The sequence below is a fragment of the Cydia splendana genome, chromosome 17 (assembly GCF_910591565.1).
Source record: "Cydia splendana chromosome 17, ilCydSple1.2, whole genome shotgun sequence".
NCBI classification, from domain to species: domain Eukaryota; kingdom Metazoa; phylum Arthropoda; class Insecta; order Lepidoptera; family Tortricidae; genus Cydia; species Cydia splendana.
Genome location: NC_085976.1, coordinates 615,572 through 1,097,217, shown reverse-complemented (window position 1 = coordinate 1,097,217; position 481,646 = coordinate 615,572). Strand labels below are relative to the sequence as shown.

General features: G+C 37.6%; 8 protein-coding genes and 1 long non-coding RNA gene across 9 annotated transcripts; 6 read left to right on the top strand and 3 right to left on the bottom strand.

Annotated features, from left to right (window-relative positions):
* The first annotated feature begins 4,345 nt into the window (after positions 1 to 4,345).
* On the top strand, positions 4,346 to 5,716 carry LOC134799001 (uncharacterized). Its single transcript, XM_063771428.1, has 3 exons — positions 4,346 to 4,361; positions 4,902 to 5,112; positions 5,484 to 5,716. The coding sequence occupies exons 1-3, from the start codon at positions 4,346 to 4,348 to the stop codon at positions 5,701 to 5,703; spliced, it is 447 nt and encodes a 148-aa protein (XP_063627498.1). The 3' UTR covers positions 5,704 to 5,716.
* Positions 5,717 to 12,866: 7,150 nt separating this feature from the next.
* Positions 12,867 to 15,908, top strand: LOC134799000 (uncharacterized). Its single transcript, XM_063771427.1, has 3 exons — positions 12,867 to 13,110; positions 14,231 to 14,344; positions 15,794 to 15,908. The coding sequence occupies exons 1-3, from the start codon at positions 12,995 to 12,997 to the stop codon at positions 15,906 to 15,908; spliced, it is 345 nt and encodes a 114-aa protein (XP_063627497.1). The 5' UTR covers positions 12,867 to 12,994.
* A 1,991-nt stretch (positions 15,909 to 17,899) lies between these two features.
* On the top strand, positions 17,900 to 23,778 carry LOC134798999 (uncharacterized). The gene is made up of 4 exons (XM_063771426.1): positions 17,900 to 18,058; positions 18,458 to 18,639; positions 19,693 to 19,803; positions 23,631 to 23,778. Exons 1-4 carry the CDS (start codon positions 17,924 to 17,926, stop codon positions 23,776 to 23,778), a joined length of 576 nt encoding a protein of 191 aa, XP_063627496.1. The 5' UTR covers positions 17,900 to 17,923.
* A 10,787-nt stretch (positions 23,779 to 34,565) lies between these two features.
* LOC134798522 (uncharacterized) lies at positions 34,566 to 39,745 on the top strand. Its single transcript, XM_063770908.1, has 4 exons — positions 34,566 to 34,915; positions 37,476 to 37,693; positions 38,211 to 38,321; positions 39,417 to 39,745. The coding sequence occupies exons 1-4, from the start codon at positions 34,778 to 34,780 to the stop codon at positions 39,622 to 39,624; spliced, it is 675 nt and encodes a 224-aa protein (XP_063626978.1). The 5' UTR covers positions 34,566 to 34,777; the 3' UTR covers positions 39,625 to 39,745.
* Positions 39,746 to 47,924: 8,179 nt separating this feature from the next.
* LOC134798608 (acetylcholine receptor subunit alpha-like 1) lies at positions 47,925 to 398,517 on the bottom strand. The gene is made up of 8 exons (XM_063770970.1): positions 398,029 to 398,517; positions 147,572 to 147,775; positions 76,183 to 76,227; positions 67,941 to 68,050; positions 55,121 to 55,301; positions 52,995 to 53,579; positions 50,769 to 51,044; positions 47,925 to 50,377 (listed from the first exon to the last, which is right to left on the bottom strand). Exons 2-8 carry the CDS (start codon positions 147,755 to 147,757, stop codon positions 50,165 to 50,167), a joined length of 1,596 nt encoding a protein of 531 aa, XP_063627040.1. The 5' UTR covers positions 147,758 to 147,775; positions 398,029 to 398,517; the 3' UTR covers positions 47,925 to 50,164.
* On the bottom strand, positions 141,556 to 145,822 carry LOC134798603 (uncharacterized). The gene has a single exon (XM_063770966.1). The coding sequence runs from the start codon at positions 145,743 to 145,745 to the stop codon at positions 144,048 to 144,050; it is 1,698 nt and encodes a 565-aa protein (XP_063627036.1). The 5' UTR covers positions 145,746 to 145,822; the 3' UTR covers positions 141,556 to 144,047.
* On the bottom strand, positions 224,402 to 227,033 carry LOC134798602 (uncharacterized). Its single transcript, XM_063770965.1, has one exon. It carries the CDS (start codon positions 226,900 to 226,902, stop codon positions 225,520 to 225,522), a length of 1,383 nt encoding a protein of 460 aa, XP_063627035.1. The 5' UTR covers positions 226,903 to 227,033; the 3' UTR covers positions 224,402 to 225,519.
* Positions 333,430 to 355,850, top strand: LOC134798521 (uncharacterized). The gene is made up of 3 exons (XR_010145207.1): positions 333,430 to 333,623; positions 355,275 to 355,385; positions 355,483 to 355,850. It is a non-coding gene; the product is annotated as an uncharacterized LOC134798521 (long non-coding RNA).
* On the top strand, positions 353,106 to 353,946 carry LOC134798519 (uncharacterized). Its single transcript, XM_063770907.1, has one exon. The coding sequence runs from the start codon at positions 353,233 to 353,235 to the stop codon at positions 353,812 to 353,814; it is 582 nt and encodes a 193-aa protein (XP_063626977.1). The 5' UTR covers positions 353,106 to 353,232; the 3' UTR covers positions 353,815 to 353,946.
* Positions 398,518 to 481,646: the final 83,129 nt, after the last annotated feature.

Here is a 481,646-nt window from a genome sequence, read left to right as displayed (position 1 = left end):
TTACTATACAAACACTTCAACACTTCGATGTACCGATAGTCAATATGGCATCGCTGAAGAGACTCAAGCACCGCCCATGTTTCCACCGAATCGAAGGCTTTCTCATAGTCCACAAACGCTAAGCATAATGGCAAGTTATACTCTTCGGTCTTCTGTATAACTTGCCGCAGCGTATGGATGTGGTCTATGGTACTATAGCCTTTTCGGAAACCGGCTTGTTCGGGAGGCTGGAAGTCATCAAGTCTGTGTTCGAGACGGTTCGTGATGACCCTTGAAAACAGCTTATAGACATGGCTCAGAAGCGTGATGGGTCTGTAGTTCTTCAATAGGTTGTTATCACCTTTTTTGAAGAACAGCACCACCTCGCCTCTATTCCATGTTTCAGGCGTTATGCCCTCGGACAAGACGGAATTAAAGAGCTTCTGGAGGACTTTAAGTACCGGTGTTCCACCCGCTCTCAGAAGCTCTGAAGTGATTCCGTCTTTGCCCGGCGCCTTGTTGTTCTTAACCTGCTTCAGGGCCATCCTAATCTCGTACAGACTGATGTCCGGGATATCTTCGGTATAATGTCGGGACAGCTTGGCTCTTGGATCTCCTACCAAGCTGTCAACGGGCTTTGCGATCGAAGTGTATAACTGTCCATAGAACCTCTCGATCTCACCTAAAACCTCCGCTTTGCTCGACGCTATGCTGCCATCTTCCCGTTTCAGCTTTGTCAGCTGGCTTTGCCCAATAGACTTGTCCTTTGCGAACACTTTGGAGCCTTGGTTTCGCTCAATAGTCTCTTTAATACGGTTAGTATTAAAGAGACGCAGATCATGTCGCAAGGACTTAGATATACGTCTATTGAGCTGCCTATATGACTCCGCGTCATCGGGAGACTGCAACTGTAGCGAGCGTCGTTCAGCCATGAGGTTTAAGGTTTGCTCGGTCAATTTCTGAGGTCTATCTTTACGGCGGGATCTAAAAAACTTAGACCCTACTGTGTGGACAGTTTCCACTAGCCCGTCGTTGATTTCGTCCACTGAAGCCAAGTTCTCTAGGCAAGCAAAGCGGTTAGAGAGCTCGAGTTGAAAGCTTTCGGGGTTTTGAACATAGGCTCGAGTAGGTCGGAGCGTAGACTTCATCAGGCTGGACCTTTCAAGTTTAATATTGATATTCAGTGTGCCTCTTACGATTCGGTGATCACTACCGGTCTTTACCCTGTTGATCACAGAGACATCACTGAATATCCGTTTCTTGTCGGTCATGATGAAGTCTATCTCGTTTCTCGTGGAACCGTCAGGACTCATCCAGGTCCATTTCCTGTGAGGCGGCTTCTGGAAGAAAGAGTTCATCATGAAGAGTTCCTCTCTCTCCAGAAAGTCGGCCAGCCTCTGACCCCTAGGGTTCCGTTGCCCATACCCAAATTGCCCCACTCTCAACTCATCCCCGCTTCTCTTGCCCAACTTTGCGTTGAAGTCCCCCATAACAACAGTAAAGTAGGTTTTAGAAGTATGTATGGCCCTACTTACGTCCTCATACATAGCTTCTACTTCATCATCGGAGTGCGACGAGGTCGGTGCGTATACCTGAATGACCTTCAGCGAATATCTTTTGGATATTCTGAGTATTAGGTATACCACCCTGCTCGACACACTGTCGATGGTTATTATGTTGTTTACGAGGGACTTGTGAACGAGAAACCCGACACCACCTTGGGACTGTTGGTCGCCCTCCCGGTGGTAGAGCAAGTTACCAGACTTCAGGGTTGTCGTGTCCTCCCCCTCTCTACGGACTTCGCATAACCCTACAATGTCCCAGTGTAACCTGCTCAGTTCCTCTTCCAGCTCGCAGATCTTTTCGTCAGTCCTCATAGTGCGTATGTTGTGTGTTACCAGGGCCAGTCGTCGTCGGGGCGGGTAGCCGGATCTTTGCCGGAGATTCTTAGCACCCCTGACCCCGCTAATGCCCTGACCGCTACCATAGCCAGAGCACCGGGGGTCGCCGGAACCTCGGGGCCGTGGTTCTATTGTGCTCATCATGATGGGGGGTGAATGCCATAATCGCCACGCTTGGCAGGCGGGTTGGCGATCGCAGTCGAGTACACCGAATTTGAGGGACGCTGCTGCCCGTCCACCGGTGGTCTTGGACGTAGTTTAAGGACATACCCGGGTCCTGGTTTCTGTAAACACAGGTTTACAGAAATAAATTACAGTAATGGAAGTACAAAGGCGAACTAATGCCTATAAGGGATCTCTTCCGCGAATATGTCAGTTTGACACTGCTAAGACAGTCGTGGTGAGATTACTGTTATAACCAGTAAATATGTCCAATTGTCCACTGCATCCGCAGTAGATACAGTAATAGTAACTACTACTGTATCTACTACTACTTAAAGGGGCCCACTGATTAACAGTCCGCCGGACGGTATCGGCCGGTCAGTTTTTCGGAACTGTCAAAATTTTGTTCTAACTGACAGGCCGATACCGTCCGGCGGACTATTAATCAGTGGGCCCCTTTAGGCAATGCTTGAGATGCGGACTGCGGACGTATCGGCGATATCTGCGGATGCAGTGTACAATTGGACATATTTACTGGTTATAACATTACAGTAGTCTCACCACGACTGTCTTAGCAGTGTTAACTGACATATTCGCTAACGTCTGCGTAACTTACTTTCTATACATCTCGCTCGCACTAATATACGAGATGCATAGAAAATAAGTTACGCACACGCTAGTGAATATGTCAGTATCAAGCTGGTGGTAGCCATAAAGATACATTTAATGCGATTCGTCCGATGCATTCGATTTCGAACTGTGGACGCTTACCTTAAAAGTGGTCTTTCTTTACATTTTAACAAGTTTTAAAATATATCAAGTTTTAAGATGTACTGTAAAACATCGGGATGAGAAGAAAAAATAATAAACAAAACACAGACAGTAGCTTAGCTGAAAATGGCGTTTTATAAAACAGTAATCCACAGATGTTATTCAGTTATTGGCATTTTAGAGGTCTTTATTAAATTTAAACTAGTTCTACCCACTTTAATAATTGCATAAGTTTAGGGATAATAGGTATCTAATCTAATTTGTTTAACCACATAGCATTTTTTGACGAGCAGAGTAAATAAAACGACCGCAAAATGTCTTTGCGGTAAAGTCTATAAAGTGGGTGATTTCCGAACGTAAAAAAATGAGAGGTATCTAAACAAATTTCTTTGACATTCTAGTTGTCAATTTCAAATCGACAACAAATGGCCGTTTTTGTACGTTTCTCCTGGTATAAAAGTTCGCTACGCCGAAAAAAAATTAGTGTAAGTATCTTGTGTTATATTTTTTTGGTAGATTATTAGATAATGTATGTTTTGTAAGTCATAATTTACCTTAGTTATTGTTTTCTGATAAAATATTAGCTCTAAAAGTTTGTGGTTCGTATGAGCCCTCTGCCCGTTTGGGGCCAGAGCTCGCTCGCTCTCCGCTCGAGCCAAGCAAGTTTAGTGCTGGCAGTTAGTGCATTTTGTAACGCAAGTGTGAATGTGATATGCACGTGACTTACCCTTAAAACTACTCGGTATGGCTAACAAGGCAGTGGCCATATAAGGACCACGTAGCACCATTGGTAACGGGCAGTGGGCGTATAAAAACCACCGGGTTTTTTTAATGAATTAGTGATAACAATAAAAAAATCAAGAAATTACTTTTCTTTTAAAGTTTTTACCTACCCGAATCAGTAATCAAAAGTAAAAAATGCGTCAGGCCTGTTTAAGGGTTAAATTAAATTTCCAGAAAAAAAGTTTGTCTGGCTTTAGGTAACATTCGGATTGCAACAGGATTACTGCTAATAGGGAATATTACGCGAAACTCTGCGTAGGGGGCTACCATAATCCATCACAATCTAGGGGTCTCCCATGAAACAAGAAAATCGAAATTTCGTTATCTAACCTAGAGAGTATGCAAGAGTGATAGAGATCACTCCTGCATATTCGAACGATAAAGAGGCAGATAACTAAATTTAGATTTTCGCGTTTCTCGGTAGGCCCTTCTAAACAAACCTCCTTGATGCACCAATGTCATATTTTATTGTCTATGAAAACTTCTCAAAAAACAGTTTAAGGCACGGTATGTATAAGTTACTCTATGGTTTACTAGCTAGCTTAGTGCTGCACTCTGGCAGCAGAACATTGCAGTAATATCCCCTATTGCCTTGCCTGCATATTTGGCACTTCCTGTTCTTGTCAGCAAACCTATAGCAGAAATTTTAACGGCAATAGTATAATAGATACGAGTACCTATAATTCGAATGTAACCTTTTGTGTTAGTTTTTTGTTGTAATTATTATTCATAACTTTTTTTTAATTAAAATGAAAACCAATCAGCGTGAGTGATCTTCAAGGTCATATCAAAGTAAGGGGTCCCTTTGTTTCCCATAAAGTTTTAAGTCATAATGTATTGTTTGTCATATTATCGTTAGTCATAAAACTGAAACCGTTAACTTTTCAGGATTTTCGTAAGGTTATTTTATAGATAGGTTAGGTTAGGTTAGGTTTGTTTTATGGCAATCCTGAAAAGTTACGCGTTTCTGAGAAAAACCAATTATGACTAACGAAAATTCGGACAAACAATACATTATGACTTAAAACTATTTGGGAAACAATAGAGACCCATAAAAGTAAGATTAAAACTGTAACAAGTTGTTGAATCTTTTTTGGTTCTTAAGTCGTTAAATTTTATACATTTCATCAGTTAACTACGGCTAATAAAAAAAAAATAACAATTCAACTGTTACAATTGAATATGTAAAAATAACCGGCGGAATTGTGTTAGGTTTCAAAAATTATTGATTTGTATTCATTTTTAAATCAAAATATGAAGTAAAATAATGTGCCTCTAATTAATAAGCACCTCATAAATTTTCAGTATTCTGCCTCCAAACAACCGCCCTCATCCCTATCGCCGACATCTTCCTGGTCGGCCAAACAGCTGCCCTCGCTTGGGAAATGCCCACTGACCCTGCCATCTTCCATATGTTCAAAGGAGAGAAGGTAGCTCAGCGTAGGAATGACCATCAGAAGAATACCTACTACCTGAACAAGCAGGGGGAGGTTATAGCCAAAGTGCCTTATAAAAGGTAGGTTTTAATTGCTAATTTATGTTAAAATTTTCAGTATTCTTCCTCCATACAATGTTGGCAATGTTAAAAAGTTTTAAGATTGTCAACACACACACATGTTTTAGTTTTGTCTAAGTAGACAAAGCACATTAATTTTGAAATATTAATGTATTTGGGAAATCGTAACAGACAAAAACCTATTTTAAAATAGATATATGTACCTACATATGTGGATAAATACTTAAATACATAGAAAACATCCATGACTCATTAACAAATATCTGTAATAAATACACAAATAAATGCCCTTACCAGGATGCGAACATTCTGCTTATAAATGTAGGTATTTTAGCTCACAATTAATTAAGCTCTTGATTTTTGTTCCACAGAAAACCCATCAACCCAGTATTCACGAAAAGAAGCATTGAAGACAAACAAACTTACAAAGAGAAGTTAAAAAAAATTAAAATCGATCGTGCGAAAATGCACGAGACTCAACTAAAGAAAAATTATTTAAAGAAACATCATCTAGATAAAAGAGCCATAGAATTCCATAGAAACAGCCGGTTGAGTTTACTAGAGAAGCTAGAAACTTTCTACAGTGCGTAAGTACTGTAGGTACAACAAAGTGAGCCTAGCTCGTTAATTAAGAATTTTAAGAGCCTATATCTTCCATTAAAAGTAGAACAGGCTTTTTCGTAAGGCTTTACGAGTCCCTTGCAATTGCAAATATTGCCTTTACAGATAGGCCTGCTACATCCGATTTTTTTACGTACATTGCACCTACCGTAAAACGGGGTCAACAGAAATCGCGGGGTAAATAGAGAAATCTTAAACTTTTTCTTTCAAGTTGTTATATTTAAAAACGTACATCTCTAATATTAGATTTTTTGGAATGCGTATATAATAGACTATTTATTCTTTACATTGATACCAAAAGAACTTAATCAAACTGCCTAAATGTTAGATTTTTTTTACTCTAAAGTAAGGCCTCGCCGAGGTAAGAAATTAAGCCTGTCTGAACATTGTTCTAGCGGTAAATGTTTTGACATTAACTCAGTAAAAGTTAGCTAACCTGGTAATATAGTATCTGTAGTACCTGAATAATAAATATATCACAAATTTTCTTTATAATGAAGCATTTTTTTTGCAAAAAACTAATAACAGGCAATTTCACGCGATAAAGGGGTCAGTAGACACGCACGTGGGGTGATTAGATACAACAAAGGGTGTAAAGACACGCCTAGGGGGTTAAAAGACACGAAAAAATAATTTTGTGTCAAATAGCTGTTTAACAGATATATATACCATTTGCCAATAGAGTATCAACATAATAATGACCAAATTCGATGCATATGACAGCTAAAACTTAATATTTCTATTCACCCCTTTCTTGTGTCTATCGACCCCGTTTTAAGGATATGGAGAAAACAGGTAGTTTTCTTTGATTTTCTCTGAATTGGGAAGATATTAGTGCTGAATAGTACTTTCATGGTACCTTTATGAAAAATGGATGATGCTTTCGGATTTCTAATGTTAAAATTGTAATAGGTAATGTATGATTGACTTGATCGTAACGTTGCTTTTGACAGGTTAGGTCAGGATGGAAGACAATGCGTTCTCCGTAAACTATGCTTGGCTGGACAGGGATATACACAGCAGGGCACATTCCTACAGGAAATGCTTAGAACAATATTCACGTAAGCTTCATTAGATTTTAGTAGTCATAGCATCTCTTACGCCCGGAAAGACAATACATTATAACAGGGCACTTACACAGTAAATGTTTCTGATTTCTGATTTCTTACCAGAGGAAATGCTACAGTCAATATTAGCAATCAATGTGCCAACGAAAAATTTCAAAAGTTCACATGGAATGTTCTCGATATTTTTTCTGCACGTTTATTGCCAAACCTTTTTACTGTTCGGTTAGTTTCGATTTCCATGATATCCCTAATCTGAACGGGAACTTTGTAAGTGAAAACTTGCATGAGGATTTTCTCATGAAAGCTATCAGAAATTTTGAGAATATTCTGCAACTTGATATTGCTAGTAAATATTCACGTATGACTCACTAAATTTTTCGTTCATTCCTTCCACGCCTTCGTAATTTTAGATCAAAAAGTAATTATTTTTATGAAGAAAAAAAAAAACGTATAAATTAGAAAACAAGAACAGAGCTCTATAAGAGATTTATATATGGACCAAACACTTTTTTACCGTAATTTTATATGTTTTCTAGATTACCTAAGGGTTCCTTCGATGAAGAGTACGATGAAGCTCACGCAGCGACCAAGGAATGCGACGAGCTGTACACGTGCGATGGCTCCTCTGACTCCGAGGATCTTTGACAAAAATAAACGCTAGATTAATAAGGCTTCTTCATTCTGCTAAATGATACCGTTTTAGTTTCGCCATGTCTGTCCATCTGTCTGTCTGTCCGAGGCTTTGCTCCGTGATCGTTAGTGCTTGAAAGCTGCAATTTAGCATGGATACATAAATCATGCATGGCAATAGAACGGTAAAATAAAAAGTATAAAAATATTGCTTTTAGGGTACGTCCCATACAAAAAGTTTTTTTTTTTTTGCTTTGTCCCAATAGTGTGGTATATCGTTGGAAAGGTCTTTCAAAACGGATAAGGGTCTCCTAAAACCAGTTTTGATATACGGCTCGATTCGGGAGATGAATTAGAGACTCACTAGATATGAAATAGTAAAGATATGTGACGTTCCACTGTAAAAGGTACCTTATGGCGGCTGGTGCCGCGATTCGGGAAATGAATTAGAGATTCACTAGATATGAAATAGTGAAGATATGTGACGTTCCACGGAAAAAGGTACCTTATGGCGGTCGGCGCTTACGTCGCATAGCGCCGCAATAATATTGGAGCGGCGTTAATAATAGCGTAAGCAGCAACCGCCATAAGGTACCTTTACCCGTGGGACGTCGCATATCTTTACTATATCGTATCTAGTTAATCTCTAATTCATTTCCCGAATCGCGCCGATAGTTAATATTTTCGGAAATATGCGCTCCGAATCTGTCCCCCCCCCCACCCTCCAACTTTCGAACCACGGTCCAAAAAATATGAAAAAGATCGTGAAACAAGAGCTTGATTGATATAAAACTATAGCGAACATGATCGGTCTAGTCGTTTTTGAGTAATTGCAAAAAATCATCTTTTCTTAGTAAAAAGACGTAAGTACAAAGCACTGCATAGGTACTCCCTTATGATACTTACTAATAGCCCCCGTTTGGCCTATTTTGACAGACTGGTAACTACGAAACCCTACACTGAGCATTGCCCGACATGCTCTTTGTCGATTATTGTCAATTAGTGACAAGTTGGGGCTGTGAGCGAAAGGCGTGGTGGGCCGTAGCGTAGGCGGATTGTCGTGGTCATATTTGGGTCCCAGAGTTCTAAGACGACTTGTGAGCCCAATTTTTCATGATATTTCTCAGACGTCAACAGTCAAATAGCTTTGTACCACTACTATGTATGTTCATAGTCCTTAAAACGAAGCCATAGTCTTGTATAGGTATAGAACGCGTATTTTTGCACACAGTAAAAGGTTGTCATCCTCACGCCACACATGGTATAATCGTTAATTTGAAGTACAGTACCCGGCGATAAAGATTGCACATCGCATCGGTCTTTAGAAAGGGAATATTGGAGACAACGAGAGAGAAAGAGACAACACTCTACGAAGCCGAAATTCCGAGGTCGAATTCCTGTAGGTGATTATTATGTAAATATAACAAATAACAAAAATATAGTTTTTTTTAAACCAGAAATACCCAAAATATTAAGTGTCAATACTGACGCATAGTAAATATTGGGTAAATTTTATCAGTTGTACCTAAAAATATTAAAATCGTATAAGTACTAAACTATTATATAAATGACGCAAAAAAAAATTAAGAAGAAATTAGTAATTTACAAGTCAATACAAACTGGTTTTGCACTTAACTGCCGTATTCAAAATGTATACGACTTTGATATTTTATTTCTTAAGCATAAGGGTGTAATTCTTAAGATAAGATTTTTCTAAATTCAACCCCTCTAAGTTGAACATTTTTAACGAAACTATGCTAACGAAGTCGCGAGCAGAACTCTAATAATATTATACAGAGGTTAATTATAAAAAAAATGTTATTCGAAGCCCCTCACTGCCCCACGACCCAACCCAATTCTTTCCAGCAGTGGTATGTTCAGTAGCAAATACAAGTTTGCTACTAAAGATAAGGTTTACACAGTGGCTTATAATTTGCAAGAATGTAAACTGGGCCGTCTAGGCCTTTAGCTATTTGTCACTGGCGCCATAATTCCAAATGACCCGGTTACATACAATTTGAGCCTCAATTGTTCTCCAACTAAACCAACATGAAAGTGTACATCATTAACTCTGTTAACACTAAAACTGTGTGAGTTCTTTCAGTCGATTCCAGATACTGTAGTGCTACACATCAGTAACTTAAAATTGTTTCATAATTTACTTGGTTAAGAAACAAAGCTTTTTATCCTAAAAATATTAAACAAAAACAAAGATGGTATTAAGAAACATATTTTTACTAGTAGCGATTCCATTGGCTGTTTTGGCCGAGTTAGAATCACTTAACAATTCAATATCAGAAACAATGGATGTGGGTGAAAGCAAAATATTGTCAAGACGAAAAAGATACCTGGTATTTCCAGACGGCAGCTCTCTTCAACTTGGTAAATATTTATTTAATTAATGCGGTACTAGAAGTCTTTCAAACATATTTGGTATTACTTCAGTTGTTTTACTAATTTAAAAACCGGCCAAGTGCGAGTCGGACTCGCGTTCCAAGGGTTCCGTATATTACACAATTTTTAACAATCAGTGCCGGATTAAGATATTTTGATGCCCTAAGCATTTCTAGGTGCCCCCTCTCCCTAGGGTCATCAAGATTACATTGATTTTTTGGTAAATTGAGAGAAGTTCATTGCCGCATTACAGCTGAGAATGGAAATCAGTCACATCATTTTATCACGAAAATTGACAGTGCCGCAGCAGTAATGTTGCAACAGAGTACCTAATGCTGTTGAAGTCGCCACCCGAATGTCACCTTTATCATAGCGTAGAAAGTAATAGAAACGCGAGCGAAGCGAGCGCGGAAATTTTTCATTTTTCAGCAGTAACGTTGCAACAGAGTAATGTTGCTGCAGTCGCCACCCGAATGTCACCTTTATCATACCTTATAAAGTAATTGAAAACGCGAGCGAAGCGAGCTCGAAAATTTTTCGATATAAAACGCAATTTTAGTTTTAGTCCCAACCAGGCGCGAATCCAGGATTTCATACAGAGAAGGGATGGGACAGTTTTCTATCAGCCTAGCTTTGCATAGGGCTCGATATTTAAGGGTCTCAGCGAGGTTGTTTTCATGCATAAAATATGCAAGAAAGCAGAGAGCTTGGAATTGAATTGGCGAAGTGAGAGAAAGGCAGTAGGCCCAGCTGCGAAAGAGGAAAGCTTGGATTTGGATCCACGCCCAAGTGTAATTAAGGCAGAAGATCAACTTTGCCGTAAGGCAGAAGGCCTCGCATAAGACCTAACGCCGAACCGCAAAAGAGTGGGTTGAAATCGAATCTATGCATGTAATCACGACTCTTCTACTGCTACCGATTGTTTCCCAAAGAATTACGCGCCATTATTTTTACAAATTAGCTTTTGGACAGCTAAAAAAATCGTGTGGTAAAAACGATGTGTCTGTCCCTAATTTTAAAATTTGTTCACCTTTTTCAACCTGGCATTTTGGTGCCCTCCCTGAACGTGGTGCCGTAAGCACGTGCTAGTTTTGCTTATTGGTTACAAAGTCTTTATTAATTCAACCATTAAAGTCGACGAGTACAAAAAACTTTAAGCTAGCTCTCAATTTAACATTTTTTTTAAACATTATTTTTAATTTGACCTTACAATTACTCGTAAGTAGGTAAGACCGTTAAATATTTAAAATGATTATCTTATCAGAAAATTATCACCAATTACTCTAAGAAAACTACTACTCTAAGTAATCCGGCACTGTTAACAATGTATTTTTTATGTGAAACGTGAGTGAAATCTCTTTAAAAAATCCGTAGGGGTCGGATTAAAAACTGTAATTAAGTCCGACTCACGCTTGACTGTACATTTCTAATAGGTTTTCCTGTCATCTATAGGTATAGACCTATTTTATGTATTTTTTTCAAAATTTTAGACCTAGTAGTTTCGGAGATAAGGGGGGGGGAATGGTCATTTTTTGCCTATTTTCTTGAATAACTTCTAAACTGTTGATTCCAAAATTATAAAAAAAAATTATTTGAAATCCTTACAATAAGCTCTTTCATTTGATATGTAACATGATATAGTTTAAAAAAATTTTTTTTTTCATTTTTTCATTTACCTTCCAAAAGTGGCCCCCATGTTTAAAATTCATTTGTTTACGTTACATGTCCGTATTCGGGTCACAAACTTACATATGTGTACCAAATTTCAACTTGATTGGTCCAGTAGTTCCGGAGAAAATCGGCTGTGACAGACGGACAGACAGACAGACAGACAGACAGACAGACAGACAGACGCACGAGTGATCCTATAAGGGTTCCGTTTTTTCCTTTTGAGGTACGGAACCCTAAAAACACTTAGGTACTTGTGTAAGCATCTAAATTAAAACATTTTAAAATGTATAACTTTAAAGAAGATTAGACATGATTTACGAACACATTTTATTTCAAATAATATACGTATGTATACATACTCATATACATGTGTATTAGTGTGTAATATTATGCCAAGATATTAAATTACTACTTTAACTCTATTGTCAGTGTGTATATGTATTTTTTTTAATTATACGATTATGGGTATAACCAAGATTATGTTACGTATTTTGTTAACATTTTTATTACCACGACAGTTATTCATAAATCGAAACAAAAGCGCTGTCACGTTGACTAATTTTTGAAACGAGCTATACCGCTCGACACTGACAACAGTTAAAAATAAGGTATTCTATATATTTTAATCTGTAAATCATTTAAAAACAATTTTTTTTTTACTTAAAAAAAAATATCATTTTTGCAGAACAGTATCCTAAGTAATTTTACAACATATTTTAGTATTCTGCACCCAAAACCACGGCTACCTCCAGCTCGGTGACATCGTGTGGATCGGCAACACGGCTGCCTTAGCATGGACATTACCCTCGGACCCATCAATATTCGGCTACTTCAGGAATCAATTGAAGGAACCGTACAATATAAGGAGACAAGATAATAATAAACACATATACTACTTAGATGAAGTCGGTAAATTAGTAGCGAAAGTACCATATAAAAGGTAAGTGATTCATATGTATAAAAAGCTAATCAACTTGTCACTTGTTAGGCAAGGTAAATCAATAATAATTTCTTAGAAGGTAACTTTCAAGTTAGGTCACGTTCTGAGGACGACACTTTCGAGGCGTGTCACTTTCTGAGGTCGCCACTTCCTGAGAACGTCATTTTCTGAAAATGTCACTTTTTTAGCAGTTTATAATTTTAAATGTATACGAAAACTGGATATCAGATTGTCACAGGCTTCGAAAATGATGACTTTTTTGAAATCCAGATTGGTGGTTATTCTCTTTTCCATAACGGTTTTAGAAATATCGAATCTACACTAGTATATGTGCATTATAATGCTCAGTTGCCACCATTTATCTAAATTCCAATTTAGTCAATTGGAATTAAGCCTCTCAAACTTTCACTTGTAACTTTTTCAATCTAAAAGAAAACCTCACCAAAGTTTCAAATATTTTTCCAGAAAACCTATTATAAATCCGGCGTTTGCAAAACGAAGTATTCAAAATAACGAGGATGAAAATATTAGCATAAAGAAGCAAGTTTTCATAAAGAAAATGCATGAATTGCAGAAGTCCAGGAGCTATCTCCAGAAGTTGGACGGGGCGAGTGCACATTTCCATAGAAGCGGCAGGCACAGTCTGTATAAAAAGTTGGAGACTTTATTTGAAGCGTAAGTGTATTGTAATATGTAGTTTAATCATTATTTTTCACCGAACCAATGGAAATTCGTACAAAATAATTATGTACCATCGTCTAGAAAGAAAATAATTGGCTTTGACCGTCTGTCTAATTCTTAAGAATGTAGGTACAGGCTGAATAATATCAAAATCAAAATATGAATAATATTATCTATGTTGACAATATTTTTTTATAAATATCAACTCATATTTTTTTAGATAGCTAACTAGGGATAGCTAGGATATTGAAATCCATAATGATAGCAGTTATTTTTTTAATGACTTTTGTAAAAGACTTGTCATACGTAAGAAAAATATTCCTATCGTCAAGATAAGAGCACCATCTATATTTCGTTTTTAGCTTTTTACCAGCCTTCCTTTTTAGAAAACATCGTGGTATGGAGATACCAAATTTTTTTTAACGACAGTCACTCGACTGCGATTGTGCCTCCACTCTCGAGTATGTGTCTACTCAGAAACACACAAAATTGATTAAGTTCGATGACTCTAGTTTGCAAATTTTAACATCTCCCTTGTATTGCACAATATTTTTTTACTCTTATCAGGCAATAAAAAAAAATCGCCTAAATAACTGTAGATAAATTACATTATAAAGTCCAATCAGCATTAAATTGCCAAATAAGTATACCCTTTGATACCATAGAAATAAGGACGTGTAGCGATATAATGGGCTACTTTGGCCGTCACTATATATTTGATGCTCACTGTAAATTATTCGTCCACCATTTTGTTGACTTTTAACATAGTACCTATCTCACAAAAATGGCCGTCTCACTGAAACCAAACGTTTTCTCTTCAAAATAAATTCTCCTATTCGCAAGCGTTTGTTAAAATTGTCAACAATATGCACAGTAGGGGAGGTAGAGGACCATTGGGCAGTCGGGAGGCTCGGGCACCCCCCTTGTAAATCAGGAATTATAAGGGGGTGCCCGAGCCTCCCGACTACCTAAAATGGTTCCCTACCTCCCCTATAAAACCTTTAAGACAATAACTAAATGTTAAATATACAGGTAGTTCAACTTTTAATCATTCCTGTTTCTGTCTGTATAATGTAAGTCCTCAGAAAACCTTCCGATTTTAAATTATTTCCAGGTACGGGTATTCCGGCCGTGAGTGCGTGTTCAGATTATTATGCGACGCCGGCAAAGCGAATACCCACGAGGAACAAGGGACCTTCCTTCAAGAATTATTCACGGCAACGTTCACGTAAGTTTGCTTAAACTATTTGAGTTTTAACCGGCTTAACAACGTTATACTGAGTTCGGAAGTTTAGCAATTTTCGTTTCGTGAGCGTTTTATTTTTGCATTGTAGATAATAATTGCATTAATATATACAGTTTTTTTTGTAAATATGCTTAGGTAAGTAATGAGCCTATATGGCATGAGACATGAGTGCATAATGACATAAAAATACAGTGTAGTATTTAATTAATATTCTGCATTTAAAATACATATTACATACTACAAATAACTACATATTTCTATTATACAGGTTGATTCAAGAGACGTGAGCAGAACTAACACTGCGCATTTCGTTTATTATAAGCAACTGTTTCGTATCAGTATAAGTGAGCTTAACGTCAATTTTTTAGTCCTGTTGAATAAAAAAGTTATTAATTTATTTACGACATGCATGGTCACCCCACAATTAGAATACTAAACTACCGATATTCTGTATCAAATTGAATGTCATCAGTGTCATCACGGTCTGGTTACTTTTGAAAACTCGTACTCACTCAAGTTTGACAGTTTATTTTCTTCGTAATCAAAATGCTGTCATTACGGTTAAAGAGGTTTTATGCTTATTAATTAGGGCTTTTAGGGTGACCATGATTGTAGAGAATTAAATTTGCCCTCACCAAAAAGTTAAAAAATAGGAAAAAGTGTGGTTGTTTCACCTAAATACGACGGTGATCGATCAATTATCAGTTACTGAGTGTGCAGGATTAGGCCTGCTCACGTCTCATGAATAACCCTGTATTCTATATAAGTATATATTTGTGACAATGATGTTGCTTTTATTTCAATCAATAAATTTATTGTTTCTAGTAAAACGTTTAAGCAATAAAATCTCACAGCTTAGAGATTTTATTGTTTAAAACTTTAACGCCCTTAGCTCAACATCATCATACATAAATATAAATCGATTGACTCTCTCGTCGATAAAAAAGGCTCAATAGTTGCAATGCAACGCTACTGAAAAACACACATCACAAACATACACACCCACCGACACACCCACCTTTACATAATTCATAATTTATATATTTGCGTAAGATAGTACATGCAGGTTGATATAAGATTACACATAGGAATCAACTACCTCGTCGCATAGAGACATGCAAATAATGTTGGTCTTAATCTATTTACATATATGTACAATTAATCATTGACATTACATTAACAAAATAGTTAAACATTATAGAATTAAGAAAAATGCCTTATCACGAACCCAACCACCGCAACATGAAGTATTATAATAACGAACAATGACTGCTTTATCTACTTGCTATAAGGATACAATATTTTGCATTATGAGCACCAAATGTTACGGTTCCAAAACTGGGAAACTGTCTACAAAAAGAAACTCGTGCCCAGCAGTGGGAGATTAGTATTTTTGATGTTTTAAATACAACAATTGTAATACATTTTCAGGTTGCCACAAGGAGAAACGGTTGATGACTTATTGGAATATGACAAAGCACATAACACGCATAATGACTGTGCGGAATTGTACCCAGAATGCGAGGATTTAAGCATAACAGCATAAAGTTATGTAGATATTAATTAATAATTAAAATGTAATTGTAATTATTTATTGTAGGTAGTAAAAATATGGATGTTGTAAATATATTATTATTCATAATGATATTTTATGATTTTATGGTAGTGATTTGTAGTAAAATACGTAACGTCAATATGGCAAAGACCACCTATAAGGAAAGTCCGTCTACAAGTAAGTTCTTTCGTCGCTTCTAACTTTTGCGTTAGCACACATACTCTACTTACAAAAAGCCGATAGACATGAAGAGAAAACTCGTCCTTGTTGACTGAGGTTTTTTTAAAATAAATAATTAAATAGAGGGTGACCTTAGTCATTGGACTAACCCTGAAATCCCACGTAGGGTTACTTCTCAGAAATGTACTAACGGTAATATGTTTTTTAATTAGAACAAAAGATAAAAAAACAAGTCAAACAAAAGTTATTATTCCAATAATCGACAACAAAAAGAGACATACTGTATTAATCATTGGCAGTGCTTTTGACAATTTGTTTAAAAATGTACGGCAATGATGACATTTGTCAAATGTCAGAATCTTATTAATGTCATAAATAAAAAAGATAATCAAAACGGTGGAAGAAGGTTTCATACTATGTATTTATTACCTCAGGAGCTACTAACACATACAGGTTGCTACAAAGTAAAAAAAATCGTAATTTGTTAATTTCTTCGTAACCGCTTCACCGATTGTTATGATACTTTTCATACTGGTTCTAAATACCCTAATGCATATGTACATTTCGCCTTCGTCCAATGGCTAGGGACACCCTGTATAATACCTAAATAACATTTTATACCAGTTCATTGATTGATATTTTAGAAAATTATCAAAACATTATTAAAATTTTACGCTATATTGAATATAATTTACCGCTTGCCATAAACTTAACACCTACATAATAAACCAAATACATCAAATAAACAGGTTTTGAATTATGTTGTAAAATATTAGGTCAAGATATTATATCTTTACATTTCGGACTTTAAAATTTTATACTACGTCCACAAATTTAAGTTAAAAGTTTTGTAAATATTTAAATACAAATTATTTAATGTTTAAACCATGACTTGCAACTTTTCCCACCGAGCGGAATTAAGCCATGCAATCCTCTTATTCAAAAACCGAAAATCACTCAAACGCCTCATTGAAGAACCGACTCTAATCTCTTCAACATAAGAGTGAAAATGGAAAATACGGAATAAAATGTAGACAAGAAATACCAAGAAGGTGCTAAACGTGACAAGCTAATGAGCAGAGGCGGCAGAAGTGTTCTAATTCTTAGGGCAAACAGCTCGGGTCAACGGACAGGGCAGCTCCTTGTCATGCGCTGGGTTTTGAGTGGATATTCTTTTCTGTATTATAAATAAATTGTAGAAACTTTAGAAGGAATGTAATGATTGGGTAAGAGTTATTCACATTGACATGATTGGGTAAGAAATAATGTACCTATTGAAATAAATGTGAATGAAATTATAACTGTTAATTTCCAAAATAATCTGGCATCACTTTTACATCTTTTAAGAAAAACGTAACTCACTAAAGAAAAAGTAATTGTCGATTGAGAATAATGTGAAATTGCCTTCATTGACAACCAGCCCGGTTGCTATAATTTACTTTTTAGTAGGTAGCGTAAAAAAAATCCGTAATCATTAATTTTTAATGAACTTACAAGGGAATTAAATTGATAGCTCTTAAGATCCTCTCTATAATTGGCCATCCTTTGATCCGTATTGAATGCGACACCCTGTGTATTATCAGTAATATCAGTATGTTGGATGATCCACAATATTCCACAGGTAATTTTAAATTCATTCGCAAGAAAACACCCGACGAGCCGGCCGCATTGCGTAAGAACATACATTTATTCTACGTATATAAATTGGAAGGGTTTCAAGTCTAGAGGCTTTTGAGCAGCATTTTATAGGCCTAATAAAAAGGGTTGTAAGTCTAAAGGCCTCTATCGAACAGTAGGACACTTTATAGGCTTAAAAATACTTTAAAATGTGGTGCCTGAAGCTTGTGGTGGTATGTCTGTTTTTGGTAGAGAGTGGGGGTGACTGCCCTAATGTGAAAACGCAACTCAGTGCTATAAGGAAGAGAAGGCATATTACGTTTCCTGATGGTGCGGATTTTGTTGTAAGTTTGTTCTTATCTTACTATTAATTTCTTTTATGAAAATATAAACTTAAAGAGTTAGACTTTGAGATCACCTGGTCCTGCATTTATTGTTTTGATTAAATATATAATAATATGATATTAGTACTGTAGGTATCTGAAAACCAGGACGGTTACGATGATCAAACTTGTTTAGGTACTTACGTAATAACGTGATACTCGTAGCGACTGTATATTTCTGTGTCAATAGCGCAGTGTTAAGAAGCGAAGTTTATTTTATCACGTGGATAATGCCAATCATATTTCTGTTTAATAATAGGTCTGTATCTTTTTCAATACAGCTTAATTTAACCGTCTAGTATTATCAAGATTTGTTTGCGTCATCATACTAAGTAATTGAGTATATGATTTTGATTATAGATGACGATCTCACTGGTGAAGGCGTTCATGACACACGCCCCATCAGGGTGGAACATCGCGCTGGAGATCGACGTCCTCTTCCCGCTACCCGACGCTAACTTCACCAACGCCATCTATCGGAGGAAGCTGCACCATAGGCAGAAAAGGGAGTTCTGGGAGAGATTGGAGAACGCTTTAGACTAGTGAGTGTTGACTTTTACTAGCATCATAATTGACTGTTGGGATAAATGCACAATGATTGCCCGACAACAACTTTACCAAAGCCATCTATCGGAGGAAGCTGCACCACAGGCAGAGAAGGGAGTTCTGGGAGAGATTGGGGAACGCCTTAGACTAGTGAGTGTTGACTTTTACTAGCATCATAATTGACTGTTGGGATAAATGCACAATGATTGCCCGACACCAACTTTACCAAAGCCATCTATCGGAGGAAGCTGCACCACAGGCAGAGAAGGGAGTTCTGGGAGAGATTGGGGAACGCCTTAGACTAGTGAGTGTTGACTTTTACTAGCATCATAATTGACTGTTGGGATAAATGCACAATGATTGCTCGACACCAACTTTACCAAAGCCATTTATAAGAGGAAGCTGCACCACAGGCAGAGAAGGGAGTTCTGGGAGAGATTGGGGAACGCCTTAGACTAGTGAGTGTTGACTTTTACTAGCATCATAATTGACTGTTGGGATAAATGCACAATGATAGCCCGACACCAACTTTACCAAAGCCATCTATCGGAGGAAGCTGCACCACAGGCAGAAAAGGGAGTTCTGGGAGACATTGGAGAACGCTCTAGACTAGTGAGTGATTATTGACTTTTACTGGCCTATTTGACTGTTGGGATAAATGCACAATAATTGCCCAACACCAACTTCACCATCGTCCACACCACAGGCAGAAGAGGGAGTGGCTATTGAATGTTTTTAATAGCCTATTTGACTGTTGAAAAAATGTACACGACGTTGATTGTCAACTCATAAGGGCCTCCTAGCCTAGTCGGTAGTGTGTTGACCTTGCTTACGAAGACAATACATTTATTTGTGCATTTATCACAAATATTTGTTCATATTATTATGTCTTATTTTTTTCTATGTATGAAAATATCTTAATATTACTTATATCATCGTCTAGTACCCAAAACCCAAGCCTTATTGATAGTGGGACTAGGTCGATCTGTGTAAAACTGTCTTATTATTTTCATTTATTTACTTATTTATCTTTTTATTTGTATTTCCAGTCACAATATGAACGGGCAAGCTTGCATATTACGGAGCATCTGTGAAGCCAGAACTCATTTAGCGGATCCAGGAAAATCGCTTGTCCATGACCTGTTACGAGTCATATTTACGTAAGTATGCCTGTCTATAAGGATCCAATAAATAACAAGCATTTTTTACAGAAATCTACTAATTGCAGTACAGTCGCCCTTAGATATAACGGAGCGGCCAAGGTGTTCAAATATCTGAGGAGAGCCTTTACTTTACAATACGTTAAAGTCCGTCTTAAGAAATTTATGAGCAACATGGCCGCTCCTTTAATTATAACTGTGCCATTGTCCCCTGGCTGACAAGTAGCGTCATGACAGCTTTGAAAGATTCACGGTAATCACGGTCCATATCCCGAACGATATAAGTCTAGTAAATCATGCTAGGAAGTGTTAATACAATCTCCATAACGCCATAGAGTACGGGGAATTACCGCGGTAATTAATCGCTTGGCAATCGCTGCGGTTCCGCTGGGGTATCGCCGCGGTATCGCTGATCGCCTTCTAAACCGCGGACGTGACGCGAATTTGTGTTGTTACAATGTAAAGCCTGCCATACACTATTGAAGTTTGACAAGTATGCTTTTCTTTCTTTTTTTTTACATTTGAATGATGTTTTACCTGTAATTAAGAAATACATGTGGCATGGTAATATAAACAAAGTGGCTCAAAATACGCCCCCAAGAAGAATATATTTCTTACTGACACATCTTTTACAAAATAATAATTAATAATAAATGCGGATTGGGGACTTCACATACATACTTACACCTTTGAATTTTCAGATGTATGAAGGTTTATTCACAAAATGTCATTAAAAATTTGAATCATTTAGCGAAGGCAAAACGCATTATTTTGAAGGAACGCATTATCTTGGAGAATATTTTGAAGATATTCATTATATTATACATATGAGAGATAATAAATTGATAATGCAAACATAATAAACGCAACCGTTTGTACAAATCACCAACAAAATGCCGCAGTAAAAATATTTTGTTTTTGAATTTGTTAACTCCAACAAATGCTTAAATGGGAATTTCATGTTACGAAACATATTATTGAGTAGGTATAGCAAGCGACCCAGCGACCTTTATTCGTCTGTTTCACAATACGCTATTATCAAAACTAAGCAACTCTATATTAGGGTCGTGAAGTTGGAATCTCGACACAGTGTGAATTTTAATTCTTTTGTGCTGAGCGTTCCGACTGAACATCTAGCGACCTTCACCAAGGAGGAGTTTTGGCCGAAGGGTGTCAAGTTCCGGCGGTTCCGCGGCCGGCTCCCTGACACTGCGGGGTTGCGAACTGCATCGCAGCCATAATTGTGTTTTTAGTTTTAAGATATATTTTGTAATAATATGTATGCTAGTTTTAAGGTATTTATCTATGGGCCAATAGTTGCCTGAAAATAAATGTTTTCATTCATTCATTCATTAAAATTCGTGTACGTCAACCCTTAATAAAACGAACAGCACAATTTTAATTACTTCAGAGTTAGAGAATCAATTTATATTCTCAGTACGCGTAAGCTACCGTGGATAATTATCACAGGAATACATCACACTTATGCTTTCCTTTGAATATAGATCCTTAACTGTTCCACTTAAGGTATTATTTGCTTTGTCAGAGATAAGTGACATAAGAGATTGCGAAAGTTTTCGTGGTATCTCTTTCTACCAAGTTCGAGTAACATCGAATGATTGTTTGGCAGGGCTGTACTGGGTTACACTTAATTGATAAAATATCAATTAACTTTGATGTTTGTACAGTCAGACCAATATCGCGAGTAATTTGATCGCGTATAACTTAACTCGTTATCTCGCTACATTCAAATAATTTCCATCGTTTAATATTGGAAAAATATAATTCTATGATTGAAAAATTTCTACGAATGTAGAAATTGACAGTGACAGTAATGCTGTAATAAATGTTATAAATTATAATCAATGATCGTACATTTTCCAGCACTTTTGGTGCAGCGGAGTGGTGTTATCGGAATTGGTATAAATAATTTCAACCCTAATGATTAATTAGCGTTAATTACGTTAATATTAACCTTAATTTACCATTTCAGTCGAAATTATCTATACCAATTCCGTTATCACCACTCTGCTGCACCAAAAATGCTGGAAAATGTACGATGTCTGGTTATAATATATATCATCCAAACCTTAATTAAATTACTTGGTAAAAGCAATTTGTATTTAAAAAAATCGATGATTAAAAATAAACATTTATTTTTTGGTTCAGTGTATACTTAATAACGCGTGCACGTTTAACTAAAACTAACTATCATAAAAACCTCTAATAGTGTTACTACAAAAATGTGTTGTAAGTAAACTTTTTGTTGCTGCAAAACTTTTGTGTTCAACAGCTTAAGGAAGGATAAGAATCACGCTTAAAGTATTTAAGGAAGTACCAACTTGGGCAAAATAATAAGTACCTTTAATAAGTAGTTTACAACAGAATCTATTTAATTTTGTTGAATTCTCTTGTATTATTATAAATTTGAACCTACTTCTGGGTTGGTATTTACAGACGAAGTTTTAAAGAGTAGTATAGCACGTTATCGTCCATACAAATAACAATTTTTTTTTCAATAAAAATTGAAACCTATAAACCTAGAATATATATTATGCTGAAGCGATCGACATCAAAATTAAAGTGATATGTTAAGATTTAGTTAGTGGAAAACGTTTCCTCCCGAAATGGAATTTGTATGAAGAAAGTTACTTTTGTCAGGTAGCTATACTTCTCTCTTAACATTGCGTCATACATTATTATTTCCTTTATTTATCTTTCTTTATAAGTTAGCTTATTTTATTATATGGATTTAAAAAAAAATACAAAAAGACACACAAAAACAATACAAAATACCGCAAGCAACAAGCGAGGCCTAACCTGCCGGTTGTCAGATCCGCTGAGAGAGAAACGTAATTACTTACTTACTTATTATAAAGTGAAGGTTGATACTCAAAGAATTAATTGTAAAAATAAGTAATAATCTTTAGAAATATGAGATAAAGTTTCGCAGTTTTAAATAACTTAAAGGCGATATTTATCAGCCTGGCGCCTCGAAGACACATCGCCCCGCGGGAGGTGTCCACGGAAAGTATCGCGAGATATTTCACTTGCCGGTTATTGCATTTTTCAAAAATGGTCTTGAAAAGGTAAGCTTCTTAGCGAGCCATAAAAATCTGATTTCATTGTAAAATTTAAAAGTTGCAATATATATTCATAACAAAGTAATGGCTCTACGTTTAAATCTATTTTGAGTGTTATAAGATGGAATTCCTATTACCATGAAATAAATGTTACAAAAATTACTATTTCTTTCCTTTTAAGCCCCAAAATACCTTAAAATTTAAATATCTTTACAAGCAGCTTTGATAGTTTATGCGACAGCAAATAAAAAAGTTAAAACCAGCAATTAAACGAGAAGTAACAAAGATAGCCAACCAAGCCAAGATAAGAAAACGATGTACCTACTTACAACCTCAACATATTTTACCTGAATACGTACTGTGTATCTATTTACCAGAACTAAATATTATCCATAAAATATTATGTCGGAAGTCTTGTTGAACAAAATATATTGAGAAAAACCAAACTATCCATAATACTTGAGCAACGTCCGCAAATATCTCAACCTAAAAACAATAGCCGCTCTTCAAAACAAATACGCATCTCCACATATCTTTCAAATATCCATCATACATGAAAAAGCATATCCTCCTTAAAAACTTTGGCTGATACGCTCTTTTTCAAGTAAGAATTTTGCAATGCTACAGTTTTAAAAAAATCAAGTCTTCTTACATCTCTAAGGGAGTTACTGCCTTTTTGCTCCAGTGACGTTGAGGCCGTTAGTCTCAGATGCAATGGGTTTAATAAATAATCTCTATCCGCAGGGCGCCGCTTCACGAGAGCGGGTTCGTGGAGGAAGTGGGGGGGAGGTACGAGGAGCTGCTCGACCCCCACCTCTGTGACAAGGTCAACGACTGTCCGATTTCTTTGCTGCAAGTTGTTTTGGCGCTGAATAAGTCTATTTTTATTTAATTTTATTAGAAATGTATTGAAAATTGCATGCTATGTTTTAAGTTGTATACCTATAATGTATATTCCTAGATGTAACATTGCTACACCCTAGTGGGGTCCATGTATGTCCTGTTAAATTATAGTTAAATGAACATCCTGTAAACACTATGGTCGCAAGAAATAAAAGAAATGAAATATGTTGTTTTGAAGTGCGTTTGTTCAGTTCAGCAGTTCGTTTTTGGCTAATCTATTTAAGCTCACGAAAATAACTAAATTCAATGAAAATGTTTGTTTCTTTTTTTTTTTTTTTTTTTTTTTTTGATATATGTATATTATTAGTATAATTAACAAATTCAATTGAACGTCACACTTTAAACTCTCGCGTTTTGTACACATAACTAATGTCATTAAGGGGTCTTCCGTGACCGCAGCTAGTAGTGAAACCTGGCCGAAACGTCGAAAAAAGGTAAAATAAGTAAATTTAATCGCACGAACACAGAGCTTCGCTCCAAAACCCGAATCGTTGATGTTGGGGTGAAGACCGCCAGGCTAAAGTGGGACTGGGCTGGACATGTCTGTCGGATGCATGATGACAGATGGGCCAAAATAGCCACTAGCTGGCATCCCCAGGGTAGTCGAGGCAGAGGCAGACCGAGAAAGAGATGGCGGGACGACTTGGATGCATTCCAGCGGGATTGGCAGATTCTTGCTCAGCACAGGCAGGATTGGAAAGGGAGAGGGGAGGCCTTTGCCCAGCAGTGGGACACACACATAGGCTAATAAAAAAAAACGCACGAACACGCTAGCAAGGCGCATTATTACCGGGAGTGTCGACGGACGAAGGAATAGAGGGCGTGCACCCAGTAGATGGTCAGATGTGGTCCAAAATATTACACAGACTTCGCTCCAGGCAACGATGCAGATGGCCGAAGATCGAGAGGCCTGGAGAGCAGTAATAGGAAGAATAACCCATAGGAGTCACGTCCCTCAGACATGAGGTCACGACAAAGAAGAGAATCGCTTTAGACCCGTTAATGACATTAATTAATGACTAAGTTGTAAAAAAAATGTTACAACTATTTTAAAGGTTCAACAGTATATCATAAAATAAGTGCTACGTAAACAAAGTTTTATACGGATCAAAAAAGTACCTATGTACTTAGTTTTGTTTTCTTTCGTTGTGTATTTACACGTTTACAACTTCCTGTTGTTTAATAAAGCATTCTGAATTAAATGCTTTTTGGTTTTATTTAAAATATGGCCGTGACTCTAGTAAAAAGATGTATATGTAAGTTTCATGTAACCTCAGTAAAAGTGGGTCCAGTGATAAATTTCATGCAAAATGTATGGTGGCCGAAACAGATTTAACATTTTTTTATGATTTTGAACTGGTTTTGACACGACCTTGACGATCGACCATGCTGATTGGTGCATGCAAAAGGAAGTGAAAGTCGAACATGAGCTGCTTGCCAATAAGTAACAGTTATTTACGATACAAGTGCGAAACATAGGAAATTCGTGTTGCGTTAACGCATTCACTGCCAGGGGGCGTGGTCTTGGAACAAACTTGTATGACGGTGGACGCACATGTGCGTCGGGGGCAGTGAATGTGTTAAATCGACATGTGTTTCGAATAACCTATTCGCACCGATATAACGTTTTACAGTACATAATAATATGGCCGTTTAAATTTTCGACGTAGTTACGTAATATGCATATTATAGCACCCTGTGTCGGAATATAGCACCGTAACCCGTGTTTATGTACTGTAATAGTACATTACGATACAAGTGCAAAAAGTAGTAAATTCGATGATTTTTGATATCGGCACGTATTGTCCTTAATCCCGCCCTAGGGTGGTAAAGTAGCACCATATCGACGCCGGAAAGCAAACACGTAGTAACCCAGAAAAACCAAATTGTTCACCAGAGACGAAAAACTTTTCGAGTTTAGAAAAAAAAATCATAACTATCTTGTTTATGACCATAAATTACTCAAAATTTGATGCAATATTCAAAATTTTTTTGACTTCAAGTTCATTTAATCGCAAGTTGTTACAAGTCCATATTTTGTGGGTTACTACGTTTTGATATTTTTTACACAGTATGCAAACACGTAGTAAACGCCAGTACCAAATGTATGGGATAGCATTTCCTTAAATTTTGTGTGGACAGCAAAAACACAGTAATCCACCTAAATATGACAAAATATATCCGTAATGAAGTCTTAAACGGTGCGGTTTAGAAATTTTGGGTGAACAAAATGCTGTAACAGTATTTGTTTTCCTTTTGAGCAATTTAGAATGCATTAAATGTATTGCCAAAAATTTTACCACACCCTTAAAAATGACTTTAATGGCATGTTAAAGTAAATTTTACGACATTTCAAATGTATACTTATAAAATGTGAAAATATTTCAGGGTTCATAAACGAAAATAAAACATCTATTATGATGATTTGAACTATTAAAATTAATATGAGCATTCTTAAGACCAAGCAAAACACATAACCTTTGTTTAATATTCAAGAACATAATTAAATCTTATAATCTCATTGTAAAACCAATTAAAAAATAAGAAGTCCACTTTGGAAAAGACAACGTAATAGGAGAACAAAATCTAACCAAAGTATAACAACGTCGTTTGATTAAAAAAAAGCGGTTTCTAATTTCTCTTATAATATAAAACCACTTTAGACAAAACAAACTTTCACCAGATACCATAAGACCAAATTTTATTTAAATACCATATAATCGATACACACACCGTAAATATTGCAATTTTACATGCTTACAATTAAAAAAAAAATTACTTTTCTTAAATAAAAATAATCATTTTAACAAAAATCCCCGTAATATTTTACTTAATTACAAACACGTCGACTCACTTTCACCCCCCGAACCGCACTGAGCGACGGCGCAAACGTTCAAGTAATGGCCGCGATAGCCGCGTTAAAACGAAATAAGGCGCAGGAGTTTAAACCTTACGCCCTACAACAATGAAGTAATTATTAAGTGGTAGTTTTACTTGATCCTTGTAAACGTAGTTAAAGAAATGGCTCTCAAATTTTAATATTATGAGAATTTGTGTTAAACAACTACTCGACAAATCATTATTTCCCGCCAAATAGCGTAACTGAAAGACATTCACATTCATGAGCGGCAAACACGTAGTAATCTAACTTTGCGTCAGAACAACGGAGGTTGTAAATGATAAAACTAGAAATTGAATGGAATTCAAAGTGCTGTAAATACAATGATTTAAATTATTGAGTTTTTTTGCTATTTACTGCGTGTTTGCTGAGTAAACTTCAAGAAAAACGAGAAAATTTGTGTTCCTATTTTCCCCATTTTTCATCGTATTGGCACGTGGTTTCGACCTATCGACGCAGAAAAAATTGGAGATTCCAAAAATGCAATAAAACATTTTTGACCTTGTGTGGGTTACTACGTGTTTGCTTTTCGGCGTCGATGTACTGTAAATAATATTTACAAAGACAGATTTACATTCCAGTTTTGGAAATATTGGAAAGTAACTACCTATGCGCAAAGAAATGTACGTACAAAAACCGTAAACAACGTGTCTTTAAAATACATTTATAAATCGCTAATAATACCGCTTTTAATGATCGTTTTTATCCCCGCAACATCAAACAACCCTCACCTGAGGCGGGCGGTGTACGGTGAGTAGCACGCCTAGATTACAGGTTATTGAAACGATATATTCCATTAAACCGAGTAGAAAGTCACTGCCGGGATGGTCGGAGTGGAAAGAGACCGCGTTTTTGGGATATATTAGTTCTAACTAAATAAATAATTTAGCCTATATACGTCCCTCTGCTGGGCACAGGCCTCCTCTCAAGCACGAGAGGATTTAGGCTATAGTCCCCACGCTGGCCCATTGCGGGTTGGGGACTTCACATACACCTTTGTACTGGATTTCTCTGTCTTGTAAGACATTTCAAGATCTCATTTGGAATCTTGAATTGGTTAGGTGAGAGTAATTGTTAAGAAAATAGTTTCCCATCTGGAAAAGTGTTTCGGAAGCCAAGTCAAGACCCTCTTTGGGTCGCTAACATTAGTTAGGAGGTATAAATCTATTTCTAGCACTATTCCTAGCAACTAAGAAAAAAAATGTTCGTTTGTAAAAGAAACTGAAAATAAAGATATGTTTCAGCCTCTTGTAGTAAGAAATAATTAAAAAGTACCTATTGAAGAAACGAAAAGATAATGAAGCGAAATAGAAAAGTTCACTCACATGATTTGAAAATAAATGAAGTCATTGAAAGTGAATTCAATAATATACAGGTGAAATATTTCTACTACCTAATAAATCTACTTGTGATCACATTACACAAACGTAAAACAGTAACTGACACACTTAAATGTTGTCCCTTTCTAACAAACACAAATGTCAAAAGTCAAGGACAAACGATTATCAAGGGCTTGTTAGACTTAACACGCGTTTAACGGCTCGGCCACGACATTGCGCGACTGGCGACACCGGCGGCGGCTACTATAGGTGTGAACGAAAGTTCTGATCGCTGTGTCTCGCTCCAACCTATGGTTGCCGCCACCGCCGTCGCCAATCGCGCAATGTTGTGGCCGAGCCTTAAGAATAACGCCAAAAATCGCTATCGTTCGTGTAATGGACGGATTCCAGAGCACGGCCTCTCGCGTGATCACCCCATCCATTAAGATCGATCATATATGCTGAAACACGCAGCTCTCGTTTGCATTAAATGCGTGACTAGAGACCTTAAGAAAACTTCATCTCGGCGACAATGGGTGATGGAGAGGCTGCCATGTTTGGAGGAGTTCGTTTTAAAAGAAAATAAGGCGTGCCTTTGATACGTTTTAGATTCTTTGATCAATTTCATGAGATACATCATACAGTCATCAATAGTGGCTGATGAATGAATGCAACGCGCCAAAATTATCTACCACCCTGGAATACTTTTTTGCGTTCAAAAGTATCTGTTACACGGTCATTCTCTTCTTCTTCTTCCTCGCGTTATCCCGGCATTTGCCACGGCTCATGGGAGCCTGGGGTCCGCTTGACAACTAATCCCAAGAATTGACGTAGGCACTAGTTTTTACGAAAGCGACTGCCATCTGACCTTCCAACCCAGAGGGGAAACTAGGCCTAAATAGGATTAGTCCGGTTTCCTGACGATGTTTTTCCTTCACCGAAAAGCCACTGGTAAATATTAAATGATATTTCATACATAAGTTCCGAAAAACTCATTGGTATGAGCCGGGGTTTGGACCCGCAACCTCCGAATTGAAAGTCACATGCTCTTACCGCTAGGCCACTAGCGCTTTTTCTGTTACACAGTAATTGTTCTACATAAAGAGTCATCTCTATTTTTAAGTTATTAGACTGTAGATACTTCTGACGCATTTCTTAAGATAAAACCTATCCATTATAAAAAGGCAAAATTTTCTTTATTAAAAAAAAATATAAATATTTTATATAATATATAAAGGAACATTTTCTTATTTAACCTTTATCCACATGAAAAGGTACGCCTTTTATTTGGATAAGTTTGATAAAATCATTACTTACACGCTCACACGCTGTTAACTATTGTCCACAGCAGAGAAAAGTGTACAGTTCAACACACAAGTTCTTCACTTAACTAAGCTACTTATAAACCCAACGGTACGCAACATATAATGATGGATTGGGGAGCGAGCCCACAATCTCCGAACAACGTTTAAAGGCATCAAGAAATCACTGGATTGGGTTGCATAATCCTTAGATCAGTTTCAACCGGAAAGATAGATTTCAACTGCCAAGTGTCCTAAATTCGGTGATATGCCGGTTCACAAATTAAAAAGCGACTGGTGTATTGTGAGTGTATACATTTATAGTTGGTGTATAGTTTTAGATGTAGTCGCTACTTCTAAAACTATCCTACAAAAGTGCGTTTGACGTAAAAAAATTCACACAAACACATCGGTAGTGCAAAAAATAGCCAAAGTCAGAGCAATCTAGCTTTACCTGGCATTTGCTATGACAAAGTATGGCATATTCATCATTACTATATTTTTTTTATGAAATATGGTGTTTATAATGACACTCCCTCACTTTATTCTGTTCAACTCGGTGCAAAGTTAGTTTAGACGGACTCTACAGAATTGTTGCCCATTAAAATACCCTTAGGTTTAATGTTAGTTAGAAACATTAGTAGAGACCAAAAAACATTACCAGACATAACTTCGATATTAGCTAAAAATTGCTAAAACTTACCAGAAATGCACTTAGTGTCACATGTCATGGTCGACAGTTTTCTAACTGCGACAAGTGACTTACAGTTTCAATTTTAAAATCCACCATCACAAGCCGTAGTTAATAGTACATTATTGTCGAGGCTCGGAAGTAGCTACTTGCAGGCTGAGGATTCGTTTTAAACGGACGACCTTGGGAGTCCGTTTAATTGAATCCGAAGCCAGCAAGTAGCCTTCCAGCCGAGTCATATATGGTGCTTTTCTCAAAAATGGTGCAAGAAATATAAATATCATAGAAATATTTTACAAAAGCAACTTTCTTACGTATATATTTTCACAGAAAAAAGTAGAAACAATTGAAAAAATTAGCTTTGCCGCCTTTTTATTTTTTTTATAAAAAAATAGAAGTGTATTTTTCTGCCGAAAATACGCCAACCTATTTGAGACCGCTAAATAGTCGCGGTACTAATCATCTGTTTGGCTGTTTAATGGGCCTGTGCCTTAATTTGATATGGCCATTTCAACTTTTAAAAAGTTTGGAACTCGACAAATAATGGAATTTGTATGCAACATTGCAGTCCCAAAATCGAGACTGCAATGTTTTTAACTTTTTAATTTTTGACTGACCATAAAGTACGCGCTTCGCAACCTATTTTTTAAACGGCAAAGTCGACTTTGCCGTCCATTTTTGAGGAAAGTGACTTTAATGCGAGCGAGGCTCTTTAGCGGAGGCAGCAGCTAGCTGAGAAAAATGCCAATGATAGAGACACTAAGCGCGCGCTTAGATTCAAATAAAACATTAGCGCCATTTTGCTCGTTTGTCTTAAATATTGCAGTGCAATTTATGTTCAAATAATTTCCCTTTTTTAATAGAATTAACAAATAATTAAAAAGTAATATGTAGGTAATAAAGAAACCCTGAAACACCGCTGGTGGCCCAGCGTTAAGAGCGTGTGACTTTCAATCCGGAGGTTCAAAGTGTTCAAACCCCGGTTCGTAGTAATGAGTTTTTCGGAATATTATGTATGAAATATCATTTGATATTTATCAGTCGCTTTTCGGTGAAGGAAAATATCGTGTGGAATCCTGACTAATCCCAATAAAGTCTAGTTTACTCTTTGGGTTGGAAGGTCAGACGGCAGTTGATTTCGTAAAAAAACGAGTGCCTACGCCAATTCTTGGGATTAGTTGGCAAGCGGACCCCAGGCTTCCATGAGCCGTGGCAAAATGTCGGAATAACGCAAGGAAGATGAGGTAATAAGAAACCTAAAGCCACTCCCACAACACTTGAAAAACATTTCTGTGTCAGTGGGTAAAACAGGCTTATAACTAGCACCCTCCTTACAAAGTAATCTCCTTGACGTCCGTGGCCGCCTGGTCCATTATTTAAAAAAAGGCTTTCGGGGGTTTTCCGGCTGTGACGGCTAATTATGTCGGACGATCGAAGCCCTTTGATATTAATGAAGCTTTTACTATTCTAATTTTATTAAAACAATCTTATACAACAATTTAAATTCTCGTAAATTTCACTGTGAAAGTTCCACTTTTTTTGGGGGCATAGTTTGGTAACAATTTTTTGGTGTATAAATCGATTCTTATTTGGTGTGGAGTGCAATAAAGAAAGACAAAAGGTGAGAAATAAGGGGTATGGTGTTTTTACTGATCCTTTAAACGTTGTTAAATATATTAAATACCTACTGTAGTGTAGTTATTGTGAAATTCACTTTTATAGGCAAATTTCGCGTCCACCTGCACTGCGCATATTATTTCATTCCCAGAAAATATAAAATTTTACTTATTTCCGGAGTAAAGAACAATCTGAAGTGTCATTCTATGGAACTTGCTAACTATGAAAACAAAAGTCACTAGTACATTCATCATTCTTTGACAATTTCAATATGGCGGTTTGTTTACATAGTTAGCAAGTTCCATAGAATGACACTTTACTTATTTTGTCAAAAGATATTTCAATATAATGTACTCATTATTGTGTTTTATTGCACTAATCTTTCTCAGTTGCTCCGAAATGAGAAGAAGAGAAAAATGAGAGTTATACAATATATATTTTCACCACACCAATTACTGGTAAAACTCTTTCTTTTTCAAAAACTAATAGCAAAATTGCATTTTATTCACATGTGAGGCAAAGTAATCAAATGCAAATTTTTAGTTGTTTTCTTATGTTTACTGGTAGAATTGACTTTTAAATGATGATTTTGAATGATAAATATTTAATATCATTCATTTGGATTTGATTTTGTTTGATATCTTACAATTAATATTTTCTTCGGGTTGCACGGTTGGTGTGGTCAAAAATTGTGTGTTTCACTCGGGGGCAAATTTTGTTTAACCCTCGTGCTTTGAAACCCTCGAAAAATATTAGCACGAGCGGTTAAACAACAACTTTGCCCCCTTGTAAAACAAATAACTATTTTTTCACTGAGGCACGTTTTTGCAGCCCGTATTCAGTTTAACAGCACTTTTAGCTGTAAACGACTTCCTTATATCCATTGGATAAATTGTGGGTTAAGATATATTATATTCTTCTGTAAAAGTGTGACAAATGAGCGTCATAAGTGCAAAACAAATTGGTCCCGCTGACGGACGTACCGACGCATTAGATGGGGACGAGATGTGAGGCCCATTTGTTCTTTTTATAGGTATACGCATTTTCCTTCCAAAGTCAGTTACTACCTTTGGAAGGGGGAGAATCATTATTCTTATCCGAAAATGCTGACCTTGTCCATAAATGGGAAGATATTGAAGGATCATCAAACGGAAGCATTTTATGTAGTCGTTTTTTCTTATGGATTCTTTAATATGTCGGTATTAAATAACATATACAAAGAAGCTTATTATTTGAAGACACTAAACTACATACACTTATGTATTCTATACTCAATACTCAACAATACTCAACATAAAGTACGCATAGAAGTGGAAAAAAAGTCTTCAATTGATTGTTTCTCTTCTTTCCCGATATTTTTATGTCCCTTAATACTTAATTATTTTTACGGGATAAGTTACTATAGGTGAACCAGGATCTATTGAGGGTGCGCCATGTTACGGAAATTTGTTGGTACTAATTTCTAGCAATGGCAACAATTTTAATAATAGACAACATCTACCCTCTATGATAGTTGTCAATATTGACAATGTAAACATTGCTTTGTCTAGTTTCGTGTGAATTATTATTAGACTGCAATAATCATGCCGAAAGTTTTAGATTTTACAGAGAAAAAAGTTGTAAATAGTGTATATAGTTATTTATTGAAAAAAAAACGTGCGGGAGAGAAATTTCTTCCATTAGAAAACATAACGAAATTACCACCTGAATTGACGGGTAAGTTTCAAACTTATGGACAAATGTCACTATAGTCAGGTCGTCACGATTTGGTTGATGTCTTGTAATAATTTGATTTGTGTATTAGGTGTATCGCATGCATCGGTATCACGGATTGCTAGCGAAGGGCGTAAGGGCGGAATTAAACGACCAAACCTAAAAAAAAGAAAACAAAAACAGAAAATAGATTTGGATGATTTTGATTTATGTGTCATACGTCGTAAAATTCACGAATTACATAGCGTAAAAACCGAAAAAATATCCAAACATCAAACTTCGCACTTATTAAAGTTGTCGGAATAAAATAAAACCGGGCAAGTGCGAGTCGGGATCGCGCACGAAGGGTTCCGTACCATAATGCAAATAACGGCAAAAAAACGGTCACCCATCCAAGTACTGACCCCGCCCGACGTTGCTTAACTTCGGTCAAAAATCACGTTTGTTGTATGGGAGCCCCACTTAAATCTTTATTTTATTCTGTTTTTAGTATTTGTTGTTATAGCGGCAACAGAAATACATCATCTGTAAAAATTTCAACTGTCTAGCTATCACGGTTCGTGAGATACAGCCTGGTGACAGACGGACGGACGGACGGACGGACGGACGGACGGACAGCGGAGTCTTAGTAATAGGGTCCCGTTTTACCATTTGGGTACGGAACCCTAAAAATCATCTGCCAATTTCCATTGTCCCCACTATACAAATTATTGCTATATAAAATTCAAAACGAGCGCCCTCTTGACAATACTCCCAAAGTTCTGGTTTACCTATACATTATACTTAACAGGCAATGAGAAATAAAGTTCGTAGGGCTTGTAGCCGTACTATAGACACTGTTCAGATAGGTCCCACTAAGTTAATGTCGCGAGGCTTACACAACAAATAATTCAAATGAAGTACATTCTATTAAGTTAGTCTGGAACTCCTGGAAGTAAGCTTTTTTGTTTTTGACGGGATTCAGTTCTTTTTCTTCATTCAATTCTTGAGTTCATCTTGATCAGAAGCCGATATACTTACTATTAACAAGAAGAGAAAACAATTTTTGTTTGGAAAAAATTAAAGATCTAACAAAATTTATTTGATTAGTCTAATACTGTGGGTCTAAAGTCATCATAATCATTTACAGACATTGTTGCATGATTAAGCTAATTCAATAATCTAAATATACAAACACACGATTACAATAATTACTAGACTTTTTCCTTAATCTAGATCAATTTGCAAGACCAACTGACCTCAACAAGACCTACTCCAAATTCCTGCTCCTAGCGGGACACTGTTAACGAGACTTTATTGTGATAATAACTTTCCGTTACTTCACACGACATACTCTGAAAGCTAGTTGACAGTGTCTCATGGTCAGTGGCAGTGTTAGTTTAAAAAAAACTTCAACACTGGCTGAAAATAAAACAAATTTTTTTTTAAAGTAAATTCGAATTTCGAACATGAATTTAAATCTTAGTTTAGTTTTCTTTGTGTGTGGTTTAATGGAATTGGGCAGGGCCGGAGTCAGCGATTCTGCTTCGAGAGTGCTGTCTAGAAAACGGCGGTATGTTACGTTCCCTGAAGGCTCCAGTTTCTCGGTAAGTGCACGTTGTGGAACTTGACAAGGTGGAAAATCAGCAAATTTCTTTAAAGTTTTGAAAAATTGGATTATACCTACAAGGTGTAACAAAAACAGCAGAAACATTTTTTTTGCCGCGATATTATTCTTTCTTTTGGCCTATCTTTTATAGGTTACAAAGCAAACATTTATTCTCGTCATCATTTTTTTTCTTCTAATCAGAATACAATGCCGAATATGGCTTAAACGGATCCCCAATGTTTTTGTTACACCTTGTAGGATACCAGTTTTTGTGAAAATTACGTGCATTAACCCTTAGAGTCGCAAGATTTTTTTAATTAATAAAAAACTTTTTTTTTATGTTTTTTAGATTTATACAAGCCACAAACTAAGTGAAAAAATACAAAAAAAAATCTACAGCCTGTAAATACTGAAATAATCGACGTATAGAATAATATACGTTGCCAACAACTTAACAAAAATCTATCCTCTGTTTATGTATAGTATTATATGCAGTGCTATACTTCCTATGCGATCTGATGGTAGGCAGCAAAGCAGTTTCTCATCTTCACGTAGCACAAGTGCACATCACATTTGGTGCATTTTGTACTTGCTTGACCCCCTTTACAAAATTTACATCTGCTATATACCGTGTGTTGGGGAATTGGGGCCAATGATCAATTCTGTCGTATCTTATACTATCAATAGGCCTCCCAGTCTTTGGATTGTGAATTTTCTTTTTGTCAGGCACTGTCTTAAAGCAATTTTCTTTGGTGACCCTGTTTTCTTTTAACAATCCAGCAAAGGCTTCGTAACGGAAGTATTCAGGCGATTTTTTTTATTAGTTTGTTGATGGTGACGTCGTCTTAGAAGCCAGGCGTTATTGATACATATATTTATCAATAATTTGGGAAAATATATTTAAGTAAGTATGGATTTCATTTCAGTACGATACAATGCTATCAGTATATCTGCGAGATCCACTCCTCCTATATGACGATTGTAATGACGGACAATTTTTGGGCACTCATTGAATTTTTCAATGTCAATTCGCGACTTTGCCTGTTTGGAAAATCTCTTTATTGTATCGGATGAACATCCACATACGAACTGACCAACGTGACAGCTTTATTGTTAAACCATTTCATTATAGCACTATTTGTTGTCGTTACATACCGCTTGGCATGATGAATCACGTCCCTTATTTTTCAGTGCTTTGTCTGACGTCAAAAACTTATTGGCATCTTTCAGTCGGTTTGTTCGGACAGTACCTAGACTGAAAATGCCGTAATTTTCTCGTAAAATATATACAAGTTCGAGCGAGGTAAAATAGTTGTCGAAATATACGACGCACGCGCGACTCTTAATAGTTAGTTTTGCACAATGCAAGAACCATATTTTGGCACCGACACCTAAATTTTCTTCCTCGTCAGTGAAAGTTGAAGTTCTAAATGTGTCGTCGCCAGCATAAATCATGAAATCATAAACGAACTAGCGCGAACATTGTTCATAGGCTGAAACAAAATTATTCACACCTTCAATGAAAGTATAAAGTCAGTAAATATTTTCAATTCCTATTACCCCACTAGGAAAATGACTAGTATTTAACTATGTAGTATGCTTGAGTATGCTAAATTAAATTGAGCCTGTTAGTCGAGATATGGCCTGTTTGTGATAAGGACACTAAAATAACAATAAAATTCAGTAAATCGTCGGAGTTTATTATTAAAGGTAGGTATTAATAATTATAATATCAGATGCAGAAGGCGGTAATTTTGGACACGGCGCGTATAGTACGTCGGTTCCTCACTCTGCGGCCCTGACCACCGGCAGCTTGGGCCCTGCCCCGCTGCCGGCGGCACTCTAGGTTAGGTTTTTTTATAATGTGTTTATATGTATTTTTTATTGTTTTGTAAGTGTTTTTATATTTTACTTTTATATTCATATTATAAAAATACCTAACTTAAGACGAAAAATAAATAAAGAGAATTATAATATCACTCTAAACAGTTTTGACATCACTTAGGGACATAGTCGCAACGTATAGTATTCCATACGGAACAAATCAGGCTTCATATGCAGGAGTAGTGGCAACGTATAGTATACTATTCCGTGGCACAAACATGACAATAAAATCTAATCGTAGTATATCCGACAGAAAATATATGCATTATAAGATAATTTACTATAATCTTCATAAAATATACTGCATTCTTTCGTTGATTTCTAAGAACTTTTATTAAAATATGTATATTTACCTTTGGACTCCGCAAAGATTTCTTCATGGTGACAGAATTCATCCAATTGTGTTGTTATCGAGTACTAACACACATCAAAGTATTTTAAAATAAAATCTACCCACCTTTATAAACCGTACTAGAAAAGACATACCTGTGTAAACATTGGTTAAGTACCCTATTTATTTTTTTATTTGTCGTGTATAGCATGATATACGAAGTGACTCTAAGGGTTAACGTAATCTTTTATAGAATGGAAAATACTTATAAATTTATTACTTGGAATATGTCATGGTTTTTCATCACATAATGTTTTTATTTACATTTTTTTTATTTATCCAGTGCGCCGGTTGTATGACAGTCGGTATGATCGGCCAACCGGCCCCGACCACAACTCCAGGGACCTTCAACTTCGGGCTCAACTGGGGCATCGCCTACGAGCTGCCCAACGCCACGGAGACCCTGGCGGCGTACCACAGGAAGTACAGGCTGGGCAAGCCGGCGGCGCAGAGGAGGAGTAGGAGAGACTTGTATGAGAAGCTGGAAGCTATTCTCGATAAGTAAGTACGTGGAAACATACCAAAAACATCTTCAACACACGATAATTCTTCTCAAGAAATGTTTAATTCTAAAGGAGGGTGGGCTTATTGGCCCATTTGACCAATAAGGGCACGCGATAAGTTAGTTAGCGATAAGATAGTCACCAGATAAGTTACTCTAAGTTGTAAAACTTTTACTATGGCAGGTAGTCCCAAATCTTTATGTGAAAAAAGTTATCGCCGCAAAAAGTAGTGAGTTGAAATATAGTTTTTATTTTATACCAAGTTCCTGTGTCACAGATCATGAAGGTTTTGTTATTGACGATGATTTTGTGTCACGTAAATTTAGTTTTTTATTCGTTTTCTCATGTTTTTTTTTGTCACAATTTTTTTTGGTTGACAAGTCTCGTCATAGAAAAAAATGAAGTAAGTAAAAAAACCTTTCCGATGGTATGCTTATTCTTATTAGTTCATGGGCCAGTGTTTAAATAAATCTGCCCATCCTTCTTTAAATTAAGGTTTTTATTATCTGTTTCAGTATGGGGTACAGTGGCCGGCAGTGTATCTTGAAAACCCTGTGTGAGACTACGCAGCGTATTGTTCCGCATGGTCAGAACATGGTGGAAGAGATGTTCCGGACTCTTTTTACGTAAGTACAGTTTCAGCATAACTTTTAATTGTTGCACGGTATGGGCCAATATTTGTTTTGTCGTCGATCACCTATGTTCTTTGTCAGATTTTATAAAGTAAAAAAACCGGCCAAGTGCGAGTCGGACTCGCGCACGAAGGGTCCCGTACCATTATGCAATAAACGGCAAAAAATTCACGTTTGTTGTATGGGAGCTCCACTTAAATATTTATTATATTATGTTTTTAGTATTTGTTGTTGCAGCGGCAACAGAAATACATCATCTGTGAAAATTTCAACTGCCTAGCTATCACGGTTCATGAGATACAGCCTGATGACAGACAGACGGACGTACGGACGGACAGACGGTCAGCGAAGTCTTATTAATAGGGTCCCGTTTTTACCCTTTTGGTACGGAACCCTAATAATAGTGGATAGATAAGTAAAGGCCAATTTCACTGTATGTCCTATAAATCTTCCCCTGAGTTACGAACACGGAAGTTATTTTCAACGGCAAATTATTTTTTATCTCTAATTGAATTTCATAATTATTCCAATCAGAATGAAGAGCCCTTCAAACCAGCCCTATATTTTCCAAATCTATCGAAAAACTAATCGTCAACAAAATTAAAATTGGTTACTTAGCGTTACCGATTATATTCTAGTAGCAAAGCGTGAAGTCATATTTCTAGTAAAATATTTCTACCTCCTTAATTGTACAAACCATGGTATGACAACTCGGTTGTATAACAATGTTTTTCCCGATGAATTGATTAAAACCATAAATAAAGGCTTAAGATGAAGGGGACGACCGACCAAAACCGCCTTTCCATATAAATATAGTGCCCATACACAATTTGATGTATTTTAATCATAGCATATTAGGCTATTTTTTTTTATTTATTATAAGAGATAAGAGCATTAAAAAATTGTATGAAATCGATTTTTTGCTCCTAATTTTTATAAAAATATTAATAATAAAAAAATTTGACTAAAATACAATAAATAAAAAATATTTTCCATAATGTCAAAATACAGGGAGTAAAATGAGGACTTCATTTGTATGGTGGCTAACGAAATCTGAAACTGCACATAAAATAACCATTTTTTCCACAGACTACCAATGTCAAAAGTCTTATCCGAAGAGCCAATCGAGCACGCCATCTACGACTCGGCACACCGCCTGGGCGTCCTTCTGGAGAACTGCGACATGTACACGTGTCCTCTCTCGCTGGTAGACTTGGCCCAGGGCTATTATAGTACACCACCGTCTAATGTCGACCCGGCGAGTCCGTGGGCCGCGTTCAATAGTAACTTTGGTTAAACAGGATTTATAAGCTTTGTAACGCGCGCGCCTCTACTAGGTACGGTTTTAAGCTGGATCCTATATCTAAATTGTGGTGGTTCAAAGTGTAAAATAATTATGTATTGTAAGCACATATTAAAGGAGCAATCACACTAAATATATGTTAGTTTTCTTTAATTTTATTGATTGATAAAAGTTCCAAGACTACCCGCAAAATTTTAATGAATAAAATAAATCTTCTTAAGAAACCAAGAGATACTTAAATTCGGATTATCTGAAACTTATTAATGCCTGAATAAATTGGGTGAAAGAGTTTGAAAATTCTAAATCGATTTAAAAAAAAATCTGAGACATCAAGCGGTAGAAACGTTCTAAAATGGGTCAAAAATTAAAACACGTTAGTTTATTATTAACGCATAACATTTAATATTTATAGTTCATATTTATAATACATTTCAATATTAGCAAGTTGAAGTCATGAGTGTATTCATAATAATAGGTGGTAGTGCTTGATTTAATTAATTTAACATTACAAAATGGGACTTATGTTACGAATACACTAAGTTATGTATATTATTTCGCGTTCCTTACATTAACTTTGCATTTATCTAAAGCTTATAATAGCTTAATTATATTTTATTATACAATTTCATAGAGTTCATTAAATTATTGAGCTATTATGACTTAGACATATACTAAAATACTTTATAGCATAGTGCATAAACGTTTCCCCCGATATGGCCTAAGTTTAAGCTAAGGGTGAGTATTTTTAGAGCGCGAGGTGTGCGAGGTAGTCGAGCGGTGCGAGGATGCGTTCCCATTGGTGCATACTTTTTTTTGCATTGCTCCGCTCCCTAGCTCATCTTTTTATGGATGCTCACCCTAAGGACCGTTCGGAGGCAAGACATTATTGTATTTTAATTACAGTACCTTAACATTAAATAAAAATTAAGGAATTCACTTTCGTACTATCTATTACTATATTTGTATCATTATTATGGTGTTCGTTTGCAAATGCCATTTTCACTGGATGGTGTGTATGGAGGATTCGAATGAGAGAGATTTAGAATAAAATATTTTTAAAATATATAAGTAATAAGCAAATCAAAATATCGGTACTAATAGTGTGTAAATAAATAATAGTTTATATGCGTAAAGTTCAATTTATAAAAGGAATTTACAGGTGCTGTTTGAATAAGTCATACCTACTAGGTATAAATATATACAGTAGATACCTCATTATTATTTTGGGAAAATCTTATATAACTACACCTAGTCTCAAAGTATGTAGGTACGTTTATATAAATAGGGAAAGGAAAAATAAGCATTTTTTTTCTCATAATAATCCTCCAAATAAACCCCGTTACTTCTGACTAGAAAGGTGAAAAATAATATAGAATTGAACATAATTTTATAGTAGGTATATCACTACAGAGGACATTAATTATTTTAACATTAATAATATCAGATGTTAGAAACATACGTTGAAACCCTAACTACAATATGCCGTTTCGACAATAACCAAATTTTCAATTTTAATAATTAATTTTTAATATACAATTTTCAACTTAATTAACAAAATAAGCTAAGATTGCTTTAAGTAACAGTTAATTTGCACGATGTCTTCATACAAGTTTGGCGTTAAATATCCTAACAACGAATATTTTACAAAACATTCACTCTTCAACAAGGCCATAAATATATAAAGTACATACTCATGTACTGTCGCCATCATATATATCGGAGCGAGCAAGGTGCTCGAAAACATCTGTACACTTTTCCAAAGCCCTAGAGTGCGTGTTCAGATATTTTTGAGCACCTCAGCCGCTCTGATATATTTGATGGCGACTGATGTACATTCGACAAAATTACACGTCCATCTAGCTGCTCTAAGAATTTAAGAATTCTTACCACGTACTCTCATTATATTTCATAAGTATTCTCGGGCAGTGTATTCATATGATATTATAACACTAACACCGTTTACATAGATCATTAGTATAAACCGCATCCAATATGAAATATGTATGAAAACACCGCGCGAAGATAAGACTCCATATCGCAACTCAACATTTGCCAAATGATTTTACCTAGAATCAATTTAGCAGAACTTAGTTTCGAAGACTATTAAAATAAGGCACACACAAATTTATAAACAATGATAAAAATAAACACTAGCTTTAAAGATGACTCACGCTAGACCGACCCGGGGCAGGGCCGGAGCTTCCGGCGCTTCTTTTTCTATGGAAAGCACTATGTGATCACCGATCAGCTGTCATAGAAAATGATATGTCTGACGCCTCGGACCGGGTCCGGCCCGGTCTAGCGTGAGTGATCTTTTTATCACCCTAACTAAATAATACGTAGACTAATTTTGAAATCATTGGCTGAAAAGTTTATATTGACAAATGTTTGAGACAAGACAAGCTCGATTACTTAAATACTTGTTAAACGATTAAAGTAATTCTGCACAGACTTTTTTCTAAGACATCTGAAGTCTCAAAAAACTGTTAAAGGGTAATTATGCAAACTTTGGATGCACTTCGTTAAGTTTTTGATGTAATTTGTGTCAATAATAACAATACTTATAATAATTGTGACGTTATCTATGAAAAGGGACCTTTATTTACGATGCTCCGATATAAATACAATGCCGAGCGACGCTGTGCGGCGTAAGCGCCATCGACAATAAGGTCCCTTTTCAAAGATAATGCCCCATGTGTTTAATGCAAGAACTGGCGCTTCAAAAGGTTACACAATACACATACACGATAACTCTACTGATTTCTTGAATAATCGAACATCAGGTTAGTTCTTAACATAAAAAGAGTGACCAATAAATAACACTTGATTGTTGCAGTCCTATTCAACATTTATGAAGATCGAGAGGTCTTATTATAGGTAATATAACAGGTTATGGATTTGATCTAAATTTGATATGGATATGATTATCAGTGTCAAAAGTGACGTTTCTGTTTGAATAATCATACCTATAACAATTCCAGAACAAATTCATAACTTGTTATTATAAGTAGGATAAGCCTCAAAATCTTTCTTATTTTGTGACCTAGATAAGGTACAGTTTCATTATTTTTTTTAATATGAAACGACACTTCGGTAAGGTTATGAATATGATTGATTAAAAATTAATTATAATATTGTAACAGCAGGAAATTATAGAATAATGAAGAGAACAATGCACGTTTTCAAGGGTACACTTTAGTGAACAGTTTCATTATGTCTGTATTTACATCTAATCGTGTTGGAAGCTCAACGCAAATTTCGTGTGTTTACTACTTATTAGTAAGTACATATATTATGTATATAACTATGTATATCGTAGGAGTAAGCTATAAAGATATTCAAATTGTAACTCTCGTGAGTCATGTTATCACTCTAATAATTTTATGATTTTACGAACGTATTTTTAGTCACTAAGAGTGTCATGTTTCAAAGAGATTATTATTTATTTTTATTTTGTTGTTTTTTTTTCGTCAGGGTTCGATACAATTTGGTACGTAATTATATAGAGATCGCTATTCTGTATTTCGTAACTCAACGAAGAATTATATAATATATTTTTACCCAAAATTGGAATTTCGTATTTATTTCGTATTCCGCTCAGATTGAGAAGCTTGTCAAACTTACCAAATTGTATTGAAATCTGATAAAAAAAAAACTACAACGGAATAAAAATCAGCCCAGTAACACCAATGCAAAATAGTCTCATTTTATTCAGTGTATGAAAATAGAGCTAGCAAGGTTCCCCGAATCATGTCGCGCGTAGGTAGTGTCTATAAAATACGTATGTAAAACTTTAAAATTATTATCGTATTATTACTTGGGTGTAATGAGTTAAGACTGTTTTCTAGGGTACCTATACCGCAAACTCAAGTGAAAGTGTTGTTTCTACTTCTCATATTTTAGATTAGATTTGACTTGCTTTCTATGTGCGATGTCCTTTGTAAGACTAATTGACATAATTGCTTTTGATAAACTGAAAATTTAAAGCTCATTGTTTGTATGACACTTAAAGCCAACCACTGACTAACAGGCCGCCGGACGATATCGGCCTGTCAGTTAGAACAAAAATTTTACAGTTCCGAACAACTGACCGGCCGATATCATCCGGCGGACTGCTAGTCAGTGGTCGGCTTAAAAGTTTTTGTTATTTTTAAACCTAAGTGTTTTAATAGAATACCAATATTACTAATGTAAATGGGAACAAAAGTAATCATGATTTTGTTTTTTTTTATGCTGTTGACTTTTTAGATTGACATTTCATTTGAATTTGCGATTTATATAATTCCAAGTAAGTACGTAAAAACACAGAATTTCGAAATAAAGAAGTTATCTTGAACCATATATATGCAATCATCACGTATTAAAATCATTTTTCTAATAACATTTTACTTCGACTTCGAGTCAACAATTCGCGCGAGGTCGCACATGACCGAGAAAAGTGGCGCTGTCTTGTGTCGGAGGCCAAGTCTAATTTTGGGGAGCTGAGCTAATGGAGTAAGTAAGTAAGTAAGTAATAAAATTTTAAGCTATCTGAAGTTAGTATCCTACATCATTGCCTCTCTGAAATTTAAGTAGATACAAAAACAAAACTTACTTGTGACACTCGACACTCGATATAGTTTCTAAATTCTGACGGATTCGTGTCTCGGGACACCAAAGTGATCAATTGAATCAAATAAAAGGCAGTCAAAATTCGTATCAAGTTTCAAGTTGAGCGTAAGTACTTACTTTAGACTCATTGCTTAGAATACCTATATTTATACTTTTTTTCTCTAAAAAATCATTTTAGCACTTTTTTGGGCTTTCGTGACACGTCTAGTCTTTTTTTTTATTTTTTACGTTCGGTGTCAAAGTAATTATTGTAGAATTTTGTCCACACGAATATGATTAGAATTAAATACATACGTAAATGATTGCATATATAATTTAATGACTTTCAATTCAAGTAACGCAAAACCACCCAAATTTTTTCCAATACTGGAACTACTTACAGTTCACAATAGATACTTTTATTACCTAAGTTTGAATTTATTGAATACCAAAATTGGGATATTCAAATACATAAGTATTGTTATAAATATTCACGCCTAAACGAAAATATTCGAAATGCTTTTGGACCTTAATGTATAGTTTTGGAATATAGTTGGGTGGTTTAACGGTAGGTTATTTTTACGAAAACTGTAACTGGGAAAATTATCAACAAAAAACTATGAGGCTCTATGAAGAAACGACGACTAATCATAGTACTTATGTTTATTATGAACAAGAATAAACATTACTAAATCTCTTTTGTCCTTTTCTAACAAACACAAATGTCAAAATGACAAACAGGGACAAATGATTATCAAGAGCTTGTTAGATTTGACGGGCGTTTACGTATAACGCCACATAGAGTTATAATTATGTTTTCTTCATACAAATGATCCGTCGTTTTCCCTTAGAGCCTTAAATTCATGTTACGTCACTTTGGAAGACGTTTGATTACACATGCAATACTTCTAACTTACATAGTTTAAGTATAAACAGGAACACTCTTAATTGTACATCGGTGGACCTTATTACAAAAGGCATACGAGCTGTTTCCCACTGACGTCCAGTTTTTTGCGGGTACGGTTTTTTTGCGGGATCCCGTTTTAGTAGTATAGGTGCTGATATAGTAACTTTCACGAGTATTCTGTTTGCGGGATCCTGCATGCATACTACAGAAAACTGGATACTGCAAAAAACCGTACCCGCAAAAAACTGGACGTGAGTGGGAAACAGCTCTAAGGTCCACCGATGGCCAGTTAACAGTGTGTGCGATGGTATGTCAATATTGTATGTAGTTATGAATGCAAGAAAAGTAATCAAAAGTGCGTGAAAGCAAGATTAATACGGATAGATTAATTAAGATACTATACAAAAGTATCGAGATCTCGATGACTAATTATAAAGCGTTACGGATCTTCCGAATATGTCCATTAGAAATAAAAGTTTAAATTTAAATTTAGTAACGCTTAACGAAATTAAATTTAAATGTTATTTTATTGCTGTGTATTTGTATGCCGTGCTTGTCATTATATTACGTTTCTACACTACTAGCACTAATGCCTGAAAGTAACGTAGAAAAATAAGTTGTCAATATAATAATTTTAATTTCTATGTTGATCATTTATATGTACACGTCAACATTTCGGTTAAGTTGATCCTTAAAATTACTGACAGCCATGTGATAGCTGACTATGAGTTCGCCGCTCGTCCCCGGTGGAGATAAATTTGCTATATTATACATAGATAAAATAAGATAAATAAAATAAGTATGATACTAATAAAAGTTAATACTAAAATACTAACTTTTGGATTTAACACACACATGATTATGATTTTAAGATAGAGTAACGAATAAGGAGAAAATTATTTAATTTGATAAATGTTTATATAGAACTGCATAATACTTTTTAAGCGATTTATAACATTTGTTTTTGTTTTAATATCCTGTTATAGCGTCCGCGTCCCACTGCTGTGTAAAGGCCTGTCCCCTTGATTTCTACGACTCCCGTCGTTAAGCTTTTTCCAGCCAGTTATTAATAAAGGTGTCTAAGTCCCCCCCCCCCCCCCATACTTACTTATAATATAACAGTTATAACGATTATATACTCGTACTTCAAAATTAGAACTATAGTCATGCGTTTTCGCACTTTTTCATGATACAAGAAAAAATAATGTATAACAGAATAAGAAAAGTAGCCTGAAGTAAATAAAGTATTTAGGTTAATATAAAAAATAAACATTATATAGAAACATGTACTATAACCTAAGAAAGACAAACAAATTTATCTACCACCGCGTCCCGAGCCGACTCATTCGTCGACTAACCCTAAAACACTGAGAAGCTAATTTAAACACCACTTATACACTTACCTGATCTAAATCTGTTTATTGTTAAATTTATTACCTATCTACCATCAGACAACTATCACCCGCTCCTCAGACAAACGTCTGGTAACGAAAACTTGAACAAGCACAACGATAGTCAACTGCTACAGTCCATTGCGAATAATATACAAACTTTTTGAATAATATCCACACTTTTTTAAAACATACAAACTTTTTGAAAAATATACACAGTTTTTGCATTAAAAAACAGTAAAGTAATTCAATTTGTTTAGAAATGCATTGGTTCCATTTTCATTTCATTACTCTTTACTTCTAAATCGTCATCTTCAACGAAAATTAACTTGTATTCATATTTAATAACCGATCAAAATTTTTCACACGTCAATTTAATACAATTTATATCAGAAAGTGACTTCTGTGACAAAAAATGTAGGTAGTTATTGAAATAGCAGGTGTTAAAGTTTTCTTCTAAGAAATGGTTGACAATAAAAAAAAAATCCGGTACTAAATAACAAATCACATTATACCTAGTATTATTTTTGCGATGGACTCTAGCAGCTGTTAAAAAGGGTAAACTATAACACGACTACTAGGTCTTAGATAACAACTACAACCGAGGTACGAATCACAGGGAAGGCTGCTCACACAACCTCGACGAAACACAACTTATAGTCTTAAAGGTCCGGGGGTTACTCGCGGAGTTACCCGTAGGGTACCCGGAGGTTACTCAGGGTTTACCCGGGGTCGGTGCAAACGTGGGCAATACAATTACAAGGAGATATCTAATGACATAATATGCATTCAAAATATAAGGGTCATTTATCGTTGTATAGGCTCAGCTCATTCAGTTTAGACTTTATGTGGTCCAGGTTTTTAACATTTGAAACAATAAGTGTTGTTTTATTTAACTTAAGTACTTATCTATAACTAAAAGCATACAATGTCGAAACTACATTATACCCGAGTGTTCTTGTGGAAACGGGATCATCGAATGATAATAATTATCACAATCTATAATACACCGCCCAACATATTAGAAATAGACCAATAAAGTCTGCAGCGATTTTGATAGCCCACGCAGTACAAGTGTTATTTATACGTCATAATTTATTTTTATAGAAATTTGGCATTTAAAATAACACTTGCACTGCGTGGGCTATCAAATTCGATGTAGACTTTTCTTGGTCTAACTCTATGCTTTTAGTTATAAGTACAGTAGAGCTTCGCTAATTCAGTGATCCTTGTAATCCGGACGGTCTAGACGCGGGCGCACTGACTTTGATATTCACGAAATTTTGAATATTCTTCTGCGACTAATAGTGCCTTCAAAATGAGTAAATTTCACGGATTTTTGTACTGTTTGTTTCTTTCCATAGTTATCTGAATAAATCTATTCATTTATTTGCAACTTGCTGCAATCCGTCAACAGCTGGTATTTTGCTCGTCCGGGTTGGCGGGGTTCTACTGTAGTTTAGTTATTAAAACGCCTTGACCACATTTAAAGCCATTTCTTTCGTCGTCACCATTTACTGCATTTATCTAATGACCAGATTCGGACAACACACTATTTACACCATCAAATGTATCGTCCAATGTACAAACACGCGACACTTTAGCCTACGGTGTTTAGAAAATCTAACTAGGTTTTACTTATTTGCAGTCATATAAAAATAACAACAGACCGTCCTTTTCTAGCAATTATCTACAATAAAAGTTTAGATGATCACGGAACAGTGGGAAGCCTGTGGTCTTAACTAATTATTCATTATTGATAAATAGTAATTAATAATACTAAATTGGTGTGTTTCGGTGCGTGCAATAGCACATTCCTACTTTCAATAAACCGACGTGTGAATTGTGTCTTATAAGAAAATTATTTTATTAGTTATTTTATTAGTAGACGAACAATTCCGTTTGAGAATTCCTTCGTGAAACCAGTTTGCTTGCCTCCGTGTACCGCCTTACTGTGACGTGTACACGCGGGCGGTACACGCGTTCGTGTCTTAGCCTAGCCACAGCGTTCACCCACACGAACTGCTATACATACTCAATAACACTTACAAATATGAAGACGAATCACAAAAACAATTTGAATAATTTTACTATAACCATCCCTGTTTTCCTAACTGCTCGCTGTGGTTTCCTTTATATCAATAACTCTGAGTTATCTAAGTATTTTATCTAATAATCCTTATTACTTTGACATATCAAATACGCGGCTCGAAATTTTTTTTTTATTATAGACTGCTACTATAACCCTACACAATGGGTCGAAGTGAGGTAAAACGCTTATTACGCGCAAGAGTGTTACAATAGATGTACAACTACTAAAGTAACTAGGGATGCGCCGAAAAGACGCATCAAAGGAACTCAAAGAAACACCTAACTAGTCTAATACAAAGGAAAAGTAAGGGCTACATACAGACTAATGTCACAAACCTCAACAATTACTATTATCTAATAGTGTTAGGTAAAGTGCCGATAAGTGTACAAGATATTACTATCGGTGAAGATCGTGAGAGAAATCAAGGGAAGAAAATTGTGTACTAAGTTTACCCTGTACTCTATGATTATTAGAAACGCGGACCAAGTACGAAAGTACGAGCAAACTATATGTTCAGTCGTTTGAAGGGCAAGCATCTGTTTCGTAAATATTAAACTAATGTGTATCCAAGCAAACCGTCACGCGAACGGACCGGCAGAAATGAACGTCAGTTTGGCATATCCACAAACATTGGCGATGGCGTTTGGCACTCTGTTTAAAAAATCTAATCAAATAAGTTATCGAACTATCTAAGAATATCGATTTTTATAAAAATGTAATTTACAATTGGCAGTCAATTGTGTTTAAATATCTATTTAAATAATATCACCGTCGACTATGCTAGGTTGGCAGCAACGCGCGCCGATGACGGCCGCGGCGCGGCTCGGCTCCCTAACCCCTAACGTATCTACAACCTTACCCTAACAGATTCAATACATTCGTCATTTTATCGATATTGTCCTTATGATTGTTACGCGAGTACGTAGTTTATCAAATACATTATGTATAATTCAATTTATTACACAATCATTACATATACATGTGTCTACATGTCCGGTTCTCATGGAGGACGTTTGCATGAAAATTTATAATTAAATACTCCAACCGCTAATCGACTTTGCGTAGCCCGTACAATACTTAAACTTACGAAATTGAGCTCCACTTATCCGAAGTGAACCTTATATAGTAAGTAATAAGAGCGTCGTTTACGTCCTGATAACTAAACGAATCTATCGCGAGAACTTAATATAAAACCCTTAATATATCTGTACAATGTTTGTGCGCTCGTATCAAATAATTCCTGGAAAAGAAACCTTCCGATGAAAACATACAAAAATTACACATCCGCTCCAGTATATACGATCAATACAGCGATTCTAATATAAAAATAGTTGTGGCGGATTCAGTACGGCGCGCGCCGTGCGTCCGGCGGACACAGTCCTCGAGTTCATATAAAAAGACGGTTTCCACTGCGTACGTCGCACCACACTCACTGAGCACAGAGTCCTCGCCTCGCATTCACCGGGAGCTTCACTGCGATCATCCGTGCCACCACATCACGATCAGCTCCCAAAACGTCTTCGGCGGCGAGTGGCCGAAGACGTACGACGAATTTCAGAGACCCGGGTCCATTTCGGAGCCCATCCTTAGGAGCTCGAGTTTCTTCTTGGCGATCTTGGAGTAGAGGATGTCGATGGGTTTGGAGTTGTCGTAGAAGGTGGGGGCGCGGAAGATGATAAGCGCGGTGCCGAGCACGCACGCTATCGTGAAGGCGAACAGGAAGATCCTGTCGAGCACCATCGCCACGTACTTCCAGTCATCCTCCACCTGGACAAAAGCACCAGTTTAAAATCAATCCACAGTTAAAATAAAAAAAATATGTTTGCTTCTCATAAAAATAAGTTAGGAAGCCTAGCGGAAAACCATGGTGACTATATTATTGTTTATTTTTGTGATTTGTTTTCAAAATTGATTTGAGTATTGGATACTAATTAAATAAGGTAGGGTTAGCAACATTTACGAGAGGCTGGCTAAAGGTATATACCTACGTTTAGATAATTATGCTATCATTTGAATTCCAGAACTTTTGGAAATGGCAAGGACATTTTATTGAATTTATTTTATTTTTATTATATCAAAATGTAAGAACACCGTGCTGGCATACCTACGAGATAAGTTATTAACTATGAAACCTTGAAAAACATAAAGCAATACATACACTCTCAAACTTATCCTTATTCTTGACATGTTGCGCAATAAACCTGGAGCCTTCTATAGTCTTTTCCATCTCTCTCACGTAGTGTTTATCTAGTGAGGGACTGTCGGCGTCCAGGTCCAGCCGGCAGGGCGAGCCAGGGGGAGGGGAGAAGAGCTCGTCGTCCCCGCCGGGGGGCGGAGGGGGCGACGGCGGCAGGCCCGGCAGCTCGTACTCCTCGCAACCCCACTCTTTGAACTTGCCGTCTAGGTCGTCGCCACCAAATACATCGGTAAGGACCTGAAATATGTAGATTATGAGCATTCTTCCAATAGGTTATCTTATCTTTTAGATGGTTTCCCCTACCACGCCTGCCAAATCTGTTATGCTATTTTTATGTAACTAGTGATGGAACTCAAGAGCGGACTATTGACATGTACAAATAAAGAGTAATTAATGAGCTATCGTATAAAGAAACTAGTTGAAAGGGTACTGTAGTCTTTCTTATGGCATACAAGAGATTGTCGATTGAGACAAGTTGAGGAAGAAACTGCTAAAGATTAGAAAAACATTAATGCAAACTTTGTTTTACGGGAGACGCAATATAATAATGCTGACGATTATGATAAAAAATTCTAAATGGAAAAATAGCTTCGGAATCCATAAAACGGGGGTAGCACGTTTTATGAATGTTCCTTTGAATTGCCAGTTTCGCATTGCAGTTCAAGTACTATGCACTTGATATGCAGTCAAGTTTTTTGTATATTATGCAGTATTACTTCTGAAATCATGCAATCTGCGCGCAATTGTTTCGGGTAAAAGAAGGGTGCGATGCGTAACAGCTCTGAAATTGAGTGTTGGAAGTCTCGTTTGATATATACGCGTCAATTTGCTGGCTCGTTACACTGAAACGCCGAGAGATTAAGTCGTCGGACGTTCCGCGGGCGCAGCAGCAGTGTATCGACGGCTTAAGCCCGCACACAATTAGGCCGAAGTGGGTTCGGTTTCGGCCTTGCCGGCTTGTATATCTCGCGATCCGTCCCAAGCCACCAGGGGGACATAAATAACAGGGGCTGCGCGCGCTCGTTAAGCCCGTCGGCGTTGAGTAATAAAAGAAAATCGAAATGGAATGAAATTGGGCTGGAAGCGATACACACAGAACACAATGGATTTAGAATATTGTTGAACGCAGCGTTTCCACAGAAGTCCCGCGGCTGAGGACAATTAAAATGGTTATTGTCGAGGGTGGCTTCGACTCGGCGTAATAGCGTTCTGTTTGTATTGAAACCGTTCCGATGGAAAATGTTTTGAATGAAGGAAACTTGAGGAGAAAAGGCGTCGTGTTGTTTTTTCGTTGTGAAAGAGATTTTCTCTGAAGGACTTCATTTGAGAGCTTTTAGTTTACAAATTTAATTAAACGGCGCGATGGCGAGTTTTTGAGCGAGGTAAACATCTCTTTTATGCATGATGATTAATGTTTTTGAAACGGTGTTTATGCGACCGCTTCAATGGAGTCGTGAATCGATTTTGGCGGAGGAAAGTATGTCCGCCGAGTTTGGGATACTTGTTGACTTTGTCTAAACCATGCCGAGCCCGATTTGTTGACTTATTCCTCAAAATACTTTCAAGAGCAATAAAAATTCAAAACTGTGCTTGAATGCTTGAATTTCTTTTCATGATACTTTAAATGTTGACTGAAAATATGAAGAAGCTTACATTGCCGCTGAATAATTGAGCAAAAAATAATTTGTCTCGGTTAGTTAAGGTTCAATTAAAATTTTCATTTAAAGACGTTTTATAGTACAGTCGCCATCAGATATATCGGAGCGGCCAAGGTGCTCACAAATATCGGAACACGCCTCTATTGTCAGGGCGTTAGAGCGCGTGTTCAGATATTGTGAACACCTTGGCCGCTCCGATATATCTGATGGCGACTGTACTTACACCTAGGCCTCGATTTCATTTGCGATTGTATTAAAAATACACGTTGTAGACCCAAAAACACGAGTATCGGCCCAATTCGAACTTTAAGATACGTCAGTTAATAGATGTAGAAACGATGTGGATTAGATATGTCAGTGTGACGTGTCTTCAAACAAAAACGTCACTTTTGACACTGACACATCCATATCGTTTCTAGATCTATTAATTGCCATATCTTAAAGTTCTAATGAGGCAGTATAACTTTATTTGGGCGGGTTACATCAAAATCGGGCTCGGCACGTTGTGGCACGATCTAATAATTCTTACCTCAGTTGGCTTATCGTTATCATCGTCTTCTGGCTTCTCCGGCCTTTGTATGCACAATATTTTCGGTAAAAAATCTATAAAGACCTTCCGGACCCAAGGTGCCATATGATGGGTGACCGGGGACCTAAAATTAACATTCAGCACCACGATAGTGACCACTACTGATAATGTGACTAGCATCATAGTGAACAATAAATATTTTCCTAAAAGTGGGACAGTGAGTGAGGTGGGGGGGATAATTTCTGCTAACAGCAAGAAGAACACGGTCAAGGAGAGAAGGATAGATATGCAGAGTGAGATCTTTTCTCCGGAGTCCGAAGGTAGATAGAAGACTAGGACTGAGAGGAACGAGATCCCAACGCATGGGATGATGAGATTGACCGTGTAGAAGAGGGTTTTTCTTCTTAGGGTTAGGTTGAATATGATGTCGGGGTAAGGCTCCTCGCAGCAGGAGTAGAACTTCTCGTTCCTGGTGGCCGGCACTCGCATGATGTCCCACTCCACGGATATATAGTATTCTGACAGGTCGATGCCCATTCCTATCGCGTCGGAGTCTGGCGTTTGCTTCAGATGCCTCAAGTCCACCTGGAAGAGAATGGATGATTTGTAATATAATTCTAATGAGATTACAATTATACATACTCTTACAAGACAAATGCTGTAGATAATACTTTATCAAAAGTCTATTCAAACAGATTTTAGGTATTCAGATGTAGGTTCTCGTATATTATTATGTCTATTTTACTCACTCCGATTCTTTATGTGAGTGACCTATCTGTAGTCTCTTTTTATAGTTTGTTGATTTCTTTCGACATGTTTTACAAATACAAATGCATTTATGCATTAATTTTTATTTACGTGTCTCTATTTTGAATTCATCTTTCTAAATAGAAGACGGCCAGCGCCACAATTTCCACAACAGTGCTTCTCACTCAAAACATCCCAAAAAAGAAATATCGCAGGAAGCGAGCACTCAAGGTCATTGGCTATTATCAGCCCCTTAAAAGATTTTACTGGGGGGCGCTAATTTTCTTCCAGACATTTATTGCCTCCAAAGTGTAACAGTGATCAGAGATTTCATTCCAAACGCAAACAGAGCAAAGGTAATAGGTCCGTTAAACCAGTATAAGTTCTCTCAGATTCTTATAGTTCTTATGGATAGCGAAGTGCTATTACACTGGTTTACTCAAGGATTCAGTTCGCTAGTGCTTGTGACACTAATGGGAACAGAGGCCCAGATATGCGCTGATAAGATCGGAACAAAATCTCTAACACACGAAGGCGCGAATGTGAGCCTGAGCCTTATTTATGAGCAAGTCGGAACCTCAGATTTATTGGCTTCCCCACCCGATAGACGGCCGTCTTCGGCCTATCGCTGTAAACTCCATTGGAAACTTTTTATTACTTCCTCTCTCATCGAGAAGCATATCTCATTGTCCGTATTATTTATTGCCCGATAAATATTACACTTGACAGAGTATTGGCCGTACTTTATGAGGCTCAATCTTGTTTTGCTACGAGTTTATTATGAACTTGTTTATAGAGCTTTTGCGGTTTTATAAAACTTTTAAATGACTCTGTCAAGTTTTGTGGAATAGCTCACGCGATATTTTTTTTTCGTTTGTAATTTTTCATTCATATACTGTTTCAAACTTTTGCGTGTGACACTTTAAGAAAAGTTTAATGATTCTCTGCCAAACAGCTGTCTCTCGTATTTAAATTCTAGGGGACAGCCGGGTATGTGTGCCTATGTTAAAGTATTTAAATAAAATTAAACTAATCTAAATTGCCGCATTTGAAGAATCAGGTCCGCTTATCAAATGGAACGTACTTTACGTCAATCAACCAGAAGGCATTGTAAAAGACAGGCGGCCACACGACTTTACTTTTTATGATTAAGGAGGCAAACAGGCTGACAAATCACGTGCTGGTAAGCAATTACCGTCACCTATGGTCAGGTGTCCGCAACACCAGAGGGGTTGCAAGAGCGTTGGTTTTTAAGATGGTAGACTAAACAGCATAGGACCGTGATAAGTGGCATACACAAAGAACGGCCTATGCTCAGCAGTGAGCATCATGAGGCTAAAATGACAATGACGATGATAAAGATGGGAGTTCCCTCTTACCGTATAACCATCGTAGCTCCAACTGCCGAACTTCATGAAGCAAGTCTGCTCGTCAAAGGGGAAGTACTCCACGTCGATCTCGCAGAAGGACTTGTAGATGGCCGGCGGCTTCCATATCACTTTGCCGTCGTAGTGTAGGATAGCTTTCGTCATTATCGTCACTTCGTAGTTTCCGTCCGCGCTGTGAACAAAAATTTAAATTAAAAGTTGAATCGACAGAATTTAATAGATACCTATCATGTTATCTAGGGTAATACAATGAAAATCAACTGACGCAGTGACCATAAAAATAGGGGGAATAGGATAAGGTACCGTTAAACTAATTTTACGGTTCAAACTCACGGGTTTTAAGTCACTCGCGCGACATGTTTCGAGAGATGAGCGGAGAGGAGGACGTGACTTTAAACCGTAAAATTAGTTCAATATTAGTATGTCTCACGACATTTTGAACGAGAGAGCGGTACATTCGGTTTCATAATACACAAGCATTACTACAGCAGTATTGCAGCGCAAACTTACCTATCTACTGCCGACTGCATTGCACTGTAATGTTGTAGTAATAGTGGTGTAGTCTGAATCCGAACAGTACCTTTAGATGTGTATGTAGAGCAATTGAAGTACAAATTGTATATTCACACAATACATTGCTAAAACATGACCCCTTTCAAGTTTGCCGTAGTCAAGTAACAAAACAGCACTCCAGAATTCCTGAGAAATACGAGCAGACAATTTACTCCGTCTTGAGCTGCAATGCAATTAATGACTCCTGCAATTTAAAAAGGCTTAAATCTGGAACTCGTAATTGCGATTTTGCTCAAGAACGTCAAGTTTTAATTAATTCCGCTATTCAACTGGGGTTGGATCCGCGGACTGAACTTGCAATGATTCCGTGTCTATTGCGATGTCTTCTGACTAAAGTTGTACTCAAGGACATAAGATACGTGCTGGAGGGACAGTATAGGCAGTTTTATTGAGGAGTATGGACACACTTCACCTGCCAGCTTGCGGTCGTACCGCTCCCGCACGCGATTAAAAACACGATTACATACTCGTATACAAACATACGAAGTGAAGCTAAACGGCAATGTGTGTAAAAAGCTTGCAATACTATATGTTCTGTTAGACTATTAATCCTAGTAATGGAGCCCATCGCTATCGCTTAGTCGTGGTTTTTATTATTATTAGGATAGTCAGGACAATGGGTACATCAATACAAACGGTTAGTGGTCGAACACAATGTCCAGCGACGATGAATCAGGTTAAGCCGTGTTCCTGTCCCGGCTTGATCTACTGACTTTAGCCCTTAATCGCAGATCAGTTACCAGATGGAGCATTATAACCCCGTGCCGCCTAAAATAATGTACTATGTAAACTCTGTTTCAATGGGTTTTCATACAAATTTCCCGTATTTTTTTACAATTGAAATTTAACTATAATTTTGTATGCTGGGTGGCACGAGATAGCGCTTCCAAATTCCTAAGTTATGAATAACAACAATTATAATTAGTTATATATGAATAACAACAATTATACGTGAATTTATCTTTTTTAACATATTTTTTTTATAAAATAAAATCAGTATAATTCAACGACACACAGACAATAGTAACATTTCGTCACTAAATATTTGAATAAATCTCGTATCTCAAAGTTGAAAAGCAGTAACTCTGTTTGCATCTCATACATAGATACCACATTTTTCTTTTGAATGACAGAATTAGATACGAGTTTTTTTCAAATTAGTGGCGATTTATAATGCTTGCACAAATGCGAAGAGCTAAGTAGAAAGTTAAAAAGAACATTTCGTTATCAACCATTTTAAAGCAGTAATCGTAACCAAATTATGAACTCAGAAAATGGCCACATGCCACACGGGCTTCCCCCTAAAATCACCCGTACCCACACGTAAATAAATAAAATTTGCATATAACTCAAGAATACATTATTTATTTGCAAGTCAAAATACAGGAATTCGTTCGAAATTCCATTTCGGCGCTTGATCCAATATCGTGTGTCTCAAGAACGCGTATCCGCGTTACATTCACATTCAAATTATTTTATTGGTGCGATGTGGCGAAAAGTTTCGTTGCAAAAAATGTACATACAATGAATACCTACTAATTTCACCATTGGTAGGTAATGGGTACCTACTGATGTGCCGCTGGAAAGTTTTATATTACTAACATTATATTTTCGGAAACGTTCTATAATTTTGTATCGGAAACGAAACATTTTATGTCCAATTTCTTTCTTGTGAAATTTGTGAATATTCTTAACTGTTTGGAAACTTTCCGCAACTTGCACATTAATGAGTGGATAATTTTTTTTGTGTTGTTATTCTGTTCTGTTGTCTAATTAATAGTGGCAATGTTAGCGTCTGACCAGGCTTTATCTCTGCATGGCATTTGCAATGACAAAGTGTGGAGGTGTCATCACTAATGTCAAATTTCAATGAACATATTATTATGACGTTTATAATGACATTCCCTCACTAATTATATTCAAGTCGGGGCAGCGTTAGCTTAGACGGAGTTTAGAAGAAATGTCGTTCTACTAATATGCTTAGTACGGAAATGGAAATGGAATTACAAAAAATCATAATTTATAAAATACCACTAGTAGTTCGCCCCGAACTGAGAACTCGCGGTTCGCCAAAAAGTTAGATCGAAACTCGCGGTTCGCCAAAAAGTTAGATCAATTGAATGCACCTACTCAGTCGGCAAAGGTTCGAAAGCCGCATGTGATTCATTCCAAGGTCTGTGGAGCCTTTAACTGATAGCTTTAAGTCACAACATCTATCTGTGATAAGCCGTTATCTTTCTTGTCAAATGTCAAAGTCCTATATTATGTTTATTTTTATCTTGTTAATTATTTAAAAATGGTAAATATAAAAACAGTATTATAAATGTCTAAGCCGAGCACTTTCATTTGATACCAAACTCGACCATACTTCCTTGCAAATAAGATGACCAGAAAAGCAAGACCCCTCACAAATAGCTTTCTAGCCTTTTAAGCTCTTCTAGCTCAATAACACCTTGATCGAGCCTGCTCATAATTTAATTGCTAAAATATAATGCCCTCAACTACACGTTTACCCAATTTCATTTAAATTAGAACAAATTTACTTAAGTTATTGTGTATCAAACTATCCTCTGATAGCTCAGCTTAAAAACATCGAAATGCCGGGACGTGCCCCTAGCCAGCCGTGTGTTCCAGGTTTAATGTAAGAACTTCACTTCGCTTCGCTCGCTCGTTCGATAAAATCAGGATTTCAAAATAAAAGTGACCCGGGCGACCGTAAGCGTGGCAACGAGTGACAATAGTTGATTCACCCATTTAGTAAAAGAGAATCTTACATTTAAATTATTCCCAGGCTTTAATTATGCTAGGCTAGATTTACTTTTGTTTTATTTAGATTGTAAATGGACTTGCTAGTGGAAAAAGATGGCCTGTAGTGGAAGTAATTTGCTGTGCCTCATTATAGAAACGTATGCATTTAATTTAAATCAGTAAAATGAACCATGCTGGCCCGATACAGTTTGGGGACTACATATAGGTTGAGTTTCTTCGCACATGTATGCAGATTTCCTTAGGATGTTTTACTAGCTATTTAGTGGCAAATATCAAATGATACTCCTTACATAAGTTCTAAAAAACTCATTGGTACGAGCCAGGATTTGAACCCGAGATCTCCGCATTGAAAGTCGACCGTCAATCGATCACCACCGGCACCGCTTCCTTCCTATATTAAGAAAAAAACCGGACAAGTGCGAGTCGGACTCGCGCACGAATGGTCCCGTACCATAATGCAAATAACGGCAAAAAAAACGGTCACCCATCCAAGTAGGTACTGACCCCGCCCGACGTTGCTTAACGTCGGTCAAAAATCACGTTTGTTGTATGGGAGCCCCACTTAAATCTTTATTTTATTCTGTTTTTAGTATTTGTTGTTATAACGGCAACAGAAATACATCATTTATTTTGTCACTGTTCGTGACTCTCACGGTTCGTGAGATACAGCCTGGTGACAGACGGACGGACGGACGGACGGACGGACGGACGGACAGCGGAGTCTTAGTAATAGGGTCCCGTTTTACCCTTTGGGTACGGAACCCTAACAGCGGAGTCTTAGTAATAGGGTCCCGTTTTACCCTTTGGGTACGGAACCCTAAAAAGAAAAAGCTTTAACGCTTAGTTGAATAACTGCTTTAATGAAGTTATAAATTTTACCAGGAGCTGAGATGATCATTATAGCGTTTAAATTATACCACCTTTTTTAAATAATAATTATTTTATTTGTACAGAGTTTTCATTTTTAATTACTGAATCACGAACAAAAACTTAAAGGTACCTTTTGGATTCAGACTACACCAAGTGGCGTAACATGGTCGCGTTTTTATCACCTGTAACCACACCTGTCACGCTCTAACATGTATGTGAGTGCGAAAGTGACGCATGATACGACAGGCGATAAAAACGCGACCATGCTCCCGCCGCAGCATTACTGCAGCAGTAATGTGGCGCGACATTGCTGCCGACTGCAATGCTGCCGCTAATATCAAAAACCGGCGGCAGCATCGATTTATTCGTAGTTGTTGCGGTAATATCGGTATCTCGAAACGCAAATCGATTTACCAGATTTTCCACTTAACAACTACTAAGCGTATTTCGCAATCTTCGCGGAACAGTTAAAAGGCCCTTAAGATGATCAAAATAATTGCTTTTAAGTAATTTAATTATTGGAAATCGTATTAATTCATACTTCAATCAAGCCAGTTTTAGGTCAAGGTGATGACTAATAACTTTTTTAAAGAATGATTTTTAGAAGAGTCTTCGGGACTCTTTCTTTTTTTAAAGGACTCAGAACTAGAAATCCTCATAATAGACCGGGAGACAGTGACACATTTTACTGGGTCATTTGTACCAGTATGGCGGTTCGTCAGGGGTCTAAGTACGTAATGAAGGAAAGAAAAATGATGGTCATAGCGCTGGTACCGGCGACCCAATCGCGTGGGCGTTAGTCGAACGTGTCGGATAAAATACGAGTGTCGAACGATTTGTTCCACAAAAATCCTCGTATTTTCCGATAGTCCATAAAACAGAAGTAGGCGGTAGCGTAATGCCATACTTCTCCGGTGTGACTTACAGCCCGCCATACTGAGGCGAACACATTAATTAAAAAAAAAACAATACAACCATTTGTGCCAAGCTAATTTTTGCACAGGTGATCATCGTCGAGCAGTCATTCATGGACATCACCATGCCATACTCTTCGGACGGTTCCAAATGGCCGCCATACCGCCGCAAGGGAGTTAATTTTTTTTTTTGCTAAACGATTTGTACCAGTATTGCATTTAAATTTTTGGAAAGTATTTGATAAAATGTGACCGTTATTATACTTGCCATACTTATAGTAGGGGGAAAAAGTGCTGCCATACTTGAAAAACTTATTTAATCGACACGTTTCGATAATTTTTTACAGCATGGCATCATCATATTCTGTTTGTTTGGATACAATTATACCTAAAAAAAATATTCCAGATTATAAATACGGGGCGGACGACTGTGAGACTTAAGCCAAGACTTAAAAAAAATATTTTTTTGACGATTTGTACCAGTATGGCATTTGGATTTTTGGAAATTATATGATGCAATGTGACCATTATTATATTTGCCATACTTCTAATAGGGGGAAAAAGGGGCACCATACTTGAAATAAAAAAAAAAATATTGTACACATTTGCCACCTCCTACAGGTATGGCATTATGAGATTTCCATTTATGATCACACAGAAAGTGTTGAAAAAAAATTTCAAGATGGTACAAATCGTTTAGCAAAGAAAAAAAATTAACTCCCTTGCGGCGGTGGCCATTTGGAACCATCCGAAAAGTATGGCTATATAGCCGAATAGTATATGAATGGCTGCTCGACGATGATCACCTGTGCAAAAATTAGCTTGGCACAAATGATTGAATTGTTTTTTTTTTAATTAATGTGTTCGCCTCAGTATGGCGGGCTGTAAGTCACACCGGAGTAGTATGGCATTACGCTACCGCCTACTTCTGTTTTATGCACTATCGGAAAATACGAGGATTTTTGTGGAACAAATCGTTCGACACTCGTATTTTATCCGACACGTTCGACTAACGCCCACGCGATTGGGTCGCCGGTACCAGCGCTATGACCATCATTTTTCTTTCCTTCATTACGTACTTAGACCCCTGACGAACCGCCATACTGGTACAAATGACCCAGTAAAATGTGTCACTGTCTCCCGGTCTATAAGTGGTTTTAGCGCAAAGTTTGGTGAAATAAGTATCGCCCGCCGTATTTCCGGACCAATACGACCTTCAAAAAAAGAGCGTACTCCCATCTGAAAGGCCGGCAACGCACTTGCAACCCCAATGATGTTATAAGTGTCGTCTGCTCGTGTGCCTCCTATATCACAGAAGAGTGAGTAGTCAATCAAAAACTTCATACTTGCCACGAGTTCTTGCCAACACTAGTGATAACAACAAGTAGGTGTTAGAGGTTGAATTAGCCAAATTTTGCTCGTTATCAGTTATTTTTTTAACGGTTATTTTATAGGTTCCTTAATAACTTAAGTATTACGGCCCAATTCCAACTTTAATATTCGTCAATTAATAGATCTAGAAACGATATGGATTAGATGTGTCAGTGTCAAAAGTGACGTTTTTCAAAAACGATCTATTAATTGACGTATCTTGAAGTTCGAATCGGGCAGTTACAGGGTTTCCCAAAAAATCAAAGACAAAAAACCTACATGTCTTTTACAAAATGTCATTAAAAATAAAAACTACAATTATTTAACTGAATCAAAACTTTCGAAAATGTTCCTCTGGCTTTGAGACACAAACGCAAAGCTTTGTTATAATCTATAATTTGTGGTACGGCCCACAATAAAAAAGGAATAAAAATATCAACGTTTCTTTGTTATAAATTATCAACAATATACACGTAAAAAAATGTTAACGGATTTTTCCGTCACTCCGTAAAATGTAATAAAGAGTCTATAGAATCGAGTTCAACCTAATGCACACTTCACTAGACTCCTAAAAGCCGCTGAAGCTACCACATTATTAAACAACGAAAATTGTCTCGAGAAATTTGGGTCACGCTGTCATCCATTAGGTGAAGCATTAAAAATAAACTTAATATTCGAGAAACAGGCTTTTAAGGGCAGGTGCAGCCTTTGGGCTAGCTTTTAAGCTGAAGACTGGTAATAATGAAGAGTTTAGGACTTAAACAGGTTGTGTATCTATAAGTACCACATAGCAAATGATTTTTTTTTGGCGAGCTGAGTAAATAAACTAACGCAAAATGTCATCGCCGTAAAGTCTATTAAGTGGGTGATATCGGAACGTAAAAAAATTACAGGTGTCAGAACAAATTTCTTTTGCAATTTAGTTGTCAAGTTCAAATCTGCAACAAATGGCAGTTTTTGTACGTTTCTCCCGCTGTATAAGTTCGCTACGCCGAAAAAAAGTACTGTAAGTATTTTGTTTTGTATTTTTATGGTAGAATATTAGATAATGTATGTGTAGTAAGTCATAACTTACCTTAGTTATTGTTTTCTGATAAAATATTCGATCTAAAAGTTTCTGGTTCGTATGAACCCTCTGCCTGTCTGGGGCACGTTCGAGTGGTTTATAAGTGGCCTCTGCCCTGCAGGGAGTTTACATGATATTTAAGGGTAAGTTTCATTACTATGAATGAACCCTCATAGTACAAAAGTAATATAAGGTTCGGCAAAGTTTCGGACGTTTTTAGGCGGGTTGAGATGATGTTAGATTTTTTTTTCTCTGCTTGTGGATAGGGTACGGACATGATTCAAATACAGAATTGATAATAATAAAATGCTCTATATAATTGATTTTTATTATGTTTCTAGACGCTATAATGAGCGTGTAATGAGTGTTTAAATATAGGAAACAAAATAAATTGACAACATAATTTTTTTACCTGGTGGTGTAAGAACGGACGGGCCTATTAAGTTCGGCCCTATTGACGGTACCAAAGAGTTTACTATTGCAAAATAACTGGTTTTACCCACTGATTAATATATAGAAGAATTGGCCTAGCAGTAATTCGGGCTATCATATCCGACCAAATTTTTATTTTTTTGCATTTTTTCCGTCCGATCTTACGCCATGCGCTCAATATTCAAGAAATTATGGTTGTCAAACTTTAGATGTGGGGTCAATGAACCCATGTAGGGTCAATGAACCATGTGGGTTCATTGACACCATAAGCGTGGTAGGTTGAAAAAAGGTGATAAAAGAGGATTTAAGGCTAAATTAATATGAAAGTGGAGGAATGAATACGACCATTTTTAATCAGTCTGCGTTTTTATTATTTAAAAACATATTTGATTAAGTATAAGAGATCATTTAAGTATGTGGCGTTACTTAGTTAAGTGTAGAGATCAATACAAGATGATTTGGGAGCTTTATAGTGATTTAATATATATTAATCACATTTACCTAATACCTAATTTAATTAGGAAAAGTGGTGACACGAATAAAGTTTGAGCATCCCTGAGAATTTAAGATCGGATAATTAGCATCCGATCTTTTACCACTTCGGGTTAGACCGGATCTCGGCCTACAGGCATCGTATCAAAATTCCAAATATACTGATTTGTCACAAATTTAATAAAAATAACATGCAATCTGTAAAAGAAACAAATAACGTTTCAACTTGCCAGTTATTCAAGAAAAACTGGCGGAGGGTATTTCCGGACACAAAATAAAAACTCATTTTTTGGACGTTTGCACATATCTCGAGACTTGTTAGTCGGAGCGACAAGTGGGGCCTGAAGGGGGGTGCAGAACAAAATAGCGCATTGCAACACCTTGCTAGCATTTAAAAAAAGCCCCGCAAAAGGCGAAAATTTGAATCATACGATCTTACCCGGTGTCCGATCTTAGTCGAACTCACCTTATTTTCCTTCGGTTTTTAAATTAAATATTTATTCAACGGTCAATCTTACGAGCCACGACATCTATGCGAGCCAAGAAAATGCTGGCAGTTAGTTCATTTTGTGACGCAAGTGTAAATGTGATGTGCATGACTTACCCTTAAAACTACTGTTACTGTGTTACTGTATGGCTAACAAGGCAGTGGTCATATAAGGACCACGTAGCACCATTGGTAATGAGCAGTGGGCATATAAAAACCACCAGGTTATTTTTTATTGAATTAGGGGTAATAAAAAAATCAAGAAATTACTTTTCTTTTTAAGCTATTACCTACCCGAATCAGTAATCAAAAGTAAAAAATGCATCAGGCCTGTTTAAGGGTTAACTAACTTTGCTTTGGCAACAACAACTAGGTACAATGTTACTACTAATGAACAATCTTTTTTATAAGATTGACAAAAGGGACGCGAGTTGTAGAGTGGGTGCTATTTTATAGCGAAATTGTTCTTTTAAGGATACCTCTTTCAAACGAAATCAATGTCACGCCGCCTAAAACAAATGCCCGCTAGTTTGAGACAGTAAATGCACGTGTTCGTAAATTTTACCGTAACATAATTCAATAATAGGATTATATTAATTTCTATTTAAAAAAAAAGATCCAATTTTTTTTCTAATTAATTTACAATGACCCCGAGAGTTTTCAAGGTCAGAAACTTGTATTCCGTCAGATGACAATCAAAACTCACTAATTACTATCACAAGAGACAAAGAATTGTTGAGATGAAAAATATTTCATCATCATCATCATTTCAGCCTATATACGTCCCACTGCTGGGCACAGGCCTCCTCTCATGCGCGAGAGAGCTTGGGCTATAGAAGAAAAAAAAAATTGGGAATTTTGGGAAAAATATTTAATTTAAAAAAATTGTTTAGCTCTCCTGAAGGCACAACCCGAACTCTACACATTGTAACTAATTAGGTACAACAGCAAAACATTACCTAACACGCCCGTAAAATATTAAATATAAAGTAAAAACCAAGAGCTCTCAGCTACGTCACAGGTGCATTAAAACGTTTCATACTATCTCTAAATAAAACGCGCCACTATAGAGGAAGCCATTCTGCATAGTTCACGTCCCATGACACATTTTAAAGGACATTCCGCCTTATCTACCCACATTTTAAAGCTATTTTACGACAGCGAAAGCGTTAAACTAGTTGGTTAAGCTGTTTTGGTGCTAAAATGTTGCGTTCACGGGATCTATTTTGTTTATGAAGCTTTATTTTTATTAACACCGCGAAGAAGGCCAAGGATATTGCGTGACGGTGTATGTAGGAATAGCGCAAAGAAAACGCGACCATTTAAAATGAAAACCATTTTCAAACAAGGCTGTAAGGGCAGACAGTATGTTTGTGATATTCCTGGAGTTGCAAGCGTCAATACTGCGACGCTTATCATGAATAGTGGCACAACTCAAAATGAAATGCTATTGCAATATTCTATCTTTTACTGGTAAGATTTAAAATTGAACGGCATTTCATTTTGTTTTATGCCACTATTCATGATAAGCGTCGAGTCTGCTTACAATCAGGATTCTGTTGCGTTTATGTATTAAAATAAAACATCTGTGTTGGTAGTCGATTGTTAATGGAAACTCATCGGTACAGAGATACCTGACCCTCTCAGCATAGATGTTTGTTTGTACGGGGTTCACCTATCTCGGCAGCTGGCTGACGCATAATTGTGTGTGTGACTTTGGAATGCACATACTATGCCGGTTATTCTCTTAGTTATGTTTACCAAAAGCAACTGACAGCTAAATTTCAAATGTAATTCACACGGTACTTGTAATTCCCATGGAACTCAGCGCCACCACATACCAGTGTACGTGCCAGAACGTGAATTCACCTCTCGTTTGGAAGCCGCATTATTATTTAACACTCAGCATTTCTGGTGTCAATCGTACAATGTTATTAAATATATTTTGACTTTGTCTGTGTGAAATGAATTAATAAAAACAACCCTATGTCCTTCCTCGGGCTTAAACTATCTCCATACCAAATTTGATCTAAATCGGTTCAGCGGTTTGAGCATGAAGAGATAACAGACAGACATACAGATAGACAGGCAAACATAGTCACTTTCACATTAAAAATACATAATAGTTTTATAGACCGACCAAGAAAAGTCTGCAGCTATTTTGATAGCCCACGCAGTGAAATTGTTATTTATACCTACATCATAATTCCATAGAAGTTTGACATTTAAAATAACACTTGCACTGCGTGTGTTATCAAAATCGCTGCAGACTTTTCTTGGTTCAGAACTGTATATATATCTCGTCACAGGTCTCATCGCATTGTGGCGTGTAACCCTTCCGTTAAAACACCAGGTCAGTGCCGTTATTGTGCTCCAGAAACCTTCACCGTAATAAAACCTTGTTTCCAGCCATGTTTAGCACTGATGCTATTTAGATTACGCTATGCACTTATCACCTCTTCCGCTCGGGCGACTCCGCGCATTCTGACTCAACGCAGACGCCATTCGACATTTAACCTTTTCACACCTCGAATAAAGTCTACTTTCCATTGGACAGGTTAAGGCTAATGCATAGAAATGGGTGACGTAGCGAAAATACGAAGTTTAAACGGGAGATAGCTTGGTGTACTATAATGTTGAAAGCATTTAGTTTTGGTAAGGGAGGTATTTAACGCTAGAATGTTGAGGTTGGGTTATATGATATAACAGAACAGGGTAGATAACTTTAGGAGACTTGGGTAATAAGGGTCAATTTGATGGGAACTTTTTAACTTAATAATAGAGAAACGCTTGAGGCATCACGAGCAGGCCTCCAACCCCCGCTTACCTCGCACATGTAGGGCTCTCTGCGCTGAAAACTCGCAAGACTTGTTGGAGCTAAGAACGCCATGCTGAATTGGACTGAAGCTAATACTGGTACGAAATGGTGGCTTATCATTTACATGCGTACGTAGGGTTGATTATGCTCACTTGTACGTATACATACATACTGTGTCCAGATTTTAAATTCATATGCTCCTGAATTAGACAAAAGTAGAACAGACAAATCTAAATCTCAAATCATGGACAACCAGTTCTTCTATCTAAAGTTTAGTCGCCAGATAACAATGATAATCGTAAGTTCTTGCGGCGTACGTACGTTAAGACAATTTAATTCTAAGCGACAAAAACTATAACTCCCCGTTTCGTCTGCGGCCGATAAGTTTTTGCCAACTCAGGGTTAAACTTTACGAGATAAACTCAACGAGCTGTCAGGATAACGGGAAGTAATGGGTCTCCCAACAAGGAAATAAGACCAGACCCAATAAGACCCCGAGTTTGCGGGTCTTCGCAACGAAAGTTAACTGTGATTGAAAAAAATGGAGTTTGAAACGACGGGCTAGTTTGTGGAGTGGGATGTCGCCACGAACTCTTAACTATTAATTAGTGTTTATTGGTTTTTTCTTAAGCTTAGAGTTTCTTTGGAGATTAAAGAGTATATCAAAACTATATTGATTTAAACTAACACAATCTTTGCTCATTATTAATAAAAAAATTGGTAGGTACTTGCGCTAATGCGTGCACTTATAGTTTTTAGCCTATTGGTTCGAACGTGACTTAAGGTGACATTCGGATGTCGACTGCAGCTGCATGAGGTAATGCCGCCGTTGTATCTGTAAATTTCCTTGAAAAAATGAGTAAACAATATTGAACGTCATAATCGGCGGCAGTAACGCGGCGCCGAATGTCCTCATATTATCCAGAAAATTAAGAGAGCGGTGGCAAGAACGAAACCGTATAAGTAATGCAGCTAATGCCCTATCCGAACCTCATCTTTAGTGTACTTATAGCACTCACTTGTTGTAAAGCACGATGTCTGGCAGCCATATGTGTTCAGAAGGCACGTGGAGAGTTTTGACGTCGCCGTAGTCTTCCGGGTTCCACTTCAGTTTGTAGTCGTTCCACTCCTGCGGACAAATTAAACATTAATATAAAAACTTGGACATAAATGGTGAAATTTCAAAGTTTGGCCGTTCCCTTCCGTCTTAGAAACGTTCTCTATTTATGTTCCAGAAATAATACTCATCACATAAATAACTAGAGGCGGCCGAAAATGCAAAGGTTGGGAAGTATCGCGGTCTCGGCGCCGAATACTGTTTTATTCCTTTCGGCGTCGAGACCCTGGGTCCGTGGGGTCCTGGCGCCCTGAGTCTCTTTGGAGACCTTTCAAAGAGACTCAGGGACGCAACTGGGGACCTAAGAGCTGGCAGTTACCTCGCTCAACGCTTCAGTCTGGCAGTTCAGCGGGGTAACGCAGCCAGCATCTTGGGGACCTTGCCACAGGGGCCTTTTTTAGATTTAGTTTAGTTTAGTTTAATTTTATTTTAGAATAGTTTGTATTTAGTTTAATTGTAATTTTAAGTTATTTTTATTTATTGTTTTTTGACTTGTTTTTGTACCATATATATGAATAATATACATAATATACTCAGTAAATAAATAAATCATATTGAATCTAAACAAAAAAACTAGTTGTACCCAATAACTTCAGTTGCGTATGCAAGGTTCATTTAATTACTAAATATAATTCGAAACGAAAGAGTCAACCTGGTTAGATATCGACTAGGACAATAGCGATTAGGCACTTCAACAAAAAATAGTGTAAAAATGTTTGATATGAATATGTACATTATGTACTAAGTTCAATTAGATTAAAATGTATTTAAAATAGTAAACAATTCTTTATATAAATTCCTCTGTATTTTTAAGCAAATACTCGAAGAGCAGAATAAATAGTCAACAAAAAGCCAAGTTATTTTTCATTTTTATTTTTAATAACCACAGTAACATTAATCCCGAGAATTTAAATTCGGAATTCCTTTTGATCGGTCCAAAGATTAAATTCAGTCTCAAATATCTTTTTTTGAAACAAACGGAATAGGAACGTGGTCAGGCATCGGAAATTGCGGGTCTTATTAAAGTTCCGGAGTGTCAATAGAAACAGGGGTCGAGCGAAAAGGGAATCAGTGCACTCGACCTCGACTTTATTTTCTAAAAGTGTTTTTAACTTGGCATCGGATTGGCACCTTAGCGCGGAATGTTTTTGGAATGTTAACTGGCACATCGGTCAGACAGAAGCGTGGTGAGGCGTGCGTCTTCGACACCAGAGATCGTAGGTTGGAGTTTATTTAATTCTCTTAAGACATTAACAGTCATATTCTTGGCCTCGGGATGGAACATCAGGAGGAAACTATTAGGCCTCATTGAAATTGGTCTGGTTTTCTTACGGTGTTTTCCTTTACAGAAAATCCACTGTCAAATTCAAATGATACTTACCTATACCGTAGCTCGTAGGTAGATACATACAAAAAGTATTTTTGGGACACCTTGTCATATAAGACTTCAATAAAGATTAAGTATAAAGATACCGTAAAACGGGGTGAGTAGGTTTCGCGGGGAGAGGTGGGTTATGAATTGGGAGAGAAGGTTTGAGAGGGGGGTGAGAAGGGATTTTAAGGCTACTGCTACAAAAATAATGTATCCGAATTTAAAATGGAGCTATAGTAATACGCATAATAAAAAAAAATCGATCCAACAATCTTTCACCTTTGTATGAAAACCCCTCTCACCCCAAATACGAGGCACTACGGGATGAGGTGGGTTTTCCTCTTTATCGTCAAAGTTATGAAATGGAACTATCCAAAATAAAATAAAAACTAAAATACAAACGTCCGGAACACTTATTATATACACCATTCAGTTTTCATATGTAAAAATAAAATGTTATCGAGGTTTGAATTTCAGTTTTGATCCTACTCACCCCATTTTACGGTACTTAATCCAATTTCACCAATAAAGTTATGAGTCTTTTTCAAGATTAGTCTATTTTATTTAATCCTTAATCAAACCAAGATTTCTTAGAATATAATCTTAAGTCTCGCCTTTCTTGCTCCTCCTAAATTAAAGTTCTACTTCCAGAATCAATGCCGTGTTATTAAATTTTAAAAGCAATAATTTAGCTGGCTTCAGAGAATTTTGCCGTGATTTCCCGTAGGAATTTTGCTTCGTCCAGCCGAAGTGCGGATTTTGCAGTCGACTCGACAAAGATGGATGCAACGACTAACTCCATGTTAATGTAATTGTCTCGTGTGTTTTGTACACACACATTGCGAAATAAACAACTGGATTAACATTTGCACTACATATTTGAAAAACGTCCTTCTGCCTATAGTAGGTAGTAGGTATTCCAAAAAATATTATAAGTCAATTTGACACAGATTGAGCTAACTAGTTTCACAGTAAGCCCAGTAAGGGTTGTGTTGTAGGTACTAGACGAGGATATATTTATAATAATATACTTATATACATACATAGAAACATCCATAGCTGAGGAACAAATATTTGTGATAAACACTCAAATAAATTCCCTCACCAGAATTCGAACCCTGGACCTCCTGGATCCTGCTTCGTCACACGCAGGGTAACTTCCGACTAGTCTAGGAGCCCGGTGTATGTTTTAAATCTTATTATGACCTCATAATATGATTTAAAACATACATAACACATAATTTATATAACACAGTCACTACCTACCGTAAAACGGGGTGAGTAGGTTTCGCGGGGAGAGGTGGGTTATGAATGGGGAGAGAAGGTTTGAGAGGGGGGTGAGAAAGGATTTTAAGGCTGCTGCTACAAAAATAATGTATTCCAATTTAAAATGGAGCTATAGTAATACGCATAATAAAAAAAAATCGATGCAACAATCTTCCAAAATCACCTTTGTATGAAAACCCCTCTCACCCCAAATTCGAGGCACTATGGGGTGAGGTGGGTTTTCCTCTTTATCGTCAAAGTTATGAAATGGAACTACCCAAAATAAAATAAAAACTAAAATACAAACGTCCGGAACACTTATTATATACACCATTCAGTTTTCATATGTAAAAATAAATGTTATCGAGGTTTGAATTTCAGTTTTGACCCTACTCACCCCATTTTACGGTACATAAAAATATAAACGACTATAATTAAATACAAGCACGAAAACGTCGAAAACTTAATTGAATCACCTCTTTCCCAAGCGAAAGTTGCCAGCAACTTGCAGCCCACTCTCACGCTCTCAATTATTATTTTGGCAAGCTTTGCCCACGTTAGATGGAATTACTGTTGCTAAAACTCAATTTAAATTTGTCTACGCAATCTTAATTCAGCCGTCTTTGTAACGTATGGTCTTGATGAAGTAAGGAATTTCATTTAATTTCGTTATGGCTCAGCCTTTTCCTTATGTTGACTTTATGTGACGTTATTTTAACTTGGTTTAAGTATTCGGAGTTTAATTAATATTGTTAGCGCCACGTGCACCATCCCACTAACCCGGGGTTAAGCGGTTAAACCGTTAAGCTCCACTTGCATAATCCCACTAACCCGGGGTAAACTGGTTACACCGTTAACCCAGTGTCAAATTGTACTGGTAGCCATGGTAACTCCAGGTTTAACCGGTTAACATCAGATTAGAAACTATAATAATTTATGGAAAAGATCACGTGATTATTCGTTCGCATCTGTCATTCCGATAATTTTTACTGGTCTACAAGGAGACTAATTTAATTTATACACAATCGAAAATTGTTGCTCATCAAACGAAAACCTCCGTAATTTTTAAACAAAAATCCAAGGGCAATATTAAAATTCTCTGTCCCCGGCGTCTGGCAATCGTCAAGGATTTTTCAATTGACCGCCTTCGTGTGACAATTTCCTGGCCGCCCGCTCTTTAAACGACATTTATGTATGAGGGAAATAGAAAGTTTCAATGTTAGGGTCGTCTTTATGTTTTTTATAACATTGCTTTTCTGCTATGCAGGCGCCGTTAAGCCGAGAGTAACTGTATCTTTTGGTGGAATGAGATTTTTTATGCGCGGTAAGGTTGGGGAGAGTTTTTTATTTATTAACTGACTGACGAGAAATGGGGGTAATGTTTTTCAAAGTGAAGCCTTCAGCCCTATCCATTTTATGGATTTCATTTTGTTTAGGTGTGGTGAGATGATGTGAATTTTTTAAGTAACTTATTATTACATTATTAGTTGTATGCATTTAATAACTGGAGTCTCCTTTAAGAGCTTACCCCTCTGCCGAAAAACTTGCACAATTGTGCAAAGTTTTGTATGGACTGACATGGCTATTTGTATTTGTTTGTGTTTTGTATGATTTGTACGTTACGTACAAATCATTGTAGAAATAGCAATACATTTGACGTATCCTCCCCCGCAAAAATCGGCAGACTGTTTCGTACAGAAAATGACAACCATGACGTCTCCAGTTACTAAATGCTCTAAGGTTGTATGTTAAGGTGCCGTTACTGAGAGTTAAAATAATAACATTTTTTAGTAATAAACAAAAATATAAAAATAAATAAATAATGCTATTTAAAGTACTGCTTGGGTTGAAAAGGGACCAAAGACATTTAAAAGCTTGACGTCACTTAGTAAAAGAATTACCAAACCACACAAAGATTAAGTAAAAAAAAAATCGTAGGAATTACGTACTATTTAGTGGGTATTAAAACAAACATTGTTCACAGGAACAATCTAAAGTATGGTTAACTCCCAATGTAAATGTAAAGAAAAATATAATCAACAAAGCGAAGAACAGACAGAAATACGGGGGATTGTTTGAGAAATATTTAAAAGTTCCTCGGCAAGAATCCATGGAAGAATGCGGCCAGGAAACAAAGGCTTTCCGACGCGGACGAGGATTATACAATTTTTGAACAAACCCAACTCGGGCGGTGTTGCCTGACTTTTATTTTGTTCATGTGGGAATATCAGACAAATACCCATGAAACACCTTTTACCACGGGGATTATCTGGAAAAAAAGTATTAAAAAGGGCCTACCCTACCCTGTATTGAGCATGCCTACGAAGCAGGAAGTTTCGGGTTCAAATCCTGGTAACCGGGCATTGGATGCATAGCTGAATGTGCAAGTCGCAAAATGTGCAGGCTACGTAAAATGACAGATATTCAGATATTTGTTCCTAAGTACCTAATGGATGTTTTCTATGTTATTTTAGTATGTAGCTATCTACATTTATCTATCTAGTATATATTATTGTAGGTATCGTCTTCATTTAGTACCCTCAACACAGGCCTTATTGAGCTTACTGTTGGGCTAGATCGATTTGTGTAAGATTGTTTTATAATATTCATTTATAAATAGTATTTCTCTATTGTAATATTTTAGCCAAAAATTTCTTACGATTACTGTTTTTTCGCATCCCCACTTGAATTAAACAATGAAACGGTGCAATTAAATTTAGATCAAAATTTTTACGTTCGAATGGTCCCGTGCTGGATTATTTTTTTAGCTAACGGGAAATATTGATTTCAATCAACGCACTCGGGCGTGCAAACTAAACAAACGACCTGTGAAATCCACCGAAATCAATAAAGCCATTAAAAATGGATCGAGTTATTGTGTAGTCGAAATAAAATAATCCATGCTGAGCTGAGCGAATACGGATCTCTCTGCTTTAGTGAAATTGACTGAAACTTAACAACAGCATCTTACTATAGGGTTATTAATTAATTTCACTTTGACGTTTGTAGAGCCTTTACACCTCCACATTTTATTAGTACTTACGTATTAGCACTCTCTCAGTTTATAAATCATCTACGTTTGGACCTCGTTATTGTTTTCGAAACTACCCTACACATTATTAATATTAATAGAAGGGCCAAAAGGTAGGATATTGTTTTCAGATTGGAATATCATTTTGACATGTTTTGGGATGAGCTAGGAAATTCATTTATTATTTAATACGGAATTGAAATATTGTGACAAGACGGTACATAAGATTGAATTTGGAATCCTTTAAATTTAGGTACATACAACCCCAAAAAAACCAAGGGATAAGTTCGCCTTTGTTAGTACAAATCAAAACAGGAAAAATAACATTCGTTATTCTTCCTGTTTTGTATTGATTTTTTTATAATAAAGCGTACGTATTACGCGTAAGCGTAAGCGTACTTACGTATTAGCACTCTCTCAGTTTATAAATCATCTACGTTTGGACCTCGTTATTGTTTTCGAAACTACCCTACACATTATTAATATTAATAGAAGGGCCAAAAGGTAGGATATTGTTTTCAGATTGGAATATCATTTTGACATGTTTTGGGATGAGCTAGGAAATTCATTTATTATTTAATACGGAATTGAAATATTGTGACAAGACGGTACATAAGATTGAATTTGGAATCCTTTAAATTTAGGTACATACAACCCCAAAAAAACCAAGGGATAAGTTCGCCTTTGTTAGTACAAATCAAAACAGGAAAAATAACATTCGTTATTCTTCCTGTTTTGTATTGATTTTGTTATAATAAAGCGTACTTAACTCAATTTTCCTTACATGTCCATAAATCCATAAATACACCTTGAAAATTTCTCATCCCGAGTTCCTTCACGGCTCGAATTACTCGCATACTAATCTGAGTTAATCTTGACTTAAGTTGGTTCCTAATTTACTAAATTTAAAGTCTCATTTATCTTCAAGGAGCTTCCCCCGTAATTATGCATTATCTACATGGCGACTAATCCTTCAAGAATATTAATCTGCTCAGTTCTTGTTATTCATAAGCACGCTTCGTTTACAACCCCTTAACAACATATTGATTCCGAAAACTTTATCTTTCACTCTCGCTAAATTCATCCAGCGATCTCTTCTTGAGATCAAGTTTTTTACCGTCCACATACCTACTCGTAAAAGTTCTCGTAATAATAAAATTATGATGGACCCAGCGGAGTTTACGATATATTTATTGGGCCGACGATAGTCGAATGTTCTCGACTTTTGCTTGTAACAAAATAAACAGAACGTCTTCAGTTGTTTGTTTAGTTCGATTAAAGCGGATAGTTTGTGTGATTCTATTCTTCGTGATGAATGCTGGAATTTCTTTGCGAAAATCGGAATCGAAGATGTTTTTCTTGTATTGACCGCGCTGTTCAATAATTGTGGATATCTCCTTTGTACTCGTCCTTGAACTGTTGTTGCGGAAATATAACATATTATGTTAACACAGTTTATTCAACTGTGTTCCCTTAAAAAAAACTAGTATGACGGTTTTCAACACGAGTAAATTATACTTTTTTCTTATAATTAAAAGTTTCCCTTCAAAAGTAAAGTTAAAGATCCAATTTTAAAACTCTAATTGGCACCTTGCAAATTACAACCAATTGTTCTGATCCGCTTTTTACAAAACATAGGATTTCGGTTTTAAGCTGTCAAAATCAATTCACCAACTCCACATTTCGACTTCAGTGTGAAGGCATTAACACAGAATGCGTCCTTTGAGACATCTTGACAGACATTGTAGTCCCTTTGATGGTATCGGAGCCCTAAAAGTGAACAAAACAGCCGACACCTATTAGTCAGGGAGTTGACATTTGGAGAAAGGGCCGTCCGGTTCTCGCTGGCCCTTCCTCCCATTTGTCAAAGGTTTAAACCGGTTTATGAGCTCCTGTTTTCTTGACGTCTTTTGTGAGCGTTTTGAGTGAGTGTGGTATACATCTGGGGTTTGATACTCGAGGTCCCTGGGAAGATGGATGTCTTGGGTTTGTCAGTCAATGGAAACGGGTTGGCTGTAATTTAAAGGAGGATTACCTAAATTGGGATTAGCCGAGTATTTAGTGGTCATTTAAGGTCCGATTTGACCGAATCTAGTTGATCTAGGATTTTACGTCTTACGTAATTGTGTTTATCCTCTTGTCTGTGTTGACCGAACTTTTAATCATATTTTTGCATATTTTGCTAGAACGAATTTTTCTGCTCTAAATATACTTTTGACCATCACGAAAAGAGAAAGACTTTTATAATTATGTACGTACGACGTACAATCAATAATGAAATCAGTACTCCTTAAGCCTATAAAATAGAGTAAATGTTGACTCACGCTAGACCGGGCCGGGGCCGGGGTTCGTTTTATATGGAAAGCACCACGTGATCACCGATCAGCCGTCATAAAAAATGACGTGTCGGACGCATCGGCCCGGGCCCGGCCCGGTCTAGCGTGAGTCATCCTTGTAGTAAAATTTTTAACTCACCTGTTCTACCCAAACGTTCGTTGTCATGATTTGATTCTTAAGGTTCTGAAAAGAAGAAAAAGCGCAATTAGTAAAAGAAATATTAATTCGTAAAGAACTATTATAATAACATTTATAGCCCCAAAAAGATGGAAAAGGGTTGTTTATTCTGAGTGTATATCATAGTTTCGGACACGTACTCTCGGAGTATCCTGCTGTCGAATGTTCATTGATTCGAATGTTCGCTGGGTCGAAATACTTGTGGCCGAATTATGCATAATAGAAAAATCGTAATCTAGAATTGTATGGGTTCGATTTGTTGTTTATCGAATGTTCGTTGATTCGAATGTTGCTGGATCGAATGTTCGCTGGGTCGAAATACTTGTGGCCGAAATATGCATAATCGAAAAATCGTAATCTAGAATTGTATGTATGTATTGTTGTAAAGCTCATCGTCTCGTCTGGCATGGCCCAACATGTGTTTGACAGCTTATTTTTTGTCAGATAAGTCATACCGCCATAAGGTCCCATTTCTAAACATTACATTTATTTTTAATCATTTAAAAAAAAATTTCTACGCTTTTCGACCCAGCGAACATTCGATCCAGCGACAGTCGAATCAACGAACATTCGACAGCAGGATACTCCGAGAGTACGTGTCCGAAACTATGATATACACTCGTTTACTGATAAAGTTGGTTTGCCAAATAAAATAAAATATGTATAGCTTTTGTGAAACAAGCTCGTTGCCTCTCAGAATAAAAAAGATCAATTCTAATTTAATAATTTGTTATGGTTTTGGTACCACCTTGGCGATCATCTTGGTGATTGGCATTTCACGTACTTTCACTTCATTTCGCATGCAAAAATCAGCGTGAGCGATCTTCCAGGTTGTATCGAAATAAAAACAAAATCGTAACGAGATGTTAAATCTGATTTGGGCTTCTGGTATTTACATAGGTAGGTAGGTAAACAGCGGTACTGAAACTTTACCTGAATACTTTATGAAAATTGTTGCAAATTCCCAAACAACAATCATAAATAATCCTCAATTTTGGGAAAGGGTCGAGGGCCCAATGACCCTTCAAGTGAAAACACTCAAACTTTCCACTTCTCTAAACTTTTACACTTCGTCGCATTATTTTTACAAAAGGCCGTCCTTTAATAACTTTTAGACCTTAGATTGGGCCCAATGTAGCCTTAAAGGTCAATAATAGCGGACAGGACTATGAATCAAAAGTAGTATCTACCATGCTCTAATAGCCTTATAAAAAGGGATAGGTATGTTATGTCCCTCAAGTGTGTCATTCTATGAAACTTGGTAACTATGTAAACAAACCGCCATATTGAAATTGTCTCTGACTAATGAATTTACTAGCGACTTTTGTTTACATAGTTAGCAAGTTCCATAGAATGACAATAAAAACCGGGCAAGTGCGAGTCGGACTCGCGCACCATGGGTTCCGTACCATAACGCAAAAAAAAAACGGAAAAAAAATGCAAAAAAAAAACGGTCACCCATCCAAGTACTGACCACGCCCGACGTTGCTTAACTTTGGTCAAAAATCACGTTTGTTGTATGGGAGCCCCATATATATCTTTATTTTATTCTGTTTTTAGTATTTTTTTGTTATAGCGGCAACAGAAATACATCATCTGTGAAAATTTCAACTGTCTAGCTATCACGGTTCGTGAGATACAGCCTGGTGACAGACGGACGGACGGACGGACGGACAGCGAAGTCTTAGTAATAGGGTCCCGTTTTACCCTTTGGGTACGGAACCCTAATTACCTATTATACCTCTGTGACGAACTGTAGAGCTAGTTATAAAGGCTAAGCTACTTAGAGGATATAACCAACGGAGACGCCATGTCTAAAATCTTCGGTACAAAATAGTCTGCTGTTTTTTGCGGGGGGGGGGGCACGTCAAATGTACGTACGTCATGTCAGATAAACGTCAGTCCATACATATGGTTGACCATTGGCCGCCTTTTTTCGACAGAGGGGAATGGCGGCTCCATTGTTAATTACTCCGAGCTAAGCTACAAGTACTTATTCGCTAGGTACGTGCACGACTGTCACGCAACCTAGCATCCGCAAATCTAGGGGAAAACGTCAATTCACTATATCTTATAAAATAACTCTAAAACTCAAAAACTACTTAACGGATTTGCATACGATTTTCATCTGTCAATAGAATGATTCTTTAGGAAGGTTTAAATGTAAAACTTGTTAAGGTTTTGTGTAAATTGGTTGAAATATGACCATGTTTGCTAATGATGAAAAAAAAAATACGCTGTCTAAGAGCTTTACTCGAAAACGCTGCTGGGACATTCCACGAGACTGTCGCTTACATAACGCTTTTGCCTTGTATGGCAGCTACCTCAATAAAATACGTGAATCTCGAGAATATACTGCCAATTTGTAAGCCAAGTCATGAAATATTACCTGACTCAATATCGCTTACTCAGCATTTCCAGAAGTATTAGAAGAATTGCGTTATGTAAGCGACAGTCTCGTGGAATGCCCCTGCTAATCCGTTTGATCTATAACAACACACAATGTATGGTAGGGTTGTCTTTCTTTCATGTAAACCTAATTTTACAAAAAAGTTCGCGATTGTGTATGTCTATCTTTTAAGGATAACTTAATTACTATAAGTACCCATTCTTACATAAGTCCTTTTATAAATAATCTAACATAGTTGTTAAGTTAAGAGTTACTAACCATATTATGGAACCTGTATTCTGAAATAAATGATTTTTATTTTATTTATTCATAAAAAAAACACATAATATGCGGTATTTGCAAAGTTATTTACCCGGATACATTATTATCTTAACCTTCTTGGATCTTGGCAGATATACGCGATTGTAAAATATATTCCATGAGTAAAAAAGTATTTATAAGAGTGTGAGAAGATCTAGTTGGAATCCAAAATGCAATACATTTCTCAACCTGTTCTGCTTAGATCTCGGTAGGTATACGTGACAGGCGAGTGCCACAGACGGATCCAATTCTATCGATATCCAGCGAACAATGCGACCTGTGTATTCCAATTGGTTACGCGAACGAGGCAGGTTTTCTGGAAGACTAGCGTTACAAGATGTTTACCACCTCTTTCTAATAAGATCTTCCCCGATTACATCCTAAACGAGCCCAGGTCCACTTTGGTTTCATGGGAAGTAATTCTGTGGGACTGTTTAGTTTCTTTGTTCTTCATGTGTCTTGTGTGATTCGTAATATATTTTTCATGCATATTTTTTTATGTGTTACCTGTCGCGGCTTCACCGAATGAACCCCACAGAAGACCAGCTATGAAACCAGCGCTGGTCTTTATGCTGAGTTGGGTCCATTTCTTGATGCTCACTTAGCGCTAGTTGCATCTACCACACTTGACTCAGCTGCCGCAATGATCAACATCACACAGAAATGAACTAACTATGAAACTTCCTATAAATTAAAATTTAGCGACGCTTTAACGGTGACCTACGGTTTTGTGCAACCGAATCTTAATGTTTTTTTACTGCTTTTGTTATCTGTACATACAATACCTACATGTTTGAACTTGTTTCGTAATCGTCACGATAAAAAATACGAACAGTTCTCCTGCTTTATCGACTAGGTGTTTGGCAATCGGAATCACACCCTGCAATCCAAAGGTATTTTAAATATAAGGCGCTTTCAAAGAATCTCTGTTTCCCGAGAACCGGCGCGGAGCGTTCCTCGGCAGAGAATGCAATTCGATCTGACCGGTGTCTAGGTAATTATGGGTCACGGAATCCGGAACAGCCAAGTTTGTTCTTACGTACGTTTAGTTCCTTTAAAGTTATTTCATTTGTTTTCGCTCAGTGGCTGTGGAGTGATTCCCATTTTGTTACTTTGAATGGTGACGTCATGGTCCAAAATAGCAATTTTTCCCTCGTTTCGTTCTATCTATAGAAACTATTTCTATTCTATTCTATCCTCCTAAGGCCCAACTAGAGGCCCAAGGTAGAATACAAAGGCCATTACCTGACTTGAAAGCCTGAAATGAAATTGTACAAAGGGTCTGCTCGTATAAGTACCTAGGCTGTATTGTCAATGACCAGGGTGACCACAGTGTTGAGATCAAGTGCCGAATAGAGCAAGCTCGTAACACTTTCCTGAAAATAATTCATCTTCTCTGCAATCGGTCCCTCCAAATCTCTACCAGGATGCGATTGGCACGGTGCTATGTATTTTCGGTTCTACTGTATGATGCTGAGTCATGGACACTCAGTAAAGCTATAAGTAAACGTCTAGCGGCATTTGAGTTGTGGGTGTACAGGAGAATATTGAAAATCTCATGGACGGATAGAAGTAACCAATGACAGCGTCCTGCAGAGAGTGCAAAAGAAAAGAGACATTTTGGATACTATAAAGATTAGGAAACTGCAGTACTTTGGTCATGTATTACGAAATGACAAATACCACCTCCTCCAGCTGATAATAAAAGGGAAAATCAAGGGAAAACGAAAATGCGGAAGAAGACGTACCTCGTGGCTCAAAAACCTCAGGTACTGGTTCAACATGAACACCAGATTGCTGTTTCGAGCTGCAGCGTCAAAAGTGAAAATAACCCTAATGATAGCCAACCTCCGGCAAGAGGCAAATGAAAAATGCAAAATTGGCCACTAAACTAATTCCTAATTGTCCCATAGAACTACGTAGGTAAAATTTTTTTTAGCCTATCATTTACAAAACACAAGTCAAGTTTCTAACGATGCATTACAAATACTATTATCATACTCAAAGTGGAAAAATGTTTCAATAACGTATAGTTAACAATAATACCTATATATTCTACATTAGGGTTTACAATGTGACAGTTACATTGTCCTAAGCGGGTCGATTTTTCCGCTACACATAGTTGTTAAAACTTAAATGAGACCTTCCTATCTTCTTCAAAATACGTACAAACAGAACAACAACATACTAACCCTAAGAAGTACATAACAACTTTATCATACCCTGTTATCCCCGCTCAAAACACTCAACACGCCTTCAATTCAAATTACGTCATTAACAGATAGCTTTATACGTCATTCGGGTCTTAAGTCGTCATTGTCTGAAATCGTCGTAATCCTTTAAGATGGCATATCGAAACGATAAAATTATTTATTTGCCAATCTATTTGTGTCGTAATCGAGTCTCGGGGGATTCGATTAACGAGGTGAGTCGATTATTGAGGATATCGATGATGTATCGATACTATTACACGCTTAAGGGATCGAGTTTGGTCTACACGGTAATTTATGCTTCGATTAATCTGATTTATTTAGGATTAGGTCAAAGTGAAGACCGTCTAATAAGGTAAGACCGTCTACAATCTATTTCATCATTGTAATTCTTGCGTTTCTACCAAATTAAGTAATTCTAAACTAACCTGACTTCGCTTATTCGTGCTTTTAGTAATGATGAATTCAATTGTAACAAAAATTGAAAATGTTAATTCGTCTGCTTCCAAGCAAGTTCGGTGCCAATTCCTGCTTTCGCGACCTATGACTGATCACTTGGAGTAATGCCAGTGCGATGCTAAACTAGGAATAGCCTGTGCACTATGGTCTATAATCAAACTAAAAGCTGATAAAAACATGCGATTTAAAATAGGACACTGCCGATGCTCCGGTATCGGTAGTGTCAGGAACGTATTGTAGATCCTTTTTTAAGGTGCGTCCACACCGCAGTTAACTTGTGGAGCAACATTATGCAACAGTACGTAACTAGGGAAGCTACCTAGTACGTATATTAACTCACATTTATAGACGGATCTATCGCGATTTATTTTTTTATTTTTTATTGGTATTTAGGACAACATTACAGCAGTAAATAAAAGTTATACATATGAATGCTTACATAACAGATGGCCAATAACAGTTATCCATTGATTACGTTTTACTTAAAATTTTACCTAGCTAGTACGATTACAATCACATACATGCCTTTAGGCATTAAGTCCGCCATTTGTACATTTTATTTGTATTTTGTGTGTTATTTGTAGTTTAAATAAATAAATACATACATATTGTATCAGCCAAAAATGGCACCCAGTACAATAAGTGCGCTCTCCACGACGCATAAAATATTAAGTGCTATGTTCCGTAGCACGCTTTAGCACGTAGCAGTACAATCCGTAGAAGTACTCGAACCTAACTCCGAAATAACTAACAGGCCAATCACTGATATTAGAATGACATTTGAATCAAAGTTATTTAGTTATCGTGCATATCGCTCGTACCTATCTTATTAGGCACAGAATAAATAATATTACTAGTTACAGAAGACTCACTCTCTAACAAAACGCGTCTGTTACGATCAGCACAGATATGGCCGCTAGGTGGCGACAACGCCACGCGCGGCTTATGGCAAACCCCAAAATTGGGGCCGAACGGCTGTACTTTTAGCTACCTGTAGCAAAGCGACGAAATCGTGGAGTGAGCCACGCCTGTCTTAGGTATCCGTACATGCTTGGCGCGGGTGAGGCGCACGATAACTAAATAACATGATTGAATTTAAATATCATTCTGATGTCAGTATAAGTACGTTTGAGGCCTGTAAATAGTAGATTAATCACTGCACTGCGGCTTTAATGGAAAATCGTCCCATCTTTCATGGAAAGTCGTATTTTAAGGCAGTTTTATCTATCGCTGCATTGCATGCGATTTGATTTGCGTTACATGCCATCGAACGTCATAATCGCGGCAGCAATGTATAATATATAATTGTAACGTTATCTATGAAAAGGGACCTTATTCTCATCGACAGTAAGGTCCCTTTTCATAGATAATGCCCCATATGTCGATTTGCATTAAATAGATTTATATTCTTGTAACATTTTGGTGAGTTATAATTATAACTCATTATAATTTACTTTTATATATTTATCATTGACTTACAGGCCTATTCGGATTTCGAGATAATCACAAGATCTTGAGACGATTTAGAGATCAACTAGATCTACATTAGATATCGACTAGATGTGACTTGGATATCTAAGTCATAACTTGTCGAAATCGTTCAAGAGGACCTCCAGAATCGCGGAAACGTCAAATTTGACATATCTATCTTACAAATATCTTTAAATTATCCGTATCGTAACTTGTTGAAGTCTAGTAGAAATCTAATTTATTTTCCGAATCGAGCCGTTACTTTGCTTACTGATGGTAATAGGTTTGTCGATATTTCGTTTTGTAACATGGCAAACCTGCATGTACAGCCACCGCGCGCACTGGCCGGTTGGAAATAAAAAACTAAGGGTTTCGCCGTCTTTTGTTTTTTCTTCGTAAAATTTTCCTTTGGAAATGTTGTCGGATATAGCACAATTCTGTAATTATTATTTTAATGCGACTGTATGGTTATAATTAGTGATAAAGTTTCATACTAGGGCTGCCACTAATGCAGGTAAAGTTTGTATAATTGTATATATAGCATTAAGTTTAGGTTTATGTTGAAATTAAACCTAATCCAAGTCTTATTTGTACGAAATGTACGTCACTGGTTCTCGTAACGGAATAAGGCTTGGGTTAGGTTTCGACTACAAGTCTAAGAACGTACGATTGTTCCAGCCCTTCCTTCTACCTTTAAATTGAAGAGCTACTGTTGCTGCTTATTATTTGGACGTTTGCTGCTGAAGCTTTTCTTTACCCACGGACCTCGCTTAGCCTGCGTTGCCAAAGCTGATTCCCGCACCCGCGGCCTAAGTTGATCGTACGGTTCGACAAAGAATGGGATTCAAGAACGTTAAGGCCAGTGACGATATTTTATTGGTTTAGATTCAAGTACTGACAGAAATTAGTTTATTTTATTGTACATATTTTCATATTATATTATTTACTATAAAGAACCTAGTTTTCATTTACCGCTCTAGCTAGCCGGTAACAGTTTTTGCTGGAAAAATCTCTAAATCACACTATTAATTCACTCAAATAAAAAAAAATCTACTGTTCGAAGCTAAGTGCACAACTTCCCTATTTATTTAACCAAACTCATTTATTCCGCTACACCCCGGCGGTTTAGCGGCGTCCCGATTATCAATTTATTGCAGCATTCGATATTGTTGGGTAACCAAGCAATTTGATACAACGAAATTGTTTTAACGAAACCATTTGCTTGACCGACTTTTGGAGGTTAGAGGAAAATGGAATACTTTGTATAAAATAATGAGTTTCTTCCTACAGGGCACGGTTTGTAGAAGCCCGGCCGAACAATTTTAAAGCGGCATTGTGGTTAGGGAAAATAGTTTTGTAGTAGGGAATAGAGGAAGTGCAGTCAACTGGGGTGACTATTCACCCCTATGGATGGCTGTGGTGAATAGGGAGAAAACTTTAAATGTGATTTTCCTTACAATTTCTTAAAAAATACCCACACGAATTGTATCATTCGATTGAAAATAATAGTAGATTTTGTACGAAAAAAAATTACCAATTCATAGTACAGTAACATAATTTAGTGGCCTAACTAAAAACATCGACAACAGCCCCAAACTCGTGTTTTTAACCTATTCCCTCAATAACATCGTTACTCGAAAAGCTGACTTCGGGTATATCAGCACCACAAAACACAAGCATGTCCTAAAGTCCTTATGACATCGTCAAAGAGTCTATTATCGGTTAGCTTACTCGGCTTTTTGCTTGTTTTTTCTGTGCGTAGCGTCTTTTGTTTTAGGCGAGGACCAGCGCTCGTTGACCTACGTGTTTTACGGCTAGTCAGGGTTTTATTTCATGTTTTTATGTAGTACGGCGCCGGCTATATGTCTGGGTAGGCTGGCGCACGTAAACTATCGCGGTCACGTACGGAACAAAGGCGATATGACGAAGGTCCGGTTGTTATTAAAAACGTAAGACCTTTTTATTTATGCCCACCCTCGCAGCTATAACTCAGCGGAGCTGCAAAGAGGGTATGGACGTGATATACAAGGGCTAGCGGGCACGTTGCTTTTCAACGACCATTTCAAAATATAAGATTAACCCTTAAACAGGTCTGACGCATTTTTTACTTTTGATTGCTGATTCGGGTGGGTAATAGCTTAAAAAGAAAAGTAATCGTTTGATTTTTTTTATTACCCCTAATTCAATAAAAAAAAACCGGTGGTTTTTATATGCCCACTGCTCGTGACCAATGGTGCTACGTGGTCCTTATATGGCCACTGCCTTGTTAGCCATACAGAGTAGTTTTAAGGGCAAGTCATGTGCACATCACATTTACACTTGCGTCACAAATTGCACTAACTGCCAGCACTTTCTTGGCTCACATGGATGTCGTGGCTCGTAAGATTGACCGTTGAATAAATATTTAATTTAAAACCAAAGGAAAATATATTACTTTTGTACTATGAGGGTTCATTCATAGTAATGAATCTTACCCTTAAATGTCATGTAAACTCCCTACAGGTCAGAGGCCACTTATAAACCACTCGAACGTGCCCCAGACGGGCAGAGGTTTCATACGAACCACAAACTTTTAGATCGAATATTTTATCAGAAAACAATAACTAAGGTAAGTTATGACTTACTACACATACATTATCAAATAATCTACCATAAAAATACAAAACAAAATACTTACAGTACTTTTTAGGGTTCCGTACCCAAAGGGTAAAACGGGACCCTATTACTAAGACTTCGCTGTCCGTCCGTCCGTCCGTCCGTCCGTCCGTCCATCCGTCCGTCTGTCACCAGGCTGTATCTCACGAACCGTGATAGCTAGACAGTTGAAATTTTCACAGATGATGTATTTCTGTTGCCGCTATAACAACAAATACTATAAACAGAATAAAATAAAGATTTAAATGGGGCTCCCATACAACAAACGTGATTTTTGACCAAAGTTAAGCAACGTCGGGAGTGGTCAGTATTTGGATGGGTGACCGTTTTTTTTTGCTTTTTTTTTTGTTTTTTTTTTTTTTGCATTATGGTACGGAACCCTTCGTGCGCGAGTCCGACTCGCACTTGCCCGGTTTTTTTTGGGCATAGCGAACTTATACAGCGGGAGAAACGTACAAAAACTGCCATTTGTTGTCGATTTGAACTTAACAACTATATTTTCAAAGAAATTTGTTTTGACACCTGTAATTTTTTTACGTTCCGATATCAGCCACTTAATAGACTTCACGGCAATGACATTTTGCGGTCGTTATATTTACTCAGCTCGCCATAAAAAAATCATTTGCTATGTGGTACTTATAGATACACAACCTGTTTAAGGGTTAATAAAAATACTTTATTCAGTGGACAGTAGGTTTATTGACTTGATAATAAGCCAGTTGACAAGGGACGTCCTTAGAGACGTAAAAATATGACAGCGTTATTTCAATATCAAAGCGTCGCGATCGTACAATTCATGCAAATCTCACAATTTATTATAAGCTGATGTGGCATGTCCCGGCCATGTTGAGGTAATTTATTTTGTCACTATATTAGTGTGTACCTACTCAAAAATAGTAAAATCGATATGTGAAAAAGGTGTGATTTTTTTCGAAGGCAAATATATAATAATGAAAATTGTAAGGGTTACATCACTTTTCAGCCTGGAATCCGATGGGGATTTCCTGTAGCCTAGGAACACCGCTACAGGGATCAGAAGTCAAACTAAGGTCTATCCGGGTCTTGATACCTGCCTGATGATATCTATTTCTAACGTTTTTGGTGCGTGATATAATCTTTTCTGCTGTAAATATTCTACTCCAACTTGCTCAAGTTTGCCCCGTGTTAACATAAACGCTACGCGAGTGTTGACTCAACAAATATTGCTGTAAAGATGGCCGTTCGGAGGCCGATTGCCGTGTTTTCTTCACAAACACTCGATTTGGACCTATCATAGAAATAATTCTTTGTGTCCCTGTTTCGTTTAATAAAAAAAGTTTACAAGTAGTTTGCTGTAAATAATAAGTGAACAAAACCTTCCCTCCTTAATTCGAGAATTCATAATTTTTTATAACCTTGAATCTTTATTAAATATCTAAGTACTTATTTATATAAATAATCTTGAATTAAACCTTGAATTGAACACGATATTTATTAATTATATCTTTATTTTATAATATTATTTATGTATTTTATTTACTTTTGGACGTTTTGGTTAGTTTACTTTTAAAATGTTACTGTGCATTCCGTAAGTTTGTCTATCTAATTTGAATTCTCCCCTCATCTACTCGAAGGTCAGCTGGAAGAGATCCCTTACAGGGATAAGTTCGCCTTTGTACCTATATTTCTGTAAATATTATGTAAACGTGTGTTGTGTACAATAAAGTGATTACTACTACTACTACTACTAATTAAGTATATATTTGAATCGTTTCACACAATTTTGTTCAAGATTTCGACATGCCCATATTCTAGTAAATAACTAGGAATACACGGAAAATAGTCTACAAAATAGTTGGGCCCGCCTTCCCGTCTGCGGCTGACAGAAAAATATAGTTCGCCGCGCCTCCTTGCTAACGCTACTCGTACTTTTGGAAGGGCGTCTTGAGAAATAAAAGAAAGGTTTTTTGTTTTGTATTATTTAACGGCCACTTTAGCCTAGTTGAGGCGCTGGCTATGCGCACGGTGTACTGAAATTTCCTTCCCCAACCAAATTATCGCAGAACCTCTATTGGGCAAACCAGCATTTATACTTACGTTTTATTATTCTTAGGTATAGGTTAGGTTAAGGTTAATACATATTTGAAAAAGATATATAGGTACTTGTACATATGTGAATCGCTTTTGACTCAATAACATGCAGTGGTAGATCGGTCTTCAAGTTTTGGACGTTATAATAATATGGTATAAATGAATAATGCACCAAACTAATACAAATATCAATTAAAATTTATAGTTAGATACTTAAATTAATTACCAAGCAATATTTTTCTTTATTTTAATTCATAAAGTAGGTAAAGTAAAATTTGTAGCAAAAATTTTTATCCTAATATCAATCAAACAAACAAAGCCACCTCACGGGATTTCGCTTATCATCTTTAAGCTAGGCTTGTTTACCAAAACCAGGGTCCCGCAAGGTCCCTTTGTTATTAAAAAAGACGTCAACGACTTGATTTATGGTCCTTTCGGGCAATAATGGGATTGTGTCGTGTAATGGTGGGAGCTCATTATGGGCTAAGTGATAAATAACGCTGCGAATTGCGATTTTTAGCCGATACGATGTTCGTATAGGCATAGCTTACTATATTAAGTAAATAACAGCTATTAAATACCTTAACGGGGGGTCCAATAGTCATATTTTTTTTTATTTGTACAAATTGTGAAATAAGTACCTATATGTAAGGATCATTATTTATTAATAGATTATATATTGATCATTCTTACTTTTATTTATGATTGACTGATACTTGTCACTGGTTCCCGCCATGTTGAATTGTTATAAAAGGGCGGGTATACAAGTGACAAGTGACCAATTCGAGTACGGACAAGTTAGAATGAAGACGTTTTGAATATTTTATTGTAAATTGGTTGTTATTATGTTTGTAACAAATGAATAAAGTTAAAATATTGGTACAAGTATTAGTTTTCATCATCAACCCGGTAATAACCAAACATATAGGTATTATTGATTTCAAGAAGGATATTTCTTATTCTTCATTTTTACTATTACTAAGGTAATAATTATGTAGTTTCTTCCTTCCTTTACAATATACCAACGTATAATAAAATGCATAAATAATGTATGTCAACCTAAGTCATTGTAGTTTCTCAATACATAATTAACATGCAAGCATCAAAAGCACATGTACATTAACATCAAACGTTCAACGTATCAAATTACTTGGCATGTAAGTAACTTTCAATCGCTGCCTTACTCCAATATGCACACAGTCAATCATATTTATCATTATTAACATGTAACTAACAAAAAAAATTGGCCAAGTGCGAGTCTGACTCGCACACGAAGGGTTCCGTACCATTATCTATAAAAACGGTCACCCATCCAAGTACTTAAGTCCCAGAGCCCCACTTAAGTCTTTATTTTATTCTGTTTTTAGTATTTGTTGTTATAGCGGCAACGGAAATACATCATCTATGAAAATTTCAGCTGTCTAGCTATCACAGATCACGAGATACAGCCTGGTGACAGACGGACGGACGGACGGACAGCGGAGTCTTAGTAATAGGGTCCCGTTTTAACCTTTGGGTACGGAACCCTAAAAACGTTATTGTTACGAGTAAGCTGTAATGTAACAATCAAAAACACGTCAGTGTTACTCGCAGTAACATGTAATTGTCAAAAGCACGTTTACATTAACATCAAACATATCAAATGACAAGGCTTGCGACTTCCAATCGAGCCGGCTAACTTCAAAATGCACACTATCCATTGTCATATGCCGACATCTGGCCCCGACCAGTAATTAAACTTTGTAATTGGATCGGGCGACAGTCGACCACTTTAATGAGACCCGCCAGCCACTTATGGTACATGTATAATGGGATACAATAGGTTTACTAAGAATATGTGACGTTCTCAATCAAAAGGTAACGCATTGTCGCTTGCCATAATGACACTCTGACAGGTTATTCGTATAAAGTTACAAGCAAATGTCGTCTTTATATTAAGCTGCCAAGTGGTACATTTTGATTGAGAATGTCACATATATAGTATAGGTTAAACTATGAATTTGAAGATTTGACATGACTTATTTTCTGTATTTATTTTTCTTCATAAGTTAGGGTAACGTTCCATTTCTAACCGCAGCTGCATTACTGTCAATTTTACTATGGAACAATGACAATGACAGAGACGCGTTCAGTACCGGTAGTGCAGCTGCGGTTAGAAATGGAATATTACCATTAGGTTCTTTATAACATGAATATAAAAGTAAAATACAAAAACACATAAAAAACAATAAAAAATACATATAAACACATTATAAAAAACCTTACCTAGGGTGCCGCCAGCAGCGGGGCAGGGCCCAAGCTACCGGTGGTCAGTGCCGCAGAGAGAGGAACCGGCGGACTATCCGCGCCGTGTCCAAGATCACCGCCTTCTGCATCTGACCCTTGATCCAACCACCTACCGAGAGTCTCTCAAGATGTTGGTCGAGACTCTTCGCTATTAGACCGTTCACTGAAACGACTATCGGGACAATGATCGTCGAATCAACATCCCACATGGCGGTTATCTCGTGAGCCAAGTGACATGACTTATTTTTATTATTAAGATTTGATCAAATACATTATAAATTTATACAACACTATATAGAAAATGTATATTGCAAATACTTATGCCTACTTATAGTATACATATATAGCGACTTGCATAGTCTAAGATTATTGCAAAATGTATGATAATTCAATTAAGTCAACCGAGGTAAATGCAACAACTATATTGCGTCTTTTTATTGTTTCTCGAATACGATTGGTCGGTACGGCCATGATGGGAACTATTTTAGTTCACATTATTAAAAAAAGGCGTTTTAATCCATATACCCCGGTTGTCTTTACACCTAAAAAATTCCAACTATCCAAGAACATAACAAACTCTCCCTCTCCTCAAAGTGTCAGTGTTTCCCGACCACACGCCATAGGCATGTTGTGACATGTTGTGACACAAATTAAATGGCAGTATGTACAGAGCAGACATGTTCTAATTTAACTTCCTTGTGGCCGCATCGGCAGTCTAGCGAATGTTGTCGCTATTACGAAATTCGGGAACTATCTTACTTGCTCCATCAGAGGGCTGTTCGAAGTTTACACTTAAAATAAGAACGTACAGGGTTCTTGCAGCATTTAAAAATGCAATAAAAACAGGGCAAATGCGAGTCGGACTCGCACACGAATGGTTCCGTACCATAATGCAAAAAAAAACGGCTAAAAAAAACGGTCACCCATCCAAGTACTGACCCCGCCCGACGTTGCTTAACTTCGGTCAAAAATCACGTTTGTTGTATGGGAGCCCCACTTAAATCTTTATTTTATTCTGTTTTTAGTATTTGTTATTATAGCGGCAACAGAAATACATCATCTGTGAAAATTTCAACTGTCTAGCTATCACGGTTCGTGAGATACAGCCTGGTGACAGACGAACGGCCGGACGGACGGACGGACAGACAGCGGAATCTTAGTAATAGGGTCCCGTTTTACCCTTTGGGTACGGAACCCTAATAAAGTAAGTTTGCAAGCGCCCATAGGCTGTGGTGGCTGTTTAACATCAGGTGGGCCGTATCAAAGAGAATTTAATTTAGACTAAAGGAATATTGTCAAAGTAAATTATGTACTCTTTACATTTACTGTATACTGTATACATTTACTATATGTATTAAATTTGTTGAATGTCAAAAAGTATCGCCATCTACTCGACGATATGCCAAAGGTATGGTGCCATTTGGTGCCACCTTTTCGAGCGATGGCGCCTTACCTTTGGCCTACTCTCGAGTATCTTTTACAGATGCAGAGATTTAATACAAACTAATTTTTTTAGTAACTATGAAACACCGCTATATTTCTAATTATTTTACTAAGTACTAGCGACCTGCCCCGGCTTCGCACGGGTTAACAAACTATACACCTAAACCTTCCTCAAGAATCACTCTATTGATAGGTGAAAATCGCATGAAAATCCGTTCAATAGTTTTTGAGTTTATTGCGAACAAACAACACACACAACAGACAGACGCGGCGGAGGACTTTGTTTTATAAGGTGTAGTGATAAAATTCTACGATTACTTATTAATTGTAGTACCAACAAGATGTTTACTTTTGTTTTGCATATAATTAAGCCTCTCCCGGGGCTATTGTGGCTGACATAATAGTCCGATTACAGCCAATATCGAGGACGTCCAAGCTGTGTATTGTATATAGGTATAAATGGTATACACAGCTGTTAGGTGTATATTGTGTATAGGCATTAGGTACAAAGCGAATCCGGATCGCTGATTTGTATATTGTGTAACGTTAACGACATCAAACCGATATCAGAATGATATCGGAATCATATAATTTAGCTGAAATTGGCGCGGGCATCTCGCTCTCACAAATACTTATGCGTCAGTCTCAGCGAAAGGAACTTCCGAATTACAGAGAAGAATAGTGTAAAGGAATAATTATTCTACTTCGTCTATTGCTAGACAGTTCATTGAAGAACAACAGACTAGAAAAATACAGTTACTTACATCAAAAAGAATAGATAGTATAGAGGGGTCCTGTCACTGTAAATTTTGTAGTCACTGTAAATTTACTGCCATCTATCGACACACGACTAAAACTCAAAATGAAAACGTATAAAGTTATCAAAAAATGTATATATATGGATAAATGATTTTATTATTTTTATATCATTTTGATTCATGTTCATTCACTGATATCTATGTGTTAAAATTGTTAAATATGAAACGGTGTCGTCACGCCATCTAGCCGAGGATAGGCTAAAGGTGTGTGCGCCATCTATTCGAGAATGACTTTTGCTTGAATTCCGAGGCACGTTTTTTCCTTAGACTTTATTCGTCTTATACGAAGTTACATTATGTCTTTGCTTACATAATTACACACATAAAAAAGAAACTAAAATAGTACTTTATTGGGTATCGAAATTAAGCACAATCGGCGTAGTAATAATATAAAGAATTGAAATTATTTATTTAATTAAGTAGGTACTCTAAATTAACTATTAGTTTGAATCTCATGCCTTTATCTCTTGAGCATCTAAAACCATGCGAGTTTTTTGACTTAAGAAAGTACTTATACTTCGAAAACGTTTTTATTGTACAGGATACAGTAAATTTTTCAGCAGCGTACATAGATAACCCGAGTTAATAGGTTTGTGAGCACAGCTGCGACCTAATGGTGGGGCTGACGCGCCATATATTTCCCGAACCATGTTCGTTTTGGACACTAATTCGCATACTGTATAAATACGTGTCCACACAAATTAGATATTCCTCTTAATAAAGAAATCAGTATTAGGGTAGTCCGGGGACGGTTGAAACACTTTATGTCCTGTAACTATTTCATTATTACAGTTAGATAGGTATGCGCCTATATTACTAAACCTTATTTATTTAGTCCTAAATAAAGTTTGTTTAAAAGCTCTATCACCTATGGTTATGTAATGATATTATTATGGATTCAAAAAGAATGTGGGGTAAAATAATTGACCACTCCAAAGCGAAGGTCTCCGTTTCAGCTTGGGCAAGAATTTTTTCGTATATCCAGATGTTCTCCTCTACAGTACGTATTTCCCAACCGATTCTCGTGAATTTGATGAGCAGACAGACAAACAGTTCGATAATTATATAGAATAGAACTTTATTTCTATTCAGTTATTAGTACTTAATCCAGTAGGTACCTATGAATCACGTAACTTCACACTCAACATAACATAACTTCACTCAATTTACTTCAACAAGAGAATTTCGTAAACATTTTAAATTCGTAAACTAGGTTCCCTCTCTGGAGACGCGATTGCAAATGGCTTTAAAGTTTCCGAGATCCTCACGGTAACCCGTTTATGTACTTGAATTTAAAATTGCATCCTATGCCGTGTAAATAATAACAAACACGGATATCTATTTCAACTTAAAAATTTAAACTTGACTTAATTAGGTACTTGCTGTGCGTCTCGCACGCACCCATAAAATAATGACGTCAAATCTTTAAGTTAGTCCTATCCTTAGCATTATCTTTTAGCCTCCTAAATATGCCTCCACCGCGAAATCGCGAAGAACTATTGAAATTAAATTGGTATAATATTTCACGTTCCAAATCTGCCTCAAAAAGACCCTTTCATACGTGCCAAGACAGAAGACAGCCATATAACACGCCTAATAGTTTCCGGTGAGCAGTATATCAACCGAGTTGAAGTTGAAACGTTGGAATAGCTTAGGCGGTATTCGACTTTATTTTTTCACCGTATGTGACTACGTAAATATATTTTTGACATGTGATTATGCAAATATTGACTTATTTTGATATATATTATGTCCATTTCGAATATTTTGGAATGTCTAGTTACGTCTTTACGATTTTGCGTTTTTGGACGTGTTAGAAAAGTTATTTCCGTTAAGTATAAATAATTTAACGTTCCATCATTCATTTATATCATTTTGTTATCTGAGTTTTGATTGGACATCGTTGATTTTGAAACAAAAAATACATTCTGAGATTTATCAAGGACAAAATTACGTTTGTTTTTTATGTTTAAGTACCAAAACGTTATAGGTACCTAATGCCGGATTCCCCGGGAAAGCCGAGAAAAAAGGCAAACAGCCTAATCCGGTAGACTGAGCGATTGCCATCACACATCACACTCGACAACATAACTAATTTCATGTTGTTTTTAAAATAAGGATGCGCTTTAGGAAATGGATAGAGTCGGACCACGCTAACTTATCATGCCAAGTACTACGTCAAGTATGGAGCTTACAGGGATATAATATATGCGTTCTTACTGCCAAGATTGTGTAAAGTTTGCTTCGTCATAGTCTAGAGCGTCTGTCTTATCAATTATCATTTAATCAAGTAGTAAATAAATAAATTAAAAAACTTTATTACTTCCATACATACTTCAAGAAAAAAATATATAAAACATTAAAGTAAAATAAACTAACTTAAAATTTAACTAAAAAAATATGTGGGCCTCTTTCAGGTAAAAGCCTCCGAGCCTCCCCCAAGGAATTCGACCTCTTTGTCTTGGGCTGTCTCTAGCCATTTTGGATGAAGTAGTAAATCACCAGTAACAATTCTAATAAAAACTAAACTACTACCTCATGTTTTGCAATGTCACAAACTGTAGTTTAAAACCTCGAATAAGTACTCCTAGCCGCCATTTTGGCTAGCGTGAAAAAAGTTGAATATTTCCACGTAATGGCGCCGAGATTTTGCATGTGAAGGGAATATTTTGCGTAGTGATTTGTATTTTTAGAAATGGTGGGGTGTGTGAGTGGGACATGTTTTATTGAATGAAAAATTGGCAGCAATATGTTGCTAAAGTTAAAAGACTACCGGTATTATGTGGGCTTGTTTTTGAAATATAACATACGTAATCTCGACATTGCATTAAAACCATTGCAGCTTTTATTATGTAGTAGTATCTAAACACCTAAATTTTACTGCTGAGATCCCCTTCGTAAATTTTTTTGTACATATTCTAGAATCTATTATGAACTTTGATTGAGCACTTAGGGTTCCAAATACAAAACAAAACAACTGTTTCTGGGTCTCAGGAGGTTTGTTAATTTCCTCAATTTGTTTATTATCTAACGTAATGTAATGTTATTTATTAGGGACATAATATCGTAAGTACTTAAAAGTCTTCTGAATTAGCTTCGTCCTTCCAAAGGTTATCACTGCACACCGCAAATCTTATCAGCGAGCTCAGATTCCCCCAGAATTACTCACCTAATTTCTGGAGCGTTTTTACAAAGAGCTTAATGTTAAATTCCATTAATTCAACCACATAAATTCACGTTAGGCCCTACCAGCGGCACGCCTGAATTCTAAAACAGCTTATGTGCCAATAAAAGTCACATGACGTTAAAACATTTTGAGTGTAGGAAGTCGTATTATCGCGCGACCATCCTATCAAGAGCTCTCGCTTTCAGTAATTTCTTCAAAGCCATGTACTCGTAGGTATGTGGAACTTTTTCTTTTAATGGAATACGTCGTATTCCATGAATCAACAAATGCAATTAATGCAAATTAAAATTCATTAAAAGAAAAGTCGTAATTATGAAACATGCTGAGTTAGATGATGTAGAATGATATAAAACTTGACGTGAATTACCGTTATCTACCCGATATGTAATTGTTAACCTTCAAGTAAATGTCAAACCCCAAGCGAAACCTCGAAACCCTTTTTACTGATTTTCTTCTAGTTCATCTAAATCAGAATTACAGTTCGATTTTTTTTAATTCCTGATTTGTTTGTGCCATTATTGCATTCTCCAGAATCAGATTTAAAATAGCTAGCTAAAGATCTGTGAGAAAAAAGTTTATTAGTTAATTTTTTTAAACCCACCTGATGTATTTTGCAAGCAACTGTCAAAAAATATAACATTATGTGCCTTCCTTCGCCTAAAAGCCAGTAAAACATGGAGCCGCCAGAAACCCCGTCATTTCCGTACATGTGCAAACCACTTAACGCGGCGGAAATCAATGCGCGGGTCTTCGTTGGTGGCCCTCATGTGGTGACCCTAATTAAATCGGATAGGCCGTGAGTGGCAGCTAGATTTATTCACAAGGCTCCGAAAGATTGGGTTAGGGTTGACACTTATAAATAAATTAATTATGTTTGGTCGATTGGTTGAAAATGAGGTTTAGGTGCCTTGAATATTTTAGGGCCCCCTGAAAGCGCATAAGTCTAACAAACAGGGGTCCCTTTATTTGACATAAAGTTTTAAGTCATAATGTATTGTTTGTCATATTATCATTAGTCCTAATTCTGAAACTGTTAACTTTCAGGATTTTCGTAAGGTTATCCTATAAATAGGTTAGGTTAGGCTTGTTTTATGGCAATCCTGAAAAGTTACGCGTTTCTGGATAAACCAAATTGTGACTTACGAAAATGTGGACAAGCAATACATTATAACTTAATACTTTATGGGAAACAATAGAGACCCTAACAAACATAACATCGGAGGCTATTTTGAAGCTTAAGTATACGCGAATAAGTCCCGTTAAAGTAAATTACCCATGATAATCAAACATATTACATATAATTATATACAATACTGGTCACTCATATAATTCAAGTAGAGGATACCAACTCGCAACGTATCAAGCAAAATTTGTCATAATCTACGTTATATGTAGTAAAATGTATATCCCTACGTCAGAAAATACGTGTGTTTATGTATGTAAACAGCCGTGTCTGTGATACAGAAGTCAGCTGCGTTAACATCTCGATTATTAAGAGCCGTGTTACGTCGCAATGTCAACAGCAGCGAAATGAGGAATGCATTGCAGTCGGAGTACAGTCAACGTCAGAAGTTCTGAGAACATACTAAGTGTAGATTTTTATTAAACTGTCTATTTTTTTTTCGTTAGATTTAAGTTTCGTTGGAAAGTTTCGAAAATTGTAAAATTTTCACATTGAATATTTTGGGAAACATCTCATATTTTTGTTTGGAGACCGAAATTTTCACAACTGTAGCTGTGGCTTTAGGTGACAACATCCAACTTTAGATGAGTAGATTTCATAAAAAAATAAGAGAAGTGGATACAATTATAACGACGCTACTAAGTAACATAATTTCCATTTTACTTTTGCTTGAAAACTATACCACTATTGATATCGGGACTGAAATATACTAAGTTTAATATTCTCTTAACAAATTGGAGAGATTGAGTAATCGAGGTTAACCAAACCAGTCTATAAAACCATTTAACATTCAAGCTATCAATTTCACTGCTTTTAAGCCTGTCAATTTGACATGTCATGCGCTCAATAATTCAAAAGATTTTCGTTTGCATTAAGTGTTCATAAGTGGGTCAGTTTAATCGAGATCGTTTCTGATTGGACAAACGCCAGAAGTGATTGACATATAATAATGTGATGATAAGAGGCAGATATAAAAGGAAAATAATCAAATGGTTTGAGGAATAATTTATCGAATTACTACCTGATCGATATGAATCAAAAATTTTGAAAATGTAGCTACAGTAGTATATAAAACAAAATATTCCTCCAACCTTCTATCTTAGTTTACTTGCACTTTTCTCCATCCCACTTAAGGTTGTCCCCCATCAAAACAATGTAATAAGATCCCTAATTACATTTTTAAAGATTACATTTTTTTTAACGCTTCTGAACATAACTGTACACGATCCTGGCAAGTTCAACGCCCCGACTATTTCGTCTTGTTTGGTTTTGCGCGCGCTTGTACATTCCCAGCCCCATAGCTAGAGTATATAGCGACTCGGTTTCAGGCACGGATCACTTACCAGCATGGGTGTACGCAGCATTTTTTAAGGGGTGGGGCAGAAGTAAGGGATGCAGGGTACGTTGTAACAGGGTATGGTTGAAACAGAAATTCTTAGCTTATGGTCAGAGACCAGGGTGGGGCAGCTGCCCCACCTTGCCCCGCCGTGAGTACGCCTATGCTTACCAGACGGAACGTATAACAACTTGTAATTAATACACATAAATATAGGTATTACTGGTTTAGTTAAGTATGATAGCATAACTGTCTATATTAAATTACCAATTTGGACTAAAATAGTTTTAGGAGTTAACATATGTAGGCTTTAGTAGCCTATATGCGATGATAACTGATAACGATTGATACGACGGCTAGCAGTAGTTCACAATTTTAAAAGAGAGATTACAGAAAATATTTAAGACGAAAGTGGACGACCGCCCCCAAACTACCTTTCTATACAAACGTAGTCCCCATTTTCCTCTCTGGATATTAACATTATTAAAAATATTTTACAGAATTTGATCTAAGATATTAAAAACAACTTGTTAAATTTTTTCTCGACTTGTTTAAATGCGTGCTGTGTTTAAAATTCATCAAATTGTGTAAAAATACTTTAATATCCAGTCATAACGTTTAGTAGTCCAGGACTGCGTTTGTATGGAGAATGGCCACCCCCTTAATGAATACAGAACTATGAAATTCTAATTGAGTGAAAGTCGTTTTAATTAATATGATTCATTGTAATGTCTATCAGAAGTAGTCTATGATTTAAGGCCACATTGCAGCAACAATGCTGACTCAGAATTTGGCAACTTCCACGTTATGTCTTCGCGTAGTTATTTATTGGGCCATGTATATTTATAAGCTGTGGACATGAATAAGATAAAAAGGTATACAATTTATTGCTGTTATTAGTGTGATTGATAGTCTGAACTTACCTAAATTGAGTTAAACTTTAAGGATTCTTATTAAATTATGAATTATTATCGTTGTTACTCTGCCAATGATTTGCACTAAACGCTTTGCCTTCAGCTTAATTTATAAGAACGACTAAGGAATAAAACTCGCTTCCTGCAAATCAATTCCCAGCTTACTATAATTAGGATCTTTTCGAATCTAGAAATTAAGATCTGCATTGGGCTTCTACAAACCAAAGCCAAAACAATGTGATATGTCGTAGCATCTGGGAAGCAACATAACAATTTTCGTCTGTTGTTCCCCTTGACTTGCCAAAGATATAAGTAGTCCAACTCGTCGCATTTTACCTTTTAAAAGGTGTGAGTATTTCGGAGAATTAACTCTTCAATTTCAACTTCAAATGCTTTGAGCCTCAGACCGTGCGCCTAGCACACGTTCTTAGAGGCAATATCGCCAAATGCAGTATGTATGAGGTGAGCAAATAAAGCGTTTGCAATAACTTGCCAACAAACTTTGACCGCGAGATTGGTTTCAACTAGGCTTAGCCAGAGATCACTATATACTGGTTCACTGGAAACTCTGCCAAGCGATTCTGTATGCTATCTGCAGTTGCTTTGTTGCTAGATAAAATACACTAAGTATGTATGAAGTAGAACGTCGCTTAGGGCGTTTTTCGTCTGAGCGATAAAGGCTAAATGTACACATGGGGACTAAAAGCGTTTCAATGTAGGTTTACAGAATTTGCGCTTTTTATCATATCATATCATATCATATTTATTTATTGCAACCATGGTATTTCTATAGATATTACAATGTCTGGGTAGTTCCACATGGACCCTGTGAGGGCATAGCAATATTACATGCTTAGGATCTAATCTTAAATCTATGTGTATAATATGAAAGTAAGTCAAGTTTTTATATGAAAGTCGAATTGAATCAGTTAATTGTCAGTATGTGTATTCAATACAAATAGGCAACGAATGAATTATTAAGTGATGTCAAGTTAATGAGTATAAAAATAATGAGAATGTAGATTTAATGCAGTAAAAGTGGATTAATATTTAAATGCAATATGTCAACAAATTGATTCAATTTAAACTAGTAAGGTTTGTAAGTATACAGATAATGTCCGAATTTAAAATTAGTGCACAAAATTAGTGGTGTTGCTAAAGAGACTGGTCAGTAAAAAAATCTTCTAAATTGTAGTAGCATTTGTCAATCAAATAAGTTTTAAGTCTAGTCAAAAAGGTTTTGTTACATTTTTCTGCTTTTATACTGTCATCTATTCTGTTGTACACTTTTATGGCCATGGCGTACGGGCTTGAGCTGTATAATTTTAATTTAGAGCCTGTTATTGCTACCAGGTTATTTTTAAATCGGGATTCATATCGTCGCGGTTGATCTTCGATACAGGTAAATAGGTTTGAGTTTTCTCTAACAAATTTACCCATCTCCAAGATATATATAGAGGTCAGCGTGAGAAGTTTATATTCCCTAAAATACCCTAAGCAGCTTTCTGGGCAGTAAATATTAGCTAATACTCTAATACATTTTTTTTGAAGTATAAATAAATCTTTCACATCTGTACTATTTCCCCATAGTATTATACCATACTTAAGCCACGAGTAGGCGTACGCATAGTATGCGGTAAGCGCGGACTGAAAATCCGTCGTTCTCTTAAGCTCTTTCAATGCATAAATAAAAGATGACAATTTTGTTTTTAATTTGGCAATATGCTTTTTCCAATTTATATTAGTATCGATATCAAACCCTAACAGTGTTGCTGTCTCTGTGCATTCCAAGTCCATGCCGTTAAGCGTTACTTTTATGTCTAGGGGGTCTTTTTGATGCGGCCTAAATTGAATGATTTTGGTTTTGGATATGTTTAATTTTAGATTGTGGTCTTCCATCCATTCTATCAACGAAGTTAGCGTTAGGTTTATTTCATTGTCGATGCTCGTACTGTCTTTGCATGAAGTAAGGAGAGATACGTCGTCTGCGAAGAGCTACGGCTGGTGTTTTTTATTTCCCTGTATGAATACGGTGCTCGTCAAATTTAAGTGTATTAATTAGGTACTTCTCTCTTCGTTCCAGGTTTTGGAATAACGTTAATGTTTGGATTGGAGTAAAAAAGGATCCTTTATTATGGTGGTATGGATTATCCTCGTTGCCACTGTTATTATTATAGTTTATAGGAAATCGGTAGCCCATTTAATAAAAATGCAAGAAATTCAGAAAAACACTTATTTATTCGACTGGTATTTCTAACCAAAGATACATGAAGAAAGTTACATTGACAGTGGCGCTAGGTGAGTAAAACTATGAACTATTTTTTTTTTTTTAAAGCAAGACAGGCTTGACGTCTAGGAATGTAAAATTTAATCTACTTATATCCCAATACTCCCACTAATTTTACATTTTCTCTACATCTCACCGGTCTTGATACACTTAAATAGATTCTATACTATTACTAATATTACTATACTAGCCTAAGAAAGTACCAAATCTCTATTGAGACAAAATTTTTGAGGTGTCAGAGCTTTTGTTAAAAAATCAGCTAACTGGTTTGAGCTTTGAACATATTGAATTTTTAACAATCCCTGCTCTACCTTCTCACGAATAAACTTGTACTTTACATCAATGTGTTTGGATCGTTGATGAAACACAGGGTTGCTTATTAGTTTAATAGCAGCTTGGTTATCCACCAACAGAGTCATATTATTAAGAGATTCACCTAAGTCAATCAATAATTGTCTTATCCATAAAAATTGTTTTGTGGCTTCACAGGCAGCCATAAATTCAGCTTCCATTGTAGACAGGGCAATGGTTTGCTGTTTTCTACTGGCCCATACAATTGGACCATTATTCAATAAGAAAATATATCCACTGGTGGATTTCCTTGATTCAGTGTCACTTGCATAGTCTGAATCGCAGTAACCAACCAGGCCTGAATTTCCTTTATACTCTATACCTATGTGTTTGGTTGCTATTAGGTATCTTAAAATACGTTTTACAGCTTTAACATGCTCTATGCTTGGGTTATTGACATAACGACATACAATATTTACTGCAAATGAAATGTCCGGACGAGACACAGAGGCTAGGAATAACAATGAGCCTACTGCCTCTCTAAAAGGAAAACTTACTGCCTCGCCATCATTACTGCAATTTGTTAATAACACATTTGGGTCTGCTGGCGTAGAGCAGGAATGAGCATCTGACATATTAAATCTTTGAATGATCTGTTCTACATATTTCTTTTGGGTGATGCGAATAGAATACTCACTCTTAACTATTTCTAGTCCAACAAAATAATTAAGATCCAAGATTCTTACACAAAAATTTGTTTTTAGAGCTTCAATAATTAAGTTTAAAGTCTCTTCGTTAGAACAGAATATGAGACCATCATCAACATATATAATTAACAATATTTTAATATTGTTTATGTAACTTGTAAATACACAATGGTCAGATTCTGTTTGTGTAAATCCATAGGACTTAAGGAAATTGGTAAACTTTGCATTCCAACAACGAGACGCTTGTTTTAGTCCATACAGGGACTTATTCAGCTTGCAAACTTTACCATTTTCTACATGCACGCCTAGTGGAATTTCCATAAAAATTTCTTCTTCAAGCTCCCCATACAAAAAAGCTGTTTTAACATCAAATTGAACAATTTTGTAATTATGCTTTGCAGCCAAGCTTAGTAAGACTCTGATTGAATCATATCGAGTAGTCGGGGAGAAGGTCTCTGTGTAGTCAACATTTTTAATTTGTGTGAAACCTCGAGCACATAGTCGAGCTTTATACCTTTCAATGTTGCCTTCTCGGTCCTGTTTGATATTGAACACCCACTTTGATGTTATAGGCTTCTTACCAGCTTCTTTATCAACTATCGTCCACGTATTGTTATCCTCGTGTGCCTTAAGCTCTTCATTGATTGCTTCCCTCCATTTCATTGCATCAGAGCAGTTCATTGCTTCCTCATATGTTGAGGGCACCGGGTATTCAGTAAAGTTGATTTCTTCAAAATGGATATTCTTCCTCGGCCTCAGTAGTATAGGGGATCTCACTTCAGATGTGTTATCTGTCTGAGCCGGTTCAAAAGTAATGTCACCATCATCATTGCAGCTCTTCAAACTATCATCCACTGCTGCAGTTGAAGTTTCAACTCTTGGCGGAGTGGATATTGGAGTAGAAGTAGTCACAGGTACTAAGGGACATTCATTGTTTGTCTCTTCGACTTCAATCTGAGCAGGTTTGTTCACAATATTGTCACTGCAAGTTTCATCAAATATAACATCACGTGTCACTTTTATCTTCTTGGTATTTGGATCATACATCCTGTAATTTTCATTTTCATAACCAACTAAGTACAGTTTATTACTTTTCTTTTCAAGTTTTGTTCTACATGCATCAGGAATGTGAACAAAACCACAAGATCCAAATATTCTGAGGTGTTGCAGATTTGGTTTTTCGCCATACCAAATCTCGAACGGCGACTTATCTGGTGTTTGTGTTGAAGTCGTCCTGTTCAGTATGTATACTGCACATCCGACAGCTTCTGCCCATAAACTCATTGGCAGATTGCGGCTATACAGCATTGAACGTGCACTTTCAACGATTGTACGTAGTTCTCTCTCTGCTCGAGAGTTTTGTTGGGGCGTATAAGGTGCTGTGCGTTCATGCTGGATGCCATTTTGGTTAAGGTAGTTCTTAAACTCATTGTTCACATACTCCTTACCATTGTCAGTATGCAGGATGCGTATGTTGTGGCCAAACCTGTTCCGAATAATGGCATTAAAAGTCTTAAAATGTTCCAAAACCTCACTTTTATGCCTCATAAAACATACATATAAAAAGCTAGAGGCCGCATCTTTAAACAAGACAAAGTACACCATACCTTGCACAGATGATTCACTCATAGGTCCACATACATCGCTGTAGACCAGGTCTCCAGGACACTGCTCACCTCGGCGCGAAGCATGGAATGGGAGGCGACTTTGTTTCCCATACATGCAGCCTTCACATACAAATTTTTCATCACTTATGTCTTTACACTGTATAAGTTCACTTTTCACCATTTTTTGTATTTCTTTCACATTCAGATGTCCAAGTCTCTCGTGCCAAACCTTAAGATTGTTCACTGGCACATGCACTGCATTACAACTTGCACTTGTCACAACTTTAAAGTTCATCACATACAAGTTATTATACTTTTTAGTTGCAGTTAGAACTACTTCATTGTCTTTGTAGATAAGGGCAGAATCATTCTTCTTAATTATCACATAATTATATTTCATTATAGCACCCTCCGAAAACAAATTCCTCTTCAACTCAGGCACCCATAAAACATCTTTGAGCATATTTTCCTCCCACTGGCCGTTCAAGCACTTCTTTATAATTATGGTACCTATTCCATGCACTTTCAGGTTCTGTTTGTTTCCTAGTTTCACATATCTGTTGTCATTATCACTGTATAGATCCAGTTTCAAAAAGAAATCTTTTCTAAAAGTGGTATGTACTGAAGCTCCGCTATCAAGCAGAAAAACATCTTCAGATTCTTCTGATAAATTTACACACATGACATCTTCCACATGAAATGCCAACATATTACCATTTGGTTTGTTGTATGATTTCTTTTTAGATCTACAATCTCTGGCGAAATGCCCCCGCTTGTTGCAGTGATAACAAATGAAGCGATGACGCTTATCTTCATCATTGTGAGAACTGGAATTCTTCTTCGGTTTCGCTTTATCTTGCGAGGTTACAAGTGCTACGTCAGTCTTTTCTTCTACCGTTAAGCTGGCTTCTTCGTCCATCAACCGAGCCGTCAGGTTCTGCAAGGTTTGCTGAGTTGTTTCCAGTGACAGCCAGGCCTGTCTTACAGAGCGATACTGGGATGGTAAAGTACTTATGATTTTTGTTATTATGGCCGTATCACTAATCTTCTCGTCACAATCTTTCAGCTGTTGCGCTAAACTCTCCACTTTAGATATGTGTTGCGCCATACTATCTGACGGGTTCATTTTGTATTGGTAAAATTGCTCATGAACTAACATTTTGTTAAATTCTGACTTCTTTTCGTATATTGACTCAAGTTTCTCCATAATTTGCGACGCACTGTTACAGTTTTCAATAAGCGCGATTTGCCGGTAATCCATGGTGGACGTCATAATGAACATCGCCATGCCGTCATTTTTTAACCATGATTCTTTCTTGTCTTCTGGCTCCGGCTTAGATATATCAATGCCTTTCGCTCTTAGCGCGCACTTGATTTGAAATTTCCATTGACGGAAGTTATTTCCATCAAAACGTTCCACATTCATTTTGAGTCCGCCGAGATCCATACTTTGAGGTTATGTTAACAATGACTTCGTGATTTTTACTGTACCGAGTCCACTCCCTGCTCTTTGTACTTTTATTAAATGGCTGGGCCCACAACCTATTATAGTTTATAGGAAATCGGTAGCCCATTTAATAAAAATGCAAGAAATTCAGAAAAACACTTATTTATTCGACTGGTATTTCTAACCAAAGATACATGAAGAAAGTTACATTGACAGTGGCGCTAGGTGAGTAAAACTATGAACTATTTTTTTTTTTTAAAGCAAGACAGGCTTGACGTCTAGGAATGTAAAATTTAATCTACTTATATCCCAATAGTTATTTTGCCGAGAAATGAGACACGGCCGTATATCGTATCACTATATTTCAATTCACAAGACTGTTGCCGGGTGCAACCTGCTGAGTGCTGACGTGATAATCTCATCTACCCGATATCTTAAGCCTAATAGTACGACTGACTATTCTTCTTCTGATGGTGTCATATCCTATCGGACGTCGGCGACCATCATGTGAAAATTTTCTCTACTAGGTACCTATTCGCTGTTCTAGAGAGTGGCGGCGTCATTTAGTACCGATCCATTTCCTAATATTACTACTACATAGCTCTAGCTCTATAGCTCTTCTACTTTCTATTTTACCTTCTTATATATTTTTAATATGTCGTATTTACTGTTTCCTTAAATATGGCCAAAATAATATACTTGTTTTCTTCTTTTTATTGTTAGTGCTTTTTCAGTTTTCTTCTTCGTTTTGTTCAATACCTCTTCATTGGATACATAATCTAATCTTCTCAAGATAGTCTCAAAAACTGGCTTCGATTAATCCAGTTCCAACTAAAGGAATCCGAACAAATTCGTTTACTATAAAAATATTCAAGACACCCTCCTGATAAATTTCCCTCAGTAATAGGGAAGGAAATATTATTATAGTGAGAAGGAAGTCTAAGCGAAAAATCAGTTTTCAAGGAAAATATTTATCTCATTTTTCGCTCCCTAAGCCGGGACTGTATTTCCTCACCGATGGTAATTAGTTGGACTGTGGAGAAGCAGACTTAGTTTGCATGTGGTTTATTTACTGGATGTGACTAAAGTAGTCAGTACTGATTAAAGTCACTAACCCACTGCCAAAAAGCCGCGCCCGAAGTTACGCTCCCATTAAAATATATTATATTAAATAAATATACTTATATTATTTATATTTAATACATAATTATGTATTCCCATTTATGTTTATGTAAATTATATGAAACTTTGCATGAACATTGACGTAACATATATCTATGTCTGGTACTAGCGGCCCGATTCGAACTTTACGTCAAAAATTTGCTAAAGATACGATATGGATCGGATATGTCAGTGTCAAAAGTGACGTTTTTGTTTGATGAAACGTCATTTCTGACACTGACATACCCGATACATGTCGCATCTTTAGCAATTTTTTGACGTATCTTAAAGTTTGGAATCGAAGTTTCAATCAGGGCGTAGTTTTCCCTATTCACTCCGCCATAATTCTTACCCCGGTTGACAGTATATGGGTAAATGTTATTAATATATTAACAAGCTTTTATTAGGTCGACCTGTATGTATGTAACTAACTGTAATGGAATCTAAGGTAACTAATTTAACCATCTTCCAAGGATCGTAGCGTCATGAAAATTGGCAGCTGTATGTAGTTCTGATGACAATACAATAATATGGTACTGTCGAACTGATCTGATGATGGAGACAGGAGGTGGCCATAGGAACTCTGTGATGAAACAACGCAACCTAATTGTGTTAGGGGTTTTTAGAATTGCCTCGATGAGTATTAGTTGTCTGTCGTAAGAAAAGTACAGTCAGCGATAAAAGCTTGTACCAAAAATGAATTTTTTGCCAAAAACTTATTTTTCCTTCTTTATTGTGAGCCATACGTTGTGGGCGGAATTGGTAACGCATTGGACCGGCAATCCAAAGATGTGTGTTTGAGTACCACGTTGGCCAGAGTTGATCATCGTTGATATTTTCATTGTGATTGAAATCTGCATAATTATACAATTTATATAGGTACCTACCTATTTTAAGTGTTTGTTATCCTTGTCTACTTTAGTACGGTTATAAATATAAAGTCCTATCTAGTTTATTGTATAACTAAGCTCATAAACTTATACTCGTATTTCCGTTATAAATGGTAGGTAATAAAAGCCTACCCATTTCAGTCAACCAAGCCCAACATTCACATTTTCGCATTTTCAACAAAGCTCCCAAAATTAGGTTATTTAGAGTTACTGCAGCACATTCAGCATCGTTATACAAATACCAAGGCAACATAACATAGCAGGCCACGTCTGTATTGGTCCCCAGTGGCCAGTTCCAGCGTCTCTGTCTCTTGGCTACGTACGGCACTGCGCTAGTTCCCGTTACTTGCTGGACTAATGAGAAAATATACCTCCTCGCTAACTTTGCTTTCCTAGTACTTCTATAGTTTTTAATGGCGACTGTACAGTTTTTAAGTTAACGAACGGAAATGAGAATTGTAAGTGTGATTTAATATTCAAAGTATTGTACTTGGGAGTTGGTTTTTGTATTAATTAGGAGTTTTAAAATAAGGAGTATTGCGCCTGATTCAAACTTTGACTTCGTATGCACTTATCTTCTTTAAAGATTTTTTTCATTAACACAGCTTTGATATCACTGTAATATAATGCATTTCAAAGTTGGAACAGAACCATTGTAAACGAATTTATATGAGGAAATCATTATTCTTCCGTATCCGAGGGATTTAAATCGTCCTAAAGATGGATGGGGGCTTATCGTGGCGATCAATGGGGGCCCGCGGGCCTGTGGTGTTTAGCCTCTCGCATTTTGGGGCCGTTGGCTTACGGCTTTGTTTGTGTGGTTAAAGGTTCACGTAAGGCTCGGATCTCGGTATAAAAGATTTTCTCATATAAGTATAAGTACTAATACATCAAAAAACGTTTCGAAAGATATAGACTTCATTAAAGATTTCGTAGTATAATGTCCATTTGAGGAAAATGAAAATACCTACATCTCTTTTCATCAAATATAGCATTTGTTCTTTATGCAAGAGTACCTTTCGTTTTTTTTTTCATACAATGACTATAATAGTTAAGTAAGTTAGGTTATATATTACGTTTGGTATTACTTTTTAAACGTAACATTTAAGTATGTAATAGTAATTTTTGATTTTTTAACTAGTTACACGTTATGTATTATGTAGGGACGAAGATGTTCACAAGATTGAATGGACCTACTGCCGTATTCGAACTTCAAGATATTCACAAGAGACGACACGTACTAGATCCATTCTAGATACGTTATAGTTTAGATATCAACTAGTTCTCATTTGCAGCGCAATTCGGGCAACCAATGTCACTTTTACGTTAAATAGAGTAAGATAAATATATATTAGACGTGAATTGGATCTCTAAGTCATATCCTGTGGAAATCGTTCAACAGTATCTCCAGAATCGCGCAAATATCAAATTTGACAGGTTAGATCTTAAACATATCGTTATCGTATCTTGGTGATGTCTAAAAGATGTCTAGTAGATGTCTATTTCAAAATCTAAATCAGGCCCATAGTTATTGTATACTAACACCGCAAATAGACAATGTAACCTCAACAGTTCCAAATGTTTGTAATAGATCAAAATGAGAATATTACCTACTGTCAAAACCCGTTTTTTGTAAGAATTCGTTTTCCGTATAGTTGAAACTAGTTTTACAGAAAGCCATTTTCGACTGAAAGATTGAGAAAATTTGAGTACTTCTATAAGATGTTTGCGATTGGAATTCCAAGTGGATTCTAAACTGAGTACTCCTGTAGGATACATAAAGTGTTAGTCCAAGAGGAACGCTATAACCTGTTGTGTTGTTCACTTAGCACCAACAACGGTTTATCAAGATCCAATCCCTATTGTAAGTGCATATGCACGTAAGTGGCGTAAGTGACGTGTATCTCCGAGCAACACGGATCGAAGGACAATCGCCTTGTGAACGATATGACGTCCGCCAATTGATGAAGATTAGCTCCCATCGCTACAAAATCAGCGTAAAGAACAAATTCGGTTATCAATGATGCAGTTCTCGGAAAATAAAGGTTTGCCATCATACGTACCCTGAATTCGTCTTGATAATTACATGTACTTCGCAATAAAGAATATTTTGCACATTTAGTACTGTTGTAGGTAAAGATGGTAGTGATGGTACCTAATCATTTGAACTCGGGGTTTCGACAGCGAGCAGTACTTACCTGAAACAAATAATGCATACATTAGTAAATGATGTTATTACACTGTTGTAAAATTAGAGGCTATGCCTAAATTATTATTTTGGTTCTTGACTGGGAAAGTTTTCAAGATTAAACTATTTTATTTTGGTTTTTATAAAAAGCGATACCTACTAATTTATTTCGAATTTCTTGGTAACGTTATTATTGTAAAAATTTTATAGGTATAGCCCCCCCCCCCCCCGCACCGCGGTTCTAAAAAAGTTGATTTCGATATCACTGGCAGTCATTTAATCGACAAATGAGTCGCTTAACTTCAAACTCATCCATATGTCAGATTATGCGATTTTAGTATTAAGAAAAGGCAATAGGGTAGATATTTGCTGAGAGGGTCTAATGGATTTACCCGGGTTTGAAGTTAACCGACACAAATAATAGTACTGAGGGGTTACCATCAGTTTCTCACTGACATAAACGCCGTCGAGAACGTAATTTACTTTCTATACGTCCCGTTTGCACTAATATGCGAGTGCGAGCGAGATGTATAGAAAGTAAATTACGTTCTCGACGGCGTTTATGTCAGTGACAAACTGATGGTAACCGTACTGTACCCGTGCCATGAGTCTCACTGACAGTGTCAACACTGACAATACTCTAACGCCTATACGGTATTTACTTTCTATAGTTACATCTCGCTTGCAATAATAAGTCAGTACGAGCGAGACTGCGAGATGCATAGAAAGTAAGTTACGTTAAAGCTAGCGTTTGTTTCAGTGCCAAACTGGTGGTAGCAACACTGGAGTAGAAAAAAAGCATTAATTTAATTACTAGTCAGTAATTGGACTGTAAAAGCATATTAAAATGAATCGCAAACCGGAGAAAATGAAATCGAGAACCGCTGAAACGACCACGAATACTATAGCCACAACTATCAAATTGGAAACCGCAGGAATCAATTAATTATTATACAATATGAATATTTTAAATTAACACTGTGATGCGCTATTTTTATTTTTATCATTAAACATATACTTCCTCCCCTTTTAAATGTTTCCTATTAAATAAAAAATGATGATTAGTATTGAATATGAATGTAAAGAGTTAGTTACAGATGAAATCATTTCTTTGCAATTTTTGTATTAATATAAATAAAACTCAACCCACCTCAAACTGTTTCCATGCCTTTCATCTAAATCGGTTCATCGGTTTAAGCATGAAGAGGTAACAGATAGATGGATATATAGACAGGCTTACTTTAGCATTTATAATAATTATTGTACTTAGTTGGAAAGTAAAGATCAGTACCCTAGTGTACATTTCGATAGCGTGCATGCGTTTGCGTAGTGTCATTTCGTATTGGATTTTGAGTTTCCAAAACGTCCCGCTTGGCGCGCTGTTCTAAATCCCATACAAATAGACATAACGCAAACGCCAACGCTCGTTATACTCGTCACGCTATCGAATTAAATTTACACCGTAGCAGCTCGATCGAAACGTTAAACTTTAACATATTATCATACTGAGAGAAATTCAATTTCAAAATTTAGTTTAAAACTCAGCTATTAGTTGGTGAGAACTAAATATTACACGGAAAACCACAGTAAATATTCGGATCAAACGATTAGGCGGGGATCCGCTTTTCAGATTAGTTTTATTTACATAGTGGGGGCTATTTTTACTCTGAAAGTTTTTGCCAAAAAACAATTATTAACGTATTTAATAATTTAATATGAAAAAAATATCATCATGTGAATTACAAATAAGTACAAAAGTGCACCTCGCACTGGCAATTAATAGGTACCTACGGTCGAGTAAATATGTTTTTGAAACGGGAACAGTAAATATTTCAAAAATATATTTAGTCGGCCTTATTGTCAGTTTCTTAGAGGCGTGTAACTATATTTTTGGCTTTATTATAACGATGGCTTGTAGGGATGTTTGTGAACGCGACTGTACAGGTAATCAAAACAAAACCCTTGAGACACCTGCTAAATTAACTTATTTCATTTCATCATTCATCATCATCATTTCAGCCTATATACGTCCCACTGCTGGGCACAGGCCTCCTCTCACGCGCGAGAGGGCTTGGGCTATAGTCCCCACGCTAGCCCAATGCGGATTGGGGACTTCACATACACCTTTGAATTTCTTCGCAGATGTATGCAGGTTTCTTCACGATGTTTTCCTTCACCGAAAGCTAGTGGTAAATATCAAATGATATTTCGTACATAAGTTCCGAAAAACTCATTGGTACGAGCCAGGATTTGAACCCGCGACCTCCGGATTGAAAGTCGGACGTCATATCCACTCGGCTACCACCGCTTAAAATTTCATTTAAATTTACCAAATTAGCAAGAGAATTCTTTAAGAAGCAGACTACCCCACATACTATTTAAATATTCAGGTACCAGGCTCCCATAACCGCTTCGGAGCACATGATCCGATAACCAAACATTTGCTCGACTTAGGAAAAGCCAACCTAAAGCTCGGGGCAAATGACCTTGCCGACGTAGCATTTGCATATCATTTCGTTTCGCTCTTAACATTGATGAGATCCTGGTACTTGGAAACCGTTTTTGCATTGAAATACTCCAATTTTTATGAAATTTTGAACTAGAGCCCACTAAGTGCAGCGCTTTAGAATGAATTTTGAAAACTATGGCGTCATTTCGCTGCCCCAATATTACAGGGTTCTATCGGCGCGATTCGGGAAATGAATTAGAGATTAACTAGATACGATATAGTAAAGATATGTGACGTCCCACGGGTAAAGGTACGTTATGGCGGTTGGCGCTAATTCATTTCCCGAATCGCGGCGCCAGCCGCCATAAGGTACCTTTTGCAATGGAACGGCACATATCTTTACTATTTCATATCTAGTGAGTCTCTAATTCATTTCCAGAATCGAGCCGTATGTTACATTTTAAAGATAGTTGAAATTCGACTTAATGTCACTAACAGGCCTATTCGGATTTCAAGATAATCACAAGATCTTGAGACGATTTAGAGATCAACTAGATCTACATTAGATATCGACTAGATGTGACTTGGATATCTAAGTCATAACTTGTCGAAATCGTTTAAGAGGACCTCCAGAATCGTGGAAACGTCAAATTTGACAAATTACAAATATCTTTAAATTATCCGTATCGTAACTTGTTGAAGTCTAGTAGAAATCTAATTCATTTTCCGAATCGAGCAGTTCGATAAAAGTGAGTGATATTGGGGCAGCGATTTGTAAGAAATAATTCTTTGTAAGTACCTACCTATAGTGCGGTAATTAGCACTTGAAGTGCCTTAGTGGCCTGATTCTAATTTTAATAAACTTCAACAATTAGATCTCGATACGATACGAATGGGATCTGTCAGTGTGTGTGTGTAGTCATCTATATCGTATCGAAATCTAATTATCGTAGTTTATTAAAATTTAAAGGGAAACATATGTTCTGTAAAACGTTGTCCGATACATGTGCGAATAGGTAATTTGCAACTCGTCTCGATTTTAATCTCGCCACTGGTGGTTGCGAATTTTCTACTTTACGTACTTATATTGTAATAATATTATGAGAGTTATTGGAACCGTAATCAGTATTTTACTCTCATCATGTAGAAAAAGAAACCGAAAGGAGCATATTTCAAAACCGCTACCAGCGATCATTTGCAATGGCGTCGTTTCACGTACCTATCGTAGATACTAGGATACTACACAGTATAACAACAGTACTACAGTCACGATGCATTTCACAGATGAATATTGTTGCTGCATGTCGCCGAATAGTAATGTCGCCAAAGCAGGCGGCATGCTGGTTTTAGAAATTTGTTATAGATTAAATACAGGCTGGGACTGATTGCATAACAACTTGTAACTAATAATATAAGCGAAAGTCTCTTTCTAATCAAATGAATTGGATTGGTGTTTATTAAGATTCACACGAACATAGCGGAGCCGCCGTCATACAATCGAAATTATTTACGCTCTATTTTATAACATTTTGAAATAACGTGTTTATTGTTGACATCAATACATATTCAACTAACGTATCTATGTCTGGCGCTAGTTTTCGTTAATAATAGTAGTTTATGTGACTGCTACATAATGAAAGGCATTAAAATACGAGTGTGGGTTTATGAAACGAATGAAATGAGTTTCATAATAGTATCACACGAGTGTTTTAATGCCTAATTATGTACAGTTACATACACTGCTTTATCTACACACATATTATAAACTTTCTATGATATATTCACTAACCTCATATTACAGCCGACATTGGGGCACTTTCCTCTCTGGCAGAACTCGCGGATATGAGCTGGCGTCTCCGAAATATCTTTATCGCACATTTTACACGAAACTTTTGTTATACTTAGTTACTTTAAAAACAACAAAACAAATTATTTGTTTCTTACAAATTAATTAAAATATAAACTGTACGTCAAATGGCGGCAACTTTTTTCACGCATGTCACGCATCCGAAGTTTTTTTTTTAATTCAGAGACAAACTAGAGTCGGGGTCGATTACCATATCGTCCGATACCAACTTACATGCGGGATTTGTCAATATTGTATGCAATTGTCATTTGATTTCGAATAAAACGTCATCTCGACTGATATTAGAATAGGGGTCAAATCAAATTGCTTTTTTTATTCAGAGATGTTCGAAATTTAAAATGCATTACCAAATCGATTTTGATATAGTAATGAAGCTATTACCACATTTTCACAGATAAGAAATTTGCTGTAACAAAACAGTTTATCGTAATGTGGGCCATTATTTACGGATTTTGAAGGCGTCATAGAGAGTTTATGATATGTGTGTAGATAAAAATTGTTACCTATGCAAATAACGTAATGTGTTGTGTATTTAGTGATAGGTTTCTTTCATTGCATTTGCTGCATTTGCAAAACCTAACGGACATATGTAAATTTATTAATTTCAAGGTTATCTGGAAGAGATGGCTTTTTAACGATAAGACCGCCCGTTGTTTCTGTATTGTTTTCTTTTATTGAGGTGTGCAATAAAGAGTATTTGTATTGTAATACGAATAGTAGTTTAATTTGTATCACAATTTCTTGAAACGAAAACTAGTACCTTCTTTTCATATCAGTATCATGTTTTATAATCCGAATGCCACTCTAGATATATAATATTTTGTGTACAGAAAATGCAAATAATGATACGGTTATGTGTTTGTCAATGTTTGCATACAATAATACATTTACATACGTATAGCTTAAAGATACCTAAATGTATTTATTTTTGCGATGGTGTAAAAGTAAAAGCTGACCATTGTATACAGGTGCATAGTTTAATTTTAAATAATAATATTGTGCCAGTAGCCATATTACTTATAGCTGCCAAAAAATAAAATTTTAAGAGTTTTCAGGGTGAAAATACGCCTAGTTTGGTTTAGTTCTTGGGAAAATTCCTTTTATCAGTGTTTTTGGACATGCACAACGTGAAAAGCAAAATGTATTTAAATATAATTACGCAGAAGTCACATTATAACTAGCGATGATAGTCTTTAAAGTTGTCAACACAGTAAATCCTCGTCACCCTAAATAAAAATTAAGTCAACAAGCGAGCCCAAAAAAAACACAACATGGAACTCAGCGTTGCAGACATCCATCTGTCAAAGAACCCTTTTCATTTCGCATCTTTAATTATTACGTGGCCGAAATAAAACAGGCAACCCGTAACGTCAATAGGGCCCGAAATTAACTTGAGTCATTAAGCGGGCACGGGCAGTGCATTTGTCACGGCCAATTGCCCGCGAAAGGGTTCGGGGGCACGGAATTGATAGCACACCTGTACGGGATTAATCAATGTTTCGATTCGGGTTTAGAGTTTTAAGGGGCCCACTGATTAACAGTCCGCCGGACGGTATCGGCCTGTCACTTGTTCGGAACTGTCAAAATTTTGTTCTAACTGACAGGCCGATACCGTCCGGCGGACTGTTAATCAGTGGGCCCCTTTATGCGTTATCTCTTGCCGATGTTAGGTTAAAGGTACTGCCGGCCTAGCCAAGTTGACAATCGCTATCGCTTCGACAACGAAACGCTTTGTGTCTCTCTTTCACTCTTCCTTGTTAGTGCGACAGTGACAGTTGCGTTTCTATCGCTACGGAGCGTAAGCGATTGGCATGTTGGCTACACGGCCTGTTCGGATTCATACTACTTTACCAGGATTACAGCAGCAGTTTTGCAGCGTGACATTACTACCGACTGCAATCTAGACACGCGGCAGCGTGTCCAGCCAAGTTCAAAGAAAATGGAACTGGCGACGCAGCAACCGTGTGTATATCTTTTACTCCGAGGCAAAAACGGGCTCTTATTGCTGCTGCAATAATGCTGATGTATCCGAACGGTAAGTACCTTAACAGTCTTGACGCGAAACACTTAGTTCACATACTTATTCATTTATTTATTAGGTATAAGTAAAGTAGTTTAGTACCAAAACTCGGCTACTCGACAACTTTTTCTTACAAATCATTGCTGTAGCTACAGTGCAAGATATAGATAATATTACGCATATATTACATGATTTTTTTAGTAGATAAGCCAACAATGAAATATGAAATGTAAGATATTCTTTTCAAAAAATTCGCTTAAGAAAAACCAAAGGCTATTATCTAGGTCCATTTAGTTTCGCAAACACTGTTAAGAGAATAAAGGAAAACGTTTAACGTAGGGCTAAATGCCTTTGGAAATATTCACGATCCAATTTCGCTCTCACTCCAATAGCTTCGAATTAGAACACACTACTCATATTTGAACGTTTACTTAAAAACTGTCGTTAATTTGAAATAGAGTTGAGTTTTGCTCTTCAAACATTTTTACAACAAGAAATATATGCCCCATACAATGATGCCGTAACTTATCAAAGGACGAGACATAGCCGTAATACAAGTGAAATTCTAATTTAGAATTGTACTAGTATTTTAAGTGATCTTTTCTATTTTACAGACATTCTCTTGGAGACTTGGTTCAGTCGGTTCCCCGTTAGGTTATGGTTAGGTTATGTTAATAAGTATCCACTTTTCTATACAGCTAGTGGATACCTACTTGCGTTGGGGCACTTACTGTAATTCGCAACCATAGTGCAATGACTATTAAATTAAGCCAAAAAAATGTAAACCAAAACGGTTCACCATGTGCCGGCTGGGCTGCTGTCGTCGGAAATATTCGCGATAATCGATTCTCGCTCCAGCGCTCGGTTGTCACACGAGGATCCTTTGCGACTCGATTTACAGCAGAATTTCATCGGAACCGGATTATAGGGATAATCGAATCGCCGTGTGTGATTTTATTCGGGGGCATGGTGATAATTTAGTACATGTTGATTGGCGGTTACAAAATAGTACTATTTTTAATTGTATAAAACAATATTTTATTTGTGGTCACTGCGATACAGTTTTGGGAAGGTTTGACATTTGAGGTAATAATATTTGAAAGGTTACAAAGCGCCAATATGAAAAAATGTGTGTGTTTTTTCCTCAGTCACCCGTTGACCACGAACGCTGTAACTTTGAAACGTCGGGATGTATTATAAATTCATTATACGCGATATAATCCGTTTCCATAGTTTTATTTCATGAGTAACTATCGCAGTAAACGAAGACAGTATTCTGATAAGACATTATTAGTCAATTTATCCGTTTATCCTTCAAATCTTCTAAAGCGTATGCACCATGCATCTTAGAGTTGCGCCCTCGGGCACCGAGCACTCAGTATCTCCACGTTACGGCCTCGCAGGGACTGTCCCAGAATATGTTAGCAAACTCTGTCGAAGTGAGAGTAATCACATGAATTGGTAAGGGTACAGTCTGGAATTGGTACAACGTGCTTTATGTATATCGTTGCAAGTTTGTCATAAGGTAGGGTTGAGATTAGGATTTTGATACTGTCAGCTTACTGCTTTCTTGGAGCCGATCTTCTTCTTCATTTAAAAAATGGTTTCAAATTTATGATGATACGTTGCTTTTAGTAGTTTTTTTGTAGTAGTCACTTTATTGTACACAACACAGGTTTACATAAAACTTACAGAAATAAAGATACCAACGCGAACTTATCCCTGTAAGGGATCTTTTCCAGCTAACCTTCGTGTAGATGAGGTAAAATGATGAGTGAACTTTACTTTGTCCGGTTTTTTCTTTATAATAATATTATAAGAAAACTTTACGTAAAGGTTGCTATATGATCGGTTGAGCCATTACGACGACAGTGGCCGAACGCGCGAAATCGCCTTTCTATATAGACGTAGTTCCCAATCACCCCTCTGGGTAAATATTTTGAAAATAATTTTGACACAACGACCGCAACTATGCCTTTTATTTATGAGCATGTAAAAATGTGTATGGAGTTTGTTTCGCACTTAACTCTTATAATAATAAAAAAATCAAAGTAAACTATACATCAATTGATGTAAAAATACCTCTTTTGCATGATGTTGATATTCAGAGAGATTTTATACCCATACCCAACCCTTCATTATGCGTGGTCTGACACGCACTTGGCCGTTTTTTTTTTAAATATGAGAAGTAAAGTCTCATATAATCGAGACACAGGAAATTCTAACGCCACAGCTTTGTGGAAATAGCGCAACTCACAGCGACGACTGATTACATTTCTCGCTCAGCCAATTATCGTGGAGTGGCATCCGCGATGCATTTTTAAACCCGCAAGGAGCCGCACCGAGCCACGGAGCTGGAAGATAGCTGCTACGGGTAGCATTATAATTTCCAGTATTCGCTATTGAAAATGATCGCCCATTAAAAAGATTTTGAGGATATATTATTTATTAAAACCTCTTTCATTAGTCATTACAGACATCAGTTTAAAAGCCCGATGCGGATTTTGAAATAGACATCTATTAGACATCTTTTAGACATCACCAAGATACGATAACGATATGTTTAAGATCTAACCTGTCAAATTTGACATTTGCGCGATTCTGGAGATACTGTTGAACGATTTCCACAGCATATGACTTAGAGATCCAATTCACATCTAATAGATATATTACTCTATCTAACGTAAAAGTGACATTGGTTGCCCGAATTTCGCTGCAAAAGAGAACTAGTTGATATCTAAACTATAACGTATCTAGAATGGATCTAGTACGTGTCGTCTCTTGTGAATATCTTGAAGTTCGAATACGGCAGTAAGTCCCATATAATGTGAACTGTAATAATTTACAATAATAAGGTTAATAATTTCGTAGAATATTTTCGAAAAAAGCATACCAAGTGTTAATACCTAATATGAGACTTACTTGCGTAGTTTGGATGTGAAATTCAAAGAAAAGTTTTTGAACAATAAAATAATATTATCCTAATTAACATCATAATACATACACGCATAGTAATATTCCTAATGCGGTTGATTCAAGTATATTCTTGTAAAATTTTAAATAAAAAAAAAAACAGAAATAAAATATGTACTTAAATAAATCTGCTACCTTTACGTACTCAAATTGACTACACAATATCAATATAACATCGACTTCATGTGGCTGGACCTCATTGTAAATTCAAAACCCATCTCTGTTCTAAAATTAGAAGATGGCTCCATGCATTTTGCATGCGATGGCTATTCGCTCCATGCGGTGCTCGTCAGTAACAGAGTAACCCTTAAGAGGGGGTGTGAATCCAGGAAATTAGAACACACAAAATATATTAGGAAAACTTGCGACGGATGATTTGGCCATCGTACAAGTTTTTACCTTGTATCTCAATTACTCTGAAAATATACTTTTGTTTAAAATTTTGCTCGTCAAATCCCTCGGCTATACGAGTATAACTAGCTATTTTATATTAAAATTAAAGTAACGTTCGGATGGCAACTGCAGCTGTATTACTGTTGCAACATTACTGCGGCGGCATTGATGTCAATGCTGTATTTGGATTTTTTTTTTATGATTTACATATTGAACGTCATGATCGCGGCAGTAATGTTAGCCATTTTATCAATGAAATTGAAGGATAGAGCGGCGATGACATCAACGCAGTAAATTGGCAATAGAAATTCAGCTGCAGTTCACATCCGAATTATATCCGTTATACTGCTATGGTTTACACGGTAACGATATTCAACTGAAAATAGAATAAAAATTAGACATGATTACGTGATTTTTTTCTATCAAGACAACTTTAAACTTTTAAGCTTTTGTTTGGAATCTGATCTTGCAAATATAATCTAGTTTCCATGTGATTTTTTCCCAGCATTTGCCCTTGATTAAAAGGTATAAAAATTCAATGTAAATAAAATTTTGCGTTAGCCCCCTCTTAACTGACCATCGAATAAGATAGATGAATAATAGACCTTATACGTTTGAAATAAGGTCGTAAACCTTTCTCTGTTAACTCGGTTGATGATACGTAGGTACAGACTGACTGTACCTAACCCTTACTGCATTAAGATAAGGTATATAATAGGGTATGTCGGTACATGTCAAGAGCACAAAGGGTTGGAAATTGGGAATTATGCCGGGGTTGATAGTGGTAATTGCGAACGATATTGTTTTGTTACGTGAAGGCCTGTTAACATTTATAGTAGCTGTTTGGGGAAACAAGGAAAACTATTTTTATACCAACTAGTTATGGCCCACATCTGAAAAAAAATACACCTTTTTTCATTAAATCAAAACGAAACGAAAATTCCATTAGTTAATAAATACAGGGTGGCTAAAAAATAACTACATTCCCGTTGCCAGGGAGGTTTTGGGATTATACTGAGCAACTTTTACTGTGAGACAAACCCCGAAATCGCGAAAAAGAATTAGGCTGTTTCATACATTTTGGGTGGTCCATTTTCATTTATGGGAGGGTAATTTTTTTTTCGCGATTTCGGGGCTGGTCCTATAGTATAAGTTGCTCAGTATAATCCCAAAACCTCCCTGGCAACGGTAATGCAGTTATTTTTAGCCACCCTGTAAAAGCGTTCATCATACAAAATGCGTTTACTTTAATTAAAACTCAGGGCCTCCATAACGAGTAGCTTCGACGAGAGCACGCGTTGGCGGACCGACACAGACAATTAAAAATACGTGAGTGACCCGTTTTTATAAATTTAAAAATACATGTCTGTGTCTCACGGAAATCTTGTTATTAAAATGTTTTTGAACCCGTCAGTTTTGCTAGTAAAACATCAAAACAGGTAAACTCACATATAATACGCGTAGGATTTAATCAAGCGTCGCAAGGCGGCAATACGTCTCGCGGCCCGGCCTCATCCGGCGGGCCATTACTCACTTAACTGGCGTAGTTTTTCACGGGAAACACGCGAATTCCGATAAACGAGCGGCGGAAGTTGGAAATGGGGCCACGAAGAACGCGGATGCAGCTTTAATTATCATTATAATTTATTTACAGACTGCTATGGTCCACACAGTACACATAATATTACACACAATACAAATTATAGTAACATAAGATTGAAATCCATTAAAAAAAACTACATTAAAATGAGTTATAAATTAAATAAAAATTACATTAAATTATATAATATCCGCTAGTCAATTACTGGCACCGTGGCATGGCACACTTACACAGTGATTCATATAGGGGCAGTTCAGCCGGCCGCGATCATGGCTAGGACGCTGTTGCGGCTGGCTGGCTGGCTTTAGTTTTAACAGTCCAGATGTGGTATTTCACAGTTTTTGTGTAAATTCACTGATGATTCATCACTTTTGCTTACGTGACATAATTTAATTACTTAATGACAAACAAATCGTAGCTTCGATAAAGCATATCGATACGGAGAACCTACTGCGAACATCGAAACTTGTATTTTTTTTATCTGCTTCCCTTTTTAATATGCAAGAGCGAATAGACGAGCGAACTGACTCGACTACCGTGTACTGACCGAGTTTATATTTTCAATGTTTAATTAACCGATAACAATATTGGATATTGTAAAAGATTCAGCTCACCACTTTAAAATTGCAAATCGCTATACGCTATTCTCAGGGCCCGAGCTAAGCTAACACGGCATTGCTATTCGCGAACACGTCTCCCAAGAAAGCTTTCCGTTGGCTCGAATGCGCACAGAATACGGACCCGAGGTATTGTTTGCTGTAAACGTATTTCTGGGCTTAATAGTTTTAAAGTACCGTTTTGAGATCAAGCATTGAGGTTGTTGAAAAGTTTCTCTTTGTAGTATAAGTCTTGGTTCTTGACTGTCCAGCTATTTAGTCATATAGAGAGATTAGGTAAGCCCAATGTGATATTGGGCCCTATTGCAAATTCACGTCGACGTCGGTCAATTATAAATGTTAAGTAGTACTAGCCCTTTTGACACTTTAATGAAATGTAAGGGGTACACTGAGCCGATTCTGCCCTTGCCCGTGTCATGGGACGCACGCAGAGGCAGCACCCGCCAGCCACTATTGAGAGTTGATGGGATCTAACATGAACTAGGTTATTAGATGAAAGCGATGGACTAAGTACTGAGCTATGGGATAAAAAACCGGACGCCTGCCTAATAAAATGGTATGCAATTTTATTTCCGGCAGTCGGTGACTCGCCGCGCCGTCACAAGATGGGCCCCCACAAAAAGCCACATCTAGGATGGCTCAAGGGCAGTATCGGCGGTGTGAGCGGCACAGGGGTGTCGAGAGGTGTGCGCCGCTTTCTACCCAGTGGCTGTTACCAGCCACCTCGCGTCGTATGCATATTTCACTTCCACCCTGGAGCTTATAGCTCTAACGACTCCACTCTGGCCGGCCGGCTAAGGCAAGCTAGAGGCAGATAATCCAGACCCACCCACCCTCCTTGCGGGTGGGTGGATTTCAGCACAAAAAATTTCACCATACAAAAAATTAATTTTTTTAAATGTTTAATTTAACACGATTCTAGCTGGGTAAAGTAATGGGGGGCTGTATATTGAGGATATGTATGGTATTTATACAATCATTTGTGGCTTATATTTGAAGTTATCGCTTTCGGAAAATAAAAACGCAAGATGGTGATGACAACCATGGTATGGTAATGACTCTTTTATAGACGGTAATGACACTGCATGTACGGTAATGATGATTTGGGAACTAATTTACATATGTATTAAAAACGTATTAAAAAAACAAAAACTTTTTTTAATTGTAACTTTAGAACTTTAATAAACATTACAAATAACATGTTTTTGAACATAAGACTAGCTACATAAATTATTTTTAGAAAATTATAAAAAATACATTTTATTCATATACATAAATATATAACAAGTATTTTTATTGTATAATTTTAAATAATTTATGTTCCGAAATAGGCAATTTATGTATTCATTTATTTTTTTGGGTTTTTTCAATGTTAAATCATATTAACAATATTGTACTCTTATTATCAGTTTAAACCCGCATCTTCTTTTATCTACTGCATAACTTGGTATTTATGTCATATTATAAAATTACTGGCTTACCAATGAGCTTAATTTTTATGATAAGTACTTTTTTTTGATAGTTTGATTCATTGCACAAGTTTGTATTTTAAAATAATTAACTTTAAAAATAGCTATAATGATTTAAATCCATATATATGTTGGTTAATAGCTAAACATTAATATATAATCAGTGTTTTATAAGTTGCAAGACCCCTACTTGTAATGCATGTCATAAGTTACAAAATGTTAGGTATTGGGTCCGGTGACTACCCAATGGTATAATTATTAATTGCTGTAATTATATACATCAATTAATATAATATTATCAAAAAACATAAAGCCATCACGATAGTGAGCCAGTACCGTAGCCTATGGTCGTCTAAAACTTAATATATGTTGCTTGTTTAAATACTTTGTTTTAACACGACTAACATGCAATTACAGACACTAAGTTGCACGATTTACATTATTAGATTATAAAAAAAAAATGTGTATGTTCTAAGTTCTAAATGACCTAAATTTTGCCTACTTCAGTCAAAATGTTAATTAAAAACTAAGCATCCTCTAGTGTGAAAGAAATAGTTATATCTTCTTCTACATTTATTCTACATTTATAAGGTAGATATTATATAGTGTTAGAAGACATAGAGAACGTTTTTCAAACATACAGCTTAATTTCATAATGAATTATAGCAAAATAACTAGAAAAGTTTCTGAGAACCGTCATCACCATACACATGAAATCATCACCGGTCGTCATTTTTTCCCGGTGATGATGGGTATGGTGTTGACGATTTGAGAGTTTCTTGTTTTTATTTCTAGAATACGAATAATAGTAGTTAATGTCTATGCTACACAATAAACTTCATGTAGTTTGCCATTCATTTCAGTAATTATTTCTAATATATCATTTGTAACTTTTTTAAACCAAAGCATAACGGTGATGATGCTCTGTTGTGACAAACTACGTTTTACAAATTTGTTCGTAATATTTCTCACGATTCAGTGATGTGACTTTATAGTGAAATCATTTTTGGCATTCTATACTAAAGTGAAAAATAGGGCAAGGACGTTTAGCGGTATTTCGTTGTTCATACACCGAGATAAGCTCACATTGACATTACCATGACGGTGTTGACGAATATTCGTGACAAAATTTTAAATATTTTTAAATGTACTTTCTCGGTGAAGGAATTATTGCATATTTTTTCATGTGTTAAACAACAACATGGAAAAGATATAAGTAAAAGAAAAATCGCAATCGTACGATAGGTATGCTATAATTTTCACTGCAAACAAAAAGGTTCAGATTTTTCCGGTCGACGATTGACGGTGATGATTTTAGACACATAAAACATTTTATATAAAAAAAACTATTAAGTTATTGGAGATGGTAATTGAAGGAACATGAAGATAATAGTTCTTAAAAACATATAAAAAAGTTGCAACTCGCACAACCTACTAGTTTTTTTTATAAAGACCGAACCATAAGTTTTCGCTGGATTTTGAAATCCACCCGGGTATCGATGGGGTCGCCAAATCCCTACGACATATTCTTATTATTATTACATAATATCTACTTGGTTTACTTATAATGCTAATAATATTCTGGAATTTCAGCACCTTGACATGCCGTGGACGTTAAGATTTATCGATTTATAAGCGTCTCAAGCCAACTAAAGTTTCCCAATTAATGTAATCCGCGGCACGCACACACTATTGTAACAAGTATATTCTAATTCGCTGTGTATATGTGTGTAATAGGGAATGGATTCTGCTGGCAGCGGCCCTAATCCTGAACTGAATTGGTGGCACGGCGCGGATTAAAAGTATGCAAATTTAATTGAAGACTAGCGTTATGCGCTAGTGGATAAACCCCTATTCATTGGTAGTTTATTTTTATTACGCAAAAAAAATACAATAGTGTTTATTGGGTTTTACTTTAATTGTGTTTTGACGTGAAATCTGAGCGTAACGTTTTAATACGAGTCTCCCAATATTTGCAACTGACTGAACTAAATTGCATTAGACAAAGTCCAGAAATCCTAAAGGTAAATCCACATCGCAGCTCACTTTTATGGAGCAAATCTATGTATCAGTAAGTAATTGGACTAATTAGGTAGGTAAGCTACCGTGTGGCGATCCGAATGCACCTTAAACGCTATCAAATTAAGGGCTCACTTATTGAACACCAAACCTACACCTCACCTATATGATCACGATCACCGTACCGTGCTAATCGTGTGTAATCCCTCAAAGGCACGTGCTTACCTGGGGCTGTGTTCCGATTGCCTACCGTGCTGTGACTCTCAGGACCGGGTGGACACGCCATAATAAGAAAATCATTTTAGTGTATGTACGCACAACATGAGGCGTATTTTGATTGTTATAACAGGTTATGAATTTGATCAAATTAATATTGATTAGCAAGCTAATCAGTGGCAATGGGCAGGCCACGTTGCACGTAAAGAAGATGGCCATTGGTGCCGAAAAGTGCTCGAGTGGAGACCACGGACTAGCAAGCGCAGCGTAGGACGTCCACCCACAAGATGGACAGACGACCTTGTTAAGGCCGCCGGAGGACGCTGGATGCGGGTCGCTTCCAACCGGTGCGAATGGAGGTCCAAGGGGGAGGCCTATGTTCAGCAGTGGACCTCTTATGGCTGAGATGATGAATAACATTTTATAACAATCATAATTATACGGCTCCATGTCTCTACTAGCCCTGATACATATTATGTTCTGATATAGTCAGAGCATTTTCTGAAGTTCGTCCATTTTTACAAAAGTAGTGTTTTAGATAAAAAAAAACAATAATGTTTACGACTAATACTAGTGTAGTTAATTTTTATATGGAGACTGTCTTCAATAAGAAAATTTCATAACAAGAAATTTAATACCAATTGTACGAAACGAAAAAAAAGTTTAAAATAATTTCGGGTAGGAATTTTACACATGGCGACAGGACTATTCACACATACACATACACACACACTTTATCTATCTCTGACAGTTGACGTAGCGCTTGTGTGGTAAGCGATTGGAATCGGTTCGATGACAAGAGGTAACCACTCGTGTAATAACCGCTTTAAGCCGATATTAACAGTATACCTATGTTATTACCTTTATTAATGGAAAGTGATTAATAGCAACATAATTTTAATATAAAGCTGACGTTTGAATGTCAACTGCAGCTGCATTGCTGTTACAGTGTATTAGACGCCGCCGCTGTATTTATCAATTTCCTTGATAAAATTAGTGACGGAATGAACGCTTTAAGGTGACAGTCCATTTCCAACGACAGCAGCGCAGTTTTGGCAGATACAGCGTCCGTGTCAAGGGTTCAGCAGTAGTGTCGCAATACTAATGGAACTACAGTTGCCATCCGAATCATCTTTATGATTACGGCAAGTGCCAATAATATATTATGTTCTTCTTTATTTATCCAGGAGTTTAAGATGGTTCTACAAAAAGAATCCCCTTTAAATATTAGCAGTGTCACACAACTTGACGCTTTACCATTAATCTACACTGCATGTTCGCAAGATATCAACATTCAACTTTTAAGAGTAGACTTTAAAAGCAAATACTAAGGTTCATTTTACAAGTAAAGTAAATAAGATACGTTTTTAAAGTGGGAATGTGCACTTTGGTCCATTAAGTACATGAACCTAGAATAGTAAAGGATGCACTTCCGATATCTTATTCAGAAGATTTCGATGGTTGTTTATTATATACTCAGAGGATTTCACTTGAATTTGGAATGACTATTTAAATACATAAAGATATTCAAACACAGGAAGGAGAAAGATTTTGATTTAAATACTATGTCTCTGAAATTCACACTTGTTTTGGAAGAATTAAAAAAGCGGCCTTCATTATATTCGTATCAAGTTATACATTATCAGTATTACTTATCGTGTCATTAGTTACATTTAATTGAGTATAATGAATAATTATTCTCTTTCATATTGTATTTTTACAAATACAAATACAAATACAAATGGTTTATTCGCAGTAATATGGTTACATAGTGGTCTTAAGTAGGTACAAAATAGTTCTACATATTACGCCTTTTCTGGCGTGCGAATATCAAATGAAAAACTTAAAATTAAAGGACTAAATCTATCATGCAACTAACTTAACTAATATATTACAGAGTCTTCTTTGTAAGCAAAGAACTCGTTTATTGAGTAAAATACTCTATGAGTAAGCCATTGGTGGAGCTGAGCTTTGAATTTATTCAAGGGCAAGTTACGTAGATTAGAAGGCAGTTGATTATATACTTTGATGGCCATAATGTAGGCGTTCCCTCTACAGTAATACAGATTTGTTTTTGGTAACACTAATTTGCCCTCATTATGTACACGTTGTATTCTGTCTCTAACTTTAGGAAATAGTTCTGCGTTTACTTTCACAAATATTGCTAATTGCTTTATGTACAGACACGCTAAAGTGAGCAGTTTTAATCTCCCGAATAGAGGCTTGCAGGAGTCTGTTATATAGGCACCACAAATAGCTCTTACACATTTTTTTTGTAAAATAAACAATTTGTTTACATGGGCTGAGTTTCCCCACAATATCAGTCCGTATTGAAGAACAGACGAAATGTAGCCATGGTATGCTGTGACACTCGTTTCTTCAGTTGCCACTTGCCTTAAGTGCCGAAGTGCAAATACAAAACTGCTAATCTTTTTACAGACGTTATCGATATGCCATCCCCAGTCACAGTGACTATCAAGAGTAACTCCAAGAAAATTTGTATGAGTTGCTTCTGAAATTGGTTCGTCATTATACTGTATATTAAACTCAATAGAAGGAGCTTTATGAGTATGAAAGCGCATAAACTTCGTCTTAGAGAGGTTGGCTTTTAAGTTATTTTTCTCTAGCCAGTCAATTACTTTACCAATAGTTAAGTTAACTTCATTTTGCACTTTTTCTGGGTCTTTTCCTTTGATAATGACTGTCGTATCATCCGCAAATAAAATACACTCATGTGGTATAATATCTGGGAGATCGTTAATGTATGTGAGAAAAAGAAGAGGCCCTAGGACACTTCCCTGCGGTACCCCATAACTATTAAATTTTAACTCTGATTTGAAAGTCTCAATGCGCTTATCTGCTTGAAGTTGGGTTATACAAAAAATAAAGCTACGACTATTTCACCCTTATCAACACACTCTGTCACAGTTTTCACAAGTTTAAATATAGCTAACGACGTTGACATATTTTTGCGGAATCCATTTTGCTCATACTTTATTACATTTTGCTGATTAAAAAAGTTATTCAATCTGTTACACATTATTTTTTCATAAATTTTTGATATGATCGGTATAAGGGTAATTGGGCGATAATTGCCAACATCTGTAATATCACCCTTTTTATGCATGGGCTTTACAATAGAGCATTTGAGCTTTTTAGGGAAAGTACCTTCAGAGAATGATAAGTTTATTAAATATGCAAATATGTTGGCAAGCCGTGATGCACATAATTTTATAATTCTAGTTGGCAACCCATCATATCCAACTGCTCCTGTATTTCTTAGGTGTCTAATTACGCCTAAAACTTCTTGTTCATCAGTCGGTTTTAAAAATATACTGGAGGAAATATTGTCAATTTGGTTTTTAGTATCGACTCCCCCTTGTTTGTTAGTGATATTTATAAAATAGTTGTTAAGAGTGTTGGCTATATCATTAGGGTCTGTGACTATGGAGTTATTTGTTTTTATTTGTTTGGTAAAGCTTGCTGGATTAGAATTTGCTGATTGAGACTGGATAACCTTCCAGGTTGCTCGACATTTATTTTCGGCTTTGTCAATATAGTTTTTGTTGCTTTTCCTTTTCGATTCGTTAATACATTTTCTAAGTGTATTCGAGTACTTCTTGAAAAGCATTTTAAAATGAACTTTATTGTTTGTGGCGTATTGATACTGAAAATACAAACGTCTCTTAACTATACAACATCTTCTTATACTTTTAGTGAGCCACTGTATTTTACATTTATTTTTATTGCTAATTTTTACAGATATTATAGGGAAATTTAAGTTAAATAACAGTGTAATCATATCATGAAATTCATTAAAAGCCGTTTCACTATCCGTTTCGTGTAGGACATCAGAAAACGAAAGAGATTCAATGCACTCAATAAATTTATTTGTATTAGCTTTACTAAAATCTCTTTTTCTTTGGAACCAAAATTTAGGGGCTCTCTGAAGCTTTAATTTACATTTAAGGATTTGTCCCGTGTCATGATCTGAAAGACCTAGTTTATGAACTGACCCAGTCGCAGATTTAATATTACTAATAATTTGATCGATACAAGCGAGCTTACGTGTCGGATCGGATATGTGCAATTTTGTATTAAAAGAGTTGCAAATGCTAACTAGTTGTTCTGCATATTTATCATTTTTAAGTATATCAATATTAAAGTCACCTGCTATTACTATTTTTTTATTTTGTTTTTTCGTTAATCTGTGAAGTAGAGATTCTAGCCTATGCAGAAATAGTGACTTATCGGACTTTGGTGTTGTGTATATACAGACAACAACCAGATTACTATCCGTAAGCGAAATACCACAACATTCAAAGGCATTCTGAATTGAATACTCTTTCGTTATCCCAAGGTTAATAAAGTTTATATCTGTTTTCACTAGTATGCACACCCCTCCTCGTTTTAAATTTGGTCGCGACCAATGAGAACCTAAAACATAATTTTGTAATCGTACGTTTCTTTCGTCACCCTCTGGTATAAATGTTTCACTAAGACATATTATGTCAATGCTTTTAAGTGTCTCTTCTAGTTCTTTTACTGCTATATCTAATGGGTCTTGTTTATTCAAGAGACCGGCAATGTTTTGGTGTAAGATTACCAAACTATGTGAAGTTACAGGGTTTTGTTTCTCGAAAAAACGTTTCGCCTCCAAGCTGATCTTCTTGCTTCTGCGAAGAACTTGGAATTCGGTGTTCAGCTTTGAAGAAGTCGTTTATTTTTTTCTGAGTGCAATTTATTTGGACCTGTCTTTTTATTTTAAAGAAGTCGGAGATTTTTTTTTGAACAGGTTTATCCAGACATTATTTTACTCTACTCGTTGAGGAGATGAAATTCCCTATATGACTAATTATATTTGTCATTCCACTCTTGTTAAGTTTGCCTGTTATTTTCGAGAACATGTCTAGAGACAAATCTAAATTTGAGTCGAAGGAGTAGTGTTGTCTATGGAACGGTATGTTGTTGAGTAGCAAATAGTTGAAGTTTTCGACTATTGCATTGAAAATAGGCTTCCCACATATGTAAGTTGGACATGTTACAATAATATTTGTGTTCGTAATCGGGCTCAGGGTTTCATTTATAAGTTGGATTAGTTCATGGTGGTTACTGTCTATCTGCATGTCTTCTTCACCGATCATAACGACGCAAAAATCTCGTTTCGATAAGAGCGCGGTTTTATTTTTAATGTTTTGTAGCAGATGTTTGGTGCTCCCTCCAGGTGTAACATAATGACAACATTTCCATTTGTTTAGCGTGACATCGTTACTAATAATATTTGAAATTTTGTTTACATTGTTACTGCTAATAATGACTAATCTGTTGCGTTTTGTATCCTTTTCTTGCAGTTTCAGAGTTTTTATATTTTCATGGGTGAGCTCTGCTTCTCCACTCTGTATTTGTGGTGACTCAGTCTGAGTGGTTGGAATTTGTGTAACGGTGGTTTCATTTTTATTTTCTGTTCCACTTGGCGTAGTATTTGGCATTAAGTTTGGTTGTTGGCTTAAGTATTTAATTTTACTTCCACGTCTTTTCGAAGGAGTTAATGACGATGGTGATGTTTCTGTTAGAAGTTTCTTATATACATTTAATTGTATTTGCTGCTCTTCATTTTTTTTCTGAAGGCTTGTTATATCTACGTTGAGAGAAGCGATTTCCTCGTGATCGCTCGCGAGTTGGAGCGATAGACTGTCAATTTCGTTGTGTAGCTCTTGGACCTGCAAGTCGGCTGATTCTGAAATATTAGGTACACTTCGTGGGCTATCATCATCTGAGAGAGAAAGTGAGTCTTCATTCGTGTCTGCTTCTGGCTCTACATCCGAAAGAGTCAATGCCTTGGGTTGTGTTTTTTCTTTATGAGCTCTTCTAGTTACGACGTTTGTTACAGGTTTTGAGTTATTAGAGTCCTTATTTTGTTGCTGCTTTTTTGGGGTATTGCACGTTGAGGTGCTTGGAAGGCTGTTGTTATCTATATGTTTCTGTTTTAGAACGATTTTCATGCAATTTTTACACTTCCAAGAGTTTCGTTTTTCCGGTGTCATTAAGTCGTACAATTTTTTTGAAACTGCCGTACATAAAATATGTAGTGGATATTTACATTTTGAACACAGTAGAAAGTGTTTTTCTTTTATCTCTAGTTTGCATTGTCTGCATGTTGTGTTTTTTGCGTTTAGTTCCATTTCAAATAAGTAGTTAATTTGTATCTGTCTCTGTAAACCTGAGCCTGTACAGTTGTTTCTGAACGAAACGTCAATGTCACTTGTCAGTGTCAGTGCCCGGTTTTATCAGCTGACTGACCTTTTATTTTCTATGTTTTTAGATAAATAACTTCAGTTATTTTAAAGCTTTATATGTGTGAGTGCGATTTTCAAAATAATAACGAAATTCCCAATCTCATTTGACTATAATAGTAAGTGGAAATGGCTCACCAAGTGTCTTTGTGATCGGATTTAAACAGCGGCTGTTTGTGTTTATGTGTTCCTCCGGTTTTATGCAGGTTTGGGCAGATCTTTCTATTTATTTTGTACAATATTTGCTAGAGACTTGGCGTACAGTGTTGCTCTGTCAACACACACACACGCACTTTTATTTTTTTATATAATTTCAGAAATATCATTAATATAATGAAGATTTTTTAAGGGGCCCACTGATTAACAGTCCGCCGGACGGTATCGGCCTGTCAGTTAGAACAAAATATTGACAGTTCCGAACAACTGACGGGCCGATACAGTCCGGCGGACTGTTAATCAGTGGGCCCCTTAACAAACACAATTATTGGCAGAAGACATTTCTTTACATAATTATTTCACTGTGACATTGACACTACTAGGCTGAGCCTATCCTGCCGAGTCCCTTACAAATACACACACCTTATATGATTCACAAAAACCAAGAAGCATGTGTGGGAGTAAAATATTGAATATACCTACATATTATTATAAAAGAGATGGAAGCACAGAGAGAATGGGAAGAAGAGACTGGATGCAGACAGTCGAAGATGATGATCAAAGGTATAGACCACAGGAGAACCAGGTATCTTTTGAAACTAGGTAAGAGCAGTCTGAGACTACTGACAGGTATCATTACAGGTCACAATACTCTCAACAGACACCTTAAGATAATGGAAATCAGTAGAGACGCCTCCTGTCCACATTGTGGAAAGGAGGAGACCAGCTTACACTTACTAGCAGAATGTACTATGTACGCGGCACCGCGATATAATACATTCGGTAGAGACACACTAGAAGAAAACGAACTAAAGGACGTCGAACTCAAAGATGTCCTTCTTTTCTGCAGGAAAACAAGAAGATTTGAGGAGAATAGTGTGGGAATGCCGCCGGGACAGTAACCTGCAGCTCCAACTCCAGGGAACCGGGCTGAATGAACGCGACAAGCGATCGACAGCCCGCCTGCTTCCGGCCGGGCGTCCCTACACTACATCTACATCTACATATTATTATAACGTAGAAAATATATTTAACGCGATTATAAAGTAATAGGTACAGTCGACGTCAAAGATATGTTTACATTTATCGCCCTATTACAACGGAGTAAGATGCAAAAGTGTAAACATATGTTTGACGTCGACTGTACCTACTTATGTTCGTAAAAATATCTGAACACGCAGCTAGCGCCTTGATAAATAGAGGCGTGTTCAGATATTTGTGAGCACCATGGCCGCACCCATATATCTGATGGCGACTGTACTTTTCTCTAATAGTCACTATTAAGAGAAAAGTTGCAAAACAAAGGTGAACACCAAACGAGTTGCCATAATAGAGGTACTTAGTAACTTCGGTCAATTTGCGGCGTTATCAGGCTCGATAAAAGCCGCATTTACACCTAAGCGGGTGTGCGCGAAATTTAGCTGGATGGGATATTTGCCTACCAAACTGCCCCTGGGTAACGTGGGTTTGGCATTGACATAATGCAAAATCAGATCTGAAACTAGGTGGAAAGATGTCTTCTTAAAACGGGTAGCTGACTGAATATGAGGTATCCAATAACCGAAGACTAGTATCTACAGTAAAAACCATTGGAATATATTGTTATTAACTGTGGGATAAATATACAAATAGAGAGACAGTTAGTTATAATAACAATAATAGATTCATGAATCTATATACCCACGCAAGCCTATCAAAAGACCGGGATTCATAGGCCCGTGAAATCCAAAATAGATTCATAACTATATACTACTACTACCCACCCTCCCTGGCTTCGCACGGGTAAACTTTAACAAATGACGAGTTAAACCTTTCTCACTGAATCACTCTATCGATAAGTGAATACCGCATGAAAATGCGTTTAGTAGATTTTGAGTTTATCGCGAGCATACAGACAGTCGCTTGGGGGACTTTGGATAAATATTTGAATAATGCAATATAATACTTTTAATTAAAAAATTCTGATCTTGTATTTTAATACGCGTACTATGCGACGGCGCATAAAATTTACTGCATAAATGGATCACATTTAGGACAACAACGGCTAGCAATTTAGAACGAGAACAGTCAGCATAGTTTCAGTTCTTATTGGCGTTCGTTCTCAAACTCAAGATCCAAATGTAAATCAGGCTCCGAACACTAACTTAATGAAATGTCTTTGAATTAAAAATCTAATTTCACAAGCCCTTAGCTCTCAAATACAAGTTGAAAGGTATTAATATCTTGTAATTTCGGATTTACATCTGTAATTTCTTTTTGTTTGGTGGATGTTTGATGAGATTTGAAGTCGAGTGGAGTCTTTGATAGGATGTGCCACTTGGTAATTGAGTTATTATTCTTATTTGAACTTAAAATTGGAAAAAAATCAAACGGCAGACTTAATGCATAGCATAATAGCATTATCTACCAGTCAAAAGTAAAAAAAAATATTGATGGGCAAAAGCAATTTTATAAGTGCGTGAAGGCCGTTTTAGACATACGATTTTTTATGGCGAGGATATTTCACCATGTGGAAATTCCGCAATTTGAAAAGTTTCTGACGACACAGTATTAATGCCCGATTCTCAACTTTATGATACGTTAATTAATATATCCAGAAACGATTGGATTAGATTAAATGTTTCAGTGTCAAAAGTGACGTTATTGTTTGAAGAAACGTCATACTTGACACTGACATATCTAATAAATATCGTTTCTAGATCTATTAATTGACGTATCTTAAAGTTCCGATCGGGCCGTCAGTACTCGGTCCACGGACAGTCGGACCACAGAAACATGCCAAATAAAAAAAAAATCGGGCAAGTGCGAGTCGGACTCGCGCACGAAGGGTTCCGTACCATATAAAAAAAAAAACAAAAAAAAAGCAAATAAAAAAACGGTCACCCATCCAAGTACTGACCACTCCCGACGTTGCTTAACTTTGGTCAAAAATCACGTTTGTTGTATGGGAGCCCCATTTAAATCTTTATTTTATTCTGTTTTTAGTATTTGTTGTTATAGCGGCAACAGAAATACATCATCTGTGAAAATTTCAACTGTCTAGCTATCACGGTTCGTGAGATACAGCCTGGTGACAGACGGACGGACGGACGGACGGACGGACGGACGGACGGACGGACGGACGGACGGACGGACAGCGAAGTCTTAGTAATAGGGTTCCGTTTTACCCTTTGGGTACGGAACCCTAAAAAAACTTTTTTATACATTTATTACGATTTTGAAGATCGCAAAATAAAACGTTATAGCATTTGTAAGCCAAATGCGAAAAATCTTTGTACATTTCAAACTAAGCAAAAAGTAATAATATGCATTGTATATTACGAACTGAGAGAAACTTATCATCAATATTGGCTAACGCATAAATTGCGATTGCTGCCAAAAAACTTTTTACTGCGTTCTCGTATAAAATAAAAAGTACATATCCATTAACATTACCTATTCTTAAAAGTTTTATATTAACACATTCACTGCCAAGAACACTTATGTGTGTTCATTTTGTACTGGAAATGGGGCGCCCGGCACCGAAAGTGTTTAATTGTCGTTTTCATTAAGATTTGTATGAAATGAGAGTATGTAGATGTAACATTTATTTATAATGGTCCAACTATAAACTTGTTCATTGTGAGTACATATGCCATTAATTATTAGATATTTAAGCACATACATGGCGGATATATTTGTGATTCTGACACAAGTTTTGCAAACTGTTCAATTAACATATTAAATAGGTTTTAATTAAAATGTCATATGAAATAAGAAATCTCATAAGCTTTTATAATTCCATCAGCATCACTCGACGAGGAAATATTTTTATCAGCACTTAAACTGTCAAACTTTGTTGCAAAGTCCAATAAAAAATTAGTGAACTATTAACGTGAAGTTAATTTTTTCATCGTCATTAAGTTGTTTCAGGTTTTATTGTTTAAGATACGATTTCGGTACGGACTTTAATTATAATTCACTAAAATGGGGCTTAGTTGCGTATAAATTAAATTTTCTTAAAAATTCCCTCTCACGTTTCGAAGATGGCATTTGTTCCGCGTGGACTCACAGGACTCAGCAGGTTATGCAGCAGCAGTTGTGACCCGAACTTCGCCGCTATTGTAATATCTTCTTCTTCTTCCTCGCTTTATCCCGGCATTCTTGCCACGGCTCATGGGAGCCTGGGGTCCGCTTGACAACTAGTCCCAAGAATTGACGTAGGCACTAGTTTTTACGAAAGCGACTGCCATCTGACCTCCCAACCCAGAGGGGAAACTAGGCCTTATTGGGATTAATCCGGTTTCCTCACGATGTTTTCCTTCACCGAAAAGCGACTGGTAAATATAAAATGATATTTCGTACATAAGTTCCGAAAAACCCATTGGTACGAGCTGGGGTTTGAACCCGCGACCTCCGGATTGCAAGTCGCACGCTCTTACCGCTAGGCTACTAGCGCAGCGATTGAAATAATTTAAGTATATGTTTTGCCTTTTGAAGCTTTTTTTAAGAAACACTAAACACGCAGAAAAATATGCAAATTCAAAAGCTAGTTAGTTAATAAAAACATCCAAACTATGATTAAATCGGCATCTCATACATAACAGACTTGCAGAATAAATTAATGTTTCAATTAAACGGGGATTCATCGTAAGGTTTAACTATTAATTAATTTATAGTTAACCTTTGCAGCGGGACATTTACTTAAAATTAACACTATAGTTACGTATACCTACTTACCTAAATTGATCATTAAACGTGTTTAATGATCAATTTTACTATTTATTACTTAGTTTTAGACAAGGTTTGTAGATCCAACTAGATACACGGCTCTTTTATACAGAATTATGGCATTTGCCGTATTTGATAAGATAAGACCGTTTCGTGGCACGTAGTTTAGTTCTACTGGGCATTTTCCGCAAATCGACAACCATTGTGCCTATTTTGCTTAAAAAACGAGGTAGCGCTAATCTAACCGTCCCTCCACGAAACCAAGCGTAAACTTTTCGTGGCACTATGTCCTTCCTATGTTTTTTATGTTGTATAACTTTCTTTTCTGTATTCAATTTGAGCTTATATACGCATCATTTCTATTCTATTCTGTTCTTTTTATAGGGCTATTGTATTTCTGATCAGGAGTATTTAGAACTCCCAAGGAAGGCTTGCCTCAATTCATTCCTATTTGTGTTTTTTTTTTGCTGTTCTTCATTTGAGGTAAGTAATTTAACGTAAAAAAAGTGATTGGCTTTTATTCATTTTGTTTAATCACCAAGTTATTTATGGTAGGTATATAAATATATTTATATTATACTTGTCAATTACAAAATTTCATAATTCAAATGTATAAATAGAAATGAAAAGATAAAGACACGATATTTAACTGCGTATAAAAAAAGATAGTTAAAAAACTGTAACTTACAAACAAATAAAACCTTACTAAATCATTTCCTCGTTTTCCTGCGCACTCTGTAATTCTAAGTTAACAGAAAGATCAAACATCCAATCTACTCGATTCAGCGCCGGCGGGAAGCAATCGCCCTATCCGGGACATTCAAAAAATACAAAAACGACTTATACATAACACTATGAATGAACTACGATAAAATACAACGGAAGATCTCAACGAAAATGAACTCTGTACAAAGGTGATAAGGTCTATTGTTCCATTTGAGTTCGTTTTGAGTTTCACGCTTAAAGGAAGCATCATTTGTTAAAGGTCGTACTTTTGTTTGAGTTAAATCGTCAGTAAACAAGAAACGGATTGGTCCTTGATTCCGGGCTTTCCAATTTTCGAAATATTATTTTCACTGGACACTGGATATTTTGTTTGTAACTAGATTATAAGTGAAAAGGAACGTTTGTTAAACAGTCAGGACAGGAAAAAAGTGGATTAGAACCTGCTAAGTCCCAAACCCGTTTTGCAGTTTTAAATTTGGAACCTCCTTTTATTCCAGTTATAGCTCAAAGTACGATTTGAATTAGTAATTTTAAAGCACATTGGGACTTAAGAGGATAAAAGCAAATTCACTGTTTGTTGCACAAGTGCTGTAATATAATGCAGCAATTATGTAAATGGGTAATAATGGACACAATGGTTAGTTTTACTCTCGAGTTTCATACGGTTGTTTATAATTGCGTGTACACTACGATTATTTCAATTAAATTGTGCTGTTAAACTTAATGCAATTGTTTCGTTTCCGTATTTAAGTAGAATATAATATTTTCGGCAAAACACTTTTCAAGAAAAGCAAAATTGTTTCAACATCTAACACTTTATAATTTTGTGAAATACCCAGATTCGGAATTCAAAAGACGCTTCAATTTAGTGCTACATGTAAGCTGCAAAGGACACAAATCCAGGCACTAATCAATATTAGTGCCTGGATTAGATTAGAATCAATATTCTAATTTTTTTGCAGTGCAGCCCTGCAAAACGGCAGCTGTATTATATTTTATGATGCAAGGAACCTCAAATTTAATATTAAATGTCTTGCTAAAATGACCTTTTTGACGTTTCCTTCAAAGTAGTCTGCAGTAATGTTATGCAGCATTGCTGCCCTCTGTCAGAATGAACACATTAAACAGAAAATTTTACCTAATTGCCCATTAAATGTTTTGGCATTGACACAGATCTGTATTATTCCAATCAATTAGACATTTCAAAGCATTTACCTACCAATACAGAAATTGAAATTCATTTCAAATCGAGAACCGATGCTTAAATAATTGATATACGTTCGTTTATAACCAGATATTTCAATATAGCAAAATGAACAAAACGATTAATTATAGATCATTAGTTTCCAATTTCACTAAAATATATTAATAATATTTCTCGCTTCCCTTGCAGACGCCGCTATCACCGGGCGGCTTATAGATTAAGAATTATGTACTAATAAATTATATCAGTGTCTCACAATATACCATTTTAAAGTAACATTCACACTTTGGCGACCGGTCTGGCCTATTGGGTACCTAGTGACCCTGCCTGCAAAGCCGATGGTCCTGGGTTCGAATCCCGGTAAGGGCATTTATTTGTATGATAGCACAGATATTTATTTTGTTCCCGAGTCATGGTTGTAATCTATGTATGTAGTATTTATTTATCTAAATATAAGTATGTATATCGTCGCCAGCTAGCACCCATAGTACAAGCTTTGCTTAGTTTGGGGCTAGGTTGATCTGTGTAAGATGTCCCCTAATATATACATTTTTTATTTTATTATTCCCTGAGGATGGCATGTATTTCAATAGTATTCTCAAAAACACTTCAACACATACCTAAATGTATCCATTTCGAACCCCATTCCTAATCCCCGCTATTCAAACTCCGCACGCATCCAAGTTGCACTGCGGCATTTATTTATCAATGCGACTGCGATATCGACGGCTTAGTTAAACGAGTTTGGAGTTGCACGCCTGCCAATAGTTATTATGAAGTTCACCGCAGTTAACTGACTGCCCGCGGCTAGAAGGGCCCACGCGACAAGAAAATTATTAATGCGGACAGTTATGTCTGTCAAGATTAACCCTTAAATAGACAGAAAACATGGAGGGTTGTGAGTTCAAACCTCCTCGGCGCTCAGTAGTAGAAATGATACTGGTTGAGAAATACAAAAAGAGGGCCAAAGGTTATGTCCAGTATTTTGGACGTTGCTGAACTAAGGGTGTTTATAATTAAAGTTTAAGTTATTAAAAAAGAATTTTGTTTTTGTGCCATGTTCGTACCTCAATGTGAAAGCTGCTAGATTTTATATTTTATGAATAAAGGTACCGCTCAGTTACAGAGTACACCTGGAATACTGCTGCTGCTGTATTGCAGCGCGGCATTGCTACCGACAGCGTTGCTGCCGCAAATGTCAATAATCCGCATATATCATACATACAGGGATTAGGATTCAATCAGAAAATTACGATTACGGTCCTTAATTTTGGCTATGTCCAACACTTCAGACGTGTACCTAATTGATGTACATGCCCAGCTACAAGTGCAACAACTAATAATTAAGTAGGTAGCCTCTAAAGACCGGTACCTATCTGCCTATCCCAATCCCCAATCTACAATTTCAAAATAGATAATAGTTGGTTTTGTTACACGTCAGCAGGGAAAACGGATTGCTGGCTCGGCAAAACATCAGCAGAATACCAATTATGCTAATGTTGGGCAAATTAGGAGTGGACTGGGATTTGGATCTGGCGGAATTATGACGGGTTGATTTTACAAGTAATTGTGGGTGTAATTTCGTTAAGCTCGTTATTTAATCCAAAAAAACGCATTCAACCGCTTTTCAAGACCGAAGTGATCCCATAAGAGCTCCGCGAACAGTTTTGTGCGGAACTCTAAAAATTGTTACTTTTACATTACAAACAAAAATAGAAAACTATAAATTTAAAAAGACAAAGAAGCTGCTCTTTGAAAGACAAAAAAGCAGTTGGTCGAATTACGATGTTTACTGCATCCAAACTCCCTAAGTTTGGAGGGGCAGAAAACAATTTGAAAACCAGTACACATAACCGCTAGGTAACTAAAGCCGTGATTATAATAGCATTATATTTTAAGCATATTAAACTAAAAGGTCACTGAACTGCAACAAACTCCCCAATCCATTAGCGCAAAGCGCAAACTGGATCCCACCAACTGTTCACAATTAACGTTAAAGTAAACCTTGTTAGCGAATGCACAAGTTTTTAATAAGACCCGTGAGCTAACCCTTTTAATGAAGGGCTTAAAGATATGTGAACGCCAATTCTGTTTTCACAATTTGATATCCGTTTCAACTTAATTTGATACGAGCCTGAGTTACCGTGCGCCGCTCCACCAATCACCGTGAGTCGCTAAAGCTGATTAGGTAGTCCACAAAATGCAATCGGAGTCGTCTCATTAGGCATGTCGCTCGCACTATCTCACGCTGTCTTATGACCATAGATCTAAAATTACGCTTACGCTTAAAGATAATTGAAGTGTGCAAAAAGGAAGGTATCACGTAAATTAACATTTCATGAGTGCGAAAGTGACAGATGACAAGTGAAAAAAGTTGTACGCCTAGTGGACTGGACACAAGAAAAGCTGTTGGTCATATTATGATAATTATGTAATATAATTGTAACTATTACCTACTGTAAACGACTTTACTATGAGGATAAGTAAAGGCAAAATACTGGACTTTGAAAATACTTTATTTAATCAAATTAATTACAAAATTACAAAATACGTTATAACTTCTACTTCAAGTAACCCTAACGACAGTCGCTGGAACAAGAGAGCTCTGAAGGTCGTGCAGCCCCTTTTATCGGCTCGGTATCCCCACCGAAGTCTGCTGCCACTCCAGGTAGACGGGGCGGGGGCTACCTGGTCCTATGACGTAGCTCTCCGATAGATGGCGCTGTAGCGGCTCCTCGTAGTGTCTTCGCAAGCCGCTAGGTGGCGCTTCCAGCGCTTGGCGCCATGGTTGCCAACACGGCCCTCCTGCACGGGGCCCGCCTCGGGCACCTCACGAGTTAAGATGAAATGCTGTAACACACCAACATCATAATTAGCATATATTGTTCATTTATTTGTCGGAAAACATTTCGACTGGCAAAGTTTCCTCATTACTCCATTCAAGTCCCGAATTCCAGGCACCGACTAAAGGGCTGTAGCCGCACTTAGTTTTTAGGCCTTTATACATCGGAATAACTTGCACTTAAAGGGCATTTCGCCGCACTTAAGATTTTCAAGCTTAACTTGGATGGCAGTTATGATACAAATATTTGCACGTCTTAATGATTCCGTAAACAATGCATTTTATCTAGACTCGCCCTAAAATATAATATAATTTTAAGTTTAAACTGTAGAAATAAAGTTTCTATTTATTTTATTAGAATCATTTTATCTTCCTTGCCAACACGGCAAATCAAAACTATAGGCATGCAAAAAAAAACACATTACAGTTACTCTTGTATTTTGGAATAATCGCGTTTGTAAATCTTAGCAGCAAAACAAAACTTAATAAAACAAAATAAAAATATATATAAAAATTATTAGACAATAAATGGCCACAATACATACTTTTCATTTGATTAAGCTAGGTCCCATTCATCAATTTTTATCCATGGTTTTATATTCTCTGCCGACGTAATGCCAGTATACTTTTTAGCGGTCCTCTCACTACCTTTTACATCCGTCACCTCGTATCTATCGTTACCCAATACTTTCTTAACTTGAAATGGACCCTTGAATGTAGGTAACAGTTTTCTACTTTTGCCGTCATTATTTTGACTTTGGATTTTGATTAAAACCAAATCACCCTCAGTATACTTTCGTGCTTTGATTCTTGATCGATCGAATCTCTGCTTTTGTGCTTCAGCGTCAGCTCTAATATTTTCATCAACTTTCTCGCGCAACTTTGTCACGTCTAATAATTGTTGAGAGTCATTATCCGGGGCTAAACTATCACTATCCATGCGCAAACGGTAACCGAAAAATACCTCGCTCGGGACCGCTTTAATTGTCTTATGGAATGTAGTATTCAAGCCCTGCTGTAAAGGTTTGATATACTGGTCCCACCTATCATCTGACGTATCCGCGCCGATTGTTTTTAAGGCCTCTAAAATTGTTTTATTGAAACGTTCCACTTGTCCGTTTGAACGTGGCATCCCTGTTGCTATAGTGTGCAAATGAATGTTTTTACTTAAACAATATTCAACGAATTCGTTCGAAGTGAAACATGACCCAGCATCCGTTATTATTCTCTTAGGGTTACCGAACGATTTTGAAATGTTTTCTAACTCTTTTATTGCACAAGATGATTTTGTCGATTTCACAGCAGAGATAAAAACAAATTTTGTAAATGCATCAACGACTACCAGTAAATACTCATTTTTAGTTTTAGTTTTCACAAAAGGGCCTAGGTGGTCTAGATGTAGTGTGTGAAACGGTTGAGCGTATTTGGGAAGTGGATATAATTCTCCTTCTTTAGGTCCGCCTTTGTTTTTATAATAAATGCAGTTTAAGCAGTTTTTTATGTATTTTTTTACAACGTGTCTCATTCTTGCAAACCAATATTGATTTCCTATTCGCTCAACCGTTTTATCTAGAGAGAAATGCCCCAGGTCGTCGTGATTACATTTAATTATTTGCCAAATACATTTTTTTGGCACAACCCATCGACGACCGTGGGCAGTTCTTCTGTACACTTTTCCACCTAGTAATTCATATTGGGAAAAAATTGTTTTATTGCTAGCCAAGTCGCCCGATTCAATAATGCTTTTAATTTTTTGTAATTCTGGATCCTGTAATTGTACCGAAAGCAACCAATCTGATTCCGTTATAGACATAATGACCTCAGTTTCCGATTTTTCTCCGGATAGCACTGGGTTGCGACTTAATGCATCCACGTGTTGCATCCGAGTTCCTTCGCGATGCATGATTTCAAATGAAAATTCTTGCGTGGATAGCACCCAACGGGCAATCCGGGGAATTATCTCTTTTTTTGACAGGGCGAATCTAACTGCATTGCAATCGGTGACAATTCTAAAAGTTGACCCCAATAGGTATAGCCGGAATTTTTGCAAGGAACAAACGATCGCCAAAAGTTCCAATTCGAAAGAATGGAATTTTTTTTCATCTAAAGTAGTCTGTCTACTATAAAAATGTACAGGTTTTGCACCTTCGTTTGTAACTTGCATTAGTATTCCCGCGATGCCATCTCTACTCGCATCTGTATATAACACGTTTTCTTTGTTAGGGTCGAACATTGCTAAAACGCTATCTGACGTTAATCTATTTTTAAGCAACTGAAACGTCTCATCATGAACTGACTTCCACTCCCAAGTAGTGTCATTTTTCAATAATTTAGTTAATGGGGCAGATATTAAAGCACAGTCTTTAATGAATTTCCTGAAATAATTTATCAAGCCGAGAAATTGCCGCAGTTGATGGACGGTTTTAGGAACGGCAAATTTGTGTACAGCTTCTAACTTCTTCTCATTTGGCATAACGCAATCTGGTTTAATTTTATATCCGAGAAAATCAATCTCTTTTTTGAAAAAGTGGCACTTCTTTAGGTTTAAAGTCAGTCCGTTTTCTTTAAATATTTTTAGAACCTCCTCTAGAAGTTTCAAATTTTCCTCAACTGTTTCAGTTACTAAATAAACGTCGTCTAAGTAAAGAATAACATTTCCGAACCGTAAATTCCCCAAAACCTTATTCATCATGCTTTGAAAACAGCTAGGTGCATTGGCCAGCCCGAATGGAAGTCTTAAAAACTCATAATGCCCGTCTTCTGTAACGAATGCGCTTTTAGGAATTGATTCCTCACTCATCGCGATTTGATAGTATCCGCTTTTCAGGTCTAAACTTGTAAAACATTTATGGCCTTGAAGTCTGTCTATCAGTTCCTCAATCCGTGGCATGGGATACTTGTCCTTAACTGTAATTTTATTCAAAGCCCGATAGTCAATGCAGAGCCTTTTTTCTCAATTTTTCTTGTTAACAAGCAAAGCTGGGCTTGCATACGGCGATTTACTTTCCCGAATAATATTATTTTCCAAAAGTTCATTTACCATCTCCCGAATTATTTTTCGATCTGGAATGGAGGCTCTAAAAGGTCTGCATTGAACTGGTTGAGGACTGGTTACATTAATTGTCATTTCATGACCATTGACTTTACCTAAATCTTTAATGTTTGGCGCAATACAACCGTCATACTTTCTGAAAAGCGCTATCAATTCGTTCTGGTGAGAATCAGCATCTAACTCAAGATCGGTCACTGTATTACAGAACTCCTTAAATGAAGACGCATAATCGAACTTCAATGAATTCCCTACTCGCGAATACATTAAATCATCGCGTTCGGTCACGTTCCTACCAATCAGTATGTCATAATCTGCTAAATCATCCATAATGTAAAAATCTATTCCAGTCAAACAAACCGCATCGATTTTCAGATCAACTGTTATCTTGTGCGTAACTGTATCTGTATTTTGCATTTTATAGCCATGCAATGTAACAGGCAAGGGCAGCTTAATTTTCTTTAAGTCCAGTTTTTTAACCAAACATGAAGAGATGAGTGAACAACTACTACCCGAGTCGACAAAAGCTTCATGTTCAAAATCGTTAATACGAATATTCTTTATAAATTTGTTCCGCGGATTGGGGGTAGACACGAATTTTGTTTCTTGTTTCTCTATTTTAACTGCATTCTTTTTATGATAACATTCAGATTCAGAGTGTCCTTGCTTGTTACAGTAACCGCATTGCTTTTTATTTGTCAGTTTATTAACAACAACATCACAATTTGCTTTTGTATGATTACCGCCACAGTTATAACATTTGATCTGTTTTCGTTGCTGCGTGTTATTATTACGCACGGTGGTGGATCGATCAGATACGTTAGGTGAAACTGAAGACCCAGATGAAGAAACGTTCTGACTTGTCGACGACTGAGTTTCACTTTTTGGTGGAACGTCACGAGAAATCGCGCCTACATTTTTCGCGTTCTTCGATGGTTTATACACGCGACCATGTAAGTAACTTGCTAAATTGTCACTAGTTCCGAAATTGGTAGCTTCGATCGCTGCTCCTATACCGCAATCTCCTATATTACCCACAATAATAGAGATTATATCTTGTTCCGAAAAACCCAACGATAACCTATCAATTTTGCATTTCTGTTCAAAAAAGAACTCGTAAAGAGATTGATTATCGTTGGGTTTATTCTCAACAATTTCCTTTAATAAGTCAAACATGTTTCGACGCCGTTGAAAACTAGATGTTAACTTTCTATTCCAATCCTCCCATTTCCACGAGGGCCAAGTACAATCGGTGCGCAAGAGAGAATCGTACCATACTTTCGCGGGACCTTTTAATTTGTTTAAAGCCTGAAACCGGATCATTTCATCCTTCCATGAAAAAGTTCGCGCGTAGTTCATGATTATATTGAGCCAAGCACACACGTCATCATTTAGTGGATTAAACTCTGGTATCATATTATTCAAGGTAGGAGCATTATTTGTACTCACTGTTTGGGTATCAGCTTTACGTGATACCTTATTTCTCTTTGGTGGTGGAGTTGACGGAGTCCTCTCGGTAGACACGCTAATGGCGCTCGATGAACTCGAACTTGACCGTTGCCGCTTCCGTTTAGATTTAGAGCGTTTACTACGCTTACCCATTTGGACGAAGGTAAGAACACTTCTGATGTAAACGACTTTACTATGAGGATAAGTAAAGGCAAAATACTGGACTTTGAAAATACTTTATTTAATCAAATTAATTACAAAATTACAAAATACGTTATAACTTCTACTTCAAGTAACCCTAACGACAGTCGCTGGAACAAGAGAGCTCTGAAGGTCGTGCAGCCCCTTTTATCGGCTCGGTATCCCCACCGAAGTCTGCTGCCACTCCAGGTAGACGGGGCGGGGGCTACCTGGTCCTACGACGTAGCTCTCCGATAGATGGCGCTGTAGCGGCTCCTCGTAGTGTCTTCGCAAGCCGCTAGGTGGCGCTTCCAGCGCTTGGCGCCATGGTTGCCAACACTACCATATATAATTTAATGTTATAAAAGCGAATAATATACCCAAACACATTGTATCTTAATTCAATTAAATATTTTCAATGAGTTCAATGACACTTGACATCATTCCGGTTTTCGTATACTTTTGAGATTTGACAAACAATCTTGTACATTATCGACATGTGCTTATGACGCGACTCAAGGTTGTATCAAAATAAAATCAAAACCTTGTCAAATATCTAAAACAGAATCGGCCTCGTGGGATAATCCGCACTCTGAACTATACGGGCCCGTGAACGAGTTATGAATGAAATTCAAACCTGTTCGGGGAAGTAATTGGGGATCGGCTAAGTAATCCTGTGAGTGGTATTTTGTTTTGATTAGCTGATTAAATATTTAATCAAGCGTTTAAGCTAATGACTTTAGTAATTGAAGTAATTGTAATTATGAACTATGATTGAAAAAGTAGATTGATAGATATTTTGCTAATCATATTTGGTGCTATATTTTAATCTGTGGATTCTGAGCCATTGATGCATAGGTACCTACATATATTGCACACAATAATAATATTATGAATCCTTCTTTTTCTTCTGAATCCATCGCCATTATTTTGACACCGGCATCATATCTTTTTTAACTATTAGAGAAGACAATTATCCTTCTGAAACCTCCTTTTACAAGAAGTGTGTTCATAAGTTTTTGATCGAAATGCGATTTATTTCAAATCAGTAAATTTAGAAAACGTCTAGCGAAATTGCGATTGTGGAAATGGATGTTTTCGTGTAAACTCAAGGGAATATCAACTTTTCAAATAAAACTTATTTCTTTTAACGGCTTTGAGAATTTCTTTAAAAGAGTTGGGTCAAGCAGTTTTCATAAACATAGTTTTAAGATTGTTTTGTTTTAGGGTAACATTCCATTTCTAACCGCAGCTGCATTACTGTCAATTTTACTATGGAAATTGACAATGACAGCGACGCATTCAGTACCGGTAGTGCAGCTGCAGTTAGAAATGGAATGTTACCATTACACTAAACAATTGATTCAAAGACTGCCTATTCTTCTTGTAACGCTCGGTTAGCCGCTGGAGGCAATGACTGTTGCTCGACGCAACGTTGGCGTATACGCGCAGCTACATCATTTTCCATAATGCTGACTAGACGTCGTGAGGGGTCTGTCTTTAACCCTCTGCAACTGTGGTGACTTTTTCAGAGTGATTCTATTGATGTGGAGTCTATCAGACGTCATTTTCGATAGGCGATAGGCAGAATGGTAACTTTTGTTTTATAAGCACCTCCTTTCTCCCGGTGCAGGCTCCGCGTTGCCGCTCGGTCATCACTGTCCGATGGTGCGACTCGTTTGAGGAAGGTAATGGGCGAGACAAAGCCGTATGCCGGACATAGCATCAAAAAAAATATTTGGCGGTGTCTGATATACCGCACATCAGCCGCAGAAGGTTAAAATAAAGCAGGTACTCACAACATCGATAAGCTGACTGAGCCGCAGCCCCATCTTGACGGTGAGTCGGTCCGAGTTGTTCCCGACGGGCCGGATCAGACGGTTGTAGTTGGACAGCAGGTCGTCGTACAAGCGCTTCGCATCAGGGTTGGCGACGCTCAGGCGACTCCACACGCACAGGAGTCCGACCACCAGCGCCAACACCATCTTAGGCTAACACCACCCCTGGAACAAAACAAAAACGTTACTTGTAACTTGCCCTTGACTGACTGACTGACCAAATAAAATCCGCAGTGAAAAACCGGGTATCTGACTGTGCCAGACAGTCTGCCAACAGGGAGAGATGGCGGGAGATCGTGCGAAGAGCTGTGTCCGCCTCTACTAGCGATGCGGACACCTCAACGTGACCACGACCGCTCTGTCAAGAGCGATACGACAGAGAAGAAGAACTTGCCCTTGAGACTTGCAGAATAAATTTTAGAATAGGGTTGTTGACACATGTTGAATTGTATAACTAAATCTAGTTAAATAGATACAAAATGAGCAATTTATCACAATAAATTGGAAACTTAAATAATATATTGGAATAAACTTAATAAACACCAAATGTTGCCTTGATACATAATATCAACATCCATTAGTGAAGATTATAAACATCACGTACTTATTTCAAAGAATCTTATATTCCTTCTTTCAGGCTCATATAAAATACCAGCAAGATCTAAAACTTTATTAACCAAACAACAAGCAAACTATACAAAGCGTAATTAATCTCTCATCTTAATGTATCTGTTTACACATTGCTTTTTGCTGCCAGAACAAAAGATAATATACTAATTCAAGAAAACAATAGGCAGCCTCAGATACAAGAAATCCCACCTCAATTATCGCGTCACTGTAACTTAAACCTAACGTGGAACAGATAAAGTTGGTTTTTACTCGAATACCTTTAGTTTTTATAATGTTTTGATAGTAAGAAATACAATTGTATGTATCCACACTGGGCCGGCAGCCGGCTTCGTACCGACAATACCCGGTCGGATTACGTTAGAGTCATACTTAATTAAGAGATAAGGTACAGATAAGCGGTGTAGCTCTCATGAAATGAATCAATCTAGGTAGAACGCAATAAAACTTAAGTGTTTGGAAGTGGTTACTAAAGCCCTTGCTACACGGTCGCCGACAAGCCTTCTAACCGTCTGACCTTGGTCTGTCCTTGGTCAGTTTTGGTCAAATTTTGTTGGAAGCAACTGTCTACGCGGTCCGGGATGGACCAAGGCCACGCGGTCTGGGGGCTTGTCGGCGACCGTGTAGCAAGGGCTTTACATGCACGTATAATTGTACGTTGTTTATCTTGTATGTGTGTGTAATTAAGTATAACTAGTAGTTCGCCCCGAACTGAGAACTCGCGGTTTGCCAAAAATTATATAGAGCGATTGACTTTGTTGCACCTACTCACTCGTATATTTCGACAGAAAATAGTAGAAAATAATATTCAAGAAAAAAAAACCGAATTCTATGGGGGCCGGTGAAAGATTATTGTAAGTAAAAAGGAGGTAAAACCACCCACTTTTCTAGTAGGTAGCATTTCGTTTCTGTAAGGGTCGCAGTTTAAGCCTCACGAACCCACTTCTCTGAAAGCAGTGCGGTTCTGTGAGGATTGCAGTTCGAACCTAACCAAAACCACTTTTCTAGTAGCATTTCGTTTCTGTAAGGCTCACAGTTCTAACCTAACCTAACCCACTTTTTTTCGGTTCTGTGAGGATCGCAGTTCAAACCTAACCTAACCCACTTAACGGCGCGTGCGGTGTACGGGGGTTTGAGCGGGAGGGGCTAGTAAGTTTGGCATCATTATACTTTATACCTACATTTTATGGTAGGTTATCATAGGGGTTTATTTAGCTTAGGTATCAGTGGTTTTCCGGGTCAAGGTCCGTGTCCGGGTCCGAGTCCGGGTCCGGGTCCAGTTCTGGGTCCAGGACCAGGTCCAGGTCTAGGTCTTGGTCCAGGTCCAAGTCCAGGTCCAAGTCCGGGTCCAGGTCCGGGTTCAGGTCCAGATAAGAGCCCGGATCCGGGTCAGGTCTGGCTCCAGGGCCAGCTCCGTCAAAATCGAAATTCGAAATCGCCAATCGTGTAGTCATTGAAGAGTTCTGTTCTGATCACCATCAGCAGAACAGTTCCACTTCATCAAATGCGACAGTTATTAATGTAAATTCTTGATTTTCTGATGAAAATACACAAATCTCTATACGCATACCTTTAAGATTTGAGGAGTTCCCTCGATTCCTCATGAATACCATCACCAGACCTCGAGCTTGACAAAAATGTGGCTTTAAAACTTAACTTGCTTAACAAACATAACGAAGAGGACAAATCGCCAAACGTGAACTATGCGTCGTTGAAGAGTTCCGTTCTGATCATCATCAGCAGTTCCACTTCATCAAATGTCACTTTTTTTAATGTATATGCTTGATTTGTTGATAAAACACAAATCACTATATGTACCTATGCCTTTAAGATTTGAGGAGTTCCCTCGATTCCTCATGGATCCCATCATCAGAACTGGGTTTTGACAAAAACGGGACCAATCTGTATGCATATACATACAATCAAAAAAATAATTTTCAAAATCGGTCCAGTAATGACGGAGATATGGAACCTCTCACTTAGCTAATAATCTATTATAGTGTAGATTAGGTTAAGTAAGTACATAAAAAAATATTGTTAAATTTATTTATAATAAACAGTTTAATTTTTTTTTTTTTTTTTAAGAAAAAACATTAAAAAAAATCACAATCGAATCTCCTCCTTTAGAGATTTGGAAGTCGGTTAATAAATGAAGGCGCCACTTTCTACGTCGCTGTCACATTTTTGACGTAAAATGCTTACACATGGCAACAATTTAAGCCATTTCCGTCAGTAGAAAAAAGCGGCTAAAAAATGTAGGCGCAAGGGGTTATCGTCCCATAGAAAATTTAAATATCGCGCCTTTTTCTACTGACAAACTATAGGCGGCAATGGATCAAAAATCGCGTGGATATACGAATATTACAAGGTCTGTAGAGCCCTTAACTGATACTGTATCTGTGGTAAGCCGAAATATTTCCTGTCAAATGTCAAATACCTATATTATGTTTATTTTTATCTTGCTAATTATTTCAAAATGGTAAATTTAAAAACGATAAGTGCAAGCCGAGTACTTTCATTTGATACCAAACTCGACCATACTTTCTTGCAAAAAGATAACCAGAATTGTTACGTTTCAAACGTAGCAGGGGAAATTACTTTTTTTAGTTTGGTACTCACAACGACACCTAGCGGCATTGTGGTTGAACAGACCGCACAGGATTGTCTTCAGCGCCATCTATCCGCACAAGATGGCACTTGATCACTTAGTCGCAAGCTGTTACTCTAGGAAACTTTATGGTTCTTATTTAGTATTAAAGATTTTCTTTAATGATTGAAAGATTTAGGTTTAATTCTTCTAAAATATTAGTACTCAATATCGTTAGTCTTTTAATATGATAATTTTCAAATATTGTTTGGGACATCGTTTGCAATGCCTGGCAAAATTCCTTTGCCCTAAAGCGCGGATGTAGATTGAAAAAAAGAACAAGAGAGGAAATTGATTGTCGAGCGCGATCAAGTCACTGAGATTTCCGCAGCCATGTGAGAAAGTTGGTGCAGATCTTCTCTGGTCGCTTTGTACGGGAGCCATCCCTGTAAAATATGGAAACACACCTCGACTTCTTGTAGCAAGGTAAGTCACAGCGCAAGCGTTTAATGTTAGGAGAATATAGCCCGCTCTCTGCAACGTTTGTCAATACTGATTTTCCATTTCTTTTGTTACAGCAAACAGAACTCAACATGGCGTCCCATATTAAGTCCCTGTAAGGGCAAATTAGGATTATTTTTTATAAATGTCGGCAGTGTAGCATCGGCAGCTTCAATTGAAATCCGGGTAAGCATTTGCGATTTTATTGTAGGAAGTATAACCTTTTTTCTGTCCTTGTCCATGTGTGTCGGATGACCGCATGGCCAATTTGTAAGTTTTCCTGTAAATACCAGATCGGTGTGTCAGTTTGGTTAATGTCTAGTTAATTTCAGTGGAGAACAAGGTCTAACATGTGCGTAACCTCAATCCTTTTCATATTGCGTTTCAATATGTGTTTTTTCTTTGTGGAATTTTCAAATATTGTTTGTAGGCCATCTTTGAAGTTCCTAGGGTATGTAGTGGATCACAGAGGTCTGAGAACTGACAGTGATAAGATTAAGGCCATAGTAGATTATCCTCGCCCTACCAATCAAAAAGAACTCAGACGTTATTTGGGAATGCTATCTTGGTATCGTCGATTTATAAATAATTACTCCACTGTTTGTGCTCCTTTAAATAGGCTCACTAGGAAGTTACAAAAGGGGCAAGTTTTCCAATTTACAGAAGATGCTGAGGAGGCTTTCAGGATCAGCAAGGAACTGCTGGTATCTGCACCTATATTATGCATGCCTAGGTTTGACCGTCCTTTCCTAATTACCACAGATGCATCAGAGGTCGGCCTTGGCTGTTCCTTATCACAGCTGGATGATGATGGCCACGAGCATGCTGTTGCATATGCCAGTAGGGCACTTGTCGGTGCTGAAAGAAATCACTCCACTACTGAGAAAGAGTTAAATGCGTTAATTTTTGCCCTAGAAAAGTTTAGAGGTTACATAGAGGGTTCTCCTCATAGAACCAAAGTTTACACTGATCATAGTAGTCTAAAATGGTTAGTAAGTCTAAAATCTCCCACAGGACGCCTGGCTAGATGGGCACTGCGTCTTTCTCAATTTAACTTTGATGTTCATTATCGAAAGGGTTCTGAAAATAAACTTGCGGATGCACTTTCTCGTGCTCCCATCGTCTCTGGTAACTTAAATTGTATATATCCAATTGGTTCCATACAGGATACTTGGTTTACTAACTTATTTGCTAGGGTGGAAAATACTCCACACAAGTATCCAGACTATAGGATAATCAATGGGAATTTATACAAGCGTGTCAGGGACAAGAATCCGTTAGCTAAAGACTGTGACTGGAAACGAGTAGTACCATTAGAGCTGAGACAGGACATATTGAAACAGTGTCATGATAGGCCAGATGCGGCACACTTGGGTGTATTTAAAACCTTTAAACGGGTTTCACAAAGTTACTTTTGGCCCCGAATGCTAGGAGACATAAAGAAATATATTAAGAAATGCTCAATTTGTTTGGCATACAAAAGTAGCAATGAGGCATCTCCAGGGTTGATGGAACATCCTAAGCGTATACAAAGACCATGGCAAGTTATATGTACAGACATTCTCGGGCCATTACCCAGAAGCTACAAGGGCCATGCTTTTGTTCTAGTGGTCAGTGACTGTTTCACTAAGTATACATGTCTTTTCCCCATGAGAAACTCTCTGGCTAAAACGGTAGTAGATATCATTGAAAATAATGTGCTATTAAAGTTTGGTATTCCCCAATGTATCATAATGGACAATGGCCCTCAGTATATTTCTAAGCACATGCAAAATTTGAAGGATAAATATAAAATACCTAAACTGTTCTATAACTGTAGGTTCACTCCACAAAATAATCCCGCGGAAAGAATTATAAGAGTAGTAGTCACTGCTATCGCATCTTATGTAGGTAAGGACCATCGCAAATGGGCAGTGGAGTTGAGTGGAATTGAGTTTGCTATTAATACTGCAGTTCATGAGGTCACTGGACGCAGTCCATATTTTCTAAATTCTGGAAGGGAGGCTGTATTGTCAGGTGAATGGTATCCGGCAGGACCTTTGTCAACTGAGGAGTTGGTATTTGTAGATAGATCTTTGTATTCTGCTATGTTAACTCACCTCAAACCGCTGTTTGAGAATGTCAATGAACGCCTACAAAAGGCCTATCAACGTAGTAGAATGTACTATAATCGCAATAGAAGGTCTATAGAGTATGAGGAGGGTCAAGTTGTCTATAAAAAGGAATATCCACTCTCTGATGCTAGCAAGTTCTTCACACAAAAGTTGGCCCCAAAGTTTAAAATGTGTAAAGTCAAAACGAAAATATCAGCTGTTACTTATGAGTTGGAGGACTTAATTACTGGTAAATCGATAGGTATATGGCATGTCAAGGACATTCTGAAATCACAACCTGTGGGCTTGAACACCGATGCAGTTACCTAACTTTCACACTTTCTAAATTGCTTTTCATAACGTTTGTCATGTCTTAACCTCTTTCTTTCAGTAAAGTGAAGTGATTCAGTGCTTTGTGAAGTGAAAATGGTGATTAAAGTGCAGTGATGTATAATTCCATGTTCCCTTGAGCATTGGATGAAGTTTCAATCCCATCTGGAGCGAAATTTTTTCATTATGCACTTGTATATAACCTCCATTTTCAATTCCTTTGGCGCTTACGACCTTTTGGAATGGGGAGCCTATACGTCAAACTATATGCGTTCTGTTTCACGTAAACATTTAATTGGATCTGTGTTCAAGGATTAGTCCTTGGGTTTCGTATTATGAAAATAATTTCATGGTGTGTTCTTACACATATTGACTCTAGAAAAGGGGAGACTGGGGCAATCTAGTGCCCATCTCTTTTAAAACTCTAACTTTTGTGATAACTTTAAACTTTGATTAGAAATTGAAGTTCTCTGAGTAGGTACGTTCTGCTTGTTGTGCACTGTTTCTCTCTCTCTATAAGCAGTGTACGGAAAATTGCTTCCACTTCTGTTGGAACAAATTCTTAAGGACATAAGTTTATATTTTGATAAAATCGTTTACTCTGAATGCTTCTCTTTGTATCTCTGAAAGGGGACGGTAGTCTTCGGTGTGTTTCTGCACATTTGGTACAATAGGGGAGAAAGGGGAAAAATGTATCACCGGTTTTGACACTTAGAATATTTTGTAGTTTCTTTTAATTAGGTATGCATTTGACTGCTAAGTCGCGGTCTACTTAATTTCATGCATTGGATTCTCGCTTGCGGTCCTTGCATGGGGAGTTCGTGTTCTTCTGCTGCACGCCTCCATGGAGTCGATAAGGTTGAGATTTTGTTTTCTTCCTGTCCGTACGCCACGTTGTGGTGTTTCTGCAGTCTACTCTTAGCTTTTAGTGGTTGTGGAGTAGATAAAGCTCGGACGTGCACCCCGCTTAGAACTATTCTTCGCTCGCTGCACCGCCGAGATTTACTCTCCCAATCTCTCACTAGTCGATAGTTTCCTTGCATGTTAGTTATAAACATAGTTTAACTTGATAGTTAGGGTTGTGTATACCTCATGGCATAGTCAATATAGTTAATAAGATGTTAAAAAAAAATGTTTAACTTACATTAACATTTTTTTATCTAAGTTGGGTAGTAATGTTACGTTTCAAACGTAGCACGGGAAATTACTTTTTTTAGTTTGGTACTCACAACGACACCTAGCGGCATTGTGGTTGAACAGACCGCACAGGATTGTCTTCAGCGCCATCTATCCGCACAAGATGGCACTTGATCACTTAGTCGCAAGCTGTTACTCTAGGAAACTTTATGGTTCTTATTTAGTATTAAAGATTTTCTTTAATGATTGAAAGATTTAGGTTTAATTCTTCTAAAATATTAGTACCCAATATCGTTAGTCTTTTAATATGATAATTTTCAAATATTGTTTGGGACATCGTTTGCAATGCCTGGCAAAATTCCTTTGCCCTAAAGCGCGGATGTAGATTGAAAAAAAGAACAAGAGAGGAAATTGATTGTCGAGCGCGATCAAGTCACTGAGATTTCCGCAGCCATGTGAGAAAGTTGGTGCAGATCTTCTCTGGTCGCTTTGTACGGGAGCCATCCCTGTAAAATATGGAAACACACCTCGACTTCTTGTAGCAAGGTAAGTCACAGCGCAAGCGTTTAATGTTAGGAGAATATAGCCCGCTCTCTGCAACGTTTGTCAATACTGATTTTCCATTTCTTTTGTTACAGCAAACAGAACTCAACATGGCGTCCCATATTAAGTCCCTGTAAGGGCAAATTAGGATTATTTTTTATAAATGTCGGCAGTGTAGCATCGGCAGCTTCAATTGAAATCCGGGTAAGCATATGCGATTTTATTGTAGGAAGTATAACCTTTTTTCTGTCCTTGTCCATGTGTGTCGGATGACCGCATGGCCAATTTGTAAGTTTTCCTGTAAATACCAGATCGGTGTGTCAGTTTGGTTAATGTCTAGTTAATTTCAGTGGAGAACAAGGTCTAACATGTGCGTAACCTCAATCCTTTTCATATTGCGTTTCAATATGTGTTTTTTCTTTAGACTGGGCTAGAACTGGGCTTTAATGCCGGTCCCCACACTGGGCTCTTTCTTCGGGCACGTGTCGGCGCTGGGCGTTGCTGCGAGCCTGGGCTGGTGCCTTGTGGTGTTCAGCGCGACGTTGGCGAAGCGGGCAGGCAGCCACCTGGACACGTGGCTGACGGTATCACCGCGTGTCACCGCGACTCTTGGCTGTTCCCCTGCGCGCCTCTGGAGCAGTGCGTGGCCACGGCTTCACCGTCTTCTGCTATGGACACGTGACTCAGGTGTGGTCAGATCTAATTTGTTATTGGCTCTTTCGAGCTCGTGATTACTGTTGCGCATCGCGACGTTGGCGTGGTAGATAGGCGGCCACTTGGACACGTGGCTGACGGTTTCGGCACGTGTCACCGCGGCTTTTGGCTCCAACCTATGCGCCTCTGGCCTAACACGTGGACACAGCCAGACTGCCTTTTACTATAGACACGTGATTTAGGTGTGCTAGTATTAATAGACTTTAATTAGCTTCACGCAATAGTGGCCTCTTATTAGACTTCAAGTGCTCAGTGCATAATTAGTGTATAGACTTAATAAACTTTAACTGAGACTGCCTAGCCAGTCCAATAGCATAGTGTTCTTAGTATACTTAATTAGCATAAGGGTATTTTCTGTACTGCTTTACTGTACTACTACTGTTTTCCTTGTGTGAAGCTTTGAAATTATATTTAATTGTCTCGAGCTTAAACAATAGTTTTTCTTTATCTCATCTTAGTTTTACCTATTTGTACGCTCTATAGCGTGCTGGCGCCCAATATTACTGCTTACTCTTTCTCTCTAAAATTAATTTAGTTGGCAAATAGATTTTTAGGAATAACACAGACGTGTAGTGTGACAATAGAGCGTCAGACCCACGAACCCTGAGTACCACCAATAGTCCATGGCTTAATAAGACCAAAACGCTTGTTACAGAATAGCAAGACCCCTCACAAATAGCTTTTTAGCCTTCTAAGCTCTTCTAGCTCAATAACCCCTTGATCGAGCCTGCTCATAATTTAATGACTAAAATATAATGCCCTCAACTACACGTTTACCCAATTTCATTTAAATTAGAACAAATTTACTTAAGTTCTTGAGTATCAAACTATGACGTGCCCCTAGCCAGCCGCGTCTCCTAAGTCGAATGTAAGAACTTCGTTCGCTTCGCTCGCTCGTTCGATAACTTCACAATATTTACTATGCCCCATAATTCGTTTAAAAACTGAAAAAAGTTAACTATAATTTTATTATCGGCACTAGAGTTGAGGTCTGACATACAACAATATGCAAGGTCAATATGGATAACTGTGGCGTAGGAGTAAGTGTGACTGGCTTTCACATAGCAACATCGATTTGTGTATATTGCGAGTTCATACATACATTTGCCACGAACCGCAAGCAGCAAATGCAATAAATACTAATCAATGTCATGTGTAAACATGCCCCAATGTGAAAGCCAGTCACACCTACCATTAATGACCTTCATGGCGAGATAATGTTCTCCTGCCGATACTTAAATAATATTTTTCCTTTTTATTTATTTATTTATTTTTAAACTTTATTGCACATACAAAAAGTACAACAAAAGTACAACAGGCGGACTTAATGCCGTTATAGGCATTCTCTACCAGTCAACCATAGGGCGAAACAGAAAAGAGTCCATGTGGGTGCAGTGAGAAATAAACAGAAAAAAAACGTAACTTTTGAGCGAAGTAAAATATCAACATTCTAAATAAATACCTACTATATATAATTGTGTTATACCTTATGACTACGAGTACACTAAATACATATATATATATATATATATATATATATATTTATTTATTTATTTATATATATATATATACATACATATAAACAAGGATATATACAAATACATATAATTGCACGTGCGCTAAGGGTTACCTACCTACTAATTCCTACTGTCCTCCTTTTCTGTGTTCCTTTTCTCTCCTACCATTTGCTGTGTGTGTATGCATTTTGCCAAGAGCCAGTGACATGTTATGCAAATTGTGCCAAAGCCAAAAGCGACCAGCTACCAGTCTTTCCAACACACGACACGTTCACGTTTCCTAATAAAAACATAAAAGCCTACTTCAAAGATTCAATTTTTTCCACAGCCTGGCCCAGTCCCTTTGGGGAGTTGAACCCTTTTATGCTAATGGAAAACAGTACCTCACAGCTTCAAGGCAGCTATGATATTTCCCACTATTGTTTTTGATTCCAAGCCTTATTTTAAATAAAAGGATAATGCTTTGTGGCGTCTAAGTGGGCTTTGTCAAAGTAAAATAATTAGAGAAAAGGAAAGCTAAGTAATTACAGGATCTTTGGATTAATATTTAGACGATTAAAGATAGTTAAGAGAGATGGCACACCGCTTGCGTGACGTGTGCGTGCACGGCTCCAATATTTTAACGCACGCGCACGTGCTCGTCTACACACACACGCAGCTGTGTGCCCTGGTCCTAAGTGTGTAGATTTATAATGTATAGGTAACATTGATGCAAAGTTAGTTATTGGATTCTTCCATTTTCAGTCGCTCAACGGAGATTTTCAACAACGTTTCATTGTCATGTTAAAGTGGTCAATGATATTTTTTCCTCTCAATACCTTTCACGCAAAAGCAGGCTTTATAAATCTGCCTGAAAATAACGCTAAATACATTTAAATTCCACTTTAAGATGAATATCATTAGGTCTCATTTCCAATAACTAATGTACGACTCACGTGAAATTAAAAACCTGAACGCATGAACACCAAACCTAGATTCGTCTCTTTGACAATACAAATAAGTTTGGTTTTCAAACGACGTTTCTTACACTCGAAAGGGATAACTGGGATTTCTGACTTAAAAGCCTCATGATTTATTTTTAAACGAACTAAACCAAATCCTATTTGGTCCGCGGTAAGCTCGTATTTAATTTAGTTTCTCTACACGGAAAATGTGAAATGTTTTTTACGGTGTTCGTGTGGTTTACAATTTTGAAGATTGTGCGGTCCAGTTGATACACAATCAATTTTATTATAAGTTTGTACATTTAATACTTAGTTTGATTATCTTCCCATTTTTCCTTGAGGTATTTAGAAAAACGAGTATAATGAAAAATCAATTACGAAATACGTCTACGTTCGTTCACGCGAGATTCCACCAGTGTGCGGCACTGTGCAGCACAAGGATATTCAGTACAAAAATGCTTGTGCTGCACAGTGCCGCACACTGGTGGAATCTCGCGTGAACGAACGTAGACGTATTTCGTAATTGATTTTTCATTATACTCAATCGTTTTTCTAAATACCTCAAGGAAAAATGGGAAGATAATCAAACTAAGTATTAACTGTATTAACTGCAGGATGTATTAACTGTAGCCGCGTTGTTCTGTATCTAATAAAATATCACGGAATGAGTGACGTTTGCCGCTACATTGCCTACTGCTGCGATTGTGACGTTTTTTCCATTAGTATTATTTTCAAATAAAAAATAAACAGTTCAACGGCAGTAGATAATCCGAATGTTACAAGGAGCGCCATATTAATTGGCGAACTTGGTATAAAAAAACGCGGCATGGTCGGGCAGTACTAGCAAATTTAAAACTCCCTGTTTTGATTGGCTTTATGAAAAATAATGCAAATATTGTTAAAACACTTTAATAAACAATAAAAACATAAAGTATACAATCAAAGCGGATGTCATTCCGAAAACCTTTTCCAACAACAGGCGTGGTTTTTTATCTTCAAGCAAATTAATAAACACTTAATTAACTGACAAAGTACCTTTCCCATTGAAGGTTGAACGTTAATTATTGTTAATAACGACTGTTGGCTTAGCCAGTCGCCGCAATTTGGGGATTACTCAAATGAAAATCGGCTTAGTTCAAGATTAAAATACGAATAGACGCACCGCGGGCGCGGGCTTTGTGGGTTAGGTTACAAGATTAAGCGATTATTGGCGCCTCTGCCAGTCAACATAATACTATGAAGCTCAAATAATGTCGTGTTGATCATTCAAAGTTTAAATTTTTTGTACTTACCTATTTGATATTAATAGGCCATTACCCACCTTTTACTGAATCATAATTATTATATTATAGTCATGATTTTAACGTTCGAATGCCGTTTCTAGGCAAAATCAGTGTTTACGTACTGACACCCCACGGTAAGAATGGTGACTGCAGAAACGTTGCTAGTGCAACGTTACAGCGTTGCTGCGTGCAATGTCACTGTCAATCTCCTTGATAAAATGACTGACTGACATTATAATGTTATAATCGACACAGCGATGCGGCAACAGATGGAAAGTTTGGGTTGCTGTTAGCTAATATGGTTTTGGTAATTGCGCCCTATAAAAGCTTCCTTTTTTGCGCTTTTCGTGATATTTATAGCAGTCATCACATTATATGCGAATTCGCACGCCGCTCCGGCGGTATGCGAGACGAATTAGCGCTATATCGCTCACACACTGAAGCGAAGCCGGCGTGCGGATCCGTATCAGGTGTGATAACCACGTATGCTAATCGCTGACCGCCTGTAGCTTGCGCCAGCGCCGGCTCTCACGTAGGGAATTGAAGGCGTGTGTCCCGAAGCCCGTGATACTTACTTTGAATTAGAATCAGCGATATATGAGCTAATGCCCAATTTATTTTAATATAGTGTTTATAATACAGTAAGATTTAATGTAACAAGAATTTACTTCTTTACTTCTTATCAAGAGCGATTGGACCGGTGTTCCAAAAAATTACAAGTTGGAGCCTTGCCCGAAGGGGTGAATGTTTCCAATTCCCTTTAGTTAGTTATTTAAAAATTTACAAGTCACTCCAAAACCTTTACCGTAAACCTCAATATCTACCTCAAAACTCTTTTATTATTTTTAATACTTCCATCAAGACAATGTCCGCAGATTCAAGCGGAACCGTAATTTATTGCAAGAAAATTGAATTTCGTCCATAAAGCCTACGATATTGACTTGCGATGCTGGATTTTTTGCTTTGATTGGATTCTTTTGGAGGTTCTGAGAGGTTTTTAACTGTCGCTTTTTTACGACAGTTTTTGGATGTCCAGGAATGAAGAGCATGAATTTTATTGTAGATCTTAAAAACTTCGGTTAATTGTACATATTTAGAGGTATCATTTAGGAAATATTGTATCAGTCATGTTCAACTTCAAGTACCTAAATCATCTCAAAGAACTTAGTGTTAAGAATGTTTGATATACAGTGAAACCTGGTTAATTGGCACCTGGATAAATGGAAAACCTCAATAATTGCAACCAAAAGTCCGGTCCCGGTCCCTTGAGACCAAAAGGCCTCTATAATTGAAATTTTGGAACCTCTATAATTGCAATTTAGATTTTAGGGCTTTTCGTAATTTTGCCTCTGTAATTGACCACGTCGCAACTAAGACCTCTATAATTGACACTGTGCTAAAAAAATCCGTTATTTTTGCTCTCCTTTTTACCTCTATTATTGAAACGGATCTATATCTGAATCCCTAAAGTCTTTTCTCCTATTTTTGCATTCCCTAATATTGTTTGTCATAATGATCAGTTGTTCTAACACTCGTATACCCTAATTTTGGTTTCCCTATTATCGAATGGCCGATATTTTATTGTCCTAATATGTTTTTCCCTAATGGCACTTTCCATATTGAGTATTTATCCTAATGTTATGTAGCATAATTCTTTTTTTGCCTAATTATTGTTAGGCCTAAAAATTATATATCCTAACCATCATGTTACCTAATTTTACTTAGCCTATCGTTGCTTGACCTAACACTCGTATGCCCTAATTTTGATTTCCCTAATTGGTTTCGTTTTTAAAATGCTCGCAGTTCCAACCTAACCTAACCTAACCAACTTTTGTGGCAGCAGTTCGTTTTTGCGAGGATCACAGTTCTAACCTAACCTAACCCACTTTTGTGGCAGCAGTTCGTTTTTGCGAGGATCACAGTTCTAACCTAACCTAACCCACTTTTGTGGCAACAGTTCGTTTTTGCAAGGATCGCAGTTCTAACCTAACCTAACCCACTTTTGTGGCAGCAGTTCCTTTTTGCAAGGTTCGTATTTCTAACCTAACCTAGTTTTAACAGCAGTTCGTTTTTACAATGGTCGCAGTTCTAACCTAACCTAACACACTTTTGTGGCAGCAGTTCGTTTTTGCGAGGGTCACAGTTCTAACCTAACCTAACCCACTTTTGTGGCAACAGTTCGTTACCATTCATTATGGAAAGTAATTGTTATGATAATTGATCAATAGGAAAAGTAACTGTTATGAGAATTGATAATTAGGGCAATAGCCATTAGGTCAAAACAGTTAGAGCATATTATTTTATGCCAAACATTGTTAGGGATTTCGAAGAATATGGTAAAAATCATTAGGGATCTTGATAGTTATGGTACAAATGCTTAGGACAAATGAGTCTTAGGCTAACCATTACATTATGGAAAATAATCGATATGACAATTGATCGTTAGGGCATGTGCCCATTAGGACAAACCAGTTAGGGCAAGTGACTTTAGGACAAACGTTGTTAGGGATTCAGAATGACACCCTATTGAAACGAGTCTTACTTATTACCTCTGTAATTGAAATAATGTAGTTGTAGACAGCAGAAACAATATTTTAATAGCAATGATCATTTTATTTATATCTTCATCCAGAATTCAATTTATTTATTGGGTATCTATCACAGCCTGTAGTAGGTGAAATATTTTTTATTAATTCAAAAACAAAGTATGCTTTTTACATTCCAATAAAACTTTCTTCTACAATTCAAGGGAATTTTTTAAACCCAAATGATTAATAAGAAAATAAAGTAGTAATTAATGTAGTGTAAAAGTGCAAGTATAGAAGCTATATATAGACCAGAAACCCAGAACGTAAGCGTGTAAATCTACTTTCAATGGTTATTTGCACCTCCATAAAAGAAATTTGTCAGAACGCAACCTCTATTAATGAAAACCTCTATAATTGACACAACGATTTTTTGAACCTCGTTAATTGACACGACCTGCTTAAATGAAAAACCTGGTTAATTGACAAAAAATGGCCGGTCCCTTGAGATTGCAATTATCCAGGTTCCACTGTATTAACAGTTTTGTGTGAGAATTTGAATTTATAAAACAAGCAACAAATAAACTATTATAGATACATATTGCAAGTAGGTAACATCTCTTCTATTTAGGATAGGAAAATCACACACTGCTTTTCATGGATTCATTCAGATATCTCAAAAAATATTATCAAAGATGGTGTAACCACTCCAAATACATCCGGCAAATCCGCTTTTCAATGTCCAGTCATAACAAATAATCCTTGCTGTTCCGAGATCCCTGGAATACCTCAAGCGTAAGAATTCAATATAAGTTGTTGGACGGTGCATTGAAAGGATTTACTTGTCTATTAATGTTGTGTGAAGGAAATGTGAGGACAAGATGGCTGAGAGATTTTTGAGTCCGTATTGAGTATTATATGGTTGATCATATAATATATTATATGGCTTGCGGACATGTGATCTTTTAGTTTACAGCATTAATATCTTAGAGTTTTCTACTTTTATTTTTGTAGTATATTTTATACTTACGGTAATGGTTATTATAATTAATGGTTTGTTTTTAACATTATCTAATCGGTGTTATTACAATAATTATGTTTGTTACTCTTATAGAGAACTTTAGCAAAATAGAATAGAAGAATAGAAGAAAATTATTCAGAAAACGCTTAAATTTAGGTATTACATGACAATTACAAAACTAATTTATTATTAAGCGTCACTAAAAAGGTCTCCACTCAGTTTTATGTCAAGATACCACCTAAGGATCTCTACACTGGTCTTCCGTGTATAAAATAGATTTCTAAAATGTAATAGAACAAAACAAACAATATTGTATTCCAGAATTCACCCCTAATATCCTTCCCAGACATTTCATAAGCCCTCAATTAAGGCGTATACCAATACCAACAAAATATAACGGTCCAATCCCGAGTTATCATCTTCATTTACTGTCAAGAAAATATTACCCCCAAGAACTTGGTCTTCAGACATTTGACCGAGTACCGAAACTTTCCGCCAGCATGATGAGACGTTATTTTTCTCACACGTTATAGAGATTGGTAGTTTTATCGGGAGAAACTTTCGCCCTTAGAACTTGCGACAATTTTTGTCATCAGTTTTTATGGTAACTGCGAGTTAGATTGTTTTATAAACCGGAGTGAGTGTAGTTTCATTTAGGTGAGTTTTTTGTTCAGGTACGAGTATTAAATGGAATAAAACTAACTTAGTTTAGTTTTACGAGTTCTCTTTGCAAGTGCTCAACTCGCTTATATTTTTGAAATTAATAGTATTGCAATTTCAATGCAATAAAGATGTAGGTAGGTTTGATGATGGGGTTCTCCTTTACGTAAACGTCAAAAATTGAGTCAAATAAAACTTTTATGGCAGGACTTAATGTAAAATTACTGGCCTCTGAGTAAAACTAGCAAATTACAGCAAATTTTATACATCTTTAGTCGTTAGTTACAACATAATTGAAAAATATTTGATTCCTCATTTTGTTGAATTTGGCAATAGACATAGACATATAATTTTTTTATACAACACCACATGAACAATACGCATCACAGCAAGCCGTTCTATTTCTCAGTGTCCTAATCTGACCCTTATTATCCCCATAGTTCAAAACATTTGCTATTAACAAACGACATTTTCTACAAACTAAACCACGAGTATCACTCCCACCCCCAAGACGTTGAACCTAATCTATTCATATTCAGTCGCCATCTCAACGACATCATCGCAGCTTCCTGTCTGGACGAGGATCGCGTCATTTGATTTCCGGCGCTATCGGGCGCCTTTTGCTGGCTGATTCTGTTATCAACATTTGATGTGGTTTTCATCTTCAACAACAGCTGCAACATAAACTGCTGCTTAGCACTGTTAGTGCTTGAAAATGAAAATGGACGTTCTTCGCCGCAATCGTTGAACGTATTTTGACAAGGAAAAATCCGAACGTCATCTTTAGGCTCTTCGAAACATGACGCGCGAAGTACGTGAGTTAAACCGTAAAATTATTTCAAGGTTATCATTTCATTTAAAAAAAAGATATATTAGATGTCCCCTAATATATATATATATTTTTTTGATACGACCTTTTGACTTTGAACCTTTGAACTTATACTGAGTAGTATAGTATAAGTTCGCCTTTGTACTTATCTGCTATGCTATAACCAGTATTTCTTCGTACAATAAAGTGTTCATTATTTACTTACTTAGGTACCTACTTATTATCAGACTCCTCATTCGCACCATTAAGTGCGAGCGAAATGCCTTATGAGACGACTCCTGATTATTTTTAATTTTTAACAAGCAGAAACGTCTGCTAACGATGCTACTAAGCTTAGAATAAATTTAAAAGTGGAAAAATTACTCCTACTCCTGACTCCTGATTACATTTCGTCACCACCAATCAGCGTGACCCGCTAACGCTGGTTGATAATCACGGCAAAGAGAATTTGAATTAGAGAATTACTGTCATGGTAAATTATATGGCTACAGTACATTTACTGCCATCTTTCGACAGAAGATTAAATCGGTTAGAACGCCATTTGACTTTGATCATTATTCCTTCACTGATATGTGTTAACTTGTTAAATATTAGTATTAACACGATCTACTCGAGAGTAGACCAAAGGTATGGTGCAATCTTTTCGAGCGGCGACGGCGCCATAACCTTTGGCCAACAGTCGAGTAGATTGCGTTAATTTCAATATTTAACAAACTAACACATATCAGTAAAATAATAAGGATCAAAGTCAAATGGCGTTCTAACAGTTTTAATCTTCTGTCGAAAGATTGCAGTAAATTTACAGTGGCTACATAATTTACTTTGACAATCCGAATTAACACATATCAGTAAAATAATAAGGATCAAAGTCAAATGGCGTTCTAACAGTTTTAATCTTCTGTCGAAAGATGGCAGTAAATTCACAGTGGCTACATAATTTACTTTGATAATCCGCCTCTATACACACGGTCATATTCACACGGTTATATTGCTCACGGTCAAGTGATGAAGATTGTCGTATTTACCTACATGACAGCGCAATAATGACGGTCTCTGTCTTTTTCAACCGCGTAGTTTTAAACAGTGACGCTTATTTTTTGTGGATATATATATAGTTACATATATAGTCGTATCAAAATAAGATAAAAATCCTAAAAACTTGTAAAAGCAGAATCGACTTGCAGTTGTACGTCTGTACGTCTTTGTGGAGGGACAGGAAACAGGAAGATTGGAGTTCAAAGGTGCTCTTTAGGGTGTTTGTTTACGTTTAAGTTGGATGTTGGGATAATATTGACCGGGACTTAGTTTTTAAAAGAAAAATATCCACTATTATTTATATAATTCAGTTGGTCAGTATAGCGTTAAAGCAAGGAGATTTTTTATGTTTATGATTGCGTAATATTCAAAAAACATCATGGCCATTAAAATAACAATATTTATTTGCGTACTTCACCCCACAACTTCAAAGCGAACTTAATTTGCGTGTTTTTTTCTACCACTAACAGCGATCTTTATATTTATATTCTTAAGTATAATAGTACCCTAGTCTGGGGTTTGTAATAATGTATTAATTATGAACACCTCATTAATTAAAAAACATTGAGTAGTTTAGAATGTTGCAGGTTGAAAATAATAAATGTCATAGAAGGTTAGAAATATATGCGCGTTTAACACAGGTACAGTCAGCAGCAGAAGTTGCTGAGGAGCGAGGTATTCAAAACGATCTTGACGCGACTATATTATTAAGAGAATAAGAGCGTGTCAAGGTAATTTTAAAAACCTCGCCCGCTTAGCAACTTCTGCTGCTGCTGACTACAGTCAGTACAGTACAGTACAGTACAACCCGAACATACAGCTAAACTATCTTACACTAAGTAAGATAGTTTAGTATGTAATACCCACGGGCTATGAACGTCTCGGACCCCGGAAGGGTCAAGCGTAGGGTAGTTTGTCGCGGATCAAACTGGACCTTATCGACCCTGACGTCCCTGACACATTCGGGTGTGATGGCACCCGTCTTTTTGGGTTATTAATGGAAAATGCGACCTAACAATGGGATATTTCACTATATAATATGTACTCGTATTATAATTATGTTAGAAATCGAAGCAGGTAATTTATTTTTAACTCATCGGAATAAAAATTTTGATCTGATCTGATCTGTCAATGTCATTTCTTCAACCAAAAAGTCAATTTTGACACTGACTGATTCATAAATTAAGATCAGAATACGCCCCTGTTAGATTGCACCCTGTATTTAAGTCTAAGTTCAGCCAACCTAACACCATCCTATATTTGGTAGGTGTATGCTATTCATACGAGCCGCATGTAGGGCGGTCGGGAGCATGTAAACTGATACGATCGAGAAATACGGGTCGTGAAAGCAAGCGGCCGGAATATGCCGCAGCTTATGAAGGTAACTTTAGTTAGTCGCTTGTGACTACAAAGTGACTAAAATACGAACGTAAATTTACGAAGAAGCAGCCAGGATCTGAATGCTTCGGGATGTTTATACTGACTAAAGTTATTCCACCTTTCAACTACTACAAAGATAGCAAACAAGTATCTGACGGCAAGCGGACTGTGTGCCGCAGCTTATGAAGGTAACTTTAGTTAGTCGCTTGTGACTACAAAGTGACTAAAATACGGACGTAACGAGGGAGCAGCCAGGTTCTCAATGCTTCGGGATGTTTATAGTGACTAACTAAAGTTATTAACCTTTCAACTACTACAAAGATAGCAAACAAGTATCTGACGGCAAGCGGACTGTGTGCCGCAGCTTATGAAGGTAACTTTAGTTAGTCGCTTGTGACTTAATAGTGACTAACTAAAGTTGCATTTTAACCAAACAAAACTAAAGATGACTAGGAAAAGGTAACTTCAGTTAGTCACATACCTACCAAATACACCAAAGCAAATGATACACATTCATTTATGGACCATAAATAAAGAAATTTTAATTTAATTTAATTTAATTAGTTACGGATGTCTTTAAAATCGAATTAAAATCTAATTTATTCATAATCGCGCTGCAAGGCTCAATTAGCTATTAAAAGTTTATCATAATCTGTCATTTCGACTTATATATATTTGTAAGAAAGGGACAAAACATAAATTTACTAATAGATGCTTATAAAGTTTATGAATAAGGATGGTACATATAAATCTTCAGGTCATTGATGTGTAAATTGCGTAAAAGTTGCTATTAGATATGATTAATGCGTCGAAAGTTTTCAAAAGTGTTTTCGTCGTAAATGTGTACATGTTTTTGAGCCACTTCTATACATCTAAATATATTTGTGCATATGTGTGAGCTCGTCTAACTATGTACAGTCGCCATCAGATATATCGGAGCGGCCAAGGTGCTCACAAATATCGGAACACGCCTCTATTGTCAGGGCGTTAGAGCGCGTGTTCAGATATTGTGAACACCTTGGCCGCTCCGATATATCTGATGGCGACTGTACGAACGCGATACCAGATCTCTGTACCGTTCTGAATTATAAATGTAAAGGAGTACGAAATAATTTATAAGTAGGTACCGAAAACGACGCATCCGGCGCCGTGCTGCTCTGAAATAACGATGAATGCTACGTTAGAATTTACATCTTACAACAAAGTTGACACTCGTCTCGGGATTGAAACTCGGGATTTTTTACCGCTACACTTCTTTTCAACGCAGCGTAAGTTATGTTTTTGATCTTGCGCCTTTTATTACCAGTGATATAGTTTATATAGGTAGGTAGGTAGTGATCTAGGTTATATTATCTTGCGAAAAGGAAAAAAAATAACTAAGCAAAAAGGAGGATGAAAGTTCGGAGTTTGAAACCATTTCTTTTTAAAATTAATACTTTTTATTTACCTACCTATTTATTTATTTCAACTTTATTGCACAGTAACAATTTTACAAATTATCTTCTTGTTGTTAATAAAAAAAAAACTAGAGAAAAAAATATTGCAGCGTAATTTGAAATTAGTTTCCCGGAGGGAATGAAAATGTGAAAGATATAAACTACTTCTACACGACCGAAGTCTATCTAGAGTACGAACGAAAATCAAAAATATCAGAAAATGATGCTTTGTATTTTGCACAGTCTTTATGACTGTAATGTGTACAAATAGTGGCCGTAGTTTTTTACAAACACAATTATCGTAAACCTACCCAAATATATAGCCTAAAAGCTCCCAAGCTTGGTCCAAAACTAACTTGAGTATCTTCGTTTAGGCATAACTATTATATTGCAGTAAATATGTCTATGATTTGTAAATGGAAGAAAAAACGGAGACAACCTTATTAATTACGTCTTCAAGTTGTGGACCATTAGTAAAGTTGTAGTACTGGTCTATATATAGTTGGATAGTTTTGTGGTATGTTGCGGACGCTCTGTGACCCGGCATCAAACAAGTACCGACCTAAAACACTGCGGTTTATTAGCAAAGTGCCTCCGCTATCGCTGTTCTGCGCCCAGACGACAGTGGGAAGCATAAATCCACGCTGGAATAGCACAGTTTATGCAAGTGCCAGCTATCTTGATCCTGTCTAGCCTCGGAATTGCGATGGCGTGTTATGCTAAAGAGTTTCACTGTGCTGCAGGCGCAATGTCGTAACTGAGACCAAGTTGTTATGATATTTATTTGTAAAATACGATATACAAATACTCTTCTTTGCACGTCTCAATAAAATAAAACAGTATAGGGTATTAATGTGGGAACATATCGCCACGTCGGTAATTGGGGTCCTAAAAGAAAATAAATCCTTAATTGCTTCCATGATTCCTTCATCATCGACAAATGATTTTCAATAAATAATGATGATTGGTGATGGATTTAAAAAAAAATCGTTTCGTAGAAGCTCATGGAGGCCCCTCCATGAGACTTAAGTAACTCTATGAGTAACAACGTGAAACTACTTTGAACTCATCAGATACACAAGTATGCAATCTCCTGAAGATGTGAAATCTAAGTCAATGAAATCGAAAGGTACGGCCGTCTAAACCTCATATCATATATAAGTATACAAGCACTTAGAAGTAGGCATAACAGAAATCCACAGGTTGACCTAAAATATCGTAATTTGGAGATGACTTAATGTGCACAACACAAATAAAGGTAAAAATCCGAATATCGTAAATTTGTGGTTAAATAAAAAAAAGTTGAAAAAAACTAAACTCAGCCAATCCTCTTATCATTTCTCAGTGACATTACTACAGAGTGGGCTAGAGCGGAAAAAATCTGTTTGCAATTAATTTGACGTTTTTAAATCTTTTACCTTCACAATTACAGATTAATTTAAACTGAATTCGCCTGAAAACGGACTGTTTGAACAAGTCTGTGTACGACGTGGAGGGCAATTTGTCAGAACGGCCACTTGTGACTTAAATTAAACGTCATTTTGTACCGACGTAATTAACCCGAGGGCGGCTTTCCGATTTTCAAAATCGTAACTTGATACATTGATTTATTGAATTTAAATTGGCGCAAGTCATACACTCGCAGCAACAATCGTACTCAACAGTCTTAGTTGCTTGGAAATTGAAACACAGCCTTTTGTATAAAACTTTTGTGAGCAAACCGTATTTTCAATTCAATAGTGATCTTCATTGTCTTCCTGCCTACAAATCGAATCCTGGTAAGGGCATTTATTTGAGTGTTTATAGAAAAGCTACTTTTCCTGAGTTATTAATGTAGGATATTATGTACAAGAATATATAAAAACACAAGAGTTCTTAATTATCTTGAACATTCCTCAATTTCTCGCGTTCTCACTCGACAGATGGCGTTAGTGCTCAGTGCGACTACACCCACACTAACGGCGCGATTCGGGAAATGAATTAGAGATTAACTAGATACGATATAGTAAAGATATGTGACGTCCGACGAGTAAAGCTACCTTATGGCGGTTGGCGCTTACGCTATTATTAAAGCCGCTCCGGTATTATTGCGGCGCTATGCGACGTAAGAGCCAGCCGCCATAAGGTACCTCTTTCTGTGGAACGTCACATATCTTCACTATTTCATATCTAGTAAATCTCTAATTCATTTCCCGAATCGCGGCGCCAGCCGCCACAAGGTACCTTTTGCAGTGGAACGTCACATATCTTTACTATTTCATATCTAGTGAGTTTCTAATTCATTTCCCGAATCGAGCCGTTAGAGCGCCAATGTGTGTAACACGAGCAAATAATTAAAACATAGATTGTACTCCTCAAACGGTGACACTTTTGTTCAACAACTTTTAAAAATTATGAAGTATTTAGAGTCCCTATTTTTCATACAAAATAAATATTATCTTCAATGGACGCCATCGCCACGCCATATTATTGTGAATGACGTTGCTTGTCACGCCTTAAGCGTAACAAAATTCGCAATATATTGCGTCTTAGAATAAACTTTAAAGTGTATTAAAAATCAAACCACAAGTTATTTTTAAAAGTCGCTGAACAAATGTTGGTCAGTATGAGGAGTACAGCCTACAGTTAAATTTTTTGCTCGTATTACAGGCCATACCCGGTATAACAAATCTTGATAGTTTTGTTCAGATGCGAGTTAACAATATCTTTAAGAAAATGTAAATTTAAAGATTTATAGTAGTATCTATTACTCGTATAATTATATTATATCAGTCTTTGTTACCTTATTTTGGGACTAGTCCTATACTATTTTATGTACTTAAGTTTTTATCATTACTGCGAGTTATGTCAGATCAAGTTGTTCATTTTCAATTTTGGAATACCGCCGCTAGCAGCGCTCTGCGCTATTGTTGGTAGTTATTAAAATTGGGCCGTGCGAGACAAATTAGTTCAGAACTGCTGTATGCAACCAAAACAAGAAAAATTCGGCCGATTTGCGCATCTAAGGTTCCGTGACATAATGTATTGTAGCATTTTTTTTAAAGTAGTTAGGTATATTATACCCAAGCTCGGCCGATCGATTTATTATCACCTCACCTCATCACGTCTTGTCAAAAACTGACAATGTTTCTATTCGCACCTCTTAATTCTTTTCAAAAAGTACCTTGAAAATAGAATATAGACTTGTTTGCATCAAAAACCTGCCCTCCAACGCCCATGACGCCTAAGCTCTGACGTCACTTGGACACTTTTCCAATTAATTGAAAGTCAAAACACGTCGCGCGGCAAACAGGCGTAAATTTAAAATTCAATTTTTGGTACGATCGGAATGTCATTACAGAATTCTGAAAGTCGGTGGAGCAATTTGGAACTCCTGTATAGCATTGAAATTTAAATGGCTCAAAATGATGTATTTGTGTTTAAGCACAAAGCCATCATTTCCATACGCGTTCATTTCTTATGATTAAATATTGTATTGGAATGCATGAATGGAAAGGAACTTTACTGTGCTACTGCTCCGATCTTCAGAAATATTTTTTTTTTAATGGTGGAACTTAGTCTAACTAGCAGCACTGGTTTGCTCAGTGCTAATAATGGGCGCAGTGACCAAATATTTTAACAAAATTAGATAACATCTATTGAAATAATCCTTTATAGATTCATAAACTCGAACGCTCGAAGCCCCCGTCTTCTCTTAGTTCCACGGTCTTATACCAACCGGGGCTCGCGGGCACTCGGTACGTTAAGTTATGGAAATATGCCCGCGGAAAAACCGTCCAATCAGAGAATTTATTGGAATAAAGTTCCATTTTATACAGCGACATTTAAACTTGTAACTTTTAAGTGTTAAAATTTGGTTCATGACTCTTTTCCGAGGGGTGAGGGATCGTTATTGGGGAATGCATATGGATTGAAAAATATTCCTTAATTTTTGTGGATTTTCATCACTTTTATCATCAAAAATCATAATAATTTGTCTCGTAAAGATATACTATACTATAGTAAGTACTTATATATAATTTAATAAAGACGTGATTTTTTTAAATAATATTAAGATCGAAAAATGGAGCCAAAGAATCCTTATGTGGCACCCAAGAGACGGGTCAAGATCAAGACCCACAACTCAAACGATGGGAGGATGAAATAATAACTACTGTAGGACCACTCTGGACAAGACTGGCCAGGCAGAGGAAATACTGGAAAGAGTTGGAAGAGGCCTTTGCCAACAGGCACACTGAACTACGAGACTTCATTTAAAATCAATCTAAGCAAAAGCAAACAGTTCAAAGTTCAGAAGAAGAGGCTATAAAAATACAAAGAAGTTAAAAAAAACCGGGACAACGCAAGGAAGATGATGATTAAGTACCTAATAATTTTTTTCTACCCGGCCTTTACATATTTTAAGAATATCTTGACAAATAGGTTTTTTTTTGGAAAATTTAACGGGAGACGTAACGAAGTATTTCTTTAGCCAACCATTTGTGATTCCGGGAGGGTGTCACGTGTGCGTTGCCGATCTTTCAAAACTTGCGCCCTAATTTCTCAAAATAAACTCATAACCGTGCGTGTGCGCGTATATTACCGTGTGTGTGTGTGTGTGTAAGTTCCTTTAATCAAATACGTCCTATTGAGACTCTTAATGCTTGCGCATTGGAATAATCTCCCTGCCGAGGTTTTCTCGAGAGCTTCTTCAAAAAAGGGCAGTACAGGTTTATAAAAGCTCGGCAACGCGCATGTTACACCCCTGGAGTTACAGGGCTACGGCTACGGTAACTGCTTACCATCAGGCATACGGACCGTCTTAGTTTGTTTGTTGTTTGCTACCGACGTAGTATAAAAAAGCCCTAATGCCTTTCAACCCACAAGACTAGTACATACAAACAAGACCTAATCAAACGGAGTGACTAGCGCGTGCCCTCGCCGCCCATTCTACTAATAATTAATATCCCGAGCTTCAACACTATGCGCACATTAGCTTTGTTCGTATACAAATACAGAGTGGGATTCCAGATGGGTTCGTTTTAGAGGGAAATATAAAAGCTTATAGTGAACTACAAGTGTGTTATAGATGTAAACAAAACGGATTAGACTTGAGGCTTTATAGATAAATGTCTTGATATGCTACTTCATATACCTAAATTAATAAATAAACACACCGACTTAAGGATGACTCATGCTAGACCGGGCCGGAGCTTCCGGCGCTTCTTTTTCTGTGGAAAGCACCACGTGATCACCGATCAGCGGTCATAGAAGATGACACGTCGAACGCCTCGGCCCGGTCTAGTGTGAGTAATCCTTCCCTGATATTTCGTATAATGAAAAGTTATAATGTAAGTATTTTTGCTACTCATGGAGTTTTATGAAGGTCCTGTTACTCGTTTGTTTCTGGAGAACTACGAGTAAATTACACTAACTGATTTAATAAATTAATTTATCTATGTTTCATGTAATAAATAAATATTGCACCTGAATTTTCTATAAAATATTCCTATTATTTGTAAATAACACAACACCATATTAAAATAAATGACCTTATTTTTTTAGACATAGATTTTTAGCAATGAGGCCGCTTATTGTTTACCTCGTCTTGAGTTGCTATAATCATTGTATTGTTTTCTGTATTGAAGTGTTCAATAAAGTAAGTAAGTACGTAAATGTTCTTTATTGTGCACCATAAAGAGTCTTGTAATGTATTTAATTTTTACCTTTATTTGCTAATCCCGCCTACGCCCATTCGCCCTGCCACCCTGTATGCCTACCCATCAAACACGGCAAGGCCTTAAATTACGGGAGGTGTTAATTAAACTTTTAGTAATTAATCAGAGGGTTGAAAAGTTGTAATAGTTTTGAGGACGAAGGCACGAAATATTGGCTTTTGTTTTTGTATTGTGTTTTGCAATTTGGACAACAAATTTGTTAGTTTGCTCTTGAGTAATTTGAGGGGTGACTTTTGGTCAAATGTTAATGGTAGGTAATAACGTCTATAAATCGTAAGTCTATAGTTTTTTTTGTAAAAAAAATATATTATTCTGTAAGTAGGCCTTGAGGCCTTGAGGCCTATTGACTTGTGAAAGAGCCCTTGAGGGCTCTTTCACAAGTCAATACAAGATTTACCTACAGTGACATCATTTAGTGACATGAAAAAACATAGCAATAACAGCTAATTAAATACTTGTGTAAACATTACATTATAAAAATCCTAAAATAAATAATTACCTGCTACGATCCAATCCAACACGAAAAACGCAAAAGCAAAGCAACATTATTTTCTCCAATTTGCTCGACAATTTTCACCTGTAGCAAAACTAGTTATGGTAAGTTCTTCATTATAAATTTATCTTTGTAATAACCATTCGTGGATTCATCTTCTTTATCGGACTCAGCTTTACATCGTCCGTCATAATTACATCTTATCCACGAATCCCCATTTCCCGGCCTCTGCAATAATGTACTGTAGGTACGAGTATTACTAGACAAATTAGTCACTAGGTATATTATGCATCAAAATATGATACTGATTTAAGGATGACTCACGCTAGACCGGGCCGGGGCTGGGCCGGAGCTTCCGGCGCATCGTTTTCTATGGAAAGCACCACGTGATCACCGATCAGCCATCATAGAAACATGTCGAACGCCTCGGCCCGGGCACGGCCCGGTCTAGCGTGAGTCATCCTTTATCGAACTATCGAGCAAATACTGCAACCGAAATGTTCACGAACTTCCTATACTAATATTTTATTATCTAGTAACACTCGCTTTTGATTAAACGAATTCCAACTCCGCTCCAAAAGTTTTCGGAATTATGCGCGTTGTGGCAAAGAATTTACATATTTCGGGGCTCCCGTCGGGGATTGTGCCGAGTCCCACACTTATCACAGAATTGAGATGTTAATTAATAATTAGGCCTTATATAAGCTGTGTTATACAGGGTGGTTTTGTTATCACTAACCAAACTGAGGAGTGATTATGTAGGTCATACTGAACAACTTTTACTATGATACCAACCCCAAAATCGCGAAAAAAAAATCAGCTGTTCTATGTAACATTGACTCAGATTCACCAAAATGTATGAGACGGTAGAGTGTTTTTTCGCGGTTTCGGCGTTGGCCTCATAGTAATAGTTGTTCAGTATGGCCTACACATTCACCCCTCAGAGTTTGGAAAGTGATAACAAAAGCATACTGTATAAGGCTCTGCACGTTTCTGAGGGTTTTGGATAAAAATGGTCGCCATTTTGTTGAGCATTGTTTGAATTGAGAATGACTATATAGATTTAAGAAAAGATTATCATGGAACTTGGCGTTTACAAGACAGTATCTACCTATCCGCGAATTCTGAGTCCGTATAGCACTCATTAGTCTACTCTTCTCCTCTATCTTTAGAGCATTTTGTAACTGGAGACGTCTTGGCAGTCATTTTCTGTACAAAACAGTCTGCCGATTTTTGCGGGGGAGGGGTACGTTAAATGTATGGCTATTTGTACATGATTTGTACGAAACTTACGAAATAGCCATGTTAGATAAACCTCAGTCCATACAAAAGTTTGCACAATTGTGCAAGGTTTTCGGCAGAGGGGTAAGTTGTTAAATACGACTCCGGTTATTAAATGCTCTAAGCCTCCATCGGTAACATACATATATAAACTATACTCACTACCGTCGGCTGTAAACAGCGAATTATAATACTCATCAAATTAGCCAGGCTTCCTAATAATTGTATTAGGTTAATATTAAATTATTGCTCCGTAAATACGATCAGGCGGCTTAGCACGGTCGCGTTTTTATCCCTTGTCACCATGTCTGTCACGTTCTAACAAGTATGTAAGTGCGAAAGGGACGCGCATAGTGGTAGTCGATAAAAATGGAACCGTGCTGAGCCCGCAGGTATCAACCGTCCTTTTAATAAATTGGCTTCTCATCCACGAACTGAGTCATCCGTGAACGATGCTGAGCTACACTCACCTTTTGCACCCTGTTTTACTAAGTAAATAGTGCAGTCAAATAATTTTATTTCCGACGCATTTTGTACCTTGTCACAGTGACAATAGTATGAGGTCTGTAGCGACTTTCATATTGATTGTCACTGTGAAAAGGTACAAAATGGGCGGTAAATTAAATTATTTGATTGTCCTTATGTAGTTAAAAAGAACTCTTCTCGTTCAAAAATATGAAATTGCCCAAAAAATTAAGGCAAATTTACAGTGATTCCACTGTGAAGAGACAAATGAGCTGTTTTTTAATTTTGTCTATCCACCAAACTTTACCGCTCTCACGAAAAAAAATTCAGCAATAAAATAGAATTCGGCCCATAGAAACCGAGGGATAACAGCGTCCGAAAAATCTTGTACCTACTCAATAGCATCACAATTTATGAATTTAATAATATTCTGGATTTTAAATACCCCTTTTCACATCAATTATTCAGTAACTCGCTTCATATCTTGATGTTAATTCAACACATCGGGGTACAGAAACTTTTTCAATTACGCGCATCAATGGAGTTTAAACTTTGAAAGGAATTTTTAAGAGGCCTGGGAGGTACCTTGTTCGCGAGTTGATGAAACTTGTATGAAATTGCATTGTGGGAGTTTCACGTATGGAATTTATATTCTAATATCTCATTGCTTGTGAGCATGAATAATAAATTAAAGTCTTGGTGTTTAGACCCCCGTTCCGGCTATTAGCTTTTCCAGCAATTCTTGCTTACGGTATATTACGTGAGAACGTCGCTAGGTATTTTCGGCATTTTTGGACCAGGCAACAGCCGGAAAGGGGCATATGATAAGTATTGTTTTTCTAATAAATTGGTTATTTAATAAATGGCTTGATTAAATATTTTATTTTAATTGCCTCTCTTTACGGGAAAAGGAGATACCTACTTCACAGTTGGAAATCTAAAGAAATCTTTAGTAAGCCACCTCTTTAAAAAAGTGCGAATTATATCCAAATTGTAAATTTGTGCGCGTGTGGGTTTCAAAATGTAGGCAGATCAAGTACTTGTACTACTTTTTTATATAATTATTATTCCAAATTATATTAGATTCTACCAGCAATAAAGATATACGTATAAATTAAAGCTTCATTTCAAAAGCAACAATAATCTCCGGCTTTATAAATCGCCAAAAGGTCCATAATTAAAACTCGAATAAAAACAAATTATTCCAACGAAAATAACAGCGAGATAAAATTGAATCTAATTATGTATCGTGTTAATAATTCCGAGTAGCTAATAAATAAAACGTATCTCGCAAATTTTCACTTGATAAATGATCAGTTATTAAAATTAAGGAGTCACGATTTATGGTATACACTTGATAGGGAGGTGAAAATTATCTTCAAATTGCTTTCGTACGTCTGTTATGAGGGGGCGTAATGCCATATAATTAGAAGGAATCAAAAGATAATATGGCGCGCCGCACGAATCTTGCGACGGCAGATACGGCCACGGGATTTACCCCTCTACCAATACATTGGATTAAAACATATATTATGTTATACATGTATAAATCTTTTATACATAATGAAAAGTGTTCGATATTATATTTAAAACTTTCGGCTTTTAGTTCGAATATGTGTTCAAAACACATATTAACTCACATAAATTCACGATAGACGCGTCTATAGATGTGAGTTAATGAAGTGTTCGATGTTGATCAAAATTAAAATGTCACTGTTTAGGAGATATTTTGTATCAACAATTATTCCCTGTGGTATTATAGATGAAAGCTAACCTAATAAACATGTATCTGGTTAACATATCATACATACGAGATGAGACTTCTCAGGAACACACCAGTAATTAAGATAGGTTTAGTTAGGAATACCGGCTCTGTGTCTCCGATACGTAGGTAATTACTCTGAATCGAGGCCGTATATGGTGTAACTAGGACTGAAGCAATTGAAACTAACGGAGACGATATTCAAATGTTATAGTGACAACTCATGATAACAATATAGTGTCATGGAGATGACGTCATTGACAGAAACGTCATATTGACATTCATATTATCTCTTTATTGCTATCATGTTCATCAGAATACAGGTGTTACAATAAATACATTTGTAGTTACATGACACCTTGTTAGGGCACTGCAACATTCTTAAGTCTACATTTTTACATTTCTAGTACTAATCATAATACACATAATTAAAATTAATATCAACGTCAACGACAACGAAAGTCTTCGTTACAGCTTGGGCAAAAATGCTTTCGTTAATTCGTCAGAACACAACCCATTATACAAGCTATTAAGCTACTTGAGATAACTCGATCCTTGCCTCGCGTGGTCTAGGCATCTGCCGCGAATGAGTATGACATCAGTTCGATCCTGAAGGCCTTGGATACTTTTTCTTTCCTAAATTACATATATTTCAGTTCCTATTACAAGCTGTAAAGCACAAGGAGACAAAGTCTCGAATCGCAGTACAAAGTCAGCGATGTCGCGAGCTATCATTAAATACCTCGACTAGATAGTGTAACTAACGCTCAATTGCTTGAGTCTAATAGACGCTTGCCGTTTGACGTGAGCTCAAGTAGTTTGCTTATTGGTGTGTGTTGCAGTCTCAAGCACGAACGAGTAATTAGCTTAGATATTATACTGTTTATAGCTGAACCTAAGTAATTGATTTAACAACTACAAGTTGTCATTGGTATTCCTGTGTTTGTCGTCAGGTAATATTATTTTTTTCGATAAATATCTGTTCGTGTTTGGTACTTTCAATGATCGTTTAAAACTTTGTCTTCAATGTTTTTGTAACAAAAAACGCGATCACTACAACTTATCCATTTCAACTGAGTTATCTTTTGGTTGACGACATAATTCAAAAAAAAAATGGTTAGTAACATATTTTTAATAATCTTGATATTTTACTTAACTTGTCTTATAAAAGTCGTATTGTTATGTTTTGAAACAAAAATAGGTATATACTCTCCTATATTTAAATATAGATGTTGATCGGATCACTAATACCCAAGATCAAAACTTTTGTCTACTAAGACATGAATGACGATGCGAATACCATTGTTCCTCTCAGTATTGTAACAAAATCCACAAAACAATACCCTCCCTTTCATTACACGAAAGTTGTTGTACCGTTTATTTATATAAAGAAAACAATGATAAGATCACAACAGAATTCTTCAACCGTGTTACCTAATAAACAAATTAAACACAAGAAAGCAATTTACGGAAGACGATTCTGTTAACAATTTGTTTTGACATGATCTCAAGGTCGGTCGAACGTTTTGGTGATTGGGCGCATCTCACGCGCGACCTACAGGCCTATTCGGATTTCGAGATAATCACAAGATCTTGAGACGATTTAGAGATCAACTAGATCTACATTAGATATCGACTAGATGTGACTTGGATATCTAAGTCATAACTTGTCAAAATCGTTCAAGAGGACCTCGAGAATCGCGGAAACGTCAAATTTGACATATCTATCTTACAAATATCTTTAAATTATCCGTATCGTAACTTGTTCAACAAGTAGAAAGTAGTAGTAGTAGTAGTAGTCTAGTAGAAATCTAATTCATTTTCCGAATCGAGCCGATACACACTGAAATTTTGGATAATAATTACCAAATATCTTGTGACTACTTAATCACAAAATGGGACTTGCGAACTATGTGTTACCTGTTACACAATCGGGTTTAGGATATTGAGCAACATTTATTTCTTTATCACTTAAGTTTAGTTGTTTTTAGGGTTCCGTAACCAAAGGGTAAAACGGGACCCTATTACTAAGACTCCGCTGTCCGTCCGTCCGTCCGTCTGTCACCAGGCTGTATCTCGTGATCTGTGACAGCTGAAATTTTCACAGATGATGTATTTCTGTTGCCGCTATAACAACAAATACTAAAAACAGAATAAAATAAAGATTTAAGTGGGGCTCCCATACATCAAACGTGATTTTTGACCGAAGTTAAGCGACGTCGGGCGGGGTCAGTACTTGGACGTGTGCGAGTCTGACTCGCACAACTACAATACAATTTTTCAGTGCAATTCATTTCACATGCAATTTGTCGTGAGCAATCTTCAAGGTAAATTTGTACGGCTACCACCATTTGACATTGACATAACGCTCACGTTTACGTAACTTACTTTCTATGCATCTCGCTCGTACTGGCATATTAGTGCAAGCGAGATGTACAGAAAGTAAATTACGTAAACGTGAGCGTTATGTCAATGTCAAAACTGGTGGTAGCCGTACAGGTATCAAAATAAGATCAAGACCGTAAGAATTTTAAATTTGATTCGGGTATTTGGTCATGATTCAACAACATGCAATACAAGTGGCGAGGGAAGTGCAACCGAGCGACGGCAATTGGGTTAAACATTGATCATGTTTGCAATTACACACGATCCGAGACCTTTCAGGCAGCTGGGCCCAAGTTAGAAGCGGATTCAGAGAGATAAGTACGAGTATGAGTGGGAGTGGAACAGCTTCAGTAATTTTTACATCCATAACTTTTAAATGCACGAAGGGCGACCGTCGCTTTTAACTTCGATAGGGACACTTGGGAGGAGCTCGCGTCAGATCGTAGTAGATGGAGGGGTGCCATCGCGTGAGGCCGCGAAATCCATGAAAAAGCCTGGTTCCAAGACTTAGCTTGAAAATGCGCAGAGGTACAATCCTACCTTAGGCATCTTGTTGAAATTAAAATATGTGATATTTCATGGCGTTTAAAATGAAAGTCTTCCTTTCTATACTAAAAGTGGTGTCTCTGTTATACTGTTCATTAAGTACTTAAGGACATTAAACTAAATTAATCTGCGTTGTTCGCTGTAAACCACAAACGTATAAAGAGTTTCAATAATTGAATATTGCTGGCTTCTTTATTACATCAGCATCTTGGAGCTCGGCGTCTTCGGCGGAAATGTCTATTTTCCGGCGCGCCTCCCTCGGCTGCCGGCTGGCTCCGCCATGATAGTGCCAGGAATTACATTTAGCACACCTAATGCAATCGAGGTGAGACGAGGGATAGAAAAAAATACGGTATCATTGACCGAACGAAGGCCTCAGTTTTAGCTTGGGCAGAAATGTTATCCTCTACAGGTCGCAATTTTATTCTAAACCAACTCTCGTGAAATTTTGTGAGCAGTTTCGATGATAAGTTGTATTCTATTGTTGATTCAGTTTCAAGATTTTCTTCGAAATGAAGGAGTAATTTTTAAGTCATTTTCCAGCAATGCTCGCGAGGTCTAAAGCTCACAGAGCCACTAGTTATTTTACTACTTGTTACTAAGCCAGTTAAATAACTTATTTGTTGTTGTTATTAGGTACGACTACCTACGATAATTTATTTTTTATGTTATCAATATTGTTTTACAAATAAAAATACTGTCGAAAGAGTCAACTTCCAGAAACCTTCACCATGTGTCCTACTTTTGATGCTGTTTGCACTTTTGACACGATGTGATCGTAGATTTTATTATTCTTGACTTACAACGTCTTGTGTTGTCTGCTTAAAGTCCCTAGCTTTTAGTATTGTTATTATTGGAAATATTAAAAGATTAAATAACAAAGAGAATTCGGCAAAAAGTAGGAAAAGATAATATATTACAAAATTAAGTGATTCCAAAACGAATATAATAAACTCACGATAGAACATCCAAATGCTTCACAAAAGCAGAAAACCCATAAAATTAATAACATCTCAGTTATTTCACCACAAGCTCGAGAATCAAACCGATACAATACGGTTAAATACCTAGCACTCCAACAATAGGCCGGGAAACTGTACATTCCCAACATTAATGCAGTAATATCGGCACGGCGGCTTAAATGCGGACTGAAGGACGGAGATACGTCAACAATGACTGCCAAAACCTCCTATCTTGGATTTCCTGTCGTGTCAAATCTAAACCTTATACCAATATAATAGAGTTTGTTTTTATTTACAATATGAAAGAAAGGTAGGCGGTGGAGAAAGTCCGATTAGGATTCAGATCGCTGGTGCTATTCAGTAAATTTAATTGCTATCGTTATTGTGTTTCGTGGCTCTTGTGTTGGTTTAGTAGTTAGTACCTATTCCTACATTTTATTATCAATGTTTCGGGCCGGAGCGTCCGGAGCTTCATTTTCTATGGAAAATGACTTGTTTTTCAACCGTTTGGAAAGGGGCCTCATTGGCGCAAGCGAAGCGTTACCGAAGGTCTCCGTTATAGCTTGGGCAATGCTTTCAAATTTCAAAACATTAATTATCAACAATTTCATAAGATTAAAAATTTATTCTACAGTATCAAGACTTTAACATTATTAGGTATCATTGTCAATAGAGGCTGCAGGTCGATGTGCAGGGAGATTCCCACGTCATCACGCTCTTAACGATCTGATCCGGAGGACGCTTGTATCCGCGAATGTCCCATGCATGCTTGAGCCCCCAGGCCTTAGCCGGTCGGATGGTAAGAGGCCTGACGGGTTGACGCTGGTGCCTTGGCAGAGAGGAAAGTGCTTGCTTTGGGACGCTACATGCGTCAGCACTTTTGCTGCATCGCACATTGGCCGTACCGTGAGGGCAGCAGGGGCAGCTGCTGAAGTGGCGGCGCTGAGAAAACGGGAGAAGTATGCGGAATTGGACGGCTATTTGTTTGTGCCTCTGGCGGTCGAAACGGCTGGCTGTTGGTGCTCAGAGGCTAGAGAGTTTTTTAAGGAGGTTGGGAACCGTTTGCGAGATAGAGGCCTGGATCCCCGCTCCGGGTCATTCCTAGTGCAGAGGTTGTCCATCGCGATTCAGCGCGGTAATGCCGCGAGCGTTTTAGGCACCTTTGCGCCAGGGATGACGCGGGGTAGGATATTTGACTGACTGCTGACTGCTTTGTTTTTGACTTGTGTTTTTTTATGTTATGTAATTTGTAGAAATGTAGTTTGTAATTATGTGATGTTTTTTATAATTATTGTAATTTGGGTGTAGTGTTTTAAATTGTAATACTTAAGTTAAATTGTACTTTATTTGTAATTACTAATGTTGACAATTGATGAAATAAAAGAGTATAATACATTGTAAAATAGGTTTAAAATAAAATACATTCATAAACAATAGAGACTAGAGCCTCTACCATCAGTTTTAACATTGACATAACGCTCACGTCTACGTAATTTACTTTCTGTACATCTCGCTTGCACTATTGCTCGCATATGCGAGTACGAGCGAGATGCATAGAAAGTAAGTTACGTAGACGTGAGCGTATATGTCAATGTCAAAACTGATGGTAGACGTATAGGTATCATGACTTTAGGTTTTCGCGTGTACAAAGATAGGTAAGCGCCGTACTGAGACGGAGCCTCTAATCTCACTGTCATGCCACGAGGTATCTGTAATGGGTTCGCTCAGCTCCGTTATACTTTACGATACAGCGTACTCGGGATCCCGATTGGCAGGTATATTGTTATCTCTTGAAATCGTTTTATAGTACTAGTACTTTCCTCGTAGAAAAATGTATTTAAGATCGTCTTTGAGTTTGAAAGATGATAAATATCTACAATGTCGGAGTTCGGGTGGTTCACGAAACGTGAGCAGAAGTGACGGTAAGGTCCCGTAGGGTAGGGGACCGTAGAAGTTCACTCAGTAATTGTAAACGGATCGTTCACCATTGCATTTAAGTGAAACAAACACACTTATATTTGTTTTTTAAATTTTCGGTAAAAAAAAATTATTTTATACAATCGTTGTCGGGTTGCAACACTTAATTATTAAAAATAAAACCTTATTTAACAATTATGAAGCATGTTGCAAGAGATTTTAGATGTAGGTGTATATTTTGCATTGTACAATTCAGCTAAATGTGTGATGCTTTTTCAATTTATAATGTTTAAGACCTTTTGTTAACCAGATTTAACGCAAATAAAGAGCTTACTTACTATGAAAGCACTTTGAGTAAAATTTACTATTATGTTACAAATTTTATTTCATCTAAAACTTCTCATTTCTAACAGTTTACGGGATTTCAGCCGCTTTCGTTCGTATATAGGTAGTCAGATAACTGGGTAACAATAGCCCAAGACAGGGAAATGTGGAGTAAAATGGAGGAGGCCTTTACTCGTCAAGAGGTCCTTAATAATAAAAACTAAATTATTGATCAGAATTCAATTTAAATTTGCACGACATTAGTTTGATAATATTTAATTTAATTTAATTTAATAATGTATTACTATTTAATTTAATAATGAAATATGTATACTTTTTTTTGTTAAGGAATTAAATGGCTTAAATAAATAAATAAATAATAGGTAGTCAGATAGTTTCAGTGAATGCAATTTTACGGAGTATTTTCTTGTTTTGTCTTCACCATCATATTAAATATGAAATAAATTGTATTGTACTAGCGAGAACATGTAAAATGCTAACTAAACAAAAGCCTACTCCAACCTTCTCCACAATCACTGACCGTACCTATATTATTATAGTCGAGGCCCATTTAAAAAATTCATCACAATTTTTTTTATTATATTGGAGACAAACGAGTAGACAAATCGCCGGATTGTAAGCGATTACCGTCGCTCATGTATACCTTTAAGATGGGAGTATGTTATTTTCTTGAAGGTTTGAAGGTCGTATCGGTCCGGAAATACCGCGGCCGACATTGACAGTTAATTCCACAGTTTAGCTTGTTGATATTCTGTATTTTGCACTTAATAATGGTATGTATGTACACTTACCTATAACATGAAGATATTTATATTATTATGTACACGAATTAATTTAAGATTCGATTGTTTCAAGCTATTCCAATAAACTGAATATCAATGATATTCCATCGTTTTCTCGCTTATTTAATTAAACACGGACACAGTTATACCTACATAAAATACGAGTCCAATTTATTCTCCCACAAAATAATTTCGTTTCCAACAATTAAATGAAATATGTTCACAAACTCAAACAAAGGAGACATTGTTACGTAACATGTACCCCAGTGACACCTACATTGGCACACAAGCAAATTTGACAGCCGTAGGAGACCCCATTTCCTACGAACTCCTTAGCTTTCTCGTTTTAAAAAGACTTGCTTCACCACAAAAAGTACGTCGCTTACGACCTTTGGGAAAAGGCCGGCTGTACTCGTATCGGTTTTCGATATGTCTACCTATTTCACAAAGTGGCGTTCATTCTATTGTCAGGAGGTGTCGTAATGAAATATTTTCAGTTCAGTTTAAATTTGAAACTTTGTGACAATTGAAAATTAAGACGTGGTTCTCCCCATCGACATCGTTGAGATGAATATTATATAAACACATGTGTTCAGATGTACCTACTTATGCGGCGGGGCGTTTGAAATTTCTACCTATACCAGTTTTCAATGTCGGTAAAAATAATTATTTAAAATTATCAGGTTTTAAACATAAGATAAATAAATTAACGTGACACAGACAGGTCACGAAGAATTAAAGAACAAGTCATAATAAAGTTCGCAATATAGCAATCCAGCACTCATATACTCAATTACTCAATGACTGCATTAAGCCTAAGAAGGTCAATAAAGGTTAGTGTGTGCTGGTCTTCACATTGGGGTCTGTTTACACATTGATTAGTATTTTTGCGAGTTCATACATTTACTATTTGCGTTTAGTAGACCCAAATTCATGAACTCGCAATAAACACTAAGGTGTGTCTAATCTATGTTTTCTTTTATTGAGGTGTGCAATAAATAGTAATTGTATTGTATTGTAATATATGCGTAAACAGGGCCCAGCCACACGTATCCGTCAGCCATACTTACTCGTATTGACCCTATCTAAAATTTTCCACAAACTACGAAAATATATAAATTTCCAATCATGTCCAACCATGTCCAAAGTTGAGCGACCTCTATCAAAGATCCTAACACGATTCTCATTTTAAACGAAACCATCTGTTCGCTTGCTTCGTAAATCCGGGTTTTAGATCGTCGGAATAAAATACTGCTGCGCCTTGCAATAGAAATACTGGAATATTCTAACTGGGAGGAATATCTGACACCCTGTTTGCATTTTCGCACCGAACCTTGTACTTGTCATTTATTTTTGTGTATTTTCTTTTCCACGTTTTAAGTTACAGGAACCGAGCTCGACATACAAGCGATACGCTTTCATTTTAAAACGAAATTCTAAAACAACGCATTACATTTATAAAGCGGGATTTACATTACGAAATTGGTGTCGTGAAATAATTGATTTATCATGATTCATGAAATTTGACATGAACATTCAAGTGACATATATTATTCATGCCTGGTACTAAATACTTTGCATTGCTAGAAATAAAAATACAAAGAAATTAGAGTAAGTAGAAGTTTGAATATACTTACAGCTACCTACACTAGCGTCTTTCGAGCGTCAGCGTCTAGTCAGCGGTGTGGAAAACGGCGTTCCTGCGCAGTGGCGCCAACGCTGCGTCGAGCAGCAGCCATAGAGTTGACAAGACGCCGACGCTCGAGAGACGCTAGTGTGGGGTGACCCTTACGTAAATGTTCATTACAAGTTTTAGTAGTTAAGCATGTCAATGTCAAAGTTATTCAATATAGGCTGAACAATTTTGGATAGCCGTTTCCAGGGGATACAGGCTTAATTAACTCCTGAAATCCGATAGTTACCACGGATAAGGTAAGTTTGAATATAACCATAACTTTATGTACTCTTGGCGTGTCTTTAGGAAAAGTGAAACTATTGTCTATGGAATAGACTCAAGAGGATATAACATTTCTTAAGAAATTGTATCACTTAATCAATAGGTACAGTTAATAATAATGACACAATTAAAGTTAGTCTAAAATAAATCTTATTTTTACAATGAAAGTAGCTACCATATAGAATTCTTGTATCGTGCGCAAAACAAACTTTGTTTTAAAAATATAGGGACTACTACGGTTCTAATACAATTTAAAATTCATCCTTAACTTCAGCCAGTACGTGGCAAAAGACGAGTAGGAGAGCGCTACGGAATTCAAATTTGGAACGAACGCGAACGTGCCGAAACACGGCGAGTGTGTTCGAATATCAAATGTTTTAGGTTTCGGATGTTTAACTATTTGCTAGAAAACTCCGTTCGAGAGTTTCAAAAAACGTTTTTGAAAACGTTTTTATTAGATTAGCGCGTATAACTTTTAAACGGTGTTACGTTTTGCTTCGTTATTTAAATTTTATTTACATGCAATATTTTAGAAAGTCTAGAAAGTTTATACTTCCTATGAGAAGCTGCACTAAGCCTGTAAAAACGTTTTTTTTTTGCGTATTGTACATTTAATATTAGGTATTACGCCACACCTACGTACTCTTCAACAAATTTTGAATAAACAACACTAAATTATTTAAACCAAAACTATTTATTTTTATGAGAAAAGAAGATAAATGCGGTTTAAATTATTGAAAAGTCACATTCCGCAATTAATTAATACAAATATTACGCCTTGCTAAGTGAACATTCCTTGGTTAGAGACGCCTTCATAGCATATGCACGCTGCACGCTGCTCCAGCTGGCCAGCACTCTATTGCCTCTAATTAATCCGCAACACTCACGAAACTAATACCTTTCACCTTTCACACCACCCCCCCTCGCGCCGCGTCTCCCTCGCACTTTGCGTTCGAAAATTATTTGAATTTTAATTCGGAAACAGGTTAATGTTTACGTACATACAACCAGTTACGTAACCTACCAGAAAAATGTTCATAATATGTAGATTAATAACGTTACACGAAAGCAATTATTTTGTACAGTAATTATGTCAAGCCATTTCTGTCAGTAGGAAAAAGCGAAAAAAAATGTGGACACGAAGGGTTATCGTCCCATAGAACATTTCGCGCCTTTTTCTAATGACAAGGTTGTTTTACAGACTATAATTTTATTTATAACTCACGCAATATCGCTGCCTTCATTTGAAGTACTTACCTGAAATAAAATAAAAAACATTTATACTGCGTCAAGCAAATCTTGTCAGTAGAAAAAGGCGGCAAATTTGAAAAATCGCGGGCTAGCAACACTGTGTTCGAATAATTCCAAAATCGCTTGTCGTCTGTGTTTTATCTGTGGCCAACTTGTTTGTTGACATTCTGAATCGTTTTTATTTCAAGAGATATTTCTGCTGTGACCTGTGATATTTTCTGATATTTAATAAGATTGTGCATTACCTTAAGCAAAGCTAAGCCTGCAATGTATAATCATACTCGTTGATAGTAAACATTACTAAAATTTTAGGTTATGACAAGTACTGGAAGAACATGGGACGAACTTGGGAACTTTTAAGATTATGTGCAGTTTTTTTTTGTTTTAGGGTTAAAAGGCATAAATAAAATTAAAACGTATGCCTAAATCTATCCAATAAGACCACACATTGTGTCCTGGAAACCGTCCATAGGCCCACATATCTTACTATTTTCAGCGACTGATTCGACTACATAATTTACAAAGGTAAACTTTTAAAACAGTATTAAGAACTTTGATTATATCGCCGTTCTTTCGCAACATTAACTAATCCTTACATATGTTTGTTGCAGGATCAAATCTCGCTCAACATGAGGCGTTCGTAGTAGGTAGTTTCTCTTCAGCAGTTCAGTCAGACAATACTTACCTACGGCGGTTTATATACGTGTACAGCGCAACCAAGACGAAAAATAAATTTATAATTTAAAAATGTAACAAAAATATTGAGAGCTTAAATATTGATGGAATAGATTATTCTTGTATAAGTTGTCCTTATGTTAGTCATTAAGAAAGTATATTATTTAGGCTAATTTGTTTCATGCTCTCAGCTACTGCACATATATACCGATGGGAAATCCTAGTTTATACTTGCTGAAACAGGTACAGTCAGCAGCAAAAGTTACTAAGCGGGCCAGGTGTTCAAAATGATCTTGACGCGACTTTATTATTAAGAGAATAAGAGTGTGTCAAGGTAATTTTGAATACCTGGCCCGCTTAGTAACTTTTGCTGCTGACTGTACCTATGTATCTTTTTAAAAGACGTTTTAAGTCGCTTTACATACCTGTTTGTTCAATAAAAGAAAATAATGTAGTCAGCATTCATATGGAGCACTAGACGCAGTGTAGGTATCATTTTAGAAAAGTATTTTCACATTTCCAAAATGACAAGTCTTGAATAGCCTAATGTACAAGTTAATAAAATTTCCTAACAGTATTTTTTATTTTTATTATATAATATTATAATTGTGTTATATTTCTCAAACATATTTCCTAAACTTTAGCCGGGCAAACACAACTAGCTAGTTAGTCAGATCCAAGAAAATTATACTCATAGCTTTAGCATAAGAAAAAGAGTATGATTCCCTCTGTCTTTAGACAGTCAGTCCTGGGCCAAACTACATAAAGAATCTATTTTATGCCTGCCACAGAACCCTACAAATTATAAATTGAATAGAAGAACAGTATTTCTTAGACCATGAAATAAAATAGGTACCAAGGGTTAAATTAGACAAATTATTGTTAAACTAAACTAAAAATATTTAGTTTACCCAAGAAATGTTTTTTGTAAGTTAATTAAAGTTATATAGGGAAGATAAAGGAGTTAACTCCTTATGTTTGGAAACTTAAATTACACATTTTGTAACAAATCTGTTTTATGCTTAAGATGCAATAGTTGACTACAGAGTATTATGATGCTTGGTTGAAGTGACCAGGTAACCTTGGTAACTTCATATTTTTTCAATGAATGCCCTGAATTAAAGTGTAGGTAGGTTAAAGTGACCCTTATCTTCTCTTACATTTAAATTAAATAAGCACCCAAATATCATTTGTTTTATTTTTATTATGTATATTGTACAATATATACCAATCAAAATATTACACAGGTAGGTATGTGATATTGATCCAGCAAAGTACACTAATTTACATTAACAAGTAGCATATTATATTGTAAGTATCAAATATTCCACAATTTCCATTTTGCTATGATTAAAATTGAATTCCAACTGAGAAATCTAATAAAATATTAAAATTCAGTAGGACATCTACCTGCGGAAGCAATGATTTTATTCATACATTCTAGTTTAAAGGCATCTCTTCTTCTTTGTCGTTCCCTCATGACTGAGGATCGTGACCAATAACTATGTCCCTCCATTTATCGCGAACAAGGGCTATTTGGGCTGCCCTCTGCATGGAACCACATGCTTGTTTTATGGAATCCGACAATCTTGCAGGGGCTCTTCCTCTAGCGCGCTTGCCTTCAACTTGCCCCGGTATGATGTCACGTTCGAGGCTGTGGTGTGGCGACCGCAGTATGTGCCCAAAGAATCTAAGAGCCCTCTCCTGGCAGATTGTTGAGAGTCGTTTGGTGATTTTGAGTTCTCTCAGAATGGTTTAATGGCATAGTCCGTTTCTAATTGTAATTTGATATCTTCAAATTTGTTAATCATTTTGACTAACATGGCTTTTAAATTGTCCGTCCATATTAAATAACAATTTCTAAAATTTTCAATAAGCCGCAAGTGACAATTTGAATTGACGTACGTAGGGCGCGCTCAGCGGAAAAAAAATCATATTCGTTTTGGTTCGACGTACATTGCTGCTTTTCTTAGCGCAATACTGCTCTTTGAGTGTTGCCCTACTTTAGTTTGCTTTACATTGCTACTGACAAGATTTGCTTGACGCACTATAGTAACATACACAATAACAAAGTTCTGCGTATTTCTGCACTGTGAATAAATGTAAGATGTATGAAATCAAGCATAAACAGAGTACGTCTCATCATTCCATTCCAAATAGCTTGAGTTAAGAATGTCATTTATTTTTCTTATCTCAGACAAAATTAAAAACAATACAATATTACTCTCATATTCATTCTTTCTCTTTATACGGAATAATAACTTGGGGCAATTTTACATCTAATCCTCAGCGACCTTTAGTTTACAATTTGGTCTGCCCGTAAAATTAGTTTACAATTTGGTATGACCGAAGTAAAATCCTCACAACTTTGATCAAGATGGCATAAAACCTGCCAAGTTGTCATTAAAAGCTGTTGAACCCGCAGCGAGGACGTAACGGCCGCTGCCCGGAGACTTTATATCACTTAGCTCTACAGCGTGTGTTAAAACTTCATCGCCACGGTAATGGGGTGCCACTGGCGAGTTTCGAGGGTATTATGCGGGATTCCGATCGTTAGATTCGACTTTTCTCGCTGTAACTGCTTTGGGTTTATACATGTGCCAGGAATTTAAACAGTCGTTTCAGTTGCGTTGAATATCGAAACAACGTTTTTATTTTAGTGACTCAGGTGTGTTTGTTTGCATCGTCGAGCTATGCAATCTTAAAATCTTGCTACTTTTGTTAGAAAAACTACTAGCAGCAACTTTATTAGAATTGAAGTCTATGCAGTAAGGATTTCGAAATGTTAGTTAACAGCGTAGACCTTGACATATGAATTTTAAAAGCACACTAAGATTGGCCATAGCAATCCAGCGCGGGAACGCTGCCTGCGTGATGGGCAATTGGGCACCCTACCAAGGGCGCAAAATTTTGATAGGTATTTTTAATTTTTTAGCTTTAGTTATCTTAATTGTAGTTAATTTTAGTTTTGTATTCATTTTATCACTTAAGGGCCACTTGCACCATCCCACTAACCTGGGGTTAACCGGCAAACCTGGAGTTACCATGGTTACCAGTATAATGTGACACTAGGTTAACGGTTTAACGGTTAACCCCGGGTTAGTGGAATGCTGCAAGTCGTGCTAAGATGTTTATCTTCGGGTTACTGAATGACTTTTGAATGTTTGGTCATTCCAAAAATGGAATCTGATATGATGGAATTGTGGGTTGTGGGTGATTTTCAAATTCACCTTACTAATTCTCCACTTCCATTTAACTTTTAGTTTATCATAGTAAGGGGATCTCATTCGGCAAGCTTGTTGAAGTGACCCGTATACTCGAATTCTATAGTGACGTGATTAAAATCAGCAATCTTCTGTCCCAAAGTTCTCTGGGGAAATAATAGTTGCTGGTAATTTACTTCTGGATATGGCGGCGTGTTATCCATTGTTTTGAATACAGAAAATAGTGTCAACTGTGGTTAAAGTAAAAAGTCCAGTTGTTAGATAATTTAATGATATTTCCTTTATATAAGATAAGTGACGACTGGCGACTGGTTTGCGACTCGGGGTTTCGGTGTGTACGCCACACATATGCTCTTGTGGCACGGACGTGGACCGACTGGGACACCACGGATTATCTTGTCAAAAAAGTGCAGGCCGTTTTTCGAGACATGCGTCGCTTAATGACATAGTCCGTTGGTCTCTTGCCACCATCAATGTGCATGCTCTTCTTGAGCCGACTGGCATTATCAGAGACGATGGCAAGAGGCCCGATGGAGTGTCCTTAGTTCCTTGGAGCTTGGGACGGATGTTGGTGTGAGATGCTACCTGCGTAGACACACTGGCACCGTCCCACCTCCAACGGACTACTGTAAAAGCGGGCGGAGCGGCGGAAAGCGCCGAAATTCTAAAACGTAACAAATATAAGAGCCTCGGTAGAGAGTACCGTTTTGTACCATTTGGTGTTGAAACTCTAGGTCCATGGGGTCCCAGCGCGCATAAGTTGTTCGCAGAAATCGCGAAGCGTCTGGTTGACGTAACTGGTGACCGAAGAGCTGGCGGCTACCTCGCACAACGTATCAGCATTGCGATACAGCGAGGAAATGCCGCCAGCATCCTTGGTACAATGCCTCAAGGGCCTATTTTAGATTTAAGCTAGTTATTAATTTCGTTTAGTATTAAGAAGATAACACTGTAGATATATTGTAGATAAGTTAGGTATATTGTAATATATGTTATACTTGCCTGTTTCTTTAGAATATCTAAAAAGTACATGACTCTAGACATTTTGTGGATATATTTCTGAATTCCATCAAAAAGGCTGAGTGGATTTGATTAAATTCGGCACACGTACACCTAATTAAGAACCCGGATATAGGTAACATATTTTGCTTTCTATCCAGGGATTATCCCTTCAGGAGGTTTAATGTAAGTATAAAGTAAGTAATGGAGGGATGGAAGTTTAAATGCTGCCTAAGTCACGGATAGAGGTAAAAGTATCGTATAATGCCAGCATTTAAGTATCGCAAAACCACCCAACTATAGTCCAATACTGCAACTATTAGTCCACAAGTAGTTCAGTAAGTATTAAGACGAAACAGGAGCTGAGTTTTAAACATTTTAGGTAAATATACCTGTCTCGCTAACGGAAGCGGCACCTAAAAGTAGTGCGATAAGGACAAGGCGGAAAATCCTGCGTAAAAATGTCAAAAATCGAGGTTTCGTACTCCTCTGTTTCCTCCTCCCAAACTTAACCAATCGGTTTAAAGATTCTTTATTCTCAATCGTAACCAAATTTTGAAATGAAAATGATTATGAAATTATCTGCGTCGGACCGTTTTGCTTTTTTGGCTAATTGATATCAGTTTTGAATGCCACGCCTCTCATTGCGGCATAGTCAATTAGGCCATTTTGGCCATTTTTGAAGGGCTCTAGCGCCTTAAAAAACAAAAATATCAAAAAAAGCAAAACGGTCCGACATAGATATTGACAATATTAATCTGGGTTGAAAAAATCATTGCTCTAGCTTCAAAAACCACGGAGGAAAACGAGGAGTACGTTTGTATGGAGAAATGACCACTCCTGTTGGCTCTTAATTTATGAATACCAACATTATTTTTGGTTTTAGCTTTGTTTTTCCTCTCTCTCTCTTCCCCTCTTTCTTTTTGAAGGGAGGGAAGGAGATTTTGGAGTATACTTACTTCGATGGTTTTACGGTACCTACATTACTTCTGAGTTCCCTCTCAACCGTTATACCGTTAGGTCCTAATATTATACAATCTCTCCATATTCCTAGGCAGAAGATCGCAAATTTCATCTTGCATAAGATCGTACTTAGCCTACCCTTATTACTTCCCTCGATTTCATAGCATTCGTTATACCACACAAAATGAGGTGGAGGCTCAGCCGCCAAGCTCAATTTACTACAATTATATTGGTGGTGTGCTGACGTGCCCAAAATGCGGTCAAATATATAGCAGGAAGATATTTAGGGTACGAGAGCCACCTAAAAGCGCACCAGAGAGTGAAACAGCTCTCATAACGCTAATTATAAATGCCTACTCCAGAGCACACAGACGCTGTGGCCAAAATCGGTCAGGAGAATCATTCATCATTCCTCTTCCAGTTATTAGTTTCCCTTACTTTTGACCTGTCCCTTCTTTAAAGTCACAACCTTTCAAAACTGACTTAGTCCCATAATAAGCTCAATAAGGCTTGTATTGTGATATTATCCTTCATTGTTCCAACTTATTATTTTCAAAGCACGTAACCCAATAACAAAACAGATTAAACCAGCCATAGACCCGACCATAAGCAATACAGCCAAGAATTATATCGTTAAGTGTAACAATCCATAGCTTAAAGTAGAATTCTAATATTTCGGGATCGGAATCCCAATATGGCTGCGAAATGTATCCGCTTTGGTACGATGTGGAATGGCAGTTTTCGGTCTGTAGTTTTGATAATAGAATTTATTTTATGTGTATCTTTGATCTGTGGCTAGCAATTTTGAATATTATCTTTGATATTATTAAACTAAATAGTTAGCGATTGGATTGCCAACTTTGTTTTAAGATTTGATGGGTTCCAACTCTTAGCCTAGTCGGTATTGACCAGTCCCGGAATCGAATCCTGGTAATGGCATTTATTTGTGTGTTTAACACAAATATTTGTTCCTGAGTTATGGATGTTTTCTATAAGTATAAATATTGTATTGTATATACAGTCGTCTAGTACCCACGACACAATCCTTATTAAGGTTACTGTGAGGCTAGGTCGATCTATGTAAAATTGTCTTATAATTTTTATTTATTTACCAACTTAAGTCCCAAGAAACTCATTTGTCCTGAGCTAGGATTTGAACGTATGAACTCAACTTGAAAGCCGCATCAGAAACTCTTGGCTTACTAACTATACTATGCTTGTTTCCCACTGAAGTAAATAATTGAAGTCTGTCAGTGTGTTCAATTACTTCAAATTGATTCTCAGTAAGTAGGCTATCTACGTATGTACCGTAAAATGGGGTGAGTAGGGATTGCGAGGAGAGTCGGGTTATGAATGGGGAGAAAAGGGATGACAGGGGGGTGAGATAGTTTTTAAAGGCTACTGCTACCTAAATAATGTATTCCTATTACAAAGGAGCTATAGCAATATTCATAATAAAAAAAGTCGATTCAACAACGTTTCAGAATCACCTTTTGTATGAAATCCCATCTCACCCCAACTACGAGGGACTACGGGGTGAGGAGGAATTTTGTGTTTATCGTTAAAGTTATGAAATGGAACTACCTAAATCATCAAAAAAACTATAATACAAACGGCCGGAATATTTAATAATAAAATTAAGTTTGCATAAAATATAAAAATAAAATGTTATCGAGGTTTGAATGTCAGTTTTGTCCCTACTCACCCCATTTTACGGTATAGTTTTCAATGTACATTTTAAACATTATTTCAAAAGTTATATCACAGTTATGCAATCTAAAGCTTAACATTCAATGGCTTGTCTGCGAGATGTAGTTTGGATTCTGGCCAGATACAAAAATGAGCAATGAGAACTGAGGATGAAATAAAGGAATACATTTGAGCGCTGCAACATAGCAAAAGATACAAGGAAAATTATTAAAAGGAGTAATTTAAGATCTGGTTCGATAAACTTTCAGGATAGGTGATTTCCTAACGAAACTTTTGATTATATACTTAATGGGAAATTTGTATTACGATAATGAATATAGTACGTTATTAAAACTATATGACCAAGCCACAACATTGGCATAATGTAAGCGGCTTCTAGCGACATTATCTCAGGAGCAAAATAGAAGATTGTCCGGCTTTAATAGGGTCCCATTCGTCATCCGTCTGCTACAGAACCCTAAAAATCTCACACCCCATATCTGCTTATCAGCCTAGTATTTTACGCCAAACAGTAAAACCCTTTGTACGCTTTAGACAAAAGATAAATGTCTTCATTCTAATTCAAGGTTTTTGTGAAAAAAAAAAAGGAAATTAACGGACCAAATAACAAAGGGTATAACTAGATATACGTATTAATTCAACGGTGTTTGGTTTTTTGTTAAACTGGTTACGTGGAACAGGGTGCGGGTCGATTTTAAACCCTTTTCTGGCTTAATAATGGGTGAGGTTTACGTGGTTTGACTGCTGATTGTTTTACTTTAACAGCCGATATCGGGTCGCACGTACACAGACGCGGCCAGCAATATCAATATCTAATTACCCATTCAACCTAAAACTCAAGGAATAAAGTATATTTTGGCAATTTAACTATTATATGTTAAAATTGGATGTTTTCGGTTTTTACGGAAATTTTTGATGATTATCTGCATACTCTCAGGGGCAATGAAGACTTCCCAAAATTTTTGTATAAATATATTTGCAGGTTTAGTCATGGAATCATTCATTTGATAATTTGCATAATATGGTTAAATTAGTTGTAAATAATAACTAACGGGATTTAAGTGGTTATAAGATTACTTAAAGTTACTTGATAAAAATCGAAACAATTTTTTAATAATGAGCTTAAGTAAATAGCCATATAATCATAATGTGAGTTAAATTTTGTTTATTTCAACAACAACACAAATGAGAGAAAATACCCATTCAACATTAGGTAAAAAGTCCTTTAAACAAGACATGTATTATTGCGGCTACATAATGTACATAATCAGATCCCCTCGGGACCGAAGAGGATTACAACTTTGAGATTTTGTCCTAAAAACGTAATAAAAACCTGTCACCGCGTAATCAGTGTATTTCCCCACAGGCAAACTTTAGGAGAGCCCTTCCGATCGCCGACAGAGTTCGGGTGAGGGCTCCAGCAAACCAATTAACTACAGACATGTACACCCAACTAGCAAAATAGTCGTATAAGAATTGATTTACTCAGGCTGTAATCGTATAACAGCCGAGTTACGGTTGTTGAAGCACCAATATATCGTATAATAGCGGTTAACTCGACTATTTAGCAATTTTCGCTAATTAGTGCTATAATCATGTCGTATAAACGTTTATAGCACTATCTTTTAGCACTTTTATTCCACCTTTTAATAAATGCTGAGTTAGCGCTACTAAATCACTTTTATTCAGCATAATTGTTCTATTAAAATCATATAACAGCTATAGATTAGCTAATTGTCTGAATAAGGCGCTTTAATACAACTGTTACTCAACTCTCTTCTCTGTTGCTATAAAAGCCTATTAAAAGCAATCAAATAACCATTTGGCAACAATGCTGCTGTAACAGCGCGCTTATATCATAATTCGGGTAATGGGGTTCAAACCGCTGTTATAGGAGCTGAAGTGTATTTACAGGTTTTATTCAAAATGTATTCAGCTTAGAGTAATTTTAAAGAGTTTTGAACTACATTAACAGCACAAGTCAGCCATGTCGACGTTTCAATATAGTCCGGTGGCCAACTGCATGAAACCCTACCTGACAAAAAAATAGAATAATCCTACTCTGTAGGGGTAGCTGACTTTTAGTAGCATCAACTGTTCTTGGTCGGCCGCGGTTAAATTTGGAAAATTTTGCGCTAATGGCAAAATAGTGGCACAAAAATTCATAAAAAAAAACCCATCGTATAATAGAATGAAACTTGCATGGTAGGATAGCTGCCTTTGAGGACAGCAAAACAAAACTGGTCAGCTACATCCTGTGTTGGCAGGTTCTTGTGTCCGACCGAATTTGTGGTACCACGTGACAGCTACAATTTACCTCATCGAAAAATAGAATCAAAACAACTGATTGTAATACCTACATTAAATTTGTTGACATATGTCTTGGTCGGCCTCACCTTAGCCTGACAGCGTTTTCAGTCCGTCCGCATTAAAAAAAAAGTCAATGGCAGCTATCCTACCATACAAGTGACATTCTATTTTTCGATGAGGTAAATTGTAGCTCACTTGGTACCACAAATTCGGTCGGACACAGGAACCCGCCAACACAGGATGTAGCTGACCACTTTTGTTTTTTTGATGAATATTTGTACCACTTTTTTGCCATTTGCGCAAAATTTGCCAAGTTAAGCCACGGCCGACCAAGAGCAGTTGAAGCTGCTAAAAGTCAGCTACCCCTACAGAGTAGGATTTTTCAATTTTTTTATCAGGTAGGGTTTCATGCAGTCGGCCATCGGACTATAAATCCATAAACATGGCGACATCATGTGCTATAAGTGTAGCAGTAAACGCAGTTACTCGATTTATAGTCGAATTAATGAGATATAACAGAAACTAGATCGTGTAAGCAAATTTTTACTTATTTTTATTAATATTTTTTTATTGAAATTTAAGAAAATAGGCGGCCCATGAATATATATGAACCAGTGCCTTTGGTTATATCAATAAAGTATTTTTCGCGCTGGGTTTTACTGTATTACATGTACTTACAGACAGTAAAAACTTATGTACACAATCACGGTAAAAATAAATGTCATGGATGACAGCACTAAAAAATACTTAAGTACCTTTTTGTTTTATTAGACACGCGAAGACGATTAGGCCTCAAACTTAATCATATAATAACTTACCTGAGATCGTTTTTAGCACATATTAGTTGAATAAAAGCATTTACTGCACTCTTACACATTTAAAATGCCGAGTAAAAGCAATCCGGCTACCTTTACGAAACATTTTTGCTGAGAAAAAGCAGTGCGGCTGCTTTTATAGAACACTTTTACTGAGTAATAGTAAATTGCTAATGTTTACAGAACAAATAGTCGAGTAAAAGCACTATCGTTACTATTCAAACACTAGAAGTGCTTTTATCCACTTTTACTCAACTCTTACAGCATCGATTTGCTTCTTATACAGCGCTTACTCGATTTTTATAACACTTTTAGTCTGTATAAGTGCGCCTTTTCGCGTTGAGTAAACGCTTACAGGACTTTTACTCGACTGTTTTTACACCGTTTATAGCACCAAAAAGCGAAAATAAAAACGTGCTCTCGACTTTTATAGCACATAGATTTGCTAGTTGGGCAGTGAGCCCGGCAGATCTGTTTGACAGTGTCGGGCGTAAAAATCTATCAATGTATAGCAGTGGACGTCCTCTGGCTGACATGATGATGATGATGATGATGATGGCGGAAATAAGACCGATTTGCCCGCAGAAGTGGAAACTACCGGACCAATCTGTAAGATCTGTTAGTACGTGTATTTCTAGCTTTTGCGCATTACTTCAGCCCATTGACAGACGAAGATGTTTTTTTATATAACTGCTTTACCCCAGACCAGAATGCCATAAGACGTAATGCTTTGTATATAACTGAAGTACTTAGTACCTATAATGACTTTTTACTCAAAGCTGAATATACTGAAATTTACCTATTCATTCATTGTTGTGGACAACGGAATTCACAGCATCTATTTTCCTGATATTTCCTCGTTCTCTCACTTTTTTTAAGGCTATGCCTCCAATCTCTCCAAAAATGTAACATAAACGATTTTTATCTTAAGTTTTGTTGTCACTTTCAAACAGATGAGAGTATTGATTGCTGTTTAGTTCGTATTTAATAAAAAATGTTACAAATCTCAAGGTCAAGCTGTACTAGTAGTCCTTCGAACTATCCTCCTGCGCTCTCGGTACCTTTGAGAATACATTTGAAGTTGGGAAACGGGGCTTACTTTGTTGGGAGTTCGTATTCATACAGCATACGAAGTTAGCTACTTAAACGATTTGCGTTGTCTCTCGAAACAACGTCATAATGTTATATACTAGAAGCAAACTAGAAATAAGTATTTTACCTGTTATTGCTCGTAGTTTTATCTTAACTCCACAGAGGGAACTAAAATCAATATTATTTTGATTAACAAGGGGTTCATTGCGTCAAATTCGTTTACTTTATAACGAGCAATAATTTGTGAATAAGTTCTCTGGTATTTGCATGATATCAATAAAATTTACGGACTTAATAACATTTAGACATTATCTACCTAACTGTAGCTTCCGTAATTGTTATTATTTTTTCTGAGTTTATCGCAGTGGCACATAAAACACTAAACGTGTTATTTACGAGTATTAGCAGCAAGGAAATGGACCAAATTTTCGACGAAAAAAATGTGTCATATGTGTCAAAGTGTCATACATTGAGAAACTTTGATTCTCAGGTTTTTGCCGGCTTAAAACAGTATCAAAACTGAATACTTTTAAAATTTTTGAACATTATACTAATATTATATTTGGGCCAATTTTGTCAAAAGCAGTGAATTTTAATAAAAACACCAAGCTAAAACTTATTCTTGCACCAAAATCAAAGCTTAAACATTCAAGACAGCCAGCACATCGGAATATTCGGAATGTCGCATAGCTAATTTGAAATTCAAAGAGATTCTACGAGTGTTATAAGAGTATAACGTGTGGTAATGTATGCCGGGAATGACGTCGACTCCGCCAAGCTCGGCGAAACTCCAAAGTACGGAAAGATACGGTTTACATGAGAACTTCGCACGAAAGGTTAAGATGCTTTCCTAATAGGGATGATGAAACATGTTGAATTTTATAATAAACGGCCTGTGTCGATCTTTAAGATACCTACTTACCTACGTCAAAACTTTGCTAAAGATACGACATGGATTGGTTATGTCAGAGTCAAAAGTGAAGTTTCTTCAAACAATAACGTCACTTTTGACAGTGACATATCCGATCCATATCGTATGTTTAGCAAATTTTACGAATCTTAAAGTTCGAATCAGGCCGAAGATCTAGTTAAGTAGATAGTACATGAGCACTTATCACAATAAATTTGACACTAAAAATATATTAAAATGGTAAAAAATATGTACAAGACTTCAGGCTATAATTTTTTTTTACTTATAACTATTTACTTCCAAAACGCAAAATAATGGTACCATTCGATTTCTTACATTTTATTACAATATAAATTATAGGTACAGCAATTTTCTTGTTTTCTATACATAGTCGTGTTGGGTGTCCCTTAATACGCCTAACATTAATTGTCATAATATGAATTCGCATAACAGTTTTGGCATAACATAATTGTGCATAACATTAAACAGGCATAATATTAAAAAAGCATATCACTTATTGCGCATAAGAATGAATCCGCATAATTTAAATATGCATAACATTATTAACTATAACTTTATTTTGCATAAAATGAATTAGCATAATTTAATAAAGCAAGAGAATTAGATGGATCAAGGCAAAACCAACTCGGTTAGGTTAGGTTGCAGGATCGAGCGAAACGAAGCGAAGCTTTTGTAACAAATAATAATCTTTTTGCTGTAAAACATTATTAAGGCGTAGTAAGTTCGTGTTCTTATTTTATTTAAATAATTTTAGGTTTTTTAGTATTTAGAAATAATTAAAAAAAGTTTTTATAAATTTGATTTTTTTGTGCATATTTTTTTAAAGTGCATTTTAGACCTATTTTAGTGATTTTTTTTATCGAGCAAAAGTCAAAAACTCAGGATTCGAATCGCTGAAGTCCCTAGAAAAGGCCGCAAGATTGCTAATAAAATTTTTGGCAACCGTATTGTGATATTTGTGATATAAAAAAAACGCTACATTAACTTAAAACTTCGTTCTCTGAATCTACTGAACCTTAATTCGAGCCTCTCTGTCTACATTTTTATTAATTTGCCTTTTATATTTATACCATTTAATAATTATGCAAAGTAACATTATGTTTATTATATTTATCCCAAGTCATCGTTATGACAATTTACGTTATGCGCATTAACATTATGCGTACTCAGTTATGCGGAATAATGTTATGCAATTTAGAAATTATGCGTAACATACGTTTGAATTAGGAGTATTACGTTATGCGAATTAATATAGACCCCAGCCGGGCTAACTATGTTAATAAAGGAGGGATGGGTAGTCTATGTGCTAGGCCTACAGGAACCGTAGTCAAGATGAAAATCGTTAACTGGCAAACGCCAATCGTAAATATGTAAACACCATATAATGTCACTCGATATAACAATTCACTCGATATAACATCGTCATTTTTGGGGTGCCGTTCAATTTTAATACAAACATTTTGCATAATTACATTTAACTACTTTTAAAACTCATAATAAACATAATGTATAGAAACAAAATCCATAATATTATTCGTAATAATAATTAAATTACAGAATGTTCTATAATCATAAAAACGTTGTTTATAACGATCATTAGGAATAATTTTACTTGTTATAACATACATTTAGTATTATGATTAAAATGTAGAACTATATTTTAACGAATGATCGGGTGACATAATATATTTAATATGACATAAATTATAAAACAACTTACATATTCTACTTTAAGGCAGGTCGCCGTTAGGTACGACGACGAGCGAAGCGAGGAGGAGTGTTAGGTAGAACTGCGACCCTACAACGCGCGAGCCGAGCGTGCCGCGGTAGCGGCCGGCGAAGCGCCAGAACCGACTTATTTTATAATAGTACACATTTTATTACCCTCTCGATCATGAGAGGAGGCCTGTGCCCAGCAGTGGGGCGTGTATAGGCTGATGATGACGATGCTATACTTTTTTAAGAATAAATAAAGAGTAACCTTAAATTTTAATATGTAGAAAGTTGAAAAGAGGCGTTTATATTCTTTGAACATTATGAACTTGGTTTTTATGGAAATAATGTTATGAGCATTAAATAGTATACAAAGTGATCATTATACTGATTGTCTGTTATGCAAATACATTACTATGCAACTGAATTATTATTATTACTGAAATTATGCAATTTGTTCTTATTCATTTTGTTTTTATACTAAATAATCATATCTGCATTTCAAAATTATGCAAAATGAAAATTCGAAAATAGTTGTTATTAAAAACATTACACACCCACATTTTTGGCTCTAGTTGGTTTAGGTACTTTAATATTAATTTGTCTCCATATAATGAAAACTATCTAAAGCGTCAAAAAACATCCGGTCCCTTGGGTGTCGCTATACAGAGTTTACACTGTATATCACGATGACAAATGCGACTAAAAGTCACGTCTCTCTTCAATGCATTATTTAAGTTCTGATTGACGTTTTATATTTTATAAATGATTGATACTTGATTCAAGATATTTTTCGGACTCAAACTGCATCAGCGTTGCTCTTTTCTTGAAGGTTTAAAGGAATGGTGAACAAGTGAAGAAATGTAATTGCGGCTTACATAGTCAAAAATCAAATTTTTATCCATGCGAAACCTTCGACTTATACGTACCGTCCATACTGATATACATTTGAATTGCGGAAGCTCTTTCAAAGAGCCGGGAGAGCTCCCCAAACACACCGCGATGGATTAGACGTTTTCAATTTGTCGCCGCGAGCCGCGATCACGTTTGCGGACATGCGATTGGACCTGCGATTGATATTTTTATATTCATTCGATATGGATATAAAAATCTTTTTTTTTTTGCACAAAACCCTTAAATACAATATTTTATTAAAAACTTTGCCAAACTGAATGAAATTTTGTAGGCGAAAAGAATAAATGGGTTTTATATTTTATGGTTAATTCTTCTTTTTCTACCGCATTTCCTGGCTGTTTCAGTTTACGCATAGTTATATGATTCTCGTCGACAACTGCTGCGGAACCGAGGGCATATTTGATGTCAAATGTGAAATCATCATTTTCATACTTTTCATTCTGTCATCCCATTTAGGTATTTGGATTTTAATTTTAAATTGGCGTTTGTCCATAAACCATTTTCATACTATACTGCCTACTAAGCTAAGAATACGACTAATAAGATAAACGGCATGAAATAACATAAATTGGAACCAAATCACGTATCTATATCGTCAAGAACAAATAGTCTCAGTAGCTGGAATGGAAAACAAAAACAATTTACGACAGCCAAAGTTGTGCGCCGAAAAGTTTTTCAATTAGACCCGGTTCGGCGATGCCACTCTTTAAAAACGGCCCGAGTGCGTGTCACACGCATTAAACTTATAAACAAGTTGAGGCGTATTCAAGTTTTATTTTTCAGAGAAATTTATAAATTAGGTCGACGGATAATTTACTTTTTAATAGCCAATTTGATTTTATATTGCCGGACGAACGTGTTACCTTTCAGGGTGCATGAAGGGCGCCATTTACTTAGTTTCTGCTGTCCATATTGTACAATGTACCAAATACCCCGAAATCGCGAAGAAAAAAATTATCCTCCCATAGAAAACGGAACAGCCAAAATGTATGAAACAGCCAAATTTTTTTTCGCGATTTCCCAAAGATGTCCCATAATAAAAGTTGCCCTAGCAAAGGGAATGCACTTATTATTTTTGCTACTCTGTGCACATACCTAATATTATATTATTTATGTTGTATGTATCATCCCGAAAAACTTTTTCCTTCCTATTACATTAGTCTAAGTACATACATAGTATATTATTATATAGGTACAGTGTCTCTCAACACTTGAAATATTGTGAACCGCATGTTAGTTAAGTATTAGTATTAGGTAAGTGGTATAATATTCATATGTTCTCTGTGAGATACGTTTATGGAAGCATCTATATTTAAGGCCATTTATGTTATTTTAAGTTTTATGTTCATCCCATGTATGTTTTTCTGTGTTATCTCCTCAATAAATAAATAAAAGACTAAAAATTGGTTCGCTTAAATTAAAAGCGGTTTTCACGTTAAAAGTAAAAATAACATTCAATATTCAACATTCATACGTTATTTTCGTACGTATCCAATCTCAATGTTTCAGGAAATTGGTATGTTATTAACTGAATTCTTTCACAGGAACGGGGGAGGGTAATACCAGCACGGAAAATGATATTTTCCTTGTAAGCCCTTTGAAAGTATCAAATGTATACAATTATAATCAGATATAGTGATGTTTTCGCTATCCATGTTAAATTTATTTATTATTCATTGGATGAAAATTAACAATTCAATTCGTTTAAACAGAAATATTCATTATGTGAGTGGATGAAATTTTTTAGTTAACTAAGTATTTATTAAAACTAAATACTCCATTAATTAGTAATTTACAATAAGTTAGCCTATGTTAGTTAATCACATAAAATATGGATTTTAATAAAAAGGCAGGTTGGTTTATGAATGTGTTTTAAGGTCTTTTAAGCAGTCAAGGCCGCGAGCAAAGGAATTAATTATTATAATTCAAAAGCTTCACTTACTTTTTACCACCTTACCTAAAGTTTAATATATGTTAAACTTTAGGCAAGATGGTAAAAAGTAAGCGAAGCTTATAATATACTTACAGATAGTCCTAAGCATTAGATATTGGGGCTAATGCTCGATATACATTATTCAAACGTTTGAAATGCTGAGAAACGACCATTAACATAAATTGTTATACATTATATATGCTCTCTGCATTATACCTAGGTAGGTCTGCTTAAGCTGTATCTTATACACGAGTGGCATTCGAAGTGTGAGTATTTGATATTGATTTGTTATTGTAATATATTTGTTGTACGCCGAACATTGTGACTGAACTGATTGTGACGCATTCTATGTAACATACTATCATTTATAATACCTATTAACCAAACTACCCAAATAAGAATTGTTAAAAATGTTTAAACTTGGTACCTTTATAATATTTATGTAATACACTCAAAATTGCTTTATATTCAGCCGAGTCTTCTCATTGGCATTCTGGTATCGGTGGCCTACTCGCTGAATAACAATCACCTACTGTATTTAACTTGGTCCCTTTATTGAGTTGAAATTTTTATATCAAATTTACCATTTTACAAGTGGTTCGTTTTCTTGGCTGATCTTTTTTTATTGGTCATAATAATAATTCTACGCAGTAGGTATTTGTTGCAACACCACATCTCAAATGGCAACGGGATGGCTATATGTTAGAAGACCACAATAAGCTGAGCACATAATTGAACCATAATTGAAATGACAAAGAGAAATTGTAAAAAAAGATATCAAGAGGATTTTAAACAATGGAGGTCAGTGAAATAAATAAACATTCATAAATACCTACTTACCTACAGTACCTACATTAGAATTGTTAAAAATACTTTGAGAAAGATCTAAAATAATAATAAAAAAAAAACATTAAAACCATCAACGGTGGTGACGGTATTTATTATTATCCTCAACTTACACGATAAAATAAGTAAACAAGTACTCTTTAAAAACCAAAAGCCTGCGCTAACTCAATTCTAAGTCCCCTCCCCAGTCAGTTTGTAATATAAATATATGTGTCGTAATTATTACTAAAAACATGAAATAGCATATTATATCCACAAAAATAACAAACTTTTCTGCTCCTTTACATTCATTTCCATCACAAACTCACAACTTGTGTTAAAACGCGCTAAAAACAACGCAATCGATATTATTCAGCGAACAAGAGCGGCAATCAGCGCTTCCCGGAGCGATTTTATCCAATCACAGCCCAGCAAAATTATACTTGTACGGTTTTACCCAATCACAGGCGAGCAAAATTATACTTATACGGTCCGAGAGCTCCGCAAATACGGACCTAATGGAAATCCAGTGGACTGGATAACATATACGAGTTGCGATTTTACTCTTAAAGTTTCTCGGAAATCTGTCATGGATTTTGTAGAGGATTTTTTTAAATCGATTTTGTTTAGACTTGGCTATATGTTGTAGTGGGATAGCAATAATGGGAATGTACTTAATGGGTTGCTATTTTGATTGTAACTGAAGTGTTTGGAATGATCGTGATTTGTGTACACGCAGCTTAAAGATTTTTGTCATGGAGACTACTTAGTTGATTTGTAAAATCTATATTGTCTCATATCATAGTCTGAGATCGTGGGTAAAGTTTAAGTCAATGCGAAATTCATGTCTTATACAAAAAAAAAACTGTTTTTCCTGTGAGATCCTGCAATGGACATTATATGTAGAATACATTATAAAAACGATAAGCCTTAGACAGTCATGAATGAATAGGTCCTATTTAGCTAACCAGCTCAGGACACGTTATAATTATATTTATTAGGTACGTGAATTATTAGTTGTTACTATTCAGGATGGTGATAGAAAAACTAATAAGATATCAGAGTTGGTACATCATTCAAACAGGGGTTGGGCAAATGATGCACTCGATCTAATGTCGATACAACAGATTGGCATGTGCAGTTGTGCAATCAAAAACTTTATTTTATGTATATTCAGCCTCGGATTTCCCAAAGTGCCAATTGAAAGCATCTCTAGCGCTTCAAAATGAATTAACTGTAACAAATGCTTTTCCATCATGCTATATTTGTTTTAAAATGTGCAAAGTTAATTTAGTCGCGTGTTGACACAATTACTACGGCGTCCGGCGGCCATGATCGATTCAATGCCGCGTCTGACGAACTTTTTGTAAAAAAAGATTGGCCTTAATTTTGCTGAAGGGAGTAGAATTTGGAATTAATCGAAAGTTCATCATTCAATGACCTATTTGATGGAAACTTTGTTTTATACATAATTTAAAATACAATTATTGAACACGGATTCTATTTAATAAAATAATGTTTCTGAACTCAACCATATTAGACCGAATGGTTTTATTTCGTGTATCCATTCATCGACTTACTCACTCTCTTCTTTCTCAACAACTCCCACTGTTATAGGTTTAAGCGTAAAAAAATGAACCTATATACTTCCCACTACTGAGCACAGGCCTCCTCACATGCGCGAGAGGGCTCGGGCTAAGTCCCCACGCTAGCAGCAGGTTTCCTCACAATGATGTAAGCATAAGATTAAAAATACATATTCTATTGTCTTCGGTTACCGCGATAGTTACTCATGAAATAAAACTATTGAAACTTTTTATGTATTCAATATACGCGATATAATCCGTTTCAATAGTTTTGTTTCAAACCATATTCTCATTATAATGCAGTGCGATGTACGTCTGCAGACCGCAGTGATCTGCAGGCTTCACAATCAGCAAGTCCGCTCCACACTGCGCCGCCGCGTCGTCGCTGTCCAATGCATTCGGCAAGAACAACAATCAACCCGCTCCATTTGCCGCGGTCCGAGCGGCAAGTTCTCAACGCTTACGCGAAAGTGGATTTGAATTTTTGGGAAAACTGGAGGTGGAGGCCAATTTAAACTACATTTTGACATCAAAATGATGTTATTTTGTGGTGTGTTCCCATACTTTCCATTTATCACTATCGGGTACAGATGGGAATAGGTGCATTCATATGAATCATCACGTATGCGGCAGTCTCGTGGGGAGGGGAATTTACCTATTTAATTTTGTTACACATTCTCCCTTGTGTCTCACTCGCGCCAATATACGTACGGATTAGTACGAGCGAAATACACAATAACTACATTTAAATGGTGTTTTTTTACAGTACCATCGCCCACACTGTTAACTATACATCAGTGGACCTTATGCCTTTTGTAACAAGGTCCACCGATGTACAGTTAAGAGTGTTGCTGTGTGTACTAGAAATGTGTGAGCCCTCAACTCGCTTGCGGTCAGCAAACAATCAGAATCACACGCTCGGCATTCAGTGACCGGCGATTAGAGATTAGTTGGCCAGAAGTGGAATTGAGTTGCGCGGAATTTTGGTACCAATTGACATTTAGGAGGCGCATTTACTGTAATTTGTGGCAACCTGTGGGTTGAAGAGGCAATATACCAACCGGCAACCGTGTAACTGAGGCGGTTGAGGCGAAGAATACCTCGGGGTTTTGAGTGTGGGAATACCCGTATTTATAACTTTGTTTATTGTTAAATAAATACCAAAACATGAATAATTGAAAATGGATATTAGTAAGCTCCAAATGTGCTTTGAAATATAATCAATGTCATTAACGGGATTAATTATGTGTACAAAACGCGAGAGTTTAAAGTGCTCAGAAATGTTAACATTGTTTCTGTTTTTAAGGGCTATACCTATTTTTCGGCTAGTGTTAAACATTCTCGCACCCAAAACCCTGGGGTGTGATCATAGGACAGCGTACCAACAAATACATTTATATCAGAAAGCCTAGCCAAGATGACGATCGTTGACAGAATAGAAAACGCCAATCGAAACTTAAATAATGTACGGAAATAGTCACGTGTCATTTCGTAGCATCTGTCATCCCGATACATTTTTTTATTAATTTACCCCCTTAAACAAGCCTTATTCATAAACGCGCTACAAACCTCAATTACCTAATAATCGTTTGTCCTTATCTGTCATTTTGACTTATGTATTTGTAAGAAAGGGGTAAAGCATAATTTAACTAAATGAGGTCCGTCAAGTTTTATGAATAAGGGGGTTAGTGTTTCGGGCCGATTAGAACTTTAAGATACGTCAGTTAATAGATCTAGAAACGATATGGATTAGATTAGATATGTCACTGTCAATTCTGACGTTTCTTCAAAGAAAAACGTCACTTTTGACACTGACACATCTAATCCATATCGTTTCTTGATCTATTCAGTGACGTATCTTAAAGTTCGAATCGGGCAGTTTGTTGATGTACGATTGTTATCTAAGCTATAGGTCTCCTGTTAACTGCGTATCCGCTTTTGCGTCAAATAGAGCGAGTAAACAATGGTTCTTGCCGAATGCATTCGGCAGCGCAGTGCAGTGTGGCCCGGACCTGCTGATTGCGATCGCTTGTGTCTTTGATTTTGGAAATGGACATCGTGCTACGGCAAGATATTTGTCGTCTATTAGCTAACCATTTGTAAGCCTTATGGTAAAGACATAAGGGTCACCGATGGTCAATTAAGAGTGTTACTGTAAATATCGAAAGGAGCCTTAAATTACAAGCCGCTCCAATATAACAATTGAATTACGCTCTCATTTTATTTCATATCGGTAGGTAAGTAATGACTTTCTTTTGTTAATTATTATTATTCAATTAAATCATGGAACAGATCATCAAAAATATATGTTTATTCTTGTACTTATATAATACCACACCAATCAGCACGTTGTCCCCTAAAAACCCGATGAAAACACGATCATTGGTGCAAAAATTGTAAAATTTGTGCAATAAATAACCAGACTTAACGCACGATACGACCGTTTATCAATAAGTGCCCATTTACATGGAGCAAGTTGCTCGCACGTTTTGAGGCTAAATTAAATGAAAAATCTTTATTTCAAGCAACTAGTGATCCATATAGGTAAATAAATACCTTAAAACTAGCAAACATACTATAAAAAATAGAGACGGATGGAGATCGAGGGGGGAGGCCTTTGCCACAGATTAATTAATAGTTACTACGTAACAGATACTTCATTCCCAAACAAATGCAAAAATACCTACGCTATAATAGCCTACAAAACCTTAATAATAATACCTGCTGCTCAGGACAAGAAGAAATGTACCATAAGTACGCGCACAAAGAGTCGAGACTGTGTTGCCCGCCGTTCGAGTCACGTGCCAACGCGTCTTCGTAAGAATGCGCTAGGGTTGTAGCTACCCTACCTATGATGATTATTGTAATAAAACGAATGTTGCGAATCAAATATGTTTTAGTTTTAATATGATTTATATTTTTTTCACTTCTCGGAATTCTCTGTTATTAAAATTTTATAGTTGAAAATATGTATCCTAAATCGCGTAAATAATTTTAATAAATATCCAGGAGCAAAGCAACGGACAATTAACGGTTTTTAAAAGTTGTAATACGGTGCTACCAGGCCGATTAATTATTACGTCGTCAAAATTATTTAAAAATATGTTTTCTAACCCTTCAATATAATTATTAACCGTTTCAGGTGGGACCTTTAAAAAGATGAATTTTTATTATAGGCCTTTTCCTTTGTTTTTTTGACTTTTTCACCCATCTACTGCACAATAATTATAGTAGAATACCCTATAATGGACGCGGAACCAGTAATGGGACAAAAAAACACAATTCCTCTAAAATAGGTACATAAAAGTAGTTTATAAACACTGGATATATTTTTATCATAAATAAGAGTCCTAGAGCTGATTATGTTTGAATTTTTATTAAATTCGGTTATTTTTTAAGAAATGTGCGTCAACCCAAAAGTTGTCGTGCCACTGAAAAAAAATATCACTAAAAATTCTTAACAACTTCGCTAAGAGATGTGAGTTAATTTATTAAATTTTAATTAATTAATACTTGATGAAAACTAGAATGTGTTTTGTTAATTGCATTTACCATGAGATAAGGTATACAACACACTATGTTGTGACTCCACAGATGTAAAAAATAGTGGTATTTGGCCCAATCCCATTATAGGAGCTGTAAAACTGCATACCTCCTATGATGGGACAATTGACATAATGATGCTTGCCATGCCATAATTTCATGTTTTAAACAATACAGAAGTAAAATGTAGTTACGAAATATGTCAACCAGGAGGTATTCTCGGACTTAGGATAAATTAATATCGTTTTTCCAAACTTTTATTTAACTTGCCTTGTTAGTTAGTGTGGGTCAAATCTTGGTAGCTGAATTTGACCCACTTTTCGATTTCCGATTCAGTTGAAATTTTGTGTAAGTACGTAATTAAGTATGCAACACGGATGATAATGCAATATTATGATAACATGGACTTGATCTGATGATGGAGACAGGAGGTGGCTATGGAAACTTTATCGCAATAAACCCTAAGTAATTGTGTTTGGGTATATTAGAATTGTCTCGATGAATCTAATACAATAATAATTGGCTGTGGAAAGAAAAATTCATTCAGCGATAAAAGGTTATACCATAAATTGATTTTTTTGCCATAACTTATTCTCCATTTCTATATTTTATACTGATAGAGCAATGTCCATTATAGGGGGCCCATTACTGGATCCACGTCCATTACCGGGGGCCCATTACTGGAGCTTTGGTGTCCATGACTGGAGAAAAAAAGCATAGTTTTAATTTGTTAATTATGTGGAAACTCATTGCAGTATCTTTGATACAACACGCCTAAAACATGAAAGGCGGATAGGACTTTCATCTTTTAACACGCTAAGCGGAGGACCATTTACATGTACAAGGGAAATATCATATTTCCTCTTAAATGTCCCATGACTGGTGCTGTATACTAGTTTCGGCATTTCGAAGCATAAGCGCGGGAAACGCGCGGTGCAATGCGGTGCGAGCGCTGAGGCGGGCGTTCGGCGGCCCTCTGTCGGTTGTATCGTCGACGATACGCCGAGCGGTAGGCATATAGCGCGTGGCCTTGAGCGTGTGACGGAGGCCTGCCTTTGCCTAGCAATGGGACACCATATAGGCTATTGTGATCTTAAAAAAGCATTGGTTGAATCGGGCCGATTATTTGATAAAATTATTTCATATCCGTACTTTGCTTTTTTTTTTTGTTTTTTTTTCATTAGTGCGACTAAGACGCCCGCCCGCTCAAGTGACAGCTAGCAGCGAGCAGCGATATCATTCTAATATCGGTACGACGTCAGTGCACGTTCGAATTGGTTGTATGGTGGTTTTACGGTACGAATTTAACTCGTTCCATATAAATGCCGCAAACATACGTCCACACTCGCACGTCACGCTCTCGTACATCAATAAATGGAGATGCGCCGATAAATTACGGCGCGCAATATGGACCCAAACACGGCCGAATTACAAAAACAACGGACAGTGAGTAATCGTCGTCGGTCACGCGTTTTCACATTTATTTTTGACGCGGCATCGCAAATCTTGTGTCGCGGCCGTAATTTTTAACGTATTTTTCATTTGATTTTTGACATAATGGTAGAGCTGCCTGCTTTAAGGATGACTCACGTTAGACCGGGCCGTGTCCAGGCCGATCAGGCGATCACGTGATGCTTTCCATAGAAAACGATGCGCCGGAAGCTTCGGCCCAGACACGGCCCGGTCTAACGTGAGTCAATCTTTATTCTTTCCAGAAGTATTTCTCTTATCGGTAGGGTCAAAACGGATAAGTATATAGTAAACGGGTAAGTGTGGCTGGTCTATACATTGGGGCCTATTTGCACAGTGATTAGTGTTTTTTACGAGTTCATACATTTACCATTGAACGCAAGTAATAGCAAGTAGAAAATGTTTGAATTCGAATTAAACACTAATCAATGTATAAACAAGCCCCAAAGGCCAGCCACGCTTACCCGTATGCCACAATTATCTGTACCTTATAGAAAGAAAATAGAGCGAGTAGGGGTTTTGTTATAATTTATAGCAACGAAAACTAACACCAGACATACGGCCCGATTTGATTTAAGATATGTAAAATTTTACATCTAGATACGATATGGATTAGATATGTCAGTGTCAAAGTTCGAATCGGGCCGTTAGATATCTGTTACCTACTTGAATGTTCATATAATTTGATACTATTTCAGAAAGTCGATTTAAAAATAAGAGCGTAACTTATATTAGGAAAATAGTATATTTTAAACAATACATAGACTATTTTCATTACTGCAACCTACTAGTCAGCAAGTCAAGCACCAGCTTCCTACATTTGAATATCTTCGTACAATGCAACAAGCATACAATTCTCGTTAGCAATGCTCGCGTCGAGTCCATACAAAATTAGCACTGATGAATTCTCGTTGCCTGAGCAAACGTGGCTCCCGACATGTCTCTATTTGCGAATTAATCAGTTGCTATGAGAGTTTCAGGGTGGCTCGACTATCTAGCATGGAACTGAATTAAGTACCTACTCTGTGCACTTGGCAAAATGGAACCGGGCTACGTTGTTGCAACTATGTAAGTATGTAGGAACATTCCTAGTGTAAATTTCATTCGGTAGCGTTTGCTTTAAGCGTCATTTTGTATGGGTTTCCAAAACGCTTGGCGCGCTGTTCGAAATCCCATACAAAAATAGACATAACGCAAACGCGAACGCTCGGCACGCTATCGAATGAAATTTACACACACAGTACTCGTATTATTTGACGTTACAACAATGTTGAGGCGGAGAATGCACGACTGCACGCGTTTTCTAGCTGAGTAAGTAATTTTAACTTTAAATGGTTGAAATGAACGACAATACTGGCAAATGATCTGCATACTCTCAAACTCAAACATTTATTTAGTAACATATTTAGGTCACTATTATATGACAAGGTGAAGCAATAAAAATAAATCACTAAAAATTATAAAATATAGTTCTTCTTCTTCAGCGTGTGTTCGCCCACCGTTGGGCCTCTCCAACCTCTTTCCATTTTGAGCGGTTTTTAGTCTCCCTTACAGACTGGTCCTGCAGTCTCCTTTATGTTATCAGACCAACGGGCCTCTGCCTTCACTTCTTCTGCCTAGCCGGGGTCTCCACTCCAAAACGCACTAGCTCCATCGTTCGTCGTGAAGAAAATATAGTTAAATATGTCAATTCAATGAAATCACTAAAAAATATAAAATATAGTTAAACATGTCAATTCAATGAAATATTTAGATATTTACTCAGAAATATACACATTATCTCTTATTCTTTTAACGATACAGTTGTGTAAACACACTAAACATGCTAAATAAAGTAATGTACCCAGAAAGTGACTTCCTCAGAATGTAGCGTTCTCAGAAAGTGACGTACTCAGAAAGTGACTTACTCAGAACGTGACCTAACTCGATAGTGACATACTCCGCCTAAACCGATCCTGATGATGTGTAAGCATAACGTATAAAACATCCCCTGTGTCCTCAACTCGCTCGTACTGTGTAAGCGACTGGTACCACTGAAGGTTATAATTTGCATTACATTGTTATTTTGTATTCTACAGCCTTTGTTTTAAAGTTTAAACTTGCTTGGCATATTACATTTTCAGTATTTATGTACACATGGGGTCTCGTTAATTTTGTTTGCCGAATGATGTTTGCATAAGGACGGGTTAATCTGACGCTCGATTAATGAAATCAAATTAATAAATTCCATTAATTATATTTACTATTACGAATACACAGGGGAGTTTAGATTAATGGTAAAGGATTAAGTGAAGGGTATTTTGTAACAGTGAGGAATATCTGAAGTTTGTTTGATTTTGTTATGTCTAACCATACTTTGAGGGGAGTTGGTGGAGGAATTTTTCTATAGTACCAAACCCCGAAATCGTGAAAAAAAATTGCTGTTCCTCAGAAAAATTTACATAGGTACTAAATTATGATTCGCCGTAATGTATGAGACTTAATAAACTTCCAAAGTTTCCGTATTTCTTCTCTTTTTGGTAATTTGTCAAAAATGTAGCCTATATCAGCCCAAAATAATGAATTGTATGATACAAACATTATCAAAATCCAGTAGCTTCGATGGTAGGTAGGTGAATTACTCTAGATTAAATTAATTGATTCCATTGTGTTAACTATGTAAAAATTTTATGCAATACCCAGATCAAACCGAACACACGTCACTAACATGCTAAAATCATTTTTTTTCTTATTGCAATCGGGGCTAAAACAAAGTCCAATACCCTACCCGTTGTTCGAAACATTAAACAATCGAGCATCAACGCTGTAGTAGTTGTCACAAAGTACGATTCACAACACGCTCCAACGCCTCAACTTAGTCACTTGAAGAACCAATCTTACATCTTCGTACCTTAAGTCTAAATTTGCATGCAGCCGCTTTTTAACGAAGCGACCGGGTGCAAGCAAACGAATTGGAACACTATTCATTGCGTATAAGTTTCAATTTCCTTAATCGCATTTAGTCTTCACTTAGCGCGTTATATTAATGTCAAAACGTCGTATGTTTATACGAAATTTATACGAAATAAGACTTTTTGTGCGTAAGAATGGTGAAATGAAACAGCGTTTTAAATCAGAACTTTAATTAAACGATCTCGATTCGATACCCTTTTAATTTCGGATTGAATCTCAATTGTATCGACCTTCCGAGTCATTTGAATCTTTGCGAAACGGCTCCAATCTGGATGTGATTAATAGAAGTGTTCTAGATTCGATTGTTATTGCAAATGGAACTCTAGAACTTACGAGTTAAGGTTTATTGTATAGGATTAAACTGAAAGAGAGAGGTTTTTAGAGACAGGGATTTACTGAAAAATATCGGGCGTAGTGTAAGCTACCTTTATGATTAGCTCTTTACAGTACAGTTATTGGCCTTTATTTTGTGAGGAAAAGTCATGAATGTCGTATAAAAATATATATATTTAAAGAGGCCAGTCATTGGAGAGGAACAACATAGTATAATTCCTGACAAAATACTCAAGCAGTAAAAAACTCTTAATTCCTAGATCCGCTGATTATTCATAGTCATCAAGCCAAAGATTTTTTAAAATTAAAGTTGATTATTTCAAAATAATCTGGAATAGTTATTTTATACTGCGTTATTTTATATTGTTCATCACAATATAATATACTTAATAAAATTATATGGCCACGTTTTCGATCCGATCACAAATATTTATTCTCGTATTTACCAAATAAAGGCCATAAGAAAATATTTTTTTTCCCCATTAAGCCGAAAACTGTCTTATACGTGTCGATCCTAAGAACACCCCCTTAATCCCTTTACCATGGCAACATATATACCCCTTAAACTTTCGGGAGACATTACAATATTTCCGTGCGAGCGATTATTATGAACGACGGCTATATTCGGGTCCCGCAGCCCCCGAACCATTTCGTTAATGGTTACTTTAAATTGTCTGAATTGTGAGAGGAATCGTGATCAGACGAGGGCTTGTGTAATGTGACGTTTTATGACTACCTCCTACACGTATAAGTAGGTACATTTCTTGTAAAGTAGATCGATAAATTCATGGGTTCTTATAATTTGCGAGAACTCAAGATCTCGTCGCAGCTGTCATCCGAATGTCTAATTACGCCTTGAATACTTCAGACATATAGCAAGGAAAGACGGTGGCAGCCTCGAAAAGCTTTTTGTGACCGGCAAAGTGGATGGGAAAAGGCCTGGACGTTGACGCAGTCCAATACGTTGGTCCGACCAGATCCGCACCGCTCTTGACTCCACAGTTCACATGGCTCTCCACACCGCCAAGGACAGAACCAGATGGAAAAAGATCGTGAGAGAGAAAGTGATTCAAAAGGGAGGTCATGACCCTCAATGCTGAGGATTACGACGCAAGGAGAAGGGATATTTTTTTAGGATTAGAAGTAATTGCTAGGAAACAAATCAAATATTTTATTATGAAAATATTTTGATTTAAGTTATTTCAAGTAGAAACTATACTACATAAATTAAAAACTGAAATATATGTCATATACGAAAGGAAAAGTGACCAAGCCGTGCAGTGGCGGAGGCCGAATTCGAACCGGAATCTTCCGCTTACGCGGCTAACGCCCTGGACCTTGGAGCATTTAATAACCTTGCACAATTGTGCAAACTTTTGTATGGACTGACGTTTATCTGACATGGCTATTTATACGTTACGTACAAATCATGTACAAATAGACATACATTTGACGTGCCCCTCCCCCGCAAAAATCAGCAGACTGCTTTGTACAGAAAATGACAGCCAACAGCGCACGGCGGTACCCGTCCCCAATTTCTCGAGTATACAATCTTTGAAAGACTAGGCGTCTTTGACCAACTCTTAGGGCGAGCTGTATTTATTTGCACCTCCTATACGAATCCTTTACTTACGGGATTACGGTATAGCTAAGAGAGATGGTGCTGCCATCTAACAACTTCTTCTTAGTCGTTATACTTTTGCAGAGTGTCGTGGTCAACTGCTGACATCAGGCACAGATGTTGCTTGCCGTACGATTTCTTTTTCCGCGGTTGGAGGTCATTCTGGCAAATGCGTTCAGGGGTCTTTCCATGGCAGATTTTATTTGATCAGTCCTTCGCATAGGTGTCCTTTTACGGGGTCTTGTTCCGTTTGCTCTGCCCTGCACCACTAGACGGACAACTTAGGGAAGAAATGAAGTACAGTAGAGACCGGTTAGTACGACTTCGCATATAACAACCAACCGCTTATAGCGACGTAAGTATAGGCACTTGTTTGGTTTTAGTACAAGCTACTATGAAAGCTCAACCGTTTATTACGACTCCGCTTATAACGACCGATCGCTTTTAACGACGAAAATTGACTCAGAATTCGTCCGTCAAGTCTGGTTACAACGACGAGCGACGTAGTTTTTACAAATAATTTGTTGGTAAGAAGCTTACTCCGTCCCGCGCACCTACCTCCCCTCCCCGTTTTGCCTATACGGAGCAAGATGAAATAGTCATGTGACTTTTCGTAATCTTAATCTCGTAACGATGAAATATTAGTCATGTGACTTTTCGTAATCTTAATCTCGTAACTAAATAAAACGATTCCCATTATTCAATTGAGCTTTAACTTCACATACATAATTAAAATAATTATGTTAGTTGGGTGACAATGCAATATTTTGGTAGGTACCTTCCGAGCTGATCTGATGATGGACACAGGAGGTGGCCATAGGAACTATGTGATAAAACAACGTCATCTTGATTAGATCCCCAAGAATTACGACTTTTTATTTTACGAGATTCGAGTAATTTGCGGATGACGAGTGAGTACGCGTACCTTGAAAAGTGGCTTCTTCTAAACACACAAGTCTCTCCATTTAAGACAAGGTGTCGTAATACTAACGTAAATAAATATTTTAAAAGAAATGTTTTTTTTCTTTGATTGTCGCATAAGTATGAATAAATACAAAATTATGTAATTATTTTGATTATAAAATATATTAAAATTGGCAGTTCGTTTTGTACGACGTCCGGTTAGTACGACGTAATATCAGCGGTCCCTTGAGCGTCGTTATAACCGGACCCTACTGTAATTAGATTTTTTCCCTAAATTGTACCTACATATGAAATAGGTACCTACTTTTTCACAAGCAACACATAAATCCACACATAAAAAATCAAAATCACCACAGATGTATTGTGACCCACAAACCCTTATCCAAACATCCCAAAAAAAACTCACCGCAATCGCCATTAGGTTTCATAATCGCATCCCTTTGTTTACCAACTCTTTATTTATGCTAAAATAATGCGTTTTAAGACAAAACAGGCGTGTTTGTATGACAACGTTCGGTCCCATTACTTTGTGCGTAAGCCTTTTAAGCCTTTAATACTACTGAAACGTGTACTCTTACAGGTGTAATTTTATTTGCTGAGGGCCTAACACGAACTTCGTTCGACGTGTTACCTCTCTGTCGCACTTGTAAATTCGTACGTAAGTGTGCCAGGGAGGCAACACGTCGAATTTGGTTCGCGGTAGGCAGTCTGAAAACTTGCCATGGCGGAGAAATATATTTTGCAATATTTTTATTCTTAATTTTTACCACTGACACAAGAGCCACCGATGATGCAGAATGCAGAACATCTTTTATTCAATTATTTCGTAGCTTAACCCTTCACCGCATACGAAGTCATATATGGCACATATTATAGTGAACTCTATTGCCAGCTATTAAAGGAGTAGGCATTTTCTACGATAAATCGAAAACGATACGTGTAGTTTTTGTTTTAAACGAAAAATGAAAAAAATCTCCGCTTCGGGCAGGACTCAAACGTGTGACCTTTTGGAATACCGAAAGGAATGGAAAAATTCGCACGCTTCTGGTTGGCTTCGATAGCTCAGTTGGTTAGGAGTGGTGGAGCCGATACTCCGAAAGGTTGCAAGTTCGATTCTTGCCCGAAGCGATAAATTTTTCCATTTTTCCTTTGATATAAAAAAATGTTGATAAAAACGTGTAGTTACATGAATATCTAGCTGAATAGTTTTAAAAATCACTAAAAGCAAAATACGTATTGTTTTTAAAAGCTAATGCCAAAATTAGAATATTTTAAGCTATATGTTTAAGTTTATTTGTATAGTAAATACCTTTCCTCAACAACCTTTATACTTTCAAATCTCAAAATTAATTATTTGTACTGTGACGTTTAGCGTCGCATGAAGTAGGTAGATTGCAAAATGAGACGAAAGAAAACTAACCAGAGTAAATTTTACGAATAATAATTTTAAAAAAATAAAAAAACTAAAGGAAAGACAAGGTCGTGGATCTTTTCTGAGCTGGCAATTAACAGTGGTGAAACGAGTCCTTGATAGGGGTCACTTCCCTGCACTACGTCGCAGAACGTCGAACTTGGAGGTGGCCGTCTTCAAAAAAAAGGGTTCCGGATCCAGCACGGGAACCTTCCGGAACGAAGCGGAGCATGCGAATTCAGGTTGGTAGGTTCCGACTCCAACCCCAGACTTGGTCCCTGGAATTCCGGTAAAAATGGCCATTTCAAGAAAAGTCCAATTTTGTACAAGTGACTGCGACATCCGGATTTTAGGCCAAATTAATGCGCTAATGAGAAAGTAGGCTGGTGTAGTGAACCCCAAAGAATTAAAAGGTGATCAATGATGTGGCAGTCACAAGTAGAATCATCATTTTAAATTTAAAACAAAGAAGAAAGTGAAGTTAAATTTACTAAATGTACTTCTACAACTAAAAGCTTTATTAATGCATGTCAACTACAATTTGGCATGTAATTTTATACATTTAAATTAGAATTAAGCCTAACTTTGATTATAATCTACAAGATTTTTATAAAGTGGGTAGACTCATATTTCCAGAAGGTTCGAGAAGCTTGTTATTTCCAGCGTTATTTTTATAGGAAAATTACAGTTAATAAGCAGATAGTGATAGCCAAATGTACCCAGAAAGAACTAAATGAAAATGTGATGGCAAGAAGAAAATGATTCCTTAATTTACTACTATGAAAGTTACCTTTCTCTTAAAACTACAAAATATTCAAAACACTCACCCTATTTGGGGAAATACTGGAACTTAACACATTTAATATTAGAATAAATTTTACACCATATTAAAAATTTGTCACATCATGACTGTAAAATTGTATCTTTGAATTTAGTCGATTTGACCTCTCGCTGTCAAAGCCGTGGTAGCAATGTCTCGGACGCGTATGTGTCTCATTAGCTGGCCGGTTCACATCGCTTATCGCGAGCCGGGTGACGTAGTCCTTTGTATTCGCATCTAGTTTTACCTAATAGCAAATGCAGTCGTCAATTCTGTTTGTTCGTAGATTTATTTTGTATATATTAGTTTTCAAGGTTTTTGTGTATATTTTTTTAGATAATAAGTATGAAATGTGTATTATAGTAGTTTATAGTTATATTTAGGTTTAAGTTTATTTCTTATTTTGTAGAATTTTAATTGGAAATAACGGTAAACCGTTACATACCCCTCTTTTTAGGTTAGGGTTTTTGCTAGGAAAACCCGCTATTTCTGTTGTCTACTCAATAGATACACTAGTCATCATTCAGGCTTCAATCTCAACATACACCTCCTCTTCATACATGCATCACACAGCCAAATAAGCAATAAACATTTCTATATATGTTTTTGCGTCCTAGCAGATTGAGTATTATACTTACGATTGTATAAATACTCTCATGTATTTATTAATGGTTCTTAAATATATTAATCACTAACCTCAGTGGTCTAGATCATACTACAGGCTGTTTAGAAGACCTGATAGCCTACTGATAGGCCTGAAATTCACAAACCGGTAGAGGTTTACAAAGTATAAATAATCTAATCTAACAGTTATTGTATTTAGAGTATGTGCCAGCGCTTATACGTCAGTTTCATGAGGCTAGTGAATAAATTTAGACAGTTAATGTAGAAATCGTACATAGGGGACTACTTAATCATATTAAACTTTGTAGTTGGTGATCTTAAAATCTTTAACATGCCAGTTACCTATATTCCTCCCTTGCATGTCTTCTAGTTCGTATACTAAATTAGACTTTTTAGCAACGATCTTACATGGACAATACTTCGGTGCAAGTTTCTTCGCAAACATGTTGTTTTTGTCGCTAAGGTAGAACGTTTTTTTTCCAAATAGTATCGCCAACTTTAAAATCATGATCTTTACGGCGTAGGTTATAGTGTTCGCTATTCCTAGTATGGGCTTGCACTAGAGAAGATTGAACCTTATCAAAAATTTTCCGCAAATGACCTAGATTCTCTGCATATTCATCTCTAGGAGTAAATATTATGTCGTCACCTAGTTCTGGGTCAATATAGTGTAAACCGCTAGTGACCAATTCCCGTCCATGAACGAGAAACGCGGGGGTGTATTTTGTTACCTCATTACTGGATGTGTTCATAGCGAACGTGCGAAGCGAAGTGGTCGTTTTCAATGTAGGATGATACTGCTGTAATAATCACTTTGTTGTATCGTTCTACTGTGTTCACTTGCGGAGTATATTTAGGCGTAAATCTTACGTTAGGGACATTGTAGTCATTAAACAATTTCTTTAACACGTTACTTGTGAACTGCTTTCCATTGTCCATAAGAACAGTACTAGGCACGCCGTGAACTAGGAAAACTTTTTCCTCGATTAACTTAGCTATTATCTCGGAGGTTGCGCGACGAATGGGAAATAATAAACAGTACTTCGAGAAACAGCATGTCACAACAAATATAAAAGTGTTCTGTTTTCTCGATGGGGGTAGGGGACCTATGAGATCCATGCTTAACATTTGAAAAGGGCGTGAGCAGTCTTTAGGACGGCCCATAATGCCTAGATTAGCATGAGTAGCATGCTTGTGAGCACAGCAAATATCACAATTAGAAACAAATTTAACTACATCGCGATGCATGTCCTGCCAGAAGTAGTTTATGTGTTTTATATATGCCAAAGTGGCCAGCGGTAGGTTCTGAATGATTTTTACTAATAATGTCGAGTCTAAATTCGAGGGGAATGACTTCTTTCCACTCGAACTCTCGAGTTAAAGGATTTAGACTTTTTTTAAACCTAAATAGTCTGCCGTTAGTTACTTTGTAATTTAAAAATGAAGTAGGAGTGTTTTGGCAACCGTTGTAAATATTTAGATACCACGAGTCGCTTGTAGAATAAAACATGTCAGGACTAGTTGGGATCTCATCAATCTCGGCAATAGCAACAGAACGGGAGAGACTGTCTGGTACTACATTTTCTGAGCCACGACGATGCTTGATCTCAAAGTTGAATGAGGACATACGAACTCCCCAACGGGCTAAACGACCCGTGGGATTATTTAGATTTAGAAACCACTTAAGTGACGAGTGATCGGTATACACGACGAACTTTTTGCCGTTCTCCAAGTAGCACCTCCAGTGTTCAATCGCTGTAAGTACTGCAAGTGCCTCTCGTTCTGTTGCGCTGTAGTTACGCTCTTGGTTAGAGAGAGACTTACTCATGTACGCTATAACCTTCTCTTGATTGTCTATGACCTGTGTCAGGACCGCACCCACGCCGTAATCGCTCGCATCTGTATGCACTTGGAACGGCTGCGTATAATCCGGGCACGACAATATAGGAGAAGATACTAAGGCTTCCTTTAGCGTACGAAAGGCGACTTCAGCATCGGTAGACCAGTTAAAAGGGGGTGAGTTTTTAGCTTGTGAAGTAAGTTTATTTAGAGGTGCAGCTATAGAACTGAAATTTGGAATAAAACGGCGATACCATGATGCCGTTCCAATAAACCGACGAACTTCCTTGCGATTAGTAGGAGTTAGATAGTTAATGATTGCCTCAATCTTTTCTGGGTTCGGTTGTAGTCCATTTCCATCTACTACATATCCTAAATAACTCAGTCTATTTCTGAAGAATTGACACTTTTGGTAACCAATGGTTAAGTTTGCCATTTTAAGTTTCTCTAGAACTCTAACTAATAGGGAGATATGTTCTTCAAAGGTCGATTAGACAATGATAATGTCGTCGATGTAGACAAAGACTTTATGCTCAAAATCAGGCCCATATAACAACATATCAACCAGTCGTTGTTGCGTCGCTGGAGCATTGGTTAAGCCAAAGGGCATAGAAACAAACTGAAAGGTACCACGCGAAGGAATATAAAACGCCGTTTTACACCGGTCTTCTTCCTTAATAGGAATTTGCCAAAAACTCTTTGACAAGTCTAAACTAGAGAGATATTTAGCGTCACGCAGATTATCGAGTATCTCAGAAATGTATGGAATACTGTAAGCATCCTTGATGGTAACTGCATTCAATTTACGGCTATCTAAGCAGAATCTCATTTCGCCATTTTTTTTAGGTGTCAACAGAACAGGGGACGACCAAGGGCTCTCGCAAGGTTCTACCACGTTTTCACGCAACATTTCATCAAGCTGAGTGTTTAGTATTCTTTGTTTTTCAGGAGACATTCTGTAGTATCTTTGTCGAACAGGAACAGCATTACCGGTATCTATATTGTGAGCAATTAGAGAAGTGCGGCCTAGACCACGTTCTTCATATGAAATGTTACGAAACTGCGCAGTGATATGATCAGCCGTAACTTTTTGCTCAGGCGAAAGATGATCATAGTCACATAAGTGTGTAGGTTGAGGGTCTAGTGATAGAGAGGCTAATTTATCAACATCCCTAGGTAAAATTACGGAATCTAGTTTTTTAGAAAACAATTCGAAAATTCTCCAGAAGTCCATGCCTAATATCAAGGAGTTTTCGACTTCTGGTACGACGTAGGCCTTCAAGATGTGGGTTTGATCTAAGAACGAGACAGGCAGATTGATCATACCAATATTGTTTAGTCTATGCCTGCCAGCTGCGAATAAATTTATCGTATCCGTACTGTTGAGCTTGAAACCCGCATCCAAGAAAACTTTATGATAGTTATTACCTAGAATTGTATAACCACTACCCGTATCTAACAAACCATGGATAGTTTTACCATTAATCTGAACTGAGACATACGGTCTGTTATGTATATTATCTGAATCGTGGATTGCAGTGACTGAATAGCAAGTGAAAAATTTAGATATGAAGTTGAGCCAAGATTTCCACTCTGAATCACTAAAGTTTTCACTAGATTTTTTAGAAAGATTATGTACACTACAATCCACTGAATTTAGTTTTTTGCATCTTTAGGATTACAGGATTTACAATCAGGATAGCGTACACCTTTATTACCACATTTAAAACAGATAGGGAAGTGTGGCTGTTTGCATTCTTTCAAAGAGTGTGTATCAGTGCGACACCTAGGACAGTACTTACGCGAGTTACTAGCAGTGTTGACATTTTTTGTACTGTTTGCTGTCGCTTGTACAGCATTAGTAGTAGTAGGCTTTTCCTCTGTAGTTTTAGATTTGTTGTAGTTGTAAGAGCTCGAGTAGTTAGGATATTTGTTTTGATTATAGTAGTTTTTCTGTTTCTCATTTGAATTTGTATTTTGGTAGTTTTTATTTGTGTAGTAGATATTATTTTTATGATATTTAGTGTAGGCAAATTCTGGGGCTAGAGTCTCAGAAGTCACCCTAGGCGGTTCATGAAACAAGGATAAGCGTGACTGAATGTCCTCATAGTTTGTGCAAAGGGTTTTTAATGTCTTTAGGTCCTTGATCTCAGGTGAAGCGGCTAGGGTGCTGGCATAACATGGCCGGATGTTATGTAAGATAATTTCGAGTTTTTCTTCCTCAGACAACGGTTTAACCAATCGCGAAAACATGCCATGCATAATAGACAAGTAAATAGAAATGTTTTCTTGTTCCCCTTGCGTACGATATTTTATTTCATTAGTCAGGCGATAGTCGTAATTCTTTGGACTAAAGTCTTTTTTTAATAGGACGACGACATCGTCCCAGCTTTGAAAACTTTCTTTATTGCAACGGAACCAATGTAATGCGTCATCAGTGAAAATCTCGTAGGCAAACTTCAATACACGATACTTTGATATATTCCTAACCTCTACGAATTCTTCAACTCTTTGAATGAAAGAAAAAACGCAGGCTTTTCCAGAGTACTTTAGTTTTGCCAAGTCAGAAGTCAGGTTACGATCACAGTGGAGTACCGCCGTAGCTTCAGGTTCCAAAACTGAGACTGCATTTGCATTTGAGGTTGATGCCGGCCTCAACGTCGTAATTTCTTTGTATTGTTTGTTAAAGGTAGTGCAATAATTTTTGTGCTGGTCAACTAACGTGGCACTAACGTTTGAGATACGCCTTAATCTGTGATATATGTGGTGTAGTAGATTTTCGGTACGCAAGAACAGGGTCTTATCAAATTTAGATTTGAGGGATGCTAGCATCGTTTGGGATTTTGTTAGACTGTCTTTAACAGCATCAAGGTCAACCGCAGGCTCTAAATGTGATTCCAAAATGTCCTCAGGAGGTATGGCCAATTTTACTATCTGGCTTCGGAGGTCCTGCACCGAACCAGTTGAACCACCTCTAAGGATCACCTCATATTCAAGCTCAGCTTTTTGTAGTGACAAATATTTAATTGGGTACGACATGTTTAAATCTTAACGTAAAAAGTGTGTGTTTTGATTACAATTGATTAAAAAGCAGTTAGGTTTAGTTGCTAAGTAAGTGGAATGTGAGATACGATAGAATTTTAAAATTATTTTAAATCGGAATAAGTGAAGTGTAGACTTTTTTTTTTTTTTTTTAAACAAGAATTTTGCTATAACTATATGAAGTGAGAAACTGACAACCACGTACCAAACAACTGCTCAAATCAGACTTAAAAACTAGATGAATTACAAGTGCTAATATTAGAAAGCCACCAACACCAATGAAAACCAAGAGGAGAAAAAGGCCAAGGACTTGCTTCAATAATGCACAGCTCAGAAATAACCAGTATGGGCGCCAATGTGACGTTTAGCGTCGCATGAAGTAGGTAGATTGCAAAATGAGACGAAAGAAAACTAACCAGAGTAAATTTTACGAAATATAATTTAAAAAAAATAAAAAAACTAAAGGAAAGACAAGGTCGTGGATCTTTTCTGAGCTGGCAATTAACAGTGGTGAAACGAGTCCTTGATAGGGGTCACTTCCCTGCACTACGTCGCAGAACGTCGAACTTGGAGGTGGCCGTCTTCAAAAAAAAGGGTTCCGGATCCAGCACGGGAACCTTCCGGAACGAAGCGGAGCATGCGAATTCAGGTTGGTAGGTTCCGACTCCAACCCCAGACTTGGTCCCTGGAATTCCGGTAAAAATGGCCATTTCAAGAAAAGTCCAATTTTGTACAAGTGACTGCGACATCCGGATTTTAGGCCAAATTAATGCGCTAATGAGAAAGTAGGCTGGTGTAGTGAACCCCAAAGAATTAAAAGGTGATCAATGATGTGGCAGTCACAAGTAGAATCATCATTTTAAATTTAAAACAAAGAAGAAAGTGAAGTTAAATTTACTAAATGTACTTCTACAACTAAAAGCTTTATTAATGCATGTCAACTACAATTTGGCATGTAATTTTATACATTTAAATTAGAATTAAGCCTATCTTATCTTATCTTATTGTTTTCGGGGGCCCTTGCGGATACACTTCGACCCATAGGGATCTTTTGTGCAGTTACCCCCTAGAAGAGATCCGTCAACTACTCAAGAGCTTTTCCCACCATATCCATGTGTCGGATGATGGAGCTCATGGGTAGCGTTTTAAAGTTCTTTGGTTCCAGGTATCCTGCTCCAAAGTCCTTCATTCTTTGTCTGGCGAGGGCGTGACATTCACACATTAAGTGTCTTACTGTCTCTTCCTCTTCGCCACACATACGACAATCGGTGAGAATTAAGCCTAACTTTGATTATAATCTACAAGATTTTTATAAAGTGGGTAGACTCATATTTCCAGGAGGTTCGAGAAGCTTGTTATTTCCAGCGTTATTTTTATAGGAAAATTACAGTTAATAAGCAGATAGTGATAGCCAAATGTACCCAGAAAGAACTAAATGAAAATGTGATGGCAAGAAGAAAATGATTCCTTAATTTACTACTATGAAAGTTACCTTTCTCTTAAAACTACAAAATATTCAAAACACTCACCCTATTTGGGGAAATACTGGAACTTAACACATTTAATATTAGAATAAATTTTACACCATATTAAAAATTTGTCACATCATGACTGTAAAATTGTATCTTTGAATTTAGTCGATTTGACCTCTCGCTGTCAAAGCCGTGGTAGCAATGTCTCGGACGCGTATGTGTCTCATTAGCTGGCCGGTTCACATCGCTTATCGCGAGCCGGGTGACGTAGTCCTTTGTATTCGCATCTAGTTTTACCTAATAGCAAATGCAGTCGTCAATTCTGTTTGTTCGTAGATTTATTTTGTATATATTAGTTTTCAAGGTTTTTGTGTATATTTTTTTAGATAATAAGTATGAAATGTGTATTATAGTAGTTTATAGTTATATTTAGGTTTAAGTTTATTTCTTATTTTGTAGAATTTTAATTGGAAATAACGGTAAACCGTTACAGTACGACAGCCAAAACTACTCTTTCGCGAAGTAAACATCTTCCGGCAATTTCCCTCAAATTTAATACGTGTTTGTTAACAAACACATACAACAGCCAGCTTAAACTGAGCTCCCTCCCTCCCCGCACCTCACTGCACGACGCACCGCAGAGAGGAAATAAGGTATAATTGACAGGTCTAAATTTAATGGTCGCCGGTTTTATGGTCGAATCTAATATTCCATTAAAGCGAACTGGTTTTCATCAACGACCAAAGATGTAGTGATACTTCTGGGCTTGTCATGATTAGGGAAGTGTAGGTCTGGAACGTTGGTTGTTAGTTTACTTACAAGCTTACATTAAGGCAATGTGAATTACTTCGTGGCGTGGTACCTAGTGATGAAAAAGACTTAAGTATTATTTTAAATATTTTATACTCGACTGAGGTTTTATTTAAACTATAGATAATGATAAATTGAAATAGAGGCCGGATTGAACCGGTGGCGTCTCTAGCTTACGCGGCTAAATGGGAAATGATGGCCACGTTTTTCCTTTTAGGTGATAAAGCAAAAATTAAGCAAAATAAAACTATGTGACAGCCACCTGCAATAAAATGTTACACAGCGAAGGCCGCAAGAATATCTGACACAATCTTATTTGTAGAGCCATAAGAGCGTGTCATATATTTTTGCGGCATTCGTAGAGTAACATATTATTACAGGTGACTGTGACAAAGACCAAAAGTTGGGGAATCAGTACGACAACAATAGTAATACTATTATTTGTATTAAAAGCAATCCTAATTTACGAATATTAACTATGCAATCTAGTAATATTTAACTTAGGCATCCATACGCCGAAGTTATCGGAATGCAATAAAAACACCGTGTATTTAATAAGACGAGAGTTGCTACCACTCTAATTCGTAGTATAAAATAGATTTCATGAAGCATGTGGCTCGGCATATAAAGCGAGCTGGCGCCTTTGACATTCGCTTGAGAGTAAACATCGTCGGCATTGTTGTGGATCTAATATTAATTCTGCGTGTCGTTTGAAGTATAAACTACAAAATAATATAAGATGTTATATTAAATATTCAGCTTCAAAAAGGGTTAGTTGCAAAATGTTATATCGATAGAGTTTCTTTGACATTGGGCCCGATTCCAACAACGACATTTTTTCAACCTAAAATTTCACTTTTGACACTGACAGATCTGTATCGTATTGCTGTGACATCTTATAAGTTCGAATATTCGGAATCGGGCCGATTATCGTTGTAACTACAAGATAAGTACTAGTTTTTTTTCTTGTTTAATATATTCTTAGGACAATAAATATGAGTTTTCAAACACTGTACATTATTCTAATAAATTGTTTTGATTTTGAAATCGATTCGGGTTCTTTGAATTGTCTACTTATATTACCACTTCAGCCTGCTAGCCTTGTTTCTGCTAACTTACCTGAAAAAATAAGAAATATTATTAAGTCAAAGTCAAGAAACATTATTCTGAAACCATGATCTTCAAAAGCTTGGAAGTCGCACAAATCATTTGTTAAAAAATTTCATACGAAAATTCACACTGATTTATTAATAACTTTAAATAAAATAGATACTGTTCTTAAATTTCCACCTATCCCTAGTAAAATTATGAATGTGAAAATAAATCTGCCTGTCTGTGTCTGTTACCTCTTCACGCTTAAACAGCTGAACCGATTTAGAGATTAAATTTGGTTTGGAGATAGTTTGAGGCCCGGGTAAGGAAATAGGGTATATAATCTACAATATTTCCTTGTCCACGACTTCGTTTTCGTGTAATGATGATGATAATGATGATGTTCATTACATACAGACGAAGTCACTGAAAGAACTTGCTTCAACATAAATATGCACTTCTAGGTATTCATCTTAATTAAGTACTCGTGGGTTTGTATACTTACAAAGATCTAATATTTACAAACGAAACGTATACAAAAGAGCATCTTATCACACCATTTCCACAGAATAACAAATTAAATTCTCCCAAAAAATCTCACCCTCAATAAAGCCAGAAGTCTTAGAGGGACAGATTCATTCCCCTCAATAGACTTATTTTTTGATCAAAAGGAAACCTTCAAAATGATCTATCCATTATAATTAGTTCGTAACATGAATGCGTTGAATTGAAATAGACGAGTCATCCTAAACCAAGTTGTGTTCGCGATGTTTTCGTGTGCGCGGAAGGTTCAACGTCTCACAAAAACCGGCCAAGTGCCAGTCGGACGCGCGCACGAAGGGTTCCGTACCATTACGCAAAAAAAGACAAAAAATCACGTTTGTTGTATGGGAATCCCATTTAAATATTTATTATATTCTATTTTTAGTATTTGATGTTATAGCGGCAAAAGAAATACATCATGTGTGAAAATTTCAACTGCCTAGCTATCACGGTTCATGAGATCAGCCTGGTGACAGACAGACAGCGGAGTCTTAGTAATAGGGTCCCGTTTTTACCCAGGTAGGTATGTCGGTACTTGAGCAATAATTCATTTGTTATTAATTTGGCAGTGCAACAAGATGTAGATATTGCATCAAGAAAATGGTTGCCCTTTTATAAGGTAAAGTTCGGATTTACCCCCTTATTAATAAACGTGTTACAAACCTCAATTAGCTAATAATAGTTTGTCCTTATCTGTCATTTTGACTTATGTATTTGTTAGAAAAGGGATAAAACATAATGTAACTAAAATCAAGGCCTTAAATTTTAAGAATAAGGTGGTTAGACTGCAGCAGCATTACTACAATACGTATTTCAGCGCGACATTACTACCGACTGAATTACGGCCGCTAATGTCAAAATCGATGTTGCTGCCCGAAAATTTGACATTTGCGGCAGCAATGCGGGCGGCACGTCGCGCCGTGCAATAGGTACACCAGTCTGCAGTTAAGCTGGTGCAGACTGAATCCAAACGTCACCTTTAGAGACCGCATTGAGCAATTGATCGTAAAAAGCTGCAGTCTAGATGCGACTGTTGGTTCATGGACCCTCGACTCTTTCCTACTACGAGTATCTTACGTTTGGAATAGCCGACGAAAGCCGCCATACTGAAGTGGCTCGTCACGGTGAGATGTAATTTTTTCGGCAACCCATTTAGCACTCTGTCCACAATGATTTAGAGTTTATTTTAGACTGGAGCTTGATGGCAGGACATTGAGATGTTTTAATTAAATTAAGTGCGAACTTAGCCTTTCGCGACAGAATTAGAGTAAGATCTGAATGGTGGCCAGCAATTTATAATTATAAATATCCATGGCCTATACACAATGTTTTGCCAATTTATTACCAACTTAACGGATATATTTCTGCGCATATTCCAAAAAAGTCTCGAATTCTGTACATAATCGTTTTATTTATCATCGTCAGTTAAGTCACTTTCAACAGTCCAATAATGGCAGGATGAGTAATTAATGCCCATTGAATTAACTGCGAAATTGAAGCTTTGACGGAAATACTAATTTATCCTTTAATTTTAGCTTTCCAATTCCATTTGAAGCGATTCATGCTGCGCGCGTAAATTTAATTTCGTATTTACTAATTCCTGGAGGCGGATTTTACGATAAAATTACATTATTTATATTATAATTCCTTGTGTTTCACTAATTCCTAAGTTTTTTATCGAGTTGAGAGTAATGTTTGTTATTAGACTAGAAACTTGAAAGTTTTGACTTTTTCCTTGAAATGATGTTTAAAAAGTTTTTATGTAGGTAACAATGATAAATCCATATCAGCATCTGTGCACCGTGGTTTCTTTACCAACAAGCTGGTCATGCGTTAGTTTTATTTGAAGCATGTACATATAAACGCACAACGTATCAGCATTGCGATACAGCGAGGAAATGCCGCCAGCATCCTTGGTACAATGCCTCAGGGGCCTATTTTAGATTTAAGCTATTTATTAATTTCGTTTAGTAGTACCACTGTATATACAGGCTGTCCCTAGCCATTGGACAAAGCCGAAATGTATACAAAGTATCATAACAATCGGTGAAGCGGTTACCTGTATGTGTTAGTGGCTCCTGAGGTAATAAATAGTATGAAACCTTCTTCGACCGTTTTGATTATCTTTTTTATCGAACGAGCGAGCGAAGCGAAGTGAAGTTCTTACATTCGACTTTGAACACACGGCTGGCTAGGGGCACGTCCCGGCATTTCGATGTTTTTAAGCTGAACTATCATAGGATAGTTTGATAGTCAATAACTTAAGTAAATTTGTTCTGATTTAAATAAAATTGGGTGAACGTATAGTCGAGGGCATTATATTTTAGTCATTAAATTTTGAGCTGGCTCGAACAAGAGGTTATTGAGCTAGAAGAGCTTAAAATGCTAAAAAGCCATTTGTGAGGGGTCTTGCTATTCTGGTCATATTAATTGCAAGAAAGTACGGTCGAGTTTGGTATCAAATGAAAGTGCTCGGTATACACATTTATAATATTGTTTTTATAATTTAAGATTTTTTTCGAAAATTATGGTAATTTTGGAATCCAAGATGGCGGCCATGCCTGTCATAAAAGTCGTCATGGATGTCATTTTATAGGTTTTAGGGGGCGCAGATTTCGAAAATGATGACCATTTTGGAATCCAAAATGGCGGCCATGCAGTATGTCATAAAAGTCGTCATGGATGTCGTTTTATAGGTTTTAGGGGGCGCAGATTTCGAAAATGATGACCATTTTGGAAACCAAAATGGCGGCCATGCAGTATGTCATAAAAGTCGTCATGGATGTCGTTTTATAGGTTTTAGGGGGCGCAGATTTCGAAAATGATGACCATTTTGGAATCCAAAATGGCGGCCATGCAGTATGTCATAAAAGTCGTCATGGATGGGGCGTTTTATAGGTTTTGGGGGGGCGCAGATTTCGAAAATGATGACCATTTTGGATTCCAATATGGCGGCCATGCAGTATGTCATAAAAGTCGTCATGGATGTCGTTTTATAGGTTTTAGGGGGCGCAGATTTCGAAAATGATGACCATTTTGGAATCCAAAATGGCGGCCCTGCAGTATGTCATAAAAGTCGTCATGGATGTCATTTTATAGGTTTTAGGGGGAGCAGATTTCAAAAATGATGACCATTCTGGAATCCAAAATGGCGGCCATGCAGTATGTCATAAAAGTCGTCATGGATGTCGTTTTATAGGTTTTAAGGGGCGCAGATTTCGAAAATGATGACCATTTTGGAATCCAAAATGGCGGCCATGCAGTATGTCATAAAAGTCGTCATGGATGTCGTTATATAGGTTTTGGGGGGCGCAGATTTCGAAAATGATGACCATTTTGGATTTCAATATGGCGGCCATGCACTATGTCATAAAAGTCGTTATGGATGTCGTTTTCTAGGTTTTAGGGGGCGCAGATTTCAAAAATGATGACCATTTTGGATTCCAAGATGGCGGCCATGCAGTATGTCATAAAAGTCGTCATGGATGTCGTTTTATAGTTCATGGTCATCATTTTCGAAATCTGCGCACTTGTTTCAAATAAGATATAGATGCATCCTAGTAAGTCAACAACATCTATATCTACTATCGAAATGTACTTTTGATAGTAGTAGTATGAAATGCAATCTGAAAGGAATCAAGTAATGCATTCCTATAATGAGGAATCGACATTGATTCCAATTACTAGTAATTGTAATATACGAGAAATTGATTCCTGATTCCTCATATGGAATTGTACTTAGTAATTCGGTATTGTTAGGTTACAAAGTAATCTCATCATCATCATCATCATCAGGCTATATTAGTCCACTGCTGGACATAGCCCTCCCCTAAAGAGCGCCAAAGCGCCCTGTCTTCAGCTTGCCGCATCCAGCATCTGCCTGCAGTCTTTCGCAGATCGTCATCCCACCTGGTCGGAGGGCGTCCTACACTACGTTTGCCGAGTCGCGGTCTCCACTCAAGAACACGTTTACCCCAGCGGTTGTCGGTTCTTCTTGAGATATGGTCAGCCCACTGCCACTTCAGCTTGCTAATTCTTTGAGCTATGTCGGTAACTTTGGTTCTCTGTCGGATGTATTCGTTACGAATCCTATCCTTCAGAGAAACCCCGAGCATTGCTCTCTCCATAGCTCGCTGAGCGACTTTGAACTGGTGGACCAACCCTACCGTGAGTGTCCATGTCTCGGCTCCGTAGGTCATGACGGGTAGGACGCACTGATTGAAAACTTTTGTTTTCAAGCATTGCGGTATGGATGACGAGAAGACTCGGCGAAGTTTCCCGAACGCTGCCCAGCCCAGCTGGATCCTCCTCTTGGCCTCCTTCTCGAAATTGTTTCTACCTAACTGCAGAATCTGCCCAAGGTAAGTGTATTCGGAAACGATTTCGAGGAGGTGACCATGTACGACTATCGGTATTGGATCAATGTGGCCATTGATCATGACTTTGGTTTTATCCAAATTCATGCCAAGACCGATGCGTCGTGAGGCTGAAGCTAGGTCGTCCAGCAACCGGTTCAGCTCCTCCAGCGACTCCGCCATTAAGACTATGTCATCTGCAAATCGTAGGTGTGAGACGTAGTCGCCGTTTATGTTGATGCCCTTACCTTTCCAGTCCAGCGTCTTAAACACATCTTCCAACGCGCTTGTGTTGTGTGCAAAATAATCTAGGAATCGGTAATCAAATGAAAAAGTAATTTCAAGTAATCGTGGAATCAGGAATCAATTACGAAATGCCTATCTCGGACTAACTAGCACTGCATTCAATTGATCTTTTTGGCGAACCGTGAGTTCTCAGTTCGGGGCGAACTACTAGTTTATGACATTAATAAGATTCTGACTTTAGACAAATGTCATCTGTGAGGTGGGACGTAAAGGAGAACTCGTTCGTACTGAATATAGGTTTATTCTGTCTTAAATAACAAGTACAAGCCTTTATATACTAAGCTATGCACTTGTGTGGGTAAGGCGTAGTACACACACTACACATCATTGCCGCACATTTTCAAACAAGTTGTCAAAAGCACTGCCAATGATTAATACGGTATGTTTCTTTTTGTTGTCGATTATTGGAAATAACTTTTGTTTGAAAATTATTTTTTTTATCTTTTGTTCTAATTAAAAAAATATTACCGTTAGAGCGTCATTTCTGAGAAGTAACCCTACGTGGGATTTCAGGGTTTGTCCAATGGCTAAGGTCACTCTGTATATTGTATGTAAATAAATGATTAAAAAATAAAATAAAATAAAAAATAAAAATAAAAAGCATCTGCCTCGGGCGAGATTCGAACTCGCGGCTCCGAGATACTAGGCCACCCTCTGCCGACTAAGCTGCCGAGACTTACTTGATTGCAGCAAATGTCCAATCGTTGTTACCTATAGGCCTGATCCATTAAAATCCCTATGTTGGTGTTGATCGTTCAAATTGGAATGATCGTTCGCCGTTTAGAGCGCAGCGTCATTGTAAACGCTTACCTAACGTAAACAAATCCAAACGCTCATCAAAACCAGTGTAAGAGCTCTTCTACACAGCATCGCGCTGACGGGTCATGAGTAATCTGGACAGCTTGAGTATTCGACTAGGTAAGCAATTGAAATAGAGGCAGCTCTCAATGCGGGCGAGGAGACGTCCTTTGACAAAGCAATTGGGAGAATTAAGCTGGTGAAGGTTAGCAGAGCTATTGGAGCGATTTTTAAGCTGGGGGCGATTCGAGATCTGAGCTCGATTCCGTGAAAGACATTGATGTGGATTTGTGGAATCAATACTTAAAGTTGATCGAATGATCGTTTTTGACTCGTTCTTACATAAAGTTTTAAACTCGCAATACTTTAATGTTGGTTTGCAGAATCGAATGTAATGTTTTCGAATCGAGATAAAAGTTGAAATATTTTTTTGTCAATGACATGTACCATTAAGTAAGTGACGTCCTATCCTGTCATATCTTTTTGTGTATTGAGTATACTCGTATTACACTGTCGTACGGTCAGCCAAGAAAGTGGTCTACTACTTTTCGACTCTATCAATCAGATGAGTAGCTAGATCAGTGCCCCAAATGCGTTAGTTCCGCGTAGCATTATTCCCGATCGCATTTTTCCCCACTCGCGTTAGTTCCGCGTAGCATTATTCCCGATATATAGCATTGTTTCTGGTCGCATTTTTCCCCACTAGAGTTTGTTTTTCAAAAATCATTTAGTTCACAACTTAGCTAGACGGAGCCCCGCTTTGCGCGGCTCCTACGAGTATATATCTGGGCGGTTTGCCCTTCGGGCATCTGAAGCTACCTAACGAACCTAACCTACCTAACCTATTAATTTAGTGTGACGTCCATGAAAACATTACACTTTGGGAAAAAAAGTGTAGGTAGGTTAGGTTCTGTTGTAGTTGACCTCTTTTGTGCAGACAACTGTTAAGTTTTCTATTTTCTATTTTTGATATACATGTATTTTAAATTTGCCTAGTTACCTTACTTCGAATAAAACACTCTTGTCATGAACATCTCTTTCTTACTTTATTTTACAAATACCTAATTTTCACAACACGTTATCAGCACGAATGCTATAATTTATAATGCAAAGTTTAGTGTAATGTGTATTTCGTAAAATATTGCGTTGTAGTGATTGTGTGATTGATGAAAATAATAAAAATCGTAAAAATGTCACACGAATCGGGAGATGCTTCGAGTGGTTCTAATTCCCGTTCAAGCTCATCTTTTCCATCGTTTTGCCTGAGGAGCAAAGATGGATACCCTGCGTGGAAATTTAAGATGCGCAATTACCTATTGCACGAGGATCTGTGGGAGACAATCGGTGGCTACCCTGAAGGAGACACGACCCCTGCCTCTACAAAGGTACGAAAAGATTCGAAAGCCCTGGCAAAGATATGTTTGACAATAGATGGTGCGGCAATCATTCATGTTAGATGTGCGAAAACCGCAGCCGAAGCATGGAAATCTTTGCAGGAAGCTTTTGAGGACAAGGGAATGGGACGAAGACTTACTTTAGAGCGAAAATTGTACAGGTTGAGTCTGTCGGAATTTTCGAATATGGAACTGTACATTAACGCAGTTATGTCAACCGCACAGGATCTGGCGGATATAGATGTAGTCTTAGAGGATAAGTCTATTGCTGCGATACTTTTGGGAGGTCTCACTCCAAAATACGAACCTCTCATTATGGCTTTAGAAAACTGTAATGTCGATGTGACTACGGACTTAGTTAAGACAAAACTGCTAAATGAAATGTCCAAGGATGCGGCTACACCACTAGAATCGGTTTTTCATGCGAAAAGGAAGCCGAAGTCAAAGAAGAAGGATCTGGTTTGTTACGAGTGCAAAATGCCTGGACATAAGCGACCAGACTGTCCGATGAGAGGCAAGAAGGAAAAAGCCAATAAGGTGACTGTCAACGATACGACATTTACAGCTCTTAATACTTCTGGCAGCTCAAGTAAGGACATCATTTATGTAGATTCGGGCTGTACTAGGCACATGGCTTCTAGACGAGATTGGTTTCAGAGTCTTACGATACAGAATCAAGGTACCGTTACTGTCGCAAACGGAGAACAGATTAAGTGCTGCGGAATTGGAAACATATCAATAAACACACCCGAGAACGTGGTCAACAAAATCAGTGATGTTGATTTTGTACCAGATTTAAAAGCTAATTTGTTGTCTGTATACAAAACTGTTGAAAAGGGTTTTATATGTGTTTTTGATATTAATGGATGTAACTTTTATAAATCTGATAATTTTCGTTTTACAGGTGAATCTGTTGCTCATGCCTCGCCCTGTGGTGAACTGTACGTTTTAGACGGTACTGTCAATGTTCCCGAGAATGTGGCAGATAATTATATGACACAGGATGTGCACTCTGACTGTCAGGATAGTTATCAACTTTGGCATAAGAGGCTAGGACATTTGTGTCGCATAGGCATGAACCAACTGAAGAATCACGAGGTAGGCGTAAAGTATTCAGTAGTAGATAAAAATAGTTGCATCGCTTGCGTGGAAGGTAAACAAGCGAGGAAACCTTTCAAGAAGGTAGCGTTTAATAGGGCTACTTCCCCGTTAGAGCTGATCCATATGGATCTCATGGGACCGGTGTCAACAACCTCTTTTCAAGGAAATAGGTATATGCTAACGATAGTAGACGATTATACGCGAAAGGTGTTTGCTTATTTTATTTCTTCCAAAACAGAAGTAAAAAATAAATTCTGTCTGTTTCAAACTTTTGTTGAAAATCAATTAGACAAGAAAATAAAAGCGGTTAGGACTGACGGAGGTAAAGAGTTCGTAAATAAAGAGTTTGTTGATTATCTTGCTTCGAAAGGTATCGAGCATCAAACGACGACGCCTTACAGGCCTCAACAGGTTGGTGTCGCGGAGCGCACACATCGTTCGGTTACAGAGAAGGCGCGGACGTTGCTAGCTGAGAGCTCACTGTCGAAAGCATTCTGGGAAGACGCATTTCAAGTTGCCGTGTACCTAAAGAATAGGTCTCCTCATCGAGCCTTAGGTGGAAAAATTCCTTATGACAGGTGGTATGGTCGTAGAGGTGATCTTAGTCACCTGAAAGTGTTCGGATGTAGAGCACTTGTCCATATACCCTCGATTCACAGAAGGAAATTAGATGTCAAGGCACAGGAAGCGATTTTCGTCGGTTATTCAGAAAATCCAGGTACTTATATTTTTAGGGATCCTGCTAACCCACGAAAAATGTATATGTCCAGAGATGCAACCTTTTTTGAGAATTGTTTTACAGAGCTGAAGCAGAGGTCACCAGAACCTGAGGTACAGTCAGACTCTATTTTATTGTTCGAAGATAAAAGAGAGACCGAGTCTGAAAACTGTCAAGATTGTCAATTTTATGACTGTGACGAGAGCAATGACCCTGCACCACCGCCTTCGCCGATAAATCTAGAAAGTGCCGAAGATTTAGTATCTATGGAAGAGCGAGAGCCCTTCAGTGAACCACGGCTACCTAGTGCGGATGAAGAGCCTGCAAGTGTGGAAGAGGAAGCTCATCCTGAGCCGAGATACCCCTCAAGAGATAGGAAACCACCAGATTTCCTAACATACAACGTGTCTACGGTTGATTCTAGAGAACCTACGACATATCTTGAAGCTACTCATGCCGATGATGCAGATAAGTGGAAGCATGCTATGGCTAATGAGTATAGTTCACTGAAAAAACTCCACACATGGGACCTAGTAGATAAGCCTAATAAAAAGGTCATACCATGTAAATGGGTATACAAAATTAAAAAGGACGCGTACGGTAATATAACCAAGTATAAAGCGAGACTCGTCGTGAAAGGCTTTCATCAAGTCGAGGGAGTAGACTACGATGAGACGTTTGCACCTGTGATTCGCCATTCTTCCCTCCGCACTTTATTTGCATTAGCTGCAGAGATGGGGTTAAGAATGAAGCACTTGGACGTTGATACCGCGTTCCTAAACGGAGATTTAGAAGAAGAAGTTTTCATGGAGCAACCTCTTGGTTTCATCGAAAAGGGCAAAGAAAACAAGGTTTGTTTGCTGAAGAAATCCCTTTACGGCCTTAAACAGGCACCGCGAGCATGGAACAAAAAGTTAAATGAAACGCTTTTAAAAATAGGTTTTACAGGAACTCCTTCCGAGCCTTGCGTATATACGAAACTTTTTGGTAAGGAACTCGTGATATTGGGTATTTTTGTCGATGACATAATAGTCTTCTTTAAATCTGATTCGACGTTTGACACTGTCAAAACGAATTTGTCGAAATATTTTTCTTTGAAAGATCTCGGAATATTAAAATGTTATTTAGGTTTACAAATTGAATGCGATTCCGAGTGTATTAAATTAAATCAGCGGAGTTATATTCTTTCTATATTGGAAAAGTTTAACATGAAGGATTGTAAGACTGTGGATACTCCTCTAGTTAAAAAGAATATGGAAAGAAGAACCGATGGTCAAGAAGGTGAGTCTTATCCGTATCAGAACTTAATAGGATGCCTCATGTATCTTACGGTAAACTCACGACCCGATATCGCTTACGCTACGAGCTATTTAAGCCAGTTTAATACGTGCTTTACTAAAGAACACTGGAATGCTGCGAAAAGGGTTCTGCAGTACCTGAAGGGTACTTTAAATTACTCCTTGGTTTACAGGAAGAGTGGAGAACCTTTAAAAGGCTTTAGTGACGCGGACTGGGCAAATTGTCCGATTGACAGAAGGTCGTACACTGGATACACCTTCAAGTTAAGTGGAGGTCCAGTATCCTGGGAGTCCAAGAAGCAGCCTACAGTGGCTTTATCTTCAGCCGAATCGGAATATATGGCACTAGCGTCTGCCACGAAGGAAGCATGCTACTTACGACGGTTTATCTATGAGATAACAGGTAAATTGCATATAGTTCATTTAGCTTCTGACAGTCAGAGTGCCATCAACCTCGTTCGAAATCCTGTACACCACAACAGGACGAAACATATAGATACCAGATTTCACTTTATTAGGGAAAAGGTCTCAAATAATGTTGTTAAATTAGAATACATCAAAAGTAGTGATATGCCTGCCGATGTACTAACGAAGCCACTAGGACCTATAGTACATAAACGGTGTATACTTAACTTAGGAATAGAGACTTAAGTTTTTGTTTTTTGTTTGTCTGGCACAACTTCGATTAAGGGCGGATGTTGTAGTTGACCTCTTTTGTGCAGACAACTGTTAAGTTTTCTATTTTCTATTTTTGATATACATGTATTTTAAATTTGCCTAGTTACCTTACTTCGAATAAAACACTCTTGTCATGAACATCTCTTTCTTACTTTATTTTACAAATACCTAATTTTCACAACAGGTTCGTTAGGTAGCTTCAGATGCCCGAAGGGCAAACCGCCCAGAAATAGGAGCCCCGCGAAGCCACTCAATCAGATGATAGAGTGGTAAAGTGGTAGACCACTTTCTTGGCTGAATACAATACTGTAGTTGTATATTGTATTGAACACCGAACCTTTTTTTTTATATAAAATACCGTAACGGTTAAATCAGTTTGTTAAAAGTTGTCTCTTAATGTAACATTTGTGTTTATTAAAAAAGTCATAATTTTTTTGACACTATTAACTTTAAAAACATGCAAAATTTTACAATTGCTCGTTCAGATGCCTTATTTTTTTCTAAAATAACTGCATTCAACAAAACACTCAGCTCAAAAGTTATCAAAAGTGAGCGCACTGGTTTAGTAATAGCCTATTTACTTTTCCTTTGACCTGCATTCCCTCGAGAAAACAAACCTCATTCTACATCCCTATTGCATGAAGAAATCTCTCTCAAACTGTCCGACTATTTAGGTACAACCAAAATACTCTAAAATCTGGTGTTACCAGCAAAATGCCGATATCGCCAAAACTGTCCAACCGCAATCGGATCGACGTTCTCATCCATCATAGTGCATTGTCCAAGAGTATAACACAAATCGCTTCGCATAGACAAGTCAAAGGCTCAGTATGACCAATATAAAGTGCTCTCAGATTACATATCATAAGTAGGGATATCGAGATCACGCTACAATAGTTAGCTGGAGAATAGATGTATGGAGATTTCATGTACGGCCAGTTTTACAAAATGTTTTCCATGCGCAATGTATGCTCGTTCCTACTATAACTTTAAACCTCGATACGGAATAACCTGTACTCAATACAAGCTGTGATATTCACTGGTGCGTATGTGGTATTGTCGTTAAGCTTTGTGCCCTTTCATATTTGAATTGTGTATCGTAGGATCAGTAATAATAGCTTTACCAAACTAGTGTAAGAGTTCTGTTTATCAGTAATTTGATAATATCGGTTCTTGGCAGCGATTCAAAAATACCTGTAATTTAATTAATTAAATTTTATGTTAAATGGAACTTGTGCACTTGCATTTCAAGACATAGGTTGCCACTTATAAAACACTAGCTTCTGCTTGTGACTTTGTCTGCATTAATTTTTGATAAAACGTCGTTTTTTCAGGGACTTCAAACTTTCTCCGTACCAAATTTCATATAATTTAGTTAAGCGGTTTAAGCGTAAATAGATAACAAAATAGACAGAGTTATTTTCGCATTTATAATATCAGTACCTAGATTTAATCAATAACTTATTAACAAAAAATATATAAAATACAATTGCAACGTAGTAGTAGGTCAGTGTCCTAACATACGCAACTATCTCACGCTTCGTCCATATCTATATTATTTTTATCAAAACTAATCATTTCACTCGCAAGGAAAATAATATTACAGATAAGATGTTTTTCTACAAAAGACCAGAAATTTACGGTTTCACTCAAGATTAAACACAATAATTTCGTCTGGCTCGAGTGATACCAAACAACTTACGCAACCACAGACGCAGAAATCAAACCGCGCCCGACGAATAGAAAAGACTACCCCGATTAACCGACATTCCCTTTTGTCTCCTCTTTAATATCCTAAAGTGGACGTGGGCAATTTTACAAAAAGCCTAAAAAAAGGAAAATCCCTGGTAATTTGCGGGAACCACTCTGCGATAAATGAAATGAAAATTTTTAAGGAGAACAAAAAACGGACGGAAAATTACTGTCAAGAATGGGAGGTCTAATTGTGTTAATAATTTATCAATTGTTTCTAAAGTAGTGTAAAGTTAGGCTCGTTTGAGTAAAAGTACTTTTTTAATGCTCTGCAGTCGTATCATTTGGAATTATGTTGAGGGCAAAATTTACTATCAACCCCTTTAACTCTATCTTACAAATGATTTTATAACTGAATTCTATTGTGACTAAACTATTTAAACGGATTGTAATGCTTATAATTAATTTAAAATACATCCCAACGTCTCGAATCCTTTACTGCGTTCGTGGTCAACGAGAGAGAGAGAGACTGAGAAAATATATATCACTGTCAAAATCATAATGTGCGAAACAACCCACATACAGACATAATATACAAATCCATAAATTTTATTAAGGCTACCACACATGCCAAATCGGCTCATAAAGCTAGCTATATAGCTATATTATATATAATAGAGTGACCCTTATAATATTAAACATGCACATCAGAAAGTAAAGTACTAACGTCTACAACAACAAACACAAATCATCGATAGTTTTCATTTCTACAGCTTCAAAAACGATAATAGTCACACAATACTTTTATAAGCATACATATTCTAAGTAATATTTCTTTTGCCAGTAATATTTTTGTTTGTGACAGGTGTCGGTGAAAGCGACATGATGTCAACCATTATACCGTGACGCCTATCCATATTATGATAAATATCTCCAGCCCGACACCTCTCTTCAGTCCCTAACACCCTTCGCACACCGACCTTTTAACCTAAACACCAAAACTCTCTTACGATCAAATTATCTCGCCTTAAGCGAGCTCCCGCGAGAAATGTAATAAAAGCTTTAATATTAATGACGGCACATCCGTGTCTTTGGAGCCATGCAAATTTAAAGTTAAAAAACTACCCTAAAAATTAAAATAAATTGGATTTTCCGTCGTCTGTGATGCAAAACCGGGCTCAAACGTTGTAATAATAGACTTTGGGTTTTTTTTGGATTTTTTTACAGTAATTACTATGCCTAGGACTGGACAAAGGTCGGATTTGCATTTAAATTTGAGCCGGGCGCGGCAATTTCAGGCCCATGCTGGCTTTAAACCGTAGGTATATATGACATAACACGTATGAGATTCAGAGGCAGGAGCCTCGTCGTGTAGTTTAGAGAACTAAATATGTTTAAAGTTAGACTAGGTAGGACGATTGCAATTTAAGAAGGTAGCATGCGGATGATCGGCTTTATATTTTTAGGAGTTTTTGCTGCAGAGCCGGCAGACCTCATCGACGATGGCGGGATAACTTAGACTCCGTTTTGTGGAAATAGAGGGGGGAGGCCGATCCCATTGTGTGTGTGTGTGTGTGTGTGTGTGTGTGTGTGTGTGTGTGTGTGTGTGTGTGTGTGTGTGTGTGTGTGTGTGTGTGTGTGTGTGTGTGTGTGTGTGTGTGTGTGTGTGTGTGTGTGTGTGTATGTGTGTATCTATGTTAGGCCTCTGCCTAACAGTGGGACACAGTGGGTTCTTAATAAATAATGATGTTAATTCAACCACCTACTTTCTTGGACACATTTTCCTATCAACTAAAAGGTGTGTTGGAAATAGAATATGAATTTTTAAAATTACTAATATCCTGATTATGCTACCTAAAATTGCTTCATCCTATTTTCCATAATATTTTCTAATAAATTATGGTTGACGCGCTTTTGTTACGAATAACAAGCACATAAATTATTCTCTAACCAAGGTAAATTCTATAATACCCGTCAAATTAGTTCAGTATATACCTTTATCCCTAACGACCCGATTACATAAAGTTATTTATCAGAGTTTGGCTAGTTCAGATTACAATGATTTGGGCAGAGTCCAACGATAATGTCTAACAGAAATGGTATGATAAGTCGTCGGTACGTCGGTAGGTACAGCTTTTAGAGATGAAATAGGTTATATATTATAGTATATTTTCAGGAAACAAAACTGGAGTAATAATAAATATCAGCTAAGTAGGTACCTATTTATTTGTATTTCGGAATATACTATTCTTTTTTTTGTATGTTTATGTAATAAAATCATCATGAGGTAAAAAAGGGTGATGATTGATGTTTTTTATCAGCTCGTAACATAATAATGGTTTTGGCGGCAGACTGAGCTGCTCCTAACTAAGTGTAACCCGAAGGATTTTCCTACCAAAACGCGTGTTTTATAATAAAAGATACTTATGTTTTTCACCAAAATTTCTGTTTAACAAAAATGCAATGACTACCGAATTCATAGTCGTTAGTCATTACAGTATTGCCTAGTAAGTAGATAAATTGGATACCCTTTTTTCTGTACGAATGCAGTTATCCTAAATTTTAGTTTATTAACCTACTGGGTTTTGTTAACACAGGAACTCCTAGGTCAGGACCTATAGGTGTTAATGTTTATGTGTTTTGCTAATAAATATTTATATTTCTAAGATGAAAACCATACAAACCGTTACAACAGAATCGGCGCCATAGTCAGCTGCGTACTGCGTAGTCTACAATTCACGCCGGAGCGGCCGTGCAATCCATTTTGAATAAGCAACGGAGCAACTTTCCCCCATTTGCATATTTTCATCATATTTGCCGCCTGTGGTCAGTAAGCGAGTTACAGTAATGATTTTATTATATTAACATAGGACAGTATATTTTTACAGGCATATTTGGGAAGTTGATGCTAAGGGGTTTAATTGCTTTTTAATGTGGGATGTTAACTAGTATAAAAATGAATTATATGCGAAGGTAACTAACTACACTCCAGAATAACTAACTGCATTAAAATAAGCCTTCTACCGAAATTGTAATATCGTGAAGGGAGTAAAAAGATGATATGAAATGCATCATAAGAATAATTTCAATACATCTATGTTTTAAGACTGTGCAGGTACTTAAAGTTTAGCATTCCTTTCTAACTATTGAACTATTTTCCCCCTTTGAACCTTTAAACAGTCAGTTCTAAAAACCTTACTCCAAAACTTGCCAAATCGTTTTTTAAAACATCAACCCGCAGCGATCTATAACGGCATGTCTGCGCCAAGCACCGAAAAACCGTATCGGAGAAGTGCCAAGGCGGTGTGCGGTGTGTTTTATCGCCACGACAGATGGCGCGCTTCTAACACTGCTGGCTACTGAAAGGCTTACTGAAAAGTGGGATTAAGAAACTAGAAACGTATTTCAAACAATTTGAGGACATTAAAAATTGGTTAGTATTGAAAATAATTGTCTTCAGTTACCGCGATAATGACTCATGAAATAAAACTTTTATATTATCATGAATTTAAAATGTATCTTGACGTTTCAAACCCTTTAAAGAGTTCGTGGTTACAGGCAAATTATATGTATTTACCTCTAGTATTTAACAATTAACATTCTCATTTCATTACCACTGGTTACTTTTTATTTCCATGTTGAAATATTTAATTATATTATATTACATTATATTAAACAGTATATTACTGTATATGATAAAACAAGGTAGCTAAAACATTAATTAACATAGTCTAAAACTTATTAAAAATAAGTCCTTGCAAAGTCCATAAGCTTACAATGTTTATGCACTTTGAAGAATTAATGAATTAAACATTAAACTTAGCCTGTGTTCATTATATCATTTTCTAACAAACACAAGTGTAAAAATTTTGACAGCAACAAATCAATGTCGAAGCCATATTTTTATGCATTATAGAAAAAAATGTCATACGAAGATTTTTACACCCGTTAATTCTTGTTGTAAGTATACATTATAAGAAAAGTTTCATTATTTCAATTACATTTTGAAGACTATATTTAATATAAAATTGGACGCAGTCTACTTGAAAAGAAATAATTACAAATTTATCCGGGTCTCGACGATAATTACAAATTTATCCCTTTCGGTGTCGAGACCCTCGGTCCGTGGGGCCCGGGAGCTCAGAGTCTTTTTACAGATTTGTCGAAACGGCTTGTTGAGGTCTCTGGGGACAAAAGAGCTGGCAGCTTCCTCGCTCAACGCATAAGCGTTGCGATCCAGCGAGGAAATGCTGCCAGCATTCTTGGCACTATGCCCAAGGGGCCCTCTCTAGATATAGATTTATAGGTTTTTTTTTTTTAGGTTTAGTTTTAGTTTTGTAGGTAGTTCTATATTTTTTTTAGGTATTAGTTTTAGTTTTGTAGGTAGTTTTAATTTTAGGTTACTTTTTATTCTAAGACTGCGAAAGTACGTCTTGAAATGGACTAAGTACTACTTTATTTTTTCTCTAAGGCATCTAAGCAACCATACTTCTATAGTTGCACGGTAAAGAATGGCTAACGCCGCACTTAACACAGGATTTATGTGTCTAACATAGCAGACTGCGACCACATACTGTCTAAAGGTGCCATTCGGATTCAGACTACAGAATGCTGCAGGACGAATCGATTTTTCTGCCCGGATTTTTGATATTTGCGGCAGCATTGCAGTCGGGAGCAATGTTGCGCCGCAATACTGTTGCAGTAATGTTGCCAACTGCATTACTGCAGGAAACCTCGAAAAGGTAATTTTATCAAGACGTCTATTGACTTTCACGTTTCTTGCAGTGATATATAGTCGACAGTATTGCAACGCGACACTGCTGCCGCAAATATCAGAAATCTGAAAAGCATCATCGATTTTCACTTTTTTGAAAACAATGCCATCGGCAGCAAATGTCTCTGCAATACTGCTGTAGTAATGTTGATGTCTGAACCTGAACAGTATATTTACTAGCTCCTACTAATTGCAGCAGCTACGTGCCAACTGTTCTGGAGATTTCGTTGAAAATGTTGAAAAAAGCGCCAGCTCTAATGAAGCCGTTAGACAAATTGGAATGTAGGCTTTAGGGTTAAGTGCCTAGTAATCAAGAGTTACTTAATAGCACACGATTGTTTTGTAGTAGCTCTAAGGCACTTTTTTAGGTTAAGGGTCAATACCGGTTGGTGTGGTATAGAGGTAAGTGTGACTGGCCTTCTTATTGGGGTCTGTTGACACATTAATTAGTGTTTATTGCGAGTTCATACATTTACCACTAAACACAAGTAACAAATGTATGAACTCGAAATAAACACTAATTAATGTGTAAACAGACCCCAATAAGAAGGCCAGTCACACTTACTAATTACTTAGACGCGTAGATAGCCTTATGCCAAACTTAGCCGTATTGAACTTACTATAGTTCGTTTTTTTAGCATTAGAAAAAAGGTGAATAATCTTGACGTGTCTTTTTATTGAAAAACATTTTTTGAAAAATAAGTCACGGCAAATATGTAACGATTATGAATCATATACGATTATTTACATTCTTTTGCTTTCATAAGTAACAGTAGTTTTTGATTTTTTAAAAGCGCTTTTCAATTAAAAGACACGTCAAGATCGCGTAGTCTTTTTCGAAATCGGCCGGAAGGATCATCACCGATTTAAACTTTCACGATTATTAAACATTATCAAACTACACAACGGGACTTAATCGCGTATTTAAGTTTTAAGATTTACCTCCGACGTTTCGAGGACGGCGTTTAGTATAGTAAATGAAGCAAGTTGTTGTATGGAGACCCATGCATTAATTTCTCAGTCGATGAAATTTAGCTAGGTTATTGTATAGCATGAGCCGAGACTAACATATAAATATCCAAAAAAAAGCACTCCTAAGTTAGGTAAAAACACAAATCTGATTATATATTGAACCGAGTAATTCCTCAGTCCAAAATTATTTTACAAAATAAGTTATTTGTATCAGTATGTGATACTAGAAAAAAATCTAAAAGTTTTGTGAAACATGAGAATATTTTTTTATGATAATTCCTTTTTTTGCCGCTCATTTTCATCGGAAAATTGCTCTGTCATTTTTTTCTTCTTATATGATCATAGAATATAATTTGGCGCAGTGGGTAAGAAAATCCAAAAAAAATGCGTACCCAAATGTATGTATGTATTATAGAACTATTAAAAACTGAGAGCGGAAAATTTTTAGATTTTCATTTTGTAGGTATAAAACGGCAATAAAATTGCATTCCAGTTATTTTTTTGATATTTCATATATTGTTGCAATACGTTACATGAATATGTCCGGTGAAGAAAGTTTGAACGGAGCATTTTTCCGTAAAAAGTTATTAACGATTTAAGACTTTAGGTATTTACTTTAATTCTATTATTATTATTCTTTGGAAATTTATACAATACTTTTTACTTATTGATACTTTATCATACTGTAAAGTTTTTTCTGGCAGAGGAATTACTGCGGGTCCACTACCTTTATTTACTACCTACACTAGTTGTCCCCGTGGTCTGATCTTCTAGCCGCGCGAGTTTTTCGAACTACCCGCACTTGGTCTTGTTTATCAGTTTGAACGTTTTGCGCACTAGGGATGTTCCTCTGTCGACACACAACACTAACGATATTCGATTTATCGACTGTCGATATTCGTTTCCGCTTACATTTACTAATGACTGGATTTCATGTGGATGAGATCTTAAAACCCTCGTCCCGATTAAAATTGCAATGTTTTTTTTATTTCAATGGCTTCCCACACTTTTCTACTGTAGAAATGGCGATCCGTGGAAAGGATTTTAGGGTTATGCAGCTCAATCCAGTGGTTTGGTCCTGACTCCAGCAAATGCTCAGCCACGGCAGACTTGTTCACCTGACGATTTTTGACAGCTGCGATCCTTAACTCTTTACGCTTTTGTTAAATACGCGATTAAGTCCCGTTGTGTAGTTTGATAAGGATCATCATCATCAATGTGGTCGATAAAACTAAAAGTGTCACTGCCCGATTCGAACTTTAAGATACGTCAATTATTATGAATAGATCTAAAAACGATATGGATTAGACGTAAATTGTGTCAGTGTCAAAAGTGACGGTTTTGGTATGAATAAATAATAAATAAATATTATAGGACATTCTTACACAGATTGACCAAGTCCGCCAGTAAGCTCAAGAAGGCTTGTGTTGAGGGTACTCAGACAACGATATATATAATATATAAATACTTAAATACATAGAAAACAACCATGACTCAGGAACAAATATCTGTGTCATCACACAAATAAATGCCCTTACTGGGATTCGAACCCAGGACCATCGGCTTCACAGGCAGGGTCACTACCCACTAGGCCAGACCGGTCGTCAAAACGACCGAAGAAACGTAACATTTGACACTAACATATCTAATCCATATCGTTTCTAGATATATTAATTGACGTATCTTAAAGTTCGAAACAGGCCGTAAAAACACTGTTTTTACTATGAGTTAAGGTTATGCGTTTGTCATGTAGACATAATAAAAGAAAGGGCCTATATCTTTTTTTATAGGTATATTAAAACCGTCTACTCCTTCAAAGTTGTTTGGTAAAAATCTTGGAAAAATGTATCCAACAACATAGCTTTTGTAACGTCACAGAAAAGACGCCAATATTCCCGCACATCATTGATCCAAAAGTTTGCAAACTGTCCTGTCGCTTTTACTTTTTAAATCGCGGTAAACACTCGACGGAACCTTAAAATTGGAAAGCCGATAAAATAACTAAATGAAGTGAAAGAGTAAAAAGCAACGTTTGAGGAAAAATTGTAAGCGATAAAGGAGACAAAATGTGACGTCCACTCTTTGTTGGCCGCCATTTTTGATGTGACCACGCTTCCGGGCCTCAATGAATTAAAAAAGGGAGCAATTACCGTGAAAGCATGTAATAGACGAGATGAATGAGGTCACATTTGTTTCCTGAAAAGTAAATGTAAGTTATAAATATAAATTATGAAGGTTAAAAGTATAAATTAGGCTTATTTACTTGCAAAAAGTGATTACCTACATTATTAACGAACTTTGAACGAAGAATTAGATTAATATTTATGTGTGAAGCGTATATTATGTGTGCCTATGTATTTTTTGATCGCAAGAAGTAAATACAAGCAAAGTGATATAAAATTCATAATTTTGTACCTTATTTATCAATTTTTTTTTACTATTTAGAATATATGCAGGAGAATTAAAATAAAAAGAAGCATGTCTTTAGCTTAAATACACTCAACACCAACGAAAACGAGTAACTTATGTACACAATTTCCAAAATACTCGTTTTCATTGCTTACGACTGTAAAAGATTGACAACATTTTTCAATTGTCTTTTTTTATTTTACACCAAACATTAACGCTAAGAGCAAAATTTAGTGTGCCGTACCGTGGAGCGACATGGTCACCCTGGCGAGTCACTCGTAAACGTCCGATTGTACCTTATTTGGTACAAAAGCCAGGAGTGCACAAAACCTTGTAGACTGTTAGGGCGTTTCAGTTTACACTCATGACAGTATTTTGTTTATAAAAGTAACGTTTCCTGGCCTGCGTTAGAGCCATAACCCTTCCTTATGTTGTGCCGATGTTGCAAAATCCTAACGATTTCTTATCCTAAAATCATTTCTGTCTCTGGAATTCGTGACACGCTAATAAAGGAGGTAAACTGTTTGAGAAAGGTATTTGGAACCTACCTACCTAGTACAATTTACAGATAAGATACACCAGCATGACTGCAGCGCTGCAGCATTATTGCAGCGCGATATTACAGCATTGCTGCCGAAATATTTCAAAAATCCGAACAGCAACATCGATTTGCGTCTGCAATGCAGCCGGTAGTGATGTCGCGTTGCAATGTTGCAGCATTAACTCTGATGCAATCTGAATCCAAACGGTACATACCTATATATAAGTTATGTACTGCGTCTACTTTGTAGTGGTGTCACAAACTACTGAAACAATACTCGCTATATCTTGCTACGTTCTATCTCCATACACACATAACCATACATACTCATTGAAACAGCAATATTCTTTTTAGGGTTCCGTACCCAAAGGGTAAAACGGGACCCTATTACTAAGACTCCGCTGTCCGACCTGTCCGTCCGTCCGTCCGTCCGTCCATCCGTCTGTCACCAGGCTGTATTTTATTTTATTTATTTATTTTATTTTATTTTATTCGGGATGCTTACTGCCTGACTGCCTGCCTGGGATGCTACTGTATCTCGTGATCTGTGATAGCCAGACAGCTGAAATTTATTTCTGTTGCCGCTATAACAACAAATACTAAAAACAGAATAAAATAAACATTTAAGTGGGGCTCTCATACAACAAACGTGATTTTTGACCGAAGTTAAGCAACGTCGGGCGGGGTCAGTACTTGTTGTTTAGGCGTTAAGGTTCATTTTGGAGTGAAGGTGTTAGAAGAAATTAAAACAGGTCCATACGCTTATGACTATTTATTGCAACTAAAACAGCGGCCGGTCAACTCATCATAGGTACATATAGGTATGCAGTATGCATGTATAGGTGCGTACAGGTAATCAAAATTCGACTTAACATACCGCCTACCAAAAACAACAGTTTTTAAACTAAGCTCTAGAATGAGTAAGAAAACATTCGTTAACCTAAACCATAAAATAACACTAGGTACATTGTAAACTTTAACCGAAAACCATAAGTTACGTAAGGCATAAAAATCTAAAGTCGATTAAGTTTACATTAAGAGTTAAGTTAATAAATAACAGTCCTGCAAACTGTGAAACCAAATCATTATAAAAACTATAAGTCTTTACTCAGTACAATAGGTAGGAACAAACTTAAACTACACTATCGGCGCTAATTATTTATACTCAAATATGTAGGTACATTTTATTCGTTAGAAACACAATATCTATCTATGGTCGGGCCTTAGAGAATATTATAATCTCACAAACAAGTTAGCTTGGTGCTAATTACGTGCTACATAACTAGTCAAGCTAGGTACCTACCCACAAATGTATACTAACTATTAACCAATAATAATGTTAAGAAATAAACAAAATCCCATCACCCAGCTGCTCGTTTACCTTTGAGAGATATACGTACATATGTTATCCACAATAAGCAAACTACTTTAAATCTTACATTCATAGAAATAAAGTGTAATTTTCCATAGTTCATGTTTTCTAGTTATATCGTCTCGCTTCTAAATAATGTAAACTGAGCAGTTTAACAAAATAATTAAAGCAAATAGATTACACATAGATGAACTAATGATTGTTTAATAACTATTTGTAATGTAATCTCACATATTAGCATGTAACAAGTAGGTAAGATATTATAACAGATTTTTACGTACACTATAAACTTATTTTATTTTACAAAACAACATCTTGTTTGCCAGCGTAATTTGATTAGATTCAATTGTAATGGACTGTATGGATTGTTTTAGGTACCTTTAACTACAAACTTGATGTTAGCTAAACAGACAATATCTTTAATAAATAATGTTTAGTTTAAGTACGAACATAGAAACTCGTATACATACATCTTAGATTTTAAAACTATCCAATGAAAATGAACACACTCGAGTACGATTCTTATGCCTACATAATAAGGTCTCTTTTTGTGTAATGTTTAATGTTGGCGAAATAATACCGGAGTGGTTTATTTGTTAAATAACTATCTAAATCATCCCAACGTTTACAAGTTATGTCTAGGTAAGTATTTAAGTATACTTAGTATGCATATGTATTGAGATACGCAACGGGAAAGCGATTATCTAATGATCGTTTAACTTTATTCGCGACTAAGTATATGTCTGATTGGGTTGATTAGAGGTTTTACCTGGTAAGTAAATAAGTAGGTATTTACTTTAAACTTTAATTAAGTATAATTTAAAAGACTGACCGCCCACCCTTTTGTACCTACTCGGGTTTGTACATCTCGATGGTGACATACAAGTATACGGCCTATGCTAAAGTCATGGTAAGCGGACACTGTTGCCTAATTATCGGGGTGTTTTGGCAAGAGTACTAATTTAGACCAGGGCCTTTTCAGAAGGTTGTTTCCTTTACACTGCACAGTAACAACTCGCACCAGCTGATCAGGTCCTGGATGTAAGGCTGTTATCTTTCCTAATAGCCACTTTGCCGGCGGCATGTCATCCTCCTTGATTACAACGATATCTCCAACATTTGGCGGATTCACTGTGTCCTGCCACTTGTAACGTTGTTGTAAGGTGTTTAGGTATTCCGCTTTCCATCTTCTCCAAAAATCTTGCGTCTGTTTTTGTATAAGCTGCCATCTGGTCAGCATGTTAACATTTCTATTTTCATAGTTTATATCCGGAACGCTAGGTACCGGTTCTCCGATCAAAAAATGACCAGGTGTAAGTGGATTTAAGGTGTCTAACGTTTCATCTAAATGTGACAAAGGCCTTGAATTACAACAAGACTCAATTTGAGCCAGCTGAGTTGCCATCTCTTCGTATGTCAGCTTTGAGGTGCCATTAACACGATTTAGATGCCTTTTTACCGAGCGTACGCCAGCTTCCCAAAGTCCACCAAAGTTGGGAGCCTTCGGGGGAATAAAATGCCAAGTTGTGCCATCATTGGCTAATAGTTCCGCTATTTCCTTAGTTACACTTGAGTTGCTTTTTGCGAACATATCTCTTAGCTCTTTGTCGGCTTTTACAAAATTAGTCCCGTTGTCGCTCCAAAGATGTAAGCAGCGGCCTCTTCTGGCAACAAATCTACGGAAAGCTGCAATGAAAGCTTGTGCTGTGAGGTCCGTCACAGCCTCCAAATGTATCGCTCGGGTGGACATGCAGATGAAAAGACAAATATATCCCTTTGTCGACGTGTGACCGCGACCCTTCGATGTCCTCAACTGCACAGGTCCTGCGTAGTCTACTCCACTGTTAAGGAACGCACGATGAGGCGTAACCCTCGGGGCGGGCAACTGGCCCATCAGTGGCTGTTGAGTTTTAGCCTTTTCCACAATACATGTCCTGCAACTGTGGGTAACTTGTCTGACAGCTGCCTTTAGACTAATAATCCAATATTTGCTTCGAATGTATGTCATCATAGCCAGTATGTCTCCGTGCAATGTTCTGAGATGCGCTTCTTTTATCAGCAGTTTTGTGATAATTCGTTGCTTATCATGAACAGTGGTACAACTAAAAATGAAATGCTATTGCATTTAATATTATATCTTTTACTGGTAAGGTTTAAAGTCGAATGGCATTTCATTTTGTTTTGTGTCACTATTCATGATAAGCGTCGATATGTTGCTTACTGGGAATGATGATAGGGTGTTTTGCTTGTTCTGCTATGGAAGAGTTGTTAAGGCGGCCACTGACCCTCAACAGACCACGTTCATCTAAGTATGGAGTCAGCGTGATTAAAGAACTCTTTGCCTTCATTTTACCATTCTTTTTCAGGTCTTTAATTTCATCTTCATATATCGAATATTGGTAGTATCTTATACATCTCATTTCTATTTCTTCCATTTCAGCTGCTGTCAAATAGTCTTCTCGACTTGTCTTATTTTTCCAGTTTATAAATCTTCGGCATTGAGCTAGTACTCTCTTCAACTTTGTCAAGGATGAGAACCTTTCCCAGATAGGATTGTCACCTAGGTTAATGTGAAACGTCTTCTTCTTTTCTAAACTTGTTGGTAGAATGTCAACTCTAGTGAACTCGGTGTCTTTGTCTTTCAGCCACTCTGGTCCAGTCCACCATAGTCCATTATCTACTATCTCTCTTGCTCTGATTCCCCTAGAGGCCAGATCGGCAGGGTTGTCTCTTGACTGAACATGTCGCCATCTGTCATTGTCGATTATTTGTATGATTACTGAGACTCTGTTGCCCACAAAAACTTGCCATCGGCTTGGCTGAGACTGTAACCACGCTAGGACCACCATCGAATCTGTCCAGGCATATGTCTTCTCCATTGGTATCATCAATAAGTTTGAGAGCTCATGCAATAGCTTCGCAAGCAAGACTGCGGCGCACAGTTCTAATTTCGGTATACTCAACTGCTTCAGTGGCGCCACCTTTGTTTTGGCTGCTATCATTGTAATATGGACTTCGTCATTCTGATCAACGACTCTCACATAAGCTACTGCGGCGTAGGCCACTGATGATGCGTCAGCGAACCCATGCAGTTGTATATCCTTGCAGCCTGCTGTGATTTTCATCCACCGTGGGATTCCTATCATTTGCAGCTCGTTCAGCTCATCTCGGTAAGTAACCCATTCGTTAACTATTTCTGCGGGCAATTCTTCATCCCATCCATGGTTGCAGAGCCATAATTTCTGTATCATGACCTTCGCTGTTATGACGACTGGAGCCAGCCATCCTAAGGGATCGAAGAGACTCGCCACATCCGATAATACTAACCTTTTTGTTACAGGATTCCTGAGTTCCGGTAAGTTCACAGTAATTTTAAAGGTGTCTTCGTTCCTGTCCCAGGTAAGTCCAAGTATCTTTATTACCTTATCTAGCTTTATTTCTAGACTGTTCACTGTTTCTTTACTGTCACTAACCTCTTGTAAGTACTTTAACAACTCCTCAGAGTTGCTTGACCATTTTTGCATGTGAAAGCCACCTGCCTTTAATAACTTATTAACTTCATTACATATTACTTTCATTTCAGATAAGTCTTCATGGCCAGTCATCAAGTCGTCCATGTAGAAGGAGTACTTAACCACTGCTGCGCCTCGTGGATACCTTTCAGATTCATCGTCAGCGAGTTGAAGTAGCGTTCGTACTGCTAACCAAGGTGCTGCAGCGGTCCCAAAAGTGACTGTTAACAGCTGATAACTTTCCAAGATACCAGAAGCTTCATCTCGCCACACTATCCGCTGTAAATCGGTATGGTTGTTTGTCATTTTTACTTGACGATACATCTTAACTATATCGCCTACCACACAGATTTTGTGACATCTCCAGCGAATGATAAGGCTGCGTAGATCAGGTTGCAAGGTAGGCCCCACTAGCATGCAGTCATTTAAGGATCTACCGTTGGAACCCTTCGATGACGCATCGTATACTATCCTTACCTTTGTAGTGTCCTTATCCTCACGAATTACAGGGTGGTGGGCTAGGTAAATAGCTTCCCTTTCATCTTCCTTCTCTAACTTCTTCATATGCCCTAAATTCAAATATTCATTGATGACCTTTGTGTATTCTTCTTTCAGTTTGCCATTTCTCTGGAACTTTCTTTCTAGGTGTTGGAACCTAGTAATTGCTTGCTGCTTTGTTTCACCACAAAGCTTTATTGTTTCTTCTTTAGTTTGTTTCAGGGGCAGATGCACTTCATATCTTCCTGATTCCTCTCTTACCGTTGTATTTTTGTAGATTTCTTCACAACTTTCTTCCTCCTTAGACCAAGCTTTCTTGGTTGTATAAAGTTCTGTTTCCAATTCCCAGAATTTTCTTAGTAGATTGTTATCTTCCTCGACCTGTCTTGTGATGTGAAAGCTCCTGACATTATGAGACCTGCTTGTATTTACCTCAATATCACCTGACAAGATCCACCCGAGACGGGTGTGCTGCGCGATTACGTCGCCTGGCCCCCTAATCAATCCATTGTCTATTATCTTAGCATAGATTTTCGCACTAAGTAAAATATCTATCCTACCTGGTACGTTGAAATTGGGGTCAGCCAGTTGTATATCCTTAAGCTGTGGCCAAGTATAACTTCTAATTTCCCTTTCAGGTAACAAACGCGTTATAGACTTCAACACATATGCATTGTTTACATTAAATGAGAAATTTGTATCATATCTAGACGTAATCTGTAAATCTACTAAGTGCTTAAGAGATGTGCGATTACCTTCACCAACACCAAACATGACGCCGCTGATCTCGTTTTTCTTTAAACCTAATAAATCGACGACTCTTGATGTAACTAGTGACACCTCTGAACCTGGATCAATGAGAGCACGGAAGACGTGTGACTGACCTGAACTCGATGTGACGTCTACCAGTGCTGTGGCTAACCATATATTCTCACCAGGCTGTTCTCCGCTTGCTACATGTGCTGTGACCTTGGTGACAAACTTTTCTTCGTTTGTGTGTGCAGGCGGATCCTCTTTCGTTGCAGTTGTAACCTGTTTGTCTTCACTTATTGTTTTCTTCTCTCTATGTAATAAGGAGTGGTGTTTTCTCTTGCAGATTTGACATGTCGTGCGTTGTTTGCATTTAAACACGGTGTGATTAGGTATGAGACAATTAAAGCACAAGTTGTTGCCTTGAACGTAGCTGTATCTCTCTTCAATAGGTAGCTTACTAAACTGCTTACAATGATGTATGTAGTGCTTTTCTTTGCAGAAGGTGCATTGCAGATCGTCGTTGCTAGCCGTGGTGTGAAATGACTTCGGCTTAACACTCGGTGGTTGTTTGTAACTTCTATTTGCAGGTTCTACCATCTCTAATGTGCGAAACCGTGTTTCCAAGAACTGCTTCAGTCTTTCAAATCCAGGTAAGTCATCACAACTGTCTTCACTAATTGTCTCTTCCCATTGTTTATGACTGCTGACATCTAGCTTAGATATGACGACAAACGTGACGATTGCATCCCACTGATCGGTAGGCAAACCTAAATTCTTCAGCGCGTTCATACATTCTACAGTGGTATCTAACAGCTGTTTAATCGCGGAGGCCGATTCTTGAGATAACGCTCGTTGTCCAAAAAACTTCTTAAAAACTGTATTCGCTATATATCTCTTGTTGTTATATCTCTTTTTCAGAATCGCCCATGCCTCGGTATAATTTTCTCCGGTGATAGAAAACTGCCGCAATAATACTTCAGCATCGCCCGTCAGACTACTTTTCAGGTAGTGTAATTTCTGCACATTTTCTAATGACGAGTTGTTATGAATTAATGCCACAAAAAGGTCGTGAAATGATTGCCACTCTGTATAATTCCCATTAAAAGTCGGTATGGAAATTCTAGGCAAACGGACTTCACTATTGGATGTACTTGTGTTACTCACTGTTTGTTTGGACGTGTCCACCTTGGCGGTTTCAGAACTAAGCTTCAATAACACCGTCCTCAACTCTCCTTTGTATGTATAAAACAACTCCTCAAACTGGTCAAACATATCCTCGGAGAAGTACGGAAGTAATTGTCTGTCTTCTAGGGAAATCGATAAAAGTATTTTCTCGTGAACTATCTTAAACTCCTTCCAATAAGTATCTAACGTATCCATTCTTCCTTGTACATATCCAATAGTTATCCTCTCCTTAGGCGACTTTTTGTAGTTGCTATAAGCCTTTTCTATTTTTTCATAAGTGTCTTTCTGAAGTAGTATACGTTTTTCTATCTGCTCCATTGTGTAATTTCACTACTACGATATCACCAAATTAAATACCGAATCACCAAGTTCTAGAATGTTCTAACGCGGCACTCACTTTTTTACCGTGTAGGGTAAGCGCATAAGTACGTAGGTAAGTACGCGCTACATATAAGTACGTAATGTCCACTGCTATCTTATTTTGCCGCTGTTTATGTATAAATGCACTATTCCACTGTCCTTTGAAACATGCCAAATCACTCCGTTCAATTTAGTTCGTACAATAACGGTTGTAGAAACATTTGATTGTAAATCCTAAGTTTACCAGTCTATATCGTTCTTTTCACTTTAATTCACTTAAACACATTTTAATCCGTTATATTGTCCACTTTTTTGCACTGATTTGTCCATATTTAACTCCAAATTACATTAAATTCACTCCGCGCAATAGGTCACCGTAAATGATATCCGTGGTCGATGGACCATAATGTTTAGGCGTTAAGGTTCATTTTGGAGTGAAGGTGTTAGAAGAAATTAAAACAGGTCCATACGCTTATGACTATTTATTGCAACTAAAACAGCGGCCGGTCAACTCATCATAGGTACATATAGGTATGCAGTATGCATGTATAGGTGCGTACAGGTAATCAAAATTCGACTTAACACTTGTATAGGTGACTGTTTTTATAGATAATGGTACGGAAACCTTCGTGTGCGAGTCCGACTCGCACTTGGCCGGTTTTTTAAATCTCCGCCCACAAAACCCCCTAAACACAGCTCCCACGAAACAAAAGGCGTTCTTTAAACGCACACATCAAAGCGCCTTTAATCAAATATAAAGACCCTGCGCTGACAATTGACAGAAATCGCGACCTCATTTAGGTTTTATGTCCTTAATTTGCTTCAGTTACTGGAAAGCCAATTCTGTATCAACAATTCAATGAGGTTTTTATCTTATTTTGATACGACCTTGAGCCATGTCATCTGGCATTTCACGCGCTTCAAATGAGACACAACTGAGATGTCATCAACAAGAAGGGTGCAGTGGTGGTGCGTTACTAATGGCAAATCATTAATGTATATTAAAAAAGTAATGGACCCATAATACTTCCCTTAGGGATTCCCATGTTATTGTTTTGGTTTGTACTTGGACATGGACAACAGTAGTAAGTAACTGCCTCACCGATTAACTATGCTCGTTAACTAGCTCGTATGCTCTTTGATACCTATTAATTACTGGATATAAATTAAGTGTTTCGTAGTTCCCCGCAAATTATCTTTCTCGCATTTTTCAGCTATAGACGTATATCATCAAACGCTTTACTTAGGTCAAACGGCAGTAGTAGGTTTTTTCTTATCTGTATTCAGTGTTATCTTTAATTAAATTAAACGCTGATAAAGTAATGAAAACCACATCAAAATTTTAAAACGGGATCGGTTTCCAGAACGGGGAAAAAAGAACTTTCAGTTGCCTTTGTCGCTCCGGCCCAGTGAATTTGAGTTTTCTTAAGGGTGCCACTGAGCTGTGTTTTTACGGCTCCTTTGAAAATGCTTAGCGCCGAGCATTGTGAGGAATGACGGATAAAGTTATTTGTTTCTCGAAGTGACAATGTAGCGTTGCGGAAATGTAAAGAGACATAAATCATACACAAATATATAATATCTCACAATTTATTCGTTCCTGTTCTCCGTGGCTAAGAACTTTTGTAGGTATTATTAAAACACAACAATAAAACACCCTTTCAAGCTAAAGTGGGTAGGATTTATATTTTATTACTACTATCAAAAACGGAGTTTTTGTTTTACTATGTTGCTTTGCAAATCCCATCTACAGCTCGTTATTCAAAACAATTCCAACATAATACACCAAACATACAAAATGATTTATTACTCTCTGCCCTCCTAAGCTAAAAGGCAGTTTTTCGACATTTTGCCAAAATTGACTTTTTGTGATATTCGTAATGCAGAGATCGAGATGCATCAATCACTTTGGCCCGTTTTCCGATAAGTGGCTTAGTTTTCGAGAAAAATATCGTAAAAAGACCGTATTTGCACTAATTTTCTAAGCGTTCCTAGTCTAAAAAGCGACTATTTGACAAAGCCAGGCTAAAACAACGTATATGCAGCTATACGTTTTTTTACGCTCTGGTTTGCGTAAAATCTTATCCACCATGTCTAGCCTAAAATAACGTATAAGCCAAAAACTAGGCTAAAAATACGTAAAAGACGCTATACGCGCTTTAAGATTAGAATCTTTAGCAAAATTTTAGATCTGATACTAGTCTAAAAAATCGTATAGTATTTATTTTTGTTTCAATGTCTCATACGTCATTTAAGCCTAGTATCACTTAACTTTTTTACGTCACCATAATAGTCTTTAGAAACGTATAAATGTTATACGTTCTTCTTATTTTGTATGGACGTCGTATTAAACGCAAACAAACTTTTATAATGGTTGAAAGTGCGTCTAACTAGTCTATAACGCAGTATATGCTCCAACCTTCGTCATGCTCCCCGCGCGCCGAAAGACACCCTTATGCTAAGTAAAAGCCGTCAGCCGCAAGCGCAGGCTTGTGGCTGCCGGTATGCGACCGAACGCCAAAGTAAGAATAATACTTTATTATTGCATTACCATCATATGTTATCAATAATATGTAGTGTTTACAATCAGTACCTTCGAGTATTATCATTTTTATCAAGGTATATACTTTAAAATTGCCTCGCAAATACGTCTTTCTAGCGTAGTTTGTGATGATGAAATTGTTCATACGTACTTTTCTATAGCAAACGTTGTTTAAGTTTTATTTTTTCATTCGACGGTTTGACTGCTTTTATTTAAATAAAATCAAATTTATATTAGAGCTAATTGTATCGGGTTTAATTCCCTATAAGCCAAGTAGGTATTTGACATTACGAAGAGTTTAAATCTTATTGAAAAATGTTTTAAAGGGAAATTTAATGAGAATTCTTATGGACAGAATAACATTTTCCGCCTAAGTATTTAGATAACCAGGACAAAGGACCATGGGCATCTTTGTATGGAACCTGGGTCCATCCAAAAACCAACTGAGAGTTATATATATATATTAGGCCATTAAATTCCTAAGTGGGTTTTATAAAAAAACAATATGTATTTTAAAATAATTTGGTATGTTTGTGTATTAGGTAATAGTTGTATGTTAAAATAGTAAAAGCTATGAGTTTGTAATCTAATAGAAAAATATTTTTATTAAAATTTAAATCTGATTTTTAATTAGGTACAACCGCTAAAATGCGTTTTAGAATTAAATAAATGACAGAGTATGTGCAGGAATTAATACGAGTTTAATTTTATTGCTAACGTAGACTACACAACTCGCTAACGTCTTATCGTGCGATGAAACTCTCGATGATTCGATGCCTATTGATAACAAACTAAAATAAGTATTAGAGATGCCACGAATTCGGTAAAACATTATGTATTATTGTGAGTTACGTGTATGCGAAAACTGGTCACCTACAAAGATAGATGGTTGCTAAGATTTAAGTCAGCAGCAAGCTGGGATCTCCATACAAACGTAGTTACGCTCTCATTTTAAAACGATTAGGTAGATTGCTCTAAAACTTTGTATTCACTAAAGGATAAGGTATATCTATGCCTGTAATTAATGTGTAGCTTCAGATACCATAATAAAAAAAATACAGCGAATATAAGTTTTTCATACAAAACTTATTTTTCCTCTATTTCATTAGTTTTGTTGGAATATAAACTAATTAGGAACTGGTATAGATATACCTTATGTTATTGTATGTGCAATTTATTACAATCCAACACGTTGTTTTAAAATGAGTACGAATCTCCGTTTTTATGGGAAGTAATAATTCGGCTGAGCTTATTGCGGACTCTTTTAAGTTTCTTTGCTCATGCTCATTAGAAGTACATGTAATGTCATTAGTAGAGTCGAGTAAATCTAGCCTATGATACAAATAAAATCAGAAAGACTGTACACATTAAAAATTTGTACATATTATGGGGTTATTCCCACCAGTTAGGTATCTACCACCAAGTTGTTACCAGTGGTAACTACTGGGAATTTATTTCCCACCTTTCTTCCCAGTAGCTACCACCAACTCAGTTTTGTGGTAATTACTGGAAAGTTTTTTTCCAGAAGTTACCACTGGTAAATGGTGGGATTTTTTCCCTAGTAGTTACCACCAACATTTTTTTACAGTACAATTTAAATGTCTTTTATTATATGCACAAAAAACACTATACTACTAAGCTTTTATTAAAAAAACGGGGTCCAGCGATTACTTTTTGGATTATAATCTTAATTACCATACAAAATTAACATATAAATCGGGTTATTCCCACTAGTTACCATCAAGTTGTTATAGTTAAATAGTAATAAAAACAGTATAAGTAGAATACTATAAAAATAGAGGCTTTAATGAACCCTAACAAAATTGTAGTAACTACTGGGGAAAAAATCCTACCTTTTACCAGTGGTAACTACTGGGAAACAAATCCCATTAGTTACCACTGGTAACAACTTGATGGTAACTAGTGGGAATAACCCAATTTATGTGTTAATTTTGTATGGTAATTAAGATTATAATCCAAAAAGTAATCGCTGGATCTCGTTTTTTTAGTAATAGCCTAGTAGTATGGCGTTTTTTGTTCGTATATAAATAAACATTTAAACTACGTGTCTATTTTTTATTCCCATTTCTTCCATAAATACTAATCTATAAAACCGTATATTCGGTGTTTTTGGTGGTATACGTTTTTTTACACTAGCACGCTAGTCGAAAATCTGGACAAAATCTTAATTTTTCCTAGTATACTAACCAAAAATGCCGAATAGCTGCTATAAGGTCTTTTAACTTAGGATTTCAAGTGGGAATTATTCATTGTTACTAAGCAAAAAGGCAGCATGTGACATATACGGCGTTTTTACCTAGTTTCTACTTCGTAACTAAGTTAGAACGCCGCATAACGCATGTTTACCGCCTTCTTGACTAGTACGACCTACACATTTTTAAGCTTAATACTAATCTAAAGTGTTTTTTATAAAATTAAAAAAAACTGAGCTGTTTAGTAACATACTATAAATACCTAAAATAAGTACATATATATAACTACCACATACAAAAAGAAAAAATGGAAAAAGTTTTTCCGTTTCGTAGAAATTCAAGAAAGATGTTTGGGTTGGTTTTTTGCGATTATCTCGAAACTAGCTTTTGTCGAAAAACTGCCTTTTAGACTAGGACGGCAGCTCTGTGTTCTTGCATCAAAATCAATGTGATTAACACTTCAGTTTTATTTCAAACACCTAAGTTCATCTTAGTCTATTAAATAGCCAAATATCTACCGCGGTTTCAAAACCATTTCATTAAGAAAGTTTCTCCTTTTCACTCCATATAGAAAACCGCACACTCACATATAATTACGAAAGATATTAACAACAGCTACTAGCTTAAATGATGGTAGTGTGGTTACCGCGTAGACGGTAACCACCTTAGCTTGCGGGAGCGACTAGAAAATTATAAAGACTAGTTATTTCTGTACAACTTTGTGTCTTTCTTATTATTGTAGTCAGCATGAAATAGAGATTGACGGCCAAAGTGGCCAAATATATATAAGATGATTTCACTTTTGTGGATATGAACTGGAAGGAAGAATAACTTCATGCGTTGCTCTGTAAACAAAGATTTATTTTTATTACTACAAGGTTTAATGTTAACCTACACTGTATGTACTATTACTAACAATACCGACCTGTAAACAAAGAAACGACATTTAAAGTTTATTCCTGCTTTAGTCACTCCTTTCTCAATAACAAATAACAATTATAACGGCGATTATTTAAAGCGGCATTGCAATCTACATAACCTCACTTCCCACCTTTGACGTATGACATGACATTGACAGGTCAAAGCAAAGTGTGGCCACATTTAAAAAGGTAAACGATATCGTTTATTTTTTACATATATCGGAAAACATCCTTATATCTACGTTGTCAAACTTTTGTTACAATTTATATTCGGTGACTTTGGCCGTCACTATCTATTTGATGCTGACTTCACTGTCCATAGCATCACATTATTGACAACCATAGTTTAATAAAACATGGTCTTCTCCTCCCAGAGTGACACAAGCCTACGTCACAATAACATTGCCACTTTATATAGCGCTATCGCATATTATCATATAGCGCTGTCGCATGATGACGTAGGCTTGTGTCAGTCACGTGACCACGAAAAGACGGGAAGAGAGTACCAGGCGGAGTATATTATTATACCATGATTGACAACATTTCCATGTTTGCCACTTCGGATAGTTTGCACTGTTAGCAGTCCTCAACTATGCGTGTCTCCAGAAATTTCCTTTCAGCGCTAACTCTTTTCCAGTCCGCAGCACTCTATTAGATTTTCTCCTAAAAACAAGATTCTAGCTACATACAGATATGAAAGTGCCTGTTGCGGCTTCTTTTAGAATATAAAGAAGACTCGTTTAGATATAAAGAAGATTCTTTTAGATATAAAGATAAAGTAGGAGACTTTCAGGCCTATTCGGATTTCGAGATAATCACAAGATCTTGAGACGATTTAGAGATCAACTAGATCTACATTAGATATCGACTAGATGTGACTTGGATATCTAAGTCATAACTTGTCGAAATCGTTCAAGAGGACCTCCAGAATCGCGGAAACGTCAAATTTGACATATCTATCTTACAAATAGATTTAGATTATCCGTATCGTAACTTCCAGAATCGCGGAAACGTCAAATTTGACATATCTATCTTACAAATATCTTTAAATTATCCGTATCGTAACTTGTTGAAGTCTAGTAGAAATCTAATTCATTTTCCGAATCGAGCCGTTTGTATCGTCAGTCTTTACAATTCACTAGTCTCTACAGTCGGCTGTGAAACAATTACTCTGGCGCACCGCCGGTGCTCGAGCGCTGCCAAATTGCGGGATTTGAACACTTTTGAGCACTCGAGATTGAGCGCTCGACTCGAGACGCGCTCTCTAGTGGATGTTATCTTATGTAATAGTTGACGCTAAGACGGGTAAAAGCTTTTTGCGGGACAGTGTTGGCTTTTGAGGTAAAATTGTAGACTGTTTTGAGGTTAAATTGTTGACCAGCTTTGAGGTAAATTAGTTAACCGTTTTTCAGGAATTTGCTGACGCCTTCTGTACGATGAGTTTTTCTTTTTACGATAACTAGTTACTGTTATTATTAGCATCTTCCAAATAATCTTTCCCAATGCCCTGAATAAGCAAATGCTCGTAAATTGAGCGATAAAAGACTCTCTCTCAACGGCATAAGAACTTCCACGTCTCCCTTATGAACCTGGCCCGAAAACCCGATTGATGTAGTAAATACGTCTATACCCTGTCACTGCGTAGTCCTATGGGAGCTCTTTCCTTCCCCACTTGCCTAATGCAGGTGAGCAAATACCGCTATACGTAGATCTTTGACTCCACATACTCTTTATTGATCTCGAGGTCAGCTTATATTGGTTTATGCACGTTCGCCTGTAAGCGATAGAAATAGGCCCGTCAGTGGTACTCATTCGATAAAGACGTAAGTTCATGTGTGAAACGTGGCAGTTAAGGCTGTTTGGAGTTGAAAAAGGTTCCCATTAGTGAACTGCTGAGGTATTGAGTTATTTAATTTGTCGTTAGCTGATAACGGGACTTATCTGGCCCTGGGGACACTGTTTTCGGAGATTTTGGGAACTTTTGTTTGGGAATAGGTTAGCCTATTGATCGGGATTGTAAGTAATTGGTAAATTATATATGTAGATAATTTGATTGCAAAGCGACCGAAATATTTGGCGATCGCGCGAGTTTAATGTTTTACTTTGGTCTTTACCTTACAGAAAGTATACTTTTGTTTAAAATGTTACTATTAGTCAAATGCCTCGGCTACATCAGTAGCTACCTACATATTTCACGCACTAATGTTGCAGTAAGCAGGGTAACGATAATACTAACATTCTCGAGAATGGTCGTGCCACGCTCTATTGGGATCGATCTATCATCACTGACAGGACTATTGTAGCCAATAAGCCTGATATTGTGATAATAGATCGATCGCAACGTCGGGCCGTACTCGTTGACATCACCATCCCCCATGATGATAATCTCGTGAAGGCCGAGAAGGACAACTCCAGTAAGTACCTAGACTTGGCTCACGAGATAACCGCCATGTGGGATGTTGACTCGACGATCATTGTCCCGATAGTCGTTTCAGTGAACGGTCTAATAGCGAAGAGTCTCGACCAACATCTTGAGAGACTCTCGCTAGGTGGTTGGATCAAGGGTCAGATGCAGAAGGCGGTGATCTTGGACACGGCGCGGATAGTCCGCCGGTTCCTCTTCTGCAGCCCTGACCACCGGTAGCTTGGGCCTTGCCCCGCTGCTGGCGGCACCCTAGGTTAGGTTTTTTATAATGTGTTTATATGTATGTTTTATTGTTTTGTAAGTGTTTTTATATTTTACTTTTATATTCATATTATAAATAACCTAACTTGAGATGAAAAATAAATAAAGAGAAAATACTAATGAAATTAAATGAAAATTGGACAGGTTTTCGAGTTTCTTAGTCAAGCCAGCTTTTACGTTTTAAAGTTTTTATTCGAGTCTGCCCTTGCAAATATAATAAGTATAGTTTCCATGTTAATTCTTTCAAGGCATTTTGATACAAACGATACACATTTTTGCGTTAGCCTCTTAATGTTCGTACATGTAGGTATATGTTGCAGTCAAAAGTGTGAACTGGTCAAAAGAAATTTTAACCGACAAAAACAGGCAAAACTGCTTTTGACTGAGCATGTTGGTCAAAAGTAGTTTTACCTGAAAATCATACCTATTTCTGGCAGCAGTTTCGTTTTTAGGGCGTAGCAAAAAAAAAATAACCCTAACCTACCTATCTCTGGGAACAGTTTCGTTTTTAGGGCGTAGCAAAAAAAATTCACAGATTTCGTGCCTCACACGACTATCGAGCACATTGGAAATGAATCTACGGAATTCGAAAAAATATTGTCGCTGAGCGACGAGAAAGTCTGGATAAGGAAAAAGTTACAAAATAAAACTACAACGTTGAATGATAATTATTTTATTCTAAGACTAACACAAGTATCCTGGACATAACGCATGTGAACAAACAAATTGCAAAATTTCCACACGCGTATCCAAGTTTGAATAATTGTCGCCGTGGCGCATAAGTATAGGTACATATTTCATTTTTCGATTAACAAGCAGGATATATTAATGTTCAAAGTACAAGAAAATTATTACACGGCAAATCCGTAGTCAACTCGACAAGTGGTGATCGGCAGCGGCCCATTTGCTGCAAATTATGAAATTTTCTTGACAGCAGTTTGACGCGACGAGAAATGACCATAACAGCGTTTGTCTATGTTGCACCAAACCTGAGTTCCAATAGGTACTACCAGGGTTCAGCATCAGCTATCTTGGGTAATGCTCATCATGACGAATCGGGTGTCCAAAACAGCGTGTGCCTATGTTGCACCAAACCTGAGTTCCGCTAGGTACAACCAGGGTTCAGCATCAGCTCTATCTTGGGTACTACTCTCCTAAGTGCTCATCAAGACGAGTCGGATGACCAAAACAGCGTGTGCCTATGTTGCAACAAACCTGAGTTCCTTTAGGTACAGCCAGGGTTCAGCATCAGCTCTATCTTGGGTACTACTCTCCTAAGTGCTCATCGAGACGAGTCCGATGACCAAAACAGCGTGTGTTTATGTTGTATTAAACCCGAGCTCCACTAGGTACTGCCAGGGTTCAGCATCAGCTATCTGCTAGCAGCCGCCAGCAACATGCTGAGGTGAGACCATTTCGTGGCACTTTTTCTTTTTTATGTTTCTCTGTATAAGTTTTCCCTCTCCCTCTCCCTCTCCCTCTCCCTCTCCCTCTCCCTCTCCCTCTCCCTCTCCCTCTCCCTCTCCCTCTCCCTCTCCCTCTCCCTCTCCCTCTCCCTCTCCCTCTCCCTCTCCCTCTCCCTCTCCCTCTCCCTCTCCCTCTCCCTCTCCCTCTCCCTCTCCCTCTCCCTCTCCCTCTCCCTCTCCCTCTCCCTCTCCCTCTCCCTCTCCCTCTCCCTCTCCCTCTCCCTCTCCCTCTCCCTCTCCCTCTCCCTCTCCCTCTCCCTCTCCCTCTCCCTCTCCCTCTCCCTCTCCCTCTCCCTCTCCCTCTCCCTCTCCCTCTCCCTCTCCCTCTCCCTCTCCCTCTCCCTCTCCCTCTCCCTCTCCCTCTCCCTCTCCCTCTCCCTCTCCCTCTCCCTCTCCCTCTCCCTCTCCCTCTCCCTCTCCCTCTCCCTCTCCCTCTCCCTCTCCCTCTCCCTCTCCCTCTCCCTCTCCCTCTCCCTCTCCCTCTCCCTCTCCCTCTCCCTCTCCCTCTCCCTCTCCCTCTCCCTCTCCCTCTCCCTCTCCCTCTCCCTCTCCCTCTCCCTCTCCCTCTCCCTCTCCCTCTCCCTCTCCCTCTCCCTCTCCCTCTCCCTCTCCCTCTCCCTCTCCCTCTCCCTCTCCCTCTCCCTCTCCCTCTCCCTCTCCCTCTCCCTCTCCCTCTCCCTCTCCCTCTCCCTAGATAGAGTTAGACCAAGAAAAATGTGCAGCGATTTTGAAAGCCCACGCAGTGCAAGTGTTATTCTGCCGTCATAATCCCGATAATTCATAACAAACACCGATAACGAACTCTGCGAAACATGAAGTCATAAATGTCGTGTGAAAAATGTCGTTCTGACTTTTTGACTATTTTAAGGTTAGGCTACAGGGCAAACCCTTAATCCGATCGTCTTTGTTTTAGGCTCAAATTGTAGCTGACTAAATTGTCCAGAGCCGTTTTTCTCAAATTTTTGATATCATTCTTCGTTTCCAAATTATCGAGCACCAAAATCAAAAATTCGGAAAAAAAATAATTTTATTTTCACTATTTCGACCATAACTTTTTTTGTTTTTGACTTTTTCGAATAATTATTTTTTCACCTTACAGCTCTCGTGATTATGCGTCTTTTGAGCCTATTTTTTAATATCATATCTTCACAACTTTCCGAGATATAAGGGGATCGCACTTTTTCGTGAAATCGGACCGTATACTGGAGCGAACGAAAAGACATTTCCAATGTCAAAAATAACCCTTACCTACCTATTTCTGGGAGTACTTTTGACTGATAGTAACAGTCACAATTACTATTAACCAATGATTTTCAGGTAAAACTACTTTTGACCAACATGCTCAGTCAAAAGCAGTTTTGCCTGTTTTTGTCGGTTAAAAGTTCTTTTGACCAGTTCACACTTTTGACTGCGACATATCTAATAGAAATCTCGCACTGTATGAATAATATACTATAAAGTTATTTACGCACAATGTAGAATTCAGAATAAACAAAAACCCAGCACATTAGCTTGTTTACATGAAAGCCACTGGATCCACTTGTGACACAGAAGAAGGCATAAGGAACTAGATGATTTATCTACTCGTAGATCTGACATGTTTATGCTCATTCGAGCGTAAGGCCAGGATTTACGTTACTCGACTGCAACGGAAAGTGACGTGACAACATTAACATAAGTAACATATATAAAAAATAAGTAACATAAAACACAAAAGTTTAAGAGATGAGAAAAGCATACAAATGAGTTATGTTGATTTTTGTTCTAGGCATAATATTGGCCGACCGTTGAAAGACAAGGTTAAGGTAAGAAAGCATACTTATCAAATGTTTTATATAGGTACTTAGGTACCTAACTACCTATGCCTGTGAGTCGTGATTTCGATATTTTTCTTTTCTTTCATAAAAGCTTTACTAGATTTTGCGCGCGAATCCATTTGTTTATTTTTCTCCATGGGGGAGTTTTTTTTTATTTCGACCGCTCGATTCAGTGTTGTTCAATAATATCTCCACTACTCAGGCATTTAAATTCTACTAATAGAACTGGTCAATACCACTCGATTCCCAATTTCTATCGCTCGTATTTAAAAAAAAGTGCATTTCGCCGTTTTCCACCGATTTTCGAGTGACAAATCGAGCGCTTAAAAAATTGGCCCCTAGGACAATTTCCATGCCAAATTTCATATACCTAAGTATAAATCGGTTCAGGGGTTTAACGTGAGGAGACAACAAACTGATTTACTTGTTTTATTTTTCATATGAACTTGACTGACTTTGTTCTTCAATAAGTTGTTGCATGAAGAAACCATTCCCGACGAATGGTGCGACAGTTTGCTGGTGCCCATTTTTAAAAACAAAGGGGATGTACAGGAATGCAACAACTATAGAGGAATAAAACTCATGTCACATAGCATGAAAGTATGGGAAAAAGTGATAGAGAGACGCCTGAGAGATGAGAGTGATATAACACAAAACCAGTTCGGGTTTATGCCGGGGAGAGGTACAACAGACGCCATTTTTGCACTTCGCCATCTGTGCGAAAAATACAGACATGCCAAAAAGAACCTGCATATGGTGTTTGTTGACCTCGAAAAAGCATACGACCGAGTACCCCGAGAGGTTTTGTGGTGGGCTCTGAAAGAGAAATGCGTGCCTGGGAAGTATGTAGAGCTAATCCGGTCAATGTACAACCGATGTTGTACACGCGTCCGGTCAGCTGTTGGCACCACCGACAAGTTCAGTGTCACGGTAGGCTTGCACCAGGGATCGGCTTTAAGCCCTTACCTCTTCCTGCTTGTTATGGACGCTCTGTCGTCGGACATACAGGAGGAGGCACCCTGGTGTATGCTGTTTGCCGATGACATTGTGCTTGTTGGTGAAAACGAACTCGAGGTGCAGAGCAGACTTGAGAAATGGCGGCAAAAATTGGAGAATGTTGGCCTGAAGATCAGCAGATCTAAAACAGAACACATGTTCTGCGATTTTGGCGGTCTCTCCAGTTTTGCTGCCATAGAACTCGACGGCGTTACATTGCCGGTCTGCTCCGACTTTAAGTACCTCGGTTCGCTCGTACAGTGCGATGGCGATATTGACCGTGACGTTAAAAACCGGATTAGCACAGGATGGATGAAATGGCGACAGGTCACGGGAACCATTTGCGACGCCCGAATGCCTCTTCGGTTGAAGGGTAAAATTTATAAATCAGTCATAAGACCTGTCGTCATGTATGGATCAGAGTGTTGGGCCCTAAAGGTGACGGATGAAAAGAGATTGCATGTAGCGGAGATGCGAATGTTAAGATGGATGTGTGGCGTGACGAGAATGGATAGGATAAGGAATGAGTATATAAGAGGAAGCCTGAAAGTTGCACCCATAACAGAAAAAGTAAGGGCAAATCGCCTAGCATGGTACGGGCATGTGATGCGGAGGGATGAAAGTCATGTGACGAGAAAGGTATTACGAATGAATGTGGAGGGAAGTACGAGGAAAGGAAAACCGAGGAAAAGGTGGATGGACTGTGTGAGAGATGATATGAAACGAACGCAAGTGAATGATGAAATGACGGGCGACAGAGAGGTGTGGAAGAGAAAGACATGCTGCGCCGACCCCAAGTGAATGGGACAAGGGCAAGAGAATGATGATTTTTCATATGAACTTGTTTTCTAGATAGATAGTTTATATAAAACTGTTTCTTTACAAAAGTTTAGATATTATTTACATGTGTTTTAAAAACATTCCGCTGTAAAACTTTCCCTCGAAATTTTACTTAAACATACATCAGTGTACAATTCAATTGGAAAGCTCGCAAATAAGCTTAAAATTTATTCCCGATACTGCGGATAAATTCAGCTAAGAACAAAACGTCTGCCATAATTCACTTCCATCCTTCCATTCCCTCGCTTATACGTAACTTAGTCATAAAATTTATGGAGCAACTTGAAGCCTGAGCCCTTACCACGAGCTTGACGCGGCCATGTTTACTGGCGACAATGTAAACTCACTCATTATCTCGCTCGCACTATATATTGGTGTGAGCGAGATGCAGTGAGAGTACTTTGCCGGAGTCACTAACGTTTACAAACGCGGTAATCTCATTGTAGGAGTACCAACTGGCGGCTGAGCGCCGTGCAAGGTCGTTTAATATAAAAATACGACGCGCTTAGGAGTCAGAAGCATTTCAAGGTTCGATATGCGACTGCTGCTTTGATAGGAGTTACCGAAACAAAAGTTAATAAACTTATTTTAGGTGTTTTAACGTACCTATTACAAACGTTAGTAAACCGAAGTTATTTATAGGTATGATTTAAAAACGTATTTGTTACTACAAAAAATAATTATGTATTTTAGCATTTATTTAAAAGATATCTAATTTCAAGTTGCAAAAACAATGATAGGCACCTAAGTATTATGTAAAACTAAGTATTTATTTTGAAAATGTGCAAGTTCTAAATTCAATGTTTTATACGAATTATAAAACCTTTAAAGGGTCTGGGACACGTATATTTTTTCCTTTCGCAGCCCTTTTTCATACTTACACAAGCTACAGGATAAAAAAAGCGTAACATATTTGATAAATTGTGGTTCTTATGACTCGACGTATAGATAAAGGCGCGTTTACAACGGGCCAGTCACCACCTATAAAGGTGACGTTCGGATGTCAACGTCAGCTACATTATTGTTGCGACATTACGGTGGTGGCGTTTGATGTCGTCGTTACAAAACTTTTGATAAACTAAGAATATTTCCAATTATTATTCGTAATCTATTTTCTTGATTTATTTTATTAAGAATGACTCACGCTAGACCGGGCCGGGGCCGGGCTGGAGCTTCCGGCGCTTCGTTTTCTATGGAAAGCACCACGTGATCGCCGATCAGTCTTCATAGAAAATCACATGTCGGACGCCTCGGCCCGGGCACGGCCCGGTCTAGAGTGAGTCATCCTTTAATTGTTTATGGTGGACTTTAGTTTTGGCAAGACATTTAAAAGTTTTGATATTAACATTAAAACGTTACGGTATTAAAGACATATGTTTTTGCAAATGAAGAACCTATCTTTTACCTTAGGATTCAGGTCTTACTGACTAAGGGGGCATTCCACAAAAAGGTCCACTTTGTCGAGGACGTCAGGCATATACACCTTAATACTACGCCAGCTACACCTTAATAACCTGCAGAAATGTATACTACATATATACCATTTGAATTAAACTTTTAAATCACAGTTATCAAACGTTATCAGGCCAAATTTTAATAATGGCTTCTTTCTTAGCTGTATCAGACGTCACGTACCCGATACTTTTCTAGAATGACCCTAACTCACGGCGTCATTCGAACTTTAATATATAATACCTACGTTAAAAATTGGCTCTAGATACGATATGGATCGGATATGTCACTGTCAAAACTGAAGTTTCTTCAAACGAAAACGTCACTTGAACACAACGTCAACGTTGTGTCAGTGTGAACGCGCCCTAAGCAAGGTCGTGTAGGAAGCAATTTTTCACAATTATTGACGCCCGGCGCACGTGAAATATCTGGGGCATTACGACCGACATTGTTGGCTAATACTTCCCAATGTTCGCGTTAATTTAATGATGAATACCGATGACAAAGAGCTGAGGGAAATGTGGCCATTTTTAATTTCGAGGACGCTTTTGTGGTGTGTGGTATTGACGTTCAAGTTTAACAATTGGTTCTTTGATTTTGTTAGGTCAGTGTGGCTTTTTTTGCACAATGAATAAATGTTCGCACATCACTATCACTACACCTTATAAAACAACTAGCGACCCGCCCCGGCTTCGCATGGGTTAACAAATTATTCACCTAAACCTTCCTCAAGAATCACTCTATTGATAGGTGAAAACCGCATTTTTTACCTATCAATATTCTTGAGGAAGGTTTAGGGCTATAATTCGTTACCCCGTGCGTAGCCGGGCGGGTCGCTAGTTGAAACACAATAAAGTCGCGTCAAGATCATTTTGAACACCTGGCCTGCATAGCAACTTCTGCTGCTGACTGTACAATCGAAACTTTGATTGTATCGGAGCGGTTTTTTTGTGTGGCTCTTAAGGAGAAGATTTTGTAGTTCATTTTTAGTACTGGAATCGAATATAGAAGCGTAATATTTTTTTAAAGAAGGTACACTGTTGAAAAAAACATGTTAAATCATTTTAGAATAAGTATGGTTAGAATAACTTTGCAGAAGCTAGCAAAATAAGTTAACAGCACTTTGACTTAATGAAAACAGCGACTTAGAAAAACATACCTACATACTTACGCCACACGGTGAATATGTCACAAGTAAAGGAACCCGATATTTTTTTATAAAGTAGGTAAATAATGAAATGTTGGCAATTGATTTATTTCATTTCATTCATTTAAAATTCGCTCAATCTGTACAATATGTGGTTGCCAGGCATATAACATAGTTTAAAGTGAACGACCAACTATAACTATTATACACTTTCTGAATCAAATTTTCCATGAAGTTAAATTACTGGTTCACCAAAAGTTTATTAACTGTGTAATAACTTAGCAAGACGGTGCAAGTGAAATAATTCATAAGGTATAAAGGAGTTTGCACCGCGTTCTCATTGGTCCAACAAGCTACAAGTTTCTAAGAAACCAGTTTAGATAATGTTGGTAAGAATCACCAAATAAATAATCAGACAAAACCCCTGATGGTAAGCAATTACTGTCACACATGGACACCTGCAACACCAGAAGGGTTGCAAGTGCTTTGCCGGCGTTTTATATATAAATAAGTTTTTGGCAAAAATTTCATTTTTGGTACAAGCTTTTATCGCTGACTATACTTTTCTTTCCACAGGCAACTAATGCTCATCGAGACTATTCTAAAAACCCCAAACACAATTAGGTTTCGTTGTTTTATCACATAGTTCCTATGGCCACCTCCGGTCTCCATCATCAGATCAGCTGGATGATACCATAATATTGCATGCGTGTGTATGCAAAATTTCAGCTCAATTGGAAACCGGGAAGTGGATCAAATTTAACTTGCAAGATTTGATTACAGACAACGGTCAGGTGAAAGTAAATAAAAGCTTGTAAAATACGTTATTTTCTTGAAGAAGAAGATATGGGACGATCGATTCTTCAGTCCTAATTTTCCCCCCTGGATCAATATCCAATATCCTGGATCAATACATTATGGAAAATATTTTTACAATGTATTTTAATCATAGCTATGCCCGACCGTTAGATTTTTTTAGATATTTACTTTATTTTAAGTGTTAGGAGCTTTTAATAAATGGGGAATACGTTTCTATGGAAAACCGATTTCGGCGGTAGTCCCCTTTCGTCTTAAGATCGTATCGGTTTGGAAATACCGCGGGCGGCGGGCGATATTTCATTCCACAGTTTAGCTGTGCGAGCCAAGCGGTAGAAAGTTGACCGCAGTCGATGACGTTTCGATAGTTAAATTGGTCATAATATAGTCAATTGGTCAAATCTCAAAAAGTATAAGAGGAAAAGAGTACCCATAATCCTATTAAATATTTATTTTGTTCAAAATAATAGTCTGCCCCGGACTCGCTCCACCAGCACAAGCGACGGGAATCACACCAAGAACTCTGCCTGTTTACACGAGCTACCGCGGATTTTGGTCTTATTGCTTTTTGAACACTTATTGTTGTTTATATAATGGAAACTTTATTCAACACGTGCGAGAGTTTCAGCTTAAGGAAGTTTTTGCGGCAAACAGGAAAATATTGTGTTTATTTCTTAGATTTTTTCATTAATTATGGCAAAAACTCTTACTTATTGGAATAACTACCACATCTGATCGCACGCCCAGCGCGCTGCGCGGCGAGCGACAGTAAGGCCTGTGCATACCGGCTTGCGTGTGCGTGACATGCACGTGAGCTAAAAACTTGGAGCCGCACACGCACACGTCACGCAAGCGGTGTGCCGTCTCTCATAAGGATCTGTATACTACAACGCCGCACGCGCACAGTGTCGTGCACCTCAAGCACACGCAGCCGGTGTGCACAGACCTTAACCGCGCGCGCGCGGGCATCGTGACCGCTGCTCTAGCACTGTTAGTGCTTGGAAATGAAAACATAGGTGCGAGAGTTATTAAATTACGTGAAATAAATCGTAAAATTAGCTTAACACTTTCGTTTCCAGTACAAAATGAGCACACATACTTACGTGTTCTTGGCAGTATGTTGACTTGCGTTCACCATACTTTACGTACAAAATTGAGGTATGACACTCTTTTAAGTTTATCTGTGTTGCATCTATGTTAATAACCTAACAAGATATAAAATTACAAACATCAACAAAACATAAGTTGTATTTGTAAACATTAGGCTATTCTTGTAAAAAAACTATGTGAGTTGTAAAGGGGCCTACAGATTACCAGTTCGCCGAAAGATATCAGCCTGTCAGTTGTTCGGAACTATCACCTTTTGCGTTTCTGCGGTTCAAAGATGTGTTGAAGCGGCATATGAAAAGAGCTCATATACAGCCATTAACATGGGAGACACTAGCTGGTGACCGTCCACAGTGGAGACATATTGTGCAGACGCAGGTGCGTGAATTTGAAGCCAGGCGACGCACAGAGCTCGACGTTAAGCGTGACGAGCTAAAGGCCAGACCACCTGTGGCCATCACGTATAATTACGTCGGAGGGGTGCTGACATGCAGCGAATGTGGCCGCACATTTGCTGCAAAGATTGGCTACGTCAGTCACCTGAGAGCGCACCAGCGACGCTCTCAGCTGTAGCAAAGCAGTCGCTGTAGCCGAAAACGGCTAGGAGATGAGATTTTGCGTTTAACTGACAGGCTGATATCGTCCGGCGAACTGGTAATCTGTGGGCCCCTTAACCAAGAACCTTTTTCATGACATCTACTACGTCATAATGACACTACGTCTACGTATTTTCGTTTTCTCGTTCGGTTCACTGTCCCGAGAGAATCTAGCATCACATTCACTTGTCACTTCGCCATAAAATAACAAAACACAATCAACATCACATCACACGCACCGAATGTCCCACAAAAGGTACACGTTCCGAGTAAATAACACATCAAGGCATTACAACTATTGTTTGTCACTCCGTACCCCGCTAATGGAACGGAGGCACAATATATTAGCGTTATTCAGCCATTTGGCCGTATTTATAAGGAAAACGGGCCGAGATAGGCCGGACGGACGTCAAACAATTTTTTTAATTTATAGCCCTCTTTGCAGTAGATGTCACTGGTTTATTGCGATATAATAGGGAATATTACGCGAAACTCTGCGTAGGAGGCGCCACTACCACTATCCGTCACAATCTTAGAGGATATAACCAACGGAGACGCCATGTCTAAAATTTTCGGTACAAAATAGTCTGCCGTTTTTTGCGGGGGAGGGGCACATCAAATGTATAGGTACGTCATGTCAGATAAACGTCAGTCCATACATATGGTTGACATGTGGTTGACCATTGGCCGCCTATTTTCGACAGAGGGGAACGCCTGTTAATGGTGGCTCCATTGTCACAATCTGGGGGTCTACCGCGAAACAACAAAACCAAAATTTCGTTATTTAACCTTTCTATCACTCTTGCATATTCGAGCGATAAAGAGGCAGATAACTAAATGTCGATTTTCGCGTTTCCCGGTAGGCCCTTGTTAACAAACCGCTTTGATACATCAATGTCATATTTTATTGTCTGTGAAAACTTGTCAAAAAACAGTTTAAGGCACAGTATGTATAATCTATGGTTTACTAGAGGAGCTATTGCTGCACTTTGGTGGCAGAACATTGCAGTAATACTCCCTATTTCGCGATATTGGACCACGTTTTTGATAATTTTGTATTGGAGCATTTCACCAGAGGGTCGCTTTCGAACAGGTTATTATAAAATTAAATATCTTCTGATCTCATCACACGAAACCGATGTTTGATCCTAGAATTCTCAGGTAGTCGTTTATGTCACTGCTACATAATGAGAGGTATTAAAATACAAGTGCGGGTTTATGAAACGAGCTGTTATAATGCCGCATTATGTACAATAATGTACAATCATCTGCAATGATATGTTACTCCTCCAAAGCCGCAAAAATATATAACGTACCTTTATAGCTCTACAAATAAGATCGTGTCACATATTATTGCGGCCTTCGTTGTGTAACATATCATTGCAGGTGACTATACATTCCTAATTCCTACACTACTTTAAACATAATATACCGACAAAAGCAAGTTCGAGTATCGGCCTGATTCGAACTTTAAGATACGTCAAAAATTTGCTAAAGATACGGTATGAATCGGATATCTAAGTGTCGAAAGTGACGTTTATTCAAACCAAAACGTCACTTTTGACACTGACTTAATATATCCGATCTGTGTCGTATCTTTAGCAAATTTTAGACGTATCTTAAAGTTCGGATTAGGTCGTACCTATGTTAAAATACCTAAAGAGTCACAGGGTTAAAATGGAAGCAATTTCGTATATAGCGTTATCTAATAGGTACCTAGCTAAAACGTGGCACATGCACGTTCCCCAATACGCCCTAAGTCAATTGTCCCAAAACCTTTATCCATAGAAGAACGTGATAAGAGACACACATTTCATATTGACTTAAGACCTTTTGTGATTGGCAGTGTAGTCCAAACAAGTGGCACAAGCCCTATACAAAGTTTGCCGTTTAAAGTTTAATTTCTTATTTACATGTGATGATATGTGGACTTATATTTGCCTTGGTTTGAGACAACGCCACAGAATAAATAATAATAGTACTAGGTACCTACAGAACACTCACTCTCTAACAAAACGCGTCTGTTACGATCAGGACAGATATGGCCGCTAGGTGGCGACAGCGCCACGCCACAGTACACTAAGAACAGTAGTGAATCTAAGGCCGCTCGGCAAGTTATTTACCTACTCTTGCGTTGGCGCTTAGGGTTGTCACTTTTATTTTTAGTTAAATATTATTTGCGTATTATGAGTAACACTAGGTTTCTATTTATATAATATAATGAAATGTTCTAACAATTCATAAATTACGTATAAATAAAACGCTTTTTAAATATTTACATTAGGAAATGGCATTTATTAAAAAAATTATAAATTCAATACAGAAAAAAGTTCCTCCGGTTTCTGCATGTTTCGGAACGCTTTACTGTTAGCGGTTAAAGTAAAGTAAATTCTCATCCTTACGTATAACATTAGTACAAAGGTTTTAGGGAAGCATGGGCAGGGCATCGTAAATTCTATGTCTTTTAATTGTTCCTAAATTGACGTGCCGATTTTAATGTTGATGTGGTCCTTTTCAAACGCTTTGCGAAACACCTTCTCCGTCCTTCCTATATTCACGACGAAGTCATCGGGTGGGACTATGAGTAATTTCGATATGTACCATAATTCCTGTAATTAATGTATTGTGAAGAATGACAAGTCCGGGTTTGAGGAGTCGTTATTGTGACACCCAAAGACACTACAATATTTTTTTCCTCTGTTCGAAGTCATGATCAAAAAAATTAAGGCCGTTAAGAGCAGGCAAATGCGAGCGGGCGTGCAGCGTACTCGAATGCGCGCGATCACAGTCGCGGTACGGCCCACACTGCCGCCACCGTATTCCCCCGTATATTATGCTAATGTGTGCGTGGCAGCGCGTGCGTACACGGCGCTCGGCGCGCACGCACACATTCAAGCCGGCAGCGCCACATTTCTATGAAGATTCACTACTGTTCTTGTACTGTGGCCACGCGCGGCTTATGGCTATTGGCTAGCCACCAAAATGTGGAACGGATGTACTTTTAGCTACCTGTTGCAAAGCGACGAAATCGCGGAGTGAGCCACGCCTGCCAATGCTCTCATACAATCGAAGTCACGCTCGCATTTTAAAACGACATGCTTAAATTACATGCAACTTGGCATGAACATTTACGTAACAAATGTATCTGCGGGTTTGCAGGAAAAATGGTACCATTTACTTTTTTTCGAAAAACCATCAAGTTTTGGCTGTTGAATGAGACAAAGAAAAAAAATGTCCCCAATTTTTCATACAATTTTTGGGTGTCTGTTTTGTAACGGTCCATACAAAATGTATGTGTTAATGCGTTACAAAACTGAATTTTTTTGGGACCATTTTTTCTATTTAAATCGATAGTCCTCGTGATTCTGAGTAGAAATAACCCAAAAGTTGATGGATTTTCGAAAAAAAGTAAATGGTACACTTTTAAGTAATAATGCCCATCTGTCTGGTACTAGTTTTCGCTGCTAAAAATTGTTACACAAAGAATAAGAATAAAAATCGTTACCTACTATATTTGTATTAAAATTTGTCATATTATTTCAGAATGTCGTTTTAAAATGCGAACGTAAGTTCAACGGCGGCTAGGTTAAGCTCAGAGGGCCTCTCTGTCGCACTTTTAAATTCATACGTAAGTGTGACAGGGAGGCAACACGTCGAACGTGGTTCGCGGTAGGCCCTCCGTTTTCCTAAGATAGCGGTGCCGTCATATAGCGGCCATCTCCATACAAAATACTGCTCTATCCATATTTAGCCGTATTATTTTAAACCAGAGCTTTTAGTGTGACTTTTATTAATGTTAAGCTCTGGAAAACGAAAAAATAATTAAAAATATGCATTAAGATAAACCTAGCATACAATAAATCACCCCAGCTTAGTGAAGCGATTCAACGGGATGACTTATAACAGGAAAAATAGCACTTATCTACATACACAAATATCCTATATTTTTACACATACATCCAACCAGATACACAGATCCCGCTAGCGTCGTATTAGAGGGCTTATTTAAGTTGAAGCGTCGGTTGAATCGTCAGAGAGGGGGGTTCAAGTTGTGATGGTTATTTTTTGAGATACAACCAACAACTGAGAGCTGAGGTTATTCCAGTTTTTTGAGCGCAAGCGAGTTGAACGCTCATGCTTTTGGTAAAAAAAAGCTCACCTAGCGCGTTCGCTATACGCCAACGCCGATGCCCGTAAAAAACGTGAAAAACAGGGGGTCTAGCCAAGATGCCTCTCTATTTGCGACAGAGCAAAATTAGCGTTACATTCGCTAGGGCGCAAACGATTGGCAACTTGCCTAGGCCTCCAGATGTAGGTATAAGCTGAGCGCTCAGACGTAAGACATCATGTCTAACATCAGTTTACACGTACAGCGTCGATTTAAGAGTTTCAAACCACGGCAAAAAAAAAATATATATATAGGAAATAATGAAAAGATATGCAAACAAATGATAATAATAATTACAAAATACAAATACAAAATTTAATAATAATTACTGTATTAAGCTCATTATAGCTCCCGTATTGGCTTACACAGCCACGAAAAGCGTTGTCACCCTACCTGACACAGATTCCATTGTTTGATTTGAATACCTACACTGTAAATGCTGTACCTGAAAATTATAATTTAGAAAGGTGAAATGTAATTTAGAAGGTGGACCCCTTTTCTATTACATATCTAACCCTCCCGTGCTTGTTAAGCGTGTGTGCGATACGAATTAAGGGACCATCACAGACTAGCCTTATTCTAGTGAAAGGGAGATTTGTATTGGGTATCTCATCACGGAGGTCAGTGTGCGGCTTGTTTGGATACATTTGCGAGTATTGGTTTTGTTTATTTACCTATTTGAGCCTTCAAGCGAGTTGAACGCTCAAGCCTCAGAGAAGAAGAAACGGTTCGAGCTAATTCGCATGATGCAACAACGGGTTGCACTCCGGGAGTGCCGACAGAAGTGAAAACTCAATGACTAGTCCAAAATGACTGCAGCACTATGTATAATTGACCCATCCTCCTTTCTATTGAAAAACTTTAGTTCCGAAATTGCTGGCCAGTGAGCTTAAAATTGTAGCGTTAATTGTTTAAAATTCGAATAGAAATTGTAAAGTTACCTTGCAGACCTCGCATCTAAATATATTTGGTCATGATATTTTGAGTTTTATTCACCAGTACTAGAGTTCACTTTTATCAGCGATTTCATCAAGATGTAGCTTTATTGAATTATATTGGAGTGATATAAAGTTATGTAACTGTGAGATCCTCGTATTTCAGCCCGTACAAGATTAGAACATTGAGCTTTATTGCTTAATATAAAAATCCAGTTTTAAATAATTGACCTGATTATGATACGTTATGACTAAAGTTCTTTGGTGAATAACATTCTCCGTGACACATGACGTCACCGTTACGTTACGCGTCTGAATCGAGTTTAGGTATCATTTTTTCCCCACCTCAAAAAGTGCTCAGCGCCGCTAAAGAAGTTTTCACTTCAAAAATGCATGTCGACCTTCTTAAACCAATGGCCACGGAAAATTTGGATCTGATAGCGGAAAATTAATGTAGAAACAGAATATTTGATACGGCCCGATTCGAACTTTAAGATACGTCAATTAATACATCTAGAAACTATAATATATGGATTAGACACATTTAATCCATATCGTTTCTAGATCTATTAATTGACGTATCTTAAAGATCGAATCGGGTAGATGGATTATAGTTGGAATTGGCCTCCCGTGCTCGTTAAGCATTCGATACGAATGAAGGGGTCACCAGCCACCATATACTGGTCGCGTCCTAGTGAATGGGAGATGTATTGGGTATCTCATCACGGGGGTCAGTGTGCGGCTTGTTTGAATACATTTGCGAGTATTGGTTTTGTTTATTTGCGTAAATATGACGAAGATTGAAAGATCGTATCGATTGGAACTGGAATAAATAGGAATTCATATTTGTTGTTGTAGGTTGTACAAGCTTACCTTCAAAAATATACTTATTATTTGTGTTATTATAAAATCTTGTCAAAGTAAAACAATATTAAATACCGTTATGTTTTAATTTTTACAAATTTAGGTAGGTACTTCATGCCATAAATAAAAAGTACATATTTGTTTAAAAATGAATTTTAATAGCTATCAATAGTTTTTAAAATTATAAATGCCATATAGGGCTACGCATGCGGTAAAGGGTTAAGTAGATAAGTTTAAGTTACCTACATATAAACTACCTGATACTTACATAAACTAATTATAATAGGAGCCTCGTCTGCCAACAAACGGCTCTGTGGTTTGGCAGAAGAATGTAATGTATTTAGATGTAAGTAAGCTTGAGAATAAACGCTTTATTTATTTTTATTTTTTTAAGAAATCACAAAGATTACTTTATGTTATGATAAGTACATGTACTTACCTACTATGAGGTATGCAATAATAGCAGTTTATGTGAATGCTATGTAAAGTGTTACGCAGTAGTTTTACGTAAGTATATTGTACTTACTTTGTATGCAGATTTAGTAATGTTTTAAACATGGTACCTTTAAAACTATTTAAACTCCGGTTTCGACAGCAGTACTTACCTGAAACAAATTAAAATATTTCATACATTAGTAAAGCTTGTTTTAAGATTGTCCATTTATTATCGGCCTGATTCAAACTTTAAGATTGGTCAAAAACTTGCTAACAGATACGATATGGATCGGATATATCAGTGTCAAAAGTAATGTTTTTGTTTGAAGAAACGTCAATTTTGACACTGACATTTCTGATTGGCAGATTTTTGACGTATCTTAAAGGTCGAATCAGGCGGTAGTATATCCCCACATTGACTGTCTAGTTTCGTAATAAAAATATGAAACATAATTATAAACATATCACACTTCTAACAACAAAAATCTCTTAATTAACCAAAACTAGATCTTATGCCTTTGGAATACGGTTCAAGACTTGTCGAACTGTGTAATACATTAACTTACGCAAATCCGTGCGTCTCTCTTTGAAGTTGCACACTCGTTATGATTGTTAGGCAGTTCTTTAAGGTATATGGCGCTGTGTACTACTTCCATTGTGACTTCTGACATAGTTTTAGCGGCGTAACTAACTGGAACTTCCATATACAGGGGGGATTTGAAATGAGATCAGTAATAACAAGTGTATGTTGTCACTGTAAAGGTTTTGTGGACTTGTGAATAAGCCCACGGGGCCTACTTGTACCTATAATACATTTAAAATTTTGGAGGACGTATAATTAAAATCATAAATCATATACATACATATTTATTTGTAAACATAGGTTTTCATAGATCATACAATTGTATACTGAAAGAAAGTATCACTATGTTTAGCCATTAGGCATACAAATATTGTGATTGCATATTTACAAACTTAATCTATAAAAATAAAATATAAATATATAAAATTTAAAAAATGTTTAACACATTCAATACCACTAAGTGCTACGGGTTACGCCCGTAGCGCGTAGCCACGATTTCGTCGTATGTAGCGCGTAGTCGCTACGAACAGTGTACCCGACAGTCGGGTTCTTGGTGTTGAATGTGTTAACTCGACGATCATTTACGGCCATTTTTAAATTCTTAGGTAATTGTTTTATTTTAGCAATAAGCGTGGTCGCAATAAAGCGTTCGAGACGCTTAAAAAGTGGTATTTTCAGTTAGATTTATTTTTACTGACTGTACTATATTGAATAATATTTATAAAGTTCAGAGCGCCACTGTAAGCAGTCCACCTGATTTAATGACCGCTCATTAAACTAGTGTTAGTATTTTATTAATACCACAATTTTGGTCCAGTGGCTAAGGCCACCCTGTATAGTAATTTGAGCGCCACTGTGGACAATCCACCTAATTTCATGTCCGCTAGTAAAATAGTGTTAATATTTTATACAACCGCAGCGAGTCAGCTTAACGGTGTGGTTCAAGTCATAAAATCCTAGCATAAAATAAAAGAGCGGTTAGGGATTAATAACGATTTTCAACATTATTTCAACAAAATTGTACTCTTTCTCAATTTTTTTTTTCAATTTACACATCACAAAAACATAATAATACAAAGAACTTAAAACTAAGATGCGCCACAGAAACTTATGAGAGTTTATGCGTGGTGCAAATGCATCAATACGCTCAAACTGCATGTTTAATGTTTATTTACCTATGCATTTTACAATAACAATACTTATTTAATTAATACAATACTTATTTGTTTTACAAGGGGGCAAAGTTGTTGTTTAACTCCTCATGCTAATATTAACACCCGAGCTAAAGAAAGATTACAAAATTAAAAAGTGGAATCTTGAGCGTTACAAGGGCATTTAATTACTTTGTCACTCTGCAAGTCTCTCGTCAGTTTTTGAAACATAAAGAGAGACTTTATGACTTGCTGTAGTGAAAACTATAAGTAATGCCAAGGTAATAAGGTTAACAGCTAGTGTTAAGTAGTGTTAACATGCTATCAAAACAATGGGGTTTTACAAACCGGTCGCAGTATTTTACAAATGACGCCAGCATAGGTTTTGCCTGTCAATCCTACGAATTGTGTCAATTTATTTTTAATTTTATGGCCTGGCTGACCGTCATGCCAGATCTTAAAGAATAAATCTACAGACATGTGAAACCTACGCTGGCGCCATCTAAAATAGCCTTTGACAATTTCCAACTCCATCCAGTGGCTCAGTGGCTAATATCCAACCGCTCACGTTTATGACTTGCGACAAAGCCCCATTCCGAGCCGAGGATCCTCACTCAGAGCAAAGTAAACACTATTGCCTAATTCATAGAGTTCATTTCAAAATGCAGCGCAGGCGCACGCTGGTCAGGTTTATTTAGCTTGATGATTTACTTAGGGACGTCATGGTTTCATATTAATTTATTATACTAGGATAATGTTACATTTTGCTATTTAGATGTTTCTCTACTAAAACTTCAGGTTCGAGGAGACACATTTAGGCTTTAAAGATATGTCTTCAAATATAGCCCTAGTAGGTACACACACATTGCTAGAATAAAATTGTGGCTTACCACCAGACCCCTATTTCACCAACGTGACAGGTTCGACAATTGTCGACATCACTGTTACTGACGTCACAGGCCTCCATGGGCTACGGTTACTGCTTACCATCGGGCGGGCCGTATTCCTGTTTGTCACCATCATTGTATTATTTAAAAAACTCTTTATTATATCGGCAAAAACAGGTATTCCTCTTGCGATGTTTATCATGATAATGATGACAATTGTCACAAGATTTAAAAGAACTTTCGGTAATTCTTGACAGCAAATGAGTTCTGTGTCGGAATTTCGTGACAATTGTCGTGTTTCTTGTGACAATTGTCATTAGCTTCGCAAAATAAGTACATATTAACTGGCGATATACTGGAGTTTTTTTTTAATTAATATGTTGGTAGCAAACAAGCACACCGCCCGTCTGATGGTAAGCGGTTACCGTAGCCTATGGAGGCATGTGACGTCAGTAACAATGATGTCGACAATTGTCGCACCTGTCACGGTGGTGAAATTGGGGCCAGTTGGGCACCGATATAAACGCTATCGAGAACGTAACTTACCATATATGCATCTCGCTTGTACTCGTATACTCGTATTCGTGCGAGCGAGATGTATAGAAAGTAAATTACGTAGACGTTAGCGTACATGTCAGTTTTGATACTGTCAGTGATTCATTGTTCGGGTACTATTGACATTGGTGTGATATTGGATTGGTAAGTGTTGTTATTTACAAGAAACATAATCATACGTCGTTATCACGGGAGCAACAACGATTTGACAGTAGTGAAAGATTATGACAAATAAATAATAACAGAAGTGACATTCCTATCCAGTAACGTTTATATGTACCTATGGGTTCGAAATGTAGCAGAATCTAATTTAAGTAGATAAAAATTTTGGTCATCTATTACTATAATCACATAATATACTTTCAGAAGTAAATACTGATATAAATAATTAAATACATTGGTGACATATTTTTCAAGTTGACACGTTGACTTATAGGTATACGTTTACAAAGTGAAATACGAGATTAATTGCCCTTTTCCAGCGAAAACTTTATGCTAAATATGAATACCAGCAATATTCAAATTAGTGATATTTAGTTATTAATTGTATTGTGATATGCCTATTATGTTTTTTTTTATTATTTCAATTTGACATTTTATATTTATTTAAATTTATGATTATAATGATGAATTTGCACGCTTGCATGCAAGCTAGGTACAAGATCTGTAACACCATATATTGTAACATCCCCATACTGTATCAATGCAAATAAATAATTTCTGATTTCTGAAGAACATGGAGAAGAGGTGTAGGCAGTATATTCCACGTTCTTCTTTCTTTCTTTGACAGGCTTGTTTTTGATCCCGCGATAACAACTGACCATCATAAAATAGTTAATGGATCGGATATGTCAGTGTCAAAAGTTACGTTTTTGTTTGAAGAAACATATCCGATCCATATCGTACCTATAAGAAATTTTTGAGAAATCTTAAAGTTTCAACTTAAGGGGCCCTTTGATTACCAGTCCGCCGGACGATATCGGCCGGTCAGTTGTTCGGAGCCATCAAATTTTTGATCTAACTGACAGGCCGATATCGTCCGGCGGCCTGTCAGTCAGTGGTCGGCTTTAGTCTCTAATTTTCCAAATGGACAATCTTAAAACAAGCTTTACTAATGTATGAATTATTTTAATTTGTTTCAGGTAAGTACTGCTGTCGAAACCGGAGTTTAAATAGTTTTAAAGGTACCATGTTTAAAACACTACTAAATCTGCATACAAAGTAAGTACAATATACTTACGTAAAACTACTGCATAACACTTTACATAGCATTCACATAAACTGCTATTATTGCATACCTCATAGTAGGTAAGTACATGTACTTATCATAACATAAAGTAATCTTTGTGATTTCTTAAAATAAATAAATAAATAAAGCGTTTATTCTCAAGCTTACTTACATCTAAATACATTACATTCTTCTGCCAAACCACAGAGCGGTTTGTTGGCAGACGAGGCTCCTATTATAATTAGTTTATGTAAGTATCAGGTAGTTTATATGTAGGTAGCTTAAACTTATCTACTTAACCCTTCTTCTTAAATGTGCCTTTTTCGAAGTTCACAAAACGAAGACATAATTTTGAGTATTTGGAAATACTTGTATAAATTATGAATATTTAGTACCAATTTAGTGGAATATAAATAAGAAGGCACAACTAAAATTACATCTAAAATTCGTACATATCTAGAACAAAAAAAATCGTATCTAGATTTGAAAATTTGTATCTATATTTAATTACACAAACGGGTCTACCGCGATATAATTTCATTGTTTTTACCTTTAATTCCGACGTTTTGTTGGGACGTCAGTCTTTCCGTGACCACAGCTGGTGCAACTCAGCTGAAACGTCGGAATTAAAGGTAAAAACAATGAAATTATATCGCGGTAGACCCGTTTGTGTAATTAAATATGTGTACAGAACGCGAGAGTTTAATTTGTATCTAGTATTAGAAAATAATCTGACAGTAGCGCTCGTGTATATCATGTCATGACATTACTGCGTTACTCGTTTCGCATAAACGTTTTACTGTTTAGGGTACGGATACCCAAAGGGTAAAAACGGGACCCTATTACTAAGACTCCACTGCCCGTCTGTCTGTCAACAGGCTGTACTTATCACATGAACCGTGATAGCTAGACTGTTGAAATTTTCACAGATGATGTATTTCTGTTGTTGAACGTGCACTGACATCAAACCGATATTAGAATGATATTAGAATGATATCAGTTAGCTGTCATTCGCAAGGGCGTCTCACTCGCACTAATACTTGTGCGGACAAGTCTGACGGGCGTATTCCAAAAGTTATTGGATCTGTTCGAAATTCTGTCAGTGTTCCTGCGAATTGGCCTTTGTTACAAACTAACTCAATATACTAGTATTTTATACAAATAAATGAAACAGGTTCACGATGCATTATGGTATTAACATGGTAATCGCAGCCAAGGCCTAGTGGTTGCACTCATTAATCATAATGTTGGCACCTGAGCGCCGCAGTTTCAAATTAAATACGTTTCACCGTGAGTCTGTCATTTATTTGATTTCCGACGCAACGCGTATGGGTTTTGGGTTGAGGTGTTTTGACAGTTAATTAAGTATATTTTAAAACTAGCTTCTACCCGTGACTTCTTTTGGGATGATGATGATGATTGATAAAAACTACCTTTTGTCCTTCCCCGTGTCTCAAACAATCTCCATGCAAAATTTCATCTAAATCGGTTCAGCGGTTTAATAATGTACCTAGAGGTAACAGACAGACAGCCAGTCATACAGACAAACAGGCAGACAGACAGACAAATAGACAGAGTTACTTTCATATTTATAATCATCATCATCATCATCATTATCATCATATCAGCCATAGGACTTCAACTGCTGGACATAGGCCTCCCCCAAAGAGTGCCACAATGACCGGTCTTGCGTCACCCGCATCCAGCGGACTCCCGCGACCTTATAATAGTAATAAATAGGGAGCATTGATTGGAATTTTTTAATATGCTTATTTTATCTTATCAATCTTATCATAAAATGACTTCCTAATCAGATATCCCTTCATGAGATTTCAGCCTTCGTCAAGGCCACTGATTACATGTAGTCAGTACATTATAGCTATAATACTAGCTAAAAGCGCGTTCGCAATAAAGCCACGTAACGCTCCCATACCGGCCCCTATACCAATACTCACACTACAAAGGACCCAATACTTACACCGAAATATTATTAGTCATATTTTTCCTTTAACGCCCAATAAGAGTAATAAATAACGTTCGGGCACGACAGAAGGCGAACCGAGTGGCCGAATACGGACACAAAAGAGGTAGGTAATATTGCAAAATTGACACGTTCAATCGAACAAGTTTATTGGCAAATTAACTTTTAGTTATTAAAAATATGAAATTCTCACGGGTCACTCACGCAGTTAACTGTGGACCTGTGCTGGGTTTGCTTGAGTGGAGGATCCTCGTTACGGATCGAAATGTATCGGCCTATATTCGAACATTACGTGACGCGTGAGTGACTCGTGACAAATTAACAAAATTCCTCCCGAACAGGACGAGGTTACCGTGAAATGTAATTTCTTTACTCCCCACTGGGTAAGCGCTACAACAACCTTATTAAAGTGTTAAAATTATGATAGTACCAACGCCCACACTGTCCATCGATAAACCTTATTACAAAAGGCATAAGTTCCACCGATGTGTTCCATAATTGTTGCTGTTTGTACCACAATAATTATAATAATTTTAAATTTCGAAGTTTGGAGCGAATTCTGGAGCACAGTAGAAAAAACAAGAAAAAGAAAATAACCTATTCAGTCGGAGTACGGTCATTGTAAACCCATGGTAAGGGCACCGAGCGAGAAATTTTACGACGCCGACATGTGGACGTGAAAGACCGGACTAATACTTGTAACAAATGCTCGGGACATTTACTGTAAGTGCATTCGTGGAAATTTAACGTGGATTTTGCAATTTAGCTGCGGTGCTGAGGAATTTTGAGGTTGGTGAGCGTAGAGGTACTTTGTTAGTGTTTTACGGTGTTAGACGTACGAGTATGTTTCCGGATTATGGACTAGGACTTACGTAGATGCATTATTAAAGGGTGGCAGTTTATTTTATGCTTATCTAGAATGACACCTGTTATTAAGGAGACATGTCAGTATGTGTAGTAAATGAAAAATGGACGAAAAGAGTGTGTTTTAGAATGGCATTGGCTACAGCAAATGTGTAAAAATACACATTTCGTCGACAAAGCGGTGGCATGTGCCTCAGATGTACATGCTGGTGGCGCGTATAACGGCGATACTGATCCTGCATCTCAGCAACCATATTGGTATGGTGCTCAGGTAAAAATAACTTCACTCTTAACTACAAAACTGTAACAAAACCTTCCATTCCGTTTCCCATTAAATTAACTATAATTGGCGCTAAAAACAAGTGCAAACTTAACCAATCACCGAGGAATCTGTGCCTCGTCTGCTCAAGCACTTTCAATAGCTCACCGAGCTGATTATTCTAAAGAACCAGTGTAAGAACCGTCTCTGATAAATTAAAATTGTTACGGATCTTAAGGTAGAGTTAGAGTGGCCGAGTCTCCGCGAGGTTGTGCGTGAATGAGAGTGAAGCGTGCCGATCAACTTACATTAATTAACTGTTAGTAGTTTTTGCTGCCTTAATTAAACTACTTTAAACTTTTCTGTTGCGCTTTCCATTAGCCTTGGGGAGAGTTAGTAGAAGTAGTTTTCTTTTGGTACCATAACAAGAACGGTAGTCAATTAAAGTTACATAAAATGTCATTAAATGACATTTATCTGCACGATTTTGTGGGACACATCTCGAAAAAAAGTATCAACATGCTAATCAGGTTTTCAATATCTCGGAATTATGTAGAGTATTAACAATATTTTTGGTTTAAGGGTCTATATCAATATTAAGTAAGTAGCTTTTCATTTTACAAGCAAAAACAAATATGAACCAAGGATATTATGACCAGTAGAAAAATGTAGGTATTGTAGGTACCAGTGTTGGGCATTCAAGAATAAAATCATTATTTGAATAAGAATTCGTAGGAATAAAATCATCTCGATTTTATTCCCGTCAAAAATATTCAAATAATTTTGGTCGGGAATAATTCGTATTAGAAAAAATTGAATGAGAATAACTTATTCTTAATCAAATAAATATAATCATGATTTTTAATCGAAATAATATTCCACGAATAAAAATGTAGTCCGGGTACCATATAGGTACTAATTACGTATAGTTAGGTAGATGTAATAGTAATTAGTCTCTTGTCTAATTTATACCTATTTTATGGAATAAAATCTTACAAATTGACTGTCGCATAACGCATAGTTTCAGTAACCGTATTATTTTTAATTTAATAACCAAATCATTAGGTTCAATTTAGCTGGTCTAAGCGCTTTGTCTCTATCACTGTTACATATTAGTGCGATAGAGAGACAGAGGTAGCGTTCCGTTGACGTAGCGCAAACGATTGGCATATTGGCTACGAACCCAAGGTGCCTAGCCAAGATGACAATTTTTGTTTTTATTTTAATAACCAAATCATTAGGTAAATTTAGTTGTTCTGGAGGCCTAGCCAATATGCCAATCGCTTGCGCTCCAACAACAAAGCGCTTTCTGTCTCTATCACTCTTACATATTAGTGCGATAGAGAGACAAAGATAGCGTTTCGTTGTCGTAGCGCAAACGTTTGGCATGTTGGCTAGGCCCCCAGAACAGCTAAATTTACCTAATGATTCGGTTATTAAAATAAAAACAAAAATTGGCATCTTGGCTAGGCACATTGGGAGCGTAGCCAACATGCCAAACTTTCGCGCTACGACAATGAAACGCTATCTTTGTCTCTTTATCGCACTAATATGCAAGAGTGATAGAGAAAGAAAGCGCTTCGTTGTTGGAGCCCAAGCGATTGGCATGTTGGCTAGGCCCCCAGAACAGCGTAATTTACCTAATGATTTGGTTATAAAAATAAAAACAAAAATTGGCATCTTGGCTAGGCACATTGGGAGCGTAGCCAACACTCCAAACGTTTGCGCTACGACAACGAAACGCTATCTTTGTCTCTCTATCGCACTAATAAATATGTAAGAGTGATAGAGACAGAAAGTGCTTCGTTGTTGAAGCGCAAGCGATTGGCATATTGGCTAGGCCCCCTGAACAGCTAAATTGTACCCAAAGATGTGGTTATCAAATTAAAAACTAAAATTGATATATTGGCTAGGCACCTTGGGTGCGTAGCCAATATGCCAATCGTTTGCGCTACGATAACGAAACGGTATCTCTGTCTCTATATCGCACTAATATGTAAGAGTGATAGAGACAGAAAGTGCTGCGTTGTCGGAGCACAAGCGATTGGCATCTTGGCTAGGCCCCCAGAACAGCTAAAATGTCATAATGATTTGGTTATTAAATTAAAAACAAAAACTGGCATCTTGGCTAGGCACATTGGGAGCGTAGCCAACATGCCAAACGTTCGCGCTACGACAACGAAACGCTATCTTTGTCTCTCTATCGCACTAATATGTAAGAGTGATAGAGAAAGAAAGCGCTAAAAACAGCTAAATTGTCCTAATGATTTAATTATTAAATTAAAAACAAAAATTGGCATCTTGGCTAGGCATATTGGGAGCGTAGCCAACATGCCAAACGTTCGCACTACGACAACGAAACGCTATCTTTGTCTCTCTATCGCACTAATATGTAAGAGTGATAGAGAAAGAAAGCGCTTCGTTGTTGGAGCCCAAGCGATTGGCATATTGGCTAGGCCCCCAGAACAGCTTAATTTACCTAATGATTTGATTATAAGAATAAAAACAAAAATTGGCATCTTGGCTAGGCACATTGGGAGCGTAGCCAACACGCCAAACGTTTGCGCTACGACAACGAAACGCTATCTTTGTCTCTCTATCGCACTAATATGTAAGAGTGATAGAGACAGAAAGCGCTTCGTTGTTGGAGCGCAAGCGATTGGCATTTTGGCTAGGCCCCCAGAACAGCTAAATTTACCTAATGATTCGGTTATTAAAATAAAAACAAAAATTGGCATCTTGGCTAGGCACATTGGGAGCGTAGCCAACATGCCAAACGTTTGCACTACGACAACGAAACGCTATCTGTCTCTCTATCGCACTAATATGTAAGAGTGATAGAGAGAGACTATGTGCAACTCTACGGAGGGTCAACGTTTGGTATGTTGGCTAAGCACCCTGATCGGATGATAGAACTAGATAGTGTATAGCGGAACTCTTCAATGTGTACTATACCTAAACTATAGTAACAAATATCAAATCAATCCGACTTTTAAATAGAAGGGTGAAAATCAACTAACAAAATATAACCGATTGTACTACAAAAATTAACTTAATTCTAAATAACATTTTAATTGAATAAAACCTTAGTTAGAATAGGCCCACTTCTAGAATAATTATTTTGTTTTTTATTCCGCATTTAAAATAAGAGTCACATGATTTATTCACCTTAATTTTATTCTAAAATAACTAGTGCAAGAATAATTCTAATTCAAATCGATTTGAATAAGAATAAAATTTCTGTTTTTATTCTTATTCTTATTCAAGTTAATTTTTGCCCAACTCTGGTAGGTACCTATCGTGCAGTTAGCGTCATGAGTAGCGAGTCAGGCTTTGCGTCAAATAATCCTCTAGCAGCTAAAAGAAAAGAGATATACCTTTATTTATGTAGGCCAATTACACTGTAAATAGTTAACACTGTGACTGTAACACTTTTAACGCGTTTTTTCATCCGCTATTTATCTTACTGACTGTTCTCAAACTAAAACGTACCAACAATGAGCATTGTAGGTGTAAAAATGCGGCAAGATAAAAATAATTACATGGTAAAAATCTTATTTCCTCAGAATTCGCATACGTACGAGCACCTACTCATATTTTTCTAATCACAACTCGTCGCAATCCGCATGAAATAAAATACGTGTTCTTTTCTTTGACGCAAAAACATGAGAGGTTAGTCCCAGTAAAGTGTGATAATATGTATTTAAAAATGAACTCTGTTCCTCTGGAATACATTTCAATTTAGGCCACACTGCAGAGGGTTGTAATGAGGTCGTGGTATTAAGACGTTTGGATGATGAATGGAAAGATATTTTTTGTTTAAGAATTACATATTATTTGAACATATCGTGCAGCAAGTAATTAAGATCAATTATTTTTACGTATGTAGTTAAATATTACATACTTCTATTCAAATATAACTTACATTTAGATATGGGATCTTGCAACTTTTTAAGACAGAATGGATTTCTCTCATGCTTGGAATATCTATGTCTCACATAATGTATTTGATAGATTTTTTGTACGGTTATGAAACATTAAAAAAACTCCAGTAGGTAAAAAGCATGCTTGAATTGACTTGATAGAGCATCCATAAATTAATGGCAAGAGGCGATCGCTATAATTTTAATATCATGCACGATAAGCGATACCATAATTATAAGCCTATTGATTGCAACTAAATCACCGTTTTTTTTTAATATTATGTCTAAAATATGACGACTAAAGCTAATCGAAAACCGTTCTAATAGATTAAACCAATAAATATATTTTACTACCGACTTGTCATAGTGGAAACGTCATAAAGTAGAAAAAATAAGGCTATTTCAATTTAAGTTATTTTACTACATTCCGAGTCCCCCGGAAGCTCGTAAAGGTAGTTTATAGCCTGTGATTCTTGAACTTCTGATTATGTACCTTAAGTTTTTGGATCAAGGTTCATTTTTGCGTGTCAATAATTACTGTAACAGGTCGAATCGAAGCCTATATTCGTGAGTAGAAAAGGTTGATTATTTGGTTTCCTTGGGCGTGTACCTACGTGTCAGTAATTTTCGTAGTTTTGTCCATGGAGATATTTTCTTCATTAGGAAGTATTATTTGCACTTTGTTCTGTTATTGTTTTTGTTTTGTTTTGGGTGTATGTGATCGACATATAACTCTTTGTTATTACAAATTTGCGCATTACCTACTTTGATTTTTAAAAGTGAGTGTGAGTAAGTAAAAACTCTTAAATTTTAGTTTCAGTTTTAAAATTAATACAAAATTATTTCAAACTATAATATGCGACTAATTCGTTTACAAATTAATTGGCCCATATTCATTTGTATAACAAATATTACCTCCGATATTTACAAATAAAACTTTTTTATCAATAAAACGGTCAGGAAAAGCTATTATTCTTTTATTGTTTATTTGTGAACAAATCAGGCCTGAGTAAGTAAAAACTCTTAAATTTTAGTTTCAGTTTTAAAATTAATACAAAATTATTTCAAACTATAATATGCGACTAATTCGTTTACAAATTAATTGGCCCATATTCATTTGTATAACAAATATTACCTCCGATATTTACAAATAAAACTTTTTTATCAATAAAACGGTCAGGAAAAGCTATTATTCTTTTATTGTTTATTTGTGAACAAATCAGGCCTTAGTCACAGTGTTAACTATTTACAGTGTAATTGGCCTACATAAATAAAGGTATATCTCTTTTCTTTTAGCTGCAACAAATAAAAATTCACTTACGCAAAAGTATATTGATATTCATGCGTTTTCCTGTAAGATTGAATCAATTTTCAATTCAGAGGCTATCAGCTCGATTGATTTGGACCCTAACCTACCAGGGCACCATAAAAGCATGGCGGTCATTCTATATTTCACCGAAGGGTATATTTGCCCAACCCGCACTCATAGTCCTTCACTATCCCTTACCCTCTGACCTGAAAAGCATGGCTACCCTTTACCGTCTATCGTGTCTTCCGTCTCACTTTTACGCACTTGTTAGGACAAGAAGGATATAGATATAGGTAGTCAAAGTGCGGGCATCATAGGCCCGATGAAATTGAAATTTGCTAACCCTTCTAAGTGGGTATTCAAAGTCCACTTTGCGACATTAAAGTTGAGTCAACGTTGGTTCTACTTCGCAACGTTCCTCGGATAATTACTTGGGTATTTACGTTCTGAGTAATTTTAGATTTTAATTAACTCTCATTACATGGGTAAGCTTAGGTAAGATAATAGGAACGCTTTAAAATAAACATGGTTTTGGATGTTTTTCCTCTTTGTATTTTACTCAGGCCGATTTGCAGAAGGATTAATCAGATTTTTAAATGATTACAGGGTGGCTCAAAATACATTGATAAAAATTATTGCTCATATTATTGATAATTTTAAGTAACGTTTTGCGTATGTGCAAAGCTAATTTAGAATATTTTGATAATGCCTTTTTAGGGTTCCGTACCCAAAAGGTAAAACGGGACCCTATTACTAAGACTTCGCTGTCCTTCCGTCCGTCCGTCCGTCCGTCTGTCAACGTAATTTACTTTCTATACATCTCGCTCGCACTCGCATATTAGTGCAAACGGGACGTATAGAAAGTAAATTACGTTCTCGACGGCGTTAATGTCAGTGACAAACTGATGGTAACCGTACAGGCTGTATCTCACGAACCGTGATAGCTAGACAGTTGAAATTTTCACAGATGATGTATTTCTGTTGCCGCTATAACAACAAATACTAAAAACAGAATAAAATTAAGATTTAAATGGGGCTCCCATACAACAAACGTGATTTTTGACCAAAGTTAAGCAACGTCGGGCGTGGTCAGTACTTGGATGGGTGACCGTTTTTTTTTTTTTACATTTTTTTTCCGCTTTTTTTTCATTATGGTACGGAACCCTTCGTGCGCGAGTCAGACTCGCACTTGCCCGGTTTTTTTGTTCTAGTTAAATGCTTATAGTTTTCATTTTCAATTATATTTTCTGAAAGACGTGTAGGTACGGAAGAAAAATATTCCTAAATTGTCAACGGCATGAAATTATCAGCCACCCTGGAATACTTTTCCAAATAGAGATAAATCTCTACAGTTCCCGTTCAAAAGTATCAGATAACATTCCGGTGTATTTGTTAATAGGTACTTACACTAAATTTCAAAATTTAAAATGCTTTGACAACTTACTACAGTCGCAAACCGCGTCGAATCTTTGCACTTTACACTAACATTTGAGCTAAGCTGAGTGCAGCTGTCAAAAATAGCCCCGTTTCACTACCGGTACCAAGTACCAGGCACATAGAAGGCGAGAAGCGTAATGCGAAAGTGCAACGCTGCTTCCAGTTCACGTGTCAATGTTTTGCTTGCAGCTAGGGAGCATTGGACACGCATCGAGACGTGAAATCACAGTAGCGTAACGCGGGACGACGTGAAGGTATACTCGTACATATAATATAAGGATGTGCCGTGAGAATACTTTCAGGTAATATTTTGTAAAGAAGGAAATAATTAATAAGGTACCAATTGTTTAACTTAGTTTTATATTTTTCAGGTAAGTACTACTTTTTAACCTTTTTAGTGAGTTTAGGGTTCCGTACTTACCTCATGGGATCTTATAGGATCACTTTGTTGTCTGTCAAGACCCATTATCTCGGGACCACGTGAGGGCATCTACTTAAAATTAAAACTTACACTTACTACTACTACTTACGTAACTTATTTAACTTTTTTTTCGTTATACTGTAACGTAAAAAAGATACGGCTGTTTATTATGCCACAAAAAACGTATATTTCGACACTCAAGACTTCAAGAGAATCAAGATTTATAGCGTACTTCTCGTCGACATAGAACTATGAAATTTGTCAAGTAATATCCTCTTACACTACAAGTACAGGGAAAATCTGAAATCACAACATTGCAAAAAATAGAAAAATATATAGAAAATAAATAAAAAAATAATTTATATTTGTACGGAACCCTCGGTAGGTGAGTCCGACTTGCACTTGTCCGGTTTTTTTCCAATAAAGGATTACAACAACATAGTATGTTGTTAAGTAGGTATTGCAAGAAAAATGAGTGCTTTATATTCTTTGCACATTCGTGAATAGGTGTGCGATAGGCAGACACTCATATTGGCACGTCTGTGCATATTGAGTGATCAGCACAATTAATGTAGATCTTGCGCCTCCACTCGATAAGGGAGTTCCTCTTCTGTCACGTAGAATAATTATATATAAGGTTAGAATAGCAAGTATTGTGAGGATTAGAGTGTATAAGCTGGGAGATATTACATCTATTAATCCGTAATGAATGTTATTTATGGTTCAGGTATTTATATAATTATATCTATTTATTATTTATATATCGTCATCTAGTTGGTACCCACAATAGAAGATTTATTGTGCTTACTGTGGGGCTAGGTCGATATGTGTACGATTTTCCCATACTACATAATTATTTATTTCCAGGAATATTCCTACGCACGTCCCATCACTAGCGGTAACACTGTACCCTACAGGGCTGCAGCGTAGTGGAAATTCTTACGGGGATTTTTCCGTGATGTATTTACTTGTCGGATGTTAGTGGACTCGAGGGCAATCTACTGGAAACTGTTACACGTGCGTGTCGACGAGCTAATAGTTTGAACGGACGAGTTCATTTCAACATTAGGTTTATGGGACACCTTTTAGAAATTTGAGGATGAGTTAAGGTTTTACAGACTTATATCGGGTGGAACAGAACGAGGGACTTTTATGCAAACGGGGAATTGTTTAGTTGCACTTGTTAATCACGTTAATATTTCTAACCGTTTTTGAGATACAGTTTGTTAAACATTAGTAATTAGCGCTGAATGGGTTAATTGCAATGTTAGGCGATTATCACACTGGCACTATGTGGAAACCGCATCTTGATAAATGCCATAGCAATATGAACAAGAAAAAAAGTTTTGAGACATACTAACATTAAATAATTTTACGGTTTAGACTCACTTGTTTTTAGTCACTCGCGCGACATGTTTCGGAGAGCCTAGGTCTCCTTTCTCAAGCACTGACAGTGCAAGCAGCGTTCACGACGGCCGTGTATCACCGCAATCGGGATAATTTCAATCGGGATAGCGGCTGGGCTGTGCCGCCAGCATGGAAGCCTGTGATTCTTCAGCAGAATACCAGTGAGTGTTGTTACAGAGTAGTGGACATAGTGAGTACGTGCTGTGGATCGCTACAAGTGTTAGGTGACCCAAGCCCAAACACACCACTATGTCCACTATGCCCGCCTACAATGACAGCGGAAGACCTCCCCCAACCTGTTTTCTCGGCGCGCGCGCAGCGTGCGACGCGGCGAGCCGCAGTACGCGATACACGGCCGTCGTGAACGCTACTCGCACTGTCAGTGCTTGAGAAAGGAGACCTAGGCTCTCCGAAACATGTCGCGAGAGTGACTAAAAAAAAGCGAGTCTAAACCGTAAAATTATTCAAAGAAAAAAAGTATAATTTTTTAATGATATTTTTATGTTTGTTGGTAAATTATTATATGTATTACTCTTTACTAAAGACAAATCAGCAAATACAAGTATGTATTACCCTTATTTTATTACAAAAACTCTTACTGTCCTCAGAACACAGTACAAACATCATAACATTCTTATAGTTCGATGTTATTGCACAATAAATATCAACCACTCGACATAAGAAGCTATCAAATTATATATTACACATTTATGCATTATTTGTTGGCTATAAACCGCGACGAAGCCGTTTCATTCGATTACGAGCGTGGCGAGGAGCTGTATAGAGTTAGGTTACAGTGTTGTTTTGATCCTTAGTTCTTGCCTATACTAGTCGGTAAGTACGAAGGAGGAGGGCCCGGGTTTGAATCCCGGTAAGGGCATTAATTTGTGTATTTGTTTGTTTTCTATATGTATATGGGAGTATTTTTTATATAGGTATATATTATATTTAAATTCCACAAAACAAACCTTATTGAGTTTATTGAGGGGCTAGGTCAACCTGTCTAAAATTGGCTAATAATATAAAAAGCCTTGTTTTTTTAGAGATTTTTCTAATTAAAATAGCAATTTGTTGATTTATAAATAGTTTTTATACATGCGTTGATGAAATCCATCACTCGTAAGACATGTAACTTCAAGTAGCTTTAAATAGATAGAAACTTAATTAAAATGTACCGAAAAATTTAACTTTTATAGTGTCCGTAAAAAACTCTCCAGTTTTCGAAAACGTTTTTGATACAAAGTGGATTTAATGGAATACCAGTGTAGTACAGCTACATTAGCCAAAAACAAAACACGGCCTAACTCAATAAGAAACAATGTTCGGCACAAATCCCATTCGTCCCAATAAATTGCTCCGACAGCCAACGTGACGAGAGGAACTGAGGAATGCTTTCATCGTCCGCCGAGTGGTCGAATTTGCCCTATTTACCCTATTTTCGATATTGATTATTGCGTTATATAATAACAATAGAGATGATATCGTCTTTAGCGTTTACTGTAATGTGGAGATATCTGAAAATACTCTTTGCTGACCTTTAAAAGCGCTCGCCTCTTTTGATAAATTCCTAATTGAAATATTACAAATAGGCGTACGTGTATGTTTTGTTACAAAGGAATTTTACTTTCATACTGCCGTATTCGAACTTCAAGATATTCACAAGCGACGACACGTACTAGATCCTTTCTAGATACGTTATAGTTTAGATATCAACTAGTTCTCTTTTGCAGCGCAATTCGGGCAACCAATGTCATTTTTACGTTAGATAGAGTAAGATATCTATTAGATGTGAATTGTATCTCTAAGTCATATCCTGTGGAAATCGTTCAACAGTATGTCCAGAATCGCGCAAATGTCAAATTTGACAGGTTAGATCTTAAACATATCGTTACCGTATCTTGGTGATGTCTAAAAGATGTCTAATAGATGTCTATTTCAAAATCCGAATCAGGGTCATATTCCATAGCGGTTACTGTAATGTGGAGAATTGGAGATATCTGAAAATACTCTTTGCTGACCTTTAAAAGCGCTCGCCTCTTTTGATAAATTCTTAATTGAAATATTACAATAGGCGTATATGTTTTATTACAAAGGAATTTTACTTTCATAGCCAATACATTGTGTTTCATTTCATAGTGTTAATCCTACAACTATATCACTTATTATATGACAGTGTTACTTTATTTTGAGATCTCATGTACTACATTTTGAATGAATGGAAGTGACTATAACAGAAAACTTATTAAAATCACAGTTTTTGTATTAAATTTTAAGTGGCGAGCATAACGAATAATAAACAAATAACGTTAAAAAAACTTTTTGCGTGAGCAGAGAATTAAAATGTTTAGAGTGAATTCCGAATAGTTCCCGATAATCACCCATAATTCGATCTTAATAGAGTCCATTTTCGAAACAACGCCTCATTCTGAAGATTCTGATCTCCAACTTTCGCTAAACTACGAGTTCGTTTAATCATTCAGTGACACGCTACAAGTGCTACGAAATTATTCGCTACGCGCCTTCTACGGTGTAGCTGCTATTTCTTAGGCTTATTATTCTAAAAATGTATACTTACGGTAGAATAATTTAGACGGTAACAGCAAATCTGCTACAATCGCCGACCAAAATAATCTACATTAGATTAAAAATATTTAACATATCAGATGTAAACTGTGTTCCAGTAGAGAAGGAATGTAAAACGACGAAACGAACAAAACGAACGAGCGAATTAAATAGGAAAGAACGAATGTAATAAAAATGAGAAATTTATGAAGGTATTTTGTTTTGAGTGAGAGGTATCATCGGCTTGTAAATCTTATTGTTTGTGTCCCCCTCTCCCTCCTAATCACAAAACACACTCGACAGCCAGGCCTATTCGGATTTCGAGATAATCACAAGATCTTGAGACGATTTAGAGATCAACTAGATCTACATTAGATATCGACTAGACGTGACTTGGATATCTAAGTCATAACTTGTCGAAATCGTTCAAGAGGACCTCCAGAATCGCGATAAACGTCAAATTTGACATATCTATCTTACAAATATCTTTAAATTATCCGTATCGTAACTTGTTGAAGTCTAGTAGAAATCTAATTCATTTTCCGAATCGAGCCGAGCATCTGCCAAGCCAAGACGAGGCCAAGCGAAGCGCAAGCATACCGTCACAAATGTCACCGTAAAAAGTGTTACAATGCCGTAAAATACACTTTTTGAAGAAAGTGTATCTGTAACTACCTACTTTTAAGTTATTTCGCTGTTACTGAACTGTGACGTGGTGGGCAAAGTTATGTTAAAAGGCAAAGTTTTATACATTTATGGTAGTTATTGTAGTAACAAAACGGCCAAGCCACATATTTTGACTTAGGTGTAGAGTTTGTGAAGTTAGGGCTTGTAGAGTTAGGGCTTGTAGAGTTAGAAGCTTGGCTCTAGATACATATTTGAGATCTGATGACTTTTTGACGGTACTTACGTAAGGTAGTTGCCATACGCGTCACGTCTCCGACAACGTACACCTTTTTGTGGAATTCCTACGTCACTGACTGTACCCTAGTACCAACTACGAACCAATAACGAACTTTGCCTCAATTTTCAGATTTCGGTTTTGCCTCCGGCACACATAAAACGCTCAAGCATTACCGTAAGTCAGATAAGCCTTTACGATTCAATCCGCTTTGATTGTGTGACGTAAACTTTACAATTGGGGGTTTCCGGACAAATTAAACTGAGATTATACGTTTTCAATTGGGATTAGAATGGCGTAAAAGTTTGGGCTTTATCAGAATAAGCACATACATATTTATTATGCCAAAATTTTACAATTTTATTGACGTGACGCTAGACGATCTGCGCAGCTATTTAAGTAGCATACTGGCATACATGTAGTATCATTATGATTAGGATACATGTAGTATTATTATGATTAGGATACATGTAGTATCATTATGATTAGGATACATGTAGTATCATTATGATTAGGATACATGTAGTATCATTATGATTAGGATACATGTAGTATTATTATGATTAGGATGCATGTAGTATCATTATGATTAGGATACATGTAGTATTATTATGATTAGGATACATGTAGTATCATTATGATTAGGATACATGTAGTATCATTATGATTAGGATACATGTAGTATTATTATGATTAGGATACATGTAGTATCATTATGATTAGGATACATGTAGTATTATTATGATTAGGATACATGTAGTATTATTATGATTAGGATACATGTAGTATCATTATGATTAGGATACATGTAGTATTATTATGATTAGGATACATGTAGTATTATTATGATTAGGATACATGTAGTATCATTATGATTAGGATACATATAGTATCATTATGATTAGGTACTGATTAATAAATAGTTGTTATTTTGATGATTGTAATTATATCGTATTTTATTTATATTTGTATTATAAAAATGCCTAAATCTTGAATTTTTTGTTCCAAAACTGTCAGTTTCCTCGATCCACTCCACCTAGTTTTGGGTATAGATATAAAACGGGCTGTAAAGTAGGCTGTAAAAGAAGCTGCCACACGACTTGCAGCTAACAGTCCTGGTATACATTTAATATGAGCCCCCGGGGCCGAAGGTTGCCGGTGACGTCACCCGCCCACGCACGACGCACCACACAGGACGAGAACAGTACGGCGAGCGGACAATGTCGTTGGGATATTGATCCGTTACGTAATATATTTTGATACTTAAGTACCTGTTGTTTTCAGTGTAGGAAAACGCTGCAGTGAGGAACATTTCAAGATATTACACATGCAAAATAACGAAATTCAAAGGGTGTACGCAGCCTCCAATATGCATTTGGCTAGCTCTAGTTAAGTATTTTTTTTTTTGTACAATTAAAGGAAGTTTGTGCTAACAGCAGTAGGACTGTAATATTTTAACCTAATCTTTAATTTTGACTTTAAATTTGTGTTTGGTAGAAAAACACAAAGTTTTATAGAGAACTAAAATAAACTCTTCGTTCAAAATGTCACTCACGTGACGTACATAATCTAGCCGTGTTTTCATCATTAGACTTGGACGTGTTTACGGGTTTTACTGTTTACGTAGCGTTACTGTGTCGCAAGTACCGCGCACCAAGAATTCTGCTCAGAGCTCAATTAACTTATTACAACTAACCTCTAATAGATATATTGCCCCATTTTTCCCTTAATTACTAAGATTGCGTTCTACTTTACAAGCAAATTTCTTTGAAGGCACAGGTATTTTAATAAGGTTTCCTTGTATTTTTAAGGCGGCACTTAAGTTAAATTGCTGGCGAATTTTCCTTTTATGTATAATCAAATGGAGAAAAGTATGTAGCCGTTAATCAAATTTAAAACAAAACAGTGAGATGGGCCAAGACTGATTTGTCTGAGTAAATTTATCATAAAGAAATTTCACTTGTTCGAATTTAAAATTAACCTTTTGAACGCCAAGAACACCTAAAGGCATCGTTAGTTCGTTACTAGTCGTGCCCTACGCGCCAAGGACCATTATAGGTGTTATAGAGATCTTTGCGTTTGAGTGATGTTTGTGTTTATGACATGAAGCGTTCAAAGGGTTAAAAGTTACACCAGCATTTCTGCTCCCAGTAGGTATTGCGCGCGATATTACTGCTGGAATCGTCAAAAAAACTTTATAGACGGGTCTTTTTCATACACTTTTCGTCGGGTAGTTACACAAATTTCCGTTTTGACATTTTGCTGGGACATCAGTTAGCCGCGACCACGCCCTGTGAAACCTGTGTCGAAACGACGGTAAATACAGGTAATAAAATAAATTCGCGACAGACCCGTATATAAATGTGAGTTAATTTTTCTGGTGCTTTATTACATGCAAGATGTGATTTTTTTTAAATACAGGAAACATCCCTATTCTATTATTCTAAGCAATTACCAAAGAATACGCAGTAATATTTCAACAAAAACGTAAAAATCACCAGATATCCCCGCACACCACGTGTCGGCAGTTATCGGATCCGGAAATTACACATTCCCTTAGACATGCTACAAGGAAAACATCCCTAAACAAATACGCGGTGCTCATTTATTTACGCTGTACACCCTGTACATGTGCCGTTAATATTTTATCAGAGTACGCTTTTGTTCGGTTAATACAATCCTGTTTACAACATGTTGAAGAACTTTTTTTGAAATTGTTGCGACGTTTTTCTTAAGAAGTGTAAAGCTTGGTTTTAAGTTACTATTTAATTTTAAAACAATATGTCTATTTTAGGATTCAGTACACGAAAACGTCGGTAAATAAAAGTACGAAAGAAGAAATTTGTAATAGACCCGGTTATAAATATGATTTAATATCTGTACACGAAGCTTAATACTCCGTTATGCGTCTCTTTGTCTGTCCACTTTTCAGTGGTTGTAACTAACAAGTAGATTTTTAATACTTAAACTTAAATTTGTACCTAATTCAACTTTGGTTTTTTTCTGTGCATTTCCTTGGATGGGAAAAATAAAATTTTGTGTTATTTGAAATAATAATAACTCTGTAAAAGAAGAAATAATCAAACCATCAAGAGACAAAAATACGGAAATCCACGCTACGATATGGTACCTACTATACCTACGCCAAATTGACTCACATTTTTATAGTATTTGTTCTTATTAGTTTTATTGCCATCTCTTCAAACATGACCATTCAATACTTACTTTATACATTCCTTATTTTAAAACAAACAAGCCTCGCAAAGCCAGGCAATATTAGCTAAAATAAACCCAACACAGCAACCCACCAAAACCTGCCGTCGTCGTTATCTCGAAACGTTTCCGTTTTGTGTACATTTCTGCTTTAATCGGCCGCCGTCACAAGCGCGGTAACTGCCGCGGTTTGAAAGGGCGCAATGTATACAGAGTGGGGCATGTGTAGCGGCAAATATTTAAAAGAAACTCATTATGCTACCTGTAATGACACTTCAGTCTCAATAATAATAGGTTTTATGACAGTTTTGATACAAGCTTTTATCACTGACTGTACTTTTCTTTCAACAGGCAACTAATACTCATCGAGAGAATTCTAACAAACCCAAACATAATTAGGTTGCGTTGCTTGATCATAGAGCTCCTGTAGCCATCTCCTAAGCTCCTGTGTCCATCATCAGATCAGCTAGATGATACCATAATATTGCATTGTCAGCCAACTTACACGTGCACGTGAAAGGTCAGCTCAATAGAATAATGGGAAGTGGATCTAATTTAGCTTCAAGATTTGACCTGAACATACATAACTACATATATTGCAAGTTAAAAAATAAAGTATCTATTACAACACTGATCTAAAAAAAAATTAAGGTCAACTGTTGACTTTCACATTGGGACCTATTTACACATTGATTAGTGTTTATTGCGAGTTCAACATTGCTACTAGTTACTTGCATTTAACGGCAAATGTATGAACTTGCACTTACAAGGCCAGCAGCAACCACACGTACTTGTATTGACTTTATTGAAAAGGAAATGTTATTTAATTGAATTATTTTTGGTCAAACCACTTCAAATTACTATCCGAAAACTAAAAAAGGCTAGAAATTTTTCCTCGTGTTACAAGGCCCACGGTGTATGTTCCATAAATATATGTGTTTTACTGGCGAGCGTCATGTTTCACTGCGCCTGACATTTTTATAGCCGTGGCCGTTCGCTAGTGGAAATGTATGGTGCCTATGATTCCTAGACTATTATGCCTGGATATACTTGTACTAATGTCAGATTAGGGGTGTATTTCGGGTACAGCTGCCCGATTCGAACTTTAAAATTCGTCAATTAATAGATGTAGAAACGATATGGACTAGATGTGTCAGTGTCAAAAGTGACGTTTTTGGTTGAAGAAACGTCACATTTTTGACACTGACGTATCGTTCCTAGATCTATTAATTATAAATAAATACTATAGGACATTTCTTACACAAATTGACTAAGCCCCACGGTAAGCTCAAGAAGGCTTGTGGCTTGTGAATTAATTGACGTCTTAAAGTTCGAATCGGGCCGCAGGTCGCTTTATTACACTAAAACCAGTTAAAGAAAATTCTATTCTACATATCAAGGGAACGTAAAAAAGGTTATTTTATCGATAAATGTAAGTAGACAAAATTTGACATTTGCTGCAGAAATGTAGTCAGCAGCATTACTGCAACGCAATATTACTGCTAAATGTCAAAATAGATAATGTTGCAGTCGGCAGTAATGTCGCGCGGATGCGGTGTAGTCTGAGGGCCCGATTCGGATTTTGAAATAGACATCTATTAGATATCTTTTAGACATCACCAAGATACAATAACGATATGTTTAAAATCTAACCTGTCAAATTTGACATTTGCGCGATTCCGGAGATACACTTGAACGATTTCCACAGGATATGACTTAGAGATCCAATTCACGTCTAATAGATATCTTACTCTATCTAACGTAAAAGTGATATTGGTTGCCCGAATTGCGCTGCAAAAGAGAACTAGTTGATATCTAAACAATAACGTATTTAGAATGGATCTAGTACGTGTCGTCTCTTGTGAATATCTTGAAGTTAGAAAACGGCAGTGAATCCAAACGGTTACCTTCACTAGAACATTTTAATTAATAATGGGTCTTAACATAATCAATAAGAATGACAAATAACTCCATCGGTTTATTCCAAACTTTACCTATGTTATTTCACTTCATTCCATCCTACAGAAAAAACAGTCAAAATATTACATAAAAGAAACATCTACTGCCGTATTCGAACTTCAAGATATTCACAAGAGACGACACGTACTAGATCCATTCTAGATACGTTATAGTTTAGATATCAACTAGTTCTCTTTTGCAGCGCAATTCGGGCAACCAATGTCACTTTTACGTTAGATAGAGTAAGATATCTATTAGATGTGAATTGGATCTCTAAGTCATATCCTGTGGAAATCGTTCAACAGTATCTCCAGAATCACGCAAATGTCAAATTTGACAGGTTAGATCTTAAACATATCGTTATTCGTATCTTGGTGATGTCTAAAAGATGTCTAATAGTTGTCTACTTCAGAATCCGAATCGGGCCCTAAACAAACAGGCCAACATGACGCTTCAAAACGTAGGTATAAGTAGATATCTTAAAAAAACAATAATGATAAATCACCCCACTACAACTAACATTAAGAAGAAAAACAATAGCCCTCCATCCACTCGAATTAATCAAGGCAGTCACGATCACCAGTAACGATGGTGAACTAAGAAAATATAACTTTGCCAACGAAGTAACTTTCAAACTTCGTCGGAGCTAAACGATACTGGGGTACTTTTTTCAGTATTATGTTGTGGGTATGGAGCGTTTTGTTTTCGTAACACGTACTTGTTTTTGCTATGGTATGGATTTTGTTAAGCTATGTTCATTCAGAAACTAATTGTTTGTAAAAAGTGTTTGTTAAACATGTTTTTCAAAGTCTGGACGCGCCTTTGTCGTTAATGGCTGTTGAAAAGACACGGTCTGCAACGGTGACAGAGATAAATTTGTCAAACTAGATATATGTCTTATCCAAGGCGATAAACGACAAATTTCTTGTCTGTGTATGGTTAGCTACCTGACCGAATTTTCAGTCATCTTTTTGAATTTTTTCGAGACATTTTTTATAAAAAAAACGAGTCGGCGCGTACAGAGCTTATCACAGACAGTAAGGGTAACATTCCATTTCTGACCGCAGCTGCACTGGTAGTAGTACAAACGCGTCGGTGTTATTGTCGAATTCCATAGTAAAATGAATGGTAGTGCTGCTGTCGTTGGAAATGGACTGTCACCTTAAGGTGGTTATGGTTATGGCTTATGGCACACTGGATGCGATTCGCACGTCGCTCCGATGTTCGAGTGAAACAACGCAATGCGACATCCCGCTCACACATCGGAGCGTTCAGTGCCATTACCATACCATAACCGCCTAAGTAAAAGGTAGGAGTTTAAAATTGTTCCCAATGCTACGAGAAGTCACGTGAGTATTTTTATATAATTATTTAAGCTTTGATTGGCGTTTTCTGTCTACATTTGTCATTTTAACTAGGCCTCCTGGGGAGTTTGGGTAACCTCCTCCCACCCCTCTCCCAAAACACCCAACTCGAGCTCCACGGAGCGGCGCCAAGTAAATTTAAAGCGAACATGTTTCCGTTTGCAGGGCATTGCCCAGCTTTCTAGAGTTTATAGACATGTTGGGAAGAGATCCCTTACCTATAGGGATAAGTTCGCCTTTGTACCTGTATTTCTGTAAATTTTATGTAAACCTGTTTGTTGTATACGATAAAGTGATTACTACTACTGCTACATGTTTAATATAGGTACTCGTTCATCACATTGTATGAATTGTAATATACTCGTGGGATCCCTTTGTTTCCCATAAACTTATTGTTTCGAATTTCGATAGTCAGAAATTGATATCCATATCATTTATGGACATAAACATCAAAAGTCATCATTTTTGTTAAGTATAACGTTTCATAGTTCTAATGTTAGACATCTATAATATTAAACGCTATAATCACAAAAGTTATAAAATTGATGAGTATAACATTCAAAGGTATATCAATAATTATTCAGAAATATTTTCAGGCATATATTTTATCGGACTAATGGTCGTTAATCATATCGTTTCAATGTCATCCCTTTGTTTTCCATAAACTTACTGTTTCGAATTTCGATAGTCAGAAAATGATATCCTCTAATATTCTAATATTTAGGAGCTATAATATTAAACATTATGACTTTCAATAATTATGTCAAACAAAGGGACCCCCATTTTTAATGAGTAATGACTAAAGTGAATTACGTCTAAGAAACCAAATCAATAACATCCTTCATATAAAGAAAAAATAAATCTGTTTCCTCAGGTAGGTTTGTTAGTTACCTTGTGTCCCTCAGAGCGGAAATAGGAGCCCCGCGAAGCGGGGCTCCGTCGACTCGTTGGCGGGGCGAAATGGCTTAATAAACTATATGAAGAATAAGAAATGGAGGGGAAATCAGTAAGCCAAATTTAAAATAGTCCCCAGGTAAGCATGCAATTTGTATTGTTTAATTTTATAACTATTGACAATATGACTAATAAAAATGATGATCGAAAACGTTATGGTCTAAAAAAATCGGAACTTGAAATTTAGGGAATGCAATAGAGCCCCTACTTATCATTATAACCTGCGATAAAAGACCTTACAACGATTATTGTAAGCAAGTTTATTGCCTTCAATATTATGTAATGGTATACCTTCTGGACTTTGAATATTACGAGTAACAGATTTTATGACTAACAATAATAATGACCTGCAAAAATCGGAACTGCAATTTATATTGTTAAAATGTATGACTATTGACAATATGACTAATAAAAATTATGATGGAAAACGCTATGGACTGAAAAAATCGGAACAAAAAAATTATGGGAACCAATAGAGACCCTATACTCGTACATCAAATTGTGTGAACTGTAATATACTCGTACATCAAATTGTGTGAATTGTAATATACTCTTACATAAAATTGTGTGTAATATCCACAGAGGAAAATGGGTCATCATGTTTGTGTCAAGTAGCGATCGCCCACTTTCCTTTGCAATACTAGGAATATGATGAGCCTCTTACATCTTCGCTTATTACTTATTCCTTTAAAGGTCAAAGAAGATAATGTAAATTCCTTTTCCTCCTTTTAAATCATTGGAATTACAGATTCTTCGAGGAATATACTTTGATTATTAGGTAGGTATGTAAAAATGATGAAGATTTTGTATTATGTAAATACCGTAAAAACACTCAACTGTAATTCAGTACTAAAACTTTGGTCCACAAGTTAAATACAGTATTATCATTATCCATGATCTGTTTGGTTTTGTCTAGGTTTTATCTTGCATTTATTAAAAAATATGCCATAGAACTAAGACTTTCAAATAATAGTCACAATTGAACGATGATATTAGATTTAGAGACCATAGTTTGGATTTTTGGATTATAGTCGGGTAGTATTTCGATAATTAAGTTCTTTGAAATGTATGGATACCGAAATGAAATGTATGTATGGTTATTTTTACTTTGAAATGTATAGGAAGGTGCTATCAAATACATCAGAAAATATTTTTATTACTCCCAAAAAGTCATGGGTAAGTACCTATTTTAAATACAATTACTAAATTTAATTATCAACTTATTTTACAAAAAACTAATATCTTACTACATTTACTACTGAAACGAAAAAAAAAACATGCGCTCTTATTGCTAAATATGACAAAATTATTTCCCAGCCGGCGTATTATGGATGGCTTTATCTATCTTTATCCACGTGATAAAATAACTGTCACTTTTGAACACCGTGGGATAGAAAGTGACGGACACCGTTTTATCACGCAGTCACGTAGACAAGAGCGACCATCATATCCGTACAGGACGTCATATCAACTATTACTCCCTCTACGCATGCGTCAAACAACACCCTTATCAAGCGTGCGATGAAAAGGGAAAATTGTTTTGCATATCTTTGCGTCCTACCACTCATCTACATCACAGTATAAGCGTTGCATACATTATCGCCCCAGCAAAAACAACATCTAAACATCCCATTTAATTACCAATCTTACTCCATTGAGATAAAGTTGAAAATCATGTGCGTATTTGTCTGTATTATATGACCTTTTGTGTACATAAGGAAGATTACTTATTAAAGATGTTTCTCAAGCCTCCTAATTAGTTTGCTCCCGTAAGTGCATCTTCGTCGACATAATTATGTTATACGATTTTAAACCGTGATCCGATGAAATAGGGTCGGAAATTTTTGAATTGGTGATTTTCATTAAGTAACTAAAGCTGAGATAATATAAAAGGTATTTCTAGAAATAAATAATGATGTTTTTGTGCATCATGCATAGGGTTTGCTCCCGGGAAATACCAGAACCGAAAGTACCGGGAGTTCCCGGGATTTAGAGCCAAGCAAAGAACCGGGATTATAAAATTAAAATCCCGGTACTTTCGGGATTTTCGGGACTAACATTTCCGGTACAATATTTGACTGTTTCCTGTTAATTAGCGAGAAATATCATGTTTTTAAAGAAATATATTTTTTAATACAGTTGCTCAAAAAGTGCTACTTTACGTAGCTGTTTAGCGTGCGGAAAGTTGGTTATCTCGAACTAGTGCTTTTTACTTTTCCAATTTTTTTAAATTTATACTTGTTCCAATTCACGACTACTTATTGATGAGTGTTAATATTCGTTTCCTTTAAACGTCGTAATCAGCATAAAAACCTACTGTTAATGTAAGAATGTGAAAAATATACATATTTCATATTTTAATACTTACCTCTTCATCATTATAACACGTTTATTTTTTAATATTGAATATTGAAAATTCCGTTCTTAATAAGTTGTCTGAATGGAACGGAATAGCTGCCAAACGCCCATAGATATAATATACTTAAAGACGACGTCTAAGCGAGCTGTCACTGTTACCACTTTTGTTTAGTGTACGATTAACAATGTTTTACTTATTTTTTCGCAACTGTATTAAAAAACGTCGTTCGATACACGTGCGGAAATGTCATTCTTCACTCGTCCCGAGTCTTGCCACTCGCCTGCGGCTCGTGGCAAAATATCTCGGTACTCGTGAAGTAATGACATACCTTCCGCACTAGCATCGAAATGTACTATTATCAATCTAAGGCTGATACTAATACTTTTACGACTGATCACAATATTAAAATCAAAACAAAAATAGTCAATGGGTTTGACAATGCCGACAATATAAACTGCGTAATTTGAAACTTTAAAGGCATAAGACAAGTGTTTCTACGATAAATAATTTTATACGAATATTTTTATTAATTACATACTAAATACGAGCAAAAAATAGGGATGATTTTGCAGATAGTAAAAACCAGTTTAGGATTAAACCAAATTAAGTATATTATTTAGTAGCTAGTAAATAGTACCTATAGTACGCAGATGCAGTCCATATCATAGTTTAATGTAGGCAATGATTGTGTGAGTTAAAGTCATATATGTATTATCGTACAAAAGAAGTGTGTGTACCTTCACTATGGTACTTTTTATATCGTACTAATATTTAGAGAAATATTCATGGTCATTTTACTTTTTTTTTACTGAAAGTTAAGGTAAAAAATGACTTTTGAAGGCAGTCCCGAAAGTACTAAAAATACCGGGAAATCCCGGTTCCATTTTTGCCTAGTACCGAAAATCCCGGTTCTTTTAAACAGTACCGGTTCTGCAATCCCTAATCATGCATATATGTATTTTGGGCTAAGAATATCGGCCTGATTTGAACTTTAAGATACGTTAAAAATTTGCTAAGGATACGATATGGATCGGATATGTCAGTGTCAAAAGTGACGTTTTTATTGGACTTTTATATTTGATTAATTTTTAAGTAAGTAGTTTTATTTTAATGTTAGTTTAAGTATTTTTAATTTGTTTCTTGTTCTTAACTTGAGTAGACCATCGTTTGTAGCTAGCCTGTGCATATTTAGGTACTTACCTACTTTAAATTTAATTACTACATTGTTTAGTAGAATTGACGTTTAGAAACTTCATTCTGGTTTTACTCTTTTGTTTTTAATATTGCATATTTTTCCCTTGGAATACTATTTTACAAACTACGACTTTTAATCCTTCACCACCCTCACAATACCCATTGCAGCTTCCCTATAACAAACTGCATAGTTAAAGTACTAAATATTCCAGTCACACCAAACGTTAACTCCTGCTAGTTTATTGCACCATTTCTTTCTCTGTTAAGCATTTGTTTAAACCCAGCAAATTGAGTGCATCTATAAATAATTCAAGTACCATCACCCACACTGTTAACTATACATCGGTGGACCTTATGCTTTTTGTAATAAGGTCCATCGATGTACAGTTAAGAGTATTGGTGTTTGTACAGTTGGAAACGTGAATAGCTATAGAGACCGCGCGCGCTGGAGGGTCTGCCATCTTGTGGCCTGAATCGGAAACATATGTGCGTATGTACATTTCCAAAACAAGTGCTACCATCTACCGTTCTCGTAGGTACGTTTGTAGGTTCTGCCATCTTGTGCTACATCGGAAGCATAAACGTCACATTTACGCCTCGCGCCAAAAATCTGACGGCTCCTATGCTGCCCCCTATAGTTCATGCACGTTTACATGTTTTTAACTTAAACTTTACACACCTTATACCATCAATGAATCTTAGGTATTCACCAGAGGGCACCAGTACTAAAATGTATTATTAGTTTTATGTGTTACTATAGTGTGTAATTATGAATTATTAATATTTATTAGTTTGCATTTCTTTTAATTCATTGTTTTTTTTTTCTCTCTGCATCAATTGTAAGTGTCTCTGTTTGGCCCTATGGTTAACTGGTAGAGAATGCTATGTGGCATTAAGTCTGCCATTTGTACATTGTTGTATATATTTTGTGCAATAAAGTTTAAATAAATAAATATACTTTATCCTAAGTAGGTAAGTGAAGGCTGTTTTTAGAAGCTTTAAATAAGTAAGGATTATCGTGTTTAATATGCGAAATTCAAATTGCTGATTATAGTGCTACTAAAATTGTCCATTTTCACATTATCTTTTATTTATTTTCAATCTTAGGTTAGGTATTTTACGAAGCCTACCATTAAGTCCTTCGGCGTGGATTTGACATCAAAGGAAGGAGACTTACCTGGAAAAAAAAAACATTTCTTAGTAAGATAAGATACTAGATTATTAACCTAAAAATAGAGATTATTAGTGTACCTATTTAATACTTAATTTTGCACTTTTCTTTGGACAAATATTATATCTTTTCCACACAAATTTTAAGAAAAATCACCTAACAAAAACCTTAAATAATTACCACAATCCAGAGGATTATATTATTTTAATACATAAGTATGTCTTATAGAATAAAAACCCACAAGATGGTCCGAAGATCTGGTTAATATCGCAGGGGGCCGACGGATGAGGGCACCGTACGACCGGTCTTTGTGGAAATCCCTGTGGAAAGCCTATGGCCGGCTGAGCAGTGGACGTCTTTCAGCTACATAACATGATGATGATGTCCTATGGATATCCCTAGATTTCAAGGCATACAGCTCAATAATATGTAAACAGATGTGTATCTGCAAAGTGAGCGCTTGCCGTCCGATTGTCGCTGAATCGTAAAAGTGGCCCCTCGAACACGTACGTCCGCCGCCGACAAAGGGTGAATCGCCCGTTAGCCGCACGGTGACCATTCGTTTTCACGTCCCGGGATATTTCCTTTTTTTAACACCTGATGGTAAACGGTCACCGTAGCGTATGGACGCAAGCAATACCTGGAGGTGTGACACAAGTGTTTATTATAAGGCTCTACCGAAACATTGTAAAAATAATTAAATTAAACGTTTATTCACGAATCGTGCTTACAGCTAATTATAAATTAATTATTCTGCCAATCCACAATGTGGTTTGTTGGCAGACGATGCTCCTATAAAGGTATATAAGCTGGGTAGTTTATAGGTACATATCTACCTATAACTTAAAGTTATCTATTCAACGCATTGCATTGCATTGTTTTGTTTGAGTCAATGCAAAGATAGCTTCGACTGGCTCTACCCACGGTCAACAGGTCAACACACAATGGTTCCAATTTAAAAGGGTTCATGCGATTTTGCGACCTTAAACAGCTAGCTATTTTTAGATAAATAGTTGGAGATAAAATTGCGTTTAAAAGTGTATAAATTAGTATTAATAATATACTTAAGTTTTATTTGTATTAATAATAATGATCTCAGTTGGTCTCTGGATAAGTTGAACATTGTAATTAAATAGTGTAAAAAGTAATTCCAAACTCATTTTGAGATCTGTGTAATAAAATATTTTCTGAGGATATATATTGTAATATATGACAATAGAAGCGCCTATAGTCATTTATGCTTCGCCCCAAGAAACAGGGAACTCTTTTTGTCATTAAGTCCTTTTATACCAAATGTTTTTCCGCAAAAATAAATTAAAAAAGCATGAATATTCAAAAGCGTGGTCACCGGAGCACTCTATTACGTTAGCGAGCAAAGGCGAACGAGACCCATTTTAGATTTCAATAACTCCAGGCCAAGGACACCACTCTGTAATAACTTTATGTTGATTTTGTACCGGGTTTAACTGACCCCATATTTACTTCCAGTTTTGAGCAAACGTGCAGACAAATCTTCAAGGTCGTATCAAAACCGAATTCGGTTTTAATAATCATTAAATCGGTTAATCGGATTAAATCGGATCTGATCGGATTAATTTTAATTAAATTGGATAATTTTATAATAAATCTTAATCTTGGGGTTTTAAGGTAAGCAGAAGGTAACTTATTTTACAGCACATATGGTGCTACTTTACCGCCCTAGTGCGGTAACTAGCAAAATACGTGCCTATATCGAAAATAGGTAAATATGTACTGTAAAACGTTGTACAATACACGTGCGAAAAGGTAATTCGTTTCCTACTTTTCGCACTTGTATCGCAATGTAGTACTAGTACGTAATCAATAAGACGTCACTTGTATAAGGATACAGTTTTAAATCGTCTTTATAGGTAGGTACAACATAATAACTTATACAAACAGCGACACTCCTAACTGTTTACGGTGGACCTTATTACAAAAGGCATAAGGTCCACCGATGTACAATTAACAGTGTGGGCAATGGTACCTATAAAAAAAAAAAAAAAAAAGCCTTTATTGCCATGTAACTATAGTTAATACATAATTAAACACATGAAATAAATACAATTTAAACAATTAAACAGTTATAATAAGAATTAAATAGTTGTAGTTTTTGTGAGTGAGTGTCACATGGCCCCAGTTAGGGTGAAGGCCTCCTCCATCAGTTTCCATTGTTTCCTGTCTTGCGCTTTCAAGATCCAGTCTCTACCAGCTTTCTTTTGAATTTCGTCTATCCAGCGTTCTTTTGGCTTCCCTCTGCTCCTCTTACCAGTGGGGCCCATCCACTCGGTTACCCGTTTTGTCAAATCAGTTACTTTTTTAGAACTGTTAAAACGATTTGCTAATATGGAATTTATATGAAACATTACATCGTGACGTCACGGTCAACTCACCTACTTTTTATGTTTCTATCTGATTTATTAAATAGAACTTGTGTTTTAAAATAACTCCTATCTGTGTTTTTCTAATAATTATTTGGTGTTTTATTTCAGGCATGTTGTAAAATAATTTATTTTAAATACAGTATAATACCCTTTTGTAGTGCGTGTTGTCCGGCCGGCGTCTATCAGTTTGGTTTTTCTGCGGATATCTTCGCTTCTATATCTATCTGTAAGTTTAATACCAAGGATGCTTCGTTCCGTAGCGCGCTGGCAAGAGCGTATTTTTGTTTTAGTTCTCTTTTGGAAGATCCAAGTTTGTGCTCCATATGACAGACAAGGTAGCAAGCACGAATCGATTACCTTCTTTTCGAGCTTTAGGGGAAGTTTCGATTTTAAGATTTCTTTAAAGCTCCAGAATTGTTTCCAAGTCATGTTGATACGACGTTCTATCTCGTCCTCATGTCTTGATTTCTCGAAGGAAATTTGTTTACCAAGATATATATAGCTGTCGGCGTATTCAATGTAGGTATAGATGGTACCTATACCTACATTGTATTATGAGAATGAGGTTCCACGAGTGCAAATAAAAAGACCAGTTTGCAGACAAAGTTCTCACAAGTTATTAAAATACATAAGTATATATTAATAGCCGTTTTCCAAAGTCATATCAAAAAGTCGTTACCAATTCTTGAACTCCATAACTTAATGCGCCAACCATGGAAAGTTCGAAAACCTTCGACGCATAGACTACCCCTCACAGATACCGCTATCTGAAACGTTTATGACCACAAGGTCATCTGACACAGCGGCATATTAAGTTTACTATCGTAATTCTACACGATGCAGTTGAATAGTGTAGAGTACAACACTATTTTATACTAAAACAACTATGTGCAACCCTAGACACTCTAGATAGATTAGATTATAGCTACTTAGTTCTAATAAGGTTACTTACGGCGCGATTTGGGAAATGAATTAGAGATTAACTAGATACGATATTGTAAAGATATGTGACGTCCCACGGATGCGGTGGGCGCTTACGCTATTATTAACGCCGCTCCAATATTATCGCGGCGCTATGCGACGTAAGCGCCATCCGCCATAAGGTACCTTTACCCGTACCCTTTGCCGTGGAACGTCACATATCTTTACTATTTCATATCTAGTGAATCTCGAATTCATTTTCCGAATCGCGGCGCCAGCCGCCATAAGGTACCTTTTTTCGTGGAACGTCACATATCTTTACTATTTCATATCTAGTGAATCTCTAATTCATTTCCCGAATCGAGCCGTTAGTATCACAATTTCTTCTGATATTTTGTAATTTAATAATTTTAACATTTCGCTGAAATCCATATATGAAATCTAAAGTTTTTTAATGGCCGCTTCAAGTAAACGGTGATTAATATAAGTCAAATGAGCCGAGCGGTCGCGCTAAATCAGTATCGAAGCGCCACGCAATGATGTTATGGTGACCAAGAGAAACCCGACACTAGCGTCTCTTGAGCGTCGGCGTCTAGTTAGCGCTATGAAAAATAGTGTCGCTGCGCAGTTTCGCCAACGTTGTGTCAAGCAGCAGCCATTTATATTTGACTAGACGCAGCTCGGGAGGCGCTAGTGCGGGGTCTCTTTGAGTCTTATAATGCTTCATCTGTTAGACAAGTGGTCTGTGTGAACGGACCGCTCGCTCCAACGATTTTTACTACCAAACCAAACAAGAAAGTCGTTAACCAAAATTCAAATAATCATCTGCGGCCGAATACGCTTCGTCCGATAAAATACCCCATAAACATTCTAGCCATTTAAGCCCAAGTTAAAACATAATAAAGAGGACAGCCTCGTTCCTGCTCACCTCACAATAAAAAACCCATAAAATAACCCGAAATGCGATACGAGTACATAATAAAATAAACAATGTACTTTCGCTGTTATGGGTCGTAACGGCCCACGATTTTTGAGCTAAGTATAGACGACAACACAGTAAACAGATAAAGAGGCCTTTCTAGAACAGTATCAAACTACGAGTAATATCATTAGACAGGGGAACTGACACATTGTATGGGTTTGAATACAGAAGATACTACTTTTTACTGCGGAAATGTATGCGGGCTTAGCCTTCTTGGTATGCGGCAAACAGGTTGAGAGCAAAGTGTGCATAAAAGTAACTAAATTATTTTTTTATTGGGAAAAGGTTAGCAGTTGACCATTGACCACACTACACCTGATAATAAGTGCTGATGCGGCCTATGAAGGCAAGAGTTCCACTCTTTAGCTGTTCGCATAACAAAGTTGGAAAGCAAAGTGTTTAGTGCGAATCAGAGTCAGAGTAACAACGTAGGGTGAAATGGAACGCAAGTCCGCGCCTAGTCCCACTGTGGTAGCACGTGGATGAGGGGAATGGGGATTAACTCAAATAATCTCATCGCATACCCCCAGAAATGTATCCTATAGAATACTTATTAATAGATGAAAACATGTTAAGCGACATTTGACCTAAATTAAATGAGTGACCCGTTCTATATTTTAATGTCTTTACGTCTCACGGGAGTTTTCTCCCAAAACAGGGACATTTAACTCTCCATTAACGTTTATTTTTGTCTATGCCGCCGTAACCCGCAGCGTATGAAACCTTTATTCTCTGAGAAACGCCATATCGTTGTTTTGATTGTGTTTTTTATCATGACCACCGAGATTTCCCAAATGTCTCGACATTTACGAGAAAAATAAGGTTGCCGGTTGGGGTTTATTGATCGGTGTAGCTTTTCGACGTGGGTTTTGTATCATGTGGGCTCTGGGCGTGACTGTGGCGCCGCCCTGTCGAGTATAAGCGAACGAACGAAAAATATTGAATAACTAAAGAAACTGAACTGAACTGAAGATTAAACTTTCATGAGACATATTTTTAAAAGCACTCGAGCCTGAGGAAGGACCCCCGACGGGCCCGAAACATGTCGCCAAGAGCGACTAAAAATTAATGTGAGTGAAACCGTTGTCGTATAAACATTTTAACTAAAGAATCAGGTGGCCTAGCCAAGGTGACGATCGCTTGCGCTTCGCTATCGAATCACATCGTGTCTCTCTATCACTCTTCCATATTAGTGTGACAGTGACAGTTGCGTTTCGTTCGTTACGTAGCGTTAGCGATTGGCATGTTGTCTACGGGGCCAGGCGTAGATATTCTGGTTTTAATCACAGGTTATGAATTAGAGTTGGATTAGTCATCTATCTGATTTGTCAGTGTCAAAAGTGACGATTTTGGAATAGAATAGAATATAAACACATTATAGACAAACTGTGTACAGAAGATGACATCATTTCATAGGTACAACATTGTCCCAACAGTTAAGGTAGCCGATCTTGTTCAAACTTGTTCGAGTGATCGGCTCACTTTATATTTCGTCAACTTTACCCAATATGAACAAAAAGGAAATGTCACTTTTGACACTGACAGATCTTATCGGGTCGGTCGGTGACACGATGTTGCAGTTCAATATCGATAATGCAGTATAATTTGAGTGCGATGACTCCCAGATATGACGTTGTTAGAGTCTGTGCGGAAAGAGAAGAGTCGTGAAACGTATGGGGCCCGATACATTCCACGACTCTTCTCTTTCCGAACAGACTCTAACCCCCTTATTCATAAACGTTTACTAGTTCACAAGCCGATAATAATCGTTTGTCCCTTTCCATCATACCAATACGTCGGAAAGTTTCCATCAACAAACGATTATTATCGGCTTGTCAACTTTAGTAAACGTTTATGAACTAGTGGCTCTGTGAGCTGTAGACCTCGCGATTGCGACCTTATTGGGACCGTGCACGATGACAGCGCCACACAGCGGTTTGATCAATCAACAATACAAAAATTTTAATTTATTTAAAAAAATACGAAGTTTATGTGAAAAAAAAATACAAAAAGTTGTCTTACTGGGGATCGAACCCAGACTTACTGTGTGCAAACAATAAAAGCAAATGTTTGCAAAATGCGCCATGATAGTTCTTAGCTAATCTGACGAAATTCGGCTACTCACTCTCGAGTAAAAACTAAATATCTAAATACCGCCAAAATCAGCGATATAAATTTTCTGAACTTTTGGCCTTTTAATCTATAAACATATCTCAAAAAGAAAAAAACTCTTATGATATCGATACGACTATTTGTTTAGGCGCGAGGTACCACATCTTCGCCATTTTTAAAAATTTCCAAAAACTGGAATGACATAAAAAAATATATTTAATCATAGAATCTGGTCACAAATATTTCACGAGAATCGGTTGAGAATTGTGACCTGTAGAGGAGAACATCCGGACGGACATACGAAAGCAAAATGCCCGAGTCAAAACGTAGACCTGCGCTACGCTTCGGTCAATAAGGGGGTAATACTTTAAATAGCACTGAATCCACACCCACATTACACACTCGAATTATTCTGAAAGAAACAATAAAAGGCGTTTGTAATTTCTACACTTCCATCACTCGCATCTGTACCATTCATACAAAACAGCCTATATCAGCACGAAATACGTGGCGGTTAAGACCTTGTGAATTGTAAGAGTAGGCCAAATTATTTATTTATCCGTACAATAAGGAAGGGTTCCGAACGCGTGATAAAACTGTTTAAAAAGGATTTCGGAAAATTTCGGAGTTTACGCTACATGCGTGACGGCTTAGAGGAATCCAGTCAATATTACACTAAACAGCAATGAAAAGAGACAATTTTATATACCAAGTGACCTCTTTTTAATTGCCGAGTGAAGACCGAAATGAATTTTAAAAGTAATTAAAGGCATTAATTTTTTACGGTCTTAATAGTTCATTAACTTGCTACGAAATGGCATCTTGGCAATAAAGAAGTCAAAGGGGGGTCATGCTTATTTAAGCGACATCTGCTAGCATAAGTTGCGTTCTTGCGCGCGACGTTATACCTACATGTCGTAAGATATATTAACACTAAGCTAATATACATATATGGTTTAAGGGTCGGTTGCACCAAACCGTTTGTCACCGTTAAAGCGTTCGCTAAATTTTATGCTATAATTTGCATGGGAAGTTTATACCACACTGCTGATTGACATTTGATCAGTCTGCTAAATGTGTTTGGTGCAACTGGCCCTAACTTTTAGTCACTCGCGCGACATGTTTTGGAGAGCCTATTAGGTTCAAGTTGGCCGCGCGTTACGTACTGCTGCACTATACAAATATGAAGATCCACGAGTACGAAGTCGCGGGCAACAGCTAGTATATGCATACATTACATACATAAAGCATATCATCGAAACTATGCACGGTACCAGCTGCCACTATAATGGCACTCGAGGCTATTATCTTTGAGTGACAAGCGCTCAGCCACAAACACCCTTACATGCGGTTAACTTAATATACCTATATATGGATCAAACTACTTAAATGGAGTGGTAGGATTGGCCCCTGGCCCCAATTTCACCACGGTGACAGGTGCGACAATTGTAAAACATCACTGTTGCTGACGTCACAGGCATCCATGGGATACGGTTACCGCTTACCATCGGGCGGGCCGTATTCCTGTTTGCCACCATCATAGTATTATTAAAAAAAACTTTATTATATCGGAAAAAAACAGATATTTCTCTTGCTAAGTTTATGACAATTGTCACAAGAAACACGACAATTGTCACGAAATTCCGACATATAACTCATTTCCTGTCATGATTCACCGACAATTCTACAAATATGTCGACTACAAAAAATAATTCTTGTTTCACAACATAATTGTAATACATACAATTGTAGCAAAATGCCTGTCATATTTGTAAGTATTTCTATAGAAAATATTTTATTTTAATATGTCACCTGTCGCTTGACAATTATCGCTCGACATATGTCACTGACAATTGTAGCCGTGGTGAAATTGGGGCCTGAAGTGTCCAAACAAATATATATTATAACTCTAACAGAAAATATTATAATTTTGACCTATATATAGAATTTTAGTATACCTAGCTGTTCTCTCCATCTCTATCTTATCTCATGACAACTTTTGCGAGGTTTCAAAACAACCAAAAATAGCCGATTTAAACATTGATTAGTGTTAAGTGCCAGTTCATTCAATTTGCTATCTGCGTTTAGTAGAAAATGTATGAACTCGCACTTGCTATTTAAATGAGGCCAGACAACATAAGTCATTAAAATAGTATTCGTTTTCTCCGGATCATCATCATAGCGCAGCCAAAAAATGTCTATTTATGTACGTAAGCTATCGCCAAGGATTCTTTAGGATTTACTGCGATTCTGACTAGATCGTTAATCTTGTTGTAAATAGTCGAGTAAATAGACAGTTTTTCCTTTTATCGATATACCAAATCAACAAAAAAGTGAGTAGTCTTATTCATATCAGCCAAAACGTTTACTTCTAGCATAGCCCTGCTCGCAGATTTCTATATCATCGGTCGTGTGCTATCCTCATCCAAGATTTCATGATTTACCAAATCATATTTTTGTAACATTTAGGCCCACTTGCACCATCCCACTAACCCGGGGTTAAGTGGTTAAACCGTTAACCCAGTGTCAAATTGTATTGGTAAGCAAGGTAACTCCAGGTTTAACCGGCTAACCCCGGGATAGTGGAATGGTGCAAGTGGGCCTTAGTACAAATGAATAGTGTCTTCCAAATAGATAGTTTTCGCGTTCCCGTATCAAAATCAGAACAATGGCGAACCCATCAATCGGCGATATAGTAGTCCTTCAATCTCCGATAATAATAGCCCTCTAGGCAATTACCGCGCGAGTGACGGTCGAGGGCCCTACGCGGCAATTATAAAGGTTCTTTGTGTGACGATTAATTGATAATGTGCACTTCCATTAACTGTGGTTGACGGAACTGACGGCGTCGTTGCTTTTTGTGGTGTCGATTTATGTTGTAAAAAAGTGTGTTAAATATATATCAACGGTTCACTCACGTATTTTAAGTCGATATTAGTCGTCATCCGAATTTTTATCGTGATTGTGGTTGGTCGGTGCCTCTTAGCTGGAAAACTGTTTTGGGTACTACGTCGGTGGTTAGTAGACGAACATTTTGGGAATGACGTAGTGAGTGTTGTGTGCAACCCAACATTTGACAATAATGCCAAAAACGAGGGTAGTTTCTTGCCCTCCCTACTGCCGCCGGCGCCCGCGCCGAGTCATCGGGCGCGGAGAGCTGCGGGCCACAGTCTGCGCTGGTCCGCCAAGCAAGCTCCTAACGACTGGAGGGCGCCGTGGTGGAATGTCGTCAATTCCAGTGCTTCACGAACGGCAAAGAGGGTGAAACGCCGGAGTGAGTTTAGTGGGTAGGGCCATCTCGCCAGGGAAAAAAAAAAGGTCACGAGATTCTCGCTCTGCTTCTATGGTTTGATGTCAAAACAACATCAACTCGTGGCGCAAAATACTAGTTCTCTGTGCCGGTTCTATACGTTTGTATATATAGTTCAATGGTATTTTCCACAGAAGTCACCTTTATTTAAGATATGTTGGACCCAAGTGTGTAAAAAACTGGTGTTTTGTTTCATATTTCAAGATGTGGCTTCTGAAATAGGTACCTTTATCGCTGTAAGTAAGAGGTTTTAAGACTTTAAAACAGTTTCTTATCTTTAATGGCTCCTCTACACGATGGGCCAGCGCCGGCCACTCCAAGGGACGCATTTATGCGTTAGAGGGAGCAAGTGATATTGCTATCTCATTCTACGGCATGGCTGCGTCCCATGGAGTGGCCGGCGCTGGCCCATCGTGTAGAGGAGCCATACAGCCAAAATCTTTGAACTAATCTCTCTATGTATACTGTTTCAAGGTTCTAAATAATAATAAAATCATAAGTAGTTTTTATATTTTATTATTATTGAAGTAAGGTTAACGTACTAGTGCTCGACAATGCCCAATAGATGACACCTTGCTGTCAACTCTATTGACAATGACTTAAGTTTCAAGATGACATGTACTGGGACCACATCGAGCACCAGTACGTTTACCTTATGGTCTCAGGTAAACTTCGTAATATAAACAAAGGTTTGAGTTTAACCTGTACTCGGGCGGAGGCGGGTCCATATGCAAGGAATAATTTGCGGCCGGTCGCTGCTTGCGATGGGTCTGCCTCTATGGCAGCTACCTGTCCGGTAGTTGGCATGGTGAATGGTCTCGGGGGGAGCACAAGTTGCAGAGATCCTCGAGGCAAAACTGGTTGTGCTCCTTCCCGAGGTTACTGCCTGTTAACTGCCTGGTTCTACCGTAGAAACAGGCAGAACGGAAACAACCAGTTGGACTATCTCAGGGTGAGTTTTGCAACGGATCGAACGCCGGGCTCGGAAGTCGATGATGTCATCCGTATGACTTCATCTACAACGGGGTCAGGTAAGTGAACCAGTGCAAAGAACACCCTTCACGTAATCCCAACCTAGCCCTATCCCTCAGATGGATCTGTATTTGTGTGCCAACATCGAGAGGCCACTGTAGGTTCGTCTCCTTTGACGGAGGCGAGCATGCAGGGGCGGGAAGATTGGTGGCCGCAAATAACGATCCATATCCCACGTAATCAGCCGTAAGCGATGATGTGGCATGTCGCAGCGGGCTTCTCATCCACAAAGAAGGATGATTAGCGGTAGAATGCCACCCGCGTGTTTGTGCCGTGCGCGGGGACCCGTACGGGTGGAGAAGGAGATCCTGGGAGCGGGCGCGAAGCGGGGGTCTGTTGTCGTTATCCCCGTTAGAAGAAGTTCCTTCGGCTCTAGATTCATCTCACACGGGAGGTCTAGACCTAGCCAGTCAAGATCAATCGGCTGTTGTGTCCAATCAGATGGCCGCATGGCGAGTGTCCTGGGGTGTAGGGGTCTGTAATCGGCGGAGCACGACTCCCATGTCGGCTGTGGAGCTGACTAGGGTTTTGGCACCGTGCGGATTCATGGGCAACGCACTTTGGGACGCTATATCAGCTTGGTATCCCTGATGCGTCAAAGCATCCCAAATGTGAGGCTCCGAGGAGGGTGGGGAGCCAAGCTGCTGAAATTTTCACTGGTGGTTTATGGATAACATATTACCAAAAACGACGGAAGGAGGAAAAGCCGGACCCGTACGGGATGAGGCAAAGGCGCATAGCGCAAAAGTTGCTGCACCAGCTCTTAGTGGGCCTGTCCCTGACAGGAACGCGAGAGTAGGTAGCGGTAAGGTTTGGAGGTCCGCGAGGACGGAGGACGCGCACGGCGCGAAAGGCAGAGGCCATGGTGGAGCAGGCCACTCCAAAGGTACCACTCGCGCCGAGCAAGTTCCCCCAGGGGGACCGACTAGCGCAGGTGCCGGAGGAGTAGGCAGCGGAACGATGGCCTACTGCAAGAGGCAAACGGGAGCACCGCTTCCAAATCCTGCTGGCGTTGCTCCGGGCGCCCTCGACAGCGCGGCCATGCCTAAGGGCGTGGACGTGCAGTCGGGTGGAGGAGCCGCTAAGTCCAGGAGGCAGAAGAGGCGTGCGAAGGCGCGACTAAGAACGGACGCGGAATCGGTGGCCGGACCCTCCACAAGTGGAGCGGGAAGGCCACAGAATAAGAGGTCACTGGGGGCCAGTGGCGACTCATCTCTGCTCGCTGGTGACTCCAAGAGAGCGAAGGTAGGGGGATCGTTCGCGGAAGTCACGGCGAGCGAGAAGATGGCCATCGTCCCAGTGGCCTTTCCTGCCGAGAAAGTGATGCAGGAGCATATGCCGGCCATCGTAGGAGCTCTGCTCCTATCTCTTGACAAGGCCGAAGAACCCATGCCCGACATCACACTCGGCAACCTCGTGGGGGGCGCGCTTAACGTCACCTGCAAGGGGAGGGAATCCGCGGCATGGCTCGGCACGGTAATCGGAGGTGGAGAGATTGCCGGGCTGCGCCTGAAGGTCGTGAGTGCCAAAGATCTGCCGAAACCGGTCAAGATGGCCTGGAGAACGGTGGTCGATGGCACTCAGGACATGGCGAGAGCCCTCAGGGTGCTGCAGAGGAGGAACCCTAGGCTGCGCACGAGCGAGTGGAAGGTAGTCGACACCGTGGAGTCGGGGCCGAGCACCAGGCGAATCGTACTGATGGACCGGGTGTCGGCCGCCGTCATCAAGGAGGCCGACTACGTTCTGCACACGGGGCTCGACACCAGCCACTTCAAGCTTCTGGAGGAAGCGCGGGAGCAGGGGCCTGGGGGGGCTGAGGTCGAGCCGTGTAGGGAGGGGGGAGAGGGGGGGGAGGTAGCCCAGAAGGCTACGGTCGCTGTGGCGACAGGGGGGGCCCCGGAACGGGAGGCGCCACCAGCCGGTGACGCACCTGTGGAGGTGGCGGAGGACCAGTCGGAGGAGGCGGGGGGCATGGTGCAGCTAGGAGAGGACCATGCTGGACCGCGCATGTCTCGAGCATCGTCACCGATCTCATCGATGGCGGGCTCAGAGGATCTGCGTGGTCTGGCGGAACTCTACCTGGAGGGTACCATGTCACCTATGTCCTTCGACGACACGGTCCAGGAGGTGGCTGCTGATCTCAGCACCACCAAACAATAAACGCCGCAATGGAGGGCTTAAGGTGCGTACAGATTAATCTCCAGCACAATAAAGCAGCCACTGCCCTTCTGGCTAAGCTGTTAAAAAGCGATAAATTCGATATTGCTCTTATACAAGAACCATACATTTACAAAGGCGAGATAAGAGGCTTAAACGGTACTGGCGGGACATTGTTATATGTTTGTCCTGAGAGTACTATGAGGACATGTATCTATGTTAAAAATGGCATTGACGCTCTGCTTCTACATGCTTTCTGTTCCAGGGATCTGACTACGGTCAAGATCCAAAACAAGGGGGGGGGTAAGGCACTAATCATCTCATCAGCCTACCTTCCCTACGAGGCAGCGGATCCAATCACTGGGCAACTGAGGGATCTCGCTGCTTACGGCAGCCAGGCGAACACCGACCTGATCATCGGCTGCGATGCAAATGCTCACCACGTCATCTGGGGGAGCTCGGATGTCAACAGAAGAGGAGAGAAGGTACTGGATTTTCTGGTAAGCTCTTCTTTACAACTATTAAATAAAGGCAATGAACCGACATTCGTCAATGCAAGGCGGGGGGAGGTTATTGATATAACGCTAGCGTCCAACAACGCGAGTAATAAGATTAGCTCATGGCATGTCTCTGGGGAGATTTCTTTATCGGACCACAGATATATATGCTTCAGGTATAAGACTAAAATCCAACTAGAAACTATACGCAAACGGAATCCCAGGAACACCAACTGGTTAGCGTTCAAAAGTGACCTGGAGGTGGAACTGGGAGACCCCAAAGGCAAGTTAAACTCTATTATTGACATAGAACTTGAAACAGACAGAATAGCACAAGCTGTCTATACAGCTTGGACAAACAACTGCCCGGAAAAGAAAATCTTGGCGAAGAAGGTGCCCTGGTGGAACCCGGAGATTGCAAAACTCCGGAAGGAAACCAGGGCTGTCTTCAATGATGCTAAAAGGACCAATGACTTCGAGCATTACGCGCGAAAACTCACGGAATACAGCAAAGCTGTGAGGAAAGCAAAAAGGAAAGCATGGATGAACCATTGCGATCAAATCAGGTCCATACCGGAAGGCATGAGACTTACAAAGGCACTAGCTGCAACGAAGTCAGTTCCACTCACTTCCATTAGAAGAAGTGACGGAAGAATGACTGAAACGGGGCTAGAAACCCTCAAAGTTATGTGTGACACACACTTCCCAGGCTCGATAATACATCAGAGCGTAACGGACGATGTAGCAACCGGTGCAATGGAACAATCCATCAGCACGACCAGGTACAACTGGGACACGTCTAAAAAGGTAGTAGATCACGATAAGATACAATGGGCACTATCCACATTTCAACCATACAAAGCCCCGGGGCCAGATGGAATCTACCCCATACTACTACAAGAGGGCGCCAATGTACTAATACCGCACTTAGGTAGACTGTACAGAGCGTGCATAGCCTTCGGACACGTACCGCGTGTGTGGAGGATGGTAAAGGTAACGTACTTGCCTAAACCAGGCAAAGCAGATTACACAGAAGCCAAATCATACAGGCCTATAAGTCTGTCATCATTTTTCCTCAAAACACTGGAGAAACTGGTAGACAGACACATAAGGGATGGTCCTCTTAAGAGGCATCCGCTGCACCAATTGCAGTGTGCGTATCAGCCGGGTAAATCGACTGAAACGGCACTACACCTGGTGACAACCAGAGCGGAACAGGCGATAGAGAACAAAGAACTATGTCTGGCCACTTTTATAGACGTGGAGGGGGCATTTGACCGCACCACGTATCAGGCAATCAATATTGCAGCATCTAAACATGGCATAGAACCAACAATCTGTAGATGGATTGGTACTATGCTAAATAGCCGACTAATAAAATCCTCCCTTATGGGAGATGAAATATTAGCTACGGCTACGAAGGGTTGTCCACAGGGTGGTGTTCTCTCACCAACTCTCTGGAGTCTGGTAGTTAACTCACTGTTGGAAGAACTAAACAAAGGCCCAATACACACGGTAGGGTACGCAGATGATTTAGTGATTCTTGTAAACGGGAAATTCCCGGGAACAGTATCGGAAATCATGAATAAAGCACTGAAGCAAGTGGAAAGATGGTGCAACTGTCATCAACTCTCCATAAACCCAGGCAAAACAGTGGTAATACCGTTTACCAGGAAAAAGACCCTTAATGGCATAAAGCAGCTGAAGCTTTATGGAAGGGTACTGGAAATGTCCAATGAAGTGAAATATCTAGGCGTTACACTAGATAAAGAGCTGAACTGGAGAAAGCATGTCGAACTAACAACCACCAAGGCACTTAGAGTGTTTGGAATGTGTAGATCGGCTTATGGCAAAACGTGGGGTCTAAACCCAAAGGTACTAAGATGGATCTATACCATGATGGTAAGACCTATCATCTTGTACGGATGCCTGGCATGGTGGCCAAGGACACTAAAGAGCACATGCAGGGATGCCCTTATGAAAATACAAAGAACGGCATGCATGGCTATTACTGGCGCGTTTAGAACGACGCCAACAGCGGCGATGGAGGTACTGCTAGACCTCTCGCCGCTACACCTAGTGATACAATCTGAGGCGCGGAAATCGCTACACAGGTTGACCCTAACAGGCCTCTGGAGCGATAGCAAGCCAAAGACCAAACACACAAACATGGAATGCGACAATTTCATGAAAAGGATTACGAACATGGGCTGCGATAAGATGCAACCCAAGTTTATGTTCCATAAGAATTTTAACGTTAAAATTCCAACAAGGGCTGAGTGGACCGAAGGTCTTGAAGCACCAATCTCTGATGGAAACGACATTATATGGTACACAGATGGGTCTAAGACAGAATCTGGTACGGGGGCAGGCATTTATGCAAATGACTTTAGTAGTAGTATAAGCATGGGCAATTACGCCACTGTCTTCCAAGCCGAGACATTCGCTATAATTGCCTGTGTGCATGAGAATATAGTTAGGCGAACCCAAGGGAAGAATATCTATATACTCAGCGACAGTCAGGCCGCTCTCAAAGCGCTCGAAGCTCCCAGAGTGGACTCTAGACTGGTATATAATGGCGTCCAAGCTCTGAACCAGCTTGGAAGGCAAAATAGGGTGCAACTGGTATGGATCCCAGGGCACGAGGGATTCATAGGCAATGAAAATGCAGATGAACTCGCCAGAGCCGGATCTGTAAGTAACCTTATAGGTCCGGAACCATTCGTGGGGCTCTCACAGGGAACCATCACAACGGCTATTAAAGACCATACCAAGACCAAACACCAGGAAGAATGGGATAGTCTGACGGGTCTAAAGCATGCAAAGCTCTTTATGCAAGGAATAGACTCCGGCTGGAGCAAAAAGCTTTGGAAACTTAGCAAAAGACAACTCCAAATCATAACGGGGGTGTTTACTGGCCATTACGGGGTCAAAGGATTTCTGGCCAAGATGGGACACTCTGACAACACCGATTGTCGTATGTGTGGCGAAGAGGAAGAGACAGTAAGACACTTAATGTGTGAATGTCACGCCCTCGCCAGACAAAGAATGAAGGACTTTGGAGCAGGATACCTGGAACCAAAGGACTTTAAAACGCTACCCATGAGCTCCATCATCCGACACATGGATATGGTGGGAAAAGCTCTTGAGTAGTTGACGGATCTCTTCTAGGGGGTAACTGCACAAAAGATCCCTATGGGTCGAAGTGTATCCGCAAGGGCCCCCGAAAACGATAAGATAAGATAACCTGTACTCACCCATTCGTATTACTCATCATATTTAACGTGATATAAAATATCGTGACATGTAAACGCTCTCACGTTCGTATTAACGCCGTCCATTATGAGCTGCGGTTGCGTCCCGTTTGTTTTATTGAACTCGGTGAAATTGCAATGCAGTGTACGAAGTGTGTCGTTTAACGTTGCCAACATATATTTACACTGGCGTGCAACAACGTCATTCGTACCATCGCCTACACTGTTAACTGTACATCAGTGGACCATCATCGTAATAGGGTCCACCGAAATACAGTTAAAGAGTGTTCCTGTTTACTTTCAGACCTATTCGGATTTCGAGATAATCACAAGATCTTGAGACGATTTAGAGATCAACTAGATCTACATTGGATATCGACTAGATGTGACTTGGATATCTAAGTCATAACTTGTCGAAATCGTTCAAGAGGACCTCCAGAATCGCGGAAACGTCAAATTTGACATATCTAGCTTACAAATATCTTTAAATTATCCGTATCGTAACTTGTTGAAGTCTAGTAGAAATCTAATTCATTTTCCGAATCGAGCCGCTTGTATATAGGTTCATGTGCCGCATCTTGCTCGCACCTGCTTTATATTGTCAAAATGAGATACGTTGGTGGATTGACGCAGAGCGCGGGCTGCATGCAGCTCTCCGCGTCCGATTGCTCGGTTTCCCGTTGAAGCTGCTCGTTATGGAGCGAAACATGTCGAGCAATTTTCGACTTAAAAATACGTAAGTGACCCGTTTAAATATATTTTCTAATTTTGTTAAGTTTTGTATTAAACATAAAAATACGGTTTCAATATCCTTGTTTTAGATAGCTTTGAGCTTGAAGCATTATTTAAAAAGCATCACATCAAATTAAATCACACGTACAGCCATATTCGATCAATGCTTATAAGATATCACAGCGATAAAGTGACGTTTTTGGTTGAAGAAATGTCACTTTTAACACTGACTGATCGGTATAGTATCGCTGTGATATCTGATAAGCATTGTTCGAATACGGCCGCTAGTGAAACTGCAATATCTTTTCAGTAAAATGAGAGTAGGTAGGTACATAGGACAGATTACAAAAACATAAATTATAATAATATTTTGATGAATAATAATTAACCTTTTGAAAAGCAATACAAGTTCAAAGCTTGTTTATAAAGATTATTACGGGAATGAATATTAAAGTAAAAATAACACTAAGAACAAATTGTTCACTGGTTACTAAGTCTCTTTGAGGTATCGGAAAGAGAATTCATCAGGAGTTTGTGAAACTTCGCCGTTTCTTGAACCAATTCAGATGGAGTTTCTTTTTAATTTTCTTGATATTGTTCGGTTGCTTAGAAAAGTTTGTAAAGTAGATATTAAATGGTAAATTATGTACGAATACTTAGGAGGAAAATGGGTATCCCCATTCTCAATAAAATATCTCTGTCGATATTGAAATTTCTCTGTCGATACGGAAAATAATTTTCTTCAATTAAAATGACCAATAGCTATTCCACTTTGATTTTTTTTATTACCTATTTAATATTATGAGTCAGAATCCGGAAAAAAATGCCCACAAATTTTTGGAAGATTAATACAAATCAACTGTCTAACTATAACGGTTCTTGAGATAGAGCCCGCTGACAGAAAGACGGACAACGCAACAGATTGATAGACGGACAGCATAAGCTTAGAAAAATACGGTGATATGAAACTTGTAAGAATTATTTTCATGCCTGAGCATGAAATACATGTAACTGATTACATGTGTTTTACAAACATTAATATTCATTAAAATGTAACTAAAACAAAACGTATTATCTTCAAAATATTCTTTATCAGAATGTACTTATAGTATACGAGTATGTAAGTCTATAAATGCAGTATTTTCAAGAATGGAATCCTAAAAGCCTAAAATATCTAATGAAATCTCGATATTCTCGATGCTAATGTCATTAGCACGATCCCACACATGTGTTTGACGTGTGTTTCATGCCAGCGACACGTCGGCTAAAAAACAATGGAACAAAAACAAACAGTTTTCACAAACCGTTTATCACCGACATCATTTATCAGAATAGTATAACTAGTGGGGCGGAATGGGGTGACCAGATATTCCGAATGTTTCGGGACTTTTATTATGTCAGTCCCTCAAAATTTTAGGAAACCAATTCGGGACAGAAAACTTTGCGAATTCACTCGCCTAGGTCTCTGCCAAACATGCCGCGCGATTGACTAAAATACGACAGCTAAACCGTAGAATTAGTTGAATAAAATGTGGTTGTCCCATAAAATGGAAAAGATCTGGTAACCCTAGTAATAGGACATTGCTCTGGACGTTTTCGCCAGTTTTTGCCGCTTTTTGCTGTGTCCGGCCATATTTATTCACTTGTATCAAATGAAGTAATTAATGTTGGGCCAAAATGTCAGAAGCGTGAATTTATTGAAGTGAAAACTTCTTTAGCGGCGCTGAGCACTTTTTGAGGTGGGGAAAAAATGATAAACTCGAGACAGCGTAAGGCGTAACGCGTAAGGTGTCTCTCCTCTCTTTCTACCGCACGGCGAAAATGTATGCCTGAGCCTGCTGTTTCATGTAGGCGGCGCAGGGCCCTTGCGTGACTTTATGTTATGTGTGACGGACAATGTTATTCACCAAAGAACTTTAGTCATAACGTATCATAATCAGGTCAATTATTTAAAACTAGACTTTTATATTAAGCAATAAAGCTCAATGTTCTAATCTTGTACGGGCTGAAATACGAGGATCTCACAGTTACATTCTAACTTTATATCACTCCAATATAATTAAATAAAGCTACATCTTGATGAAATCGCTAATAAAAGTGAACTCTAGTACTGGTGAATAAAACTCAAAATATCAGGACCAAATATATTTAGATGCGAGGTCTGCAAGGTAACTTTACAATTTCTATTCGAATTTTAAACAATTAGCGCTACAAACATAAGCTCACTGACCAGCAATTTTGGAACTAAAGTTTTTCAATAGAAAGGAGGATGTGTCAATTATACATAGTGCTGCAGACATTTTGGACTAGTCATTGAGTTTTCACTTCTGTCGGCACTCCCGGAGTGCACCGTTGTTGTTTTTTTTTTTATTTTCTGTGATAGTTACTCATGAAATAAAACTATTTAAACGGATTATATCGCGTATAATATTTTAATTATACATTAGTTACAACAAATTAAAGTAAAACTACTAAAGGTACTAAAAATGTCCACACAATGTGTATATGTGTGTGTTGTTTATGTGTCCTATGTTATGTGAGATGTTTTTGGTGGAATCCATCTTACCAAAACGGTATTTGAATGTTTTACCTTTTCTTAAATAAAACTGGCAACGCCAGGCTGTGTAACTAAGTAAAAATACAAAAGCGCTCCGAGCCACGGCATAATAACAGAGTAAGATCCTTGCGTTACCGTCGTATGGCCGTCCCGCCAAGCGAAAATAGCCCTTAATCTCATGGTGTATGAGGCCTGTGACTTGAGCCTCTTTATCCCAAACACGTTTACATGGCCCGGCCGGAGGCTTTATAATTAGCTAGAACTGAAGATCACGCTTCTGTTGGAAACACGTTTTGGGCTTCGTTGTTAAACATTTAAATATAAGGCCTTTATAATATTATTATTATTTGATTCATAAGTAAATAAACGGAGACTGAAAATTAAGAATTCGTAATTTCATGGTATTTTATACAATAAAAATCTGTTTTATCGAGCACGAAGTTTACTGAGTGGCCTAAAGTACGAAAGCTTAGTAATGACAAAATTTTATACATAACTTTTTAGTGTGGTTCGAAATAATAAGACAAAGTAGGAGTTAAATGTAGTAATGTTTACTTTCTACTTCGTGGGTTCGTGCTATTAAGATATCAAGAATAGTGTTATTTTTGTCAAGTGAGGTGTTTTAATACAAATAAGTAGTAAGTGCAGTACAATAGTAAGTAAACAGTAGGTCTGTAGGTATAAAGTAGAATGATAAAGTTATTTTTTTAATCCACATGAATAGAAGTAGGCATAATAATCTACGGCTTATTATTTTTTCTTCGGTTACACAGACAGACGCATTCTTTATAAGAAAAATAAGCTAAAAAAAATACCTTACATATTTATTATGCATAGGTATAAAATAAAAACCGGACAAGTGCGAGTCGGACTCGCCCACCGAGGGTTCCGTACTTTTTAGTATTTGTTGTTATAGCGGCAACAAAAATACATCATCTGTGAAAATTTCAACTGTCTAGCTATCACACATACATCCTGGTGACAGACAGACGAACAGACGGACAGACGGACAGTGGAGTCTTAGTAATAGGGTCCCGTTTTTACCCTTTGGGTACGGAACCCTAAAAAACACAAAATTTTAGCACACGCAAACAAGCCAAAAATATAGTTTCACGGCTTTTTCGTACACAAAAGCATTGTGCCGTAATCTATGCGTCGGCGGCGAGTTGCCAACTTAACGATTCGCATTCAGAGATAAAAATAAGCAGAAATGGGGACGTGTGTGAATGGGGAAATATATCGTTGACCATTCTTTCCTACCACGAATGTAACAATTCATTTCTATAGGAATCAAACTTCCAAAATGTATTGTTATACCCTGGTTTACGTGATACCTGACCTAAATACGTCTTTATTATTGGTCACTCAATTGTTTTTTATATATTTATTTATGTTTGTATTCTTAGTAACATTCCTAAATATCTAAAGTTGTACCTCATTGAATTGACGAGTTGAAACGCACTCGTCCATCTTTTGGTGGTTTTCCGTCCTCTCCTACAATGTACTATTGTTCAATACAATGTCTGTCTACAATCAGCCTTCCATTATTTTCATATATAAACCTCCTAATACTGGCACATTCGACTACAAACTTAACTATTCTGCTCAATACAAATTCTTCCCCCAATAAACCTGTTATAAAATGCCACCACTCGGATATAAACTCAATTTTTAACCGCATGTTCCACACGTTATTATAAACTGATCCGAACAAAGAACTGGTATGAAAGCCGGCGTAAGGCAAGTCCTGTTTATTTGTATTTGTCGTGCAAACTTTCATAAGGTAAGTTTCCGTCTTGAGCTCGGGGCGCCTCTTGCCCTGTTTTCTTGCCTATTATACGTAGGTACGGGGAATGAACATGTACATATTTTATAGAAATCCTGTATAAAAGAATTTTTGGTGCGCTTTTGAAGATTTAATGAGTGTGATTAATTATAACACCATAAAGAGGAGTGAGATTTATGACCCAAAAAGTGCAGTCGAAAGAGATTAGGATCTGGAAAGCTCTAACCTAACCCACTTTTCTGGCAACCGTTCGTTTCTGTGGAGGTCGCAGTTCTTACCTAACATAATAAACTTTTCTGATTTGTTTTATATTTTTTGGGGGTCACAGTTCTAACTTAGCCTTCTGGCAAAATTTCGTATTCGTGGAAGCCGCGGCCTCAGGGCAAAATGTCTATGGCAAGTGATTTTAGGCCTAAAGTTTTTTTATTAGGATTATTGATAGTAATAGTAAAAACGTTCGAGACAAATGAGTTTAAGCCAATAATTATATAATGGAAAATTATTATTAATACTACTGAGCATTAAGGCTGTTTTGCTTACTCATTAGGACAACACGGTTAGGATAAATGATTTTAGAACAAGTTATTAAGGATTGCAAGGGCAACCATTTGTAAAATCTACTTGTATTATTATGGACCTATACCTAGTTACCTTATGAGTATGTCTATAGTAACTGACGTTAGAGTTTTGTAGAGATTTCAGAACAGATACCGATTGTCAGTTGTTAGTTTTAGTTAAGGTAACAACCAACTGAGAACTAGCAGTTCCGCGCCTTAAGTTTCAAACCCGACAACTCTGATCTTTGTCATTTAACTCAATCTCTACGTTTAAAAAGGAAACTTATTGCGTGAGCAATAGAGTTGGTTTTACAAGAAAATGTCAATTACGAAAGTTTAAATATAGGAGTAAGTATTACCTACTTACTAAGGCTCAAGTATGAACAAAGTGGTTAAAAATAACCAAAATACGTAACTTTTTGATAGTAAGTAAGTTGGCTTAAAATGCGATCGGTCTTTCGTATTAATTTAAAGTTTTTTATGATACTGTATAAGAGGCAAACCAGCAGACGAATCGCCTAGCCTGATGGAATACAATTACCGCCGCCGTCGCCCATGACATCTGAAACACCATGTTACAACTGTTACAAGTGCATTGCCGGTATTTAAGATGGGGTAATTACGTTTTTTTCTTGAAGGTTTGAAGGTAGTATCGGTCCGGAAATACATAATAAGTAATAAATAATCCTACTACCTTTAAACTACCTTCAAAGGTAACGTTAGGGAAAAGGAGGTTTTCTTAATAAATATTTTTTTAAATTAAGTCCCTAAGGAAGAGAAATGGGGTTGAAGGTTTTACCTAGTACTATGTAGGCGTAGGATAGTAAAAAATTAAGGCTATCATCATTCTGAAATTCTTGGCCAATAACTTTCACCCTCATAGAGATTTGAGACGTATTCAAATCTCAAAGAAAACAGAATAATAAACCTTAAACGCATTCATATAAAGTCCAAAAACCCCTGTAGGTAGACAAAACAAGTGAGCTATTGTAATAAGAGGATTGAAGATATAAAAATGTATGCGCGTTTTGAGAAGTTCATTTATATTCAAATAGTAGTACGGCCAGAACCGCGCAATATCACGTTCAGTCTCGTAACTAGGGATGTGACGCACTGCCATCGCCGGCAATATTGTGTGCAATATTGCCAGTATGTTTATTTGGACTTGGAAGCATGTTCCTAATTGATCAAGATAATTAATTTGATTAACAAAGAATTTCTCACTCTAGAACGAGCCGGGTCCGGTTCGAGGCTACCGACACTTCGTTTTCTATGACAGGTGATCGGTGATCATTTGATGCTTTTATAGAAAACTGAAGGGTATTTTAATTTCAGCTCTAATAGAATTACATTTTCCAATATTTCTATATCCCATCAGATAAAAAGGGAAACCAAAGTTACCTACAGATAATTCTAAAACTAAATAAATAAGTTATAAGATAAGATAGTTTAGGTGTAATGGGGTCTACTTAAAATCATCCCATAAAACTTCGAAAGGTTATCAAACTCTACGATCTTGCATCAGTCCAATCTAGAGGTACGGTCAGCATCAATAGTACTGTATGAAACAACGCGCCAAAAGTATCTGCCACCCTGGAATACTTCTCCAAATAGAGATAAATCTGTACAGTTCGCGTTCAAAAATATATGCTACAGTCGAATTTTTCTACATGACGTATCTCTATTAGTCAAGCTATTAGAGAATCAAACTACGCGTCAAAAGAGAACTACTTTTGACGCGTAGTTTGATCCGCTGCTTTTGATGCTGACTGTACGAAGTTTCTCTTTGATTCAAAGATTAACTAGTCAGCCTTTTGTACTATAGCAATACAGTTTTCGAAAAGCTTTAACACGTTGGCTGTCATCTGGTGTGGCCAGGAGCATCACCGGTGGGGATCAAAAGCTCACTTAAATTTCTAAATATTAGGCATGGGAGCAATACTGTAGGTGTAGTATGTTGGCCGCCAACGTGTAAAATAATTACCTGTGACACCCCAAGGCAATATTTCCCAGAATACTCCGGCATTTCTCGTAACGGCTCATCACTACTCGTTATTCCATGTTTGTACAAAGCATTTTTAGAATGCTCTGAAGTATTTTTGGAAAAGTTCTCAGAGTGGCAGTTTAACCCGCACAAATACTTCGGGTTTAGGTTATTTAATTAAGTACATGTTATTTGCACATTTCGCGTGATTGTGAATGAAAAGTCGCCAGAGATGTGTCGTCGTCGGAGATGAGAGGGTTATATATGCTATTGGTGGATTCCAACATGTCTCCTCTCATCTCCGCTCAGTGGAAAGGCAGCCCGTATAACTGATTTTGCGCGAGCATGGATTAATGAATTAAGAGTGCTCTTTGACTACCGATTTTAACCCCTTGAACGCTAAGGACCCTTAAAGGCGACGAGAGTTCTCGTGCCCATAATATCGTGTAGAAATGTCATAGCGTGCATTGTAAAAGTTACCTTCATGCGTTCACTTAAAGTTTAATTTTGGTTGTTTATACCAACATTTTTAGAATCTGCCTTACATTTTTGGATGTCAATTACCTAATCTTTCTTAGTAATAGATAAGACACCTTAGGTTCGTGATAGGCTAAGGGTTGTTCTTAAAGGTACCGAATCGATCAGAATCACCCAGCGTTACTGCTGGAGTGTTGCAGCGCGCTGCTGCCGCAAATAACAAAAATTCGTGCAGAAACATCCATCTTGACATCTGCGGCAGGAATGCAGTCGGCAGTAACGTCTCGTTGCATTACTGCTTCATCACGCTGCAGACTGCATTACTGCACGAAACGTCGAAATTATAATTTTATCTAAACATTTATTTACATTTCTAAAAATTTAATTACCAGATATAAGAGTTCCTACTCAAAGTCTAAAATGGAGTTCAAAACTCGTATTGATGTTCGCAACATGCACCAAGAGACCAAATAAAGATATATTTAGAGCCTGAACGACGCCTGAACCCACGCGCTTTCACTTTTGCTAGACGGATCGATAGCGCCCTATTCATCTACATGTCGACTCATAGCTGGCTCTATTTCTGTCTTATGTTTTGTAAACAGTTTTTTTACCCGTTATTTACTGGAACGGGACTTACGGCCCGATTCGAACTTTAAGATACCTCAAGATACGATATGTATTAGATATGTCAGTGTCAAAAGTGACGTGTAAAAACCGTAACTTTTGACACTGACATAATTAATATCTAATCCATAAAAATAAGCGTAAAAATAAGCTTTAAAATTATTTCCTGTCTCGGAATCGCGTAAAAATAAGCTTTAAAATTATTTCGTGTCACGGAATCACATAAAAATAAGCTTTGAATTTATTCCCAGTCTCGCACAGCTATAAGAACTGTGGAATGACCTGTTTCCCGCGGTATTTCCAACGATATTTAGACTGATATGACCTTTAAACCTTCAAGAAAAGAGCTTACTCCCATCTTAAAGGCTGGTAACGCACTTCAAACTCCTCTGGTGTTGCAGGTATCCAAGGGCGATGGTAATTGCTTACCATTAGATAATTCGTCTGCTCGTTTGTCTATTATATCATGTTTAGTCGTCTTCGAAACTTTGGAAGTAATTTTCAAAATTATTTATACGAAATTAAGCCTCCTTTCAGTATTAATCTTGAAAATTTTAATCATAGCTTTTATCTAGCTAACATAAGGGTTGTAATTTTAGAACTCTAAAGGTGTAATAAATATGTAAGGATCTTTATAAGGCCTAATATGTTTTATGTTTTAAGTATTATAAAATATAACCAAGTGCCCTAAAAATAGGACATTCTATTTTAGATACTCGGGATTCTGAAATAATACCTTGTGGGCAGTAAATACCACTTAAAACCAAAATATTACTTTGCTAATCCGCGAAAAGATAACGTGCTAGTCAATCAGTGCTAACCCGTTATACTTACTTGCGTATTTTTACATGCAATTAATATTCCCACCCTCCCACCGCAAAAATAAATACGCAAATAAATATAACAAACCACCACCAAAAGAATAAACCTCGACACGTGTTTCGCCGAGTTGTTGACGGTCTGACGCCCGGCAACGGAATGACCTGTCTAGAATGGTCGGCCATATTTATACCTTGACCACTCCCCCTACCGTGCAAGTGTGAGTGAGATGGAAAAATTCGTAATAACGGCGATGACGCAACATTCAATTGTTCGTTAAGAATCATGCCCCTATTGTTGTACCTAATTATTTCCAGTTGTTCCAGAACACCCAAACGCAATCCCTTTTCGCAAACATGTAAAATATCAAAAGAATGATTCTCAGATAAAGTGTGACCTGTATCTAATAAGTGCTTTGCAAAATTGGACTTCTCTGGATGGTTATGTCTATATGACGCAACATGCTCTTTATACCTAGTAGTGAAACTACGGCCCGTTTGCCCCACATACACTTTATTGCAATCGTCACAGGTAAGCTTATAAACTCCAGACTTTTTCCCATTCTCGATCTTATCTTTGCCATTGCAAAGCTTCGAGTGCAAAGTATTATTTGTCTTAAAGGCCACAGGAATGTCGTTAGACTTCAAAATTTTGTAAATTGCATCAGACAACTTGCCAACATAAGTTATGCTCGCTTTATATTTCTTAATCGGTTCAGAGGATCGTGCCGCATACAACATAGTGTTGACCATACTATTCCGCTTTTTCCTGATGATACCATCCACAACAGACTTATCGTAACCATTCGAAACTGCTAAGTGATAAATATTATTTAATTCAATCTGATAGTGTTCATCAGAAAGAGGCACAGTCAACATTCTATGCACATAACAATGAAAAGCAGCCAACTTATGCTGCCACGGATGCGTGGAAGAAGCCGGGATAACTGTATCGGTATGTGTAGGCTTACGGTAAATTTTGAACTGATGCCTGTTGTTTACTTTAGTGATTGTTAAATCTAGAAAATTCAATGAGTTGTCTTGCTCTAGTTCCTTTTTAAACTTAATTTTTGGATGCTTACCATTAATTTCAGCAATAAATGCATCCAGCAGGCCCATACTACCCGTCCAACAAATAATCAAATCATCCACGTATCTAAAATAGTATAATATATTATTGTTGCCCGCAATATGCTGGTTCTCAAAATGGTCCATAAAAATATCAGCCATTAAAGGACTTAGTGGTGAACCCATAGCCAAACCATCACTTTGCAAATAATTCTGTCCCCCAAATCTGAAATAATTTTGTTTCATACAAATCGCTGTTAGATCTATCAATTCATCTACTTCCCCTGGATGTAAACGTTGCCTTTCAAAAAGACCCTTAATAATCTCCAAAGTCTCTCCATATGGCACATTTGTAAACAAACTGTCTACATCCAATGAAAGAAGAACAGCATTATCTGGTATGTTAATGTCCTGGATCTTTTCTATTAACTGCAAGCTATTTTTCAAGCAATATTTCGGCTGGAACTGGGACTTGTCTCTTATAATGAAATTCAACCTTTTTGCCAGATTATAAGTTGGCGCACCCAAATATGAGACCACTGGACGAACTGGGATATTATCCTTATGAATTTTGGGAAGTCCATAAAGAATAGGAGCTCGTGGATTCATAGGCACAACCATACTCTTCTGATGTTCGGTTTCAAAAACAAATGAAGAATTCTTAACTGCTTGTCTAAGATCTTTCTGGAACCCTGGAGTTGGGTCTCTTTGCAATCTAGAAAATCCGTCACCTTGAATAAGGTCTAGTACTTTCTGATTATACTGTCCCTTCTCCATAATCACAATGCAGTTGCCTTTATCTGCCTTTGAAACCACCAAATCACTGTCTTGCACTTTCTGTTGTATAGAACTTAGCAGCAAAACATCAGAATCAACACACGCACTCTATGCTGGACTAGTACTCTTGATAACATTAGCCACCATGGTCTTTGTATCTACATCACCACGGCCCCGCACTATTGCAACCTCAGAATCCACTGCCAAATTTTCTAATGTTCTATGAGTAATTTTTGTCTGGAAATTATACTTCAAACCTTTATCTAAAAGCCCAATTTCATTTTCTGAGAACTCCACATTAGTTAAATTCTTGACTCGAGGATGGAAAACATGGTGAGTTGTTACTTGCACATCCCTTCTCCTTAAAAATGAACCAGAACTCGACTCTGTTAACCTATGCAATTTGTTAAGCTGGGTAGTATACATCTGGTGTGCAAGTTCAGAAGCAAAGTATCTCGCCTTCTGGTCCAGAATATCGAATTCGAGATTATGCAACTTAAATGAAAGTTCTGAATATAACACCTTAAGATGCAATTTCAAATTATCCCTTACTGAAAACCAGTGGCGAGATTCTTCGTTCAACCATATTTTCTGAGCCCTATTAATAGCCAATTTAGCAGCCCTGGAAGTACTACTACAGCGGAAATGGATGTAATTAGGAACAACATTCAAACGCTTGCACTGTTGGTTAAACCAAACATTCTGGACAGCTGCACGATGTTGTTTGGTTAGTTTGACATAAAGTCGTGCCTGTTCGGCCACGCAAGCCGTTTTCAAATAGTGAATAGAATCAGGCGTTACTTTGCGGAAATCCATACTAATTAAAACAGGAGGAGGCTCCTGAGGATGCCTCGTAGAGAGGCGAAACACGTGTCGAGGTTTATTCTTTTGGTGGTGGTTTGTTATATTTATTTGCGTATTTATTTTTGCGGTGGGAGGGTGGGAATATTAATTGCATGTAAAAATACGCAAGTAAGTATAACGGGTTAGCACTGATTGACTAGCACGTTATCTTTTCGCGGATTAGCAAAGTAATATTTTGGTTTTAATTAGTATGGATTTCCGCAAAGTAACGCCTGATTCTATTCACTATTTGAAAACGGCTTGCGTGGCCGAACAGGCACGACTTTATGTCAAACTAACCAAACAACATCGTGCAGCTGTCCAGAATGTTTGGTTTAACCAACAGTGCAAGCGTTTGAATGTTGTTCCTAATTACATCCATTTCCGCTGTAGTAGTACTTCCAGGGCTGCTTAATTGGCTATTAATAGGGCTTAGAAAATATGGTTGAACGAAGAATCTCGCCACTGGTTTTCAGTAAGGGATAATTTGAAATTGCATCTTAAGGTGTTATATTCAGAACTTTCATTTAAGTTGCATAATCTCGAATTCGATATTCTGGACCAGAAGGCGAGATACTTTGCTTCTGAACTTGCACACCAGATGTATACTACCCAGCTTAACAAATTGCATAGGTTAACAGAGTCGAGTTCTGGTTCATTTTTAAGGAGAAGGGATGTGCAAGTAACAACTCACCATGTTTTCCATCCTCGAGTCAAGAATTTAACTAATGTGGAGTTCTCAGAAAATGAAATTGGGCTTTTAGATAAAGGTTTGAAGTATAATTTCCAGACAAAAATTACTCATAGAACATTAGAAAATTTGGCAGTGGATTCTGAGGTTGCAATAGTGCGGGGCCGTGGTGATGTAGATACAAAGACCATGGTGGCTAATGTTATCAAGAGTACTAGTCCAGCACAGAGTGCGTGTGTTGATTCTGATGTTTTGCTGCTAAGTTCTATACAACAGAAAGTGCAAGACAGTGATTTGGTGGTTTCAAAGGCAGATAAAGGCAACTGCATTGTGATTATGGAGAAGGGACAGTATAATCAGAAAGTACTAGACCTTATTCAAGGTGACGGATTTTCGAGATTGCAAAGAGACCCAACTCCAGGGTTCCAGAAAGATCTTAGACAAGCAGTTAAGAATTCTTCATTTGTTTTTGAAACCGAACATCAGAAGAGTATGGTTGTGCCTATGAATCCACGAGCTCCTATTCTTTATGGACTTCCCAAAATTCATAAGGATAATATCCCAGTTCGTCCAGTGGTCTCATATTTGGGTGCGCCAACTTATAATCTGGCAAAAAGGTTGAATTTCATTATAAGAGACAAGTCCCAGTTCCAGCCGAAATATTGCTTGAAAAATAGCTTGCAGTTAATAGAAAAGATCCAGGACATTAACATACCAGATAATGCTGTTCTTCTTTCATTGGATGTAGACAGTTTGTTTACAAATGTGCCATATGGAGAGACTTTGGAGATTATTAAGGGTCTTTTTGAAAGGCAACGTTTACATCCAGGGGAAGTAGATGAATTGATAGATCTAACAGCGATTTGTATGAAACAAAATTATTTCAGATTTGGGGGACAGTATTATTTGCAAAGTGATGGTTTGGCTATGGGTTCACCACTAAGTCCTTTAATGGCTGATATTTTTATGGACCATTTTGAGAACCAGCATATTGCGGGCAACAATAATATATTATACTATTTTAGATACGTGGATGATTTGATTATTTGTTGGACGGGTAGTATGGGCCTGCTGGATGCATTTATTGCTGAAATTAATGGTAAGCATCCAAAAATTAAGTTTAAAAAGGAACTAGAGCAAGACAACTCATTGAATTTTCTAGATTTAACAATCACTAAAGTAAACAACAGGCATCAGTTCAAAATTTACCGTAAGCCTACACATACCGATACAGTTATCCCGGCTTCTTCCACGCATCCGTGGCAGCATAAGTTGGCTGCTTTTCATTGTTATGTGCATAGAATGTTGACTGTGCCTCTTTCTGATGAACACTATCAGATTGAATTAAATAATATTTATCACTTAGCAGTTTCGAATGGTTACGATAAGTCTGTTGTGGATGGTATCATCAGGAAAAAGCGGAATAGTATGGTCAACACTATGTTGTATGCGGCACGATCCTCTGAACCGATTAAGAAATATAAAGCGAGCATAACTTATGTTGGCAAGTTGTCTGATGCAATTTACAAAATTTTGAAGTCTAACGACATTCCTGTGGCCTTTAAGACAAATAATACTTTGCACTCGAAGCTTTGCAATGGCAAAGATAAGATCGAGAATGGGAAAAAGTCTGGAGTTTATAAGCTTACCTGTGACGATTGCAATAAAGTGTATGTGGGGCAAACGGGCCGTAGTTTCACTACTAGGTATAAAGAGCATGTTGCGTCATATAGACATAACCATCCAGAGAAGTCCAATTTTGCAAAGCACTTATTAGATACAGGTCACACTTTATCTGAGAATCATTCTTTTGATATTTTACATGTTTGCGAAAAGGGATTGCGTTTGGGTGTTCTGGAACAACTGGAAATAATTAGGTACAACAATAGGGGCATGATTCTTAACGAACAATTGAATGTTGCGTCATCGCCGTTATTACGAATTTTTCCATCTCACTCACACTTGCACGGTAGGGGGAGTGGTCAAGGTATAAATATGGCCGACCATTCTAGACAGGTCATTCCGTTGCCGGGCGTCAGACCGTCAACAACTCGGCGAAACACGTGTCGAGGTTTATTCTTTTGGTGGTGGTTTGTTATATTTATTTGCGTATTTATTTTTGCGGTGGGAGGGTGGGAATATTAATTGCATGTAAAAATACGCAAGTAAGTATAACGGGTTAGCACTGATTGACTAGCACGTTATCTTTTCGCGGATTAGCAAAGTAATATTTTGGTTTTAATTAGTATGGATTTCCGCAAAGTAACGCCTGATTCTATTCACTAGTAAATACCACATTTTGTCGTGCTAAAAAAGGTTAAGGTTAAGGTTTAAGAGAATGTGTAGGTGGTTTAAATCCACGGCACTTAATTTTTAATTAAGGGAACGAGAAAGCGATTACGAACTTAATCACTGAATGACCCACCACGTGGACATGGGTAGCAGAGCGACTCGAACTTACCTGAAACAACGATTTAATCATTAATCAATCATTTGCTTATCTTATAGCCAGACATCGTAAATTTTATAGGATTTTTGGTGCAGCGGTGTGGTGATAACGGAATTGGTATAGATAATTTCAACTGAAATGGTAAATTAAGGTTAATATTAACGTAATTAACGCTAATTAATCATTAGGGTTGAAATTGTTTATATTAACGGAATTTCCGTTAACACGTCCACTCCGCTGCACCGAAAATACTATAAAATTTTAGTTTAGTATAGTTTTTAATAAATATATGGTTATATTATTTTAGAGCTGTTTACATAAATTGTGTAAGTACAAAACAGCTTAAACATTTTAAAATAAAGTTTGTATTTAGCTACACATTTTTACATAAAATCATAAATATTAATTAGTCATTGTTATTATTAAAATGCCCCAAATTTCCTAACTTTTCGAGAAAAGGATAAAATTCACTTTTTCTGGCACATGTACACACTTTCAAGAATCCACATGTGCCCCAAAACTCCGGCCTAACTCCGCCGTGACGTCATTATCTCGGCTACGTGACTCAGAGGAGCTATTTCCACGCACCCTGTATTATACAGGCTGTATAACAAATGCGGTTTTGGTTTCTTCTAATCATATTTATAAGGGGGGCTCTGAGAACTCATTTGGCTTTACGAGGCTTTTACTCTTGTCGGTAAGCGGCTTTTGTATATTTCGTATTGTAGTTGGAAAAAGAAGGCCGGTAAATTTTAATTAATTTGCTATAATAAAAAAAAAAACTAAATAAACAAAAATACAATTTGAAATGACTTAGGTTACTAGAAATATGAAGTTCTGCAATAATAATGTTAACCTCTTTGTCTGTGTCTGATAACTTGATAAGATGATAAGCAGTGATCGACGTTTTGAGTGCAACACGTATATCAACTTGAAATAGTAATATGCATACGCCTTTAAGCCCGCGATACTCAAGCAATACCTTTAAAACTTTATGTGTAGGTACTATATTTATAAAATATATGACAATAAATAAAATATAATTAAAATCATTCACCCCAAGTTGCAAAATAAACGCCGATTAGAATCCAACCGAATTTTTTGGGCAGTTTTTTAGAGAGATTTTTTCAGATGTAAATAGGTATATAACATGACTGAAGTTTGACCCCAAGATTTTTGATCATTACACACATATGAAAGGTTAAATAAAGAACTTAAAGCCTAACACAAGCCTATAAAAATCATGGAAAAGAAACAACTCTATTTGTATCACAAAACTTATCAGATCCCCGAGCCAGTTTATGTTGGCACATTGTTACAAGTTTGATAAACATCGGGTATATTATTTGACCTACTTTCGTAAAACTTCGCCTTAAATCTGCCTACATTTTGATATTATACCAAAAGTAGTCTCAGCCTTAATCCACAGCCACGAGTTTCATTTGTTGTTATAAAAAGACATTGAATATTAGGCGATTTTGTCTTATAAACGTGCTTTTTAGGGTTCCTTACCCAAAGGGTAAAAACGGGACCCTATTACTAAGACTCCATTGTCCAATGTCCGTCTGTCTGTTTGTCTGTCCGTCCCGTCCGTGTGTCTGCCAGGCTGTATCTCATGAACCGTAATAGCTATAGTTGAAATTATCACAGATGATGTATTTCTGTTGCTTCTACAACAACAAATACTAGAAACAGAATAAAAAAAATGTGGGGCTCCCTTACAACAAACGTGATTTTTTAGCCGTTTTTTGCGTAATTGTACGGAACCCTTCGTGCGCGAATCAGACTCACACTTGGCCGTTTTTTAATCTTAGTTCGTTTGGCAAGCACTACTGTAAAACCCGCTTAAAATAACTCTCAAGGGACTACGTCTGAATTTAAAGCGGGAAAGCGATAAATATACTTCGCCCGCAGCTTTAAATTACCAGAATACAATTTCCCACAAATTAAAAAAAAAATGTTTCATCAATTAAAGTTTTGATTGCTTAAAATATAATTCATTTATGTCAAACCTCATGCACGGCATTACAATGGTTATTTAACTTTGTCAAACTGCTCGCTGTGTAGTTGAGTCGCTTGCGGCACAACACATGATTGGTTATTTTTGAGCCAATAGTCAGTTTTAGTTTGTTGTTCGTAAAAGTTTCCAGAAACATGTACGAACCAGGATTCGAACTCTCGGTTTGTATGCCCTTATAAATTCTCTCACAGTTTAGTCAAGTCAATATACTGAGTAATGATCCTTTTAATATTCGTTTACTTAACTTAATAATGCCCCGTCCTATTTCTGAAGGATTACCGTAAACATCATTCTACTAAACACTCTATTTACCTGTCCAAGAGCCCAACTACGTCCAAACACTCATTAATTAAAAGATTAAATCTAAAACCATCAGGCTTCCTTGGGATCGCATGCAGCAAGCGTCGAAAATATTGGTGTTCGCAAAGTCAACAGTTCAGCATAATTGATAAGTCGACATAGCTACTGTTGTTGGGAGGGCGCTTACACCTGAATGGCCATTCACAAAACTTCTACCCAACTGTGTTCATAACTAACGTAAATTGACCCTTAGATACACCTAACCGCCTATGTATAATGGAATGGGACTTTTATACTGGACCGTCAGCTTCACGCGCAAAGGCAGTCGGTTGTGAATAGAGCCTGCCGGCGGAAGCCACGTGCGCTTGGTGCAAGCGAGACTCAAGATATCCCCCTTTCGATTACACCCACGGCACGTCGCATTCAAGCGAAACTTTCAACCTAAACGACTTATCTGCATGTGGATTCGATAGCAACATAAGTCCTTTTAATTTTAGGAAACAACGCGGGTGTCGTGCGTAGCGAAGCAGGCGAGGCAAGCAACATAATGTGCCATGACAAAATGAATGCCACGTACTAGCCCGTTATTTTGTTTCACAGCGAGATATCGACGGCGTAAATAGGCATCTTGTTAGACGTTCCGTTCGATACGTTGCGGGTTGATAACGAATTCAATCAGAGAAGTACGCACTCTGCATCGCGTAATGCGATCTGAACTCTATCGAAGACGAGTGAAAAAAGCTTAGAAAAACGGTTTTGCCACGTCAACGTATTGTCACTGTCAGTTGAACAAAATGAAACGGAAAAAATAAACCTAATGGATACTCCAACCACATATCTAATAGCTGTAAATGGAATTCAAATGATAGTGAATCTAATCCTGGTCCTACCAGTGATTGACCTAATATATTTATCAAACCTTATCACGTTCTGCAAGAATAACCGAGTTATCAAAAATGTTATTGTTTTACTAGTTACTGTTTATAGTGTATTCATTATACGGCATGGAATCCTCAAGCCTATGAAGAGATTATCGAATCTAAACAAACCCAAGTCGGTATTTAAGAGTTTTACTGCAACAGAAAAATTGGTTCATTTTATCGAAATCAGCAACGCAAAACGGAACTTTTGGCTTGGAGCGTTCTCATTCTTTTTAGTTTTAGTGTTTATAAGACTGCTGGATTACGTACAGTTTTCTGCAAAGCTATACGAATTCTCAAAATCTATGGAAAATTGTGATTTGGTGGACGTCTCTATGACATATCAGACGGAATACACAAATTTCTTTTCGGGCACCAAGGAAGTTAAATATAATTTAGAAGATTCTTCGTCACTAGAAGCTCTGGATGAAAGTGACAAACATGTTATAAGATATCCAAGGGCAATAACGGATTTTGATGAGTCAAGTCACTTAAGTCAAGAAGAAACTTTCACGCCTACATCTGCTTTAGTGAAGTCAAATGATTAACCCATTTACTATGATAGTTAGTTTCATGTTGGTTCTAGAAATTTTAATGGTCATGGCCCTCTTGAAGCCTGTCAGACAGACTGAGTTTGTAAGGAATATCTGGTATGATTTGCTTAAGAAGGAAATTACTGTACCAGTAATCGTTTCTGGCTTGGCCGCTATGTCCTGCTTGGAGTTTATTTGGGAGAATATAAAATTTACGAACATAGTATTCAAAGTTAATGACAGTGCATTGGTGAAAGACTTTGAAATGGTGAATTTATTAAAGTGTTACACTACATTTTCTTCTACTGTATTCCTTTTGGTTCTGATTTTGAAATTGACGCAATTGTTAGTGATGCTCTCTAGGATGATGGAGTTTGAAATGATGTGCAGACACGCCATACTTCAGTCCGGAAAACAGTCTTATACTACCCTTCATTCCAATGTCCAAAATGTGATTAATTATACCATTTACGATCCAATATGATTAAAGTTGATTTTGAAGTATATTTCCGTGTTTTATTTTCTAATTCATAGCTGTGTTAAATAAACCCTTTATGTGTACTATTAGCAGACAAAGATACACAGACGAAAAGCGCAAATTTTACCACGCACGAAGTGATAAGAATGCGTATCATCCGCGTGCTTGCGTGGGTAACTCACCGTGAATGTGGCTGCTGTCTGTCTATGTATAGTTAGATATAGTTAAACGTATACCACATATACTTGTTATCTCTTGTGTTATTCTCTAATAATGTATCTCTTATTGTTTGATTATAACACGGAGACAGAGATAAAGTTAGATAGGGTAAGAGCACTTCAAGAGGCTATATTTGGTAAATATTCGTGTTGCATCCTTTTTGTTTTGTACGTCAAAGGAAAGAGATGCAACGCGATTATTTGTCAAATACAGTCATGTGAACTACCAGCTTTTAGCAAGATACAAAAATCCAGCATGAATATTTGATCCAATTGGCCTTAGATTGTAAACTGGCCTTAGATAGAAAATAAACGTATAAAAACTTTGTCCACGTTTCTATCACATGTCAAAAATATGTCAATCAATTCGCCATAAAGTTCAGAAAACTACATTATGTCATCTGTCAAGATGCCTACACAAACGAAATTACGTGTGAAAAATTGTAAATAAAATGCATCTAATATCAACAACCAATTCAACCAATTGTACCAAAAGTTTCACCTAGCAAGATGGACGCCCACTGCGTGGTCGCTGCAGCCCTGCTCTTCATCCAAATGGTAATAGTTCTCGTCATGCTGAACCCCGCCTACGACCAACGTAAAATCACCGACTATATTAACGAGAAGACTGAAAAATATAAAGCAAACGTTGCTGTAGTAATCGCTGTTTATTTTGCTATAATTTTATATATTGGCGTGTATAGTCCGATTCAAAATATTATTATGTTAAGACTATGTAAACATATAGATCAGAATGAACGAGAGCTTATAATGATCTGTACAGAGAAGAATTGCATAATGACCGGGTTCTCCATATTCCTCGCAGTTATTATCTATGGGATTAAGTGTCTAGTTTCATACACAGCTAGCTTGGTGGAACAGTCCGACAGACAGATAGCCCTGCCGCAGCTGAAGCTCCTTAGACCAACCACACTCACAACCGCTATGAAGATGAAACGATCGATGTCGTACGAGACCATACTGATGGCGAGGGACTTGCGAGAGCAACTGAGTTTGTTGATGAGAAATGCGGGTACTGACAACAGGTACAAGCCTCCGAATGTTTTAGACTCCTCGTTCGGGTCGGGTTGATTGAAATTAAACACAATTATAAGCATTAAAGCATGAAAATAATTATTAATTTGAAACAAATTGAAACTACAGAGGCAATTTGGGAGATGTAATTTAATATGAAAACCTGTTTATTAAAATTTTGAACTTTCATTAGTTTGTATTTTTATTTGTAACCGCACATTTTATAAAATGTTTTATGAGCTATAGTAGACATATTATTTATCTTTATTTTATTCCTAAAACCTTATAATACTACTTAATTATATATTGACTATATTGTACTTAAATGTTCAACGGCTCGATTCGGGAAATGAATTAGAGATTCACTAGATATGAAATAGTAAAGATATGTGACGTTCCACGGCAACAGGTACCTTATGGCGGCTGGGTATCGTCTTGGGTCGTCCCATTCGTTTTTCGTCAAGTTCTTAAATTAGTCCTATTCTGCTTTCGTCACTCATTCTACATTGAAAGCCACCGACGATTGTGACGAACGTAGAATGAGTGACGAAAGCAGAATAGGACTAATTTAAGAACTTGACGAAAAACGAATGGGACGACCCAAGACGATACCGGCGGCTGGTGCCGGGATTCGGTAAATGAATTAGAGATTCACTAGATATGAAATAGTAAAGATAATCTTTACTATATCGTATCTAGTTAATCTCTAATTCATTTCCCGAATCGCGCTGCAAGTAAGATTTAAGTACTTATATAAACAGCTTATGCCAAATATGTTAATGGCGTGTGTGTGACGTTTTTTTGGATAAGACAAGTAAGGTTGTGGTCACTTCCATAGATACAAGAAGTCGATAGTTTCGCGAATCTTTTCGTGACCTAAAGTTATTAACAATTATTTTGATACATATTAAAACTATTTAACTATATAACTTGGTCTATCGCGAATTTATTTTGTTATAGATCTATTCATTCACGAAGACGCGTGCTTTGGTTCGTATTGTCATGCTATTACACTACCGTATTCGAACTTCAAGATATTCACAAGAGACGACACGTACTAGATCCATTCTAGATACGTTATAGTTTAGATATCAACGAGTTCTCTTTTGCAGCGCAATTCGGGCAACCAATGTCACTTTTACGTTAGATAGAGTAAGATATCTATTAGATGTGAATTGGATCTCTAAGTCATGTTCTGTGGAAATCGTTCAACATTATCTCCAGAATCGCGCAAATGTCAAATTTGACAGGTTAGATCTTAAACATATCGTTATCGTATCTTGGTGATGTCTAAAAGATGTCTAATAGATGTCTATTTCAAAATCCGAATCGGGCCCACAGTAAACTGTGGGTTTTGACAAATCTGCGCGTCATCGTGAATGGCACTATTTACCTTTATTTCCGGCGTTTCGACGCAGGACAAAACTTACAGTGGCCGTGGTCCTGCGGAGAAACGTAGGAACGAAATAAATTCGCAATAGACCCGGTTATATATATACTTTTAATATGTGTCCCAGGTATCGCTGGGGCGATGCGGTTGAAGCGGACTTGCGCGATCTCCATGCCGATAACTGGCGGGAGATGGCACAGGATCGAGACAACTGGCGTGTACTCGCCTGCGCCATTAAGTAAGTATGTGTTTAAAACGCGAAAGTCCTATACCTAAGTATTTTGGTATTTCTATAGGTCTGACGGAACCTGTCTTAATTTTATACTTGTACCAAGTTTCAGTTTCAAGTTTGATACAAGATTGTCGTCTGCCTTAAGCCAGCCGGTAAAGCCCCAGGCCCCAGTTTATACTCCACATACGTAAACAATAACGAAGCTTAATATTTAACCCACAAGCGTCGAGAGCTGCACTTGCTTCCACAAATTGCTTCAAAGAGCTTACACGTTGGGCGTAACCAACCACACATTTACATGAAAATAACCGGAACTTACCGGAAAATACTGGTAACATTGGCTTTTTCGGAAACAGCGAGTATTCAGAAGATGGTATAAAAATAAAAAGCGACATAAGACGTGGAATGTCGTTGGTATGCGGCAGGAATGTTTTGGACTGAAATAAATGTCTCGGAACACCGCAATTTAAATTCGTCCTTATTATCAACGGGTAAAGTATTTTTTGGTTTATGGCGTTAACGTTAGGCTTTTAATCGATTCGCTGCGGTAAAGGGTATTGAACTGCCTTTTTCGTAAGAGTTATTATTTGCTTTTCGTGACATATTATCGGTTTTAGAACAGCAACAAACCTTGCAAATTAAAATTACTTCATTAATTACTTAAATACACTTGCTTAAGAGCGGTTGTGGCCGAGTGGATATGACATCCGACTTTCAATCCGGAGGTCGCGGGTTCAAATCCTGGCTCGTACCAATGAGTTTTTCGGAACTTATGTACGAAATATCATTTGATGTTTACCACTAGCTTTTCGGTGAAGGAAAACATCGTGAGGAAACCTGCATACATCTGCAAAGAAATTCAAAGGTGTATGTGAAGTCCCCAATCCGCATTGGGCTAGCGTGGGGACTATAGCCCAAACCCTCTCGCGCATGAGAGGAGGCCTGTGCCCAGCAGTGGGACGTATATAGGCTGAAATGATGATGATGATGATGACTTGCTTAATTATTTTTGGATTTCTTTAGATTATTTCTAGTCAAAATCACGAGCTCAATGTCCGAAATCTCTCATACATTTTGCGATTATTTCCTTCCGTTACCGTTATACAAAGTGAAAAATGTTAACGGAATGAAAATAAAATCTTGGGACACTTTTTTCTTCTATTATGATCGAAAGAGCTCATTTTTCTGAATAGAAATAATATGAAATGGCCAAATTAAAAAAAGTGTAGTGTAACCATAAATAAAATGGCCCAGGAAATAAGTAGTTGACATTGTTGAAAAATATGGTCTAGTAAAGCCTTATCAAGGTTTCAGCGTCGACCTTACAGGCGATTACTGTCGCCCATGGACACCCCATGGGCGACAGTAATCGCTTACTATCAGGCGATTCGTCTGCTCGTTTGCCTCTTATATCATAAAAAAACAACGGGTTGCACTTCGGGAGTGCCGGCAGAAGTGAAAACAACGACATTGTAACTCAAAATATAAATAACAGCGCCATCTAGTGCAAAATGTCTGCAGCACTATGTATAATTGAGGTTAACGCCATCTAGCGTTATTTCGTCGCATTAGTTGAAACCCCTAAGCACATCACTGTGAGTACTACAGTTATATTAATACCAGTTTGAGGGAAACTCACTAGATGGCATTTAAATTAAAAAAGAAAAACACAATGACATTGTCCGTCACACGTGACGTCACGCAAGCGCTTTACGCCGCCTAAACAAAACAGCAGGCTCAGGCATACATTTTCGCCGCGCGGTGGAAAGAGAGGGTTACGCCTTACGCCTTACGCTGTCTCGAGTTTAACATTTTTTCCCCACCTCAAAAAGTGCACAGCACCGCTAAATAAATTTTCATTTCAAAAATCCTACATTTTGTCGGTGTTTTAATCTTTACAAAAACACCACCGCTAAAAGTTCATGTCACACATCCCTAAGCCTGTTTGGCAGCGAACCAAGATGGCGGCCGGCGCCAACGAACGCATCGAGCCCGACTTTAGTGCTGTTGTGTGCTGATTTACAGCCGAATAATGAGAGCCGCTATCAGGATGCCGATTCAAACTCACACATGCTAACATTCTACATAAAAACGCAACCGGTAAACTAAAAAATAACTGCAAAATTAGACGCAACAAAAGGCGGGAAATACCCACTTGATAAGTTATTTCTACTTCTGTTTTTTTTTTCATGCATATGCACAGTTTGGTTTTGGTTTAATACAAAAAAACAGTATTGGTTGATACGACAACAATATTGGTCAGGTCAGGTACGTGTCACGTTTGATCACGCGTATGTCATGTAACTTGACTTACATGACTTCGTGTGATCACTATAGTATGGAAGAGTCGATCATGCGGAACCATTTAATTCGAATAAAATGAAAACTATTCAATAATGCGAAAAAAAACTTAAAGGGCCTATTATGTGACCATATTTTCTACATGTAGATTAGAAAAAATAAAAAATTACGATGAACCGTCAACGATAACAGCATTTGAATCTTTAAAACTTTAAACGCAATTATCTCAAAACTCAACTTTTAAAGTTACATGAGATGCGCGTGACACGGCAGTGCGATGTAATTAAAGTTCAGGATTTGACTTGGCTACTAGTGTTAAATAAAACACGGCCGCTGCATCGCCAGTTCTCTTCTTTTGAACTTGGCTCGATACGCTGCGTCATGTCTAGATAACTTCGTTATTACTACCTATGTAACGTGTACGCGTCTATGGCATGTTTTAGTAGCTAATCTAATAGCAGCTGCTACCAGCCATGTCAGCTATGCATCGCAGTTTGGCAAGACCCAATGATGTAAGTTTACCACTAGTCATAAAGTATGAAGGTTGATTTTAATCGGAAAACTAGTTGGGAGTTACAACGTTCTCTCGTTCTCTTTACAGGGAAAATTCTCCATGGTTATATGTATACTATTTAATACATAGTACATATTTCCGTAATACATTAACTACTTTGATGTTCATAATATATTCTATAGCCCTTCACGAGTAGTAAAAGTATAAATAAATCATAACTTTCCAATCCTATGTGGAGATTTTTGTAGTTTTATAAATACTTTTATAAGTACATAGCAAAAATCATGAAAACATCCATAACTCAGGAACAAATTTAATATTTGTGATAAACACACAAATAAATGTCCTACCCAGAATTCGAACCCGAGACCTCCTGCTTTGTAGGCAATGTAGGTAGGCAACCTACATATACATACATCGTCTTCTTGTACCCACAACACAAGCCCTATCGAGCTTACTGTGGGGCTAGATCGATCTGTGTAAAATTGTCTTATGATAATAGCATTTCCATATTTACTGTGGGCAGTGTGGGGCTAGGCCGATCTGTGTCAAATTATTATAAAATAGATTAGAATTATAAGAAATCCATATAGCTACGTAACAGACGAAATATCTACTATAAACTATAAGATTTCTTAACCGCAAGCAATGCCAGAACAATGCGCTGTGAACAATCGTACAATCGTATTATCAAAACACAACCGTTGCCAATAAGACCACGTATCCCCACAATTCCCGACTTTAATACCAGGGAACACGGGCGATATTAGAGAAACACAGGATTGTGGTAAGCACGTATGCGGGACGAAAAATATATGGACAAGTGCTTGCCAATGGAAAACACAAATAAGTGGGTGTTGCCAGATTTAGCTTTGTACGCTTAGTTGCTTTTGCAATGTATACTTTTTTAGGGTTCCGTACCCAAAGGGTAAAACGGGACCCTATTACTAAGACTTCGCTGTCCGTCCGTCCGTCCGTCCGTCCGTCTGTCACCAGGCTGTATCTCACGAACCGTGATAGCTAGACAGTTGAAATTTTCACAGATGATGTATTTCTGTTGCCGCTATAACAACAAATACTAAAAACAGAATAAAATAAAGATTTAAATGGGGCTCCCATACAACAAACGTGATTTTTTACCAAAGTTAAGCAACGTCGGGAGTGGTCAGTACTTGGATGGGTGACCGTTTTTTTTTTTTGCTTTTTTTTTCGTTTTTTTTTTTTTGCATTATGGTACGGAACCCTTCGTGCGCGAGTCCGACTCGCACTTGCCCGGTTTTTTTTAAACCACGGCTGAATAGGGGGTATTACTGCAATGTTCTGCCGCCAGAGTACAGCACTAAGCTAGCTAGTAAACCATAGAGTAACTTATACATACTGTACCTTAAACTTTTTTTTGACAAGTTTTCACAGACAATAAAATATGACATCAGCATCAAGGCGGTTTGTTAATAAGGGCCTACCGGAAAAAGCGAAAATTTAAATTTAGTACCTGCCTCTTTATCGCTCGAATATGCAGGAGTGATAGAGGTTAGATAACGAAATTTCGATTTTCTTGTTTCGCGGTAGACCCCCAGATTGTGATGGATAGTGGTAGTGGCGCCCCCTACGCAACCCCAACTCTACTGTGTTCTTGTGCGGTGTCAGCGTTTACGCAAACATAAAAGGCGTCGGTCCACTGTTACTTTTTACGCTGTGGCACGAATATGTAAAACTAGATTTCCTGTCAAATGTCAGTATATTTCAAGATATAATGGCCCACCGTATATCCTGCTTTTCATCACAGCTTTTAGTATTTTCCATACCGCTAACCCTATGTTTTGGTACATTCAAGCGGCCGCTGGCGGCCGCTATAAGGCTCAAAAGTGGTCGCGTTTTTACATTTGTTTTAAATCGTAGGCAGATTACACGTACAATACAATACTATCAAAATATTTTTTGCACATTTCAATACAGAAAACAATACAATTAATATTACAATTCAAGAAGGGTTCTCTTCCAGACCCCCTTCAGGTATATGATACAAATGGATAGGTAAGTAGATATTCGTTGACCTAAAAAGTTTTAATTAAAATCAAAGTATTTTCATTTCAAACGCTCTGAACCAAAGTTCCAAGAATTCATTTTAGTTAATTTGATATCTGCTTTACCCTTCATTTGAGAGATGTTAGCCCGGCCCTGATTTATTTAGGATTTTAATAAATTATTTTGGACGCTATACTCGTATTAAATAAGTTATATTCATGAACTTTATTAGTTTATAGAATAAATCGATTGGGTTATTAAATACTTCTTTCTGCCCGCGACCTTGTCTGCGTTGAATTAGTATTTTTATATACTTATTCCATATTAAACTTACCCCATTTTACCTTTTCCAACATGAAGGGATGATTTTTGGGAGGATAATAATCCTCACTCCTCAGTCCTTCCCTAGGACTCACAAATCTCCATACCAAATAGGTAACAGACAGACAGAAATACTTTCGAATTTATAATATTAGTATGGATAGCAATAGCATCATGAATTGTGGTTTTCTTATTTTTCAAACATTATCATTCTAACCTAACTATTATCATTCTGCCGTATTCGAACTTCAAGATATTCACAAGAGATGACACGTACTAGATCCATTCTAGATACGTTATAGTTTAGATATCAACTAGTTCTCTTTTGCAGCGCAATTCGGGCAACCAATGTCACTTTTACGTTAGATAGAGTAGGATATCTTTTAGATGTGAATTGGATCTCTAAGTCATATCCTGTGGAAATCGTTCAAGGGTATCTCCAGAATCGCGCAAATGTCAAATTTGACAGGTTAGATCTTAAACATATCGTTATCGTATCTTGGTGATGTCTAAATGATATCTAATAGATGTCTATTTCAAATCAAAATCGGGCCCATTATCACACAATTTATCAAACACATCTTTTTTGTACCAAAACGCGCCAGGTTCGGGATTCCTCCCAACGTGACAGTTTTTAGGGTTCCGTACCCAAAGGGTAAAAAGGGACCTTATTACTAAGACTGCGCTGTCCGTTTGTCTCTTCGTCTTTCTGTCTGTCTGTCTGTCCGTCTGTCTGTCACCAGGCTGTATCTTATGAACCGTGATAACTCGGCAGTTGAAATTTTCACAGATGATGTTTTTCTATTGCCGCTATAACAACAAATACTAAAAACAGAATAAATAAATATTTATGCGGGGCTCCCATACATCAAACGTGATTTTTTTTTTTTGCCGTTTTTCGCGTAATGGTAGGGAACCCTTCGTGCGCGAGGCCGACTCGCACTTGGCCGGTTTTTGACATTTAACATTTTTTTTTCAGAATTAAAATTAGTTTTATGAAATACATAACCTAAATCAAATACTTGAATTATTTACCGTGAAACTCTTAGCCATCAAAGTCAGTAAAACTCCTTTAAAATACAAAACTGTGCCAGTATCACCAATTATTTACTTAGTCTGAGCACAAATTTAAGGCTACATCCCGTCTTCTTCGCTTCGATTTTATACCTTCTGCGGTACAAAACATGGTTCACAATGTAGTGAAGCTAAAATGCTTTGCCCGGCAAATTCAGGTCAATTGATTTTATACCTTGTGCTGTAAAGAATAAAATCTATTTTAAAGTGAGCCAGGGTAAGACCGAGTTCATCTAACAAGGACAAACAGTGGCACTTAACTTGCCAACAATCATAAACTCGCCACAGTGGTTAGATTATTACGAGTATCATTAGCAGTAGTAAAATAGAGTATAATATTGTATAATAAAAATAAAATTACCACAGGACAAAACGAGACATACATTTTGTACAAAAAAGAACTTTTTAAATGGGATTTCCTCCAGTTAACCACATTTTTCTTCATTAAATCTTCAGTAACTGATCAGCTGTTGATATCTATAACAGTTTTGAATGATTCACGAATAGTTTCACTAGACAAAAAAGTCAAAAAAAACGTTTAAAAAAGGTAATCTCGATTCATATCCCGGTCGATATAAGTCTAGTGTTGATATCTATGCTGCATATCCACGTAGGCTGTAATCCACGAAGACCGCACACACAACGCCTCTCCATCGCGCGGAACGGCGGACGTCACGACACCTAACATTAAAGAAGAAAATGAGGTATTTTATGGTATTAGTATACTACAGTTTATCCGGCCACTGTGCCTCCCAACTCCATCGCAAAATAAAGCACGCACAAACCGAGCGCTCGTAAAAACTGCATTGTGCCGCTAAATAAGGTTAAAGATTCATTTGAACGTGAACTAGCCGTAAAATTGCGTTTGATAACAACGATTTTTGAGTTTATTAGCGCCTGATAAGGATATGTATTTCATGCCTCACTGGATATTAGGTAAAACTTTCAAACCTTCAAGAAAAGAGTATACTCCCATCTTTGACGACCGGTCTGGCCTAGTGGGTAGTGACCCTACCTGCGAAGCCGATGGTCCTGGGTTCGAATCCCGGTAAGGGCATTTACTGGTGTAATGAGCACAGATTATTGTTCCTGAGTCATAGATGTTTTCCATGTATTTAAGTATTTGTATATTATATATATCGTTGTCTGAGTACCCACAACACAAGCCTTCTTGAGATTTTTTTTTTATACCTCATCGGTGGCAAACAACCATACGGCCCGCCTGATGGTAAGCAGTCTCCTATGGACGCCTGCAACTCCAGAGGTGTTACATGCGCGTTGCCTTGATGTCGCGTTGATGTGCAGCAAAAACAGCGTAGGGGATAGCACAGAACCGACGAACAGAGTTTACCGTGGGACTTAGTCAATTTGTGTAAGAATGTCCTTATGATATTTCTTCTTCTTCTTCCTCTCCTGTTCCCATTATTTGGGGTCGGGTCTCCTCACTGTCCTGCGCCAAGTCCTACGATCTTGGGTTGTCTGTTGGGGCACCTGGGCTTTCTTGAGGTCTCTTTCTATACTTGTCCACCAGGTATATGGCGGGCGGCCGCGGCCTCTTGCGGCCTCTGGTAGATTGAGGGCTACTTGTACTACGTGATCGTTTTCCCGTCGTTTAACGTGGCCATACCAACGAAGGCGGTTTTCGGCAAGTTTGTCTGCGATTGGTGCAACCTTGAAGCTACCGCGTATATATTCATTTCGGATTTTGTCTAGCCGGGTTACACCTCCCGCCCACCTGAGCATCTTCATCTCGCTGGTATGTACCTTTTGCTCATGGATTTTCTTTGTTGTCCAGCATTCAGATCCATAAAGTAGCGCGGGACGGACTGCCGTTTTATAAACTTGTCCCTTTGTTTTTATTGGGATACGTGGGTCGCACAATACACCTGTAAGCGATCGCCATTTTTGCCATGCGACGTTTATTCTGTGTGCCACGTCAGCATCGACATTTGCATCGGGTGTAAGTATGGAGCCTAGGTACTTAAACCTTTCTACAGATGGGACAGACGCGTCTCCAATACAGATGGTTTCCGGTATGTTAGTTCTGCTGAAAGGACATTTCAGGTAGATCTTACTCCTACTAACCCTCAGGCCGTGCTTTTCAAGTGCTCGTGTCCACATGTTCAGAAGTTCCTGCAGCTTTGTCGCGATGTCGGCAGCTAAAACTATGTCATCCGCGTACAACATGGTCCACGGCAGTGGAGATGGTATATTTCTGGTGAGGTAATGACCATGACCAGGTTAAATAGCAGCGGGCTGAGCACGGATCCTTGATGGACGCCTACTTTGACCTCAAAAGCTCTACTTATGCCTGCTAGGCTTCGTACTCTCGTGCTGGCCTTAATGTACATGTCTTGGACAAGTTCTACGTAATATTCAGGGACATTCTGGGCACGAAGAGCCTCCCATATAAGCTTACGGGGCACACGGTCAAAGGCCTTTTCTAGATCTATAAATGTTAGGTGTAGGTCTTTTTAGTTGATTCTAAATTTTTCCATCATGATCCTAACAGTCTGTATCGCGTCAATGGTTGACCTGTACGGTTACCATCAGTTTGTCACTGACATAAACGCCGTCGAGAACGTAATTTACTTTCTATACATCTCGCTCGCACTCGCATATTAGTGCAAACGGGATGTATAGAAAGTAAATTACGTTCTCGACGGCGTTTATGTCAGTGACAAACTGATGGTAACCGTACTGGATGCTGTGAAGCCGAACTGATTTGGTGACGTTTGAGAGATGTTTAAGATTCGTTTATTAAGAACTCTTTCCCATATCTTAAGCGTATGTGAGGTTAGTTTTATACCTCTATAGTTCTCGCACAGAGCCACATCGCCCTTATTCTTTTAGAAAGGCAGTAAAAAGCTTTGACGCCATGAATCCGGGATGTCCTTATGATATTTATTTGATTTTATTTTATTTATTATCTTAAAGCCGGTAACGCAATTGCATCATCTCTGGCGTGGCAGGTGTCCTTAGGTGACGGTAATTTCTTACCATCGGGCGACTCGTCTGCAGGTTTGATTCCGATATCATAAAAAAGTTACCCCAATAAACCTAATGTAGTTGCCACAACACCACACTACACATACGGGCAATGATAATAATTTCTATTTGAATCATGTTATTAAGTTATCGTGCATGTCGCTCGTACTTGTTCGTACATGTATTGGCCCGAGCGAGACGCAGAATAACTAAATGACATCATTCAGGTATCATTCTGATGTTAGTGTACGTTCGAATTGCCCTCATACCTAAGTAAGTAGTTGTTTCTAAAAACAAGCATTCCAAGTTTTGTTAATCACATTAAGATTACCGAGAATATAAGATAAATATTCCTTCTCACATCATTATTCGCCTAACGACGTTAAATACATTCTGTATTTTAATGAGACTGTAACTAAATTATTCATCAAAATGTTTCATCAAAAATTCAAAGACAAATTGTACAAATTGGATTTGTTAGAATAATGTTACAATCCGATTTCATATTCAGTAAGCATGGTGAAAGTTTTTGCCTTTTATTTTAAATTTTACGAAAACGTACGCTTGGGGCGTCGCTCGTGCCTGTGATGCCGAGAACGCTTATTAGCGTACGCTGTCAATGTGCTCTCAACACATTCAGGGCCAAGAACCTGACTGTCGGGTACACTGTTCATAGCGACTACGCGCTACATACGGCGAGGAAAGGGGACGACCGCTTCTACAGAAGTAGTCCCCATTTTCCTCTCTGGAAATTAACATTATAAAAATTATAGTTACACAATTTGATGTTTATTTACCACTACAATGCCATGGGACGTTTAATTTTTTTCTAACAGGAGTTTTTATTCATTTGTATGTACTTAGTTTTTTTTATATTATATTATATTTAATACTTAACCCGTAGAGCGCCCTACTCTCACACGTGTGATGGTAATTAGTGGGTATAGGAGCTCCATATTACGGTAATTCTGGGGCGCTCCACGGGTTAAAAGTAAATGAAAAATGTCAAGAAGCCATAATGTGAGTAGGTACATTAAATTATGTAAACATATCTTCTATAATATAACACTTGTATGAAGAAGCCGTCTTCCACTATCCTCTTAATCCCAACAAAGACATATGTAACTTCGTATAAGATGAATAAAGTCTAAGGAAAAAATGTGCCTCGGAAATCAAGAAAAAGTCACTCTCGGATAGATGGCGCACACACCTTTAGCCTATGCCCGGCTAGATGGCGTGACGACACCGTTTCATATTTAACAATTTTAACACATAGATATCAGTGAATGAACATGGGTCAAAATGATATAAACATAATAAAATCATTTATCCATATACATACATTTTTTTGATAATTTTATACGTTTTCATTTTAAGTTTTAGTCGTGTGTCGATAGATGGCAGTAAATTTACTGTGACTACAAAACTTACTATGACAGGACCCCTCTATACTATCTATTCTCTTTGATCCCAACAAGAAATATGCATGGTAATATTTTCTCTTTGTACAAACAGCAACACTCTTTGTCCATAGGTGGACCTTATGCCTTATGTAATAAGGTTCACGAACTGTCAGTTAACAGTGCGGGCGATGGTATGCAGGGTATCGTTTTCAGTACGGATCAAACGAAGGCAGTGATAGATTCCCTTGAGGGTTACCGACCCTCTATGACCCCATTTACATACATTAATGGTTTCGGAGAAATCGACATTTCTCTATACACTGGATATGACTAATGGGGATAAAAAATATTAAATCATAAGTGCAACTTCTCCCAAAAACTTAGAGCATTTAGTAATTGGAGATGTCATCGCTGTAATTTTCTTTACGAAACATGTCTGCCGATTTTTGCGGGGGAGGGGACGTCAAATGTATTGCTATTTCTACATGATTTGTACGTAAAGTATACTCGTAAATAGCCAATGTCAGTCCATACAAAAGTTTGCACAATTGTGCAAGTTTTTCGGCAGAGGGGTAAGCTCTTAAAGGCGATTCCAGTTATTAAATGCTCTAAGCCGAAAAACAATACAATTTCATAGAAAAACGACCACTAAAGCACTAAAACAACCCGAACCCAAAGTTAGCGCAAACGAAACTGAAACCTTTCTCCAAATCCGCTGAACTCACAAAGACGGACCGTAATTACCTAACCTGACCCCACAGATCACTCACTAGATGGAGCATTCAACCTTGTAAATCCCACCATGTGGGAATCACCCTGAGACTATCGACGATCTGTCTACGCAGAATGACTTCTTCGGTCACATAGCCAGAAGACACGACACTCTGGAGAAAATGCTGGTGACAGGAAAAAAAGAGGGATATCGAAGAGCAAGAAGTCCTATGCGATGGACTGATCAAATCACTGAAACTCCGGCAAGAAAGTTCACGAGGCCATTCACACTGCCGAAGACCGAAACACGTGGAAAGCAATCGTTCGAAAAGTAATTTATAGAGGTCACGACCCTCAGCTATGAGGAATACGACTCAAGGAGGAGGAGGAAATCCCACCATATAAAATATTCCTATTTTTAATTTGAACCTTATCGTGTATTATTAAATGAATTCAGTTTTTTTTTTTGAGAAAGCTATGTAACTAAATAAGCGCTACTTTATTTGGTTTACGAAAGGTTCTAATTAGATTGAAACGGATTGTAGGTACATTTATGCATATTGGTCCTTAAGAGGATAAGACTCCCGGTTATCATAATACATTGTTATTCCGATTCTAAAGTGGTTAAAATAAAACAGTAAACCAGCAGAAACGCAGTTTTAAACATAATATTTTGTGGTTCAGAACATTTTTTATGGAGACAGAAAGGAGGACGTTCGTAATTCGTCGTGATTTTTGTTTTTTGTAAATAAAGTATAACATATGTAAGAAGAAATACTAAAAACCAATTGATAGCTAGAATATTGTAATCATTGTTTAATAGATAGCGTTACATTTGTTAACCGCGATTGCATAATTATGCTTTGCAATAGGCTATCTATGGGATGTAGTCCGTGCTTGCGTCCTACAAGACTATCGTTCGCTTTAAGATTTATTTTATCCTTTTATATCCATTGGGAAGGACAAAGAGACAAATGGAAAGCGAAACCGCAGCTGGGATTAGAGGCAATAGCGAGAGGCCGATTCTTTTTTAACAACTTGATATAGTTTTGAATCTCATTTTGATACGACATTTACTCGTGTCGTCAGCCATCTCACGCGCAGCTATGAAGGTTCCGTTCAGATTCAGACTACACCAGCGTTACTGCTGCAGTAATGCATCACCGACATTTACGGCATCAACATTCTGGCCTAATGGGTAGTGACCCTGCCTGTGAAGCCGATGGTCATGGGTTCAAATCCCGGTAAGGGCATTTATCTTTATGATGAGCTATACAGATATTTGTTCCTGAGTCATGGATGTGCTGTATGTATTTAAGTATCTGTATATTACATATATCGTTGTCTGGGTACCCACAACACAAGCATTCTTGAGCTTACCGTGGGACTTAATCAACTTGTGTAAGAATGTCCAAAAACGATGATCTGATATCGAACGGTACCTTCAATCAACATTACAATTTTATAAGATTTCGATTTTATTTTGACACGGGTCGTGTCTTCAGTCACCTCAAATATAGCAATAAGTGCAAGCGAGATGTCTAATAAGACGACTCCTGATTACATTTGTTCCTACCAGTCAGCGTAAGCGGCTAATGCTGGTTGTCACTATTAAGGTCGTATCAAAATAATATGAAAACCTTATCAAATCGTTCAAAACACAATCGGCATCCGGGTATAACTTGGAATTAGTTGCACTGAGTGATGTTACTGTACAGCTTAAGAACATTTTGAACCTTATCCAGTTGTTATAAGGCTTGTTGTTTTTGACTTTGACTGGACAGAAATGTGTCCGTTTTCTTGTGATAGCAGAAGATACCACTAAAGGTTCATCCCTATAGTGGACGGTATTACAGTAATATATGGTAAAGGTGGTGAGAATCCGCTAAAGTTTTCTTTATTCTATGGGAAAATATTTCCAGTAGGGAAAATCGTAGTTCGAAAAACTCGCGCAGGTAGATGATGATGTCAACTTTAGCCAATCTTTCTCTGAGACCACGGGGACATTGCCGTCCTCGATCCATAGGAGGTAGATTTAAATCTTAACAATACGCTATTAAGTCCCGTTTTTGTAAATACATAATAAATGTAAAAATCGTGAAAGTTTACATCAGTGTTTTGCAGAAGAGAGATGTCGGAAATATCTAAGTATTTCAATTTAGGAAAACTAAAAAAAAAATGTCCCGTTCTTTCTTCTTTCCGGCGTATTTCAGTCTGAAAGAAGAAAGAACTAATGTAATACAAGTATTGGTAAATATATGTTTACCTACTCATTTATTTCTCTATCTGAAACCTGTTAAAAGACTTCTATACGGACAAAACTCAGACAGAAACAATGTTTTCAAAAAAATAATAAACTTGCGGTCCAAATCACCCACAAATCTCATACACTAACTTTGTAATAATATTATTTCAAAGTGATGGCGAAACTAAACTCAAGTTGAAATACGAAACTTTGCTAACAAATTCGCCCTCAGACTTTCATAATGCATACTCATTTTTAACACTATAATCCCTTTTATACTGGCTTTTCGCAGCTCAACTTCTGAAAGCATTAAAAAGCTAGAAAAACAGTGAGAAAAGTTGTAGATAGATAAAGTTTTGTTATTGAACAATATGAGTTTTGAAAATATACAAAAACATACAGATAGTCGTATTCAGATCAGAATTATCTATTTAAGGAAAAATATATTCACCTGTGTCAAAACTACAATTTTGTATGTGGGTATTTGGGTAATTTTTTGCGCATTGTATTTTCGTCAAAGGTGAATATACTTATATTTTTCCTCAGTCACCCGTTCACCACGAACGCTGTAAAGGGTTCGAAACATCGGGATGTATTTAAAATTCATCATACGCGATATAATCCGTTTACATGAAATACTTTTATTTCATGAGTAACTATGGCGGCAACCGAAGACATCATGATTTTGGTAGTTTAAAGTGACATTCTAATGGCAACCTGCAGCATCGTTACTGTAACAACAGTAATGTTGGTGAGTTTTTATGGAAGTTGACAGTGACACTGTTTGCGGCAACTCTGCAGCAATAAAGTTGCTTCTGCGATCGCCATCCGAATGTTATCTAGAGGTGAACGAAGTTTACAAGCAGAAATATTATTTCAAAACCCCAAATCACCGGGCCCGTAGTTCCGAATTCAAACGAATCAAATTTATAACTGTGGAGTTCACATACAAACACTTGTCTTGCAACATGAACGTAAGCTTAAACGTTTAACCCGAACAATGCTGAAAACTGACAAAGACAGCTATATTGAAGCATGGGTAAGAGAAAAAGGGATAACGGAGCTAATGGTCGCGAGCCTTAAAGGAGGTACTCGTAAATAAATGAGGGAATGTGTTTTCTTTTTCTATTTTTCTAGGAGGGGAGAAGGATTGTTTTATGACTATAACAAGGGAGGTATAGTTTTGTTTGCCCTCCAGACTACACAGACATTGTGTTATAAAGCATTTGCGAAGTACAAGAGGTCACTAAAAATGGGTAATATTACTTGTAAAATCAAGCAGCACAACTGAGCATTTTAGTTACACTATTTATATAACAATAACTGATGTTTAATCATAGAAGTACATATTATTTTGTAAGTATATTTTCACAACACTAGCTCGCAAATGCTTTCTTTATTATTCAAAAACTGATGAGATAGTTGCATTTTATCCACAACAACATTGGCAAAGTAAGTGGATGCAAATGTTGAGTGTTTTCCTCATGTTGGCTGGTTGGATTGTCTTTGTATAATTGTATAAGGTGGTGGTGCTAATGCCCAAAAGATGACACCCTGCTGTCACCACTATTGACAATGACTTAAGTTTCAAGATGACATGTACTGGGACCGCGTCGAGCACCAGTACCACCACCTTAATATATCATGTATCTCGATGTGAAATCCACCAGTAGTTATGTTATTTTTCTTTAATTCGGAACTACGGGCTTTCGATTCGGTACTAAAATCACCCAATATAGGATTTTGGCAAAATATGTCTGCTTGTAAACTTCGTTTACCTTAAGGGGGCCTAGACAAGATGACAATCGGTTGATAGAATACGCCAATCGACACTTAAAAAATGTATGAAATAGTCAACTGACATTTCATAGCATTTTTCATCCCGATACATTATTGTCAGAAAACATTCCTTAAATTTTTCACCATGTCTCTGACACTAGGCTGAGCCTGTCTTTTCGAGTCACTTCCATATCTATCACAAAAAGCAAGACGCATGCTAGAGATAAACATTCCATTACCTACTTATACGTAATGTTAGAAAACATTTAGCGCGATGAAGGATTTAGCGCCATCTAGAGGAAAGTGAAGTCACGCGGCGGGTATAGATAATAGATAATACATTTACTACTCGTACTGTCTCTGTATTCAAGAATTACTCTTCATTTCTAAAGTTTGGATAACACACGAAAGCGCTGTGCAACACAAATTTCCCCCTCCGTGTATTGTAGCCATTTCCTTGACCCCCAGAGAGGGGGTGACCGGAGGGTGTAAGTAGTAAGCTGACAGCGTGATTGAGCGTGAAAGGTTGGAATGGAGGGCGAAATTGCAGAGGATTAAAAATCGCCGAGCATTAATATTGCCATTACTATTGGCGAGGAAATATTGCGCACTTTTAGTGGTGTATGTAGGAATATGTTGGCGATTAATTTATGTATGTTGCTGACCGCGAATTGAACTTAACAAATTGATCTCATTTTATTATTTTCGTGGATACGTACGGTGCAAGCGGGATGTGTTTCATTCGAGTTATGAGGAGGAGTAGGTACCTCAAATATATAATATCTTAGGTATCATGAAGTGAACTTAAATTTGATACCTAGTTAGTTAATACAGATGTCGAATATAGGTAGTAGGTATTTATTATGAAAATGTAAAGTAACATTTCGTCACTACTTTGAAAAAATATCGTATCTCACACTGCAACTCAAAGTTGAAACGCAGTAACTCTGTATGTAATACATAGTTACCACATTTTTATTGACAGAATAAGATAAGAGTTTTTTTCAAAGTAGTGCTGATTTGTTCCTTTTTGTTTGATTTGTTGTTGTTGTGTATATGATTACATAGAAAGTATAATTATAATTATTTTGCTTTGCGCCTAGTAGTAATTAAGGTTAACTACTATTCGATTAACTATTTTGATTCCATTCTATAATTATGTACTAGCAAAAAGCAGAGCTTTGTAAGGGCTCGCGGAGGTATTCTACCTTAACGTACCGAACCGGTTGCTGTCCGGTACGCCTGTCTGTTACAGCTTTTACTTCGTCCTTTAAAAACGTGTCCAGACGACAAAATCAAATTGCCAATATCATCCACACGTAATATACAATTTCATAAGTGCTTATTACATCCTACACGGCCGCCCAGTACTTTTTGTAAGGAACCCAACTGGCTTTCCTACATAATGTTGGGTCAGCGAGCCAATGTTCTTGAATTTATTTTTGCGTCCACTCCACACAATTGATCGAAAAACTATCCCATCTGGATACCTACTGGCGGTAATCACATTGCTCCACACATAAACTAACACACACAGTTCCACTAGGTACAGCCAGGGTCCAGCATCAGCTCTATCTTGGGTACTGCTCTTCCAAGTTCTCATTAAGACGTGTCAGATGACCAAAACAGCGTGTGCCTATGTTGCACCAAACCTGAGTTCCACTAGGTACAGCCAGGGTTTAGCATCAGCTCTATCTTGGGTACTAATCTCCTAAGTGCTCATCAAGACGAGTCGGACGGCCAAAACAGCGTGTGCCTATGTTGCAACAAACCTGAGTTCCACTAGGTACTGCCAGGGTTCAGCATGAGTTCTATCTTGGGTACTGTTCTCCCAAGTGCTCATCATGACGAGTCGGATGTCCAAAATAGCGTGTGTCTATGTTGCATCAAACCTGATCGAGTTCCACTAGGTACAGCCAGGGTTCAGCATCAGCTCTATCTTGGGTACTACTTTCCTAAGTTCTCATCAAGACGAGTTGCATGACCAAAACAGCGTGTGCCTATGTTGTATAAAACCCGAGCTCCATTAGGCACTCTCAGGGTTCAGCATCAGCTATCTTGGGTACTGAAAGTACTGATCTACCCAGTGATCATCATGACGAGTCGGATATCCAAAACAGCGTGTGCTTATGTTGCATCAAACCCGAGCTCCACTAGGTACTGCCAGGGTTCGGCATCGGCTCTATCTTGGGTACTATCTCTCCTAAGTGCTCATCAAGATGAGGCGGATGACCAAACCATAATGTGCCTTTGTTACACCAAACCTGAGTTCCACTAGGTACTGCCAGGGCAGTGGGTCATTTTGCTGAACTGCACGCCGACGTTTCGATTGGCTTGGCGTGCAGTTCCCATACAAGTTGCAGTCGGGTTGTAGTCCGTCTGTATCGGCCCTAAGTTACTCAAGTTTGTATTCATTATGCTTATCTTTATTTATAATTTTAGCAGTTCCAAGCAATAGTAACACTAAAGGCGCCATTCATTAATTACGTAAGACAATTTTTGCCAGCTTTTGACCCCCTCCCTCCCCTATGTAAGAAATAATAAGAATAGGCTGACCCCGTCCCCCTCCCACCAATATAATTTATTATCAAAAAAATATTTTTATGAATGTTTTTTTGTACCTGTACAAAGGTACTTGAGCTCGTTTAAGCTAACTCTGCACCGTGTTTGATAGCATAGAGTGTGGAAGTATTATTTTAAACGTCATAATTTATTGGAAATTAAAAAAAATATCGCATCTTTGTGATCTTACTTAAGAACTATGAAAACCCCCTCCCACCCCCTTGTAAGAAAAAATAAGATATGTTCGACCCCCCTCCACCCCAAATCCGTCTTACGTAATAAATTAATGGCGCCAAAACTGTATCTCGAACTGAAAATACCCGATTTAAGTTTGCTAACACAACATGACTTATCATCACATCGTCAGCGTCACAAAACATACGAGTAAATTGACCTCCGCAGTAAATATACAGCATGATTGATTGTTCTAGTAGATATTCACAAAAACTTAATTGCTAAAATGGGAATCAAACCAAGTGAAGCGAGGTGGGTTGAATCCAAAATTGTACCCACTTTGGTAGGTATTCATCGTTGTTAATGGCGTAAGCGCCATCGACATTAATGAACTTGAAAACACCACATAGGTATCGTATTGTCTGAATACCCACAACACACGCCTTCTTAAGTAGTCAATTTGTATAAGAATGTCCAATATTTATTTATTTATTCATTTATTACTAACGCCATCTGTTAGAGAGATAAATAATTAACATTAGCACGAATGTTAATTCATCATTTTGCCAACAGATGGCGCTAGTAGTAATACAAAGTGTTATTACTTTATTTTATTTTTTTAGGTTTATAAAATGATATTTTTATGTTTGATAACACATCTAGACATGAATTTAAATTACTATGTTAAATTTCAAACCTAACAGTGCAGTAGTTTTTCCGTAAAGTGTACCACAAGAATGCATAGTTCGTCGATTAGTGATAGGGCTCGCTTCGCTCGCCCTAATTATAGTTTTTATAGATGGAACATCTTGCTTCTGTCGTTTATGAAACCTATTTCTATATTAAATCCCCAAATTTATTAAATCCCGTTCATTGAATACTTGTAATAAATTACTCTGGAAATAGCTGGAAATTGTTTTTTTTTTAATAATTATCTGTTGCCAGAAATAAAGCGTTTGAATGTTTGAAAGGGTCTATTGCTTCAAACATAAATATAAATATACGTAAAGTCATTGATCTCGTACTGTGCGAGCACCGGAATTTTCATATGAGGAAGGAAAATTAAAAAACAATCGACTCTCATTGCGTTATTACAACGTTCACAAGGTGAATTCGCATATTACTTATTATGGAAAAATTCCTCCTGAAAACATTAAGAAATGAGACAATAAAAATAATAAAAATATGTTTCAGATGTTAAGATTTGTTTTATGTGTACGTACAACAAATTTCATCATCATCATCATCTCAGCCATAAGACGTCCACTGCTGAACATAGGCCTCCCCCACAACAAATTAAATATATTTATATTTCTCGCGGATTATTGCTAAGAATTGCCATCTCATATTTTCATGACATGACCATTCGACATTCCCTTGATCCTATAAATAACAAAACAAGTTAAAATTATAAAATCTCAATACCGCTCCATAGCTTTCACTCGTCTGCAGCTGAGAGCGAAATTAACGCAAATTTTCTGCTCAATAGCCCACAATGTTACCTTAAGCACCTATTTGTCAACCGTGAAACACTTTTGTTGGATTCCGTTTGATCTTGATGAATACAAATTTCGAATGTCGAAATATGTAAAGTGAGTGGTATTTGGATATTTTTAGTCTTTTCCTTTTATATAAATTTTGTTACTTTTTTATATGTATTATAAACTAGAGTAATTTTCAGGTTGCACTAATAGTAAGAGCATCTCCATCTTACTATTATTGGTGCAAGCGAGATGCGCATTGCGAGTTAGTTTACGCAATCGCTAGCGAATATGTCAATGTTAACTCGTGGTAAGGATACTGTTTTTTCTTCAAACCGTATAATTACATAGGTTCAAGTGTTACAATGTATTCGGGTACTTTTCAATTGAGGTGTTCGAAAAGTTTTTCAGGTAGACCACATTTTCACAGAATCAACCTGAAACTCCAGGCCGGTTTAATTTTGCGTACTTTTAAATAAAGCAACAATTTACTTTTACTTTGAGGATTTTGCTCTTTGATGGAAAATGGACGCGTTTTTGTTGGAAAGCATTTAATTTGCTGCGTAACAGTGATTTCAAAAGTAAAGATAGGCATACATTTATATAATTTCGACAGAACAATCTCGTTTGGTGTGCCTGGGTGAAATGCTACAACGCGATTTGGTCGATGAGTTCGCATCACGCGCGCGCTTGGTCGCTACTAGCTGCGTTAGACTGCACGATTGGCTCGAATTCGTGCATGACACCCAAAATGACACCGCTGAATTGGCACCGTTCTTATACCCGTCTTTACGAAGTAACATATAATAACAGTTTTCAATTTAAATTTATATACGTTGGTAATTTAAATGAGAAAAATAATGAAATTTTTAAAGAATTGATCTTTATTATTAAATTACTTTCTATGAAAATATTTTAATTTGTGTTTGTGTGGTGTGTGGGTTTGTGTGTCGGGGGGGGGGGGGGGTTGTGTGTGTGTGTGTGTGTGTGTTATTTCGGTTTAAAGAAACTACCTGTTTTCAACAATATCTTTATAACAACTAACACTTAAACAATAGCATTATAAAATTTGACAAATACACATAAACAATATAAAAATATAGAATATACAAAACCTACGGAGACCTCAACAAACACCATGATTCAAATAACTGAATTAAAAATTAAAACGGAATTCTTTAAATCCCAGTCGAAAATAACCCTTCTTCAATATTGCCTGCATAATGGCGGCCGGACCTCGCCTCGTGTCAAAATGATTTTATTATTGTACAGAAATGCCGGTATCTGCTGGCCGTCACGCGCGAGCGCGTATCGAGACCACGAAGAACAAAGCAACATGTATACGGGGATTTATTAATACTGAAATTAATGATAAATGAAGTTTGTGTACCGTCGTATTTGGAACTTATGTGAGATTTTATTTGATAGTACGGGATTGGTAAAGGAAAATATTTTGAATAAATCGAATAGGAGTTGAATACTAGTTAAATTAACCGATTACCACATCACCTTGAAATATTACTAATTCGGTTATGTTGAAAATAATGTTTCTTTTGTGCCAGCTATTTCACGTAAAACCTTTTTTTCGACTCTCTTTAGTTGCTTTTTTGTGGGAGTTTTATCTAAAGTTTTGTTCGAACGAGCAATCCGCGTTTCTTGCCTATTTGTCATCCAGAAAAATGATTTTAGTAACTTTATGGTCAAAGTTTAAAAAATTAACCTGTAGGTATATCTTATTTCTATTAAAATGGTATAAAAAGTGAACACAAGAATAATGGTTAATATTTTCAACTAAAAGAGTAATCATTTTTTCTACAAAATGTGAAGAAACGGTTTCACAAATTATATAATTTCTTTCCTTATGCGAACTCTATAAAACTCCCTTAGGCGAAAGTTAAGCAGGGAAGAATTAAATGTCAAAACCACATCCGTTGGCAAACAATAATTATTAAAATCTCGTTATATCACATGCCAAGTGAATAACAATCTTCTCCAATCGAGTTTGAGTCCATTTTGTATAGCCAGAGTTGTACAGGCAAATGTAATAATCTAATAATTGTGTTTACTTTGCTTCCGCCCCGAGGGTTGTCACAGTTGCGTAATTATTCTACGCTTACAATCGAGGTCGTGTCAGCCCTACGGCACAAAGTAAATAAATGTTGTAGCCAGACATTCGTACATTTGTCTGGTCAAACCTCAGGTTGACAAGTGGTCTTAGGCAAAGCCCGAAACTAATAACTTGTTTCAACATTTGACAAGGCACTAAGCCTATTCGAACTTTAGCAATTGTAATTTATTTAATTTGATAGCATTTTCGAATCAAATTTTGATTTCACTCACAGTGGATCTCGCTCTGCTGGTGCAAACAAGAAGCGCTGCGAGTAAGGCGAAACTGTCTTCACTTTCCATCAGGTGTGACTAGGGTCAATCGCCGGTCAGTTATATAAAAGAAAAACCCATATCTATCTTTATCCTTCCTATCTTCTATCTTGGGTACTAATCTCCTAAGTGCTCATCAAGACGAGTCGGACGGCCAAAACAGCGTGTGCCTATGTTGCAACAAACCTGAGTTCCACTAGGTACTGCCAGGGTTCAGCATGAGTTCTATCTTGGGTACTGTTCTCCCAAGTGCTCATCATGACGAGTCGGATGTCCAAAATAGCGTGTGTCTATGTTGCATCAAACCTGATCGAGTTCCACTAGGTACAGCCAGGGTTCAGCATCAGCTCTATCTTGGGTACTACTTTCCTAAGTTCTCATCAAGACGAGTTGCATGACCAAAACAGCGTGTGCCTATGTTGTATAAAACCCGAGCTCCATTAGGCACTCTCAGGGTTCAGCATCAGCTATCTTGGGTACTGAAAGTACTGATCTACCCAGTGATCATCATGACGAGTCGGATATCCAAAACAGCGTGTGCTTATGTTGCATCAAACCCGAGCTCCACTAGGTACTGCCAGGGTTCGGCATCGGCTCTATCTTGGGTACTATCTCTCCTAAGTGCTCATCAAGATGAGGCGGATGACCAAACCATAATGTGCCTTTGTTACACCAAACCTGAGTTCCACTAGGTACTGCCAGGGCAGTGGGTCATTTTGCTGAACTGCACGCCGACGTTTCGATTGGCTTGGCGTGCAGTTCCCATACAAGTTGCAGTCGGGTTGTAGTCCGTCTGTATCGGCCCTAAGTTACTCAAGTTTGTATTCATTATGCTTATCTTTATTTATAATTTTAGCAGTTCCAAGCAATAGTAACACTAAAGGCGCCATTCATTAATTACGTAAGACAATTTTTGCCAGCTTTTGACCCCCTCCCTCCCCTATGTAAGAAATAATAAGAATAGGCTGACCCCGTCCCCCTCCCACCAATATAATTTATTATCAAAAAAATATTTTTATGAATGTTTTTTTGTACCTGTACAAAGGTACTTGAGCTCGTTTAAGCTAACTCTGCACCGTGTTTGATAGCATAGAGTGTGGAAGTATTATTTTAAACGTCATAATTTCATAGAAATTAAAAAAAATATCGCATCTTTGTGATCTTACTTAAGAACTATGAAAACCCCCTCCCACCCCCTTGTAAGAAAAAATAAGATATGTTCGACCCCCCTCCACCCCAAATCCGTCTTACGTAATAAATTAATGGCGCCAAAACTGTATCTCGAACTGAAAATACCCGATTTAAGTTTGCTAACACAACATGACTTATCATCACATCGTCAGCGTCACAAAACATACGAGTAAATTGACCTCCGCAGTAAATATACAGCATGATTGATTGTTCTAGTAGATATTCACAAAAACTTAATTGCTAAAATGGGAATCAAACCAAGTGAAGCGAGGTGGGTTGAATCCAAAATTGTACCCACTTTGGTAGGTATTCATCGTTGTTAATGGCGTAAGCGCCATCGACATTAATGAACTTGAAAACACCACATAGGTATCGTATTGTCTGAATACCCACAACACACGCCTTCTTAAGTAGTCAATTTGTATAAGAATGTCCAATATTTATTTATTTATTCATTTATTACTAACGCCATCTGTTAGAGAGATAAATAATTAACATTAGCACGAATGTTAATTCATCATTTTGCCAACAGATGGCGCTAGTAGTAATACAAAGTGTTATTACTTTATTTTATTTTTTTAGGTTTATAAAATGATATTTTTATGTTTGATAACACATCTAGACATGAATTTAAATTACTATGTTAAATTTCAAACCTAACAGTGCAGTAGTTTTTCCGTAAAGTGTACCACAAGAATGCATAGTTCGTCGATTAGTGATAGGGCTCGCTTCGCTCGCCCTAATTATAGTTTTTATAGATGGAACATCTTGCTTCTGTCGTTTATGAAACCTATTTCTATATTAAATCCCCAAATTTATTAAATCCCGTTCATTGAATACTTGTAATAAATTACTCTGGAAATAGCTGGAAATTGTTTTTTTTTTAATAATTATCTGTTGCCAGAAATAAAGCGTTTGAATGTTTGAAAGGGTCTATTGCTTCAAACATAAATATAAATATACGTAAAGTCATTGATCTCGTACTGTGCGAGCACCGGAATTTTCATATGAGGAAGGAAAATTAAAAAACAATCGACTCTCATTGCGTTATTACAACGTTCACAAGGTGAATTCGCATATTACTTATTATGGAAAAATTCCTCCTGAAAACATTAAGAAATGAGACAATAAAAATAATAAAAATATGTTTCAGATGTTAAGATTTGTTTTATGTGTACGTACAACAAATTTCATCATCATCATCATCTCAGCCATAAGACGTCCACTGCTGAACATAGGCCTCCCCCACAACAAATTAAATATATTTATATTTCTCGCGGATTATTGCTAAGAATTGCCATCTCATATTTTCATGACATGACCATTCGACATTCCCTTGATCCTATAAATAACAAAACAAGTTAAAATTATAAAATCTCAATACCGCTCCATAGCTTTCACTCGTCTGCAGCTGAGAGCGAAATTAACGCAAATTTTCTGCTCAATAGCCCACAATGTTACCTTAAGCACCTATTTGTCAACCGTGAAACACTTTTGTTGGATTCCGTTTGATCTTGATGAATACAAATTTCGAATGTCGAAATATGTAAAGTGAGTGGTATTTGGATATTTTTAGTCTTTTCCTTTTATATAAATTTTGTTACTTTTTTATATGTATTATAAACTAGAGTAATTTTCAGGTTGCACTAATAGTAAGAGCATCTCCATCTTACTATTATTGGTGCAAGCGAGATGCGCATTGCGAGTTAGTTTACGCAATCGCTAGCGAATATGTCAATGTTAACTCGTGGTAAGGATACTGTTTTTTCTTCAAACCGTATAATTACATAGGTTCAAGTGTTACAATGTATTCGGGTACTTTTCAATTGAGGTGTTCGAAAAGTTTTTCAGGTAGACCACATTTTCACAGAATCAACCTGAAACTCCAGGCCGGTTTAATTTTGCGTACTTTTAAATAAAGCAACAATTTACTTTTACTTTGAGGATTTTGCTCTTTGATGGAAAATGGACGCGTTTTTGTTGGAAAGCATTTAATTTGCTGCGTAACAGTGATTTCAAAAGTAAAGATAGGCATACATTTATATAATTTCGACAGAACAATCTCGTTTGGTGTGCCTGGGTGAAATGCTACAACGCGATTTGGTCGATGAGTTCGCATCACGCGCGCGCTTGGTCGCTACTAGCTGCGTTAGACTGCACGATTGGCTCGAATTCGTGCATGACACCCAAAATGACACCGCTGAATTGGCACCGTTCTTATACCCGTCTTTACGAAGTAACATATAATAACAGTTTTCAATTTAAATTTATATACGTTGGTAATTTAAATGAGAAAAATAATGAAATTTTTAAAGAATTGATCTTTATTATTAAATTACTTTCTATGAAAATATTTTAATTTGTGTTTGTGTGGTGTGTGGGTTTGTGTGTCGGGGGGGGGGGGGGGTTGTGTGTGTGTGTGTGTGTGTGTTATTTCGGTTTAAAGAAACTACCTGTTTTCAACAATATCTTTATAACAACTAACACTTAAACAATAGCATTATAAAATTTGACAAATACACATAAACAATATAAAAATATAGAATATACAAAACCTACGGAGACCTCAACAAACACCATGATTCAAATAACTGAATTAAAAATTAAAACGGAATTCTTTAAATCCCAGTCGAAAATAACCCTTCTTCAATATTGCCTGCATAATGGCGGCCGGACCTCGCCTCGTGTCAAAATGATTTTATTATTGTACAGAAATGCCGGTATCTGCTGGCCGTCACGCGCGAGCGCGTATCGAGACCACGAAGAACAAAGCAACATGTATACGGGGATTTATTAATACTGAAATTAATGATAAATGAAGTTTGTGTACCGTCGTATTTGGAACTTATGTGAGATTTTATTTGATAGTACGGGATTGGTAAAGGAAAATATTTTGAATAAATCGAATAGGAGTTGAATACTAGTTAAATTAACCGATTACCACATCACCTTGAAATATTACTAATTCGGTTATGTTGAAAATAATGTTTCTTTTGTGCCAGCTATTTCACGTAAAACCTTTTTTTCGACTCTCTTTAGTTGCTTTTTTGTGGGAGTTTTATCTAAAGTTTTGTTCGAACGAGCAATCCGCGTTTCTTGCCTATTTGTCATCCAGAAAAATGATTTTAGTAACTTTATGGTCAAAGTTTAAAAAATTAACCTGTAGGTATATCTTATTTCTATTAAAATGGTATAAAAAGTGAACACAAGAATAATGGTTAATATTTTCAACTAAAAGAGTAATCATTTTTTCTACAAAATGTGAAGAAACGGTTTCACAAATTATATAATTTCTTTCCTTATGCGAACTCTATAAAACTCCCTTAGGCGAAAGTTAAGCAGGGAAGAATTAAATGTCAAAACCACATCCGTTGGCAAACAATAATTATTAAAATCTCGTTATATCACATGCCAAGTGAATAACAATCTTCTCCAATCGAGTTTGAGTCCATTTTGTATAGCCAGAGTTGTACAGGCAAATGTAATAATCTAATAATTGTGTTTACTTTGCTTCCGCCCCGAGGGTTGTCACAGTTGCGTAATTATTCTACGCTTACAATCGAGGTCGTGTCAGCCCTACGGCACAAAGTAAATAAATGTTGTAGCCAGACATTCGTACATTTGTCTGGTCAAACCTCAGGTTGACAAGTGGTCTTAGGCAAAGCCCGAAACTAATAACTTGTTTCAACATTTGACAAGGCACTAAGCCTATTCGAACTTTAGCAATTGTAATTTATTTAATTTGATAGCATTTTCGAATCAAATTTTGATTTCACTCACAGTGGATCTCGCTCTGCTGGTGCAAACAAGAAGCGCTGCGAGTAAGGCGAAACTGTCTTCACTTTCCATCAGGTGTGACTAGGGTCAATCGCCGGTCAGTTATATAAAAGAAAAACCCATATCTATCTTTATCCTTCCTATCTTTATGTGTCATATGTCGTGGCATCATAGAATGAATGGGCCCTACGGAAGACCAGCGCTGATTTCATAGCAGCATTATGCATAGTTGGGTCCATTTCGTGATACACTTAATACCTTTTTTCTGCTTTTGTTGTCTGTGTACAATTTGTGATCGTAACAAATCAGGTCGTAAAAATAAAAAATAAAATCGTTACGAATAAATTCCTTTTATTAAACAATCAAAACCAAACGGTCAAGCTATGAATATCAGTGGATGAACATCGGGATTATAATCCAGGTATTTGACTTGACGTTTGGATATGACTTGCAGTACAAAAAGCTGATTCAAACTTGCTTTAATGACTCAACAAATTATTTTTTTTTAAATCAATTAGCTTATTGCTAAGTCTACCGCTCACAGAGCCACTAGTTTTACAATAATGCAGCTCCCTCTAAGGGCCGCCGGTACAGACGGACTGCAACCCGACTGCAACAACTATGGGAACTGCACGCTGACGTTGCAGTTGGCGTGCAGTGGGCGGGCAGTTCCCATACAAATTGCAGTAGGGTTGCAGTCCGTCTGTATCGGCACTCACGCGCAACAATAAGCACGAGCCAGATGCACTGCGAGTCGAGTGCGTATCATATCAATAACAAATGTAAAAAAAAACGGCCAAGTGCGAGTTGGACTCGCGCACGAAGGGTTCCGTTCCATTACGCAAAAAATCACGTTTGTTGTATGGGAGCCCCACTTAAATAGTTATTTTATTCTGTTTTTAATATTTGTTGTTATAGCGGCAACAGTAAATACATCATGTGTGAATTTCAACTGCCTAGCTATCACGGTTCATGAGATACAGCCTGGTGACAGACAGACGGACGGACAGCGAAGTCTTAGTAATAGTCCCGTTTTTACCCTTTGGGTACAGAACCCTAAAAATGAGATTTATACAATTCGATTCGGACTCCAGCAACAAGCAACAAGGGTTTTCAATTAACCGAATTGTTTTAAAGTGTGTTCACACATCGCTGAGCCGGATAGATGTGTTTTGGGAACGTATTGTATGACACAGGGTCCACGGGTCTTTATTTTAACATTGAAATAGAATAATCAGATATGTTTTGGATTAGCCACTCGGTTGAATTATGTATTTGGTTGAAGTGAACTATTTCTACGTGTTTTTTTTTGTCTTATTGTCTATTTAAATTAAAATAATCCTCTTTTGTATAGAAAGTATACCAGACTAAAGTAAGGACTGTAAGCATAAATAATTTCGAACATTGACACGCTATTTCTTATCTCTATCGCACGCGCATAATTATATAGATGTCCCGCTCGCACATTGGCATTGACCGCCGGCATCATCGGCGGGACAGCGAGTTCAAATACGCCTTTTATTCTTCTGCAGCAGCAGTTTTCATCCAAATGTCACCATAAAGGTGACAGTCCATTTTCAACGACAGCTGCACTACTGTTGCGTCGTTACTGTCATTCATTGTTTTGTCATTCATTTTAATATGGAAATTGACAATAACATCGACGTGTTCGGAGCAGTAGTGCAGCTGCGGTCAGAAATGAAATGTTACCTTAATCCGTCACGGCTGTTATGTGTGGGGCTGGGGCAGAAATATCCGCCCGATTCGAACTTTAAGATAAGTCAATTCATAGATCTGGAAACGATTTGGATTAGATGTATCAGTGTCAAAAGTGACCTTTTAGTTTGAAGAAACGTCACATTTGACACTGACATATACATTCATATCTTTTCTAGATCTATTAACTGACGTATATTGAATTGTGAATCGGGCCGTATGTCAGTCGTCAGAGCTGTCACTTAAACAAATCGAATTTACCCGATCCACTATATAATTCAGCGATAACATTGACACCGACTGACACACAGACACATGTACCTTAATTATATTAGGTTGTCTCTGCTCGAGCCATAGACTAGGAATCCTCTAGACGGAGTTTAGAGCAATTATTTTATGCAACCGATGATGCCAAAAATGCGGGGGTGCGTGGAACTAGGTGAGCGAAGTCCCGTGCCGTGATTCCGTGGTCCATTCAAACGACGAACGAGTTCACGGACGTCACACAAAGACACTTTCGACTCGAACATGGAGTAAAATTACCGTATGCGTGGCAGAGGGGTAGCGCGACTATGCTAAGTCTGGAGGGTGTTTTGTCTGTGGCTCGAGCACAGGAGGAGTCAATTGCTTTAGCAAACCAGTCTTATGTATATCATTTAACCCTTTGTAGAGCACACTTAGATACGTATCATTTATTTATTTATTTATTATACGGCAAATATTATCATCCTATAACATCATTTAAAAAAAATATGAGGCGCATACGAGTGATATGGCGGAAATATTCACTGTCATCGAATGAAGTCTTGGTAGCTCATTTGGCAGAGCGATGGGCTAGTGATCCAAAGGCGCGAGTTCGAGTCTTGCTCGAGACAGTCTTCCCGATTCGAATTTTAAGATACGTAAATTAATAGATCTAGAAACGATATGGATTAGATGTGTCAGTCTCAAAAGTGACGTTTTTGTTTGAAGAAGCGTCACATTTGACACTGACATATCTAATTCATATCGTTTCTAGATCTATTAATTGACGTATCGTCAGGGGGGGTGTCACTACGCAGTTTAGGTACATTTGGCCGGCGCGCCGCCCGGGCCGGCAGGCGGCAGGTGTATGGCAGTGTGCTGCCGCTCGACCGCGCGATAGTCGAGTCACGTGGCGCTCGCGCAAACAAGATTCACGGTTCGTGCGTGGTTATAAGTTTCAATTTTGTTGCAGGCGGCGAGTGTAGGTATAATTTTATATCTAAATCTGACTTTTGTGAAGGAGTGAATTTTCTGTAGGTACGGTAGTAGTATTAGTTATTCTGTGGTATCTTAAAGTTCGAATCGGGCCATAAGACACTACAGTTCCAATTGAAATCTATAAAGTAAGCATGTCTACCCTGCTCATTCAGTTCAACGTCCATTGAAATACTTCGAAACGTTGTTGATGCAGAAATCGCATCCGCCGAGCTCCTCAAAGGAAACTCAAGACGAAGTGAAAGAACTAATAACAACTATTCAGTGCATTCCTCTGACCTGCTCTTTTTATTTTAAGCTTTTAACGGTCCAGATAAAAAAGCATGATTCAAGCCTCGTTGCCTCTTTAAAGTCCTATAAATTATAGCGCATACGAAAAAACCGAGCAAGTGCGAGTCGGACTCGCGCACGAAGGGTTCCGTACCATAATGAAAAAAAAAACGGAAAAAAAATGCAAAAAAAATACGGTCACCCATCCAAGTACTGACCACGCCCGACGTTGCTTAACTTTGGTCAAAAATCACGTTTGTTGTATGGGAGCCCCATTTAAATCTTTATTTTATTCTGTTTTTAGTATTTGTTGTTATAGCGGCAACAGAAATACATCATCTGTGAAAATTTCAACTGTCTAGCTATCACGGTTCGTGAGATACAGCCTGGTGACAGACAGACGGACGGACGGACGGACGGACGGACAGCGAAGTCTTAGTAATGGGGTCCCGTTTTACCTTTCGGGTACGGAACCCTAAGGAAATTCAAAACGAGTGGCGATAAATTAAAACACGACCGAAGGGAGTTGCGAATTACCTATTCGTACGTGTATCGTACAACGTTTTACAGTACTATGGCCCTTTAAACGTTTGACATACGCACGGAAAGTGCTCATTCTCGCACTAGTGCGGGAAAGTAGCACCATAATTATGTACTGTAAATATGTTTATTGACTGTCCAACTTATTCATAAAACTTTGCAACTCTTTAAACCTTTGTTAATTTTTGTCCTTTTCTAACAAATTGTCAAATTGACGAATACAAACGATTATCAACTATTGTTAGATTAATAACGTCATACATTTAAAACACTTGCTCAAAAATATTATAGTCAAATTTTTTTCAATTGTCAATGTTGATATTGTTGATTTGATCAGATAGGTAAAAATGTAAAACAAACCACTTAATTTAGGTAACTTTACTTACCACATTTAATTTAAACCCGGAATATATATTAATACGTAAAAGTGAAAAAAAATTATTGAAAATAATCTATCTGTCAAATAATTTTACACGGTTTTAAATAGAAGCCTTGAATCGTATACCTCAACTACAAGCTGGCACTCTGCGTATAGTTGAATTATCGAGAAGATGGAATTGCATTTGTAGTGGTTGTATGCTGATAGTACAAGAAAATAGAAAATTCAAATATAGAATGCCTGTAAACAAACAATACTACTACATATGCAATTCCACGTAATTCCACCTATTAATTCACTACGCTGTTAACCAGCTTTCCACTCAATTATCAACCGTAAATCAAGGTAATAAAGATCATTGCCGCCTGCGGACGTATTCACGCAAAGTACTACGCTATTTATTAAAATTGAAATTATAATGTCTGCGTTAAGCGTAGCGGCGTAGAGGCGTAGCAGTGCTACGCCGTAGCACTACTACGTGTACATTAATGGAAGGGAGGTTGGAAATTGATTTACTTGACTTCAAAGAAATGAAATTTCAGGATATTCAGTATAAAAGTATGGATTACAAAATTACTGTTATAGCTACTGACTTTGAGGTAGGTATGAAATTAATATTTTGCAAAAATATATACGGATCCTACTGACTGTGCCAATTAACATATTTAACAGTAAGTTTTGCGACTTGTTTTTTTATATAATAATGACATAATCATTTTATTATTTTATCGAAAATGTGTCATAACGGTGAACAAATGCGAAGTACATTCATTTTATTAAATAGACTGGTTATTAAAAAAAACTAATATTACAATGTTTTGGATATATTCTGTCAGTGTCAAAAGTGCCGTTTCCGGTTATAGAAATGTCACCTTTGACATTCACAAATCATATCCAAACTAAACCCAGATCAAAATCATAACCTGATTTTACTGAATAACCCTCTTGTTGATCTAATTAACCCCACCCCTGCAAATATCAGTTTACATCTTCGTATTCTGTGTGTCGCTTACGATATTGTTCGACTGAGCGACAGGCAACATGGGTGTCTATTTGTAATTGATGTTTCATTAATTAAATTTAGTTTTGGTTTGTTCTACGACACTACTGACACTAGGGGGACGTTTTGAGTTTGATATCACGTTCCTATTATATTGCCGAATTTAATACGGTTCTCTGATTTAAACTTTCACGATTATTAAACATTATCAAACTGCACTCGGGACTTAATCGCGTATTTAAGTTTTAAAATTTACCTCCGACGTTTCGAGGACGGCGTTGTCCCCGTGGTCTCGGAGAAGGCTGGCTCAAGTTGACATCAACATCTTCTAGCCGCGCGAGTTTTTCGAACTACCCGCACTTGGTCTTGTTTATCAGTTTGAACGTTGTGCGCACTAGGGATGTTACTCTGTCTGTCTGTCTGTGTCTATGTCTGTCTGTGTATGTGTCTGTCTGTGTGTCATTAGTGTTGTGTGTCGACAGAGTAACATCCCTAGTTTCACAAAACAATAATAAATTCAATCATTATTATTATTTCGTTCGCTATTGATTTCAATTTCAAAGTTCAAAAACCGGGCAAGTGCGAGTCGGACTCGCGTACGAAGGGTTCCGTAACATAATGCAAAAAAAAAACGAAAAAAAAAAGCAAAAAAAAAACGGTCACCCATCCAAGTACTGACCACTCCCGACGTTGCTTAACTTTGGTCAAAAATCACGTTTGTTGTATGGGAACCCCATCTAAATCTTTATTTTATTCTGTTTTTAGTATTTGTTGTTATAGCGGCAACAGAAATACATCATCTGTGAAAATTTCAACTGTCTAGCTATCACGGTTCGTGAGATACAGCCTGGTGACGGACGGACGGACGGACGGACGGACGGACGGACGGACAGACGGACGGACGGACAGCGAAGTCTTAGTAATAGGGTCCCGTTTTACCCTTTGGGTACGGAACCCTAAAAATGACACCACGCCGTATATAACCACCATTTTATTTACTATTTACACTACTACACACACATTGTGTATGACACTTACTGCTTGAACTATTGTTCCTCGGACCCTATATATAAACCTGGAAAAATCTTAACAACGCGTTGTAGAAAATACGCGTTGGGAACAAAGTGACATCTTTTGAATTATTTGGTAACTTTCCTTACCAACAAATCGCTCAATTGTGACTTTAAATGCAAAATATTACATACGCGTTATTTCAAATAATTGTACATTTTTAGTGCTAATTGCCAACAAAAATAACCATAATAAATTTCACTAAATCGCTACTACTAACACCATCTATCGGTGAATTGAGTCAAACTGTGAAATACTAAAGAAATTCCTAAGATTGAAATATACGGATTCAACAAATGGCATTTTATGTATGCTAAGCGTGTAGATGTAACTAAACTTATTAACAATTTCATCAAAAAATGCCTTTACATCATTTTACACACTGTGCGAAGTCCAGTAGCAAGCGATCTTTGGCAAGAAACAAAAGATGATCAATCTCCGAAATATATTGTGCACTGACGCAATTAGGCCCCAGCGAACTGTTACGGATCCCAAGTCGATCAGGAAGCGGGGAAACGAGGCGGCGGCGCCGGGAAATCGTAAACCTCGCGCCGGATCCGATACGGGGCATTCACGATTATTTCATCTATTAAGTTTCACCGGTAGAGGTTCTCAACTCGCGCCAATTCGATTGAGTGGCTGTATTTCGAATTGACGTTTGTCAGTTTGGTCGTTTGGATATCAGTTGTCAATATCTTTCACTCGTTACTTTTTGAGAAGAAATGGAAAAATTCACCGCTTTGTGCAGGACTCGAATTTGCGCTCTTTCGGAACACCGGTCCGATCGCTCTTAACCAACTGAACTACCGAGAAGAGAAGCATGCGAATCTTTGAGCAGGAGTGAGGAGACGTCACGACACTGACATGTCTGATCCATATATCGTATCTAGACCTAATATTTGACGTATCTTAAAGTCCCGATCAGGCCGTATGTCAAAAATATCAAAAATTTGCTTTGGGCTGTAAGATAGTATAATAATATATAGTGCAAAACTCGGTTGAGCTGCTCATTTGCATTTTTTTTCCACCTATGTGTCGTGACCTCATGCTCTTTCTAATGCGGTGTCTTTGTAGTCTGTGGGTGTAGTAGATAAATCAAAGCCTATAATTTTATTAATTTTAAAGGTATATATATTTCAAGTATAGGTAAGGCCGACGACCGCTGACGCAATTACCAGGGCCCAGGCTCGCTCGCAAATCCAGTTAGTAACGGATGTCAACTGTTCACATCAACTCCGCCATTTTTGCTCAAATAGGGAGCTACCTTACAAACGAACATAGAACTGTTCGCGGCAAAAACGAGTGTTTGAAATGAAACATCGATAAATATGTTATCGATAAGACGGTTAGATTAACACATTTACCGCTGAGCTACGATCGTAGCCGATAACATGAATTTCGGATATACTGACAAGTATTCAAAATAAAAGTCGAAATCAAACACACATATATTTTCAGGCGACAAAGGTACGTACAGTCGCCATCAGATATATCGGAGCGGCCAAGGTGCTCACAAATATCGGAACACGCCTCTATTGTCAGGGCGTTAGAGCGCGTGTTCAGATATTGTGAACACCTTGGCCGCTCCGATATATCTGATGGCGACTGTACCTACCTTATTACAGACTTACATAAAATACAATAATACAAATTTAAAAAGCTAAAAATATTTTTAGGGACACAACTTTCTTGCGTCACCCGTTCTGGTGTAGGATTCAGCAGCTTCCCACGGACCAGCCGAAATACCACTATTATTAAAAAATAATATTTAATACTAACAGTACACACATTATTATTACAACAACAGTCCGACCCTCGTCAATAACTGAACTATGACTGAACCGATATTGCGCTCAACGGATATTGGAAATCTGAATTTGAAAATGTAGTGTTAGTCGACCACTTAAGTACTCATCCGCACAACCAACAAACTTTGAAGCTTATTGCAACCACATAAAGTCTATCAATGAGTAGTTAACTGTAGTGCGTCATATACAGGGTGGCTAGAAAATAAGTGCATTCCCGTTGTCAGGGAGGTTTTGGGATTATACTGAGCAACTTTTACTATGGGTACAACCTCGAAATCGCGAAAAAGCCAACCTGTATATTATGTAGTTTTGCAATTTGATGTTGGGGAATGGAAATACATGGTAGAATAATGAAAATGATTGAAAATGTAATTGTATTATATATGCATACTCGTAAAATGAACTACAATTTTTAATAATTTGGTTACAGTTTGTATAATATGCTTTCTGCTAGATAGCAGAAAGAACGATTGCGGGAGCTCAGATAAACATGGTATCTGAAATTATATTGCCTGCAGTGTGTCAATAAAGCATATATAGGAGTATTTCTGAAAATAATATCCAGCTAGTGATCTAGGTCTAGTCGGTAGTCACCCTGGCTACGAAGCAGGAGGTCTCGAGTTCTAATCCTGGTAAGGGCATTTATAAGTTTTTAAAAAAATATTTTCATTACAGATATTTGTCCCAGAGTTGTTGTTAAATTTATAGTACATGTGTCCGGCGCTATATGCCGTCCGTGGTTACGGGACTGCCCCATATTTAAATTTGTCTATATCTAACTATTATAATCTAAGTATATACCATCGTCTTGTACCCACAATCTTTTATTGAGGTTTCTGTGGAGCTAGATCGATTCGTGTAATATTGTCCCAGAATATTTGTTTAGCCAGAAAAATTCTTTTAACGGAATACCCTGAAGATACTTTAGTACATATTGATCCGCAGTAAAATATGTAAAAGCCGAAGTACTGAATCCTTATCTGTCGTTAGCAGACCTATGGCGCCACGGCATCATATCGCTTAGCTGAAACTTGTCGGGGAGATAGAAAAAAATACGTCACAACAACGCCGGGCTCAATTTAATAAATATTCAAATAAAGGTTTTCGTTCCAACTCCGAAAAAGCCACTTTAGTAAAAATATCCTTCTACTTACGCCTTTGCGTGCCTATAAACCCCACCCTCTACTCTGTTATTCTATTCGAGTACTGAGCGCTCCAGAGTCATTTGCTCAAGGAGACCACTTTAAGTCTGCTATCTGGTTAAGTGTAACTGGATGGTTATACTGGTTTGATTCGCAGTTATTCTCGCCCGAGCTTGGCAAGCGTTCGGAATAACGAAAGAGCTTGCTAACTAGAAATGTTTCATGAACGTTGAATTTTGAATGAGACGCAACCGAGCTAAATAAAGTCTTATTTTAACGAGCGAAAGTTCAATTTGCTATGCTTTTTATTTATTTATAGGTTGATTAAGCTGGAATGAGGTCAATTTTTGAAATGGAGGTTTTAATTGAGTGCTCCTTAAATTATAATTTGATTTATGATGGCCGAGTAAGCTGCCTCAAATATTGCAAATTAAATATTTAATTTTTATCGTGGTTTTGTATGTTGGTAACGTGCATACTGAATCCATTAAATGGGTTACAAATACAAATACAAATTTGAAGTATCTACCTGCTATTTAATTTTCAGCCAGAAACGTCACTTTTGACACTACTGACAGATCAAATCCATAACCTAATCCAGATCTTATTCATAACTTATAATTAAAATCAGAATACGCCCGTAAGTATTTTAAAGGCTGCTATTTAACTGATCACCAGATTTAGTAAAATTTAATACCAAAAAAATCTATTTTACCACCCTAAAATCATGAATGATCACCAAAATTATAACACCATTTTAATGTGAAATGATTACCAATTTTATTACATTTTACTATCCTTTTAAAGGAAATGACACCAAAATAATCATTATTAACCCAAAAATAGTCAATGATTACCAAATTTCAATCCCCATTTTAATGTGAAATGATAACCAAATTTTTACATCTTGCTATCCTATTAAAGAAAATGACACCAAAATAATCATTGTAAACCCAAAAATAGTAAATGACCACCAAAATTAGAACTCCATTTTAATGTAAAATGATAACCAAATTTTTAAATCTTGTTATCCTATTAAAGCAAATGGCTCCAAAATAATCATTGTAAACGCAAAAATAGTAAATGATCACAAAATTGTAACCACATTTTAATTAAAAATGTGCAATCATTTAATATATCGTTATCCTATTAAATTAATTAATCCACTTCGTCACCTTTTTCTAGTAGCATTTTATTTCTGTAACAGTCGCAGTTCTAACCTAACCTAACCCACTTTTCTAGTAGCATTTTGTTTCTGTAAGGGTCGCAGTTCAAACCTAACCTAACCCACTTTTCTAGTAGCATTTCTTTTCTGCAAGGGTCGCAGTTCAAACCTAACCTAACCCACTTTTCTAGTAGCATTTCGTTTCTGTATGGGTCGCAGTTCAAACCTAACCTAACCCACTTTTCTAGTAGCATTTCGTTTCTGTAAGGGTCGCAGTTCAAACCTAACCTAACCCACTTTTCAAGTAGCGTTTCGTATCTGTATGGGTAGCAGTTGAAACTTAACCTAACCTACTTTTCTAGTACCATTTCGTTTCTGTAAGGGTCGCAGTGCTAACCTAACCTAACCCACTTAACTGATAGCAGTTTAACTTACTTTTCTAGTAGCATAACGAAATGCTACTAGAAAAGTAGATTAGGTTAGGTAGGTATGCGGTGCGGGCTACGGGGGGTTGAGCGGGAGGGGCTAGTAATTTTGGCATCTGTTTACTTTATTTGGTAATATGTATAAATTTTTTGGTAATCATAGTGGTTTATTTAGGTGAAAATATCGCATTAATTTGGTCTTCAAGATTTGGTGATCATTAATGATTTTTGGTGATCATTCAATATATTTGGTATTTGAATACAATTTGAAGTGCAGTCGTAATTAAAGTGGTGGTACTTTTGTATTTTTAGGCCTTATTTTTTTGGTGTTCAGTAATTTTTTTTTGTAATCATGATTTTTTTATTTAGGGTACCAAAGTATTTTTTGGTGGTCATTATATTTGTAGCCTATTTTAAATAGCTGTCAAACGAACGAATTTTACAAGCGAACGCTACTCGATGTTAGATGTCCACTATGGAAATAATAGTCTTTTTGGTACCAAAACCCGAGACCAAAACTGATGTATGGAGTGAGCAATCTATGTATTCTTTCTCTATGGTAAGTACCGTAAAACGCGGTGAGTAGGTTTCGCGGGGAGAGGTGGGTTATGAATGGGGAGATAAGGTTTGAGAGGGGGTGAGAAGGGATTTTAAGGCTACTGCTACAAAAATAATGTATTCCAATTTAAAATGGAGCTATAGTAATACGCATAATAAAAAAAAATCGATCCAACAATCTTCCAAAATCACCTTTGTATGAAACCCCTCTCACCCCAAATACGAGGCACTACGGGGTGAGGTGGGTTTTTCTCTTTATCGTCAAAGTTATGAAATGGAACTACCCAAAATAAAATAAAAACTAAAATACGAACGTCCGGAACACTTATTATATACAGCATTCAGTTTTCATATGTAAAAATAAAATGTTATCAAGGTTTGAATCTCAGTTTTGACCCTACTCACCCTATTTTACGGTAGTGACAAAATATTTGTTACTGTTACGCAAACATCTCTTTAAGTAGGTAAGTATACGTAGTAATCTAGCCAAATCTACAATTTATGAGATAAAGTCCCTTTTTAGTTTCACAAAGACGCCTACACCCTGAACAAGGTATTGAAAGGCATGGTAATGTGTGCCTATTTTCTTGTATGAAAAACTCAGTGAACTCGAAAGATATTCTTGTAAGTAAGATGTATTTACGGAGAGATTTAGGAAAATTAATATTGTGATATTTTATGTTATACCTTCTCAGAAAAGTAATTAGGTACTTTTTATAGGTCCTTAAAAAGCTTTTTTACTGAAATAAATTACTTGTAAGAAAATAAAAAGTGAATGATACTTAAATAGATAATATGATAACACTAAAAATAAAACTAAATTCAAAAATTAAATTAATTTTTTTAAGCTAGTTACGTATAATTAATAACGTAGAAGGACTTTCAAAATTAAGCCCCCAGGGTACTTTTTGTTATTTTTTTTCTTTTTCAAAACGATAGTTTTTGTGATTCTGAGTAGAAGTATTCCAAAATTTGATAGTTAAAAAAAAGTAAATCGTAATTTTTTTTTCTACAATCAAAATAATGCTAGACAAATTTCCGGCAATTGTAAAAAAATTAATCTCACGCATTACGAGCTTTACCTATTTCGACATATCATAATATATAGGATATATGTATATGCCTTTTCACCCTCAGCCGTGCGCAGTACTCCCTCTCATAGATCTCTTTCCCACTACATCCTACATATAATATCACAAGAGTAATCGCTGTTTTCACAAATAAGCACTTTACCATACTTATTTTAGTACCGCTCCTTAAGTTTAGCTATAAATTTATTTAAGTCCAAGTTTATAAATTTCAAACCACATTACATTAGAAACTTTGGGATTCGAATCTCAATAAAGTGGAATAAAATTCCCCCTTCAAAGCCAACAGAAATGAGTTATCCGGTATTTTATAGGTATTTGTTCTTAACGCAGTATCTACAAATGGTAGTCTACGACGGCACCGCACCACGCACTTTTGTACGTCCTGAATTAGTTTTTTAGCTTTTAGCTTTTACGTGCAACGCTGCATTTGCACTGCATTTTTCAACATTTCTGCTGAGTAAGCATAATTTAAAGTTTGCCCGTATAAAATGTTGTGATAAAAATGTGAAAGTAGGAGGGCTCGGATTGCTAGTGGCTAGTCACGTTAACACATTCAGTGCCGGCGCTAGCTATGCGCTACGAATGTAGCTGTTAATGGTAAAAACCGTATCAAGCGAAAAGCGCCTATAAACAGAGAATCCGAGCGAGTCCCTGGCAGTGAATGTGTTAAATGTGGCTTACATCGATACTTTCTTCATAAAAAGTCAACATTGAATGAAATTTAGGTATATATTAGCCCATTTCATTGCTACATTCCTTTTGTCATTAAAAATAGGGGTCGGCTGATTTTTTTATCATTCATTTTCAAATACTTGAAAATGTATGAACTTTTTGGATCTTTTTTTCTAGACAATTGTTAAAATAGGTACTCAATCATTCCTATCTACACAGGCTTGATTAGTTTATCAATCAGCTCATGAAAAATTAATGAAATCACGCGAAATTGAAGTGTTTTGTCCATTTGGAGCCTCAAAATATAATATATCTCTAGTCACGTTTAGAATATCTTAGACGTCTATATTTTCACTTCAATTAATATTACTTACTCTAATAATATTCAAATAGAAGTTTCTCGCAAAAGTCCCTCAGGTGACATTTTTTCATTTTCCTTCTTATTTCATTTGATTATATCTGTTATAATGATATAAGGTAAACGTGCTAGTGCTCGACATGCTAATGCCCAATAGATGACACCTTGCTGTCATCTCTATTGACAATGACTTAAGTTTCAAGATGACATGTACTGGGACCGCGTCGAGCACCAGTACGTTTACCTTATTATTATATTTTTTTATTCGGACGAGTTCACAAACATCTTAACAAGCCAACGTTCCAAATATATATTTACACGACCTTATTGCCAGTATCTTAGAGGCGTGTAAATATGTTTTGGATTTTATTTATGTTATTGGTAAAAGGTAAGTATTTGACCACCGTCTCACCAGGCTCCAATTTCACCACGGTGACAGGTGCGACAATTGTAAAACATCACTGTTGCTGACGTCACAGGCATCCATGGGCTACGGTTACCGCTTATCATCGGGCGGGCCGTATTCCTGTTTGCCAGCATCATTGTTTTATTAAAAAAAACTTTATTATATCGGAAAAAAACAGATATTTCTCTTGCTAAGTTTATGACAAGAAACACTACAATTGTCATGAAATTCCGACATATAACTCATTACCTGTCAAGAATTACCTACAATTCTTCTAAATCTTGACAATTGTCAGAAACTTCGCAAAAGAAATATCTGTTTTTTTCCGATATAATAAAGTCTTTTTAAATAAAACAATGATGGTGGCAAACAGGAATACGGCCCGCCCGATGATAAGTGGTAACCGTAGCCCATGGATGCCTGTGACGTCAGCAACAGTGATTTTACAATTGTCGCACCTGTCACCGTGGTGAAATTGGGGCCTGATGGTAATAAGTGCTTATGCAGTCTAGGATGGAACATGCTTACCTAAAAGATGTCTATTCACTCCACGTTATAGTGGAGTGGGAATATATTTGCAGAAAGTGAATTCCATGAATGATTGTATTGTTTGTGAACACAACTGCCGGCCTAGCCAAGGTGACAATCGCTATAGCTACGACAACGAAACGGTTGTGTCTCTCTATCACTCTTCCATATTATTGCGACAGTGGCAGTAGTACGGAGCGTAAGCGATTGGCATGTTGGCTACGCGGCCTGTTCAACAATTTTTGGTAAACCCACAGGACCGAAATGTGGTCAAAAGACGAATGAGACGAATTTTTTTACACGAATGAACCACTAATGCTTGATTTATTTTCAAAGTTGTAGATCATCTGTAAAAAGTATAAAGTATTCTTGAATACAGTTACCTGCAGTGAAATGACATCTCCCTCTCCTTGGATAGGTGTGTGTGCATCTGACTGTACCTTCGTTTCCAGTATTTAATAATCCTGGTACAGTCAGCATCAAACGTAGCGGATTAGACTACGCGTCAAACTCGTCTACCTTTCTCTAAGAGCTTTTAAAATATATATCTCTATATGTAGACTATTTAAACTGCAAAATATACTTTCTCTGCGCGAACTTTACATATAGAGATATGTATACAGGGTGTAACATTTCTAGTGACTGAGCTGAAAGGATAGTGTTATCTAACTGATCTACAATCGAGTTATTATTAATTGTAAAGCTGGATTAAAAAGTGAAACAAAGTCACTAAAATGAAATGAAATATTTTTATATCAGTGACAACCCTACAAAGTTATTAAATTTTTTAAATTGTCACATCTTTTATTGGATCAACGTGCTAGGGTTGAAATATACAGATTTTTGCACTAATGTTTAACAAACTGTTGCTCAATAACGGTTAGAAATATTAACGTGATTAATAAGTGAAAAAAAAGTACGTAGCCTGAACAATTCCCCGTTTGCATAAGGTCCCTCATTCTGTTATACACCCCACATATTTGTTTGAAAAAGTAATCCAGGGTGGCAGATACTTTTGGTGCGGTGTTTCCCTTGCTCCGATGTTTTTCTTACCCCACCTGACCTCACCTTTTGTTTATTAATATCTTCTCGCAAATTTTATAGACTGAACTGTTGTGCAGTAAAATGTTGAATACCGTTAAAATAATATGACTGTGGATGAATGGCTTATATGGAAATAGAGTTCGATTTTTTTTGTTATTATTGAGGCCTTTGCCCAGTAGTGGGACCACAAGGCTCTCAAGAATTATTATTATTATTATTGTGATTAGGTGCTTTAGAGGTAAGCAAATGGCCCAAACCTGTGTTGGATACCAATGACGAGTTGTTGAGGTTAGTTGGGTAGTGTGTACTCACAGTGTAGCGCAAGGGGGGCACATAGCCGACAGCGCACAGGACCCGACCCGCCGCTCGGCCGCGCGCTCGCGCTACCGCATGCCGCCACGACGCGCGCCAACCGCGCGGCTGCCGCGCGACACCGACCCAGACCCCGGCGAACAGACCACGAATCGCCGACCACAGTCCGACTGCCGACAATCCACAAAACGCATCACAATCTGGCACACGGGTTAGTAAATATCAGCACGCATTGGCACGGCGCAATGCAGGGTTCAGACGTGCGGCCGCGTGCGTTGACAACTGGTACTCACATGAGCATGCCAGAGCCTCGGCTATCAACTAGTGCTAAGGTAAACAATCGAACACACGGGCATGTTAGCGCGGGCACATGCGATCGAAGCGCGAGGCGCGGCCGCCGGGCCGGGGCGCCCGCGGGGCAGGCCGCGTCGGCTGCAAAATGCGGCGACTTGCAAAATGAGCGACCGCGGGAAGTGACGCAGCCGACACGCGCGCTTCCACTGCAGCCTGCCACTGAGGCGGGGCGGCCCGGGAACGGCCCCGCGCCCCGCCGAGCGCGCCTGCGTCGGGCCGGACCATGTGCCGAGAGCGCGTAACCCAAAGGGTTGTCGGCGAAGGGAAATTGCTACTTTACTCTCTTTTACGACAATTAGCCGCTTCTTTTAAATGCAGACTTTAAAATTTTCCATTCATCATTTTTTGGGTTATGTAACGTGCGTGGGACTAGTCGTAACGCAGCCCTTAAATTCTTAGTGAACGAAGGGCAGCGGAGACGCCCGAGCGCGCCCGAGGGGAGCCGAGCGGCGAGTTCCGCCCAGTCGATAAGGCCGTCTCTGCTGAACAAAGACACTAACCTATGATAATTACATTTAATTAAGGGTAACTGGACTATTTTGTTTAATAAGCATATCGCGCTGCAGCGAACGGCAGATTTTCCGTTCGAATGGTTCCATACGTAACGTTTTAACGGGATTCCGCTTACACTTTATTCCTGAAACTTTGTCACACTTTATATTGTTTAGAAACAATTTGATACACGCTTTCAAATCTAACACAACTAAGTATGATAAACTTACATTAATTACGAAACGAATATTTTTTTAAATAATTCAACTTCGAAAAACTTTTCAACGTTAAAACTAACCTGGATCAGCTTTTAAACTTCAATATCTGATCTTTATTTGATTTTACCAAGGTTGCAACTCGCTCGGACCCAATATTAGAAAAATAAAAACCGTACTTTATGAATGCAGTATTTTTCATTTAAAATTTCAGTCTCGTCGTCTCGTCGTGAGTTCAAAAGATCAACATTCACATATTATTTATTAAGAACGTGCGGGATGCAAAGTGGGTAAGTAGGTAATACCAATCAGTCTACCGTAAAACGGGGTGAGTAGGTTTCGCGGTGAGAGGTGGGTTATGAATGGGGAGAGAAGGTTTGAGAGGGGGGTGAGAAGGGATTTAAGGCTACTGCTACAAAAATAATGTATTCCAATTTAAAATGGAGCAATAGTAATACGCATATTAAAAAAAAAATCGATCCAACAATCTTCCAAAATCACCTTGGTATGAAAACCCCTCTCACCCCAAATACGAGGCACTACGGGGTGAGGTGGGTTTTCCTCTTTATCGTCAAAGTTATGAAATGGAACTACCCAAAATAAAATAAAAACTAAAATACAAACGTCCGGAACACTTATTATATACACCATTCAGTTTTCATATGTAAAAATAAAGTGTTATCGAGGTTTGAATTTCAGTTTTGACCCTACTCACTCCATTTTACGTTACGAGTATAGACAATACTAACAAGCCAAATCAAATAATTATAAAATTTTTCAGATTCTAATACCACTCCTGGTTTAAATTTTTTATTATTATTTATTTTAGCCAGTTTTAATTTAAATTTGGTTTTATTTGTCTTCATTTTGTTTTAAATGGAATTAAGGTTAGAACCAGGAGTACGAGAGAAATGCATGTACAAATGATAACAAAATGACATCATTTAAGTATCATCAGAAGTTCGAATTGGCACCCAGATTACTTTAAAAATGTTCCGAGTCAGCTTTTTAGGGTTCCGTACCCAAAGGGTAAAAACGGGACCCTATTACTAAGACTCCGCTGTCCGTCCGTCCGTCCGTCTGTCACCAGGCTGTCAGGCCTATTCGGATTTCGAGATAATCACAAGATCTTGAGACGATTTAGAGATCAACTAGATCTACATTAGATATCGACTAGATGTGACTTGGATATCTAAGTCATAACTTGTCGAAATCGTTCAAGAAGACCTCCAGAATCGCGGAAACGTCAAATTTGACATATCTATCTTACAAATATCTTTAAATTATTCGTATCGTAACTTGTTGAAGTCTAGTAGAAATCTAATTCATTTCCGAATCGAGCCGTGTATCTCATAAACCGTGATAGCTAGGCAGTTGAAATTTTCACAGATGATGTATTTCTGTTGCCGCTATAACAACAAATACTAAAAAGTACGGAACCCTCGGTGGGCGAGTCCGACTCGCACTTGTCCGGTTTTTTTTATTGTAAGCCATCCAAGGACCCGAGATGACAGAAAAAATAAGTTTTAAAAACTAAGAATGTTGTTTAACGTTTTACGTTCTACGGACTCGTTGGAAATGTATACTTTAAAAGTTAATTTTCATTTTGCTACGTCTTAGTTATGCTGGTGGAACCATTAAGTTTTTACAAAGTAATAGAAGTGTTTAATTTATTAATGAGTTAAGGAGGTACGCGTTTTAAACATGAACTTTAATTTTTAATTAAGAAATGTTCTTGTCCATAATTTAGCGTAGAGATGACAACCTGCCCGATTCGAACTTTAAGATACGTAAATTAACTGATCTAGAAACGATACGGATTAGATGTGTCAGTGTCAAAAGGGACGGTTTTGTTTGAAGAAACGTCACATTGGTATCGTCTTGGGTCGTCCCATTCGTTTTTCGTCAAGTTCTTAAATGGGTCCTATTCTGCCTTCGTCACTCATTCTACATTCGTCACAATCGTCGGTGGCTTTCAATGTAGAATGAGTGACGAAAGCAGAATAGGACTAATTTAAGAACTTGACGAAAAACGAATGGGACGACCCAAGACGATACCGTCACATTTGACACTGACATATCTAATCCATATTGTTTCTAGATCTATTAATTGTCGTATCCTAACGGCGCGATTCGGGAGATGAATTTAGAGATCAACTAGATACGATATAGTAAAGATATGTGACGTCCCACAGGTAAAGGTACCTTATGGCGGTTGGCGCTTACGCTATGATTAACGCCGCTCCAATGTTATTGCGGCGCTATGCGACGTAAGCGCCAGCCGCCATAAGGTACCTTTTGCCGTGGAACGTCACATATTTTTACTATATCGTATCTAGTTAATCTCTAATTCAATTCCCGAATCGAGCCGTATGTTTAATAAAAGATTAGTTTAGTATGGGTTGGCACGTTGTTACTGGACTTTTACTTCATTTCGCAGGCACCAATCAGCGGGAGTCATCATCATCGTCCTCGCGTTCTCCCGGCATTTTGCCACGGCTCATGGGAGCCTGGGGTCCGCTTGGCAACTAATCCCAGAAATGGGCGTGGGCACTAGTTTTTAACATAATATTAAAACCGTAACCAAATGTAAAATAAAATACCAGTCGGGTTCCTATAGGGAGTATTACTGCAATGTTCTGCCGCCGCATACATACTAGGCCTTAAACAGTTTTTTGACAAGTTTTCACTATGACATTGATGCACCAAGGCGGTTTGTTTACAGGTGGCCTACAGCGAAACGCGAAAATCGAAATTTCTTTATCTGCCTCTCTATCGATCGAATAAGCAAGAGTGATAGAGAGGCAGAAACCGAACTTTCGACTGTCGTGTTTGACAGTAGGCCATGTGATTGACCTAGTGACGCATGATGTGTCATTGATGATGTCAATGAGGTTTGTTTACTGTATGTGCTAGTGGTGCCACCTACGCAGAGCTTTGCCTAATATTCCCTGTTGTTAATGTTGTTGTGCTACGCCGCTGCCGCCCTGCTACGTCACTCGTGGCAAGCGCTACGCTCGTAGCCCTACTACGAGTCGTGATGCACGGTCGTTATTTACGATCCAATGGCTGCTTTTTAGGGTTCCGTACCCAAAGGGTAAAACGGGACCCTATTACTAAGACTCCGCTGTCCGCCCGTCCGTCCGTCTGTCACCAGGCTGTATCTCACGAACCGTGATAGCTAGACAGTTGAAATTTTCACAGATGATGTATTTCTGTTGCCGCTATAACAACAAATACTAAAAACAGAATAAAATAAAGATTTAAGTGGGGCTCCCATACAACAAACGTGATTTTTGACCGAAGTTAAGTAACGTCGGGAGTGGTCAGTATTTGGATGGGTGACCGTTTTTTTTTTTGCTTTTTTTTTTGTTTTTTTTTTTTGCATTATGGTACGGAACCCTTCGTGCACGAGTCCGACTCGCACTTGCCCGGTTTTTACGAGTAACTAAACTTGTTGTAAACTACAAGTTAACTTATCTTAATACATAGATTTATAAAATTATAAAGAGAAAATATACTGTTGATACGGTTAGTAACTTTTTAGTATCATCATCATCTCGTTGTCCCGGCTTCAAACCTGCCTGGGGCTCGCTTGGTAACAAATCCCAAGTATTGGCGAGGGCACTAGTTTTGATGAAAGCGACTGTCATCTGACCTTCCAACTCAGAGGGGAACCTAGGCCTTATTGGGATTAGTCCGGCTTGCTCACGATCTTTCACCGAAAAGCGAATGGTATACAGTGTGGAAAAATAAGTCGGGCCCTGGAGGGAAACTACCTTAAATCCTTAAGCTGGCTCATTTTACTTAAAGGAGACATTCCTTTATTTTAAAAAAGGAACAAAACTGCATTCCTAGATTTTCTAAAACTTGCTTGCCTCGCCCGGGACTCGAACCAACTAAAAATTCCAAAAAATAAACACTCGCATCTTTATTTAATAATTTAGTAGTCGATACAGTTAATGTTAACGATAACATTTCTCCAAGAAACATTAGGTCTTACACTCATCTGTCGTACAAAATATCCATAAAATCGAATATTTAGATACTCAAGATTTTTGTAGACAAGCCAAATTGAATAAAAAAAGAAAAATCTTTGAATTAAGTTTTGTTTCTTTTTAAAAATAAAGGAATGTCTCCTTTAAGTAAAATGAGCCAGCTTAAGCATTTAAGGTAGTTTCCCTCCAGGGCCCGACTTACCTTTCCACACTGTATATCGTAGGTACATAAGTTCCGTAAAAGCTCCTCTAGTACTGTTTAGTATATTTTACATGCCATTTTACTTCACTTTTTTTTTGGATATTTTATTACATAGAACCACAAGCTCTTTCGATCGTCATTGGGGAAAAATGTGTCCCAACATTTTAATTTCCATTACGTTACAATTTTTCACAAAATTGGTATGACGGTAACGTAGGTGCCTATTAGGTACTACCTATTGGAAGAAATCGTAAAATATATTAATGAAAATTTTGGGACGCTATTCTTTTTTCTATTAAATCAATAGAGCTCGTAATTCTGAGTGGAAATGTAATAAATACGTATGTATATCAAATTTGAAAAAATGTTGTGTACAAATTGAAATAAAATGGCATGTTACATTTAAATGCACTCATTTGTGGATAGATGAGGCTGTAGAAATTAGATAAAAACTACCATATAAAATAAATACATACAAAAATTCAATATGGAATTAATTTAGTTTACAATTTTAAAGAAAGTCGCCCACACCTTAGTCGACCATAAATAAAATTACTTTTCCAACACCGAAACTTTCACCGAACGTAATCTGAATTCGGCCTACATCAAAGTAAAACTCTTTTGAAGGGAGTTTTTGCCGGCAAGTTGTACCTCATTTATTGGAACTATTTGTGGCCTCGGGACGCTTTGATCATTCCGAATCGTTGACTAATGCGTGGGCATTATGGATTAAAGGTTTTCGTTTACAAGTAAGGTTTATAGGGTTCCGTAGGTACCTCAAAAGGAAAAACCGGAACCCTTATAGGGACCGTGCGCGTTGGAGGGTCTGCCATAATCGGAAACATATGTGCTCATGTACATTGCCAAAACAAGTGCTACTATCTACCGTTCTCGTCGGTACGTTTCCTTGTGCATAGTAGGTTCTGCCATCTTGTGGGCTACATCGGAAGCATAAACGACACATTTACGCCTCGCGTCAAAATTCTGACGGCTCTTATGCTGCCATCTATAGTTCATGCACGGGGCCTATAGGATCACTCGTGCGTCTGTCTGTCGTCTGTCCGTCTGTCTGTCACAGCCTATTTTCTCAGAACTACTGAACCAATTTAGTTGAAAGGAGATCGTCGATTCTCTTAGGCGTTTGGGCCCACTCGCAAATTGAACGTATACATGTAATATATATAGGAAATTAATCGTTATAATTACTAGATCATGATGATAAAAACAGAATCACGAAATATAACGGGAATTTTGAGAAATACTGCAATAAAAACTTGAACATGACAAGAAAAACTTTTATATACAAAAGCGTATACTACTCACACTATTCTGTAAAAGTGTTTTGACTTTTTAAAAGAAAATAGACAAAGTCTGACATGTAAATGAAACTGAAATCGTATCCGCGTTCAATAAAAAGTTATATTTTGATCTTATTCGGAAGTTCATTGTTACTTCTATGGAGAGTGAACAGATTCATTTCAAATCTTCTTTTAATGAAGTAAGGTTTATTTAAGGTTGGCGTTACTTGCTAATATTTGACAGATTGATAAAAATGGTTGCGTTTAGTTAAATAAAAGTAGCATGATATCGTCGTATTCTGAATTAGTTTAAATCTCCTCTATCTATCTATCTATTATATTAAATAAATAATGAAAGACACTAATAATATTTTGAATAGTATCGAAACGCACTTGGTGATGTCTAAAAGCTGCCGTATTTGAACTTCAAGATATTCACAAGAGACGACACGTACTAGATCCATTCTAGATACGTTATAGTTTAGATATCAACTAGTTCTCTTTTGCAGCGCAATTCGGGCAACCAATGTCACTTTTACGTTAGATAGAGTAAGATATCTATTAGATGTGAATTGGATCTCTAAGTCATATCTTGTGGAAATCGTTCAACAGTATCTCCAGAATCGCGCAAATGTCAAATTTGACAGGTTTGATCTTAAACATATCGTTATCGTATCTTGGTGATGTCTAAAAGATGTCTAATAGATGTCTATTTCAAAATCCGAATCGGGCCCATTGGTTGCCCGAATTGCGCTGCAAAAGAGAACTAGTTGATATCTAAACTATAACGTATCAAGTACGACGTACGTGTCGTCTCTTGTAAATATCTTGAAGTTCGAATACGGCAGCATTCCATTTCCAGTAAATAATTAAGATAAAATAAATTTGAGAAAATTTTGAAAATAATACAATATAGTTCTTTACTTTACCTATATATAACAGGAAAACCTATTAGAAATTTGCAGTCAAGCGTGAGTCGGATTTAATTACTTAATTTTTAATGTCTTTAAAAACCTACGTGGTTTTTAAAGACATTTCAGTTGCGTTTCACATAAAAAATACATCGTTAAAAATTGTGTAATGTACGGAACCCTTGGAACGCGAGCACGACTCGCACTTGGCCGGTTTTTCTTTTTACCTTAGCTAGCATTTTGTGTACCTACATTTTATCTTGGAAGATAAATAATTCTTTTGCTCAGTTTTACAAAAACATGGATTATAATTATTATATTTATTTAGGTTGTCTTTGAACTTACTTTTAACTTTTAACTTTAAAAGAACTTACATTTAGGAAATTATTAACATTTATTATTTATTAAGGAATAAAATTTATCACAGAAGCAAAGCATTTAGTATTACGAGTATGTGTTAATTGTTAACGTTAATTTAAACAATTTCAAACATAATGCTAATATTTCTAACCTGAACTATGTATAAACAAATTGTTAACATTCATATTTTCAATAAAATATAGCTCAAAATATCTTGAAGAATTTTATCTTAAGTATTTAATGAAAAATTCCATGGTATTTTATCGATATTTTTTCAATACTTCTTTTACTATGCAATATATTTATATAAGTATTTATTCAACGAACTTCTACATTTCGCCATGTTTTTCCACTCGAGAAACAGCACCGCCAATAAACCGTAATAATTAGTCCATAAAAAAGTATTAAACTCAGAGAATGCAAAATCATTTCAATCCACAAATCCTCCTACATTCCAGAACATTTCTCTCACTAACAATTTCAATAAAACTAATAGGGAGGAACATTCGGTATGATTTCCTGCAGAAAAACTTCCACGTACAAACTCGACGTAATTTAATCGAAAACAAGGAGAGTTTCCAAAGCAATCTTCTTGTTCTCAGATAATAATTTATCTTCGAGTATCCTTGACTCTGGTCCTCAATTAAACAGAGATTAGGGGAAGGTTTTGTAAATTGAAATGTCAAACGGTAATCGACGTTAGATTTTGGAGTTTCCAGGCCAATTGGAACGTGTACTTTGACTTCAAAATGATACTTGTTACATGTATTGACGCGAGCGATACGAGCGAATAGGTCGAATACTCCACGCGGAACTCTGCGTAGAGGGCGTCACTAGCACGATCACAGGGCCTACCGCGAAACAAGAAAATCGAAAGTTCGGTATCAGCCTCTCTATCACTCTTGCATACGAATATTTTTTCCTGAGTTATCTATACTCAGAAAAAAATATTCATGATAAACACGCAAATAAATAAATACCCTCAACGGGATTCGAACCCGGGCGCCACTGCTTCGTAGGCAGCACACACAGCAGGAACACGGCACTATACTTACAGAGTAAATTTAAGTTTTAATTTTAATTTATTTTTTGGTACACATACAGCACATAATAATACAATAAGGTAAAATATATTTTTATTTTTAGAAGTTGGATTTAACAGTAACATTCAGTAAATAAGATATTCCACAAGCACGATTAAAAATATATAACAAGCATATTTTAGAATTTGGAAAATAACAAGCACAATTTTCAATTTTGAATTAGAAATTATAAACAATAGGTACAATTGCAATAACAATTAGAACAAGACAAGATTACAATTTTATTACGAGCAACTCGTAGCTCGTAATAAAATTGTAATTGTTATTTAGTTTGATGACAGACATGGAAGTGTGTAAGCTTTGATGAATACAACTAATTAACTGCAACCACAACACAGCGGCAGCGTTACATTATGGTAATCACTTGTGCAGTTGTGAGTGATAATGATAATCAACGCGGCGATACAGAGTTCCAACAATAACACAAAGGTTGTCAACCTCCGCCTCCGACAATATTATGTCAGTGGCATGCTGGCATAAGACCTGCCGGGTGGTAAGCGGTTGCTGTAGCCTATAGACGCCTGTGGCCTGTAACCGGAGCAAATAATTAAACTGTGGTGTACTTGTTGTGTGTAGTGTATTTGTGTTTTGTACAATAAAGAGTTTATACATATATACATACATAGTCCTCAATCTGACCAAAATTTGTATGAAAATGAGAAAATCTTTACTTCATAATTTTTAAGTTTTTGAACACATGTTTTATCTTTTATGTTTTAATTATTTGCTAATGTTACAGGAGCCACCCGGTATAAAATTTCAATTATGTTGTCAGTTTTGGTTGTCAGGAATACATTTGATTAGCTTTCCATTTTCCATCCTTTTCAATCGCGGATTTAATCGGTGCAATTGCATAGACATAGGTTATGACTGGATTAAACAGAGTGGATGGAATCGAATCATAACTAATTGAATGAGAAATATCCAAATAAAAACAGACAATTTAAATCGAATATCAAATAAGTTTGAATCAAAAACTTTTTGTCAAGATACATATGACATTAGATTGGCATCGTGATGGCCTAGCATTATAGACGGAGAGCTAGCTACAGCAATAGGTTTGCAATTTATAGAGCAACAAAATCCTTCTAGTTAGTGTGCCATACTATCATTATCAACTAATTCGGGCGCCTGGCAGCTGTTCAGCGGTGGGAGTGAGAGGTGTCAAATAAATTTAACAGTGTACAATTTATAGAGCTCTGAGTTTGGTGTGATATAATAGCTAATTATGCATGCGGTAGTGAATTAAAGTGTGTGTAATTCGAATATAACATTGCCAGGCGTTTTAATTGGGGGAAAAGTAGTGCCAGGTGACGTCCAAGATGCGCGAAAAAGTGCAAAGTCATCTCATTTACTGGGTCAAATATTATTGTTACCCAAAGGCTGAAAACAGGACCTTATATTACTATAAGGTCCCGTTTGCGGTCCCTTCTATAAATTGCACTTTCAATTGTTTTTACAACCCCTTTGTTACCCAACTACTGTCCCACCCACCGCTGAACAGCTGCCAGGCGCCCGGATTAATTAATAATGATAGTATGGCACACTAACTAGAGGGATTTTGTTGCTCTATAAATTGCAAACCTATTTCCGTAGCTAGCTCTTCGACCATTAGAATAAATAAACAGGATCTTTACCCCAAAAACGAGATGTGCCATATTTAACAATATGTTATCGTTTTTCATTGGTTTTTAGGGTTCCGTACCTTACTCTTTGGGGTAAAATCGGGACCCTATTACTAAGACTCCACTCTCCGTCCGTCTGTCTGTCTGTCACCAGGCTGTATCTCATGAACCGTGGTAGCTAGACAGTTTAAATTTTCACAGATGATGTATTTCTGTGTAAAAACAGAATAAAATAAATATTTAAGTGGGGCTCCCATACAACAAACGTGACTTTTTGATAATGGTACGGAACCCTTCGCGCGCGAGTCCGACTCGCACTTGGCCGGTTTGTATACGTAGGTTTGATACCTACTTTATAATCGTCTTGGTGATAGGCGCGCGCGCAACTCACGCATAACTTTCACTAAACTTCATTCTGTATGCACCAATCAGCGCGAGTTCAAGGTTGTATTGAAATAAAATCAAAACCGTAACAGATGTTAACGAAAATACCACAATATTAAGTAACTTACGGCCGGATTCCAACTTTAAGATACGTCAGTTAATAGATATAGAAACGATATGGATTAGATATGTCAGTGTCAAATGTGACGTTTCTTCAAACAAAAACGTCACTTTTGACACTGACACATCTAATCCATATCGTTTCTAGATCTATTAATTGACGTATCTTAAGTAGCGGTATATGTTAAAAATAATATTATCCAATTTTCTGTTACCAATAGTGCACGTCGTTGCAACAAAATTTATATAAAATCAATAAAAACGGCTTTTATGGCCAAAAGTATTTTCGGCATGGCCCCTAAACTCTATAACAAACTGCCAGATGATATCACTAAATTAGATGACATATTTTCAAAAAGAGTCTGTTTAAATTTTTAGTTAGGAAAGCATACTACTCGATCGGAGAATATTTGTCTGATACAGAATATTAATTATATAGGTATATGTAGGAATGTAAATTACTAAATTTAATTTAATTTTTATAGATTAAGTTTGTAAATATGCATGCACCATCTGGAAAATATTTGTATGCCTAATGGCTAAACATAGTGATACTCTTTTTAAGTGTACAATTATATCTGTAAAAACCTATGTTTACAAATAAATATATGATTTATGATTTAAAGTTCAAATCAGGCAGTAATTCAATCACACTCCTCTAGTAAATAGCATAAACATGTTACAATAACGATATTAACTGGCTTAATCTTCTAACTTCCCTATAATATCAAAATTAAGTTTGGCTCTCATTTTTGACATTAACAAGATCCCTCAAATCGACGTCGGTAACACAGACCATACATTGAAATAGACTTTGGAAATGCTTATACGCAGCTTTCATCCCAAGCGTTTTAACTAATGAATGTTAATTGTTACTAAATATTTACAGTTAAAAAATCTCATTGCACTATATGTATAATAAATTATACAAATTCAAACAATTTTGGGAATGAACTGTATCGCCACCCTAGCGAGCATCGGATACATTACTTTATCGGACAGTTTTTTTATATCACGTCTGTGGCTAATAAGCATACGGCCTGCCTTATGGTAATAGTATATAAGGAAGGGTGGGACGGTAAGCGATATCAGTGGCCTATGCACGCCTGCACTATCAAATAAACTACACAACATGAAAGGAATAATTACACATGCATGCGGTAGTGAATTAATTAATGAGTAATTGTTATTTAAGTAAAAATTTAATTTCTCATGAAAGTTTCCAGAATTTTCGGAAATTTTGAGAATATTCTGCATCTTGCACATTGCTTAATACATCTATTTAATCCATGGTCTGTGGCAAGTAGGGAAGTGCGGTGTTTATAATATTATGCCGTCTACGTCGTTAACGGATTAGCTGAAAGTTCTTTAGGGAGCTTTACTCCCTGGAGTTGGAGGCATCGCTGACCCAATTTAGGTTTATTTACGCAAATAATTGGGTTGCGGTGTTTCGGTGCCCCCTCACTAGAATAAATACAAGTACTTTTTATTAAACACCACAATGAAATAAAAGATAATAAACTTTTTTTTTGTATTCTAGTTAAAGTGCTAGCGTCTGCCTTTATGTGCCGTACCTACAAGGTGTAGGTATCTGTTTAAGGGCATATTCGGTATAGTGTTCTGATTTTCTGAAAAAAACAAATTTTCTATAGCGCAGGTCGTCTAAGTCGGCCAACCCTCCATACGATACTGAATATGCCCTTAAACGGATAAGCAAAAGGAATTCATAAGGTGCCAAAAACTAAAGATACAATTATGAATACACTGCAAGAGTTGAAGTAAAAACTACGCAGTACAACAGTCCCGACAACACAAGCAGTTTTATCAAAAAGCTATCTCTTTCAAACGATCATTAACTCCAACAAAGTGCATCTAAACACTTCAGCTTTGCATCTTATATCGACACGTTTTATGTAATAACTTCCTCCGTAGCAACAATCTTTATCACAGCTCTGAGACAGTTTTCCATTAGTTTCCGAGCGTAAAATGCAATATTATTACCAGAATCTAATAGAGAGGAGGTCTATTCGGAGTTTGAAATCTTAGTTTATATTTTTATTGATATTATGAACTTGACACGTCGCAGTGCATCTCGTGCGGACCCAAGATTAACACAAATTCAATTTGAATTTAAACTTAAAGTAGAAACAAATCAAAAAGTCGCTTTCATAAAAACTAGCGCCTACAAACAATAATAATGAGCAAATAACAAAGAAAATAGTCACGAGGCGTCATCATTACCAATACGGCGTTCGAACGAAAGCCTTATTGGATTTTCGAAGTAGGTATTGTTGAGTTAGATCGATAAATGTCATAAAATATATCAATAACAAATTCAGCTGTGATTTAAAACATCGATATTCCCCATGTCCAACACACAGCGCAGCGATGCAGAAGGCACACTCAAGCAAAAATACGTCGTATTAATTTAAAAACAAATCAGATTCATACCCGAGAACTGAGGCTGAGCCGCATCTGGCCAGTTAAAAGTTGGTAGTAAACTGGGATGAATACACCGCGAAAGTTTGTGGCTGTGGGCCAGGCATGGGAGGTAGCGGATAGAATTGCAGAATCATTCAGGCTAATTCGAATGTGCACTGACATAAAACCAATATTAGAATGTTATTGTAAGTATGAAAGGTAGGCACACATGATCATTTTGTCAAAATTTCAATGTTGATACGAGTTTTTATCGCTGACAGATTTTTCTTTCAACAGACAACTATGCTCATCGAGATCTTTCTAACAAACACAATTACGTTGCAATGTTTTATCACAGGTTCCTATGACATACCTTCAGATCTTCAGATCAGCTCCATGTCATAATAATATTGTATGTGAAATTTCAGCTTCATTGGAAAATTAAAAAAGGGTCAAATTTAACTTACAAGATTTGACCTGTACAAACATACATACATTGCAAGATAAATAAAAAAAAGCTTGTAAAAATCCTTTGTAAAGAACATTCAACTTTTTTTACTAGTACCGTAAAACGGGGTGAGAAGGTTTCCCGGGGAGAGGTGGGTTATGAATGGGGAGAGGAGGTTTGAGAGGGGGGTGAGAAGGGATTTTAAGGCTACTGCTACAAAAATAATGTATTCCAATTGTTCACTGACTACACTTGCACTGCACTTCCTACCTTTTGTAATGAAACACTTTCTTGACAACTTAATACTCATTTATTCCGAAACCAAATTGACTATATACGTGGCTGTGGAAAAATCTTAATAGCGTGAAGTAGCCGACAGAACAGCGACATCTACTGTGAAATTGGGCAACTATAAAAACTAAACATTACTACATTCAACATTATCGGCCCCCAAGGACGACTAGTCCTTCATAAAGATCCATGTAAACAAAACAAAACAAGAATAGTGAAGTGAAAATCTACACGAATCAATAGTAAAAGGTTAAATTACACAGTGAAACTCAAATAGAGCTATTCCTCAAAACAAAAAACACATTAAACTTCTTAACAGATAGTTAAGAATCCAGAGGTAGAGAGCAAATTTTAGCAATAGGTCTACGCAAAGTACCATTCTTTACTTTCAACGTAACCACTCGTGTTAAACCATCTCTACCAGGATGCTTATCTATTATACGACCTAACAACCACTTTCCGGGAGGGAGTCTTTCATCCTTGACCAAAACTACTGTTCCAATATCAGGATCAGGATTAGTAGCGGTCCATTTATACCGGTTTTGTAATGTTGTTAAATACTCAGAACTCCAACGAGTCCAAAGCGATTGCAACATCCTTTGGAGCAATTGCCAACGATCCAAACGGGATACTGGCACAGTTGTGAGACTTTCTTCCGGAACAGTGATAGGAGCTTCGCCTATAAGAAAATGTCCCGGTGTAATTGGAGAAGCATCATCAACCGAGTTACTGATGGGAGTTAACGGTCGAGAATTTACACAAGACTCCACTTGAGTCAAAAGTGTGGAATACTCTTCGAACGTGAGAAGAGTCTGTCCGATTACACGCTTAAGGTGAGACTTGATCGATTTCACACCGGCTTCCCAGAGTCCACCAAAATGTGGTGAGCCAGGAGGAATAAAGTGCCATGTAGTTTGGTCATTTGCCAAAATCTCAGATATTTCTCCAACTACTTCTGAGTTCCTATTCCTAAACATAGTGTCAAGCTCTTTAGAGGCTCCAACGAAGTTGGTACCACAGTCGCTCCACAGATCACTACAATGACCGCGTCTAGAAGTGAAACGACGAAAAGCGACAATAAAAGCAGCCGTGGACAAGTCACTCACAAGTTCTAGATGAATGGCCTTGGTCACGGTGCACACAAACAAAGCAATATAGGCTTTACAAGTGCGTTGACATCTACCAGGGTACAATTTTAACTGGACTGGACCAGCGAAATCCACTCCACTTTTACGGAAGGGCTTATCTGGCGTTACACGACAAGCAGGTAACTGACCCATCAATTGATTGATCGGTGTTGCAGACTGTTTGAAACAAGGGATGCATTTATGAACAACTTTCCTAACTAAATTCTTAGCACCGATTATCCAATATTTGCAACGAATTCCATTCAGAGTCAGTTGAGGACCTCCGTGCAAACAATGAATATGAGCATCATTCACAATCAAACCAGCTAAATGACATTTCGAGGTTAAAACGACAGGTGATTTTGTGTCAAAGTGTACATTTGCATTACGTATACGTCCTGTAACTCGAATAATGCCATTTTCATCTATAAACGGGGTAAGTGGGGTCAAAACATCAGATTTCGGAAGCCTTTGGCCTTTTCTCAGCATTTGTAACTCTTCCTGAAACCAAAACTCCTGAGAGAGTCGAATGCAAACCTTTGTGGCATATCTCAATTCGGTAACTGTAAGATGCTGAGGAAAAGTCTCAGGAACTGTCTGATTAAGTTTTGCATCAATGTGTGCTTTACACAGCTTTACAAATCGCAATATGTACGCTGTAACGCGAATCAATTTTGTCAGAGTAGAGTATCTAGCCAAATAGGTAAGTCGATCATCACTCTCATTCGATACACCAGCTTTAAGTGCTACTATCTTACTATCATTTCCTTTCGAATTTTCTTTGGCTTCTAGTTGTGTTGTTGGTATGTCGAGAGAGAGCGAGCGACATCTATCAAAATCATTCGTTTGGTGAAGTAAAGTTGGTCCGCGCCACCACAACTCGCAGTATTTAAACAGATCGGGACGAATGCCACGCGACGCAACGTCTGCAGGGTTTTTTGCCGATTTAATGTGGTGCCACCGGCCACTACTTACATTATTAACAATCTCAGTGACTCTATTAGCTACGTACGTTTTCCAAGTGCTAGGGTTTCTTCGAAGCCACGCTAAAACAATCATTGAATCTGTCCACGCAAAGACAGATTCCTCAGGCAAACGAAGAGTGTGCTGAACATCTTTGAGTAACTTCGAGAGCAGTACCGCGCCACACAGTTCCAATCGTGGAACGGAAACTTGTTTTACAGGTGCCACTTTTGTTTTGGCAATGACTAGTGACACGTGGATTCCGTGGGGCGTGATAACTCGTAAATAAACAACAGCAGCGTAAGCTAAACAAGAGGCATCACTGAACCCGTGAATTTCCACTCTTTCCTTGCCGTCGCATTGTGTGTGAACCCAACCATCTAAATACAAGGTCGGCATGTGACAGAGCTGGTCTCTGTAGCTTGACCACTCTGTGGCAAGTTCGAGAGGAAGTTCATCAGTCCAACCAATACCACTCAACCAAAGTTTTTGCAAAAACATTTTTGCAGTGATAATCACTGGCCCTAAAAAACCTAAAGGGTCATATGATTTCGCAATGTCCGACAGTACTGACGTTTTGGTGAAGCGTTCTGTGGGTTCTAAAATATCTACCTTAAGTTCGAAGACATCGTGATGTGAGTTCCATTTGATACCTAAAGCTTTGATGGTATCATCAAGCTTGATCTCGACACTTGGTTGATTTGTTTTTTGTGCGCTAGGTATATTCTTCAAGACGTCAGGACTGTTGGATGCCCATTTGTGCATTTCAAATTTACCATTAGCCATAGCTTGTGTGATACGACTCTGTAACTTAGTAGCTTGTTCCACGTCATTCGCACCTGTGAGTAAGTCATCCATATAAAAGTCATTACTTATGACTTCAACTAAGTCTGGGAATCCCTCTTTTTCATCTTGTGCAAGCTGCTTCAGAGTGCGAATAGCGAGGAACGGAGCACATGACGTACCATATGTCACAGTTAACAAACGTTTCTCGACGATTTCATCTTGTGGAGATGCGCGCCACAGTATGCGCTGATAGTCAACATCTTCTTTAGCGACGAGTATTTGGCGATACATTTGCTTTACGTCAGCAAGCAGACATATCTTGTGAGTACGCCAACGAATAATGAGATCTCGTAAGTCTCGCAATAGTGATGGTCCGATGAGTAATTCGTCGTTCAGAGATAAGCCATTTGACGGCTGTGCAGTGCCATCAAAGACCACACGAAGCTTTGTTGTGCTGCTGGATTCTCTTATCACAGCGTGGCGAGGGAGATGGTAGACTTTGTGAGTTGGCTTGTGTTGTGGGTCTACATCTTCTAAGTGATTCAGCTTCTGATATTGATCTATGAAGTCTGCATAATCTTTCTGAAATTTAGGCTTATTCGCGAATCTCTTCTCCATGTGCATTAGTCTCTGTTGTGCGATTTGTCGAGAATCGCCTAAGTTCTTTTCGTGGTCATCTCTAAATGGTAAGCGTACGACGTAACGACCATCTTCTTGTCTGGAGTGAGTTTCTTTATAGTGCTCTTCACATTGTGTCTCAAGATGTGTCATCGGTTTCTCATGAGGCTTGTACTCTTCAGTCTCCCAGAATTTGCGTAGGAGTTGATCTACCTCGATAAGTGCGTGGTATGCTACGATATTGTGAGGTGGCAGATCACTTCGTGATTTCGACGCTCCAGAGACGAACCATCCGAGTTTCGAGTTTTGTGCTATAAGCTTGTCATCGTTATATTTGTGAAGTCCGTCTAGCAAAATAAATGCATAGACCTCGGCGCCCAGTAGAACATCAATAGGTCCCGGCGATTGCATGTGAGGGTCTGCTAGTTGCAATTGGGACAGGGCAGGCCATTGTGAGATGTCAAACTCCTTTGAAGGTAACCAACTATTAATCTTCGAGAGTACGTGAGCGTCAACTTGCATTACATAGTGAGTGTCTATCGGTGAGTAAATATCTAAGTTAACGACGTGTCGTGGCAGTGAAGTTTGATTTTCAAGACCTGTGATATTAGCTGGCTGGAAAGTCTTCTTAAGTCGCAGTAGTTGCACTGTAGACTCCGTAATGAAGGTGCCTTCTGAGCCTTGGTCAATAAGGGCTCTAAGTTGTACAAGAGAACCACTGCTATCCTTCAAATATATCTGTGCCGTGGCCAATATCACTTTCTTGCCTTTTTGTGAAACCTTCAGACTTGTGAGTTCCTTAATTTGTGTGTCTTCAGGTTCTGTGGGTGTCTCCATAGTGACTGTATTCGCAGCTATACTCTGGTAGTGCAAAAGCGTATGGTGTTTGCGATTACAGGTTTTACATGTTGTGGCTTGTCTACAATTCCGTATGGAATGTCCTTTGACAAGGCAATTGAAGCATAAGTTGTTGTTCTTTACAAATTCTTTACGTTCATCTATGTTGAGTTGTGTAAATTCAGTGCAGTGGCAGATGTAGTGACTTTTCTTACAATATGTGCATTCCGTATCAACTTCAGCGGTGAAAGATCTCACATTCTTTATTTTAGGTGCAGTAGCTGGTTGTTGTAATGTGGTCTCTTTCTTATCTTTCTTCTGTGTCGCTTGTACCATTTCCATCGCTCTGAATCGTCCCTCTAAGTATGATGTGAGCTTCTTATAAGTGGATAACTCTATAGAAGAACCAAGTGATTGCTCCCAAGCTTTGTGAGTTTCACTATCTAACTTGGATACTACAATATGCACGATGATCGAATCCCAAGTAGTTGTGTCAATCTTCAAATTCGCTAGACTACTGAGACACTGGTTTGTAGTATCAAGAAGATCCTTGAGGCCTTTAGAGCATTCGTACGTGAGTTTCTTCTGATTGAGCAGGCGATTCAGTATGGTATTCGCTATCACTCTATCATTGCTGTAGCGGCAGACTAAGGCGTTCCAAGCCTTTGCATAGTTGGCAGCTGTGAGTTCGAAATGACGGACGACTTGTTCTGCTTCACCCTTCAAGCTTGACCTCAAATAATGATGCTTGTGTATGTCACTCAGACCCGGCTCATTGTGTACCATAGAGATAAACAAATCCTTGAAGTGCATCCATTCTTGGTAATCACCGGAAAACGAAGGAAGGTTTATCGGCGGGAGTTTACTCTTTGTGACAACTTGAGGTTGTGATGCATGAGGCACTTGAGGTGAGGCACCTTCTTGAATTGTGACAGATTCCGTCAGTTCTAACAAACTAGTCTTGAACTCCATATAGAAATCTTCGACATCATTGTAGAGCGCTTTCAGTTCCTTTTTCTCATCTACGCTTACTGAAGACTTTAAAATTTCTCGGTGCTCAGTAAGGAATTGATTCCAGTATTCTTCAAGCGACTCTATACGTATTTTCAAGTAACTTGCTGTATAACGCGTTGACGAAGTTTTCTTGTGATTGGTGAGAAGTCTTTTAATCTGACTAAAAAGTTCTTCTTGTGATGCTATGTTAGCCATTTTGTTTAAAATTTGCTAAGTGAGTGACAGATTTCAAAGTCTATTTATATTCTATGTTTATTTTTGAACACAATTTTTCAGAGTCATTTTTCAACCGAAATTACGCTATGTCCAAGAATTCACAAATTCGACTATGTCCAAATTTAGGCAAATTATGTTTTTTCAGCGGTTTTTTTTCTAAGTCCTAAATTCACTCGAAATTGCACTACTTATGTCTTTTTTCACGTGAAATATTCTAAGTGTTTGTTACCGCGAAAATTCACTAAGTCTTTGACACTTCACATTTCCACTGTCACTGTACTCACGATTATCCTGTTCCGAAGGACCAATGTTCACTGACTACACTTGCACTGCACTTCCTACCTTTTGTAATGAAACACTTTCTTGACAACTTAATACTCATTTATTCCGAAATCAAATTGACTATATACGTGGCTGTGGAAAAATCTTAATAGCGTGAAGTAGCCGACAGAACAGCGACATCTACTGTGAAATTGGGCAACTATAAAAACTAAACATTACTACATTCAACACCAATTTAAAATGGAGCTATAGTAATACGCATAATAAAAAAATCGATCCAACAATCTTCCAAAATCACCTTTGTATGAAAACCCCTCTCACCCCAAATACGAGGCACTACGGGGTGAGGTGGGTTTTCCTCTTTATCGTCAAATTTATGAAATGGAACTACCCAAAATAAAATAAAAACTAAAATACAAACGTAACACTTATTATATACACCATTCAGTTTTCAAATGTAAAAATAAAATGTTATCGAGGTTTGAATTTCAGTTTTGACCCTACTCACCCCATTTTACGGTATCTTAAAAATCTTAACTAGCTACTTTAAACTTTTTAACGTGATAAATATATACGTGACTTCGTGTTCCTTGCACCAAACCTAAATATACAAGTCGCAGACTTTCTACTTCGCGCTGGAGCCATCACTTAGCGTTGTTAGCGCGAATACGAAAATGTTATGTTATTAAGCATAATAACAGATACAGGTTAGACGACACGAGGTTTAATACTAAAGTTCTTATAAAGCTCTTTATGTCTGAAAATAATAAAGAAAAGGCACTACAAATACCAAAATTGGAATAAAAATAGTAAAAATAAAAAATAATCCAGTACCACTGCCGGGCACAAGCCTTCTTTCATACGCGAAAGGCTTTGGAGTCCCCACCCGGGCCCAAATGCGGGTTGGAAACTTCATCTACAACCTTTGACTTTCTTCGCAGGTGTATGCAGGTTTCCTCGCGATGTTTTCCTTCTCCGAAAAGATATAAATAACATACAAATAAAAATATGTACAAAGAGGGTATCTCGTATTGAAATGAAATGAAAATATTTATTTTCAGGCAACTATTGGCCCATAGATAAATACCTTAAAACTAGCATACATATTATTACCAAATATATCTTAAAAACTAAAAACACATAATTATGGCTGCGATGCAATTCGCAACCCCGCAGTGTCAGGGAGCCGGCCGCGGAACCGCCGGAACCTGACACCCTTCGGCCAAAACTCCTCCTTGGTGAAGGTCGCTAGATGTTCAGTCGGAACGCTCAGCACAAAAGAATTAAAATTCACACTGTGTCGAGATTCGAACTTCACGACCCTCAAGATGAATCGGGACTTGACTTGTACATACTTTACGATCTCCTCGACCTTCATAAGGTAGTGTATTTATTATTATTATATTTAATTATTATACAAGAAGTTACAACTTTTTTGTAAGGACAATGCTCCACAAAACTACATTTTGTTTGACTGTGGAGTCTCACTATACTATACTTAATAAAATTTAAATATTATAATAGGTTTACATTGGGAGTTAAAATACTTAGGTAAGTATGTCATGAATACTCTGTAGGGTAACACATCTCCTATAGAGTATTCAGGAGATACCTTTTTAGACTATTTTTAAATCTATTTTTTTTTTGTAATCGGGACACATACAGCAGCGTCGTCGGTGTTGCAGAACGCAGCAAATGTTTGGGTCCAGTCGGTGCGGTACCGCACTGATTCGGACGAGCTGACTTCTTTCTCCTCTCCACCTTTTTGAAGCCATCTCTGTCGCATCCCGACTCTTTTAGAGTTAGCTGTAGCTGGTATTATCTAACCTACTTGCATCACAGCAAATATTATATTCGTTTTTCTCACGCCATAATCCAATCAAACAAAAAGACAATGCCAAAGAAATAGTGACACAAGTATATACGTTCGGATCAGTAATAAGTATATTGGGTTAAGAGCAAAAGGCAGACGAGGCGATGTCGTAAATCAGATGAGAGATCGAGCCACTCCGCTGGCGGTCCCTTGCGGACTTGCCTCTATTGCAAGCCAATGGGCATTAGACCTTGCGGAGATGACTAGTCACACGAACCCTCCCAAAAAAGCCGCTCCCATACAATTGATTTCGCAAAGTGCCTTGGTGCATACTAGTTTTCACTAATTATTCTATATAATCTTTAGTTAAGTTAATATCTTAGTTTTAACTAGAAAAAACGCATTTTTCGTATTTAAAACTAGTTTTTACGGTACTTATTTTGCCACTTCTACTCGTACCATAGTCAAAAGATAGGTGTGACGACGAGCGAAGCGAGCGTCAGAATCTACTTTATGTATATAATGTTAATTTAGCAAAAAAAATGTGCCTACATAAGGTACCGTAAAACGGGGTGAGTAGGTTTCGCGGGGAGCTATGGGTTATGAATGGGGAGAGAAGGATTGAGAGGGGGGTGAGGTGGGTTTTTAAGGCTACTGGTACAAAAATAATGTATTCCAATTTAAAATGGAGCTATAGTAATATTCATAATAAACAAAAATCGATCCAACAATCTTCCAAAATCACCTTTGTATGAAAAACCCTCTCACCCCAAATACGAGGCACTACGGGGTGAGGTGGGTTTTCCTCTTTATCGTCAAAGTTATGAAATGGAACTACCCAAAATAAAATACAAACACACATAAAAAAAATGAAAATAAAACGTGTGTGTTTTCACATGTAAAAATAAAATTTTATCGAGGTTTGAAAGTCAAATTTCACCCAACTCACCCCATTTTACGGTATACTGTTTACTAAAAATAAGTTTTTACTGAAATAAAGTTTTGAACCATTAGTTAAAACTAGTTTTTACCAAGGCACTAAACGAAAACAAGTTTGCTTAGACTAACAAAAATTCTCAAAACTGTAAAATTACGCACTTGAACCACAAAAAAACTACTTACCAACCTATTCCTTCATTTTCACTACCCCTTGTTTTTCTCCGCTACAAACCACTACAGACATCTTTAGCTATTTTACGTTCACTTGGGACAAGTTTTGAAGACCCAGTTAATGGATATCCTATAGGTGAAGATACTTGTCTGTCTGTGTTATACTTAGAAACGGCAGAGGACGAGTGTGTTTGAAAATGTTTGTTGACCAGCAGCTAGTTTTTACGCGACTGCAGTCTACATATAATTATTAGTAGTATCTGGCTGGCTGAGATACGCGTCCTACTCGTGAACGGGTGCTGTTTGTGGAAACCGGTCTGTATGAGCTTACACGGACTACATGTTATGTATAAGTAACTGGGCATTTTCACTTAACTACTTATGTGCTATTATTTTTCTTTTTCTTTCAAAGTGAACCAATGCCCGGAACTCCGCTGTTTTATATACTACGAACACACAGCTAACATACAAGACCAAATTTAAGCCTAAAACTCCTGAAAACGTTTCAGCATAGCACACCTGTAAATTGTCTATATATTGAAAAATAAGAAAAATTCAAAGATAATGGTTTTCTACACTTTATAGGTCACGCCAGGGCCAGGCACTCCCTAGTTCTGTATACATAGAACGCACAGCTATCATTTTAGACTCAAAACACGCTTAGAACTTTTAAAAATATATTTTTATATTTACGCGTGTATTTTTTTAATTTGAAGTTTATGAAAGTTTCATTTTTGTGACTTCCTTGCTCGATTTAGAACCGAGAACTCCTAAGTTCTGTAAACAATAGAGCTAGAGCTTTCATTTGGAACCAAATATATGTCTGTGCGTTGTTAAATGACATCAGCATAGCACGTGTGAACTTAGCATATCATATAATTTAAAATCTAGTTAAAAATTGTAGTAAATGTTCTCAAAGATGCCTTTTTTGTGTCAGGAACTCTTTGTTACCATGTGTCGAGGCGAGCATATTTTTTTTATCCCATTTGTAACAAAATGATATGCTAGTGTGTGAACTTAGCATATCATTTTGTGAAATTCCATAGTATTGGTTTTCACGGTAAAAACGCCAGAACTATTGCTAAAAAGTATCAGGAACTCTAGAACTATGGTGCATGCTAATAGAACTCCAATAAAAACGTGATCTGCTAGACTTTGATATGCCAACTTCACAGACATTATTAACTGCCGGTTAGCAATCGTCACAAAACTGACGGTCAGTGTCAAATCCCATATATTTACGTCAGGAATGTGACGGTTAGACGTGAAACACGACTTAAGTCGCGCTTTAAAGTACAAATTCAAATGAAATTGCCCAACTTCATGTTTTAGAGGCATTGACGTAAGACACCGGATTAGTCTTTTTGTTTCTTTGTTTGATCATTGTTTCTTGATAAAGATAAAGATAATTTATTTGTCAAACATGAGTAAAGTAATATAGAGATGTTACTGTACAAAGTTGTCCTTCATGCTTTGCCTCGCGGCGTACAAAATATAGTATACCTATCTATAATATATCTATAATAATTAATATAACAGTCTAACCTGTGGGCAATTGGGCATTCCTTAACATTAAAATACAAATATAACAATAATTACTACTACTGTACATTGGACATAAAAACTATCATCATTAATAAAATCATTAACATTATAATAACATTTTTCCAATAATATGGTCATTACCTATGAAATTGGCGTTTTGTTCGGAGAATTTCAACGAAACACGAATTTCCATACAATTAATTTTGCGGATATTTTTATGATGGCTAATTCAAACCAAACAAAATTTTTTCAGTAATTTTTGACACCTTTAAGGTATGTTTTCAATATCTCCATTTCTTGAAAATTGGCACCATTAGAAAAATATAAGTAATTTTAATACTCGAACCGACAGCACATGAAAAGACCTATTTTCAAGGCTTAATTCTGAACACTTAACAATAAAAAATAACAATTAATTGTATGTAAAATCGTTGTTTATTGAGTGCACTGTAGTTTTATTGTAATTGTGTATGTACTTTTGTAAAAAAAAAAACTAGGATCAGACTTATATCTATGAACAAAAACGCCAATTTCATAGGTAAGGACCTAATAATTTCGTTAAATGGCGCTTAAACAAATTAATATTACTGTTCCTAATTTCCATGGGTATCTTATTGTAGATTTTAGGCGCTATACCAAGTATACTTTTTCTCAGCAGGGCAGTATTAGCAATTTGGTTATGAATTATATTATTATCCCGTGCTCTTAGTGAGGCACACACTGAATTTTGCATCTGAAATAGGTCAGGGTTATTCCTAACAAATAAAGCTACTTCATATATGTAAATAAAAGTAAATGTCAATATTTTATATTTTGTAAAGTATGGCCTACTACTGTCTAGTGGTTTCAGACCAAACATTGCTCTAATACATCTTTTTTGAGATTTTAAAACATGTTCTCGGTCGGTACTATTACCCCAAAAGATTACCCCATATCTCAAAACTGACGCTACCAACGCATGATAAGCTGATAATACTATTTCTATATTTACTATATGTCTCAACTGGCTAAGTGCATATGCTGATTTTGCTAGTTTTGAGCAAGTGACTTCAACATGATTTTTCCAGTTTAGACATTTGTCAATATGCACGCCCAAGAAATTTACAGTTTCTGCTTCATCTAATTTACAACCTTCGTATGAAATACTAATGTCTTGTATATTGGCTTTACGTTGACTAAAATGTATTACCTTTGTTTTAGTCAGGTTTACTTTAAGATTGTTACTTTTGAACCAGTAATATTATCACTTACTGCTAAATTGATGTCGGCTTCATATGCCATTATGTCTTTGCATTCTATTATTACTGTACTGTCATCGGCAAACAGAGTCATTGGATTATCTACTATTCTCGGTAGGTCGTTGATGTATATAATAAATAACAAAGGGCCGAGCACAGACCCTTGTGGTACTCCATACTTAATAATACGGCTCTCCGAAAGGAATACAGTCTCTTTTCTTGTGTTTGGATCCAATCTAGTTATTTCTACATATTGATTTCTATTGGTCAAAATTGGTTGGGTGTCGGGTTTCTTTAATTTTTCTACTAGCCAAGTTTCAATGAATGGTTTAAAATGGTAACTAGAATATTTAACTAGTGGCTCTATGAGCCGTAGACTTCGCGACAAGCCTGATTATTATCATAAGCTTAACCCTCTGCAACTGCGGTGACTTGTTTAGAGAGATTCTACTGATGTGGTGTCTATCAGACCTCATTTTCGATAATTCATTAAAAATAAACTAATGGCAAAATGGTAACTATTGTTTTATATAACAATCAATCCATTTATAATTTAATAAATTCAATTGTAAAATAAGTTTAAAATAAAATACATAAGTAATATATAATAAATTTTAATGAGATCACAGTTTCTTACAAGTTGTACTTAGGCTAACAAAAAAATAAAAAAAAACTTAACAATCAACAACTTCAAGTAACTTCATTAATTTTCCTTCTTTGGAACATTATATTTATACTTTAAAAAAAAATAGAGAAAATCTAAAGACAGAATAAGGCACTAATCAGTCCTGAAGTTGGTACTTACTTTAAAGAATTTTCGTCGATCAACTATGTAAAATATAATTATTTATGTGGTGAGGTCTCTCAGACACTATAGAAACATTACTATTTTAGTGAGGTGACGTCTGATAGACCCCATAATTACTATGAACAAGTACATATTTTTATGAGGTGAGGTCTGTCAGACCCAGGACTTATTGCTGTGCTCACGTCTGTGGGACACCCGCAGCTCATATCTCCCGATGCATGCACCACATTGCCGCTCGGGCGTCACTGTCCGATGCCGCGAGTCGTTTGAGGTAGGTAATGAGCGAGACAGAACTATATCGCGCCGTACGCTGACATAGCAACAAAAAAAATATTTGGCGGTGTCTGATAGACCGCACATCAGTCGCAGAGGGTTAAGCAAAATTCAAATAAAAAAATATTTACGCTGAGTCATTATCACAGCGAACTCACAATGGTTTTAAATGATATAGATCCTTCAAGCACTTAATAAGTCCTTTATTCCAATTTCCGCCATTTTGAACTTTACCAAAAAAATAAAATGACATATTAATTATATCTATCTACAGAACCTGCTCACAAAATTTCACGAGAATCGGTTGAGAAATGCGACCTGCAGTGAAGAACATCCGGAAATACAAAAACATTTTTGCCCAAGTTGAAACGGAGACCTCCGCTAACGCTCAGCCAATTATAGTTTTAATGCAATACCTGCCTAGCAACAAGCTATTTCGAATGGATGAATAGCTAACAATCATAATACATCCTCTTTTCTTTTAAATATTCAACGAACACAAAACTCATGTCATCTTTTTAGTGAAACTAAATTTTTAATAACCACTTTCCACTATGTCCTCAGTAAAGTTCCGTGTCGTCTCAAGAAAATGTATGAACCAGGTAATTATTATTGAATACCTATCTGCCCTTTTATATAAAAAACGGACAAGTGCGAGTCAGACTCGCCCATCGAGGGTTCCATACTTTTTAGTATTTGTTGTTGTTGGCAACAGAAATACATCATCTGTGAAAATTTCAACTCTCTAGCTAATCACGGGTCATAAGATACAGCCTGGTGACAGACAGACGGACATCAGTGGAGTCTCAGTAATAGGGTCCCGTTTTTACCATTTGGGTACTACGGAACCCTAAAAATGTCATCTGCAGCTGCATTCATGTTGCGGTGTCGTTGTTGCCATGCATTGTCGCGGCATCTGACAATATTCTTTATAAAGTGACTGACGAGTTGACATCCAACATCCAAGCGTTATCTTTATGCAAATAATTTCAAAGGCGAATTACGAATAAATTACGAAGTATCTAATCTGCAAACGTACACACCCTCTTCTGAGAGTGTAGGCTCCCGTGTAAGACCATGGATTACTGCCAACACCGGTAACCGGTAAAGTTACAAGCCCATGCCTATGTTGACCCCGCCTTACACTTATTTGCCACCATTGTGTAAAAAGTGGCCCACTTTAAGCATCCTGTGGATAATTTATCCCCAGCCGCCGTTCGTTCTAAAACCATCTGTGCGTCTGCCGCTATCTGTGATCTTGATAAATGCGCCCCTTTTTCACGCTGGCTTCACAGATTTTTATTGAAACGGGATTCCCTGTATGTATTTACGTTATTTTAGGGTTCCGGATCTCGGTATTTGAACTAAAGGAATGTCAGGATTGAGACGGAAAAATTGTATGAGGCATTTTGGGTGTCTTGAAAAAGCTTCCGACGGTTGACCCTAATTTCTGATTCGTTTGTGTCTTTAATGTCCCATGTAGACATTTTCATTCTTACAAAAACACGATCGATTGAGACTATACCAAAGTCTTACTTACCTACAAATTGAGTAAGTGTAGAGCATTATTATTATACCGTAAAATGGGGTGAGTAGGGTCAAAACTGAAATTCAAACCTCGATAACATTTTATTTTTACATATGAAAACTGAATGGTGTATATAATAAGTGTTCCGGACGTTTGTATTTTAGTTTTTATTTTATTTTGGGTAGTTCCATTTCATAACTTTGACGATAAAGAGGAAAACCCACCTCACCCCGTAGTGCCTCGTATTTGGGGTGAGAGGGGTTTTCATACAAAGGTGATTTTGGAAGATTGTTAATTGGATCGATTGTTTTTTATTATGCGTATTATTATAGCTCCGTTTGAAATTGGAATACATTATTTTTGTAGCAGTAGCCTTAAAATCCCTTCTCACCCCCCTCTCAAACCTTCTCTCTCCATTCATATCCCACCTCTCCCCGCGAAACCTACTCACCCCGTTTTACGATACCTCTCTATGTGTGTCACCGCTTGTACAATGGGCTGTGCTCTGAAGAATTGTTTGATATGATGCCAAAGGCCGCTTTCTATAACCGCAACGCTCGCCGTCGGCAGAGTGTTCATTATTATGCTGTTTAAGAGGAATATCCTCCCGCGGAAGCTCCAGCTGTAGAATGAGCTCCCTGCCAAGGTTTTCTCAAGGGCCTACAGTATGTGGTTCTATGGTTCTTAAAAAAAGGAGTGTACAGGGGTTAAAAGGGTCGGCAACGTGCATGTAACACCCCCTGGAGATGCAGGCGTCTATATAAGTAGACTGTAGTGACCGCTTACCATCACGCTTGTTTGCCACCGACGAGATATTTATAAAATCTCTATAAGCAATTACTAGTAGGTATATTACATAATTAGGTATAATATCGATGAAGTCTTTTAAGTTAGTTTGAGATACTTTTCCCTAGAAGGGTATAGTCGAGGACGGTCTAGAACGCAAAATGACTAGTGTAATATTTTGCCTATATCCCTTTTAGTCCACATCGCGAACGTTCTAGAACGCAAAATGACCATTTTTTTATATCACTAGGGTAGGTTAGGTTAGTTTCCTTCAAATGGACGAAGGCCAAACAGCACAGAATAGGAGCCCCGCGACAGCGGGGCATCGTCGACATAAAGATAAAACGACGAAAATGATGTAGGCATTTTGCGTTCTAGACCGTCTGCGAATAACCCACATTTAAACAAATATTCCACCAGTCGTTATATGAAAGAGTCTATTATTATAATATTTATTTTGTTAAAATTTCGAATTGTAAATGTTGTGCACGACTGTTCGCATGTTCTAAAGCCAAGTAAATCTCAACCTATTTTTACTCCTAACTCAGCAAAACTCATTAATCCGTCTATGAATATGTATCGGCTTCTAATGCTCGTTATTTGGCTCTTTAGCATAAAATTTGAATGTAACGCATGGGCTCACACCGGTGACTGCGAGTTGAGTACGAACAAGGACAATTTCTAATTCCGATTGCTTACCAATGAGGCTGCATTTCCACTGAGGTGGAGATGAGGGGAGACGTACAGTAATCCACCAATAGCATTGGTTATATTAGCGTACGTCTCCTCTTGTCTTCGCTCATCTAAGTGGAAAGGTAGCCTTATCTAAAAACCATACAAAAAGAGAATTTGCTTTTAAAGTCAATCAATATGCTGCCAGCTTCAAGAGTAGGTAAAGGTAACATTTGGATATCAACTGCGGCTGCAATACTGTTGCAGCGTCGTTATTGCCACCGCTGTATAGTATTAGGTATAGTAACGCTGCTGCAGACACCATTCTAATGTACAGTGAGCTGCGAAATTGCTTGGAGAAATTATGAATGAATTCATTGATAAAGTCGCCATGCACTTTCGCAGCTGATGGTCCATCTTCCAGGAGTAGGTATCCTAAAAGTACGAGTTCATCAACTACAGGTCATGTAAACTGGTTTGATGATTAATGACTCGCTCCTCGTGTAAGCAATAACAACAGCACACCATACCAGTACGGTTACCATCAGTTTGTCACTGACATAAACGCCGTCGAGAACGTAATTTACTTTCTATACATCTCGCTCGCACTCACATATTAGTGCAAACGGGATGTATAGAAAGTAAATTACGTTCTCGACGGCGTTTATGTCAGTGACAAACTGATGGTAACCGTACTGGGCCTTATTATAAGTTTGCCGAAGTTACAACTTAATTGTCAGATTTAACGAACGCTTATTCAACAAGTTTTCCGCGAAAACAGGTGACGAAGGATTTAGTTTGGAGTATGTTTTCGACAGTTTTTAGGAAAATATAAATATGAAACAGAACAAGGTATGTCAGGTGAATTTTGAGTATTGATTTTGTTTAGTTTTGTATAAAATTATGTAACGAAAGAAGAATATTTATCTATTTTTTTAAAGGCATGTACACCCAGCATCGAAATAGCGGATGAAACAACGTGCCAAAAGTGTCTGCCACAGTCTGTTTTTCATATAATTAGATACATATCTACCTCACTACCTTACCTCCTTAATCTACCTTATACCTACTTTAACAGTTTGTAATTTAACAGTTTTACGGTTCTAAGTTTGCGGTGACCGGTACTGCTCATGCACTGTTAGAGCTTGGAAATGGAGGCCTGGTACGAGTAGGATCTCCAAAACAAGTCCAATGTCGCGCGAGTGATTAAATATAGGTGACTTAAAACCGTAAGCTTAATGTTCACGTAAGTAATGGATTCTTAATGCTGAAACTACTATTTCAATATAACAAAGCAAAGAATACATTGCAATTATAATACAAGAACAAAGTTTGCAAGTAAATTGTGACGTTTCAGAATGAAAACTTATTAAAGTTTTAAGTAAAACTCGTGTAGTTGGCGCCAAGACTTGCCTTGTTCTGAGACGTGGTATTCAAATTGTAAAAAAATGTTTTTGATGTTATATTGTGGAAGCAAACGAGCATTACCTATCAGTAATCGTCTGATGGTAAACAATAGGGAAGTTTCCTCTACTTATAATAAATTATTTCTCACCGTGCACGAAATAAAGCATTTTAAAACACAATTTATATTTAATAAATCAGATAGAAAAATAAATAGTTGGTGAGTTGACCGTGACGTCACTATACTCGTTTTCATATAAATAATAAATAAATAATAAATAAATAAATAAATATTACGGACATTTTTTTACACAAATTGACTAAGCCCCACGGTAAGCTCAAGAAAGCTTGTGTTGTGGGTACTCAGACAACGATATATATAATATATAAATACTTAAATACATAGAAAACAACCATGACTCAGGAACAAATATCTGTATCATCATACAAATAAATGCCCTTACCAGGATTCGAACCCGGGACCATCGGCTTCATAGGCAGGGTCACTACCCACTAGGCCAGATCGGTCGTCAAAATCCAAATAAGCAAATCGTTTTGACAGTTCTAAAAAAGAAGAAAGAAGCTGATTTGACTAGTAGGAAATTAGCCTATTAAAGTTGCTCATTGACACATGCAACACCAGAGGGATTGCAAGTGCGTTGCCGGAATTTTAGTTGGGAGTACACTCTTTTCATAAGGTTTGAAGTTCGTATACGTCTGGAAATACCACGGGCGATAATTCATTCCCCAGTTTAGCTGTGCGAGAGGATGGAACGCACAGTTGGGGACTGCCAACCATCTATGGAATATTACTCAGAGTGCACGACGCGCAAACCAATGTATCTAGGCGTAGGTAAATTTGAGCCAGATGCACTACAATACGAGAAATATCAAATCAATGTAAGATTATTTTAGGTCGAATGCTATATAGATGAAGTACTTATCGATCGAAGTTTATCGTAAACATCAAAATGGACGAAAGTACTAAACTTTTCCGATAATCTGTTTAACCGCTTTTGGGAGTTTAAAGGAGTTCGGATTCAGACTACACCCGCATTATCATAGTCTAATAAAACATGGTCTTCTCTTCCCAGAGTGACACAAGCCTACGTCACAATAACATTGCCACTTTATATAGCGCTATTGCATTATTATCATATAGCGCTGTCGCATGATGACGTAGGCTTGTGTCGGTCACGTGGTCGGAAGAGAGTACCAGGCGGAGTATATTATTATACCACGCGCATTATCATATTTTTACAAAATATACCTGAAACAAAAATATATTTTCAAACTGTTGTCAGTTTGCTACTAATTCTGGATTGATCGAACCAGGGCCTATGTAAATTAAACAGTGGCTGAGGCCAATTTCGAACTTACATTTTGGATTCAGAATGCAATTTTGTTATTATTTGCGCATTCATTTCGCTCATACCTGTCTTTACATTTATTGGCGCGAGTGAGACGCACGGTCGAATGATAACAGAAACATATCATTTTGACATCAAAAACGTTCGAATTGGCCTTCCTGGCACTGAGCCAGTAGTACCGGTTACAGTGCCGACGTGAAGATAGACCGACGAGGTGAGGTTCGGCCAAAAATGCCGAAAGTGATCACATTGCCAAGAACCACGATCGATGAGATGTAGGTGTAAGCCTTAGTGGAGGCTCTTGCAGACCATGTTACACCTATTTATTGAATAAGCGCGAGAAAAAATATTAGGTAACCATTACACAGATCGATCTAGTCCCACAGGAAGCGCAATAAAGCTTGTGTCGTAGGTACTAGACTACGATATATATTACATTAATATAATATAGTTATAAAAAAACATTTGGTAAGACAAAAGTGGACGATTGCGCCAGAACGCCTTTCGAGCTCTCCATACAAGCTTTTATACCTAATAATCAAAAAATCTGAATAATTGAAACGAAGGGTCACAGCATGTTATAGTTGAATTATCGAGAAGATGGAATTGCATTTTCACCTCAGCAGCTCGAACAAGGGTACTTTGCTTCTTAAAAACAGTGAGCAAAATGCGATTTTGCTCACTAAGTCATTTTGTCTCACTCAGTGAGCAAAATCGCATTTTGCTCACGGAGTGAGACAAAATGAGTGAGCAAAATCGCATTTTGCTCACTGAGTGAGACAAAATGTCATTCAAGTGATCTTTATAGTCAAATGTCATTTCAACATGCGGGGTCTAATACAAGTTCGATATACTTGGGTTCTATTATCTCTGTCCCTCTAGGTATGTTCTCACTGCTTAGGGTGAAAAATTTTGTGTACTACACGAGATCAAAGTTATTTACATCTCGTGCGCTTTTGAATCCCTTACTACGCTCAAGATTCTAAATTAGATTCACTCGCTACGCTCGTGAATCTATTATAGAATCTTTCGCTTGCACGGGACTCAAAATAAGCACTCGAAGAAATATCAAACTTTGATCTCTTGTTATAGTGGTGGTGGCTATTGTAGTGGTTGTATGCTGATAGTACAAGAAAATAGAAAATTCAAATATAGAATGCCTGTAAACAAACAATACTACTACATATGCAATTCCACGCTCTCGATGATTCAACTATAATACATATCGAATTGTATAAAATTGTTTTCCATTATGTCTATATTTATAGAAAAATGGGGACTACGTTTGTATGAGAAGCGGTCGTCCACTATCCTCTTATGGTAAACGTTTTAGTGTTTGACAGCTAATAGTTCCAATAGTTCACCTCGTGTTTTTCACTTCCATTGCTTGAATAAGACGGTGGCAACTCATCTGTTAGATGTGTTCAGATTAACATTTTAACGAGTAAGAAATAAAACGATCGCAAGAAATGTTTACGCGAAAAATAAGCCGACGGAAGCAATTTTTCACAACCTCTTTTCTTGGAGAAACATGAAAGAGATGAATTAGGCCTCGAACTTCTCTTGAAAGATTATCTCAAACTCCAAAGTTGTATCGCCGCATTAAAAAGTAGGTATTAAACTGTGAAACATTTTTTGATGTTTGCAACTTGACATCAATCTTGTTGTTGCTCTGAAAGAGTGATCTGCTGTCAACTTAGATATTTCAATCTGTTGTGGGCTAAATTGATGACTTGAAATGACTGGAGCGCGGATTTTGTGAAAAAAAACTTGTTAACAGCCAGTTTACGAGTTTTGTTGCGTTTGATAAAGAAAATGTGTACGGCCCGATTCGAACTTTAAGATACGTCAATTAATAGATGTCGAAACGATATGGATTACAAAAAATTCTGAAAACAAAAACGTCACTTTTGACATTGACACATCTAATCCATATCGTTTCTAGATCTATTAATTGACGTATCTTAAAGTTTGAATCAGGCCGGTAGGTAGAATAACATTTCATTCATAGAGTCTGTGCGGAAAGAGAAGAGTCGTGGTATGTATGGGGCCCAATACATTCTACGACTCTTCTTTTTCCGAGCAGATCTTAAAAAACGTAACACATAATTATTTTGGGTATTTTTACTTCGAAATAACAAATACCTATAACACTTTAAACTGTTTAGACGACAACGGTTTCACTCACTTGAATTTTTAGTCGCTATTTGCGCAATTTCGGGCCCGTTGGGGGTCCTTCCCCAGGCTCGAGTGCTCGCGGCGGGTGCACTTCGTGCACTGAGTGCGCCGCCACACCACTATAACACTTCGCTATAACACTTTATAATAATTCAAGAAAACTCGTTATAACCTATTCCCTACTTTTTTAGATACAATACGATTGATGTGTTGATAAATAATAATTATGCTTATTTTAAAAATACGTGTCAAAAAGGCCAGAACACGTCAATTTGTCAGCTAGAACTCTTACAATCTAAAACATTAATTTCAAAATTCAGGTTACTGCCAAAATAGCCTCTCAGAAAGAATTAAGGCTGTTTTAGTCAAGTATATTCGTGCTGGTTTATATGACAGCGCCGGCCGCGACGGCCGAGCTCTGTGGCGGTCTATACCGGCTGCCATACTATTAAATTTATATACCGTCAACCAGGGTGAAAAAGGGATGACTGGGGTGACTAGGGAAAAAAACAACGGGTTGCACTCCGGGAGTGCCGGCAGAAGTGAAAACTCAACAACATTGTAACTCAAAATATTAATAACAGGGCCATAAAGTGTAAAATGTCTGCAGCACTATGTATAATTGAGATTAACGCCATCTAGCGTTGTATCGTCGCATTACTTGAAACCCCTAAGCACATGACTGTGAATACTACTGGTACTACCGTTATATTAATACCAGTTTGAGGGAAACTCACTAGATGGCATTAAAATAAAAAAACAACGGGTTGCACTCCGGGAGTGCCGACAGAAGTGAAAATTCAATGACTAGTCCAAAATGTCTGCAGCACTATGTATAATTGACCCATCCTCCTTTCTATTGAAAAACTTTAGTTCCGAAATTGCTGGTCAGTGAGCTTGTTTAAAATTCGAAATTCAAATTTGTAGCGTTAATTGTTTAAAATTCGAATAGAAATTGTAAAGTTACCTTGCAGACCTCGCATCTAAATATATTTCAGGTCATGATATTTTGAGTTTTATTCACCAGTACTAGAGTTCACCTTTATTAGCGATTTCATCAAGATGTAGCTATATTGAATTATATTAGCGTAATATAAAGTTAGAATATAACTGTCCTCGTATTTCAGCCCGTACAAGATTAGAACATTGAGCTTTATTGCTTAATATGAAAGTCCAGTTTTAAATAATTGACCTGATTATGATTCTTCTTCTTCCTCGATTCCTCATGACTGAGGGTCGCGACCACATGAGGTCGTTATTTTGTGCACCAAGGCTCTCCATTCTGCACGATTTTCCGCCTTCCTAATAATAGGCGCCTGTGTAGATCCCTGTCAGGCCTTTTTTACAGTGTCCACCCAGCGGGTTGGTGGATGTCCACTACCCTGTCTTCCATCCACCATGCCAACCATAATGCGCTTTTCAAAGTTGTCCGGCTCCCGTCTGGCCACGTGTCCAAAGTAATTAAGGATCCGCTGGAGGCAAATGGCTGATAAACGGCACTGGATTTTCAATTCCGTCAGGATTGACGCATTAGTGCGGCGCGCCGTCCAAGGAATACCCAACAACTTGCGCCAACACCACATCTCAAATGCGTCAATTCTACTCACAGTACTGGCTTTCAGGGTCCAGATTTCCGAACCACACAGGAATATAGAGAAGACCAGGGTGCGCATTAACTTGGTTTTGGTTACTTTGCTGATTCCTCTGTTCCTCCAGATCTTCTCTAACCGCTTAACTGCGGATTTAGCTATCTGAGCTCTTCTGATCACCTCTCGCTCACAACCGCCGTCCGCGGTGATCAGTGGACCGAGGTAGATGAAATCCTGTACGGTGTCCAGGTCTGACAGTTCTCTAGTTCGGATTAACGGGCCTGTCCTTTGCACAAACATCAGCTTGGTCTTGGATTTATTAATATGGAGACCGTAATCTGCGCTCACTTTTCGTACCCTTCGTAGAAGCACAGCAAGTTCGGATTCGTTTGTGCCTATAATGGTCGTATCATCTGCAAAGCGTAGATTATTAATAAGGAGTCCGCCTATCCATATGCCCCCATCCCAATCCCCCAAGACCCTTCTCATGATGTGCTCGCCTACGAGATTAAACAGCTGTGGCGAGAGAATACACCCCTGTCTGACTCCACGCTTGGTCTCAAAGCGGTCCGATTCGGTGTCCTCAATTCGCACCCTCGAAGTGCCGTCCAGATAAAGGTTTTGTATGAGGAAGGTTAGGTGGTCCGGTATACCCATATCTCTCATAACTTCAAACATTTTCACCCAGCTGATACAATCAAAGGCTTTGGCATAGTCTATGAAGCATAGAGCCATAGGCACATTGAACTCCCTGGCCTTTTCGATCAACTGCCTCAAGTTCAATATCTGCTCTCTTGTGCCCTTACCTCTAACAAAGCCTGCCTGCTCCTTTGCGATCTGCCCACCGATAAATCTTTCCAGTCTTCTGTTGAGGACATGAAGTATAACCTTACTCGCATGTGATGTGAGAGAAATGGTGCGGTAGTTCTCGCATTTCCTGATAGAGCCTTTCTTGTGTAGTGGGACGACAACGGATTCCATCCAGTCCTCGGGCCATTGACCAGTCCTCGAAACTTTTTGGCATATAAGGTGAAGAACATGTATCCCTTCTGGGCCTAGCCATTTGAGCATTTGCGCAGATATCCCATCCCCACCACAAGCTTTGTCTTTAAGGCGTAAAACAGCGGCTTCGACTTCGTGTAAGAGGATGTCCGGTTCTCTTGTACCGAGATCCATCCTTTCTTCAATGTAGTCGTTGTTCTCGCTATAAAGCTGTTGGCAGTATCGACGTCATCTCGCAAATACAAGATTTTTATCCATCAGTGGCGTCCCTTGCTCATCCTCTATCGACCAGCTTTTAGGTTTAAACTCTCTAGCCAGAATTTTCACTTTTGCGAACATGTCCTTGGTGTGAGCGAGGTTTGCAGATTTTTCGACGTCTTGACACACAATATCAATGGCTGCATTTCTGTCTCTTCTGCATAGCCTCTGGACTATTGAAAAAGTCTCTGAAACTAAGTATTTGGGTATACAACTGGACGAGCATTTAAACTGGTATTCTCACCTTGACCAAATAATCGGCAGAGTCAGAAAACTGCTCTGGATCTTTAAGTCGCTAAGGCACATTGTACCAGGTAAAACAAATCTTACAAAGCCTCGCAACATCTTAAACGAAATTTATGTCTCCCTGGTGCAATCTGTCTTATTGTACTGCATAACGATCTGGGGTGGTGCAGCGAAAAGTCGCTTTATCTATCTTGAAAGGGCACAACGTGCACTCATAAAAATGATGTACTTCAAAAAAATTAGATACCCTACTGAAATGCTTTATCAAACCAGTGACCTTCTATCAGTTAGGAAACTATATGTTCAGCAATCAATATTGAAAAAACACAAACTAATACCCTACAACCCTAATTATAAAAACAAAAGAAATATGATCAATGTAGCTAAATCTTTACGTACGAGAACCTATTTTGCAAGATCGCAGTTTAATTCAAAGTCGTCCTACCTTTATAACAAAATTAACAGAGAATTAGATATTCATTCAAAAACATACCACGAATGTAAATTACATCTCACTAAATGGCTTAAAACTAAAACCTACGACGAAACGGAGAAGCTACTAAGAACAGAGTACTAGAATACACACAATCACTCACACACGCACACACACGCGTACACACACACACACACACACACACACACACACACACACACACACACACAAACACCTGTCTCATTCGATATTCACACCTTAAATCAAACGAGTAAGATCCTATCTGTATTGTTAATGCATGTCTTAGAATTAAGTTAAAAACATAATTAACTAGTAATTCTGTATAATCACCTACTTTTCTTATGTATAATTAATACAATAAAATAAAAAATTGTACTACTTATAAACCTAGGGAAGAGCGGTGTCTCCCAACACAAGCATAAGCTTACCGGGCGGCTCCATCCCCTGTATCACAAAAGATGTATATTATTATGAAATAAAGAATTTTGAATTTTGAATTTTTTGAATAGCCTCTGGACTGTCCCATGCAATTCACGGTACCGCTGTCTCTGCGAATATGAGTTGAGGCCCTGTTCCCTAAGCTTCCTTCTTTCCTCAATGAACGACCAGGTATCCTTCTTTAGCCAATCCGCTTTTGAACCTACCTTCCTAAATTTGTCCGCCACATCTGAGGCCGTCGCTAGAGTAGCGGTTTTTAAAGTTTCCCGAGGTTGCGTGTGCCGAGTCAAAGGGATCTATTTCCAACTCTTTTAGGCGTAATTGTGCTTCCTTCCGAAACTCTTCTTCAGCCTGAATCGGCAAGATAGTAGGCTTCTTAAGCGGTTTTGTGGAGGCAGCTTTTAGACGCACTTTTATAGTTGCTGCTAGGAGTTGATGATCACTACCACAGTCAGCCCCAGGTCGCGTTTTAGAGGAAGGAATCGATCGATCGATCTGATTATGATACGTTATGACTAAAGTTCTTTGGTGAATAACATTGTCCGTCACACATAACATAAAGTCACGCAAGCGCCCTGCGCTGCCTACATGAAACAGCAGGCTCAGGCATACATTTTCGCCGTGCGGTAGAAAGAGAGGAGAGATGCCTTACGCGTTACGCCTTACGCTGTCTCGAGTTTATCATTTTTTCCCCACCTCAAAAAGTGCACAGCGCCGCTAAAGAAGTTTTCACTTCAAAAACTTTAATTAATTATGATTTACCTGACAATCTCTTAATAACTACCCACTGTTGACAGTACGTATTATTTTTATCATTATACAATCTATTTCTGATTAAAATGATTTTAACCCGCATACCTATCATGTGGTTCAGTGAAGAAGGGACGGGCTGCAAATCAGCGCTACGCGGTCATAATGTAATGAAGTGGCTGAGGCATCGTCTGCTGAGCCAACGTCACACATGCTAATTGTTAATGTTATTTTTATTTATATATTTTGTAGCTTGCTCCGTATTTTTATGTTTCATTAAATCGTTTCTTATTCTATTCTATGGATTAAAGTATTATGAGGGCGTTATTCATAGACGTTTGTTAAAAAATGAATTATCATACCTTTGTTAATCGTTGATTTCTGTTCACTGCGGGACAAATCTTGGTGAACTTTAAACTGGTGCGGTTGAGATCGAATCGGCCCAAACCTAAGCTCTTTTACAGTGCGGGTGAGGCCTTATCGACCTCAAATTTCAGTAGTTACTTACATCCTTCATAATTTTGCCTAGACGAGGATTAGGTGTTTTCTTTTGTGTTGTCTCCATTTGTCAGTAAATGTTTAATATACAGTTAGCTTCGCCCTTGGTTCTGACCTCTGGTTAAAGAAAAAATACCTAACGAATTTTTGAGGTCTTTTAGGCCCCAAAACGCACTAAATTTTATCTCAGACTAGTGAAGGGAATGGCAATTATCGCTAAACTATCGATGAAAAAATCATCATTTCACCTAGCATCTCTGGTACAATATCTCAAAAGCCGTTTTTAGTCAATCTAATGCCCCTGCATCCAGACTGTCTCCAAACTTTTATACATGAGGGATTGAGGGCCATATTGCACCTCAGAAACTTCGCGCGGGCCACCGTCCACTGTTTATTTGTATTAAGGTGCAGTGGGTTCAGAAAACGAAGTTTTTAAAAAACCGTAGCTCTTTTTTGGATCACAATACGGCTGCCATACATTCAATTAGCAATCTTGAGAGCTTTTTCTAGTGACTTCCGCGATTCGAATCCTAAGTTTTTGACTTTTGCTCGATAGAAAACGATCACGAACATAGGTCTAAAACGGACTTTAAAGATTCGTAACAATTTGTGCACAAAAGATAAAAATATGAAAACTGCTTCTAATAACGCGCAATTTTATGCTTGAGCGAATTCCGCGATTACTTTTTTTTTTAATTTAACATTAAATAAATAAGTTCAAAAACATGATATCAGCGGTCCTGTGCACGCAACTTCTTTGATCAGATGCCCGCTGGGCTTGAACGAAGGCGGTCCTATCGCGGGGCGCACTAAACTGACAGTTGATTTTTGCAATTATTTTGACATTAAATAATATACGTATACGAAAAAGTATACCAGTAGACAAATTGTATTTAAAAAAATAGGGTAATTAAATTATCATCACATAGAGCTCGAGTCTCATCTTAAATTTGATTTGTTGTTGTTTACGGGGCATACTTATTAAAAAACGCAGTAAACTATCTTAAAACAATACGGTTCCAAAATCATTTAAGTAATTTGCTCCTTGAAACCCCGCTTAAAATGAAAAAAGTTTGAAAACTCATACTTACTGATTGGAGTTAATTTTCATTATGCTGGTATTACCTAATATTGCGTCATTTTAAAAACGTACCCATGTGACTTCTGTACGTTAACGTCAATGAACTGATTGTGATGACAATTTTGTGATCTTGTATTTATGTTAGAGAACTTTTGATCTTCAAATATTACCTATTAATACGGAACGATATGTAAATATTTCGTGTACTACTTGAAAATCTTGAAGCGGTACACCTATTTTGTTGTTGTGAGGTCCACCTAGATGTATAATGCGGTTACGTGCTGTTCTGCAAACCTTCATGAAATCAAGAATAAATAAACGACTATGGTCTAGCCTCAGTCCTAGCGAGTTTTTGCGGTTTGTGAGGCCGAGATATACTTGCCTACGAGGCTTACAGGCTACGGACTGGTTTACTGGAATTGTCTATGTATCGATTGTTATCCAAATTTACTATAAAATAAAACAAAGTTTTTAGTCCAATTATATTCTGTGCATATATAATTTTATTTTTTATACCTCGTCGAGGACAAACAAGCATACGACCCGTCTGATGGTAAGCAGTCTCCGTAGCCTATTGATATAGCCTGCAACTCCAGAGGTGTTAGGTACATGCGCGTTGCCGTGCCTAACCCTCCGCACCCTCGTTGATAACTGGCAACCATACTCACCGGCAGGAACAATACTATGAGTAGGATCTAGTGTTATTTGGCTGCAGATTTCTGTAAGGTTGAGCTCTGCTCTAGATCTGGAATGACATCTGCTGTGCTGTGTCCTACCACACAAAGCGAGATGTAATTCACAGTGGCCATACCTCTCTTTTGGACGTAGTTCAAGGACCAGAGGAATGTCCATATATCTTAAGTATTTTCGTTTATTTTTCGTACTATATAACTACACAGATTCAGATTCTGAACATATAACCGTAAGTTTACCAAAAATTTGGCGTAGCTGTACAGTCAGATGCAGAGAAAAACAATCCGCCAAAATTAAATTTCCACCCTGCCAGGACTTTATTTATTGATAAAGATAACGATATGTTTATTTGCAAAAATGTAGTGATGAACATAGGTGGACAGTAATTTTGGATGCGTAGGGGAGAGCGGGGAGAAACGCAACACTTTGTACTTTGATCTTAGTTTCTGGCTAACCGTTATTATTTTGATGAAATTAATGTAGTCATATATAACTTCATTGCATGTTCTGTACATTAACATCTTGATTAACCTTATAATAGTGTATTTTGTATGTAAGTACTAGAGTGACTAAAAAATCGTCTGTTGTTACTTATGACCCCGTTGGCGTGCAGAAAGTAACACATGTAGGTCAAAAGTAACAAGACACAGTGGGCTGTAATTAATATAATATGACATATCAAATCAAAAAAGTACTATATAACTATGTAAATTATTATTGATCACACACTTTAATATTTGCGTTTTGACTACATAAACATTAGCATTTTAAGAAAACAAATCAATATTAAGTCCTCGTTAGAAATTGTTTTTATTTCAAGTGATGAGATCAATTATTCTGTTATAAACATGTTTCCTACTCAGATAATTCAGGGTCAGAGTTTCTTCACTCATAAATATGGCATACATCGTTTAAATCATCATTGACGCATTAAGCATGTGACCCCATATTAGATTCAATAGGTATATATTGTATGGGATGTAAATGTTACTTTTGTACCCGACCGCATTTTTCTGAAAACATTAAAGATATCTTTGAAACGGAACGTGTTCGAGAAAATAAATTGCAATCAATCTAATCAATAATCAATATCCCTTTGGGTGGCAGGGCCTCCGGTTGAAGGGTAGGAAAAATGACGCGGCCATTTTTTTAAATATGCCCCTGCTTGGCAGAGGCCGGGAGCCGGACACTTCCCTAATTGGCGGCGAACCGGGAGACGGTTCCGTCATAACAAGCCCGTGAGTGGCAGAGACCGTCTCCCGGCCTCTGTGCGACATCGTATTTCGCGCCTAAAATAAAACCGTTAACCCTATGCCTTGCTTGCTCACTCTTGCAAGATGCATTCGTCAATAAACAATTAAGGATAGTATTCCTTAACGGTCGAATTCCCGCGTAAAATAAAGTTTGTTAGAACTGTGTGAATCATATTAAATGTATTGTTTTGTCATAAAAACTGCTTTTTCTACAATCAATTGTTTTATTTCCTAATTATACGTATTTTTATACATGAAAGTAGAAAAAATTTGGTAATAATATGAGATTTGATCAAGTCCAGCATAATTCACATAAAATATAATGTAATTGGTATACAATCAAATAAACCACTTTATGCTGAATTCAATAATACATAGTTAATATATATCATTCATACATATTTTTTGAGAAATGGTCATATTTCTAACACGCGCCAAATTCGCGATGACCACCCTGGAGGCCCCGCCACTTGACGTATATTTTTCCAAAATGGCCGCGCCACTCTACTTCAACCCACCGTTAAATCTGAGGCGCCGCCATTCAACGGCTTGTTATGTCTGTCCGTCTCCCGGCTCCCCGCCACCATAGAGACCGGGAGCCGGACAATGCCACTCTAGGGGATATGCAATTATTCAGAAAATGTATGTATTTTAATACAACGTAAACATCAAATAACTAAAAGTCGAAAAACGTACTTTTGATTAGAAAAATCACGTTGCGTTTTCTCACACAACCTAATAGCACGTGGTGCCCATTTCGACTGAATGCAAGTGAAGGGGGCGCCACTGTCTATCACCTAATAGCAGCGGAGTGGTGTTTTGACTATTAGATAAACTTACAGAGCAATAGTTACTTTCCTTTCCACCCGCCGTTATGTTTGTCCCCGCTCTCCCCTACATTTCACTTGAAAAAGCATGCAAAATTTTCTTATTAGCTAGGTACTACAACTAAATATATACAGATTGAAGCTAAGCTAACGTAAGTAAGTTATATAATAATAACATCATCGGAATACACATATGATTTCAATTAAATTGTCATTGAATTAATTTTGCGCCTTATAGAAAGCCCTATTGAATAGAGTAGAACCTAAATAACGTTTTTCATCTGACGACTTCTGTATTTATTCGGTTTATTTAGTACACGTATCTAATGAATTCGATTTTAGTTAATTTACATGTAAATACGTCACATGTGACATGAACAGACAAGGAGGGTAAGATAAAATATATTGTTTCTCTTCCTTCTTTCAATGGAACTTTTATAGAGTTTCTCTTTCTCAAAGGAGGCTAGTGGTTAACACGAAACTCAAAATACTCTCATTTGCATCTTTAAAAAAACAGGATGGGTCACTGACCTGTCCCAGTAAACTGAGGTAGTGTGCGTGAAGTGTGCTTGTGTGTGAAATGGGGTAATTTGACAGAATCTGAAAATTTTCCTCGGGCATACCTCGCCTTAATTATTTAAACTAATTAGCAAACACTATCTATCGGTTACGATCGCTTTCGTATTTAGGTACCTACTTACCAATTATTTACGTGAAACACGCGTGGTTCGGTATCGAGTTATCGACAACTATGACCGCACTAACGTCAAGCGAACGACTCCCGCGTCGCCGGGCGTCCCGCTCAGTGCGGCCTTGGGGTCACTTTCTTGAGGCGTAAATAAACCCCAACCCGCACTGTGTGGATAAAATATATACTCAGTGCGTTTGGGGCTTATTTTGACCTCATACATTTTTTTTGTACCAACGAGTCCGGGATTGAATAACATAAAGAAATGTATATGTCGGGGCGTGACTCCAGAAGGACGTATTGCAGCGTGACAGTTCATAGTTTTAGACGCCTGTATACAATTGATTAGCAATGTTTGCTGTTTGGAAGTTGTAACGAAATTCATAACGTAGAGAGTAACGCCATCATTGGCGTGTTGTTGAACTAAGATGACAGGTAGAGAAGGCTTTGGAACGTCAAGAGGTTTCTCTTGGGTGAACGTAGGCACGAGTTGGCATTTTTGTCGTTATGTTGGTAGACTGGTCAAGCAGGTTGACCAACTTGACGTTGAGGCGGGAGGACTGGAGCAGCGAGGCTCCGCCGCTGGTGTTGCTTTTTGATCGGACCGCGCTAGAGATCGGACGTACTCGTTAGCCAACCTCGTGCCTAACTCGCCACGTTCCTGAAGGCTTATACCTGAAGGATTATTCTGAAAGCTTATAGAATCCAACGTTCGTTATCCATTTAGCTAAGTGTTTTATTCCAAGTGTTATTTTGATTTCTTATGTTTCATTAGAAGCTTACTTTTGTGAAATAAAGAAAGTATGTGTTGTTTTGAAAGGATGTGATCTTTTATTTTACAACAAATCAGTTTGCATCGGAATAGCAATTGGTTCTTTTTATCATTTAGTACTGAGATATAGTAGGCGCTAGTATGGTTAACGAGTCCGAATGCTTATTTGATGCACTAGTAGCATACTAATTTAGCTGTGAAGTAATACATTGAGGTACTATGCCCACTGCCGTCGCCCGTGCCTCCGTCATATATTTGTCTTTATCGTACGCCTTGTAAGTAAACGGCGACAGCTCCCGCACGAGAGAGATAACACGAACTTTTAGCCCCGCACCAGCGTATAGTCGAGCTTGGGGCGGTTTTGCCCCAAGCCGCAGTGAACGTGTTAATAGATATTCAAAATTTAACAGACATGCCTATCCAAAGTTTTATGAGCAAAGCAGTTTTATGAAAGGTTGTAAGTACTAGCATCTGCTAGCGACTTCATTCGCGTCGAAGTTCATAAATTATGAAAGAGGTTGTTGGTCCGACTTATTTGATACTTCTTTTACTGCTTCCACCCAAAATTTTGTGCCCCAGTTGACATCAGTTTATACGACTAGCCTACGGTCCCTTTTCTCATTTTTGCATTTTCCCGGTTGCATCCAAAAAACACTGGTGCCCGCTTTTGAAATCTATAGACAAAAATCGGCACAGGTAATACTTTATAAAAAGCCTTTTGCCATCTGACCATTCAAAGACGAAAGTGGAGGACCCGAGCGAAATCGCCTTTTCATACAAAGGTAGTCCTCATTTTCCTCTCTAAATATTAACTTTTTTGAAAATATTTTGACTCAATTTTTTCCCCCTGCCGCCTACGTTGTCCATGGAGAAGCGGCCGTCCCCTTTCCTCTAGGAGTCGTCTATGATAATTTATACTTAAGTATATGTATATTGAAAGTACAATTAAACAAAATGCCTACCAGACTGTTTTACTTCGTCATCAATTTAATTTCACGCAAGATCTTTCTTGGTACTATCCATATATTTAGGATGCTTTAAATTGTATATAAATTCGTATTTTCGGACAGTCTCAATTAATTTTTCGTCATCCATTTTAATATTCAAATTAACGTGCGTGTTCTAAAACTGACGGAATTAGACTGGCAAGAGCGAGCAAGAAATATGGCAACGCGTTTATAACGGGCTTAGAACGGTCACCATACGCGGTTATAACCCGTCTGTTCACCGTTTCGCCGCATGCACGCACCGTTCTGGCAACGTTGCGTGCCATGCACGGAGCGTTTCGGCACCGGCAAAATATCCTCGCCGACAATTTTTGACGGTCCGTGCATGGCACGCTACGGGTATGGTCGGTGACGGAACGGGCTAGTGGGCATAGTCTCATATTTTTTAATACAAAGATATTTTTTTTGCCTGACACGTTCATAGCACGGTCATGGTATGATACGGTGTAGTGGGCAGAGACCTTTAGAGGAGAAAATGGAGCTAAGTAGTAGAGTAGTAGCAACCTTTAAACTCTTGTTCGAAAACCGCATTATGCTACATTAACCCTTCGTTTGCCTTTGTCAAAAGTTTGCTACTGAATGAATAACATTGAAACTGTGAATTACAGTCAAAATTGTGTGGTGGGTACGTATACGGAACAAGGCATACTCAAGGATAACGCATCAGTTATTAAACTACCGAATCAATATAAGTACCGTCATAAAATTTAATTTCCTACCCATTTGTACTTTGTCACAGTGACAACTAACAACTTTCATAATATTATTGATTGTCACTGTTACAAGGTACGAAATGGGTCGGAAATTAAATTATTTGACGGAACAATTATTTTTTAAACTACGGAATGTATTAATTTTTGTATGGCCACCTGCCTACATCGAGTCTCGGAGTAAGTTATGGAATATAATAACTTGGCGAGTAAAACCTTTACTTAGCTGCCCTCGCCTTACCAATGCACTTCGAGAATATTGCATTTCATACTTTTAAGTCAACCTTCATCACATATTTTAGGTTAACTTGTAGACCGATGCCGGCAAATTCTCTTTATAAACACAGGCCCTTTGTTTTTGAATGTGATATTTTGTACATGGAATAATTATGCATAATATAATATTATATAAATTGGTTTATCAACGAAGTTTGACCTGTTTTTATCAATGAGTGTGCCTTAGTTGAATTGATTTTGTTTCATTTTATTTAAGGATCTTCAAATAAAGATTCATATTGTGTCTGAATTATAAAGCACAATCATATAAATAAATGCCATTTTGCACAAGTGACTAGAAATAATCCCTTTCCGGCTAACCCTCCCTGTCATACAACCTCAAACGTACCTAACATTCACTTAAAAAGCCACTTAACCCGCGCAATTCCAAGCCACGGAACTGTAACTAAATTTCTTAATCTCCCGCCGCCGGCAAGTTTCCGCCCAATAAATATAATGGCTATCTGAAATGAGCCAATCCTACTATTTCTTCGTATTTTGTAGAATTAGGTAGGGAGTCCATTTGTAGTTGAATTGGGGGGTTTTGTGTTAGCGTAGCATGGGGAGTGCTATAAAAAATATTCTTGAGACAACTGGTGATATAATTATCTATTATGTTTGTTAGATCGGCACGCTTATGGTCGCATTTTTATCACCTGTCGTGCGAGTGAATTGCAAAAAAATTGTACATAGTTAAGCACCTGTAATTAGTCTAAAGTTAATTGATCCCATTGGGTTACCACAGTTAAGCTATTTATATTTAAGTTAGATGCATGAACGTGTGTTAGCGTATGCTATATATACTTATATGTGTACGAATTAAGTACAATAAATACAATACAATACAATTTACATGAATCAATAGCACAATTGAATCAATTAAGTTAAGACTAATCACAGCTTCTTAACTGCGCTTAACTACGTACACTTGTTTTGCAATTCACTCATGCCATACAGCAATCTTGCAATGACATTCCTGTTAGAACGTGAAAGCCATAATGATAAATATGACATAGGTACGTTTTAGCCCCACTCATGTCCTCTTTAGAGATGAATTTGTAAAATAAAATAACACTTTAAAAAGTTTGGTAAGCGAGTGGGAGTCTGTCTGAGCTAACAAAGTGTGGGAAGTCAATATTACATTATATGTAAATTAACGTTTATATCATAAACATTTGATCGACAAACCATAGGGTTTTGACAAGACAAGGAGGTTAAGCAAACAAAACAGTACTCAAGAGATAGAGAAAAGGGCGGCAGTTTAGTCAGAATATTCAACTTGAAGTTCAAGCCCACGATTCCCTTGTAAAAACATTCGGTGAAACAGAACCTTAATGAAAAGAAAATAAGGAATAACGCGATGACAGGCATTCCAGAACCGAAGAAATTATTGAAATTTATAAATGTGATTTTGATTTGAACTTGTTTTATACTATATTAACGGAGATTAGAAGGGAACAAAAGATATCCCCGTGCGAAACTTACGACAGACAATTTTCCGTCAATAAATTCAGAGCAATGATATATTCTGTTTAACTCAATATCAAATTGAGATAGTATTTTTTAAATTAGAATACGCCTGTTAGCGACAATATTCGATAATAGCTCAAATTACATACGAAATCCGATACCGGCAGCTCTTGCGAATCAAATCATGTATTTCAATGTTTTATTGGCCTACATAAGGGGCAGACGCTGTAATTTGAACGCCTTTAAGAAATGTCTAAACCCTGCACCTCAAACTAAACTCTATTTTCCAAGCGATAAAGTTGGTTTTCGTGTTGTAAGTGTTTTTCTAAGTAAGTGGGAGCGTTGTATTCTGTCAACGCCAACTGTACCAGACTAGCATACGTTAATATTGTATGCATTGAGGATCTTAGAAGCGATTTTGTGAGACTCTCTTATTCACCGAACTGCTAAACGGTTGTAGTTCGCGAATATACGAAATACGCTAGTAAATGTGTTTAATTAAAAATGCAAATAAAGTGTGCTAACGGCGATTAAAAGTCTTATGTTATGGGATTAAAGTTGTTGAATGACTTGTGTTATTTCGTTAAAATATGAAAGATTTAGATTTGTGTTTGAATTTTGTCTAATGACATCGGAACGTTTATTCTCAAACGGATGGAATTCAGTGTTTTAAAGAACGAACGAACTCTAACTCCCGATGGAAATCGTTTTATCTGAAAAGTGTCACAATTTGCAAAAAGAACCGTGGCCTAACAAGATTTGTCTCTTAGCAGAGGTCGGCACGGAGAACAATTAATTATTAAAATCGAATTAACACCGCGCTATAGGGCCCTTCAGTTGGCGTCCCCTGACGACGGAAAATAAGTGTTATGTTACTTTGTTGTCAGGCGATGGCAAAATTTTTGTGGTTAAATTATTTTGGTAAAATTTACACAATTTATTTAGTACAAGCTTCTGATCGCGATTATGTCTGAGTGGGATGATGATGATGATTGATAAATACTATCCTACGTCCTTTCTCGGGCCTCAAACTATCTCCATACCAATCAGATGCTGAGCATGAAATTCAAAATTTGACTTTTAGATTTTCCAAATTTAGTCGAATTCCTTAAACCTACACGTTAATTTAAAGGCGAAGGCGCTAACTGCCAAAGAGCCGTTACAAGCCGTTTGTTCATCGAAGGTAATCGTGTTTAAGGTGCACATGCTTGTAAACAAAGTTACGGCAAACTACGGCTGACTTGAATTATGTGAAGCTCGGCGCCTTGCTAATGAGTTTAGTGAGACGTCGATGTTTGAGGCTTGAAGCAGCGAGCGGTATTCGGAAACGTAGATTTAGCAACAATTCACAGGACTTATGTACCTACGAAGATATTAGTACCACGCATAGCATCCGCAACATCTGATGGAAAACTAGTTTGAATTAGACCTTTTATTTTACGAGGATACAATAAGTAATCGAATGAGGTTTCAAATGGCTGTTATTTCATGTAGTGGAACAGTAGTGCCCCTCCTTAGTAAGCACCGTTTCTTGGAGTCTAATAACAACTAGGATTGTAGGTAAATAAACAAAAACATTACAAACGGTGTCCACCTTTAGTTCACCTCCGTAAATTCATACTAGCTAAGCAAAAATGCAACACTTAGGCAACCGTACACACTCACACACACACCAATCTCATAGACATTTACATACATACACACAAACATCCAGAAGACTTATAGTCTAATTTTGTTTAAGTAATTAGAATGTTAATTTTATTTAAGCTTTAGTTTATTTTTGTACATTGTGTCCTTTACTGAGTGCCACCTAGTCCATTAAAATCAGCGTCGCGGTATGTGCCATGTGGCTCATGCTATGACACCTAGCTGAGTAAGGACCATTTAGCGCAACTTTTCATTTTGTGTAATTATTCTTAGTTTTAAGGTTATGTTATTGTCCTAATAAATGCTTTTTTCTTCTTCTTCTCAACACAATCCAAGGAAACGCTAAAGAAATAGGCAAATATGTATTCTATCTATGTAATCATTCGCTTCACTAAAAAAATCACTACGCATTTGACTTTAGAAGGAGTTAAGCGTGTGGTATGTTCAAAATGATCTCCACACGCTATCAAACACTACATATTACAAGAAAGTTATGTTAAGATAATTTCTAAAAGCACAACAAATTCGAGTTGGTCGCACTGATTTCCATACGCTGCTGGTAAAAATCGGCGATTTAAATAATAAATCATATACAGTGTCAACACCTAACCAAGCCTAGTCCATATTTTCCAGCAATATTTTAGGATATTCAAAATGTGTAACAATTGTCACAGGCTAATAAATTGTGACTACTGAATCCATGTGTACAGGTTGTCCAGCGACATATTTTTAATTGCAAATAGAAACAATTTCGAACGCGAAGTGCGAGGGAGACGCGGAAAGGAGTTTTAGGTTCGTGAATGTTGCGGATTGATTAGTGACAATAGATTGCTGAGCAGCATCAAACAAACATCAAACCTCAATGTAAACATAATAATACAGTAATTTTATACATTTAGCGTTTGCGTTAAATCTGGTTGTTTTGATTTTTTGCAGACTTGTTTATGATGCTAGCCCAATGAATAATCCAAGTTTGAGACCTCGAGCTCCGAACGCAACTTTGTCAAAAATCGAAAAAACCGCGATATTTTCGGAGATTTTTAAGATTTGGGCGATTATAACCCTAAAGGACTAGTTTTTGATAGTACCTTTTCAGGACGTTTTTAAAGTGGACTAAATTTTCTACAATACGAGACTATAATTGTCTCTGTAGATTTAGTAGTTTCTGAAATAAAACCTTCCAAAATTTATAATTTTTTGAAATTTTATTCGTAGGGTAAGTAAGTGCAGTGAGTATGCACTTTTGTCTCAGGCGATGCAGCTTGGCACGATTGTTCCTAAGGTCAAACAAAGCTGATTTGGCCAGGTAGCTCGAGATCGTACCGTGCCTACCCCCCAAAAAGAGAGGGGCAAGGGTCGGATCACCAGGTCCAATCTATGTTATATTTCTTCCTGCTCTTAGCAACTAGGGCAAGTTATATATCATTTTCATATAATATAGGGATTCCTTATTCTATAAAGTATCACTTCAAAGCAGGCAGTCATACATTTTTTTGGAAAAATATGTAGCGGATTGAGTAACGATTTAAATGTAAACTTTGAAAGGCTTTATCTCGGAAACTATTAGATGTACAGAGACAATTCTAGTGTCGTACTGTAGCCAATTTAGTCCACTTTAAAAACTCTCTGAAAAGGTACTATCAGAAATTAGTCTTTTAGGGTTATAATGGCCCAAATCTAAAAGAAAACCGAAATTTTCGGGGGATTTTCGATTTTTGACAAAGTTGCGTTCGGCGCTCGAGGTTATAAACTTGGATTATTCATTGGGCCAACATCATAAATAAGTCTGCAAAAAATCAGAACTACCGGATTTGACGCAAAAGAGCCAGGTTACAAAATTCGACAAAGTTACTGGATTATAATCTACGTTACATACGTAATATAATATATACTAGCAAACATAATATATGGCAGAGCTCGTGTAAGAAAAGATAATGATTTATACCTACGTAATCAGATACAGTAATTAAGTTGTTTTGCATGTTCTTATCTCGTACTTTTCAATTCCATGTATGTTTTCAATGCCATGTATGTTGTGGCTTTTATAATGTTTGTTAAATCGGTAATTATACCGGGTGTGGCCTGTAACACGAGCAAATAATTAAAACATAGATTGTACTCCTCAAACGGTGACACTTTTGTTCAACAACTTTCCCTCCCAACAACAACAACTCCCTATTTTTCATACAAAATAAATATTATCTTCAATGGATGCCTTCGCCACGCCATATCATCTCGATTAACGTTGCTTGTCACGCCTTAAACATAACAAAATTCGCAATACATTGCATCTTAGAATAATTAAACTTTAAAGTGTATTAAAAATCACACCACAAGTTTTTTTTAAAAGTCTGAACAAATGTTGGTCAGTATGAGGAGTACAGCTTACAGTTTAATTTTTTGCTCTTATTACAGGCCACACCCGGTATAACACCTATCATAAACACCGGCTCGGAAATGCCCTCACAAACACATTAACTTCACTTTCACAACAGTAATAACCGTATAGACAGAGACAGTTACTTTTTCACGGCTTTGCCGCCAACACAAGGACACACGAGACAGCGTGTGTATTATATTTCAGCCACTCGCATAATCGCAAACACTTACAGGCATGAATAAATAAATTATCCATATATTTCTGAATTCTATTGAATTCCAATGGCATTTCACATCATTCCGATTTTGGTCGCACTTTAGATATTCGACAGGCAATCTTGAACAATAGACCTGTGATATAGACATAAATACATACTAGCAAACCTGCATATGACAAAGCTTCAAAAATCTCCACACTGCCTAGGATTCAATTTAAAAGTCGAGGTGAGCCGGCCCGAGTAATTGGTACCGCGCGCTGCCGTGATTGGTTAAGCTAGTGTGAGCGAATCGGAGCGACCAGTATAAATTATATATATATTTTAATTTTTTACACAGGTATAACTTAATGCAATTCTAGGCATTCTTTATCATTATACAAAAAAATTAAAGCGAGTAAACATTGTACATATAAAATTTCTACTCGCTGTATTTTCAATACGATTACAATAATTTTGAGCAGTAAATAATAATCTGCAGTAGTATTTCTGTGGCGACATTAACTACATACTACCCAAAACTCAATGTAAAGGTCATGGGGGGTATCAAAAACGACATTCTTTTAACCAAAAACGTCACTTTTCACATTTAGAGATCAGGCCGCGTAGCCAAGACGCCAATCGCTTACGCTTCGTAGCGATCGAAACGCAACTGTCACTGTCACACTAATATGGAAGAGTGATAGAGATACATAATGTTTTTCGTTGTCGAAGCGATAGCGATTGTAACCTTGGCTAGGCCGGCAGATCAATAACTAATCTAAATCTACCCCCTTATTCATAAACGCGCTTCAAACCTCAATTAGCTAATAATCGTTTGTCCTTATCTGTCATTTTGACGTATGTATTTGCAAGAAAGTTCTTCTAGTTCTCATCCTGTTATTAATATCAGAATATGTTTTTTTACCTTTGACCCGTGTTCGGCAAGGGATTGTAATATAATTCTGATGACCGTCTCTTGCCAATAAAATTGAAACGGTGGCCCTTGTTTGGTTATTTTAACGGCTGCATAACCGAATGCTCGAGGATTGCACGATTATATTATTGTATCCGTTAATTGGATTTTTTAAGCTGCTGTTACCTTTGTAGAGATCAAGGTAACTTTGCACAGACTTTTGCATATACAGAGTAGGTACGAAACTTACGAAGTTTTTGAAAATATGATGTCGCGAACATGCGAACCGGCTAATAGTTGCCAGCGTCATGGAGTAGATGGCGCTCGCAGTCATGTTTAAGTTAAATAACCGCTTCTAGGTTATTGTGATTTTTTTGGAAAAGACAAGAGGGTAGACGCCGAACGATAGTAAGAAAGGGAGGTTATGTGCGAACAGATCTACGGAGGGAGAATTTTGTTTTGGGGATCCATTCAACGGCTTTCTTATGGTGTTATTAGATTAATGATGTGCCTCCTGTAAATTGTGACTAACGTATATCAGTATTCAGAGTGAACAGTGATCCGAGGGAATTGTTGATGGCTAATATGAACTTATGGTAAACTTAGTGTGAGGAATGGGGTCGCTATAAGGGGAGGTTTGGAGGCGACTATGAGGTTCAAGAAACCAGGTGGATAATCAGGTGAAACTTATTTTATATGCAGGTAATAAAGTAGGACACCAGCAATGAGTGAATCGTCATCTCACTAACGTCCAGGCCTCATATAGGTATGTAGTATGATTACATATTGCTAACCAGTATCAGTAAAGGCATCATCTCATTCGATAGGTTAACAAGTATGGTGAGCTTGACGACATATGACGTAGGTATAAGGTGACATTTAAATGGCAATTGCAGCTGCGTTACTGTTGCGACATTAGGTACTGCGGCCATGACGAGCTGACTTTCAATTGTAGTACCTAGTAACCACTATATTGTACACAACAACACAGGTGCACATAAAAATTACACAAATCGAGGTACAAAGGCGAACTTATCCCTATAAGGGATCTCTTCCAACTGACCTTCGAGTAATTGAGTGGAAAATATGGTAAAAGATGCCATCTTCCACGAAACACAGAGTTGTATTGTACCTAATGTGGTTGGAACTCTTTATAACTGACTTCTCCTTGACGACGCCAAACTCCGTTTCCGCCAAAATGACCTTTCGAAAACTGCAATAAAATGCAACGTGGTCTGAGACTAGGACATCGATTCTAATTTAACAATTTGATATGGTTTCGCGGCGGTAGTACCGTCGCATTGTTATCGCTTGTCACCATGACTGTCACGTTCTAACAAGTAGGTAAGTGCGAAAGTGACGGACATAGTGGCAGGCCATATAAATGGTTTTGATACGACGTTTGACGATCTTCTTGGCGATTAGCGCGCATCTCACACACCACAGCTTTCACTTCATTTCGCTTGCATAAAGCGAAGTGACCTTCAAGATTGTATCAAAACAAGGTCTTAACCGTAAGAAATTGGTATTAATCGGGCTTTAGGAGACCGATTTAGTTCATAAGGCCCCTTTTAGACGGTGGTGCGAGAACTCGCACGCGAGTTTGATACATTGCGTTATTTCATCGGTCGGCTGAATTGATGTAACCTCAATGGTCCGCATTGTAACTAAAATCGCATGCGAGTTCACGCGCCGTCTAAATGAACCCTAAGTCCTAATTATTGAGTAAATATTAAATAAATATTTTGTCACTGCTATTCAAACATTGCATTGCTTTCTAACCAATCAGCATCAGCGATCATGAGGGTAGTATCATCATCATCTCAGCCATAAGACGTCCACTGCTGAACATAGGCCTCCCCCTTGGACCCCCATACGTGCCGGTTGGAAGCGACCCGCATCCAGCGTCTTCTGGCGACCTTAACAAGATCGTCTGTCCATCTTGTGGGTGGACGTCCTACGCTGCGCTTGCTAGTCCGTGGTCTCCACTCGAGCACGGTACTATCATAATAAGATCAAAATTTTTAACAATTTGTTAAAACTGAATCGGTTGTGCCTCTGCACGCGAAAATAAACTGGTTATGAACTGAATTGGCAGTTGGCAACACTTCGGAGTCTTTGTTTATCTCCTGTATACGAACACGGCTATTTACAGAAATAAGGTGAGCTGGTAGATTCAAATCCTAACTCGTACAGTCAATTTAAGTTTTGACCAATTTCGTACCTTGTCACAGTGACAATAGTATGAGGTTTCTAGCGACTTTCAAATTAATGGTCACTGTGACAAGTACAAAATGCATCGGAAATTAAATTCTTCAACTGTACACATGAGCATATCCCGTTATCAATGTTCCAATTAATTGAAAATAAAGACGAGTCGAATGCAGCAGTATTGCAGCGCGTCATTATTACAGGAAACGTAAAAAAAATGTACAGTAATGCAGTCGACTGCGGCAGCATTGAGCGCGATATTACTACCGACTGCATTTCTGCCGCTAATGTCAAAATGGCGGGCAGAAACATCTATTTTGATAGTTGCGGCAGTAATGTCGCGCTGCAATACTGTAGCAGTAATGCTGGTGCAGTCTGAATCCGAACGTCACCTTAAGGAACATACTGTAATTCGTGTCAAGGTCGTTTCATAATCTGTAAAATCTGAATATCGCGAAAAATATCACATTTTCAGCATTTTGCTTGTAATCTGTAGTATCGTCGCGGACCGATAATATTTTATACGGGTCCGTTTGGTCCTTTTATCATAATTTCAGACAATACACCGCTTCTGTCAAACAATACACGATATTATTGGGTTCGGAGGCCCGCATGTTTTATGTATGAAGATTCGGAACGCACATGCGGAGGCGATAAGTGGGGCGGCCATGATTTTTTTCTTTCTTGGGACTTTTTCTCGCGGCTATTTGCTAAGGATCTTTGGATTTTTTAAGCGTTCGTTCTTCCATATTCACGCTTTTCTGTTTGTGCCAGCTCAGAAACCGTTCAATTAGGTACGTAAACTTAAGATTGAAGTTGGCATTGTTTTACTCAAAGATTCCCAGACTGTCGACCCCGGAGGCCTAGTGGTTATGTCATCTGCCGCGAATGCAGAATACGCTGATTAAGCCTGCCTGGATGCCTTGGTAATTTCTTCTTTCGTACATCATTATGTATATTTTATACCAGGACAATGAAAACAAGCTAGGAGAACGATTTCTACGAACTTTTAAGGACAAATATTAGTTCGTATATTTTTGGCGTTCCCTGTGTGGTCACTCCAGGAATATTTCCCCTTACTGCTCACGGCCGATGCCCGCGTTTAATGGGATCAACCAGCGAACTCTAACACCGTTCGAATTGCCTCTATCTCTCGTCGCACCTAGCTCTCTCAAACTACAATATATATTGTATGTATGTATCTCTCTCAAACTTCCTCGCATTATCCCAGCATTTTGACACGGCTCATGGTAACCTGGGGTCCGCTTGACAACTAATCCCAATAATAGGCGTAGGCACTAGTTTTTGCGTAAGCGACTGCCATCCGACCTTCCAACCCAGAGGGAAAACTAGTCCTTATTGGGATGAGTCCGGTTTCCTCACGATGTTTTCCTTCACCGAATTCGATTGAAAAATGTACGAAACATTATCGACATATTTTTCCTTTTAGGTTCATCAAGTCTTGGAGTCTGAACTTAAAATGATTGATTTGGATTGACAAAAGAGTACCGGTAGGGTTACCTTGAATAGCGGGGAGAATTCGATATTTAAATTATAAGGAATTTGTTTCTGAACCTTTTAATCGTGTTATTTTGCTAAGGTTGCCAAACACAATATCATAATAACCCCCAGTTTACAGTACTGAACGAAATTGAATTATTCCGGAACATTTCAATACTGTTATTGAAGGTCGAAATTTAATTATTCTTTTTAATCTGCTTTATTTTTCTCATTTCATTCTGCTTAAATTTTTGTTTATTTTGATATTTGAAGGTGTGTTGTTCAATTCTACAAAAACGGTTGAATTATTATGAAAAAAAAAACACAGATGTTGCAATGAGACATGTCGCAATTAGGGTATAAAAAATATCTCTTAGCGCCACTTGCACCATTCCACTAACCCGGGGTAAACCGGTTAAACCTGGAGTTACCATGGTTACCAGTACAATTTATCACTGGGTTAACGGTTTAACCGCTTAACCGCGGGTTAGTGGGATGGTGCAAGTGGCCCTTGGGCATTTTGTTTATCAATTTCTTCTCGGACGCTTAGTTAGGTACCTACTAAGTAAAAGGCAGCCTCCTTTTAAAACTAATATCAAACTCCAACATCACTAGTAAAATTCTTATTTTCTTGACTGGCCACTAAGAAACTGCACAAGACGTCTTTTGCGTTGCAGCTTAAAGGATGACTCATGCTAAACCGGGCCGGGGCCGGGCCGGAGATTCCGGCGCTACGTTTACCATGGAAAGCACCACGTGATCAGTGTGATCACCAATCAGATTTTATAGAAAATCACATCTCGGACGGCTTGGCCCGAGCCCAGCCCGGTCTTCATCCTTAAAAACTCATCTCTAGATGAACATTAATCCATGAGCATTACTATCCCGTCATATTTCTTCCATCTCTATTTACCTTTCGATGAAGCCCAGATAGAAAATGTTTTCGCATTTGACATCGTCGCCATAACTTCCGCACACTCTTATTGAAACACGTCAGAGTATTTGATAAACATCCTTAGCTCGTGTCTTTTAAAGTCGAAATTTGAAGAGACAGAAAATTTGTGATAATAGTATTGCAAAGTTATTTTAGTACGCCTTTGAGGGCCTGCAATAAATCGAAATTTATTATGGTAGTAAGACAGGAACGCTCTACGGAATTGTTTCGTTTGTATATGACACGTTGATTTTCTTGAACTTGCAGAGAAATTGGTCGCTTTGGAGTGTTGCGTCATTTTTATATTTGAAACTGTGCGATTTTATGATATATTTTATAGGAAAATTGCTAAGTTTTTGGCATAAAACTAAAACATATAGATACGTTACTTACCTACTCTACGTATCATATAAATGATATTAAGTTTATCAAAACAACTAAGAACAATAGCTTTTAAATAAAAAAAGTTAATCCCCCTACCTACGCTATAGGTATTTATTTATTTAAAATTTTAAGTCAGGCATCAAGGCCCATATTACAAATACCTTACAGACTAACATACATATATATTTTATAAACTTAAAAACTAAACACTATTTATGCGACAAAACGGCGTGGCTCCGTTGCATCGGCTGCTCTTGTGTCGGATTCGGCAGTTTGCCCCGGAACCTCCGAAACACGACACCCTTCGGCCAGAAGTCGGCGCACTCGATGGTCCCCTGCAGCGGTCGCGGCACGCGCTCCACAAAAGAGTTGAAGTGCACGTAGTGGCGCGATCGAAGCTGGAACACCCTCAGCGAGTAACCGGCCTTCTGGTGTACGTACTCCACCACTTCAGCAGCCGAAGTATGCCAAAAAAATAAAATTTAACCTACGAAGCTAACAATCACCGCAAGTAAACTGCATATATATATTTATTTTCGCCCTCTTTTATAATTTTATTGACTTTCCTCTAGTCTATTGTACTCAGTACTATATTTGTCTACCGTTCTTCATCAATTCTTATCTACTCAAAGGTTAACTGGAAGAAATTCCTTAAAGGGATAAGTACTGCTTATCCTGTGCCATAAATTTGTGTTTTGTGTTTTGTACAATAAAGACTTTATACATACATACATACATATAAATCGGTCCATCCGTTACCATTGTCACACCTCTCTTTTTGCGTCGGAGGTTAAATTTATATAGCATATTATTATTATAAGTATATGAAATTCTACCAACAGTCCCAAAGGTTTATTAGTCTTAGCCCCAGTTTGAGCTAAACATAAGTTTATAATTCAAGTTGTAAGCTAAGGAGTCCGCACAACCGGGTCACACTTGGATATATAATTCACGGTGCGTGCTGCATTGCAGCTGAGACGTGTTACACGCTGTGTTCACGCAGCTACCAGAGCCTCTACCATCAGTTTTAACATTGACATAACGCTCACGTCTACGTAATTTACTTTCTGTACATCTCGCTTCCACTATTGCTCGCATATGCGAGTACGAGCGAGATGCATAGAAAGTAAGTTACTTAAACGTGAGCGTTATGTCAATGTCAAAACTGGTGGTAGCCGTACTGACAATAATCCTTATTTCAAAGATATAACGTCTACAACTCTACATAATATATAGTAATTTTTGTGACTACTACTCTACTCTGCCGTACAATCCTTAAACTGCGGTAACTGCAAACAATCGATTTCGTGATAAATGCAAAAAAAAAAAACAGTTTAAAAGTGTATTTTCGGCGCACAGCCACTGGTTCTCGCTGTATCGTCTTAAAGTTATTTCGTGAAATTCAGCACCTGTTTCATAATAATTCGGGTATTAAAGACTAATTAGTCGTAATGTGCAAAATTATACCGGAGACTAATTATCCACATTAAAATATTTAAATTAAATTTCAGCTACTTTAGGTTTCTGACGCTAAGTGGATTTGACCTTTCTAATGTCGTTTGATGATATTACCTAAACCATCATATTGCTACCAGCTGTTATCGTACTAGATACTTTTAAAGGTTTGAGTTTTACGCATAATTATTTTAAAACAAAAGTTGTTACTTCTGTGGACAATACGTATATGGCTTTCAATTTCGATGAATTAGAGAATTATAGCCCTTAACTTTGGGTAGGGCTGCCTACAGAAGAAATGTGAACCTAATTGATGTCTAGACCTCACTTATTATTCCGTCCTGTCAACCAGGAGTACAGAGTCTGATGAGACATTTCGGAAAATGATATAAATTTACGAATCGATCAAAATTTTGAAATCGGCATATAATACGCTTTTATCAAACAAGTACACTGTCGTGCAATAATAATGCAATATGAAGCGTTGAAGACAGCACATGGCGATGCCCGGCTGGATTATTGAATCCCTGATTTAGTGCTTACGTGGCCGGACTCGGTTTTGCATGGCCGACAATATTTCATGACACATGAAACTATATGACTCTCGTGACTCTCGTCCCTGCACTCGGTTAGTTAGTTTAGGACTTTAGGGCGGTATTCGTATTTTTTTATTATTGATTTATGTTACTTCATGTCCCTTGCATCTCTTGCGGCGGCATATTTTTGCTAATTTTAACAAACTTTTGCGTTTGTGTATAACGCATAGCACGTGTGCATAGCTAAAGGAGAATATTTTGAAGATAATATATTTTGTTTTAGGTTAATGATTATAGTCTAACCCCTTGTTAATAAAATTTAGCAACCTCTTACAAACCTCAGTAAAATTTAGTATTTTTCTAACAAACAAAATGACAAAATTATACATGGGGACGAGACGTTTATGAATAACGCAATTAGTAAAACTTCTATAATTCGACTGTCAAAGGTAAATTTATTTTTTATTTTGTCTCTTCATTGGAGGATAAAATGCTCTCGCGACTAAAATAAATGCATTTCACTTCATAATTGACTTATACACTCGACAACCTTTTATCTTTGTCAGAATAAGATATAATTATATTGTAATTCTGGTGGGCCAGTGCTATAATTTTACTCAACAACCAAATCCTAACTGAGTTTTAATGGCTGTTACGACTATTATGCGTAATGTTGTCGAACACTACTCTAAAGTCTCTTACAACATATAAATAAAGTGCAACTAAACAAAATGCACGAAGCTATATAAAAGCCGGTAAAAATTGAGACGCTCAGGTAATTCAGTAGTGCGCTGGCTCGCCTAATAAGAGTTCCGGTGCAGCTGCTTGTGAAAATGTTTTGACAACCCTGGCCGGCGGCGCAGAGCCTACTTACCAGCTACCTATTTAATTTAGGGAAATATTTCACTGCATTTAGTAGGTACAATACCTATAGGTATTTATGGCGTTATTCATAAACGCGTTACTGGCCTGAATTAGCTATAAATCGTTTGTCTTTACCTGTCATTTTGACTTATGTATTTGTAAGAAAGGGATAAAACATAATTTAATTAAATCAGGCCCGTATAGTTTTATGAATAAGGGACTTATACTATAGAATGGCGGACGAAACTAGGACGTAATTGTAATCCCTCCTAAAAGGTTATGTCGTTAATGTTATTTTAGTTGACGTTGCGTTTTCCATAATTTGTCAAAAATAAGTTTCTAGAAATATGTTTAAAAACAAATCGTGTTGTACATTTTACCTGAGACAATCAGGCCTATTCGGATTTCGAGATAATCACAAGATCTTGAGACGATTTAGAGATCAACTAGATCTACATTAGATATCGACTAGATGTGACTTGGATATCTAAGTCATAACTTGTCGAAATCGTTCAAGAGGACCTCCAGAATCGCGGAAACGTCAAATTTGACATATTTATCTTACAATAATCTTTAAATTATCCGTATCGTAACTTGTTGAAGTCTAGTAGAAATCTAATTCATTTTCCGAATCGAGCCGAATATTTCATATTGCATCACAAATTATACTTATTCAGAATCAAAATTATACATTGCAACGTGCAACGTTCCATCTGTCACAATTTTATTTCATTTACCAACCAACTTATCCCAGAACTTTTAATCTTAAAATCATCTTTTACTGCACTGTTTCACTTAGGTCTGGTTACGAGGCTAAATTTTATCTAAAATGGTTCAGCGTTTTAAGCGTGAAGAAGGACCAGAAAAACCAACAGTTACTTTCGCGTTTAAAATAATTGTAGGAATTGGAGTAGGCAATTTTCATTATACAAATGCTTGGAACAGTCAAACAGCCAAATTGCATCGGCTGTGAACAATTTTCTTCCTGTTACTTCAATTCGCGCCTTTTAGAGAACATCAAAGACTACAGTATATATTTAATCGAAATTCCGCTCTAACGCGTTACGATAAGGTTCAAAACAGCTTTGTATATATAGCGCAAAGCGAGAAGTGTTTGGGAGAGATTTGAAATCACTGTAATCACTTAGAGAAGCGTTGGAAGGGTGTGTTTTGACTTTTTCAATGTTACGATTCATGTCACTGAAAACTACTTTTTTTTAAGTATCTTCTTTTATTGTAATGGATTTTTTTTGACTTGTCGCTGTTACCTACCTGGAGCCCAATTCAGATTTAAGAAATTGTTACGGTTTGAAACTGGTTTTGACTAGGGCTCGCGGTAGCGTCCGGGTTTCGTGTACCCGTCTCCGGGGCTCCGTTCTCGTGTTACACGAAACCGGATTTGTGGCCCGTTCGGAACGGGTAATTAGGGTCCGTGTAATTAAGATCCGTGTACCCGTGTTGCCCGTGTGTCCGGTCCGGCCCGTTCTCGACGTATAGTGACGATCGGATGCGTTCTTTATAAGAGCGAAGACTGAAAAGTTTATAACGAACAATAACACATTACCAATAACACGCAATACGAAAAAAAAACAGAACAACAACAACTAGATCCGGAGCTGAACGCAAATCCGGAGCCGAACGCACTACACGGACACGGACTTTGACGGGTTCGTGTAGTTCGGACGCTTAGCACCGCCGGGGCTAAGAACACGGACGCACGGGTTGGCGTGTAGCACGGATATCAGGAGCCCTAGTTTTGACTCGACCTTGACGATCATCTTGCTGATTGGCGCGCATGGTGTTCATTGCAGCGGCGGTTGCACGGTCACATTTTTATCGCTTGTCACCATGCCTGTCACGTTCTAACAAGTATGTAAGTGCGAAAGTGACGGGCATAGTGACAGGCGATAAAATGGAACCATGCTCAATGCTGCGCCCGCAGATGTACCAATCAGCGTGAGCGATCTTCAAGGTCATATTAAAATAATATCAAAACTGTAACAAGCTGTTAAATCTGAATCCGGCATCAGTACGGATATGATGGTCGTTCTTGCTTACGTGACAGCGTGATAAATAAAAAAAAATAAAAAAAACATTACGCATAAAACGGAGTCCGTCACTTTCTATCCCGCGGTGTTAAAAAGTGACAGTTATTTTATCATGTGGATAAAACCATCCATAAGTAATATGCCGGCGCTGGTCACATTTCTCATCCGACTTCCGTGAAGATTATTAAATAGTAGGGCTAAGATGGTCGGTTTTTTATCATCTGTCATCATGCCTGTCACGTTCTAACAAGTGTTAGTACGAAGTGACGCATGACATGACTAATGATAAAAATAGGACCACGATGCCGCCGCAGGTTTGATAATTATAAGGATGTTTTATCGATTAAGTTAGTGGAAATTCTCCAAAATGGCGGTTCGCGTGGTCTACAACTCACAGAACTACAAGTCTATTCCGTAACCCGTCAGCAATGAATCAGTATAATTTGTTTTGTGGTAGTCTAAGTGTGCGCGCCGCATTGCGGGGGTTTAAATGCGACGCACTGGGTAAGAGTACGCGATATATTATCATCAAGAGAATGCAACTTAGTTCTGAGACACACGGCTAGCTATGACAACGCTATAATATTTTTATTATAGTTAAATTTAATATTTATTTGTATACAGTCTTGTCTGGCAGATTTATTGTCTAAGTCGCGTATTTTTATCAAACTTTAATATTTATTGCACAAATGAGGAAAACCATTGTACAAATGGAGGACTTAATGCTATAAAACATAAATAATTAAACGGTCACTTTATGAATTCATTAATTCACACTGACATCATTTAGACATTGTTTTGACGTCCACGTTTATCCACGTCCACGTCCACGATGATGATGGTACACGTTTGAATTGGCCTCTATGTGTCCATGCAATTTTGTAGCTCGCTGTATACAAAACAAAAAAAAACAATCACATTTTGCTGGACCGTATGTCACACGGTGTAGTTTAAATAGCATTTCGAAATAACTCACCGCCGCCTTTTTAATTCTATTCCCGACATTCTACCTGAATTACCCGCATATGTATACAATTACTATACAATATATTATGTTATCTTTGCCCGGGACATCGACCGTAGTTATAATATTATTATGTAGGTATATTGACCTCTGGACCAATCGACTGACGTAGACAATTAAGGTGACAGTCCATTTCCAACGACAGGCACTGCTGTTGCGACGTTACTGTCATTCATTGTCTTGTCATTCATTTTACTATGGATATTGACAATAACATCGACGTGACGGAGCAGTAGTGCAGCTGCGGTCAGAAATGGAATGTTACATTTAGACACTCTCATCTTTACTTTTAAGGTGGCGTTCGAATGTCAACTGCAGTTGAATTACCTATTGTTGCAACATCGTTGTTGTCGCTGCTGTATCTGTCAATTTTCTTGATGAGGAATGTTAGCCGCCGCATAACTGCCGTGATTATAAAGGTGACAGTCCATTTCCAACGACAGCAGCACTACCATTCATTTTACTATGAAAATTGACAATAACACCGACGCGTTCGTCCTAGTAGTGCAGCTGCGGTCAGAAATGGAATGTTACCCTAACGTTCATTTCGTAACTTATTTTATCAAGTAAATTGACAGATACAACGGCGGCAACAACGAAAACAGTTAAGGGTAACATTCCATTTCTAACCGCAGCTGCATTACTGTCACTTTTACTATGGAAATTGACAATGACAGCGTCGCGTTCAGTACCGCTAGTGCAGCTGCGGTTAGAAATGGTATGTTACCATAATGCATCTACTGTTGATATCCGAACGTCATCTTTATTCCATTTCCTTCCTTCATATAGTTTTGATATGAAAATTTATTGTTGGCGTTGCATCAGCGTATTTAATAATAAACTAAGTTTTGCTTATGAGTTGTTTACATTGCTACGGTACCGACTTGGCAACGTTCCGACAGACATCGCGAATCGGACCCTTTAAACGTACAAGGATTTCCTGTATTGACAGGTTAAGGGACAAATAGAGGCCCCACATAGATAACACAAAAACCTTCCTCATTAAACCTGAGAAACACTGAAAACCTTACTCACTGCAAACACAACACCATAATATTCTATACTTAGTATTTTTAGGTATTTAAATAAAAGTAAACAAAATATATACCCTCAAATGGCTCCTTATGCCAGTTGAGGGTAGATGAAAATATTACACGATCAAATAATGTAGGTTACAGTCTGGTCGTTCAGTGACTGATCCAGGCGGTTTTGTAATTGGTCGGTTAGCCAATAAATGTTATAACTACCCGAAAATGTACAAATTGTTTGTTTTCTTTTATTTAAATACCTAAAGATATAGACTATAATACCCAATATCAAATCTAAACCATATTCTGAAACTTCAACGCCGTTGACCGCACGCGCGGCCTAAAATCGCCATTTGCGGTTACATAGTCGAGTTAACCCTTCAAACGCAAAGTTTACAGAAACGTCCAAAGAGAAACTCAATCCAGAGTCAACAAGCCAGTTACCATGTAACGCCAACACAGCTAGCTACGTAGTAATTGAAAAAGGTAACACCAGAGACCAGTCAACAATAGACTATCCTCCGCCACTAGAGGGTTTTGTTTCTTTTTCTATAAGTACACTGTAGTCTGCTTAAAAAACACAAAACAAAATCATTTGATTTACCCTAAAAGTAATATTAAATAGATTCGCTAATATTCGCGTTGACTGGTAGAGAATTCCCATAGACGTTTTCAACTAGAAATGTCACTTTATGACATTGACAGATCGTATCCATAACATCCAGATCAAGTTCATAACATGTTATTATTTAGAAGTAGAATAATACGCCTCTTAGTCTCCAATAAATATGAAGTAGAACGGGTCTCTATTGGTTCCCATAATTTTTTTGTTCCGATTTTTTCAGTCCATAACGTTTACATCATAATTTTTAGGGTTCCGTACCTCAAAAGGAAAAAACGGAACCCTTATAGGATCACTCGTGCGTCTGTCTGTCTGTCTGTCTGTCTGTCTGTCTGTCTGTCTGTCTGTCCGTCTGTCACAGCCGATTTTCTCCGGAACTACTGGACCAATCAAGTTGAAATTTGGTACACATATGTAAGTTTGTGACCCGAATACGGACATGTAACGTAAACAAATGAATTTTAAACATGGGGGCCACTTTTGGGGGGTAAATGAAAAAATGAAAAAAAAAATTTTTCAAACTATATCATGTTACATATCAAATGAAAGAGCTTATTGTAAGGATTTCAAATATTTTTTTTTTATAATTTTCGAATCAACAGTTTAGAAGTTATTCAAGAAAATAGGCAAAAAATGACCATTCCCCCCCCCTTATCTCCGAAAATACTAGGTCTAAAATTTTGAAAAAAATACATAAAATAGGTCTATACCTATAGATGACAGGAAAACCTATTAGAAATGTACAGTCAAGCGTGAGTCGGACTTAATTACAGTTTTTAATCCGACCCCTACGGATTTTTTAAAGAGATTTCACTCACGTTTCACATAAAAAATACATTGTTAACAGTGCCGGATTACTTAGAGTAGTAGTTTTCTTAGAGTAATTGGTGATAATTTTCTGATAAGATAATCATTTTAAATATTTAACGGTCTTACCTACTTACGAGTAATTGTAAGGTCAAATTAAAAATAATGTTTAAAAAAAATGTTAAATTGAGAGCTAGCTTAAAGTTATTTGTACTCGTCGACTTTATTGGTTGAATTAAAAAAGACTTTGTAATCAATAAGCAAAACAAGCACGTGCTTACGGCACCACGTTCAGGGAGGGCACCAAAATGCCAGGTTGAAAAAGGAGAACAAATTTTAAAATTAGGGACAGACACATCGTTTTTACCACACGATTTTTTTAGCTGTCCAAAAGCTAATTTGCAAAAATAATGGCGCGTAATTCCTTGGGAAACAATCGGTAGCAGTAGAAGAGTCGTGATTACATGCATAGATTCGATTTCAACCCACTCTTTTGCGGTTCGGCGTTAGGTCTTATGCGAGGCCTTCTGCCTTACGGCAAAGTTGATCTTCTGCCTTAATTACACTTGGGCGTGGATCCAAATCCAAGCTTTCCTCTTTCGCAGCTGGGCCTACTGCCTTTCTCACACTTCGCCAATTCAATTCCAAGCTCTCTGCTTTCTTGCATATTTTATGCATGAAAACAACCTCGCTGAGACCCTTAAATATCGAGCCCTATGTGAAGCTAGGCTGATAGAAAACTGTCCCATCCCTTCTCTGTATGAAATCCTGGATTCGCGCCTGGTTGGGACTAAAATTAAAATTGCGTTTTTATATCGAAAAATTTTCGCGCTCGCTTCGCTCGCGTGTTCATTTACTTTATAAGGATATATGATAAAGGTGACATTCGGGTGGCGACTGCAGCAACATTACTCTGTTGCAACGTTACTGCTGCAGTACTGTCAACTTCCGTGATAAAATGATGTGACTGATTTCCATACTAAAAGTAAAAATGTACAACTGTCTATCATATTGCGTTTTTATATCGAAAAATTTCCGCGCTCGCTTCGCTCGCGTTTTCAATTACTTTATAAGGTATGATAAAGGTGACATTCGGGTGGCGACTGCAGCAACATTACTCTGTTGCAACGTTACTGCTGCAGTACTGTCAACTTCCGTGATAAAATGATGTGACTGATTTCCATACTAAAAGTAAAAATGTACAACTGTCTATCATATTGCGTTTTTATATCGAAAAATTTCCGCGCTCGCTTCGCTCGCGTTTCTATTACTTTCTACGCTATGATAAAGGTGACATTCGGGTGGCGACTGCAACAGCATTAGGTACTCTGTTGCAACATTACTGCTGCGGCACTGTCAATTTTCGTGATAAAATGATGTGACTGATTTCCATTCTCAGCTGTAATGCGGCAATGAACTTCTCTCAATTTACCAAAAAATCAATGTAATCTTGATGACCCTAGGGAGAGGGGGCACCTAGAAATGCTTAGGGCATCAAAATATCTTAATCCGGCACTGATTGTTAAAAATTGTGTAATATACGGAACCCTTGGAACGCGAGTCCGACTCGCACTTGGCCGGTTTTTTATTAGTCATATTGTCAATAGTCATACATTTTAACAATATAAATTGCAGTACCGATTTTTGCAGGTCATTATTATTGTTAGTCATAAAATCTGTTACTCGTAATATTCAAAGTCCAGAAGGTATACCATTACATAATATTGAAGTCAATAAACTTGCTTACAATAATCGTTGTAAGGTCTTTTATCGCAGGTTATAATGATAAGTAGGGGCTCTATTGCATTCCCTAAATTTCAAGTTCCGATTTTTTTAGACCATAACGTTTTCGATCATCATTTTTATTAGTCATATTGTCAATAGTTATAAAATTAAACAATACAAATTGCATGCTTACCTGGGGATTATTTTAAATTTGGCTTACTGATTTCCCCTCCATTTCTTATTTTTCATATAGTTTATTAAGCCATTTCGCCCCGCGAACGAGTCGACGGAGCCCCGCTTCACGGGGCTCCTATTTCCGCTCTGAGGGACACAAGGTAACTAACGAACCTACCTGAGGAAACAGATTTCTTATGTTTGGCTTACTAATTTCCCCGTCATTTCTTATTTTTCATGTAGCTTATTAAGCTAATTTGTCCCGCCAACGAGTCGACGGAGCCCCGCTTCGCGGTTCTCCTATTTTCGCTCTGAGGTACACAAGGTAACTAACGAACCTACCTGAGGAAGCAGATTTTTTATTGTTTGGCTCACTGATTTCCCCGCCATTTCTTATTTTTCATGTAGCTTATTAAGCCATTTCGTCCCGCCAACGAGTCGACGGGGCCCCGCTTCGCGGGGCTCCCTTTTTCCGCTCTGAGGGACACAAGGTAACTAACAAACCTACCTGAGGAAACAGATTTATTTGTTCTTTATATGAAGGATGTTATTGATTTGGTTTCTTAGACGTAATTCACTTTAGTCATTACTCATTGAAAATGGGGGTCCCTTTGTTTGACATAATTATTGAAAGTCATAATGTTTAACATTATAGCTCCTAAATATTAGAATATTAGAGGATATCATTTTCTGACTATCGAAATTCGAAACAGTAAGTTTATGGAAAACAAAGGGATGACATTGAAACGATATGATTAACGACCATTAGTCCGATAAAATATATGCCTAAAAATATTTCTGAATAATTATTGATATACCTTTGAATGTTATACTCATCAATTTTATAACTTTTGTGATTATAGCGTTTAATATTATAGATGTCTAACATTAGAACTATGAAACGTTATACTTAACAAAAATTATGACTTTTGATGTTTATGTCCATGAATGATATGGATATCAATTTCTGACTATCGAAATTCGAAACAATAAGTTTATGGGAAACAAAGGGATCCCAAAGTGGAACACTATATCTTTATGGACAACACCAGTCTTTGTTATTTACTTGTCTGTGGTAATGTAAAGTTACGAATGTTGCGATACGTTAAGGGTAAATACGTTTGCTGCTGCAATTTGTGTTGCGAGTTGCGATTATTGACATTTTGGGTCCAATTAGGGATAAGTTGAGACGATCTATCTAAATTCTAAATGTATGAAAATACTGGCATAACGCACAGACTAAAGGGTAATTCACGCTAGAACGGTCCGGGTCCGGGCCGAGGCATCCGACACTTCAATTTTCTATAGAAAGCATATTCACGTGATCACCAATCACCTGTCATATAAAACGAAGTGTCCGAAACGGGCAGTTATAAGATATCGATTAGTGATTCGATTAATATTCGATTTAATAAAATAAAAAAATGTTATTTCAGATTTTTAGAATCCATATTTGTGTTAGTATCAGTCTACTTATATTTAAACTTAAAAAACTTATCTTTTCACGTCTAGCGGCAGATTTAACGTCTACAGGATGATTCATGAGACGTGAGCAGGACTAATCCTGCAAACTCAGTACCTAACTGATAATTGATCGATCACCGTCGTATTTAGGAGAAACAACCACACTTTTTCCTATTTTTTAACTTTTTGGTGAGGGCAAATTTAATTCTCAACAATCATGGTCACCCTACAGGACCTAATTAATAAACATACAACCTCTTTAACCGTAATGGCATTTTGATTACGAAGAAAATAAACTGTCAGACTTGAGTGAGATACGAGTTTTCAAAAGTAACCAGACCGTGATGACAGTAATGCCATTCAATTTGACACAGAATATCGGTAGTTTAGTATTCTAATTTTAGGGTGACCATGCATGTCGTAAAAAAAATAATAAATTTTTTTTTTCAACACGACTAGAAAATTAACGTTAACCTCACTAATACTGATACGAAACAGTTGCCTATAATTAACGATATGCGCAGTGTTAGTCCTGCTCACGTCTCCTGAATCACCCTGTATAGTTGCGTCATTTTGATAGATGTATGATATACGGTGACATTTTCTATACATCTCGCTTACACTAATATTATGCCCGTACGAGCGAGATGCATAGGAAGTAAGTTACCGCAGACGAATATGTCAGTGTCAAACTCGTGGTAAGGCTACCAGGTCAAAGTTGAACGGTATGACGTCCCGATTGCTCTTCCCCGATTCCCCAATGTCAGTAAATATACAAATATACTTCAAGTTTTTAAGCATTATCGCCAAACGATCTCCCCGGTGCCAACTCCGTATCATTTCTCACGAATAACGGCCTTTGTCAGAATCATTTCAATAATAACCAAAGTTTAATACCCACGTAGGCTCCACAATAAAATGTAACGTAACGAAGAGTTTTGTGAATTCATAACGGTTTTTTCGATGGATTTGTTTATTTTATTTTATTTTATTTTATTAGAAGACCAACAGCGTTAACAAACAATGTAAACTTATAACTAGGATACAATCATAAAGCCAATAACAGGTCTCCCTAACAGATACAAAAGAAAATATTACGGATTTGCTTAGGTACTAGGTATAGTAGGTATTACAAATTTTGTGTGTGTGTGTGTTTGTGTGTGTGTGTGTGTGTGTGTACGTATGCGTGTGTTTGTTATTCATTCCTCCACTTGATTGTTATTAATTTTTTTCGCAATCGCATTTTTAAATGATTTTTTATTATTGTGCACAAATGGATCGACATCGCTAAACTGATTGTTGTACGTTTTTGAAATTCTATATAATACTGAATTCCTGCCATAATTAGTATGATAGTTAGGTAAACTAAGAAGACGTTGGTGCCTAGTATTTACCTTAGGCACACCTAACACTACTTCACAAAGTATTTGATCTCAGCTATAAGGTTAGGACAATCCACATCACCTTTGACTATATCAAATAGTAAACCCATATCGAGCAATACCCTCCTATCCTCTAGGCTCATTATATTATACCGCTTGCAACTAATCTTGTTGTTCCGCGACTTGCGTTTGAGACTTTGATGCTTTTTCTGATGTGAATTAATAGTGTTTTATGCAACCGTTGTATAAGAAGAGTCAAAAAGGAGAGTGGAGTGGGTTACAATGTGAGCCGGAGCCGCAGTTATAAAGTTGTGTTTAAGTTAAATAATAATAATAGGCCTTTTTCTGTGTGTCCGATGTTTTAAGCAGCATCTTGGTGACGACACCTTGCGTTTGTTAGGTATAACATGTTCAAAACAAAATGCACAATTTTTGAGTTGTTAGGTTCATATAAATATTTTTACCTCAAGCAGGCCTAGTTTCCCCTCTGAATTGGCAGGCAGGAAGTTTCTGAAGAAACGCAAACGATTAATGTGATCAAACTGCTGACATTAATGCAATATTTCACACTCCAACGGATTTTGCTTCTTGATTTGATTCGCGCTGAGATCCTAGTAGGCTCATTATACATATACCCCAGTGCTTTAATGATGTGGGAGGTTTTTAATGTTTTGTATTTACATAGGTACAGTTATTATTATTACCAGCTGTAAAATTATCATTTGATTTGTTTATGGACCGTCCAACCCTATAGGTATTTGTTTTAAGTCGCAACACAAACAAATGCCGGTCAAGTTTTCCATTTACCCACACCGCGGCATTCTGACAAGGGTAGCTTATTTATCATAATATCGACACATCATCCTCACAAGCTCTTATCTCGTCACCACACCAACATATAAAAGACTTTAGTGCATTAGGTTAAGGTTTGAATTAGGTTGTAAATATTATTTGATAGGATTAAATAAGAATTAGTTATTGGTATCTGGGAAGCTGTCAGGTTACTCTTATTAGTTTCTGTTCCCTTGTTTTATGCATGAATGGCTGCAGTAACAAATGTGGTTTATCGACATGTTTTGGGATTAAACACCTTTCCTTTTGAAAGGTTCAGTGAAAATTGAGCTGAAGTTATTATGTGTATTTAAAAATTTAGATATCTAATATTGATACAGTTTGAACACCCCTAACACTAAAATAAACGATTTGGTTGCATTCATGACTACATGACTACATTATGACCAAAATTAATTACTTAGTTGATAATTCTCAGCACACTTTATCTTCGAATTTAATGAACACAATCTGGAAAGTTTCCCTTGTTCTGAACCGGCAGGTAATTTCGTCGCTTACATAACATTTCGAAATATTCGGATAATTCTTCAAATCTTCAGCAACAACAAGTTTGATTGCTTTCCATAAATTCAAGATGTTAATACTTATGTTTCTTTTTGTTGTCGACTTGAGAATAATTTAATTTTGTGCTTAGATTCATTGGATGTTTCAAATTCAAAAGAAATTACCTGTAAAGATTTCATTCAACTGGAACAGCAGAGACATAGGTAGGTACACAATATGTTTTTCTTTTTTTGGTTTGCAATTTCCCATTTATTCGGGTTCCATAGACAAAATGGCAAAAACGGAACAATTATAGTTTCGTTGTGTCCGTTTGCCTATCCATCCGCCTTAGGTATATTATTATGTGAATAAAATTTAGAACAATGTAAATTTATAAAAACATGTACCTACATGACAATAATTAATGACTGATCATGACAATAATAATAAGTTTCATGAAACACATTGGTAGCAGCTGGGGTTCGAACCCGCGACCTTTGGTTAGAAAGTCGCACGCGTTACCGATACCGCTTCAACGCTTCTAAGCATCGCAATTCTGAGTCTGATTCAGACTTAGCAAATTGTAACGGTTCTGATCTTCTTATTTTACCAAAAATCCCTCTAAATGAAGGTAAAGTCGTGCGAGAGATGCGCGCCGATCACCAAGACGATCTTAGACGATATAACCAAACGGAGACGCCTTGTCTGTAATTTTCGGTACAAAACAGTCTGCGATTTTTACGTCAAATGTATACGTAACGTAAAAATAGCCATGTCACATAAACGTCAGTCCATATAATGTGTATGACCATTGGCCGCCTAATTTCGACAGGGGGCCCTGTTAATGGCTACTCCATTTGGTTATATCCTCTAAGAAGACGATCGTCAATGTCGTACCAAAACCAGATAAAAACCATAACAAATTGATTATTAGAATCGACCTCCCTCTCAACGTGATATTAAATCGCTCATTGAATCCGTGTTAACATTATAATTAATGCGCATCCGACCTAACTCGATCAGTGGAAATAATTATATCCGACACGGCTTTCTATTACGGCGCGCTGAATTCTATACTAATTAAATGTATTAATTACCTCGTTAATTGAGATCTACTTACTAACAGTAATATACTTAGATATCATCATCATTCATCATTTCAGCCTATATACGTCCCACTGCTGGGCACAGGCCTCCTCTCATACGCGAGAGGGCTTGGGCTATAGTCCCCACGCTAGCCCAATGCGGATTGGGGACTTCACATACACCTTTGAATTTCTTCGCAGATGTATGCAGGTTTCCTCACGATGTTTTCCTTCACCGAAAAGCTAGTGGTAAATATCAAATGATATTTCGTACATAAGTTCCGAAAAACTCATTGGTATGAGCCAGGATTTGAACCCGCGACCTCCGGATTGAAAGTCGGACGTCATATCCACTCGGCTACCACCGCTACCGTATACTTAGATATAATGGACCTTATTTCGTTGAAATAAGATTAGATATAGTCTCCAATCCGCATTGGGCTAGCGTGGGGACTATAGCCCAAGCCCTCTCGCGCATGAGAGGAGGCCTGTGCCCAGCAGTGGGACGTATATAGGCTGAAATGATGACGAATGATGAAGATTAGATATTGGTAGTAAAATTAGAGCAGCAACTTAGCTACTTCGTTTTTAATTGGATTTGTAATGTTTTAACTACACTTAGTATTTTCCTCTCGTTGATGTGGTGAAAAATGTTGTGTTTCACTCGGTAGCAAAGCTTGTTTTACCGACCTTGAAACCCTCGGAACGCTCAAGATTTCACTTATCAAACCACTAATTGCAGCACGAAGAATTAAACAACAATTTGGCCCCCTTGTAAATAAAATAGGTACTATTATTTTTTACTATATATACCTACTTACAAAATACAAATAAAAATCAAAATACGGGATTTACAATGTCAGTGTGTGTACACCCGCATTAAGTACGTGGAATTTGACTTTGCTAAGCTATTAAATTTTTGCTTATCAAATAAGCATCTGATAAATAAAATGTTAATATCGCTGTTGACTCAATATAGAGTCTTGGAGTAGGTACTTAAATAATTCGTTCGCCAACCCACCAGGGGCCGCTCGGTAATAATTGCAGAAGGCGATCAAATTGAGATGAATCACCTGCCTAATTTCATAGAGGTGTACTAGTCGATATTTTGGGTGGGTACTTTATATCGGCAAACATCCTCTCTATACTAATACCTACATTCAAGGAAAGGCCTTTGTTTAAGGAAAGGTTTGTGTAAAACATGGTTTTATGTAATAAATAATAAATGAATATATTATTTTACTCGTCATAGACCTCGGCTATATGACGTATTAGTTACTTTATACTAAATTTTTACTGCTATAGCACTGCATGTAGGGCTAGGGTCACAATATACCTACAACTGAAAATAAATCAAAATTAGACCTGTTATCGTGTTTTTCTCCATCGAGCCAACCTTAACACATTCAGTGCCACTAAGTGCTACGGGTTACGCTCGTAGCGCGTAAGCGTAACCACGTCTTTGCCGTATGGAGCACGTAGTCGCTACAAACAGTGTACCCGACAGTCGGGTTCTTGGTTCAAATGTGTTAAATCCTTAATTTCTGTTCATTTTATTTGTAGGTACCTATTTTTGTACAATACAAAGTTACTTACTACTACTTACTCTACTTGGTTTAGCTTTCACTCTAACTTTTTTAGGTTTTCTCTTGCAAATAATTATACTCGTAGTCTGCATAGTTTCCATGACATTTTTTCCCTTGAGTAAAACGTGTAAATATTCAAAATATATGTAAAAAAGTGTGACAAATTCTGCTATAGCCTCCTCTTAAGGTGTGCGAATTGTAAGAAGAGGTCATCCATTAATTACATCACACGTTTAGGGGGAGGGAGGGGGTCAAGAAAATGTGACATATTGTGACAAGTGGGAGGAGGAGTCACAAACTTTGTGACGTCACTTTAACTTCATCAGTAACCGAAATTGTATTTAAATTATTTTTACGCTAATATACATTTAAATAACAAGTTTTTGAAACGATAATCGTTTTTATTCGTTTAATTTTATTTCTTAATCAGTTTTGGGTTATAAAATTACTAATAATTCTTTTGTCAAAAATATTTTGATATAATATTAAATGAATAATTGCCGATTTCGTTGAAGAAATGTGATGTCACACCAGGGGGGAGGGGTTTGCCAAATGTGACCAAGTGTGACAAGGAGGGGGGAGGGGTAAAAAAACCTAGAAATTCGTGTGACGTAATTAATGGATGACCCCGAATAACTATAAAGTTTTCGTTTAAAGTTTCACGGGACTTGTGTAAGAAATATTTACCAGCTGCTTTCCGGGATCATCGCAAGAAACCTGCATATTTGCATAATACATCTGCGTAGGGAATCAAATGTGTGTGACGTTCCCAATTCACACTTTAGGTGGGAACTTTAGCACAAACTTTCTGGAGCCTTGTGACCGAAGATACATAGGTAGGTATGACTATATTATCTCTTTGGGAAATTGGTCGATCGATATATTATCTCAGGTCTAGATTGTACCGGAGGCCATTTTGTTTTAAGTTGTACACGACAGTATTTTTAATTACGACATTTTTATGTTATTTCTACTTAGAATCACGAGCACTATTCGATTCTAATGAAAATAAATGTCCCAAGATCTTACCTTAAAACAACTTTCTGAAATATAATATGAAATTTGACATAAACATATCATCTTTTTATTCTTATAACTTTCTTTTTCTTTTTATAACAATTTTTAGCAAAGAATACTGATACCAGACACAGATATGTTGTTATTGTCGTGTATAGCTAGTTTTTAATCATACATGTTTAGTTTTAATCGTTCTTTTATGTTAATCTATTTTTGTGTCTATTTTTTACCTTGTAACTTGTGTCTTATTTTACCATGTAACTTGTGTCTTATTTTTTACCATTTTATTATGTCACGTGTCTAGATATAAGTCTTTAGTGTTCCCCAAATTAAATATTACCTTTTTTCCCTAATTTTGTAAACATTTGTAATACGCTACTGTGATTGGTTCAATAAATAAAATACTTACTCTGCACGTAACACCCACGCCTTGAGTAGGCGTGGCCTAGGGTACCCACGGTGGGGATCGCGCCGAGCGCGCCTATATATACGCGCCCACCCTGGATGCTTGTCACTCACTCATCAATAGCCACAGAGGCACCAGCCTCCCAACACTCTCCAAAGTTTTCTTATAAATCAACAAATGTGTTTTCATTAAACACCCTACACAGCCCCGGTAATGGTGCGGTAATCTGGAGGTAATCTGCAGCAGCCAGCCAGCGCGTTCCAGCCGTCGTGTACGAGTTCCTGACTTCGGAATCTGCGAGCCCCACAGTAACTACGCTCGACATTATGGTCCTTCGTTTGCCGAATGAAGAAAGAAACAAGTACGCGCTGAATTTTAAGTAGAACTATACTTAATTCAGGAGAACAAAGAAAAACGAACGCGCTGAGCCCCCGAAGTTCGCTTCGGCTCAGACCTTACCATACCAACCTTTTCCGTAACCCACCATTACCGGCTTGCCGGTGGACCGTGCAGTGTCGTAGGTTCGCCTCCACTCACGTGTCCTGGCAACTTTAGTTGCATGTGTCACATGGTGATACCATCACACTGTTTTCGAACGCTCTAGGCCTTGCACTTTAGCCATTGCGGGAGATTCAGTGCACCGAGGGATCCACGCTTAGGGGCACTGACGCTGCGCTCGGTAGCGTCAGAGCATAGGCGTTAGGCAGGTAAATTTGTATATAGTTAGGGACCCCCCGCGTGTGTCAAGTGTTGTGTTGTGTTGTGTGCGTAAAAATCAAGAAAGAAGAAGATGTCGCAAGACGGAAGATCACTACGCTCACGCAAACGGGACCTGCCTGTCCCCACGCCTACGCCCTCGTCCGGCAATACTACGTCCGGCGCGACCAATACGTGGAGCAAAGGCACCAGTGGCGACCAGAAAACTAGTGATGAGAAAGAAAATGAGTCGGTACACTCAGACGAGCGTCATAACGATACAGTGGTAGTTCGCAGTCGGTCGAATACTTTAGTGCCACCCGTTGTTGCGCCGCCGCCGCGAGCGCCGTCTGTTCGCGAGTCAGTTAGGTCTGTTCGCGAATCGGTAAGTAGGGACCGCGATAGTGAATTAACCGTGCTGTTAGCAGAGCTCGAGGTTCGTAAAGCCGCTCTAGTCGTAGCCAAAGCAGAGTCCGATACTGCCAAGTTAATGCTGCAGATTGCCCAAGTTAAGGCGCAGTCTGACGGCGGCAGTGTCGAGTCCGAGGCCGAGGTACGAACTAGAAGTTGGGTAGAACGACAAGCGACGCTACAGCGCGAGATCGCGCGTAAAAACGTAAAAATCCCGCCGCCGAAAGAGACCGCGCCGCGCGCCGCGCCCGACCGGGCCAGCAAACCGCAACCGCGACTTTTAGAGGTACCACACGGTACCTACCCGCCAATGTATCACAAGCCGCCTGAGTTACCCCCGTTCGGCGGAGATATCACCGAATGGATATCGTTTAGAGCGGAGTTCGAGGACACGTCGCCCATGTTTAGTGCCGTCAATAATGTCAGTAGAATCAGACGCGCGCTTAAAGGCGAGGCCCGGACGGCCGTAAAATCGATCATGTACACTGTTCAGGATCCATACGAAATTATGGAAGCGCTAGAACGGCAATTTGGCGACCCCGAGGAAATTGTACTTACGGAACTGCATAATATCAAACGCATGCCGCGTTTGTCGGAAGACAATGCTAATATCTCGTCGTTTGCCGCGCATATCGCGAACGCCGTCGCCACCGTAAAATCATTGCGTCAAGAAAAATATTTGCACGCGCCTGAACTAGTGAACAAAATAGTGGACAAATTAAATTTGATAGTGCGTTACGAATGGGCCAAATATAGGCAGACTAATTCGGAAACTCCCGGCTTAGCCGCTTTATCTGAGTTTCTCAACGATATTAGTACTGCAGCCAAACGCGTAAACCGCAGACCGGCTACTAGATCGCGAGCTGTAGTGAACACGGTATCTTTTGAACACGAACCTAGGCGGTCGAGCAACGCTCCCTCTAGATCTCGCGTCCCCGCGTTCTCCCGCGACTGTAGCACGGGCTCGGAGTCAGATTTCCACGAAGATTACCCACGCGAAACGGAGAGTAGATCGCGTAGTAAACATACTGTCGCACAAGTAAAACCACGCGAAAATAACAATAAAAAAAAACCCGCGTCAACCGGAGCTAGACCCAAACAGCAGGTATCGTCCGTCCCTATCTCGCGCAGCACGTGCGCCATTTGTAAGAGCGGGAACGAGCACAAAGTCAGTGCGTGCTCAAAGTTTTTAGCCGCGACGATATCTGAGCGATGGGATCTGGTGAAGGGTGCTAGATTGTGCTACAGATGTTTGGACGTGAATCACCGTAGGCCGTTTAAGTGTAAATACGTCGCGTGCGGTGTAAATCAGTGCGAAGCCGGACACAGTAAGCTGTTACACGGACTGAACGCGGCCGCGCCCGCGAACGGTAACAGTACGCCGGCCGTATCTGTAAACAATATTAGACTCCCGCAAACGTATCTTAAAGTCATGCCTGTGGAGGTGTCGGGACCTTTAGGTACCGTACAAACCCTCGCGCTACTCGATGAAGGCGCGGCAATGACTTTAATGCTGCACGAGACAGCTGACAAAATCGCGCCTCGTGTACGAGGAGAGACGCTAGAAATTGAAGGAATAGGCGGCAGAGTCACAGACCCTGATTCGTATTCGCTACAGGTCGCGATTAGGGGTTTTTGTAGCCGACATTTGGAGTTAATGGAGGTGCTCACGATAGGCGATATAGGTATAGGTTCGCAAGGCGTACCACGTGACTTAGTCGACAAGTGCGAACATTTGTCGAAAATCGCGGACGAGTTAAGTTACCCGACGTCAGTACCTACTATCGTGATAGGCCAAGATAACTGGCACCTCATCATTTCTCGGCAAGTCATAGACGGCCCGCCTAACCTTCCCGTCGCGAGTCTAACTAGATTAGGATGGGTCCTACACGGCCCAGACCGAACGCGTCGCGCCGCGGTAAATTTTGTAGGGCACGCACGGCCCAAAACCGCGGACGACGAAGCTCTAGAGCTTATGAAACAGCATTTCGACATAGAATCGTTAGGCGTTTCGCAAAAGTTGCCTCGGGCCGATCCCGACCAACGCGCGCTAGACTTATTAAAAGCCACGTGTGATAAGATACCGGGGGAGAATCGGTATCGAGCGGGCTTATTATGGCGAACTGACGACGAAAAACTCCCCGATAACCGAGCGCAAGCGTTAAAACGGCTATTCAGTCTAGAACGTAAACTAGACCGCGACGTAAAGTTGAAAGCCGAATATACGAAACACATGAACAACTTGCTCGATAAAGGTTACGCGGAGAAAATGAACTCGCCCCCGCCCCCCGACTCACCCCGGACGTGGTACCTAGCTCATTTCCCCACATTTCACCCACAGCGCGGTAAAATGCGGTTAGTTTGGGACGCGGCTGCTACAGCATACGGACGTTCGCTAAACAGCGCGCTGTTAGCCGGCCCCGATCTGTTAGAGTCACTTTTTGGTGTATTAGTGCGGTTCCGCGAAGGTAAAATCGCGGTAATAGCCGACGTCAAAGAGATGTTTTTACAGATCGAAATAGTAGAGCGAGATCGGGACGCGTTACGTTTCGTTTGGAGGGGGGAAGACCGTACATCTCCTCCACAAGAGTACAGAATGAAGCGGCTTATATTTGGATCGGCAGCGTCGCCGACAACCGCGTTATATGTCAAAAACGAAAACGCAAAAACGCATAGTACTGAGTTTCCGATCGCAGCTGAAAAAACAATTAAAAATACGTACATGGACGACATGTTGATCGCCCTCGACACGTCAGAGGAGCACGCCAGACGCGTAGTAAACGATATTTACGAGCTAAACATGCGCGCGTCCTTCGAACTCCGCGGGTTCGCTTCGAACCACCCTGCGGTAATTTCTGACGTAGTTAATAGCAAAGAGGAAACATCTTTGTTAGGCGCGAGCGAGAGCGAACGTACCTTAGGTTTGAAATGGAATCACAAGCGTGACACCTTAGGTTTCAACGTGAACTTTCGTAATACGCCCGAAGACGTACTTAACGGTCAGAAATTGCCAACGAAGCGACAGGTAACGAGTAGCGCGATGTCAATATTCGATCCGATCGGTTACGTAAGCCCCATATTCGTCTTAGGCAAGGCGTTAATGCAGGAGATATGGAGGACAGGAATCGGTTGGGACTCGCCTATACCCGTCTCACTCGCACCCGCCTGGCGATCGTTCATCGATAACGTACAACAATTACGAGACTTAGAGATTCCGCGACACGTGCCCGCATTTAATAGGGAGGCATATATGCATGTTTTTTGCGACGCGAGCGAAAAAATATATGCCGCGGCCGTGTATTTAGTTAGCGTCAACCCCGAGGGGACTCGAACTTCCGCGTTAGTAGCCGCTAAGGCCCGCGTTTCGCCTCTCCGGGTAGTTAGCATTCCGAGGATGGAATTGCAGAGCTGCGTACTAGCTACTAGATTAGCGGAAACCATAGTCAAGGAGTCAGATTACGTAATAAAGGACAAGTATTTTTGGTCTGACTCCAAAACGGCGCTCACGTGGATACGTTCGGACCCACGTAGGTATAAAACATTCGTAGCACATAGGTTAGCAGAAATCGAGAACACTACCACCCCCGCCAACTGGCGCTGGGTGCCTAGTGCAGCTAACGTGGCTGACGACGCGACTCGCGGTATACCTGCGCAATTCGGAGTGAACCATCGGTGGTTCATAGGGCCCGATTTTATACGTAAACCGGAAGAGCATTGGCCGACCGAAAAAGCGCCAACGCCCGTCGTCGATACGGGCGAAGAACGCGTTAGCAAACTCGTATGCTCAGTAGGTGTCGCGAAAAATAAGTTTGAGTACCTGCCGGAGGTAAGTAGGTTCTCAAAGTTCGTACGACTAGTTCGCGCCACCGCTAGGGTTCTGGTTGCCGCCGAGGTATTCAAAGCCTCACTGCTATCTAAGAAAACAGATACAGAAGTGAATAAGGGGCATTTAAATTTAGCAGAGATATTGCTAATTCGCCGGAGTCAACATGCTGCCTTTCCAGAGGAGATTAAGCTATTGGAAACTGGGCGGCCTCTACCGAAGAAGTCTCCGCTGCATAAGATAGCAATACAACTTGATAAGAACGGAGTCATAGTGCTAAACGCTAGAATTGACAAAGACGTGCACATACCCGTTCTACACGCAAAAGAAGATTTCGTCAAGCTGCTAATACATCATTTTCATGCGCTCTTCGACCACGGCAACCACGCAACCGTCATCAACGAGTTGAAGCAGAGATATTTTATTATCGGGCTGCGCGGTAATATTCGCTATATAGCGAACAAGTGCCAATGGTGTCGGACCTATAAAGGAACCACACTCAAGGTTCCTGTAGGCGACCTCCCGCCAGAGAGGCTCCAGGCGAATCAACCGCCATTTACCGCTGCAGCCGTAGACCTTTTTGGCCCTATGCAAATCACAATAGGCCGCCGCCGCGAAAAGAGATGGGGTGTACTATACACATGCCTCACGACACGCGCTGTGCACTTAGAGCTTGCCGCCTCACTTTCGGCATCCTCTATGATACTTTCCTTGCGCAGAATGATAGCGCGACGCGGCACGCCTACAGTTCTTTACTCTGACAACGCCACCAACTTTTACGGCGCAGAGCGAGAACTGGCAGAAGCCAAGAAGACGCTGCCCGACACTTTAAAGCCATTTTTGATCGAGCGAGCCATAACCTGGAAAAAGATACCGCCCGGCAACCCTTCCGCCGGCGGTGCATGGGAACGGCTCGTAGGCAGCGTGAAAAGGTCACTAAAGGTAACACTCAAAGAGAGAGCACCTCACGAAGAAGTTCTGCATACATTACTGCTGGAAGCCGAGCACATAGTCAACTCTCGACCGTTGACACCAGTGAATCCAGACCTAGACAGCGAAGCTCTGACGCCGAACCATTTTCTCATCGGGCGATCAAGCTCAATGTCACCACTGGGCGTCTTCACAGACGCGACTATGTCACTCTCGTCATGGAAGACAGCGCA

Coding starts and splice junctions, on each gene's coding strand:
- LOC134798608 (XM_063770970.1), bottom strand. CDS start 147,757: ATGGTGTTGGCGCTGGTGGTCGGACTCCTGTGCGTGTGGAGTCGCCTG. Junction 76,228..147,571: donor TCAGTCAGCTTATCGATGTT/GTGAGTACCTGC, acceptor TCTTCTTTTCAG/AACCTTAAGAATCAAATCAT. Junction 68,051..76,182: donor CGAACGTTTGGGTAGAACAG/GTGAGTTAAAAA, acceptor ATTTGTCCGCAG/GAGTGGAACGACTACAAACT.
- LOC134799000 (XM_063771427.1), top strand. CDS start 12,995: ATGCATGAATTGCAGAAGTCCAGGAGCTATCTCCAGAAGTTGGACGGG. Junction 13,111..14,230: donor TTGGAGACTTTATTTGAAGC/GTAAGTGTATTG, acceptor AATTATTTCCAG/GTACGGGTATTCCGGCCGTG. Junction 14,345..15,793: donor TTATTCACGGCAACGTTCAC/GTAAGTTTGCTT, acceptor ATACATTTTCAG/GTTGCCACAAGGAGAAACGG.
- LOC134798603 (XM_063770966.1), bottom strand. CDS start 145,745: ATGGGTAAGCGTAGTAAACGCTCTAAATCTAAACGGAAGCGGCAACGG.
- LOC134798522 (XM_063770908.1), top strand. CDS start 34,778: ATGAATTTAAATCTTAGTTTAGTTTTCTTTGTGTGTGGTTTAATGGAA. Junction 34,916..37,475: donor CTGAAGGCTCCAGTTTCTCG/GTAAGTGCACGT, acceptor TTATTTATCCAG/TGCGCCGGTTGTATGACAGT. Junction 38,322..39,416: donor ATGTTCCGGACTCTTTTTAC/GTAAGTACAGTT, acceptor TTTTTTCCACAG/ACTACCAATGTCAAAAGTCT.
- LOC134798602 (XM_063770965.1), bottom strand. CDS start 226,902: ATGTCGTACCCAATTAAATATTTGTCACTACAAAAAGCTGAGCTTGAA.
- LOC134798519 (XM_063770907.1), top strand. CDS start 353,233: ATGGACGCCCACTGCGTGGTCGCTGCAGCCCTGCTCTTCATCCAAATG.
- LOC134799001 (XM_063771428.1), top strand. Junction 5,113..5,483: donor GCCAAAGTGCCTTATAAAAG/GTAGGTTTTAAT, acceptor TTTGTTCCACAG/AAAACCCATCAACCCAGTAT.
- LOC134798999 (XM_063771426.1), top strand. CDS start 17,924: ATGTGGTGCCTGAAGCTTGTGGTGGTATGTCTGTTTTTGGTAGAGAGT. Junction 18,059..18,457: donor CTGATGGTGCGGATTTTGTT/GTAAGTTTGTTC, acceptor TTTTGATTATAG/ATGACGATCTCACTGGTGAA. Junction 19,804..23,630: donor CTGTTACGAGTCATATTTAC/GTAAGTATGCCT, acceptor CTCTATCCGCAG/GGCGCCGCTTCACGAGAGCG.